General features: G+C 38.8%; 1 protein-coding gene across 2 annotated transcripts; it reads right to left on the bottom strand.

Annotated features, from left to right (window-relative positions):
- Positions 1–146,234: 146,234 nt before the first annotated feature.
- Positions 146,235–453,012, bottom strand: RNF180 (ring finger protein 180). Of its 2 annotated transcripts, XM_055422004.1 has the most exons (8): positions 452,902–453,012; positions 408,045–408,179; positions 374,883–374,978; positions 372,305–373,264; positions 369,418–369,453; positions 226,089–226,314; positions 207,557–207,682; positions 146,235–147,263 (listed from the first exon to the last, which is right to left on the bottom strand). In XM_055422004.1, the coding sequence occupies exons 2-8, from the start codon at positions 408,177–408,179 to the stop codon at positions 147,064–147,066; spliced, it is 1,779 nt and encodes a 592-aa protein (XP_055277979.1). In that variant the 5' UTR covers positions 452,902–453,012; the 3' UTR covers positions 146,235–147,063. The 2 variants fall into 2 exon arrangements, with proteins under 2 accessions (XP_055277979.1, XP_055277980.1); XM_055422005.1 differs by lacking the exon at positions 369,418–369,453.
- Positions 453,013–474,824: the final 21,812 nt, after the last annotated feature.

Genomic DNA, 474,824 nt, shown 5'->3' with positions numbered 1-474,824 from the left:
CCATCTGCAGTGATTTTGGAGCCCAGGAAAAGAAAGTCTCTCACTGTTTCCATTGTTTCTTCATCTATTTGTTATGAAGTAATGGGACCGGATGCCATGATATTTGTTTTTAGAATGTTGAGTTTTAAGCCAGCGTTTTCACTCTTCTCTTTTACTTTCATCAACAGGCTCTTCAGTTCCTCTTCACTTTCTGCCATAAGGGTGGTATCATCTGCCTATCTGAGGTTATTGATATTTCTCCCGGCAATATTGTTCCAGCTTGGGCTTCATCCAGCCTGGCATTTCGCTTGATGTACTCTGTATATAAGTTAAATAAGCAGAGTGACAAGATACAGCCTTGATGTACTCATTTTCCAATTTGGAACCAGTCCATTGTTCCATGTCCAGTTCTAACTGTTGCTTCTTGACCTGCATACAGATTTCTCAAGAGGCAGGTCAGGTGGCCTAGTATTCCCATCTCTTGAAGAATTTTCCAGTTTGTTGTGATCCACACAGCCAAACCTGGAGAAGGAAATGGCAACCCACTCCAGTATTCTTGCCTGGAGAATCTCATGGACAGAGGAGCCTGGCAGGAAACAGTCCATGGAGTTGCTAGAGTCGGACACGACTTAGCCACTAAACACACAGTCAAAGGCATTGCATAGTCAACAAAACAGAAATATATATATTTTCTGGAACTCTCTTGATTTTTCTTTGATCCAACAGATATTGGCAATTTGATCTCTGGCTCCTCTGCCTTTTCTAAAACCAGCCTGAACATCTGGAAGTTCTCGGTTCACATACTATTGAAGCCTGGCTTGGAGAATTTTGAGCATTACTTTGCTAGTGTGAGGTGAGTGCGATTTTGCGGTAGCTTGAACATTCTTTGACATTCCCTTTCTTTGGGATTGGAATGAAAACTGACCTTTTTCAGTCCTGTGGCCACTGCTGAGTTTTCCAATTTGCATATTGAGTGCAGCACTTTCACAGCATCATCTTTTAGAATTGCTCAACTGGAATTCCATCACCTCTGCTAGTTTTGTTTGTGGTGATGCTTCCTAAGGCCCACTTAACTTCACATTTCAGGAAGTCTGGCTCTAGGCAAGTGATCACACCATCATGGTTAATTGGGTCATTAAGATCTTTTTTATATAGTTCTGTGTATTCATGCCACCTCTTCTTAATATCTTCTGCTTCTGTTAGGTCCATATCGTTTCTGTCCTTTATTGTGCCCTTCTTTGCTCGGAATGTTTTTGAAGAGATCTCTAGTCTTTCCCATTCTATTGTTTTCCTTTCTTTGCATTGATCTCTGAGGAGGACTTTCTTATCTCTCCTTGCTATTCTTTGGAACTCTGCATTCAGATGGATATATCTTTCCTTTTCTCCTCTTAGTGTTACCATTAACTACCTCTCTCCTCACTACCAAACTTAAAGAAAAGTCTATTGTAATCCAAGGTTGGTGGTGCTTTCAAGAATTAAAGGAAAAGGGCCTGCATTTTAAATTGTGTGAAACTTGGATAGAGAAGAAAGCACAACGGAGGTGAGTCTTCTGGAAATCTTTTGCCACCACTGTGCTATTTCATCCCCAGTCCCTGCAGGAAAGTACTGCCACCAGATTTGAGCATCGCCAAGCTCCTCAATAGTGGGTTTCTACTCCAGATACAACCATCTGGTTTCTACTCCCCCTGCTTCTTCTGCCTAGAGACCATTTCAACAAATTAAAAGAAAAAAGGCAACACAATTGCACTGCCCTGTTTCTATGCTGTTTTTCTCGCTGGAGGTGGGGGGAGGGAATGAATGGGTCCAACTCTGGCATATCAGAAGGACTACAGATTCAAAAACCTGCTGGGAGATTAAGCAGAAATTGTCATGTGTTAGGTGCCCCTTGGCCCTCTCAGATACACAGCCCAAGTCACTTTCCTGAGAGGGAAGAAAAATAGCATCAATCCCAGAGCTGTCTCTCCCGGGGACAAATGCTGTAATCAGAATAGCAGCAGGCAGGCTTAGTTCCCTCACCTTCCCCCACATTCAAAACAGCATGAATTTACATTCCTGGGGCTGTCTGACTGCCAGATAGAAGGGTAAAGTGCAGTTGGAAATCCCACAAACAAGGGGACATTTTCTAGTTATCTAGACCCAATTTTGGCACAGTCCTAATAATGGGTCCTCCGTAGCTATCTAGCTTTGATCTAACTCACATCCTAGATTCATTGCAATGTAAGATCCATCTTACGTTTCATGTTCTCTCTATGGTAATTTTACAGAATTCATGTTGACTTAGAATAGAGAATTTTTTTTTTAATGAGTATTGGTGTGAATATGAGCAACTGGTGTGCGTGTGAAATTCGCTCAGTCGTGTCCGACCCTTTGCGGCCCCGTGGACTCTACAGTCCAGGGAATTCTCAGGCCAGAGTACTGGAGTGGGCAGCCTTTCCCTTCTCCAGGGGATCTTCCCAACCCAGGGATCGAACCCAGGTTTCCTGCATTGCAGGCGGATTCTTTACCGTCTGAACAACTGCTAAGTTTCTTCAAACGGATGCTATAAGAAACCACATTGAGACCCAAAGATGCGCATTCAACTTGGGCTGGTCAAAGATGAAAAAGGACCCTTTGGTGTGGATCTGTGGACAGAGGTGAAGAAAAATATATTGAATACTGAACCCTGAGAAATTGAAAAGATCTGAAGGAAATGATCAAGCTATTTTCTATTAGGGTCAAAAGACATCATGTTATTATGAAGAATTCAGTGAATAAACTATTTAATAAATGGTTTGTTTCCACTAAAATCAGGAGAAAGTGCAAAATATTGGAATGCTTATTTACTAATTTCACAAAATTTTTGGAGTGTTTTTAGTAGGTGCAGATCCAGGTTTTATTGATCCTAAAGCTTATATAATTGGGGAGCCTTCTTTGAGAAAAAGAATTCAAAAAATTAAAATAAAAATTAGATATACGGTCTTGGAAGGAGCCTGTGTAATTTGAGGTTCCCTGAAATTAGGCTTTGTGAGATGGCTGGATGGCATCGCCGACTCTGTGGACATGAGTTTGAGTGAGCTCCGGGAGTTGGTGATGGACAGGGAGGCCTGGCGTTCTGTGATTCATGGGGTCGCAGAGAGTCGGACACGACTGAGCGACTGAACTGAACTGCCTTCATGGTAGGGGCTTCCCAGGTGGCTCAGTGGTAAAGAATCTGTCTACCAATGCAGGATACACTGGAGACTTGGGTTTGATCTCTGGGTTGGGAAGATTCCCTGGTGGAGGAAATGGCAATCCACTCTAGTATTCTTGCCTGGAAAATCCCATGGACAGTGAAACCTGAAGGGCTACAGTGCATGGGGTCACAGAGAGATGTACATGACTTAGCAACACACACACCCCTTTACAGTAAACTGCCACATTTGTTGTTTCTTATATGCACAGTGGGCATCTGGTGTTTTGCCTCGTCTGATTTTATTTTCCTTTTTCTGCTAATAGCATCTTAAATTTCCTTTGAGAAAACCAGTCTTCTCTCACTTTTTGTTACATGGCTCTTGGGTGGGCATATGACTCCAACCTGATCAAGAAAAGTACTACATTCTAGTGGCCACAAATAATTGGTTTATCAATGGGTATGAAATCTAAGCTGAAGTAGTGAACTGTAGATGTTGGGACTTTTTCTAGAACTATTATTTTGAAACATATGAAATTGCCATTACTCAACCATTTTAGACCTGCATAAATGACAATTTTATATATTTCAACCTAATATTAAGAGTTTCCCTGGGGTTGTTGGGGTGATGGGATGAAAGCCTGTAGCTTCTGGGGACTGCTTTTGCTGCTGATGATCGACAGACTCCCTGAGAGCCAACCCAGGGAACATCAGAATGCAGAGATGGAGAAAGACAGATTTCTGGGGGAGTGGGGGAGGATAATTGACATCCAACATTACAGTTGTTTCAGGTGTACAAAATACTGATTCAATATTTATATATATATTGCAAAATGATCACCAAAACAAGTCTACAGATCTTCCTCAGCTTACTACAATGGGGTTACTTCCCAATAAGCCCATTGAAAGTTGAAAATATCACGTGAAAATGCATTTAATATGCTTAACCTACCAAACATCACAGCTTAGCCTAGCCTATCTTAAATGTGCTCAGAACACTTATATATTAGCCTACAGTTGAGCAAAACCCTCTAACACATAGCCTATTTTATAATGGACTGTTGACTATCTCATTTAATTTATCACATACTGTACTGAAAGTGAAAAACAGAATGATTGTGTGTGTACAGGGTGGTTGTGAGTGTACTGGTTCTTTATCCTTGCGGTAGTGTGGCTAACCGGGAGCTACTGGTGCCTGGCATCATAAGTGAGCATCATACCATTCATCTGTTGATGAACATACATAGGTTCCATGTCTCAACTATCTTAAATAATGCTGCAGTGTACATGGGGATGCCTCTGTCTTTTCTAGTTAATGTTTTTGTTTTATTCAGAAACATATCCAAAAGTAGAATTGCTGGATCATATGGTAGTTCTATTTTGAATTTTTTGAGGCACGTTCATACTGTTTTCCACAGTGCCTGCACTAGATTACATTCTCACCGAGTGCACAAAGGTTCCATTTTATCCACATCCTCACTGTCTCTTGTTATTTCTTGTCTTTTCCATAACAGCCATTCTGATACGTATGAAGCGATATCTCATTGTGGTTTTATCTCATTTTGGATTTCTCTGATGATCAATGATGCCAAAAAACTTTTCATGTACTATTGGCTATCTGTATATCTTCTTTGGAAAAATGTCTATTCAGGTCTCCTTTACACTTTTAATTAGATTTTAAAAATCAATTAATTTACTTTTGCCAATAAGTTGTATGACTTCTTAATATATTTTGGATATTAACCTCTTATTAGATATATTATTTACAAATATTTTCTTCCATCCAATAGGTTGCTTTTTCATTTCATTGATGGTTTTCACTGTCATGCAGATTTTCAGTCTAATATCATCACACCTATTTATTTACTTACTTTTTGCTTCAGTTTTGCTGTCAAACCTGAAAAATAATTGCCAAGACAGATAACAAGGAATTGATGCCTTTGTTTTCTTCTAGGTGTTTTATGGTTTCAGGTCTTAAGTTCAAATCTTTGATCAATTTTGAATTAATTTTTAGATATGGTATAAAATAGTGGTCCAATTTCATTCTTTTGGATGTTGCTTGCTGTCCAGTGTTCTCCACAACATCTAATTTAGAGAGACTGTCCTGGTCCCACAGTGCATTTTTGACTGCTTTGTTATAAATTAATTTACTATATATGTGTAGATTGATTGTAGGGCTCTTTATTCTGTTCCATTGATCTTTGCATCTGTTTTTATGCCAATACCACATTTTTTTATTACTACAGCTTTGCAATGTAGTTTGAAATCAGGGAACATGATGCCTCCAGCTTTGTTTCTTTCTCAAGGTTTCTTTGGTTATTCAAGGTCTTTTATGGTTTTATACAAATTTTAGAATTATTTGTTCTATTTCTGTGAAAAATTCCATTGAAATATTGACAGCAATTGCATTGAATCTGTAGATTGCTTTGGATAATAGAAAACTTTAGCAATATAAATTCTTCCAATCTATGAGTACAAAATATCTTTCCATGTATTTGTGTCTTCTTCAATTTTTTTCATCAATGTTTTACAGTTTTCAGTGTAAATAGGTCTTTCAGGTCCTTGGTTAAATTTGTTGCTAGATAATTTATATTTATTTTTACTTTGATGCAATTTTAGAGAGATTGATCCTTAATGATATTATTTCAGCACATGGATCCAATTTTGCCTTAAGTCAAAATATACTTACAGTTTCAGTTAGGTGACTCAAACCCCTTTTAAATTAAGTTAGTTTGAGTTACTGCCATTTGCAACCAAAAGAGTCCTGCTTAATATGACACATACAGAATACTTTTGCACAAGTGGAAAATATATCAAATCAATTCATTATCTAATACTTAGTGTTCACTATGAGCAAGATGATATGATAAAGACTAGAAAGAATACAAGAAAAGATATGATTCCTTCTATGGTCCTTAAAGACACACACATGAAATTATGAAGAATAAGATATATATTAGTGTTTTCTTTTTAGGAAGGAGTGAAATAGAAAAGAATAGCTTTATGGCTTTGCCAGGAGATGGGGGCCATAGTGGGATAATGCCCTAAAAACTGTATCCCAACCTGGAGAGGGTAGTGAGGAATTTTATAGTAATAGTTCAAAGAGAGGAGAAGGCGATGGCACCCTACTCCTGTACTCTTGCCTAGAAAATCCCATGGATGGAGGAGCCTGGTATGCTGTAGTCCATGGGGTCGCAAAGTTGGGCACGACTGAGCGACTTCACTTTCTTTTCACTTTCATGCATTGGAGAAGGCAACGACAACCCACCCTAGTGTTCTTGCCTGGAGAATCCCAGGGGCGGGGGAGCCTGGTGGGCTGCCGTCTATAGGGTCGCACAGAGTCGGACACGACTGAAGCGACTTAGCAGCAGCAGCAGCAGTTCAAAGAGGGCATGATCAACTCGAGGATTCTTTTGGTCGCTTAATGGCAAGGTAAGTGGGAGTCAGCATCATCAAATTCTGATTCCAACCAGTCTGGGTTCTATGTGCTTGGGGGCAGCATACTTAACTTCTCCCACTCCCTATGGGTTTCAGTGTTTTTTGCCTTTGGAAAGGGAGGCTAACCCTTGCTTTCTAGCTATTGACAATCAGTCAACTTACTTCACTACAACTCAGTATCAGTAGATTGGCGAGTCTATCTAAGTTTGGTTTGGTAACAAGGACTACTCCTGTCTGGACTTACTGAGGCTCAGGTTCTTTGTGTCTCAGCACAGAAAGAATTCAGTGAGAGACAAAGTGATAGGTAAAAAATGGATTTATTTAGAGAGAAACATAATCCACAGACAATGTGGGCCATCTTAGAAGGTGAGAGAGGCCTAGTGTTATTTCTGATGTATATAAATACTTCAAGTGATGGGATCAAGAGATGGGATCGACCTCTCTATAGGCTGGAGTTATTAGAAAAGGCTATATGTTAGAGATGGATCCTGATAATAATGCATCAGGATGGATCTCTATCATATACTCTAATGGGTAGCCATTCCTTTCTCCAGGGGATCTTCTCAACCCTGGGGTTGAACCTGGGTCTCCTGCATTGTAGGCAGATTCTTTAATATCTGAGCCACAAGGGCCCTTATACGTGATAGGGATGCTTCTTGAGTTAGGGATATGTAGAATCTGGATAGATGAAGAAGCAGGGAGAGCTCTTCAAGGGTTGAGTAGTAGCAGAGGAAAGGCACAAGAGAGGAGGGAAGTACATGAAGAGCCTGACCTGGATATAAAAGAAGGAAGAGAGGCTAACATGAAAAGTGCTGTGGGTGAGGTCACAGAAATAGGATAAATGACTTGGTTCAGGAAAAGAAGGACGATGGTAGGTGAGGAGCAGAGCAAACAGTTTTCTTTGGATGACAGTAATGTACATGATTTGAGGCCACGTTGGGAAGCAGATACACCAAAGGACAAATCTGATGCCTACCACTGCCTTCCTATACTTTTAAAGAAGTGGACTTTAAAAGTTAACTCCAGTGTTCTGAGGAATTGATGATGCAAATTATGGGCAGAGTGGGAGTTAGTGTTAGCTAAATACTCCAATACTTTGGCCACCTCATGCGACGAGTTGACTCAGTGGAAAAGACTCTGATGCTGGGAGGGATTGGGGGCAGGAGGAGAAGGGGACGACAGAGAATGAGATGGCTGGATGGCATCACCAACTCGATGGACATGAGTTTGAGTGAACTCCGGGAGTTGGTGATGGACAGGGAGGCCTGGCGTGCGGTGATTCATGGGGTCGCAAAGAGGTGGACATGACTGAGCTACTGAACTGAACTGAAATAGGGAATGGTTCACATTACTTAGACCTTTTTAGAGCAAAAAAGAGGAGTTTCATCCTAATGCTTGTTTGGGTAAGATCTTGGACAAAAGAGGACCACTGCCATTTCTTGATTATGTGAATAATAATATGAGGCAAGTGATGCTTTAAGAAAATTAATTTGGCAGTGATCGGTAGGATGCATTGGAATGAAGAGGTAGTGAAGCCATTTATTAGGCTATTATCATAATAGAAGAAGACAAGGTGCCTGAGTGTGCCAGTAACAATCAGGAAGAAACTTTAAACTATTTTAGGGTAAGTCCTCAAAAAGCGACTGACTAGAAAATGATAGAAACTGTTCAATGTAAAAAGAAAAAAATTCAATATCTCACGGAAATAACAAAACCCACTGACAGTCATCCCTGAAATGTGTATCTAACTGTGACTCTATGAGCTTTGCATGCACAGAGGACATGTACTCACTGGCCGGACTCTTTGTCCATGGATTCCATTGGGACCTCCTTCCCACTGACTCGATCTATTTCTGTGGCTCTGGCTTGCATCTTATCTACACCTTAAGCTAGACGCTAAATCAGCCACCGCTTTTCTGGTTCCTCCAACCTTGTCTGCAGTGGCCATTCCTTCCAACACAACTTGGTTCTTTTAAGGACACTTCTGGGCCAGCCAAGTATGCTGAAACACGCACTGGAGAAACACTGCAGTGGACAGGCTGTATCTGCAGAACCAGTTCCTTAACTGTCCTTTGACCCGGGTCATTTCTGGCCGTTCCATTTCCTACCTTGCATTCTTCTCTGGTTCTTCTTTGCTCTCTCATTCTCTCTTTCATTCTCTCTTCCCGTCTCTCCCTGTCTCTCTAATAATCATACAACTAACATAACCGTGCCTTTTTCTTCTTCTAAACATAACACACATCCAGATAGGGATAAAGTCCTTTTTGTCCACCATCCCAGCCTCCGTTCTCTCCTTCCTCCCCAGAAATAATCCTTCTAATAATTTTGCCGTGCAGATCTTCTGTCACACAACTGTATATTTATATGTGCCTGAAAAAAATGTAGTATCTTAGTGTTGTTTATATACATATGTGTGTTTTATAGAAATTATATGTTGTATGCCTCATTCTGCAACATGCCTTTCTTCTTTCTATTCAACATTATGTCTTTGTAGAGGTTCCTGTATTCGTGCACCTCTCCTTCAATCTTGAACTTCTGCATGGTGTTCTGAATAATAGAAATATCACAGTTCACTAAATCATTCCCTAGTTGGAACATTTAGATTATTTCTAATATTTTAATATTATCAACAGTGCTGCAATAAAATTGTAAGCAAGCCCTCTTCTTCATGTGTGAGTAAATATTTCGTTAGTTATATAAAGAAGATAATTGCTGGGTCACGGAATATATACATTTATATTTGTAAAAGACATTCTGAAATGTCTTTCCAAAGTGGCCATATCAAGTTATATGATATGTTATCTATTTATGAAAGTACCTGCTTTCCCACAAACTGGTCAGTTTGATATCATTAAGCTTTTGAATTTGTGTCAATTTGACTTTCTCTCTTGATGCTATATTCTTACCTCTCCACCTTCCAGTTTCTCTTCCCAGGATTTCACTGATTTAGTCCCTCTTAGAAAAGAATCTCTGTAGACAGACACTCTATAGCCTGGTTATGATTCCCTCCACACATTCATAGACCACCCTTCCATCTGTCATGGTCCCAGGACTCCTGCTCACATAAGTAGCCCTGAGTGAGTCAGTCTGTCTCTGAAAGGTGGGCTTCCAAATTGCTTACTATTAGGGAAAATAGGTCAGAGATGAGAGAAAAGAGGAAAAGGTGAATTCACATTTCTAGTCTGAGAAATTGTAAACTGGAGCTTTTCCTGATAAAATTGAACAATTGAAGATATGAGGGCTAGAGATGAAAATGTAGAAGTTAGAAGCAAAGAAAGCTCAGGGAAGTCTTGAGAATGCTGTGTGTCCAGGAAGGAGTAAGTATAGAAAATGAAAAGGGGAAGGGATGATTAAATCTCAAGACATGTCATCAGATAAGAGACGGGATACAGGAAAGAGACAGCAGAGGGATGGAGAAGGGACTGCCAGGAAGACAGCAAGAAACCACTGGATGCAGTGTCACAGCACGACGGGCGGTCGCTTTCAAGGTGGGAGCTGCCTGTTGGCCCAGAGGGACTTAGAAAAACACTTTTTGGCACGAAGAGGTCATTGTGGAAAGTTGTGTAAATCCAAGGAACAAAAGGAGCAAAACCTAAATTGTAAAGGAACAATGAGGGTGAGACGTGGAAGAAGCAGGCAGGGACCATAAGTATGATGCGAAGCACAGAGATAGGACAGTGGTTTCAGGATGGCAGATTCTGATGAGTATGCGGTAGCTCAGTTGTTAAAGAATTTGCCTGCAATGAAGGAGACCTCAGTTCGATTCCTGGGTCAGGAAGATCTGCAGGAGAAGGGATAGGCTACCCACTCCAGTATTCTGGCCCAGAAAGTTCCATCGACTGTATAGTCCATGAGGTCGCAAAGAGTCTGACATGACTGAGCAACTTTCACTTTGGAAGAAAGAGGTAAAACCAGTGGGTAAGCAAAGATAAAAGTTGCATTAACAGAAAGACATAATTACAGAATAAGGAAGGCATCAGAGGAGAGAAGAATGTAGTCTACCATACAAAGGAATGGAAAGCTACTATTTTTCTTGCAAATGAAAACAGTGTGGATAATCTTTCCCAGAGTCTTTAACAGGAATTCCAGTGTTGCTGATCTCAGTTTAACACTGAAAATAAAATCCATGTTTAAAGTATTTAGGTCCTTAGGGTAGGTTAATAAAATAATCTCTTGAATAAATAAAGGGCTACAAAATAACACCATTAGATGGCTCTGAGTACTGAGGCATTTGAACTCTTGCGTTTTCAATCTAATTACTGAAATTCTGATGCGTCGGTGGGTGGTAAAGGACATTCAGAGTCTCCCACTAGGAAGGTCAGCTCAAAACTTCATTTGTATTTTTTTCTCCAAGGTTGGTTCTGGAAGAGGACACTACAATTCCTTACAATTACCTGTTCTAACAACCAACAAATTTTGCAGTCAGGACATTGTTCTTTCTGCATATTCTAAATTTTTTTCCTGGAGCAATTTAATTCCATTTCCTTAGTGAATATAGGAAATACAGAGCATTTGGTGCCAGACTCTAAGTAAGATGGATGAGTTAAAATAAAAACTCCTTTTCCAAAAGATGATGTAGCTAAGTCTTTTAGACTCTGACAGAAATGGGGATAGAATTAGGTTGAGAGAGCATCTCTTAACTCCAAGGCATCGAAGATCTTGGGTTTTTCCTCCCTGAAGGAATTGGGGAATAAGAGGGTGCTTCCAGGGAAGGTAAGATGGAGGTTTCTACATCAGACTAGGATAGATTACAGCCCCTCCCACCTGGCTTCTTCTGCCCTCTGTCCATTTCCATGGAAGTTGGAAGGACGAATCTGATGTCTCTCTTCTGATTGTCTGGCAGGAGGAGAGAGTGTTTGACTTCTATTCTGGCAGCAAATGCAGTCACAGTACCTCTGGCTCATTCAAAACTGCCTGTGCAGACTCCATCACTAGTTCAACTGATTCACTGCCTGACCAAGGGTACGATGAGGCTATCATCCACTTTACAGGAACCCTCACCTTCTTAAAGAGTCATATCAGGTCACCTATCAGGCTTTTTCCTTCCAGGCAAAAATAATTCAGTTCCCGCATTCTTCCCTCAAAGATGTATATAAACATTTTTTAAACTTCAAAATAATTGAAACTAATTTCTATAATAAGGCCTCTAATAATAGTGTACTTAAAGTAGAAGCCATTTCTTATAACTTTGTATTATAGCTAACTAATACACTGAGGCTCTAACTACTGCTTTTAAAATTAAATGACTGCTTTAATAATCCATGTGATCCAAATGACAGGAAATCATTCTCACCTTATATGATGATATCAGTAAGAGAAAATTTGTAGTAATAGACTTCTAAATAAAACCAAAAAAGGCATTAAATAGATAAGACAGAAATAAAGGTTGTTAACCAGAAATCTTAAAAGGAAAGACCTTTGTTTTAGTGCTTGACTATTTCTTTGTGTGTGCATTAAAAGGAGCTAATGATTCCCTCCCTTTTATAAATCATATCTTCTTTGTTAGTCTGTAATTATAACTGCAATGAAAATTACTAAAAAGTTCTTAGATAAATAGACTGGGAAGGACTCCATATCTGGAGGAAATGTCTGAATCTGCATTGTCAAGGGTATAGTGAGGAAGAAGAAACTGGTAGAGAATAATTGATAAGACTAAAAGACAACAGAGAATCTCAGCTTTGTACAATAAGCTGAAAGCATCATCAACAAAACCTTACTGAATGTCTGGTGTTTTTAGACTCTCAGAGACATCCAAACATGTATCTATGATGGCAAGTGCTAAATGTGAAATCTCATGCCTGACAGTGAGGGATTCCCGGAATCTGGTAGTATTGGCTGACAGAGAAGAGGAAGAAGAAAGTCTGGACAAGAATTGCAAACAGGAGAACTGATCTTTGGTGGGGAACTATCTGTTAATTACATTGTGTTCAAAGAGACGGGACGAAGTTGGTATAATTAGTATTAGCCCAAGTGTTCATGGAGGTCTAACTTAGTGGAGGTTTTAGGGGGTCATGTTAAAAAATATGACTGATGTATCTACTAGTTGCTGGGGATGCAAAGACAAATAAGGCAAATCCCTGCCAAAGAGAAATTTATAACAGAAGTGGAAATGATAATATACAGGGTGGCTGAACCATCTGTGAAAGAAGTCTGTTGTTAGTGAGCCTCCCAGCAGACAGGGAACATGGAAGGAGGCTGACAAGAGCTCAAAAACCTGAGATCATACAGAAGTGGGTTGAAATATAGAGCTGGATTCCATTTTCTAAAGGAACTGGAGAGCTGAAGAAAAATTTGAAGCAGAAGGTCAGTGATATGGATGATGCCAACAGTCTCGGACACAGACAAAGGCTATAATTCAATGACTACATTGGTATACGAACGTGTCCACACCAGGGTGAGTGAAAAATATTGCCTGCTGCATCAGTAAACGAAGGATGTTGCAGCCATCAATTCATCATATTACAGTCATCCCTGTAGGATGCCTGCCACCCGGCACTCAGCTGCTACAGCCACTTCTGACAGAGCACCCTGAGAAAACCCAGGGTGAGAAAGGACATGATCCTGGCCCCAGATAGCTGAGAGGCATATCAAAGGAAGGATTTCAGTGATTCCAGACTCTTGCATCTTTCATATATTGAAAAGCGATAAATTCCTTGAGATATCTGTTTCTTTTTTTAATTAACAGTAATCTTTTAATTTTCCAAGTATTTGGTCTTGTAAAAACCCCCATATACCCTGGCTCTCCTCCCCATTCCTCTTTGGAACAGTCTCTCAGAATGATAAGAGATGCGGTGTCCTGGGCTTAAGTCCTCAGTTACTCTGCTGAGTAACACATAACTCTCAACTTTTAGGTTGTACATTTTTTCTTTTTTTCCCCAGATGACACCTTGGCCAATGAGACTGATTTTATTTTTAAATTATTTTTTAATTTTTGGCTGTGATGGGTCTTTGTTGCGGTGCTCAGGCTCTTTGCTGTGGCATGAAATCTTCTCTAGTTACAGTGCATGGTCTCTCTAGCTGTGGCAGGGGGCTCAGCAGTTGCAGCACATGGGCCTAGTTACCTCGCGGCATGTGGGGTCTTAGTTCCCAGACAAAGGTCGAACACAGTCCCCTGCATTGGAAGACAGATTATTTACCACTGGACCACCAGGGAAGTCCCAAGACTGATTTTATTTTTTAACCTTTTTATTTTATATTGGAGTATAGCCAATTAACAATGCTGTGGAATAGTTTCAGTTCAGTTCAGTCACTCAGTCGTGACCGACTCTTTGCGACCCCATGAATCACAGCACGCCAGGCCTCCCTGTCCAACAGCAACTGCCAGAGTTCACTCAAACTCATGTCCATTGAGTCAGTGATGCCATCCAGCCATCTCATTCTCTGTCGTCCCCTTCTCCTCCCGCCCCCAATCCTTCCCAGCATCAGAGTCTTTTCCAGTGAGTCAACTCTTCTCATGAGGTGGCCAAAGTACTGGAGTTTCAGTTTTAGCATCAATCCTTCCAATGAACACCCAGGATCAATCTCCGTTAGAAAGGACTGGTTGGATCTCCTTGCAGTCCAAGGGACTCTCAAGAGTCTTCTCCAGCACCACACTTCAAAAGCATCAATTCTTCGGTGATCAGCTTTCTTCACAGTCCAACTCTCACATCCATACATGACCACTGGAAAAACCATAACCTTGAATAGACGGACCTTTGTTGGCAAAGAAATGTCTCTGCTCTTTAATATACTATCTAGGTTGCTCATAACTTTCCTTCCAAGAAGTAAGCGTCTTTTAATTTCATGGCTGCAATCAGCATCCGCAGTGATTCTGGAGCCCCCAAAAATAAAGTCTGACATTGTTTCCACTGTTTTTCCATCTATTTCCCATGAAGTGATGGGACCAAATGCCATGATCTTAGTTTTCTGAATGTTGAGCTTCAAGCCAACCTTTTCACTCTCCTCTTTCACTTTCATCAAGAGGCTTTTGAGTTCCTCTTCACTTTAAGCCATAAGGGTAGTGTCATCTGCATATCTGAGGTTATTGATGTTTCTCCCAGCAATCTTGATTCCAGCTTGTGCTTCTTCCAGCCCAGCGTTCCTCATGATGTACTCTGCATATAAGTTAAATAAGCAGGGTGACAATATACAACCTTGATGTACTCCTTTTCCTATTTGGAACCAGTCTGTTGTTCCATGTCCAGTTCTGACTGCTGCTTCCTGACCTGCATGTAGGTTTCTCAAGAGGCAGGTCAGGTGGTCTGGTATTCCCATCTCTTTCAGAATGTTCCACAGTTTATTGTGATCCACACAGGCAAAGACTTTGGCATAGTCAATGAAGCAGAAATAGATGTTTTTCTGGAACTCTCTTGCTTTCTCCATGATCCAGGGGATGTTGGCAATTTGATCTCTGGTGCCTCTGCCTTTTCTAAAACCTGCTTGAACATCTGGAAGTTCACATATTGCTGAAGCCTGGCTTGGAGAATTTTGAGCATTACTTTACTAGCATGTGAGATGAGTGCAATTGTGTGGTAGTTTGAGCATTCTTTGGCATTGCCTTTCTTTGGGATTGGAATGAAGTCTGACCTTTTCCAGTCTTGTGGCCACTGCTGAGTTTTCCAAATTTGCTGGCATATTGAGTGCAGCACTTTCACAGCATCATCTTTCAGGATTTGAAATAGCTCAACTGGAATTCCATCACCTCCACTAGCTTTGTTCGTAGTGATGGTCTCTAAGGTCCACTTGACTTCACATTCCAAGATGTCTGGCTCTAGGTGAGTGATCACACCATCGTGATGATCTTGGTTGTGAAGCTCTTTTTTGTACAATTCTTCTGTGTATTCTTGCCACCTCTTCTTAATATCTTCTGCTTCTGTTAGGTCCACACCATTTCTGTCCTTTATCAAGCCCATCTTTGCATGAAATGTTCCCTTGGTATCAAGTGAAGAGCAAAGGAACTCAACCATACATATATATGTATCCATTTTCCCCTAACCTCTCCTCCCATCCAGGCTGCCATGTAATATTGAGTTCCCTGTGCTATACATTAGAACCTTGTTGGTTATCTATTTTAAATATAGCAGTGTGTACAGGCCAAGACTGTTTTAGATCTGGAGACTTCTTGTGTACTACCTGTCTTAGAGAGGAGTGTCTTGGGAGCTGGCAGTAGAGCTGAGCTGGTTCATGACACACATAATTTGACTACAGCTGGGGAAGAAGTGAAGTGAAGTGAAGTCGCTCAGTCATGTCCAACTCTTTGCGACCCCATGGACTGTAGCCTACCAGGCTCCTCCATCCGTGGGATTCTCCATGCAAGAATGCTGGAGTGGGTTGCCGTTTCCTTCTCCACAGCTGGGGAAAAGGGTGCTCAAATTTATTACTAAAAGAATAGTGGGACCAATTGCCCATAGAGGGGGAGCCAGCAGACTGCTGAATTTGTAAAGAAAATTTGGGGGAATAAATGAAAGTTAAGGTCTTACAGTCTTGAAGAAAAAGGATGGGGCTTAGATAGGGAGAAGAACTGGGGAAAGCATTCAAGGTAGGGGAACTGGTATAAACAAAAGCACAAGAAGGGGTTCAAATGCACACAGTATGTATGGGGAATGATAAGTACATCTGCTTGGCCAGATCAGAGGGTTTATATAAGCAAATAATAATCAAGTAGATTGGAAAAGTGGGTTGGAGCCAGATTGTAAAAGACCCTGAAATGCCATGCTAAGTATTTTGGACTGCATCCTATAAACAATAGAGAAAATTGATTTTATTTTTCAGTTTGGAGTGGAAGTCTAGCAATATTTTGAGAAGCTTAATCTGGTATCAGTGTTTGGAATGGGTAAGGTAGAGGTTAGAATGAGAAAGAGTGTTGCCATTAAGATAGTGGAGCCTGGGATTCCATAGAAATGGTGGAAAGGAATGAGGAGCTGTAACAGGCATTATAAAGGAAGACTTTATAGGAGGTATTAAGAATGCCTCCAGAATTTTATAGTTAGGAGGATAAATAATGATGAAACCATGCTTGAAATCTCAATCTCCAGAGGAGAGGCTGGTTTCATGGGAAAATAATTAGCTTAGATTTATATGTGTTAAACTGAGGTGATAATAATATAGGTCATTATAAATGCTAGGTCTGAAACTCAGTAAATAAATTATGGTTTAAGTTGTATGTCTGAGAATCCTCCTAGCGGAAGTGAAAGTTTAAGTCCAGAGAATAAATGATTCTCCAGGAAAATATGTAGAACACTGATTCTCCACCCAGGCCATGTATTATAATCACTGGTGCAGTGGAGCAGTTGTTTCTCCCTGCCCTCTCTTCTACTAACAGAAGACCTCTGTTCCTTTTAGGAGCTGTCTCTGCTTCTCTCCCTGTGATTCTGTTTGTGGGCAGGGGAAGGCAACAATTATGGGATCTTCTCTTCTCCATCATAAAGGAGAGCCTGCAACCCAATACGGACAATCAGAGCATCTAGCCTTTAATTATAGTGACTGGTCCAAAGGTAGGGACATGACCCAGTGAACTCTTAGTATTTAGCCTGTAGACCAAGGTAAAGCGGGCCCGACCCTTTTCTCTGTAATCACTAACTGTGAGGATGATAAGAATCAGAAGCTTCCTATGTTCTGCTCTTCCACCACATAAAGAAAGCCTGCCTGACAATGAAGCCACCTCATAGGGAAGCAGAGATGGCCTAATGACATCATTTGAATCCCTACAACAAGGAGTTCTTGCATGTAGTCCTACCACATATCTGCTAACATGACCACTTCATTTATATGCCATCATATCACACTGGGCACAGTAATCCAAGTCTATGCCCCAACCAATAATGCTGAAGAAGCTGAAGTTGAATGGTTCTATGAAGACCTACAAGACCTCCTAGAACTAACACCCAAGAAAGATGTCCTTTTCATTATAGGGGACTGGAATGCAAAAGTAGGAAGTCAAGAGATACCTGGAGTAACAGGTAAATTTGGCCTTGGAGTACAAAGTGAAGCAAGGCAAAGGCAAACAGAGTTTCCCAAGAGAACACATTGGTCACAGCAAACACCCTCTTCCAACAACACAAGAGATGACTCTACATGTGGACATCACTAGGTGGTCAATACTGATATCAGATTGATTATATTCTTTGCAGCCAAAGATGGAGAAGCTCTATAGAGTCAGCAAAAACAAGACTGGCAGAGGACTGTGGCTCAGATCATGAACTCCTTATTGCCAAATTCAGAATGAAATTGAAGAAAGCAGGGAAAAACCACTAGACCATTCAGGTATGCCCTAACAAATCCCTTATGATTATACAGTGGAATTGAGAAATAGATTCAAGGGATTAGATCTGATAGAGTGCCTGAAGAATTATGAATGGAGGTTCATGACATTACTGTACAGGAGACAGGGATCAAGACCATCCCCAAGAAAAAGAAAATTAGAGATACCAAGGGAACATTTCATGCAAAGATGAGCTCAATAAAGGACAGAAATGGGATAGACCTAACAGAAGCAGAAGATATTAAGAAGAGGTGGCAAGAATACACAGAAGAACTGTACAAAAAAGACCTTCACAACCCAGAAAATCACAATGGTGTGATCACTCACCTAGAGCCAGATGTCCTAGAATGTGAAGTCAAGTGGGCCTTAGGAAGTATCACCATGAACAAAGTTGGTGGAGGTGATGGAATTCCAGTTGTGCTATTTCAAATCCTGACAGATAATGCTGTGAAAGTGCTTCACTCAATATACCAGCAAATTTGGAAAACTCAGCAGTGGCCACAGGACTGGAAAAGGTCAGTTTTCATTCAAATCCCAAAGAATGGCAATGCCAAAGAGTGTTCAAACTACCACACAATTGCACTCATCTCATACGCTAGCAAAGTAATGCTCAAAATTCTCCAAGCCAGGCTTTAACAGTACAAGAACTCAGAACTTCCAGGTGTTCAAGCAGGTTTTAGAAAAGGCAGAGGAACCAGAGATCAAATTGCCAACATCCACTGGATCATTGAAAAAGCAAGAGTTCCAGAAAAACATCTATTTCTGCTTTATTGACTATGCCAAAGCCTTTGACTGTGTGGATCACAGCAAACTGTGGAAAATTCTTCAAGAGATGGGAATATCAGACCACCTAACCTGCCTCCTGAGGAATCTGTATGCAGGTCAGGAAGCAACAGTTAGAACCGGATGTGGAACTACAGACTAGTTCCACATCAGGAAAGGAGTACGTCAAGGTTGTATGTTGTCACCCTGATTATTTAACTTATATGCAGAGTACATCAGGTGAAACACTGGGCTGGATGAAGCCCAACCTGGAATCAAGACTGCCAGGAGAAATATCAATAACCTCAGATATTCAGATGACACCACCCTTATGGCAGAAAGTGAAGAGGAACTAAAGAGCCTTGTGATGAAATTGAAAGAGGAGAGTGAAAAAGTTGGCTTAAAGCTCAACATTCAGAAAACTAAGATCATGGCATCTGGTCCCACCACTTCATGGCAAATAGATGCAGAAACAATGGAAACAGTGAGAGACTTTATTTTTTGAGCTTCCAAAACACTGCAGATGGTGACTGCAGCCATGAAATTAAAAGACCCTCGTTCCTTGGAAGAAAAGCTGTGACCAACCTAGACAGTATATGAAAAAGCAGAGACATTGCTTTACCAACAGAGGTCTGTGTAGTCAAAGCTATGGTTTTTCCAATAGTCACGTATGGATGTGAGAGCTGGACTATAAGGAAAGCTGAGTGCCGAAGAATTGATGCTTTTAAACTGTGGTGCTGGAGTAGACTCTTGAGAGTCCCTTGGACTGCAAGGAAATCCATGTAGTCAATCCTAAAGGAAATTAGCCCTGAATATTCATTGAAAGAACTGATGCTGCAGCTGAAACTCCAATTCTTTGGCCACCTGATGCGAGGAACTGACTCATTGGAAAAGACCCTGATGCTGGGAAAGATTGAAGGCAGGAGGAGAAGGGGAAGAAAGAGGATAAGATGATTGGATGGCATCACTGACATGATGGACATGAGTTTGAGTAGGCTCTGGGAGTTAGTGATGGACAGGGAAGCCTGGCATGCTGCAGTCCATTGGGTCGCAAAGAGTTGGACACGGCTGAGTGACTGAACTGAACTGACAATATCACACTGCAGAGGTGGGTTGAGCGGGGAGAGCGCTGACAATGGCTGCCTAACACTAACTGGCTGAGCCACTTTTGGTTGTTTCCGTCTTTGTAATGAAGGAATAGTTCTGTGTTTTGATTGCAGTGGTATTTCACAAAACTACTCATGTGATAAAATGACAGATCTATACACACTCATTGCGCCAGTGTCAGTTTCCTGGTTTTGATTCTGTACTATGGTTATTTAAAATTTAAACGAACTGTGGGAGACTGAGTGAAACTTTTCAACTTTCTGTAAATCCACAATTCTGCCTATATCTTTTAAACTTTTTGTAAATCTATAATAATTTCAAAGTAAAAATCTTTAAAAATTGCTGCTTATGGGAGACATTTAAATATAAAGATATAGAAAAGTGAAAAGTCTAAAGGCTGAGAAAATATATTCCAAGCAAATAATAACAACAATTAAGTTAATGGATATGTTACTGTCAGAAATAAGTAGATTTTAAAATAAGAGGCACTAATGTGATATAATGAGAGTGACTCCATGGTGGAAAAACTGTAATTTATTAGGAAACTATCTGATAACATAATCTCAACATACGTAAAGCTAAGCTTGACTTAATCAAACCCACAGTCTATAATAGGAGATTTTAAGATACGTTCTCAGTAATTTATAGATCAAACTGATAAAAATTCAGTAGTAATATAGATCCTTAGGACAATAAAGTGACATATGCCTAGGGTTCTACAACTACAGAATATATGCATTTAGGAAAATCAACTCCCTACTGGGTCATAAAGCAAGTTTCAACAATTTTTAAAGACTGAAAGACTTTATTCTTTGACTACACTGCATTTAGGTTTGCAGTCACAAACAAGAGATAACTAGAAAATTCCATATGTTTGGAAATTGGTAAAAGAATATTTATAGTAACTAATGTGTCCAGTAAATCATAATGGAAATTTAAAATAATGTTGACATTGGGTGATGAAAGTCTTATATATTAAAACTCTTTGATTCATCTAAAGTAGTATCTAGAGGGTGGTTTAGGGCCTTAATTGTTTATATTAGAAGAGAAGAAGGACTTAAGTATTCCAGTCAAGGTGTTAAAAAAAAAGAATAGTAGAGAATAAGCTCGCAGAAAATATTAGGAAGAAAACAATAATGGTAAAAATAGTAATTAATGAAATTGTAAACAAACTGACAATAGAAAGGATCAAGACAGAAGTTTTTTTTTTTTTTGAAAGAGGAACATATTTCACAAACCTCTGGCAAACTTGAATAAAAGAGGAGGCATATATAAATAATATCAGTAATTTTAAAAAGAGGTTATTACTACAAATGTTTCAGACATGAAGAAGACAGTAAGAGGCTCTTAGGAACAACTTTATGCCAACACACTCCAAAATTAGATGACATAGAAAAATTCTTAGAAAAACTTGTGTTAAGAAAGTAAGATAAAATTCTCTTCATAAAGGAAAAAATACAAGTACCAGATGGCTTTACAGGCAAGTTTTATCAAACATTTAAGCAAAAAATAATCCCAGTTTTAAGGAAATTATTCTAGAATGTAGATAGAGGGAACATTCCTGATAACATGATACTACCATGCTTTTGACAAGGATCGGACAAGAAAGTTATAGGTCAGTCTTCCTCATTAATGTATATGGACAACCCTAAACAAAATAGTAGCTATCAAAATATATGGATGAAAATGTTAGTTTATTATTACCAAGTTGGGTTTATTCCTTCTATGAAAGGTTGATTTAATAAAAGAAAACCACTAAATGTAATTTTTCATATTATTAGCTTAAAGGAGAAAAATTATCATGATTTTAACAAATAAAACTATTTGATAAAATTTCACAGTCATTCAACATAAACAGTCCTCAAGCAATCTAAGACATGGAAAATTATGGAAACCCTGAAAACAGTCCCTTTAAGATTAGAAAATCTACAAAGTGCCAGCCATCACTATTTGTGTTCAACAATTGATTAAAGACCCCAGCCAGCAAAGTAATGTAAGAAGAAATCAAAGATACAAGGGTTGGAAAGGAATTGTTCTATGTATGAAGAAAACCTAAAATATAATCTACAAATAAATTATTATAATTAAAAGAAGTAAAACATAACTCTTTTTTAATAGGTAAAAAACTAGATGGCATAAAAGAAAAAGAAAATACTTACATATTATCTTAACACCCAGAAAAGATCAGATGTAACATGTTGGTACTTTCTGGTAATTTTTTCTCTGTGTATTTTCTTAATTTTTTTTTTTTACATACCTAACATTGTATTGGGCTTCCCTGGTGGCTCAGCTGGTAAAGAATCCGCCTGCAATGCAGGAGACACAGGTACGATCCCTGGGTTGGGAAAATCTTCTGGAGAAGCAAATGGCTGTCTACTCCAGTATTCTGGCCTGGAGAATTCCAAGGACTACATATGCATTTCTGTAGACTTGCTTTTCATTTTAGCCTTGCTTATTTAAAAAATTTTTTAAATCATATCAAAATATGATAAAAATTAAAAAAATATAAAATTAAAAATTAAAAAAATAAAAATTAAATTTATTTTTAATTATATCTGCTTGCTGATATAACATTCTCTTGTATGGATGATAATCATTACTTATTAATTTTCCAAATGTTTATGGAGTTTTCCAAAAGTTTCTATTGTAAATAACCTGTGGTAAAGAGCTTTGTTTATGTCACGGTACATCCTTGTGATGCATCCTTAAAATGAGGCGTATCTTTAAGATGCTGACGTCCTAAAGACATTGGTTCCTTATGGCCTTTAAAGATCACAGCTGTCCAAAAGACCCTTGATAAGTATTACCGAATTGCTCTCCAAACTGATATGAATTAAACTGCAACTATCAGATGACAAGTTTTCAACTTATGAAACCTGAGAATAATTTGATATTATCATTTGAATTAAATTTGAATATTATTTATCTTTGCAAGTTTTTTAAATAAATTTTATTTTGTAGACTAGTTTTAGATTCAGAGCAAACATGAGAAAAAGTTCAGAAATTTCTCATGTGTTCTCTGTCCCTACATATTCATAGCTCCCCCATTGTCGATATTCTCCACCAGAGACATATATTTGTTACACTGATGAACATAAATAATAGGAGTTTATATCCTATTTTATTTGATATTTCCTTGGTTACTAGTGAGGTTGAGTGTTTTTCATGTTTCTGACCCACTAATACTTTCCCATGTATTTTCTATCTCCTTTCCCCATTTATCTATGGTAATTCAAGTATATTTGTGATTTGAAAAATTCAGATTAACCAATATTGTCATTTCTCCAGTATGATTTATTGCTTTCTATTCACAAATAATAATTTTTTATTTTCTTTCATAAGATGTACAGCAAAAAATTGATTACTATTATATTTTAATGGGCATTCCGTGTTTTTAGTGAAAATTATTACTTTGTTTCAGAGGAATTGAGAAACATTAGAATATCACATAATACAAATTACCTAAAATGCAGGACATAGAAGAAAGAAAAGAAAGTAGCTTTAGAGCTTCAAAAAGCCACAGTGGTTCAGGTTTTGTTGTTGTTTAGTCACTAAGTCGTGTCTGGCTCTTTTGTGCCCCCATGGACTATAACCCGCTAGGCTCCTTTGTCCATGGGATTGAATATTGGAGTGTGTTGCCATTTCCTTCTCTAGGGGATCGTCCTGACCCAGGGATTGAACCCGAGTCTCCTTCATTGGCAGGCAGATTCTTAGACACTGAGCCATTTGGGAAGCTCTAAATTAAAGGTATCTATGGTAATAACTCTATTTTCTGGGAAAAATCCACAATGCAATGGCACCCCACCCCAGTACTCTTGCCTGGAAATTCCCATGGACGGAGGAGCCTAGTGGGCTGCAGTCCATGGGGTTGCTAAGAGTCGAACATGACTGAGCGACTTCACTTTCACTTTTCACTTGCATGCATTGGAGAAGGAAATGGCAACCCACTCCAGTGTTCTTGCCTGGAGAATCCCAGGGACAACAGAGCCTGGTGGGCTGCCATCTATGGGGTCGTACAGAGTCGGATACGACTGAAGCGACTGAGCAGCAGCAGCAGCAAGTAGTTAAGAAGTCCATTCGCACAACTCCCACTGACCACCCTCTCCTCCTATGTCAATGTTCCTAAACAGGGAAAATTTTTAATAAGTATATTGTTCAATATCAACTTTAACAGAAAGCAATATAAGTTTAAAAATGCATTTAAAGGTGACTACTAACAGAATTGAAAATTTCCATAATATTGGAAATTTAAAGTATTGAGGAAGAGGGAAACTTCTAGTAAATGGCTGTGAAGTGACCTTATTATGTGAACTACTCAACAGATAATAATTATAATAACTGGATAAAATATTTTTAAATGCCATGAATTAATGGTACTGGAAAGCATTGGAAACAGAAGCCAAAAAAATGTTTTCTCTTGCAAAAACTGCAACTGGAAGGGGTAATTGCAAGGTTATGACTTGACCTGAGAAGGACTTGGCCTGAAGGTTCTTTCTAAACCCCAAAGCAATAGAGCTGGGAAATCACAAATGTAAACCACAGCCTTACTAGCTGAAGCGCCAGATCAGACTTCAGAGTTGAAAAAGCAGCTGGAAATATAAGGAGATAGTCTGAGTGGTACAATAATAAAGAGTAAAACCCAAAATCTAAATTCCTATGTGTGTGCTAAGTAGCTTCAGTTATGTCCAACCCTCTGATCCTACAGACTATAGCCCACTAGTCTCCTCTGTCCATGGTATTCTCTAAGAAAGAATACTGGAGTGTGTTGCCATGCCCTCCTCTAAGGGAGCTTCCCAGCCCGGAGACTGAATCTGCATCTCTTATGTGGGTCTCTTACATGGGTTTCACGTCTCCTGCATTGGCACGTGAGTTCTTTACTACTAATGCCACATGAAAGTGAAAGAAAATTAAAGTGAAGTCGCTCAGTTGTGTCCGACTCTTTGCGACCCCATGGACTGTAGCCTACCAGGCTCCTCCATCTATGGGATTTTCCAGGCAAGAATACTGAAGTGGGTTGCCATTTCCTTCTCCAGGAGATCTTCCTGACCCAGGGATTGAACCCAGGTCTCCTGCATTGTAGGCAGACGCTTTACCGTCTGAGCCACCAGGGAAGCCCTAAATTCCTGGGTGACAGTTAAATCCATGTATGGTGTTCAGGGGACACAGCAAAAAAAAAAAAAGGGAAACTTGAAAAAAAATAGAGCTTAACAGGGTAAAAGAGTTGTGAATTTCTGTCTTTTTTTCCTTTTTTTTTTTTTAAATCAAATGCATTTCCCAACTGTGTGCAGTTTGGGCAAGATAAAGCTGAAAATTTAGGATTTGAAATGTTAGAGAACTGAGCCTGAGAACTGTAGATTATTTTGAAATGGGGGGTGTGAGTTTCCTGGAAACAAGAAAACTTTAGAGTGAACCCTCAAATATAAGGCTAATATCTATCCAAATCCTTGGATGAACTGAAATGATACAGGCACAGAGTGTGCCCTCAGCTAACATAGGAGCAACTGTGAACCACCACAAGACTAGAACGGATACATCAACTGATAATTCAGAGCCTACTAAATGTTCAGTATGAATTTAGGCAAGTGAACTACCCAAGAGAATATAAAAGGTAAAAATCCGCAGATGAACACAACAAAATTCTAAGTCACTGCATATTATTATGTAGATTATATAGTGTCTAGTTTCCAACCAAATATTACTAGATGTGCAAAGAAACAGCAAAGTGTGACCCATACTCAGGAAAAATGGGAGTAAATTTAAAAAAATGACTCCATATGGGTCCAGATGTGGACTTAGCAGACCAACACTTCAAAGCAACCACTTTGAATATATTCACAGAATTAAAGGAAAATATATCCAGTGACCTAAAAATAAATGTTCTTGGTCATCTGCAGATGAACACAACAAAATTCTAAGTCACTGCATATTAGTGTATAGATTATATAGGGTCTAGTTTCCAACCACATGGACAGAGGCGCCTGGTAGGCTGCAGTCCATGGGGTCGCTATGAGTCTGACGTGACTGAGCAACTTCACTTTCACTTTTCACTTGCATGCATTGGAGAAGGAAATGGCAACCCACTCCAGTGTTCTTGCCTGGAGAATCCCAGGGACGGGGGAGCCTGGTGGGCTGCCGTCTATGGGGTTGCACAGAGTCGGACATGACTGAAGTGACTTAGCAGCAGCAGCAGTTTCCAACCAAATATTACTAGATGTGCAAAGGAACAGGAAAGTGTGACTCATACTCAGAAACACTAGGAGTCAATAAAAAAAATAACTCCAAGTGGGCCCAGATGTTGGCTTAGCAGATCAAGACTTCAAAGCTATTACTATAAACATATTCACAGAAGTAAATGAAAATATGTCCAGTGAACTAAAAATAAATGTTCTTGGTCATTTTTGTTTGTTTGTTTGGCAGTTTTGATCCTTTCAGTTTCCATGTAAATTTTAGAATTAGTTTGTCAATTTCTGCAAAAGAGCTTGTAGGTTTTTTGATAGGGATTATACAGAAACTATAGATAAATTTGATATCAATGTTGAGTCTTCAAATCTATGAACATGGGATGTCCCGTTCCATTCACACTTTGTGCTTCTGAATCCTTGAGTTCTGCACCTACGAATTCAACCAACTGGTGTTTGAAAATATATGAAAGAAAATTCAGAAAGTTCTAAAAATCAAGACTTGAATTTCTCAGGAACTGGCAACTGTTCACATATTTACAAAGGCTTTATATTGTATTAGGTGTTATAAATAATCTAGAGATGATTTAAAGAATGTGGGATGATGTGTGTAGGTTATGAGCTTCCCTGGTGGATCAGTTGTTAATGAATCCACCTGCAGTGTAGGAGACCCAGGTTCAATTCCTGGGTAGGGAAGATCCCATGGAGAAGGGAACATGCAAATACTATACCATTTTATATATGGGATTTGAGTACACCCACTTTTGGTATATGAAGCCAGGCCCTCAAACCAATCCCCTGAAAACACTGGGAGACACCTGTATTAAAATCTCTAATTTTTCTCAAAAATGCTTTGTAATTTTTAGTGTACAAGTCTCCCACTTCTGTTAAATTTATTCCTAAATGTTTTGTTCTTTTTGATATTATTACAAGTGGAGCTGTATTCATTTCATTTTGCACTGATTATTGGTAGTATGTAAGATTGATTTTTGTAAATTGATCTTGGAGCCTATGATTTTGCAGAATGTCTTTAATAGTTCAAATGATTTTTTTTTTGGTATGTGGATGCTTGAGAATTTTCTACATACAGGATCGTATCATTTGCAGTAAAGAGAGTTTTATTTCTTTCCTTACAATCTGGATGTCTTTTTTTTTTTTGTACTTGCTTGTACTGGCTAAAACATTCAATTTAATGCTGGATAGAAATGATGAAAGTAGATAATCTTGCCTTTTCCTAATCTTACAGGGAAAGCATTTATACTTTTACCATGAAGTACAATAATAACTGTAAGCTTTACAGTGTTTCCCTCTGTCAAGTTAAGGAAGTTTTTTCTATTTCTCATTTGTTGAGAATGGGCAATGGACTTTGTAAAATGCTTTTTCTGTGTCTACTGGGGTGATCATGTGAGTTTTGTCATTTATTCACCTAAATCTACCATATTACAATACATTCATTATTTTCTCCATTGCACTCTTTCTTCTCTTGCTCCTTTCTCCTTTTATTTTTTTTATAGTGTTTTCTGGAAACTTTAATAATCTGTTAAGTAGTGGTGACGATAAGAGTCAGCTTTATCTTATTTATGACCTTACAGGAAACTTTTAAAGTTGGCTTACCACATACATTTTTGCTATTGGTTCACCAAGCAGAGATAGAACCCTTTATTGCTTAAACTTTTAACAATAAATATGACTTAACTTTATCAAATACTTTTGTATCATTTGCCATGAACATGTCAGTTTTATATTTCAATGTATTAATGTGGTGAATTACACTAATAGATTTTGCTAATACTAAACCATCCTTTCATTCTTAGGATAAAATCAAAATGATGTCTTTTTGAAATGTAGTTTTGGAGTTAGTTATTTCTTAAAGTAATTTTAGACCCACATTCACAAGTAATATGAATAGTATACAAGTTTTTATTTTTCTGCTGTTACCTAGTTTTGGAATCTGATTACAGTAGCTTCAGGCAATTAGCTGAGCACCTTTGTATAACTCAGCTGTTAAATATTCTTGGTCTATATCTTTTTGGAAGGAGATTTCTTTGGCCACCATTTCAATTTCTTTAACATTCACTTACTTTGTTCAAGTTTTATTTTTATTTTATCAAATTTATCACTTCTTATTCTTCTAGATACATCCATTTAATCCAGGTTCAACTGAGCAAATGGCCAACTGGCAATATTCCAAGAGGCTGCAGCACCGAGGGAGGGGTATCTTATTGAATAACTGTCATTTATAGTAACTGTTGTAAAATGTAATTCAGTATAAGCGTTAGTTTCTCTCTTCCTCTGTCCTCACAGGGAATGTCAGAGTCGGCCACGATGGAATACAGCATTTCAGTGTTGTAACACTAGATACGATAGAGAAGTATAACTAAAGAATCAAGAGGTAAGTCAGAAATTGTAAAGTGACTTGATTCTAAGTAAATGCGAAGAAAGGAAAAGCACATTCAGACTGTGGTAAACGCAGAAAAGGGCTTGAAGCAAAGGCTGGAATGAGAGCAGGGGGAAATGAAAGCACTGGTGAAGTTTCCCTGAGGGCAGAAGTGAAGAAGTGAAGTCACTCAGTCGTGTCTGACTCTTTGTGACCCCGTGGACTGTAGCCTACAAGGCTCCTCTGTCCATGGAATTTTCCAGGCAAGAGTACTGGAGTGGGTTGCCATTTCCTTCGCCAGCGGATCTTTCCGACCCAGGGATCCAACGCGGGTCTCCCGCATTGCAGGCAGACGGTAGTCTGAGCCACCAGGGAAGCCCCCTGTGTTTATTCGGTTTAGTCCCAGGTCCACTCACAGGTGCCTAGAGAGAGAGATGTGTCTGACTCTTTGCGACCCCATGAACTGTAGCCCACCAGGCTCCTCTGTCCATGGGATTCTCCAGTCAAGAACACTGGAGTAGGTTGCTAGTTCCTTCTCCAGGGGATTTTCCCAACCCACAGATCCAACTGGAGTCTCTAGCATCTCCTGCACTGGCAGGCAGGATTTTTTTTTTTTTTAACCATTGCACCACCTGGGGGCATTTAATTGTGCTGTTTTTGGGTAAATTGAAGGCTGTGGGAGTTACCGAGACAGCAATCACGCCAGCACTTTTCTACTAATATTTTTATGTGATCTTAGACAAGGGCTTACATTTCATGTGCCGATTTTATTGTTTGTAAAAAGAGAATTACATTTTTCCTCCATCAGGACTGAAAAAGGTAATCTATGCAAGGCATTTATCCCTGTGCCTAGTTTGTTTAAGCATTTAATAATTGCTAGTTAAAAAGTTTTCCCTCTTCTGTATTATAAAATTGCCAGCGGCCAGTGGGACATCTATAACTACTAGCAGGAAACGTTTTTCCTGTAGCACATCTTTTCTTCCTCCTTTGCCAAGACTGTGACAATCCAGTAACTCCTTGAGAAGAAAAGCCTACTCTTTAAATTCTGTGGTTTCTATATGAAAACTTACCATTTGTTGTCATACTGGCCATTTTAGAGGCCCCTACCTCCCCCTTTCTAAGAGCAGGCTAATCTGCTCACAAGTTTTCAGTGAAGACAGTCTAGTCCTGGACTCTCTGCGCTGTATACTTGGAATTGTATGTTGAGGTACAGGTAGGAATTTATGATTTTCTTCGTCTTTAAGAACTACAGTGTTTTCACATCAGAATGTAACCTATTCAGAGCAGGGATTTTGTTTTTCCATCATTTTATTCTTAGCTCCTATAATACAGCAGTACCTGGTAGGAAGTAATACTGAATAAGTACTTTCTATTTAATATCAGCCATTGCTTTATTTCATTTGTAACAAACTTTAAAATTTACTCTTTTTCTGTAGATTTTCCTTGCTTTTTGTAACCTTAACAGTTTTCAGATGTTCTCATCAGGTATTACGTAAAATATTCTTTGGGTTTTTCTGTTTTCCTCATGATTAGACGGGGTTTATAAATTTGGGGTGGAGGGCTTCTCAGGTAGGAATAGTGGTACAGAATCCGCCTGCCAATGCAGGAGACAGAAGATGCAGATTCAATCCCTGCCTGGGTCAGAAAGAGTCTCTGGAGGAGGGCATGGCAACCCACTCCAGTATTCTTGCCTGGAGAATCCCATGGACAGAGGAGCCTGGTGGGCTGCAGTCCATAGGGTCACAAACAGTCAGACACAGCTGAAGCGAATTAGCAAGCCCGCGTGAGTTTTTGGAAAGAAGACCATAGAGGTAAACTGCCATTTTCATCACATCATATCATGAGTGCGTGACTTATCACTGTTGATACTGACTTTTGTCAAGTTTCTCTTCTGTAAAGTTATTTCACCTCCCATATCCCAAACTACACTCTTTGGAAAGTAGTCACTATGTGCAGCCCACACTTAATGAGCTGGTGGGGGGCACTGGTTATACTCCACTTTGAGCATGATGCACCTACATAAATTATCTGGAGGACTTCCGCATGGGAGATTTGGGTCTTCTTTATTTAAACAGTATTACATTTGTTTCTTAGGACTGCTGCAACAATGTACCATAAACTGAATAGCTTAAAATCATAGAAATGTATTCTCTCACTGTTCTGGAGACTGGAAATCTGAAATCAAGGTGTTGGGATTGGTTCCCTCTGTGGGCTCTGAGGAAGAGTCTGCTCCACGCCTCTCTTCTAGCTTTTGATGTTGGCTGGAAATCCCTGGTATCCTTTGGTTGTATGTGTATCTTCCCAATCTCTGGCTCTGTCTTCACAAGGCATTGTAACCTTTGTCTCTAAGCCCAAATTTCCCCTGCCTTTGGAGAACCCCAGTCATTGCATCAGGGCCTAAACTAATGATCTCATCTTAATTATATCTGCATAAAAAAAAATCCAAAAAACCTGTGGCTCGAATCCATTTCACCTGCCTTCACTAATGGTTGTTTTAAGACTTTTGCCCACTAAGTTGCAAGTTGCATGCAACCTAAACGGCATATTTGTATGCTCAGTCATGTCCAACTCTTTGTGACTCTATGGACTGTAGCCTGCAAGGCTCCTCTGTCCTTGGGATTTTCCAGGCAAGAATACTGGAGTGGGTTGCCAATCCCTCCTCCAGGGGAATCTTCGTGACCAAGGGATCAAACCCATGTCTCCTGCATCTCCTGCATTGCAGATGGATTCCTTACGATTGCTTGAATTATTTTCCAGCAATTTTGCGTAGTTCAGCTGAGCTGAATCAGCTGTGTCTAGTTGAAGCTGAGCTGGTTGAGACAGGTTAGAACCACCAACCCTTCAATTGCGCATGTGTGAGTATCTGGCTCTTGACCTTTGCCCAGAGCAGGTGCAGAAGTTCCTAGCCGTGTTGCACTTGTGCAGGACGATAACTGCACCTTTTCCGAATACCTTTCCCCACACCTCAGACCGTCTTACTGCTATATATATATATATATATATATTGAAGTCACTCAGTAGTGTCCGACTCTCTGTGACCCCATGGACTATATATATAGCCCACCAGGCTCCTCCGTCCATGGGATTCTCCAGGCAGGAATACTGAAGCGGGGTTGCCATGTCCTTCTCCAGGGGATCTTCCCGACCCAGGGATTGAACCCGGGTCTCCCGCATTGTGGGCAGACGCTTTACCTTCTGAGCCACCAGGAAGTATCCTATAAATACCTCCCGCCTCCCACCTCCAGCTCCTTACTTCCCGGAGGTAGATTTAAAATGTGCATGTTATAGGATGCTCGGGGCTGGCATGCGGGGATGACCCAGAGGGAGGATAAAGGGAGGAGGGAGGTGGGAGGGGGGTTCAGGAGGGGGAACTTATGTAAACCCGGGGCGAATTCATGTCAATGTATGGCAAAACCAACCAATATAATATTGTAAAATAATTTGCCTCCAATAAAAAATAAATTAATTACCAAAAAAAAAAATAAAAAAATAAAAATAAAATGTGTTCTCTGTCTCTGAACTTGGCTGTCTTGTAAGTAAACCCTCTCTTCTCTGCGAAACTTGGTGTCTCCGCGTTTTGGCTTGTGTATACGATAAAATGAACCTGGTTGGTAACGCTATTTCCATGTGAGTTCACCCTCACAGATCTGAGTGAAGTGAGGTAGTGTAAGACATGTGGCTGTTCCTGAGAAATGATCTCAAGCGGAGGAATCACAGGAGTAAAGATTCTGAAGTAGGAGTGCGCTGAGAGTGTTCCAAGACTCTTAGGAGTTGACTGTGTCTATAGCAGAGTTGAGCAATGGGATGAGGATGTAAGTAAGATCAGAGAGGTGGGAGAGATCAGACCATATAAAGCTTGAAGGCCGTGTTGACAATTTTGTATTTTACTTGGAATGAGGTGGGAAGCCTCTGGAAGGTTTAAGTAGAGAAATTATCCAATCTGACTTCAGTTTTATTGGGCTTCTAATTTTTAATTTTTTGTTGACATATAGTTGATGTACAAAATGAGTTTCATGTATAATGCATAATGACTGGATGTTTGCATGCATTATTCAATGATTACCATAAGTCTAGTAATCTGTCCCCATACAGTCATTACAATATTATTGACTCTGTTCCTATGGCATATATCTCCATGACTTACTATATAGCTGGAAGTTGTAATCTCCTTTACTTCTCGCACTGGCAACCACCTGTTTGTTTTCTATATGTCTGCTTCTGTCTTTATTTGGGTTTGTTTTGCTTTTACAATTTCACATATAAGTGAGATCATATGGTATTTGTCTTTTTCTGACTTAAAGTTCACTTAGCATAATACTTTCTAGACCCATGTTGTCAAGAATGGCAAGATTTTTAAAAAATTTTATATTGGAGTATAGTTGACTAACAATGGAATGTTAAGGTGTACAACACAGCAAAAGGATTCAATTATACCCATAAAAGTATGCATTCTTTACAAATTCTTTTTCCAGTTATCACAGAATATTGTGCAGAGTTCCCTATGCTATACAGTAGGTCCTTGTTAGTTATCTGTTTTAAATATATTAATAGAAGTGTATACCTGTCAAATCCAAACTCCTGATTGGTCCTCCTCTACCCTTTCCTTTTGGTAACCATAAGTTTGTTCTCTAAATCTTTGAGTGTTTCTGTTTTGTAAATAAGTTCATTTTTATCATCTTTTAGATTCTGTATATAAATTATATTGTATGATACTTGTCTTTCTCTGACTGACTGACTTCACACAGCATGATTATCTCCAGATCCATCCGTGTTGCTGCTAATTATTTCAGAGAATAGCAAGATTTAATTTTTTTTCATGGCTGAGTAATACTTTTTGTGCGTATATATATATGTAAACCATTGTCTTTATCCATTTGTCTATTGATACTTAGCTTGCTTCAATATCTTGGCTGTTGTAAATATGTTGTAATGAACCTTAGAGTGCATATGTCTTTTTGAATTAGTGTTTTTATTTTTTACAGATAAATATGCAGAAGTAGAATTTCTGGATTGTATGGCATTTCAGTTTTTAGATTTTGAGGAAGCTTCATGCTATTTTGCATAGTGGTGACACCAATTTACGTTCCTAACCAACAGTGTTGGCAAAGTAATATAGGCCTGGCGTTCTGTGATTCATGGGGTCGCAAAGAGTTGGACACAACTGAACGACTGAACTGAGCTGAACTGAACCAACAGTGTAGGAGGATTCCCTTTTCTTCACACCCTCTCCACTTTATAGTTTGTAGATTTTTTTCATGATGGCCATTCTGCTCAGTTTTAGGTGATACTTCATTGTAGTATACTTTATTTGCATATCTCTAATAGTTAGTGATGCTGAGCATATTTTCATGTGCTTTTTGGCCATCTGTATGTCTTCAAAAAAATGTTATGATGTACAATGTTGTATTAGTCATCTGTATGTCTTCTTTGGAGAAGTGTCTATTTAGATCTTCTGCACATTTTTTGATTGGGTTGTTTGTTTTTGATATTGACTTGAATGAAATGTTTGCATATTTTGAAGACTAATCCCTTGTTGGTTGCTTCATTTGCATATATTTTCTCCCATTCTGTGGGTTGTCTTTTTGTTTATAGCTCCCTATGCAACAATTTTTAAGTTTAATTAGGTTGCATTTTAAAATTTTTGCTTTTATTCTCATTACTCTAGGAGGTGTATCCAAAAAGATATTGCTGTGACTTATGTCAGAATGTTTTATCTATGTTTTTCTGTAAGAGTTTAATAGCATTTGGTCTTAACATTTAGGTCTTTAATCCCATTTAAGTTTATTTTTTTGTATGGTGTTAGAGAATATTCTAATTTCATTCTTCATTGTGGTTTTGGTTTTCATTTCCATGATAATTAGTGATGTTGAGTATCTTTTCATGTGTCTGTTGGTCATTGGTATGTCTCCTTTGAAAAAATGTTAAGTCTTCTGCCCATTTTTAAAATCAGGTTTTTTTTTTTTGAATGTTAATTTGTCTGAATAATTTATATATTTTGTATATTAACTCCTTATATACAGTTTGCAAATAACTTTTCCCATTCTTTAGGCTGATTTATGTTTTGTTGATAGTTTCCTTCATTCTGCAAAAGGTTTTTAGCTTGATATGGTCCATTTGCTTATTTTTGTTTCCCTTGCTTGAAGAGATAAATCCCAAAAACATTGCCAAAAGATATCAAAGATGCTTCTGCCTATGTTTTCTTCTGGTAGTTTTGTGATTTCAGGTCTTATATCTACATATTTAATCCATTTTGAGGCAATGGCAACCCACTCCAGTACTCTTGCCTGGAAAATCCCATGGACAGAGGAGCCTGGTAGGCTGCAGTCCATGGGGTCGCTAAGAGTCAGACACGACTGAGCGTCTTCACGTTCAATTTTTACTTTCATGCATTGGAGAAGGAAATGGCAACCCACTCCAGTGTTCTTGTCTGGAGAATCCTAGGGACAGGGGAGCCTCGTAGGCTACCGTCTATGAGGTCGCACAGAGTCTGACACGACTGAAGTGACTTAGCAGCAGCAGCAGCATGGTGTGAAAAGGTAGTCCAGTTTGACTCTATCACTTGTAGTTGTCCAATTTATCCAACACTATTTATTGAAGAGGATATCTTTTCCCTATTGTATATTATTTCATCCTTTGTCATAAATTTTGTAATATTTGCTTTATGTATGTAGATATTCTTATATTGAGGATATATATATAAGTATATTTACAGTTGCTAGATCTCCTTGTTGAATTTATCCCTTTATCATTATGTAATGTTCTCCTTTGTCTCTTGTTAGTCTTTGATTTAAAATACATTTTGTCTGATCTGAGTATTGCTACCCCCACTTCTTTTCTGTTTGCATGGAAGAGCTTTTTCCATCCCCTCATTTTCAGTTCAAGTGTGTCTTTAGATCTGAAGTGAGTCTCTTATAGGCAGCGTATATATGGTTCTTGTTGTTGTTTTAAAACCAATCAGCCACTCTATGACTTTTGATTGGATAATTTAGTCCATTTATAGTTTGAGTAATTATTGATATGTACTCATTACCATCTTTTTCATTGGTTAGTGATTGCTTTTGTAGTTCTTTTTTGTTTCTTCTTTTTCTTCTCTTTCTTTGTGATATGACTATTTTTTGTGTTATATTTGGGTTCCTTTACTTTTATGGATTCCTTTTCCTTTTTGTGTTTATCTGTTGCAGATTTTTGGTTACCATGAGGTTTATATCAACATATATATTATTTTAAGTTGATGAATTCTAACAACTCTGCATTTTTATTCCTCCCACTACCATGTTTAATCTTTTTGACAATATATTTCACATCTCTTTGCTTTGTGTATCCCTTAACTACATATCAAGGATATAGATGATTTTATTTCTTTTTTATTTTAATTTTTATTAGATTTATAGGTGATTAATATACTGCCTTTTGTTTATTGGGCTTCCCTGGTGGCTCAGATGGTAAAGAATACACCTGCAATGCAGGAGACCTGGATTTGATCCCTGGGTTGGGAAGATCCTCTGGAGAAGGAAATGGCAACTCACTCCAATATACTTGCCTGGAAAACCCCATGAACAGGAAGCCTGGCAGGCTACAGTCCATGGGGTTGCAAAGAGTCAGGCATGACTAAGTGACTTCACTTTCTTTCTTTCACTTTTTTTTTTTTTTTTCTATTTGCCTTTACCAGGGAGATTTTTTTCCTTTTATAACTTTATATTTCTAGTTGTGGACTTTCCCCCCTACTTAGAAAGTCCCTTTAAGTTTCTTTTAAAGCTGATTTTGTGGTGTTAAATTCATTTAACTTTTGCTTGATTTAAAACTCTATCCTTGAAATCTGAATGATAACCTTGCCTTGTAGAGTATTCATGGTTGTAGGATTTTTCAATTCCTCACTTTGAATATATTGTGCCACTCCTTTCTGGTCTACAAACTTTCTGCGGAAAAGGCAGCTGAGAGTCTTATGGGAGTTCCCTTGTACATGACTAGTTTCATTTCTCTTGCTGCTTTTAAAACTGTCTTTTAATTTTTGCTATTTTAATTGTAATGTGTCTTGAACTTCTTTGGGTTCATCTTGTTTGAGACTGTCTTTTTCCTGGTCCTGGATGTCTTTTTCCCATGTAAGGGAAATTTTCAACCATTACTACTTCAGTTAATCTCTTTGACCTTTTTTCTTCTTCTGGTACCCCTACAGTGTGAATGTTAGTATGCTTGATGTCCTTCCCTGGTGGCTCAGCAGTATAGAATCCATCTGCAATGGCAGGAGCCACAGGAGACGTGGATTAGATCCCTTGGTTGGGAAGATCCCCTGGAGGAGGGCTTGGCAACCCACTCCAGCATTCTTTCCTGGAGAATCCCATGGACAGGGAAGCCTACCAGGCTACTGTCCATAGGTTCACAAAGAGTCGGACATGACTGAAGTGACTTAGCATGCACGTATACCCACAGTATGCTTGATGTTGTCTCAAAAGTCTCTTAAACTATCCTTATTTAACAAGTTTTTCCCTTTTTTTTTTTTGTTCAACTTGAATGATTTCCATTACTCTTGTCTTCTGTTTGCTAATCCATTCTTTTGTAACATGCAAAAAAGAAAAATGGCTGCCTGAGGAGGCATTACAAATAGCTGTGAAAAGAAGAGAAGCGAAAGCAAAGGAGTTAAGGAAAGATATAAGCATCTGAATGCAGAGTTCCAAAGAATAGCTAGGAGAGATAAAAAAGCCTTCCTCAGCTATCAATGCAAAGAAATAGAGGAAAACAACAGAATAGGAAAAACAAGAGATCTTTTCAAGAAAATTAGAAATATCAAGGGAACATTTCATGCAAAGATGGGCTCGATAAAGGACAGAAATGGTATGGACCTAACAGAAGCAGAAGATATTAAGAAGAGGTGGCAAGAATACCCAGAAGAACTGTACAAAAAAGATCTTCACGACGAAGATAATCACGATGGTGTGATCACTCACCTGGAACCAGACATCTTGGAATGTGAAGTCAAGTGGGCCTTAGAGAGCATCACGACGAACAAAGCTAGTGGAGGTGATGGAATTACAATTGAGCTATTTCAAATCCTGAAAGATGATGCTGTGAAAGTGCTGCACTCAATATGCCAGAAAATTTGGAAAACTCAGCAGTGGCCACAGGACCAGAAAAGGTCAGTCTTCATTCCAATCCCAAAGAAAGGCAATGCCAAAGAATGCTCAAACTACCACACAATTGCACTCATCTCACATGCTAGTAAAGTCATGCTCAAAATTCTCCAAGCCAGGCTTCAGCAATATGTGAACTGTGAACTTCCAGATGTTCAAGTAGGTTTTAGAAAAGGCAGAGGCACCAGAGATGAAATTGCCAACATCCCCTGGATCATGGAGAAAGCAAGAGAGTTCCAGAAAAACATCTATTTCTGCTTCATTGACTATGCCAAAGCCTTTGACTGTGTGTGGATCACAATAAACTGTGGAAAATCCTGAAAGAGATGGGAATACCAGATCACCTGACCTGCCTCTTGAGAAACCTGTATGCAGGTCAGGAAGCAACAGTTAGAACTGGACATGGAACAACAGACTGGTTCCAAATAGGAAAAGGAGTACATCAAGGTTGTATATTGTCACCCTGCTTATTTAACTTATATGCAGAGTACATCATGAGGAACCCTGGGCTGGAGGAAGCACCAGCTGGAATCAAGATTGCCGGGAGAAATATCAATAACCTCAGATATGCAGATGACACCACCCATATGGCAGAAAGTGAAGAGGAACTCAAAAGCCTCTTGATGAAAGTGAAAGACGAGAGTGAAAAGTCTGGCTTGAAGCTCAACATTCAGAAAACGAAGATCATGGCATCTGGTCCCATCACTTGATGGGAAATAGAGGGGAAACAGTAGAAACAGTGTCAGACTTTATTTTTTGGGGCTCCAAAATCACTTCAGATGCTGATTGCAGCCATGAAATTAAAAGACGCTTACTCCTTGGAAGAAAAGTTATGACCAACCTAGATAGCATATTAAAAAGCAGAGACATTACTTTGCCAACCAAGGTCTGTCTAGTCAAGGCTATGGTTTTTCCCGTGGTCATGTATGGATGTGAAAGTTGGACTGTGAAGAAAGCTGATGGCCGAATAATTGATGCTTTTGAACTGTGGTGCTGGAGAAGACTCTTGAGAGTCCCTTGGACTGCAAGGAGATCCAACCAGTCCATTCTAAAGGAGATCAGTCTTGGGTGTTCATTGGAAGGACTGATGTTGAAGCTGAAACTCCAATACTTTGGCCATCTGATGCGAAAAGCTGACTCTGGAAAAACCCTGATGCTGGGAGGGATTGGGGGCAGGAGGAGAAGGGGACGACAGAGGATGAGATGGTTGAATGGCATCATTGACTCTATGGAGATGGGTTTGGGTGGACTCTGGGAGTTGGTGATGGACAGGGAGGCCTGGTGTGCTGTGGTTCATGGGGTCACAAAGAGTCAGATATGACTGAGCAACTGAACTGAACTGAAAGCATAGTTCATGGATCTTTGAAGGGCTCTTTGAGCTCCTTTAGGAGATCTTCAAAGCCAAAAGTATTTTCATAAGTCTTAATAGATTTTATTTGTCTTCTTCACTCTAATTTTCTCCAAGTGTATGGAGTGTGACGAGTTCATTGATATGGTTCCAGATATCATATTGCAACTGATTGTTAGGAAACTATCCCTGGTTATGTTCTGATGTGGTATTGAAGAAAAATATCCACAATTATCTGGAAAATTTATTGAAACCTTTTTCAGTTACCTGACTGTTTGAGGCCAGATTTTCTTTACATACTTCAACCAAAGTGATCTACTTCAGTACATTGAATGCAGCAGTAGGTATGAAACTTCAGCTGTCCCTGTTAAGCTAGACATTAAGTTGATTTGCAGAAATTAACTCCTCTGGTGTTTTTTTTGTTTGTTTTTGAAAATATATTCTTCATAAAAATACATGCAATGTGTTTGTTAAATGAACTTGTGTGTGTGTGTGTGTGTGTGTGTGTGTATAAATTTCTCAGTTTTAATTTCCAATGTGGTAATTATAGATATAATCCATGCAAAAAAGGTTTTGGAGGTCCTCAAAATTTTTGAGTGTAAAGGAGTCTTGATACTAAAAAGTTTAAGGCCCTCTGATGTAGATTATAAACTCTTAGCAGCAATGGCAGGGTCTATTTTTATTCATCTTTGAGTCTCCAGGAACTAGCAGTATGTAACAATTTATAAATTCTTTTGAAATTATCTCATATATTCTATTTCTGTATCTGTAACCTATCCTTAACCTCTTTTTTAGTCCTGTATTCTGATCTTCCTGTTAAACCTTTCCAGTTTGATGTCTCTTAGAATAGTATGTTTTATATGTCAAATCAAACTCATCGCCAGAATATCTCTTCCTCATAATTTTTGCTTTCTCATAATACATTGAAAGTTAGTGTTAGTCACTCAGTCATGTCCAACTCTTTGTGACCCCTTGGACTGTAGCCCACCAGGCTCCTCTGTCCATGGAATTCTCCAGGCAAGAATACTGGAGTGGGTAGCCATTCTCATCTCCAGGGGATCTTTCCAACCTAGGGATCGAACCTAGGTCTCCAACATTGCAGTTGAATTCTTTACCATCTGAGCCACCAGGGAAGCCACTAATATATTGATTTTTATCCCAAATAATTTTTATGGCTTTTCCAAAGAGTAGAACTGTAGTTATTGCCTGCTGTTATAGATTTTTCTTATACTAACTTCTTTTATGAGGGGTTCACAGATTTTTTGTACATCAGAATCACGTGGAGGGTTTGTTCAAACTGATTTTTTTGTTTCTGATTCTGTAGGCCTGGGATGGGACCTGAGAATTCAAATTTCGAGCAACTGATACTGATGATCTGAGGGCATACTTTAGGAACTGTTGATATATATCATTTTAGCTGGAGGACTTACCAATCATCGCATATGCCTTGTATTTCCTTACTGTATATATAGTTTGCTCATATACTTACTCTGTGCTTTTGGCTTTTACTGTCTGTTTTAGATATAACTCTTTGAGAGTCCTCTGAACTCCTGTACTACTCAGTTTTTGTATTTACAAATTTTTTATTTTTTTACTGCCTTGCATAGTGCATAAAGGGGCTTCCCAGGTGGCTCAGTTGTAAGAATCTGCCTGCCAAAGAGAAGACATGGGTTTGATCCCTGGGTCAGGAAGATCCCCTGGAAAAGGCAATGGCAACCCACTCCAGTATTCTTGCCTGAGAAACCCCCGGACAGAGGCACTTGGCAGGTTACAGTCTGTGGTGTCACAAAAGTGTCAGACATGACTTAGTGACTAAACAACAACATAGTACATATATATTATTTTCAATTGTCTTTTTCTTTTTTTCAAAAAGTGAGGTATTAAATATATTAAAGTACATAAATCTTAAGTGTGGAGTGCAATTGTTTTTTTCTGATGTAATCAACACCTAAATAAAAATATAAAATATTTCAGAAATATTCTACATAACTCCCTTCAGTCATGTACCACTGACTCATTCCCTTCAGTCATATAGCACTGTTCTTTTTATCACTATAGATCATACAGTATGTACTCTTTCTGTTTGACCTCTTTTGTTCAACATTGTTTTTTTGAGATTCCTCCATGTTATTGCATGTATTAGTAATTTGTTCTTTTTTTATTGCTGAGTTTTATTCCAATGTATGAACATACTGTAATTAATGTATCTGTTCTACATTGAAAGACAGATGTGGGTTGTTTCTAGTATTTGCTATCATAAAATTACTGTCATCAACATTCTTGTATAATTTTTTTAGTGGACTGAAATACTCATTTTTGTTGGGTGTATGCCCAGGAGTGGAATTTTTGTGTCACATATAGGCATATGTATATCTTCACTTGATGCTGCCAAATATTTTCCAAAAATAGTTTTGCCAGCTGTTTCCATCAGTAATGTATGAGAGTTTTAATTGTTCCACATTCTTGCCATTTGGTATTATTTATTTAATGTTAGCACTGTGGGTAAAATTTTTACCATATTGAGCAATTTTCCTTTTGTTTACTGGCTTATTGCATTTGTTCATTAAGATTTTTTTGTTTTTTATTTTTACCCATTAAAAAATAGGGTTGTCTTTTTTTCTCATTGATTTATAAGGGTAGTTCTTAATATGTTTGGATATGATTCTATCCTTGAACATAGGCTTTGAAGTTATCAGTGTCCTGCCTTTTCACTCTTTTAATGTACTTTGATCAAAAGATGTTTTAAATTTAAATGAAAAACAATTTATCAGTGTATTTTTTATGGTTAGTGTTTTTTTTTCTGCTCTGCTTAAGAAGTTTTTACTCCAAGGTTATGGAGATATTTTTTTCTATGGTTTCTTCTAGAAGATTTATTGTTTTGGTTTGTACAGTAGATCTATGATCCACCTTGAATTAACTTTTGTAAATGGTTGAGGTCTGGGTCACCTTTTCTCCTTATATCATTCATATGTATTTATAATTATATTTATATCTATATATGATTCTTTGTTGCATGCTCCAGTCAGTTCAGTTCAGTTCAGTCGCTCAATCGTGTTCGACTCTTTGCCACCCCATGAATCACAGCACGCCAGGCCTCCCTGTCCATCACCAACTCCCAGAGTTCACTAAATCTCATGTCCATGGAGTCAGTGATGCCATCCAGCCATCTCATTCTCTGTCGTCTCTGTCTCCTCCCACCCCCAATCCCTCCTAGCATGCTCCAGTACCTTTATTTAAAGGTGTGTCTTTTTCCACTCTAAATTGCAGTTAGTGTCTTGGTAACAAATCAAGTGACTGCGTGTGCATCGAGTGTGTGTGTGGGTGTGCCTATTTCTGTACTCTCTTCTCCTCCACTAAGGCAATTCTATGCTCTCTTAATTACCTTAGCTTTATAATACATATTCATGCCCAGTAGTGTAAGTCCTTCAGTTTTCCTGTTCTTCTATATTTTCTTGGCCAATTTAGGACTTATATATATATATATGTAAATTTTATATAGAAATTTTATGGGCAGTTTTTACCCAAAAGTGTTTCTACCCCCAAACCCCTTTCATTCCTAGTTTGCTGATTTATTTTTTTTAAGTGATGAATGGATATTAAAATCATGTTTTTTCCCCATATCTTTTTAGATAGGTGTTAGAAGTCTCAGGTTTTATCCTTTATCTGGTTAATGTGGTGAAGTCATATTGATTTGCTCCCGAATATTAAGCCATCCTCTCCTTCCTGTGTGAACCCTACTTGGTTATTATATCCTATTCTTATTTATAACCAATTTATTTGCACTCAGTCTACTAATATTTTGTCTAAGGTTCTTGTGCCTATACTCAGGAGGGATGTGGTCTGTGTGTGCTAAGTTGCTACAGTCATGTCTGACTTTTTGCGATCCTATGGACTGTAGCCTGCCAGTTTTCCTGTCCGTGGAATTCTCCAGGCAAGAATACTGGAGTGGGCTCTCATTCCCTTCTCCAGGGCATCTTCCCCACCCAGGGATTGAACCTGTGTCTCTTATGTCTCCTGCACTGGTAGGCGTGTCCTTTACCACTGGCATGTAACTTTTCTTTCTTTCTTCTTTTATTTTTTTAATGTGTTTCCGGTTTGGGTATGAATATAATGCTGACCTTATAAACTGATTTGGGAAGTGTCATTCTTTTTCTCCCTGGTGGCTCAGAGGTTAAGGCGTCTGCCTCCAATGCAGGAGACCAGGGTTCGATCCCTGGGTCGGGAAGATCCCCTGGAGAAGGAAACGGTAACCCACTCCAGTATTCTTGCCTGGAGAATCCCATGGATGGAGAAGCCTGGTTAGGCTACAGTCCACGGGTTCGCAAAGAGTCGGACACGACTGAGCGACAGAACGGAACGGAACTCTTTTTCTCTGGAATAGTTTGTGTAAGAGTAGTAGTATTTTCCTTAAAAATGTTTTGAAGAACTTAAGAGTGAAAGTCTTGGACTAGACTCTTTGTTGTTGTAGTTCTTGAGAAGTTTTAAGTTGTTGTTTCAATTTCTTCAATAGGTATAGGAATATTCATAATTTATATATTTTTGTGTCATTTTTGATAGGTTGTATATTTCAGAAGTTTTTTACCTAAACTTTTAAGTTTATTGATAGAAGTATTTATATTTTATCTTTTTAACATCTGTAGGATCTATCGGGATGCCCACTTTTTATATTTCTGTTATTCATAATTTGTGGCTTTTCTCACCTATTTTTTCTTAATCACTCTTGCTAGGGTTTTTATTAATTAAAAAATTAAAATTTTAATGCATAAATTCTAGGCTTTTTAGTTGTACATTTTCTTTTGTTTATTTTTCTCATATATATATATTTTCTTGCAGCTTACTTTGTCATTTGTCTCTAGTTTTTTGAATTGGAAATATTATGTATTTTTCAATATTTATATTTTTTCATTTTATTCATCTTCAGTTATAAATCTCCATCTAAGCAGTACTTTAGCTACATTTTACGAGTTCTAACATAATGGTTTTTCATTGCTATTCACTTAAATTTCATTGTGAGTTTTTTTTCCTTTGACCTATAAACTAAATCAGATTTGTGTTGCCTAATTTCTAAGCTTTTAGAACTTTTCTAGTTCTTTTTATTTTTGAGTGCTTCTTAAATTTCATTATGGTCAGAGAGCATACTTTGTATGTTACAATATTGTGAAATGTTTAATACTTGTTTTCCGTTCCGTTCCGTTCAGTCGCTCAGTCGTGTCCGACTCTTTGCGACCCCGTGGACTGTAGCCTACCAGGCTTCTCCGTCCATGGGATTCTCCAGGCAAGAATACTGGAGTGGGTTACCATTTCCTTCTCCAGGGGATCTTCCCGACCCAGGGATCGAACCCCGGTCTCCCGCATTGGAGGCAGATGCTTTAACCTCTGAGCCACCAGGGAAGCCCAGTGATCCAGTATGTCGACTATTTTGTTAAATGATTGATTATCCCCTCAACCAGAAATATATTGTCATTTGAGTGCAGTATTCTAAATGTCAGTTTTGTCAAGTTGCTTAGTCATGTTCTTCAAATGTTTTATATCATCATTGATTTTTTTGTTTGCTTATTCTATTAGATACTGATAAAGGTCTTAACATTTTTTTAAAAATTTAGATGTAATTGACATATGACATTATATTAGTTTCAGGGATACAACATGATGATTTGATACTTATATATGTTGCAAAATAATCATCAAAGTTGGTCTAGCTAGCATTCATCACCATACATAATTAACACATTTTGTTCATTGGAAGGACTGGTGCTAAAACTAAAACTCTTAACACTTTGGCCACCTCATGCAAAGAGTTGACTCATTGGAAAAGACCCTGATGCTGGGAGGGGTTGGGGGTGGGAGAAGAAGGGGACGACAGAGGATGAGATGTCTGGATGGCATCACCGACTCGATGGACGAGTTTGAGTAAACTCTGGGAATCTGTGATGGCCAGGGAGGCCTGGTGTGCTGCGATTCATGGGGTTGCACAGTTGGACACGACTGAGTGACTGAACTGAACTGATTCTTGGATGAAAACTTTAAAATTTACTCATCTTCAGTTTACTTATCTTAGCAACTTTCAAATATACAATACAGTGTAATTAGCTTGGTGTGGGGACATACCAGCCAGCCCTCAGTGAGTCATGATTGCTTGTGGTCCAGTGAGGGACAGACATATGTCCCTCCTAGGCCTAGTTCCACTCCCCAGAGAAACAAAACAAAGAAACAGCCTCTGCGCAGTCCTTCAGGTTTGCTGCTGGTTACTATTTTAAGTCCTAATCTCTTGAAGTGACTAACATTGATTAAGGTTTTACCAGAAATGAGAAAATTTCTCCCCAGTCTCAGATGATAGACAATCTGCCCTCAATGCAGGAGACCCAGGTACAATCCCTGGGTTGGGAAGATCCCATGAAGAAGGGAATGGCAACCCACTCCAGTATTCTTGCCTGGAGAATCCCATGGACAGAGAAACCTGGAGGGCTACAGTCCATGGCAGAGAGCTGGAAACAACTGAGCAACTAAGCATGCATTATTAGCTATTGTCCCCATGACAATATCTGCATGACTTACTTTATAGCTTGTATTTTTAGACCTCTTCATCCATGTAGCCAACTCCCCATCCTCGTGTTTGCTGCTGCTGCTAAGTCACTTCAGTTGTGTCCGACTCTGTGTGACCCCATAGACGGCCTCCTACCAGGCTCCCCCGTCCCTGGGATTCTCCAGGCAAGAACACTGGAGTGGGTTGCCATTTCCTTCTCCAATGCATGAAAGTGAAAAGTGAAAGTAAATTCGCTCAGTCGTTTCCGACTCTTAGCGACCTCATGGACTGCAGCCTACCAGGCTCCTCTGTCCCCATGTTTAGCAACCAGAAATTTGTTCTGTGTATCCATCAGCTTGTGTTTGTTTGTTTCTAGTATCCACACCTAAGTGAGATCGTTTTAGTCTCTCTGTCTGGCTTATTTGATTTAGCATGACATTTCCAAGTTTCACATTGTGGTAAATGATAGTATTTCTTCTTTTTATGCCTAATAAAAATATGTATTAAACATAATATATAAATCTATACATAAAATCTTAGTTTTCTAAATGTTGAGCTTTAAGCCAACTTTTTCACTCTCCTCTTTCACTTTCATCAAGAGGCTCTTTAGTTCCTCTTCACTTTCTGCCATAAGGGTGGTGTCATCTGCATATCTGAGGTTATTGACATTTCTCCCGGCAATCTTGATTCCAGCCTGTGCTTCTTCCAGCCCAGCGTTTCTCATGATGTACTCTGCATATAAGTTAAATAAGCAGGGTGACAATATACAGCCTTGACGTACTCCTTTTCCTATTTGGAAACAGTCTGTTGTTCCATATCCAGTTCTAACTGTTGCTTCCTGACCTGCATACAGGTATCTCAAGAGGCAGGTCAGGTGGTCTGGTATTCCCATTTCTTTCAGAATTTTCCAGTTTATTGTGATCCACACAGTCAAAGGCTTTGGCATAATCAATAAAGAAGCAATAGATGTTTTTCTGGAACTCTCTTGCTTTTTCGATGATCCAGCAGATGTTGGCAATTTGATCTCTGGTTCCTCTGCCTTTTCTAAAACTAGCTTGAACATAGATGGGGAAACAGTGGAAACAGTGTCAGACTTTATTTTTTTGGGCTCCAAAATCACTGCAGATGGTGATTGCAGCCATGAAATTAAAAGACACTTACTCCTTGGAAGGAAAGTTGTGACCAACCTAGATAGCATATTAAAAAGCAGAGTCATTACTTTGGCAACAAAGGTCCGTCTAGTCAAGGCTATGGTTTGTCCAGTGGTTTTGTAGGGATGTGAGAGTTGGACTGTGAAGAAAGCTGATTGCCGAAGAATTAATACTTTTGAACTGTGGTGTTGGAGACGACTCTTGAGAGTCCCTTGGACTGCAAGAAGATCCAACCAGTCCATTCTAAAGGAGATCAATCCTAGATGTTCGTTGGAAGGACTGATGCTAAAGCTGAAACTCCAATACTTTGGCCACCTCATGCAAAGAGTTGACTCATTGGAAAAGACTCTGATGTTGGGAGGGATTGGGGGCAAGAGAAGAAGGGGACGACAGAGAATGAGATGGCTGGATGGCATCACCAACTTGATGGACATGAGTTTGAGGAACTCCGGGAACTGGGATGGACAGGGAGGCCTGGCGTGCTGTGATTCATGGGGTCGCAAAGAGTTGGACATGACTGAGCGACTGAACTGAATTGATACATAAAATAATACATTCAAATATATAATGCTTTTATATATTTACATATTAATATTATATATTTAAATCTCACATTAAATTTTATCCATTCATTGTTGGACACTTAGGTTTCTTCCATATCTTGACTATTGTAAATAATGCTGATGTGGATGTGGAAGGTGTATTATCTTTTCTCATTAGTGTTTCTCTTTTCATTGGATAAATATCTGGAAGTGGAATTGATGGATAAAATGGCAGTTCTATTTTTAATTTTTTGAGACATCTTCATGCTGTTCTCTATATAGGCTGCACCAGTTTACATTCCCACCAACAGTACCACATCATTCCCTTTTTCCATGTCCTTGCCAACACTTGTCTTTTTGATAAGTCAGTCTAACAAATGTGAGATGATACCTCATTGTGGTTTTGATTTGCATTTTCCTAATTCATGGGGTCGCAGAGAGTCGGACACGACTGAGCGACTGAACTGAACTGGACTGAACTGAATGCTAAGTGTTGCTGCTCATCTTTCTTCTCATACCTATTGGTCATCTGTATGTTTTCTTTGGAAAAAATGTCTATTCAGATTATCTGCTTATTTTTAATTGAATCGTTATTGTTATTGCTATTGAGTTGAACGGGTTCTTCATGTGTTGCATATTAACCTGTTAACAGGTACATGACTTACAAATATTTTCTCCCATTGAGTAGGTTGGTTTTCATTTCATTGATGGTTTCTTCTGCTTTACAGAAGCTTTTAAGTTTAATGTCATCCCACTTATTTATTTCATGCATTTATTGCCTTTGATTTTGGTGACAAAAAAATAATTGCCAAAATCATTATCAAGGAATTTGTTGCTTTTTTTCCTCCAATTTTATGATTTCAGGTTTTACATTCAAAACTTTTGTTAATTTTTAGTTAATGCTTGAGTATACTGTAAGATAGTGGTCCAGTTTCCTTCTTTTGCATGTGGCAATCCAGTTTTCCCAACTTCATTTTATTGAAGAGACTGTCCTTTCCCGATTGCATATTCTTGGTTGCTTTATTGTAAGTTTATTGACCACATATATGTCTGGGTTTGTTTCTGGGCTCTTTATTTGATACCATTGATCTATGTATCTGTTTTTGTGCCAGTACTATAGATGTGATTGTTGTACCTTTGTGGGTTTTTTTTTAATGGAATATGATTGCTTTACAATGTTATGTTAGTTTCTTCTATACAATGAAGTGAATCATCCATATGCATACATAAATCGTCTCCCTCCAGGATCTCCTTCCCATCCACCCCCATCTCATTCCTCTAGATCATTACAGAGCACTGAGCTGAGCTTGCTGTGCAGTGTAACAGCTTCCCACTTGCTATCTATTTTACACGTGGTAGTGTATATATGTCAATCTCAATCTTCTAATTCATCCAACCCTTGCCTTCCACCACAGTGTCCACATATCCATTCTCTATCTCTGCATCTCTATTTCTGCCTTGAAAATACATTCATCTGTACCATTTTACTAGATTTGAAATAAGGGATTGTGAAGTCTCCAGCTTTGGTTTTCTTTCTCAAGATTACATTAGCTTTTTGAAATCTTGTATGATTTCATACAAATTTTAGAACATTTCTATTTCTATGAAAAATGCCATTGGTTTTTTTTTTTTAATTTTTTAAAAATTTTAATTGGAGGCTAATTACTTTACATTATTGTATTGGTTTTGCCATACATTGACGTGAATCCGCCCTGGGTGTACATGTGTTCCCCATCTTGAACCCCCCTCCCACCCCATATCATCCCTCAAAATGCCATTGAGTTTTTGATAGGGAGTGTATTGCTCTGTACATTGCTTTGGGTAGTATAAGCATGATAAAAATATAAATTATTTCAATTCATGAGCATGAAAAATCTTTCCATTTATTTGTATCTTCAGTTTCTTTCATCTTTCTCATATTTTTCAGTGTATATACAGGTCTTTCATTCTGAGAGATCTTTTTAATTTGACAACTATTATCATAGACTTCTTTATTTCCTTTTATCTCTGTCAGATTCTTATTTTGTACTTCTTGAGGTAGCATACAGACAAATATGATTTTTATCTTTCTGTTGAATCAGTATGTTCTTTAATGATTGAAAATATATTTCTTTACCTGTAGTAATTCTAGTCTTATTTCTTATCTTTAAGTCTACCCTTTTTTAATATTAATACAACCACATTGGCTTTCTTTTGCTTAATGTTTGTATAGTATATCCTTTACCTTTTCAACTTTTGTTTGTTGTAAGCAGAGTATAGTACAGTTTTTCAGTTTTTTATACTAACGCTGAAGATCTCTCTTATTTAAAAGGATTGTTTGGTCCATTTACATGTAATGTATATACTCTTTATCGTAGTCTATCTCAAATTAATATCTGTTACCTCATGAACAGTATAAGAGTCTTATAGTACTTAAAGTAATTTTCTTCTGTTCTTTGCATTATTATTGTCATATTTGACCTGTACATATGTTATAGATTGTGCTTGACATTATCAGCATTTTTCTTTTAAACAATTAAAAATTATTGGTCATATATTCATACTATTCATGGGATTCTCAAGGCAAGAATACTGAAGTGGTTTGCTATTCCCTTCTCCAATGGACCATGTTTTGTCAGATTCATCCATCTCGGGTGAACTTGCGTGGCATGGCTCATAGCTTCATTGAGTTATACAAGGCTGTGATCCATGTGCTTCAAGCCAACCTTTACTCTCCTCTTTCACTTTCAATATTCAGAAAACAAAGATCATGGCATCTGGTCCCATCACTTCATGGGAAATAGATGGAAAAACAGTGGAAACAGTGTCAGACTTTATTTTTTTGGGCTCCAAAATCACTGCAGATGCTGATTGCAGCCATGAAATTAAAAGACGCTTGCTCCTTGGAAGGAAAGTTATGACCAACCTTGATAGTATATTAAAAAGCAGAGACATTACTTTGCCAACCAAGGTCCATCTAGTCAAGGCAATGGTTTTTCCCGTGGTCATGTATGGATGTGAGAGTTGGACTGTGAAGAAAGCTGATCGCCGAAGAATCGATGCTTTTGAACTGTGGTGTTGGAGAAGACTCTTGAGAGTCCCTTATACTGCAAGGAGATCCAATCAGTCCATTCTAGAGGAGATCAATCCTGGATGTTCAATGGAGGGACTGATGCTAAAGCTGAAACTGCAATACTTTGGCCACCTCATGCGACGAGTTGACTCACTGGAAAAGACTCTGATGCTGGGAAAGGTTGGGGGCGGGAGGAGAAGGGGACGACGGAGAATGAGATGGCTGGATGGCATCACCGACTCTGTGGACATGAGTTTGAGTGTACTCCAGGAGTTGGTGATGGACAGGGAGGCCTGGCGTGCTGTAATTCATGGGGTTGCGGAGAGTCGGTCACGACTGAGTGACTGAACTGAACTGAACTGAACTGTGATCCATGTGTTCATTTTGGTTAGCTTTCTGTGACTGGGGTCTTCATTCTGGAGACTATGATATGATAGTTCTTGCTGCTGCTGTCTGCCCACTGATGTATGAGGATAGGAGGCTTATGCAAGTTTCCTGGTGGGAGGGGCTGACTGTTGGACCACCTGATGCGAAGAGCTGACTCATTGGAAAAGACCATTATTCTGGGAAAGATTGAGGGCAAGAGGAGAAGGGGACGATAGAGGATGAGATGGTTGGATGGCATCACCGACTCGATGGACATGAGTTTGAGCAAGCCCTGGGATATAGTGAAGGACAGGGAAGCCTGATGTGTGGTAGTTCATGGGGTCACAGAGAGTTGGACATGACTTTGCAACTGAGCAACAACAGCCCATTCATTTACAATGTCCAGTGCCCTTCACTCCTACCTCTAGTTGAATACATCCATCTGTTTCAGTCTGATTTTCTGTAATATTTCTGATAATACAGGATTAATGACAATTGATTTTCTTAGTTTTTAATCTATAAATGTTCTTATTTTGCTTTGATTTTTACTTTTTTGTTGATTATAAAACTCTAGATTGGCAAGATTTTTTCTTTTATCATCTACAAAATAATGTTCTAATGTTTTCTGGCTACCAAAGCTTATGTTGCGGTGTTCGCCATCACCGCTACCACCATCACCGTTTCTGCCCATTTTTAGTTTTAGCAGTTGGCTATAATGCACCAAGGTATATTTTCTTTGTATTCAGTTTTATAGTTCAGTAAGATTTTGAATGTGTGATTTTGATATCCTTAATGGGACATGGGAAATTGTTGGTCATATCTCTTAAACTTTTGTTTCTGATCCATTCTCCTTCCCCGCTGGTGTTCCAATTCCTTGTGTGTTAGACTTCCCCTTTTTTGTGTTTTTTAAATTTAATTTTTGTTTTATGTTGAAGTATAATTGATTTACAGTGTTGTGTTAGTTTCAGGTATACAGCTAAGTGATTCAGTATACCTATATCCATTCTTTTTCAGATTCTTTTCCCATATAGGTTATTGCAAAATATCGAGTAGTTTTCTGTGTTATCACAGTAGGTCTATGTTGATTTTCTAGTTTACATATAGCAATGTGTACAAATTAATCCCAAATTCATAATTTATCCCTCCCCTGCCCACATTTCCTTTGTTAACCACAAGCTAGGTTTCCAAGTCTGTGAGTCTATTTTGTAAATAAGTTCATTTATATCACTTTTTTTAAGATTCCACATATAAGTGATTTAATATGATATTTATCTTTGTCTAACTTCCCTCATAGCTCAGTTAGTAAATCATCTGCCTGCAATGCAGGAGACCCGGGTTCATTTCCTGGGTTGGGAAGATCCCCTGGAGAAGGAAATGGCAACCCACTCCAGTATTCTTGCCTGGAGAATCCCATGGACAGAGGAGCCTGACAGGCTACAGTCCATGAGATCACAGGAGTCGGACACGACTTAGCGACTAAACCACCATCACCAACTTACTTTGTATGATAATCTCTAGGTCCATCCATGTTGCTGCAAATGGCATTATTTCATTCATTTTGTGGCTGAATAATGTTCCATTGTATATATGTACCACCTCTTCTTTATCAGTTCTTCTGTGGATGAACCTTTAGGTTGCTTCCATGCCTCTGTTATTGCAAATTGTGCTGCAGTGAACACTGGGGTGCATGTATATTTCAAATTATGGTTTTCTTTGGATATATTCCCAGAAGTGGGATTGATGGATCTTATGGTAGTTCTATTTTTAGTTTTTTAAGGAACCTCTATACAGTTCTCCTGGGTCAGGAAGATCCCCTAAAGAAGGGATTGGCTACCCACTCCATGCCTACAAAATTCCATGGACAGGGAAGCCTGGTGGGCTACAGTCCATGGAGTTGCAAAGGATTGGACATAACAGAGAGGCTTACAGTTCATACCATTCTGCATAGTGATTGTACCGATTTTACATTCCCACTGACAGTGTATGAGAGTTCCCTTTTTTCCACACTCTCTCCAGTATTTATTGTTTATAGATATATTTGGCAATGGCCATTCTGATTGGTGTCAGATGATACCTCATTGTAGTTTTCATTTATATTTCTCTAATAATTAGTGGTGTTGAGCATCTTTCAGTGCTTTTTGGCCGTTTGCATGTCTTTGGAGAAATGTCTATTTAGATGTTCCATTTTTTGATTGGGTTGTTTGTTGTTTTGATATTGAATTGCATGTGAAGTGAAGTGAAAGTCACTCAGTTGTGTCCAAGTCTATGTGACCCCATGGACTATACAGTGTGTGGAATTCTCCAGGCCAGAATGCTGGAGTGGGTAGCTGTTCCCTTCTCCTGGGATCTTCCCAACCTAGGTACTGAACCCAGGTTTCCTGCATTGCAGGCAAATTCTTTACCAGCTGACCCACCAGGGAAGCCTTATTGAGTTGCATGAGCTGTTTGTATATTTTGGAAGTTAATCCCTTATCAGTTGCTTTGTTTGCAAATGCTTTCTCCTATTTTCTGGGTTGTCTTTTCATTTTTGTTTATGATTTCCTTTGCTGTGCACAAGCTTGTAAGTTTGATTAGATCTTGTTTCTTTATTTTTGCTTTTATTTTCATTTTTCTAGGAGGTGGATTGAAAAAGATCTTGCTGTGATTTATGTCCAGGAGTTTTCTTCCTATGCTTTTCTCTAATAGGCTTAAAGTATTTAGGTTTAAATACTAAATTAAATAGATTTATAGTATAGAGAATGTTATGATTTCATTTTTTTACATGTATCTGTCTATCCCAGAACCATTTATTGAAGAGACTCTTTCCTCTGTTGTCTATTCTTGCATGCTTTGTCATAGATCAACTGACCATCGGTGCATGTGTTTATTTCTTGGTTTTCTGTCTCATTCCATTGATTTATATTTCTGTTTTTGTGCCAGTACTGTACTGTTTCGATTACTGCAGGTTGGTAGTATAGGCTGAAGTCAGAGAGTTTGATTTCTTTAGTTCCAGTTTTCTTTCTCTGGATTGCTTTGGCTATTCAGGGTCTTCTATTTTCATGCAAATTTTAAGATTGTTTTGTTCTAGATCTGTGAAAAAATGCCATTGGTAATTTGATAGGGATTGCATTGAATATGAAGATTGCCTTGTGCAGTATGGTCATTTTAATAATATTAATTATTCCAAATCAAGAACATGGTATATCTTTGATTTCTTTCATCAGTATCTTATAGTTTTCTATGTATAGGTCTTTTGCCTCCTTAGGTTTATTCCTAGGTATTCCCTTCTTTTTGATGCTATGGCAAATGGGATCATTTCTTGAATTTTTCTTTCTGATCTTTTGTTGTTAGTTATAGAAATTCAAGAGATTTCTCTGTATTAATTTTGTATCCTGCAAGTTTACCAAATTCATTGATAAATTCTAGTAGTTTTCTGGTAACATCTTTAGGATTTTCTATGTATAGTATTATGTCATCTACAAACAGTGATAGTATTTTTTTTTTTTAATTTGGCTTCTTTTTATTTCCATTTCTTCTTTGATTGCCATGGCTGGGACTTCCAAAACTATGTTGAACAAAAGCGACGAGACTGGACATCCTTTTCTTGTTCTGATCTTAGAGAAAATGCTTTCAGTTTCTCACCATTGAGAAAAAGTTGTGGGTTTGTCATATATGGCCTTAATTACATGGAGCTATGCTTCCTTTATGCCTACTTTCTGGAGAGATTTGATCATAATGGGTTTTGTATTTTGTCAAAAGCTTTTTATGCATGTATTGAGATGATCATATGGTTTTTATTCAATTTGTTAAGGTGGTGTTTGAAACTGATTGATTTGCATATATAGAGAAATCCTTGCATTTTTGAGATAAATCCAACTTGATCATGGTGTATGATCAAGTATTGCTAAATTCGATTTTCTGTTTTTTTGGTTTTTTTTTTTTTTTGAGGATTTTTGTGTCTATGTTCAGTGATTTTGGTCTGTAATTTTCCTTTTTGTCATATCTTTGGTTTTGGTATCAGGGTGATGGTGGGCCTCATGGAATGAGCTTGGTAGTGTTACTTCCTCTGCAGTTTTTTGGAATAGTTTCAGAAGGGTAAATGTTAACTCTTCTCTAAATGTTTGATAAAATTTGCCTGTGAAATTACCTGGTTCTGGACTTTTGTTTGTTGGGAATTTTTAAGTCATGGTTTCAATTTTAGAACTGGGATTGGTCTGTTCAGATTTTCTATTTATTCTTGATTCAGCCTTGGAAGTTTGGAACTTCCTAAGAATTTGTCCATTTCTTCTAGGTTTTCCTTTTAATTGGCATAATGTTGCTTGTAGTGGCTTCCCTAATAGCTCAGTTGGTAAAGAATCTGCCTGCAATGCAGGAGACCTGGGTTCAGTCCCTGGGTTGGGAAGACCCCCTGGAGAAGGGAAAGGGTATCCATTCCAGTATTCTGGCCTAGAAACTGCTTGTGGTAGTCTTGTATGGTCTTTGGATTTCTGTAGTGTCAGTTGTAACTACTTTTTAATTTCTAATTTTGTTAATTTGAGCATTTCACTTTTTTCTTAATAAATTTGCTGAAAGTTTATCAATTTTGTTTATCTTTTCAAATAAGCAACTTTTAATTTTATGACTTTTTCTTCTAGAACATTTTCCCACATGTCTTTTACACACTGACGTATTTTCCCCTATTTTTTCTCTGGGCTTCAGTTTGAGAATTACTATGGTATTTCCTCAAGTTTTCTTATGTTGTATTTTGAAGTTTTATAGTTTCCATTTGATTTTCTGTTGAGATTTCTATCTCTTATTTTTGTTCCTTTTGTTTCTAGTTTCTCCAACATTTTTTTTTTTTTAATGTAACAGGCTTTAATGGTCAGGTCCCCGGGCAGGATTTTTGGACCTAACAGGGTGAGGTTGGGGAAGTCCGAGCGGAACAAAGGCAGAGAGCAACTTATATAACTTTAGGCAAGATTTGGAGTAGTGGTCTCTCATAGGTCAGTTAGTCGAGGTGATGAGACCGGGTTGGTCGCTCCGGAGGTTAGGAGGGAGAGTTGATTTCAGTTGAGAGCTGTTGCGTCAGATTCTTCAGCGGCTTGGCGGGACTTTTTCCCGCTGGTGGAAAATGAAGAGGAGAAGAAGAAGCCAAGATTGCCACTGGGGTCCGGCCTTACATTCCGACCCTTTTGATAGGATAGGGGGCTACGTTGTCATCTCTGGCTACTTCCTGCTGGAAAGGGTTTTAAATTATTTTAAAGTCCTTTTTAAAAAACTCGATTATCTGGCTCAAACGTGGAAATGTTTTTTTAAACTTGATTATTTGATATTATTTTCTCCCTTTTCACATGTCTAGTAATTTTTGTTGCATGCCAGGCACTATATAAAAAAGGAACTATAGAAACTCTAAATGATGCTTTCTTTTTGAAAAATGGATTCCCTTTTTCTTTGTCATATAGATAAGATGGAATTTTAATTCATTTTACTTCCTTAATTTTCTGTCTTAACATATTTTTTCCTTTGCTGTTGGGGAAACATGGTCCAACATAACTTATTATATACTTCCTGAGAACCAATGCCCCATTTAGTCCCCAGTTGGATATTTTAAGCTCAAGTTTAGGTAGTCATCCTTATACTTTTTGTGACACAGTGACTGGTATCACTAAATATTTGTTGATTAAGGTTTTGATTTGGGAATTATATAAAAATACAGACTGTAGTTGAGAACATGTGAGTGGATTTGCTTTGTAACAGGAATGTTTATTCAGGTTGTATTGTGTTTGTTGTATACATAATGAGTTGCAGTCATTCTGCAAAGCACTAGGAATTGAAGGTGATTAAGTCCATTCTAAAGGAGATCAATCCTGGGTGTTCATTGGAAGGACTGATGCTAAAGCTGAAGCTCCAATACTTTGGCAACCTCATGCGACGAGTTGACTCACTGGAAAAGAGTCTGATGCTGGGAGGGATTGAGGGTGGGAGGAGACAGGGACGAGAGAGAATGAGATGGCTGGATGGCATCACCGACTCGATAGACATGAGTTTGAGTGAACTCTGGGAGTTGGTGATGGACAGGGAGGCCTGGTGTGCTATGATTCATGGGGTCGCAAAGAGTCGGACATGACTGAGCGACTGAACTGAACTGAACTGAAAACAAAATTATCTATCATCAAAAGTTTAGTAGTCATAGATTTACCTGTGGCTAATTCATGTTGATGTAAGGCAGAAACCAACACAATACTGTAAAGCAATTATCCTTCAATTAAAAATAATAAAAAAATAACCTTAGTAGTCTTAGGGGATGGAGAAAAGACAGGTACATAGACATGCCATAATAGAGTTATTGGGTTAGTGCAAGAGGTCAGAGAAAAGATGGGGGCCTGAATTGGATTTGGAAGAATTTCATGGCTTTGAAAGTGTTCTTAAGGCATAGAATTGACTTGATTTGGTGACAAATTTGATGTGAAGGGTAGGAGAGAAGTTAGTGATATTTTCCTGAGCAATTTAATTGGATTTGTTAAGATGGATTCCAGATTCCACTGGATATATTTGAAGGTAGGCTACATAAAAATTTTTGTTTATAAAGTTAATGAGAAAGAGCAGTTTCTAGGGAAGGGATATGGGTGGGTGAATTGTTAATTTAGAAGTCAGAATGCTTTAAATATATTTACATACGAAAGTCAAGGAGAAAATAGAAAGAGGAATGATGGAATGAGGGAGTGCTAACTGATGGAGCAAAATCTCAGGGGTGACAGAAGGGAATGGTACCAAAATCATGGTCAAAGAAATTAATAGTAGATAGATGATTGATAGATGCTTAAGCAAAAAGTGGATATAAACCTGGGAAATTCTACTTAATTCTACCTAATTTTTTCACTTTTTTACACAAATATTTGCATAATCTGGAAATGAAAAAGGTAAAGATCATGGGGTTTAGAGAAAATAGTAAATGCATTCTTTCTTAAAACATTTATCAATAGCCAGATACTGTACTAAAAGCTGAGATAGGAAAATAAGTAAGAAAGTCACTTCAGTGGATTCACTGTAGGGGATAAGGGAGAAGTTATTTAGTCTGAACAGATAATTATAATGTGGAAAGTGCTAGAATAGAGATAGACCTTTGATCTATGCAAGCACGCGGGAGACATCAAATCTAGCTTGGAGTGGTGTTGGGGTTATTGCATTGAAAAAAGTGAAGCTTTAACTAAGTCTTAACAGTAGGAATTAAGGAAGAAAATGGCATTCTTAGTCAATGGCCCTTGTAAATGTTGGAATGATGAAACATCATAACTTTGAGAAGGATTCTAAGCATGAAATGACAGGAGGCGTTCGAGCAATTACAATAGAGAGATAGTGTCAGTTGGACTAAAAAGATTTTGGTTGATAGGGATGTCTTACAATCTGGAGAAAGTTTATCTCCTCAAGAACCAGTAAGAGACAGTCCATGGCCCATTCTTTGAGTGGCACTGATCTGGGGAGTGTTTGCATTAAGGACGGACAAGGGGAGAGATACTGGAGTGTTGTCACACATGCACTCAGGGAGACTGAAAAATTCCAGGAAAGAGGAGTTTAATGATAGAGCAGAGTCCAGAGGAGGCTGCTGAGGTATAGGGCTTGGGAGCAGGTTGTGGGATTCAAGAACATTTGACATTGCTACTGTGGCAATAAGAATAAAGGACTTAGAGTGCTAGGAGCAGAGGTGTCATGTTTAAATTGGCTCGAGAATGGTGGTCTGAGGATATATGTGATAGAGACATGAGTATGAGGGGAAAAGGGTACTGATTTTTAAAAAAAGTAATTGAAGAAATGGGTTCTGGTAACTAGGGTTGCAAAGAGTCAGACACAACTGAACAACTAAGCACATACACACAGCTGAGATGGAAATGAAAGGGGCAACTGATAATTGTGAGAATGTGAGAAACAAGGAACTGGAATGTCAGTGATATCTAAAGGCTTATGTAGAAGCAGCCAGGGAAGAATAAAGCTAAGACTGATGGAGGTTTTAGTCACAGAACGAGAAAGTAGAATTAAAGATGAACTTCAGAAGTGGGATAATTCTAGGTGATGGCAAATGTGGTCACAACAGTGAGTTGCTGAAGGGGCCTGGAGATGGTCACCTAAGTTCAGGAGCCAGCAAATGCTTCTTCATAAGTGTTAAAGTCACCAAGATGATGGCAGGATATGGAGTAAAAGGAAAGATGTAGGCCGGGTGACTGGGGGAGTGAATGATGGTTTTCACTGGGAATGTGGCTGATCAGAATCACCTGTGTAGATTTTTTCTGACTATACAAGTTTGTCTCTAAAGACAGGGCTGTTATGGGGTTTATAGAGCTCACTGGCGTGGAGAGTGGTGGATTCAGATTTCTGAACCCTAAAAAGGAAGAGAGTTTTTTTCTCCAGTCTGCAATTGGTATTGGAGAATACCTGTCTCTCTCCTCCCTACAACCCTCATTTCTTGTTCTGTTCATTATTGGGGATCAGAGAATGGTTAGTGGGCTCTTGAGGGGGTGAGCATAGTAAATGGTTTCCTCAGAAGTTCAGATTTTAATGAAAAGCAAGGGGAGGCAGTAGGGTGAAGGAGTGTTCAGTAATGAGGTTGAGGACATGTTTACAATTGGAACATTAACTTATAAGCCTGTGAAAGTGAACGTCGCTCAGTCGTGTCCGACTCTTTGTGACCCCGTGGACTATACAGTCCATAGAATTCTCCAGGCCAGAATACTAGAGGGGGTAGCCTTTCCCTTCTCCAGGGGATCTTCCCAACCCAGGGATCGAACCCAGGTCTCCAGCAATGCAGGCGGATTCTTTACTAGCTGAGCCACAAGGGAAGCCATAGAAGGCTGTAAAGACATTATTTTACATCAAACAATATATAAATAATTAATGTAAAGGACCTAGTAAGACACGGAGCAAATCACTTTGCATCTTGCTCCCAGGGGACATAATTTATATTTAAGCACTTGTTTATTATAGCCTAGTTTGAGTTTTATTTTTTTGGGCTCCAAAATCACTGCAGATGCTGATTGCAGCCAGGAAATTAAAAGATGCTTACTCCTTGGAAGGAAGGTTATGACCAACCTAGATAGCATATTAAAAAGCAGAGACATTACTTTGTCAACCAAGGTCCGTCTAGTCAAGGCTATGGTTTTTCCCGTGGTCATGTATGGATGTGAGAGTTGGACTGTGAAGAAAGCTGATCACCGTAGAATTGATGCTTTTGAACTGTGGTGTTGGAGAAGACTCTTGAGAGTCCCTTGGACTGCAAGGAGATCCAACCAGTCCATTCTAAGGGAGATCGATCCTGGGTGTTCATTGGAAGGACTGATGCTAAAGCTGAAACTCCAATGCTTTGGCCACCTCATGCGACGAGATGACTCACTGGAAAAAGAGTCTGATGCTGGGAGGGATTGGGGTGGGAGGAGACGGGGACGACAGAGAATGAGATGGCTGGATGGCATCACCGACTCGATGGACATGAGTTTGCGTGAACTCCGAGAGTTGGTGATGGACAGGGAGGCCTGGCGTGCTGTGATTCATGGGGTCACAGAGTCGGACACGACTGAGCGACTGAACTGAACTGAACTGAGTTTGAGTTTTCCTATATTTTAAAGGGCTTTCTTTAAAGGGCTTTAAGATTATAATTTGAGAATATCTTCCATGGTAAACATTTCACATTTAAGTGGAGAATAGGATGGATTTAATAAATTGTTTTTTAGCTTATTCTTTCAGAATGCAAATATACTAAAAGGTGAAGTATGTTCATTATGGGAAATTATCTTATTTAAAATTTTTTGTATGTTATTATACTTTCATTTCTATTCTAAATTAAAAAAAAAACCTCATGCTACTATCTAAAATTTTCTATGTTTCTGATGAAAGCATTAAATTACTGTACATACAATTTTTTCTTTTTAAGATTTGCAACAGCTGGGAAAAAGTTTAGTGTTCTGTATCTGCTTTTGATTTTTAGTGGTGACTGCTTAAATCCTTCAATTTAAGTGCATTAATGAAAAGAAAGCATATGATTGTTATTTTAAATGAATTAGGTGTACATTTTGGGTTATGTGTGAGCTATTCTTTTCACTCTTATTTGATATTTATAAAGTAATGTATACACTGTGAAAGTGTTAGTCACTCAGTCATGTCCAACTCTTTCTGATCCCATGGACTGTAGCCCACCAGGCTCCTCTGTCCATAGAGTTCTCCAAGCAAGAATACTGGTTGGGTTGCCATTACCTTCTCCAGGGGACCTTCCTGACCCAGGGATTGAATCCCCATCTCCTGTATTACATGCAAACTCTTTACTGACTGAGCCACCAGGGAAGTCAAATATTCTTTTAGGTTGTTTGATGTAAGAGGAGTTAAATAATCCTGTCTATCAGTTCTATCCAGTTCTAGGCACCAAGATAGAACATTAGGGAGCTGATTAACAGGATTGTTCAATGAATCTGAAAATTTTTAATCAAAGCTAGGTTTGGTTTTATTTGGAAAGGTTTTATTTGTGCCTATACCAAAGTGAGAAATGTTATCAGAGTGGTTAAGATCACAGACTTTGGTGTTACCTGAACCTGGATCTGAATCTTGGTTTCACCATTTTCAACTAAGTGATCTTGAAAAAAAAAAAAAAAAAAACTGGCTAATTTGTCGAAGACTCAGTTTTATCAGATGTAAAATAAGGAAAATAGTAGTATGTCCTTCACAAGATATTTATATAAATTAAGTAATAGATACAAAGTGAAAGGTAAAATTGTTAAGTGCTCAGTTTCATTTAGCTGCTTTTATTGGTTAATAGAAAAGGTAAGGAAAAAAGAGATATTTGAATTATTGGTGAAATGTGTGGGATTTTGAGGGCTTCCCTGGTGGTATTTCTCTATATTGAAGAGATTATTAGGGAATTTAGATGCAGGGGGACATTAATAGTCTCTCTCCATCCATCCCATTTTAGGGATATATAATGGTTCATCAGAAGGCAGACACACTGAAATCATAATCACAGAAAACTAGTCGATCTGATCACACGGACCACAGCCTTGTCTAACTCAGTGAAACTAAGCCATGCTGTGTGGGGCCACTCAAGATGGGCGGGTCACAGTGGAGAGGTCTGCCAGAATGTGGTCCACTGGAGAAGGGAATGGCAAACCACTTCAGTATACTTGCCTTGAGAACCCCATGAACAGTATGAAAAGGCAAAATGATAGGATACTGAATGAGGAATTCCCCAGGTCGGTAGGTGCCCAGTATACTACAGGAGATCAGTGGAGAAATAAGTCCAGAAAGAATGAAGGGATGGAGCCAAAGCGAAAGAAATAACCAGTTGTGGATGTGACTGATGATAGAAGCAAGGTCTGGTGCTGTAAAGAGCAATATTGCATAGGAACCTGGAATGTTAGGTCTATGAATCAAGGCAAATTGGAAGTGGTCAAACAGGAGATGGCAAGAGTGAACGTAGACATTCTAGGAATCAGTGAACTAAATGGACTGGAATGGGTGAGTTTAACTCAGATTATATATTATATCTACTACTGTGGGCAGGAATCCCTTAGTAGAAATGGAGTAGCCATCATGGTCAACAGAAGAGTCCGAAATGCAATACTTGGATGCAATCTCAAAAATGACAGAATGATCTCTGTTCATTCCAAGGCGAACCATTCAATCTTACAGTAATCCAAGCCTATGCCCCAACCAGTAATGCTGAAGAAGCTGAACTTGAACAGTTCTATGAAGACCTACAAGACATTTTAGAACTAACACCCCCAAAAGATGTCCTTTTCATTATAGGGGACTGGAATGCAAAAGTAGGAAGTCAAGAAACACCTGGAATAACAGGCAACTTTGGCCTTGGAGCACGGAATGAAGCAGGGCAAAGGCTAATAGAGTTTTGCCAAGAGAACACACTGGTCATAGCAATACCCTTATTCAACAACACAAGAGAAGACTCTACACATGGACATCACGAGATGGTCAACACCGAAATCAGATTGATTATATTCTTTGCAGCCAAAGATGGAGAAGCTCTATACAGTCAGCAAAAACAAGATTGGGAGCTGACTGTGGCTCAGATCATGAACTCGTTATTGCCAAATTCAGACTTAAATTTAACAAAGTAGGGAAAAACACTAGACCATTCAGATATGACCTAAATCAAATCCCTTATGATTATACAGTGGAAGTGAGAAATAGATTTAAGGGATTACATCTGATAGAGTGCCTGATGAACTCTGGACGGAGGTTCGTGACATTGTACAGGAGACAGGGACCAAGATCATCCCCATGGAAAAGAAATGCCAAAAAGCCAAATGGCTGTCTGAGGAGGCCTTACTAATAGTTGTGAAAAGAAGAGAAGAGAAAAGCAAAGGAGAAAAGGAAAAATATAAGCATCTGAATGCAGAGTTCCAAAGAATAGCAAGGAGAGATAAGAAAGCCTTCCTCAGCGATCAATGCAAAAAATAGAGGAAAACAACAGAATAGGAAAGACAAGAGATCTCTTCAAGAAAATCAGAGATATCAAGGGAACACTTCATGCAAAGATGGGCTCGATAAAGGACAGAAATGGTATGGACCTAACAGAAGCAGAAGACTTTAAGAAGAGGTGGCAAGAATACACAGAAGCACTGTACTAAAAAAAGATCTTCATGACCCAGATAACCACAATGGTGTGATCACTCCCCTAGAGCCAGACATCCTGGAATGTGAAGTCAAGTGGGCCTTAGAAAGCATCACTACAAACAAAGCTAGTGGAGGTGATGGAATTCCAGTAGAGCTATTTCAAATCCTGAAAGATGATGCTGTAAAAGTGCTGCACTCAATATGCCAGCAAATTTGGAAAAATCAGCAGTGGCCACAGGATTGGAAAAAGTCAGTCTTCATTCCAATCCCAAAGAAAGGCAATGACAAAGCATGCTCAAACTACCACACAATTGCACTCCTCTCACACGCTAGTAAAGTCATGCTCAAAATTCTCCAAGCCAGGCTTCAGCAATATGTGAACCATGAACTTCCAGATGTTCAAGCAGGTTTTAGAAAAGACAGAGGAACCAGAAATCAAATTGCCAAGATCTGCTGGATCATGGAGAAAGCAAGAGTGTTCCAGAAAAACATCTATTTCTGCTTTATTGACTATGCCAAAGCCTTTGACTGTGTGGATCACAATAAACTGTGGAAAATCCTGAAAGAGATGGGAATACCAGACCACCTGACCTGCCCCTTGAGAAACCTGTATGCAGGTCAGGAAGCAACAGTTAGAACTGGACATGGAATAACAGACTGGTTCCAAATAGGAAAAGGAGTACGTCAAGGCTGTATATTGTCACCCTGCTTATTTAACTTATATGCAGAGTACATCATGAGGAACACTGGCTGGAAGAAGCACAAGCTGGTATAAAGATTGCTGGGCGAAATATCAATAACCTCAGATATGCAGATGACACCACCCTTGTGGCAGAAAGTGAAGAGGAACTAAAAAGCCTCTTGATGAAAGTGAAAGAGGAGAGTGAAAAAGTTGACTTAAAGCTCAACATTCAGAAACCTAAGATCATTGCATCTGGTCCCATCACTTCATGGGAAATTGATGGGGAAACAGTGGAAACAGTGTCAGACTTTATTTTTTTGGGCTCCAAAATCACTGTGAATGCTGATTGCAGCCATGAAATTAAAAGACACTAATCCTTGGAATGAAAGTTACTACCAGCCTGCTACCCAGAAAAACAAACATTTCCTGTACTATTCAGCTATAACCATTATGAAGCATTCAGTTCAGTTCAGTTCAGTCGCTCTGTCATGTCTGACTCTTTGCGACCCCATGAATCACAGCACGCCAGGCCTCCCTGTCCATCACCAACTCCCAGAGTTCACTCAAACTCATGTCCATCGAGTCGGTGAGGCCATACAGCCATCTCATTCTCTGTTGTCCCCTTCTTCTCCTGCCACCAATCCCTCCCAGCATCAGAGTCTTTTCCAGTGAGTCAACTCATCGCATGAGGTGGCCAAAGTATTGGAGTTTCAGCTTCAGCATCAGTCCTTCCAACAAACACCCAGGCCTGATCTCCTTTAGAATGGACTGGTTGGATCTCCTTGCAGTCCAAGGGACTCCCAAGAGTCTTCTCCAACACCACAGTTCAAAAGCATCAATTCTTCGGTGGTCAGACCTTTTCACAGTCCAACTCTCACATCCATACATGACCACTGGAAAAACCATAGCCTTGACTAGACGGACCTTTGTTGGCAAAGTAATGTCTCTGCTTCTTAATATGCTATCCAGGCTGGTAGTAACTGTCATTCCAAGGATTCAGTTCAGTTCAGTTCAGTTCAGTCGCTCAGTCGTGTCCGACTCTCCGCGACCCCATGAATCACAGCACGCCAGGCCTCCCTGTCCATCACCAACTCCCGGAGTACACTCAAACTCATGTCTACAGAGTCGGTGATGCCATCCAGCCATCTCATTCTCCGTCGTCCCCTTCTCCTCCCGCCCCCAACCCTTCCCAGCATCAGAGTCTTTTCCAGTGAGTCAGCTCGTCACATGAGGTGGCCAAAGTATTGCAGCTTCAGCTTTAGCATCAGTCCCTCCAATGAACGTCCAGGATTGATCTCCTTTAGAATGGACTGGTTGGATCTCCTTGTAGTATAAGGGACTCTCAAGAGTCTTCTCCAACACCACAGTTCAAAAGCATCGATTCTTCGGCGATCAGCCTTCTTAGGATTAGTGTCTTTTAATTTCATGGCTGCAATCAGCATTCACAGTGATTTTGGAGCCTAAAAAAATAAAGTCTGACACTGTTTCCACTGTTTCCCCATCTATTTCCCATGAAGTGATGGGACCAGATGCAATGATCTTAGGTTTCTGAATGTTGAGCTTTAAGTCAACTTTTTCACTCTCCTCTTTCACTTTCATCAAGAGGCTTTTTAGTTCCTCTTCACTTTCTGCCATAAGGGTGGTGTCATCTGTATATCTGAGGTTATGGATATTTCTCCTGGCAATCTTGATTCCAGCTTGTGCTTCTTCCAGCCTAGTGTTTCTCATGATGTACTCTGCATAAAAGTTAAACAAGCAGGGTGACAATATACAGCCTGACGTACTCCTTTTCATATTTGGAACTAGTCTGCTGTTCCGTGTCCAGTTCTAACTGTTGTTTCCTGACCTGCATACAGGTTTCTCAAGGGGCAGGTCAGGTGGGTGGTATTCCCATCTCTTCCAGAATTCTCCACAGTTTATTGTGACATACGATAGTTTCACTTAGAAGAAAAAAAAAAACACGTAAAGCATTTCGAAGATTTTCTCATGTTATGAAATCATTTCTATTGTAAAATAAACATAAGATATAATGTACCATTTTAACTGTGTTTAAATTTCAGTGGCATTAAGTACATTCACATTGTAGTGCATGAAATAATCCTTTATAACAGCAGTCTCCAACCTTTTTGGCACCAGGGACCAGTTTTATTGAAGACAACTTTTCCACAGACCAGGGGTGGGGAATGGTTTCAAGAGATTCAGGCACAGTACCTTTATTGTGCACTTTATTTCTTTTCTTATCACATCAGCGCCACCTCAGATCATCAGACATTAGTTCCTGGAGGTTGGAGATGCCTGTTTTGTAACATTACTTTTAATGGTTGCTGACATTCCATTCAATGGATGATATTTAATCTATTAAATATTTAAACTTCTCATTTTTGTTATTACAATGAAACTAGACATTAAAAGAGATTTGGAGAGGCTGATATAGGGAATCAAAAGAATGTTTTTTAGATATTTTGGGATAGCTTTTTTAAGAGCAGGGTTTCCTGCTGCCTCAGTGGAAACAAACCTGCCCACCAATGCAGGAGATGTGGGTTTGATCCCTGGACTGGGAAGAGCCCCTAGAAAAGGAAATGGCAACCTACTCCGGTATTCTTACCTGGGGAATCCCATGGGCAGAGGAGTCTGGTGGGCTACAGTCCATGGGATCACAAAGAGTCAGACATGACTTAGTCACTAAACAGCAATAACATTTGTAAGAGCAGGAAGGATGGCAAGGCCAAATAGTTACAGAAGGAAGTGATATATCTTCACATCATTTGTTCCCTCCTTCCCAGCTCCAAATGGACTTTTTTTCTTTGGGTGACAAAGATATTGAGTAAGAAAAAGAGGCAGAAATCAGTCCTAAGATTTAATTGCCCCTTTTTACTTGTTCTCTGTTTCGTCTGCCACAGACTAAGGAATATTTATGAACTCATTACCATGTAGATTTAGAAGTTAGAATTTAGAAATGCTCCACATTTAAATGTAGCATATATTTGGTTACTAATTTTAGTGCAAACTTTGAATGGGACCATATGTGCCAACTTTGTTCTACTTACCTATATTGTAAAAGAAGAGAACCGTCAGTGTTAAACTCAGTGTGCTATCTACATAATCTGAAATCTGTGGTGTTTGACTTCCCTTTCTGAGATGTGTTGATTTGTTATAAGTGATATTATTTGCTGTAAATAATGTTATTTTCAGTTTGTTTGACATTCTGTTTATAACATAAATCTATGTTCGATTTTAATTTTCATATAGGCCTTTTCCGGGTAGGTTTTACTATGAGAAGATAAGTTGTTCAGTTGCTCACTCATGTCCAACTCTTTGCAACCCCATGGACTGCAGCACGCCAGGCTTCCCTGTCCACCACCAACTCCCAGAACTTCCTCAAACTCATGTCCATCGAGTCAGTGATGCCATCCAACCATCTTGTTGTCTGTCATCAGTTCAGTTCAGTTCAGTTCAGTCGCTCAGTCGTGTCCGACTCTCCGCGACCCCATGAATCACAGCACGCCAGGCCTCCCTGTCCATCACCAACTCCCGGAGTACACTCAAACTCATGTCCATCGAGTCGGTGATGCCATCCAGCCATCTCATTCTCCGTCGTCCCCTTCTCCTCCCGCCCCCAACCTTTCCCAGCATCAGAGTCTTTTCCAGTGAGTCAACTCGTCGCATGAGGTGGCCAAAGTATTGGAGTTTCAGCTTTAGCATCAGTCCTTCCAATGAACACCCAGGATCGATCTCCTTTAGAATGGACTGGTTGGATCTCCTTGCAGTATAAGGGACTCTCAAGAGTCTTCTCCAACACCACAGTTCAAAAGCATCAATTCTTCGGCAATCAGCTTTCTTCACAGTCCAACTCTCACATCCATACATGACTACGGGAAAAACCATTGCCAACAGATAGTAAATCCCTGTTGATTGTATTCTGCTTATCAGTTTTGTTATTACATATGATTTTTTTCAAAATATTTAGTTTTGGCTGGGCTGGGGCTTTGTTGCTGTGTGCAGGCTTTCTGTAGTTGCAGTGTGCAGGCTTCTCACTGTGGTGGCTTCTCTTGTGGAGCACTGGCTCTGGAGCACTCAGGCTTCAGTAGTTGTGGGCTCTAGAGTGTGGGCTCAGTAGTTGAGGTTCACGGGCTTCGTTGTCCTGCAGCTTGTGGGATCCTCCTAGACCAGGGATCAGACCTGTGTCCCCTTCATTGGCAGACAGATTCTTAACCACTGGACCACCAGGGAAGCCCTATATAGGATTTTTTTTTGACATTTCAATATATTTTTAGTGAATTTAGTGCAATTATAGAAAAGTACCAAAAAAAAGTCCCATCATTTTAGATTAATTTTTGTGATATTTCCTTGCAATTTCTTTTATGTGCATTTTTCATGTAGTTGAGGATACACTTTTTTGTATTATTTCCCATAACTTTTTCTTGAAAATTATAGTGAGCACTTCTCCATGCATATCAGTTTCATCCTGTCAGAAAATAGATGACACACCCACATGGGTAAAATCTGAAGAGAGTTTAATAAAAAGACTAATTAAAAAGGTACAGGAAAAAGGAAGGAAACTGTAAGGAAGGGACAATGTTTTGAGTTGCCAAAAATGTCGTTCAGGTTTTTTTGTAATATCTTATAGAAAACCTTAATGAACTTCTTGGCTAACCCAATAGTATTGAGCATTTAAAATGTGGCTAGTTCAGACTTCCCTGGTAGTCTAGTGGTTAAGAATCTATGTTTCCAATGCAGGGGTGTGTGGCTTTGCTGGTGGGGGACCTAAGATCCCACTTTCTGTAAGCCCCCCAAATAAAAATAACAAGAATAATTTTCATTTAAAAAATTTGGCTAGTGTCCTAAATTGGCTAGCACTCAAATTTTAAAAATCTGGACTCATGGCTAGTCCAAATTCAGATGTGCTCTGAGTTTAGCATATGCACTGGATTTCTAAGACTTACTAGTTCACACAGACCCCATATAAATTCTATATATTTTAAAGGAAACTATCTGCTGCTGCTGCTGCTAAGTCGCTTCAGTCGTGTCCGACTTGTGTGACCCCATAGACGGCAGCCCACCACTAATTCCCATAATCATGTTACTTGTCCCAACATGGCCAGGCTCCTCTGTCCATGGAATTCTCCAGGTAAGAATACTGGAGTGGGAAGCCATTCCCTTCTTCCCAACCCAGGTCTCCTACATTGCAGGCAGATTCTTTACCATTTGAGCCACCAGGGAAGCCCAATATTACCTTAACGTGAAATGAAACACATAGTCCTTTGACATAAATCACAGCAGGATCCTCCATGACCCACCTCCCAGAATACTGGAAATAAAAGCAAAAATAAACAAATGGGACCTACTTAAAAGCTTCTGCACAACAAAGGAAACTATACACAAGGTGAAAAGACAGCTTTCAGAATGGGAGAAAATAATAGCAAATGAAGCAACTGACAAAGAATTAATCTCTAAAATATACAAGCAACTCCTACAGCTCAATTCCAGAAAAATAAACGACCCAATCACAAAATGGGCCAAAGAACTAAACAGACATTTCTCCAAAGAAGACATACAGATGGCTAACAAACACATGAAAGGATGCTCAACATCACTCATAATCAGAGAAATGCAAATCAAAACCACAATGAGGTACCATTTCACGCCAGTCAGAATGGCTGCTATCCAAAAGTCTACATGCAATAAATGCTGGAGAGGGTGTGGAGAAAAGGGAACCCTCTTACACTGTTGGTGGGAATGCAAACTAGTACAGCCACTATGGAGAACAGTGTGGAGATTCCTTAAAAAGCTGGAAATAGAACTGCCATACAACCCAGCAATCGCACTCCTGGGCATACACACCGAGGAAACCAGAATTGAGACACATGTACTCCAATGTTCATCGCAGCACTGTTTACAATAGCCAGGACATGGAAGCAACCTAGATGTCCATCTGCAGACGAATGGATAAGAAAGCAGTGGTACATATACACAATGAAGTATTACTTAGCCATTAAAAAGAATACATTTGAATCAGTTCTAATGAGGTGGATGAAACTGGAGCCTATTATACAGAGTGAAGTAAGCCAGAAACAAAAACACCAATACAGTGTACTAACGCATATATATGGAATTTAGAAAGATGCAAACGATAACCCTGTATATGAGACAGCAAAAGAGACACAGATGTATAGAAAAGTCTTTTGGACTCTGTTGGGGAGGGCAAGGGGGGGATGATTTGAGAGAATAGCATTGAAACATGTACATTATCATATGTGAAATGAATCGCCAGTCCAGGTTTGATGCATGATACAGGATGCACGGAGCTGGTGCACTGGGATGACCCAGCGGGATGGGATGGGATGGGGTGGGAGGTGGGAGGGGGGTTCAAGATGGGGAACATGTGTACACCTGGGGCAGATTCATGTCAATGTATGGCAAAACCAATACAATAATGTAAAGTCATTAGCCTCTAATTAAAATAAAAAATATAAAAAAAACCAAAACCAAAACAAACAAACAAAATATATAGAAAAATAAATCAAACTCAGTTTTCAGTATGAACCATCAAGACATTCACTGATAAGAGTTTTCTAAAGTGTACTTCAGATCTTGAAAAGTTGGTAGAATTTTGATATTGCCAATTTTATCCCCACACTGAAAAGAACATTTTCTTTAAGAGTGACTTTTTTCCTATCTAGGCTTCCCTAGTGGCTCAGACCAGAGAAGGCAATGGCACCCCACTCCAGTACTCTTGCCTAGAAAATCCCATGGATGGAGGAGCCTGGTGGGCTGCAGTCCATGGGGTCGCTAAGAGTCGGACACGACTGAGCGACTTCACTTTCACTTTTCACTTTCATGCATTGGAGAAGGAAATGGCAACCCACTCCAGTGTTCTTGCCTGGAGAATCCCATGGACGGAGGAGCCTGGTAGGCTACACTCTATGGGGTCGCAGAGTCAGACGTGACTGAGCGACTTCATTTCATTTTCACTTTCTTTTTTCCTATCTATAAACTGAAAGGGAGGCACACGACTTTGGTTTTGTTGAGTTACACATTTCTTTCATTTGTTTCTATTTATTGCTTTAATTCTGAGATTAATTGATAACATCTTCATTTTAATGAACTTGATCCTAAGATAATGATATTACATTTTAAAATGGCACAACATTTTAAAATGTAATTTCATTCATTAAAAGTACACATATAGCAGTTGGTTAAGTTTTGATAAGTGGATTTAAAAGGCCTCCTGGGGCCTTTTAGCTTTATAAACAAGAATTGAATGTTTGTTTGACATGGTATGAACTGCATTATAATTTTTGACCTCAATAAGAATACACTAACACATTCAAAATCCTTTAAGTTTGTTCTCCAGTGGTTTGAGCTTTGCCCCTCCAACTTATTATCTGCTTGGAGTTTTTATCATAGACATTAAAATATAGACATCTGTTCGGTTCTAAAATCTAACACACATTCAAAATTAGTGGATAAATATTACTTTTGTAGTAGGTATTTCAGAATTTAAAGTTTCAATAGGTGCTGATTCTGATCACTGGTATGTGTATAGAGATGAGACTCAGCTGTATATCCTTTTAGATTTGGTAATGACTAGTTTCAAGAATGACCTGAGACTAAATAATGACAATCCATATTTTTGAAGCAAACTGTCTCCTTGGGAATCTCAACTAGTGTTTTCACAAGATATTACTAATTTTATTGATTAACTTTTTCATATAGGTAATGTATTCATATATTCAATAACCAAAAAATTTAATTATAGAGTAAAAAATCTGCTAAACTTGGCCCCTTCTGCACAGTTCTCTCAGGTAACCTTTCTTCTTAGTTTCTTAGGTTTCTTCCCAGAGTTTCTTTTTATATAGAACAATATAAATAAATGCTTATTTTTCTCCCAAAGGGAATATGTTATACGTACTGTTTCCACTTCTGCTTGTTTACTTGCCATCTGTTTCCTACATTTTTAATATTCCTACTTTGTGGACTTCCTTACTGCCTTTTATTTTTTAATTCTTGGTGGAATGTTTGTCAAGATTTTCCTCTCCTCTGTGGAAAGATTCTTCTGACTACTGTTCTTTAGTAAATTTTACTGCTTTTCTTTTTACCACTGTTGTGCCGGTTAGGATTCAGTGCAAGCAGATGATGGGGAATTATAGTTGGGGTTGCTCCCATGGCCTGTGGGTTCCCAAGGGACTGAATTTCCCATTCTTTGGGGGAAGTAAAATCCTTTAGCAAGGACCCATAGGTGAAATGACACAGTGTGTTCTGTCTTCTTTTGTATCATGTTCTTCCAAAGAGTTGGTCATTGGTCTCTGCCTTTTTTAGTCCAGTTAGGTATAGTTCTGGCTTTTCATGAAAGTGACTAGTCATTAAAGGATGAGCTGCCTAGGTATGTTAAAAGTGATTGCTGAATCTGGTTAACCAAACAACAGTGAATTAGTCATCTTTTAAAAATATATAGCTAAATGCATTGATAAACTGGTAGTTGTCTGGTGGCATCTTTAGGATTTTCTGTGTATAGTATCATGTCATCTGCAAGCAGTGGCAGTTTTTCTTCTTCCTTTCCAATTTGGATTCCCTTGAGTTCTTTTTCTTCTTTGATTACCGTGGCTAGAACTTCCAAAACTATGCTGAATAGAAATTTGGAGAATGGGTGTCCTTGTTTTGCTTCTGATCTTAGAGGAAATGCTTTCAGTTTTTCACCATTGAGAATGATGTTAGCTGTGGGTTTGTCATATATGGCCTTTTATTATGTTGAGATATGTTCCCTCTATGCCCCCTTCCTGAAGAATTTTTTTTTTATCATAAATGGATGTTGAAGTTTATCAAAAGCTTTTTCTGTATCTGTTGACATTATCCTATGGCTTTTATTCTTCAATTTGTTAATGCGGTATATCACATTGACTAATTTGAATATATTGAAGAATCCTTGCTTTGGTGGAATAAATCCCACTTGATCATGGTGTATGATCCTTTCAGTGTATTGTTGAATTCAGATTGCTAGTATTTTGTTCAGGATATTTGCATCCCTGTTCATCAGTGATATTGACCTGGATGCAAGGTCAATATATAGAAATCTGTTGCATTTCACTAACAACAAATTAATACTCCAAAAAAAATTTCTAAAAAATGAATTAAAAACCCAAATGGATAGCCAGATACAAATAAAACTCCTAGAGGAAAACATAGGCAGAACACTCTTTGAAATAAATCATAGCACAACATTTTTGGATTTGTCTCCCAGAGTAATGGAAACAAAAGCAAATGGGACCTAATTAAACTTAAAAGTTTTTCCACAGCAAACAAAACCATAAACAAAATGAAAAGACAACCTACAGACTGGGAGAAAGTATTTGTAAATGACATGATAGACAAGAGCTTAATTTCCAAAATATATAAACAGTTCATATAGCTCAATATAAAAAAAAACCCAAGATAAAAAAAATGCAAAAGACCTAAATAGACATTTCTCCAAAGAAGATATGCAGATGGCCATTAGGCACATCACTAATTATTAGAGAAATGCAAGTCAAAAGTTCAATGAGGTTCCACCACATATTGGTCAAAATGGTCATCATCAAAAAGTCTACAAATAATAAATGTTAGAAAGGATATGGAGGAAAAGGAGCCTTCTAAACTGTTTGTAGGAATTAAATTGGTACAGCCACTATGAAGCACAGCATAGAGTTTCCTTAAAAATAACTTAAAATAGAGTTACCATATGATCCAGCAATCCCACTCCTGGGCATATATCCAGAAAAGACAAAAAACAGGGAAAGGCAAATATCATATGATATCACTTATGTGGAATCTAAAAAATTATACAAGTCAAACTTATTTACAAAACAGAAATAGACTTACAAAAAGAAAGCAAACTTATGGTTACCAAATGGGAGAGGGCAGGGAGGGATAAATTGTGAATTCAGGATTAACAAATACACACTACTATATATAAAATGGATAAGCAATGTCCTGTGGTATAGTGTGGGCTTCCCTGGTAGCTCAGACAGTAGAGAATCTGCCCACAGTGCAAAAGCCTGGGGTTCGATCCCTGGATTGGGAAGATCCCCTGGAGAAGGGAATGGCAACTGAGTAGGTTATGCTATCTAACCATCTCATTCTCTGCTGCCCTCTTCTCCTTTTGCTTTTAATCTTTCTCAGCATCAAGGTCTTTTGCAATGAGTCAGCTTTTCCCATTATGTGGCCAAAGTATTAGAGCTTCAGTATCAGTCCTTCCAATGAATATTCAGAGTTGATATCCCTTAGGACTGACTGATTTGATCTCCTTGGATCCAGTCCAAGGAAATCTCAAGAGTCTTCTCCAGCACCAGAATTTGAATGCATCATTTCTTTGGCACTTAGCCTTCATCATCCAACTCTCACATCTGTACATGACTACTGGAAAAACCATATCGTTGACTATACATATCTTTGTCAGCAAAGTGATGTGTCTGCTTTTTAATACACTGTCTAGGTTTGTCATAGCTTTTCTTCCAAAGAGCAAGAGTCTTTTAATTTCATGGCTGCAGTCACTGTCCTCAGTGAATTTGGAGCCCTGGAAAATAAAATCTCACTGCTTTCACTTTTTTCCCTTCCATTTGCCATGAAGTGATGGGACTGAATACCATGGGCTTAGTTTTCTGAATGTTGAGTTTTACGACAGCTTTTTTACTCACTCCTTTCACCTTCATCAAGAGGCTCTTTAGTTCCCCTTCACTTTCTGCCATTAGAGTGGTATCATCTACATATCTGAGGTTGTTGATATTTTTCCTGGCAATTTTGATTCCAGCTTGTGATTCCCACAGCCCAGCATTTTGCATGTTGTACTCTGCATGTAAGTTATATAAGCAGGGTGACAATACACAGCCTTAACATATTCCTTTCCCAATTTGGAACCAGTCTATTGTTCCATGTCTGTTCTAGCTGTTGCTTCTTGATCTGCATATGGGTTTCTCAGGAGACAGTCAAGGTGGTGTGGTATTCCCATTTCTTGAAGAATTCCCATCTTTTTAAGAATTTTCCACAGTTTGTACACACATATATATATAACTGAATCACTTTGCTGTATATTTGAAATATTTTTATATCAAGTATTCTTCAATAAAAATGTATACAAAAATATATAACTTTAAGTCATATTCTTAAATTTTAAATAGTATTAACATCTGCATTCAAATTTGCAATAATTAATTTCATATCTAAACTATAGTCTTTAGCTACTTTTAGAAAAAAGGCTGATATACAAATAAAACATAAATCTTATTACAAAACATTTTTTAAGGAGTATGAGCATTTTGAAAGAGGATTGTATTTAAAGAAACTGGCACATTTTGAGGTATGGTAAATTTTAGTATTGAAAGAACTCAAAATTTAATTTATATAGAGTTACTTAAATATTAATAGAATTTTTACTTTCTTTTTACTTTTGTGCAAGGAATAGAGTTAACAGTTGGCAAAATATTTTTTATAAAACATTATTACCATGAGGTGTTCTGCATAAAAATTTATGTTTTCAAGTGATTTTGCAAAACACTGTTACTATACTCCTTGTTTGGAGATTTGAGCTGTATATTATAGTATGTTAAAGATAAGAGAAGTTGATGAGCCAAAAAGCACTTTAAATTTGGCTTACCCTATTTTTTCCCAAACTTGATTGCAAAATTTTGTAGGACCTATCAACATCCTGAAGAACCCAGATTTCACAGAGAACAACTCAGTAAATATTGGCCCAGAAGACAGCCAGATGTCCTTTTACTCTCCTTCTGCCTACCTGGAATTTCTCCTCATTTAGCTGTGGGCACCTTACTTGCTATATGGATCCTTGTTATAAGATCAAGGAAAAAACTAACATTTACACTCCACATATGCTTTTCAAGGCCAGTGGCTATTATTCAATCTTAATCCTTTTTGATTTGTCAGCCCCATTTGACACAGATGACTACTCCTTTCTCCCTTAAGCTTTTTTTACTTTTGATCATGTGCCTATGATTTTATTTTATTATTATTATTTTTTAAATTTTTTATTGGAGGCTTCTCCCTTAAGCTTTTATTCGCTTAGTTTTCATAATACCACGTTCTCCTGGTTTACTTCCAATCGCAGTGGCTGGAGTTGGAATGTGGGATAGTCTCTGTTTCTTTTGCTGGCTCCTCATCGTGCCAACCTCTTCTTATTGGATCATTCTAGGAGTCAGTTTGTGTTCTTCTCTTTGTTCCCTCAGTGATCTTATCCAAATTTCTGGCTTCAAATCCTGTTTGCTGATTCAAAAATCATATATTCAACCTAGACCCTCCCTCCAAACCTAGATCTGATTCACAGCTTAACTGACATCTGATCTTCAGGAAATGGCAACCCACTCCAGTATTGCCTGAAAAATCCCATTGACAGAAGAGCTTGGAGGGCCACAGACCAAAGGGTCCCAAAGAGTCAGACACGACTGAATGACTAAGCGCTTCAATGTTAAATAAATCCAAAATTAAATCCTGATTCCCCAACAAAACATTCTTCTCTCTACTTGTATCCTTCTTAGTTAATATGATTACATCTTCATCCTTCTAGTTGCTCAGGTCAAAAACTTTAGGAATCATTATTGACTTCTTTCTCTTATATCTTCAAATCAGTCTGTCATCAAATGCATATTGGCTGTGCCTTCCCAAAATATCCAGAACCTGTCCTCTCTCTGGCACCTCCCCTTTACCACCTGGCATCTCCAAGCATCTTCATGTCTTTTCTGGATTATTATAATACTCTCTTAACGGTTTTCTTTCTCCTGCTCTTGTCCTCCTAAAGTCCATTTTCACCAGAAAAATGTCAGACAATGTCATTTTTCTATCCAATATGTGCTGTGTTTCCTGAACTTATTTAGAGTCAAAGTCAAAGTCTTCTGTGACCATCAGACCCCATCTGATCTAGCTCTGTTACATCCTTGGTTCTATCTACTACTGCCTTGTCACTCACTGTGTCACAGATATTCAATAGCCTTTTTATCTATTCTTCAATAACACCAGGTATATTCTCCACTGGAGGCCTCTGCTTTTGATATTTCCTCTTGCCAGGGAAGTCCTTCTCCCAGATACTCACATGAATGAATCTCAGAGTGGCATCCTTTGAGGATCCTCTTTTAAATTATATCCTCTATCTTGACATTCTATCTGTGTTTCTTGTTTTACTTTTTCATAGCTTTATTAGCTTATAATAGAGGATATATTTTACCTAATTTGTTTATTGTCTGTCACCTGTCATTCCATGAGGGTAGAGATTTTTGTCTGGGTTGTACCTGCTATACGTCTAAGACTAAGTGTAGGGCCTTGCACTGAGGTTTTTCTCAATAGTATCTATTGAGCATGTGAATTAAGGTATTCATTTGCATGGTATTCATTGTTCTTAAAGTCCCCTAAGTTTAATAAGTCATGGAGTGTTAATACTGCCGTTTCAATAATTATGCTGTAAGGTGATGGTGGTGATTTTAGTCACTAAATCGTGTCTGACTCTTGTGACCCCATGGACTGTAGCCCACTGTACTCTTTTGTCCATGGGATTTCCCAGGCAAGAATATTGATGTGGGTCGCATTATTTCTCCAGGGGATCTTCCCGACCCAGGAATTGAACCTGTGGCTCTTGCATTATGAGCGGTCTCACACATTGCAGGCAGATTCTTTCCCACTGAGCCACCATGAAAGCCCATTTTATGCAGTAATAATAGAGGGGGAAATGGCATGTCACTCTTTTCCAAGTCACTCAAATTTATAACCAATGGAATTGTGTTGTTTATGGCAGACTACGAGACTTCCCTGGTGGCTCAGAGGGTAAAGCGTCTGCCTGCAATGCAGGAGACCTGGGTTCGATCCCTGAGTCAGGAAGATCCCCTGGAGAAGGAAATGGCAACCCACTCCAGTACTCTTGCCTGGAAAATCCCAGAGAAGCCTGGCAAGCTACAGTCCATGGGGTCGCAAAGAGTCGGACACGACTGAGCGACTTCACTTCACTTCACGAGACTTTTAACATATCTTTATTATCATAACATTTTTTAATTTTGTTTTTCAATAGACTTTATTTTTTAGAATAGTTCTAGCTTCACAGCAAAGTTGAGAGGAAGATGCAGAGATTTCTCATGTTCTCCTTACCCCCACACACACATGTCCCACCAGAGTGGAGCATTTGTTACAACTAATGGACCTACATAGATGCAACGTCATCAGCCAGGTCCGTAGTTTACATTGGGATTCACTCTTGGCATTGTACATTCTATAGTTTGAACAAATGTGTACTGACAAATGTATGCCGTTACAGTATGTAGAGTACCTTCTTTGTCCTAAAATCCTTTGTGCTCCTTCTCCTGGTGCCTCCCTCCTCACAACCCCTGGCAACCACTGATCCTTTTACTGTCTCCATAGTTTTACTTCTTCCAGAAAGTCGTATAGTTGAAGTAATATGGTATGTAGCCTTTTTGATTAGCTTTCTTCACTTAGTAATATGAATTCGTTTCCTTCTGTGGCTTGATAGCTCATTTCTTTTTCAGTGTTGCATAATCGTTCATTGTCAGGATGTACCACAGTTTATTTTTGTGTTCACGTACTGAAAAACATTTTGGTTACTTCTGTGTTTCGGCAATTGTGAGTAAAATTGCTTTAAATATCCACACGCAGGTTTTTGTGTGGAGCTGTTTTCAATTCATCTGGGTAAGTACCAATGCACAATTGCCAGATCCAATTTAAGAATATGTTTAGTTTTGTAAGAAACCATCCACTGTCTTTCCTAGTGGCTATACCTTTTTGGCTTCCCATCAGTAATGAATGAGAGTGCCTGTCACTCTGTATCCTTGCTAAATATGATGTTGTGAATTTTGACCTTTCTAATAGATTTGTCAGTGCTTCCCTGGTGGCTCAGACAGTAAAGAACCCACCTGCAGTACGAGAGAGATGGATTCAGTCCCTGGGTTGGGAAGATCCCCTGGAGGAGGGCATGGCAACCCACTCTAGTATGTTTGCCTGGAGAATCCCCAAGGACAAAGGAGCCTGGTGGGCTTCAGTCCATGTGGTCATAAAGAGTCAGACATGACTCTGAGCGACTAAGCACAGCACATTAGATTTGTAATAATTGTATCTCATTATTTAATTTTCATTTCCCTGATGACATGTGGAGACCTTTTTATCTGCTTATTTCCTGTCTGTATATCTTCTCTGGTGAAGTATCTGTTAAAGACTTTGACCAACTTTAAAATCAGGTTGTTTTCTTACCATTGTTTGTTAAATTCTTTGTATATTTTGTGTAACTGTTTTATCAACTTTGTCTTTTGCAAACATTTTATTCCAGTCTGTGACTTGTATTCTCATTCTCTTAGTATAGAAGGAGGGTCCTAAAATTTATGATAACAGCCTCCTAAATAGCTCTGAAAAGTAAATGATTGCTGAAATATGAAGTATTTTGATATATTTTTAGTACTTTGATATTTGGAGAAGAGTCAATAAGTTATCTGATTTTGAGCTGGAGGTGAAGAAATAGTTGAGAGAAGAAAAATTAGTAATAGAAGCGTTGGCTTTTAGATAGATTATGTTTTCTTTTAGTACATATTAGAAAAAGTTCTTTTCCCAGCTGACATGAAATTAGATGGCTATGATATTACTATAGATCTGAGTGCCATCTTGGAAGTTTGATTAACTAATGCAATGTAGGAAACTACTATTGCTGATGAAGCACTACTTAATTCAGGTGATTTCATCAGAGTAAGTCCCTTACCATATTAGCCTTCAAGTTGTGAACTTCCAAAGATGAGAATGTGTGTCCTCACATCCAGTCATTTAAGTTAGTTCGTGTATATGGGGTGCATTGTCCTCTGTGTGCATTCTCTACAAGTGATTGTGCTTTTGTGTACTTTACAGTACTGTATTGGAGAAGGCAATGGCAACCAACTCCAGTGCTCTTGCCTGGAGAATCCCAGGGATGGGGGAGCCTGGTAGGCTGCAGTCCCTGGGGCCGCTGCGAGTCGGACACGACTGAGAGGCTTCGATTTCAATGCATTGGAGAAGGAAATGGCAACCCACTCCAGTGTTCTTGCCAAGGACGGGGGAGCCTAGTGGGCTGTTGTCTATGGGGTCGCACAGAGTCGGACAGACTGAAGCAACTTAGCAGCAGCAGCAGCACTGTATAGACAGTTTCTTTATTTCAAGCCCAGGGTGTCCAGAAGCAAATATAAAATCAATTGTGTTAGTTAGGTACCTAGGCTAACTTTGTTGGACTTATGCACAAACTGGACTTATAAATGCACTCTTAGAATGGAACTTGTTCCTATGTAGGGGATGTACTGTATTTGTTAAAAAAAATGAATAATTACACATTAAGAAATAACCATAAGTAGATTTTCAAAATTAATAGTGGCAGTAGACTCTTTTTATTATATGCAAATCCTACTTAGAAATCCCTTCCATTCACTTAATGGGATCAGATATTATTTTCTGTTATGCTCAGATATAGCATTCAGAATTAGAAAGCTGTTTATTTGAAAATTGTAAACATCACGTTTTAAAGAATTTGACTTTGTTTTTGATGAAATTTTGAATAAGTGGCCTTGTCATTTATCTATTTTAAACTTGGTGTGCTTTCAAACCTTGATTGTGTGAGAAGCTGTGAATTGAAACTTTTCATAAAAATTATTGTTCTTTTACCAAATTTTCCTCTTACCTGTGCAATGGGAGGAAGTGGTGATGAAATTTTATAGGGCAAATGGGGAATCTACTCTATAACCTAATCATTTTTATTGTGGGTTATAAAATACTAAAAATCTCCCTAGGTAATAGGAGATTAACCCTTCTTTAAGACCAACCTCGGTTTATATGCCTTTATCCAAACTTTAGACACTGTAACCGTGTCTAGTTACAGTTACTGCATGTCTTCTACTAATTATCTGAAAAGTTGAAAATGTGACATCATTTAATATCCTAACCATAGACCTCTTATAATGTTTTCACTGAAAATACAAGTGATCTTAATTTTCCATATGAATAATTAAGGTTAGTTTGTGAAAACAGTTCCTAAGAGTGAGACTTGTTAGATCATGGAATGATTTCCTTAGGAAGTCTTTGGAGTTGATGCTGTGCTGTGCTTAGTCACTCAGCTGTGTGTGAATCTTTGTGACCCCATGGACTATAGCCTGCTGGGCTCCTCTGTCCATGGGGATTCTTTAGACAATACTGGAGTGGGTTGCCATCCTCTAGGGGATCTTCTCAACCCAGGGATTGAACCCAGGTCTGCCACTTTGCAGGTGGATTCTTTACTGGCTGAGCTACCGAGCCTCAAAAATGGAAGACCAAGACTCGCCCAACAAGCTCTACATTTTGGTTACGTACATGCCTGTCACCACCTTCAAAAATCTACGAACAGTCAGTATGGATGAGAACTAACTGCTGATGGTCCAAAGTTATTGACCTGCCAAAAAAAAAACAACAAAGGATGATCTTTGCTTAGGGTCACCTGATCTGTCAGAAGGCAGGGGGAGTGCTAGTCACTTTGCAGTTCTGCTGTCTGTAATTAAAGAGGGAATAGTGGCTAACACACAAGCAAATCTCCCAAAGATATAACTACTTAATTAAAATGGAAGTAATTCTTAGGAAGGGACTTCCCAGGTGGCTCAGTGGGGAAGAATCCGCCTGCCAGTGACTGAGAGGCAGGTTCAATCCCTGGGTGGGGAAGATCCCCTGGGGAAGGGAATAGCAACCTACTCCAGAATTCTTGCCTGGGAAAGCCCATGGACAGAGGAGCCTGGCGGGCTACAGTAAATGGGGTCGCGAAGAGTCAAACACAACTGAGTGACTGAGCACACATGCAAATATGAGGAAGGGACTAGAAATTTTGATTAGGGAATGGAAAAAACATGGGAGATGGAAATTTTGGCAATGTGCTACCTAATTCTGAAGCTCTGAATGCAATGCTGTAAAAATGTGGCATTATATGGAAAAAGTTAAATCAACATGGTACTGTTTTCTTCCGTCTTCAATTCCTAGAAGACCACTCTGATCTGAAGGAATGCATCTGGGGGAGGGGACAGTTTCACTTTGCATGATCTTTTGGCTGTCCTTCCCAGAGTGGACCGGGTTTAAGTTGTCAGAGTAATAGGTTCACAACTGCTTGAAGCTCTTAAAAATGGAATTTATAAATACCTAACTCTAGATGGAGGCATATACTGTATACATTTCTGATAAGCATTCACTACTTTATTGTATTTGCATTGTGTATGTAATGAAACTGAAAGAAAACTCCAAATTATGTTTCAACATTTGAAACGTAAATATATAAATATTTTAAATGTCTATGAGAGGTATCTAGAACTAGTCAAATTATCTTTTTTAATAAATATTCTGAGGTTGGCAAAGTATTGGTCTATAAAAATTATACTCCCTATTAAAATTAGGGTTATTTTTAGTTGTATATGGGTTTTATTTAAGTGGATTCTTAAGTTCAAAATTTAAGCCTATAATTGCTTTTTTCCTTTCCTTATTCAAGAAATAATACTTTCTGGGCTGGGTTTATACCAAGTCTCAGTGCAGAATTCTTAGGTAAATGAGAATGAAATAGTAGGCTTAAGGGATTGGGGTGTTTTTCTTCACTCCTCTAACCCTTAAACCAAAAATGTGTGACAAGGTAGCAGCTCAATATTGTAATAATTATATAGTACAGAATAAGGATATCATAGTGACAGGAGTTAAGAAGGTGAAACAAAGTGAGACCAACCATCTTGAGAGAAAGGCTATAGAAAAATCTTTTGCTTTTATTAAGTGTAACAAAACCTTGTTTTGTTTTAAAAGCTTTGATAAGATATCATTTTGTACCATATAATTCATTCAGTAAAAGTGTACAATTCAGTGCTTTTAGTAAGTTCAGAGTTGTGTAACTATTACCATGATTAATTTTAGAACATTTTTATCACCCTCAAAACAGGAACTTTGTAATCATTGTAAGCTAGTCTCCATTTTCTTCTCAACCTTCCAGCCTTAGGCAACCACTAAGCTACTTTGTCTCTATGGATTTTCCAGTTCTGTACACTCCATATAAATGTAATCCTATAATATGTGGCCTTTTTCCTGGCTCCCTTGATTTAGCACACTTTCAAGTTTCACCTAAGTGTAGTGGGTTTCAGTACTTCATTCCTTTATACTGCTGAATAATATTTCATTATATGGATAATAATACCATGTGTTATTCATTCATCAATTGATGGAAATCTGGGTTGTTTCTACTTTGGGGCTATTATAAATAATGGTGCTATGAAAACTCATGTATAAGTATTTGTGTGAACATATATTTTCTCTTGGGTGTAAGAGAAAATTCTATTCTTAAGAACAGAATTGCTGTCTTTTGAGAAACTGCCAGACTATTTGGTTTATAATTTATTTCCCCACCTACAGAATATTACTCTTCTTCTTGTTACACTTATGTGTTTTTGATAATACCATCTTAGTAGATGTGAAGTGCAGTCGCATTGTGGTTTTCATTTGCATTTCCTTGATGGCTATTCATGTAGAACATCTTGTCATGTACTTATTGGCAATTAGCATATCTCCTTTGGAGAAATTTCTGCTTATATCCTTTTCCCTTATAAAAATTGTGTTGTCTTTTTATTATTCACTTTCAGGAGTTCTTTGTCTTTTTTCGATAGAAGTCTCATGTCAGATAAAGAATTTGCAAACATACATTTTATATTTTCTTTTTACTCTCCTAGTGGTATTCTTTGAGGCACAAAAGTTTTTAATTTTTAAGGAGTCCAATTTTTCTATTTTGTGGCTTTTTTGTTGTTGTCATATCTAAGAAACCATGACCTAACTCTCAATCACAAAGAGTTATGCCTATGCTTATTCCAAGAATTTAAAAGTAGTTTTAGCTCTTACTTTTGGACGTTTGACCTATATTGAGTGAATTTTTGTGTGTGGTATAATGAAGCAGTCCCACATTAGTCTTCTTTGTGCAGAAGTCCAGTTGTTCCAGAAATATTTGGTGAAATAATTTCCCCCCATTTAAATGTCATGACACCCTTGTCTAAAATCAATTAACCATAAATGGAAGGGTTTATTTCTGGATTCTGAATCTTGTTCCATTGCTCCTCATGTCTGTCCTTACTGGCAAAATCACTTTGTGTTGAATGCCTTAGCTTTATAGTAAGTTTTGAAATCAGGAAATGAGAGTCTTCCAGTTTTGTTCTTTTCAAGTGTCTTTTGGCTATTCTGGGTCCCTTTTATTTCCATATGAATTTTAAAGTCATCTTGCCAATTTCTGGGGAAAAGGGCAACTGGGATTTTGAGATGGATTTTGTTGAATCTATAGACAATTTGGGGAATACTGATGTTTTAATATTAAGTTTTTTAATCTATCAACACAGTTGTTGTTCAGTCGCTAAGTCACAGCTGACTCTGCAACCCCATACTGCAGCACACCAGGCTTCCCTGTCCTGCACTGTCGCCTGGAGTTCTCGAAAACTCATGTCCATTGAGTCAGTGATGCCATCCAACCATCTCATCCTCTGTTGCCTGCTTCTCCTGCCCTCACCTTTCCCAGGATCAGGATCTTTTCCAATGAGTTGGCTCTTCGCATCAGGTGGCCAAAGTGTTGGAGCTTCAGCATCAGGCCTTCCAATGAATATTCAGTATTCAGGGTTTATTTCCTTTAGGATTGACTGGTTTGATCTCCTTGCTGTCCAAGGGACTCTCAAGAGTCTTCTCTATTACCAAAGTTTAAAAGCATCTATTCTTTCATGCTCAGTCTTTTTTATGGTCCATTTCTCACACCTATACTTGACTACTGGAGAAACCATGTTGGCAAAGTAATGTCTCTGCTTTTTAATATGCTGTCTAGATTCATCATAGCTTTTCTTCCAAGGAGCAAGCATCTTTTAATTTCATGGCTACAGTCACCATCCCTAGTGATTTTGGAGCCCAAGAAAATAAAATCTGTCACTGTTACCACTTTTTCCCCATCTATTTGCAATGAAGTCATGGGACTTGGTGCCATGATCTTAGTTTCTCTTTACTTTCTGCCATTAGAGTGGTATCATCTGCATATCTGAGGTTATTGATATTTCTCCCAGAAGTCTTGATCCCAGCTTGTGACTCATCCAGCCCAGCATTTCTCATTATGTTTTCTGCATATAAGTTAAATTATCTGGGTGACAGTATACAGCCTTGACTTACTTCTTTCCCAACTTGAAACCAGTCCATTGTTCCATGTTCAGGTCTAACTGTTGCTTCTTGACCTGCATACCAGTTGCTCAGGAGGTAGGTAAGGTGATCCAGTATTCCCGTCTCTTTTGGAATTTTCTACAGTTTGTTGTGAGCCACATAGTAAAAGACTTTAGCATAATTAATAAAGCATAAATAGATGTTTTTCTGGAATTCCTTTGCTTTTTCTATGATCCAACAAATGTTGGCAATTTGATCTCTGATTCCTCTGCCTTTTCAAATCCAGATTGCACATCTGGAAGTTCTTGGTTCACGTACTGTTGAATGTTCAAATACCAAACAATTGAACTGATTTCACATCAACACAATTTGTCTTACCATTTATTTAATTCCTCAAGCAGCTTTTTATGGTTTCAGATTATAAATCTTACAGTTCTTTTGTTATATTTGTTCCAAAATTTCTTTCGGATTAAGAAAATAAGTTTTCTTAATTTCATTTTTACACTGTTCATTCAGAGTGTAAAGAAATACATTGTTTTTATTTTGTGTATTGAGTAAATTGTGTCTTAATATCAAACCAACCTGATGCTTATGTGTAGAGAATGTACTGAAACAGAAACTTATAGTAGTGTAATTGGCTTTCTTTGTATACAGTTTATGATAAAAGAGTTGGAAGCATAGTAGGAACAGGATGAATTTTTGGAGTCAAAACTAAAAATAGTTTTAAAATTATTTTATAGTACCTTAGATCCTAAGATCATGGCATCCAGTCCCATTACTTCATGGCTAATAGATGGGGAAAAAAATGGAAGCAGTTACAGACTTTATTTTTGTAAAGACTTTATTTTTATTTCTCCAGAATCACTGTTGATGGTGACTGCAGCCATGAAATTAAAAGATGCTTGCTCCTTGGAAGAAAAGCTATGACAAATCTAGACAGCATATTGAAAAGCAGAGACATCACTTTGCTGACAAAGGTCTGTATAGTCAAGCTTATGATTTTTCCAGTAGTCTTGTATGGATGTGAAAGTTGGACCACAAAGAAGGCTGAGAGCCAAAGAATTGATGCTTTTGAACTGTGGTGCTGGAGAAGACTCTTGAGAGTCCCTTGGACTGCAAGGAGATCCAACCAGTCCATCCTAAAGGAAATCAGTACTGAATATTCATTGGAAGGACTGATATTGAAGTTGAAGCTCCAAACTATGGGTTCCTGATGGGGAAAGTGAACTCTTCAGGAAAACACCCTGATGCTGGGAAAGATTGAGGGCAGGAGGAGAAGGGGGCAACAGAGGATGAGATGGTTGGATGGCATCACCGACTCAATGGACATGAGTTTGAGTGAACTCTGGGAGATAGTACAGGACAGGAAAACCTGGCATGCTGCAGTCCATGGCGTCACAAAGAGCTGGATACAACTTCGTGACTGAACAACAACTGTGTTGATAGATTAAAGACTTAATATTAAAATGTCAGTACCCCCGAAATCGTCTACAGATTCAACAAAATCCATCTCAAAATCCCATTCTTTTTACCACCAGCACTACTTAACCTTGAGTAATGTGCTGAAGGTATCATGTGGAAATGCAAGTATCAGAGTGTAAGCCCTCATGTTAAGAATTCACTTGAGTTGAAAAAGCATACCTACTTGGATTGATTTTTCTTGAAAAAATTCCCCTAAAAATTTTTAAAAAAATTTAAAAGCTTTGACTTCAGTACAGTCACTCAGTCGTGTCTGACTCTTTGCGACCCCATGGACTGCAGCATGGCAGGCCTCCCTGTCCATCACCAACTCCCGGAGTTTACTCAAACTCATGTCCATTGAGTCGGTGATGCAGTCCAACCATCTCATTCTCTGTCATCCCCTTTTCCTCCTGCCTTCAATCTTTCCCAAAATCAGGGTCTTTTCAAATGAGTCAGTTCTTTGCATTAGGTGGCCAAAGTATTGGAGTTTCAGCTTCAGCATCAATCCTTCCAGTGAATACTCAGGACTGATTTCCTTTAGGATGGACTGGTTGGATCTCCTTGCAGTCCAAAGGACTCTCAAGAGTCTTCTCCAACACCACAGTTTAAAAGCATCAATTCTTTGGCACTCAGCTTTCTTTATAGTCCAACTCTCACATCCATATATGATTACTGGAAAAACCATAGCTTTGACCAGACAGACCTTTTTGGCAAAGTAATGTCTCTGCTATTTAATATGCTGTCTAGGTTGGTCATAACTTTCCTTCCAAGGAGTAAGCGTCTTTTAATTTCATGGCTGCAATCACCATCTGCAGTGATTTTGGAGCCCACCCAAAATAAAGTCACCGATTCCACTGTTTCCCCATCTATTTGCCATGAAGTGATGGGACCAGTTTCTATGATCTTGGTTTCCTGAATGTTGAGTTTTAAGCCAACTTTTTCACTCTCTTCTTTCACTTTCATCAAGAGGCTCTTTAGTTCTTCTTCACTTTCTGCCATAAGGGTGGTATCATCTGCATATCTGAGGTTATTGATATTTTTCCCAGCAATTTTGATTCCAGTCTGTGCTTCCTCCAGCCCAGCGTTTCTCATGATGTTCTCTGCATATAAGTTAAATAAGCAGGGTGATAATATGCAGCCTTGACATACTCTTTTCCCAATTTGGAACCAGTCTGTTGTTAAAAGCTTTATTGGCACATAATTCATAAAACATATAATTCACCCATTTAATTTGCATAATTGGAAGTTTTTTTAGTTTTTCAGAATTGTATGATCTTCAGCATAGTAAATTTTAGAATAGTTTCACTCTCCCAAGAAGAAACCTCATAGCCATTAGCAGTCACTCCCTGTGACGTGACTAATGCATTTACTTTCACATATGTATATATATATGTACATACTATGCTGTAAACTCCACATGGACATAAAACATGCCCTACACATTTTCAGATTCCAGTTGCAGGGTCTAGTTTTCCCAAAACCCCAGTCTACTTTGTTTTCCTGTAGATTAAGATATTCTGAACGTGTCTTATAAATGGAATCAGTATAATGTGGTATTAAAGATTGGCTTCTTTGACTCAGCAAATATTTTCAAGATTCATTTATGTTGTGGCATGCATCAGTATTTAATTTCTTTTATTGATGATAAATAGTTCATTTTGTGTGTATGTGAGTATACATGTACAAATTTATCCACCATTTGATGAATATTTGATATTTCTGCTCTGCTTTTTCTATTTTTAAATAATGTATAATCATTTATATGCAAGTTTTTTTGTGTACCTATGTTTTAATTTTTTGGGCATATGTAGCTCTTGGGTCGGAGAAGGCAATGGCAAGCCACTCCAGTACTATTGCCTAGAAAATCCCATGGATGGAGGAGCCTGGTGGGCTGCAGTCCATGGGGTTGCTAAGGGTCGGACACGACTGAGCGACTTCACTTTCACTTTTCACTTTCACACTTTGGAGAAGGAAATGGCAACCCACTCCAGTGTTCTTGCCTGGGGAATCCCAGGGACAGGGGAGCCTGGTGGACTTCCGTCTATGGGGTCACACAGAGTCGGACACGACTGAAGTGACTTAGCAGCAGCAGCAGCAGCAGCTCTTGGGTATGCATTTCTGTTGGGATTAAATACTCTTGGTGTTTTGCTTGTTTCTCACAAAGGTGCAATGAGACAGTTACAATCATAAGACATCATAGGCAGTATAGCCTGTCTGCTCTTATGTAAACTTAGCAGATGAAAACTGAAGCTTTTCATAAGTAGCTTTTCCTCCAGAATTTTATCATCTTTTTAAACTGTTGTGGGTTTTTCCCACTTGTCAACGTCATTTCAAAATATCATCTATATACTATAAGATCAAAAGTCCTAGGTCTTTCATAGATGGATCAGTTCTCATCAAGTATCTTTGCATTTTGAATAACACCATTTTCCATAGATTGGGGGAGTAGAAAAATGGTAAAAAATAATATTCCTAGTCACCAACAATACCTTGGAATAAATTCTAGAATTCTGTTGTAAATTAATAGCTTTGATATTCTTTGGTAAGCTTATGATTCTAAAAATATCAATTAGTGATTATAAAAGATAAAATGATAATATCACTAGGTTATCACTTAACATTTTATTTATCAAATATTTATTGAGTGCCTGCTGGGTATTCCAAGGGAACATTTCATGCAAAGATGGGCTTGATAAAGGACAGAAATGGTATGGACCTAACAGAAGCAGAAGATATTAAGAAGAGGTGGCAGGAATACACAGAAGAACTGTACAAAAAAGATCTTCACAACCAAGATAGTCACGATAACGTGATCACTGACCTAGAGCCAGACATCTTGGAATGTGAAGTCAAGTGGGCCTTAGAAAGCATCACTACTAACAAAGCTAGTGGTGGTGATGGAATTCCAGTTGAGCTATTTCAAGGCTTGAAAGATGATGCTGTGAAAGTGCTGCACTCAATATGCCAGCAGATTTAGAAAACTCAGCAGTGGCCACAGGACTGGAAGAGGTCAGTCTTCATTCCAATCCCAAAGAAAGGCAATACCAAAGAATGCTCAAACTACCGCACAATTGCACTTATCTCACACGCTAGTAAAGTCATGCTCAAAATTCTCCAAGCCAGGCTTCAGCAGTATGTAAACCGTGAACTCCCTGATGTTCAAGCAGGTTTTAGAAAAGGCAGAGGCACCAGAGATCAAATTGCCAACATCCACTGGATCATGGAGAAAGCAAGAGAGTTTCAGAAAAACATCTATTTCTGCTTCATTGACTATGCCAAAGCCTTTGACTGTGTGGATCACAATAAACTGTGGAACATTCTGAAAGAGATGGGAATCCCAGACCACCTGACCTGCCTCTTGAGAAACCTGTATGCAGTTCAGGAAGCAACAGTTAGAACTGGAAATGGAACAATGGATTGGTTCCAAATAGGAAAAGGTGTATGTCAAGGTTGTATATTGTCACCTTGCTTATTTAACTTATATGCAGAGTACATCATGAGGAACTCTGGGCTGGAAGAAGCACAAGCTGGAATCAAGATTGCTGGGAGAAATATCAATAACCTCAGATATGCAGATGACACCACCCTTATGGCAGAAAGTGAAGAGGAACTCAAAAGCCTCTTGATGAAAGTGAAAGAGGAGAGTGAAAAGGTTGGCTTGAAGCTCACCATTCAGAAAACAAAGATCATGGCATCTGGTCCCATCACTTCATGGGAAATAGATGGAAAACAGTGGAAACCGTGTCAGACTTTATTTTTTTGGGCTCCAAAATCACTGCAGATGGTGATTGCAGCCATGAAATTAAAAGACGCTTGCTCCTTGGAAGGAAAGTTATGACCAACCTTGATAGTATATTAAAAAGCAGAGACATTACTTTGCCAACCAAGGTCCGTCTAGTCAAGGCAATGGTTTTTCCCGTGGTCATGTATGGATGTGAGAGTTGGACTGTGAAGAAAGCTGATCGCCGAAGAATCGATGCTTTTGAACTGTGGTGTTGGAGAAGACTCTTGAGAGTCCCTTATACTGCAAGGAGATCCAACCAGTCCATTCTAGAGGAGATCAATCCTGGATGTTCATTGGAGGGACTGATGCTAAAGCTGAAGCTGCAATACTTTGGCCACCTCATGCGACGAGTTGACTCACTGGAAAAGACTCTGATGCTGGGAAAGGTTGGGGGCGGGAGGAGAAGGGGACGACAGAGAATGAGATGGCTGGATGGCATCACCGACTCTGTGGACATGAGTTTGAGTGAAGTCCGGGAGTTGGTGATGGACAGGGAGGCCTGGCGTGCTGTGATTCATGGGGTCGCGGAGAGTCGGACACGACTGAGCGACTGAACTGAACTGAACTGCTGGGTATTAGACCCCATAATTGGAGCCTGAAAATGAATAGGGCATGTTTTATGTCTGTGTAGCGTTTACAGCATAGTATAAGGTATGGATACATATATATATATATACACATACGTGAATGTGAAAGTTTAAGTTGCTCAGTCATGTCTAACCCTTTGTGACCCCAACGGCTATAACCCACCAGGCTCCTCTGTCCATGGAATTTTACATGCAAGAATATTGGAGTGGGTAGTCATTCTTTTCTCCAGGGGATCTTCTCAACCCAGGGATTGAACCCGGGTCTCCTGCATTGGCAGGCAGATTCTTCACCATCTGAGCCATCAAGGAAGGCCGTGTATGCATATACATACATATATATGTCTATGTACACATATATACATATATATGTGTGTATATACATCTGGTAGGAGTTATAATGAAGTGTTATTTAAAAATGGAATTGCAGAAATATGTATTGCATATGAGAAAGTGGTACGAGTTTGAAAAGGCAAGATAGGGCCAATGTGGGAATATATCTCCTAAATATTTCAGACCTTTAATGTGTGTTAAGGGGAATTGTCAGAGAAGGAAATGGCAACCCATTCCAGTGTTCTTGCCTGGAGAATCCTAGGGATGGGGGAGCCTGGTGGGCTGCCGTCTCTGGGGTCGCACAGAGTCGGACACGACTGAAGCGACTTAGCAGCAGCAGTAAGGGAAATTGTCATTTGATTTTAAGCAGTGATCTGATGTCTATTTTAGTAAAACAACTGGTACCAGTGACAAGGTAGAGAATAGCCTACAGAAAGGCCAGGGAGGATATATGTAAGTGATGTTTCTAAGATAGAGTCAGCACCAGGTACAGTTTATATTTGTACGTAGAGGTTTGGTCAGAAATTGGATTAGAGTTGGATTTGGAGACGTTGTCAGATATATTAATATTGCTTTGAGACAAGAAATATAGGTATTCAGGGGGCAAGTAAATTGGGTCTCCTAGTTATTAATTTAATTAATCAACAAAATTTGTTAACAATCTTGAACTTATTTTATACTTTTCTCTCAACATTCACTGCATTTTCTGAATCTGATTATCTGTTGTTTCTTTGCATATCTGTTTATTTCCTCAAAACTGTTTGCTTATCTCCAATTTTATAAGTAGACTAAAAATGATTATTTGATAGCTGTGTTTGCACATATCTGGACAGGTCTGTGTCATGTAAATTGTAAGAGGATAACTTATTTGAAGACAAATATCTTTATGTCTGGGTACATCATATTGCCTATAATCGAGGCCCAAAACACTGAAAGAACAGGGTTAAGAGAAAAAATAAGGCAATTGTGTATCTCTAGAATTCTATGTGGAGAAATGTTCTAAACTTTAAGTATTTTCTTTTATAGGACTCTATAGTCTAGCCCAGGGAAAATTGTGAAGCTGTTTTAAGCTTGCCAGGGACATGATTTAGTGGCACTTGCCAGACTAGAAGTTATAAAGTATCAAGAAAATAGATATATTTTTCATCATAATTTTAAAGCTGTTGAGGGGATAGTCTGTGTTGAGTTGTTCTTACAACATAAGTTGGGGGTCATATAACTTCTCTGACCCAAACTCGCCAGTTTTCTCCCAGCTTACTTAGAGTAAAAGCAGATCTTTACACACAAGGTCCTACATACTCTGTCCTGATACTTTTCTGATTTCATCTTTTCCTACTGTCCTGATTCTTTTACTCCAATCACAATGGCCTCTTTGTCAGTGTGATTCCTTGAAAAAGGAATTCCTGTCGCTTCAGGGCATTTGCACTTGTGTTTCTACTTGGAATGCTCTTCTTCAGAATGCTGCATGGCTTATTCCCTCACTTTATACAAGTGTTTACTCAAAAATACGTTTTCAGTTATGCTATCTGGTCACCTTTCATCAAACGCAGCTGTAACATTACATACTCACTTTGTCCTCCTCTGCATTTATTACTATCCAACATAAAACTTTATGTATGCCATTATTGTGGAACTCTGTGAAGGCAAAGATTTTTATTTGTTTTGTATTTCTATTTATTTGTTCCTAGAGTAATACCTGATATACATTCAGAACAGTGCAGTTCAGTCGCTCAGTCGTGTCTGACTCTGCGACCCCATGAATCACAGCACACCAGGCCTCCCTGTCCATCACCAACTCCCAGAGTTCACCCAAACTCATGTCCATTGAGTCGGTGATGCCATCCAACCATCTCATCCTCGGTCATCCCCTTCTCCTCCTGCCCCCAATCCCTCCCAGCATCAGAGCCTTTTCCAGTTAGTCAACTCTTCACATGAGTTGGCCAAAATATTGGAGTTTCAGCTTTAGCATCAGTCCTTCCAATGAACACCCAGGACTGATCTCCTTTAGGATGGACTGGTTGGATCTCCTTGCAATCCAAGGGACTCTCAAGAGTCTTCTCCACCACCACAGTTCAAAAGCATCAATTCTTCAGTGCTCAGTTTTCTTCACAATCCAACTCTCACATCCATACATGACCACTGGAAAAACCATAGCCTTGACTAGACGGACCTTTGTTGGCAAAGTAATGTCTCTGCTTTATAATATGCTGTCTAGGTTGGTCATAACTTTCCTTCAAAGGAGTAAGCGTCTTTTAATTTCATGGCTGCAATCACCATCTGCAGTGATTTCGGAGCCCCAAAAATAAAGTCTGACACTGTTTCCACTGTTTCCCCATCTATTTCCTATGAAGTGATGGGACCAGATGTCATGATTTTAGTTTTCTGAATCTTGAGCTTTAAGCCAACTTTTTTACTCTCCTCTTTCACTTTCCTCAAGAGGCTTTTGAGTTCCTCTTCACTTTCTGCCATAAGGGTGGTGTCATCTGCATATCTGAGGTTATATTGATATTTCTCCTGGCAATCTTGACATGCATTAGGTACTCTAAAATTTTTGTGGAAGGAAAGAAGGCAGGGGAGAATGAAAGAAAGAAGTGAGGGAAGAATCAAGGGGAAAAGGCATAAATTCTTCCATAATGCCATTACACTTACTGATAAGATTTCATCGACTGTAAGGTCTCTACTTTTAATGGTCCATTTCCCTTAAAATATCAAAGTCCAAAATCCCACATTTCCCACCCTCATTTTTCAACTGTATTTGGACTAAAGGTCAGACACTGGCTTAGGTTGAACTGCTCCCCATTCATGTGGTAATATCTTGATGCCCAGTACTTCAGAAAGTGAGTTTGTTTAGAAATAGAGCTGTTAAGAGACTGGGCTTCCCTGGTGGCCAGATGGTAAAGAATCTGTCTGCAATGCATGAGACCTGGATTTGATCGCTGGGTTGGGAAGATCTCCTGGAGTAGGATTAAAATACTGAGGTAGGGTGGGCCAGTAATCCAATATGACTGGTGTCCTTATAAAAAGGGAAATTTGGAACACAGACATGTACATGAGGAGAACATTGTTTGCAGATGGTGGCAGAGATTTACATGCCAATGAATGTCATGCCAATGTTTGCCAGAAAGTCACCAGAAGCTAGGAGAGAGGCATGGAACAGATTCTCCATCACTTCCCTCAGTAGGACTCAATACTGCTGACAATCATGGCCTTCTAGCCTCCAGAACTGAGACAATAAATTATAGACATACTTTCGAGATATTGTGGGTTTAGTTCCAGACCACCATAATAAAGCAAATATCACAATTAAGCAAGTCATATAAATTTGTTGGCTTCTTAGTGCAACTAAAATTTATGTTGGGGGAAGGAACAAGATGGAGGAGGAATAGGATGGCGAGACCACTCTCTCCCCCACAAATTCATCAAAAGAACATTTGAACGCAGAGAAAAGTCCACAAAACAACTTCTGAATGCTGGCAGAGGACATCAGGCACCCAGAAAAGCAGCACATTGTCTTCAAAAGGAGGTAGGAAAAAACATAAAAGATAAAAAGAGAGGCAAAAGAGGTAAGGACGGAGCTGCATCCCGGGAAGGGAGACTTTAAAAAGAAAGAAGTTTTCAAACACCAGGAAGCACTCTCACTGGCTAGTCTGTGGCGAGCCTTGGAACCTCAGAGGGCCACATAACCGGGAGGAAAAAGAAATAATTAAAACCCACAGATTACCCGCCAAACGGTAACTCCCAGTGGAGAAGCAGTGCAGATGCCAGCATACGCCATTAGCAAGCGGAGGTTGGGCAGGGAGGAGCCGGCTGAGAGAGAGGACTGGGCTTGAATGCCGCAAGAACAATCTGAGCAAACTAACTTTGGATAGCAAAGCAGACTCGGATAGCTTCCCCACGAAAAGGCGAAAAGCTCTAACCTAAGACTCCTCCAGCCCTGCTCACAGAACAAAGGGCTGAGCAGAGTGAGCCAGCTGCGGTCGGCCCATCCCCCATCCCCCGCTGAGACAGGCAGGGAGGTCAGCCAGAGGTGGAGGGGGCAACTGCGGCCCCAGAAAGGCATCCAATACCAAACTGCAGGCAGGCATCATTGCTAATCAAGACTTCTTGGGCTCGGGCTGGTTGATATCCACCTGAGAAGGTGCACCGGTTGTACACCCAGAAAACCGAGTGGCAGGGACTAGGGAGGCGATAAGTTGCAGCAACCGTGCACGCCAAACACTTGGTCACCAGAGCTGCGCGGACTGGGGAAGGCACAAAACGCAGGCCCAACCAAGTCTGCGCCTTTGTGGAGTACCCGAGAAACTGAACTTGAGCCGCTCAGACCTGGGAAGTGCATACAACCCAGCGCCGGCCTCGGAGAGTTCCCAGCAAAGTAACCTAGAGCCTGTGCAGTGTAGACTGGGACAACACACGTGCTGTGAGTGGGGGAAAACCCAGTGTGGCCAAGACACTGCAAGCACTCCCCACAGACGCCAGAGATATTTGTCTGCAATTTCCTCCCTTCCCAGAACAGGACAGAACAACTGAGCCTTAAAAAGTGTCCACCCGCCCCCTAGTGTCAGGGCGGAAATTAGACACTGAAGAGACCAGCAAACAGAAGCTAAAACAGAGGAAACCACCTTGGAAATGACAGATAGAGAAGTCTAGAGACTACTCCAAGAATAAGACTGAAAACCAGAGGCAAGAGGTTTAAGCCCAAATCCTGAGAACACCAGAGAACTCCTGACTCCAGGGAACATTAATCGATAGGAGCTCATCAAACGCCTCCAAACCTACACTAAAACCAAGCACCACCCAAGGGTCAACAAGTTCCAGAGCAAGACATACCACACAAATTCTCCAGCAACAAAGGAAAATAGCCCTGAGTGTCAATATACAGGCTGCCCAAAGTCACTCCAAACCCACTGACATCTCATAACTCGTTACTGGACACTTCATTGCACTCCAGAGAGAGTGGGAGTGCACTCCACCCACCAAAACACTGACACAAGCTTCCCTAACCAGGGAACCTTGACAAGTCACCCGTCCAATCCCACACACAGCAAGGAAACTACAAAATAAAGAGAACTCCACAAACTGCCAGAAGAGGGAAAGGCCACCCCAAGCAAAGCAATATAAGCAAGATGAAGAGGCAGAGAAATACCCAGAAAGTAAAGGAACTAGATAAATGCCCACCAGCAAAAACAAAAGAGGAAGATATAGGGAATCTACCTGATAAAAATTTCGAATTATGATGGTGAAAATGATTCAAAATCTTAAAAGCAAAATGGAGTTACAGATAAATAACCTGGAGAAAAGGATTGAGAAGATGGAAGAAAGGTTTAATAAGGACTTAGAGGAAATAAAAAAGAGTTAATATACAATGAATAATGCAATAGATGAGATCAGAAACACTCTGGAGGGAACAAACAGTAGAATAACAGAGGCAGAAGACAGGATAAGCGAGCTGGAAGATAGAATTGTAGAGATAAATGAAACAGAGAGGAAAAAAGAAAAAAGAATTAAAAGACATGAGGACAATATTAGAGACGTCTAGGACAATGTTAAATGCTCCAACATTCGAATCATAGGAGTCCCAGAAGAAGAAGACAAAAAGAAAGACCATGAGAGAATACTTGAGGAGATAATAGTTGAAAACTTCCCTAAAATGGGGAAAGAAATAATCACCCAAGTCCAAGAAAACCAGAGAGTCCCCAATAGGATAAACCAAAGGTGAAATACTCCAAGACATATATTAATCAAATTAACAAAGATCAAACACAAAGAACAAATATTAAAAGCAGCAAGGGAAAAGCAGCAAATAACACACAAGGGGATTCCCATAAGGATAACAGCTGATCTTTCAACAGAAACTCTTCAGGCCAGGAGGGAATGGCAAGACATACTTAAAGTGATGAAAGAAAATAACCTACAGCCCAGATTACTGTACCCAGCAAGGATCTCATTCAAATATGAAGGAGAAATCAAAAGCTTTACAGACAAGCAAAAGCTGAGAGAATTCAGCATCACCAAACCATCTCTCTAACAAATGCTAAAGGATCTTCTCTAGACAGGAAAAACAGAAAGGGTGTATACATTTGAACTCAAAGCAATAAAGAAAATGGCAATGGGATCATACTTATCAATAATTACCTTAAACGTAAATGGGTTGAATGCCCCACCAAAAGACAAATGTTGGCTGAATGGATACAAAAACAAGACTCCATATATGTTGTCTACAAGAGACCCACCTCAAAACGAGGGGCACATACAGATTGAAATTGAAGGGCTGGAAAAAGATGTTCCATACAAATAGAGACCAAAAGAAAGCAGGAGTAGCAATACTCATATCAGATAAAATAGACTTTAAAACAAAGGCTGTGAAAAGAGACAAAGAAGGAAACAACATAATGATCAAAGGATCAATCCAAGAAGAAGATATAACAATTATAAATATTTATGCACCCAACATATGAGCACTGCAATATGTAAGAAAATTACTAACAAGTATGAAAGGGGAAATTAACAACAATGAAATAATAGTGGGAGATTTTAATACCCCACTAACATCTATGGATAGATCAACTAGACAGAAAATTAACAAGGAAACACAAACTTTAAATGATACAATAGACCAGTTAGACCTAATAGATATCTGTAGGACATTTCACCCCAAAACAATGAATTTCACCTTTTTCTCAAGCACACATGGAACATTTTCCAGGATAGATCACATCCTGGGCCATAAATCTAGCCTTGGTAAATTCAAAAAAATTGAAATCATTCCAAGCATCTTTTCTGACCACAATGCAGTAAGATTAGATCTCAATTCAGTTCAGTTCAGTTCAGTCGCTCAGTCGTGTCTGACTCTCCGTGACCCCATGAATTACAATTATGGGAGAAAAACTATTAAAAATGCCAACATATGGAGGTTGAACAACACGCTGCTGAATAATGAACAAATCATAGAAGAAATCAAAAGAGAAATCAAAATATGCATAGAAATGAATGAAAATGAAAACACAACAACCCAAAACCTCTGGGACACTGTAAAAGCAGTGCTAAGGGGGAAGTTCTTAGCAATACAGGCACACCTCAAGAAACAAGAAAAAAGTCAACTAAATAACCTAACTCTACATCTAAAGAAACTAGAAAAGGAAGAAATGAAGAACCCCAGGGTCAGTAGAAGGAAAGAAATCATAAAAATTAGGGCAGAGATAAATGCAAAAGAAACAAAAGCGACCATAGCAAAAATCAACAAAGCCAAAATCTGGTTCTTTGAGAAGGTAAATAAAATTGACAAACCACCAGCCAGACTCATCAAGAAACAAAGGGAGAAAAACCAAATCAATAAAATTAGAAATGAAAATGGAGAGATCACAACCGACAACACAGAAATACAAAGGATCATTAGAGAATACTATCAGCAATTATATGGCAATAAAATGAATAACCTGGAAGAAATGGACAAATTCCTAGAAAACTACACCTTTCCAAAACTGAACCAGGAAGAAATAGAAAATTTGAACAGACCCATCACAAACACAGAACTAGAGGCTGTAATCAGAAATCTTCCAGCAAACAAAAGCCCAGGTCCAGACAGCTTCACAGCTGAATTCTACCAAAAATTTAGAGAATAGCTAACACCTATTCTACTCAAACTCTTCCAGAAAATTGCTGAGGAAGGGAAACTTCCAAACTCATTCTATGAGGCCACCATCACCCTAATCCCAAAACCTGGTAAAGATCCCACAAAAAAAGAAAACTACAGGCCAATATCACTGATGAACATAGATGCAAAAATCCTTAACAAAATTCTAGCAATCAGAATCCAACAACACATTAAGAAGATCATACATCATGACCAAGTGGGCTTTATCCCAGGAATGCAAAAGTGAAGTGAAGTGAAGTCGCTCAGTCATGTCCGACTCTCTGCGACCCCATGGACTGCAGCCCACCAGGCTCCTCTGTCCATGGGATTCCCCAGGCAAGAGTACTGGAGTGGGTTGCCATTTCATTCTTCAATATCCACAAATCAATCAACGTAATACACCACATTAACAAACTGAAAAATAAAAATCATATGATTATCTCAATAGAAGCAGAGAAAGCCTTCGACAAAATTCAACATCCATTTATGATAAAAACCCTCCAGAAAGTGGGAATAGAAGGGACATACCTCAACATAATAAAAGCTATATATGACAAACCCACAGCAAACATTATCCTCAATGGTGAAAAATTGAAAGCATTTCCCTTAAAGTCAGGAACAAGACAAGGGTGCCCACTCTCACCACTACTAGTCAACACAATTCTGGAAGTTCTGGCTATAGCAATCAGAGCAGAAAAAGACATAAAAGGAATCCAAATTGGAAAAGAAGAAGTAAAACTTTCACTGTTTGCAGATGAAATGATCCTCTACACAGAAAACCCTAAAGACTCTACCAGAAAACTACTAGAGCTAATCAATGAATGCAGTAAAGTTGCAGGATATAAAATCAACACACAGAAATCCCCTGCATTCCTATACACTAATAATGAGAAAATAGAGAAATTAAGGAAACTATTCCATTCACTGTTGCCATGAAAAGAATTAAATACTTAGGAATATATCTACCTATATATATAGGTAGAGACAAAAGACTTGTACATAGAAAACTATAAAACACTAGTGAAAGTAATCAAAGAGGACACTAATAGATGGAGAAATATACCGTGTTCATGGATTGGAAGAATAAATATTGTAAAAATGAGTATACTATCCAAAGTAATTTATATATTCAATGCAATCCCTATTAAGCTACTGATGATATTTTTCACAGAACTAGAACAAATAATCTCACAATTTGTATGGAAATAGAAAAAACCTCGAATAGCCAAAGCAATCTTGAGGAAGAAGAATGGAACTGGGGGAATTAACCTGCCAGACTTCAGTCTCTACTACTAAGCCACAGTCATCAAGAGAGTATGGTACTGGCATAAAGACAGAAATATAGATCAATGGAACAAAATAGAAAGCCCAGAGATAAATCCATGCACCTATGGACACCTTATCTTTGACAAAGGAGGCAAGAATATAAAATGGAGAAAAGACAGTCTCTTTAACAAGTGGTGCTGAGAAAACTGGTCAGCTACTTGTAAAAGAATGAAACTAGAACACTTCCTAACACCATACACCAAAATAAACTCAAAATGGATTAGAGAGCTAAATGTAAGACCAGAAACTATAAAACTCCTAGAGGAAAACATAGGCAAAACACTCTCTGACATAAATCACAGCAGGATCCTCCAAGACCCACCTCCCAGAATATTGGAAATAAAAGCAAAAATAAACAAATGGGACCTAATTAAAATTAAAAGCTTCTGCACAGCAAAGGAAACTATAAGCAAGGTGAAAAGACAGCCTTCAGAATGGGAGAAAATAATAGCAAATGAAGCAACTGATAAAGGATTAATCTCAAAAATATACAAGCAGCTCCTGCAGCTCAATTCCAGAAAAATAAACGACCCAATCACAAAATGGGCCAAAGAACTAAACAGACATTTCTCCAAAGAAGACATACAGATGGCTAACAAACACATGAAAAAATGCTCAACATCCTTCATAATCAGAGAAATGCAAATCAAAACCACAATGAGATATCATTTCACACCAGTCAGAATGGCTGCTATCCAAAAGTCTACATGCAATAAAAGCTGGAGAGGGTGTGGAGAGAAGGGAACCCTCTTACACTGTTGGTGGGAATGCAAACTAGTACAACCACTATGGAGAACAGTGTGGAGATTCCTCAAAAAACTGGAAATAGAACTGCCATATGATCCAGCAATCACACTCCTGGCATACACACTGAGGAAACCAGAATTGAAAGAGACACATGTACTCCAATGTTCATTGCAGCACTGTTTATAATAGCCAGGACATGGAAGCAACCTAGATGTCCATCTGCAGATGAATGGATAAGAAAGCTTTGGTACATATACACAATGGAGTATTACTCAGCCATTAAAAGGAGTGAATTTGAATCAGTTCTAACGAGGTGGATGAAACTGGAGCCTATTATACAGAGTGAAGTAAGCCAGAAAGAAAAACACCAATACAGTATACTAACGCGTATATATGGAATTTAGAAAGATGCAAATGATAACCTTGTATATGAGACAGCAAAAGAGACACAGATGTATAGAACAGTCTTTGGGATTCTGTGGGAGAGGGTGAGGGTGGGACGGTTTGGGAGAATGGCATTGAAACATGTACATTATCATATGTGAAACGAATCGCCAGTTCAGAGTCGAATCATGTTACAGGATGCTCGGGGCTGGTATGAGGGGATGACCCAGAGGGAGGATAAGGGGAGGAGGGAGAAGGGAGAGGGGTTCGGGAGGAGGAACTCATGTACACCCGGGGTGGATTCATGTCAATGTATGGCAAAACCAACCAATATAATATTGTAAAATTATTAGCCTCCAATAAAATAAAAATTAAAAAAAAATTTATGTTATACTGTAGTCTAGTAAGTATGCTGTAGTATTGTCTTAAAAACAATCTGAAGTGAAAATGGCTCTGTTGTGTCCGACTCTGCAACCCCACGGACTATACAGTCCATGGAATTCTCCAGGCCAGAATACTGGAGTCGGTAGCTGGTCCCTTCTCCAGGGGATCTTCCCAAGCTAGGGATCGAACCCAGGTCTCCCACATTGCAGGCAGATTCTTTACCAACTGGGCCACCAGGGAAGCCCCAAAACAATGTACACCCCTTAATTTAAAAATGTTTTACTGTTGAAAAATGCTAAATATCATCTGAGCTTTCAGTGAGTTGATTATTAGCAACATCAAAAATCACTGATCACAGATCACTGTAACACTTATAGTAATGACACAAAAGTTTGAAGTGTTGTGAGAATTACCAAAATGTAACACAGACATGAAGTGAGCAAATGTGGGAATGAAAAATGATGTCAGTAGACTTGCTGCACCCAAGGTGGCCAAAAGCCTTCAATTTGTAAAAACTGCAGTAAAGTGAAGCACAGCAAACTGAGGTATGCCCATACTGTTGCTTAAGCCACTCAGTTTGTGGTATTTTCTTATGGCAGCTGAGCAAACTAATATGGGTATTCTCAGGCGCCCTCATTGAGAACAATTTATGAAGAGCTATAAATGATTGATTTGATTTAAGCATGCATTTCATATGTGTGTGTTAGTCACCCAGTTGTGTCTGACTCTTTCTGTCCTCATGGACTGTAGCCCACCAGGCTCCTATGTCCATGGAATTGTCCAGGCAAGAATATTGGAGTGGGTTGCCGTTTCCTTCTCGAGGGGATCTTCCTGACCCAGGGATTGAATCTGGGTCTCCTGCATTACAGGAAGATCATTTACTGTCTGAGCCACCAGCTTTTAAAAGTTTTATCTTTGAAAATATCTTTTTTTCGTTTTTAAATACAGGCAAACTGTTAAAGGATAAAAGAAGAATCTGTGTGTAAGATCTCATGAAAAATGGTCATTTTTTCCAGAGTTTTCTCTTTTTAAACATTTTACAGGTAATTATAGATTCACGGGAAATTTTGAAAATAGTAGAGAGAGGTCCTTTGTACCTTTTCCTTAGTTCCTCCCAATGTTACAATTTCAATAATTATAGTACATGATAAAACCCAGAAAATTGATATTGTGCAATAGGTGTATACAGTTTTGTGCCCTTTCACTGTGTGTGTGAATTGGTATAACCGCCACCAAACTGGTGATACAGAACTAGTCCATTACCACAAAATCTGCCCCATGTTGCGTACCCTGTATAGTCACACCCATCCCCTTACTATACCTAAATCCTGGCAACCACTACTCTGTACTCCAACTCTGTAACTGTTTTTCATTTTAAAGGTATTCTAATTCTAAAAATGGAATCATCAGTGATGTGACTTTTTGAGATTGGCGTTTTTCACTCAGTCTGATGCCCTTGAGATCTATCCAAGCTGTTACAGATGTCAGTAGTTTGCTTCTTTTCCATTTCTTTGGATATATAGCCAAAAGTGGGACTGCTAGGTAATATGGTAGTTTCATTTTTAATTTTTTGAGAAATCACCAGGCTTTCCTATAATTGCTGTACCAGTTTATATTCCCACCAACAGTGTATGAAGATTTCCTTTTCTCCACATCCTTGTCAATATTTGTTATCTCTTGTCTATTTGATAATAGTCGTTCTGACAGGTGTGAAGTGGTAACTTACAGTGGCTTTGAGTTGCACTTTCCTGCTGATTAATGATGAAGAGCATAATTTCATGAACCTGTTGGCCATTTGTTTTCTTTGGAAAAATGTCTGTTCATGTCCTCTGCCCATTTTTAATTGGACTGTGTTTTTGCCATTTTGAGTTCCTTATATATTTTAGATATTAACACCTTAAGATGTAGATGATTTGCTAGTTCAGTTCAGTTCAGTTGCGCTCAGTCGTGTCGGACTCTTTGCGAGTATTTTCTCACAATTCATAGGCTGCCTTTTCATTTTGATGATTATTTCCTTGGCTGTGCAGAAGCCTTTTAGTTTGTTGTAGTTCTACTTGTTAATTTTTGCTTTTGTTGCCTGAACTGTTTGTATCATACTTGTGTTTTCCTCAAAGAGTTTTATGGTTTCAATTCTTACATTTAAGTATTTAATCCACTTCGAGTTAATTTTTGTGAATGCTGTAAGATAGGGGTGCAGTGTCATTTTTCTGTATATGGAGAGTCAGTTTTCACTCAACCATTGCTAAAGATACTGCCCTTTCCCCATTGTGTGTTCCTGATGCCCTTGTTAGTCAACTGTATATCGGAGAAGGCAATGGCGCCCCACTCCAGTACTCTTGCCTGGAAACTGTATATAGCTAGGTTTATTTCTGGGCTCTTGACTCTGTTAAGTTGGCCTACATACCTGTTTTTATGCTAGTACCATACTTCTTTGACTATGATAGCTTTAAAATGTTTGAAATAGTGCAGTGTGGTGTCTCCATTTTTCTTCTTTCCCAAGATTGCTTTGGATATTTGGGGTCTTCTACGAGTCAGACATGACTGAGCGACTTCACTTTCACTTTTCACTTTCACACGTTGGAGAAGGAAATGGCAACCCACTCCAGTGTTCTTGCCTGGAGAATCCCAGGGACGGGGGAGCCTGGTGGGCTGCCGTCAATGGGGTCACACAGAGTCAGACACGACTGAAGTGACTTAGCAGCAGCAGCAATGGTCCCATATGAATTTTAGGATTGTTCTCTAATCTGTGCAAATTCCATTAAGAATTTTCTTTTAAGGAAAATAGCTTTTATTTTTTAAAATTTTATTTAAATTTATTTTTAATTGGAAGATAATTGCTTTACAGTATTATGTTGGTTTCTGCCATATATTAACATGCATCAGCCATAGGTATAGGTATGGGTTAAATCCCTGGTCAGGGAACTAAGATACCTTGTAGTTTTCTTATAGTGTCCTTATCTGTCTTTGATATCTGGTAATCAACTCATAGAATTAGCTTTGTAGTGGTACTTACCATTTGATTATTTTGAAAAATTTTGAGAGGATGGCATTAATTGTTCTTTAAACATTTGGGAAAACTTGCCAGTGAAGCTATCTGGTCCTGTACATTTCTTTCCTGGGAGATTTTTGGTACTGATTCATTCTTCTTACTTATTATTGGTCTGTTTAGATTTTTTTTTCTTCCTTATTCATTCTTGGTAGATTGTATGATTCATGTAACTTACTTATTTCTTCTAGGTTGTCAAGTTTGTTGGCATATAGTTGATCATAGTGGTTTGTTATCCTTTGTGTTTCTGTAGTATTAATATACAAATATTCTTCTATTCTTTCAAATACAATTTTGCTGATTAGGGTCCTCTCTCTTTTCCTTGGTGAATCTAGCTGAAAATTTGTTAATTTTGTTTATCTTTTCAAAGACCAATTCTTAGTTTTATCTTTTTAAAAATCTTAATCTTCTCTATTGCTTTCCTATTCTCTAATTTTTGTTTTAATGTTCATTATTTCCTTTCTGCATCTGACTTTGTGCTTAGCATATTCCTCTTTTTATAGTTCTTTGAGGTTAAAGTTAGGTTGTTTATTAGAGATCTTTCTTTTTATCACTAAACCTCCCTCTTAGAACTGTTTTTGCTGCATCCCATATGTTTCAATAAGTTGTGTTTCCATTTTCAAGATATTTCTAGGAATTTATCCATTTCTTTTAGGTTGTTGATTTTATTGACATGTAGTTTTCTTGTGGTTGTTTCTTACTATCCTTTGTATTTGCATGGTATAGGTTATAATTTCTCCTTTTTTGTTTAGAATTTTATTGATATGAGCCTCTCTTTCTCTCTTGATGAATCTGGCTAAAGATTTATTCATTTTATTTCTCTTTTCAAAGAATTAGTTCTTAGTTTCATTGATATTTTCCTGGTAATCATGGCTGGGCCCTGGTCCAGTTGGTTGCTGGTCCCTGATGGTGTGGAGGCTGCCAGCAGCTGGTTGGCAGAATCAGTAAGTGGGGCTGGGTCCTGGGGTGGCTGGGTGACAAGTCTAAGATATCTTGGAGCTGGTGCTGGCCTGCTTGTGTCTTGGGTGGGGTCTTGACAAAGGAGGCTGTGGGAGCTGTAGTGATCCTAGGGCTGGAGTCTGTCAGTGGGCAAGTTGGGGACCAGGGAGTTCTAGCAATAATGCTTCCTCATGGGTGGGCAGTGCCAGGACATGATATCTCTGGCTGAAGAGCCCTGGGGGTCTGAGAGCTGGTGTTGTCCCACTGGTAGGAGGCACTGGCTCTTGACATAGCTGGCTGTAGGGTCTGGAGTGTCCTGAAGCTTGTGCTGTCCCTCTGATGGGTGGAGCTTGATTATGAGGTCTGTTGCTACAGGACTCTGGGGATCTGTGGGTTGTTGTTTGAGCCTCCTCATGGTCAGGGCTTGGGGCCCAGGGGCTTTTGGAGCTAGTGCCTGCCCACTGATGGGTAAAACTGGGGTCTTTTTCTGTAGGACTTGGGGGGTACTGGGCTAGTCCCTGTACACTGGTATGTGTGGCCAGGTCCTGTGCCCTCTGGTGGGTAGGGTCATGTCCCAGAGAAGCTGTAGGCTCTGTTCATGAGGTCTAAAGGCAGCCTGCCTCCTGATGGATGCAATTCTATCCCCACCTGTCTAGTTGCTTGGCCTGAGATGTCCCAGTGCTGATGCCAAAAGGCTGATGGGTGAGGCCTGGTCCTGGTGCTAATAAGCTACAGGGAGTATTCCAAATTGGCACTTGCCAGAACAAGTGTCCATATGGTAGAATGAGTCCCCCCCATAGTGGGTGCTGCCAAACTCTATGTCCCCAAAGTGAGCTCAAGTTGCTTCTCTGGGAAACTCTCCAAGATCAGTGGGTGGGTCTGAAACCATGCTCCATTCAAATTACTACTTCTTCCCTGGGTTTGGAGCATGTAAGATTTTGTATGTGCCCTTTAAGAGTGGAGCTCTATTTCCCACAACCCTTTGCACCTCACAAAAGTAAGCTCCATTGGCCTTCAGAGCCAGACATTCTGGTGGCTCATTTTTCCAATGCAGGGCTCCAGAATGGGGAGCCCAGTGTGGGGCTCAGACCCATTGCTCTGTAGTGAGAACCTCTCCAATTGCAATGATCCTCTTTTTTGTAGGTCACTCACCAGAGGGTATAGGTCTTGACTACTATACCAGGATTCCAGCCCTCATACCCACCTTATTGTGGTTTTATCTTTATAGCTTTCATTGTAGAAGATCTTTTCTGGTTAAGTTCTGATCTTTTTTTTATCAATGGCTGCTTCATAAATAATTGTAATTTTGGTGTGCCTGTGAGAGAAGGTGATCTCAGGGTCTTCATCTCCATGATCTTGGTCAAGTTCCCACTTCCAATTCTGATTATATCAATTTGAGTCTTTTTTTTCTTAATCCATCTGGCTGAAAGTTTGTTGACTTTTTCAAAGAACCAACTTTTGGATTCATTGCTTTTCTCTATCATTTTTCTATTCTCTATTTTGTTTACCTCTGCTATGCTCCTTCTGCTAGTTTTGGGCTTTGTTTATTTTTTTCTATAGTTCCTTAAGTTGTAAAGCTAGATTATTATTTTGAGATAATTATTGTTTTTTAATGTAAGTATCAATAGCTATAAATTTCCCCCTAACCCTGCTTTCACTGTAACCCAGTGTTTTGGTATGTTGCATTTTCATTTTCATTCATTTAAGTATTTTCTAATTTTCCTTGTGATTTCTTCTTTGATTCACTGATCACTTGAAAGTATGTTATTTAATTTCTGCAGGCTTTTAGATTTTTAGTTTTATTTCTGTTGTTAACTTTCTAAGCTCATTACACTATAGTTGGTGAAGATACTTTATATAATATCTTGTGATTGTTAAAGATATTTGATATCTATCCTTTTAAATCTGCTGAGACTTACTTTGTGGCCCAACACAGACCATGTGGCAAAAGATATTTGATTGTCAATATCCATCGGATCATAGAAAAAGCAAGAGAATTCTGAAGAAACATCCACTTCTGCTTAATTGACTATGCTAAAGCCTTTGTGTGGATCACAACAAACTGGAAAATTCTTAAAGATATGGGAATACCAGACCACCTGACCTGCCTCTTGAGAAATCTGTGCAGGTCAAGAACCAACAGTTAGAACCAGACATGGAACATTGGACTGGTTCCAAATTGGGAAAGGAGCATGTCAAGGCTGTATATTTTCACTCTGCTTATTTAACTTACATGCAGAATACATCATGATAAATGTCAGGCTGGATGAAGCATAAGCTGGAATCAAGATTGCCAGAAGGAATATCAGTAACCTCAGATATGCAGATGACACCACCCTTATGGCAGAAAGGAAAAAAGAACTAAAGAAACTCTTGATGAAAGTGAAAGAGGAGAGTGAAAAGCTGGCTTAAAACTCAACATTCAATAAACTAAGATCTTGGCATCTGGTCCCATCACTTCATGGCAAATAGATAGGGAAACAGTGGAAACAGTGACAAACTTTCTTTTCTTGGACTCCAAAATCACTGCAGATGGTGACTGCAGCCATGAAATTAAAAGATGTTTGCTTCTTGGAAGAAAAGCTATGACCAGCCTAGACAGCACATTAAAAAGCAGAGACATTACTTTGCCAACAAAAGTCCATAAAGTCAAAGTGATAGTTTTTCCAGGTGTCCCGTATGGATATGAGAGTTGAATCATAAAGGAAGCTGAGCTTCACAGAATTGATGCTTTTGAACTGTGGTGTTGAAGAAGACTCCTGAGAGTCCCTCAGACAGAAAGGAGATCAGACGAGTCAATCCTAAAGGAAATCAGTCATGAATATTCATTGGAAGGAATGATGCTGAAACTCCAATATTTTGCCACCTGATGCAAAGATCTGACTCACTGGAAAAGACCCTGATGCTGGGAAAGATTGAAGACAGGAAAAGAGGATGACAGATGAGATGGTTGGATGGCATCACAGACTGGGTGGACATGAGTTTCAGCAATCTCTGGGAGTTGGTGATGGACAGGAAAGCCTGGTGTGCTGTGGTCCATAGGGTTGCAAAGAGTCAGGCACGACTGAGCAACTGAACTGAACTGATTGATATTCTTTTTTTTTTTTTTTACATATGATAATATACATGTTTCAATGCCATTCTCCCAAATCATCCCACCCTCACCCTTTCCCACAGAGTCCCAAAGACTGTTCTATACATCTGTGTCTCTTTTGCTGTCTCGTATACAGGGTTATCATTATCATCTTTCTAAATTCCATATATATGCGTTAGTGTACTGTATTGGAGTTTTTGTTTCTGGCTTACTTCACTCTGTATAATAGGTTCCAGTTTCATCCACCTCATTAGAACTGATTCAAATGTATTCTTTTTAATTGCTGAGTAATACTCCATTGTGTATATGTACCACTGCTTTCTTATCCATTCGTCTGCAGATGGACATCTAGGTTGCTTCCATGTCCTGGCTATTATAAACAGTGTTGCGATGAACATTGGAGTACATGTGTCTCTTTCAATTCTGGTTTCCTCGGTATGTATGCCCAGGAGTGGGATTGCTGGGTCGTATGGCAGTTCTATTTCCAGTTTTTTAAGGAATCTCCACACTTTTCTCCATAGTGGCTGTACTAGTTTGCATTCCCACCAACAGTGTAAGAGGGTTCCCTTCTCTCCACACCCTCTCCAGCATTTATTGCTTGTAGACGTTTGGATAGCAGCCATTCTGACTGGCACGAAATGGTACCTCATTGTGGTTTTGATTTACATTTCTCTGATAATGAGTGATGTTGAGGATCTTTTCATGTGTTTGTTAGCCATCTGTATGTCTTCTTTGGAGAAATGTCTGTTTAGTTCTTTGGCCCGTTTTGTGATTGGGTCGTTTATTTTTCTGGAATTGAGCTGCAGGAGTTGCTTGTATATTTTTGAGATTAATCCTTTCCATTTGCTTCATTTGCTATTATTTTCTCCCATTCTGAAAGCTGTCTTTTCACCTTGCTTATAGTTTCCTTTGCTGTGCAGAAGCTTTTGATTTTAATTAGGTCCCATTTGTTTATTTTTGCTTTTATTTCCAATATTCTGGGAGGTAGGTCATGGAGGATCCTGCTGTGATTTATGTCGGAGAGTGTTTTGCCTATGTTCTCCTCTAGGAGTTTTAGTTTCTGGTCTTACATTTAAATCTTTAATGCATTTTGAGTTTATTTTTGTGTATGGTGTTAGGGAGTGTTGTAGTTTCATTCTTTTACAAGTGGCTGACCAGTTTTCCCAGCACCACTTGTTAAAGAGATTGTCTTTTCTTGAATATTCTTGCCTCCCTTGTCAAAGATAAGGTGTCCATAGGTGCATGGATTTATCTCTGGGCTTTCTATTTTGTTCCATTGATCTATATTTCTGTCTTTATGCCAGTACCATACTGTCTTGTTGACTGTGGCTTTGTAGTAGAGCCTGAAGTCCGGCAGGTTGATTCCCCCAGTTCCATTCTTCTTTCTCAAGATTGCTTTGGATATTCGAAGTGTTTTGTATTTCCATACAAATTGTGAAATTATTTGTTCTAGCTCTGTGAAAAACACCATTGGTAGCTTGATAGGGATTGCATTGAACATATAAATTACTTTGGGTAATATATTCATTTTCACAATGTTTATTCTTCCAATCCATGAACACAGTATATTTCTCCATCTATTAGTGTCCTCTCTGATTTCTTTCACCAGTGTTTTATAGCTTTCTATATATATGTCTTTTGTTTCTTTAGGTAGATACATTCCTAAGTATTTTATGCTTTTCATTGCAATGGTGAATGTAATTGTTTCCTTAATTTCTCTTTCTATTTTCTCATTATTAGTGTATAGGAATGCAAGGGATTTCTGTGTGTTGATTTTATATCCTGTAACTTTACTATATTCATTGATTAGCTCTAGTAATTTTCTGGTGGAGTCTTTAGGGTTTTCTGTGTAGAGGATCATGTCATCTGCAAACAGTGAGAGTTTTACTTTTTCTTTTCCAATTTGGATTCCTTTTATGTCTTTTTCTGCTCTGATTGCTGTGGCCAAAGCTTCCAAAACTATGTTGAATAGTAGTGGTGAGAGTGGGCACCCTTGTCTTGTTCCTGACTTTATGGGAAATGCTTTCAATTTTTCACCATTGAGGATAATTTTTGCTGTGGGTTTGTCATATACAGCTTTTATTATGTTGAGGAATGTTCCTTCTATTCCCACCTTCTGGAGGGTTTTTATCATAAATGGATGTTGAATTTTGTCAAAGGCTTTCTCTGCATCTATTGAGATAATCATATGGTTTTTATTTTTCATTTTGTTAATGTGGTGTATTACATTGATTGTTTTGTGGATATTGAAGAATCCTTGCATCCCTGGGATAAAGCCCACTTGGTAATGGTGTATGATCTTTTTATTGTGTTGTTGGATTCTGATAGAATTTTGTTAAGGATTTTTGCATCTATATTCATCAGTGATATTGGCCTATAGTTCTCTTTTTTTGTGGCATCTTTGTCAGGTTTTAGGATTAGGGTAATGGTGGCCTCATAGAATGAGTTTGGAAGTTTACCTTCCTCTGCAATTTTCTGGAAGAGTTTGAGTAGGATAGGTATTAGCTCTTCTCTAAATTTTTGGTAGAATTCAGCTGTGAAGCCGTCTGGACCTGGGCTTTTGTTTGCTGGAAGATATCTGATTACAGTTTCAATATTTGTGCTTGTGATGGGTCTGTTAAGATTTTCTATTTCTTCCTGGTTCAGTTTTGGCAAGTTGTACTTTTAAATCACTGCAGATGCTGATTGCAGCCAGGAAATTAAAAGACGTTTACTCCTTGGAAGGGAAGTTATGACCAACCTAGATAGCGTATTAAAAAACAGAGACATTACTTTGCCAACAAAGGTCCGTCTAGTCAAGGCTATGGTTTTTCCCGTGGTCATGTATGGATGTGAGAGCTGGACTGTGAAGAAAGCTGATTGCCGAAGAATTGATGCTTTTGAACTGTGGTGCTGGAGAAGACTCTTGAGAGTCCCTTCGACTGCAAGGAGATCCAACCAGCCCATTCTAATGGAGATCAATCCTGGGTGTTCATTGGAAGGACTGATGCTAAAGCTGAAACTCCAATACTTTGGCCACTCATGCGACAAGTTGACTCAATGGAAAAGTGTCTGATGCTAGGAGGGATTGGGGATGGGAGGAGACGGGGACAACAGAGAATGAGATTGCTGGATGGCATCACCGACTCGATGGACATGATTTTGAGTGAACTCTGGGAGTTGGTGATGGACAGGGAGGCCTGGCGTGCTGTGATTCATGGGGTCGCGGAGAGTTGGACACGACTGAGCAACTGAACTGAACTGAACTGACTTTTCTAAGAATTTGTCCATTTCTTCCAAGTTGTCCATTTTATTGGCATATAGTTGCTGATAGTATTCTCTTATGATCCTTTGTATTTCTGTGTTGTCTGTTGTGATCTTTCCCTTTTCATTTCTAATTTTATTGATTTGGTTTTTCTCCCTTTCTTTCTTGATGAGTCTGGCTAGTGGTTTGTCAATTTTATCTGCCTTCTCAAAGAACCAGCTTTTGGCATTGTTGATTTTTGCTATGGTCTCTTTTGTTTCTTTTGCATTTATCTCTGCCCTAATTTTTACGATTTCTTTCCTTCTTTCTTTTTTTTTTTTAAATTGGATTCTTTTTTTTCTTTTTTTTTTATTGAAGTCTAATTATTTTACAATATTATATTGGTTGGTTTTACCATACATTGATATGATTCCGCCCCGGGTGTACATGAGTTCCTCTTCCTGATGCCCCCTCCCACCTCTCTCCTCCCTTTATCCTCCCTCTGGCTCATCCCCGCACACCAGCCGCAAGCATCCTGTAACATGCATTGACACTGAACTGGTGATTCATTTCACATATGACAACATACATGTTTCAATTACATTCTCCCAAATCATCCCACCCTCACCCTCTCCCACAGAATCCCAAAGACTGTTCTATACATCTGTGTCTCTTTTGCTGTCTCGTATACAGGGTTATCGTTTGCATCTTTCTAAATTCCATATATATGCGTTAGTATACTGTATTGGTGTTTTTCTTTCTGGCTTACTTCACTCTGTATAATAGGCTCCAGTTTCATCCACCTCATTAGGATTGATTCAAATGCATTCTTTTTAATGGCTGAGTAATACTCCATTGTGTAAATGTACCAAAGCTTTATTATCCATTCATCTGCAGATGGACATCTAGGTTGCTTCCATGTCCTGGCTATTATAAACAGTGCTGCAATGAACATTGGAGTACACCTGTCTCTTTCAATTCTGGTTACCTTGGTGTGTATGCCAAAGAGTGCGATTGCTGGATCATATGGCGGTTCTATTTCCAGTTTTTTGAGGAATCTCCACACTGTTCTCCATAGTGGTTGTACTAGTTTGCATTCCCACCAACAGTGTAAGAGGGTTCCCTTCTCTCCACACCCTCTCCAGCTTTTATTGCATGTAGACTTTTGGATAGCAGCCATTCTGACTGGAGTGAAATGGTATCTCATTGTGGTTTTGATTTGCATTTCTCTGATTATGAAGGATGTTGAGCATTTTTTCATGTATTTGTTAGCCATCTGTATGTCTTCTTTGGAGAAATGTCTGTTTAGTTCTTTGGCCCATTTTGTGATTGGGTCGTTTATTTTTCTGGAATTGAGCTACAGGAGCTGCTTGTATATTTTGGAGATTAATCCTTTATCAGTTGCTTCATTTGCTATTATTTTCTCCCATTCTGAAGGCTGTCTTTTCACCTTGCTTATAGTTTCCTTTACTGTGCAGAAGCTTTTGATTTTAATTAGGTCCCATTTGTTTATTTTTGCTTTTATTTCCAATATTCTGGGAGGTGGGTCTTGGAGGATCCTGCTGTGATTTATGTCAGAGAGTGTTTTGCCTATGTTCTCCTCTAGGTGTTTTATAGTTTCTGGTCTTACATTTAGCTCTCTTATCCATTTTGAGTTTATTTTGGTGTATGGTGTTAGGAAGTGTTCTAGTTTCATTCTTTTACAAGTGGCTGACCAGTTTTCCCAGCACCACTTGTTAAAGAGACTGTCTTTTCTCCATTTTATATTCTTGCCTCCTTTGTCAAAGATAAGGTGTCCATAGGTGCATGGATTTATCTCTGGGCTTTCTATTTTGTTCCATTGATCTATATTTCTGTCTTTATGCCAGTACCATACTGTCTTGATGACTGTGGCTTAGTAGTAGAGCCTGAAGTCCGGCAGGTTAATTCCCCCAGTTCCATTCTTCTTCCTCAAGATTGCTTTGGCTATTCGAGGTTTTTTCTATTTCCATACAAATTGTGAGATTATTTGTTCTAGTTCTGTGAAAAATATTGTTGGTAGCTTGATAGGAATTGCATTGAATATATAAATTACTTTGTGTAGTATACTCATTTTTACAATATTTATTCTTCCAATCCATGAACACGGTATATTTCTCCATCTATTAGTGTCCTCTTTGATTACTTTCACTAGTGTTTTATAGTTTTCTATGTACAAGTCTTTTGTTTCTATCTATATATATAGGTAGATATATTCCTAAGTATTTAATTCTTTTCATTGCAATAGTGAATGGAATAGTTTCCTTAATTTCTCTTTCTATTTTCTCATTATTAGTGTATAGGAATGCAAGGGATTTCTGTGTGTTGACTTTATATCCTGCAACTTTACTGTATTCATTGATTAGCTCTAGTAGTTTTCTGGTAGAGTCTTTAGGGTTTTCTGTGTAGAGGATCATTTCATCTGCAAATAGTGAAAGTTTTACTTCTTCTTTTCCAATTTGGATTCCTTTTATGTCTTTTTCTGCTCTGATTGCTGTATCCAAAACTTCCAGAACCATGTTGAATAATAGTGGTGAGAGTGGGCACCCTTGTCTTGCTCCTGACTTTAGGGGAAATGCTTTCAGTTTTTCACCATTGAGGATAATGTTTGCTGTGGGTTTGCCATATATAGCTTTTATTATATGGACATACCAATAGAGGTATGTCCCTTCTATTCCCGCTTTCTGGAGGGTTTTTATCATAAATGGATGTTGAATTTTGTCGAAGGATTTCTCTGCATCTATTGAGATAATCATATGATTTTTATTTTTCAGTTTGTTAATGTGGTGTATTACATTGATTGATTTGCGGATATTGAAGAATCCTTGCATTCCTGGGATAAAGCCCACTTGGTCATGATGTATGATCTTCTTAATGTGTTGTTGGATTCTGATTGCTAGAATTTTGTTAAGGATTTTTGCATCTATGTTCATCAGTAATATTGGCCTGTAGTTTTCTTTTTTTGTGGGATCTTTACCAGGTTTTGGGATTAGGGTGATGGTGGCCTCATAGAATGAGTTTGGAAGTTTCCCTTCCTCAGCAATTTTCTGGAAGAGTTTGAGTAGAATAGGTGTTAGCTAATAGGTGTTAGCTCTTCTCTAAATTTTTGGTAGAATTCAGCTGTGAAGCTGTCTGGACCTGGGCTTTTGTTTGCTGGAAGATTTCTGATTACAACCTCTAGTTCTGTGCTTGTGATGGGTCTGCTCATATTTTCTATTTCTTCCTGGTTCGTTTTGGAAAGGTGTACTTTTCTAGGAATTTGTCCATTTCTTCAAGGTTATTCATTTTATTGCCATATAATTGCTGATAGTATTCTCTAATAATCCTTTGTATTTCTGTGTTGTCGGTTGTGATCTCTCCATTTTCATTTCTAATTTTATTGATTTGGTTCTTCTCCCTTTGTTTCTTGATGAGTCTGGCTAGTGGTTTGTCAATTTTAACTGCCTTCTCAAAGAACCAGCTTTTGGCTTTGTTGATTTTTGCTATGGCCTCTGTTGTTTCTTTTGCATTTATCTCTGCCCTAATTTTTACGATTTCTTTCCTTATACTGACCCTGGGGTTCTTCATTTCTTCCTTTTCTAGTTTCTTTAGATGTAGAGTTAGGTTATTTAGTTGACTTTTTTCTTGTTTCTTGAGGTGTGCCTGTATTGCTATGAACTTCCCCCTTAGCACTGCTTTTACAGTGTCCCAGAGGTTTTGGGTTGTTGTGTTTTCATTTTTATTCATTTCTATACATATTTTGATTTCTCTTTTGATTTCTTGTATGATTTGTTCATTATTCAGCAGCGTGTTGTTCAGCCTCCATATGTTGGCATTTTTAATAGTTTTTCTCCTGTAATTGAGATCTAATCTTACTGCATTGTGGTCAGAAAAGACGCTTGGAATGATTTTAATTTTTTTGAATTTACCATGCCTAGCTTTATGGCCCAGGATGTGATCTATCCTGGAAAAGGTTCCGTGTGTGCTTGAGAAAAAGGTGAAATTCATTGTTTTGGGGTGAAATGTCCTATAGAGATCTATTAGGTCTAACTGTTCTATTGTATCATTTAAAGTTTGTGTTTCCTTGTTAATTTTCTGTCTAGTTGATCTATCCATAGATGTTAGTGGGGTATTAAAATCTCCTACTATTATTTCATTGTTGTTAATTTCCCCTTTCATACTTGTTAGTAATTTTCTTACATACTACGGTGCTCCTATGTTGGGTGCATAAATATTTATAATTGTTATATCTTCTTCTTGGATTGACCCTTTGATCATTATGTAGTTTTCTTCTTTTTCTCTTTTCACAGCCTTTGTTTTAAAGTCTATTTTATCTGATATGAGTATTGCTACTCCTGTTTTCTTTTGGTCTCTATTTGCATGGAATATCTTTTTCCAGCCCTTCACTTTCAGTCTGTATGTGTCCCTTGTTTTGAGGTGAGTCTCTTGTAGACAACATTGTTCATTATTCAGCAGCGTGTTGTTCAGCCTCCATATGTTGGAATTTTTAATAGTTTTTCTCCTGTAATCGAGATCTAGTCTTACTGCATTGTGGTCAGAAAAGATGCTTGAAATGATTTCAATTTTTTTGAATTTACCAAGGCTAGATTTATGGCCCAGGATGTGATCTATCCTGGAGAAGATTCCGTGTGCACTTGAGAAGAAGGCAAAATTCACTGTTTTGGGGGTGAAATGTCCTATAGATATATATTAGGTCTAACTGTTCTATTGTATCGTTTAACTTTTGTGTTTCCTTATTAATTTTCTGTTTAGTTGATCTATCCATAGGTGTGAGTGGGGTATTGAAGTTTCCCACTATTATTGTGTTATTGTTAATTTCCCCTTTCATACTTGTTAGCATTTGTCTTACATATTGCGGTGCTCCTATTTTGGGTGCATATATATTTATAATTGTTATATCTTCTTCTTGGATTGATCCTTTGATCATTCATTATGTAGTGTCCTTCTTTGTGTCTTTTCACAGCCTTTGTTTTAAAGCCTATTTTATCTTATATGAGTATTGCTACTCCTGCTTTCTTTTGGTCTCTATTTGCGTGGAATATCTTTTTCCAGCCCTTCACTTTCAGTCTGTATGTGTCCCTCGTTTTGAGGTGGGTCTCTTGTAGACAACATATATAGGGGTCTTGTTTTGGTCTTTGTCTTTTTTTAGGGCATTCAATCCATTTATATTTAAGGTAATTATCGACTGAGCGACTGAACTGAACTGAACTGAACTGATGATCCTGTTGCCATTTACTTTATTGCTTTGGGTTCGAGGTTATACACTTATTTTGTGTTTCCTGTGTAGAGAAGGTCCTTTAGCATTTGCTGGAGAGCTGGTTTGGTGATGCTGAATTCTCTCAGCTTTTGCTTGTCTGTAAAGCTTTTGATTTCTCCTTCATATTTGAATGAGATCCTTGCTGGGTACATTAATCTGGGCTGTAGGTTATTTTCTTTCATCACTTTAAGTATTCCCTGCCTTTCCCTCCTGGCCTGAAGAGTTTCTATGGAAAGATCAGCTGTTATCCTTATGGGGATCCCCTTGTGTGCTATTGGTTGCTTTTCCCTTGCTGCTTTTAATATTTGTTCTTTGTGTTTGATCTTTGTTAATTTGATTAATATGTGTCTTGGGGTAATTTGCCTTGGGTTTATCCTGTTTGGGACTCTCTGGGTTTCTTGGACTTGGGTGATTATTTGCTTCCCCATTTTAGGAAAGTTTTCAACTATTATCTCCTCAGGTCTTTTCTCATGGTCTTTCGTCTTATCTTCTTCTTCTTGGACTCCTATGATTTGGATGTTGGGGCGTTTAACATTGTCCCAGAGGTCTCTGAGATTGTCCTCATTTCTTTTAATTCATTTTTCTTTTTTTCTCTCTGCTTCATTTATTTCTATCATTCTATCTTCTAACTCACTTATTCTATCTTCTGTCTCCGCTATTCTTCTGTTGGTTCCCTCCAGAGTGTTTTTGATCTCATCTATTGAATTATTCATTGTATATTGACTCTTTTTATTTCTTCTAGATCCTTGTTAAACCTTTCTTGCATCTTCTCAATCCTTGTCTCCAGGTTATTTATCTGTAACTCCGATTTGTTTTCTAGATTTTGGATCAATTTCACTATCATTATTTGGAATTCTTTATCAGGTAGGTTCCCTATCTCTTCCTCTTTTGTTTGAGTTGGTAGGCATTTATCCTGTTCCTTTATTTGCTGGGTATTTCTCTGCCTCTTCATCTTGCTTATATTGCTGTGCTTGGGGTGGCCTTTCCGTCTTCTGGCAGTTTGTGGAGTTCTCTTTATTGTGGAGTTTCCTCGCTGTGGATGAGGTTGGATGGGTGGCTTGTCAAGGTTCCCTGTTTAGGGAAGCTTGTGTAGGTGTTCTGGTGGGTGGAGCTGGATTTCTTTTCTCTGGAGTGCAATGAAGTGTCCAGTAATGAGTTATGAGATGTCAGTGGGTTTGGAGTGACTTTGGGCAGCCTGTATATTGAAGCTCAGGGCTATTTTCCTGTGTTACTGGAGAATTTGCGTGGTATGTCTTTCTCTGGAACTTTTTGACCCTTGGGTGGTGCTTCGTTTCAGTTTAGGTATGGAGGCATTTGATGAGCTCCTATCGATTAATGTTCCCTGGAGTCAGGAGTTCTCTGGTGTTCTCAGGATTCAGACTTAAGCCTCCTGCCTCTGGTTTTCAGTCTTATTCTTTGAGTAACCTCAAGACTTCTCTGTCATTTCCAAGGTGGTTCCCTCTGTTTTAGCTTCTGTTTGCTGGTCTCTTCAGTGTCTAATTTCCACCTGGACACTAGGGGGTGGTGGTGGACACTTTTTAAGGCTCACTTGTTCCGTCCTGTTCTGGGAAGGGAGGAATGCTGTAGACAAATATCTCTGGCGTCTGTGGGGGTGCTCACAATGTCCTGGCCACACTGGGTTTGCCCCCGCTCAGGGCGTGTGTCCTTTCCCAGTCTACACTACACAGGCTCTAGGATGCTTTGCTGGGAACTGTCTGAGGCCGGTGCTGAGTTGCATGCACATCCCAGGTCTAAGCCGCTCAGGTTCAGGCACTCAGGAACTCCACAAAAGCGCAGACTTGGTTGGGCCTGCATTTTGTGCCCTTTCCTGGTCTGAGCAGCTCAGGTGACCAGGTGTTTGGCGAGCATGGGTGCTGTGACTTATCACCTCCCCGGTCCCTCCCACTTGGTTTTCTGGGTGTACAACCGGCGCACCTTCTCAGGCGGATGTCAACTGGCCAGAAACCCAAGAAGTCTTGGTTAGCAACGAAGCCTGCCTGCAGTTTGATATTAGATGCCTTTCTGGGGCCACAATTGCCCCCTTCTGTCTCTGGCTGCCCTCCCCTGCCTGTCTTGGCGGGGGATGGGCCGTCGGTAGCTGGCTAGCTCTGCTCAGTCCTTTGTTCTGTGAGCGGGACTAGCGGAGTCTTAGGTTAGGGCTTTTCGCCTTTTCGTGGGGTAGTTATCCCACAGTCTGCTCTTCTGTCTCCAGTCAGCTGTCTCAGACTGCCCTCGCAGCATTCAGGCACTGTCCTCACTCTAAGCAGTTCAGCCGGCTCCTCCCTGCCCAGCCCCTGCTTGCTAATGGTGGATGCGGGCGTCTGCTCTGCTTCTCCGCTGGGAGTTACTGTTGGGTGAGTAATCTGTGGGTTTTAATTATTTCTTTCTTTTTCCTCCCAGTTATGTGGCCCTCTGAGGTTCCAAGACTCGCCACAGACTCGCCAGTGAGAGTGTTTCCTGGTGTTTGGAAACTTCTGTCTTTTTTAAGCCTCCCTTCCCAGGACAGAGCTCTGTCCCTACCTCTTTTGTCTCTCTTTTTATCTTTTATGTTTTTTCCTACCTCCTTTGGAAGACAATGGGCTGCTTTTCTGGGTGCCCGATGTCCTCTGCTGGCATTCAGAAGTTGTTTTGTGGAATTTACTCAGCGTTCAAATGTTCTTTTGATGAATTTGTGGGGGAGAAAGTGGTCTTGTTGTCCTATTTCTCTGCCATCTTGTTCCCTCTCCCCCTAATTGATATTCTATCCTGGAAAATTTCCTATGGGCATTTAAGAAAAATATGTCTTTGCTATTGTTGGGAATTAGCTCAGTTCAGTTATTCAGTCCAAGCCACTCCAGTACTCTTGCCTAGAAAATCCCATGGATGGAGGAGCCTGGTAGGCTGCAGTCCATGGGGTCGCTAAGGGTCGGACATGACTGAACGACTTCACTTTCACACATTGGAGAAGGAAATGGCAACCCACTCCAGTGTTCTTGCCTGGAGAATCCCAGGGACGGGGGAGCCTGGTGGGCTGCCGTCAGTGGGGTCACACAGAGTCGGACACGACTGAAGTGACTTAGCAGCAGCAGCAGTTATTCAGTCCATGCAACCCCATGGACTGCAGCACGCCAGACTTCCCTGTCCACCAGCTCCCGGAGCTTACTCAAACTCATGTCTATAGAGTCAGTGATGCCATCCAACCATCTCATCCTCTGTGGTCCCCTTCTCCACCTGCCTTCAGTCTTTCCCAGCATCAGGGTCTCATTGAGTCAGTTCTTTACATCAGGTGGTCAAAATATTGGAGTGTCAGCTTCATATTCAGTCCTTTCAATGAATATTGAGGACTGATTTCATTTAGGGATTGACTGATTGGATTTTCTTGCAGTCCAAGGGACTCTCAAGAGTCTTCAACACCGCAGTTCAAAAGTATCAGTTCTGTGCTCAGCTTTCTTTATAGTCCAACTCTCACATACATGACTACTGGAAAAACCATAGCTTTGACTCTACAGATCTTTGTCAGCAAAGTAATGTCTCTGCCTTTTAAAATACTTTCTCGGTTGGTCATAGCTTTTCCTCCAAGGAGCTTGTTGGGAATAGTGTTCTGTTTATGTGTATTAAATCTGATTGGTGTACTGTGTTGTTTAAGTTTTCTTTTCCTTAATTAACCTCTGTCTAGTTGTTCTGTCCATTATTGAATGTGGGATATTAAAGTCCTCAATTACTTTGAAGAATTATTTCTTCCTTCAGTTCTGTCAGCTTTTGCTTTATAAATTTTTTTTTCTATTGCTGGTTTCTTAAATGTTTATAATTGTTATGTATTCTTGATGTATTGAATCCTTTTTTGATATATAATGTCTTTGTCTCTTGTGAATTCTTTCCATTAAAGTTTATTTTGACTGATGTTAGTATAGCCACCCTGCTCATTTTTGGTGACTATTTGCATGGAATATCTTGTTCTGTATTTTCACTTTCAATATATTTGCATCTTTGAATCTGAAATGAATATCTTATAGACATCATGGAGTTAGCTCATGTGTTTTTATCCATTCTGCCAATCTCTGTGCTTTGGCTGGCAAGTTTAATCCTTTGTATTTGAAGTAATTGCTGATGAGGGACTTCTTTCATCATTTTGCTCTTTGTTTTCTATATGCTTAATAGCTCTTTTGTCTCTCATTTCCTGCATTACTGCTTTCTTTAGTGCTTAGTTGAGTTTTTGGAAGGATGTGTCTAAATCCTTTTCTCCTTTTCTCTTGTGTACATTCTACAGCTATTTTCTTTGAGGTTACCATGGGGATTACATTTAACATCCTAAATTTATAACACTCTAATTTGAATTTACACCAGCTTAACTTCAATAACATACAAAACTCTACTCTTTTACAGGTCCATCTCCACCCTTTTTGGTGTAGATGACACAAAATTACATCTTTATACAGTGTGTTACCCCAAATATAAACTATTTTAAATGCTTAATCTTTTAAATTATGTAGATACATAGAATTATAAACTAAAGTTAGGGGATCTTCCCAACTTAGGGATCGAACCTGGGTCTCCTGCATTGCAGATGGATTCTTTACCATCTGAGCCACCAGGGAAGCATATCACTAGCTTCTAGACTAATAACTTAAAATATATATATATTTGTCCCGTAAAGCATGTGTAAAATAAATTTGGAGTTACAAACCAATTTTACACAATACTAACTTATATAATTGCCCATATCTTTATTAAGATGTTTATTTTTTCATAGAGCTTTGAGTTATCATTTAGCGTTCTTTCATTTCACCCTTCAGGACAACCTTGAGCATTTCTTGCAAGGCAAGCAGGTCTATTGGTAAAGGAATATCTTAATTTCTCCCTTATCATTGAAAGAAAATTCTTTTTTAGTGTGACAATCTTTTTTTTTTTGTAATGCAATTTTATTTTTCCAAACTTTAAACTTTATTTTGTATTGGGGTATAGCTGATTAACAATAGAAACATATAGATGAAATACAAATACTGGTAGTGAATAGTGAAGGGATTCAGCCATACATATACATGTATCTATTCTCTCATAAACCCCACTCCCATCCAGGCTGGTACATCACATTGAGCAAAGTTCCATGTGCTGTACAATAGGTCCTTGTTTGTTATCTATTTTAAATATAGCAGTGTGTATATGACCTTCCCAATCCACAAACAACAAATGCTTGAGAGGGTGTGGAGAGAAGGGAACCTACCTACACTGTTGATGGGAATGTAAATTGGTACAGCCACTATGGAGAACAGTGAGGAGGTTCCTTAAAAACTGGAAAGAGAGCTACCATATGACACTGACATCCCACTCCCAGGCATATATCTGGAGAAAAACATGATCCTAAAAGATATATGAACCCCAGTGTTCACTGCAGCACTGTTTAAAATAGCCACGATAAGGGCAACGTAAATGTCCATCAACAGAAGATGTGGTACATATATACAATGGAATATTACTCAAACTAAAGAAATAATGCCTTTTGCAGCAACATGGATGGACCTAGACAGTGTCATACTGAGAGAAATGTCAGAGGAGAAATACTGTGTGATATTCTTCATATGTGGAATCTAAAAAGAAATGATACAGTGAACTCACAAAGCAGAAAGAGAGTCACAGACTTAGAAATCAAACTTATGGTTGCCAGAGGGGGAGGGATATTTAGGAAAAGTCTTTTAAAAAATAAAATATTCATAGTCTCTCTTTTTTCATTTTTATTTTGAGCATCTGTATATAACATAGTTATGTATTTGGGCTACGAGTTGACTCACTGGAAAAGTCTCTGATGCTGGGAAAGGTTGGGGGTGGGAGGAGAAAGGGACGACAGAGAATGAGATGGCTGGATGGCATCACGGACTCTGTGGACATGAGTTTGAGTGAACTCCGGGAGTTGGTGATGGACAGGGAGGCCTGGTGTGTTGTGATTCATGGGGTTGCAAAGAGTCGGACACGACTGAACTGAACTGAACTGAAAATTTTAGTATCTCAGTATTTGTATTTCATCTATATGTTTCTTATTTCTTTTTCTTTTCCTGCTTGTTTTGGGTTAGTTTCATGTTTCTTAGTGTTCAATTTTAATGTATAGTGTTTTTATTGTATCTCTTTATATTCTTAGTAGTTGTTCCAGGACTTACAATATGCATATTTAACTCTTCACTACCTTTTTAGAATCAGTATTTTGCATTTTGCACTTAATGAGAAAGGTAAAGACCTTACAGTCCTATAATACTATGTACTTTCTCTTCATGTCATTGCCTTATACATTACATCTAGTTAAATTGTAAATCCCATCACACATTGTTATATTTTGCTTTCAACTGGTAAACATATTTTAAAGAACCAAGAAGAAAAGACTAGTCTCTCAGTTTACCCAGATTTTTTCATTTTTACTTCTTTTTCTTAATTTTTGATATTTCAAATTCATTTTCTGGTAAATTTTTTTATTTCCTTTTGTATGAAATTCTTTCAACATTTTTTTGAAAGCATGTCTTCTGACAATGCATTCTCTTAATTTTTATTTATCTGAGAAGGCTCTTATTATTCTTCATTCCTGAAAGTTTTGATAGATACAGAATTCTAAGTTGACAGTTCTTTTCTTTCACTTTCTTAAATATGGTGTTCCACTCTCTTGGAGTCCAGTGTTTCTGATGAAAAATTTAAGTCTTTCAAATTATTTTTCCTTTAAATGTAAAGTATTGTTAATATATCTAGTTGCTTACCTTTGTATTTTATTTTTAGCAGTTTATTTATGATATGCCTGGGAATAATTTCTTAGGATTTTTCTTGTTTGGGCTTTTCTGAGCTTTTTGACTCTATCTATTAATTTATTTCATTAAATTTGTGGAGTTTTCACTCATTATTTCTTTAAGTACCTTTATTTTTCTTAGCACCACACTTTATCCTTTCTTTCTTGGATACAGATGACAGAAATGGTAGCTCATTTGTTATAGTTGCTTAAGTCCCTGAGGGTTTTGTCCACTACAAAAAATCAAACACTTTTTTTTCTCTTTGTTTTTCAGACTGAATAATTTCTATTGGTATATGTCAGAGGAGTGTGTAATTTCTTCATTCTGTCTCATCACAACAAAAATTTGAAGCGACAGACCAGCATCACAGCCCTCAGACAGACCATGTCACAGCTCTCGGACAGATCAGTGATATAGTTCTGTGTTGCAGGTAAGTTTTATTTAGAAAATAAAGGAAAATACATCCTTGAGGCGTGAGGGCATGCTGACCCAAAAGACGTGAAGAGAAAAGAGAGAGAGACCCCCAGCCCTTTGGCTCCTCTTTTTATGTTTTTTCCTCCTCCCCCTGGCCCTGCCCTATGTAAATTGGGCTATCTGGGAGTGCTGTTTGTTCTACCTGAGGTCCTACTCTGGTCTTTGGACTTTCCTTTGTTCTATTTTCGCGGGCTTTCCCCTTCCTTGTCTTTTAGCCACCACCATTCTGGACTCCTTTTTCCTATTCTAACTACCTAATAGTATATTTTCTAGTTCACTGATTCCTGTTTGTTGTTGTTGTTATCTTTGTTCTGCTATTGAGGTTATCCAGTTAATTAAATTTTTGTTTATTTGTTTTCAGTTCAAAATATTTCTTTGGTTTCTTTTTTATATTATCTGTTTAAGTGATGAAATTTTCTATTTTTCTGTTGGTTTCAAGAGTGTTTTTGATCGTTTCACGGAGTATTTTTATAGCTACTACTTTAGAATCTTTCATAATTCCAACATCTTTGTCATCTCAGCATTGGCATCCTTTATTTTTTCCCAGTCACTTTGAGATTTTGCTGGTTATTTTAATGATGAGTAATTTTGGATTATATTCTGGACATTTTGATTATTATAAGACTATGATATAATTTCATTTCTGTGGATAATGTTAATAGTTTTGTTTCAACAGGCAGTCAATCTGGTTATGTTCAGGGAACCGCTTCCCACTCACTTATGTTCCAATGTCAGTTGCATTTTTTACAGTCTTTGTAGCACTATGTTGCTTTCACATGTGTGTGCCATCTAGTGATCAATCTTGACCTGAGCTGTGATTAGAAGTTCAGTTTTTTAATTTTTAATTGAAGTATAGTTGATGCATAATATTATATGTTGCAAGTATACATTATAGTGATTCACAATTTTTTTAAAATACAAAGTGATTTTACTTTCTATTTATTTATTTTTGGCTGTTCTGGGTCTTTGTTGCTGTGCATGCTTTTCTCTAGTTGGACAGAGCAGGGGCTACTCTCTAGTTGTGGTGGGCAGGCTTCTCATTGCTGTGGCTTCTCTCATTGTGGAGCATGGGCTCTGGGGCATGTGGGCTTCAGTAGTTGTGGCACAGGGGCTCTGGAGTTGCAGTTCCCAGGCTCTAGAGCACAGGCTCAACAGTTGTGCTGCATGGGATTAGTTGCTCTGCATCATGTGGAATCGTCCCAGATCAGGGATTGAACTCATGTCCCCTGCATTGGCAGGAGGATTCTTTACCACTGAGCCACCAGGGTAGTCCGCGATTCACATTTTTTACAGGTTACACTTCATTTATAGTTACTATAGAATGTTGGCTATGTTCCCTGTGTTGCACAACATATTCTTATAGCTTATTTTGTACATAATAGTTTTTATATCTTAATCATCTATCCCTAAATTGCCCCCTCATTCATTCTCTCCACTGGTAACCAATAGTTTGTTCTCTGTGACGCTGCTTATTTGTTTATTGTTCACTAGTTTGTTGTATTTTCAGATTCCATATAAGTAATATCATACAGTATTTGTTTTTCTCTATCTGGCTTATCTCACTTAGCATAATATCCTCCAAGTCCATCCATATTGTTGCAAATGGTATAATTCTTTTTTAAAAAATTAATTCATTTTATGACTTAGAAGTATTCCATTGTGTGTATCTATATCATATCTGTTTTTATCAACCCATCTATTAATGGACAGTTAGGATGCTCCCACATCTTGGCAGTTGTAATTAATGTTGTTATGAACTTTGAGGTGCAATGTTATATATATTTGTTTCAAATTAGTGTTTTTTTTTTTAGATATATACCCAGGAGTGGAATTGCTGGGTATTATGGCTGTTCTATTTTTAGTTTTTTGAGAAAACTTCATACTGTTATCCACAGTGGCTGCACCACTGTGAAAAATTTACATTCTCATACTCCTAGGAGTATACAAGAGTTTTCTTTTTTCCACATCCTCAGCAGTATTTATTAGTGTTCTTTTGGATGATAGCCATTCTGATAGGTGTGTGGTGGTATCTCATTTTATCTCATTTTGGTTTTGATTTGTATTTCCGTGATGATTATCAGTGCTGAGCAACTTTTCATGTACCCTCTTGTCTACCTGCATGCTCTCTTTTGAAAAATGTCTCTTCAAGTGTTCTGCTTGTTTTTTAATCAGATTGTTTACTTATTTATTTTTTGTTGTTGAGTTGTGTGAGCTATTTATATATACTTTTATATTAACCTCTTATTGGTCATATCATTTGCAAATACTTTCCCATTCAATAGAATTTCTTTTCATTTTATCAATGGTTTCCTCTGTAGTCTACCAGTCTCCTCTGTCCAAGGGATTTTCCAGACAAGAATACTGGAGTGGGTTATAATAGACTATCTTTTCCGCATTGTATATTCTTGCCTTTTTTAAATTAATTGACTGTACATGTGTGGGTTTATTTCTGGGCTTTCTATTCTGTTCCATTGATCTATGAGTTCGTTTTTGTGCCAGTGATGTACTGTTTTGATTACTCTAATGTTGTAATATAGTCTGAAGTCAGGAAGCCTGATTCCTTCAGCTCTGTTCTTCTTTCTCAAGACTTTATTGGCTATTTGGGATCTTTTGTGCTTCCACACAAATTATAAAACAAATTTTGTTCCAGTTCTGTGAAAAATTCTTTTGGTATTTTGATAGATATCACATTGAATCTGTAGACTGCCTAGAGTAGTATGGTCATTTTAACAATCTTAGTTCTTCCAGTGCAAAAACACAGTATATATTTCCATCTGTTTATGTCATCCTTCAGTTTATCAGCATCTCATAATTTTCAGAGTACAGTCTTTTTTTACCTACTTAAGTTGATTTATTCATAGATATTTATTCTTTGTGATGTTATAGTAAATGGGATTGTTGCCTTAATTTTTGTTTCTGATGGTTGTTAAGTGTATAGAAATGAAACAGATTTCTGTGTATTAATCTTGTTTCTGCACCTTTACTGGATTTGCTGATGAGCTCTAGCAGTTTTCTGGTGACATCTTTGAGATTCTCTATGAGTAGTATCATGTTAGTGCAAACAGTGACAGTTTTACTTATTTCAATTTGGATCTGATTTGGACTCCTTTTATTTCTTTCTCTTGTCTCATGGTTGTTGCTAGGATTTCCAATACTATGTTGAATAAAAGTGGTGAGAATGGGTCTCCTTGTCTTTTTCCTGATCTTAGAGAAATAATTTCAGCTTTTGACTGTTGAATATGACTTTAACTGTGGGTTTGTCATATATGGCCTTTATTATTTGATGTAGGTTCCCTCTATGCCCAGTTTCTGGGCAGGTTTTTTAAATCATAAATTGGTGTTGAAATTTGTCAAAAACTCTTTCTATATCTACTGAGATAATCATAGTTTTTATTCTTAAATTTGTTAATGTAGTGTATCATACTGATTTGCAGATTTTAAAAATTCTTGTATCCCGGGGATAAATCCCACTTGATCCTTTTGTATGATTCTTTTCTGTATTTTTAGATTCAGCTTGCTAATATTTTGTTGAGGACTTTTGCACCTGTGTTCATCAGTGATATTGGCGTATAATTTTTTGTTTTATTATCTTTCATTTTGTTATTGGAGTGATGCTGGCCTCATAGAATGAATTTGGATGCAGGTTAGAGGTGAGTTTAGGAGTTCATAAATGACTTCATGGGTTTCCTTTCCTGGGCTTTCACAGCCCCAAATCACCCTCAAACTTTCCAGTGTCTTTGTGTTCCTCTTTTAAAAATTGTCTCCCCAGAAAACTAAGACTTTAGTTGCCATACACTACTGTGTGCTTCTGTAAGTACATTTGCGTCTAGGGCCAAGAGGGAGTTGGTAGGGGGACTGAGGGAGGAAAAAACCAATGGCTGTTTGCCTCATACTATTTTAACCACAGGTCCTCTAAACAGAGAAACCTCTGCTCTCTAGTTTGGTTTTCACGTGCTCCCATTGCCTCTGCCTGTTGCCACAACCGCAGGATTAATTGAGGTCCAGGTGTGAGGGAACAAAGCACTCTTTCGGAGCATTAGTGTCTCCCTTTTTATTCTTCAAGAAAAATTTAAGAGTGCTTTTCCTGGAGCTCTCTCTGTCTGCATCCCAGTGTCTACTTTAAGCATATTGAGTTTCAGTTCAGTTCAGTTCAGTCGCTCAGTCGTGTCCGACTCTCCGCGACCCCATGAATCACAGCACGCCAGGCCTCCCTGTCCATCACCAACTCCGGTGATAGGTAAAGAGAAAAAATGTAAACTAGTGTGTCAGTGTTTTAAATACTATTCTTTTCCCAGAATCTATCTGGACAAATTAACTTTTCAGAGTTTTCAAATATATATTCTATCTAATCTGTCTGGATTTTACTGCGTTTTCTTTGCATTTAGTGGGATAAACTGAAGTGTAGCGTGTGTGCCTAGTCTCTCAGTCGTGTCCAACTCTTTGGGACGCTATGGACTAGAGCCCTCAAGGCTCCCGTGTCCGGGGAATTATTCAGGCAAGAATACTAGAGTGGATTGTCATTTCCTTCTCTGGGAGATCTTCCCGAGCCAGGGGTTGAACCCGGGTCTCTTGCATTGCAAGTGGATTCTTTACTGTCTGAGCCACCAGGGAAGCCAGGGAAATTGAAGTGTACTTACATTTAATAGAGTGTTCTTTCATTTAATCTTCTCCCTTAGGTTGCAAAAAAGTACTAGTTTGTATGCCACTGGTACTTTGAGGATAATGATTGTGTGACCATCCTTGATCAACCTAAATTATTTTATGCAGTTATGGTCTATTTATCTTAATTCCTTTCTTTCCCTTATTTCTTCTTCTTTCACTTCCTCCCTTTCTTTCTTGAGTTACTGGTTGCTTTTGGTGTCTCATTACATAAACTGGTGGGGGGAAAATAGAAGAGTTTGCATGGCTTTGTTTCTTCTGCCCTATTACGGAACTCCTGTTTCCTTTTTATTGCTGGCATCTTCCCATTGGCTGAGCCTGTTTATTGCCGCCTCTGTCACCATTGCTGATGGCTGTGTTTTCACTGCCAGTAAATTTGCTCATGGTCAATCCTATTTGCTTCTCATTTAATTTTTCCTCTTCTTTGTATATTCTAAAACTATTTTTCTAACACTTATCTGCTTTTGTATAAATTATTACACGTATGCCAGTTTTTACTTTCTATTAGTACTAATTACCGGAGAAGGCAATGGCAAGCCACTCCAGTACTATTACCTAGAAAATCCCATCGATAGAGGAGCCTGGTAGACTGCAGTCTGTGGGGTCGCTAAGGGTCGGACACGACTGAAGTGACTTAGCAGCAGCAGCAGCAGTACTAATTACAGAGAACATCAAGTGAAATATTCTTTTCATTGTCTGTGTTGATTGATTTCTCTTTGATCAGACCCGTTTGTGTTTGTGTATGTGTGTGTGCGTGGTGTTGCAGGAAGTAAGTCCTATATTAGTGATCTGGAAATAGATTAGAAGCCTGATCTATTTGTATAAATATCTATTTGTATAAATATACAAATATCTATCTATTTGTATAAATTTATTTTTGTTGTTTTTAAGATTAAAAGAATCAGTGCTATTTTATCTCCCTTATGTTAGCTAACAGCTTAATCTTGATGCTGGATTGAGTACTTTTCACTACATCAAAGTTTACAGGGAGAATTTTATTAGTTAGAAGGTCTGGATCTCATCATGGATCTAGTTCTTGTTGTTGTTCAGTTGCTAAACTGTGTCCGACTCTGTGACTCCATGGACTGCAGCATGCCAGGCTCCCCTGTCCTTCACTGTCTCCTGGAGTTTGCTCAAATTCATGTCTGTTAGTTGGTGATGCCATCTAACCATCTAATCCTCTGCCACCTCTTTCTCCTTTTACCCTCAGTCTTTCCCCACATAAGGGTCCTTTCTAGTGAGTCAGCCCTTCTCATCAGGTGGCTTACGTACTGGAGCTTCAGGACTCTCAAGAGTCTTCTCTAACAACACAATTTGAAAACATCAGTTCTTTGGCGCACAGCCTTCTTTATAGTCCAGCTCTCACATCCATACATGACTACTGGAAAAACCATAGCTTTGAATAGATGGACCTTTGTCAGCAAAGTGATCTTTTGCTTTTTAATATACTGTCTAGGCTTGTCATAGCTTTCCTTCCAAGGAGTAAGTATCTTTTAATTTCATGGCTGTAGTCACTGTCCACCTTGATTTTGGAGCCCAGATAATAAAATCTGTCACTGTTTCCACTTTTCCCCTTTCTATTTGCTCTGAAGTGATGGGACTCAATGCCTTGATATTAGTTTCTTTAATGTTGAGATTCAAGCCAGGTTTTTCACTCTCCTCTTTCACCTTCTAGCAAGATAAAATTGAATATTGTTTTTACTTGTTATTCTTTATATTACATTTATGAATGAATCAATTATGATTGACTAGTACCAGCTGAAAATATAGGTGCAAAATAGGCTGGTTCCTTTTACTCTGAAAATACAATGGGAAGGGAAAGTGCAATAGGGGAGGAAATTAGAGCCCAAGCAGTGGAACCAAATTTAGAATCCACCAAGAAAGTTGTGCAAGACTGAGGTTAGGAATTCAGAAGGTGGACTCTGCAAGAGAATAAATCTCTTTTTCTTTCTTTCCCCATCTCCAGTTTTACCTTAAAATTACCAAAAGATTTAAGGCAATGCAGGAAATATCTATAATCAGAAGTGATTATTGGAGAAAAATGAAGGATTCGGTTTAACTTTGTTTCCTCCAGGCCTGAGTTTGGTACTGCTCTTCTATGCTCTTGTAACTCCATGGGCTCACAGTTGTCATAATTTTGATTACTCTGTGTGATCACTTCCTCCATACTTAATGTGTCCCATACTAGATGATAATATTTTTTATGGTAGTATTTTTTTTTCACTAGATATTTCTAGAATAAACAGAGTTCCTGACATGGAAGGTACTCAGTAATTGCCTTATTAGTCATGCATGTGTTAGAGGGATACTGAAAAAACAGTATCTGATAACAATAAATTCATTGTAAGCAAAGAAAAACTCAGGAGAGAAGGTTTATATATTCTTATTGTGAGATATTGAATAAGACAGAAAATGCATGCTGAAAATAAAGTTGAAAGTTCTATCTTGCCTATATTTAATATACTTTTAAATTTAGTTTTGTTTGACATCCAGTTTAGTAATCTTGCATGCAACCAGTTCTTTCTCTGCCTAGGTGTCTTCATATGTATGATATATCTTACAATTTGAGTTTCTTATACCTTGGTTTCAGTACTCTGGAGAATTTCTGCCTGTCTCTTTTACGGTTCTCCCCTGGAAGCTGCCCAAGTGAAATCTGCATTTGCTATAATAGCATTATTTTAAGTCAGATCATCCCAACTAGCAGTCTATGTATTTGGTAAAAATATTTCTAGTCATTTATTCATGTTGATATAATAACTAACCAGAAGCTATATATTATTTACTTTTCATAGGGATTACATAGATAACTGGGCTTCCCTGGTGGCTCAGATGGTAAAGAATCTGCCTGTTCTGCAGAAGACCCAGATTTGATCCCTGGTTTGGGAAGATCCGCTGGAGAAGGGAATGGCTAACCACTCCAGTATTCTTGCTTGGAGAATTCCATGGACAGAGGAGCCTGGTGGGCTATAGCCCACGGGGTTGCAAAGAGTAAGATATGATTGAGTGACTAACACTTTCACTACACAGATAGCTAAAATTTTTAACAGAAAAAATTTAACAAAATATACACACACACACGTACACATACATCCCTAAACACACATGTATAAGTAGTAAGTACTACCACTGTATTCTTTTAGAAACTGAAAATGGAAACTGAGATAATAGAAGTCTCGGCAGTAGGAGAAACAGAAGGTCTTAAAGTTCTCTTTGGGTAGAGGAAAATAAGAATAATTTGCAAATGATAACCCTGTATACGAGACAGCAAAAGAGACACAGATGTATAGAACAGTCTTTGGGACTCTGTGGGAAAGGGTGAGGGTGGGATGATTTGGAAGAATGGCATTGAAACATGTATGTTGTCATATGTGAAACGAATCACCAGTTCAGGGTCGATGCATGTTACAGGATGCTCGGGGCTGGTGTGTGGGGATGAGCCAGAGGGAGGATAAAGGGAGGAGGGAGGTGGGAGGGGGGTTCAGGAAGGGGAACTCATGTACACCCGGGGCGGATTCATGTCAATGTATGGCAAAACCAACCAATATAATATTGTAAAATAATTAGCCTCCAATAAAAAAAAAAAGAGTAAAAAAAAATTTCTTGCAAACAAAGGTCATTTGGCAAGTTCTTACCTGTGGAAAGCCCTCAGTGTCTGCCAAACTGGCTTGGAAAAAGTCATGGCTAAGTTTTGGTGCATTTTAAGTTCCCTTGAGCATCAGTAGTATCAGAAGTTTTTAAATGAACTAAACACCAAGTGATCATTGTTTAATTATTGGGGAATGAGTGGCAGCTAAGGCAGTCAGAGGAGTCAACTCAGAGATAGTGAAAAGATTTTTGATAGAGTGGCTCATTTTTTAAAAGATACTGCAGTTATTATATTTTAACGTGATGCAAGAAGATAGAAACAACACATCAAGAAAGTAAAGAGTGATTTGTTTCTTACATTGTTCTCACCACAAAGAGCTTTGTCTTGTCTTCTGAAAAAAGGAAGCCAGAATAATTTACATAATTGTCTGTCTATGTGGTCTATCTTGTCTGTTTCTGTAGTCTGTCTACAAAGGCAGCGTCTAGATGGGAAAGAAACAAAAGACAAGGAATGAAATCTCTCTAAGCAGATATGCAAAACTGTATGGAATGTTCAGTGGTGAGTTGAACATCAAAGACATTACTTCAGACAGTAACCAAGAAAAATATAGATTTTTGAAAGTAGATAGAATAACGTGAAAATAAAAACAAGGAGATCGGAAAAGTGAAGAGGGAAAGGGTGGGATTTATTTTTCCTTTTGTCCTCCTCCCCCATGCCAGTAGGAGGTGTATTTGTACCAGAGATTCTCTATACTGGTGATAACAGGGTATGAGAGCACATTTCCAGTTTCTATGACTAAAGATAGTTGAATCAGTATAAATCACCTATTGGAAATTCAGGCCTTGGGAGCTTGGAAGAACAAAAATCTGAAATGCTCTTTGAAACAGGTAGGTATGAACAGAGGACTTTGGGAACTTTGGGTTCCTGGTGAAAATACAAGAGAATCCTGTATTGCTTATGTAAAGGAGGTGCCATTCTAGCACTGGGGTTATAATGTTGCTGGAGATAGATCAGAAAGGCAAAGATGAGACTCTGAAGCAGACTTCAGTGGCAGGCATTGCCCGAGTTGGTGAAGAACATAGAATATACTCATTGTCTTCTCTCATCACCTCTCTTCCTTATTCTTCCTAATTCCTTTTAGAAATGTGGCACTAGAAGCAGTGAGTTTTCCTGCTGGCCTAAGTGGGGCTTTCTTTGTATCTTTGCTCACCGTGGGGTGACCAGATACCTGTTTTGTGGCTCTCAATTGAGTGAGAGGGGAAGCTGAGATTCTCTGGGTTTGGGATCTTTACTGATATTGACCAAACTGCTCAATCTCTCATTGTACTAATCTGCTTTTTAAAGATACTGCTGCTGTGTCATTTCAGTTGTGTCCGACTCTGTGTGACCCCATAGACAGAAGCCCACCAGGGTCCCCGTCCCTGGGATTCTCCAGGCAAGAACACTGGAGTGGGCTGCCATTTCCTTCTCCAATGTGTGAAAGTGAAAAGTGAAAGTGAAGTCGCTCAGTCGTGTCCGACCCTTAGCGACCCCACGGACTGCAGCCTACCAGGCTCCTCCATCCATGGGATTTTCTAGGCAAGTACTGGAGTGGCTAGTAACTAATAATAATAGGTACAGTTCTTTGAGTTTTATGCCAAGACTGTACAAAGTGATTTTTCTCCTTCTAATAATCATGTAAGGTAGGTGACATTATCTTCGTTTGACAGATGAGAAAACTGAAAGTTGGGATACTTGTCTAAGACAGTTAGTAGGTAGCAGTAGGGATTTCTACTCAAGGCTATCTTCAAAACTAGTTTACTTAACCATTGTTCTATAATTTAGGTGTTCATAAGAATTCAGGATCTGCATTTCAATGTTAAATATTTATTGCAATAAGAATTGTTGATCTCTGAATTATTTCCAACCCCAAATGCTTATTTCCTTAAACATCATGATCTATACTCTCTCATTTTCAGCATCTTTTTTACACGTACTCTTGTCATTCCTACCTTTCTTATGATATTTTCCATGCTCACAGCCCTTTTATGGTGAGGTCTTTGCTTTCTCAAAGAATTTTAAAAGTCCAGTTTCTTACTTAAAAATTTCCTTTTCTGGAAAAAAGAAGCAATGTCCCGGTCTCAAAATATTCAAAATATACTGTTTGCACCTGTTTTTGTAATGATATTTTGTTAACAGTTTCATGAAGATGCAAATGATTTTTTTATTTTTTCAATGTTTATACTTTTCCCCATCTTTCATCATTTGTAAAGGAGAGAAAGCAGAATTTCAGGGCTCTTACAATATACTTATTGCTTTTCATAATGCCATTTGTGGATTTCCCTAATAGCTCAGTTAGTAAAGAATCCACCTGCAATGCAGGAGACCCCAGTTCAATTACTGAATTGGGAAGAACTGTGGGAGAAGGGATACGATGCCCACTCCAGTATTCTTGGGCTTCCCCTGTGGCTCAATTGGTAAAGAATCCGCCTGCAACATGGAAGACCAGGGTTTGAACCCTGGGTTGGGAAGATACCCTGGAGAAGCAGAAAGGCTACCCACTCCAGTATTTTGGCCTGGAGAAATCCATGGACTGTATAGTCCATGGAGTTGCAAAGAATTGGATATGACTGAATGACTTTCACTTTCAATGCCTTTTGTAAATGTATAGTTGGTAAATACTTTTGAGGACCTTAGTGATGTCAGTCACAAAGAGCTAGATTATATACTCAATATTTTGGACTAAATGTATTCTTCAAGAAGTTAAGCCAAATTATAAATTCCTAATAAAAGATGCATATGTATGTTTATATGGCATGGATTTTATCCTCATGTATGATTACAATAAGTGATGATAAATTGCTTGTATGCCTTTTGAAGAAATCTGTAAGCCTCACATGTACAGTCCAAAGGCAAGAACACTCAATAGGGGACACGATTGGAGGGGAGAGGATATGAGGCATACCCTTGGCTCCCAGAACCCTCCAGCCCTCTCTCAGACCCTGCTTTCCTTGCATTGCAGGTGAATTCTTTACCATCTGAGCTTGTTTCAGTTCAGTTCAGTTGCTCAGTCATGTCTGACTCTTTGTGACTCCATGGACTGCAGCACGCCAAGCTTGCCTGTCCATCACCAACTCCCGGAGTTCACTCAAACTCATGTCCATCAAGTCAGTGATGCCATCCAGCCATCTCATTCTCTGTCGTCCCCTTTTCCTCCTGCCCCCAACCCCTCCCAGCATCAGAGTCTTTTCCAGTGAGTCAACTCGTCGCATGAGGTGGCCAAAGTATTGGAGTTTCAGCTTTAGCATCAGTCCTTCCAATGAACACCCAGGATTGATCTCCTTTAGAGTGGACTCATTGGATCTCCTTGCAGTCCAAGGGACTCTCAAGAGTCTTCTCCAACACCACAGTTCAAAAGCATCAATTCTTCAGCGTTCAGCTTTCTTCACAGTCCAACTCTTATATACATACATGAGCTCTGTATTAATGATTATATAACAATAATGTATCTTGCTCCAAGACATGTTTCTGCTTCTTAACAAGAACCTCTGACTAATCTTGTTATCTTAAGACATTTTGTGGATGTAGATCTGATAAGAACTTTGTATAGTTAGTTCTAATTTTGTTAATTTAAGGTGTATGTTGTGGAGTGGGTCTGGTAAAAGTATATACGGCCTCGATAAGACTAGTGAGTGGAGCTCTCTCTGTCTCCCTTCTGAGGTCTGTGTCAGAGGCTTTCTCTGTCCTTTTTTCACTGTAATAAAACTTCTGCTGCACAAAAGCTCTGAGTGATCAAGCCTGGTCCCTAATCCTGAAGCTAAATCCTCTTCTTCAGAGATCACAAATCTGATATCATTCACCTAAGCTATCACTTGAATATATTTGTCACTTCCACTGTATAATCATAAGGGATTTGATTTAGGTCATACCTGAATGGTCTAGTGGTTTTCCCTACTTTCTTCAATTTAAGTCTGAATTTGGCAATAAGAACTTCACGATCTGAGCCATAGTCAGCTCCCAGTTTTTGCTGAGTAAATAATGTCATATTTAGTATGTACAGTAAAATTTGGATAACTATTTACAAGGACCATTCAGTTCAGTGGCTTCTTGAATATGTAAATCTAGAGCAGTGTCAGAGTGGTGGCAGGAAGCTTATTAAAAGTACAGATTCCAGTATTCCAGTGTTGATAGTCATTTAGTAGCCTGACATGACATGCAGTAATGTCCTTTCTAAACAGTGCTTCTACTGTACAGCCACATTTAAAGATTACTTTTAGCCCATTCCTAAAGCTAACAGGCAACAGAATCAAGAACAACAGGGTCAAGGACAGATCCAAGGAGTGGGACAGGAATTTAAAGCCCATTAGTTTACACATATGTAATTATTTGTCTTTTTGCATGAAATTGAATTTCAGTGCCTCTATAAATTAAATTTATTTTTTCATTTTTATGGATTAGAAAATTGACATGTTTTGATATTTCAGGGGAAGGGTGGTTTTATTATGTTTAAAAATTGTCCTCAAATGTTTGACACAGAAATTGTACAAGTATATTTTACAGTAGTTTGTGAATCACTTTGATAAAAACTATGCAGAGAAGGAAATAGTGCCTTTCAGATCATTAGGTGAGTTTAATTACTACTGTAACCAAATCACCATCACTAACAGGTGACAGTAATTTTATTTTATTAGAAGTTGGGTTTTTACATATTTTTTGATAAATTCTGACACTGGGTAAATTTCTTATTGTTGTTCAGTCACTAAGTCACATCTGACTCTGTGACCCCAAGGACTGCAGCATGCCAGGCTTCCCTGTTTCTATCTCCTGGAGTTTGCTCAAACTCATATCCATTGTGTTGGTGATGCCAGCCAAACATCTCATCCTCTGTTGTCCACTCCTCCTCCTGCTCTCAATCTTTCCCAGCATTGGCTACCCACTCCAGTATTCTTGGCTGGAGAATCCCATGGACAGAGGAGCCTGGTAGGCTATAGTCCACAGGGTCGCAAAGAGTTGGACACACACACACAATTCTTATTCTTGGGGAAATATAATACAAGATGAGCAGAATAATAAAGACTGAGCTCTTATTTGCCAAGGCCTAAGATTAGGCCTGAGGAAAACACAAATAATTATAAGAAAGGCATAAGCAAAAATTCAAAGATGGAAAGCACCAAGCAAATTCGAAGGAAGTGTATATTGTTCAAATTCTTCTACTTCATAGTCTGACCTCAATTTACCTTTTCGTGAACCACTCTAATTAGTCAAATGGGCTTAATAAGTGTCCTATAAAAATCTTATCTTCTCCTAGTTAATAATCATTGCACCTTGACATATTGAGCTCATTTTATTTTGGTTTATCAGTTTCACCAGTTTAAAAAAGTCACTTAATAATTCAAACAAAGATTGGGCCAAATTTGGGGCTATCATGTGTTTTAACCAGACTTTCTGTTCTTATAGTCTTTGAAGAAGAATCAGATAAACCATCAGCAGTAACTGCAGTTCCTGATTTAGAAGTAAAAATCTGCCATATTTTTCAAGACATGAAAGAACCTTTGCACCAACCTAGAACTGCAAGAAAACAAAGCTTACGAACTTTTTGCACCATTAGTGGTAATGCATGTGAACATTTTGATTCTGATGGAAACACTGTACAGGTAACATTTTATTCAGAGTCAAAGTGAATCTGACAAATTAACATACAATTGTAGCATTATTAAGCACCGTGATATAATTTTGATTGTTTTGTATTGTCCTAGAATTTGCTCTAAGAGTTCATTTGACTCTTATGAAGCATGTGCCCTTTTGACTCTTCGGGGTGTTATACAGAGAACAAGGTAAATATGTTTGTGAATGTGTGATTTAAGTGTATACATTACCTAGAGTTTCCCTTTCCTTTAATTGTTGTTTGAAAACCATTGTTGCTTTATTTTCACTGCTGTGACTCTCTGATTTGATTCAGAATAAAAAAGTAAATATATACAACATTAATCATTGCTGTTTACTGTTCCAGCAGATTTGATGATGAAGTTGTAAGGAATGGCAGTGGAATATTAAATATTATTTTTAGAAGTCCTGAATTTTTAATGTTAATGAAATAGGCCATGTAGATTTTGTGTATGGTTTGCTTCACTCTTACAATTTTAATTAAGTTTTTTCCTTTCTAGATATAAATGAGATGGAGTATTTCAGAATTTATCAGTAAACTGTGATAAAAATTTATTCTGAAATATTTAAAACCAGATTGGGTCAAATTTATAGTGGGTTTATAACTGATTAGCTGATAAAACAATCATCTTCTGAAACATACCTCCACCTTTGATAGTTTTAAGTTGATAATTTTTGCAAATAAAATGCACCTCCTGCCTTTTCTCAGCCACAAGATGTAAAGATCATAACTAGGGCAAGAGACATTTTTTCCAAGGGAGGTCATATGTGCCTTTCCCCAGTTATGGAAGGAAAAACACACTCAATTAATATCTAGGTTAGAAGCAGTGAATAGCAGTAACCGTGAACTATGTACAATAACATGGTTAATATAACTAGAACTTTATCTGGTAGAAAGAAGAACTAAGGTGGTGTAATTTTCATTTCCCTCTACTTTTAGCTGTTAGTCATAAGGAGAAGTGGACGTTCTGATATACACATATACTGATTATCTCTGAGTCCATAACACAAAGCAGACAGGAGTAGAAAATTTTGCTTGCACCAGATGTAACTTTCATTTAAATAGTAAGATACCACGTAGATTTCTGAACTCTTTAAATTAAAAGGAGGTGGCTCAGAGGTAAAGAATTCACCTGCCAGTGTAGGAGGTAGGGGTTCAGTCCCTGGGTCAGGAAGATTCCCTGGAGAAGGAAATGGGAACCCACTCCTGTATTCTTGCCTGGAAAATTCTAAGGACAGAGGAGCCTGGTGGGCTGCAGTCCATGGGGGTCACAAGGAGTCAGACATGACTGAGTGACTAAACAGCAAATATAGATCTCTAGGTAACAAATTTATTCTGAAATCCTTAGAATATGTGATCAGTATTTAAATGAAGTTCAGATCATGGTCAGAACTTGAATTGAGCATCATTAGTAGAGTAAGTGAATATTTATTGAGCATGTACTACTTTTGTTTGTTGAATGCATGAATGAGTGAGGAGATCGTATTAACTATGTCTTACAGTTGCATTTTACTATATGAAGATGTACTATTTTATATGGAAGATGTAGAAGCAGAGAGAAATGTAGTCCAGGAGGTTAAAACTAAGGGAGCTAATTCACAGGAAAGAGCTGAAATAAAAACTTCAGAAAGGATAAAGAGAAAAGATAATATGTAATGAAAAGTGGAATATTATTTGGGCACAGAATAAGTTACTGTTTTCTTTAGTAATTTATTGACATTAACTATCAACAAATACATTATAATGTTATAGACAAAATTTTACTTAGGAAAGATGGCAAATGTAAAGTGATTTTCCAAGTTGCATTACTGAAATGGGAATTTCAGTTAAAGTTATTTGCTTATAAAGGTAGCATGTATAATTCTTTAAAAAGTATCTTCCATTTTAAAAAGCATATTAATTCAGACAGAACTGAGTAAGAATTCATAGCTTTCTTTGGAAACCCTGTATAATGCAGAGATACATAGTATAAAAGTATGAGAGTTAAAAATATTTAAGAGAACATTTTAAGTAAACTTCTCACGCCACTTATAGATTGACATGTTCATAACTCTTTAGTTTTTAAGCAAAATGCTAGTCTAGGTGAAGCCTCTTATAGGTTTTTCTTAATTATCCTGATGAGGTTTATGGTAATTTCTACTTTTTATAGCCTTGCAATTTACCACTCTACTTATTTGAAGTTTTCTGTGTTTCACTATTTTTGCCCCAGCAACCTACTTATTCATCACTTTCTATCATTTCTAAATTTGACATCCAACTTCATTTTACTATTAATAACATGAAGTCCATTGGGGATAGGCTTCCTAATGGGAGCAGGGGTGTGCTGATGACAGCATCGATTTTGGGTTGTTATTTTTTAATTAGATTGTCAGTTTCCTATTCAAGTGAAGAGAGATCTGTATTAATTCAGTCATTCAGATGTACTGAAAAAGATTTAATCACCCAAAAGATACAAGTGGGTAGAAATAGAAAGTGATATAGATCATTAGTTTTCAAATTTTACCACATAATAGATTTAACCTGTTGTCGTTTAGTCACTAAGTCGTGTCTGACTCTTTTGCTAACCCATGAGTAGTAACTTACCAGGTTCCTCTGACCATGGGATTTCCCAGGCAAGAATACTGGAGTGGGTTGCCATTTTCTTCTCTGGGAGATCTTCTCAAGGATTGAACCGTGTCTCCTGTATTGGTAGGCGGGCTCTTTACCTCTGAGCCAACAGGGAAGCCCTAGATTTAACCTAGAGAAATTTTATGGATCCCTATTCCTATACCAGTTAGAGTATTTGGGGTAGGACCTAGGCATCAGTACTTTTAAGAATTGCCCAAATGATTCTATTATGCAGCCAAATTTGAATACCAGTGACAATTATCTGTGGTCAGATTTTTTAAAATATGTGACAAATACTCTTTGATGGCCACAAAATATTTACTATATAGCCCTTTGCAGAAAGTCTCTTGACCCATTACTTTGTTCATCTGACTAGAAGCTTTGGTATCACATAGGACTTATTAGAAATGCAGAATTCCAGGCCCTATCCTAGATCTGCATTTTAACAAGATCTCTAGGAAGATTCCCCTGGAAAAGGGAAAGGCTACCCACTCCAGTATTTTGGCCTAGAGAATTCCATGGTCTGTATAGTCCATGGGGTCTCAAAGAGTCGGACACAACTGAGCGACTGAACTGAACTGAGGTAATTAACATGGATATTAAAGCGTGAGAAGCACAGATACATATCATATGTGTTGATACATATGTAGCATGTTGAGGATAATATTATTTATTTATTAAGTATTAAGCTCCTTGATACTTTCCTGGCTGAGGTAATCAAGACTGGCTACACAGTTGATACATTTTTCAGTTTTTAATCCTTTTACCAAGGGTTACATTTTTAGATTTATTAACCCCTACAAAGATTTCCTAGGCTTCCCTTGTAGCTCAGTCGGTAAGGAATCTGCCTGCAATGCAGGAGAGCCAGGTTTGATTCCTGGGTCAGGAAGATCCCCTGAAGAAGGAAATGCCAACACACTCCAGTATTCCTGCCTGGAGAACCCCAGGGACAGAAGCGCCTGGTGGGCTACAGTCCATGGGGTTGCAAGAGTCAGACACGACTTAGGAACTACACCGCCACCACAGAGATTTCCTAGAGTGACAGATTATTGCTTGGTCTCTTAGAATCAGATTCCCCTTTCCTTGAATCTTAACTGGTCTTAGCGACATTCTTGATCAATAGGAAGCAGCTGGACTGCTGAGGCTGGTGATCTGCAACTCTGCTTTTTCTGCCTGGGTTTCATGAACATTCCCTCTGGGAGTCCTGAGCTACCATGCAAGAGTTCTGATCACTATGAGACTGCCCTATCAGACCACATGAAGGTGCTCCATTTGATCATTCAGCTGAGCCTGAATTTTAAGCCACTTCTCCCAGGGAAACCAGCCTTACGAGTGGAGCTGTCTTGAACTCTCCAGACCCAGTCTGCTGCCTGCTGAGTATCACCAAGTGACCTCTGTTGATGCTACGGGGAACACAGAATCATCCCGCTGAGTGCTGTCTGAGCCCCTGATCCACAAAAATATGAGATATAATCAAATGATTATTTTCTTACACCGTTAAATTTAGGGTAGTTTGTTATTCAGCAATAGCTAACCAGACCACCTGTGTAGAACATTTTAAAACTTTTATGGTAGTAGAGAAGAATTATTAAAGGTTATGCTATAAACTTTTAATTTGAGTTTATGCTGATTTTAAGATTAATCCTTTTGTATATATAGCTCAGAGATGAAACCTAGTGAAAGGACATCACATGTGTGATGGCTCTGTGGTGTGTCAACTTAGTTAGGCTAAATTACAGTCCTTAGAATTTCCTTTGCAATGTGTTTATGAGTAAGTAGGCTACAAGAGTTATGCTTTCATAAGAGTTGGAAAGAGGGAAGGAAAGCATGAGCTAGTCTAGCATATATACACCTTCTCTTAATTACTTAATAAAACATCAGTGTAGCTTCTCCTGTAAAGAGAAATTTTTGAGATATAAAGTCCCTCATCAGTCATTAGGGAGGTTACCCTGGGTGGGCCTGATAATCAGTTGGAAGGTCTTAAAAGAAGTACATGGAACAACAGACTGGTTCCAAATAGGAAAAGGAGTAGGTCAAGGTTGTATATTGTCACCCTGCTTATTTAACTTATATGCACAGTACATCATGAGGAACGCTGGGCTGGAAGAAGCACAAGCTGGAATCAAGATTGCTGGGAGAAATATCAATAACCTCAGATATGCAGATGACACCACCCTTATGGCAGAAAAGTGAAGAGGAACTCAAAAGCCTCTTGATGAAAGTGAAAGAGGAGAGTGAAAAGGTTGGCTGGAAGCTCAACATTCAGAAAACTAAGATCATGGCATCTGGTCCCATCACTTCATGGGAAATAGATGGAAAAACAGTGGAAACAGTGTCAGACTTTATTTTTTTGGGCTCCAAAATCACTGCGGATGCTGATTGCAGCCATGAAATTAAAAGACACTTACTCCTTGGAAGGAAAGTTGTGACCAACCTAGATAGTATATTAAAAAGCAGAGACATTACTTTGCCAACCAAGGTCCGTCTAGTCAAGGCTATGGTTTTTCCAGTGGTCATGTATGGATGTGAGAGTTGGATTGTGAAGAAAGCTGATCGCCGAAGAATTGATGCTTTTGAACTGTGGTGCTGGAGAAGACTCTTGAGAGTCCCTTGGACTGCAAGGAGATCCAACCAGTCCATTCTAAAGGAGATCAATCCTGGGTGTTCATTGGAAGGACTGATGCTAAAGCTGAAACTCCAATACTTTGGCCACCTCATGCGACGAGTTGACTCACTGGAAAAGACTCTGATGCTGGGAAGGATTGGGGGCGGGAGGAGAAGGGGACGACAGAGAATGAGATGGCTGGATGGCATCACTGACTTGATGGACATGAGTTTGAGTGAACTCCGGGAATTGGTGATGGACAGGGAGGCCTGGCGTGCTGTGATTCATGGGGTCGCAAAGAGTCGGACACGACTGAGCGACTGAACTGAACTGAAAAGAAGGTTTAGACATTCCCTGGAGATAGAAACTCTACCTGTGGACAATAGTTTTGGCAATTGTCGTTTGAATCCTAGACTTTTGTGTTCTTACATTTCTTACTGCCTTCCCTATGGACTCTGGATTTGTGTAAACTGATTCTCAAAACCATGCAATCATTTCATTTCCTTGTTTTGTGTATGTGTACATTATATATATATTATATATTTGTATGTGTGTGTGTGTATATATATACACACACACACATATATATACAAGCATGGGTACATAGACATCTCTTACTGGCCAGTGAAAAAGATGAACACAGGGATTTAAATTCCTAGCTCAAGCTCTGTATCAGTGACCAGACGTGAATTGAGAATGCTCATCCAGACTATGACTCCTTTTGAAAAGGGTATTCTGTTTATCTGAAGGTTGTAGTCGACAAGTCGTGTCCACTCTTTGCAACCCCATGGACTGCAGCATGCTAGCCTTCCCTGTCCTTCACTGTCTCCTGGAGCTTGCTCAAACTCATGTCCATGGAGTCAGAGATGCTGTCTCACCATCTCATCCTCTGCTGCTCTCTTCTCCTGTTGCCTTCAGTCTCTCCCAGCACCAGGTAAGGATATGGATTTAGCTTGTATATACAGAGCTATGGCTAGGAGGGTAAAGCGTCTGCCTGCAATGCTGGAGACCTGGATTCGATCCCTGGGTCAGGAAGATCCCCTGGAAAAGGAAATGGCAACCCACTCCAGTACTCTTGCCTGGGAAATCCCATGGACAGAGGAGCCTGGTAGGCTACCGTCCATGGGGTCGCAAAGAGTTGGACACAACTAAGTGACTTCACTTCATAAACTGATATGTATCACTGACCTAATAAATATATTTTGGGAATCAACTTTATTTCTCTGAGAAATATGTACCTGTAATACAATTTATTTTACTTTTGTTGTTGTTCAGTTGCTCAGTCATGTTTGACTCTTTGCGACTCCATGGACTGCAGCACGTCAAGCTCCCCTGTCTATCACCAACTCCTGGAGTTTGCTCCAACTCATGTCCATCGAGTCAGTGATGCCATCCAACCATCTCATCCTCTGTCATCCCCTTCTCCTTCAGCCTTCAATCTTTCCCAGCATCAGGGACTTTTCTAATGAGTTGGGCCTTTTCTAATGAGTTGGGCCTTTTTTAATGAGTTGGCATCAGGTGGTCAAAGTACTGGAGCTTCAGCTTCAGCATCAGGCCTTCCAATGAATACTCAGGACTGATTTCCTTTAAGACTGACTGCTTTGATGTTGCATTACAAGAGACTCTCAAGAGTCTTCTCCAACACTGCAGTTCAAAAGCATCAATTCTTTGATGCTCAGCCTTCTTTATGGTCCAACTCTAACATCCATACATCAAAAGATCCATAACTTTGACTACATGGACCTTTGTCGGCAAAGTAATGTCTCTGCTTTTTAATATGTTGTCCAGGTTTGACACAGCTCTTCTTCCACAGAGCAATTGTCTTTTAATTTCATGGCTGCAGTCACCATCTGCAGTGATTTTGGAGCCCAAGAAAAATAAAATCTGTCACTGTTTCCATGTTTCCCCATCTATTTGCCATGAAGTGATGGGACTGGATGCCATGATCTTAGTTTTTTGAATGTTACTTCATGTATAATTACAATCAATTTTTAAAGTAAGTTAGAAATGAATGAAGGCATATTTGCTAGAGCTTATAAGCCAGGAGTTGCTTGGGAAATGGCTACAATTTATTTTAAAGTTCTTAAAATATTGCTTCCCACATGTGTTTTGTTAAGTTTTCCTGACATATATTTTAAGAAGGCAATATTTTGCCTTAACAATATCATCTTTACTTTGATAGAAATCACTGATTATAAATACCCATTTTTGTAAGATAATACTGAAGTTTGCCAACAATGCTATTTCACCAAGATATAGTTTAGTCACTAGACTACAAGCATTATATATACATATATATATATTTTACTATAATATATGTGTGATGATTGATCTGTTTCTAAAATGTATTTAGTCTTCTGATTTCTGGATTTGATGCTATCTGATTTACACTGTTTTCTTTCACAGATATAATTTAAAACACAATAAGCAATGTCAGAATAAAATTTTGTATCACTATTCCATATTTTCTTAGAACATCACATACTGTCAGTTAAATGTTTTTATTCAAATACAGTCAGCAGTTGGGACAAAACTGGACTTTCCGTAGACTGATCAATCTCAATTTGTTTGAAAGGCGGTAGTATTTTTAGTGCCACGAGAGAATCCCGTACTTACCTTTTATTAAAATATGCCTACTGCCTTACCAAGTATATGGCATCATAGTATAAAAATGTTGAATTAGTAGTTCATAATAAAAACTTTGGTTCTAGGTTACACAAAGGCCACCTAAATGATAGAAATAAACAAGTTTACTTCTCTGTGCTTAGTTTTTTCACTTTTAATACTGGACTACCTACCCAAATTCTCTTTTGTACTGGGATAATTCAGATTTCCTTTTTAAAAATATTAATGTGGGAAAACTAATTCCAAGGAAGAGTGTAATAATAATAAGCCAAGTTTTTGTTCTATAAACCCTTAAGCCTATTTCCAACAATTCTTATTCCAGACAGAAAATTAGTTAATAACAATGAAAAAATTTAAAAGCCACTCTTTATTGTACATTTACAATATATTTGACGACCTCCAAATTAAAAGAATCACTAAATTAATTACAGTTTAGACATGCATTTCTCTGAAAGTAACTTTTTAATTTCTTCAGGTGAGTAATCCTGCTATTGGAAAAGTGTTAATATAATTTTCTAAGTCTTTGTTGGTGTGAATTAGTTTTATTTTTATTTTTCCTTTTTTTTGTTTGTGTTTACTATTCTATTCTTGTAATAGTCTAAAATGTTGCACTACTGATATTATTAGGTCTGTTAAAAAAAATATATAGTCAGCTGTGTTGGTAATAGAAAGGAAACTAAGGACATAAATAGAGATCACTGGAAAGCAAAACTGAATATACCCTGCTAGATTAGTTCCCAGAGAAGATGGTTTATCTTCAATGTATATAACTTGCCTGAGAATAGGTGATGATTACTAAATAGTTTATAATTAAAGATAATATCTACTTATATTACCATTTCATTTTATAGTTTTAGTATTTTTAAGTGGAGGGAAAATCTCAGTCTTTACAATATGTGTAAAAGTGACATTGTAAAATTAGAACCACAAATCCCAAATCAAAGAAAACTGTAAAATTAATAGCGCATTGTTGCTAAGTGCTAATAGATTAGATCTTAAATCAAGTTTAGTTTCTTACATGAAACATTCATAAATAAATCCATTCTCATATTTTCTATAAACACCAACAATTTATATAATACATTATAAAAACTTCAAAGCACAGTTTAAAAATGTTTAAGTATTATTATCTACATCATTTGTAATTGTGCAACAGTATTAAGGTATGAAAATTCCTAAAATGGAAAGAAAAAATAGCAAAGAAAGCAGAAAACAATGAATCCAATGACCCAGTTCACTGAATAAATATAGATGATCACCATATCCATGTCAAACCACCATCCACGGCTATCATCCTCAAAGTGCAGATAATCCATCCTGTGTGCACCATGTGGAAACTGCCTTCTTGTAACTGGAGCTGCACGTCTGTGGAAACCTAGAAGATACATGAACATACAGTGTAAAGCCCATTAAATTCAGATACGTGCTCGGAGAGGAAGCTGCATTATGAACACGAGTATCATGACCAGAGCATTATCTTGATTTCACTGAGTGGTATATATTGTATTCCATACAGTTTTTCTTTTTAATGATAAGCAACTATTAGAAGTCTTTTTCAGTTAAAGCTTCTAAGGGGGACAGTAAAATTAGCGAAAACATGGAATATGCGCTCAAGAGACTCTTCTTTTTTAAAAACTGAGGTATAGGTGATCTACAATATTAGTTTCAAGTAGATAGCATACGATTTGATATTTTTATAGATTATACTCCATTTAAAGTTATAATAAAATATTGGCTATATTTTCTGTGCTGTACAATATATGCTGTAGCTTATTTTAATACATAGTGGTCTGTTCTTCTTAAGCTCCTGCCTCCGCCTGTCTCCTTCTTTGCCTATCCCCGCTGATAACAACTAGTCTGTTCTCCGTATGAGTTTGTTTCTGTTGTGTCATGTTTACTCATTTCAGTGTTCAGATTCCATATATAAGTGATCACATACAGTCTTTGTATTTTTCTGACTTATTTCACCAAGCATAGTATCCTCCAGGTCTATTCATATTGTTGCAAGTGTCAAAGTGTCATTCTTTTTTCAATGGCTGAGGAATATTGCATTGTGTGTATATGTATATCCCATCTTTATCCTTCATCTGTTGATGGACACTTACATAGGCTATTGTAAATAATGCTGCTATGAACACTGGGGTACATCAGTTCACTTCAGTTGCTCAGTCGTGTCCAATTCTTTGCAACCCCATGGACTGCAGCAGGCCAGGCCTCCCTGTCCATCACCAACTCCTGGAGTTTACCCCAAATCATCTCCATCGAGTCGGTGATGCCATCCAACCATCTCATCCTCTGTTGTCCCCTTCTCCTACTGCCTTCAATCTTTCCCGGCATCAGGGTCTTTTCAAATGAGTCAGCTCTTTCCATCAGGTGGCCAAAGTATTGGAGTTTCAGCCTCAACATCAGTCCTTCCAATGAACACTCAGGACTGATTTCCTTTAGGATGGACTGGTTGGATCTCCTTGCAGTCCAAGGGACAATCAAGACTCTTCTCCAACACCACAGTTCAAAAGCATCAATTCTTCTGTGCTCAGCTTTATTTATAGTCCAGCTCTCACATCCATACATGACTCCTGGAAAAACCATACATAGCTTTGACTAGACGGACTTTTGCTGTATAAGTAGTGTCTCTGCTTTTTAATATGCTGTCTAAGTTGGTCACATCTATTCTTCCAAGGAGCAAGCATCTTTTAATATCATGGCTGCAGTCACCATCTGCAGTGATTCTGGAGCCCCCCAAAATAAAATCTGCCACTGTTTCCACTGTTTCCCCATCTATTTCCCATGAAGTGATCGGATCGGATGCCATGATCTTAGTTTTCTGAATATTGAGGTTCAAGCCAACTTTTTCACTCTCCTCTTTCACTTTCATTGAGAGGCTCTTTAGTTCTTCACTTTCTGCCATAAGGGTGCTGTCATCTGCATATCTGAGGTTATTGATATTTCTCCTGGCAATCTTGAGTCCAGCTTGTGCTTCATCCAGCCCAGCATTTCTTATGATGTACTCTGCATATAAGTTAAATCAGCACAGTGACAATATACAGCCTTGACGTACTCCTTTTCCTATTTAGAACCAGTCTGTTGTTCCATGTCCAGTTCTAACTGTTGCTTCCTGATCTGCATACAGATTTCTCAAGAGTTAGATCAGGTGTTCTGGTATTCCCATTTCTTTCAGAATTTTCCAGTTTGTTTTGATCCACACAGTCAAAGGTTTTGACATAGTCAGTAAAGCAGAAGTAGATGTTTTTCTGGAACTCTCTTGCTTTTTAGATGATACAGCAGATGTTGGCAATTTGATCTCTGGTTCCTTTGCCTTTTCTAAAACCAGATGGAAGTTCACGGTTCATGTATTGTTGAAGCCTGGCTTGGAGAATTTTGAGCATGACTTTACTAGCGTGTGAGATGAGTGCAATTGTGTCATAGTTTGAACATTCTTTGGCATTGCCTTTATTAGGGATTGGAATGAAAACTGACCCTTTTCAGTCCTGTGGCCACTGCTGAGTTTTCCAAATTTCCTGGCATATTGAGTGCAGCACTTTCACAGCATCATCTTTTAGGATTTGAAATAGCTCAACTGGAGTTCCATCACCTCCACTAGCTTTGTTTGTAGTGATGCTTCCTAAGGCCAGTTGACTTCACATTCCAGGATGTCTGGCTCTAGGTGAGTGATCCCACCATTGTGATTATCTGGGTCATGAAGATCTTTTTTGTACAGTTCTTTTGTGAATTCTTGCCACCTCTTCTTAGTATCTTCTGCTTCTGTTAGGTCCATACCATTTCTGTCCTTTATTGTACCCATCTTTGCATGAAATGTTTCCTTGGTATCTCTAATTTTCTTGAAGAGATCTCTAGACTTTCCCATTCTATTGTTTTCCTCTATTTCTTTGCATTGATCACTGAGGAAGGCTTTCTTATCTCTCCTTGCTATTCTTTGGAACTCTGCATTCAAATGGGTATATCTTTCCTTTTCTCCTTTCTTTTGGCTTCTCTTCTTTTCACAGCTATTTTTAAGGCCTCCTCAGACAGCCATTTTGCCTTTTTGCATTTCTTTTTCTTGGGGATGGTCTCGATCCCTGTCTTGTGAATATATCTTTTCAAATTACTGTTTTTGTTTACTCCAGTAGTATATCCAAGAATGGCAGTGGAAGACCAATTGGTAGTTCTATTTTTAGTTTATTGAGGAAACTTCATGCTAATTTACATTGTGGCTTTACCAATTTACATTCCTACAAACAATGTACTAGGGTATCCTTTTCTCCAAATTCTCATCAATGTTATTTATGGTCTTTATGATGGTAGCCATTTTACAGGTGTGAGATGATACCTCATTTGCATTTCTTTGATGATTAGTGATGTTGAGCATCTTTTCCTATTGGTCATCTGTATGTCTTCTCTGGAGAAATATCTGTTCAGGTCTTGTGTATTTTTTAATCAATTTTTTTGATACTGAGTTGTATCAGCTCTTTATATATTTTGGATATGAACTCCTTATTGGTCATGTAACTGGCAGAAATTTTAAGAGAATAATTTTGTTCTGTCATTTACTTGGGGCAAGTTAATTGATCTCTTTGATTTCAGATTTCTCATCTATATCATCTTATTTTTTAATTAAAATTTTCTTAGGTTCATTCTTTTGATATTGAGCTGCATGAGCTTTTTATAAGATTTAGAGATTATTCCTTATCGGCTGCATTGTTTGCAACATTTTCTCCCAATCTATGGGTTGTCTTTTCATTTTGTTTATGGTTTCTTTTGCTATGAAAAGCTTTTCAGTTTAAATAGGTCCCATTTGTTTACTTTTGTTTTCATTTTCATTACTCTAGGAGAAAACTGAAAAAGATATTGTGGTGATTTATGTTAAAGAGTGTTCTGCCTATATTTTCCTCTAAGAATTTATAGTATCTGGTTACATTTAGGCTGTTAATTCATTTTGAGTTGATTTTTGTGTATGGTGCTAAAGAATGTTCTAATTTCATTTTTTATATGTAGCTGTCCAGTTTTCTCAGCATCATTTATTAAAGAGAGCATCTTTTCTCCATTGTATAGTCTTGTTTCCTTTGTCATAGATTAACTGACCATAGGTGCTACATGGGCTCTCTACCTTGTTGCGTTGATCTTTATGTCTGGTTTTGTGTCAGCACCATACTGCTTTAATGACTGTAGCTTTGCAGTGTAATTTAAAGTCAAGGAACCTAATCTTCCAACTCTGTCTTTCATTCTCAAGATTGTTTTGGCTCTTTGGGTTCTTTTGTGTCTCCATACACATTTTAAGAACAACCCATGAAAAAATGGGCAAAAGACCTAAATAGATGTTTCTCCAAAGAAGACTTACAGTTGACCAAAAGGCATATGAAAAGATGCTCAACTGTCAGTAATTATTAGATAAATTCAAATCAAAACTACAGTGAGATATCACCTCATGCCAGTTAGAATGGCCATCATCAAAAAGCCTACAAATAACAAAAGCGGAAGGTGTGGAGAAAAGGATCCTTTTTTACATTGTTGGTTCTTCCCTAGTGGCTCAGAAAGTAAAGAATCTGCCTGCAATCCAAGAGACCTGGGATCAATCCCTGTATCGGGAAGATCCCCTGGAGAAGGGAATGGCTACCTATTCCAGTATTCTTACCTGGAGAATTCCATGGACAGAGGAGCCTGGTAGGGTATAGTCCATGGGGTTGTAAGGAGTTGGATACAACTGACTGACTACCACACACGTCTACATTGTTGGTGGGAATGTAAATTGGAACACCCCCTATGAAGAACAGTATGGAGGTTCCTTAAGGAACTAAAAACAGAGCTACCATATGATCCAGCAATCCCACTCTGGGGCATGTATCTGAAGAAAAACATGGTTCAAAAAGATACACGCACCCCAATGTTCAATGCAGTGCTGTCTACAATAGCCAAGATATGGAAGCAACCTAAATGTCCATCTACAGATGAACAGATATAGAAGATTTGTTATATATACACAATAGACTATTAGTCAGTCATCAAAAACAATGAAACAATGCCATTTGCAGCAACATGGATCAGTTCAGTTCAGTCGTGTCTGACTCTTTGTGACCCCATGGACTGTAGCATGCCAGGCTTCCTTATCCATTACCAACTCCTGGAGCTTGCTCAAACTCATGTCCAAAACCATGGACTGTGTTTCATTTTGCTTATTTCCTTTGCCATGCAGAAGAAGCTTTTTAGTTTTAGCTTGTTTATTTTTGCTGTTGTTGCCTGACCTTTTGTGGTCATATCCAAAAATAATGACTGGAAAGGCCCATATCAAGGAGCTTATCCTACATGGTTTCTTACAGAATTTTATGGTTGCAGATCTTACATTTAACTCTTTGATATATTTTTGAATAGATTTTTTGTGTTCCATTGGTCAATGAGTCTATTTTTATACCAATGCCATACTGTTCTGATTAGTATAGCTTTGTAATATAACTTGAAATCATCAAGTGATACCTTCTACTCTCCTTTCTCAAGGTTCTTTTATTTGGGATCTTTTGTGGTTCCATATAAGCACAGCTGCCAATAAAGCTTGTGGTGGTGATAGAATTCCAGCAGAGCTATTTAAAATCCTAAAAGATGATGCTATTAAAGTGCTGCATTCAATTTGTCAGCAAATTTGGAAAACCCAGCAGTGGGCACAGGACTGGAAAAGGTCAGTTCTCATTCCAATTCCCAAGAAGGGCAATACTAAAGAAGGTTCAAACCATCAGACAATTGCATTCATCTCCGATGCTAGGAAGGTTATGCTCAAAATCCTCCAAGCTAGGCTTCAGCCTTACATGAACTGAAAACTCCAGATGTTCAGGCAGATGGGTTTAGAAAAGGCAGAGGAACTAGAGATCAAATTGCCAACTTTCTCTGGATCATAGAGAAAGACAGGGAATTCCAGGAAAACATCTAACTCTGTTTCATTGACTACACTAAAGCCTTTGACTGTGTGGATCATAACAAACTATAGAAGCAACAGTTAGAACCCTGTATGGAACAACTGACTGGCTCAGGATAGACAAAGGAGTACGATAAGGCTGTTTATTATCACCCTGTTTATTTAACTTATACACAGAGCATATCATGTGAAATGCCAGGCTGGATGAGTTACAACCTGGAATCAAGATTGATGGGACAAATATTAACAACCTCAGATATGCAGATGATACCACCCTAACGACAGAAAGTGAAGAGAAACTAAAGAGGCCTCTTGATGAGGGTGAAGGAGGAAAGTGAAAAAGCTGGCTTAAAAGTCAATATTAAAAAAACTAAGATCTTGGCATCTGGTCCCATCACCTCATGGCAAACAGAAAGGAAAAAGGTGGAAGCAGTGACAGATTTCCTCTTCTTGGGCTCTAAAATCACTGCAGATGGTGACTGTAGCCATGAAATTAGAAGACAATTGCTTCTTGGCAGGAAAGCTATGACAAACCTAGACAATGTGTTAAAAAGCAAAGAGATTACTTTGCTGACAATGGTCCGAATAGTCAAGGCTATAGTCTTTCCAGTTGTCACGTATGGATGTGAGAGCTGGACATTAAAGAAGGCAGAATGCCAAAAAATTGATGCTTTCGATCTGTGATGCTGGCAAAGACTCTTGAGAGTCCCTTGGAAAGCAAGGAGATCAAACCAGTCAATTTCAAAGGAAATCAACCCTGAGTACTCTGTGGAAGGACTTATGCTGAAGTTGAAGCTCCAGTACTTTGGCCACCTGATGCCAAGAACTGACTCAGTTGAAAGGACCCTGATGCTGGGAAAGATTGAAGACAGAAAGAGAAGAGGGCGACAGAGGATGAGATGGCATCACTGATTCAATGACCATGAATTTGGGCAAACTCCGAGAGATGGGAGAGACAGGGAAGCCTGGTGTGCTGCAGCCCACAGGGTTGCAAAGTGTTGAATACAGCTTGGCGACTGAACAACAACGTGAGTCTATACCAATTTTACAACTGTTTTTTTTTTTCTGTTTCTTTGAAAAGTGCTATTGGTATTTTGATAGGGATTGTACTGAGTCTGTGTTTTGCTTTGAGTAGTACAGACATCTTAACGATAATTTTTAAATTTCATTTTTTATTGAACTATAGTTGCCAGGTATATAGTAATATGTTATAGGTATACAATAAGGTGATTTACAATTTTTAAAGGTTACATTCCATGTACACTTATTATAAAATATTGGTCATATTTTTTCAATGTACAATATACCCTTATATCTTATTTTATACCTCTCACTTGTAGTTTGTACCTCTTACTCCCCTACCCCTATATTAATTCTTTTAATCAGTAAATATGGAATAGCTTTTCATTTAGTTGTGCCATCTTCAGTTTCTTTCATTGATATTTTATATTTTTCAGGGTTTACTTATGTAGATTAAAAACATGAAATTAAAAAGGATGAGATAAATGTTAAGTGGTATTTTAGAATAATTTTAATAGCCATATCTCAAATAACTTTTTAATAATTTCTAATAGTTTTGGTTGACTTGCTATAATATTTTTGATTATTTTTATAGCTTACAAAAAGCTTATACTAGAATGATGTGTCAGCTCTTCTATTTTTTTGTTTGCCTTACCAGTATTAGCTTCAATCTGATTTCTTTGTAGGATTATATTTGAGTTTCTTGTCTACCTTGTGTTGGTAGTATAGCTAAAACTAGATAATATAGTCCAAAATTCATTTAACTGGTCATATGTAAACTTCAACATATTGCAACACCTTGAAAACTAATAAACTAATGAAGACAGCTATTCATATTTTCAGACTTAGAGTTTTCCTTGGCTAATATTACATACCATCATAACATATTAAGTAAGAATGCCAGTGTCAGTCCTCACTAAGTATTAGTAAAGTTTAACTTTTCTTCTGTTTGAATAAACATTACAGAAATTTTAATGTTATTTTCTCACAATCCAAAGGATTGCCTTGCACCTTGCCTGTAGGCATTCTGTTTTGGAGACCATATCTAGGGGATTTCAATCCTAACAGCTTTCTACAACTATCTAACCACTGTTCTCTCAACTGTAGTCAATACTTTAAGAGGAAAGGCACCTTTTTGTTTGTGCAGGAGAGAGGGGAAGTGACAAGAGTTTCCCTCTCATTCAAAAATTATTCTAATACATTTTACTGGCATATATCTCATTTTATTATCAAAACACAAATGTTCCAAAGAAGTTTATATACCTTTTCAAAAATCTTTCCACAAATATAGACTGGATAACAGGTAATACTGTTACTGGAAATTATCGCCATTACTACTGTACTTTAAAATATGTGATTTTTCTGTCTCAAAGGAGCATGTAGAGACCTTAGATTCTTCAGATGCAAAAGTTTCAGTTGTTTGGGTTACGGAATCATGCTGGTTCCACAGTGCAGTCTCATTTACTCTTGATGTCTTGGTGTAATACTCATAGTGCCTCTTTCTAAGTGTCCTTAAGAGCAGTAATTTTCTTTATTGACGGAAAGAGAAAAAAGGCAGTGCAGGAAGACTCTGAACTACAACATCTGAACACCAGGCGGCGATACTGACCCAGGTGGCTTATGCAATATGGTTTTACAGGAAAGGTGGCTAATGATCAGTACTTGATTAATGTTGATTTCTTAATGTTTTTTTTTTCTTTTAAGTGGGGAAGGAGTGAGTAGGTATTTGTAATAATTTCGGAATTTTCACAACTGTAAACTGAATGAAATTATTATAATTTGTAAATCAAAATCAGACTAAAAGAAAATAAACTCACTGACTCTATTACTTAGTAAATATTAGATTATGACACTAAAAAAACTGCCAGAACACTCATTGCAGAGATTAACTGCAGATTCCACTGTAAAAATAACAAAATAATAAAAGTACCTAATTCATTGGGCTAATATGAGAATTAGATAAATTAATACATGCTAAGCACATTCCTGGCCAATACTGAAGTTTCAATAAATTATTCTTATTTTTTAATTAATATTGTAACTGTTACTTTCAATATGAAAAGCAGCTGCTTTTCTCAGTTCTTGTTCTTCATATTATTCCTGTCTTTTGTGAATAAATCAATATATTTGCCATTGTTTGTTCAGACAAATGGTGAGAAACTGTTTCCTTCAAGTATGAGTTGATCTCGCTAAGGCAGTCGTTAACTTTAAATAAACTGTCAGAGTATCAGACAGTGAAACTGTGGAATATTAAAATTTATGAAGATTATAGGTACTATCACTTAGAGGCTGAGGATTTAAAGATATTTTTAGACACGTTTCCTGTCTAAAGAAATTCATGCTCTAAAACAGTTTATCAATCTTTTGTAGTTGTTGTTGTTTCATTATCATCCCTGTAAGGAGGAAAAAATTAGTAAATTAAAATTTATCTGAAATATTCTAATCAGTAAATCAAATTAGCTTAAATCCAATTTCTCTCTACTGAGAGAAATTTAAAATAAGGAATAAAATTTTTTCAGGTGGGGTTGAGCTTGTGAGGTCCAAAAACTACTGTGACATCTAAGATTATTTTGGTGCCCCAAGAACCAGTTTTTGCTCCCATTAGAAGTGCATTGCCTAGGAGACAGCACACTTAAAAGCATATAACAGTCAATGCATATATTATATATAACCACTTCATTCCAAAATTGGATTTAAATTGGAATTAATGGAGTGAGAAGTTTCTGCACCAGGAAATCCTCACAGACTTAAGCACAACTTACTATTTAGTGATAACTTGATAAAGTGAATTTGTTATTAAGACATGGTTTAAAGAATAGCCAGTATTATTAGCACATTTTAACTATGGTATTTCAAGGTAAAGGCCACTTTTCCACTAGAGTGGAAATCATACTCTTCAAGGAATCAGAAAATTTGGATTTTTGTGCCAATACTGTACATACTCATTATTTGATCAAATCAAAACAGTTCCTCTGTATTGAGATACATATATTCATATGATTTTCTCCTTTAATCTATTAATGTGATGAATTCAAAAGTAGATTTTTTAGCATGTTGAATAATTTAAAAAAGATTTGTTACAGTGATGAATTAAGGTGATATATTTTCAGTGCTTCATCACTCCTTTAAATCCAGGATAAATTCCATGTGTTCCTGATACTGGTTTTTACACATTGATGAATTCAACTTCATATATTTTATGTGGCATTTTTATGCCTATGTTTGTAAGGAAGATTGGTCTATAATTTTCTGTTTTATGCAATATTTGCCTGGATTGTATCTCATGATTTTATTGTCTTCATAAAACATGTTGGCAGTTAGATGACAATTCTCTGTGGATCTTTGTGTGTCTGCATATCTTGCAAGCAAGAGGCACCAACTGTCTCTGTTCTGACACTGGCAATCCTGTGTTCTCTTTTTACTCTCAAAAATGGTCTGCATAAAATTAGAATTCTTGGTGGTTTGATAAATCTAACCTATAAAGACTGTAGTCTTTTCAGGTATGGTATAGATTACTAATGTCTTCTAGTTATTCTTGAGTACGTTTGGTAATTTTTATATAGCAGTAGTCGTTCTATTCAAGTTTTTAAGTGAATTAGACTAAAATTTCCATGGCTGTGGTAACTTTAGAGCTTTTCACAAATGTTCTGGTCTCCTGAATGCCTGGCTTATTTGCACTTCTCTGCCCCTTACGATTTAGGCATGGCATGAGACTTGACAAACGAAAATGAATGTCCAAAGAAAATATTGTGTGTATTGTTTCTGGGTAGCACATTCATCAGTTTGAGATGCTGCAGCAGTCTCTCTCCCTCTTCCATAACAACCTGTATCAGGCAGAGGCTTCTCTGTCATCCTGGGTCCTAAAGCTTAGGATGATGTGGAGCAGAGCACCCAGGGGTTAAAAGAGAAACTAATTCTGACTGGAAATAATGAAGTGACTTTTACGACTATTAAAGAAAAGGATGATAATCACAAAGTTGAAACTGATTTGTTTTCTCACTTGGCAGGGGGAAGATAAAGCTCTTGGACAAATTCATTGCATGAAATCAAAGAGTAAGAAAGAACTGTGAAGAAAATCTCCAAGTCACTTTCAGATTTAGAAAAAATATAACGAAGAACCAGCATTCCAGAATCTCATACAGGTACTTCTCCCTCTTCACAAATTCTATTTTGTCAAAGCCATTTTACATCAGAAGGATTTCTCTTGTGTTCTAGAAAACAAAGCATGACTTTTTCTCCACAAAATATAGTTCAAATTTATATTTGCCATCAAAGACCCTTAAGTTCTATATTTTGAAGATTGAGAGACAGAAAGACTGTCCACAATTATCTATTTCATTTTTGTAATTTTAGTAACCTGCACAGCACTTAGAGGATGGAGTATTTGTTTGCAGAATGTTCGTTGAGTGGATGGGTGGATGCCTGTATTTAAGGATAGACTTCAGAGAACAGAATGAATCATTAGCATATTTTGAGAATGTCCCAAATCAAGCTTCTCAACTATATTTTCAGCATGTGCTGAATATTATTATGAATATATTTGAAATACATTTTGTAGTTCTTATGAAAAAAAAATTTTAGAGGTTAATTCAGTTCAGTTCAGTCACTCAGTTATGTCCGACTCTTTGTGACCCCATGGACTGCAGCACGCCAGGCCTCCCTGTCCATTGCCAACTCCCGGAGTTTACTCAAACTCATGTCCATTGAGTCAGTGATACCATCCAGCCGTCTCATCCTCTGTCATCCCCTTCTCCTCCTGCCTTCAATCTTTCCCAGAATAAGGTCTTTTCAAATGAGTCAGTTCTTCGCATCAGGTGGTCAAAGTACTGGAGTTTTAGCTTCAGCATCAGTCCTTCCAACGAATATTCAGGACTGATTAGGATGGACTGGTTGGATCTCCTTGCAGTTCAAGGGACTCTCAAGAGTCTTCTCCAACACTGCAGTTTCAAAAGCATCAATTCTTTGGCACTCAGCTTTCTTTATAGTCCAACTTTCACATCTGTACATGACTACATGAAAAACCATAGCTTTGACTATACAGATTTTTGTTGGCAAAGTGATATCTTTGCTTTTTAATATACTGGCTAGTTATGTCATAGCTTTCCTTTCAAGGAGCAAGCATCTTTTAATATCATGGCTGCAGTCAACATCTACAGTAATTTTGGAGCCCAAGAAAATAAAATCTGTCACTGTTTCTACTTTTTTCCCATCTATTTGCCATGAAGTGATGGGACCAGATGCCATGATCTTAGTTTTCTGAATTTGAGTTTTAAGCTAGCTTTTTCACTCTCTTCTTTTACCCTCATCAAGAGGGTCTTTAGTTCCTTTTCATTTTCTGCCATTGGAGTGGTATCATTTGCATGTCTGAAGTTGTTGATATTTTTCCTGGCAATTTTGATTCCATCTTGTGATTCATCCAGCCCAGCATTTCTCATGCTGTACTCTGAGTATAAGTTAAAGCAAGATGATAATATACAGTCTGTCTTACATCTTTCCAAATTTTGAACCAGTTTATTGTTCCATTTCTGCTTCTAACTGTTGTTTCTTGGCCTGCATATAGGTTTCTCAGGAGACAGGTAAGATGGTTTTGTTTTTCCATCTAAGAATTTTCCATAGTTTGTTGTGATCCACACAGTCAAAGGCTTTAGCGTAGTCAATGAAGCAATAGTAGATGTTTTTCTGGAACTCCTTTGCTTTGTCCATGATCCAAAGAATGTCAGCAATGTGATCTCTGGTTCCCCTGCCTCTTTGAAACCAGCTTGTACATCTGGAAGTTCTTGGTTCACATACTGCTGAAAAAAAGGAGGTATATCCTATCCTTTATCTGTGATAGGACAGATGAAATATTAAAGCTTGGTGTTTTATTGTTCTGCATATTATATAATAATTTTGATGTGTCAAAATTTGATTGATATAAGTAAGCCTTAGCAGTGGTAGATATTTTTAGTCATAAGCAGGTATACAGTTACTCTGTTAATAGACATGAAAAGTTAATGCAAAATGGATTTTAAATTTCATTTTATTTTCTATATTCTGGATCCCAGAATCAAACATTTATTAATCCTGCCAAATTAACTTTTTATATAGATTAATATACATTGCAGATTGCAACATATTCTATAACACATGATTTACTTTGAATATAGTTTATCAAGTTATCAGGCTAAATTATATAATTCTTAAATGTTTTGTTTCAGTAAACAGGTATGAAGTGAGAATCATGTCTTTCTAAAAAAAGAATATTAACTGTGAAAACACAAATAATGTGAAATTTGACTTTTCTGGTATACAATTCAGAGGCATTAATTACATTCACAAAGTTATACAATTATTGCCACTATTTATTTCTAAAAAATTTTTCCATTACCACAAAGAGAAACTCTGTAGCCATTAAGCAGTAATTCCCCAATTGCCTACTCTCCTTTGTTCCTGGCATCTCTAATCTACTTTCCTGTCTCTATGAATTTGCCTATTCTAAGATATTTCATGGGCTTCCCAGGTGGCTCATTGATAAAGAATATGTCTGCCAATATAGGAGACATGGGTTTGATCCCTGAGTCAGGAAGATCCCCTGGAGAAGGAAATGGCTACCCACTCCAGTATTCTTGCCCGGAAAATCCCATGGACAGTGGAGCCTGGTGGGCTACAGTCTGTGGGGTTGCAAAGAGTCAGACATGACTGAGTGACTAAACAGCAACCAGATATTTCATAGAAGTGGGATCATATAATATTCATCCTTTATACTGGCTTATTTCACTTAACATTTTAAAGGTTCACTGATACTACATAATATATCAAAACCTCATTCTTTTTATGGCTGAATAATATTTCATTGTATGTATATACCACATTTTATTTATCCATTAATTTGTTCTTATGTACTTGGGTTGTTTCCATCTGTTGGCTATAGTGAATAATGCTGAAATGAACACTGGCAAACAAGTATCTGTTTTGAGTCCCTCTTTTTAATTCCTATGGGTATATACCCAAGAGTAGAACTGCTGTGTCACATGGTAATTCTATGTTTAGCATTTTGAGGAAACTCCAAACTTTTTTTTCAGCAAAATATATCATTTTGCATCCCTGTTAGCAATACCCAAGGGTTCCAATTTCTGTACATCCTTGCCAACACTTGTTAATTTTCTTTTTTTAAAAAATTATAATCATAGTAATAGGTGTGATTCTCACTGTCATTTTGATTTACATTAATCCCCCTAGTGACTAATGATGATGTATAATTTTTCATGTGCTTACTGGCTATTTGTATATGTATATTCTTTAGAAGGATGTCTATTGAAGTCCATTACCCATTTTTTAATTGAGTTATTTGTCTTCTTGAGTTCTTTATATATTGCAGGTATTAAACCATTATCAGACATGATTTGCAAACATTTTCTCTTATTGTGTGGGCTATCTTTTCACCTTCTGAAAATGTCCTTCTGATGCACAAAATTTTAACTTTGATGAAGTTCAATTTATTTGCTTATGTTTTGGTGTCATATCTAAGAATCTACTGGCCATGAATATTTACCTTTATATTTTCTTTTAAGAGTTTTATGTTTTATATTTAGGCCTCTGATCTATTTTGAGTTAGTTTTTGTACATTGTATGAGGTTAAATGGTCCAAATTATTTTCCATGTGGAAATCCACTTGTCCTAGCATTATTTGTTGAAGAGATTCTCCCCAATGAATGGCCTTAGCGCCCTTTCAAAAAAATCAAGTGGCCACAGACATACAGGTTAATTTCTAGAATTACTATTCCATTTCTATTCCATACTCTTTTCCTAGTATCATTCTGTTTTGATTCCTACAGTAAGTTTTGAAAATGAAAGTGTGAGTCTACAACAGTGTGGTTTGTTTTCAAGGCTTTTTGTTTGTTTGCTTACTCAGGGCCCTTTGATATTAAGGACCAAGTTTTCCATTTCTACAAAAAGGGGTCTTGTAATTTTGATAGACATTGCATTGACTCTACAGATAGCTGTAGCTAGTACTGATATCTTAATATTAAGTCTTCTAATCCATGAATACAGGATATCTTTCCTTTTGTTTAGGTCTTCTTTAATTTCTTTAGCTATGTTTTATACTTCTCATTATATATCTTTCACATCCTTGGTTAAATTTTTTCCTAGTTATTTATTTTAGATGCTAGTATAAGTGAAACTACTTTCTTAATATCCTTTTCAGGTTGTTCTCTTTTCTGTGTGTTGATGCTGTAACCTGACACTGCTGAATATTTTATTAGCCCTAGTAGTTTTCTTTTAGATTCCCTGGGATTTTTTTGATATGTTTATTTCTACCTTTCCAATTTGAATTCCTTTAAATTCTTGCTCTTATCTATTTGTTCTGCTAAAATTCTTAACAGTGTTGGATAGCAGTGGTGAAAGCAGGCATCCTTGTCTTATTTTTAATCTTAGGGGGAAAGCTTTCAGTTTTTCACACTGAATTTGATGTTAGCTGTATTTTTTTTTTAAATGCCCTTTGTCATGTTGAGGAAGTTCCTTTTTGTTCCTTGTATTCTGAATTTTTTGTCAAAAAAAAAAAAAGGTGATTTTGTCAAATGCCGTTATGCATTTTATGGTGTATTACATTGGTTTTCTTATGTTAGACCACCCGAGCATACCTGGGATAAATACTATTTAGTCATATTGTACAATCAGTTTGCTAGTAATTTTTGGAGGATTTTGCATCTATATTTATAAGGGATATTGGTATGCAATATTTTTTTGTGATGTTTTATACAGCTTTCCAAATTGGGGCAATACTGATCTCCTAGAATGAGATAGGAACTATTCTCTTCTCTTCAATTTTTTGTAAGAGTTTAAGAAAGAATGGTGTTACTTCTTTACATTTTGGTAAAATTCACCAGTGATGTCATTTGGTCCCTGATTTTTGCGGGGGTGGGGGGCGGGATTTTTGTTTACTGATTCAAGTTCTTTACGTGTTGTAAGTGTGCTGAGGTTTTCTATTTATTCTTAAGAAGTGTAGCTACTTTGTGTTTCTAGAAATTTGTTCGTTTCATCTAGGTTATCTAATTTGTTGTCATATAACTGTTCATAGTATTCTTTTATACTGTTTTTCTTTTCTGTAAGGTTGGTAGTGATGCCTCTACTTTATTTCTGATTCTTGTTATTTGCGTCATCTTTTTTCTTTTCAATCTAGCTAAAGGGTTGCCAACTCTTGATCTTTTGAAAGAACTAACTTTTGGTTTTGTTGATTTTCTCCATTGTTTTTCTATTCTGAATTTCATTTACCTCCATTCTAATCTTTTTTAGTTCCTTACTTCTGCTAGTTTTGGGTTTGGATTGCTCTTCTTTTACTAGTTCCACAAGCTATGAAATTATGTTATTGAGATTTTTGTTTCTTTTAATGTAGGTGTTTTATAGCTATAAATTTTCCTCTGAGCACTGTTTTGCTGCATCTCATAAGTTTTGGTATGTTTTATATTTTCATTCACCTTGACATATTTTTTCTCCAGTTTTAAAATTTTGAATATATTTGACATATGGGCTTTCTGTGGCTCAGATAGTAAAGAATACCCCTGCAATGCAGGAGGCCAGGGTTCAATCCCTGGGTCAGGAAGATCCCACTCCAGTACTCTTGCCCAGAGAATTCCATGGACAGAAGAGCCTGGTGGGCTCAGTCCATGGGGTTACAAAGAGTTGGATATGACTGAGCAATAACTCTTTCACTTCATATTTGACATGTAACATTCTATAAATTTAAGGTATCAATTTAATACACTTATACATTGTAATATGATTGCCACTGCAGTAATACTTAGCACCGCTATCACACTGCATAGTTACCCTTTTGTTCAGTGTGCAGGATAATGTTTAGTTTGATTGTAGTACAATATTCGGAGAAGGCAATGGCAAGCCACTCCAGTACTCTTGCCTAGAAAATCCCATGGATGGAGGAGCCTGGTAGGCTGCAGTCCGTGGGGTCACTAAGGGTCGGTTACGACTGAGCGACTTCACTTTCACTTTTCACTTTCACACACTGGAGAAGGAAATGGCAACCCACTCCAGTGTTCTTGCCTAGAGAATCCCAGGGACAGGGGAGCCTGGTGGGCTTCTGTCTATGGGGTCACACAGAGTTGGACATGACTGAAGTGACTCAGCAGCAGCAGCAGCAGTACAATATTCATTAGGCTGTGCACTAGATCTCTTTGGCTTATTTATTACTTGTTACAAGGTTGGACCCTTAAACAACTACAGTCTTCTTCTTCCACATTCCCACTATCCACTGCTAACCATCATTTTACTCTTTTTTTATGATTTTTACTTTTTTAGAGGCCACACAAGTAAATTTATACAGTATTTATCTCAGTTGGCATAATTTACTTAAGATCCATGTTGAATAGTCCATCCATGTTGTCACAAATCACAGGATGTCTCCCTTTCTCATGGCTGAATATAATTCCATTGTATATATATATATATATATATATATATATCATATATTTCTTATCCATTCATCCACTGATGGGCATTTAAGTTTCCATATTTTGGCTATTGTGAATAATGCTGAAGTAAAAATGGGTATACATATATATCTTCAAAATCCTGTTTTCATTTCCTTTAGGTATATACCCAGATATGGAATTGCTAGATGATAGATTTTTAATGTTTTAAAACCTCTATGATATTTTCCATAGTGGTTAGACCAGTTTAAATTCCCACCAACAATATATAAAGGTTCTCTTTTCATCACATCTTCACAAGCATCTGTTGCCTCTATTTTCTGAATTATAGTCATCCTAAAAGGTGTGAAGTGATACCATGTTTTGATTTGCATATCCATGATGATTAGTGATGTTAAGTATCTTTTCATATGCCTGCTGGATATTCTTATGTCCTCTCTGGGAAAGTGTTTAGTTCTGGCCTTTTAAAAACTGGATTGTTTATCTTTTTTTATTAGTTATATATATTTTGGATATTAATTGCTTATAATATGGCTAAAATTTTTCTCCCAGTCTGTAAGTTGTCCTTTAATTTCATTATAAAAAGAAAACATGCTGGTGGCAGAGTATAGGGAGGTGTGGGCTTGGCATCTGGGGCACTGGGTGTGCCCATGGCTCAGTAGGGAGATCTTTGAATTAAGGAGTATCAGAGGTCTATGGTTTGACCTTATATTGAAATCCCTGGGCAGACAGCAGAAAATGTGTTCCTTCAGTTCTCTTTGTGTCTTCTTCCCTTTTCCGTGACCTTCCATGGTCATGGTGGTCTCTCCTCAAAAAGAACACTGTGGTCTGTCCAGCTGCAGCCTGCGTGGCCTGGCAGACTTTCACTTAACCACTCTTTTTCCACCTCCTTTTAGAGTGGTCGTTCCTGCCACGTACTGCTGCTGTCTCCCTTGGCGTCACAGCCTTTTCCAAGGTCCAATCTACCCACTTCCGGATGCACAGATGGATGGATCTTGTGGGTGTCCAGAGGCATTTTTGCTTAGTTACTGATATCCAAAGAGCTCTAAATTGAAGGGGAGATAAAAAAGGAACTCACACTGCCATGATGGTGACATTACTCCATCTTGAGGTATCTTCTAATTTCCTTTGCACTTTACTCTTTGATCCTCTGGTTGTTTAAAATGTGTTAATTTCTACATATTTGTGAGATTTTCAATTTTCCTTTATTGATTTCTAGTTTATTTCACTGTGGTTAAGCGAATACTTTGATTTCAATCTTTTAAAATTTATCAAGACATGTCTTGTGGCAGTACCATGTCTTTTTAACTTTTATAAATTAATTATAAATTTAAGTCCAAAAAATGAATATGATTTATATTTTTCCCCCTTAATTTTGGAGGACTATACTACTTGTCATTGTTATGTATTTTCATTATAGTTATGTTTTTATATATAACTATGTTTTTATTTGGAGAAGAAAATGGCAACCTACTTCAGTATTCTTGCCTGGAGAATCCCCATGGACAGAGGAGCCTGGCAAGCTACAGTCCACGGGGTCGCAAGAGTCAGACACGACTTAGCAACTAAACCACCACCACCATGGGTTTATATTTATTCTATGTCTAACTGGCCATAATTGAGCTAGATGTGATATATTTTATGATTCCAGGATAAATATATAATAAACACCAGAAAACCACTTGTCTATTAAAAACTGAATAACCACTACAGAATCATTTAGTGGTATTAGTTTTGAGTGAGTGGTTGTCTAAGATTTAGACAATCCCTAATTTTTGTCTATTTTAAACAAAAAGTATTATATAAGATGTATGTTCAATTAGATATAATGTAATGATTTATGCTAAAAATTGAGAATATTTTCCATGTAACAAGATTTAATCGTTTTATTTAAAATAAAATCTTATTTTCCTTGATTTATAATAACATGGAATTCAGAATAACTAGATTTTATCAGTGAGTCTAGTTACATAGCTGTAATGCTAAAAATTGAGGTTCAGTGGTAAATTTTTGCAGTAAATTTAGTCTGGAGATCTTAACCTAATATCCAACATATTACAAAGGTTATCTCTTGCCAGGAAATATTACAAAGAAAATCATTTAGGTTGTGAAACAGTGTATTGGATCATGATAATTGTCAGTAAGTCCCTTAAAATAGATATGGTCTCCAATTTACAAATTAAAAATACAGAAAGAGCTTGAGGCTTTGACAGTTTACTGGTTTGCCATGGATCATACTGGAAGTGACGAGGCTGGATCGCAAAGCTAGTTTTTGTTACTATATCTATGATACTATATTAATATTACATGATATTTCAAAATGTAAGATAATGCAAGATTCTCTCATTTGATTCACATTTTATGTTGAAACTATTTCAAACTGCCTTTTGAGAAGATAATTATTTTAAATAATCCACTTTGCTGCATATATAAATATATCCTACCTTATTTTAAAAATCTTTTCTCTTACACTAAAATACTGAGTAACCTGATTAATTAGAAGACACTGAGGTAGAAGTCAACCAAGAAGGCGATGCAGGAGTTTCCCGAGCTCTCCTACTCCCACAGACAAAATGAATGTAGATATACACATGGAGAATTTCCCTCTGATGCTACACATCAGATGAATGAAAAAATAGCCACACTGAAGTGGGTTTGAAAGGCCAAGGCACACTCTTGCCATAAACCCCTTCCTCACACAGTACTGTTTAACTGGGAATGAACCCCCAGCTCACCCCCGAGGAACAAAGGGTTTGGACTCTACATTTAGTACTTCAATATATTTGAGACTTTCAATAAGAGGGAGTTTCAAAACACCCACCTCAGAAATCTAACTGGGCTTATGTACATGAGATCCAGGGGATAATAACAAAGAAGCAATTACTAACAGGCATACTAGCTAGCACTGCCATGGCTATCTCCCAAGGGCTCAGTGCAGAAGCATCAGGCAGGATCACTCATATGCCAGTCTTTCCCTGAATAGAACTTTATCTGCATACTTTACATGTTGCTGCCTAGGGCCAGGCTTCTAATTAGACAGCTCAAGGGGCTGGCCTGCATCTTCCAAGGAACATCAGTGGAAACACCTCTCCTGCCTTCTCTGTCCAGTCTGATTCAAGTCACTAGTACTGACCTGAGCAGGTACACACATTTGCACACCAGATTTTATGTCTGCCAAACAAGGTATGGGTCCCCATATCAACTGACTCTCAGAGATATTTAAAGTGCTTCCATTCATAAGTCCTACAGGATGACAGCAAACAAAGTAGCAATTCTTAACTGGCTATCCCATCAAGGCTCAGCTACAGATGGAGCAGACAAAATAGCCTGTCTTTCTCTGAAAGGGGTTTATCAAAAAACCCAAAATAAATTTTTGGCCAACCCAATAAAATAAAAAATATGAGAGGGAAGTTAAAACCAGCACTACAGAAATACAAAGATCAAAAGGGATTATTATGACAATTATATGCCAATAAAACGAATAACCTAGAAGAAATGGATGGATTCCTAGAAACTTACAGTCGCCCAAGACCAAATTAGAATGAAACACAAAATATGAACTCACCAATGCCAGTCGTGAAACTGAATCAATAATTTAAAAACTCCAGCAAACAAAAGTCCAGAATCAGAAGGCTTCATAGGTGAATTATATCAAACACTAAAAAGGAATTAAGCCTATCTTTTTCAAACTCTTCCAAACTCATTTTCCTAGGTCAGAATTGCCCTGATACAAAAGCCAGACAAAGACACTGCAAGAAAGGGAAATTATGGGTCAATATACCTGATGTATACAGATGCAAACAAATCTCAACAAAATGTTGGGAAATCAAATCCAGTAAAACATTAAGAGGATCAGAAAACTGGCTGAAGAACCTCAGAAATATAAGAATGGCTCAGTATCCTCAAATTAGTTGTTGTGATATACCACATGATCATCTTAATAGACGTTGTAAAAGCTTCTTATAAATATCCAAAAAAATTTAATATCCATTTATTGAAAAAACTCTCAAAGTAAGTATATAGGAAACATACTTCAACATTACACTGTCACCTTATGCCCATCAAAATGGCTATTATTAAAAAGATATCAACAAGTGTTGGCAAGGATGTAGAATGATGGAAACCCTTATACACTGTTGGTACAAATGTAAATTGGTGCGACCACTATGGAAAACAATATGGAATTTCCTCAAAAATTAAAAATAGAACTTATCATATGGTCCAGCAATTCCAGTTCTGAGTATTTTTCCAAAGAAAATGAAAACAGAATTTGAAAAAATGTATGCATCCCTACAGACATGGAGAAGGGAATGGCAAACCACTTCAGTATTTTTGCCTTGAGAACCCCATGAACAGTATGAAAAGGCAAAAAGATAGAGCCAAAGCAAAAACAAAACCCACTTGTGGATGTGACGGGTAATGGAAGTAAAGTCCAATGCTGTAAAGAGCAATATTGTATAGGAACCTGGAATGTTAGTTCCATGAATCAAGGTAAATCGAAAGTGGTCAAAATGGAGATGGCAAGAGTGAACATTGACATTTTAGAAATCAGTGAACTAAAATAGATTAGAATGGGTGAATTTAATTCAGATGACCATTGTATCTACTACTGTGGAAAGGATCCCTTAGAAGTAATGGAGTAGCCCTTATAGTCAAAAAGAGAGTCTGAAATGCGTATCTGGATGCAATCACAAAAATGACAGAATGATCTCTGTTGGTTTCCAAGGCAAACCATTCAATATACAGTAATCCAAGTCTATGCCCTGACCAGTAATGCTGAAGAAGCTGAAGTTGAACGGTTCTATAAAGACCTACAAGACCTTCTAGAATTTACATCCAAAAAAGATGTCCTTTTCATTACAGGGGACTGGAATGGAAAAGTAGGAAGTCAAGAAACACCTGGAGTAACATGCAAATTTGGCCTTGGAGTACAGGAAGAAGCAGGGCAAAGGCTAATAGACTTCTGTCAAGAGAATGCATTGGTTATAGCAAACACCCTCTTCCAATAACACAAGAGAAGACTCTACACATGGACATCACCAGATAGTCAATACTGAAGTCACATTGATTATATTATTTACAGCCAAAGATGGAGAAGCTCTATACGGTCAGCAAGAACAGGACTGGGAGCTGACTGAGACTCAGATCATGAAGTTCTTATTGCCAAATTCAGACTTAAAATTGAAGAAAGTATGGAAAATCACTAGACCATTCAGGTATGACCTAAATAAAATCCCTTATGATTATACAGTGGAATTGACAAATAGATTCAAGGGATTAGATCTGATAGAGTGGCTGAAGAACTATGGATGGAGGTCTGTGACATTGTACAGGAGGCAGTGATCAAGACCATACCCAAGAAAAAGAAATGCAAAAAGGCAAAATGGCTGTCCGAGGAGGCCTTACAAATAGCTGTGAAAAGAAGAGAAGCTAAAGACAAAGGAGAAAAGGAAAGATATACTCATTTAAATGCAAAGTTCCAAAGAATAGCAAGGAGAGATAAGAAAGCCTTCCTCAGTGATCAGTGCAAAAAAATAGAGGGAAAAAACAGAATGGGAAAGACTAGAGATCTCTTCAAGAAAATTACAGATACCAAGGGAACATGCAAAGATGGGCTCAATAAATGACAGAAACAGTATGGATCTAACAGAAGCAGAAGATATTAAGAAGAGGTGGCAAGAATACACAGAAGAACTGTACAAAAAAGATCTTCATGACCCAGATAATCATAATGCTGTGATCACTCACCTAGAGCCAGACATCCTGGAATGTGAAGTCAACTGGACCTTAGGAAGCATCACTATGAACAAAGCTAGTGGAGGTAATGGAATTCCAGTTGAACTATTTCAAATTCTAAAAGTTGATGCTGTGAAAATGCTGCATTCAACATGCCAGCAAATTTGAAAAACTCAGCGGTGGCCACAGGACTGGAAAAGGTCAGTTTTCATTCCATTCCAAAAGAAGGGCAATGCCAAAGAATGTTCAAACTACCGCACAATTGCAGTCATCTCACACACTAGCAAAGTAATGCTCAAAATTATCCAAGCCAGGCTTCAACAGTACATGAACCGTGAACTTCCAGATGTTCAAGCTGGATTTAGAAAAGGCAGAGGAACCAGAGATCAAATTTCCAACATCCATTGACTCACAGAAAAAGCAAGAGAATTCCAGAAGAACATCTATTTCTGCTTTATTGACTATGCCAAAGCCTTTGACTGTGTGGATCACAGTGAACTGTGGAAAATTCTGAAAGAGATGGGAATACCAGACCACTTGACCTGCCTCTTGAGAAACCTGTATGCAGGTCAGGAAGCAACAGTCAGAACTGTACATGGAACAACAGACTGGTTCCAGATAGGAAAAGGAGTATCAAGGCTGTATATTGTCTCCCTGATTATTTAACTTATATGCAGAGTACATCATGAGGAACGCTGGGCTGGAGGAATCACAAGCGGGAATCAAGATTGCTGGGAGAAATATCAATAACCTCAGATATGCAGATGACAGCATGCTTATGGCAGAAAGTGAAGAAGAACTAAAGAGCCTCTTGATGATGAAAGAGGAGAGTGAAAAGGTTGGCTTGAAGCTCAACATTCAGAAAACGAAGATCATGGCATCTGGTCCCATCACTTCATGGCAAATAGATGGGTAAACAGTGGAGACAGTGGCAGACTTTATTTTTTGGGGCTCAAAAATCACTGCAGATGTACTCTAACTATGAAATTAGAAGATGCTTGCTCCTTGGAAAAAAAGTTATGACAAAACTAGACAGCATATCATGAGTTTGAGTGAACTCCGGGAGTTGGTGAGGGACAGGGAGGCCTGGCGTGCTGTGACTCATGGAGTTGCAAAGAGTCGGACACGACTGAGCGACTGAACTGACTTACTGACTGAGACAGCATATTACAAAGCAGAGACATTTCTTTGCCAAAAAAGGTCCACCTAGTCAAAGCTATGGTTTTTCCAGTAGTCATGTATGGCTGTGACAGTTGGGCTATAAAGAAAGCTGACTGCCGAAGAACTGATGCTTTTGAACTGTGGTGTTGGCGAAGACTCTTGGACTGAAGTCCCTTGGACTGCAAGGAGATCCAATTAGTCCATCCTAAAGGAAATCAGTCCTGAATATTCATTGGAAGGACTGATGCTGAACCTGAAACTCCAATACTTTGGCCACTTGATGCGAAGAACTGACTCATTTGAAAAGACCCTGATGCTGGGAATGATTGAAGGCGTGAAGAGAAGGGGACGACAGAGAATAAGATGGTTGGATGGCATCACCGACTCAACGGAGATGAGCTTCGGTAAACTCAGAGAGTTGGTGATGGACAGGGAGGCCTGGCATGCTGCAGTCCATGAGGCTGCAAAGAGTTGGACATGACTAGCGACTGAACTGAACTGATGCATCTCTATATTATTTGTAACGTAATCACAGTAGCCAATATATTCAAGCAACTTACATGCCCATCAACAGACGAATAGATAAAAAAGATGCAGACATACATATACGTATAATGGCTATTCCTTAGCCATATAAAATGTAATCTCACTATTTGTGATAACATGGATGAACCTGGAGGGTATTTTGCTAAGTGAAGTAAGTCAGATGGAGAAAGTAAAATACCGTATGATTTTACTTATATGTGGTGCTAGTGGTAAAGAACTTGCCTGTCAATACATGAAACCTAAGACACAGGTTTGATCCCTGGGTTGGAAAGATTCCCTGGAGAAGATCATGAGAACCCACTCCAGTATTCTTGCCTGGAGAATCCCATGGACAGAGGAGCCTGGTGTCACAAAGAGCTGGACATGACTGAAGTGACTTAGCATACACAAGGATAGAAAAATTATTTTTGGACTTCCTTGGTGGAATATAAAAAGAGAAAAACAACAAATGAACAAAACAAAACAGAAACAGAGTCATTGATATTGAGAACAAACAAATTGTTGCCAGATGGGGAGGGGATGGAGGAAGAGAGAAATAAATTGAGGGAAAGTGAAGAGTTACAAACTTCCAGTTACAAAATAAATGAGTCATGAAAAAGAAATTATATCATGGGGAAAATAGTCAATAATAATGTCATATCTTTGTATGGTGACAGACGGTTATAGACTTATATTGTGATTATTTTGTACTGTATAGAAATATCAAATCAATATTTTGTGCTGCTGCTGCTGCTAAGTCACTTCAGTCGTGTCCAACTCTGTGTGACCCCATAGACGGAAGCCCACCAGGCTCCCCGTCCCTGGGATTCTCCAGGCAAGAACACTGGACACCAGTCACTAAAATAATGTTGCAGGTCCATCATACTTCAAAAGACACCAAATAACCTAACTCATAGGGAAAAAGAGAGCAGAGTTGTGGAGGGGTAGTGGGTGAGGGGAGGGGGAATTGGATGAAGGTCATCAAAAGGTACAAACATCCTTTTGAGATAAGTAAGTACTAGAGATGTAATGTATAACATGATTATATAATCAATGCTCTATGTTATAAATGAAAGTTGTTAGAGTAAATCCCAAGAGCTTCATCAAAAAGAAAAAAAAATTCTTTTTCTCTTATTTTCTATTTTATGATAGAGGTTCACTAAACTTACTGTGGTAATCATTTCATAAGGTATGTAAGTCAAATCATTATGCTGCATGCCTTGAACTTTATATAGTGCTTCATGTCCATTATATCGCAATAATACTGTAAGGAAAAATTAATAAACATAAAATATTTTTAAGATAATAAAATATATGATTATGCTGTAAGATTAAGCACACACACAAAATCTCTGGTAGATATACAAAAAATAAAGACAAAGCAAGCAAAGCATACCATTACAGAAAATCATTATGAAGGAAAATGGTAATCCCTCAAATTACAAGGGAAGAGAATAAGAGAGAAATAAAGGAACAATAGAAAAATGAAACAAACAGAAAATAATAACAAAATGGCAATAATAAGTCAATACCTATCAATACTTTAAATGTGAATGGATTAAATTCTTCAAAAACATAGTGTATATATGTTGCCTACAGAGACTTACTTTAGCTTTAAAGAAAAACAAAGTCTTAAAGGGATGGAAAAAGATGCTTCAAGCAAATTTTTAAAAAGCAGGGGTAGTCATACTTCGATTGGACAAAATAAGCTAAGTCAAAGACTATAGCAAGAGACAAAGAAAGGTCATTGTAATAAAGGGGCCAGTTCATCAAGAGGATGCATTTGGCCCTCTGTATCTACAGGTTTCACATCCACAGACATGGAGTGCTGACTGCTTTCACTGAATTACGTCATTTTGTTAGGGGATGTCAGCTAGTGGCAAAATGAGAAACCAGAAATTGCCTTGAGATGCATGAAAATAAAATCACAACATATAAAAACTTATGGGACATGGGGAAAGCAGGGCCAAGAGGGGAGTTTGTAGTAAAAGGTGTCTTCATTAAGATAAAGGTCTCAAATGAACAACCTAATTTTACATTTTAAGGACTAGAGAAAGAAACTATGCCCAAAGTGAGTAGAAGGAAGGAAATAACAAGGATCTGAGCAGAATTAAATGAAATATAACTGAAATATAAATTAAAGGAAATATAAACTAAAAAGACAATAGAAAAGATCTCTGAACCTAAAAGTTGTTTTTTAAAAGATAAAGTAGATATAAACCTTTAGCTTGGTTTACCAAAAAAAGAGAAAATATTATAAGTGAAAAAGACCTTCCAACTGATAATATGCAAAAACAAGGAGTATAAGAGGCTGAATAATTATATGCCCCCAAATTGGACAACCTAGATAAAATTTAGATTTGTAGAAACATGCAGCCTACCAAGACTGATTCATGAAGAAGCAGAAAATATGAATAGCTCAAATACTAGTAAGATGACTGAATCAGTAATCAAAAACTTCCATTCAAATAAAAATCCACGACTAGATGGCTTCACTGATGAGTTCTACCAAAAATCTGAAGAAGAGGGAACACTCCCAAATTCATTTTACTAATCCAGCATTACTCTGAGAGCTAGACAAGGATACTATAAGAAAAGAAAATTATAGTTCAATATTCCTGATGAACATAGATGCAAAAATCCTCAACAAAATGTAAACAAAATGAATACAACAGAATGTTAAAAAAGATCAGGTAACATGATCAAGTAGGATTTATTCCAGGGATGAAAGAATAGTGCAACATTTGTGAATCAATATGATACACCGCATTAACAAAATGAAAAATAAAAATCAGATAATCACCTTGATAGATGCATAGAAATCATCTGACAAAATCTAAGATAACTTTATGACATTCAAATGGACAACAGATACATAAAAAGGTGCTTTTTTTTAACATCACTAACTATCATGCTCGTTTGCTCAGTCATGTCTGACTCTGTGACCCCATGGACTGTAGCCGACAGGTTCCTCTGTCCATGGGATTTTCCAGGCAAGAATACTGGAGTGGGTATTACCACTGATGGTAATACCAATTCATTACCATTGAGCCACCTCACTAATTATCAGGGAAATGTAAATCAAAACCACAGTGAGATATCAACTGACACCTGTTAGCATGATTATTATTGAAAATGCAAGAGGTAACTGGAGAAGATGTGAGGAAAAATCTGTTGCAGCCCTATGGAAAACAATATTGAGGTTCCTCAAAAATATAACAATAGAACTACCATAGCTTCAGTAATCCTAATCCTGGGCACATATATAAAGTAAACAAAATCACTATCTGGAAGAGATATACACCAAGGTATGTAAACTACCTAAATGTCCGTTGATGCATAAATGGATAAAGACAAGGTGTTATGTTATAATGGAGTAATGAAAGCCAAAGTGTTAGTCACTCAGTTGTGTCCGACTCTTTGTGACCCATGGACTGTAGCCTGTCATGCTCCTCTGTCCATGGAATTGTCCAGGCAAGAATATTGAAGTGGATAGCCATTCCATTCTCTGGGGATCTTCCTGACCCAGGGATTAAATCTGGGTCTCCTGCATTGCAGGCGGATTCTCTACCCTCTGAGCCACCAGGAAAGCCCTATGGAGTAATATTTAGCCTTATAAAAGAAGGAAATCCTAATCTGCAATTTTGACATAGATAAATATGGGGAGCATTGTCTTAAGTGAAATAAGCAAGACAAAGATATACTGCATGTTATAAGTTATCCATGGAATCTAAAACAGAAAAAAAGAAAAAAAAAAAAACAACTAAAAAGCCAAACCAGAAGATCTTATGAAAACAGAGTAAAGAAATAGTTGCTTAAAAAGAAAAAAAAAAAAGAAAAAGAAATGGTTGCTTAGAGTTGAGGAGTGGGGGAGGAAATAGGGAGAGGCTGGTAAAAGGGTACAATCTTTCAGTTATAAGATGATAAAGTCTGAGGAACTAATGTGATTCTAGTTGATAACACTGTACTGTATAACTGAAATCTGTTAAGAAAGTAGAACTTAAATATTCTCACCAAAAACACACTCCCAAAATAAAAACAAACTTAAATAAAAAAGCCATGTGAGATGGCGGTTCTGTTAACTGATTAGCTGTGGAGGGAATCTTTCACAGTGCATACACATATCAAATTATCACACTGTACATTTTAGATTAAGTTTTTGGGGGTGGCATCATTGATATTGCCAAAAAAGCTGAAGGAAAAAAGAATGAGCAACTTTTATTAGTGTTTGAATCTGTATGTAACCTCCATGGGGTTGATGTTGGGAGATATTTGCAAATATACGGGGGAAACTGCTAATGACAATTAAAGGAGGCTCTACTGGTGGTCTCAATTGTTCAACAGTGTTGGGTAAGTCTCATACAATGAAGAGCTGTCCTGACCAAAAGACTAACAGGAATCCTTTTAAGAAACACAGTAGGGGCTCTCTTATTTGAAACTAAATAAGAAATTAATAAAATAACCCAGGGGTGGTTAAATTCATAACTAAAACTTGTTATCAGATACATATACTTTGTCAGATCATGCTTAGTTAAGTTTAGTCACTCAGTCGTGTCTGACTCTTTGCAGCCCCATGGATTGCAGCACGCCAGGCTTCCCTGTCCATCACCAACTCCCTGAGCTTGCTCAAACTCATGTCCATTGAGTCGGTGATGCCATCCAACTATCTCATCCTCTGTCATCCCCTTTTCTCCCAGCCTTCAATCTTTCCCAGCATCAGGGTCTTTTCAAATGAGTCAGCTCTTCGCATCAAGTGGCCAAAGTATTGGAGCTTCAGCTTCAGCATCCATCTTTCCAATGAATATTCAGGATTGATTTCCTTTAGGATGGACTGGTTGGATCTCCTTGCAGTCCAAGGGACTCACAAGAGTCTTCTTCTTCCCCACAGTTTAAAAGCATCAATTCTTGGGTGTTCAGCTTTCTTTACAGTCCAACACTCACATGCATACATGACTACTGGAAAAACCATAGCTTTGTTGACTAAGTAATGACTCTGCTTTTTAATATGCTGTCTAGGTTGGTCATAGGTTTTCTCCCAAAGAGCAAGCATCTTAATTTCATGGCTACAGTCACCATCTGCAGTGATTTTGGAGCTTAAGAAAATAAACTCTGTCACTGTTTCCATTGTTTCCCCAGCTATTTGCCATGAAGTGATGGGACCAGATGCCATGATCTTTATTTTTTGAATGTTGAGTTTTAAGTCAGCTTTTTCACTCTCCTCTTTCACTTCATCAAGAGGCTCTTTAGTTTCTCTTCACTTTCTGCCCTGGGGTGGTATCATCTGCATATCTTAGGTTATTGATATTTCTCCCACCAATCTTGATTCCAGTTTGTGCTTCATCCAGCCCAGCATTTTGCATGATGTACACTGCATACAAGTTAAATAAGCAGGGTGACACTATATAGTCTTGATGTACTCCTTTCCCAATTTGGTACCGTTCCGTTGTTCCATGTCTGGTTCTAACAGCTGCTTCTTAACCTGCATACAGATTTCTCAGGAGGCAGGTCTGGTGGTCTGGTATTCCCATCTCTTTCAGAATTTTCCACAGTTTATTGTTATCCACATAGTCAAAGGTTTTGACATAGTCAATAAAGCAGAAATAGATGTTTTTCTGGAATTCTCTTGGTTTTTCTGTGAGCCAGTGGATGTTGGCAATCTCTGGTTCCTCTGCCTTTTCTAAATCCAGCTTGAACATCTGGAAGTTCACAGTTCACATATTGCTGAAGCCTGGCTTGGAGAAATTTGAGCATGACTTTAACTAGCATGTGAGATGAGCGCAATTGTGTGGTAGTTTGAACATTGTTTGGCATTGCCCTTCGTTGGGATTGGAATGAAAACTGACCTTTTCCAGTCCTGTGGCCATTGCCGAGTTTTCCAAATTTGCTGGCATATTGAGTGCAGCACTTTCACAGCATCAACTTTTAGAATTTGAAATAGTTCCACTGGAATTCCATTACCTCCACTAGCTTTGTTCATAGTGATGCTTCCTAAGGCCCACTTGACTTCACATTCCAGGATGTCTGGCTCTAGGTGAGTGATCACAGCAATGTGATTATCTGGGTCATGAAGATCTTTTTTGTATAGCTCTTCTGTGTATTCTTGCCACCTCTTCTTAATATCTTCGGCTTCTGTTAGATCCATACCATTCCTGTCTTTTATTGAGCCCATCTTTGCATGAAATGTTCCCTTGATATCTCTAATTTTCTTGAAGAGATCTCTAGTCTTTCCCATTCTATTGTTTTCCTCTGTTTCTTTGCACTGATCACTGAGGAAGGCTTTATCTCTCCTTGCTATTCTTTGGAACTCTACATTCAGATCGTTATATCTTTCCTTTTCTCCTTTGCCTTTAACTTCTCTTCTTTACACAGTTATTTGTAAGGCCTCCTCAGACAACTGTTTTGCCTTTTTGCATTTCTTTTTATTGGGGATGGTCTTGATCACTGTCTCCTGTACAATGTCATGAACCTCCATCCATATTTCTTCAGGCACTCTATCAAATCTAATCCGTTTAATTTATTTGTCACTTTCACTGTATAATCATAAGGTATTTGATTTAGGTCATATCTGAATGGTCTAGTGATTTTCCCTACTTTCTTCAATTTAAATCTGAATTTGGCAATAAGGTCTTCATGATCTGAGCCACAGTCAGCTCTCAGTCTTGTTTTTGCTGACTGTATAGAACTTCTCCATCTTTGGCTGCAAAGAATATAATCAGTCTGATTTCGGTGTTGACCATCTGGTGATGTCCATGTGTAGAGTCTTCTCTTGTGTTGTTGGAAGAGGGTGTTTGCTATGACCAGTGTGTTCTCTGGCAAAACTCTTGTTAGCCTTTGCCCTACTTCATTTTGTATTCCAAGGTCAAATTTGCCTGTTACTCCAGGTATCTCTTGACTTCCTACTTTTCCATTCCAGTTTCCTATGATGAAAAGAACATCTTTTTGGGGTGTTAGTTCTAGAAGGTCTTGTAGGTCTTCACAAAACCATTCAGCTTCTTCAGAATTACTGGCTGGGGCATAGACTTGGATTACTGTGATACTGACTGGTTTGCCTTGGAAACGAACAGAGATCATTCTGTCATTTTTGAGATTTCATCCAAGTACTACATTTCAGCCTCTTTTGTTGACTATGAGGGCTTCTCCATTTCTTTGAAGGGAACCTTGCCCACAGAGGTAGATATAGTGGTCATCTGAATTAAATTTACCCATTCCAGTCCATTTAATTCACTGATTCTTAAAATGTTGGTGTGGCTCAGAAAGGGCATCATTTAAGTAGCCATATCTATGCTGCTGCTACTGCTGCTAAGTCGCTTCAGTCGTGTCCGACTCTGTGCGACCCCACAGACAGCAGCCCACTAGGCTCCTCTGTCCCTGGGATTCTCCAGACAAGAATACTGGAGTGGGTTGCCATTTCCTTCTCCAATGCATGAGAGTGAAAAGAGAAAGTGAAGTCGCTCAGTCATGCCCAACTCTTAGCGACCTCATGGACTGCAGCCTACCAAGCTCCTCTGTCCATGGGATTTTCCAGGCAAGAGTACTAGAGTGGGTTGCCATTGCTTTCTCTGAGCCGTATCTATATCAAACAAAAAATTATTTTTAACACTTCTAAGTCTACAAACAGAAATTATTGGAATAATTTGGTTAATAATTTATGCTATGAATTATATCAGTTGATTATCAGTTTTATATTTATAGTCACTTAAAGTGAATGAAAAGGAATATATTTTCTAATTTTTCATTCATGTATGTGGAAATACTATGTTCAGTTCAGTTCAGTTCAGTCGCTCAGTCGTGTCCGACTCTCCGCGACCCCATGAATCACAGCACGCCAGGCCTCCCTGTCCATCACCAACTCCCGGAGTTCACTCAAACTCATGTCCATCGAGTCGGTGATGCCATCCAGCCATCTCATTCTCCGTCGTCCCCTTCTCCTCCCGCCCCCAACCTTTCCCAGCATCAGAGTCTTTTCCAGTGAGTCAACTCGTCACATGACTATGTTACTAGCTGTTAAATATTTTGAAGATCAACCTGATAGGAAATATTTTTCATAAAATTCAGACTCCATTAATTTAATGACGAGTCAATTTAAGAAAAAAGCGCTTTATCTGCTTGAGAGGTTATTTTCCCTTTGAGATTAAAGGCACGATTAATTCAGATTCATTTTATCTTTTCAAAGCTCTGCCACTATTCCTGAGAAATCAGCACCCATCTGACAGGAAGTCATATTTTCAAATCTTCTGGAAAAGTCTTATATTTGGCCACTAGTTGATTGCAGCCATAAAATTAAAAGACGCTTACTCCTTGGAAGGAAGTTATGACCAACCTTGATAGTATATTAAAAAGCAGAGACATTACTTTGCCAACCAAGGTCTGTCTAGTCAAGGCTATGGTTTTTCCCATGGTCATGTATGGATGTGAGAGTTGGACTGTGAAGAAAGCTGATCACCGAAGAATTGATGCTTTTGAACTGTGGTGTTGGAGAAGACTCTTGAGAGTCCCTTGGACTGCAAGGAGATCCAACCAGTCCATTCTAGGGGAGATCAATCCTGGGTGTTCATTGGAAGGACTGATGCTAAAGCTGAAACTGCAATACTTTGGCCACCTCATGCGACGAGTTGACTCACTGGAAAAGACTCTGATGCTGGGAAAGGTTGGGGGCGGGAGGAGAAGGGGACGACAGAGAATGAGACGGCTGGATGGCATCACCGACTCTGTCGACATGAGTTTGAGTGAACTCCGGGAGTTGGTGAGGGACAGGGAGGCCTGGTGTGCTGTGATTCATGGGGTCGCAGAGAGTCAGACACGACTGAGCGACTGAACTGAACTGAACTGTTTGTATAAGCTCTTTTGAAAATAAACTAGTAACCTTAATCTTTTTTGTTCTCTTGAAATCTTAGGAAATACCACATAAGCAATGTAGAATTAAATAAATTGAAAGCATAATACATATTTCAGAGTGACTGAAAGTTTCTAGAAAGACAAATGGTCTCTTTTTAAATTTTCTTGGAATATTTTTAGAAACTATCCTAACTGCCTTTCATTTTCTCAGACCAGAAGAAATAACAACTGAAAGAGCAGTTCCTATGCCATATATTATTATTTTTATCCCTTTAATATTTTAGGAAAAAGGATATTTAAATATAGTATTTAAGGAAAACTTAACAGGTTAGAAACTGTTTCCATAGATAGTTATATTTTCAAATTTTACTACAACATACATAATTTTTATATAATTTTGCTTTATATAAACATAATATTTCAGCCCATCAGAAATGCAATAGAACATATATTTTAAATGACAGTGGAAGACACTAGAATTACCAAATACTCTAGAGTTTCTGGAGATGGTCTCAAAAATCAGTAGTATATAAAGATCCCAGGACAATCCAATACACAGCCAAAGTACTAAGGTTGAGATACATTACTCTAGAAGCTGCTAGGACTTGCAACTATATAGCAGAACAGAATGTGTATTACCAAAATAGAACTGTTCACCTAAAATAGTAGTACCTAAAATTTCTCAACTTTCTAAAAAAGTTAAAATGTGTATATACAGGATAGAACTTTGCTAATAAAAAATACTTCAATGTCTGCATAGTTATGAAGTTTGTTTTAAATATTTTAATATAGCATAAGCCTGATACTAGTGAAGGTAAAGATTTGAAGTTTACCTCTGTTCAGTTGTTTGCAAGTTTTAGTAGCAAATTATAAATCTAGGAACATTAAAATGGTTTCACATTATCTTATTCATTTTAATGAACTAATATGCGAATAGCTGTGGAAATTTGTGAGTGTACATCTCCTTTAATATTCATCTTTTTAAAGCCATAATAAATAAGACTTCCCACTTCATGTGCACTGTAAGAATATAACATGCAGCTGTAATTATGATATTGTGAACCATGAATGGCAGTAGTTCACCAGTTGACAAAAAAGGCCTGGAACGTTCAAGTATATCTTCAGATCATTAGTGAACTCCTTATTGTCCCCAAAGGAAAGAAGGTGGAATTGTCCCTACCCCTTTTCTCTACATACTTGTCTTTTTTTTTTTTTTCGCACAACTTCTTTTCCTCTCTTAAGATAGCCTCGATAATCATTTCAACCCACATTCCTTTTTTAATAGATTTTTTAAAAGTAGTTTTCTTAATAGATGAAAAAATAGGCAAATAGTTTTGGTGCCTTGGATACAATATGGAAATAATATACACTCTGTTGTCTCCTAAATCCCACAGCATTTACCCTGGAGAGGAACATATTAGCTAAACTCTATTTTGTGCCGTTACTTGCAGATTTCTTAAGTTTGCACTTTAGTTTCAAATTTGTATTGGTGGTTTAGTTGCTAAGTTGCATCCGACTCTTAATGGACTCCAGGCTCCTCTATACATGCAATTCTTCAGGCAAGAAATTTAATTCTTGAGAATTCCATGTATAGAGGAGCCTGGAGTCCGTTAAGTTGGATGCGACTTAGCAACTAAACCACCAATACTATACAAAGAGCTTCCCTGGTGGCTCAGATGGTAAAGCGTCTGCCTGCAATGTGGGAGACCTGGGTTTGATTCCCTGGGTTGGGCAGATTTCCTGGAGAAGGAAACGGCAACACACTCCAGTACTCTTGCCTGGAGAATCCCATGGATGGAGGAGCCTGGTGGGGTCGTAAAGAGTCGGACATGACTGAGCGACTTCACTTTCACTTTCTTTCACTTTACTATACAAAACAAATGGACAACTGCCATGCACTATTAAACTATCTTTGCATGATGCCACAGTTAACTTCATTTCAATGTAAGAAAAACCCCTATCTTCTCCTTTATTTATAACACTGTATTCTGTCTGGTTAATTCATTTTTCATAAAAGCTTGGATATGATACTGCCTGGAAGTCAGAGAATAAATAAAAGAATCTTTCACAGTTCCTTTCCATTCTGAGTCCACATTCTGTTCTGCTATATAGTTGTAAATACTAGCGGCTTCTAGAGTAATGTATCTCAACCTTAGTACTTTGGCTGTGTATTGGACTGTCCTGGGGATCTTTATATACTATTGATTTTTGAGACCATCTCCATGACCAGGGGATTAGAATTAATTTAAGGTCATAGTGTATAATAACAGAAACCCAAACCCAGAACTGTTCTGCTTTAAAACAGAAAGAAACTAAACAACACAAAAACTTATCACTTCTTCCTTATGTAAAAAAATTTTTTTTCATCTGCTTACATTAACTGAGGATTTTCCAAGATGAGACAAAAAGTTATGTTTCTTCATAATGGTCTTATTTTATAGTTAATCTATTTTAGGGCACTCTATTTCTGAAATTCTGGATTAAAATTATGAATGCTGATGTTTTCTCTCTTGGAAGTTCTTTATGTCTTCATTAGTATCATCAGCCTAAATTCTTTATTGATTGGTCAAAATGAGACTGAGTAGTTTACATTTTACTTTCTCAAAGGAATATGTGATGCAAACTGTCATTTCTCTAGAAATTAGTTATTTTATGTCATTCTGAAAAATACTTTAACTGCACAAATATAATCATATTCAGCAAATAAAAAAAAGAAAACCCCAAAACTCCTTCCATAAATTCAGGATATTTTGAGTCTAAAATAAATTTACAAGATTTAAAATCATACATTTACAATAAAGACAAATACCATACAAAACTAAATATATGTGGTATCTAACATATGGCACAGATGAACCTATCTACAAAACAGAAACAGACTCACAGACACAGAGAACAGATTTGTGGTTGCCAAAGGGCAGGAGGATGTGGAGAGGGATGCACTGTGAGTTTGCGGTTGGTAGATGCAAATTAATGCATTTATCATGGATAAACAACAAGACCCTAACGGGCAGCACAGGGAACTATATTCAATATCCTGTGGTAACAGAGAAGAATATGGAAAAGAATATAAAAAATAATTATATATATGTATAACTGGATCACTTTTCTGTACAGTAGAGATTGGCACAACATTGTAGATCAACTATACCTCAATTAAAAAAATAAAATAATGGCTATCCACAATGGAGAGATTTTAGTCAGTAATATGAGTAATGTAGGATGTTTATACAATCTTTAACTTATATATACAAAAATGGTTTATAGTCCGTTCCTATTTGCATTTGTCATGACAGGTGTTACAAGTGTTCTTGGTTGGAAGTGACCTTGACTTTACAGAGAAATTCTAGTTTTTAAATCGTTTTTATCTGAACACTGAGGAAATTTTCATTAAGACATTGCTGAGACTATAGACTGCATCTCTTCAATGCATCTATAATTAACATTTTAAGTTTATCTTATCTAATGAGCACTTCCCTGTTTATTTTTCTTTTGTATAAATATTGGGGTATCATGGTACTTTCTGATAATGTTATGCATGGAGGCATCGTATGCAATAGGCGTGAAATACTTTTGTGGATATTATCTTTCTTGATGGAGAGACTGTCCTTAGGATCAAGCAGCCACTAAGTATATGCCCCTCAATCAGGAAATGAGAAAAGATGCAGAATTATCATATTGGCTTACTTACGCTATGCACTGCAGAACTCCAGGGAGGACCCTTCATAGAGATGACTATATGGAAAGATGCTTCCTGGGGTTGTGCAGTGTGACACCCCTTCAAAGCTTTCATTGCTCTCCTAACTTGGAAGCATCTAGGAGGTAAACCCAGGTGGATGATCCTCCATGATGAGGTAGGTTAAAAGTCCTCTAAGAGGCTACAAGCTGAGGATTATGTGGTTATACCTTGCAAATTATATCATCTATATTCTGGCAAATGGATCACTGCTTCATTAATACAGTCTATCACTGGTAATTTAGAAAATCAAAGACTTAAAATAAACTGGCTTTAAAAATAAGGTGCTTCTTGATCCCTTCTCTAGTCTTCATCTTGGGATCTATATACATAGTAAGAGGTAGGACTGTGCCTACAGACTGAACTCTCCATCCACTTACTCAAATAGCCTAGCTGCGTGAAAGAAGTAGAACATGGAGAAGTATGGCAGATTTGTATCGTTCATCCTGCAAAAGTCAGGAGAGAATGAGAACAGTGGATTGGAGAAAAACAAAATAAAACACCATGTTTGGGTTCTGAGAGAAGGGGTTTGAGGGCATTGACTGTGCTTGAGTAGAGGAAGCAGAAGTGGGTTGAAAACAGGGCCTGTCCCTCCCTGGCAGTGATTCTGAACACCATGACCTAAACTGCTAATGACATATGGCTCACTGATTGTCAAGCTGCAGCGTCCACCTTTTTATTTTCTATAGTTTCCTTTTCTATTGACATTGTCCACCCTCTTACCTACTCTGCTCATCTTTTTCTCTATTTTCATTGATATTTTTTCCGAACAGTTTAAATCCCAGTCAGCTTATCCAACATCTAGATCATCTAGGGATCTGCATCTGTTTTCTGCTACCACTCGTATGTGAAAACTAATAAAGAGAAACCTTACTTAAAACAGTCAGGTCAGAAAGGGGAGTTCTTATGCCCAAGCACTCCATGTCAATTACAGACCCAACAGGAAGAGATGTACCTTTGCATTTCTAACAGAAAGAAGGCTGCTACTTTTCTTACCCATCAAGAGGAAGAACTTTTCCTAATGCAGCAACAGCCTGCAATAACAGGCTGTCACAATTTAGCCAATGTAAAGCCAATATGCTTTGAACTCAGTTTCTTCCAGTGGACTCTTTGTAACAGCCCCTTCTCCTCTTCAAAAGGACATTTCTCTCCCTTGTTTTCTGGGCTTGCCTGTGGTTTGCCATAAAGTGAAAGTCTTGAATGTAATCCTTTGTTCTTTCTGAATAAAGTGTTTTGCTAGTAAAATAACTGATTTTTTCCTACCATTTTAGGTCAACATTTTAGTTGATTATTAGTCACAATCTCTTAACCTTCCTTTCTTAAATTATGTCCCATTTTTTTATTGTATGAATTACCGAAGTAGATATTTCCCTCCACAGAAGATTGGTCCTTTTGTCAGGCAGGTAAAGTGAGAAGCTCATTGTCTCAACTCAATAATTAATAAGCTGGATTGAGGTTGATGTTACATTGCAGTGTTTATTAGATTCACTCAACCTCTGATTTCAAGTGACTTACAGGCATGGCCTGTTCTGTGCACGCTCCTTTTCTGTGACTTGATCTCCTAAATCCTATGGAGTTCACTACGGGACTGCGGATTTGAACTCTGCTTTCGGGTCTTGACCCCTCCTTGAGCGTGGTCCTTTGGGTTTTTTGGTTAAGAGTTTAACAAGTCTCTATCTCCTCTAATCTGAAAATTCTGCTTTTCAGAGGTTTAGAAAGTAACTGTTTTGTCTTCCATTCTACACAGCTTTAAAATGTGGCAGACATCCTCAGGAGGAATCTTACTATGTGCTTGTTGTAGGCTTCGGTATTCTGTGGTTGATTCCTGACATCTGTGAGATTGCCAGAGGTTTCATTTTGCTTGTTTGGGCCAACTAGCCAACTATGCACCTCTTGTACTGCCACAGCTCTCAGCAACTGTCTCATGGGGAAAATGGCCATATGTTCAGACTCTTTGTCCAACCTGACATGTCAGTCCATATGGTTGTGAAAACCTCAGCTGATTTCTCTTCCCCTAATAGAGCCCTCTGCCTATGGCAAGACTGATCCTCAGATAACTTTCAGACTCATAAAATACTTCCAGAGAAGCAAATAGTTGGCAGTATTAGCTTCACTGGGGACTCTCCCCCTACTGGAATTTTACTTCATGAAGACTTCTTTAATTCCAGAGCTCTTTTATTTATAAATATAGCTTTTATAATTATTTTATTCCCAGGTATTGCCATTGAGAATGATGATGCTAAAACTTATATGCTAATATATCTTATTATATTTTATATATTCTAGAAAAAGAAATCACCACTGCTGTCATTGTCAAAAATAATAAGCTATACCTGTGTTTATTCTTGCATTTCTCAGAGTTCTGTGGCTATTTTCTAAATTTTTTGTGCTCAAAACCAGGTCCTATTGCATCCCTCTATACTGGGGGAATATCCCTATATTCCTCATCTGTTAATTCTAACTTTATTGCTGATGATCAAACAAGATTGCTACTCTTCCAGTGCTGAACTAAGAGTAGTGTTGTATCTCACATATGGAACAGGTCCAGAGCATATTTTTCAAGTAATATTCAGATTGTCTGGGATAAAAGATGTAATAAGCATAAAGTATAACCTGCAGCCACTGCACAAACCCAGAACTGTCCTCAGAGTACTTTTATACACCTTGCCAACCTCTGTATGCTAGGGTGCATATCGACCATCACCCATAAGAGTACACCACTCACCATGATTATAGAATAGGATAAAGTGATCACAGCATCTCTCAGATAGAGTAAGTTTTCCATTCAGTTCAGTTCAGTCGCTCAGTCATGTCCGACTCTTTGCTTTTCCATTACCTCTCTTAATTCGAAGCTCCTCAATCTTCATTTTTTATTCCAATTTGACCACAATTTTCCAGGATAATTCCCAGTGAATACACATATTGCCCATTGCCCTAACAATGTCATACAGTGGTCAGACCTTAAAGCATTTGCACATTTCTTAAGTCTTTAAAGAAATTAAATAGCACCATTTATTAGACAGTGACAGTCAAATTTGAATTTGGCTGTGATGAATTCCTTCACATCCTTCTTGGTTTCTCTTAATCAAAGGCTGAAAAATTTCAGTGTCAAGTACCAAAGTCATCTTATTACCTGTTTCAACATTTTAAGTCTGTGCCATCAATTCTGGGATACCAAGGGAACATTTCATGCAAAGATGGGCACAATAAAGAACAGAAACGGTAAGGACCTAACAGAAGAAGAGAATAAAAAGAGGTGGCAAGAATACACAGAATAACTGTACTTTATAACAGCTAATAACTATTAATAACCCATATAACTACGATGGTATGGTCACTCACCTAAAGACAGACATCATGGAGTGTAAAGTCAAGGCACTTAGAAAGCATTACTACGAACAAAGCTAGTGGAGGTAATGGAATTCCAGCTGTGCTATTTCAAATCCTAAAAGATGATGCTGTTAAAGTGCTGCACTCAATATGTCAGCAAATTTAGAAAACTCAACAATGGCCACAGGACTGGAAAGGTTAGTTTTCATTCCAATCCCAAGAAAGGCATGGCAAAGAATGCTCAAGCTACCATACAGTTGCACTTATTTCACACGCTAGCAAGGTAAAGCTCAAAATCTGTCAAGCTAGGCTTCAACAGTGGAGAAGGAAACGGCAACCCACTCCAGGTTTCTTGCCTGGAGAATCCCAGGGATGGGGGAGCCTGGTGGGCTTCCGTCTATGGGGTCACACAGAGTCGGACACGACTGAAGTGACTTAGCAGCAGCAGCAGCAGGCTTCAACAGTACGTGTACTAAGAACTTCCAGATGTACAAGCTAGATTTAGAAAAGGCAGAAAAACCAGAGATCAAATTGCCAATACCCATTTGATCACAGGAAAACAAAGGGAATTCCAGAAAAACATTTATTTCTGCTTCATTGACTATCAAAAGCCTTTGACTGTGTGTATCACAACAAACTATGGAAAATTCTTAAAGAGACGGGAATACCAGACCACCTTACCTTCCTTCTGAGAAACCTGTATGCAGATCAATAGCAACAGTTAGAACCGGACGTGAAGCAAGGTACGGGTTCAAAATTGGGAAAGGAGTATGTCAAGGCTGTATATTGTCACCCTGCTCATTTAACTTACATGCAGAGTACGTCATTTTATATGCCATGCTGGATGTATCACACGCTGGAATCAAGATTGCTGGGAGAAATATCAACAACCTCAGATATGCAGATGATATTACTCTCATGGCAGAAAGTGAAGAGAAACTAAAGAACCTCTTGAAGGTGAAGGAGGAGTGAAAAAGCTGGCTTAAAGCTTAACATTCAAAAAACTAAGATCATGGCATCCAGTCCCATTCAGTTCAGTTCAGTCGCTCAGTTGTGTCCGACTCTCCGTGACCCCATGAATCACAGCACGCCAGGCCTCCCTGTCCATCACCAACTCCCGGAGTTCACTCAAACTCATGTCCACAGAGTCGGTGATGCCATCCAGCCATCTCATTCTCTGTCGTCCCCTTCTCCTCCCGCCTCCAACCTTTCCTAGCATCAGAGTCTTTTCCAGTGAGTCAACTCGTCGCATGAGGTGGCCAAAGTATTGCAGTTTCAGCTTTAGCATCAGTCCTTCCAATGAACACCCAGGACTGATCTCCTTTAGAATGGACTGGTTGGTACTTCATGGCAAATAGATGGGGAAATAATGGAAACAGTGACAGACTTTATTTTCTTGGGCTCCAAAATCACTGTGGACAGTGACTGCAGCCATGAAATTAAAAGACGCTTGCTCCTTGGAAGAAAAGTTATGACAAACCTAGACAGTGTATTAAAAAGCATAGACATTACTTTGCAAACAAAAGTCCATATAGTTAAAGCTATGGTTTTTCCAGTAGTCATGTACAGATGTGAGCATTGAACCACAAAGAAGGCTGAGCACTGAAGAAATGATACATTGGAACTGTGGTGCTGGAGAAGACTCTTGAGAGTCCCTTGGAAGGAAGGAGATCAAACCCGTCAATCCTAAAGGAAATCAGTCCTGAATATTCATTGGAAGGACTGATGCTGAAGCTGAAGCTCCAGTACTTTGGCCACTTAATGCAAAGAGCACTCATTGGAAAAGACCCTGATGCTGGGAAAGATTGAGGGCAGGACAACGGGATGACAGAGGATGAGATGGTTGGATAGTATCACCGTTTCAATGGACATGAGTTTGAGCAAACTCTGGGAAACAGTGAAGGACAGGGAAGTCAGGCATGCTGCAGTCCATAGGGTGACAAAGAGAAGGACATGACTTAACAACTGAACAACAAATCTATTCTGCAAGGTACATAGGGAAATCTTTAGTAATGGAAAATCACAGTATTAAAACTGAGTTCACGCTCAAGATCAGATGCAGCCCACCTCTCTTACCACAAGAATATGCTTCCAGTGTTAACTTCAGAGGTCCTGAGGTTAGTGGGTGGGTTTTAAAGGTGGCATATGTATCCATTTACATAATATATGCAAGTATTTGTGGAAAAAAGAGGGATCACTTCCTACCAACATCCTACTTCATATGGAATTAATAAAGCTTCACTCTATATATGTGAAACAAGGGAATGGAATTGTAAGAGTGTATGTGTGTGTGTATGGGGGGTATTCTGTAATTTAAAAACACATAAAATGATATTTGAACAAAATGTATAATTTGTATAATTCAGTTCAATCATAAACTTAATATAGAGGAAAATGGTGTTTTAGTTTTTATTCCACTGCCCAACTGAACTATTTAGCCTTCAACAGAGACCATGAATTCATGACCCAACACCAGAATAACACTAGGTCATGTGAAAAGGAAAGGAAATATTTTATATAAAAGTGAGCTGGCTCTTATACCTCTTATCAAGTGTTAGTTGCACTGATGATTCTGTCAATCTTAGTTTCTTCCTCTGAAATAGCTAACCATTTCCAGGCATTGCATCTTAGTGTATCAGTATCCAACTGATGTGGTTTCCAGTCCCATTAGTATCTCTGAAACAGGCCATCAGGAACTAGAAACCAGGTTCTATGAGGAACAGCTGAAGGAATGTATATAGTGTCTGTGTGGAATAAAGACCTGTCTAGAACATCAAATGTGTCTTTGTACATTTGAAAAACAGTCACATGGAGGAAGATTAAAACAGACTTGAACCAATAAAAGGAAATTATGAGAAGCCAGATTTCATTTACACAGAAATTTATGTGAATGAGTGGTTAAAATGAACAAATGTACTAATTCAGGTAGTAAGTGATAAGCATGTGATAAGCAGAATCTAGACGTCCATCTCTGAGCATGATTATTGAGGCTGTTCTTGTATTGGTCGGAGAAGTTACAATATGTATATTCTCTAACTTTTCAGAATCTATGATTTTACATTTTAGTGTGATTGCATGTAACTACAAGCTGGAATCAAGATTTTGGGAGAAATATCAGTAACCTCAGAAATGCAGATGACACCACCCTTATGAAAGTTAAGAGGAACTAAAAAGCCTCTTGATGAAAGTGAAAGAGGAGAGTGAAAAAGTTGGCTTAAAGCGCAACATTCAGAAAACAAAGATCATGGCATCTAGTCCCATCACTTCATGGGAAATAGATGGGGAAACAGTGGAAACAGTGTCAGACTTTATTTTGGGGGGCTCCAAAATCACTACAGATGTTGACTGCAGCCATGAAATTAAAAGACACTTACTCCTTGGAAGGAAAGTTATGACCAACCTAGATAGTGAATTAAAGAGCAGAAACATTACTTTGCCAACCAAGGTCCGTCTAGTCAAGGCTATGGTTTTTCCAGTGGTCATGTATGGATGTGAGAGTTGGACTGTGGATAAAGCTGACCGCCGAAGAATTGATGCTTTTGAAATGTGGTGCTGGAGAACACTCTTGAGCGTCCCTTGTAGTGCAAGGAGATCCAACCAGTCCATTCTAAAGGAGATCAGTCCTGGGTGTTCATTGGAAGGACTGATGCTGAAGCTGAAACTCCAATACTTTGGCCACCTCATGCGAAGAGTGGACTCACTGGAAAAGACTCTGATGCTGGGAGAGATTAGGTGCAGGAGAAGGGGACGACAGAGAATGAGATGGCTGGATGGCATCGCCGACTCGATAGATATGAGTTTGAGTGAACTCTGGGAGTTGGTGATGGACAGGGAAGCCGGGTGTGCTGTGATTCATGGGGTCGCAGAGTCGGACACAATTGAGCGACTGAACTGAACTGATTTCTAAGGCAATTTCTTATACTGTAGGGCTTATTACTGATTTGGCTTCCAAAATAAATTTTAAACTCATTATTAAACTGTACAGCAAAAAACAGGGCCTGATTCTGCCACTAGAAAATACATATAAAAAGAAACTAAAATTCTTAGGCCCTTTTGAAAAATTACCTTGCGAAAAGGTTAATGAACTTTCTAGTAAGACAGCACCAAGGCTACAGCACATTGTAAAATCTCTCTGATTTTACCTCCAACTTTCTGAGAAAGCAAATTTCTGGGTGATAGTCAAACTCCTGCTATTTGATCATATATTGTTTTGTTCTCTATTAGAGACAAGCATTCTTTTCCATGTGGATATTCCTTCATTTATACTGAGCATGTTTAAACTTGCAGAATCAATCTAACAGCTTCAGATGAGCTAATGACCAAATAAAACAATTCCCTAGGCTTTACAAGAAAACAAATGGATTGGTCATAAATATGTCTCAGATACCTTCATTTCAGCTGCATGTTCTTGTTATTACCAGAAGAAATTAGGACATCGGATTTTAAATCATGACTTTTTTTTTCATTTCTTTGATTTAAGTATATTTAGAAAAAAATTCCGGAGAAGGCAATGGCAAGCCACTCCAGTACTCTTGCCTAGAAAATCCCATGGACGGAGCAGCCTGGTAGGCTGCAGTCTGTGGGGTCGCTACGAGTCAGACGTGACTGAGCGACTTCACTTTCACTTTTCACTTTCACACATTGGAGAAGGAAATGGCAACCCACTCCAGTGTTCTTGCCTGGAGAATCCCAGGGACGGGGGAGCCTGGTGGGCTGCCGTCTATGGGGTCACACAGAGTCGGACACGACTGAAGTGACTTAGCAGCAGCAGCAGCAGCAGCAGAAAAAAATTCAATAACATGGAACTTTAATTTGGCAAAACGTGTTAGTAAAACCTCTTAGCTTGTTAACATATACAAAATTGGTTTCTTAGGAAACCAACTAAAACATGGCATGCCTGAAAAGCAAGTCAATTAGATACTGATAAACTGAGGATGCCATGCTTGGAAACAACAGATACTTCAGAGGAAAAAACTAAGAGTGAGGGTTAACATGTTATTGGCACCTGATAAGAGATGTAAAGTGCTAGTTCTCATATATCTAGAATATTTCCATTTCTTTTCACATAACTTATTTTATGCATAAACATATAACATGTATTTGTAAGAAATAAATTTAAAACATGTCTGCTTATTCATCAATATCTCTTAAGACACTACTTGACAAGGTGAAAGGGATAAATAAGTGTGAGTGAGCTTTATGGATGAATGAATTTTAAAAAGTTTGTATGAACTTCATTAATTAGGAAATCTAAAACTATGTTAAAATGTTTTTGTTCTGGTTTTGTGGAGAGAATACTAACTGTATGGAGCCAAAGGAGTATACATGAATGTCTATTCTTTTCCATAATATCTTCTTTTCCCACCTTACTTCCTTCTACCAAACTCTGAAAATTAAGCTGAAAAGAAACTGTTTTGAGAAAACAATTAACATGACAGATGGCACGATGTTGAATATTGTCGTATAATATGGATATTATTATATATCTGTATATAATATGGATATTATATCCATATTCAATTTTCAACTATCCTAATTTTTGTACAATTTTATTACTTTTAATCAAGATGATTCAATCAGTATCCAATTAAGTATGCTTTATTCTTATGAAAAATAATCAGAAATGAAGACTAACGAAAATACTGAAAGTAATATATTACTGAGATTACTGAGAGGGAAATTGATGACCTTAAATAATAATTTTTTAAAAATTAAAAGGATAAAAATTAATGTACTATTAAGGTACCTTATTATGATATAAAAAGGACAGAATAAATAAAAAAGAATAGCAGTAAGGATTTAACAAAGAGCCAAAATTAATGACATTAAAATAAAGATACAATAGAGTCAATTTCAAAAATTCATTATTTAAAAAGAATAATAAAACTTACAAATATCTGGCAAGATCAGGAAAAAAGCAGGGCATAAGTAAACAATATTGATAATATACAGAAAAGAGAGCTATAGACACAGGAGAGATTAAACAATATAAACAGCTTTCTGTCAATGAATATTAAAACAGACAAAATTAATTCAAGGAAGAGATATATTATATAAACTGACTCAAAGACAAATTGAGAACAAAGCTATTTTGAAACTGGAAACATGGGGCAATCTTACTCATAAATATAGATGTTAAATAAAAGAACTTCAGACAAAAGCTGAATTTCCCGCTTTTCAAAAGTTGACTTTATGCCACTTTGCTTGTATGAAAGGTATGAACTAGTATCTCCTTTTACTAACTGAAAGAAATCTGAAATGGATTTTGGCTTCAATGTTTGTTTTGCATGGAGCCATCCCAAAGCTGCGTGTAGCCCCCGCAGGCAGAGTGGCACCACCAAGCAACTTCTCCTGTTTTGTTTTTGTGGAAAGAATAGTAATTGTATGAAGTCCAAGGTGTCTACATGAATGTCTATTCTTTTCCATAATACCCTCTTTTCCCACCTTACTTCATTCTACCAACCTCTGAACATTTAGCTGAGAAGAAACTGTTTTGAGAAAACGATTAACATGGCACAGATGGCATGGTATGTTGAGTACGATGATATAATATGGATCTCAGCATCAGGAATATGGCTGCTCAGGGCTGGTGCACTGGGATGACCCACAGGGATGATATGGGGAGGGAGGTGGGAGCGGGGTTCAGGATGGGGAACACATGTACACCCGGGGCGGATTCATGTCAATGTATGGCAAAACCAATACAATATCATGAAATTTAAAAAAAAGAAAAAATATTTCTTTTAATATCAGAGATGCTATCATTTTTCTATTCAAAATCAAACAGAAGTCCTTGTTCAGAAAATATGGCAAGAAAACAAAGAGAAGAAAAAAGCATACATATCAGTTTGAAACATATAAAACTGTCTTTATTTACAGGTATGGCAGATATGATTATCTTCATTCAAAGCTCCTCAAACCCTATAAATAATGAAACTGGAGGTAATTTAGTAAGGCTGCTGAATATGGGATCAAAATCCCACAAGGACATTTCTATACAATGCAGTTAAGGAATAATTTAAAAAACCCAGATCATTATTTAATATTCAGAAAAGTGGGCTATTTTATTTGAAGGGTGACATGAATCCTCTATAACACACAATAAGAGGTAGAGTCGAGATAAAGACCTAAGTGAGAAATATTTTTTAATATTAACTTTATAGTTTTATCTAAGCAAAAACCTTTGTAACCTGGGAATGGGGAAGAACTTCTTAAATAAAACTTTAAAATACAATGACAACACAAAATTAAGGTGGATTTAATTATGTCAAAGTTGAATTTCTTTCAGTGAAGGACATCATGGATAAACTTAATATACAGATTATAAAATGGGATAAAACATTTATAATGTCTAAAGCAGACAGAGGATTAGTATCCTGAATAAACAAGAAATTCTGTAAAACTGATAAAAGGCAGAAACCTCCTTAGGAAAATGAGGAGAGAGGTTTCAGAAAAGGAATCTGAAAGACTGATAAGTATTTGAAGGATTTTAAACTACTAGAGATCAGATAAAAGCAAATTAAATTAATAATGAGAGTTCCTAACTTCCATTCTTTGTCATTTTCCATAGTTCCAATTTCCCCCAAGCCTCATGCACTGTTATAGGTATCTACACTGGCATTTGGGGGAACTGTTGGCATTATTTAGTTAAATATATGACCTAGACATTCTGCTCCTGAGTCCACATGCCAAATATATCTTCACAAGGCCCACATTAGGATATTCATTAGTATTACATGTAGTGGCAGGGAGCTGGAGGTATTCTGTGCTCCATCAGTGAACAGTTGGATAAAATGTGGTAAATGCATACCTTCAGAGAACAGGATTTAGAAGTACACATAGGCACCAAGATTCATCTAAAAGCCTAGTGCTAGACGAAAAAGATAAGAAACAGTGCAGTAATATAACTACACCATTCCCACAAATTAAAATATATGCATAGAAAACAATAAACATGATTTAAAGATACAATGAAAAGATACAGATTAAATAAATTCAACATACTAGAAAGTAGGACATGAGGATAAAAGGAAACAAATGAGTGTGTGGACTGGTGATGACAGTAGCAGTTAATTAACAAGTAGAACTGGAGTAACTAGCCTCACTCAAGGTTCAGAGGAGGAGAAAAGAGGATAACAACAGCAAATATATGTGAATAAGTATAACTAAAACGTGTACAAAACATCAGTGAAGGAAATTATCAAATTTTATTATAAGACATGAAAGATTTAGAAGATCTAAATAAAAGAAAAAACACTTAGTTGATAGGGAAAGTTATTAAGGTGTCAATTCTTCCCACATGGACTTATGCATTGAATAGGAACTTCTTCCTTTAATTCAACATGGTTTTCTTTTTTCTTTTTATTTGGAAAGTAATTGCTTTACAGTGTTGTGTTGGTTTCTGTCATATATCAGCATGAATCAACCATATATATATACATATGTCCCCTCCCTCTAGAACCTCCCTCCCACCTCCCACTCCATCCCACCCCTCTAGGTTGTCACAGAGCACCAGGCTGAGCTCCCTGTGCTATACAGAAACTTCCCATTAGCTCTCTATTTTACACAAAGTAATGTATATATTTAAATGCACTCTCTAAGTTCGTCCCACCCTTGTAAAGTTTTTGTGGAACTTAACAAGATGATTCTAAGATTCAAAGAGTCAAAAAAAAAAAAAAAAGGTCAAGACACTCATGCAGCAAAACAAGTCTGAAGGAAGATATCAAGACTTCCTATTAGGCTTCAGTAACTGAGATTCTATAGTATTGGAGTAGAACTTGACATACAGACCAAAGGAACCAAATAAAGACTTCAGAAAAAGACTCACAGAAATGGAAATTTAAAAAATGACAGATTAGCACTGTGGATCAGTGGGGAAATAATGAATTATTAAATCGTGGTTGGAAAAAATAGGAAAAAAAATCCCAAAGTAATTGGATCCCTACTCCATAACATAACACCCATTCCCCTCACCACCACAAAATCCAGAAAGTATCAACAACACAAATCACTTCCAAAGACCTTTAAAATATTTGAAAAATACACAGGAAAATATCTTTATGACACTGAGGATAGAGAATTTCTCAAATCAGATGATACATACCAGAAAGATGCTAAAAAATGAAAAACTACAATTCATTTAAAGACATCATAAAGTGAAAAGATAAACAAATGAGAGAAGACAGCTGCCATTCATATAATTAACAAGAAAAGGAGACATCATAAAATATTTTAAAACTCTCAAAAATCAACAAAAAATGCAATTGATAGGAAAATGGACAAAATCTGAAAAGGAATTTCACAAATGAAGAAATTCAATAACTAATACATATACAAAGCTATTTTCAATCCCTGTTAGTAATTAGAGAGATTGAAATTAAATCCCCAATGAGATATCATTTTATTCCCACTGAAAACACTAAATGTGGTAAACAAAGTTGGTGCTAGACCAGTAGTCATTTAGGAAAATGGTTTTGTTTAAGCAATCAAATTAAAAATATGTTTTTCTTATGACCCAGCTGTTTTTTACTGGCACTTATTCTAGAGGAACTCTTATGCTCCAAGAGACATGAAAATATTTATAACAATATTGTTATAGTAACAGAAACTGTATAACTAATTTGCTCATCAACAAGAGAATAAATGGTACCATATTCACATAGTCAAGTCTAAGCCTCAATCACTGATGCCAAAGAAGCCAAAATTGACTGGTTCTATGAAGATTACATCTTCTAGAAATAACACACACTATACACAATGATGTCCTTTTCTTCACAGGGGACTGGAACACAAAAGTAGGAAGTTAAGAAATACGCTATAACAGGTAAGTTTGGCCTTGGATTATGAAATGAAGCACGGGAAAGGCTAACAGAGTTTTATCAAGTGAATATACTAGTCATAGCATATACCCTTTTCCAACAACACAAGAGATGACTACACATGGCCATCACCAGATGGTCTAAAACGAAATTAGATTGATTATGATCTTTGTAGCCAAAGATGGAGAAACTCTAAAGTCAGCAAAAACAAGACCTGGCACTGACTGTGACTCAGATCATGAGCATCTTTATTGCCAAATTCAGACTTAAATTGAAGAAAGTAGGGAAAACCACTAGGCCAATCAGGTAAGACAAAAATCAAGTCCCTTATGATTATACACTGGAAGTGATGAATAATTCAGTGGATTAAATCTGGTAGAGTGCCTGAAGAACTATGAATGGAGGTTCGTAATATTGTATATCAGACAGTGACTTCAACTATCCCAAAGAAAAAGACATGCAAGAAGACAAAGTGGTAGTCTGAGGAACATGGATGGGCACAATAAAGGACAGAAATGGTATGGACCTAACAGAAGCAGAAGATATTAAGAAGAGGTGGCAAGAATACCCAGAAGAACTGTACAAAAAAGATCTTCATGACCCAGATAATCACGACGGTGGGATCATTCACCTAGAGCCAGACATCCTGGAATGTGAAGTCAAGTGGGCCTTAGGAAACATCACTACAAACAAAGCTAGTGGAGGTGATGGTATACCAGTTGAGCTATTTCAAATCCTGAAAGATGATGCTGTGAAAGTGCTGCACTCAATATGCCAGCAAATTTGGAAAACTCAGCAGTAGCCACAGGACTGGAAAAGGTCAGTCTTCATTCCAATCCCAAAGAAAGGCAATGCCAAAGCATGCTCAAACTACTGCACAATTGCACTCATCTCACACGCTAGTAAAGTCATGCTTAAAATTCTCCAAGTCAGGCTTCAGCAATATATGAACATGAACTTCCAGATGCTGAAGCTGTATTTAGAAAAGGCAGAGGAATCAGAGATCAAATTGCCAACATCCTCTGGATCATCAAAAAAAGCAAGAGAGTTCCAGAAAAACATCTATTTCTGTTTTATTGACTATGCCAAAGCCTTTGACTGTGTGGATTACAATAAACTGTAGAAATTTATGAAAGAGATGGGAGTTTTACTTCTTCTTTTCCAATTTTGATTGGAAAAGAAGAAGTAAAACTCTCACTGTTTGCAGATGACATGATCCTCTACACAGAAAACCCTAAAGACTCTACCAGAAAATTACTAGAGCTAATCAATGAATATAGTAAAGTAGAAGGATATAAAATCAACACACAGAAATCCCTTGCATTCCTATACACTAATAATGAGAAAATAGAAGGAGAAATTAAGGAAACAATTCCATTCACCATTGCAACGAAAAGAATAAAATACTTAGGAATATATTTACCTAAAGAAACAAAAGACCCATATATAGAAAACTATAAAACATTGGTGAAAGAAATCAGAGAGGACACTAATAGATGGAGAAATATACCATGTTCATGGATTGGAAGAATAAATATTGTGAAAATGAATATATTACCCAAAGTAATTTATAAGTTCAATGCAATCCCTATCAAGCTACCAATGGTGTTTTTCACAGAGCTAGAACAAATAATTTCACAATTTGTATGGAAATACAAAAAACCTCGAATAGCCAAAGCTATCTTGAGAAAGAAGAATGGAACTGGGGAAATCAACTTGCTGGACATCAGGCTCTACTACAAAGCCACAGTCATCAAGACAGTATGGTACTGGCACAAAGACAGAAATATAGATCAATGGAACAAAATAGAAAGCCCAGAGATAAATCCATGCATCTATGGACACCTTATCTTTGACAAGGGAGGCAAGAATATTCAATGGAGAAAAGACAATCTCTTTAACAAGTGGTGCTGGGAAAACTGGTCAGCCACTTGTAAAAGAATGAAACTAGAACACTCCCTAACACCATACACAAAAATTAGCTCAAAATGGATTAAAGATCTAAATGTAAGACCAGAGACTATAAAACTCCTAGAGGAGAACATAGGCCAAACACTCTCCGACATAAATCACAGCAGGATCCTCCATGACCCACCTCCCAGAATATTGGAAATAAAAGTAAAAAAAAAAAAAGAGATGGGAATACCAGACCACCTGACTTGCCTCTTGAGAAACCTGTATGCAGGTCAGGAAGTAACAGTTAGAACTGGACATGGAACAACAGACTGGTTCCAAATAGGAAAGTGAAAAGGGGAAAGATATACCCAACTGAATGTAGAGTTCCAGAAGATAGAAAAGAAGGCCTTCTTACATGAACAATGCAAAGAAATAGAGGAAGAGAACAGAATGGGAAAGACTAGAGATTTCTTCAAGAAAATTAGAGATATCAAGGGAACATTTCATGCAAGAATGGGTATGATAAAGGACAGAAACAGTAAGGACCTAATAAAAGTAGAAGAGATTAAGAAGAGGTGTCAAGAATACACAGAAGAACTATACAAGAAAGGTCTTAATGACTTGGGTAATTACGATAGTGTAGCCACTCTCCTAAGCTGACATCAAGTGGGCCTCAGGAAGCATTACTATCCACAAAGCTAGTGGAGGTGATAGAATTTCAGCTGAGCTTTTTAAAATCCTAAAAGATGATGCTGTTAAAGTGCTGCACTCAATATCCCAGCCAATTTGAAAAACAGCAGTGGCCACAGGACTGGAAAAGATGTTTTCATTTCAATCCTAAAGAAGATCAATGCCAAAGAATGTTCAAACTACCATAAAATTGTGCTCATTTCACATACTTCAAGGTTATGTTCAAAATCTTCAATCTAGGGTTTGGCAGTACATGAACAGAAAACATTCAGATGTACAAGCTGGGCTTCAAAGAGGCAGAGGAAACAGAGATCAAACTGCCATCATTCGCTGGATCATGGAGAAAGCAAGGAAGTTCCAGAAAAAAAAATCTACTTCTGCTTCACTGACTGTACTAAAGCCTCTGTGTGGATCAGAACTGGAAAATTCTTAAAGATATGGGAGTATGAGAACACCTGATCGGTCTCTTGAGAAACCTATATGCAGGTCAAGAAGCAATAGTTAGAACCAGACATGGAACAGACTGGTTCAAAATTAGGAGAGGAATATGACAAGACTGCATATTGTCAGCCTTATTTAACTCATATGCAGAATACATCATGCGAAATACCAGGCTGGATGAATCACAAGGTAGAATCAAGATTGCTAGAGAAATATCAATAACCTCAGATATGCAGATGACATTATCCTAATGACAGAAAGCAAAGAGGAACTAAAGAGCCCTTGATGAAGGTGAAAGAGGACAATTAAAAAGATGGCTTGAAGCTCAACATTAAAAAGCTAAGACCATGGCATCCAGTCCCATCACTTTACAGTAAATAGATGGGGGAAAAGTGGAAGCAGTGATAGATTTTATTTTGGGGGGCTCCAAAATCACTGTGGATGGTGACTGCAGCCATGAAATGAAAAGATGCTTGTTCCTTGGAAGGGAAGCTATGACCAACCTAGACAGCATATTAAAAAGCAGAGACACCACATTGCTGACAAAGATCTGTATGGTCAAAGTTAATGGTTTTTCCAGTAGTCAGGTGGGGATGTGAGAGTTGGGGCACAAAGAAGGCTGAGCAGTAAAGAACTGATGCTTTTAAACTTTTGTATTGGAGATGGCTCTTGAGAGTCCCTTGGACTGCAAGGAGATCAAACCAGTCAATCCTAAAGGAAATCAACTGTGAAGCTCCAATACTTTGGCCACCTGATGCAAAGAACTGACTAACTGGAAAAGACCCTGATGCTGGGAAAGACTGAAGGCAAAGGAGAAGGTGGTAGCAGGGGTTGAGATGGTTAGATAGAATAACCGACTCAATCGACATGAATTTAAGCATATTCTGGGACATAATGTAGGACAGAGGAGCCTCATGTGCCGTAGTCCATGGGCTTCAAAGAGCTGGACATGACTTTAGCGACTGAACAACCAAACGTATTCACAAAACAGGCTACAGTACAGGAGTAAGAATAAATGAATGTGGCTACACTCACTGAAACATAATGCTGAGTGACAAAGCAAATACAGAATACATACACTGTTATCCCTGCAAAAGTTCAAAGACAAGCAAAATTAAATAACATTAAGTATATGTATGTATACTTACCTGTATAAAGAAATGATTAATAGAAAATTCAGAGCAAGAAGGAAGCAGACAAAAAGTACAAAAGGACAGAAGGTGCTTCAGTAATACTGGTAATTGAGTCTGGTTTGTGATTAAAATCCTATGTGTGGTTTTTCAGGCTTGACTGTAGGCAATTACAGAGGGCTCACTCAGGCGGTAAAGAATCTGCCTGCAATGCAGGAGACCTGGGTTTGATGCCTGGGTTAGGAAGATCCCCTGGAGCAGGACATGGCAACCCACTCCAGTATTCTTGCCTGGAGAATCCCCGTGGACAGAGGAGCCTGGCGGGCTGCAGTGCATGGGATGGCAAGAACACTAAATGACTAAGCACATGGAAGAAAGCTGCCTTTGCCCCACCAGACTTGGTGTGCAGCCAGTGCACTACAATCTCTCTTGAAGGAGCTGCAATCAGGGTCTCAGGACTACCGCCTGTGACTCTCTTTCACATATTTACATTCCTAGTGTCAGCACCTGCATTTTTCTGTCGTTTACCTGAGGCCTTGTGTAGAGGGCTGCTTCTTCTGGACCTCTGCTGAGACCTCTTAAAGGGGTATCAGGGGAAAACCTTAAAAATACTTTTCCTACAGTACTTTTTCACTTCCAGTCTTTCCCTTTGTCTTCTCTTCTTTCCCAAACCACACCCCTCCCCCCGACCCCACCAAAAAAGCCCAACACATACATACACATTCTTTGGGGTCCATAAAACTGCCAAGGTCTTTTGTTCAGGGCCTCCTCAACAATGAAATCACCCCACATTTGTCCTGGTCTACCTTAACTGAACCTGGAATGGTGCACTGTTCCATGGGGGAAAACAGAATAGTAGGCAGGAGCACTGGCAGTTCATCTGATTACAGACTAATGTTTACACCATTGCACTAAGTGATTAAAGGCTTAACTCTTTCAGTTTTGGCAATTGCACTCATCTCACACGCTAGTAAAGTCATGCTCAAAATTCTCCAAGCCAGGCTTCAGCAATATGTGAACCGTGAACTCCCAGATGTTCAAGCAGGTTTTAGAAAAGGCAGAGGCACCAGAGATCAAATTGCCAACATCCGCTGGATCATGGAGAAAGCAAGAGAGTTCCAGAAAAACATCTATTTCTACTTCATGGACTATGCCAAAGTCTTTGACTGTGTGAATCACAATAACTGTGGAACATTCTGAAAGAGATGGGAATACCAGACCACCTGACCTGCCTCTTGAGAAACCTGTATGCAGGTCAGGAAGCAACAATCAGAACTGTACATAGAACAACAGACTGGTTCCAAATAGGAAAAGGAGTATGTCAAAGCTGTATATTGTCACCTTGCTTATTTAACTTATATGCAGAGTACATCATAAGGAACGCTGGGCTGGAAGAAGCACAAGCTGGAATCAAGATTGCTGGGAGAAATATCAATAACCTCAGATATGCAGATGACACTACCCTTATGGCAGAAAGTGAAGAGGAACTACAAAGCCTCTTGATGAAAGTGAAAGAGGAGAGTGAAAAGGTTGGCTTGAAGCTCAACATTCAGAAAACAAAGATCATGGCATCTGGTCCCATCACTTCATGGGAAATAGATGGAGAAACAGTGGAAACACTGTCAGACTTTATTTTTTTGGGCTCCAAAATCACTGCGGATGCTGATTGCAGCCATGAAATTAAAAGACGCTTACTCCTTGGAAGGAAAGTTATGACCAACCTTCATAGTATATTAAAAAGCAGAGACATTACTTTGCCAACCAAGGTCCGTCTAGTCAAGGCTATGGTTTTCCCGTGGTCATGTATGGATGTGAGAGTTGGACTGTGAAGAAAGCTGATCGCCCAAGAATTGATGCTTTTGAACTGTGGTGTTGGAGAAGACTCTTGAGAGTCCCTTGGACTGCAAGGAGATCCAACCAGTGCATTCTAAAGGAGATCAATCCTGGGTGTTCATTGAAAGGACTGATGCTAAAGCTGAAACTCCAATACTTTGGCCACCTCATGCGACGAGTTGACTCACTGGAAAAGACTCTGATGCTAGGAAAGGTTGGGGGCGAGAGGAGAAGGGGACGAACGAGAATGAGATGGCTGGACGGCATCACCGACTCTGTGGACATGAGTTTGAGTGAACTCCGGGAGTTGGTGATGGACAGGGAGGCCAGGCGTGCTGTGGTTCATGGGGTCGCGGAGAGTCGGACACAACTGAGCGACTGAACTGAACTGAACTGACTGAACAGCTCAGCTCTTGCTTGGCATAGCTGAGCTTTTGACAGTAATATATTTCTTAAGTTAGTTCAGTTCAGTTCAGTTCAGTTGCGTAGTCGTGTCTGACTCTTTGCGACCACATGAACCGCAGCACACCAGGCTACCTGTCAATCACCAACTCCCGGAATCCACCCAAAGCCATGTCCATCGAGTCGGTGATGCCATCCAACCATTTCATCCTCTATTGACCCCTTCTCCTCCTGCCCTCAATCTCTCCCAGCATTCAGTTCAGTTCAGTTCAGTCGCTCAGTCGTGTCCGACTCTTTGCGACCCCATGAATCACAGCACACCAGGCCTCCCTGTCCATCACCAACTCCCGGAGTTCACTCAAACTCATGTCCATCGAGTCGGTGATGCCATCCAGCCATCTCATTCTCTGTCGTCCCCGTCTCCTCCCACCCCCAATCCCTCCCAGCATCAGAGTCTTTTCCAGTGAGTCAACTCGTCGCATGAGGTGGCCAAAGTATTGGAGTTTCAGCTTTAGCATCAGTCCTTTCAATGAACACCCAGGATTGATCTCCTTTAGAATGGACTGGTTGGATCTCCCAGCATTAGGGTCTTTTCAAATGAACAGCTCTTTGCATCAGGTGGCCAAAGTATTGGAGTCTCAGACTCAACATCAGTCCTTCCAATGAATACCCAGGACTAATCTCCTTTAGGATGGACTGGTTGGATCTCCTTGCAGTCCAAGGGACTCTCAAGAGTCTTATCCAACACCACAGTTCAAAAGTATAAATTCTTCTGCACTCAGCTTTCTTCACAGTCCAACTCTCACATCCATACATGACCACTGGAAAAACCATAGCCTTGACTAGACGGACCTTTGTTGGCAAAGAAATGTCTCTGTTTATTAATATGCTGTCTAGGTTGGTCATAACTTTCCTTCCAAGGAGTAAGCATCTTTCAATTTCATGGCTGAAATCAGCATCCGCCGTGATTTTGGAGCCCCCAAATAAAGTCTGCCACTGTTTCCACTCATTCCCCAGCTATTTGCCATGAAGTGATGGGACCAGATGCCATGATCTTAGTTTCCTGAATGTTGGGCTTTAAGCCAACTTTTTCACTCTCTTCTTTCACTTTCATCGAGGCTCTTTAGTTCTTCTTCACATTCTGCCATAAGGGTGATGTCATCTGCATATCTGAGGTTATTGATATTTCTCCCGGGAATCTTGATTCCAACCTGTGCTTCCTCCAGCCCAGCGTTTCTCATGATGTACTCTGCATATAAGTTAAATAAGCAAGGTGACTATATATAGCCTTGACGTACTCCTTTTCCTATTTGGAACCAGTCTGTTGTTCGATGTCCAGTTCTAACTGTTGCTTCCTGACCTGCATACAGCTTTCTCAAGAGGCAGGTCAGGTGGTCTGGTATTTCTATCTCTTTATGGCAGAAAGTGAAGAGGAACTAAAAAGCCTCTTGATGAAAGTGAAAGAGGAGAGTGATAAAGTTGGCTTAAAGCTCAACATTAAGAAAACTAAGATCATGGCATCTGGTCCCATCATTTCATGGCATCTTGTCCCATCATTTCATGGCAAATAGATGGAGAAACAGTGGAAACAGTGTCACACTTTATTTTATTGGGCTCCAAAATCACTGCGGATGCTGATTGCAGCCATGAAATTAAAAAGACGCTTACTCCTTGGAAGGAAAGTTAAGACCAACCTAGACAGCATATTAAAAAGCAGAGACATTACTTTGCCAACAAAGGTCCGTCTAGTCAAGGCTATGGTTTTTCCAGTGGTCTTGTATGGATGTGAGAGTTGGACTGTGAAGAAAGCTGATCGCCCAAGAATTGATGCTTTTGAACTGTGGTCTTGGAGAAGACTCTTGAGAGTCCCTTGGACTGCAAGGAGATCCAACTAGTGCATTCTAAAGGGTGTTCATTGGAAGGACTGATGTTAAAGCTGAAACTCCAATACTTTGGCCACCTTATGCGAAGACTTGACTCACTGGAAAAGACTCTGATGCTGGGAGGGATTGGGGGCAGGAGGAGAAGGGGATGACACAGAATGAGATGGTCGGATGGCATCCCTGACTCGATGGACATGAGTTTGAGTGAACTCTGGGAGTTGGTGATGGACAGCGAGGCCTGGCGTGCTGCGGTTCACGGGGTCGCAAAGAGTCAGACATGACTGAGCGACTGAACTGAACTGAACCATTTTCCACAATTTATTGTGATCCACAGTCAAAGTCCTTGGCATAGTTAAAGCAGAAATAGAATGGGAAAGATTAGAGATCTCTTTAAGAAAATTAGATACCAAGTGAACATTTTATGCAAAGATAGGCTCAATAAAGGACAGAAATGGTTGAGACCTAACAGAAGCTGAAGATATTAAGAAGAGGTGGCAAGAATACACAGAACTGTATTAAAATGATCTTCACGACCCACATAATCACAATGGTGTGATCACTCACCCAGAGCCAGACATCCTGGAATGTGAAGTCAAGTGGGCCTTAGGAAACATCACTATGAACAAAGCTAGTGCAGGTGTTCGCATTCCAGTTGAGCTATTTCAAATCCTGAAAGATGATGCTGTGAAAGTGCTACACTCAATATGCCAGGAAATTTGGAAAACTCAGCAGTGGCCATAGGACTGGAAAAGGTCAGTTTTCATTCTAATCCCTAAGAAAGGCAATGCCAAAAATGCTCAAACTACCCCAAAATTGCACTGAATCCACATACTAGTAAAGTAATGCTTATAAAATTCTCCAAGTTAGGGTGAGTAATAAAGTTACTTTGAACCTCCTCCATAAAAAGTTATAAAAACTTGAGTTCTGTGGAACTTCTATGAGGAAAAATAACATGAAATCACAAAGAAGCACCCAGAATATAAATAGACAAAGGAAATTACGGGGTTATGAGAATGATGATTCAGTTTTTTAAAAAGTCTGCATATATGGTAGAAGGCAACATGGATGGACATAGAGATTATCATAATAAGTGAAGTAAGTCAAAGACAAATATCATATGTCAAATATATCATATTCCACTTATTTGTGGAATCTCAAAAAAGTAACAAATGAACTTTTTTATAAAACAGAAATAGACCCACAATATAGAAACCAAGCTTATGGTTCCCCAAAGAGGAAAGGTGCAGGAAGGGATAAATTAAGAGTTTGGGATTAACATATACACACTACTATATATAAAATAGATAACCAACAAGGACCTACTGTATAGTACAGGGAACTAGATTCAATATCTTATAATAAGTTATAAGGGAAAAGAATCTGAAAAATAATACATACATATATATATTTGTATGTGTGTGTATATATATATATATTGAATTGCTGTTTCTGTATACCTGAAACTAACATGACATTCTAAATCAGGTATACTTCAATTAAAATATAATAAAAATAAAAATGAGATTATAACCTATAAAACAAACTTAAATTATGATGAGTTATTAAAAATGTTTATAAAGAATACTAGTGCTTCTTTTAAATCTCTTACTTTTGAAATGAAGTTCATTACCTACATATTAAACATTATTGATGGCAAGGCAAGGTAAATTTGATCATGAGTTTCTGTCAGATTTTGCTCTTAAGGTATAGTCTCCAAGTTTTTCATGCATACATCTGTAGCTTTCAGGAAGAAGACACTAGCAAATCCTTGCTTAAAATTGACCAGTGCAGAATATTTTTCTACTAACATATCTAAGGCAGAGAGAAAATGGCTTTAAAAAACAATGCTAGACAATGTTACCAGACTTTTATTTCCTTCTCTCTCTCATTTTTTACCTTAGTTTCCTTACCTCCAAAAAGGTGGAATGCTTTTCTGCAGTTTGGTAGGGGCCACTTTGCAGAGCTGGATTTCTGAAAGCTTTGTTTTCTTTTCAAATATTCTTTAGTAAAGAATGTTTTTGTGGCATTGTTCAGTTCTAGAGCAAAGCAAACGAAAATAGCATTTTTAAACATTAATTTGAGCAAAATGGCAAGAATCCAAAAAATTGTTGTTGTAGTATTCTGAAAATAAATTCAGATCTCTTTTAAGACAGTGAAGACAAAAGTGGACTCAACTTTGTTTTTAACCCAAGCAAACAAAATTTCTCTGAATTTGATGCAACTTTGATATGCCTACACATAGAACATACACCTACTGAGCAGCTCCTATGTCAGATAAAACACCAGAAATGAAAGAAACAGTGATGACTGAGATATGGTCCTTGCCCTCAAGAAGACTGTAGTCTAAAAGATGGTAATAAACAGGTACACCATAAAAGCGGGGAAATGTGTTATGGGTGCAGCAACAGAATAACTAGAGTGCAATCATGGCTCAGGAGTGATAATGAAAAGGAAAAATCACTAGAAACTTTTACTTTATAGTTTTATTTCATTTCATATGTGATGGACTGTGTAGATGCTGCTGATACGAAAAAGTCAAAGAAATGTAGAAATAAATTCAACCCTTCAGAAACTTTGTTCATGAGTTAAACAGAAAAGGAAAATATTCATTTGAAGTAAACAAATACCAGTCAAAAACAAATATGATGATATTCATTTTTAAAAAAGAGTCTCTAGAACATGAGCCAAGGAAAGCAAGGAAAAATCTGAATTGAACTATTTGATGGAGAAGTTCTTCCCAGGGAGGCCAGTGTAGAGCTAGTTACTAGCTGAGAAGTAAACAAGTCTTTCCATCAGTGGTGCCCTCTTACTTTCATCCCAGAATTATTCCTGTACTTTCTTCTCAGCTTCCATCCTTTCAAAGGCTTTGAGCTTCTTCTCTAACCAGTTACATCAAATTTTCTCTATTTTTCCTAACTACTCTCTTGGATTTATTCTTATCTGAGCAATTGACAGGGAAAACATTCTGGAAGTTTACATTTAACAACAAAAGAAACAATGTAAAAAACAGGCCAGTTCAAATAAGGAAGGTTAATTACTTTGCCAACAAAGGTCCGTCTAGTCAAGGCTATGGTTTTTCCCGCGGTCATGTATGGATGTGAGAGTTGGACTGTGAAGAAAGCTGATCGTCAAAGAATTGATGCTTTTGAACTGTGGTGTTGGAGAAGACTCTTGAGAGTCCCTTGGACTGCAAGGAGATCCAATCAGTCCATTATAAAGGAGATCAATCCTGGGTATTCATTGGAAGGACTGATGCTAAAGCTCAAACTCCAATACTTTGGCCACCTCATGCGAAGAGTTGACTCACTGGAAAAAACTCTGATGCTGGGAAAGGTTGGGGGCGGGAGGAGAATGGGACGACAGAGAATGAGATGGCTGGATGGCATCACCGACTCTGGGGACATGAGTTTGAGTGAACTCCGGGAGTTGGTGATGGACAGGGAGGCCTGGCGTGCTGTGATTCATGGGGTCGCGGAGAGTCGGACACGACTGAACTGAACTGAAGGACTGCCAACATCCGCTGGATCATGGAGAAAGCAAAAGAATTCCAGAAAAACATCTATTTCTGCTTCATTGACTATGCCAAACCCTTTGACTGTGTGGATCACAATAAACTGTGGAATATTCTGAAAGAGATGGGAATACCAGACCACATGACCTGCCTCTTGAGAAACCTGTATGCAAGTCAGGAAGCAACAGTTCGAACTGGACATGGAACAAAAGACTGGTTCCAAATAGGAAAAGGAGTACGTCAAGGCTGTATATTGTCACCCTGCTTATTTAACTTATATACAGAGTACATCATGAGGAACGCTGGGCTGGAAGAAGCACAGGCTGGAATCAAGATTGCCGGGAGAAATATCAATCACCTCAGATATGCAGATGACACTACCCTTATGGCAGAAAGTGAAGAGGAACTCAAAAGCCTCTTGATGAAAGTGAAAGAGGAGAGTGAAAAGGTTGGCTTGAAGCTCAACATTCAGAAAACAAAGCTCATGGCAACTGGTCCCATCACTTCATGGGAAATAGATGGAAAAACAGTGGAAACAGTGTCAGACTTTATTTTTTTGAGCTCGAAAATCATTGCAGATGCTGACTGCAGCCATGAATTTAAAAGACGCTTACTCCTTGGAAGGAAAGCTATGACCAACCTAGATAGCATATCAAAAAGCAGAGACATTACTTTGCCAACAAAGGTCTGTCTAGTCAAGGCTATGGTTTTTCCTGTGGTCATGTATGGATGTGAGAGTTGGACTGTGAAGAAGGCTGATCGCTGAAGAATTGATGCTTTTGAACTGTGGTGCTGGAGAAGACTCTTGAGAGTCCCTTCGACTGCAAGGAGATCCAACCAGCCCATTCTAGGGGAGATCAATCCTGGGTGTTCATTGGAAGGACTGATGCTAAAGCTGAAACTCCAATACTTTGGCCACCTCACGCGACGAGTTGACTCACTGGAAAAGAGTCTGATGCTGGTAGGAATTGGGGGCAGGAGGAGAAGGGGACGACAGAGAATGAAATGGCTGGATGGTATCACCAACTCGACGGACATGAGTCTGAGTGAACTCCAGGAGTTGGTACTGGACAGGGAGGCCTGGCGTGCTGTGATTCATAGAGTCGCAAAGAGTCGGACACGACTCAGCGACTGAACTGAACTGAAGTAATAAGCCTGCAACTCTCTTTAACTCCCTTCACCAGTCTACACCCAAGGGCCAGTAATTCAATCACACAAGATAGAGAAAAAGTATTTTCATAGTCTATGTACTCATTGTGTATGTTGGAGGTTGTTATTGTCAGTGAATGCTTTAACTTTCACGCATTTAATAGTTAAATCATTTCAGATTGGATATTCTCAGTGTTTTCTGCAGCAGTGTTTACTTGTTTTATCAAAGTCCACTTTGCCCACTGCTGTGAACAGCCCCTTAGTAAAAGGTGGTCATGGCACTAATTCTTGGTTAAAATGACTCATCAGTGTCATTCATAGTGATGAAGAGAATGGAAGAAGTTATCCAATGACTTATAACACGTTCACTTACATTAACAATTGTCTTCTTGTAGGACTTATCCTTAAGCAGTGATAACTATAAATCAGGGTATTTTCTGAGAAATTAAAAATCCTATGAAATAAGCAGGATTGTGTTAACAATTAACTGTTGGATTCACAACTTCCTAAATGCCTTTAAAAGTAAGACCAGTGTGGTGGGTAAATTATTTCTTGTGGGAGATAATATAAATCAAGGAGAAGAATTTGAAACCCCCAAATTCTTATTCCCCTCCTTTCTTTTCCTCCTCTCCCTCCACCACCTCCTTCCCTTGGAGAACTTGTACCCTTGCTCTAAAAAGATGATGCAAAAACCAGAGGATGTCACTGCACTGGCCTCTCTTAAAATGAAAACTTACTTGGAAGTGTAATTGCATTCAGTAAACCAGATCAAAAAGACATTCTTGTAAGAGTAATCCAGAAGTGCAGTTTTGAGAGCTGGTCACAAATCAAACTTGTCTTAGAGGGTAGATGAGAGAGAGAAAAGTAATAATGATAACTGATTTTTTTTTAAATTTTCTAGCTTCAAGAGCTTATTAGATGATGCACTTCTAACCTATATAACAAACCCAAATGGAAACCAAAGAAGGAAAGGTTTCAAAAATTGTTAATACCTAAGAAAATTATGATCAGAGGAATTACTTTATCAAATGTACAAAATGAGATGGGAGATGTACCTATAATGTTCTACTGAACATAAATATATGAGTCCATAACATAGTCTTATGAAATGTTGGAAGATTCTATTTATTACACTTGATCTGAAAGACCTTTGGAGAAGAGTGGATCCAAAAGCCCTTGTCCTTCCATCTGCTGGGGCAAATAAGAACTGAGTTCTAATGCTTCCTAACTGTGGCACCTTTCATAAGCTGTTGAACTTTTCCTTGTACTTGCTTTCTGCCCTATCTCTGGCAAACACTTATTCTTCAATAGCTATGTGCCTGGCACTTTGCTGGTCTAGCTAGAAATACAGAAATTAATTAAATCTAATTCCTGTCTGCTGGGCACTGTACTAGATCAGTGATTCCAAAATACCCGTCTGGAGCCTGGCTATGCATCAGAGTTGCTGAGGGGATTTGTTAAAAAGACAATTTCTAGGACCTTGCCCAGGTATTACTGAAGCAGAATTGATGGGGATATGACCTAGCAGTCTGTACTTTCTATAGGCTCCTGGGATAATTTTAATGCACAGTCAACCACTAGATGAAATGACCTTAAATCCTTTTATATTCTAAAAGTACCCATGGGGTCTCAAAGAGTTGGACACGACTGAGCGACTTCACTTCAAACCTTATCTCTTACAGTTTATCTACTGTAAACTGTACAAACGTTACTGAAGGATGTTGTTCTTTCTACAGAACTACATTGCTTCATTCTAGTGGTATTTGAACTTGGTACTGCAGGATTTTGCAACAGATAACTATTCAATTCTAACTTTCTCAGAATTATTTAGAAGAAGCACTAAGAAAAATCTGAAGGCAGACCAAGATGCAGGGCTCAGAGTAGAAGGTGGTAAAAACTACCTTTCTCTCCTCCTTTGTCAACTCTACCTATTAGTGAGTAGAGGCTTCTTACTACAATATATTATAATGTATTGAATAAATCAATATTTCATATCATTCAATATGATAGAAAAGGACAAAACTCTGAATATCCTAGAAAGATTCTAAAGTCTGTTCAGATGGTATATTTAAATGTGGTCACAGTGCCCGTGGAAAACAGCAGCATGTTTGTGTGACACTACCATAGAAATAATAAGTAAGTGTTAGAAGTTACAGTTTTCTTGACGTGACTGAGTGCAAGAGTCAATTACCAAATACATAAAAACATAATTCACTTTACCACAGGGTATATTACCATGAGTTTCACTGTTCAGTTCAGTCGCTCAGTCTTGTCTGACTCTTTGCGACCCAATGAATCACAGCACGCCAGGCCTCCCTGTCTATCACCAACTCCCGGAGTTCACACAAACTCATGTCCATCAAGTCGGTGATGCCATTCAGCCATCTCATTCTCTGTCGTCCCCGTCTCCTCCTGCCCCCAATCCCTCCCAGCAGCAGAGTCTTTTCCAGTGAGTCAGCTCATCGCATGAGGTGGCCAAAGTATTGGAGTTTGAGCTTTAGCATCAGTCCTTCCAATGAACACCCAGGATTGATCTCCTTTAGAATGGACTGGTTGGATCTCCTTGCAGTCCAAGGGACTCTCAAGAGTCTTCTCCAACACCACAGTTCAGAAGCATCAATTCTTCAGCGATCAGCTTTCTTCACAGTCCAACTCTCACATCCATACATGACCACGGGAAAAACCATAGCCTTGACTAAGGACCTTGGTTGGCAAAGTAATGTCTCTGCTTTTTAATATACTATCTAAGTTGATCATAACTTTCCTTCCAAGGAGTAAGCATCTTTTAATTTCATGGTTGCAATCAGCATCTGCAGTGATTTTGGAGCCCCCAAAAATAAATTCTGACAGTGTTTCCACTGTTTCCCCATCTATTTCCCATGAAGTGATGGGACCAGATGCCATGATCTTTGTTTTCTGAATGTTGAGCTTCAAGCCAACCTTTTCACTCTCCTCTTTCACTTTCATCAAGAGGCTTTTTAGCTCCTTTTCACTTTCTGCCATAAGGGTGGTGTCATCTGCATATCTGAGGTTATTGATATTTCTCCTGGCAATCTTGATTCCATCTTGTGCTTCAGTCAAGTGGGCCTTAGAAAGCATCACTACGAACAAAGCTAGTGGAGGTGATGGAATTCCAGTTGAGCTATTTCATATCCTGAAAGATGATGCTGTGAAAGTGCTGCACTCAATATGCCAGCAAATTTGGAAAACTCAGCAGTGGCCACAGGACTGGAAAAGGTCAGTCTTCATTCCAATCCCAAAGAAAGGCAATGACAAGGAATGCTCAAACTACCACACAACTGCACTCATCTCACATGCTAGGAAAATTATGCTCAAAATTCTCCAAGCCAGGCTTCAGCAATATGTGAACCATGAACTTCCAGATGTTCAAGCAGGTTTTAGAAAAGGCAGAGGCACCAGAGATCAAATTGCCAACATCCGCTGGACCATGGAGAAAGCAAGAGAATTTAACTGTATTGTACCATAAATAATAAAATAAGGACAACCACAAGCAAAGCACAATTTTGAACTACAAGCAGTACCAACAGGGTGGTTAAACTTTGATCTGCTCTATGCTTAAATTGGAGAAGGAAATGGCAACTCACTCCAGTATTCTTGCCTGGAGAATTCCATGGACAGAGGAACCTGGTGGGCTACAGCCCATGGGGTCACAAAAAGTTGGACATGACTGAACAACTTTCACTTCACTTATGCTTAAATATGAGCAATTTTATATTTAAAAGCTAGTTATAATTGTTATATTATAATTTATAATTATTAAGCAATTATTTGTCAGTAATAGTTTTAAGCATTCTGCTAAGTATAAGAGTTAAAACTGTGAAACATTCTTTTCTGCTCTACAAAGACACTGTCAAGGGAATGAATAGTTGATTCATAGGCTGGGAGAAAATATTTGCAAAAGGCACATCTGATAAAGGGATGGGAGAGCCTGGTGGGCTGCCATCTGTCGGGTCGCACAGAGTTGGACATGACTGAAGCGACTTAGCAGCAGCAGCAGTAAATAGGTAACCCTTAGTTATGAGGTAATTGATCAGTGGTAAAGAGTCTGCCTGCCAATTCAGGAGACGTGGGTTTGGTCCCTGGGTCTGGAAGATCCCCTGGAGAAGGAAACGGCAACCCACTCTAGTGGGTTGCAAAGTCCCCACTTTCCCAAGTTGGAAACTTGCTTGGAAAATTCCATGGTCTGAGGGGTCTGGTAGGTTAATTCAGGCCTTTGGGTCCTGTTAAGGAGGGACTATAATAAGATTATTATTATAAATGCAAAACTGGTAGGACAAACCTAAACAGCATATTAAAAAGCAGAGAAATCATTTTGCTGACAAATATCCATATAGTTGAAGCTATGGTTTTCCAGTAGTCAAGTACGGATATGAGAGGTGGACAATAAAGAAGGCTGAGTGCAGAAGAACTAATGCTTTTGAACTGTGGTGTTGGAGAAAACTCTTGAGAGTCCCTTGGACTGCAAGGAGATCAAACCAGTGAATTATAAAGGATATCAATCCTGAATATTCACTGGAAGAATTGATGCTGAAGCTGAAGCTCTAAAACTCTGACCACCTGATGCGAAAGGCCAGCTCACTGGAAAAGACCCTGATGCTGAGAAAGATTGAAAGCAAGAGGAGAAGGGGATGACAGAGGATGAGATGGTTGGATGGCATCACTGACAGTGGACATGAGCTTTAGCACACTCAGGGAGATAGTGAAGGACATGGAGTGCTGCATTCCATGGGGTCGCAAAGAGTCAGACACGACTTAGCAACTGAACAACAATGACAAATTATAAATGCAGGGCACAGTTAATTAGATGCACCCAGTGGTATTATGTTTTAAAAGAAGAGGTATTAAAAGGATAGGATATGTGTCCAGCTATCTCACTTAGGTTACTGAAGTCCTTGTTTCCCTACTTAAAATTACATCTCATTATTATGAAAGCTTGATATTTGACTTCACTTTACTCTGTATCAGTTAAAATCTATAAACTATCTTAAAATTGTCTTCAGAGTTTCAATGGCAATGCTTGATTTACACTTCTGCAAGAGGGGCAGAAAGTCTCACTTGCAAGGGACCCTAGATCTCCTAGTGAAACTCATTTTGTACCCATGTGAGCACCCAGAATGGCAACCCACTCCAGTGTTCTTGCCTGGAGAATCCCAGGGACGGGGGAGCCTGGTGGGCTTCCGTCTATGGGGTCACACAGGGTCGGACACGACTGAAGTGACTTAGCAGCAGAGCACCCAGAAACGTTTGTCTATAAGGGGAACAATGCCAGTTAGAGAAAACTTGAGTTTGCTACTACAGCCTGCATTTAACAGAATCTGACTACTTGGACTCAAGAAATACCAGTAAGTCTCAGATTCAACTTTTCAGACCTGGCAGGTTCTCACCCTAGGGAGGTTGCACGGTCTCCTAGTAACTGAATGTCCTATGTGATTCAGGGTCAGAGGAGCTCTGAGTGTTGGGAAAGAGAAGCCAACCAGGAATATCTCATTCAGTACTGATGAATACTTATCTATGTATCCTCTGAATATAAAATTTAACCTGATTTCATACCCTTTCCTAGTGAACTGTTCAGAGTTAAAACCTAGCTTAAGAAGTCCCATTCTCCAACTAAATATGTAGCCTTTTCTAAAACGAGCTTGAACATCTGGAAGTTCACGGTTCACGTTCCGTTGAAGCCTGGCTTGGAGAATTTTAGGCATTACTAGCATGCAGAGTCGGACATGACTGAAGTGACGCAGCAGCAGCAGCAGCATGTGGAGAAGGCAATGGCACCCCACTCCAGTACTCTTGCCTGGAAAATCCCATGGATGGAGAGGCCAGGTAGGCTGCAGTCCATGGGGTCGCTAAGAGTTGGACACAACTGAGCGACTTTCACTTTTCACTTTCATGCACTGGAGAAGGAAATGGCAACCCACTCCAGTGTTCTTGCCTGGAGAATCCCAGGGACGGCAGAGCTTGGTGGCTGCCGTCTATGGGGTTGCACAGAGTCAGACACGACTGAAGCGATTCAGCAGCAGCAGCAGCATGTGAGATGAGTGCAATTGTGCGGTAGTTTGAGCATTCTTTGGCATTGCCTTTCTTTGGGATTGGAATGAAGACTGACCTTTTCCAGTCCCGTGGCCACTGCTGAGTTTTTCAAATTTGCTGGCATACTGAGTGCAGCACTTTCACAGCATCATCTCTCAGGGTTTGAAATAGCTCAACTGGAATTCCATCACCTCTACTAGCTTTGTTCGTAGTGATGCTTCCTAAGGCCCACTTGACTTCACGTTCCAGGATGTCTGGCTCTAGGTGAGTGATCACTCTATTGTGATTATCGTGGTCATGAAGATCTTTTTTGTACAGTTCTTCTGTGTATTCCTGCCACCTCTTCTTAATATCATCTGTTTCTGTTAGGTCCATACCATTTCTGTCCTTTTTTGAGCCCATCTTTGCATGAAATGTTCCCTTGGTATCTCTAATTTTCTAGAGTTGGAGCTAGAGCGCCTGAGACCTAGTTGCAGTGGCAGGACTTCCTCTGACTTAGTGGCAGACATCCTGTTTCCTTTTAACAACACTGAGCTTCTACATGTGTGAGGATCAGTGGTAGACACTACAGTGATTGGAAACGACTTGCTGATCAAACCTGGGGCCTGGCAGTGAAAGTACTGAGTTCTAATCATTGAAGCACCATGGAATTCCCCATACCTGTAAAAGAAGTGTTACTCCAGGCTGAAGGAAAGTGATCTGAGATGGAAAGGTGGATTTGTACAAAGGAACAAAGGTTCTGGAGCAGCAAGCGGTGGCTGTGCGGCACTGGAGTGGCGAGCCGGAGCTGCCCAGAGCTGGAGCTGCTGAGAGGAGATACCCCATGTCCAAGGTCAGAGAAACCCCAGTAAGATGGTGGGTGCTGAGAGAGGGCATCAGAGGGCAGACAGATTGAAACCACAATCACAGAAAACGAACCAATCTAATCACATGGACCACAGCCTTGTCTAACTCAAAGAAACTATGAGCCATGCCGTGTGAGGCCACCCAAGACTGACAGGTCATGGTGGAGAGTTCTGACAAAATGTGGTCCACTGGAGAAGGGAATGGCAAATCACTTCAGTATTCTTGCCTTGAGAACCCAATGAACAGTATGAAAAGGTAATAAGATAGGACACTGAAAGACGAACTCGCCAGGTCGTCTTCGGTAGGTGCCAAATATGCTACTGGAGATCAGTGGAGAAATAACTCCAGAAAGAATGAAGAGATGGAGCCAAAGCAAAACAACACCCAGTTGTGGATGTGGCTGGTGATGGAAGCAAAGTCTGATGCTGTAAAGAGCAATATTGCATAGGAACTTGGAACGTTAGGTCCATGAATCAAGGCAAATTGAAAGTGGTCAAACAGGAGATGGCAAGAGTGAACATGAACATTTCAGGAATCAGTGAACTAAAATGGACTGGAATGGGTGAATTTAACTCAGATGACCATTATATCTACTACTGTGGGCAGGAATCCCTTAGAAGAAATGGAGTAGCCATCATGGTCAACAAAAGAGTCCGAAATGCAGCACTTGGATGTAATCTCAAAAACAACAGAATGATCTCTGTTCATTTCCAAGGCAAACCATTCAATATCACTGTACTCCAAGTCTATGCCCCGATGAGTAATACTGAAGAAGCTGAAGTTGAAGACCTATAAGACCTTTTAGAACACACACCCAAAAAAGATGTTCTTTTCATTAGAGGGGAATGGAATGCAAAAGTAGGAAGTCAAGAAACACCTGGGGTAACAGGCAAATTTGGCCTTGGAGTACAGAAGCTCTATACAGTCAGCAAAAACAAGACCGGGAGTCGACTGTGGCTTGGATCATGAACTCCTTATTGCCAAATTCAGACTTAAATTAAAGAAAGTGGAGAAAACCACTAGACCATTCAAGTATGACCTAAATCAAATCCCTTATGACTATACAGTGGAAGTAAGAAATAGATTTAAGGGACTAGATCTGATAGACAGAGTCCCTGATGAACTATGGAAGGAAGTTCGTGACATTGTTCAGGAGACAGGAATCAAGATCATCCCCAAGAAAAAGAAATGCATAAAAGCAAAATGGCTGTCTGAGGCGGCCTTACAAATAGCTGTGAAAAGAAGAGAAGCAAAAAGCAAAGGAGAAAAGGAAAGATATACCCATTTGAATGTAGAGTTCCAAAGAATAGCAAGGAGAGATAAGAAAGCCTTTCTCAGTGATCAGGGCTATAGTCCATGGGGTCGCAAAGAGTTTGACACAACTGAGTGACTAAGCACACAAGCACAGACACAGTATGATAAAGACAAAGTGCTAAGTACTTTTTATTGTTGTGATGTATACTACTATTATTTTGCATTTAAAGCTACACTTCAATATTTACAAAAATGCTTTTGAAAGCCTATGGATAGAGATATACCAGTGGATCCTCAAAAGGTTATCATAGCATACATCCTCAGCTTTGAAGAATTCATGACTGTCTGTCTTCTGTATGAAAAGAAACAGGACTTCATCCTCCCTGCCCACCATCATATTTAATACTGTATATCTTGGTTTACTTATTTATTTTTAAACACTGTCAAATTAACACATGTCCATGGTTTAAGAAATCCAATGATGTAAAAGAGCATTAAAAAAAAAAAACAAAAACACCAATGAAGGTCTGTTCCACTCCTTCTATCTCCAGCTCCACTCACAACTCCGAGGGACTGTTTTAAATATTCCTGTTTGCTGTTTTTTTTTCCTGGTGTTAACCTCTATAAGTGCAAGGCAGTGTTTTTCAAGATTTGGTTTGCAAAGCACTAGCCATATGTTAAAGGATTTAGGGTGAAATTGAATAAAACTTTTCATAGCTATTATTTTAATGTATATAATAAACTAGAACATCAAATCGGAGAAGGCAATGGCAAGCCACTCCAGTACTCTTGCCTAGAAAATCCCATGGATGGAGGAGCCTGGTAGGCTGCAGTCCGTGGGGTCACTAAGGGTCGGACATGACTGAGCGACTTCACTTTTCACTTTCACACATTGGAGAAGGAAATGGCAACCCACTCCAGTGTTCTTGCCTGGAGAATCCCAGAGACGGGGGAGCCTGGTGGGCTTCCGTCTATGGGGTCACACACAGTCGGACACGACTGAAGTGACTTAGCAGCAGCAGCAGCAGAACATCAAATACATTTACAAATACATTGTTAAAGATGAAGCTGAAATAAGTATATATTTAAAACTATGTTGATATGAAGAAAACCCTTAAGTAAAAAAATAATTCAGGTGGTATGTGGATATAGTGAATATTGAAAAGGTGGTAGGAAAATGACAGAAACCTGAGAAACAATGCTCTAATCATTATGCTTAATTTTCTGTTTCTTTTTTATAATAAAATATTTATTTCCATATATTAAAGCTCAAGAGTGACTACACTAAAAGGCATTATGAAATAGATATGCCTACTAATAAAGAATGAATTTATAGACATATACAATGGAATATTATTACTCAGCCATAAAAAAGAATGAAATAATGCCATTTGCAGAAACATGGATGCAACTAGGGATTATCATACTAAGTGAAGTCAGAAAGAGAAAGACAGATACCATATAATACCACTTACATGTGCAATCTAAAATACGGTACAAATAAACCTATCTGCAAACAGAAACAGACTCACAAACATAGAGGACAGACTTGAAGTTGCCAAGGGGGAGTGGAATATGGGAGGGAAGTTTAGGATTAGCAGATATAAACTATTATATTTTAGGGGATAGATAAACAACAAGGTCCTACTGTACAGCACAGGGAACTATATTCAATATCCTGCGATAAAGCATAATGGAAAAGAATATAAAAATAAAGATCGTCTACATGTATATAACTGAGTCACTTTGTTGTACAGCAGAGATCGGCACAACATTGTAAATCTTTTTTTTATACATCAATAAAAAAAGAATGAGTTTTGATTTCAGAGGCAATGACTATATTGTACAAGATGAATGTAAAAGTGAAAAAGTTGAGGCATGGGTAAATGCAAGAATAAAATCACTATTAGCATATGAATTAACAGTCCAGACTGTTTGGTACAGAATAAGAGAAAGTATGAAATACCCTTAATGGGAACAAAGACAACAGACCAAGACCAATTACAGGCTATTACAGCAGATAAAAAGAGGAGGTGTGATCTCTTGGATGAGCTATATGTCCTGAATAAAGCCCAGCAGGACATCTAAAATTCAGATTGAATCTGGGACAATTTTTCACTGAGTGGGACTGGCCCAAACACTGCAGGGTACCTGTTATTCCTGCCCTGTTGACTAGATACCAGTAGCATCCTCCTATTATTGTGGCAGCCAAAATATTCCTGGTGAAAAATCATAAGCCTGCTTCATACTTAAAATTCTAGATTAGCTTCAACTTTGCTTATTTACTTAGTTAGGGACTTCTTCCCTGGTGGCTCAGGTGGTAAAGCATCTGCCTACAGTGCAGGAGGCCTGGGTTTGATCCCTGAGTCGGGCAGATCCCTTGGAGAAGGAAATGGCAACCCACTCTAGTACTCTTGCCTGGAAAATCCCATGGATGGAGAAGCCTGGTAGGCTATAGTCCAAGGGGTCGCAAAGACTCGGACACGACTGAGCGACTTCACTTTCACTTTCTTTCTTTTCATACACAAGGTGAAGACTCAGCCATTTTATTTTCCCATTTCCAACGGAGTTCACCAGCACTACTGCTTATTAGCACCTAGTTTCACTATGTAAAGGCAGAAGAGTAGTGGCATGGGGTCAGTGGTCTGAAAGGATACAGAGGTTGAATGGAGGAAAATAATGAAAGCAGGCTAGAAATTCTCTTTGTTGAGGTTCGGGTGCATCTGAATGGGTTGAGAGCAGCAAGTGACTTCACAGTTGAGAGTTCAGTTGCACTGACCCTGTGGCTCTCTATGTAATACTTGAGACATCTACATCTTCCATATGACCATAGGCTGGGATTCCTGAAGTCTATAGTAGGGCTCATACAGGGGTCCCCCAGAATCAGTCTGCAGTAGGGGCAATGCCATGCTTGGTTTGAAGGCTTCAGTCATACAATCGATTCAAGAAAATATGATGCCTTCCCTGAAAACAAAACCATGATCTCATTGGCTAAGGGATTCTTTCCCACTCTCTTGGATGACCCCCACTCCATTTAACATTTGTAAGTCATGGCCTTTCCCCTTCCTTGGCCTCCTGATGAAGGTGGCCAGCAGATCCTGTCATGCAGCATGTTTGACATCCCTGAACAGATCTGCTATTGAGGTATTGATGTGGGAGCACCTTGTCTGGAAGAATGAGGCTGTCAGTCAAGAAATGGAAAGGTTCCCCCTAGCCAAAGGTCTTCTTCCTTCATCCTTGAGTCTTTTCCATCTTCTTAGACAAAAGAACTCTTAGTTAATTTGGGGCACATCAGAATTTTTTCCCCATCTCACAAGCAGTCTTAGAATCTTCTATGTGCAAAGCTGATTCTGCTATTTTCCAAACTGACTTTACCATTTTATACTCCTATCAGTAATATATGAGTTTCAATTTTTCCATATCCTTGTCAACACTTTTATTTATCTATCTTCTTAACTACAGCCGTCCTAGTGAGTGTGAAGTGGTATCTCATTGTTTGATTACTGAGCTGGTAAGGCAGGTTTGCAAGCATTCATGCAGTTGATTTGGTATACAAAACTCATTTTATAAACTGATGCTTCTTTGCTGATGGGTCTTTGAATTTTCTTTCAGTTCAGTTCAGTTCAGTTCAGTCGCTCAGTCGTGTCCGACTCTCCACGACCCCATGAATCACAGCACGCCAGGCCTCCCTGTCCATCACCAACTTTAGGGGAAGAAAAATGTGCTACATGTTTTCTTCAGCTTTACTATTAATAAAGTACATACTTTGATCTTATTTGGCCTGTGGTTGAGGTGAGAAGGTGGATACAGAAATTTCCTTCTCTAAGGTTTAGCACACAGCAGTGCACTCAATAAATATCAGCTCTGCTCTCAGTTCAGTTCAGCTGCTCAGTCATGTCCGACTCCTAGCGACCCTATGGACTACAGCACACCAGGCCTCCTTGTCCACCAACATCTCCCGGAGTTTACTCAAACTCATGTCCATTGAGTTGGTGATGCCATCCAACCATCTCATCCTCTGTCATCCCCTTCTCCTCCTGCCCTCAATCCTTCCCAGCATCAGAGTCTTTTCCAATGAGTCAACTCTTTGCATGAGGTGGCCAAAGTATTGGAGTTTCAGCTTCAACATCAGTTCTTCCAGTGAACACCAAGGACTGATTTCCTTTAGGATGGACTGGTTGGATCTCCTTGCAGTCCAAGGGACTCTCAAGAGTCTTCTCCAGCACCACAGTTCAAAAGCATCAATTCTTTGGTGCTCAGCTTTCTTTACAGTCCAACAGCTCTGCTTACTTCTATCATTTTTCCCTTTCTCCTTAGCAGGTATCCATATTTCACATTCATTAGTTTTCCCTTTTTCTATTTGTATCAAAATACTGTATTATATCCCATCTTCACATGGTAATTATGTAAACAAATCCCTGTTCCAATTTTACTGTCTTTAAGAATCAGTTCAGTTCAGTCGCTCAGTCGTGTCCGACTCTCCGCGACCCCATGAATCACAGCACGCCACGCCTCCCTGTCCATCACCAACTCCCGGAGTTCACTCAAATTCATGTCCACAGAGTCGGTGATGCCATCCAGCAATCTCATTCACGGTCATCCCCTTCTCCTCCCGCCCCCAACCTTTCCCAGCATCAGAGTCTTTTCCAGTGAGTCAACTCGTCGCATGAGGTGGCCAAAGTATTGCAGTTTCAGCCTTAGCATCAGTCCTTCCAATGAACATCCAGGACTGATCTCCTTTGGAATGGACTGGTTGGATCTCCTTGCAGTACAAGGGACTTTCAAGAGCCTTCTCCAACACCACAGTTCAAAAGCATCAATTCTTCGGCGATCAGTTTTCTTCACAGTCCAACTCTCACATCCATACATGACCACGGGAAAAACCATAGCCTTGACTAGATGGACCTTTGTTGGCAAATTAATGTCTCTGCTTTTTAATATACTATCTAGGTTGCTCATAACTTTCCTTCCAAGGAGTAAGCGTCTTTTAATTTCATGGCTGCAGTCAGCATCTGCAATGATTTTGGAGCCCAAAAAAATAAAGTCTGACACTGTTTCCACTGTTTCCCCATCTATTTCCCATGAAGTGATGGGACCAGATGCCCTGATCTTTGTTTTCTGAATGTTGAGCTTCAAGCCAACCTTTTAACTCTTCTCTTTCACTTTCATCAAGAGGCTTTTGAGTTCCTCTTCACTTTCTGCCATATGGGTAGTGTCATCTGCATATCTGAGGTTATTGATATTTCTCCCAGCAATCTTGATTCCAGCTTGTGCTTCTTCCAGCCCAGTGTTCCTCATGATGTACTCTGCATATAAGTTAAATAAGCAAGGTGACAATATACAGCCTTGACGTACTTCTTTTCCTAATTGGAACCAGTCTGTTGTTCCATGTACGGTTCTTACTGTTGCTTCCTGACCTGCATACAGGTTTCTCAAGAGGCAGTCAGGTGGTCTGGTATGCCCATCTCTTTCAGAATTTTCCACAGTTTATTGGGATCCACGCAGTCAAAGGCTTTGGCATAGTCAATGAAGCAGAAATAGATATTTTTCTGGAACTCTATTGCTTTCTCCATGATCCAGTGGATGTTGGCAATTTGATCTCTAGTGCCTCTGCCTTTTCTAAACCTGCTTGAACATCTGGGAGTTCACGGTTCATATATTGCTGAAGCCTGGCTTGGAGAATTTTGAGCATGATTTTACTAGCATGTGAGATGAGTGCAATTGTGCGGTAGTTTGAGCATTATTTGGCATTGCCTTTCTTTCGGATTGGAATGAAGACTGACCTTTTCCAGTCCTGTGGCCACTGCTGAGTTTTCCAAATTTGCTCGCATATTGAATGCAGCACTTTCTCAGCATCATCTTTCAAGATTTGAAACAGCTCAACTGGAATTCCATCACCTCCACTAGCTTTGTTCGTAGTGATGCTTTCTAAGGCCCACTTGACTTCACATTCCAAGATGTCTGGCTCTAGGTCAGTGATCACATTATCATGACTATCTTGTTCTTGAAGATATTTTTTGTACAGTTCTTCTGTGTATTCTTGCCACCTCTTCTTAATATCTTCTGCTTCTGTTAGGTCCATACCATTTCTGTCCTTTATCGAGCCCATCTTTGCATGAAATGTTCCCTTGGAATCTTTAATTTTCTTGAAGAGATCTCTTGCTTTTCCTATTCTGTTGTTTTCCTCTATTTCTTTGCATTGATCACTGAGGAAGGCTTTCTTATCTCTCCTTGCTATTCTTTGGAACTCTGCATTCAGATGCTTATATCTTTCCTTTTCTCCTTTGCTTTTCGCTTCTCTTCTTTTCACAGCTATTTGTAAGGCCTCCTCAGACAGCCATTTTGCTTTTTTGCATTTCTTTTCCATGGGGATGGTCTTGGTCCCTCTCTCCTGTACAATGTCACGAACATCCGTCCATAGTTCATCAGGCACTCTGTCTATCAGATCTAGTCCCTTAAATCTATTTCTCACTCCCACTGTATAATCATAAGGGATTTGATTTAGGTCATATCTGAATGGTCTAGTGGTTTTCCCTACTTTCTTCAATTTAAGTCTGAATTTGGCAATAAGGAGTTCATGATCTGAGCCACAGTCAGCTCCTGGTCTTGTTTTTGCTAACTGTATAGAGCTTCTCCATCTTTGGCTGCAAAGAATATAATCAATCTGATTTCGGTGTTGACCATCTGGTGATGTCATGTGTAGAGTCTTCTCTTGTGCTGTTGGAAGAGGGTGTTTGCTATGACCAGTGCGTTCTCTTGACAAAACTCTATTAGCCTTTGCCCTGCTTCATTTCGTGCTTCAAGGCCAAATTTGCCTGTTACTCCAGATGGGACTTCCCTGGTGGCTCAGATGGTAAAGCGTCTGCCTACAATGCGGGAGACCCAGGTTCGATCCCTGGTTCGGGAAGATCCCCTGGAGAAGGAAATGGCAACCCAGTCCAGTATTCTTGCCTGGAGAATCCCATGAATGGAGGAGCCTGGTGGGCTACAATCCATGGGGTCGCAAAGAGTCGGACACGACTGAGCGACTTCACTTCACTTCACTTCACCAGATGTTTCTTGACTTCCTACTTTTGCATTCCAGTCCCCTATAATGAAAAGGACATCTTTTTTGGGTGTTAGTTCTAAAAGTTCTTTAAGAATAAAGACCTTAAAAACAACAAGAAGGTTTAGAAGATTTGGAGTTTGAGGGAAAGGCATTGTAGTTATCTCAGATATTTATAGATTTATTCTTTGAGACTCCAGAGGAAAAAACAAAGGTAGAAGGATGAGAAGAAATAGATGTTAGACTTGAGGAATAAATAATCAATAGGGCTGCTCCAAATTTTAATGGAATGTCCTTGACACTGGAGATGTCCAAGTAAAGACTGAAAATCTAGTTAGGTTGCTTTAGAAAAGATCTCAGCATTAAATAGAGGAGTAGAGATGAGGAACTGGTTTCATCTCTGATTCTACGATTTTAACAAAGTTCTAACGAGTTGGCAAGCACTCTTCTATAAACTGGAGAGTAACGAATTATGCTATATATGATTTTCAATAATTTTCTCACAATAATTCATAAAATACCTTTAGAACTGGAACAAAGAGGTAGTCAAAATAATTAGGCAATCATGTTAATGAAAGAAAACAATTACCTGTCTGAAAAAAGACTCTGGAAATAATTGTCCGACACAACGGGCAGGGAGTGCTTGCAGGATTGTCTTTGGCAAGGGTCCGTAAGCAGGGCTCACAGAAGATGTGGTGGCAAGGGTAACACATGTAGGGGTTGAAATAAACATCCAGACACACTGCACAGATGTAGCTCTCCTTTTCTTCGGCATATTCATTGTCATCATCTGTACTCATGTCATTATCCAAAGTCTGCAAAATATAAGCAAAAACAATTTCTCTTATTTCAGTACGAGACTGGTTTCCTTGAGAAATTGAGAAACTGATTTCATATTTTGTTACAGTGAATGAAAATATTTATGAGAAGCAGGTATATCTGTTTTTGTGCATAATCAGTGACAGAAATGCTACTTTGCAAAGTGAGAAGAAACTGGAAACGTACATGAAAAAACCAGAAGTCTTAATTATTCATTTTAGTATTTTTATATAATGGTAAATGTTAAAGTACAGTACCTGAAGACACTAAGTAAACCTGTATCTCTATTTAACCAGAATTAGTTAAGTAAGTGTTAGGTCCCAGGATGACAGATTCCCAATCTATCCCACTCCCACCACAGCAAACAGGCTACTGTCACAAGAGTACCAGTCTTATATGGGCATTTGCCACATGAATAGACCTGAGGGCTTCTGTTAGGTCCATTCTGTCCTTTATTGAGCCCATCTTTGCATGAAATGTTCCCTTGGTATCTCTAATTTTCTTGAAGCAATCTCTAGTCTTTTCTATTCTATTGTTTTTTTCTATTTCTTTGCATTGATTACTGAGGAATGCTTTCTTATCTCTCCTTGCTATTCTTTGGAACTCTACATTCAAATGGGTATATCATTCCTTTTCTCCTTTGTCTGAAGCTGAAACTCCAATACTTTGGCCACCTGATGTGAAGAACTGACTCATTTGAAAAGATCCTGATGCTGGGAAACATTGAAGGCAGGAGGAGAAGGGGATGAGCTGGTTGGATGGCATCACAGACTTGATGGACATGAGTTTGAGCAAGCTCTGGGAGCTGGTGATGGACAGGGAAGCCTGGCATGCTGCAGTACATGGGGTTGCAAAGAGCGGGACACAACTGAGCGACTGAACTGAACTGAACTGAAACGTGAAGGCAAGAGGAAGTCAAACTTCAGCTTCACACTACACAGGCAGCATTCTTTATTCCACATTGTTGCATCTTCCTGGACCTCAGAGACAATAAAAGGCCAAAGCCCAAGGTATGTCAGGAAAGAGATATTGCAAAGAAACCTGTAGTAATTCTGGGATCAGCCTTACAGCTGGAAAATACTAGCCTGCTCCTCTCTCCCAACTAGAATAGTTAAGAAAGAGGCTATTAACAGGTAGCTAGGAAAGAGGCACTCAGGTTAGCAGCACAGAGTCTGGTGGCACAATTCCTGTTACTTAACATCACAGTGTCCTCATCTGTGAAGGTGCTATGTGAGAATTAAATGAGGTAATCCACATAAAGCATTGAGCTCAGCACAGCCTGGCATACAACAAATATTCAATAAATATTATCCACAGCCATCCTTCCCTCCTACCTTTCTCACAGGCCCAGTAGTTTTGGTTAGAGCCTTGGGAAATATTCCTTAAACAAGGTCTGGCCTCAGTCCACTGAGGCAAATGCTTTTCTCCTCACTTTGATGAAAGTGAAAAATGGAGATCAACGATTAATATTTGAGTAGCCTTTGGGCTTTCTAAATATTTTTAGGTAACATGAAATGTAAAAGTTACAGAAAAGAGACAAACAGAGCCTTGAAAATACAGAAAAGCCTTTAACTGTATAAACTGCTACTTGATTTATCCAGATGGCCTTACTTCCTGTTAGCCTCTTTCTGCCACCTGTAGGTAATTTCTCTCTTTATGAAGGACACATTCAAGTTGTTAGCTCATTTTTTAAATTGGCTTTCTGATTTTTCTTATAAACATGTAAGTATTTTTACTTAACCTGGTTACTTGTTATTGGTTAGATGTGTTGCAAATATTTTTTCCTTTCTTCTGGTTTGCCTTTTCACACTTCTCATGGTATCTTTTGATGAAATGAAGTTCTTATTTTAAAGAACATTTTTCTTTTATGGTTAGTAATTTTTGTGTCTTATCTAAGAACACTTACCTTTTCCCAAGGTCATTAACAGAGTATTATTTCGCATTTAATAATATTTAATCATCTGCCTAAAATTGATTTTCAGTATGCTGTATATCAGGAGTAAATTTCATTTTAACTTTTATTTACTTATTAATTGGTATAACCATTTCAAAGACCTTACTCTCCCTCCACTGTTCTAAAGTGCCGCATTGTTATTAAGAGGCCAAATATGTTGACTTCTATTTTGTTCCATTATGTTATTGTCTATTCCTATGCCATAATCATACCTTGTAGCTCAGCTGGTAAAGAATCTGCCTGCAATGTGGGAGACATGGGTTCAATCCCTGGGTTGGGACGATCCCCTGAAGAAGGATATGGCTACCCACTCCAGTATTCTGGCCTGGGGAATCCCATCATCTGTATAGTCCATGAGGTCACAAACAGTCGGATATGACTGAGCGGCTTTCACTTATTGTGGCCTTATAATAAGCCTCAATATCTGGTAAAGGAAGTCCTTTCATCTTAAAGTCCTTTCTGGCAAACCTAGGATGCTTTCCTAACTTAGCTTCACTACTCTTTCAGCAGCATTTCATAAGTAGACCAGGACCTCTTTTTTGCCACCTACTTGATGCTGCCTTCTTACATTTGGAATAAGATGAGACTTCTTACAATGCTCTATAGAACTCTGCAGGATCCAGTTCCAGCCTTCATTTTTATCCTCTATATTGAGCTACGTTCCAATTCACTGATCTTCTGGCTCAAAACACACATTGAACACTTTCTCACGCTAAGGCCTTAAGAGATGATGCTTTCTTTCTCTTAAAAAGTGCTTACTCCATGTGGATGATTACAAAATAAAATTCTCCTATCTCTCTATACACACCTATATGCATTTCATCAAGATGCAGAGATCAGTTTTCTCCACTCTGAATTTGGGCTCTGCCATGTGACTTGCTTTGGTCAATGGAATGTAAACAAATGTGATGCAAGTAAAGGCTTAAAAAAAGCTTGTGCACTGGAATAGTCCTCTCCTGCTGATCTTGGGAACTCACAAGTCCCACGATGTGAACAAGCCTAGGCTAGCCTGCTGAATAGTAAGTGACATATGGTCCAGCTGCCTCCATTGTGACTGCTGACAACATCCAACCACCAGACATGTGTGGGTATAGCCAATAATTGTCGCCTAATTGCAAATGTACTGGTGAGCCCAGATGATATGTGGATCAGAGAGAAACCATTATAGCTGAGCCCCAGCCCCAACTGCCATCTCAGAGTGAATATAGGCTGTTGTTTTAAACAACTAAATTTGCTTTGTTACATAACAAAAATTAGTTGACACATTCTTGTCTACACATGGCTCAATTTACCTCATTTTAAAAATCTTAAACATCAACTTCCCCAAAGGATTTCACTGCTAGTCTATCTGAAGTTGTTCTCTGTCACTACCACTTAGTTGCTTCCTCATAATTTTTATTTGCCTATTTTTCTATTAAAATTTACTTTTTAAATTAAAAAGTAAATTTTAATTTAAAATTAAAATTAAAAATACATTTCTATTAAAATTTATTTTAAAATTTAAAATCCTCCCAACCCAGGGATCAAACTGAGGTCTCTTGCATTGTGGGCAGATTCTTTACCATCTGAGCCACCAGGGAAGCCTGAGAATACTGGAATGGGTTATCTATTCCTTCTCTAGGGGAGTTTTCCAACTCAGGAATCAAACCAGGGTCTCCTGCATTGCAGGAAGATTCTTTACCAGCTGAGAAATATAAATCCCTCCTTAAGAATCCAAACAGACTGCACACATAGAAGATGGATGATACTTAGCTGAGAGCAGTTCATGTAAAGAGACAGAGATTTTAACTGATTGGAAGCTCAACATATGATGCAGCTACTTAAAAAGTGGGTTGATGTTCCTACCACTGTATATGATCACACCATATTTGCAGCTACTTTGAGGGCCCCAGACAAACTATAGTTATCCACAGAAATACCCTGAAGGCTAGGGCAGTATGACTTCTGAAAGTTTCTCATACAAAGTGTTTTTAAAAGACTGAGGATATTCACTCAGAAAAATATTAACAGGAGATCAGATATTCAAGTATTTGTGAAAGAGAGATCATAATTTTTCTCTGGTGTAGTTCTTATGATTAGATCTAAAATGGAATGAAAGTTATGAGAACGCTGACAAAAATAGAAAATGAAAGAAATATCTATTCATCAACCAAAGTGATATAACACCAGCATAAAATGTTCAATCTTAAATAGTATGTTTTCCATAGAGCTAAACATTTACCTGATGTTTCCTACCAAATTGTTTGGGACTTAGAAATAAGGTGACCAACGTTGTACATATTAACTAATCTCTTTAGCACTAAACCCTTACAAAGTAGATACTATTGTTATCATCATTTTCCATATCAAAGGAAAGTGAAATATAGACAGCTCACTTACTGAAACTATGAGTGGAATTTCAACCCAGCCAATATAGATTTGAAGCAACACTCTTTATCACCACATTCTTAAGTGAGTTACTATACTTTGAATAGTCCCAGCAAATAATAAAAGTTAACTGATGATGATAATGATGTATGTAAAGAGGAAATGAAATTTAGATAGGATTTATAGGGAAGTTAGAATTATCAAGACACCATCACCATAATCCACAAATGAATATAATAGGTGTTCAATTGCCCAACTGCTTTTGGCCCCATAGAAATTATCCTACAAAGTCAACCAAATATATTCAGTCTCTCATGTTCCTCTCCAGGGGCTTCAAGTCAAAGATAGTGAGATAATAAACAGATAAATAATACAAACAACCTTTAAAAATTCTGCAAAAAATTAGTAGGTCAAAAGTTTTTGTTAATAATAAAGACAAAGCAGCAGTGACATTTAGTTTATTTACAATTATTGTGATTACTGGTATATTTGTTTTTATTTCCTGATTTTTTTTTTTCCAAGAAGTAACAGTAGGGCAGTAGTATAAAGCCAATCTTGCTGGACTCTGCCACTGCAGTGTGTAGTAGTAACCTTATGCAAGTTACTTTATTCCCTGGGGTCTCACTTCCCTCATTTGTAAGATACCTAGCTCACAGAGCTGTTGAAAGCATTAAGAGAATTAATATATACAAAGCATTCAGAACAGTACCTGGAATATAAAAAGTGCTATCCAAGTGTTTGCTGTTATTAAATCCTGTCTCCTTTTTTCTAATAATTAATCTTAACTTTTAACAAAAAGAGTTGAAGTTTAACGTTAATGATTTCACTTTTCTGAATGAGACCTATGAATTGAATGCATTTTACTCCCCACTCAAAAACACAAACATAGCTTATATCTTATTATCTGAATTTTATTTCTAAACTGTTAATTGCTTAAACATACTATGCCTCTACTTTGTCAGTACATTCTTTAAATCAATTAGTCTATATTTAACTATGCTTTATTATCTGCTTATTTTTATTCTTCAGCTTATTTAACACTGTTTTCTTGTATCCCTTATTGTCCTCTCTCTTGAATTAATTTTTTGTTTTATTGTAATCTGTCCTTGAGAATTTCTTTTTTATTCAGGAAATGTATGTGAATGGTAAACTGTATGTTCTGGAAGTTTCCTCTGTATTCACATTTGAATTTTATCTGAGTATAGTCCTAGATAACAAAAATTTTTTTTAACTCAAAACTTTGAAGATAGAGAGAGGAGACCAAAAGCAGAGTAGGGAGACCTCATGCTCTACTTTTCCCATGGGCACACCACCAAAATTACAACTATTTATAGAACAACTATTGATGAGGATGACCTGAAGACCAACAGGAAATATTTCTAAAGGTTAAAAAGAAGGAATCACAATGAGATAGGTAGGAGGGGCAGAGATGCAATATAATCAAGACCCACACCCTGGGGTAGGTGACCCATAGAGGGAAGAATCAATTGCAGAGGTTCTCCCCAAGGTTCAAGGGATCCCAGCCTCACCCAGAGCTCCCCAGTCCTAGGTACTGCATGGGGAAAGAAGCCTCCAGATTGTCTGGCTTTGAAAGCCAGTGGGATTTATATATGGGAGAGCTATAGGGTAGTAAGAAACAGAGATTATGCTCTTAAAGGGTACACACAAATTCTCACAGGCTCTGAGACCCTGTGCAGAGTAAGTAATTTGAAAGGAGACCAGGTCAGACCCATTTGCTAATCTTGGAGAGCCTCTCAAAGAGGTGGAGGCATCTAAGACCCTCCCTGGGAACACAGACACTGACAGCAACCTTTTGGGGGAGCTCCTTCATGCTTGCAAGTATCACTTTGGAGTCCTGCCTCTAGCCACTGGCCCTGGGATCCAGCCCTGCTAACCTTCCAGTTGGTATCAGTTCTGGCAAACCCCAGGCAGGGGAGCCAGTCAAGAGGGGATGTAGCCCTGTCCACCAGCCAGTTGGACACCAGTCCCAGGATCCCCCACAACCCTCAGCAAGCTTCCCTGGGACATAACACTGCCCAAAAGTAGGCCAAGGCCAGCCTCAGAACCCCCAGGCCTGAAGTCAATTGCAGAAGGACCTGGCTCTGTCCATTAGCAGACTGGCACAAGCCCCTAGACCTTTGGCATCTGCAGCTAGCTATCCTGCAATCCAACTCTTTGGCCCTGCTCACAAATAGGTCATCATCAGCCCTGGGATTCCTGGCACCTACAACCAGTCATGCTAGGGCCTTACCCTGGTAACCAGTTCTGGTGACCAGAGGGAAGTGAGATGCTGGGCCCCATAGGAAATCTCCTACAAAAGGCCATTACTCCAAGATCAGGAAATGTAACCAACCTACCTAATACCTACAAATAAATGCAAGACTGAGACAAAATGAGGTGAAAAAGGGTCACATGAAGGAATGAAAACACTAGATGAAGAAAGAAATGAAGTGGAGATAAGCAGTCTACCCAATAAAAGTTCAAAGTAATGATCATAAAAATGCTCAACTAACTTGGGAGAAGACTGGATGAACACAGTGAGAAGTTTAACAAAGCATTAGGAAATACACTAGAGGTAACTGACAGTGGATTAGATGATGCAGAGGAACAGATCAGTGAAGACTGGTGGAAACCACTGAAACTAAAAAGAATAAAAAAGAAATGACATTTTAAGAGACCTCTGGAAAAACATCAAGCATACTAACATTCATATTATAGAGATCCTAGAAAGACAAAGGAAGGAGAAAGGAATAGAGAACATATATGAGATACAATAGTTAAAAACAAACAAACAAAAACAAACCCTAACCTGGGAAAGGAAACAGACATTCAGGTCTAGGAAGCACAGAGAGTCTCAAACAAGATCAACTGAAAGAGGACCACACCAAGACACACTGTAATTAAAACGGCAAAAATTAAGGATAAAAAGAGAATATGAAAAATATGAAAGGGAAAAGCAACAAGTTACTTTAACTCCCATAAGGCTACCAGCTGACTTCAGAGTAACTCTGCAGGCCAGAAGGAAGTAGCATAATATACTTAAAATATTATACAAAGACACACTACATAATGATAAAGGAATCAATTCAACAAAAAGATATAACAATTGTAAATACATACACACCCAACCTAAGAGTACTTAAATAATACAGCAAATATTACCAAACACAAATAGAGAAAGTGACATTAATACAATAATAGTAGAGGACTTTCATACCCCAATTACATCAATAGATTATCCAGACAGAATCAAAGAGGAAACACTGAGCTTAAATGACATATTAATCAGATTGATTTAATAGCTACAGACAGAGCATTCCATTCAAAAGCAGAAAAATATACACTCTTTTCAAGTGCACATTCTCTGGGATAGATCACATGCTAGGCCACAAACAAGTCATAGTAAATTTTAGAAGACTGAAATTATATCAGGCATTTTTTCTGAACACAGAAGTATAAGTCTGGAAACTAACCATAAAACAAAAATTGAAAAAAAACAAGCACGTGGATGTTAAACAATATGCTACTTAACAACCAATGGGTCACTGACAAAATTAAAGAAAAAAAAAATACCTGGAGACAAATGAAAACAAATACATAATGAACCAAAATTCATGAGACATAGCCAACCAGTCCTAAAAGAGGCATTTATAGCAATACAAATTACCTCAGAAAAGAAAAAGAAGACTAACCATATGCTTAGAGGCTCTATAAAAAGAAAAACAAAACACAAAGGGAGAAGAAGGAAGTACTGAAGGTCAGAGTAGATGTAAATGAAACAGAGGCCAAAAAAATAAAAAGGAAAGATCCATGAAGCTGAGAGCTGGTTCTCTGTAAAGACTACAATAATTGATAAATCTTTAGTTAGAATCATCTTGAAAAAAAGAGGAAAGACCCAAATCATAAACAAAAAGGGAAAATTATGATTAATACCACAGAAATACAAAAGATTATAAGAGACTACACAAAAAATTACATGCCAATAAAATGAGCAACCTAGAAGAAATAGATACATTTGTAGAAATGTACAAAATATGAACAGGCCCTTTTCAATAATGAACTTAAATCAGTGTTGATAATTAAAAAACTCCCCCAAACAAAAGTTCAGGACCAGATGACTTCACAGTTAAGTTCAAACATTTCAAGAATGGTTAACACCAATCTTTCTCAAATTATCCCCAAAAATTGAAGAGGAAGAAACATTTATGAAATCATCACTCTGGTATCAAAACCAAAGACACCAAAAAAAGAGAAAATTGCAGGCCACTATCACTGATGAACAGAGATGCAAAACATCCTCAACAGAACATAAGCAATTCAATTTCAACAATACATTAAAAGAATCATCAAAGATTGAGGGCAAAGAGGAGAAAAGGGTGACTGAGAATAAGATGGTTGGATGCCATCACTGACTCAATGGGCATGAGTTTGAGCAAACTCCAGGAGATAGTGAAGAACAAGGAAGCCTGGCATGCTGCAGTTCATGGAGTCACAGAGCGTCCGACATGACTTGGCAACTGAATAGCAATACCATGATCAAGTGGAATTTATCCCAGGGATACAAGGACAGTATAATATCCACAAATCAGTGTGATACACCACCTAATAAACTGAAGAATAAAAACCATATGACAATCTCAAGAGATGCAGAAAAAGATTGTAACAAAATCCAACATCTATTTATGATAAAAACTCTTCAGAACTGGATACAGAGGAAATATATCTCAATATGATAAAGGCCATATATGATACGCCTACTGCTAACATCATACTCAATGATGAAAAGCTGAAAGTATTTCTTTTAAGATTGGGAATAAGACAAGGACACCCACTTTCCAAAGAAGACAAACAGATGGAGGAAAGACACATAATCATCAGTGAAATACAAATCAAAATTTAATAAGATCACCTCACACTTGTCATAATAATTATTATCAGAAAGATTGTAACAAGTGTTGGTGAGGATATGGAGAAAAGGGAACTCTCGTGCACTATTGGTGGGATTGCAATTGGTGCAGATGCTGTGGAAGAGAGAACAAAGGTTCCTCAAAAAATTAAAAATAAAGCTATGATCCAGCAATTCTACTTCTGGGTAGCGTTCCAAAGGAAATGAAAACAATAAGTTTGTAGTGTTTTCAGGAAACACAAGAGTACTTTCAGTTCAGTTCAGTTCAGTCGCTCAGTCGTGTCTGACTCTTTGCGACCCCATGAATCACAGCACGCCAGGCCTCCCTGTCCAAAACCAACTCCCGGAGTTCACTCAAACTCATGTCCATCGAGTCGGTGATGCCATCCAGCCATCTCATTCTCTGTTGTCCCCTTCTCCTCCCGTCCCCAATCCCTCCCAGCATCAGACTCTTTTCCAGTGAGTCAACTCATCGCATGAGGTGGCCAAAGTATTGGAGTTTCAGCTTCAGTATCAGTTTTTCCAATGAACACCCAGGATTGATCTCCTTTAGAATGGACTGGTTGGATCTCCTTGCAGTCCAAGAGACTCTCAAGAGTCTTCTCCAGCACCACAGTTCAAAAGCATCAATTCTTCGGCAATCAGCTTTCTTCATAGTCCAACTCTCACATCCATACATGGCCACGGGAAAAACCATAGCCTTGACTAGACGGACCTTGGTTGGCAAAGTAATGTCTCTGCTTTTTAATATACTATTTATGTTGGTCATAACTTTTCTTCCAAGGAGTAAGCATCTTTTAATTTCCTGGCTGCAATCAGCATCTACAGTGATTTTGGAGCCCCCCAAAATAAAGTCCGACACTGTTTCTACTGTTTCCCCATCTATTTCCCATGAAGTGATGGGACTAGATGCCATGATCTTCGTTTTCTGAATGTTGAGCTTCAAGCCAACCTTTTCACTCTCGTCTTTCACTTTCATCAAGAGGCTTTTGAGTTCCTCTTCACTTTCTACCATAAGGGTGGTGTCATCTGCATATCTGAGGTTATTGATATTTCTCCCAGCAATCTTGATGCCAGCTTGTGCTTCTTCCAGCCCTGCGTTCCTCATGATGTACTCTGCTGCTGCTACTGCTGCTGCTGCTGCTAAGTCACTTCAGTCGTGTCCGACTCTGTGTGACCCCACAGACGGAAGCCCACCAGGCTCCCCCGTCCCTGGGATTCTCCAGGCAAGAACACTGGAGTGGGTTGCCATTTCCTTCTCCAATGTGTGAAAAGTGAAAGTGAAGTCGCTCAGTCGAGTCCGACACTTAGCGACCCCACGGACTGCAGCCTACCAGGCTCCTCCATCCATGGGATTTTCTAGGCAATAGTACTGGAGTGGCTTGCCATTGCCTTCTCCGGATATACTCTGCATATAAGTTAAATAAGCAGGGTGACAATATACAACCTTGATGTACTTCTTTTCCTATTTGGAACCAGTCTGTTGTTCCAAAATTAAAGATATCAAGGGAACATTTCATGCAAAGATGGGCTCGATAAAGGACAGAAATGGTATGGACCTAACAGAAGCAGAAGATATTAAGAAGAGGTGGCAAGAATACACAGAAAAACTGTTCAAAGAAGATCTTCATGATGAAGATAATCACGATGGCGTGATCACTCACCTGGAGCAAGACATCTTGGAATGTGAAGTCAAGTGGGCCTTAGAGAGCATCACTACATCACTACGAACAAAGCTAGTGGAGGAGATGGAATTCCAATTGAGCTATTGCAAATCCTGAAAGATGATGCTGTGAAAGTACTGCACTCAATATGCCAGCAAATTTGTAAAACTCAGCAGTGGCCACAGGACTGGAAAAGGTCAGTCTTCATTCCAATCCCAAAGAAAGGCAATGCCAAAGAATGCTCAAATTACTGCACAAAAGTACTTTAGGAAACACTAAAACACTTTTAGGAAAAGATATGTGCACCCCGGTGTTCACTGCAGCATTATTCATAATAGCCAAGATATGGAAGCAACCTAAGTGCCCATCAATAGATGAATATAGAAGATGTGGTTCAGTTCAGTTCAGTCGCTCAGTTGTGTCCAACTCTTTGCGACCCCATGAATCAGAGCACGCCAGGCCCCCCTGTCCATCATCAACTCCCGGAGTTCACTCAAACTCATGTCCATCGAGTCGGTGATGCCATCCAGCCATCTCATTCTCTGTCGTTCCCTTCTCCTCCCTCCCCCAACCTTTCCCAGCATCAGACTCTTTTCTAGTGAGTCAACTCGTCGCATGAGGTGGCCAAAGTATTGGAGTTTCAGCTTTAGCATCAGTGTGGTACATGCCTACAAATTTAAATATTAATGAGCCATTAAAAAATGAAATCTTTCCATTTGTGACAACATGAATGAACCTAGAGTGTATTTTGCTGACTGAAATAAGTCAGATAGAGAAAGATAAATATTGTATGAATTCACTTATATGTGAAGTGTAAAAAAACAAAACAAAAACCCAAATGAACAATGAAACAGAAACTGAGTCACTGATACAGAGTACAAACAAGTGGTTTATCAGAGGGGCAAGGGGTGGCGGAAGAGTGAAATAAGTGAGGGAAAAGGAAGAGGTAAAAAATTCCAGTCACAGAGTAAACAAGTCATGAGAACGAACAGTAAAGTAGGGGGAAAACAGTCAATAACAATGTAACATCTGTGTGGTGACACGTGGTCACTAGACTTACACTTGTGGTCATTTTGTTTTGTACAGAAATATATTAAATATCTAATCACTAGATAAACGTGGTCACAATGTACAAACTTATAAGATATGTAAGGACTATAAGTTATAATGGACAACATCATTAATATAGTTAACACTGATGTATGTTACATATGAAAGTTGTTAAGAGAGTTAATCTTAGGAAGTCTCATCACAAAATATATTCTTTTCTTTCATTTTCTATCTAGATAGTATCATGGATATTCATAAAGCTCATTGTGGTAATCATTTTATGATGTTTGTGAGTCAAATAATACTGCTGTATACTTAATCTTTTACAGAGCTGTATATCAATTATATTTAAATAAAAATGCAAGGGGAAAAAAAAGACATGGATCAAAACCTTTAAAGTACTGGGTAAAAAACAAAAACTATCTACCTGAACATCAATCTGTATCTGGTGAGCATATTTGATATCTTTCAAAAATAAAGAGGACTTAAAATTCAAAAAAGGAAGATTGATCCACTGTTTCACACCATCTATCACTGAATATGAAAAACATGTCTATCTTATTTGTGCTTTCTTTCTTGCTGGAAGTCTTACAACCTTTTCATCCTTAGATTTGAAAAATTTTACTACTTATGTGTCCTTATAGTCACTTCTATTCAGTACTCAGTAGTCTTTTTCAATCTGAAGAATTATGTCTTCTGCAGTCCAGCAGAAGTTTCATTTTTCCCTAATCAATCACCACTGTCTATTCTCTCTGTTCCTACTTTTTTACTTCTCAGTACACACAAATTAGATCCCTTGGATCTATTTTCCATGTTCAATTTTGTGTTTCTATTTTCTATCTCTTTATGTTATCTATGTTCAGGAAAGTTCCTCAGCAGTATTTTGCAAGATACAAAATCATTCAATTTTTGACTTAACAAATGTTTACTGAGTGCCTACTGAGGACTGCACACCGTTCCAGGTGCTAGTTATAAAGCAGTGAACATAATATAAGATACATCTCTTCAGGACACTTGCTTTCAAGGTTTATGTTTTATGTCCTTCTGTTATACAGCTTTCATGCTATTTTTTTTTTCATTTTAGAAGTCACATTTCAATTTTCATGAATCATTTCTTATCCTCTTAGTGTTCATTTGTTTAATAGTAGGCTACTGTTTCTCTCAAGATATATCTTCTTTACTATCATAAAATAATAACTATTAATAAAATTTTATAATATTTATAAAATATAAACAAAATATATTTTTGTTTTCTGGATAAATCTATTTCCTCTTGGATCAGTTTTCATATTTATCTTTCTTATTATTGGTGTTTTTTAAAAGTCAGATAGTACTTCTTCATAGCAGAGACAGAGTAGTTTTAGGTTTACATAAAAATTATATAGGAAATACAGAGAATTTCCATATATCCCCTCCTACTACACACATACACACACATGCATTATTGTGCTGCAATTTTACAATTGAACTCATATTGATATATTACCATTAACTGAAGTTCACAGCTTACCTTAGGATTCATTCCTGGTTTTGCATTCTTTGGGTTCTGATTAATACATAATGTCTTATACCCACAATTACAGTATCATACAGAATAGTTTCGCTGCCCTAAAACTCACTGGCTCTATCCAATCATTCCTCTCACCCTCTCCCACAAGCCCTGTCAATTACTGATCTGTCTGTGTGTTGTTTTCTTTTTCCATATGTCATAGGGTAGGAATTTTAGAGTTGGACTGTGAAGAAAGCTGATCGCCGAAGAATCGATGCTTTTGAACTGTGGTGTTGGAGAAGACTCTTGAGAGTCCCTTATACTGCAAGGAGATCCAACCAGTCCATTCTAAAGGAGATCAATCCTGGGTGTTCATTGGAGGGACTGATGCTAAAGCTGAAACTCCAATACTTTGGCCACCTCATGCGACGAGTTGACTCACTGGAAAAGACTCTGATGCTGGGAAAGGTTGGGGGCGGGAGGAGAAGGGGACGACGGAGAATGAGATGGCTGGATGGCATCACCGACTCTGTGGACATGAGTTTGAGTGTACTCCGGGAGTTGGTGATGGACAGGGAGGCCTGGCGTGCTGTGATTCATGGGGTCGCGGAGAGTCGGACACGACTGAGCGACTGAACTGAACTGAACTGAGCCTTCTTTTCAGACTGGCTTCTTACACTTTTCAATATGCATTCAAAGCACCTCATAATTGAGTTTTGATCTTGAAATTATGCCAGGTCTCTAATGAGAACTGTTCTTAATTCTATATGATTTTTCTTTCTTGGGCTTAAAAAATAAACCACTGATTTGTTTCATTTTCTAAAGAAATACAAACCCAATTGCTTTCTATCTTTTAGAAATTCTGAAAAGATTTTGGTTTACTGATGGAATGCTCTCTTATTTTCTAGCATTGTTATATATCTGTATTCTTTTAAAATAAACTTTTTCTATAATTCTGCTTTATTTAATAGTATCAGTTGAAATTAATATATTTTTCTTTCACTAAAAATTGTGTGTAAGTGGTAAATACAATTAAAATAAGTTAAAAGTTATACCTCATTTTATTGTATATATGTATATGTATGTGTGTATCTTCCACCAATTGGGGGAAAAAGCCAATTTCTGTTGAGAATGACCTCTACAAAGCAAGGAAAACACAAATTTTTATTAAATATCCACCACTGAAAATGTATATTTTAATATTACATGTGACAAAAGTAAGAAGTACATACAAAACATTTCTGCTGCATACCAAAAAGCATAATGGTTATTTTGAGAAAAAGTTCCTTTGTAATTGTTTGTGTTGTGAGCTGAACTAGCTGCTTTTACCACAATATACCATTTTTATGTAAAAGAACAACTGTCAAAGTAATTATTCAGATTTTGTTATTTGGCAGACATTTTCACAAAAATGAACAAAGTAAATCTGTCACTTCAAGAAAAACAACTGACAGTATTTGTTGGCAATCAAAATGATGAAATTTGAGATTCAAGTAAAAATCAGAATTTTGGAAAGCCTGTATTTGCTTATAGTTTCTGAATACTTGCAGCCTTTATTGAAGAGATTAATGGTGATATTAACAATTTTTTATATTACATAATGAAATACATCAATATTTAGGAAAGTTGCGTAATTCAGCTAACCATTAGTTGCGAGATGTTCAATGCATGATAATATACAATCATCCATAAGTAAATGAACCAAAGTGCATGACAGATCAACAGATTTTATTGTAAGAGTACTTAAAGTTCACATCAATATTTAGATTCCACATTAAACTAGCCTTTAATAATTTACACTTCTCAAGTTCTGGTGTAGTATCAAAGACAACCATCCAAAATTATCTTGAAAAACTACTATAATATATTCTATTTTATGACTACCTATCTAGCTGGGTTTTCTTAATATTAGTCAACCAAAAAATATTAATACATGGCAAAAGTTGGGATGCAAAAGCAAATATGTAGATACATCTGTCTTCTACTAAGCCAAATGTTAGAGAGACTTGCAAAAGTGTAAAATGATGTCATTCTCAAAATTTTTGTTCTACAACAGGGTTATTTTCCATAAAATATTATTTTACCATGTAATGGTTTATTATCTTTATGTGAATTAATAAAAAATATTTAAATTTTTCTCAGTTACACCCAAAAAAGATGTCCTTTTCATCACAGGGGACTGGAATGCAAAAGTAGAAAGTCAAGAGATACCTGGAGTAACAGGCAAACTTTGCCTTGGAGCACAAAATGAAGCAGGGCAAATGCTAACAGAGTTTTGCCAAGAGAATGCACTGGTCATAGCAAACACCCTCTTCCAACAACACAAGAGAAGACTCTACACATGGACATCACCAGATGGTCAATACTGAAATCAGACTGATTATCTTCTTTACAGCCAAAGATGGAGAAGTTCTATACAGGTCAGCAAAAACAAGACTGGGAGCTGACTGTGGCAAAGGTCATGAACTCCTCATTGCCAAATTCAGACTTAAATTGAAGAAAGTAGGGAAAACCATTAGACCATTCAAGTATTACCTATATCAAATCCCTAATGATTATACAGTGGAAGTGAGACATAGATTCAAGATATTAGATCTCATAGGCAGAGTGCCTGAAGAATTACGGACAGAGGTTCGTGACATTGTACAGGAGGCAGGGGTAAAATCATCCCCTAGAAAAAGAAAAGCAAAAAAGGCAAAATGGTTGTCTGAGGAGACCTTACAAATAGCTGAGAAAAGAAAAAAAGTTAAAGGCAAAGAAGAAAAGGAAAGATATACACATTTGAATACAGAGTTCCAAAGAATAGCAAGGAGAGATAAGAAAGCTTTCCTAAGTGTCAATGCAAAGAAATGGAGGAAAACAATAGAATGGGAAAGATTAGAGATGTATTCAAGAAAATTAGAAATACCAAGGGACTATTTCATGCAAAGATAGGCACAATAAAGGACAGAAACAGTATGGACCTAACAGAAGCAGAAGATACTAAGAAGAGGTGGCAAGAATACACAGAGGAACTGTACAAAAAAGATCTTCATGATCTAGATAATCACGATGGTGTGATCACTCAACCTAGAGCCAGACATCCTGGAATGCGAAGTCAAGTGGGCCTTATGAAGCATCACTATGAACAAAGCTAGTGGAGGTGACAGAATTCCAGCTGAGCAACTTCAAATCCTAAAAGATGATGTTGTGAAAGTGCTGCACTCAATATGCCAGCAGATTTGGAAAACACAGAAGTGGCCACAGGACTGTAAAGGTCAGTTTTCATTCCAATCCCAAAGAAAGGCAATGCCAAAGAATGCTCAAACTACTGCACAATTGCACTCATGTCACATGCTAGTAATGCTCAAAATTCTCCAAGCCAGGCTTCAACAGTACATGAACTGTGAACTTCCAGATGTTCAAGCTGGATGTAGAAAAGGCAGAGGAACCAGAGATCAAATTGCCAACATCTGCTAGATCATCGAAAAAGTAAGAGAATTCCAGAAAAACATCTACTTCTGCTTTCTTGATTACACCAAAACCTTTGACTGTGTCAATCACAACAAACTGGAAAATTCTTCAAGAAATGGGAATACCAGACCACCTTACATGTTGCCTGAGAAACCTGTATGCAGGTTAAGAAGTGATAGAACCGGACATGGAACAACGAACTGGTTCCAAATTGGGAAAGGAGTAAGTCAAGGCTGTACATTGTCACCTGCTTATTTAACTTATATGCAGAGTACATCATGCAAAATGCTGGGCTGGTTGAAGCACAAGCTGGAGTCAAGACTGCTGGGGAAATATCAATAACCTCAGATATGCAGATGACACCACCCTTATGACAAAGTGAGGAGGAACTAAAGAGCCTCTTGATGAAAGTGAAAGAGGAGAGTCAAAAAGCTGACTTAAAACATTCAAAAAACTAAGATCATGGCATCCCGTCTCATCACTTCATGGCAAATAGCTGGGGAAGCAATGTATACAGTGACTGACTTTCTTTTCTTGGGCTTGAAAATCACTGCAGATGGTGACTGCAGCCATGAAAGTAAAAGATGCTTGCTCCTTGGAAGAAAAGCTATGAATAACTTAGACAGCATATTAAAAAGCATAGACATTACTTTGCCAACAAAGGTCTGTCTCATCAGAGCTATGGTTTTCTCAGGAGTCGTGTATGGATATGAGAGTTGGACTATAAAGAAAGTTGAGCACTGAAGAATTGATGCTTTTGAACTGTGGTGTTGGAGAAGACTCTTGAGAGTCCCTTGGGCTGCAAGGAGATCAAACCAGTCAAATCCTAAAGGAAATCAATCCTGAATATTCCTAGGCAGGGTTGATGCTGAAGCTGAAACTCCAATACTTTGGCCAGTTTATGCGAAGAACTGACTCACTGGAAAAGTCTGAATCTGGGAAAGATTGAAGGCAGGAGGAGAAGGGGATGACAGAGGATGAGGGGGTTGGATGGCATCACTGACTTGATGGACATGAGTTTAAGTGAACTCCGGGAGTTGGTGATGGAAAGGGAAGCCTCTTGTGTTGCACTCCACAGAAAAAAAATAGAGTCAGACATCACTCAGCAACTGAACAGATAGAAAATATTCATAATCCATATACACAAAAGCTTTTGGGGTTCTCAATAATTTTTAGGATTTTAAAGGGATCTCGAGATTAAAATATGTGAGGCAGATATATTTGGAAATAGCAAGTAAAGGTGACTGGGCCCCTAGGCATATATTAGATACTGAATGTATGTAGGTATCTATTGAATTAGCACTTTTGTGAAAAAGCTTATCAGTGATAATACTATACAATATAATTTAGGCAGAAAATACAATATGGGTTGTAAATTATGGTAAGTTCTCGTCTATATAGGATCCAGAGAAATAAAAGTTCAAAGACATAGGATAAAAAAAAATGCTAGCATATGTAGATTTTAGAGAGGACAAGAGATGAAAAATATATAGTACTCATTTCAAAAAGCCATATCTAGATATATGTTTCAATAGATACTTTATAAATCAGATTAATTTTATAGTTCTGTTAGATGATAAAGCATTTAAAATGAAAAGTGTTACCATTAGCCTATCTCTATATTATCAAGGAAAGATGAAATAATCTTCAGTGTAATTTTAGTTATATTTTTACATTAATTATTTGAAAATTGGTAATTCATATGGGGGTTGCTTAATATAAATATTCAACTAATCAGAATATCTCATTAACAGGCCATTCTAGATAGACTGTAAATTACTGTTTCAGAATTTTTTTTTACATCATCATTTTGCAAGACAGAAATACAGCTTTAGATCAGAGTTAGGTCTAGGAATCTATGTCAAAAGAATCTAAGTGCTTATTCTAATTAAAAAACAAAACCAAAATAAAATCCCACAATCTAGAATGTGCATTCACAGTTAGTAGTTACAAAAGAAGAAACAGAATAAGTCCATGCAGACTATGGTTAAAAAAAAAAAAGAATTCATAGGGCCTCAAATGAACTCCAGAGTTGCGCAATACAAAAGCTGGATTGGGAATTTCTCAATATTCATTCCTCTGTCTACCATATACCCAAGAGAAGGAAAGGACTAACTGAAGCCTTTACGTGCCTCTGAGTGGTTCGCCAATGCTGGCTATAGTATTCTTTTCCCCAGTCACCATCACACTTCTCTGGGTGTTTGCAGGTTAACACAATTCTCAACATTATTGTCCAGGCCATAAGAAACAGAGTTATTCCAGAGGCCATTTATTCTTTATGCTGCTTGATTATCACTCTATGTAGTGATAAAACTGCCCCCAATTGAGATATATATGTGAAATAGAAAGTTCTAAAGAAAGATATACCTATAATTGCAATTTGAAGACTTCTATTTATTACATTAAAAGTTGCTCTGGGGCATGACACAGTCAATACATCTATGTGCTCTCTTAATAAATATTAATGTTAAAATAATAATCCTTTTACTTATAACCAAGCAAAATAAACAGAAATATTAAGAAATAGACTTTACATTCAAAGAACTCTTTTGTGACTCACAGTCACAAAAAATTATTGCAAAAGTTCAGGTTAGGATTTATAAATTATTGCAAATTACTCTGTTTGGAGACTAAAACCAATTAGTTAGAACAGAAACCTTCCTTCTTCTCTAGCAAATGTGAAAGAATATGTTTCTGCCATTTGGCTTCTCACTTCATGGGAAATAGATGGAAAAACAGTGGAAACAGTGTCAGACTTTGTTTTTTTGGGCTCCAAAATCACTGCAGATGCTGATTGCAGCCATGAAATTAAAAGACGCTTGCTCCTTGGAAGGAAAGTTATGACCAACCTTGATAGTATATTAAAAAGCAGAGACATTACTTTGCCAACCAAGGTCCGTCTAGTCAAGGCAATGGTTTTTCCCGTGGTCATGTATGGATGTGAGAGTTGGACTGTGAAGAAGGCTGACCGCCGAAGAATCGATGCTTTTGAACTGTGGTGTTGGAGAAGACTCTTGAGAGTCCCTTATACTGCAAGGAGATCCAACCAGTCCATTCTAGAGGAGATCAATCCTGGATGTTCATTGGAGGGACTGATGCTAAAGCTGAAACTGCAATACTTTGGCCACCTCAAGCGACGAGTTGACTCACTGGAAAAGACTCTGATGCTGGGAAAGGTTGGGGGCGGGAGGAGAAGGGGACGACGGAGAATGAGATGGCTGGATGGCATCACCGACTCTGTGGACATGGGTTTGAGTGAACTCCGGGAGTTGGTGATGGACAGGGAGGCCTGGCGTGCTGTGATTCATGGGGTCGCGGAGAGTCGGACACGACTGAGCGACTGAACTGAACTGAACTGAACTGAAGAACATATATGTGACTCTATACTACTTTCTATGGAAAAACATATGACTTTTACTTTATATAAAATATATTGCTCATCACCCCCATTCCTGGCATTTGAAATAAAATGTTTGCACTATTTGCACTATCACAAATTCAAAATATCTTTTCTTAATTTTGAAAACCAAAGATGTGCTAGGAGTTATTTTAAGAAGACTATCTGCTCTGCATAAGTTATTTTGTTGTTCAGTCACTAAGTCATGTCCCACTCTTTGCAATTTATGGAATGCAGCACACCAGGCTCCTTTTTCCTCTACTTACCTCCCAGAGTTTGCTCAAATTTATGTTCATTGAGTTGGTGATGCTATCTAATCATCTCCTCCTCCGCTGCCCCCATCTTTTGCCTTCAGTATTTCCCAGCATCAGGGTCTTTTCCAATGAGTCCGCTCTTTGCATCCAGTGGCCAAAGAATTGAAGCTTTAGCTTCAGCAACAACATACATGTATACTTAAATAATACAGCCAAGTACATATTTTTGATTCATATATATGTTTTGCCATATATCAGTTCAGTTCAATTCAGTCGCTCAGTCGTGTCCGACTCTTTGCGACCCCATGACTATTAGTAACAAATTGTTATTTGTTAGATAAGGGGAATAAGAAAAGTGAGGTTTTATTTTACCTTCACTTATTCCTTCTCCAATGCTCATCCTTCCTTTTGCAGAAATGAGTTCCTTACCTAAATTATTTTATTTCTCTTTGAAGAATTTTTTCTTAACACTTTTAGCAAGGCAATTCTACTAGTAACCAATTGTCTCGATTTTTTTTTTCTAACAATGTTTTTATTTCTTTTTCCATTTCTGAGGGATCATTTTTCAGAATAGGGAATTCAAGGTTGGTGTTTTTTCCTTTAAACACTAAATGTTTCACTCCACTTTGTCTTGCTTGCATGGTTTCTAAGAAATCAGATGTAACTTTTATATTTGCTCCTACAGATATAAGATATTTTTCCCTCTGGTGTCTTCCGCTATCCATGTGCCAAAAGTGCAAGATTTTTCTCTGAAATCCAATGTGAGAACCTAGTAGAGCTCCTGGAAGTAAAACTCACAGAAGAATGGTGGATTCCCCTATGACTGGGTTCCTTTAGAGATTTTAACTCTCAGACTTGTCCATCTTGAGCCTCCAGCAATTCATTCACTATACTTCAGGTTTTCCTATTGCACACAGGTTTCTGCTTGTGGGTTTCTGCTCCAATAAGTTGTGATTGATTCTCTGTATCTGCTTATTTTTCTTACCAATTTTTGGATAGTTGTTTGCTCTGTGACTTCACTTATTTGATAGATCTAAGAAGTGTTGTTAGTCACTTAAATGCCAAACTGAACAGATTACCCTAGAAAGGTAATTTAATTCAGAAAAGTATCAAACAAGATTTTGAATTGATTAAAGGCTGTATATAGGCATCCTGCTCATTTAACTCATATGCAGAGTACATCATGCGAAATGCGGGGCTGGATGAAGTGTAGGCTGGAATCGAGATTGCCAGCAGAAATATCAATAACCTCACATAGGCAGATGACATCACCATTATGGCTGAAAGCGAAGAAGAACTAAAGAGCCTCTTGATCTAAGTGAAAGAGGAGAGTGAAAAAGTTGGCTTAAAACTCAACATTTGGAAAACTAAGATCATGGCATCTGTCCCATCATTTCAGGGGAAACAATGGAAACAGTGAGAGACTCTATTTTTCAGGACTCCAAAACCACACAGGTGGTGACTGCAACTAAGTCCAACCTAGACAGCATATTGAAAAGCAGAGACGTTACTTTGCCAACAAAGGTCCATCTAGTCAAGGTTATGGTTTTTCCAGTGGTCATGTATGGATTTAAGAGTTGGACTATAAAGAAAGCTGAGCACTGAAGAAATGATGCTTTTGAACTGTGGTGTTGGAGAAGACTCTTGAGAGTCCCTTGGACTGCAAGGAGGTCCAACCAGCCCATCCTAAAGGGAATCAATCCTGAATATTCATTGGAAGGACTGATGCTGAAGCTGAAACTCCAATACTTTGGCCACCTGATGCAAAGAACTGATTCATTGGAAAAGACCCTGATGCTGGGAAGGATTGAGGGCAGGAGGAGAAGGGGATGACAGAGGATGAGATGATTGGATGGTGTCACCGACTCAATGAACATGGTTTGAGTAAACCCCAGGAGCTGGCGATGAACAGGGAGGCCTGGTGTGCTGCAGGCCATGTGGTTACAAAGATCGGACAGTAAATCATACGTAAGTTTGTTCTGTATTTTCCAAGTCTCATGTAATTATGTTATCATACTTTCATAATTTAAAAAATAAAAAAAGAAAAAAGATGCATGATACTATGTCAATTTTCTTAAAAATTATCATGGCTTGTTTTGTGGTCCAGCATGTGATCTATCCTGGAGAATGTTCCACATGTACTTGAAAAGAATATGTATTCTACTACTTTTCAATGGAATGCTCTATAAATACCAATTAAGTCATGTGTCTAATATATCATTTAAACTCTGTTTTTCCTTATTGATTTTCTGTCTGGATGATCTGTCCACTGATGTAAGTGAGGAGTTAAAGTCCCCCATGATTATTATACTGTCAGTTTCTCCTTGTATATCTGTTAATATTTGCCTTATACATTCAGGTGTTACTATGTTGGGTGCATATATGTTTACAGTTGTTATATATTCTTGGATTGATCTTTGATCATTATGTAGTGTCCTTCTTTGTTTCCTGTAAGTCTTTATTTTAAAGTCTATTTTGTCTGATATGAGTATGGTACTCCAGCTTTCTTTTGAGTTCCATTTGCATGGAATAATTTTTTCTATCCCCAGTCTCTATCTGTCTCTAGATGTGGAGCAGTTCTCTTGTGGAGAGCATATACACACACACACACACACACACACACAGACACACACACACACAGACACAGACACACACACACACACACACACAAGCCTTGTTTTTATATCCACTGAGCTGGTCTATGGCTTTTAGTTGCAGCACTTAATCAGGTGACATTAAGGTAATTATTGATATGCATGCTCTTACTGCCATTTTGTTAATTGTTTTTGATTTATTCTTGTAGGTCTTCATTTTTCCTTCTTTTTTCCCTTCCTCTTTTGTTCTCTTCTCTAGTGAATAGATGACTAACTGGTGTTATACTTGGATTCCTTTCTCTTTTTTGTGTATCTGTTGTGATGTGAATCTTCATTTTGTGGTTTCCATGAGATTTTGATATAGCAGTCTATATAAGTTTTAAGTTGCTGATCTCTTATTCAAATGTGTTTCAAATATTCTACATTTGTCCTCTCCTCCCCCATGAGTACAGATTTAGATATCATATTTGTGTGTGACATGATAGTCTAAACCCTGTGGGATTAACCAAAAGCAGTTCTAAGAGTGAAATTTATAGTGATACAAGCTTACCTCAGGAAACAAGAATAAATTCAGGTAAGCAACAAAATCTTATGCCTAAAGTAACAGGAACGAACAAAAACCATGAAAGAAATCATAAAATTCAGAACAGAAATAAATGGAATAGAAACTAAGAAAACAACAGGTAAGAAAAATGAAACTAAAAGCTAGTTATTTGCAAAGATAAACAAAATTGATACAGTTGTAGGCAGATTCATCAAAAAAAGTTCAGTTCAGTTCAGTTCAGTTCAGTCGCTCAGTCGTGTCCGACTCTCCGCGACCCCATGAATCACAGCACGCCAGGCCTCCCTGTCCATCACCAACTCCCGGAGTTCACTCAAACTCATGTCCACAGAGTCGGTGATGCCATCCAGCCATCTCATTCTCGGTCATCCCCTTCTCCTCCCGCCCCCAACCTTTCCCAGCATCAGAGTCTTTTCCAGTGAGTCAACTCGTCGCATGAGGTGGCCAAAGTATTGGAGTTTCAGCTTTAGCATCAGTCCCTCCAATGAACATCCAGGATTGATCTCCTCTAGAATGGACTGGTTGGATCTCCTTGCAGTATAAGGGACTCTCAAGAGTCTTCTCCAACACCACAGTTCAAAAGCATCGATTCTTCGGCGGTCAGCCTTCTTCACAGTCCAACTCTCACATACATACATGACCACGGGAAAAACCATTGCCTTGACTAGACGGACCTTGGTTGGCAAAGTAATGTCTCTGCTTTTTAATATACTATCAAGGTTGGTCATAACTTTCCTTCCAAGGAGCAAGCGTCTTTTAATTTCATGGCTGCAATCAGCATCTGCAGTGATTTTGGAGCCCAAAAAAACAAAGTCTGACACTGTTTCCACTGTTTTTCCATCCATTTCCCAAGAAGTGATGGGACCAGATGCCATGATCTTTGTTTTCTGAATGTTGAGCTTCAAGCCAACCTTTTCACTCTCCTCTTTCACTTTCATCAAGAGGCTTTTGAGTTCCTCTTCACTTTCTGCCATAAGGGTAGTGTCATCTGCATATCTGAGGTTATTGATATTTCTCCCGGCAATCTTGATTCCAGCTTGTGCTTCTTCCAGCCCAGCGTTCCTCATAATGTACTCTGCATATAAGTTAAATAAGCAAGGTGACAATATACAACCCTGACGTACACCTTTTCCTATTTGGAACCAGTCTGTTGTTCCATGTCCAGTTCTAACTTTTGCTTCCTGACCTGCATACAGGTTTCTCAAGAGGCAGGTCAGGTGGTCTGGGATTCCCATTTCTTTCAGAATGTTCCACAGTTTATTGTGATCGACACAGTCAAAGGCTTTGGCATAGTCAATAAAGCAGAAATAGATGTTTTTCTGAAACTCTCTTGCTTTCTCCATGATCCAGCGGATGTTGGCAATTTGATCTCTGGTGCCTCTGCCTTTTCTAAAACCTGCTTGAACATCTGGGAGTTCACGGTTTATATACTGCTGAAGCCTGGCTTGGAGAATTTTGAGCATGACTTTACGAGGGGGGCCTAAATCAATAAAATTAGGAATGAACAGGTTACAACAGAACCATGGAAATACGAAAGACAATAAGAGAATACTGTAAGGCTATTATACACCAATAAAATGGAAAATGGACAACCAGAAAAAATGAACAAATTCTTAGAAAGGTATAATCTCCCAAGACTGAACTAGGAAGAAATAGAAGATATGAACAGATTGATTACAAATACTAAAATTGGATCTATGATTTAAAACAAAAGTTCAACATCAGATGGTTTCACAGGTCAATTCTACCAACCATTTAGAGAAGAGTTAAACCTATCCTTCCAAGACTATCCCAAAAAATTTTAAAGGAAGGAATACTTTCAAACTTATTCTGTAAGGTCACCATCACTCTGATACCAAAATTAGACAAAGATATTAAAAACAAAATACAGGCCAATTTCACTGATGAACATAGACATAAAAATTATCAACAAAATACTAGCAAAGCCATCCAGTAATACATTAAAAGGGTCATACAACATGATAAAGTGAGGTTTATCCCAGGAGTGTAAGGATTTTTTTAATACCCACAAGTAATCAATGTGATACACCACATTAACAAATTGAATAATCTTAATAGATACAGAAAAAGCTTTTGATAAATTTCATCCATTTTGATAAATTAACATCCATTTGGAAGGACTGATGTTAAAGCTGAAACTCCAGTACTTTGGCCACCTCATGTGATGAGTTGACTGGAAAAGACTCTGATGCTGGGAGGAATTGGGGGCGGGAGGAGACGGGGACGACAGAGAATGAGATGGCTGGATGGCATCACCGACTCGATGGACATGAGTTTGAGTGAACTCCGGGAGTTGGTGATGGACAGGGAGGCCTGGCGTGCTGTGATTCATGGGGTCGCAAAGAGTCGGACACGACTGAGCGACTGAACTGAACTGATGATAAAAACTGTCCAGAAAGTGTGCATAGAGAGAAAACACCTCAAAATAACAAAAGCCATATGTGAAAAATCCACAGCTAAAATGATACTCAATGGTGAAAAGTTAAATGCTTTTCTCCAAAGATCAGGAACAAGACAGGGGTGTCTACCTCTGCCACTTTTATTCAACATAGTTTTGGAAGTCCTAGCCATAGCAATCAAAGAAGAAAAAGAAATAAAAGGAATCCAAGTTGGAAAAGAAGTAAAACTGTCACTCTTTGCATATGACATGATACAATAAATAGAAAATCCTAAGTCGCTACCAGAAAAAGACTAGAACTAGAATTCTGTTAAGTCACAGGGTACAGACTTAATGCACAGAAATCTTGCATTTTTATACACTAACAATGAAAGATCAGAAAGAGGAATTAAGGAAACTATCTCCTTTAACATCACATCAAAAGAAGAAAATACACATGCATCAGTTTACCTAAGGAGGCAAAATAACTGTATTCCAAAAGATGTAAACTGCTGATAAAAGAAACTGAAGATGACACAAGCAGATGGAAGAATATACCATGTTCTTTGACTGGAAGAATCAATACTGTCAAATTGAAGATCCTACCCAAGGCAATGTACAAATTCAATACAATCTCTATGAAATTACTAATGGCATTTTTCACAGAACTGGGACAAAAAATTTTACAATTTGTATGGAAACATCAAAGACCCCAAAGAGCCAAGCAATCTTGAGAGAGAAGAATGGAACTGTAGGAACCAGGCTCACTGACTTCAGGCTGTACTACGAGGCTACAGTAATGAAACAGTATGATAGTGTTACAAAAAGAGAAGTGCAGATCAATGGAGGAAGATAGAAATCCCAGAAATAAACCCACGACCTTATGGTTAATTAATGTAAGACAAAGGAGGCAAGAATATACATAACAGGAAAGAAAATCTGTTCAATTAGTGATGCTGGGAAAACAGGACAGCCACATGTAAAAGAATGAAATTAGAACGTTCCCTAACGCCATATACAAAAAATAAACTCAAAATGGATTCAAGACCTAAATGTAAGGCCAGATAACATAAAACTATTGGAGGAAAACATAGGGAAAACACTTCGACATAAATCACAACAATATCTTTTTGGATCCATCTTCTAAAGTCATGGAAATTAAAACAAAAATAAACAGAACTGAATTCATCTTAAAAACTTTTGGAAAACAAAGAAATCCATAAACAAATAAAAAGACAACTTACAGAATGGGAGAAAATATTTGCAAACAAAGCAATTGACAGGTGACTCATCTCCAAAATATAGAAGCAGCTTATATGACTCAATATTAAAAGAAAGCAATCCAAGTAGAAAATGGGCAGAAGATCTAAACAGACATTTCTCCAACAAACACATCCAGATGACCAAAAGGCACACTGAAAAGGTGCTCAACATCATGAATCATAAGAGAAATGCAGATCAAACTATAATGAGGTTATCACCTCACACCTGTCATCATCACTGGCCATCATCAAAACATCTACAAACAATAAATGCCAGAAAGATTGTGGAGAAAAAGCAATCCTTTTACACTGTTGATGGGAATATAAACTGGTGCAGTCACTATGGAGAACTGTATAGTTGCTCCTTAAAAAACTAAAATTAGAGCTATCATATGATTCTAAAATCACATTCCTGGTCATAAATCTGGAAAAAAAACACAATTCAAAAAGATACATGAATGCCAATGTTCACAGCAGCATGATTTACAATAGCCTAGACATAGAAGCAACCTAAATGTCCAGCTACAGAGGGGTAGATAAAGAAGATTAACACAGTGAAATATTATTCATTCATAAAAAGAATTAATGCCATTTGCAATAATTGGATTAACCTAGAGATTATCATTCTTTGGAGTGAAGTAAGCCAAAAACAAATATCAAATGATATTGTATATATGGCCCTTGTAGCTCAGTCAGTAAAGAATCTGCCTGCAGTGCAGGAGACCTGGGTTCGATTCCTGGGTTGGTAAGATCCCCTGGAGAAGGAAATGGTGACCCACTCCAGTATCCTTGCCTGGAAAATCTCATGGACAGAGGAGCCTGGTGGGCTGCAGTCCATGGTATCGCAAACAGTCGGGCATGACTGAGCGACTAACACTTATTGCATATATGTGGAATTTTAAAAAGAATGATACAAATGAACTTACATATAAAACAGAAATTAACCTACAGATATAGAAAAGAAACTTACAGTTACCAAAGGGGAATGTAAAGGGGGTGGGAAAATTAGGAGTTTGGAATTACCATATATACACTAACATATAGATAACTGACAAGAACCTACTGTATAGCACAGGGAACTTTACACAATGTTTTGTAATAATCCATAAGGGAAAAGAATCTGAAAAATACATGTAACCAAACCACTTTGCAGTACACCTGAAAGTAACTCATTATAAATCAGCTATACTTTAATACATTTTTTAAAATACAAAAGGAAATATTGTTTTGGCTTTTTTACATACAAAAAATAAATCTAAATCAATTCCCAATAAGTTTATGGGATGACAACGATTTTCATGATGCAGCCTGGATGTGTAAGTCTTCTTCTGGATTCTAGAAATATCTTCTTGACAATTAAATAAAATCATAAAATTATAATAATATAGTGAATGGAAAAACATTTTCTTATTTTCAAATGTGCTAGATTGAAGCTAGATTCCTTAACACTGAAGGTATACAAATGCCTTTTTGTTTGAGGAAATACTTTAATAGACCTTCTGATTATGTGGAGATAGGTATCAAGAATAGTCTAGAAAAAGGATTTCAGAATGGGAAGGAATAAGAAAGAGGACTAAATTCCCTTCATTACAAAAAACATAGGAATTTCAGAGTTGAAACTGGACATTGAGATCTCAGAGGATAAGAGACAGAGATATGGAAGCAGAATGGAAGGGTGGGCTTAAACCAATTAGAACAGAATAAACCAGAACATATGCCCATAGGAGGCTGGCTGAAGAAACAAAGAATAATGATATTTAATATTCAGCTTTATAAAGTTTCTAGTTCTGTTGATAAATACTCAACAGTTGTCCCTAAGTCCTTAGTAAAAGATTGCTGCATATTCCAGTCCTGAGGTATGAGTAACACAGAAACATCCTCTTCCATGTTCTTATTCTGTGCAAGGTTGGAGTGAAAGAAGAAAGCCATCTACAGTTTTAAGAAATGAGATGATAGGAAACGTACATTCTCCCCCACGCACACACTCTCCAGAAACTGTCAGAAATATTATAGTGAATCTTAGCCTTCTCACATTATAGCCACGAGGGCTCACCAATTTGTTCATGTATTAAAGGAAGTAACAGCACCGGAGGCTCTGAAGACATGGATATTCTACAACGTAAATTTGTGAAGAAGCCTTTCTATAATTATAAGTCGATATATACAGTTGACTATCATTATCTGTGGTATTTACATTCTATAAAGTCATTATGAACATCAAAATAGCAAATACTGAATCAATACTTCAAGAAGAAATACACGATCATGTTCCTTTGAACCTCTGGGTGCAACATCTCATCAACAGATCAATACATAACCATGCTGAATGTGTGTTTCTGTTTAAAGTCACCTTGATTAAACAAAAAGGGGGTAAAAATAGACCATGAAAAGGACACTCATGTATAGTATGAGAACTGAAATAAGAAGGCAGAACATTGCCTTATTTAGTCTCAGCTGGGAACATGCACATCAGGCAATTCAATTTTTTTTTTTGTCATTCTCTGTGAGTGCATGAATGACCGTGACAGCACTATGATTACTGATTTCAGGGATATAAATAAATTTCAGTGCGTTGTTAAGTTCATAAATATGGAATCCATGAGTAATATGGATCTACTGAATCAGTTATTCAATGTCTTCTATAAGACAGGCTTTCTTCATCTTCCAACTACACCTTTCATTCTTCTATGCATAGCTGCACTGCAATATGAATGCCCTGGGTTCCTTCTTATACTTAATTTGTATCTAGTTCATGAGGCCAAGTTTGTATTTGATTCATACTCTTAGATTCCTCTAGGAATGCCCTTCCTACCCCCCTTCCATTAATTAATATACTTCCTTCAGAGCCCAATGAAAAACTCATTTTGTTAAGAAACATTTATCTGCCTCAACCTATTGTTTCTTCTAATTCAGCATATTGTTTCAGTGGCTGTATCTGTATAAGTCAGATTTATATTGATCAACACAGTTGCTTAGTGCATGTTCTCTGGATGCTTCAAAATTATATTTTTTCCATTTAGATAGTAAAAGCTTAGATTGTGTCTTTTAATTAGTCTTTATTTCCTCTTTGGAAAATATACATTTGGAATCAAAGATGTCAAACTATTAACACTCTGATTTTCAAAAGCAGTTCAACCAAGTCTCAATAGTAGATAAGTAATGTATCTTAAGACAAATGATGATTTCCTGAAGTATTTGGAGTGTTATGTTAAAGGTCTGTACTTGCCCTATGCTATATGGGAAAAGCGTAATTCTTGCAAAAGGTACAGAGGAAGAAATGATAGGAAGCATGTGAGGTATTTGCTATCTTTTGATCCACTGTTCTGCTTTTTAGGAAGATTTAGAGATTAGACATCCTGGAATGTGAAGTCAAGAGGGCCTTAGGAAGCATCACTATGAACAAAGCTAGTGGAGGTGATGGAATTCCAGTTGAGCTATTTCAAATCCTGAAAGATGATGCTGTGAACGTGCTGCACCCAATATGTCAGCAAATTTGGAAAACTCAGCAGTGGCCACAGGACTGGAAAAGGTCAGTCTTCATTCCAATCCCAAAGAAAGGCAATGCCAAAGCATGCTCAAACTACTACACAATTGCACTCATCTCACACACTAGTAAAGTAATGCTTAAAATTCTCCAAGTCAGGCTTCAGCAATATGTGAACTGTGAACTTCCAGATGTTCAAGCAGGTTTTAGAAAAGGCAGAGGAACCATAGACCAAATTGCCAACATCTGCTGGAAATTGAAAAAGCAAGAGAGTTCCAGAAAAACATCTATTTCTGCTTCATTGACTATGCCAAAGCCTTTGACTGTGTGGATCACAATAAACTGTGGAACATTCTGAAAGAGACGGGAATACCAAACCACCTGACCTGCCTCTTGAGAAACCTATATGTAGGTCAGGAAGCAACAGTTAGAACTGGACATGGAACAACAGACTGGTTCGAAATAGGAAAAGGAGTACGTCAAGGCTGTATATTGTCACCCTGCTTATTTAACTTATATGCAGAGTCCATCATGAGAAACGATGGGCTGGAAGAAGCATAAGCTGGAATCAAGATTGCCAGGAGAAATATGAATAACCTCAGATATGCAGATGACACCACCCTTATGGCAGAAAGTGAAGAGGAACTCAAAGCCTCTTGATGAAAGTGAAAGAGGGGAGTGAAAAAGTTGGCTTAAAGCTCAACATTCAGAAAACAAAGATCATGGCATCTGGTCCCATCACTTCATGGGAAATAGGTTGGAAAACAGTGGAAACAGTGTCAGACTTTATTTTTTTGGGCTCCAAAATCACTGCAGATGGTGACTGCAGCCATGAAATTAAAAGACGCACTTCTTGGAAGGAAAGTTATAACCAACCTTGGTTAGTTAAGTCGCTCAGTCGTACCCGACTCTTTTCGACCCCGTGGACTGTAGCCCACCAGGCTCCTCTGTCCATGGACTTTTCAGGCAAGAATACTGGAGTGGGTTGCCATTTCAGCAGCATATTAAATAGCAGAGACAATATTTTGCCAATAAAGGTCCATCTAGTCAAGGCTATGGTTTTTCCAGTGGTCATATATGGATGTGAGAGTTGGACTGTGAAGAAAGCTGATCGCCGAAGAATTGATGCTTTGAACTGTCGTGTTGGAGAAGACTCTTGCGAGTCCCTTGGACTGCAAAAAGATCCAACCAGTCCATCGTAAAGGAGATCAGTCCTCGGTGTTCATTGGAAGGACTGATGCTGAAGCTGAAATTCCAATACTTTGGCCACCTCATGCAAAGAGTTGACTCATGGGAAAAGACCCTGATGCTGGGAGGGATTGGGGGCAGGAGGAGAAGGGGACAGCAGAGAATGAGATGGCTGGATGGCATCATCGACTCGATGGACATGAGTTTGGGTAAACTCCGGGAATTGGTGATGGATAGGGAGGCCTGGTGTGCTGCGATTCATGGGGTCGCAAAGAGTCGGACACGACTGAGGAACTGAACTGAACTGAGAGATTTTTATTACTTTATCCATTTGAAGATTACTCACTTTTTTTGGAAACTAGGAAATATGTGTTTTCTTCCTACATATAGGCCACATGACATTTTCTGTTTTCCTTTTACCCCAATTAATTTCAACTTACTTCCCTTTCCAAAATGTTTTTACAGCTATGCTTGCTAGACTCTCTATTTTTCCTCTCTGTTGCTTCTTTTTATGGCTTCAATAGTATTTTTTATCTTATTTAAATAATTAGAATTTAAACATTTCCAACATTCATAATTTTCTCTACTCAACCTGCCTTCCCACTGTGATATTATCAGTACAAAATTCTTTCAAATATTGTTCTTAGATTCTCAAACTGAATAATAAAAAGTGTTACTATTTTGTAAATAAATAAAACAACCTCACAGGAAACATGATAATTCTAATTCAACTGACCTCAAAAAATGTATCTGAGGATTTAGCTTAGCTGTTTTCAAATCCAATAACTACAAGTTACTTCATTAAAAACTATGGAAATAAAGTGTGACTACTTCTCCACACTCAATTAGATTAGACTTCTTTATACCCAATGATTCCCTAATCCCTGGTGGCTCAAAGGTTAAAGCGTCTGCCTCCAATGCGGGAGACCCGGGTTCGATCCCTGGGTCGGGAAGATCCCCTGGAGAAGGAAACGGTAACCCACTCCAGTATTCTTGCCTGGAGAATCCCATGGACGGAGAAGCCTGGTAGGCTACAGTCCACGGGGTGGCATAGAGTCGGACACGACTGAGCGACGGAACAGAACGGTATACCCAATTATCTACTTCTAATCCCTGTGAGAGGATAAAACATCAACATCAAGTTTATCTATAAGATTTATTTTAGTGAACAGAGTATAAATGGAAGTGATGAAAATCTTATCTAATCAGATTTTTTAAGTCACTGCAGCAGAAGGCCACGATTTTTACTGGGTCCTAATAATATCCGGGGTGACAATATACAACCTTGACGTACTCCTTTTCCTATTTGGAACCAGTCTGTTGTTCCATGTCCAGTTCTAACTGTTGCTTCCTGACCTGCATACAGGTTTCTCAAGAGGCAGGTCAGGTGGTCTGGTATTCCCATCTCTTTCAGAATTTTCCACAGTTAATTGGGATCCATGCAGTCAAAGGCTTTGGCAAAGTCAATGAAGCAGAAATAGACGTTTTTCGGGAACTCTCTTGCTTTCTCCATGATCCAGTGGATGTTGGCAATTTGATCTCTGGTGCCTCTGCCTTTTCTAAAACCTGCTTGAAAATATGGAAGTTCACGGTTCACATATTGCTGAAGCCTGGCTTGGAGAATTTTCAGCATGACTTTACTAGCATGTGAGATGAATGCAATTGTGTCGTAGTTTGAGCATTCCTTGGCATTGCCTTTCTTTGGGATTGGAATGAAGACTGACCTTTTCCAGTCCTGTGGCCACTGTTGAGTTTTCCAAATTTGCTGGCATATTGAGTGCAGCACTTTCATAGCATCATCTTTCAGGATTTGAAATAGCTCAACTGGAATTCCATCACCTCCACTAGCTTTGTTTGTAGTGACGCTCTCTAAGGCCCACTTGACTTCACATTCCAAGATGTCTGGTTCCAGGTGAGTGATCACGCCATCGTGATTATCTTCATCATGAAGATCTTTTTTGTACAGTTCTTCTGTGTATTCCTGCCACCTCTTCTTAATATCTTCTGCTTCTGTTAGGTCCACACCATTTCTGTCCTTTATCGAGCCTATCTTTGCATGAAATGTTCCCTTGGTATCTCTAATTTTCTTGAAGAGATCTCTTGTCTTTCCTATTCTGTTGTTTTCCTCTATTTCTTTGCATTGATCGCTGAGGAACGCTGGGCTGGAAGAAGCACAAGTTGGAATCAAGATTGCTGGGAGAAATATCAATAACCTCAGTTATGCAGATGACACCACCCTTATGGCAGAAAGTGAAGAGGAACTCAAAAGCCTCTTGATGAAAGTGAAAGACGAGAGTGAAAAGGTTGGCTTGAAGCTCAACATTCAGAAAACAAAGATCATGGCATCTGGTCCCATCACTTCATGGGAAATAGATGGGGAAACAGTGGAAACAGTGTCAGACTTTATTTTTTGGGGCTCTAAAATCACTGAGGATGCTGATTGCAGCCAGGAAATTAAAAGACGCTTACTCCTTGGAAGGAAACTTATGACCAACCTAGATAGTATATTAAAAAGTAGAGACATTACTTTGCCAACCAAGGTCCGTCTAGTCAAGGCTATGGTTTTTCCCGTGGTCATGTATGGATGTGAGAGTTGGACTGTGAAGAAAGCCGATCGCCGAAGAACTGATGCTTTTGAACTGTGGTGCTGGAGAAGACTCTTGAGAGTCCCTTGGACTGCAAGGAGATTCATCCAGTCCATTCTAAAGGAGATCAATCCTGGATGTTCATTGGAAGGAGTGATGCTAAAGCTGAAACTCCAATACTTTGGCCACCTCATGCGACGAGTTGATTCACTGGAAAAGACTCTGATGCTGGGAGGGATTGGGGGCGGGAGGAGAAGGGGACGACAGAGGATGAGATGGCTGGATGGCATCACCGACTTGATGGACATGAGTTTGAGTGTACTCCGGGAGTTGGTGAGGGACAGGGAGGCCTGGCGTGCTGTGACTCATGGGGTTGCAAAGAGTCGGACACGACTGAGCGACTGAACTGACTGACCGACCTAGTGAGAAGAGACCAGAAGTTTTGAGACTTAAAATGACATTTGGCATCAATATGCTTTGGAAATTAAGCAGGCAGACAAAGCTGCTCAGCTCTAAACAGACATACACTTGAAATATCTTCCTCTGATATGTCCCAGGAAGATACTAAGAAATGATGGGCTACCCAAAAGTCAGAGTCAAAAGCCATGGAGGCAGTGAACTGGGGATAATGCTAGAGAACAGAATCAGAATTAAAAAAAAAAAAGAAAAAGTATTTCCTATTCCAGTGTAGGAAACCTTTGCAATATATGTCCAGTGTGATTTCAAAACTGCAAGTCACCAGTGATTCTTATATGCTTCTCATTTTTCCCTTTCTGAATTGGAATTATTCTGATATTCCTGTCCCCATTCCAGCACCATGCACTGGATATGTGTTCTGCAGATAATTTGTCACTTTAGTTTCTAGCCCACTGGATGAAGAACGGTAAGAAATCCAGACTAAATATAAAAACTATTATCAAATCCCATAGTTGGGTCTGGGGTAGGAATTAGGAGTATCCATTAGGAGAGTGGGTATTTTGCATGTGTAAGAAGGAAAAGCAAATATTTCTGACAAAGTGGATCACAGATATAATAGAAAGTAAGTGGAAGTACTGTGTGTAACTCCTGAGCAGAAACTTTATGAGTCAGCCTTTGGTTCTTCCATGACTCTCCTCTGCCAAGAAAACTGTATTTCCCAGAATAATCTGATCAAAACCATTTAAGGTATCAAGAAAAAAGTAACTTGAAAATTGTAATATACTTTTTTATGATATGACATACATATTATATAGCTAATAGTTAACTAAACTTTTTTAAAAAGCAAACACAGTTCTAATTTCTGATTGATTTATTTAAAAAGTTTCCCTGCTAAATATGAAGCCATATGTCTGAACATTAACCTAAAGGAAGAAATTGTCAGAAAGTCCTTTAACAGAAATATTTTTTCAACGTATTTTTCAGATCTAACTGTTCTTTAACATATATGGAATAAAAAATAAAATAGTTAATCAGAAGCCATCTGCAAATTCTAAAATTTAAAAGTCATCTCTTTAGTTATTTGGTTAGTTTTCAGAAACTAAATATAAAGTCACTGAAAGTGAAATATTACAAGACTCAGTAAACTAAATTCAAACTTGAAATTTTGATTTTTGCAGGTCAAATTCTTAGAGCCTAAGGTTCATAGAAGATCATGTCCCTATTGGCTCAGAGCTAAAGAATATACCTGTAATACTGGAGACCTGGGTTTGATTCCTGGGTTGAGACGATTCCCCTGGAAATGGGAATGGATACCCACTCCAATATTCTTGCCTAGAGAACTTCATGGACAGAGGATTCTGGAGGGCTAAAGTCTATGGGGTTGCAAAGAGTCAGATACCACTAATCGACTAACAAATACACACAAGGTTCATAATGCTTATCAGGATTCAACAATTGCCACGAATTTGCAATTTTAACTGTATTTATAGCGTATTGAATAAATTTAAATAAACTGGGTATGACTGTTAATTTTTGTTGTTCTTGCTGTTATTCAATAGGAAGAGCTAGGCGAAACAGTACTTTCTGGAATTGTATTTTTTTTCCCACTCACCACTGAATCTTACTACTTTTACAATGCACATACAGCACTCTGAGAGAAGGATTATTTTGTAAGAAACACGTGAACAAACAGGAAGACCCTAAGCAACCTGGAATTTAGCTTTCTGGAACTCTCAGGGTTTGGCAGTGTCTCTGAGAATGAATCAATAATTTTCACAAAATTACTGGTAATGCTTGAGAACAATGAGAATTGAGGTTTACCATATTATTCTTATTTAATTTTGTTTTTATGTGTAAAATTTACCATGGAGTAATAAAAGTAAATTAAGAGTTTTTATTATAATTGTGTTCAGTTCAGTTCAGTTCAGTCGCTCAGTCGTGTCCGACTCTCCGCGACGCCATGAACCACAGCACGCCAGGCCTCCCTGTCCATCACCAACTCCCGGAGTTCACTCAAACTCATGTCCGCAGAGTCAGTAATGCCATCCAGCCATCTCATTCTCTGTCGTCCCCTTCTCCTCCCGCCCCCAACCTTTCCCAGCATCAGAGTCTTTTCCAGTGAGTCAACTCTTCGCATGAGGTGGCCAAAGTATTGCAGTTTCAGCTTTAGCATCAGTCCTTCCAATGAACACCCAGGATCGATCTCCCTTAGAATGGACTGGTTGGATCTCCTTGCGGTACAAGGGACTCTCAAGAGTCTTCTCCAACACCACAGTTCAAAAGCATCAATTCTTCGGCGATCAGCTTTCTTCACAGTCCAACTCTCACATCCATAGTTTCAAAGCTTTTACCCATGCATTTAAAAATATTTACTTGGGCCATATATAATTAATAATGTCTTACTTCATTTTTAACCACAGGATTTAACAAAATCATCCAAGAAGGGTCAGCTTCTAATATAATGTAAAGTCACACTCTGGTTGGTTGTTCAGATCAGATCAGATCAGTCGCTCAGTCGTGTCCGACTCTCCGCGACCCCATGAATCACAGCACGCCAGGCCTCCCTGTCCATCACCAACTCCCGGAGTACTCTCAAACTCATGTCCACAGAGTTGGTGATGCCATCCTGCTATCTCATTCTCCGTCGTCCCCTTCTCCTCCCGCCCCCAGCATCAGAGTCTTTTCCAGTGAGTCAACTCGTCGCATGAGGTGGCCAAAGTATTGCAGTTTCAGCTTTAGCATCAGTACCTCCAATGAACATCCAGGACTGATCTCCTTTAGAATGGACTGGTTGGATACGATGAACCTTTTGGTGAATACTGACAAGCAACAGAATTTTTAAAAAAATAAAAAAGATAAAATAATTTTAAAATATCCTGAATAAAAACTGTGACCAAAAAAACCAGGTCAGTGAATAAGGGATACAGTAAGGAAAAGAACTAGTAATGTATATATAGAAAAATTTCTAGAGAATAAAATGACCTTCTACATAGTACACCTGAAGCATTAAAGCATCTCTTCTCTATGTGTGCAAGGAAGGGGGAGGATAGGAATTAATGGGAGAATCCAGTGATTGTGCCACCATCACTAGTATTTAAATGCTCAAGATCTGGGCCTTAGAGGTTTAATCTGCAGATATCTGAACAATGCATTTCCTTAGATCAGTGATTCCTCACAGATGAGTACTCATGAATATTTGCTTTTGTGCTAAAGAGAAATGATGTCCAAGTTCCAAAACAGAATGATTGAATCAAAACCTTCTGGGCTAAGGTTTGGAAAAACATACTTTTAAAAGTTGATCCTAACATACACCTCTGGTTAAGAATCATCAGCCTTGGAGGCTAGTTATAGGTAAATTAAAAAAAAATTTATAATAGTATACCAAATAATAAATAAGAACTTTTGGCATTTTAAAATCAAAAGGCTGTTTTAAAACATTTTCTATAATTAAATAATAAGGGTTAAAGAAAGACAACTAGATTAATCCTTTAATTTATGCATTTGTATTTGTGTGTGTGTGCAATAATAACCCAGTAACTACTGAGGTCATAGATGATGACTATTCTGAGAAATCATGACTCTGAGATACCAGGAAAAATTAATGTATGCTAGTGAGATGAAGGCATTATATATATTTTATTTTTGGAATGATATTCCTCAATAAAAATATTTCACTGTTTTAAAGTCATAGGGCTTAGTTATAAGAAAATACTCTTTTATATAAAAAAACTTTCAACACAGGTCATAACTTTTTAACTTTCTTATTTCTTCTCATTTCAAGAAATCAAGTTTGTAAACGTATTCCCAAAGACCCATAAAGACTGAATAAGAAACTCACCTCTGAAGTTAAGACTATTTTCCCATGCTATGGGCCAAAACTGATTTTTTTTTTTTTTATTACTTTCAAAGAGTTTTAAGAAACTTTCCCAAGAAACAGAAATTCCACCCAAATATGGAAGGATTTAAGAAAGTTGGAAATAAAAGTGAACAGAGTCAAATACAAAGTAATTTAGTCTACAGAGAGAAGAGACTGGACACATAAACCTTGGAATTTTCTATAACTCACTGAAATACATAATAACAAAAAATAAGAAGGTCTTTTGTGAGAAAATTTCCAGAATATTTCTATACAAAACAAAACAAAAAACTATGGAGAGAGTAAACTAAGCCATTTCAACCATGTACAAAATATTAAAAGAATAACATATTTGGGCCTGAACCACTTGATAGGAGTAATAAACACAATAATTTATATTCATTATTTTATTTTTAATTGTTTCAGTCCTGACTATTATTTCTAGTTATTTTTTGAACTATGATTTCATTAAAGTTGTTATTGACTGAAATGTACGTCCAACGTATTTTTTATATACATATTCCTATCTTTATAACATCTGGCAACATTTTGCCATCCTGAAGAATGGCAACCCACTCCAGTATTCTTGTCTGGAGAATTCCATGGAGAGAGAAGTCTGGTGGACTACAGTTCATGGAGTTGCAGAGAGTCAGACATGACTGAGTAACTAACACACACAATAAAGATAGTTTATCTCTGTATAAGTAACAAGGTATAGGTAGAAAAGTCACCCTTTTTCTACTGGAAAACCAAAAGTTGGTATGTGAGAACTTCATGAATAGGAGAAAAATATTCCCATTCATAGTAAAACCACCATTTCAAGAGAAGTACAGAAAATACTACCTTCGATGGCCAAGTAGAGGGTATAGATCTTGTGGGGAGGCTGGCAGCTGCTCTAGTTATATATTTCTCCAAAAGTCTCAGACAAGATCACACAGGTTGAAAAAACAATGATATTACACATGCAACAGCATGTTTAGCATTAAATAGAGTAGCCATCATGGTCAACAAAAGAGTCCAAAATGCAGTACTTGGATGCAATCTTAAAAACGACAGAATGATTTCTGTTCATTTCCAAGGCAAACCTTCAATATTACAGTAATCCAAGCCTATGCCCCAACCAGTAATGCTGAAGCAGCCGAAGTGGAATGGTTCTATGAAGACCTACAAGACCTTTTAGAACTAACACTCAAAAAAGATGTCCTTTTCATTATAGGGGACTGGAATGCAAATGAAGGAAGTCAAGAAACACCTGGAGTAACAGGCAAATTTGGCCTTGGAGCACGGAATGAAGCAGGGCAAAGGCTAATAGAGTTTTGCCAAGAGAACGCACTGGTCATAGCAAACGCCCTCTCCAACAACACAAGAGAAGACTCTACACATGGACATCACCAGATGGTCAACACCAAAATGAGACTGATTATATTCTTTGCAGCCAAAGATGGAGAAGCTCTATACAGTTAGCAAAAACAAGACCAGGAGTTGAAAGTGGCTAGGATCATGAACTCCTTATTGCCAAATTCAGACTGAAATTGAAGAAAGTAGGGAAAACCACTAGACCATTCAGATATGACCTAAATCAAATCCCTTATGATTATACAGTGGAAGTGAGAAATAGATTTAAGGGACTAGATCTGATAGAGTGCCTGATAAACTCTGGATGGAGGTTCGTGACATTGTACAGGAGACAGGGACCAAGACCATCCCCATGGAAAAGAAATGGAAAAGAGAAAAATGGCTGTCTGAGGAGGCCTTACAAATAGTTGTGAAAAGAAGAGAAGCGAAAAGCAAAGGAGAAAAGGAAAGATATAAGCATCTGAATGCAGAGTTCCAAAGATTAGCAAGGAGAGATAAGAAAGCCTTCCTCAGCGATCAATGCAAAGAAATAGAGGAAAACAACAGAATAGGAAAAACAAGAGATCTCTTCAAGAAAATTAAGAGATATCAAGGGAACATTTCATGCAAAGACAGGCTCAATAAAGGACAGAAATGGTAATGGACCTAACAGAAGCAGAAGATATTAAGAAGAGGTGGCAAGAATACACAGAAGAACTGTACAAAAAAGAGCTTCACGACCAAGATAATCACGATGGCGTGATCACTCACCTGGAACCAGACATCTTGGAATGTGAAGTCAAGTGGGCCTTAGGAAGCATCACTAAGAACAAAGCTAGTGGAGGTAATAGAATTCCAGTTGAGCTATTTCAAATCCTGAAAGATGATGCTTGTGAAAGTGTTGCACTCAATATGCCAGGAAATTTGGAAAACTCAGCAGTAGCCACAGGACTGGAAAAGGTCAGTCTTCATTCCAATCCCAAAGAAAGGCAATGCCAAGGAATGCTCAAACTACCGCACAATTGCACTCATCTCACACGTTAGTAAAGTCATGTTCAAAATACTCCAAACCAGGCTTCAGCAACATATGAACTATGAACGTCCAGATGTTCAAGCAGGTTTTAGAAAAGGCAGAGGCACCAGAGATCAAATTGCCAACATCCGCTGGATCATGGAGAAAGCAAGAGAGTTCCAGAAAAACATCTATTTCTGCTTCATTGACTATGCCAAAGGATTTGACTGTGTGGATCCCAATAAACTGTGGAAAATTCTGAAAGAGATGGGAATACCAGACCACCTGACCTGCCTCTTGAGAAACCTGTATGCAGGTCAGGAAGCAACAGTTAGAACTGGACACTGAACGACAGACTGGTTCCAAATAGGAAAAGGAGTACGTCAAAGCTGGATATTGTCATCCTGCTTATTTAACTATATGCGGAGTACATCATGAAGAATGCTGGGCTGGAAGAAGCACAAGCTGGAATCAAGATTGCCGGGAGAAATATCAATAACCTCAGATATGCAGATGACACCACCCTTATGGCAGAAAGTGAAGAGGAACTCAAAAGCCTCTTGATGAAAGTGAAAGACGAGAGTGAAAAGGTTGGCTTGAAGCTCAACATTCAGAAAACAAAGATCATGGCATCTGGTCCCATCACTTCATGGGAAATAGATGGGGAAACAGTGGAAACAGTGTCAGACTTTATTTTGGGGGGCTCCAAAATCACTGCAGATGCTGACTGCAGCCATGAAATTAAAAGACGCTTACTTCTTGGAAGGAAAGTTATGACCAAACTAGATAGCATATTAAAACGCAGAGACATTACTTTGCCAACAAAGGTCCATCTAGTCAAGGCTATGGTTTTTCTCGTGGTCATGTATGGATGTGAGAGTTGGACTGTGAACAAAGCTGAGCACCATAGAATTGATGCTTTTGAACTGTGGTGCTGGAGAAGACTCTTGAGCATCCCTTGGACTGCAAGGAGATCCAACCAGTCCATTCTAATGGAGATCAATCCTGGGTGTTCATTGGAAGGACTGATGCTAAAGCTGAAACTCCAATACTTTGGCCACCTCATGCAATGAGTTGACTCACTGGAAAAGACTCTGATGCTGGGAGGGATTGGGGGCAGGAGGAGACGGGGACGACAGAGAATGAGATGGCTGGATGGCATCACCAACTCAATGGACATGAGTTTGAGTGAACTCCGGGAGTTGTGATGGACAGGGAGGAGTGGCATGCTGTGATTCATGGGGTCTCAAAGAGTCAGACATGAATGAGTGACTGAACGAACTGAACTGAACTGATTAATTATTTTCTTTTTCTTGTATTTCTTATCCTGCCTCCAGGTGTTCTGAAAGCTCTGGCTCTCCCCAATTCCCCTATCCCCCAAGTTGATTTGCATTCTATATATGCTATTTTTCATAAATATCAGGGGATTCACAGACATCTTAAAAAGCTTGAAGAGCAATTAAAAATTTCTTTTACCACACAGACAGAATTTTCAGTTCAGTTCAGTTCAGTCTGTCAGTCGTGTCTGACTCTTTGCGACCCCAGGGACTACAGCAAGCCAGACCTCCCTGTCCATCACCAATTCCCGGAGTTTATTCAACCTCAGGTCCATTGAGTTGGTGATGACATCCAACCATCTCATCCTCTCTCGTCCCCTTCTCTTTCTGCCCTCAATCCTTACCAGCATCAGCCTCTTATCATATGAGTCAGTTCTTCTTATCAGATGGCCAAAATATTGGAGTTTCAGCTTCAGCATCAGTCCTTCCAATGAATATTCAGGATTGATTTCCTTTAGGATGGACTGGTTGGATTGCCTTGCAGTCAAAGGGACTCTCAAGAGTCTTTTCCAACACCACAGTTCAAAAGCATCAATTCTACGGCACTCAGCTTTCTTTATAGTCCAACTCTCACATCCTTACATGACTATTGGAAAACCAATAGCCTTGACTAGATGGACCTTTGTTGGCTAAGTAATGTCTCTGCTTCTTAACATGCTGTCTAGGTTTGTCATAAGTTTCCTTCCCAGGAACAAGCGTCTTTTAATTTCATGGCTGCAGTCACCATCTGCAGTGATTTTGGCGCCCTCCAAAATAAAGTCTGCCACTCTTTTGCCATTTTTTTCCATGAAGTGATGGTACCGAATGCCATGATCTTAGTTTTTTGACTGTTGAGCTTTAAGCCAACATTTTCAGTATCCTCTTTCACTTTCATCAAGAGGCTCTTTAGTTCTTCTTAACTTTGTGCCATAAGGGTGGTGTCATCTGCATTACTCAGGTTATTGCTATTTCTCCCGGGAATCTTAACTCCAGCTGTGCTTCATCCACTCTAGCATTTCTCATGATGTATGCAGCATATAAGTTAAATAAGCAGGGTGACAGTATACAGCCTTGACGTACTTCCTTTTCCTATTTGGAACCAGTCTGTTGTTCCATGTCCAGTTCTAAATGTTGCTTCCTAACCTGCACACAGATTTTTCAAGAGGAAGTCAGATGGTCTGGTATTCCCATCTCTTTCAGAATTTTCCACAGTTTATTGGGATCCACACAGTCAAAGGCTTTGGCATAGTCAATAAAGCAGAAATACATGTTTTTCTGGAAATCTCCTGTTTTATCAATGATCCAACGGATGATGGCAATTTGATCTCTGGTTTCTCTGCCTTTTCTAAATTAAGTTTGAACATCTCGAAGTTCACTTTTCATGTATTGTTGAAGTCTGGATTGGATAATTTTGAGCATTAATTTACTAGTGTGTGAGATGAATGCAATTGTGGGGTAGTTTGCACATTCTTTGGCACTGCCTTTCTTTGGGACTGGAATGAAAACTGACCTTTTCCAGTCCTGTGGCCACTGCTGATTTTTCCAAATTTGTTGGCATATTGAGTGTGCCACTTTCACAGCATCATCTTCTAGGATTTGAAATAGCTCAACTGGAATTCCATCACCTCCACTAGCTTTGTTCTTAGTGATGCTTCCTAAGGCCCACTTGACTTCACATTCCAGGATGTTTGGCTTTAGGTGAATGATCACACCACTGGGATTCTCTGGGTCATGAAGATCTTTTTTGAATAGTTCTTCTGTGTATTCTTGCCACCTCTTCTTAATATCTTCTGCTTCTGTTAGATCCATACAGTTTCTGTCCTTTATTAAGCCCATCTTTGCATTAAATATTCTCTTAGTATCTCAGATTTTCTTGAAGATCTCTAGTCTTTCCCATTCCATTGTTTTCCTCTATTTCTTTGCACTGATCACCGATGAAGGCTTTCTTATCCCTCTTTGCTATTCTTTGGAACTCTGCATTCAAATGGTTATATCTTTCTTTTTCTCCTTTAATTTTTTGCTTCTCTTCTTTTCACTACTATTTTTAAGGCCTCCACAGGCAGCCCTTTTGCTTTTTTGCATTTCTTTTTCTTGGGGATGGTCTTGATCCCTGTCTCCTGTACAGTCACAAACCTCCATCCATAGCTCATCAGGCACTCTGTCGATCAGATCTAGTCCCTTAAATCTATTTCTCACTTCCACTGTATAATCATAAGGGATTTGATTTAGGTCTTACCTGAATGGTCTAGTTATTTTACCTACTTTCTTTACTTTAAGTCTGAATTTGGCAATAAGGAGTTCATGATCCTAGCCACTTTCAACTCCTGGTCTTGTTTTTGCTAACTGTATAGAGCTTCTCCATCTTTGGCAGAAAAAATTTTAATCCTAAAATTGGACAGATAGAATTTTAGTCCCAAGTGAACAAAATTTGTTATACTCAAGTATCTAAAGCTACTAATATTGAATCAAGCATCTAAAAGAATACAGTGGAAGAGACAAACAGATTCAAGGGATTAGATCTCATATACAGAATGCCTGAAGTACTATGGATGGAGGTAGTACTATGGATGGAGGTTCGTGACATTGTACAGGAGACAGTGATCAAGACCATTTCCAAGAAAAAGAAATGCAAAAAGGCAAAATGGCTGTCTCAGGAGGCCTTACAAATATCTGAGAAAAGAAGAGAAGCTAAAGGCAAAGGAGAAAAGGAAAGATATATACCCCTTTAAATGCAGAGTTCCAAAGAACAGCAAGGAGAGATAAGAAAGACTTTTTCAGTGATCAATGCAAAGAAATAGAGGAAAAAAATAGAATGGGAAAGACTAGACATCTCTTCAAGAAAGTTAGAGATACCAAGGGAACATTTCATGCATAGATGGGCTCAATAAACGAAAGAAATAGTATGGATCTAACAGAAGCTGAAGATATTAGGAAGAGGTGGCAAGAATACACAGAAGAACTATACAAAAAAGATCTTCATGACCCAGATAAACTACCTGACCTGCCTCCTGAAGAACCTGCATTCAGGCAGGAAACAACAGTTAGAACTGGACATGGAACAACAGACTGCTTCCATATCAGTAAAGAAATACGTCCAGGCTGTATATTGACACCCTGCTTATTTAACTTATATGCAGAGTACATAATGAGAAATCCTAGAGTGGATGAAGCACAAGCTAGACTCAAGATTGCTGGGAGAAATATTATAACCTCAGATACGCAGATGACACCACCATTATGGCAGACAGTGAAGAGGAACTAAAAAGCCTCTTGATGAAAGTGAAAGGGGAGACTGTAAAAGTTGGGATAAAGCTCAACATTCAGAAAACTAAGATCATGGCATCTGGTCTGATCACTTCATGGGAAACAGATGGGGAAACAATGAGAGACTTTTTGGGCTCCAAAATCGCTGCTGCTGCGTCACGTCAGTCGTGTCTGACTCTGTGCGACCCCATAGACGGGCAGCCCACCAGGCTCCCCCATCCCTGGGATTCTCCAGGCAAGAACACTGAAGTGGGTTGCCATTTCCTTCTCCAGTGCAAGAAAGTGAAAGTGAAGTCGTGTCAGTCGTATCTGACTCTGTGCCACCCCATAGACAGGCAGCCCACCAGGCTCCCCCGTCCCTGGGATTCTCCAGGCAACCCACTGGAGTGGGTTGCCATTTCCTTCTCCAAAATCACTGCAGATGGTGACTATAGCCATGTAATTAAAAGACGCTTGCTCCTTGGAAGGAAAGTTATGACCAACCTAAGCAGCATATTAAATAGCAGAGACAGTACTTTGCCAACAAAGGTCCCTCTGGTCAAAGCTATGGTTTTTCCAGTAGTCATATATGGATGTTAGAGTTGGACTATAAAGAAAGCTGAGCACAGAAGAATTGATGCTTTTGAACTGTGGTGCTGGAGAAGACTCTTGAGAGTCCCTTGGACAGCAAGGAGATCCAACCAGTCCATCCTAAAGGAAATCAATCCTGAATATTCATTGAAAGGACTGATGCTGAAGCTGAAACTCCAATACTTTGGCCACCTGATGCGAAGAGCTGACTCAGCTGAAAAGACCCTGATGCTGGGAAAGATTGAATGCTGGAGGAGAAGGGGACACAAGAGGATGACATGGTTGGATGGCATCACTGACTCAATGGACTTGAGTTTGAGTAAACTCAGGGAGTTGGTGATGGACAGGGAGGCCTGGTATGCTATAGTCCACAGGGTCACAAAGAGTCAGACATGACTGAGCAACTGAACTGATAAGAATACATCCATGTCAGCCATATTCAATGACACCATTTTGAACTGAGCCTTTTTTTCAACCCCCATTTTTTAAATTAATGAACAAAAACAGAAAGGAAACGACATGGGATAAATATCACGCTCTTAATCCTGTTATGTCAGTAGTCTTTCTCAAGCCTTACTTGAGAAATTTTACTTTGTGTGAAATTAGGTGTTCTACAGATATTCTCTATGTGTACTGTCCATTTCAAGTTACTATCACTGTAGTCTGATAGAGCCTGTAGTCACATTAGGAAAAAAGGTATTGGAATCTAAGTATATTATAAATATATCAATATTCAATTTTCTGAAAATATTCATATTTCTGCTATTGGCAGAATAAAGCAACAGGAGTGAGGTAACAGAAGTAACTGGAAGTGGCTAAATAGAACAGCCTTTTGGACTCTGTGAGAGAGGCCGAGGGTGGGATGTTTTGGGAGAATGGCACTGAAACATGTGTATTATCATATGTGAAATGAATCGCCAGTCTAGGTTTGATGCATGATACAGGATGCTCGGGGCTGGTGCACTGGGATGACCCAGAGGGATGATATGGGGAGGGAGGTGGGAGGGGGGTTCAAAATGGGGAACATGTGTACACCTGGGGTGGATTCATGTCAATGTATGGCAAAACCAATACAATATTGTAATATAAAAAAAATAAAAATAAAAAATAAACAAATGCAAACAGACAAAAGCCCAATACCTCACACCTACCATTTCTATATAACTTTTACCCATCAAACAGGAATCAGAAATGTTATGTTTAACCATTACATCATTAGTTCAGAGAGTGCATGGCACATAGAAGATACTCAAATAATATGAGTAAACGTAGAGAATATTAATATTGGTAAAGGAGAGAAATATACTTTTCATATGGGTAGGACTCTAGAGAAACACTTCAGGTAGACACAAGAAAGTCAAATAAAAATAATGTAAATGTCTAAATTTGGTTGCATCAGCTGGAGCTCTCCAGGATGCAGAGTCCGAGGCAAAGTTTATATACCACTATTTTATTAGGGAGTGCAGAGGTAAGATGGAGAAGGCAATGGCAAGCCACTCCAGTACTCTTGCCTGGAAAACCCCATGGAAGGAGGAGCCTGGTAGGCTGCAGTCCATGGGGTCGCTAAGGGTTAGACACGACTGAGTGACTTCACTTTCACTTTTCACTTTCACACATTGGAGAAGGAAATCACACATTGGAGAAGGAAATGGCAATCCACTCCAGTGTTCTTGCCTAGAGAATCCCAGGGACAGGGGAGCCTGGTGGGCTTCCATCTATGGGGTCACACAGAGTCGGACATGACTGAAGTGACTTAGCAGCAGCAGCAGCAACAGAGGTAAGAAAAAAAAGTCAGATGCAGGAAAAGGGAGAACAAACATGAGGAGGTAAATTTCTCAGTAGACATTTAAGTGGTATCAAGTAATGCTGTATATTGTCACCCTGCTTATTTAACTTACATGCAGAGTACATCATGAGAAATGCTGGGATGGAAGAAGCACAAGCTGGAATCAAGATTGCTGGGAGAAATACCAATAACCTCAGATATGCAGATGACACCACCCTTATGGCAGAAAGTGAAGAGGAAATCAACAGCCTCTTGATGAAAGTGAAAGAGGAGAGTGAAAAGGTTTGCTTGAAGCTCAACATTCAGAAAACGAAGATCATGGCATCTGGTCCCATCACTTCATGGGAAATAGGTGGGAAAACAGTGGAAACAGTGTCAGACTTTATTTTTTTGGGCTCCAAAATCACTGCAGATGCTGATTGCAGCCAGGAAATTAAAAGACGCTTACTCCTTGGAAGGAAAGTTATGACCAACCTAGATAGCATATTAAAAAGCAGAGACATTACTTTGCCAACAAAGGTCCGTCTAGTCAAGGCTATGGTTTTTCCTGTGGTCATGTATGGATGTGAGAGTTGGACTGTGAAGAAAGCTGAGCACCGAAGAATTGATGCTTTGAAGTGTGGTGTTGGAGAAGACTCTTGAGAGTCCCTTGGACTGCATGAAGATCCAACCAGTCCATCCTAAAGGAGATTGGGCCTGGGTGTTCATTGAAAGACTGATGCTGAAGCTGAAACTCCAATACTTTGGCCACCTCATGCGAAGTGTTGACTCACTGGAAAAGACTCTGATGCTGGGAGGGATTGGGGGCGGGAGGAGACAGGGACAACAGAGAATGAGATGGTTGGATGGCATCACTGACTCGATGGACATGAGTTTGAGTGAACTCCGGGAGTTGGTGATGGACAGGGAAGCTTGGCGTGCTGTGATTCATGGGGTCGCAAAGAGTCGGACACGACTGAGTGACTGAACTGAACTGAACAGTCTTCAGAAAGGGTCTACGTCCCAACTGTATGTAGTATAGTCTGTTTAGGGATAAAGACAAAAGAATTTATTTTCTGGTGCTCATCTCCTACTCGTCTAATGTTTGCCCTAACCTCCCCACACCCAAGTTACACACAAATGAAAACCAGGTGAGTCTCACTGCATCTCATGATTCAGTGGTAGTATAGAAGCCCCAAGATGGAATGACTACTAATCTGCTTGTTGGTGTAGTTGTTGGCAAGTGCCCAGCTGAATTGTCCTCTGAGATGATAGCTAGGCCAGAAAAGTGACCAAAAGCCTAGAGATAAGTGAGAGGCTAAGAGGATTTCTGAGCCACAAATAAATATACTTTAGTACATTCATAAAATGAAATACTACTCAGCAATAAAGAATACAAACTACTCATATACAGACTTTATTATGTAGAGGTATGTTCCCTCTCTGCCTACTTTCTGAAAATTTTTAAAAATGGATGCTGACTTTGATCAAAAGCTTTTTCTGTATCTATTGAGATGATCATATGGTTTCTATTCTTCAATTTGTTAATGTGGTATATCACACTTAATGATTTGTGGATACTGAAAAGTCCTCACATCCCTGGGATAAACCCAACTTTATCATGGTACACGATCCTTTAAAAGTCTTGTTGGATTGGTTGGGTAGTATTTTGTTAAGGATTTTTGTGCCTATGTTCATTAGTGATAATGACCTGTAATTTTTTTTTTTTTGGTAATATATTTGTCTTGTTTTGGTATCAGAGTGATGGTGGCCTCACATGATGGATTTGAAAGTGTTTCTTCCTCTGCAATTTTTTGGAACAGTTTCAGAAGGATAGGTGTTAACTCTTTTCTAAATGTTGGGTAGAATTCACTTGTGGAGACATCTGGCCCTAAACTTTTGTTTGTTGGGAGTTTTTACATTACTGATTCAGTTTCAGTACTGGTAACTGGTCTGCCATATTTTCTATTTCCTCCTGGTTCAGTCTTGGGAGATTGTACCTTTCTAAGAATTTGCCCATTTGTTCTAGGTTGCACATTTTATTGGTATAGTTGCTCACAGTAGTTTCTTATGATCCTTTATATTTTTTTGGTGTTATAACTTCACCTTTTTCATTTCTGATTTTATTCTTTTGGGTCTTGTTCAATATCACTAATTATTAGAGAATTGCAATTAAAAACTACAGTGAGGTACCACCTTACGCTGGTTAGAATGGCCATCACCAAAAAGTCTACAATAATAAATGCTGTAGAGAGTTTAGAGAAATTGGAATCCTCCTACACTGTTCGTGGGAATGTAAATTGGTGCAGATGCTATGGAGTACAGTAAGAAGGTTCCTTACATCACTAAGAATAAAATTACCATATGATCCAGCAATACCACTCCTGGGCACTTTTCAGGAAAAGAGAAAAGCTCTAATTCAAAGAATTACATGTACCCCAATGTTCACAGCAACATTATCTAAAGCAGGTATGGTGTACACACACACACACAGAAATATTACTCAGACATAAGAAAGAAAGAAACATGTAATTTGCAGCAACATGGATGGACCTAGAAATTATCATACTAAATTAAGTCAGACAGAGAAAGACAAACATCATATCGCTTACTGGACGTGAAAGTGTCAGTCACTTAGTCATGTCTGACTCTTTGCAACCCCATGGACTGTAGCCCTCCAGGCTCCTCTGTCCATGGAATTTTCCAGGCAAGAATACTGGAATGGGTTGCCATTCCCTTCTCCAGGGGATATTCCCAACCTAGGAATCGAACCTGGGTCTCCAGCATGGCAGGCAGATTCTCTCCTGTCTGAGCCACCAGGATAAAATGATACACTTGAAACACTGTAAATCAACTATACTTGAATTAAAAAAAAAATATATATATATATACACATATATATAAACATATATCAAACAACATGGAAGAATCTCAAAAACAATGCTTAATGAAAAGAAATCTTAAGGAAAAAAGTACATAACATATAATTCTATTTCTGTAAAATTCTAGAACAAGTGGGTTTAGTCTATAGTTAAAAAGAATCATAAGAGTGGTTCCCTCTGGGAATGGGGCTGAAATCAGCTGGGAAGGGGAGTAAGGAATGAACATATAAGATCTGTGTATTTTGTTGTGTGTAAAATTCACATCAAAACAAAAATACAAACAAAAATCTGTCATATTAATGCAGCTGAATATGATTCAATAGGAATGAACCATGGTGGCATAATTTATAAAAAAATACACAGAACAATGCTATATATTTTCTATGTACATATACATTTCTCTCTCTATGAAAGTGAAAGTCGCTCACTCATGTCTGACTCTTTGTGACCTCCATGGACTGTAAAGTCCATGCAATTCTCCAGGACCGAATACTGGAGTGAGTAGCCTTTCCATTCTCCAGGGGGTCTTCACAACCCAGGAATCAAACCCAGGTCTCCTGCATTGCAGATGGTTTCTTCACCAACTGAGCCACCAGGGAAGCCCTTTTCTCTTTCTCTGTATATGTATTTATTATGTATATGAATATGTAATTTATTTTTCTTAAAAGGCTATATTATATATATAATAATCTTCTAATGTTGATTACTTCTGTGGGTAGTAGGAAAAAAAAAACACCTAGATTAGAATTGCTATTTAAAAGGTCTTTGGCATTTTAAAAGTTTTAAAATGTTTTAATTATTTTAAGAAAAAATTATTTAAAAAGAAAAACACAGAAAAATGCATCAATACAGTATTTATATTAATCATTTGAAAACAGGAAAAAATAATTTTTTTCTACAGAAAAATTTTAAATTACATTAAGGTGTAAATAGATTCAAATTCAGTTAGTATACGTCAGTTTGTATCCCAAACTATTTCTACGTCTTCTGAAACAGAGAATTAAAAAATGTCACTGGTTAAAAACAAACAAAAAACCCCCAAAAGTGTTGGAGGGTATTTAGAAGAAAGGTCTACAATCTTTGGAACTCTTTCTACTTAACACCTGCAGGTATTTCTGAAGTATGTAGGTGCACAGGCATGCATACATAACAATAATCTTATTTTTTAAATATGTTTGTTATAAAATGATTATGTTTAATGTTTAAAGTTTTTTAAAAGGATGTGCTTGAGAGTCCCTTGGACTGCAAGGAGATCCAATCTATTTATTTACTTTTCAGAAAAAAAACATGTAATGCACACCATATTTAACTGTATTTCAATATTCAGAATAAAGCTGCTTCTTGGCAAAAGATGTTTGAATACTTTCTTTGAAATGAATTTGAGAAACAAATTACAGAAAGTGTGGAAAATAATGATGTGAAAGTGAAGTGAAAGTGAAGTCACTCAGTCGTGTCCGACTCTTCGTGACCCATACCAGGCTCCTCCACCCATGGGATTTTCCAGGCAAGAGTGCTGGAGTGGGTTGCCATTGCCTTCTCCGGAAAATAATGATAGATGACTAATAAATCACCTATGACGCCACTTCCCAAATAAAAACACTGTTAATATTTTATATGCTTTCTTTTCTATTTTTCTTTTAATTTTAAGTACTAGATATAGTTATACAGTAGTTGAAATTCTTGATTCTTTACATTTTCATTTATTATGATAGATTAAGAATTTTCTCATAAGATTAAATCTGAATAAACAGTAAATTTAATGCCTGTATAATACTGTAATTCTAGATTTACTATGGTTTGCTTAAATAAACACCAATTATCAGCTAGAGTAGTCTTTTCTCTTTTTAATTATTCCACATAACTTTTCTCTGCCTCAAGTTCTTGGTCACCATGAATGGCTAATTCTTTGAAATTATGATTAAAAATCTGACAAACAAAAGTCCCAGGCCAGTTCTATCCAACATTTACAGATGACATAACACCTATCTATCTCAAACTCTTTCAAAAAATTGCAGAGGGAGGAATACTCCCAAATTCATTCTACAAAGCCACCAAAACCAGACAAAGGTACCACACAAAAAAGAAAATTACAGGCCAATACCACTGATGAACACAGATGTAAAAGTCCTTAACAAAATATTAACAAATAGAATCCAACAACACATTAAAAAGATCATACACCATGATTAAGTCTGGGCTGGAAGAAGCACAAGCTGGAATCAAGATTGCCGGGAGAAATATCAATAACCTCAGATATGCAGATGACACTACCCTTATGGCAGAAAGTGAAGAGGAAATAAAAAGCCTCTCGATGAAAGTGAAAGAGGAGGGTGAAAAGGTTGGCTTGAAGCTCAACATTCAGAAAACTAAGATCATGGCATCTGGTCCCATCACTTCATGGGAAATAGATAGGGAAACAGTGGAAACAGTGTCAGACTAATTTTTTGGGCTCCAAAATCACTGCGAATGCTGACTGCAGCCATGAAATTAAAGGACGCTTACTCTTTGGAAGGAAGTTATGACCAACGCAGATAGTATATTAAAGAGCAGAGGCAGTACTTTGCCAACAAAGGTCCGTCTAGTCAAGGCTGTGGTTTTTCCAGTGGTCATGTATGGATGTGAGAGTTGGACTGTGAAGAAAGCTGATCGCTGAAGAATTGATGCTTTTGAAGTGTGGTGTTGGAGAATACTCTTGAGAGTCCCTTGGACTGCAAGGAGATCCAACCAGTCCATTCTAAAGGAGATCAGTCCTGGGTGTTCATTGGAAGGACTGATGCTAAAGCTGAAACTCCAATACTTTGGCCACCTCATGCGAAGAGTTGAGTCACTGGAAAAGACTCTGGTGCTGGGAAGGATTGGGGGTGGGAGGAGAAGGGGACGACAGAGAATGAGATGGCTGGATGGCATCACCGACTTGATGGACATGAGTTTGAGTGAACTCCGGGAGTTGGTGATGGACAGGGAGGCCTGGCATGCTGTGATTCATGGGGTCGCAAAGAGTCGGACACAACTGAGCGACTGAACTGAACTGATCCCAGGGAGGCAAGAATTCTTCATTATGTACAAATCAATCAATGTGATACACCATATTAACAAATTGAGGGATAAAAACCATATAATAATCTAATAGATGCAGAAAAAGCTTCTGACAAAATTCAATACTCTTTTACGATAAAGACTCTCCAGAAAGTGCACACAGAGAGAACCTGTGGTGTGCTAATTCACTTCCATTGCTTCCAGACTCTTTGCAACCCTATGGACTATAGCCCACCAGGCTCCTTTGTTTGTGGGGATTCTCCATACAAGAATACTGGAGTGGGTTGCCCTGGCCTCCTCCAGGGGATCTTACTTACTTCAGAACTTACTTCAACATAATAAAGGCCACATAAGACAAACTCACAACACACATCATTCTCAAAGGAGAAAAACTGAAAGATTTCCTCTGAGATCAGAAACAAGAAAAAGGTACCCACACTCACCACTATTATTCAACATAGTTTTGGAAGCCCTAGTCATGGCAATCAAAGAAAAACAAAAGCAATATTTTCTCATTCATTTAGGTCTCAGTTCAAATGTTACCTAGGAGTCTTTCCCAGAAGATTCTGTCTAAATGAAAACAGCACCTTCTCATCCCTCCCCACAACCACACACACAAAATTTAACTCTATCACTGGGGCTTAGAAAAGAAATGGGCAAATCACTTCATCAATTTAGGCTTCCTCTTTCCTGTACATAAACAAGTAATTTTTTTTAAACTAATTTACTTATACTCAGGGCTTTTATAACATGATATTTGAAAAGGTTTGGTGATCTAAAATAGTTTTATCAGTATAGCATGTTATTATGACTTTTTTATGGTAGCTGTAACACACACACACAGCACTTTTGTCCAGTAGTGCCAAGGACAAGAACATCTCTGTGGTGACCCAAGGACTAAAGAGCAGATAAAACCAAGGAGGGTCTTGGAACACAGGAATGGAAAAATCAGATTCTTATCATCCTTCCCTCCACAGTGTTGTAACTGTTAACAGATTTCAGGTTCTCCAGAGCAGTATAACCCATCTTCCCCCCCACCCTTCCCATACAGGGAGAAGGTCTTACTCTTCCCCCATCCAGTATACATGCCTCATCCAATCATCAAATGACTCGCAAGACCCCTATCCCACTCCTTGTACCCTGAGTATAAAGGTGGACTAAGGACCCCTGTTCAAAGTCGGTTCTCCCTTGAGCTGGCCTGCTGTTCTAATAGCATCTCCCATTCTAATAAACTTTATTTCCCTCTCATTCTGTCTCATGTCTGGAAATTCTTTTCCAACCCATTCCCAGACCAGGACAATCTCTAACACAGGTTTGTTTGTTCCTTATTTACTTTAGCCTCTCTGAGTAAATTCCTGCTTCCAGCTATCAAAACAGCCTTGAGATCCTAGTAAAGGATAATATGATTAGAGATAAGAAGATAGAAGACCAGCAACTTGGTACAGGCTTTATCTTCATGGAAAGTCTGTACCAACAAAAGAAAGCCTTTGTATTACAATATAAAAATATTTTATGCTCTCAATAGTTTGGCTGGTAATTGACTTTTTTTGTGTAAATAGCATAGCTCACTAAACTCAATTTAATGTAATACATAAAACAACTTTCATATGGTTTCTAAAAAGTACTATAAAACTTAACTATACTTACTTCCTGATTTGCTTACTGATAAGATTCCAAACTTGCCATGGGTAATAAAAACGGTTAACTCAAAATAATGTTCTCATGAGAATTAAGGAAAAATCAGGAACTGTGTTTTAATAGATTATTAAATGAGCTTCAGTTATATCCTTCCCTGCTATTTCAAGCTAACAGAAATGTCTTTAAAAGTTTGAAGGCCTAAGTAAATATACACATGTTCACAGGAGGAAAAAAAACACTAACACTCCCCCAAGAAGTTTTTACTGCCTGTTAAAGCCTACAAACAGTCTCTTTCCACAACTACAATTTCTCTTCTTCACCTTATACTTTATTTTTTTCCATGTTATTACATTCATTAATGTTCCATATATAGCACTTTCTTTCATACTGGAGAGTTTGTTCTCTCCAATTACAAATTAATGCCCCCTCCTCCCACCCCAGAGGAAATATATCCAGTGAAGGTAAATGTGATACTTTCACTTTTCTTTAGTGTAGCTGATAACTTTTGATTTCCACTGGTACACTTCTTTATCTGGTAGATCACTATGATAATAACTGATGTTTAAGTCATGACTTAAAACTAAAGCAAACAAACAAAATAATAGGGATCAATCTCAGAATATGTGAACAGGACGCAGAATCATGTTTCACCTGTTTCTTAGGGTAAGAAAGAGCTCCAGACACCGACCTGTATGCCCAGTAGCACTCTTGAAGTATTCTGACACTGTGAGACCCTCACATTTTCCCAGGAAGTTTAAAACACATTATCCTGAAACTAAGATCTCTATTTTACAAGATATGAATTTCTCTGTTATCTCAGACACAATTAATTGCAGATATAAGAAGCAGGCACACTTTCCAGAGAACATATATACTCTTGCATATCCCAGAAAGTGTAGATAATTCTCCACCTGAAATGGTGGGTCAATTGATGTTCTGGAAACTGACTAGAAATGAGTCAATTTCTAGTCTGGAGGAAATTAGTAAACCACTAATACTAGCTACCTTATATTTACATTGGGTTTTCCTGACTTCATTGGGCCCTAGTAACCTGATTTTTCAATTACTAGATTTGTATCAATGCAAAAATAAATCTGGACTTTTTTTAGGCTACCATTTAGGGCTTTCTATCTTTTTCAATGAATCTACCTTTTTGGTTGCCTCCTTTACTATTTTCCTACGGGTGATTTGCTCTGCACGGACTAGGTCCTGTTTTCAAGCCTCTGTAACCTTCTTTGCTGGTAACAGCTCTTTGCTGTGCCTCCTGTAGATTTCGTATTCAGTTTCTCATATACATATTGATAGCCCCTCTACTAGGTTGCAAGTTGAGAGGCAACCATGCCTTTCTCACCACTGTGTCATTGTAAGCTTTTAAAATAGAGTTCTCTACACAAGTAAGAGTTGGGTGTTCATTGAATGAATGAGCTAAATACAGCTTAAACAAAAAAGATGCAGATTATCAAAACTTTGTTTAAAAGATTGAATGTGCCTGAAAAAAGTGACCAGCAGGGTCAACTCAATAATTTAGAAGTGATTCAGTCCTGAATTTCCCAGTTCTTATACTTTTTCTGACTTCTCATCTTTATACTACTTTATGTCTGTTTCCTTTTATCTTTCTCTTATATAATGATTATACTGCCTTTTTTTTCTGTATGATTGATCAGTGTATTGGAATTAAGAATTTATTACATTTTTATAGCCTGCTAGTTCATCAGTCATAGAGATTTAGCTTCAAGTCTACTGATTACCACGTTTTTTGTTTTTTTTGTAACTAATTTCTCTGTGTAGGTCAGGCCAGCAACTCTATGGCATCAGCCCAGAGACTTCAAGTTTCTCCATAGTTCTGATTATTAGTATGTCCAAAAAAGTGAAAGTTGCTCAGTTGTGTGTGACTCTTTGTGACCCCATGGAATATAAAGTCCATGGAATTCTCCAGGCCAAGAATACTGGAGTGGGTAGCCTTTCCCTTCTCTAGGGGATCTTCCAAGCCAGAGATTGAACCTAGGTCTCCTGCATTGTGGGTGGATTCTTTACCAGCTGAGCCACAAGGGAAGCATGTGAAAAAAAAACTAAAAAGTTTCCAAAATATTTACTTGCTGGATGGCATCACCGACTCGATAGACATGAGTTTGAGTGAACTCTGGGAGTTGGTGATGGACAGGGAGGCCTGGTGTGCTGTGATTCATGGGGTCGCAAAGAGTCGGACACGACTGAGCGACTGACTGAATGTAAATTATGCTATATCATTAAATATCATATTTTTTAGTCAAGTGTGTCATCTTAGAAATTTTTTCTAGATTAGAAAATTTCCTTGTAACTTTTCCACTAACAACTGTGACCCAGTGTTAAGCTACCTCTCCAATTTTCCTCATTTGAGAAATGTGGGATAAGAACAAAGTGACATTTAAGCAACATTTGAGTTCTGATAATTTAACATTTAATTGTCTATTAGTCTTTCATATTCTATACAAAATTATGTTTATAAAGCCAGTTCAACATTTTAAAGACATATGGTTAGCTAAGAGAATTTTCACATATATTTGAATATTTTTAAGAATGTATAAATATAATGATAACTTTTCTTGGGGGTCTCCATCTTGGTTTCTGCTTGTGCACTTATGATGTTTGTACCAGGCTCCTTCTTATCTAGAAATAGCAATCATTCTATTAAAGCATTTCTCTAATGAGTGCAAACAGAATGCATTTACTACTCTCATTATTTACATCTCTATTATACATACACAGGTGAAAAGAAGTTATACCATTTTAGTAGAAAGTAGAAAGAAGTTATATCATCTTAATAGTAGATAGCAGTAATTTAACAGTAGAAAAAAGTTATATCATTTTAGTAGAAAGTAGTATTGGAAAGTGAAAGAGGAGAGTGAAAAGGTTGGCTTGAAGCTCAACATTCAGAAAACAAAGATCATGGCATCTGGTCCCATCACTTCATGGGAAATAGATGGAAAAACAATGGAAACAGTGTCAGACTTTGTTTTTTTGGGCTCCAAACTCACTGCAGATGCTGATTGCAGCCATGAAATTAAAAGACGCTTGCTCCTTGGAAGGAAAGTTATGACCAACCTTGATAGTATATTAAAAAGCAGAGACATTACTTTGCCAACCAAGGTCCGTCTAGTCAAGGCAATGGTTTTTCCCGTGGTCATGTATGGATGTGAGAGTTGGACTGTGAAGAAAGCTGATCGCCGAAGAATCGATGCTTTTGAACTGTGGTGTTGGAGAAGACTCTTGAGAGTCCCTTATACTGCAAGGAGATCCAACCAGTCCATTCTAAAGGAGATCAATCCTGGATGTTCATTGGAGGGACTGATGCTAAAGCTGAAACTCCAATACTTTGGCCACCTCATGAGACGAGTTGACTCACTGGAAAAGACTCTGATGCTGGGAAAGGTTGGGGGCGGGAGGAGAAGGGGACGACGGAGAATGAGATGGCTGGATGGCATCTCCGACTCTGTGAACATGAGTTTGAGTGTACTCCGGGAGTTGGTGATGGACAGGGAGGCCTGGCGTGCTTTGATTCATGGGGTCGCGGAGAGTCGGACACGACTGAGCGACTGAACTGAACTGAACATTGGAAAGAGTTTATTTGAATCACTGCAATGTAAGGAGAATCTCATAACATAATCTCATATATTTTAAACATATGGCCTTTTCAATAAACAGTGGATGTATATCTTACTTTGTGGAAACCAGAAATTACATGTGTAGATTATTATGTTTAGAACATTCCTATAATTTGGCTTCTCATGGGGCTCAGTGTAAAGAATCTCCCTGCCAATGCATGAGAAACAGGTTTAATCCCTGGGTCAGGAAGATCCCCTGGAGAAGGGAATGGCAACCCACTCCAGTGTTTTTGCCTGGAGAATCCCACAGATAGAGGAGCCTAGTGGGCTACAGTTCATGGGGTCACAAAGAGTTGGACATGACTGAGCAACTGACCATGGCATGTAATACGTATCTTATATCTAAATTTTCAAATGTCTAAAGAAAAAAAAATTAAATAAAATAGCTCTCCACATATCATTATCATGATGATAATACTGTTTCTTACACAGTGCACTTACTTTACGAACTCAATAAAAGTGGACTGTGGATGAAATTATCTACTTGTTTCATAGGCTGGCTTTCTCTTTCTATGCTGTTCAAATTAAATTATTCAAAAATTAAAGTGTTTGAAACAAAGACAGTGGATATTATTCATAAAAACAATGCTTAAATTTTATTCTCTCACCTGGAGGCTGACTGGGAGGTGGGGTAAAATCTTGCATTCAGCTGGAGACAGCAAGTGGGACAGGATATCAATTGCTAAACACCCCCAAAGGAGGGTGGCTAGCTATCCAAATCACAGTACCCAGGGTTATAATGCCTTTAATCTAAGCTGGTATTGGTATTCAAAGGACTAGATATGAAAAATAGGCTAGTAAATGATCTACAGCAGTGACTACAGTCATGGCATTTCAGGGATTCTGTGTTTGACATAAACCTCCAGACATGGTAGGAACGAGATGAAAGGGCCTAGCACTCAAAAGAAAGAGATAAAAGATGGACACAAAGTTAGTAAGGCATGGTTTATGTAAACCAGAGCTCCAGTCTAAGCTGAAACACGAGTGGAAATCAGAAAGTCTACAGGTGGGCAGCTCAACAGAAGGCACAGATTTATACTCTGGCACCTCATAATTTAACAAGCTTAGGAAGGATTGATTCAGATGCAATATGAGGCTGAGCTGGGTAAAACTGAAACAAGCAGAAATTACAGGTAACTTAAAACAGTCTCAATTATGTTTAGAGACTCAATAAATATTTATTGTGGAAAATTAAAAGATACAGAAAAATACAAAGTAAAAATTAAAACCACTATTAGCCAGATAATACTATGTACATATTTATATTCCTAGTGTTTTCTCCTATGTATTGAAACATAATCTCACAATTTGTATGGAAATACAAAAAACCTTGAATAGCCAAAGCAATCTTGAGGAAGAATACGGAACTGGGGGAATTAACCTGCCGGACTTCAGGCTCTACCTCAAAGCCACAGTCATCAAGACAGTATGGTACTGGCATAAAGACAGAAATATAGATCAATGGAACAAAACAGAAAGCCCAGAGATAAATCCACGCACCTATGGACACCTTATCTTTGACAAAGGAGGCAAGAATATAAAATGGAGAAAAGACAGTCTCTTTAACAAGTGGTGCTGGGAAAACTGGTCAGCCACTTGTAAAAGAATGAAACTAGAACACTTCCTAACACCATACACCAAAATAAACTCAAAATGGATTAGAGAGCTAAATGTAAGACCAGAAACTATAAAACTCCTAGAGGAGAACGTAGGCAAAACACTCTCTGACATAAATCACAGCAGGATCCTCCAAGACCCACCTCCCAGAATATTGGAAATAAAAGCAAAAATAAACAAATGGGACCTAATTAAAATCAAAAGCTTCTGTACAGTAAAGGAAACTATAAGCAAGGTGAAAAGACAGCCTTCAGAATGGGAGAAAATAGTAGCAAATGAAGCAACTGATAAAGGATTATTCTCAAAAATATACAAGCAACTCCTGCAGCTGAATTCCAGAAAAATAAATGACCCAATCAAAAAATGGGCCAAAGAACTAAACAGACATTTCTCCAAAGAAGACATAAAGATGGCTAACAAACACATGAAAAAATGGTCAACATCCCTCATAATCAGTTCAGTTCAGTCGCTCAGTCATGTCCGACTCTCTGCGACCCCATGAATCACAGCACGCCAGGCCTCCCTGTCCATCACCAAATCCTGGAGTTCACTCAAACTCATGTCCACAGAGTTGGTGATGCCATCCAGCCATCTCATTCTCGGTCGTCCTCTTCTCCTCCTGCCCCCAACCTTTCCTAGCACCAGAGTCTTTTCCAGTAAGTCAACTCGTCGCATGAGGTGGCCAAAGTATTGGAGTTTCAGCTTTAGCATCAGTCCTTCCAATGAACACCCAGGACTGATCTCCTTTAGAATGGACTGCTTGGAACTCCCTGAAGTCCAAGGGACTCTCAAGAGTCTTCTCCAACACCACACTTCAAAAGCATCAATTCTTCGGTGCTCAGCTTTCTTCAACTCTCACATCCATACATGACCACGGGAAAACCAAAGCCTTGACTAGACGGAACTTTGTTGGCAAAGTAATGTCTCTGCTTTTTAATATACTATCAAGGTTGGTCATAACTTTTCTTCCAAGGAGCAAGCGTCTTTTAATTTCATGGCTGCAATCAGCATCTGCAGTGATTTTGGAGCCTAAAAAAATAAAGTCTGACACTGTTTCCACTATTTCTCCATCTATTTCCCATGAAGTGATGGGACCAGATGCCATGATCTTAGTTTTCTGAATGTTGAGCTTCCAGCCAACCTTTTCACTCTCCTCTTTCACTTTCATCAAGAGGCTTTTGAGTTCCTCTTCACTTTCTGCCATAAGGGTAGTGTCATCTGCATATTTGAGGTTATTGATATTTCTCCTAGAAATCTTGATTCCAGCTTGTGCTTCTTCCAGCCCAGCGTTCCTCCTGATGTACTCTGCATATAAGTTAAATAAGCAAGGTGACAATATACAGCCTTGACTACTCCTTTTCCTATTCATAATCAGAGAAATGCAAATCAAAACCACAATGAGATACCATTTCACACCAGTCAGAATGGCTGCTATCCAAAATTCTACATGCAATAAATGCTGGAGAGGGTGTAGAGAAAAGGGAACCCTCTTACACTGTTGGTGGGAATGCAAACTAGTACAGCCACTATGGAGAACAGTGTGGAGATTCCTCAAAAAACTGGAAATGGAACTGCCCTATGATCCAGCAATCGCATTCCTGGGCATACACACCGAGGAAACCAGAATTGAAAGAGACACATGTACTCCAATGTTCATTGTAGCATTGTTTGTTTATAATAGCCAGGACATGGAAGCAACCTAGATGTCCATCTGCAGACGAATGGATAAGAAAGCTTTGGTACATATACACAATGGAGTATTACTCAGCCATTAAAAAGAATGCATTTGAACCAGTTCTAATGAGGTGAATGAAACTAGAGCCTATTATACAGAGTGAAGTAAGCCAGAAAGAAAAACACCAATACAATATACTAATGCATATATATGGAATTTAAAAAGATGCAAATGATAACCCTGTGTACGAGACAGCAAAAGAGACACAGATGTATAAAACAGTCTTTGGGACTCTGTGGGAGAGGGTGAGGGTGGGAGGGTTTGGGAGAATGGCATTGAAACATGTATATTATCATATGTGAAACGAATCGCCAGTTCAGGGTCGATGCATGTTACAGGATGCTCGGGGTTGGTATGCGGGGATGACCCAGAGGGAGGATAAGGGGAGGAAGGAGGTTGGGGGGGGCGTTCAGGAGGGGGAACTCATGTACACCCAGGGCGGATTCATGTCAATGTATGGCAAAACCAACCAATATAATATTGTAAAATAATTAGCCTCCAATAAAAATTAAAAAAAAAATTTAAATAAAAATTTTTAGAAAACAAAATTAATATATCAAATTAATAATCTGCAAAGAAAATTATCAACAAAATGAAAAGGCAATCCACTGGATGGTAGAATATATTTGCAAATCATATAACTGATAAGGGATAATATGCAAAATATATAAAGAATTCATACAACTCAAATAGCAAAAAAACACAAACAATTCAACTAAGAAATGGATAGAGGATCTGAATAGACATTTTCCAAAGAAGACATGCAAATGGAAAACAGTTATGTCACTAATTAACAGGTACATCATGAATCAAAACACGATGAGATATCACCTTAAATCTGTCAGCATGACTCTATCCCAAAGACAAGAAATTACAAGTGCTGGTGAGGATGTGGATTGAAGGGAACCCCTTGTGCACTGTTGGTAGGAATGTAAACTGTTGAAGCCCTTATGGAAATGTGAATGGTGGTTCCTCAAAAAATTAAACATAGAACTACAAGGTGACCCATTGATTCACTTCTGGGTGTTTATCTGAAGAAAACAAAAGCAAATTCAAAAAGATATGCGTACCCCCATGTTTACTGCAGCATTATTTTCAATAGGCAAGGTATGAAAAAAATCTGAGTGTTCAAAGATGGATGAATGGACAAAGAAACTGTGTTATTTATAAATACACACAGACACACACACTGGAATACTATTCAGACATAAAAAAGAATGAAATCTTACCCTTTGTGACAACATGAATGGCCTTCAAGGGTATTATGCTAAGTGAAATAAGTCAGAGAAAGACAAATGCCAAACAACCCCACTTTATGTGAAATTTAAACAACAAGAAGAAATCAAGGTCATGGATACAGAGAACAGACTGGTGGTTTTCAGAGGTGGGAGGGTGTGAGAAATGGCTGAAGGGGGTCAAAAGGTATAAACTTCTAGTTATAAAATAACTAAGTCATGAGGGTGTAATGTATAGCATGATGACTATAGTTAATAATACTGTATTTGTATGATGGAAAGTTGCTAAGAAACTAGATCATAAAATCTTTATCATAAGGAAAAAACCTTTTAAGTCCTATGTATGTATTCACAACAATTTCCAAATAAATTGACAGATGTTTTTTAACGGAACAAAAAAATATTGGCTGTGTTCAATTGTCTAGCACACCCTATGGGTCTGATTCTGTTGTGTTTATTGTCTGCGAGCTATTTTACAACTCTGGAAGTGGTGGAAAACTGATTTAATGCAAATAATTCTTGAATATATAAAAGCATGATTTATGTAATGTGGAATGCATTTTATTATTGCACTGTGGATTTACCTGTTTGGCATAACTTTGTAAATTCATTTCAGCATTGCTTACTGAACTATACATGTGGTACTATTAATTCTCATTTGAATCAGTTGTAACACTTTGCTGGCTTCCTCTTTAATTAGTTAAATAAAATTACTGACACATGTTCATTAAAACAAAACTATGTATTATAACAGATGTCAACTAGATTTATTGAGCTAATCATTTCACAATAAACATAAATATAGGGTCATTATATTAATACATGTGAAACTAATATAATGTTATATATCAATTATACATCAATTAAAAAATTCATCTAAAATGAAAAAAAAATAAAAATGAAGATTACCCTCTCTTTTGATATATTCTTTCCTAAAGGAGATACACGTGTACAGATCTCTTCTATTAAAAACAAACAAACAAAAAACTCCCTTTGGATGCTACGTTTCCATCTAGCTACAATCACTTCCTCCTTTCCCTTTAGAATCAAGTTCCTAAAGAGGAATGAATAGAATTTCTGACTTTTCTTTCCTACAACTCACTTAAAACTGCTCTAGCCAAAAGTTGTGTATTTATGACCCAACTGTTAGGGGAAGCACATTGATTGAAACTGCCCACTCTGGCCAGGCACCATAGTAACCATTTGCATGAGTTGTTTTATGACAGCAGATCCTGATAAGGAATACGGAATAAGCCACCACCAATCGGAAGAGTTCGGGAAAGGTGGAAAGGAGACACCCAGTGTCCGTCCACTTCCCAGAATCCCCCTCGCTAGCATCCATCTTGGCTGAGCGATGTGTGCACCTCCAGGAAAGACTCTGAATTAAAATGATTGGCCAAAGACCACCTGGAAACTAATCCCATCACCATAAAACCCGAGACGGTGAGCCACGCGGCAGAGCAGTTCTCCGGGGTTCCCTTACCCTACTGCTCTCCACCCGGGTGCCCTTTCCCAATAAAGTCTCTTGTTTTGTCAGCACGTGTCTCCTCGGACAATTCTTCTCCGAGTGTTAGACAAGAGCCCAGTTTCGGGCCCTGGAAGGGGTCCCCTTTCCTGCAACACAACTGCCAAATTCAATAGCCTATTTTTAGTCCTCATTGTACTTGAAAATTCTGCAGCATTTAACATTGTTGGCCAATTTCTTCTAAAACTATCCTTTTTTAGAATGCCACTTACATGGAATCTCATTTTAATTTCTAACCCTATTTCCATTTCTGGCTTTTTTTCATTTGGCCAGCCACTAAATTCTGGTATTGTGTAGTGCCTAGCCATGGACCTTTACATGTTCTCCTTGAGCAATCTCATCTTTAATTTCTATTGTTTTAGCTACCACCTGATATGCTGATGATTTAATAATCTCTACCTTTAGCCCAAATCACTCTTCTGAACCACAAATCCATTCATCTATGGATATCTATTAATTTAGTAGATTTTCATCTCTCTATGGATTTGCCACCTAGGCACAGGAAAATATAACATGTTCAAAGGTAAGTTAAATTTTCCCTTAAACCTGAGCTTCATCCAATATTGTAGTGACCATGATCCAACTGTTCCTGCTGCTGCTGCTAAGTCGCTTCAGTCATGTCAGCGACCCCACGGACTGCAGCCTACTAGACTCCTCTGTCCATGGGATTTTCCAGGCAAGAATAATGGAGTGGGGTGCCATTGCCTTCTCCTGATCCAACTGTTACTCATCCAAAAAAGAAAGTTACCATTTCTTTCATACTTTTCCTTTATTTTCGTGTTCTACAACTTTCCAGTAATCTGTTCATATAAATTCCACTTGTTTAACAAGCATGTATTTTACTGCTCTTCTCCCTTCACACTGTTACTGCCTTAGTTCAGCTCTCATAACCTTGTGTGGGCTTAGAGTTTCCTTCTTTTTCACCATCCACATAGTTTATACTCTATAGCACTGCGACCGAGAATGAGATTGCTGGATGGCATCACCGACTCTGTGGACATGAGTTTGAGTCAACTCTGGGAGTTGGTGACGGACAGGGAGGCCTAGCGTGCTATGATTCATGGGGTCGCAAAGAGTCGGACACGACTGAGAGACTGAACTGAACTGAATTGAATGCTGCCACACAAATCTGCCAGACAGATCTTTCTAAATGGAATCTAAGATGTTGAGAACAAACTTACAGTTACCATGGGGGGAAGGGGAGGTGGGATGAATTGAGAGATTAGGACTAATGTATCTGCACTACTGTTTCTAAAATGTGAATGCAGAGTTCCCAAGAATAGCAAGGAGAGATAAGAAAGCCTTCCTCAGTGATCAGTGCAGAAAAAAAAACAGAGGAAAACAATAGAATGGGAAAGACTAGAGATCTCTTTAAGAAAATTAGAGATACCAAGGGAACATTCCATTCAAAGATGGTCACAATAAAGGCCAGAAACAGTATGAACCTAACAGAAACAGAAGATATTAAGAAGAGATGGCAAGAAAACACAGAACTATACAAAAAAGATCTTCATGACTCAGATAACCACGATGGTGTGATCGCTCTCCTAGAGTCAGACATCCTGGAGTGTGAAGTCAAGTGGACCTTAGGAAGCATCACAAAGTTACTGGAGGTGATAGAATTCCAGGTGACCTCTCTCAAATCCTAAAAGATGATGCTGTGAAAGTGCTGCACTCAATATGCCAACAAATTTGGAAAAGTCAGCAGTGGCCACAGGACTGGAAAAGGTCAGTTTTCATTCCAATCCCAAAGAAAGGCAATGCCAAAGAAGGTTCAAACTACCACACAATTGCACTCATCACACTAGCAAAGTAATGCTCAAAATTCTCCTAGCGAGGTTTCAACAGAATGTGAACCAAGAACTTTCAGATATACAAGCTGGACTTAGAAAAGGGAGAGGAACCAGAGATCAAATTGCCAACATCCGTTGGATCATAGAAAAAGCAAGAGAATTCCAGAAAAACATCTACTTCTGCTTCACTGACTACACTAAAGCCTTTGACTGTGTAGATCACAAAAAACTGTGGAAAATTCTTTAAGAGATGGGAATACCAGACCACCTTACCTGTCTACTGAGAAGCCTGTATGCAGATCAAGAAGCAGCAGTTAAAACCGGACATGGAATGACAGACTGGTTCCAAACTGGGAAAGGAATACATCAATACTGTATATCGTCACGCTTCTTATTTAACTTATATGCAGAGTACGTCATGTGAAATGCCAGGCTGGATGAAATAAAAGCTGGAATCAAGATTGCAGGGAGAAACATCAATAACCTCAGATACACAGATGACAACACTCTTATGGCAGAAAGCAAAGAGGAACTTCAAAGCCTCTTGATAAAAGTGAAAGAAGAGAGTGAAAAAGCTGGCTTAAAACTCAACATTCAAAAAATGAAGATCATGTTATCTGTTCCCATCACTTCATGGCAAATAGATGGGGAAACAATGGAAACAGAGACAGACTTTCTTTACTTGGGCTCGAAAATCACTGTAGAGATGGTGACTGTAGCCATGAAATTAAAAGAAGCTTACTCCTTGGAAGAAAAGCTATGACAAACCTAGATAGCCTATTAAAAAGCAGAGTCATTACCTTACCGACAAAGGTGCAAAATGTTGCTGCTGGGAGCCTTGTCTTACGCCAGGATTCATGACCTCTGGAGGAGAGGATTTTGATCTGGGTTCAAAGCAGGCTTGATTACTTGGAGATTTTGCGTAGAAAAGTTTTATCAAAGTATAATAGAGATAGAGAAAGCTTCTGACTTAGAGTCAGAAAGGGACATAAAGAGTGCCCTTTGCTAGTTTTTGCAAGGTGTTTCATGTCTGTTAGAAAGCAATTAACCAGATAAGAGAGACACCTCAAGGCTGAAGGAGTTTTACCAGGCCCCTCCCCCACAATATGCATTTCTGAGATAGAATGGCAGAAGGTGTGTCATCCCCCCCCAACCCTCTCGCCATAAAACAATAGACAGGAATACTGATTTTTTGAGCCATTATCAGCCCAAGGTTTGAGAAAAGAAAGAAAGTTATTTTTAGGTTGAACCATTCTGAAGAGAGACAAATTCCAAAGCAAATACATAGTTTCATTAACAAAGCTTAAGAGATACATTTCCATAAGAAAAACGCATTGGTTAGCTCAAGGCAGAACCAGGTGTCATCAACACAGAATTAAAAGAAGTCTCTTCTAAATCTCTGTAAAGAAGGAAAAGAAAAGGTCTGCCACTTGCAGTTTATTTCCTCCTGCAGCTTGGGGAACTCTGGCCTTCCTGCCTGCTACCCTCTCAGGTCTGACTAGTCAAAGCTATGGTGCATGTATAGATGTGAGAGTTGGGCCATAAAGAAAGCTGAGTACCAAAGAACTGATGCTTTTGAACTGTGGTGTTGGAGAAGTCTCTTGAGAGTCCCTTGGACTGCAAGGAGATCCAACCAGTCCATCCTAAAGGAAATAAATCCTGAATATTCATTGGAAGGACTGATGCTGAAGCTCCAATACTTTGGCCACCTGATGTGAAGAACTGACTCATTTGAAAAGACTCTGATGCTGGGAAAGACTGAAGGCAGGAGGAGAAGGGGACGACAGAGGTTGAGTTGGTTGGATGGCATCACAAGCTCAATGGACATGAGTTTGAGCAAGCTCCAGGAGCTGGTATGGACAGGGAAGCCTGGTGTGCTACAGTCCATGGGGTCACAAAGAGTCGGACACGACTAAGTGACTGAATTGAACTGATGTACAAAATAGATAACTAATGAAAACCTACTATATAGCACTGAGAACTCTACTCAAAGCTCTTGGTGACCTAAATGGGAAGGAAATTTTAAAAATAGTGGATATATGTATAACTGATTCACTTTGCTGTACAGCAGAAACTAACACAACATTATGAATCAACTATACTCCAACAAAAATTAATAAAAATATACGGAATCTGGAATACATAGCTGTCTGTGTCTCTTAGAAGAAAGGGAAATTTTCACTTTTTTCATCCAGGGAAAATTCCACCCAGCCTCAGGCAAAGGTTTTACAAATCAGGTAAATCAGTTTACAGATAATTGACCAAGCCACTAACTAACTAGCGAGTGAGGTCATATGTTAAAAATGAAAGCCTGCCACCATATTCTCCTCTCCTTTTTTCACATTATAATAATCAGAAATACGATACTTTTAGATTAGAGGCCAGCTGGTAGGCTAGTGGCAAGTTTGAACCTAAGGAACATATATTTATGGCAACAAATGAAACAATATAACAACTTATTAGCAAAGCAAAGCGTGGCAGACACTATTGGTTGCATAACCTAATACTTTCTCCAACTTTCTTGGTCTTTATAAGAAATGCTTTCCCTTACTGAGGCTAGAAAGCCTAAATAGTTGTTTATCTAGACTTTCTCACAGGTAGAGCTGTCCCAACTGTGGCCAATGAGACATAAGGAAAGTATGCTGAGAGTGTCTGGCATTCTCAATGAAAAGGGCAGTAAAAGCTAACACTACCCCCTTCACTTTCCTTGAACATGATGATCCTGATATTTGGCTCTGTTACAGCCATCTAGCAACATGAGGCAACGTGCATGAGAATAAAAGAAAGCAGAGACAGAGTTAGAGTCTGCATCCTTGATTGCACAAACTGACAAGCTCTAGACTTGTATAAGAAAACTAAACAGTGACCTGTCAAGCTCCTGTCAGTCAAGTTTCTCTTACTTACAGCTAAAATCACAATAACCATCTCTACTCTTTCCACTTCCTACTTCCACATGCAACCATCCCTCAGTCAACACTGGTAAATCCTTTCATAACTACTCTTGGTTCATGCAAAATATAAAAGCACAAGAGTCCATAAATACTCTGCTGTTACTTTTCTCACTAACCAACATATCATGGATGTCTCTGTAAGACATTAGATATTGATTCTTACTCTTTTTTCTAATCTACGGACACACATATTTTACATAAGTAGGATGAATTCTTACCTGCTTTTTATATTTCAATTTTTCTCTCCTTTTTTCTGGCCTTCCTCCTCCCTGCTCTCTGTATATTTGCTCTTCCTCCCAGTATCCCCTGTCTCATTTCCTATAGTGTTCCATCTTGTACCTTATCATTTTTCTATGAAGCCTAATCACCACCTTTTACTACTCTACCTCTGTAAAGGTTCTACCTCTTCCACCTTTATGGCTGTACTCTTCTTTTTACACCTTCTGTTATACCTATATGGACTTTCTACATATGTCCCCCTTTATTACATTTGGAATGGATTACGTTTTATTTATGCTTCCTTAATTCCTGAACTTAGAGGGAAGAACAGAAATAGGAATCAAAGAGACAAGTGGAGAGGAAATTAAAGACAAGGAGACAACTTGGGGAGATCATGGAGTTTGTGGGTGAAGCAGTTGTCAGTCTGATAGGATGACAGCTTTTCCAAAAAGGAGTACGAAATCTTTCTTGAGACCCAATGTGGATCCGTTGCTATACATCAAGCATATAGCCTATATGCCAAATACCACCTGCTATCTATATTTTTTTGTAAATCAAATTTCAATGGAACACAGCTCACTGGTCTATATACTGTGCATGGATATTTTTGTGCCACCATAGTGGAATAAGTAGTTGTCATAGAGACTGTACAGTCAGTGAAGTTGATGGTACACACCACTGCTTGCCAGCCTGAGATGTCTCATTGTGTTCCTGAATGTAACATAGCACTGCTCATTTCCACCACAATCAACATTTTTATTGTGATTTATTTGATTTATCAATCAAATATTTATTGAGTGAGCTAAGAATTATTTTAGGCCTTGTGGTTTTCTGAGTTTGCTTGGGCTGTGATAACAAAGTACCATAGACTGGGTAGCTTTCAGTTCAGTTCAGTTCAGTCGCTCAGTCGTGTCTGACTCTTTGTGATCCCATGAATCACAGCACGCCAAGCCTCCCTGTCCGTCACCAACTCCCGGAGTTCACTCAAACTCATGTCCATCGAGTCGGTGATGCCATCCAGCCATCTCATTCTCTGTCGCCCCCTTCTCCTCCTGCCCCCAATCCTTCCCAGCATCAGAGTCTTTTCCAGTGAGTCAACTCTTCGCATGAGGTGGCCAAAATATTGGAGTTTCAGCTTTAGCATCAGTCCTTCCAATGAACACCCAGGACTGATCTCCTTTAGAATGGACTGCTTGGATCTCCTTGCAGTACAAGGGACTCTCAAGAGTCTTCTCCAACACCACACTTCAAAAGCATCAATTCTTCGGCGATCAGCCTTCTTCACAGTCCAACTCTCACATCCATACATGACCACGGGAAAAACCATAGCCTTGACTAGACAGACGTTGGTTGGCAAAGTAATGTCTCTGCTTTTTAATATGCTATCTAGGTTGGTCATAACTTTCCTTCCAAGGAGTAAGCGTCTTTTAATTTCATGGCTGCAATCAGCATCCGCAGTGATTTTGGAGCCCCCCAAAATAAAGTCTGACACTGTTTCCACTGTTTCCCCATCTACAGTCATTTATTTCTCACAGTTCTAGAGGCTGAGAATCCAAGATCAGGGTGGCAGCATGGCTGGGTGATGGTGAAAAATCTCTTGACTTGCTAACACCAAACTTCTCACTGTGTGCACATGGCCTTCCTCTGTGGATATGGAAAGAGATCTCTCTTCATTTTCTTATAAGGCCTCAAATCCTATCAGATTAGGACACCACTCTTATGACCTCACTTAACCTTAACAATTACCTCCTAAAAATCCTATCTTCAAATATAGTCACAGTGGGGGTTAGAGCTCCAAGGAATGAATTTTGGGGCACTAGGAATGTTGCAGTGACCATATCAAGGCACTGGGGATGTTGTGGTGAACATAACAAGCAAGTCCTATAAATTAATTCTTTAAAAAAGAAAAAGAATGTGAAGAGAAGATAGTTTCAAGTATGTGAGTGCTAAGTGTCAGAAAGAGGCAAAAAGTAAGACATGGGGTAGCAAGGTCCTCAATCAAAGAAGTTGTATTGAGAATTTAAGGCATTTTGAAACCAAAATCATCAGAAGCGAATTCTCATTTGGGTGGAAGAGGATACACTGATTTCATACTAAACAATTTTTAGTTTTTCTTTGTAAGTCTTAAAATCTCTGAACTCACAATTTCATTTTGATTTGCATTCCCCTTTCTTTTGAAGACTTTAAAAAGAAGTCAAGGATCTTAGTTTCTGAATTCCAGGTAAGTGAGAAGTTCCACTGGGCCACAACAGAAAGAACGCAAGTCTATATCAAAAGCCATTTTTAAGCCTCCAACAACTATGTTTACACCTGTCAATCAGTTTCATATACAATAAATTCAGTTACTCCTAAGCCACAGCTGGTCACACGATAGTTTGGAGAGCAAAGTGGTCTTTTTCAGACTTTTCTCTTTTTTGCTCTTAAGCATTTTCTTGCCTTATTCCATTCTGCTTTACTTTCTTTGTTTCTTTGCCACAGAAAAACATATTGTATATTAATTAGTGTGTTTTTTGTTCCAAATTTTCCTTATCCATAACCCTTTTTAACATAGGCAGAAACAGATATTTAAAGAATGGATGACACAGCAGTATGTAGATAAAAAAGGAGTTAAATTATTAAATATTTGGCATTTGATTTTCAAAAGCCTAGGATTCTGAGTATAAATAATAGATTGAAAAGATCTTTTTCCTACTCCCCCTATCCCTATCCCTTTCTACTGAACACATACTGGATAAAAATTTCTATGGGATTGGCATAAGAGTATAGTGGACCTCCGAAAAGGTACTTTGCAACATGTTCACTTTAGCTTAACACCTGGAGGAAGATGATGGATAGGATGGAGTTTGGATAGCAGGAAGCCCATAGCTTCCAGTCTCCAGCATATAGTCCAAGGAGGATGCAAGGTCTTGGAATTCTCTCATGCTTAGCATGGTAAAGGAGTGGCGTGGGAAGGTAGAATGGCACCAAGTAGGCAGCAAAGACCTTTCAGTCAATACAGGAAAGACAATAAATGCCTTTCTTTCTCAGTATTTCTGAGTATTAACTCAGCAGGTATCAAAGCCAAATTTCACGCCACCTTCAGCATGCTGACACTTGGAAGGTTCTAGAAACTTAGAACACAGACCTAGGGGTAAAAAGAGGGGAAATCCTTGGCTAATTGAGCTTTATTTTCCAGCCTCCAATAGAAAGAGTACTCAAAATAGAAATCAAACTCACTCCAATCATTCAACAAATAATTATTGTGTAACTTATATGTACAAATACCTTTAACTAAAAATAAAGTTACATTCCCTGAATATATGAGTTTATGGATTATAAGTCATTCCTAGAATATAATCTTCCCTTTCCCATATTTTCCTTATATCATTTAACTTCCTCACATAAACTTGAAGTACACCTAGTTTTCTCTAAATCTTATCTATTGCATTTATTTCATACCCGACACAAAGTCCATACTATGTGTTCAGATATCAAAGTTATCAGAAAATAGAAATGATTAAGAAACAGCATATGGAAGTTACTTTAAATATACAGACATACATGGTACAGCATTCTCTTCATTTCTGATTCTTAAAAAAATGTAAGTTTTTATAAATGTCATTGTTGTGCATAAGAATCTGTATTTCTACTCAGAATATGACTTCAAATTTGCATAAATACATATTCCAAATTGAACGGTTTTGGACTTCCAACATATGCTAGCTTCCATAACAGTCATCAAAAATATATTTTAAGAAAAAACCGGAAAACTTTTTTATATCACACAAAAAAAGACTTTTAGTCAATATAGGGAAACAAGCAAATGCAGTGTCTCCCTTCAGCTCTAATTAAACAAAAATATTAGATTTAATTTTCAAAAACCTAATACATATGTTGATGATATAACTTAGGAGTCAAGATTCTAAGCTCTATGGATAGCAGTGAGCTAGAAAGGCAGACTGGTCTGAGCAATATGGAACAGAGCCAGCTAATCTAGACTAAGAGTTGGCAGGACACCAGTACTCTAAACCTGTGCTGTCTGTAGGTGTGAGGTATGAACTAGCACATCCTAAGAAGCTTGGAAACCCTCAATAGAGAAAGTAAAATTAAAATAAATGCTATACTAGTCAAAGCCATAAAACCATAGCAAAGTCACATACAAAACTTGTCTCACGGGGTTTCTTCCGCAATTCAGAGCATCTGAGATTCACACACAAACAACTCCCACTGAGGATAAGCTCACAGTCAAAAGTTACAAATTATGTCAGAAAACAAACTGTCAATGAAAAAGTACTAGGTAGATGTATGAAAGAAAAGAACTCACTTTTAAAAGCTACATATAACTGAGAAATATGTAAGAAACTTAAAAATAATTGTGTTAGGAGATTTTAAAAGAAGAATATGGTTCACTTGGAGAAGGAATTGGCAACCTGTGCCAGTATTCTTGCCTGGAGAATCCCATGGACATAGAAGCCTGGTGGGCTACAGTCCATAGGGCCGCAAAGAGTCAGACAAGACTGAGTGACTTCTCTTTCTTTATGGCTAATTAGAGACCAGGATAAAATAAAAATATAATAATATAATATGAATATATTATAAAAATGTAATAACTCTATAGTGTACAATGTATAAAAACATTGAATCGCCTGCACATCTGAAACTAAGTAATATTGTAAGTCAACTACAATTAAAAATATATGAAATGAAAACAAAAAGCGAATTTAAGAATGCAAATGGAGATTGTAAACATGAAAAAAATAAGGTTAAAGAAGACAGAAATATGAAATTAGAAAAAACTGCTAAAGGTAACATATAGAATAAATAATCAAAGATTCTCAGCTTATTTTAGAGTGGCAAGATAAAGACTTCCTTCTAAAAACAAACTCATAGAAAAAGAGATGATACTTATGGTTACCAGAGGCAGTTGGGTGGGGGGGGAATTGGATGAAAGCAATCAAAAAGTATTAATACAAAATTCCAGTTATAAATAAGGACTAGAGATATAATATACAGCATGAAAATTTAATATTGTAATATGTTATATAAGAGTAGGGCTATAAGGAATTTTAGAAAATCATCTAATTCATCACTGAAATCAAAGTTTCTGTAAAAATCTTTCAAATAATACTGTACATGTTTCTCTAATAATTAAACTGCATTATACTCTTCTGGGGTTTTTCAGGTGGCACTAGTGGTAAAGAATCCACCTGCCAATGCAGGAGACACAAGAGATGAAGGTTTGATCCCCAGGTCAGGAAGATCCCCAGAGGAGTGCATGGTGACCCTCTCCAGTATTCTTGCATGGAGAATTCCATGTACAGAGGATCCTGGTGGGCTATAGTCTAGGGGGTCGTAAAGAATTGGACAAGACTGAGCAACTGACCACATACATACTCTTCTAGATTGGCAGTTCACTCTAGCATCAAATTTTGGGGAACAATTCAGTTTTAATCCTGGATAATTTATTAAGTCACTGACCTACTCTCTGACAACCTTTGCCATTTGCCATTGCTTTCAAATTCTTCCTGGATCTACAAGTTCTTTTTCTCTAATGGCTTCTCACATTACAAACAAACAGAGAAAAGAATAAAGAAAAAAACTTCACACCAAAAAACCACCAAATTCCCTAATTCTTGCATTTTATTTTAGCCACTATCTTCCCTCTCTTTCCTTCCTGTGACAGCTAAACATTTCAGGAGAACTGTCTCTGTTTTTCACTCTTCTTGATCTCTAGGCTTGTATTTGACACTATCATTCTTTTCTTTAAAAATTTTAAATATCTTGAAATATTTCTCACTTATCTTGATTTTTATGACACATTTTTCTCCTATTTGTTCCTCAAATGAATCTTCCTTTTCCCTCCTATAAAACTAGAGTTCTCTGTTGCTTAGTTCTAAACTGCTGTCTTGATTTTTCTTCTCAATCTATACATTTCCCTGGGCAGCAAACCTATATATAGCTTTTGCAGAGATGACTTTCAGATTTATAAGTCGAGGCTGAGACTCCCATTTTGGCTCCAAAACTATATACTTAAGATATACTTAAGTGTCTGTTTGATATTGCAGTTGTGATGTCTTAAAGACACCTCCCCAGACAGCCATTTTGTTTTTCTGCATTTCTTTTCCATGGGAATGGTCTTGGTCCCTGTCTCCTGTACAATGTCACGAACCTCCGTCCATAGTTCATCAGGCACTGTATCTGTCAGACCTAGGAGGCCTTACAAATAGCTGTGAAAAGAAGAGAAGCGAAAAGCAAAGGAGAAAAGGAAAGATATAAGCATCTGAATGCAGAGTTCCAAAGAATAGCAAGGAGAAATAAGAAAGCCTTCCTCAGCGATCAATGCAAAGAAATAGAGGAAAACAACAGAATAGGAAAAACAAGAGATTTCTTCCAGAAAATTAGATACACCAAGGGAACACTTCATGCAAAGATGGGCTCAATAAAGGACAGAAATGGTATGGACCTAATAGAAGCAGAAGATATTAAGAAGAGGTGGCAAGAATACACAGAAGAACTGCACAAAAAAGATCTTCACAACCAAGATAATCACGATGGCTTGATCACTCACCTGGAACCAGACATCTTGGAATGTGAAGTCAAGTGGGCCTTAGGAAGCATCACTACGAACAAAGCTAGTGGAGGTGATGGAATTCCAGTTGAGCTATTTCAAATCCTGAAAGAAGATGCTGTGAAAGTGCTGCACTCAATATGCCAGCAAATTTGGAAAACTCAGCAGTGGCCACAGGACTGGAGAAGGTCAGTCTTCATTCTAATCCCAAAGAAAGGCAATGCCAAAGCATGCTCAAACTACCACACAATTGCACTCATCTCACACGCTAGTAAAGTCACGCTCAAGATTCTCCAAACCAGGCTTCAACAATACATGAACCGTGAACTTCCAGATGTTCAAGCTGGTTTTAGAAAAGGCAGAGGAACCAGAGATCAAATTGCCAGCATCCCCTGGATCATGGAAAAAGCAAGAGAGTTCCAGAAAAACATCTATTTCTGCTTCATTGACTATGCCAAAGCCTTTGACTGTGTGGATCCCAATAAACTGTGGAAAATTCTGAAAGAGATGGGAATCCCAGACCACCTGACCTGCCTCTTGAGTAACCTGTATGCAGGTCAGGGAGCAACAGTTAGAACTGGACATGCAACAACAGACTGGTGCCAAATAGGAAAAGGAGTGCGTCAAGGTTGTATATTGTCACTCTGCTTATTTAACTTATATGCAGAGTACATCATGAGGAACGCTGGGCTGGAAGAAGCACAGGCTGGAATCAAGATTGCCGGGAGAAACATCAATAACCTCAGGTACGCAGATGACACCACCCTTATGGCAGAAAGAGAAGAGGAACTCAAAAGCCTCTTGTTGAAAGTGAAAGAGGAGAGTGAAAAAGTTGGCTTGAAGCTCAACATTCAGAAAACTAAGATCATGGTATCTGGTCCCATCACTTCATGGGAAATAGATGGGCAAAAAGTGGAAACAGTGTCAGACTTTATTTTTTGGGGGCTCCAAAATCACTGTGGATGCTGATTGCAGCCATGAAATTAAAAGATGCTTACTCCTTGGAAGGAAAGTTATGACCAAACTAGATAGCATATTAAAAAGCAGAGACATTACTTTGCCAACAAAGGTCCGTCTAGTCAATGCTATGGTTTTTCCAGTGGTCACATACGGATGTGAGAGTTGGACTGTGAAGAAAGCTGAGCGCTGAAGAATTGATGCTTTTGAACTGTGGTGTTGGAGAAAACTCTTGAGAGTCCCTTGGACTGCAAGGAGATCCAACCAGTCCATTCTAAAGGAGATCAGTCCTGGGTGTTCATTGGAAGGACTGATGCTAAAGCTGAAGCTCCAATACTTTGGCCACCTCATGCGATGAGCTGACTCACTGGAAAAGACTCTGATGCTGGGAGGGATTGGGGGTGGGAGGAGAAGGGGACGACAGAGAATGAGATGGCTGGATGGCATCACCGACTCGATGGACATGAGTTTGAGTGAACTCCGGGAGTTGGTGATGGACAGGGAGGCCTGGCGTGCTGTGATTCATGGGGTCGCAAAGAGTCGGACACGACTGAGCGACTGAACTGAACTGAAAGACACCTCAATTCAGTATGCCTCAAACTGAATTCACTGTCTCTGCTCCATAACTAAATTACTTCTAATTTTCTTTAATCAACTGAATCCAACCAGATCTACAGGTGAGCAGTCTAGGTGTTACCCTCTTTCTTCCTAATTCATCAGTAAATCCTATTTTTCCTAGTCCTTGAATTTTTATCAAATCCATATTTGCCTTTCTGTATTACAACTACCATTCTGTCCTCACCTGGACTATATGCTTCAATAGACAACTAAGTGGTCCTTACATCCTTTTTTGTATCTAACAATTTTGTACACTTTGCCAAAATTTTTTTGAACTGCCATTCTTATCATGCTAGCCTATGGTTTAAAAACCTCCAGGGCCTCAGTTAAACAGCCAACATCTAGACCATGGGCCCTCCTACCCAACCTCCAGCCTCACCAACTTCATCCCTCACCACCTATGCTTTTGCCCTCTGAGCTCTAGCCTGTCATTTTTTTGCTTTCTGAAATGTACCACCGTCCTTCAGGACACAGATCTTGGTACATGTCAATCTGTTTATCTGGCATGTTAGGTGATCATACCTCTTTTATTTAACTCCTACTTATTTACTGTGCTTATTTTTCAGTCATGTCCGACCCTGAGTGACCCCATGGACTGTAGACCACCAAGCTCCTCTGTTCATAAGGATTCTCCAGGCCAGAATATTGGAGTGGGTTGCCATGTCCTCCAAGCAATCTTCCCAACCCAGGGATCAAACCCAGGTCTCCCGCATTGCAGGCGGATTCTTTACCATCTGAACCACCAGAGAAGCCCATTTATTAGATCTTGGCTATAAAAGACATGTTTTTAGGACAGACTTTTCTGTTTCTTTAATCTAAAATAGGTCACCTATTCAATATGCTCTCATAGTAACATGTATTTCTCCTTCACAGCATTATATGAGAGCTTGATTGATGTGCGCTACTCCTACTGGACTTTAAACTCTGTCCCTAATACAGTGCCTGGTATGTAGTAGCCATTCAACTAACTTATGTTGAATGAATGAGATATAATAATACATATTTGATGAATTACCAATGTTTAGAATATTTATCTTTTAAATTCCTTATTCTATCCTGTTTTATTCTCCCTATACTCTAAATCTATTTGCATTCTTATTTTCTTTCTTGATTAGGGCAAAAGGGGAAGGGTTATAGCTGAAGAGTTGGGAACTGTTAGTAAACCTGGTGATATTTCTAAGAATCTGGGCAAAATTCTTCATTTGTGTCACACTAAAAGGAGAAAAGAAAAGAGACACCTGAGAATTGCTGCTCTAGATTGTCAGCTAATAGCTTATTATTAAAAACAAACAAACAAAAACACAAAACAAAGTTCTAACAAGAAGAGAAGCAATCATGAGACACATTATGCCTCTTTAGGCAGCAACATGTGACTAACAGAAGTCACATTTTATTCACTCTGCTGTATCCACTGCATGGTGTCCTAGTTTTAACCTTCCCTCTGGGAATAAGCAAGTTTTCTGATAAGTAACTATAACAGGCAGAAAGCAGAACAATCCAGTTCTCCAAAATAGTGCTTCAAGTTTAGGGGATATTATGTTTCTTATACTTGATGGTTACATAAAAAGAAAATACTAGGCATATGCTTTATTCCAGTTTTATAGACATCAAAAAATTCCTTATTTTTATCAAAACATATACATTTACCTTCAGAGAGATGTTTAGTATGAGTAAGATTTCTAAATTAATCCTCTCCTCAATAGCTCAAAATCTAATTGGAAGAAGCAAATAGACAAATAAGTAAAAATCTGATTATAGTTAAAACAAAAATACCTTTTTTAAATCCTTAAAAATTTGTGCTTCAGAAAGGCATAAAATGAATTTCCTATTTTGGCGCTTAATGCATCTTGTGAACTTAGACAAATTATTTAACCTCTCTCTCAGTTTATTCAAATGCATGATGGGACTAATACCATTCTCCTCATAGATTTGTTGTTAAGAATTAAATGAGATCATATACCTAAAGTGCCCCCAAAATAAAGACCCTGATGCTGTTGTCTAGTTGCTAAGTTGTATACAACTCTCTTGCAACCCTATGGACTGTAGCCCACTAGGCTCCTCTATCCATGGGATTTCCCAGGCAAGAATACTAGAGTGAGTTGCCATTTCCTTCTTCAGGGGATCTTTTTGACCCAGGGATTGAACCCATGTCTATTGCATTGGCAGGCAAATCCTTTACCACTGAGCCAGGGTAAGTCCTCTGAGCCACCAGGGAAGCCCAAAGACCCTAATACACGAGCACATTAAAGAAATAACACTTAAGGCCATGGCATACTCTGCAAATATAATTCAGAATCTGACCTCCAATACCCAGGAAAGAAAGGTAAGAATACTTTGCTGCAATTAGTTTACAGGTTAGATGGGTGTATGGGGAAATGAATGGTACATTTGGTTAACTTACCTATGAATCTTCCCCAGCTATTATCACCAAATTGAAAAGAGGATACAGACTCTTTTCTTTTCTATTCAAGAAAAGAAAGATCATGGCATCTGGTCCCATCACTTCACGGGAAATAGATGGAAAAACAGTGGAAACAGTGTCAGACTTTATTTTTTTGGGCTCCAAAATCACTGCGGATGCTGACTGTAGCCATGAAATTAAAAGACGCTTACTCCTTGGAAGGAAAGTTATGAGCAACCTAGATAGTATATTAAAAAGCAGAGATATTACTTTGCCAACCAAGGTCCGTCTAGTCAATGCTATGGTTTTTCCAGTGGTCATGTATGGATGTGAGAGTTGTACTGTGAAGAAAGCTGATCGTCGAAGAATTGATGCTTTTAACTGTGGTGCCGGAGAAGACTCTTGAGAGTCCCTTGGGCTGAAAGGAGATCCAACCAGTCCATTCTAAAGGAGATCGATCCTGGGTGTTCATTGGAAGGACTGATGCTAAAGCTGAAACTCCAATACTTTGGCCACTTCATGCGACAAGTTGACTCACTGGAAAAGACTCTGCTGCTGGGAGGGGTTGGGGGCGGGAGGAGAAGGGGACGACAGAGAATGAGATGGCTGGATGGCATCACCGACTCGATGGACATGAGTTTGAGTGAACTTCGGGAGTTGGTGATGGACAGGGAGGCCTGGCGTGCTGTGATTCATGGGGTCGCAAAGAGTTGGACATGACTGAGCGACTGAACTGAACTATGCCCTAGTAGCTCAGACAGTAAAGTATCTAACTGCAATGCAGGAGACCCAGGTTCGATCCCTGGGTTGGGAAGATCCTCTGGAGAAGGAAATGGCAACACACTCCAGTATCCTTGCCTGGAAAATCCCATGGACAGAAGAACTTGGTGGGCTGTACAGTCCATGGGGGTCACAAAGAGTTGGACACTACTGAGCGACTAATACACACATACTTTGCATATATGCCAAAACTATTGCTGCTCCACTGGAAAATCAGCTTTATTTCAAAAATAAACTTTGAAGTTAGAAAATAAAGTCAGAGGTGGACAACTGAGGCACTGAACACAATTTCCAAAGGCACACGTGAAATACTCTGCTATCCCACCGTTAAGCTGAACAGTGGCTTAATAGAAGAGCAGTTTATCTCAGACAAATACCTCAGGGCCTTCAGGAGGTTTTTTGAAAATCATCTTTACTTCTGCTGAGAAAGGAACAAACAAATAATATTCAAGCTTTACCTGAACATGAAGGAATACAAAGAGACTGCAGTGCTTCCTGAGGCACAAAGAAACACAAAAGAGGCACCTCAAGTTTGCTGCACGTGGGCTGTAGCTGGCAATGACAATCCAGCACAAGGGAAATATTAAGGAAAACAAAATCAACATTCTTCTTAAAAATTATAACAGAGAGGTGATCATTTTTAATGGGGAGAATATATAAGGGCATACAGCATGAAAACAGTAAAGCCATGTCCAAAAAGTGACTAGACCAGGCTATAGTTAATTTAACCATATGTAACTGAGTTTGAGTGAACTCCGGGATTTGGTGATGGACAGGGAGGCCTGGCGTGCTGTGATGCATGGGGTCGCGGAGAGTCGGACACGACTGAGCGACTGAACTGAACTGAACTGAATGAGTTGTCTGAAAAGTGAAACTGAAAGTCACTCAGTCATGTCTGACTCTTCGTGACCTCATGGACAATACGGTCCACAGAATTCCCAGGCCAGAATACCAGAGTGGGTAGCTGTTCCCTTCTCCAGGGGATCTTCCCAACCCAGAGATCAAACCCAGGTCTCCCGCATTGCAGGTAGATTCAGGCAGAGTTGTCTGAAATCATCCCTTAAAAAACAAAAGTGAAATATCAACTATTAAAGAAAGGAGAGAAAGGGCACAATGAGAGCTCAGAATGGTATGAGCAAGGCTACAGATGTGGGGATTAGCTATTTGGATGTAGGTGTGAAGAAGACATTAGAGAAAGTAATAATAAATAACTGCAGGCGGACAGCAGATGCCAGCAGAGGATATACAGATGTTTTTGTCCCCTCCACACAAATTTTCTCTACCTAAGATATTCAGAAATTTGTAACAGAAATGGAAAAATAAGTGGAACATCATCTACTAAAAAAAAGGAACAAAGACTTGTATATAAATATTACATGGCCAGAATAGGATAAATTCTAAAGTACTACAGCTAGAACTCAACCTATAAATAACACATTCAGATGCTTTGTCTATTATGCAATAAAACTCAAAATAAGATAGGAAATTGTTTGAAATAATGCTAGCTGAGAGTAAAGGCATGACTTGAACTCTAGCTTCCTCATCTTGTGAATTTAAATGAATCAACATTGGAAACCAGTAAGGAAGATAGATGAATTTATGATTAATAGTATTTGAACCAAAGTTTCTTAAACTATGATGCATGGATATAATGTGGGTGGGGTTCTACGAACTAGGATGGAAAAATGAATTACATATCAAATTTTTCTAACCTCTATTTGAAGTTAATCATTTCCTTCAAGTTGGAATGTAGGAGATGAGCTTCCACGTATTAGCAGTACCTGTGACTTTGTGACCAACAGAAATTAAAGATTTTCACATGATAAAACAGTGCAGATATTCCTAAATATCATTTATACTCATCACTTTGATAACTTTATTATAATAGTTAGACCAACTGATGGAACCTTTTACATAATGCTTTAACAAAGAAGCACATATATTAACTACATTTCAAATTTTAATTATTTTGATAATGTTTTCAATATAGTTACTTATCCATGCACTTTCTTTTATGCATTTAAAATATTTTTTTAAGTTTGCCAAAGAAGTCTATGGAAAACACAAGGTTAAGAATTTACGGTCTGAGTGCAAAATAAATGCAATCAATTTACTACAGTTCACAATCTGTTAGGGCCAGATATTTTTCAGAAATCAGAATATTTAAAATTCCAGATAGGTAGAGAAGCTCTGTCCCCGCAGAGTCTAGGGCAGTGTTCTGGAATTGAACATTACATATTTTTTTCCAGTAGAATATGAAAATATACAACAAATGAAACAAATAAAACAACACTTAGTTTCCCTTTACTTCAATTCAGGTAGTTGAAATCAGGACAAGTCTGGCGATCCAATGTATTATGAAAACAAAAATTTTGGCTTTCAATGGTTTTTGAATTTCAGAATTGTGACAGGAACTGTTGTCCTATTTTTGTATAGATGAATAAATATTCATCAGTTCTGTCATTTTCTCTATTTATATCTACTTTCCCCACATAATTCTGAATATAACTTTTTTTACTCAGCATCATTTAAATTTCATTAGTAGCAAAATTTTCTTAAAAGTTTGGTTATAGCAGTTAGATTTGTAGCAGAAGGTCATCTTAAGTATTTTCTTATAATTTAGTAAAATTTGGTGATGAAATTTTGATAGCTGGTAATCATTCTGAGTGAGCTACATTCCTTGTAATGAAGACTCTAATGCTTCTGGTTGCTAATCACCCACAATATTCTGGGCTCACTCTCAGTTTAGCTATTAATAGAGTTTTTCTGGTAATCATCATAGATTCCTTCAGCACATTGTGTGTGTGTGTGTCAGTGATACACATTAAGATATTTCAATGACTTATGACCCATTTGGGGGGAAATACATTCATTTGCTAAAGAAAACAGATAATGGAAAGAAAAACAAGAAGAGAAAGTAGAAGATACATATTTTATAATAAATCAAACTGCCCCCAAAAAAGGCATATAAAATAAACAAAGCACAATATATCCACTCTGCTGGGAAATTAAGACTAGTATACAAGAGTGACATAAACCAAACAATGAAAGCACTGGGTTAAAGGTCTGTAGAATTAACCACAAAAATGAACAAACTATATTTAAAAGAACCATACAGAAGAATCTCCTTAGAAGTACCCCAATGTTCATTACAGCTCTATTTACAGTACCCAGGACATGGAAGCAACCCAGATGTCCATCAACAGATGAAAGGATAAAGAAGATACTGCACATATACACAATGGAATATTATTTAGCTATAAAAGGAATGCTCTTCAGTCAGTTCTAATGTGGTGGATGAATCTAGAGTCTATTATAGAGTGAAGTAAGTCAGTAAGAGAAAAACAAATATATTAATGTGTATATATGGAATCTACAAAAATGGTACTGATGAATCTATTTGCAGGGACAGTGGTCATGTACGGATGTGAGAGTTGGACTGTGAAGAAAGCTGATCACCGAAGAATTGATGCTTTTAACTGTGGTGCTGGAGAAGACTCTTGAGAGTCCCTTGGGCTGAAAGGAGATCCAACCAGTCCATTCTAAAGGAGATCAATCCTGGGTGTTCATTGGAAGGACTGATGCTAAAGCTGAAACTCCAATACTTTGGCCACCTCATGCGACGAGTTAACTCACTGGAAAAGATTCTGATGCTGGGAGGGATTGGTGGCAAGAGGAGAAGGGGACGACAGAGAATGAGATGGCTGGATGGCATCACCGACTCGATGGACATGAGTTTGAGTGAACTCCAGGAGTTGGTGATGGACAGGGAGGCCTGGCGTGCTGTGATTCATGGGGTCGCAAAGAGTTGGACACGACTTAGCGACTGAACTGAAAGGAGACACAGATGTAGATAAAGGACATGTGGACACAATGGGGAAAGGAGAGGGCAGGACAAATTGAGAAAGTAGCATTGACATATATACTCTATCATGCATAAAATAGGTAACTAGCGGGAAGCTGCTATATAACACAGAGAACCTGACCCTACATCTTGTGATGACCTGGACAAGTGGGATGGGGCTTAAAAGAGAGGAGATATATATAATCATGACTCATTTGCATTGTTGTATGGCAGAAACCAGCACATTGTAAAGCAATTATTCTCCAATTAAACAATACATAAAAAACTCAAAACTAAATAAAATATTGATTACACATATGTGTGAGATATGAAACTAACACAAGGCAAGAAGAACGCTTCACTGAGGATATTCTAGTTCCTAGGCTGAGCAGCAGTTTCATGAGGATTGATTAAAATATTAATAAAAACAACAAAACTCCCTAAATGAGTAAAATGAAACATAATAAGTTAATGTGCATAAATTAAATGTTTTGTCATGGACTATGGATAAAGAAAAATTCAATGTTGGACTACTGAGGAAATAAGAAATGTTATACATTTAAAAAAAAAGTTAATCGGGCTTGATGAAGCCATTGTGACAAGTGATTTTTCACTTCATAGCTGCTAACCACAGTATACTGCTGCTGCTGCTAAGTCACTTCAGTTGTGTCCGACTCTGTGTGACCCCACAGACGGCAGCCCACCAGGCTCCCCCGTCCCTGGGATTCTCCAGGCAAGAACACTGGAGTGGGGTGCCATTTCCTTCTCTAATGCATGAAAGTGAAAAGTGAAAGTGAAATCGCTCAGTTGTGTCTGACTCCTTGAGACCCCATGGACTGTTGCCCACCAGGCTGCTCCGTCCATGGGATTTCCCAGGCAAGAGTAATAGAGTGGGTTGCCACTGCCTTCTCTGAACCACAGTATCAGTTCAGTTCACAGTATAAGAAAGGATAAGTTAAGAAATATCAGTACTTAAAAGTCTCTGTAGTCAACTTGCAAGTACTTTTATCTAGCAATGTGACAGAGCCAGCTTAAAGAGCCAGGTTTGTACATCCCCTTCCAATTCTTCATTCAGTGAGGTTTCATACTGGTTGCTTGAAACCAGCCATGGTGATTTACACCCTGCATTTATGCCATGGATATTGGCAAGTGCTACAAGGCAGGGTTTCTTCTCCCCTTGAGAAATATTTATCAGCACAGCAGTGATTTTGCTGAAGTGTAACTCACAACAGTTTACAAATGCACAATGAACTCTAACAAACTGAAAACACTTGTCTAATCACTATCTGGCTGAAGAAATAGAACTTTACTAACACTCAGAATGTCCCTCTCATGCTCCCTCTCAGGAAACTGATTCTCAGACAGGTGGCTTACTCAAAATCACAGAGATAGCCAGTCTCAGAGCCAGGACTTATCTAAAATGCTACTATACAAAGTCATTCTTATTGCCATATTTATTTCCTAGCTTTATATCTTGTTGCGACTGCCATAGCACAGCTTATCTGAGTTAGCAGCCTTTACAGACGCACTTATCTTGCAGTGGGAGTTTGTGGTTGGGCAGAGGTATCACAAACATTCTTTTCCTTCCAGCCTTCTCTAGGTTGGAGGGAAAATAAAAAGTACTTGCAGCTCACAAAAATGTTGAAGGACACATTTTGCAGACTTTAATGCTCAAAATAAATCATTCAAGGTTAAAATGAACTTTCTGCATGACAACTATGAAACAAACAAAAATGCTCTGCTACTCTTGGAAAGGTCTCTTAACGTGTGCGTGTTTCCCATTCATCAATGCCATTGTGTTTCTGAAAATTAATGCTATCTATTTTCCTTTTTAAGAAAACTGAAGCAACTGACTGAGACTGTTCACGATGAAACCAAGTGTTACCAGCGAGCTACATATTTAAAATTCACAATCATCAGTTGCTCGGATTGTGTGCCATGGTAATATGACTGAGTCATCAATATCTGCAAACCCCTTAGCAAGCTGTGGGTACTAGTTCTACCATTCAATTCTGACACACGAAAAAAACAATACACAAACAGGCTGGCACATTAAAGCATCCGGGTGCCCAGAACATACGTGACATGTATGTTCAATGATGGTAAATGATGGTCTTGTCATTTTCCTGATTCCCCCAGACTTTTAATTATGTATTAAGCAAAGGGAAGGAGCTGACTTTTAAAAATGGATAATGCAACAGCCTTATATTTAGCTTTGAAATACATATATTATTTTCCTGTTTACTATATTAAAATAGTATGCATCATTTCAGTAAGTTACCATTGTAAGTATAGAAAGATCATGGGAGAATACTACCTGAGGTGTAAAAGTTGTGAAGGGTAATCTGCGTGTGGAAAAACTGGGAATAAGTATAAAAATGGCAATTCAAAAGGACTTCTTGAGAATAGGGGTAAAATTTTACATAGCTTTGTTTTCTGATCAAACTGTGTCAATTAAGTAGGGTAATCTAGTTGTCAAGCTGTATAAATACACGAAGATAAAAAGAGGAGCAAAGCTTTCAGGGTTCAAATTTTGGTTCTATCAATACCAGTTGAATAACCTTGGACAATGACTTAACTTCTCTATGCTTGTGTTTTCTCATTTACTAAAGAAGAAAACTAAAAGTATCTTCCTCATAGGACTGATGAGAGATTGAATTAGCTAATATTCAAATAGTGCTTAATTGGTAATGCCTAGATGTTAATAGGGCTTCCCTGGTGGCTCAGAGGTTAAAGCGTCTGCCTCCAATGCGGGAGACCCGGGTTCGATCCCTGGGTCGGGAAGATCCCCTGGAGAAGGAAATGGTAACCCACTCCAGTATTCTTGCCTGGAGAATCCCATGGACTGAGAAGCCTGGTAGGCTACAGTCCACGGGGTCGCAAAGAGTCGGACACGACTGAGCGACGGAACGGAACGGAGATGTTAATAAGGGGGCTTTCCTTGTAGCTCACTCGGTAAAGAATCTGCCTGCAGTGCAGGAGACCTGGGTTCAATCCTTGGGTTGGGAAGATCCCCTGGAGAAGGAAATGGCAACCCACTCCAGTATCCTTGCCTGGAAAATCTCATGGACAAAGGGGCCTGGTGGGCTGCAGGATAAAAGTTATATGTGTTCTTACTATTACTTCTTTAGAATATTACAATATTTAAATGTTAATCATGATACGGTTTGTTCAAAATGTCCTTAAATTTTTTATTATTCACTAGATATACCTAGCTACCAATCTTTTCTAAAAATATGAAAAGTAGCTTTAATATAATTATTAACTTAGTAATATATAGTTAATATAACATGATCATTAATAATTATCAATAAACAAATACATACTTTGTTAATTTATATTTTACTATATTAAGTGATATTAAAATATTTCTAAAAGTACTATTAAAATAGCAAGAACTTATTAACTATAATAAATGACTTGAGAATACTTTTCCTGAATTACACAGCTATGGGATGTCTATGTAGTACTTTCCTGTCTAAAAAGGTCATTGACAGGCTAAATAATTCACACAGGCATACATACAAAACAAAACTCTGATCCACAATTTGCAGTTCCTAGCCCAGGAAATCAGCCCATTATCTAAGGTAATCAGTCCAGGAAGTCAGCCTGCTATTTCTAGCAACTAGTCAAGAAATGACCCCAAAACAGTCAGCCCTAAATGGCTAGGGTCTGATTAATAATAGACAGGTTTTCTAATTTTTGCTCCCATTTCTAATTTAGGAAATGAAGAAAGCCAACTATGTACCCCTTACCACTACACAGGACGCTCTGCTTCTAGTCAGTCCCTCTACAGACAGCTCCTCCATGCCAACAGCCTCCTAGGATATACCTGAAGCCATCCTGTTTTTTAACTGTAAAGATTTTTCATTCATCTGCCTGCCTTTGGAGTCTGCCAAATATAAGTGATAGTGGCTGACTCCCTTGCTATCTAGCAAGTTTGGAATAAACAGCCATCGCATATTCTGATTTGGGTGATCTTCATTTACTTTCACATGGTATTCACATTCAAGAGACCCCCTCACCCCCCGCCCACCAACTGCAATTTAAGATATGTATTTACAGCATTTAATCAAGTAATGGCATTCTCAGAAAGAAATAAAACTAGAGGAAAGGGGAGCCAATGAGTTTATTGAATCTAAGAGTCATATTTTTTTTTCAGATAAAAGGAAAAACATTTTGCTGTATCACAGAAAATATTTATAATATTCTGAGAAGCAATGAATAAAAAGCATTTGTATTAGAGGTATATAAAAGGACACAATTGACAAATGAAGTCACTTCTACCCAAGGTTGCTGTTGTGGGCAGAAGCATGATATGTTGAATGATTAGTGAAATGAGTTTTCAGCTTAAAACAGAACCACTAGAAAGCTAAAATTGTTAAATCTTCTATTTCTGCATGTACTGAAATAAATCTGTATGACATCAATCAAATATATCTTCTTTATATTCTTTCCTATTTGGGGCTTTGAAATGCTTCTTTGCATTTAGTATGCATTCAGAATGAATATGACTGCTGGATTAAATCTGACCCATAAGAAAGAAAAGGGAAGGCTGAACCAATACTCTGGATGATTTGCTAACAAGGGAAGGAAGAAACATACAATAACACAAACAACAGCACTTGTTATGTGGAAGGCACTGTGCTAGGAAAATTGGACATAATTTTCCTTTAAGATAGGTACTACCATTCCCACTTTACATATGAGGAAACTGAGGCTCAAAGATGAGATGTTAAATAAACCTGATCTAGTCACCTAACTAGGGGCTTCTCAGGTGGTGTTAGTTGTAAAGAACCCACCTATCAATGCAAGAGACTTAAGAGATGCGGGTTTGATCCCTGGGTTGGAAGATCCCCTGGAGGAGGGCATGGCAACCCATTCTACTGTTCCTGCCTGGAAAATCCCATAGACAGGGGAGCCTGGAAGGCTATGGTTCATAGGGTCACAAAGAGTTGGACACGACTTAGCACACATGCAGTCACCTAGCTAGTCAGTTGTGCAACCAAGGGTCAATCCTGAATTGATCTCATTTCAAAGTCATTGCTCCATACTAATATTTATGTTTAATTACCTCCTTAGAAGTAGTTATCATCAGAGCAAAACAATCACATAATCATCAACACTGAGAGGAAGTAAGGGACGGATTATTTTAAATGAATCAGTTCAGTTCAGTTCAGTCGCTCAGTCGTGTCCGACTCTTTGCGACCCCATGAACCACAGCACGCCAGGCCTCCCTGTCCATCACCAACTCCCGGAGTTCACTCAAACTCATGTCCAGCCAGGGAAGTAGTGTGACCTACTCAGAAAACATTAGTAGTGGAACCCAAGATTTAACCAAACATTATATAAATTATTTCTTACTTTAATTTCAAGTTATTAATTTCAAATGAAAGACTATTCTTTTATGAATTACTCTTTGAAGTTAGTTATAAGAAAATACTGGAAAAAATGAAAAATTCAATAATATGGGAATGATTAGAAAAATTATGGGATATACAATGGAATATTTTTTCAGTCACTGAAAATGATGATGTAAGCCACAGACTTATTTAAAAAAAACTGCTATGAGGTTATCTTAAGTGGGGGTAAAAGCAGTTTATAAGACTATGCAGAATTACGCCTTTCTGGCAAAATGTCTATATAAAGTCCATATGAATAAATCTGTGTATCATATAATATGAATATAGACATACACTATTCAACATGTTTCTTACACTTATTTATGTTCTGTGTTACAAAACTGTATATGTGAAAAGTCTATTAAAGGTAAGGAAGCCAGAAATAGGATTATCAGAGGTTTTGATTATTTTCATAGTGTTTGAATTTTTATAAGGGCATTTATTAATAATATCTAATATTCAAAACAAAATGGAGAGCTAACTTAATTTTGAAAAAACAAATTATGTCTATGTTAAAGAAACTGATCTGCTTCATTGACGATGCTAAAGCCTTTGACTGTGTGAATCACAACAAACTGTGGAAAATTCTTAAAGAGATGGGAATACCAGATCACCACCTTACCTGCCTCCTGAGAAACTTGTATGCAGGTTAAGAAGTAACAGAACTGGACATGAAACAAGAGACTGTTTTCAAATTGGGAAAGGAATACATCAAGGCTGCATATTGTCACCCTGCTTATTTAACTTATATGCAGAGTACATCATGCAAAATGCTGGACTGGATGAATCACAAGCTGGAATCAAAACTGCCAGGAGAAATATCAACAAACTCAGATATGCAGATGACAGCACCCTTTTGGCAGAAAGTGAAAAGGGACTAAAGAGTCTCTTGATAAAGAGGAAAGAAGAGATCGAAAAAGCTGGCTTAAACTCAACATTCAAAAAACAAAGGTCATGGCATCTGGTTCCATCACTTCATGGCAAATAGATGGGGGAACAATGAAAACAGTGACAGATTTTATTTTCTTGCACTTCAAAATCACTGCAGATGCTGACTGCAGCCAAGAAATCAAAAGAAGCTTGCTTCGTGGAAGAAAATCTATGACAAACCTAGACAGCATATTAAAAAGCAGAGACATCATTTTGCTGACTAAGGTCCATCTATTCAAAGCTATGGTTTTTCCAGTAGTCATGTATGGATGTGAGAGTTGGACCATAAAGAAGGTTGAGGGTTGAAGAATTGATGTTTTTGAACTGTGGTGCTAGAGAAGACTCTTGAGAGTCCCTTGGACTGCAAGGAGATCAAACCAGTGGATCCTAAAGGAAAGTAACCCTGAGTATTCATTGGAAGGACTGATGCTGAAACTGAGGCTCTAATACTTTGGTCACCTGATGCGAAGAGCTGTAAAAGACTGTAAGAGACCCTGTAAAAAGATCACTGTAAAAGACCCTGATGCTGGGAAAGACTGAGGGCAGGAGGAGAAGGGGGTGACAGAGGATGAGATGGTTGGATGACATCACCAACTCAATGACATGAGTCTGAGCAAACTCTGAGAGACAGTGAGGGACAGGGAAGCCTGCCATGCTGCAGTCCACATGATTTCAAAGAGTTGGACACCACTGGGCAACTGAACAACAACAGCAACAAAAACTGTACCTTAGTCCAGGATATACTCTAAACTTCAACATCTATAAAAGTGAAAGTGAAGTCGCTCAGTCGTGTCCGACTGTTTTCGACCCCATGGACTGTAGCCTACCAGGCTCCTCCATCCATGGGATTTTCCAGGCAAGAGTACTGGAGAGGGTTGCCATTTCCTTCTCCAGGGGATCTTCCTGAGCCAGGGATTGAACTTGGGTCTCCAGCATTGTAGGCAGACGCTTTACCCTCTGAGCCACCAGGGAAAGTCTCAACATCTATAAACATATGAATAAATAAATAAGTGAACATATTTATAACCAACTGTTGAATATATCTGCCTATATATCACCAAAACATGTCAGTCTCAACATGTCTACCCATTCCTTATCTTATTCCCTTCCCAGTCTTGCTCAACTTGTATTTATGTATGATCCAAGGAAACAGCATCCTAAATTCATTAACCAAACCCAGTGATTCTATCTCTTCCTTTTTCATCATCACATCTATTAGTTCTCAAGTGCTGTTGGGATTCAGTCTCTCTCAAATTTGTTGATCTCCAATGTCATTTTAACCTCTCTTATCAGAATTTCCAAAAGAACCTAACTAGGTTTAGAGGCCTCTCCAAGTCTTTTCCATTCATTCTCCTATTTACCCTCTACACTTTGGCTCTATTGACTTCAAAAACACAGCTTTATCAGGTCACTCTTAATCTCGTTTTAAATTTCCTAGCAAGGCATAAAATTGTTTTTTGGTTCTGGCCTCTATGGCCGTACTTCCCATCTTGACCCTGAGTCAGAAACATCTCCTTATTCATCCTCCCAATGCTACCATTTTCTTATGCTTAAGAGGCCATGTCCTCTCCTTTAATTCTCTGCCTATCCTCCTAATAAGCTCTTGACTGACTGTCCGACAGACTTCACATGAGGATTCTCAGGAGGAAATGCCTTCTGATCCTTCACCTTTCCTGCAGAGTTGGCTGTTACTCCAACATCCTGTGCATACTTCTTTTATGGTATCTGCCATAATTTTAATATCATTACTGCCTTCCATCCATCTCAGTGATTACAGCCTGAGCTTGTAGAGGGAAAATACTCAGTAAATGCTAAATAAATGAAATACATTAAGAATTTGAAAGTTTTATTAATTTTCAACATTTTTTACTTTTTAGATGAATGATTTAAGGATTTTCAAAAAAAAAATAAGGATCCAAAGTTCACCTAATGGCTGATTTTTTTTTTCTGAGAAATGTTTTCAAAAAAATTTAGTCCAAAACAATGTAATCTTTCTTTAGAAATATGGAAAGCATGCTTTACTTATGGACAAAAATGTAGTAAGGAATAACAATGCTGTCTTATGAGAGTGGGTTCTCTTTCCCTGAGATTAGGGCATCAGATGTCATATCAGATGGCTCAGCTGTATTTACCAAATGATTTCTAAGATCCCTTAAGAACCTGTGAAACCAGGATAAGACATATATTAATGGCTAGAGAAAAGCATGAGAATTAAAGTTTATTATTGCTCTATACATTTTCTAAGACTTTTTATTTTATGCATTTTGCTTAAAGCTTGCCATACTCTATAAAGAGTCTGATGCTAGGAGGGATTGGGGGCGGGAGGAGAAGGGGACGACAGAGAATGAGTTGGCTGGATGGCATCACCGACTCGATGGACATGAGTTTGAGTGAACTCCAGGAGTTGGTGATGGACAGGGAGGCCTGGCGTGCTGTGGTTCATGGGGTCGCAAAGAGTCGGACACGACTGAGCGACTGAACTGAAAACAAAAAGATTACGTATTAATAAAAACATGGGATATTCTTAAGAGCCTATCATTTATTTTTAAAATGGCTTGCTTTACAACCTAATCATTACAAAAGCAACTTTTATTTGATAAGCCCATTTATAAACTCATTTTCCTCAAGCTCAAGCCCTCCTAAATGATTTTTGTAACATAACACATACAAAATGCTAGTGGTTTTCTGATGTCCCCAAGGCAAAAAATACTTTATTGTTATTTAAATGAAAGAAATAAAGCAAACAATTCCTACTGAAGAGTCATGAAATATCAGAAGCAATGCATCAATATGTTTCCATCAGTCCCTAAGGAGAAGGAATCATTAGATGAAACACAACCTCCACAATTTTCATTTTTATCTGGTTGTCAAGTCCCATTTATCACCATCATTTTGGCATTGCTCCTAAAATGACAACTTCCTATAAAATAGCTAAATTTCAGTTCAGTTACTCAGTCATGTCTGACTCCATGCGACCCCATGGACTGTAGTACACTCGGCTTCATCACCAACTCCCGGAACTTGTTCAGACTCATGTCCATCCAGTCGGTGATGCCATCCAACTATCTTGTCCTCTGTCATCCTCTTCTTCTCCTGCCTTCAATCTTGCCCAGCATCAGGGTCTTTTCCAATGAGTCAGTGCTTTGTATCAGGTGGCCAAAGTATTGGAGCTTCAGCTTCAGCATCAGTCCTTCCAATGGATATTCAAGACTGATTTCCTTTAGGATGGACTGGTTGGATCTTCTAGCAGTTCAAGGGACTCAAGAATCTTCTCCAACACCACGGTTCAAAAGCAGCAATTCTTCAGCACTCAGCTTTCTTTATATTCCAACTCTCACATCCATACATGACTACTGGAAAAATCATAGCCTTGACTAGAAAGACCTTTGTTGGCAAAGTGTCTCTGCTTTTTAATATGCTGTCTAGGTGTGTCAAAGCCTTTCTTCTAAGGAGCAAGTGTCTTTTGATTTCATGGCTGCAGTCACCATCTGCAGTGATTTTGGAGCCCAAGGAAAGAAAGTCTGTCACATTTCCATTGTTTCCCCATCCATTTGCCATGAAGTAATGGGACTGGATGCCATGAAGTGATGGGACTGGATGCCATGAAGTGATGGGACTGGATGCCATGATTTTAGTTTTTTGAATGTTGAATTTAAGCCAGCTTTTTCACTCTTCTCTTTCACTTTCGCCAAGAAGTTCTTTATTTCTTCTTCATTTTCTGCCATATGGGTGGTGTCATCTGCATATCTGAGGTTATTGATATTTTTCCCAGCAATCTTGAGTCTAGCAAAATAGCTAATGGTAAATTTCAAATAGTCTTAGCTCTCTAAAGGTATTAGTTGTCTAAGATGTTAGCCCTCTTTAAGCTTCAAAGTGACTACTCTTCATAATTTTTTATTTTTTAACCTTTTACATAACTAAATAGAATTTTAAAATATCTTCCATGTATTAAAGATGAAGTCATGAACTCTGGGTCTAGTTTTCAGGTTCAGAATACTCAAATGTTCCTTTCTTACTTTTTAAGATTACATTAGTGTATTAAGAATATGTGAACCAGGAAGAGAGGATCCACTCTTAGTGGTAAAAGCAAATTACATGTAAAAATAATTTTAACTTTAATACCTTGTATTTGTCAAATACTTGCTATATGCAAGGTCTTGTAGTAAAATTAAAATATATTACCTCATTTAATCCCTACAATAACATTAGGATATAGGCACTATTATCTCCAATTTACCAACAGGGATACTGAATCCCAGAGACACTGAGGTACTTGACAAAGTGTAATTAAAAGGAAGAGCCAGACCTCAAATTCTTGGCTGGCATATGCTAAGGTTTTTAGCCTCTTTGATTCCTAACCATCTGATATCTGATTTAAAAAAAAAAATGGGTGAAGATGGTCAAAACATGTAAGTTTCCAGTTACTAAATAAGTGAGTCCATCCACAGGATGTCCATCCATCAGTCCTATGGATAGACTTATTTTATAACTGTAAACTTGTACCTTTTGACCACCCGTACAGTGAGAGTTTGACTGTGAAGAAAGCTGAGCGCCAAAGAATTGATGCTTTTGAACTGTGGTGTTGGAGAAGACTCTTGAGAACCCCTTGGACTGCAAGGAGATCCAACCATTCCATTCTAAAGGAGATCAGTCCTGGGTGTTCACTGGAAGGACTGATGCTAAAGCTGAAACTCCAATACTATGGCCACCTCATGCGACGAGTTGACTCATTGGAAAAGACTCTGATGCTGGGAGGGATTAGGGGCAGAAGGAGAAGGGTTCAACAGAGGATGAGATGGCTGGATGGCATCACCGACTCGATGGACATGAGGTTGAGTGAATGCCGGGAGTTGGTGATGGGACAGGGAGGCCTGGCATGCTGTGATTCATGGGGTCACAGAGTCAGACACGACTGAGCGACTGAACTGAACTGAACTGAACAGCATGGTGACTGCAGTTGCTAACACAGTAAATCTTAAAATTTCTCATTACAAGAAAAAAAAACACATTTTAACTATGTATGATAATTGATGTTAACATTCTAAAGGAGATCAATCCTGGGTGTTCATTGGAAGGACTGATGCTAAAGCTGAAGCTCCAATACTTTGGCCATCTCATGCGTCAAGTTGACTCACTGGAAAAGACTCTGATGCTGGGAGGGATTGGGGGCGGGAGGAGAAGGGGATGACAGAGAATGAGATGGCTGGATGGCATCACCGACTCGATGGACATGAGTTTGAGTGAACTCCGGGAGTTGGTGATGGACAGGGAAGCCTGGCGTGCTGTGATTCATGGGGTCGCAAAGAGTCAGACACGACTGAGCGACTGAACTGAACTGAACTGAGACTTATTGTGATGGTCATTTCACAATATATACAGGAACTTCTCTGGTGGTCCAATGGTTAAGACTTGACATTCCCAATGCAGAGCACCCGGGTTTGACCCCTGGTCAGGGAATTACATCCTACAGGCCACAATGAAAGACCCCACACGGCACAACAAAGACCCTGCACACAGCAACCAAAGCTTGAAGCAGCCCAGTAAATAAATAATTTTTAAAGTATCAAATAATTTACGTTGTACATTTGAAACTAATAATGTTATATGTCAATTATATCGCAATTAAAAAATTAATCCCCATATTCATACCCTGTAACAAATTCTTAGGTCTGCCTTCAATATAAACTCCTTGAGGGTAGAGATCCAGTAATTTTTGTATTCCCAGGATTGAATATATGGCACAGCACATTTAGGCTTTAATCTTCATTCATCCAATCATCCAGCAGATACTTATTGAACCCCTAAAATATGCCAGCCCTGGGACAGATGCTGGAGATAGGACTGTTAGCAAAAACAGAGATAGTCACTTCTCTCCTGTAGGTACAGCCTAGCGGGGAAGAAGATGTTAACTAAGTAATCCTACTGATGAAGGATTAATTACATTTGGAGATAAATGCTCTGAAAGAAAAAAAGAAAAGTTCATTGAAATAAATGACAAAAGAATCTGATCTCATCTTATGGGTACAGGAAGCCTTCAAGGAAGAAATCCTCTAGCTGACATATGAAGGATGAGACGGATTAAAAAGGCAGTAAAATGGGCAAAGGTTACAAAGCCCCTGAGGAGTGAACAGATAGTGGGAAAGTACAGCGACTTAAGGCTAGAGAGGCAGACAGGGACTGACCAGGCTGGGATTCTCAGGCCATGTCAGAATTTAGATATTTATCATAAGAGCAGAGAATCTATGGAAGGTTTCTAAGAAGGGAGCGTATGTCTATGTTATGTGACAAAGATCACTCTGGCCATAATACAGACTGACAGATCAAGAAATTTCCCAGGTGATCATCCATGCTCAGTAATGTGCTGGGCAATGTAAAAAAACTGAGTCAAACAGATAAGTAGCTTTTTTTTTTGCTTAATGCTTTTAAAATGATTTGACTTACAAGTATTATGATTTACATAATTTTTGCTTTTCGGCCACATACCTACAACTTACTTGTTCAAGTAATATTTATTAAGCCAGGCACTATAATGTGCCAGGCACAGTTCTAAGTGCTAGTTTTACAGGAATAATAAAGACAAAATACTCCAATGGAGCTTATCCTCTAATGAAAGTGAGGGATAATATACAAGTAAACAATGAAAAAAAATAAGATGATTGCAAATAAAGATAAGTGCTACCAAGAAAAAAAAAGAAGAACAGCTACGAGTAGTCAGAAAAGGCCTCTCTGAGAAGACAGCATTTGATCAAAAACAAGAACAGCCAGTCATGCAGACTGGGGGAAGAGCCGAGGCCAAGACCTGAGGGCAGGACTACACTTGAATATAGGGAGAAAACCGAAAAGCAGTAGTGTAGTCAAAGTGAAGTGAGAAAGGAGGAGAATGGTGGAGGAATGGTCAAGAACATGGGCTGCTCTGTTCTTCTGGGGTCGGATCATTAGCTGAGGAACTGGCAAGGCATTTATATTTTATACTTTGGCAAATTCACTATATGGCAGTGGGACGCCATAGGACATTTTGATACATGCTCTGTATCAAATAATATGCTCTGATTTACCTGACTGCTCTGGGGTAGGGAGGAGTAGACTGTTGGGGAAAGAATAGTAGCAGTAAAAATATGTGGCTGGTGCAGTGGTCTAAGCAAGTGAAAATGGCGATTTGACTACTGGAGGAAGATGAAGAAAAACAAATGGATTCAGGACACATTTTGAAGATAGAATCAACTATACTTGGTAGACAGAAAATGTCTATTTTCATTAGATTACAAGACTTTGCTATTTCAAGGAAATCTAATACAAATACTTTAGCAAAAGAAAGAATTTATCTACGGATAAATCAGCCATAATATAAATTCAGACTTTGATACATCAAGTTTGTTTAAAAGTAGAACACGTCTTAAAGAACTGACTCATGGTTGTCTAGGGATGGGGAAAGGAAGGGAAAGAGATGGACTGCGAGTTTGGGGTTGGTAGATTACATTTAGAATGCATAAATGACACCATTCTAATGTATAGCAGAGGGAACTATATTCGGTATCTTGTGATAAACCATGATAGAAAAGAATATAAAAAACAGTGTATATATGTATATATAACTATAACTAAGTCACTTTGCTGTACAGCAGAGAATGGCACAACACTGTAAATCAACTATACTTCAATATAAAAGTAGAATATGTCTGCATTATTTTATTCAGGGTTTTTCCTACTTTTATAGGTGACATGAGAGTTATAATGAGGGATGTTCACTTATTAAGAGCACTTCTAGGATAAAGATTCAAGAGAAAAGTGAAAGCGACTCCACTGCTAATTGCATTTTTTACTCTAATTTGTTACAGATCTTCAGTTTTCCCTGCCCATAAAACTCCTAGGATTCCTTGGAATTTACCAGGTTCATGGAATAAATAAAGCACATCAGAGTCTACTTTTATCTGAATAATATTTTAGTAACAAAATGTTAAACCCCAGAGGATCAAATTTTAACTTATTTTTATTTATTTTAATTTTAATTTATTTCTTCAAAACTGTAAGAGGTTCCTGTGAAATTTTCAAGTTTTTATTTCTGTCTTTGAAGAAAAAGGAATGTTAGTTTTCCACTAATTTAGAGAACACTATTTCAGTTGTGACAGTTAAATGACGAGAGGGTTGGAAATGAGGCAAAAAAGAAATTGAAAGCTCAACCGACAAGTTTCACGTAAAACATTTTACATGAGACATAAATTCTACTGACATACCTTAAACTATGACATTAAGAACAACTTGTAGAATAAAAGTCTGTAGCCTCATAAACGTTTATAGTCTACCAAGGATGAATTTCAGTCACCTAACTAAGATGTGCAAAACATGACAGTTTCACAGCAAGTGAATCTAACTAGTATATTTAGCTCTCATTTTCTCTCTGTAAACTAGGACAACAATTTTCAGGGCAAAGAATCTGCTTCCAGTTCAAAGCTTAGTTTCTCTTTGCTAAATAGGATTTCCTCCTTCCTTTCTCCCATCCTTGATCCCTGAGAGGACTTAGGGAGGCACAGAGCTTGCCTGAATCAGGGCATCTGAGATAGGAGAGAGTAGGGCAAATGGTCTATGCGTGTCCTTTGCCAATACAGACTCTGGGTGGGGGAGGGCTGGTCTCCTTTTCTTAGTATAAGAAAGGTTTTTATGCACTTTCCAAGTGCAAGAAAAATGAGCTTCTGTATCAATCATTCTTTCCTTTTCAATCAATTGTTTATGCCACAGAGTTCACTTTTAACTCCTTCAGGACTTTATCTTTGGATTCTCAAAAATCTTTTCTGTCAAAGAGCCCAGTTCTTACAAATCCAAGTCATTTGCTTTCATGATTACTGTTTCGCAGAGAATTAAAAACATCAGAAGCAGCATCATTATCATCTTAAACAAGCAAGCAAGCAGCCAAAGACCCCCAAAGTTCCACTACATTAACATATTTTTTTCTAAATTGTTTATGCCCTTTACTTGTGGACAATGCATGTGTTAAGTGGTGGAGGAAAAAAAAGCAAGAAGGGACACATACAAGGGGAACATCAGTTAAAAACACTTAAGACCACCAACTGAAATGAGATTTCTGAACTTGTTATGTAACTGATAAACTGCAGGTCCAGGAAAGTTAATTTTTTCACATCCTTAATTTAGAATATTAGTATAACACTAAAAATTAAGGACAGCAAATTCATTAAGTTGCTTTGGTGGGTAAAACTATTTAGAATGTGACCATTTTCACTGCTTAACACTCAAAAGCATAAACCGGTATAATAACAGCTGTTGTAATTAGGAATCTGTCTCCTGTGTGCCAGGTGCTGAGCTTATCCTCTTCTCCCAGATTTCTATGGTTAAGAAAGCTTTCAAATACAACAAACAGAAAAACTGATTACATGTCGCTTAAACAGATAGGTGTTTATTTTCTCATCCATTAAGAAATCTGAAATTGCAGGCTACAAGATGGCTGTCACAGCTTTAGGCATCGTAATGTTTAAGGCAGGAAGAAGGGGAGCATCCAGACCAGCACATCTGTCTCTTCTGCACACAAGAAAAAACTTTTCAGGAAGGTCCTGGGAGATTTCTACGTATTTCTCATTGACCTGTATTATGTTCCATAGTCAATGAGCTACAAGGGAGATTGGAAAAGTTTGTTTTTGGGATTTGTTTTGTTCTATTTTTTTTTTGGGGGGGGTCCTCCAAAGTAAAGGCAGGCAAGGAAGGAGGAGGCTGGAAATAGGTACTAAATTAGTGCACTAAAGAGGTCTGTCATGACTGCATTTGATACAGCTCCAAAATTATGTATTTGATGCTAAAAGTACAACTGGGAGAAGCCTCAGAAGAAATCTAATTTCTATATATTTAATAAAATGTTTGTTGCTCATTCATTTATTCATATTGAATTCCTATATGCACAGCAGTGAACACAACTTAAAAAGATCTTTTTTTCCTGTAGAGCTTATACTCTAGTGGGGATAGACAAAAAATAAAACAAATATATACTTTGTGGCAATAAGCACCATAAAGAAAAATAAACTGTGAGAAAACAGAGAACATATGTGGAGGGTTACTTAGGGTCATCAGGTAAGGTCCCTCTAAGTGTCTTTTGAGCAGAGATGTGAATGAAGCAGCACACTCATGGATATTCCAGGGCGGATCCTTCTGGGCAGAAGGAACAATAAATGCTTGCTGTGTGCTAAAGACAATGAGGGGACCAGCACTGCTGTAGCAGAGAGGATGAGGAGACAAGTGACCAGTGATTCTATCAGAGAGAAATCAGGGATGACTGTACAGTAAATCCCACTTTAAGTGAGTGATCACCAGTTAAAAGTTCTAACGCAGCCCTGTCACCAAGTTTCCAATGGGAAGGTAAAACCAGTGCCTGTGTGTATCAGGTACTCTGACGCATATTAGCATATTTAACTCTAGTTTACAAATGAGGCATCTGAGGCTCATCCTGGTGAAGGATCTCATGCTGTGTGTGCTTAGTTGCTCAGTTATGTCTGACTCTTTGAGACACCCTGGACTATAGCTTGCCAGGCTCCTCTGTCCATGGGGACTCTCCAGGCAAGAATACTAGAGTGGGTTGCCATGCCCTCCTCCAGGGAATCTTCCCAATCCAGGATTGAACCCAGGTTTCCCTCATTGCAGATGGATTCTTTAACATCTGAGCCACCAGGGAAGCCCAAGAATACTGGAGTGGGTAGCCCATCCCTTCTATAGGGGATCTTCCTGACCCAGGAATCAAACTGGGGTCTCCTGGATTGTAAGCAGATTCTTTACCAGCTGAGCTACCACAGAAGCCCCTAAGGCTCTCATAGTCTCTATTATAGACAAAATAGGTCCTCTTCATTTTGGCATATGACCTGCTGGCCCTTATTTTATAGTTGTGCTAGAATGCTTGATTAAAACACAATTGAACAGCTTTATTTCACAGATGATTCATTCAAAGCCTTAATTATACTGATCTGTGTTTTGAGTGTCAAAAAAGATATAGTTTACAGAGTATTTTTATATTTGATATACTACTACTGAAGTGACTTAGCACAGCACATATGAAAATAAAGGCTAATATTTTTGTGGAAAGTTAACTGTGAAATGCTGCTATATATTACAGTCCCATGTGTATTTATTATGCTGATGGTTAGTGCGGAAAAAGGATGCAAGTACCACTTGCTATTTGAATCTATCTGGTTCCTGAGTTCAGACAGTGAGGAATAAGAACCCACAGAGAAACTATCATTAAACCTGTGTTCAAATTTATTTAGTTCCTGATTTAAAGCCAGGTTGAGGGGGATAACTGTGTATTTTGATGGATGAGCTGTGCTTTAGCAGTTTCATCTAAGATTTGAAAAGGTAACACCCTCAAATATACTTTGTTATATTCAGTAAATAACTATAATCTCAAATAGAACTTTTATCATGTTTCTCATTAAAAATGCCCATTTGTTTGCTTTGAAACAATGAATTTTCAAAGTGAGCATTTCAAAGTAAGCATGAATATAATGCTTGTTCTACAATGATGGTTACTTACTTATATCCAGGCAGATACATTATAAAATATTTATTAGCACTAGAAAATCTTCAAGAGAATGATAACAGCTCCGTGATAGAGGGCACCATGTTTCATAAGATCTCTGATTTTAAAATGTTTCTACCTGCCAAATGAAGCCAAATTAATAATTCAGCTTGCTCTCAAATGCCACAATCAATGCAACAGCTTCTAACTCAACTGGGGAACAATACTTTAAAAGACAATTACCTCATAAAACAGTTCTCTCTTGTTTGGAATCAGACATATAAAAAAAATCAAGTTTTTTCCCAAAAAGGGGCAGTATTTATTGCTGCTGCTGCTGCTGCTAAGTCACTTCAGTCGTGTCCGACTCTGTGTGACCCCACAGACGGAAGCCCACCAGGTTCCCCCGTTCCTGGGATTCTCCAGGCAAGAACACTGGAGTGGGTTGCCATTTCCTTCTCCAAGCAGTATTTACTAGCAGACAGGAAAATGCAGTGTACAGCAAAAGCCACACATCTTTTGCTTACATCCATGAGCAAAGTGAGCTATCTATAAATGACAAATGGGAGCTGGGAAAAAAACAACCTAAAGTAATGATTCTGAAACATTAAAGAACACATGAATTACCTGGGGAGCTTACCAAAATGCAGATTCTGATTCAGTAAGTAGAGAGGGGCCCAGGATAGTATATTTCTAACAAGTTCTCAGATGATGCTGATGGTACTTGTCCAAGTATCTGGCTTTGAGTAAGCAGTCCTAAAACATGCTATTTGCAAAGGCATCTGGGATGCCTATATTACATGAATCAAGATAATACCCTAATTGTTTCTTTTAAAAATACTGTTATATTTAACTGGTAGGAAAAGCAATGGTAAATTTTCCAAAACTAAAAGCAAACAAAATGCCCACAAAATATCAATCACTATTATAAAGTTAACCTTCAAAATTATAAAAATTTCAACTGATATTTGAAATTGCGGGAAAAAAATACAAACTGGAATATTAAGAACTTTGACGTCTCTTACTGAGGAGATCCAATCTCCCTAGCTGGAGATGTAAACTGGAGATGTCCACCTAAAAGACTTGACAATCTTTCAGAGAATAAATATAGTGTAGCAACTGGACAGAAGCAAGGATGGAAGTCAAACAACACGTGGGAGTTTAATCCGAGGAAATGACAAGATTGGAGGTATATGTATACAATTATGTCGGCCAAAAAGTCTGTGCTTGTTATCAAAGTGACCAAAGTTGGGGATTGGCTAAATAAATTATGGTATGTCCATAAAATATACTATTTTATTTCATCCATAAAGTAAAATACTAGGTAGCCAGCAAAATATTGATATATATAGCTTTACAGCTAATGACATGGGAGAATGTTTACCGAATACTGTTGGTAAGAAAAAGGCTAGAGAGTAGTATGGGCAAAATTATTCTACTTAAATATATGCAAACATAAGAAAATAATTTGTTTTTTCCCCTTATCTGAATGTTTTATTTGGCTTTAAATAAAATTACTTTAATAAAAGCAAATGAATAAACATTTTTCCAGAATACAAATACATTGATTTTAGATTTATATTTCCCAAATTCAGATCTTAAGTAAGCTACTCAGTCCCTTTACATATGAATCACTTTTCTCACCTAAAAAGAAGGCATAATAACATTACAAACTTTACAGGGCAGCTGTAAGAACTAACATATGCTAATATGCGTAAAATGCTTAAAACAGAACCTGACTGATAGTAGAGTTGGCTGTTTTTTCTTTTTAAATGATTTAAATGATCTCTTGCTATGCCATGTCTAAGAAGATGATAAGTTATCACCACATTTCTGCTTTGACTCCTGGGTCTGCATATTAGCTTCAGGACCTTTGGAGATAGCGGGCACACGGAAGGCTCTCAATCAGAACAAAAACACCCTGAAGTGGTCAAATGGCAGTTAAGGCAGAACTCTATACACAGTTACTCAGTATTTTTAAACATGCAGTACAATGACTATTCATAAATTGCTGGTAAGAGAATAACCTGGTTTAATTGTTATAGGATATAATTTGGTAATATGTACTAAACTAGGATCCTAACAATCCTGAACCTAGGAATTTACCTTAAGCAAAGTGGATGAGATACTCAGAACACAAAGATTTAGATTTAAGGATGCCAATTTACAATAACCAAAACTTGGAGACAATCTAAGTTTTCAATAGTGAGATATGGCTGAAAACATATTTAACATTCACATATGATATTTAAAGGGAGATAGTTAATGACACAGAAAATACTCTAGAATATCACATTTTAAAAAGTTGAATATATATCTAGAGATTGAATAGGAACTGACTGTTCTTCTAAAGATTTTGAATATAAGACACATAGGAGGGTTACAGGAAGTCAATATTCTAAAAGAAAAACAAAGATTTAATGTTTAAAAGAAAATTCCCTATCAGTTATTCCTGTATATTGGCTTTTAAGGAGATAGAGCTTTTATCCCAGAAAGGGATATAAATTAAGTTGAATTTATTTATTTGGGTCTTTATTCAGATAGCTCATTCAGGATACATGCAACAACTACAAAAATACATCTACAAATCAAGTTGTTAGATTTCTTTAGCAGTGATGCATGTTGTATTCTGTACTATATGTATTTTAGGCCTTAAAAGTAATAATGTACTTTGCTTTTTCTCAAAAGTGACCCTTTAATATCTTTCAAGTATTTTTTCCCTTCAACAGATCTACATAAAAGATATTTATTTAGCTCCTAATAGGGGCTAGGTAAAAATACAACTGAAGAGTTGCTGCCTTCAAGGAGTTCCAGTAAAAGATGCCACCCAATAATAAATGACATCTTCCTACAGTGCCTCAGACCAGGAGTTCATATGTGGACAAGGGAAAAGAGCTAAGTGATATTTCAGTTTGCTTTGATAAAACAAAAACAAAGCTTTTTACATATATTATACAATGACAAAAATTAAGTTTATATTCCATGTCTAAACTTCAAAACATAGAGCAAATACACACATAGGTTGAAAATTTAAATTTGAATAGGAAGCTTTATTATTTTAATAAATAACTCCCCCAAATAATTTTATTTTTTTCATACAGAGGAAGAGGAGGCATATATTCCCTTAACAGTCTCTGTACTGGTTAGAATCCCTTAAGACATGGGTTAAGGGTAGATTCCTTATTAATGCTTTCTCTCAGACAAAGCTACTATTCACTTGAAAACTAAAAAGTCTTAAAGACACAAATATTGCAATATAATTTTCATTAAGAATCAATATTGGTTTTCTATTATTATATTTATTATATTGATTGCTTACTGTTACTGTAGCTAACTTCTTTGTACTTTATATTTATTAGCTCATTAAATCCTCATTGCCACCATATATGGTAGGTAGTATTATCAGCCCCATTTTAACACAGAAACTTAGGCACGGAGATTTTATACGTATTTAAAGTTACTTAAATAATGGAAGATAGGCAGGAATAAAACCCACAATCTGTGTCCAGAGCCCATGCTTAACACTATTATTTTATCCTGACTCCTAAAAACTAGAAGCAAAGGTCATGCCTCAAAATCTGAAAAACATAAATGCAGGCCTGAACAGATTAATGTGCTTAGAGGGTATAAAGCATCTGGAACCATAAAGAGCTAAAAATGTAAACTTAGAATATTTAGGTAAATTAATAGATAGCTGATGAATAAATGAATTGTTAGGGAAAAATTAGAATATATTGAAAAATGTATAGCTCCAATCTGTTGAGAATGAACTAGAGGGAATTATCAAGTCCTTTCCTGAGGGCCAAACACTGAGTTTTATGAATGAACAAATCTGATCCATTGTAGTTTCCAGTGTCTATTACCAGTACTATATGAGCCAATCCCAAAGAAAGGCAATGCCAAAGAATGTTCAAATTACTGCACAATTGCACTCATCTCACACGCTAGCAAAGTAAAGCTCAAAATTTTCCAAGCCAGGCTTCAACAGTACATGAACTGAGAACTTCCAGATGTTCAAGCTGGTTTTAGAAAAGGCAGAGGAACCAGAGATCAAACTGCCAACATCTGTTGGATCATGGAAAAAGCAAGAGAGTTCCAGAAAAACATGTACTTTCTGCTTTATTGACTACACCAAAGCTTTTGACTGTGTGGATCACAACAAACTGTGGAAGACTTTTAAAGAGGTGGGAATACCAGACCAGCTGACCTGCCTCTTGAGAAACCTATTTGCAGGTCAAGAAGCAACAGTTAGAACTGGACATGGAATAATGGACTGGTTCCAAATTGGGAAAGGAGTACATCAAGGTTGTATATTGTCACCCTGCCTATTTAACTTATATGCAGAGTACATCATGAGAAATGCTGGGCTGGAAGAAGCACAAGCTGGAATCAAGATTGCCGGGAGAAATATCAATAACCTCAGATATGCAGATGACACCACCCTCATGGCAGAAAGTGAAGAACTAAAGAGCCTCTTGATGAAGGTGAAAGAGGAGAGTGAAAAAGTTGGCTTAAAGCTCAACATTCAGAAAACTAAGATCATGGCATCCAATCCCATCACTTCATGGGAAATAGATGGGGAAAAAATGGAAACAGTCACAGACTTTCTTTTCTTGGGCTCCAAAATCACTGCAGATGGTGACTGCAGCCATGAAATTAAAGGACACTTGCTCCTTGGAAGAAAAGCTATGACCAACCTAGATAGCATATTAAAAAGAAGAGATATTACTTAGCTGACAAAAGTCCATATAGTCAAAGCTATGGTTTTTCCAGTAGTCATGTATGGATGTGAGAGTTGAACCATAAAGAAAGCTGAGCACTGAAGAATTGATGCTTTTGAGCTGTGTTGTTGGAGAAGACTCTTGACAGTTTCTTGGACTGCAAGGAGATCAAGCCAGTCCATCCTAAAGGAAATCAATCCTGAATATTCATTGGAAGGGCTGATGATGAAGCTGAAGCTCCAATACTTTGGCTACCTGATACGAAGAACTGCCTCATTGGAAAAGACCCTGATGCTACGAAATATTGAAGGCAGGAGGAGAAGGGGACAACAGAGGATGAGATGGTTGGATAGCATCACTAACTCAATGGATATGAGTTTGATCAGCTCCAGGATTTGGTGATGGACAGGAAAGCCTGGCGTGCTGCAGTCCATGGGGTCGCAGAGTTGGACATGACTGAGAGACTGAACTGAATGACTGATCCACAGGCCCTAGTGCTTGTGTGCTCAGTTGTGTCCAACTCTTTGAGACCCGGTGGACTGTAGCCCACTATGTTCCTCTGTCCATGGAGTTTTTCAGGCAAGAATACTGGAGCAGGTTGCCATTTCCTCCACCGGGGGATCTTCCCAATCCTGGGATCCAACCTGGGTCTCCTACACTGGCAGGCAGATTCTTTATCACTCCTTTAAATATTTTGTATCTATAACAACTCAGAACAGCACCTGTTATTGAAATGCTCAGTAGGTGTTAACAGCTATCATCACCATCGTTGCCATTTAAATATTTTACTAATATTTTGGTGCATGAAGCACCTAACACCAATTGCACAACGACTGCTTTTGCTTACTTAGAGATTCTTCCATATACTTTTAGTGATGTGTGTGCTGTGCTTAGTCACTCAATTGTGTCCGACTCTTTGCAAGCCCATGGACTATAGCCTGCTAGGTTCCTCTGTCCATGGGGATTCTCCGGGCAAGAATACTGGAGAAAACATGTATACAAAAATTGAAGAATACGTGCCCTCCTCCAGGGTATCTTCCCTACCCAGGGATCGAACACAGATCTACCACATGGCAGGCTGATTCTTTACCATCTAAGCCACCAGGGAAGCCCAATAATTCTGGAGTGGGTAGCGTATCTGTTCTCTAGAGGATATTCCCAACTCTGGAATCGAACTTGGGTCTCCTGCATTGCTGGCAGATTCTTTACTAGCTGAGCTATTGATATTTTTGTGCAAATCAACTGAAAGAGATCTGTGAATTTTCCTCTTCAGTTCAGTTCAGTTCAGTCGCTCAGTCGTGTCCGACTCTTAGCGACCCCATGAACCACAGCACGCCAGGCCTCCCTGTCCATCACCAACTCCCGGAGTACACTCAAACTCATGTCCACAGAGTCGGTGATGCCATCCAGCCACCTCATTCTCTGTCGTCCCCGTCTCCTCCTACCCCCAATCGCTCCCAGCATCAGAGTCTTTTCCAGTGAGTCAACTCGTCGCATGAGGTGGCCAAAGTATTGCAGTTTCAGCTTTAGCATCAGTCCTTCCAGTGAACACCCAGGATTGATCTCCTTTAGAATGGACTGGTTCGACCTCCTTGCAGTATAAGGGACTCTCAAGAGTCTTCTCCAACACCACAGTTCAAAAGCATCATTTCTTTGGCAATCAGCTTTCTTCACAGTCCAACTCTCACATCCATACATGACCACGGGAAAAACCATAGCCTTGACTAAACGGACCGTTGTTGGCAAAGTAATGTCTCTGCTTTTTAATATGCTATCTAGGCTGGTCATAACTTTCCTTCCAAGGAGTAAGCGTCTTTTAATTTCATGGCTGCAAATCAGATCCAATGTGTTTCCAGTCTTCTAAATCACGGAAAATTATAAAATTCAGAATCAATCTGTCCAGATGCAAAGGCTGGAATAGCAGTTTATACTGTCTGGTGTTACTTGGAGATGGAATGTGTAAGAAGAAAAACAAAAGAGAACTGATGATATCGTATCTTTCGATCTCAATTCCCAGTATTCTATATGCCTCTCAACTTTGGAGGGTTTACTAAATTTCTTACTTTTACTTTCCTTTCAATAGTAGCAGTAACTATTGAAGGACTTTACTAACAAGGAATATATAATTTAATCACCTCAACAGCACGGCGAGGCAGTCATCCTGCACTTTTCTCAGGAAGAGACACAGGCCTTGAAATTGGACCGATTTGGTCTGGAACCACAGCTTTGCCATGTACCAACAGTAGAACACTGGACATGTTTTCAACCTCTTCATATATCAGTTCTTCATATGTAAATAGGGGGTAAATGCAGAATACTATAAAATCAGAAATATCATTTATTCTATTTATAGAATAGAAACTTTATAAATAAGCTTATGCCACACATTGTTTACACTGCCAAGGCCACTACTGATTTCTGCAATGCCATTTTAATAATTTTTGATCCTTTAACTCTATTATCTTTACTTTTTTTTTTGTAATTAATTTATTTTTTATTGGAGGCAAATTATTTTACAATATTATATTGGTTGGTTTTGCCATACATTGACATGAATTCGCCCCGGGTTTACATAAGTTCCCCCTCCTGAACCCCCCTCCCACCTCCCTCCTCCCTCCTCCCTTTATCCTCCCTCTGGGTCATCCCCGCATGCCAGCCCCGAGCATCCTGTAACGTGCATTGACCCTGAACTAGTGATTCATTTCACATATGACAACATATGTGTTTCAATGACATTCTCCCAAATCATCCCACCCTCACCCTCTCCCACAGAGTCCCAAAGACTGATCTATACATCTGTGTCTCTTTTGCTGTCTCATATACAGGGTTATCATTTGCATCTTTCTAAATTCCATATATATATACTTTCTAATATTATTGCATAATGACATTGCTTCACCATGTGGGAAGACTTAAAATGTTTTTATCAGTCAGTTCAGTTCAGTCGCAATTTAGCAATAAGTATCAACAGCCTTCAAATTCTGCATATCACTTGATGAATCATTTTATGTCTAGAAAGAATTTATTCTATGGAAATAATCCTAGATACACACAATAACTTTAGGTATAAGTATGTCATTTAAATACATTCAACAACTGCCCAACAATATAATTCATTTTAATACCATCTGATTACTTAAAACATCACAGAAGTGTATATACTAACATGGAAAGAGATCATAATATAATTACGGAGATAAGAGCAGTTTTAAAATGATACATATAATTTGACTTCATTTTGTAAAAAGGAGCAACAGAAAATGTACAAAATATAGAATGACAGGAAATTTTGTTAATAGCAGTTATTACTGGTGGGATCACAGTTGATTTCATTTGTCCTTTTGCTTTCTGTATTCTTTTTACAATAAGGTTTCATTTTTTTTCTATAATAAAGACTAAACAGTTAACTGTTTACCTAAATAAATTATAGAGAAATAGACAAGTGAATAATTATATAAATATGGAGAAAGATAGTCCAAGAGAGAAAAGATATGCATAGATTCTTAAGGCATACTGATGGGAGATATAAACTGCTATAAGAAAAGGAAGAAAAGGAGGAGAAAGTATCATTAAGGAGAAAAGCAGGAAGAGTAAACCAACACAGAAATTGAGGCAAGGTAGGCACTATATAGTAATAACGAAACAAGACCAGGAGCTGACTGTGGCTCAGATCATGAACTCCTTATTGCCAAATTCAGACTTAAATTGAAGAAAGTAGGGAAAACCACTAGACCATTCAGATATGACCTCAATCAAATCCCTTATGATTATACAGTGGAAGTGAGAAATAGATTTAAGGGACTAGATCTGATTGATAGAGTGCCTGATGAACTCTGGACGGAGGTTCGTGACATTGTACAGGAGACAGGGACCAAGACCATCCCCATGGAAAAGAAATGCAAAAGAGCGAAATGGCTGTCTGAGGAGGCCTTACAAATAGCTGTGAAAAGAAGAGAGGCGAAAAGCAAAGGAGAAAAGGAAAGATATAAGCATCTGAATGCAGAGTTCCAAAGAAGAGCAAGGAGAGATAAGAAAGACTTCCTCAGTGATCAATGCAAAGAAATAGAGAAAAACAACAGAATAGGAAAAACAAGAGACCTCTTCAAGAAAATTAGAGATTCCAAGGGAACATTTCATGCAAAGATGGGCTCGATAAAGGACAGAAATGGTATGGACCTAACAGAAGCAGAAGATATTAAGAAGAGATGGCAAGAATACACAGAAGAACTGTACAAAAAAGATCTTCACGACCAAGATAGTCACGATAACATGATCACTGACCTAGAGCCAGACATCTTGGAATGTGAAGTCAAGTGGGCCTTAGAAAGCATCACTACAACAAAGCTAGTGGAGGTGATGGAATTCCAGTTGAGCTATTTCAGGTCTTGAAAGATGATGCTGTGAAAGTGCTGCACTCAATATGCCAGCAGATTTGGAAAACTCAGCAGTGGCCACAGGACTGGACGAGGTCAGTCTTCATTCCAATCCCAAAGAAAGGCAATGCCAAAGAATGCTCAAACTACCGCACAACTGCACTCATCTCACACGCTAGTAAAGTCATGCTCAAAATTCTCCAAGCCAGGCTTCAGCAGTATGTGAACCGTGAACTCCCAGATGTTCAAGCAGGTTTTAGAAAAGGCAGAGGCACCAGAGATCAAATTGCCAACATCCGCTGGATCATGGAGAAAGCAAGAGAGTTCCAGAAAAACATCTATTTCTGCTTCACTGACTATGCCAAAGCCTTTGACTGTGTGGATCCCAATAAACTGTGGAACATTCTGAAAGAGATGGGAATCCCAGACCACCTGACCTGCCTCTTGAGAAACCTGTATGCAGGTCAGGAAGCAACAGTTAGAACTGGACATGGAACAACAGACTGGTTCCAAATAGGAAAAGGAGTACGTCAAGGTTGTATATTGTCACCCTGCTTATTTAACTTATATGCAGAGTACATCATGAGGAACGCTGGGCTGGAAGAAGCACAAGCTGGAATCAAGATTGCTGGGAGAAATATCAATAACCTCAGATATGCAGATGACACTACCCTTATGGCAGAAAGTGAAGAGGAACTCAAAAGCCTCTTGATGAAAGTGAAAGAGGAGAGTGAAAAGGTTGGCTGGAAGCTCAACATTCAGAAAACAAAGATCATGGCATCTGGTCCCATCACTTCATGGGAAATAGATGGAGAAACAGTGGAAACAGTGTCAGACTTTATTTTTGGGGGCTCCAAAATCACTGCAGATGCTGATTGCAGCCATGAAATTAAAAGACGCTTGCTCCTTGGAAGGAAAGTTATGACCAACCTTGATAGTATATTAAAAAGCAGAGACATTACTTTGCCAACAAAGGTCCGTCTAGTCAAGGCAATCGTTTTTCCTGTGGTCATGTATGGATGTGAGAGTTGGACTGTGAAGAAAGCTGATCGCCGAAGAATCTATGCTTTTGAACTGTGGTGTTGGAGAAGACTCTTGAGAGTCCCTTATACTGCAAGGAGATCCAACCAGTCCATTCTAAGGGAGATCAATCCTGGATGTTCATTGGAGGGACTGATGCTAAAGCTGAAACTGCAATACTTTGGCCACCTCATGCGAAGAGTTGACTCACTGGAAAAGACTCTGATGCTGGGAAGGGTTGGGGGCGGGAGGAGAAGGGGACGACGGAGAATGAGATGGCTGGATGGCATCACCGACTCTGTGGACATGAGCTTGAGTGTACTCCGGGAGTTGGTGATGGACAGGAAGGCCTGGCGTGCTGTGATTCATGGGGTCGCGGAGAGTCGGACACGACTGAGCGACGGAACTGAAATGAACCATTTGTGAGGCCTCCTGTTGCCTGTCCTCATTTACTGTCTTCCAGACATGTCTGCCTATATGCTGTTTAACAAGAGTACATCATTCTTACATCAGGATTAAGGACATATACAGACTGTATTCAGAGAACAAATTAAGACATTTAAAAGTACCTTAAAAATGAGATGATGCAATCAAATGTTGCCAATATTATTCTTCATGTTTTAAATTAAGCTAAACTAATTATTATACTGGGACCTTATCTCCAGTTTGGTTCACAGTTAAAACCCCAGGACTTGTCCGTAACTGGTGACTAGAATATTAGCAAGAGAGTATAACCTTGAAGTCCCTGCCACTCTCTACTTGGAGCACTATTTCTGCAATGGTGAAGAAAACAGCTTTTACCACAGCAACACGTCCTCAGGGACTAAATCTGAGACCCCCCCCAAACTCCAAGGTTCTAAGTACTCAGGAACCCCATACTGCCCTTAAAATACTGTCCCCTATAGTATACAATACAAAATTAATATTCTCTACAAATACGATATTTCTGTTAGTAGAGCCCACGCTCCATTGAGGGCAACAGGTACATGCCTGTTTTGCTCTCTATTGTATCCTCAGTGTTTAGCACACAACACAACCTAACACAATACAGTTACTTGCAATCTCATGGATAAATGGACAAGAGTTATATATTTTGATGACACTTTTGGTTCCTTGCAGATTTGGACTTACCTTAAAGCTCATTATGAAAATAGCTCTCCAAAATTTATTTTTCTACTTACTACAAAGAAAGCTACTAGTAACATGGTTAACTACTTCAAATATCCTCTTTATAAATGATGGACTTAAGAGAGATGACTTCTCAGCAGTACCAAAAATATGATTTTCCTAAGCAATTGGCTTTTATTTCATGGGTACTGTGAGTTGTATATCTAAGTCATTTCTCCTTGTTCAGTTCAGTTCAGTTGCTCAGTTGTGTCCGAATCTCCACAACCCCATGAATCACAGCACGCCAGGCCTCCCTGTCCATCACCAACTCCCGGAGCTCGCTCAAACTCATGTCCACAGAGTCGGTGATGCCATCCAGCCATCTCATTCTCCGTCGTCCCCTTCTCCTCCCGCCCCCAACCTTTCCCAGCATCAGAGTCTTTTCCAGTGAGTCAACTCGTTGCATGAGGTGGCCAAAGTATTGCAGTTTCAGCTTTAGCATCAGTCCCTCCAATGAACATCTAGGATTGATCTCCTTTAGAATGGATTGGTTGGATCTCCTTGCAGTATAAGGGACTCTCAAGAGTCTTCTCCAACACCACAGTTCAAAAGCATCGATTCTTCGGCGATCAGCTTTCTTCACAGTCCAACTCTCACATCCATACATGACTACGGGAAAAACCATTGCCTTGACTAGACGGACCTTGGTTGGCAAAGTAATGTCTCTGCTTTTTAATATACTGTCAAGGTTGGTCATAACTTTCCTTCCAAGGAGCAAGCGTCTTTTAATTTCATGGCTGCAATCAGCATCTGCAGTGATTTTGGAGCCCAAAAAAATAAAGTCTGACACTGTTTCCACTGTTTTTCCATCTATTTCCCATGAAGTGATGGGACCAGATGCCATGATCTTTGTTTTCTCCTTGTAATGGCTATTTAAAGTTTGTGCACCAACCTTTCCCATAGCTTCATCTTATTTCAGCTATCCTTGCTTATCCTTCCCCATAATTCCTTACTTAAAAATATATTCTGATACGTATATTTGTATTCCTCAGATCTTTCTAGGAACAAATCAGAAGATATAAACATATTATTAATAATATCAGACTCAGTCAAAATTATAATAATCTGTGGTTGAGACAACTTTCTTGGTAATATGGTGCTTCAATGGACTGCTAAGGATGATCAATTTTCAGTTTCTAGAATATTCAATTAATACACTTTTGGCTAACTCAAACATTAAAACATTAATAAGTTTCTTTATTTCTCAAATTTGACCTTGGTTTAGTTCCTCTACCATTGTTTCTCTCCATCCTTTCAAATACTGCCTTATTTAAAGCTCTCCTGAGATTATCTGACAGTCTACTTTGTGATATTCTGGACTCCAAACAATCCGTCTCAATCTCCACAACGTGCCCCAAAGAATAACCTTCCTAAAATTTAAACCTGTTATCAGTGCCTCTCTGTTGCCAAATGGTCCCGTCAGCAGAGCCTGTTAAATCTATCACTGAGCTCGTCCCCACCGGCTACCAGTCTTTTGTCTTCTCGTAGTGAACAAAAGTGAGGACCAGAGAAAGAACCAGGCTAACTCGTGCCTCTGCATTTTCCTTCACATTACTCTCACTGCCTGGACCTTTCTTTGCCACCCTGTTAAGTCAGCAAAAACCTTGCATCTTTAAAGATCACTTACCATCTACTCCTTTTCCGGACTCAGCTCAAGCACGTTCCCTGTGAAACATTTTCAGTCTTTCTCAGGGAAAACTGACTACTTCCTCCTTTGGACTCCTTGTGCACCTCATAAGAGGCCCATCATTACACTTTATTTTGGTAACCTCAGTTCCCCAGAAGAAAAACATCATGCTTAATTCATGCCCACATCTTCCGTGCCCAGTGTAGGGCCTGGCACACGGCAGGAGCTTGCTCAACAAATCTACTGAATTGAACTGAATTCCTCACTTGAACTTATTTTTCTTTGCAATGAGTCTACTGAGAAGTACTGCTGTATAATTTTGAGCAGCAACAGAGGCAGGAAAATCAAATGACTTTTAATACTCACAAACTGACTGGCCTGGCTCATTTTGAAAAGAGGTATAAGATGTAGGATTCAAAAGGAGAAACCACAGTAACAATTTATCAAAGAACTTCAAAGCAGTCTTTTTCAAAAAGCAGATTTCAACCTATTAGTGAGTCAAGAAATCAATTTATACCAATTTAGTCAAGAAACCCATCATGTGGTTTGAAGAGTTTAGAGACCTCTGAAAAAAATTCTGACTATAAACATGTATCCTCAAGGCATAAATGAACTCTTTCTTTTATTTTTGTTACTCTCGTACATGCAGAATGTAAGAATACCTTCACACCCTAAATCAGAGAAATACTGATTCACGACTGTAGTGAACAAACAAGCAAACAAATCCCTTAAATCAACAGGCTGAGCTCTTACATGTAGTAAAATTGTAACCAGGGCCATGATCTGTTCCCCTCACACTGCTATCTGACCAAGTTTCCTGACATGTTAGATGCTGCTTTTTCTTCTTCCCAAGGGTTAGTAGCTCAGTCATGTCTTGACTCTTTGCAATCCCACGGACTGTGGCCTGCCAGGCTCCTCAGTCCATGGAATTCTACAGGCAAGAATACTAGAGTGGGTTGCCATTTCCTTCTCCAGGGGATCTTCCCAATCCAGGGATCGAACCCGGGTTTCCTGCATTGCAGGCAGATTCTTTACCATCTGAGCCACCAGGGAAGCCCCAGACTTCTTGGAAAAATGATTCATAGAGCTGAAACCTCAGTCAGTGACAGCACCTCAAGAGGGCGCCAACACAATTCACTTGAGCTATTTACTATGCACGCTGTAGTCCTGTATTATATCAGTGATTTATATGCTAACAATACACAGGTGAGAAGACACCGATTGCCTGATCTATCTATCCATCTGTGTGACAAAGTATGTGCATTTGTGTGGAAAAGAAATCTCAGTGTTAATCATTCATTATACATGATGGAATTCTGAGGTTATAAATATGAATGTAATTCAACTACTTCTATCCAACACACAAGCAAAAGAATGTTTGTTTCACTTTTCACAATCACTGTAATCAAATAGTTTCTTTGGGTCTAAGAAGCTGAGTATATCACAATGGAAAATTATACCTGTAAGTGTGAATCCATGATGTTTGGGCACCCATTTGAACAAGAAATAAATGAAATTTTTGAGTACATTATGGAGAAAACAGGAAAATTTAGATAACTTAGTGGATTATGTTGTGAAAGTGTATATCCAAGGAAGGTTTGGCAGGGGCAAAATAAATTTTGCCTCTCCTTGACTGCAAGAAGATCAAACCAGTCAATCCTAAAGGAAATCAGTCCTGAATATTCACTGGAAGGACTGAGATGAAGCTCCAATACTTTGGTCAGGGTCTTCTGCGAAGGAAGAAGATGCTAGGAAAGATGAAGACAGAAGGAGAAGGGGATGACAGAGGATGAGACGGTTGGATGGAATCACTGACTCTATGGACATGAGTTTGAGCAAGCTCCGGGAGATGGTGAAGGACAGGGAAGCCTGATGTGTTGCAGTCCATGGGGCTGCAAAGAGTGGGACATGACTGAGTGACTGAACAACAAGTGTTCTTCTAGGGTTTAGACATTATCCTTCATACGTGGAGACTCACAGGTTTTCAAGTAAAAGACTATGGTGACCAGGTATGTTTAGATGTAAATCAAGAATAAGATTGGAAAAGGAAATGGCGACTCATGTCAGTATTCTTGCCTGGGAAATCCCATGGACAGAGGATGACTATAGTTCATGGAGTTGCAAATGAGTCAGAATGACCTAGAGACAAAACAACAACAATGAGTAAGATAATAAGGGTTTGAACAAGAGCCTTGAACAGTGGGAGCAGAAGAAAAGAAACAGTTTAAAAGTATAAAAAATCAAGTTTAATAACCAATTATGTAAAAGTGTAATAACATGGGTAACAGAGAAAATAGACTTCTATATTCTAATTTTGACAACTGTTTAATGATGCTATAAATTTGGTGACTTCCCAGGTGACACTAGTGGTAAAGAACGCATTTGCCAAAGCAGGAGACGTAAGAGACATGAGTTCCATCCCTGGGTTGGGAAGATCCCCTTGAGGAGGGCATGGCAACGCACTCCAATATTCACCCCTGGAGATTTCCATAGATAGAGGAGCATGGCGGGGCTGCAATCCAGGGGTTCACGAAGAGTTGGACATGACTGAAGTGACTTAGCATGCTTGCACCATAAATTTAGATACAAAATTCAGGAAAAGGTGTAAGAAGTCAACACTGGGGTTCACTGGCTTAGAAAACTTTAGAATTGCAAGTGGATTCAACATCACTATGAAAATAAATCACATTTATTTTAGGTATTTGCAAGAAAAAGGAAATCTGTAAAATTGTGGTATGTTTTCTTTCAATTCTTTTCAGGGTTGCAATTAAATTATCTGTAAACATACATGTATAGCCTGTTTTGTTTTTCATTTAACATTATGAGACTGTATTTAAAATTAATATCTTAAACAAATATGTTCTCAGAATTAAGGCAAAATAAAAAAGGGTAACTGTTATACAGAAAGCCCAGCCAGTTAAGACCATGACTTTGAAAGCCACTGACCAAGCTGCTGCTGCTGCTAAGTCACTTCAGTCGTGTCCGACTCTGTGTGACCCCATCGACGGAAGCCCATCAGGCTCCCCCATCCCTGGGATTCTCCAGGCAAGAACACTGGAGTGGGTTGCCATTTCCTTCTCCAAAGTGTGAAAGTGAAAAGTGAAAGTGAAGTCGCTCAATCGTGTCCAATCCTTAGCGACCCCACAGACTTCAGCCTACCAGGCTCCTCTGTCCATGGGATTTTCTAAGCAATAGTATTAACCTTTAATTAAAAGGAAAAAGTTCTTTACTAATTGAATGACAAATGGAGAGGAAGAGATGTCATCACATATATCCACAGAAATCTTACTTTTTGTGGATCAGGCACTAAACACACAGAGGAAACCAAGGCTCAGGTGAACTAACCAGCCCAGACTACAGAGCTGCACTGTCAGTGGAGCCGGGATTCACATTTTCACCTGCTGGGACTTCTGGTTCTCTCTCCAGTGTGCGATGCTACCTCCCCTCACCTACAGGCCAAGCAGGAAAACAGGTTTCCTGAAATGCTTAAGAGCATTCGTTAGAACGTAAGGTGATTATTCAGGACAGTGACTCTCAATCCTAATGGTGGTGAAAAAGAACCAGATAGGGTGGTAAATTAGATCGTTTCTGTGGGCCTTTTTGGTTCTAACATTCTGTGACTCTGCACTCTTCAGCAGAATTGCTGAACTCATTTCTTTCAGCCACCAATACAATCCATTTTCCTTCACAGAGTTTTGGTGCATATCACCCCATACCCATTGGTCTAAAGTCTCTTCTCAGAGGCGTGAACGTGATTCCCTTATCAATTATTAGTGGAGAGTGTGTACAAGAGCCAATAGGCAAAATTGACCAAATGTGTCACTTATAACTATTATTCTTCTCAATAGTAATCATTACTCAGTTCAGTTCAGATCAGTCACTCAGTCGTGTCCGACTCTTTGCGACCCCGTGAATCACAGCACACAAGGCCTCCCTGTCCATCACCAACTCCCGGAGTTCACTCAAACTCATGTCCATCGAGTCGGTGATGCCATCCAGTCATCTCATTCTCTGTCATCCCCTTCTCCTCCTGCCCCCAATCCCTCCCAGTGCTCCATCCCTTCATTCTTTCTGGAGTTATTCCTCCACTGATCTCCAGTAGCACATTGGGCACCTACCAACCTGGGGAGTTCCTCATTCAGTATCCGATCATTTTGCCTTTTCATACTGTTCATGGGCTTCTCAAGGCAAGAATGCTGAAGTGGTTTGTCATTCTCTTCTCCAGTACTTTCTCATTATTTTAATTTTTGAATGTCTTTTATTTACAGTTCCCTTTAAAAATTATTTGCACTGGCTGTTTCAATTCTTATTTTTAGTACTTCATTTTGCTTTAAATAAGAGAAATAATTTTAAAATCAATAAGGCAACAAACAGATCTGTCAATCATGTAATTTCTGATATAAGATAGGCACTGCCTACTTTTTAAAATTCAGATAATCAGCAGTACAAAGAGAACACTGTCTAGTGTAGTGGTTAAAAACCCTGGCTGCACATTATTAGAACAATACAGAAAGCTTTTTAAAAATACTAATGACTAGGCCCACTCCAGATGAATTGAACAAGATTCTTTACAGGGCATGGGGGGGGGTGGGGGTAGGCAGAACAGAGATCTTATTTTTAAATTTCCCCAACAAAATCTATTTAAGCCAAGGGCAGTATAGTCATCACAGAGCAAAAAACTTTGGAAACAACCAGTATTCCATGAACTTTTTCACAGAAAAAAGACAACTGAGGATTAACCCATAGCACTCTCAAGTTCATAAAACTTGTAACATACATTGTCTGCAAGGATGGGCCTAACAAATCCTCCCATGTCTGTGTGCATGTTCTTTCTCAATGTGACTTCGCTGTTCCTCTCATCAAAAGGAAAAATCCATTTCTCCACACATAAATCTGCTCTAAACTTATAATCTGCTCTGAGCAACACTATGTAGCAGAAATGATGTCTTTTGACTTCCAAGCCTAGGCTTCAAGCAGTCTTCAGCTTCCATACTACCTATCTTAGAAGACAATGCTGCCACGAGAAGATCCTTAATGATAAAAGACTACATGGAGAAAGAGAACAAACTGAGACCAGCATCAACCTCCTCATGTGTGAGTGTGGACATCTTGGACCTTCCAGGCCCAAGTGAGTGCCTGATGATGTAGGAAAACCCAGTAAAACTGAACAGCTGGTCCTCGCTCAACATGCTGACCAACAGGATAGAGAACAAATTAGATTTTTTAAAGCCAGTAAGTTTTATAGTGAAAGATTATAGTGAAATCTTCAGTTCAGTTCAGTCGCTCAGTCGTGTCCGACTCTCCGTGACCCCATGAATCACAGCACGCCAGGCCTCCCTGTCCATCACCAACTCCCGGAGTTCACTCAAACTCATGTCCACAGAGTCGGTGATGCCATCCAGCCATCTCATTCTCTGTCGTCCCCTTCTCCTCCTGCCCCCAACCTTTCCCAGCATCAGAGTCTTTTCCAGTGAGTCAACTTGTCACATGAGGTGGCCAAAGTATTGCAGTTTCAGCTTTAGCATCAGTCCTTCCAATGAACACCCAGGATTGATCTCCCTTAGAATGGACTGGTTGGATCTCCTTGCGGTACAAGGGACTCTCAAGAGTCTTCTCCAACACCACAGTTCAAAAGCATCAATTCTTCGGCGATCAGCTTTCTTCACAGTCCAACTCTCACATCCATACATGACCACAGGAAAAACCATAGCCTTGACTAGACGGACCTTGAAGTAATGTCTCTGCTTTTTAATATATTATCAAGGTTGGTCATAACTTTCCTTCCAAGGAATAAGCGTCTTTTAATTTCATGGCTGCAGTCAGCATCTGCAGTGATTCTGGAGCCCAAAAAATAAAGTCTGACACTGTTTCCACTGTTTTTCCATCTATTTCCCATGAAGTGATGGGACCAGATGCCATGATCTTTGTTTTCTGAATGTTGAGCTTCAAGCCAACCTTTTCACTCTCCTCTTTCACTTTCATCAAGAGGCTTTTGAGTTCCTCTTCACTTTCTGCCATAAGGGTAGTCATCAGCATATCTGAGATTATTGATATTTCTCCCAGCAATCTTGATTCAGGCTTGTGCTTCTTTCAGCCCAGCGTTCCTCATGATGTACTCTGCATATAAGTTAAATAAGCAAGGTGACAATATACAACCCTGACGTACACCTTTTCCTATTTGGAACCAGTCTGTTGTTCCATGTCCAGTTCTAACTTTTGCTTCCTGACCTGCATATAGGTTTCTCAAGAGGCAGGTCAGGTGGTCTGGGATTCCCATCTCTTTCAGAATTTTCCACAGTTTATTGTGATCCACACAGTCACACTTAGGCAGCATTATAGTGAAAGATAACTAATCCAAAATAATCTTCATGATTATTTAACATTTATTTAACATTTAAACAAATTAAAGATATAAACATTAAAGACAAAGTAAATTCTTCCCTAGTTTGCCTAAAATAATATTTATGTGCTTGAAATACTTGTCTATGTATTTTTAAAAGACAAGAAAAATAGCCATAAGTATAATTTAGCCGACAGTTTTTCTGTTTTCTCTGATAATGATTCAGTAACATATATTTAGTTTAGAACTTGGAATATAGGATCAAATTGTAAGAAAAGATCTTTTACATTATACAATAAGCTACTATAAAGATAACTGATATAATAATTTCATGAACATTCTACATTTAAAAATGTGTGGATTTCCCACTTCCTATGTGAAAAAGCTCATAAGTCTCAAAACTTTAAAAAGTCACTCTAACACAAACTATGTACTTTTCATATGAATTCATGAGATTATTAAAAATGATGTAAAGTTTCAGTATACACTGCTTTTTCAAAAAAGTTTACTAAATGTCTCTTACATTAATCTATTCATTTATTATTTACCGAGTGCCTATATACAAAGCACTATGTCAATATTATGCAAGAAAATTCAAAGATGTCTGCTTCAATCATTTTTCACCTACTTTTCAGTTCAATTCAGTCGCTCAGTCGTGTCCGACTCACTGCAACCCTATGAATCACAGCATGCCAGGTCTCCCTGTCCATCATCAACTCCCAGAGTTCACTCAAATTCATGTCCATAGAGTCGGTGATGCCATCCAGCCATCTCATTCTCTGTCATCCCCTTCTCCTCCCGCCTCCAACCTTTCCTAGCATCAGTCTTTTCCAGTGAGTCAACTCATCGCATGAGGTAGCCAAAGTATTGCAGTTTCAGCTTTACTATCAGTCCTTCCAATGAACACCCAGGATTGATCTCCTTTAGAATGGACTGTTTGGATCTCCTTGCAGTCCAAGGGACTCTCAAGAGTCTTCTCCAACACCACAGTTCAAAAGCATCCATTCTTCGGCGATCAGCTTTCTTCACAGTCCAATTCTCACATCCATACATGACCACGGGAAAAACCATTGCCTTGACTAAGGACCTTGGTTGGCAAAGTAATGTCTCTGTTTTTTAATGTGCTATCTAGGTTGGTCATAACTTTCCTTCCAAGGAGTAAGCGTCTTTTAATTTCTTGGATGCAATCAGCATCCTCAGTGATTTTGGAGCCCCCCAAAATAAAGTCTGACACTGTTTCCACTGTTTTTCCATCTATTTCCCATGAAGTGATGGGACCAGATGCCATGATCTTTGTTTTCTGAATGTTGAGCTTCAAGCCAACCTTTTCACTCTCCTCTTTCACTTTCATCAAGAGGCTTTTGAGTTCCTCTTCTCTTTCTGCCATAAGGGTAGTGTCATCTGCATATCTGAGGTTATTGATATTTCTCCCAGCAATCTTGATTCCAGCTCGTGCTTCTTCCAGCCCAGCATTCCTCATGATGTACTCTGCATATAAGTTAAATAAGCAGGGTGACAATATACAACCTTGATTTACTCCTTTTCTTATTTGGAACCAGTCTGTTGTTCCATGTCCAGTTCTAACTGTTGCTTCTTGACCTGCATACAGGTTTCTCAAGAGGCAGGTCAGGTGGTCTGGGATTCCCATCTCTTTCAGAATGTTCCACAGTTTATTGTGATCCACACAGTCAAAGGCTTTGGCATAGTCAATGAAGCAGAAATAGATGTTTTTCTGGAACTTTCTTGCTTTCTCCATGATCCAGCGGATGTTGGCAATTTGATCTCTGGTGCCTCTGCCTTTTCTAAAACCTACTTGAACATCTGGAAGTTCACGGTTCACATATTGCTGAAGCCTGGCTTGGAGAATTTTGAGCATGACTTTACTAGCGTGTGAGATGAGTGCAATTGTGCAGTAGTTTGAGCATTCTTTGGCATTGCCTTTCTTTGGGATTGGAATGAAGACTGACAACATCTAATTACTGGGTGTTTATTATGTAAAATGCATATGCCCAACATTTTTCAAACATTCCTTAATCTTGCAACATGTTACAAGGAATTTATTTATTTACATGCTTTTATTTTTTCTTTTTGACTGAACCACACAGCATGCAGGATTTTAGTTCCCTGATCAGGAATCAAATTTGCACCTCTTGCACTGGAAGACTCAACCACTGTATCACTAGGGAAGTTCTAGGAATATATTTTCAAAATCATTTATTTTTATTATTATTATTTTAGATGAGGAAATCAAGGCCCAAAGAAGGTATTTCACCTAAGTGATTATTCAGCCATACAGAGACTGCTTGTAATTACATGGTTTTAAACAACTTACTCTTCTATTTCCTATCATATATATGCATTCCAAAGCAAAATAGAATCATGAAAAAAATGAAATACAGTAGATGGAACATAGCTTCTTAAGGCTCAAGGCTTGGTTTTTTATCCCAGCTCCCACACCTATTAACTGAGTGATCCTGGACAAGGTATGTACCATTCATTTATAAAACAGCAATAATAAGGTAACTACCTCAACAGTTGCCATGAAAATTAGGCGATTAGTATAGCATACTTTAAGGGCCTGGAGCAGGACTTGGCACATAGCTAGTGCTAAGGAAGTGTTTATTGTTTTGTTGCTACTGTTATTTATTATTATCATTAATATCATTCTTTGACTCGAAAGTAAGACTACATTACTATGAACAAAGCGAATGGATGTGATGCAATTCCAGCTGAGCTATTTCAAATCCTAAAGATGGTGTTGTGAAAGTGCTGCACTCAGTATGCTAGCAAATTTGGAAAACTCAGCAGTGGCTACAGGACTGGAAAAGGTCAGTTTTCATTCCAATCCCAAAGAACGGCAATGCCAAAGAATGTTCAAACTACCGTACAATTGCACTCATTTCACATGCTAGCAAAGTAATGTTCAAAATCCTTCAATCTAGTCTTCAACAGTATGTGAATGGAGAAATTCCACATGTTCAAGCTGGATTTAGAAAAGGCAGAGGAACCAGAGATCAAACTGCCAACATCCACTGGATCATAGAGAAAGCACGGGAATTCCAATTCCAGAAAAACATCTACTTCTGCTTGATTACACTAAAGCCTTTGACTGTGTGGATCACAAGAAACTGTGGAAAATTCTAAAAGACGGGAATACCGGACCACCTTATGTGCCTCCTAAGAAACCTGTATGCAGGTCAAGAAGCAACAGTGAGAACCAGTGGACAAGGAACAACAGACTAGTTCAAAAATGGGAAAGAAGAACATCAAGGTGGTATATTGTCACCCTGTTTGTTTACCTTATATGCAGAGTACATCATGCAACATGCTGGGCTAGATGAAGCATAAGCTGGAATCAAGATTGCTGGGAGAAGTATTAACAACCTCAGATATGCAGATGATACTACTCTAATGGCAGAAAGTGAAGAGGAACTAAAGAGCCTCTTGATGAAAGTGAAAGAGGAGAGTGAAAAACCTGGCTTAAAACTTAACATTCAGAAAACTAAGATTATAGCATCTGGTCCCAGCACTTCATGGCAAATAGATGGGAAAAATTGAAACAGTGGCGGATTTTATTTTCTTGGGATCCAAAATCATTGCAGACAGTGACTATAGCCATGAAATTAAAAGACACTTGCTCCTTGGAAGAAAAGCTGTGACAACCTAGACAGTGTATTAAAAAGCAGAGACATTACTTTGCTGAATAAAGTTCCATACAGTGAAACCTATGGTTTTTTCAGTCAGAGTTGGATCATAAAGACGGTTGAGTGCCAAAGAATTGATGTTTTCCAACTATAGTTCTGAAGAAGACTCTTAAGAATCCCTTGAATAGCAAGGAGCTCAAACCAGTTAATCCTAAAGGAAATCAACCCTGAATGTTCACTGAAAGAACTGACGCTAAACCTGAAGTTCCAATACTTTCGTCACCTGATGCAAAGAGCCAACTCTTTGGAAAAGACCTTGATGCTGGGAAAGATTGAGGTCAGGGGGAGAAGAGGGCAAAGGAGAATGAGATGGTTGGATGGCATCACTGAATCAATGAATATGAACTTGAACAAACTCCAGGAGCTTGTGAAGGACAGGGAACCCTGGCATGCTGCAGTCCATGAAGAGTCAGATACGACTTAGCAACTAAACAATGACTACTACCTTTGAAGTCAATCCTTCAAATGTGACATACCGTTTACTAGTGTTCTTTCATCGATATTGATCTTTTGACTTTTGAAAGATGTATTATAGTAACACAAGGAAAGAATGATCTAAGTTTTAACTCCAGTTCACTCTGGCATATGCATTTAAGAGTTACCAAATATTGGAATTAACTAGGGAACTTTCAAAAATTGTCTGGGGCCTGTCCCAGACTTATGGCACTAGAATTTCTAGTGGAATTGTACAAAGCTCCACTGGTGGTTCTGAAGCATTTGGCACACAAATGAGCACTTGAGAATCATGACACTACATAATTCTTTAAGGTGTAGAGAAAACCTACCCAGAGAGATTAAAATCTCCATTTCTTCCCTAAATATGTTCCTGAGTCTGCTGGAAGAGCAGAATTCAGCAATTCACTTCTGAGGAGACAGAAACCCTTTATCATATCACAACATACACTGTTTTCCAAACAATTGATTAGTTTCTTTAAACTAAGTTTAAGCTAACTCAAAGGTGTAGCTCCAATAGTTAGCATAATGATTATAATGAGTTCACTGAAAGAGAACTTACTCTTCCTTGTCAAACTCAGTAAGTCTGAGGTATCTTGTTATTGGAGTTGTTCTTTCGCTCAGTGGTGTATGATTCTGGGACCCCATGGACTGCAGCACGCCAGGTTTTCCTGTCCTTCACCATCTCCCAGAGAGTTTGCTCAAACTCATGTCCATCGATGCCATCCAACCATCTCATCCTCTTCACCCCCTTTTCCTCCTACCCTCAATTTTTCCCAGCATCAGGGTCTTTTGCAATAAGTCAGCTCTTCACATCAGGTGGCCGTTATTGGAGCTTCAGCCTCAGCATCGGTCCTTCCAATGACCGATATTCAATATTCAATCAATATTCAGTTTATTTCCTTTAGAATCTATTATGGAATCTATTTATCACTTAATTTACTGTGAAAAAAATTAAGAGTGTCTTTCTTTCATATAGCACTTAAAGAAAGTGTTAGTTGCTCACTCATGTCCAACTTTTTGCAACCCCATGGACTGTAGCGCACCAGGCTCTTTTGTCCATGGGATTCTCCAGGAAAGAATACCAGAGTGAGTTGCCATTTTATCCTCCAGGGGATCTTCCCAACCCAGGAATCGACCCAGGCCTCCTGCATTGCAGGCAGATTCTTCACAGTCTGAGCCATCAGGGAAACCCTCATACAGCACTTGCTGCTGCTGCTGCTGCTAAGTCACTTAGTCATGTCCGACTCTGTGAGACTCCATAGATGGCAGCCCACCAGGCTCCTCTGTCCCTGGGATTCTCCAGGCAAGAATACTGGAGTGGGTTGCCATTTCTTTTTCCAATGCATGTATGAATGCTAAGGTACCTCAGTGCAACCCCACGGACAGCAGTCCATCAGGCTCCTTTGTCCACAGGATTCTCTAGGCAAGAATACTGGAGTGGGTTTCCATTTCTTTCTCCACAAATAGTACTTAGTTGACTCAAAATAAATAAAAAAAGAAACATTAGGAAAACTGGGCTTTTAGGGTACACAGTCCATTATTAGGCACAAAAACTGACATGGGTGTTATAAATGAAAGCTGTCATTTTTAACATTAATACACTTGTGGTCTGTGACTGTTATTTCTATAAAATGAAATGAACCCTAATAGATCTTGGTATAGCCGTGTGCTACTTGGAAGTTATTTATGAACCAAGAAGATGTAGTTTAATGTTCAATGTTCCTTTACTCAAGAGCCCTGTGGCTCCAGGCAACACTGTTAGGTGGGTCAATACTGTCCTCAGTATAATACTTTCTACCCAAGCATCCCTTTGCCCTCAAGTTGTTTTCTCTGTCCTGAGCTCACTAACCCTTTTCAAACAATGCCTTCTACCTCTTACCTTTTCTCATCAAGCTCCCTACCCAAGTCTTTCCAAATAATGCTCAGTCATGTCCAACTCTGTGCAAGCCAATGGACTGTAGTCTGCCAGTTTCCTCTGTCCATGGAATTGTCCAGGCTGGAGTTGGTTGTCAGCTGCCTCCTCCAGAGGATCTTTCTGACCCAGGGATCAAATCTGAGTCATCTCTTGCATCTACTCAATTGGCAGGCAGATTCTTTACCACGAAGGTCACCTGGGAAGTCTAACTGCCCTTTACTGTACTTAGGAAGGGGTTTCCCAGGTGGCTCAGCAGGTAAAGAATCTGCTTGCCAATGCAGGAGTCATGTGTTTGATCCTGGGTCAAGAAGATCCCCTGAGAAGGAAATGGCAATCCCCTCCAGTATTTGTGCCTGGAAAATCTCCATGGACAGAGGAGCCTAGTGGGTGACAGTCCATGGGGTACAAAGAGTTGGACACGTAAGGGTTGTATTTAGGAAAGACCCTGGTCAACTAATCTAATCACTTCTGTCAAATTATTATGCTAACGTCTAACAAAGAATTAATCAATTATGTTTTCAGAACAAATATTCATTTTTAGAACTCCAAGAAAAACTATAGAAGTAAGTAATGTAGAAATTCCAGGGAAAAAGCTCTCTCAAGGTTGGCCTGACCCATATGTTCCAGTTAAACCATCTCTGATAGGCAAAACAATCCCTCTTCCTCCAAAAATGCCCACATCTTAATCCCTGGAAACTGTGAATATGTTACATTTAAATGGCAAGGGGAAGACTACAGATGGAATTGCTAATTATCTGACCTTAAAATAAGGAAATTACACTGGATTAAGTGGACTGGGCCCAATGTAAACACAAGGGTTGTTAAACAGGAAGAAGAAGAGGAGTCAGAACCAGAGAGAGAACATACAAGACTGGACCAGCCATCACTGGCGCTGTGGTTGGAAGGTGGCCGTGAGCCAACTAAGACAGACAGGGTCTAGAAGCTATGAGAGGCGAGAATGTGAATTGTCCCCAAGGCCTCTGGAGTGGAATACATCCCTGACAAACCTTGATTTTAGCCCAGTGAGACCCATTTCAAACTTCTGATCTCCAGAACTATATTTGTATTGTAGTAAGCTGGAGAAGACTCTTGAGAGTCCCTTAGACCGCAAGGAGATCCAACCAGTCCATTCTAAAGGAGATCAGTCCTGGGTGTTCATTGGAAGGACTGATGCTAAAGCTGAAACTCCAATACTTTGGCCACCTCATGCGACGAGCTGACTCAGTGGAAAAGAGTCTGATGCTGGGCGGGATTGGGGGTGGGAGGACACTGGGACGACTGAGAATGAGATGGCTGGATGGCGTCACCGACTCGATGGACATGAGTCTGAGTGTACTCCGGGAGTTGGTGATGGACAGGGAGGCCTGGCCTGCTGTGATTCATGGGGTCATGGAGAGTCAGACACGACTGAGCGACTGAACTGAACTGAAGCAACTAAATATATGGTAATTTATAACATGTCAGAAAAGTACACAGAGGGAGTACATCTTAATTTCTTTAAAATATCTGCTTGGTATTTTCCGTACAGGATTACGTTGCTGCTTTATAAAAATTGTTCATTTGTATTTGCTTGTGATTAGAAAATCAAAATAGATATTCAATTCTTATGACTGGGGAACAGGGGGGAAGGTTGAATGACTAGAAATAATTTAACATACACACACACTGTAAAAATATCTTTATATGTTAAACTGGAAAAAAGAGTACAATTAGTAAAAAGGAGCACTGGCTTGTGTGGCTTTGTTCCCAGTACTCTTTTATTCAAGCATGGGAGCAGATGGCTTACCGAACCAAGGTAACAAAACTATTAAACATCGAAGTGTGACTGGTTCACTGTGATTAACTGGCTTGCATCATTTAACGCCCATCTGCCAGTACCCTACTCCATACATGCTAAGTCACTTAAGTTGCGTACGACTCTGTGACCCCTGGGCTGTAGCCCACCAGGCTCCTCTGTCCATGAGATTTTCCAGGCAAGAATACTGCAGTGGGTTGCCATTTTCTTCTCCAGGGGATCTTCCTGACCCAGGGATCGAATCTGGGTCTCCTGCATTGCAGGCAGACGCTTTACCATCTGAGCCACCAGGGAAGCACAACACTCGCCATTGATTTTATCCTGAATTAGGGGTCATAGCCATTTTCAGAAAACTGCACATGCCACCTGAAACTCACAGACAGAATAGGTAGATTATCCATAGCTCTTTCAAAATAATTTTTATCCCAAGCATTACCCCAGGGTAGCTGCTTTATTCCCTCTAACAAATATACAATACTTCTGAAAAGAAGCTGTGTTAAAGCACTAACAGATTCCTGCCTGATGGCAACAAGAGAAAGTCTTACCATGACCGGAAAACTCTTTCTCACAAAGCACACATTCTCTTATTTTTAATATGTAAAAAAATTAAAGATGTACCATTCCATATTCTACCCCAGTATATGAGATTATTTCATGGAAAGAAATAATTTTGACAGTTTTGTTGCAAGAGGAAATTTGGCGCCCTCTTGTGTTGAAAAATATGACCAATGTCACCTTTACAAACTCCCGTGAGGGTTATTTTAAAAGCAATGATAACGATAACCCTGTATAGGAGACAGCAAAAGAGACACAGATGTATAGAACAGTCTTTTGGACTCTGTGGGAGAGGGGGAGGGTGGGATGATTTGGGAAAATGGCATTGAAACATGTATATTATCATATGTGAAACGAATTGCCAGTCCAGGTTCGATGCATGATACAGGATGCACGGGGCTGGTGCACTGGGATGACCCAGAAGGATGGGATGGGGAGGGAGTGGGAGGGGGGTTCAAGATGGGGAACACATGTACACCCGGGGCAGATTCATGTCAATGTATGGCAAAACCAATACAATAATGTAAAGTAATTAGCCTCCAATTAAAATAAATAAATTTTTAAAAAAGCATTATAAAAAAATGAATAAAAGCATAGAATTTTAAAGCTGAATAGCATATCCTAGTGCAACACAGATATACAATTATTTTTTAGTGAAAGCTTTTCTCATGGATTATTAAATATTCAAATTTATTCTAACAGAGCATTAAAATTATAATAGCATTATCAACAAATGAATCTCTTAGGTAAAAATATACTTTCCTATGTTATGTGTTGAAGCCTCAAGATTTACAAGGAGAACAAATGTAAATAACCTAAGATTTTACAACAGAAACAGTGAATTAAAAGGGTATGAAAAAAAAGGGGGCATGGTACTATTCAGTTCAGTTCAGACCCTCAGTCGTATCCGACTCTTTATGATGCATAAATCACAGCATGCCAGGCCTCCCTGTCCATCACCAACTCCCGGAGTTCATTCAAACTCATGTCATCAAGTTGGTGATGCCATCCAGCCATCTCATTCTCTGTCATCCCCTTCTCCTCCTGCCCCCAATCCCTCCCAGCATCAGAGTCTTTTCCAGTGAGTCAGCTCTTCACATGAGGTGGCCAAAGTACTGGAGTTTCAGCTTAAGCATCAGTCCTTCCAATGAACACCCACGACTGATCTCCTTCAGAATAGACTGGTTGGATCTCCTGGCAGTCCAAGGGACTCTCAAGAGTCTTCTCCAGCACCACAGTTCAAAAGCATCGATTCTTCGGCGATCAGCCTTCTTCACAGTCCAACTCTCACATCCATACATGACCACTGGAAAAACCATAGCCTTGACTAGACGGAACTTGGTTGGCAAAGAAATGTCTCTGCTTTTTAATGTGCTATCAAGGTTGGTCATAACTTTCCTTCCAAGGAGAAAGAGTCTTTTAATTTCATGGCTGCAATCAGCATCTGCAGTGATTTTGGAGCCCCCCAAAATAAAGTCTGACACTGTTTCCACTGTTTCTCCAGTGATTTCCAATGAAGTGATGGGACCAGATGTCATGATCTTAGTTTTCTGAATGTTGAGCTTTAAGCCAACTTTTTCACTCTCCTTTTTCACTTTCATCAAGAGACTTTTTAGTTCCTTTTCACTTTCTGCCATAAGGGAGGTATCATCTGCATATCTGAGGTTACTGATATTTCTCTCAGCAATTTTGATTCCAGCTTGTGCTTCTTCCAGCCCAGCGTTCCTCATGATGTACTCTGCATATAAGTTAAATAAGCAGGGTGACAATATACAGCCTTGACGTACTCCTTTTCCTATTTGGAACCAGTCTGTTGTTCCAAGTCTGGTTCTAACTGTTGCTTCCTGACCTGCATACAGGTTTCTCAAGAGGCAGGTCAGGTGGTCTGGGATTCCCATCTCTTTCAGAATTTTCCACAGTTTATTGTGATCCACACAGTCAAAGGTTTTGGCATAGTCAATAAAGCAGAAATAGATGTTTTTCTGGAGCTCTCTTGTTTTTCGATGATCCAGAGGATGTTGGCAATTTGATCTCTGGTTCCTCTGCCTTTTCTAAAACCAGCTTGAACATCTGGAAGTTCACAGTTCACATATTGCTGAAGCCTGGCTTGGAGAATTTTGAGCATGACTTTACTAGTGTGTGCTGCTGCTGCTGCTAAGTCGCTTCAGTCGTATCCGACTCTGTGCGACCCCACAGATGGCAGCCCACCAGGATCCCCCTTCCCTGGGATTCTCCAGGCAAGAACACTGGAGTGGGTTGCCATTTCCTTCCACTAGCGTGTGAGATGATTGCAATTATGTCATAGCTTGAGCATTCTTTGGCCTTGCCTTTCTTTGGGATTGGAATGAAAACTGACCTTTTCCAGTCCTGTGGCCACTGCTGAGTTTTCCAAATTTGCTCGCATATTGAGTGTAGCACTTTCACAGCATCATCTTTCAGGATTTGAAATAGCTCAACTGGAATTCCATCGCCTCCACTAGCTTTGTTTGTAGTGATACTTTCTAAGGCCCACTTCACTTCACATTTCAAGATGTCTGGCTCTAGGTCAGTGATCACAGCATCGTGACTATCTTGGTCGTGAAGATCTTTTTTGTACAGTTCTTCTGTGTATTCTTGCCACCTCTTCTTAATATCTTCTGCTTCTGTTAGGTCCATACCATTTCTGTCCTTTATCGAGCCCATCTTTGCATGAAATGTTCCCTTGGTATCTCTAATTTTCTTGAAGAGATCTCTTGTCCTTCCTATTCTATTGTTTTCCTCTATTTCTTTGCATTGATCACTAAGGAAGGCTTTCTTATCTCTCCTTGCTATTCTTTGGAACTCTGCATTAAGATGCTTACATCTTTCCTTTCCTCCTTTGCTTTTCTCTTCTCTTCTTTTCACAGCTATTTGTAAGCCCTCTTCAGACAGCCATTTTGCTTTTTTGCATTTCTTTTCCATGGGGATGGTCTTGGTCCCTGTCTCCTGTACAATGTCACGAACCTCCGTCCATAGTTCATCAGTCACTCTATCAGATCTAGTCCCTTAAATCTATTTCTCACTTCCACTGTATAATCATAAGGGATTTGATTTAGGTCATATCTGAATGGTCTAGTGGTTTTCCCTACTTTCTTCTATTTCAGTCTGAATTTGGCAATAAGGAGTTCATGATCTGAGCCACAGTCAGCTCCCAGTCTTGTTTTTGCTGATTGTATAGAGCTTCTCCATCTTTGGCTGCAAAGAATATAATCAATCTGATTTCGGTGTTGACCATCTGGTGATGTCCATGTGTAGAGTCTTCTCTTGTGTTGTTGGAAGAGGGTGTTTGCTATGACCAGTGCGTTCTCTTGGCAAAACTCCATTAGCCTTTGCCCTGCTTCATTCCGTGCTCCAAGGCCAAATTTGCCTGTTACTCGAGGTGTTTCTTGACTTCCTACTTTCGCATTCCAGTCCCCTATAATGAAAAGGACATTTTTTGGGGGGTGATAGTTCTAAAAGATCTTGTATGTCTTCATAGAACCATTCAATTTTGGCTTTTTCAGCGTTACTGGTTGGGGCATAGGCTTGGATTACTGTAATGTTGAATGGTTTGCCTTGGAATAGTATTATTAGGGGAGTATAATTTATAATAGACTTTTCAATGTATTATAAAATATTAAAGCATATAAAATGGAATAAATTGTGATAATACCACCCAGCTTAAGAAGAAAAACAGAGTTGGAGTTCCCTCATAGTCCTTGATTAATTCTCTCTCTCTCTTAGGTAACTGCTCAGTTGATTTTTGTAAATGTACTTTTCAGTTTTCTACACTTTCTCTAACATTGTTATATTGCTTCTAAAATTAAAAATTAACTTCAAAATATTACTTTGTAAAAGAAAGTTCAAATGACGGCAATCACAATTAGTTATGCAGAGCCAGAGAGAGTATTCCAGATATTGCCCCATTTCTGGGCACATGGAAGTTGATATTGTGAGGTTCCCATCTGTTAGAAGAGTAGGTGAAACATCTCAGCATCTGACATGTTATAAGGAAGTCTGAACAAGACAAGGAGGCATTCATTGCCAGCAAGTGACTATGATTTTTATAATGTGTGAGGGCAGAAATGGAGAAATGAGGGAGAACACCAGGTGGGCAGTGAAAATCTTGGTTGATGTAGTAAATGAAATGAAATATGAAGGTTCAGAATATAAACCATGCACAGTAATCCCAGTGCACACTAGGCCCAAAGGGCTGAATGCAGGGCCTGGTGCTACTCAAGAAGCACAGCTAGTTAAGCTCAGTCACATGTGATACACTACAGTTTTCTATGTCACTTTGGGACTAGTTTACTGATGATAATGCTTTCTCCCTTCCTTACACAACACTGTTGTTTATCAGTCACTAGGTCATGTCTGACTCTGCAATTGCATGGACTACAGCACACCAGACTACTTTGTCCTTCACTATCTCCTGGAGTCTGCCCAAGTTCATGTCCATTGCATCAGTGATGTCATTCAACCATCTCATCCTCTGTTGTTCCCTTCTCCTCCTGCCTTCAATCTTTCCCAGCATCAGGGTCTTTTCCAATGAGTCAGTTCTTTGCATCAGATGGCCAAAGTATTGGAGCTTCAGCTTCAGCATCGGTCCTTCCAATGAATATTCAGAATTGATTTCCTTTAGGATTGACTGGTTTAATCTCCTTGCAGTACAAGGGACTCTCAAGAGTCTTCTCCAGCACCACAATTTGAGAGCAGCAGTTCTTCAGCATGCAGCCTTCTTTATGGTCCAACTCTCACAGACCTCAATAGATGTTTTTCCAAAGAAAATACACAGATGGCCAACAGACACATGAAAAGATGCTCAATGTTGCTAATCATCAGACAAATGCAAATCAAAATCACAATAAAGTTCTACTTCTCATCTGTCAGAATGACTATCACCAAAAAGTTCATAAATAATACCAGTTAGCAAAAATGTAGATTAAAGGGAACCCTCAGAGCAATGCTGCTAAAAATGTATATTGATGTAGTTACCGCAGAAAACAATGTGGAGGTTTCTCAAAAAACTGAAAATAGAACTACTATATGATCCAGCAATTCCATTCCTGGATACATATCTGAAGAAAACAAGAACACTAATTCAAAAAGATATATGCACCCCAACTTCATAGCAGCATATTTACTATAGCCAAGATATGGAAGTAACCTAAGTGTTCATCAGGTTACTTCCACATCTTGACTATCAATTGTCCATCAAGAAGTGAACAGATAAAAAAAATTGTGGTATGTGTGTGTATACACACACACAAAATGGGATAGTACAGTAAAATCTGTGTCATTAATTAAAACTGTAGTATTTTCATTTCTGAAGTTTCACAACTGAAGATTTTTATTTCAATAAACCATTAATTTTCTTCTTGAAAAAGAGAACAAATGGGGAATAACTGTTCATTATGTAAACTATTATTATTATAACTCAGAAGCACAGAATTTTTTCTTTTAAAAAGATAATCAAAAATATAGTTAGAATATGATATGTGTGATTTGAACAAGTTATAAAACATTAAGTGGGCTCCTTCAAAACCTGTGTAAAAATATCCCTATGTGCAAATTTAAGAAAATGAAACAATGCCTTTGTAGAAAATGAATATCTTCTTTATGCAAATCTAAATAAGTAGGTCTTAATATAATTTATTGGCCCTTATTCACGCCAGTGCCTAAATGACACTTTTGTAATAATACAAGTAGTCTTAACTCTCTTAGCTCACTCAGAACCATGTTATATAATCATTGTGTAGATCATTCAGTGATTTATTAAAAAGCATAATACTGGTCAATTATTTTATATTCTCATACACAACACTCCACATAAATGTAAGGTAAACTCATTCACAATAGCTTTCTTTTATTCATATTAAATAAGTCCAAGGTTAAGATGTCAACACAGTAGAACAAAATGTTTAAATAGAATTATTTAAAAATATTACACAGCTATACTAGTGGAAGCTTTACATTTTTCAATCCAGAGGAAGAAATATTTTTCCACAGGATGAAGTTTAAAAATTTCCTTAAAATGCTAATATTTCAGTCTCTTCATGATTATACTAGCCACTTAAACTAGGTTGCCCAATGGAAATCTCAAAGGAAATTAGAAAACAGTTTGAACGGACAAAAAAAAAATACAACATAAAAGTCATGGGATGTAGCTAATGCAGAAACTAAGGGGAAGTTTATAACGATAAAAGCATAGATGAGATTTAAAAAAGGATTTCCAATCAACAACTTAAGTTTCTACCATAAAAAATATCTTATAAAAGAAGGGAAAATAAAGTCAAAGCAAGCAGAATGAAGGAAAAAATAAAAATAAGGCCAAAAATAAATGACTTCGAAAATAGCAAATAATAGAGGAAAATAATGGAAATCAAAAGCTGGTTCAAAAGATCAATAAAACCAATAAAACTAGCAAAACTAAAAGAAAGAGAGAAGAGACACAAATTGCCATTATCAGGATTGAAGGGGAATATCACTGCAGAACCAACAGACACTAATAGGACAATAAAGGAATACTATGAACATGCTATGCATATATTTTCAACAATTTAGATAATTTAGTTCAGTTCAGTCGCTCAGTCGTGTCCGACTCTTTGGAACCCCATGGATTACAGCACGCCAGCCCTCCCTGTCCATCACCAACTCCTGAAGTTTACTCAAACTCATCTCCAATGAGTCAGTGATGTGATCCAACCATCTCATCCTCTGTCCTCTCCTTCTCCTCCCACCTTCAATCTTTCCCAGCATCAGGGTCTTTTTCAAATGAGTCAGCTCTTCGCATCAGGTAGCCAAAGTATTGGAGCTTCAGCTTCAACACCAGTCCTTCCAATGAATATTCAGGACTGATTTCCTTTAAGAGGGACTGGTTGAATCTCCTTGCAGTCCAAGGGACTCTCAAGAGTCTTCTCCAACACCACAGTTCAAAAACATCATTCTTCTGTGCTCAGCTTTCTTTATGGTCCCACTCTCACATTTATACATGACTACTGGAAAAACCATAGCCTTGACTAGATGGACCTCTGTTGGCAAAGTAAGGTCTCTGCTTTTTGATATTCTGTCTAGGTTGGTCATAACTTTCCTCCCAAGGAGCAAGCATCTTTTAATTTCATGACTGCAGTCACCATCTGCAGTGATTTTGGAGCCCCCAAAAATAGTCTGCCACTGTTTCTAATTTCCCCACCTATTTGCCATGAAGTGATGGAACTGGAGGCCATAATCTTAGTTTTCTGAATGCTGAGGTTTGAGCCAACTTTTTCACTCTCCTCTTTCACTTTCATCAAGAGGCTCTTTAGTTCCTCTTCACTTTCTGACATAAGGGTGGTGTCATCTGCATGTCTGAGGTTATTTATATTTCTCCCGGCAATCTTGATTCCAGCTTGTGCTTCCTCCAGCCCAGCGTTCCTCATGATGTACTCTGCATATAAGTTAAATAAGCAGGGTGACAATATACAACCGTGACATACTTCTTTTCCTATTTGGAACCAGTCTGTTTTCCATGTCCAGTTCTAACTGTTGCTTCCTGACCTGCATACAGATTTCTCAAGAGGCAGATCAGATGGCTTGGGATTCCCATCTCTTTCAGAATTTTCCAGTTTGTTGCGATCCACAAGGTCAAAAGCTTTGGCATAGTCAATACAGCAGAAATCAGTGTTTTCCTGGAACTCTATTGCTTTTTCGATGATCCAGTGGATGTTGGCAATTTGATCTCTATTTTCTCTGGCTTTTGTAAAATGAGCTCTAATGTCTGGAAGTTCTCAGTTCACGTTCTGTTGAATCCTGGCTTGGAGAATTTTGAGCATTAGTTTACTAGTGTTTGAGATGAGTGCAATTGTTCAGTAGTCTGAGCATTCTTTGGCATTGCCTTTCTTAGGGTTTGGAATGAAAACTGACCTTTTCCAGTCCTGTAGCCACTGCAGCATTTTCTAAATTTGTTGGCATATTGAGTGCAGTACTTTCACAGCATTTTCTTTTAGGATTTGAAACAGCTCAACTGGAATTCTATCACGTCCACTAGCTTTGTTCGTTGATGCTTCCTAAGGCCCACTTGATTTCAGATTCCAGGATGTCTGGCTCTAGGTGAATGATCACAGCATCCTGATTAACTGGGTCGTGAAGATCTTTTTTGTACAGTTCTTCTGTGTATTCTTGCCACCTCTTCTTAATATCTTCGCTTCTGTTAGGTCCATACCATTTCTGTACTTAACTGAGCCCATCTTTGCATGAAATGTTCCCTTGGTATCTGTAATTCTCTTGAAGAGATCTCTAGTCTTTCTTTCCCACTCTAAAGTTTTCCTCTGTTTCTCTCCACTGATCACTAAGGAAGGCTTTTTTAACTCTCCTTGCTATTCTTTGGAACTCTGCATTCAAATGGGTATATCTTTCCTTTTCTCCTTTGCTTTTTGCTTCTCTTCTTTTCACAGCTATTTGTAAGGCCTCCTCAGACAGCTATTTTGCTTTTCTGTATTTCTCTTTCTTGGGCATAGTCTTGATCCCTGTCTCCTGTACAATGTCACGAACCTCTGTCCATAGTTCTTCAGGCATTCTGCCTATCAGATCTAGTCCCTTAAATCTATTTCTCACTTCCACTGTATAATCGTAAGGGTTTTGATTTAGGTCATATCTGAATGGTCGAGTGGTTTTCCCTACTTTCTTCAGTCTGAATTTGGCAATAAGAAGTTCATGATCTGAGCCACAGTCAGCTCCCGGTCTTGTTTTTACTGACAGTATAGAGCTTCTCCATCTTTGGCTGCAAAGAATATAAGCAATCTGATTTTGGTGTTGACCATCTGGTGATGTCCATGTGTAGAGTCTTCTCTTGTGTTGTTGGAAGAGGGTGTTTGCTATGACCAGTGTGTTCTCTTGGCAAAACTCCATTAGCCTTTGCCCTGCTTCATTCTGTACTCCAAGGCCAAATTTGCCTGTTACTCCAGGCATTTCTTGACTTCCTGTTTTGCATTCAAGTCCCCTAAGATGACAAGGACATCTTTTTGGGTGTTAGTTCTAAAAGGTCTTGTAGGTCTCCATTGGATCGTTCAATTTCAGCTTCTTCTGCATTACTGGTCGGGGCATAGACTTGGTTTACCATGATATTGAATGGTTTGCCTTGGAAACAAACAGAAATCATTCTGTTGTTTTTGAGATTGCATCCAAGCACTGCATTTTGGACTCTTTTGTTGACTATGATGGCTACTCCATTTCTTCTAAGGGATTCCTGCCCACAGTAGTAGATATAATGGTCATCTGAGTTGAATTCACCCATCCCAGTCCATTTTAGTTTGCTGATTTTTAAAATATTAATGTTCACTCTTGCCATCTCCTGTTTGAACACTTCCAATTTGCCTTGATTCATGGACCTAACAATCCAGGTTCCTATTCAATATTACTCTTTACAGCATCAGACTTTGCTTCCATCACCAGTCACATCCACAACTGGGTGTTGTTTTTGCTTTGGTTCTGTCTCTTCATTCTTTCTGGAATTATTTCTCCACTGATCTCCAGTAGCATATTGGGCACCTACTGACCTGGGCAGTTCATCTTTCAGTGCCCTATCTTTTTGCTTTTTCATACTGTTCATGGGGTTCTCAAGGCAAGAATACTGAATAGTTCATGAATTCATAATACTGATAATTCATTAGAAACAAGCTAACTACCAAAATTACCCAATATGAAATAGATAACTTGAATTGTCCTACAGAGATAAGGGAAACTGAATTCATAGTTAAATTCAACTCCCTTACCCCGCAAAATCCCTAGGCCCAGATAGTTTCATTATCAAATATTTATAAAAGAGTAATATTAATTCTCCACAGTATCTTTTACTAAAGAGAAAAGAGTAATTTATAAACTCATTTTCTAAAGCAGAACTATCAAAAAATCAAAGACTGTAAAAAACAGAGTAAACTACTGGATAATATCCTTCATGTACAGAAGTAAGAAAATAAACAAACTGAAAGACCCCTCAAAAAATATTGGCAAAGAATATCCAGCAATATACTGAAAGAAAAATACAACATAACAAAATATTTTCTGTGGGAATGAAAGACTGGCTCAATATTTGATAATCACTTAAAATTCACATAAAAAACACATAATCATATCAATTGATACAGAAAAAGCATCTGAAAAAATTCAACATCCATTCATGATAAAACTTGCAGCAAGCTAGGAATAGAAAAATACATCCTCAACCTGATAAACAGCATCTACCCAAAACCCATATCTAACATAATCCTTAACGATGAAAGACTGAATGCTTTCCTCCTAACATTAGGCAAAAGACAAGGATATCTCCTCTCATCACTTCTACTCAACATTGTACTCGATGTTCTAGCTCACTCAATAACACAAGAAAGAAAAAACCAAATTGGAAAGGAAAAAATGCTTTTATTTGCAGATAAGATCTAAGTAGAAAACCTAGAGAAATATACAGAAACTCTGCTATTTTTGATAGGTGAGATTAGAAAGGTTGTAAGGTGTAAGACTGTACCAATGCAATGGACAAGAACTTGGGCAAACTCTGGGGAGATGGTGAGGGACAGGAAGGCAAGGTGTGTTGCAGTCCATGGGGTTGCAAAGAGTCAGATACAACTGAGCGACTGAACAAGATATAAGATTAACGTACAAAACTCAATTTTATTTCTATATATTATTAATGAAACAATTGAAATTAAAATTTAATAAAGTAATACTATTTACTAACAGTATAAAATATGAATTCTTAGAGATAAATCTGACAAGACGTGTCAAAGACATATACTGTCAATATCACAAGATATAAAGTCAAAACAAAAATCAATTATGATTCTGTAAACTAGTGATAGGCAATAATAAATTTTTTAAATTAACAATAACACAAAAAGTAAATAGGTAGGTATAAATCTAACAAAATATGTGCAAGTTCTGAATGCTGAAAATTGCAAAATATTAACTGATGAAAGAAATCAAAGACCTAAGTAAAAGGAGAGATATACTGTGTTCATAGACGGGAAAAAACAAGATTTCCCTTCTCCCCAAGTTGGTCTATTTTTTCTAAAGAAATAAATGGTTGATTCTAAATTTTATATGGAAAGGCAAAGGAGCTAGAATAAAAAACAATTTTGAAAAAGAAAAATAAAGTTGACGGAATCACAGTACCCTATTTTAAGGACTTGGTAGAAAGCTACAAGAAACAAGAAAAAGGGTTACTGGCAATGGGAGAGACACAATAATAAACTGAACAGAATAGAGAGTCCAGAAATAGACCCACATATATACAGCCAATTGATTTCTGACAAAGCTGCAGAAGCATTTCAATGGAGAAAGAACAGTGTTTTCAACAAATGGTTCTGGAACAATCAAGTATCTCTATGCAAAACAAGGGACTTCAACCTAAATGTCATACCTTATTTAAAAAAAAAACTCAAAATGCATCATAATCCTCAATATAAAATTTAAAATTATATAACTTTCAGAAGAAGTCATAGGAGAAAATCTTCATAAACTAGAGCTAGGCAGTGTTCTTAGATCGGACACCAAAAGCATAATTCATTAAAAATAAATTTGAGAAACAGTAACTTCATCAAAATTAAATATAGTTTCCTCTACAGGAAAAAAAAAAGTTTTTTTCTAAGAGAATAAAAGGACAAGCTACAGACTGGGAGAAAATCGTTACAAATCATAAATCAGTGAAGGACTTACATTCAAAATGTATAAAGAATTTTCAAAATCCATCATGAAGAACACAACTCAATTAAGAAAATGACTAAAAGATTTGAAAAGATACTTCACTGAACAATATATACAAACGGCAAAATAAGCACCTGAAAAACGTTCAACATCGTTAGGGAGATGAAAACTAAAATCACGATGCGAGACTACCACATATCTATTAATGACAAAATTTAAAAAATAGAGTAAATCAGGTGTTTGTGAGAACACACAGCAAAAGGAACTCTCAGACTTTGCTGCTTGGACTGAAAAATGGTATAGTCACTCAGAAAAACAATTTGACAGTTATTTGCAAAGTTTAAAATATACACTTACCATACAATCCACCAACCCCACTCCTGGACATTTACCCTAGAGAAATGAAAGCTTAGATTCACACAAAAACCTGTCCATGAGGGTTTATAACAGCTCTATTCATAACTGCCAAAACCTGGGATAACCTACCTGTCCTCCACAAATAAATGGATAAACTGTGGTTCATTCACACAATGGAATACTATTAAGCAAAAAAACAACAAATATAGATATATACAACAACATGGATGAATCTCACAGGTAAGTCTCAAAACATTACCTACTATATATTCTAATTTTATAAACATCACATCACTATTTCATAAAATTACCAAAAAGACAAACTGAAGTAATGGAGAATCAGTTCAGTTCAGTTGCTCAGTCGTGTCTGACTCTCTGTAACCCCGTGAATCACAGCATAGATCAGTGGTTTTCGGGAGTAAGGGATGGGACAAGGGTATGATTGCAAGATTTAATCATAGTACAATTATAAAGGCACAAGGGAAATTTGAGGGGAGATGGAACTGTTCTTAACATTCATTGTGGTGGTTGTTAAATGAATTTTATAGATATATTTAGATCATAGAGTTGTATGCCAAGAACAAATCAAGTTTATTGCATGAGAATTAAAAAATAAACCAAAAAGATTACATTGAATAAAAAAAATGATTTGCTCAGCACTGTCTTTTCCCAAAGTAGATGCTCAGTTAACATCTGCTGAACAAAAACACTGAAAATTGGCTGCACGTTCTGCTTTAACATTCATCTTATTTATATACCTAAGCTTCAAACATGTAAATAACTTTTTGTAGCATCATTAACATTTTCTATCATGGTATCTGCCACAGAAACGTTTCTAGTTTACACAAAAAAAATAATTTAAAATATCAAATGAAAGTCAGAAATCTATTATTCCAACCAATTATTTTAACCTTTAAAGATTATCATTAATAATAGGTAACTTTTCTTTATATCTTATATGCATATCTTTCTCATTAAAAAGGGAGCAGGATCTGTTTTTAAGTCATTACCCTATGGCATGATACACAAAACAGATATTTGATGAATGTTTACATAATCAACTAATCTTCATTAAACATTAAATGAGCTGAACAGTTGAGCCATTAATTTATCTTGAATATTAACTCTTTCTAGGATTTATCCTTTTCCTTGAATTAGTAAAGCTGACTACTAAAAACTGTTCTTCCTTCTGACTCAAACCACAGTGTGTACTCACATTGTGAGTTTGTGTCATTTCTATGCAGCTACACGCTTTCAGATTATCTTTGCTAAGGACACATTGGGAATCTGTTTGCCTGCAGCTCCCGTGCAAGCAACCAAATGGGATCCCACTATACCATTCCTGTACTGACTTGTCACAGGTCTGACTAAGACTCATTCATTTCAATCAATTATCTAAGCAGATTGGTTAAATCACATGTATGTGAATGAATAAAAGCAACTTCATTAAAAAATCCAAAAAGACCATTAATTTTGGTCTTTGCTTTAAACTGTGTGAAAAAAGTGTGTTCCTACACGAGAAAATGATTAAAAACATAACCGAGGATTTTAGACGAACCTAGCCTAAGAATTAAACACATCTTGAAAACTGTAAAGATGCTATTTGTATGTATGTACAACACAGAACAAGGATAATTCCCATACTTCTTTGAAGTTTTGGTTTGTTAAGAGAATTATTTTAGAGCTCTCCACACTGTTTTTAAGGTATTCTTTCTGTTAATATAGCTAATATGATCATCTCTAATCTATCTAGGTTTCAATCAAATTTTCAATACATTTTTGAAAGTTTTTGAATTTTTTACAGCGCTGATAAATTAAACTATAATGTATATTATAATGGTGCTAAAATATATTCACTTTTTATATCCCACAATATATGTTTTGATACCACATTACACCATCACTTGCAAAGAAACCAAACTAAACTGCTTTTGTCAGAAACCAGTCAAAAATATAATAAACAATCTAACCAAAAGATAAAAACATTTAACCTGATTGAAGCACTTAATGCAGTAATTTTATTTGGCCCATGACTAAGGTCATAAACACTAATGAGTTTGCTTAACTAAGAATGAACTATTTATGTAAAGCTGTAGCTTTCTATATTTTAGCTCTGAGAACACTGTTAATATTTAATATGCTTATTAATAAGGACTGCAATCTATTATGACCAAGTAAATAATAAAGCCAATTTGCAAAAACAGTTTATATAGAAATAAGCCAGTCCTCGAACTTCCAAATTTTCATGAGGACCTCATCCACTGGCTTTAATTGAAGGACCTAACACTGGTTTCCTTCACACACCCCACCCTTGAATGTATCATTATGGGTACAGGAGTTCAAACCACAGAGAAGCACCCTCCCCCATAAAACTACACGGTCAATTATCCTTTAGATAATTTTCACAGTTTAGCACAGTTAACCATATCTGGCTCATTTGGGCACATAATTAAACCAGGCTCCTTGAAAATATACATTTAAACTAAATGTAATGAAAATGAATGAATTTCTTACCACACTGCATTTACTCAGGAAGATTTTGTTTCAATTTAACCTGAAAAATCAATACCGCAAAACAATCCTAACTTGAATATATTTCAAATGTGTATGAAAACCTAGGCTCAATATCATGAGAATAATGTTCCTATTTGTAAAATTTGGGAAAATCTCACAAAAGGGCATTTTCTAAATATGTGTCAGCACAGAGACATGATTATACCTGCCAGCTATAACAGAGCTATATGATTATTAAGTTCACTTGGTGAAATGTCATTTCAGAAATCACTCAGACCTAAGTTTTTATAATAAAGGTATTCAAAGTTAGCTCCTCTCCCCAACATCTGACATTTGTAATACGGGGTTTTTAGGAAACTCTACTAAAAATTACCTGCTTCTGCAGCCACCTCTCATGCCTTCGTTGTTTCCGCCTCAGATTCTTCAGCTTGCTCTTCTCTCTCTTGCTGAGCCTCTGATTAATGGCACCCAGTGAAAAACTGCCCGAGTGCAGGAAGTTCAGAGGAGAGAGGTGCTCTTCCTGGTCCGTAGCCTCCAGCGTGCTCCTGCCAGCTGCGGGCAGGTCCATCAGGAAAGTCAGGCTGTTAGGACTAGCATGGCCAGAATACACAGCAGAAGCTTCTAGACCACGCTGAAATTCTCCTCCTCTTTGTGTCTGGGTCTCACGGGGAGCCACTGAAAATCTTTGCAGCAGCATATTAGGATCAAAACTGGATGAAATCTGAAAGGAACAGTTATTTTTATTCGATTCTAAAGGCAAGCTCGGAAGGTCAACAGGCTGTGTCTCATTGAGCCCAGGATACACAGTAGTCTTACTACGGATTTCATATAAAGTGGGTAATAAAGTCAGTTTCTCACTGATGCTCAGATCCAAACTATGTGATTTTCTATGAAAAGCTCTCGGAGCGCATCTGGTGGTCACAAGCTGCGGAACAAAAAGCTGATATTTTGGATCTGACGCTTTGAAGAGCAGTTTTTCGTTCTTCATCTTGAAATATGTTGACCGTACCTCCAGGCAGAGTGCTTCAGTTAATCTTCCAGGACCATTATTATTTGGGCCCATGTTTAAAAACCTGTGATTTCTGTTTCTGGAGGCGCCACCTGTCAGCAGAGTTTCCTTGTCACAACCTGACTGAACTCTAGGATGTGACAAGTATTTCAGCGATGGTCTCATTAGTCGGCCTGACCGTGTTGGCTGATAATCAGTACGGCTCTTGGAGAGATGTACAGCTGCAAGCTGGCCACAGGAACATTTTGGAGTGCTGACAAAATTAAAGCCCCCTAAACGGGCCCCACAGAAAGGGCAATTCAGTTTTCCAACTGTCCACTGGGCCTACAGGTAATAAAGGAAAATAAAAACAATGCTTTCATTGTAAAGTAACCAAAGAGAATGTGAGTTTTTGTTTTTGTTTTTTTAAAGCTGAGCACATGAAAGTTTTCTATGCCACAGAAAAGGCCAGCTTTCTGTTTTCTGATTAGTAGACAGAACAGTAAATGGAAACAAACCTTCCAATAAGCAGAGATAAGAAGCTCCAGAGGTCTAGAATGATAACATATTGCACATCACACCCATCTAGACAATACTCCTAAGATTCTAAAAGAGTCTTGTAGACAATAGACTGAATATGGATACAGTGTGAACTAATGAAAAGAAAAATACACTATGGAACCAGGAAGCAAATCAGTCTACAGAGCTTAATTTGCAAGTAAAATCTCACAGAAAAGTGTCTGTTTTGATACACTTCTTGCATACCAAGGACTGTGGGAGGGAACTTTACCCAAACAGCAGAATAAAGCTCTTCCTGCCTTTTTACATACAACTGGAAGATACTGGTTGCATGTATCAGTTAGTTCATTTTCTCTATTCAGATTACAAATAAATAATGAACTAGCTTAAAAATATCTTTTAACAGAAATAGTGGAATATCTGAAATGTGCTAATACATTTTGCAAAGTTTAGGACACTTGTAAGCAGCACCCTGGCATTCTCCCAGGAAATCACTACAAAGTGAGAATGAATGCAAGAGATATCTAGCTAATGTTATTTTTTAACCAAAAAAGTAAGCTAGTCAGTGGAGAAAAGCAACTATATTTTCCCCCAAATCATATTTGATATGATTTTCCATACTTTTCTAATACTTAGGTGTTTTGAACTGGGAGAAATAACGAGGCCACATTGAACAAGTTCCTGCTCTTATACTATTTCATTAAGGATTCTTAAAAGTGTGGTTTTTTCATTCTGATTGTGCCAGTAAGAGTCATTAATTTTCAAGTTTATTTTACATGTGTGTGCATATATGAGTGATACCCACAGGATATTTCATTCATTTCACTGGGACTGTTCTAGGTACTGAGGGATATAATACATAATGAACAAAACAAAAACTTCTGACTTCATGGAGTTTATATCCTAGTAGAGAATCTAGTAATTAACATGATCAGTAAGTCATTTGTGTATGTGTATATATGTGCATATGTGTATGTATGTGCATATGTGTATGTATGTACATAATAATTTATATATGTCATACATACTTAAGCATATTTACAAGTTCTACATATCTCATAAAATGTGTGTGTAAAACATAGGTAGGTATATAAAGTAGAGAAGGGAGAAAGGTAGTGTTTAGTGGTAATAGTGGGGCGAGGCAGTTGATAGATTGGCCAGGCGATGCCTCAGTTAAGAATAAAGACCTAAGAAAATGAAGGAACAAGTAGGTAGAGATGGAAAGAGAATTCAAAGAAAGGGAATTTTCAAGTGCAAAGTCTGAGTTATAGAAGTACTCAGAGCACTCCAGTAATAATGAGGAAAGCAGTAAGTGTAATCAAGAATTACATACCCTTTCATGTTTCCTGAAACAATGCACCCAAGAAAAATAGCTCTAAAATGAGGACAAAAACATTCTGAAAGTAGCATATTCCTAAATTTACTCAGAAACTAAGGAACTTACTTTTTGTATCAGGCAGTGTATCCATTCTGGAAGAGCTTCTATATTCATGTGCCACACATGACAAATATTTTCATCATCAGCTGAATCATTTGTATTCTGTTATATCAAAATGCATGATATTAGTCATGACTAGTTCAGATTTTATTTCGCAAAATTCATATTTAAGTAAAACACAAAAATATAAATTCACTTTTAGGTAGGAAGGAAATACATATCGCCCTTCTCTCCTTATTCCCATTGCCAAGACAAATCTATAAAGGTTTTGTTTTGTTTTTCACAGAATAGCCACATTTAAACTGACAAAAAACAAACAAAAAAAATCCCTCTACTTCATTGAGACCATCAAATTAAAACACGAGCACAAAGTCACTGAATGGACAAATTTGGCACCCTATTTTATTCTGTGTGTGAGAAAAACTATTCATGACAACTTTGCCCAGCCTTCAATCTCTGATTCTAATAACAGAATAAAGGACTTACTATTTTCCATCAAGATACTCAAGAAAAGTTTAAAAGGGGAACTCCGCACTTTCACTAATGGTTAGGACTCCACGCTTTCACTGCTGAGGGCCTGGGTTTGACCCCTGTTTGGGGAACTAAGATCTTGGTGTGGCAAAGCAAAAGAAAAAAAATAAGAAAAAAGTTTTAGAGGATTGGGGGAGAGGAATAATTGTGCAGGGAGCTAAAAAGGCCCTAAGTTTCAGCTGTGTGAGTACGGCAAAAATTTCAGGGACAATTTTGGCCTTTTGAAGTAGATTTGCAGAATAAATGTGATCTATAGTTGAGACACTATGACTTCCCAGTTGGTTCTTTAGTACCTCTGTGACCTCTGTGACCTTAGGACAGTTGCTTTACTTTTCTGGGTCTCTGTTTCTTTTCCTGTTAAATTCCACTAGATAACTGGCTCAGGTCCCTTCCAGGTCTACAGAATTTCATTCTATGAGATGACAGAAAGGGTTGATTGACAAGAACAGGGCAAGTACATAGCAGATGGGAACAACACAAAGAATGGCCTATGCCAAAGTTGTGACAAATGGAAGCAAAAAGTGCCCTGGGGAACTATTTGGGGTGGATTTGAAACCTGTCTGTCTCCAGGCAAGAGCAGTACTTGGGACAGAGAGAAATAGGGCAACATTTCTAAAAGTATGGCTGGAGAGGCCTGGAAAAAAATGGAAATCATTTGCAATAAGTCCAGGAGATGAGCTACTAGGACCAATCTGTTTTCTGGCTGAAAATATTATCATATGACAATATCACATTATTTAATATGTTAACTACCTCAACATATAGTGTGAAATAGATCTAATAATAAGGTACATCTCTAATACACACTGTTTTTTTAAAGCAAGTGAAAAAGAAGTAAATATACTCTGAATTATGATATTATAAGCATATACAACCTAAAAAAATCAAGATTATAACTTTTCTATGGAAATATATGTGTATAAATAGAAAAGGTACCTTACAGGCTGTGGACCAAATTGACATCACATGGTTTGAAGAAACAAAGAAGTTCAAGATTAGGAAAGTTACTAAAAGGAAACTAACTTTTCCATAATTGTTTTAATGGGAAAATAAATTATACTTACATAATTAAAATTTTATTTAAAATTGATGTAAATAAAATACACTGATTACTTCTGGTCCTGACAATACTAAAGCAAGTGGTATTAGACATGCTCTCACCATTGCAACTGATAAAACTAGGCAAAATATATTATTGTTTTAAGACATTAAACCAAAGAAGAAAAAAAAAGCACAGGGCTGTGATCTCTCAGAGAAGTCAAACAAATGAGGTTAGCCTAAAAATAACCCTGGATTTCTGCCTCAGGGAACTTTCAGAACCTTGGTGTAGGGAGGAGGAACTCAATTAGTGTATGGCAGGCTTGCTGATTTAAGAGTAAGATCAGAGGCTAATAAAGGCTAAATAGCTAGAATTTACAGGACTGTTGTACCAGCAAAGAGAGACCTGTAATTAGAAAAAAGTTCCAGAAATCTGTATAGTAATTCCTTTAAATTTTTGGTTGAATACCATTATGGAGGTATGTAGGGTGAGATATCTGACAATCAGATGGAGAAAACTTACCCTGAAAAAGACATCTTCCAGTGAGCTGTAAGCATAACTATTCACACAGGGCTCACAGCAAAGCTGGGAAGATGTTCAAGTTCCAAGCAGCCAGAGTAGAAGAATTTCAAGGAATATATGGAGTATTTAGGAGAGATTTCAGAAGAGTTCTGACTTAAAAGTAGGGCTAAATTAGCCCAAGAGTAAAGGCTACTAAAAATCAACCCTAATAATGTTGAGTATAAGCCTCCAAAGAATGAAATTCAATCACAAATAACTTGTATGTCTGCTAAAACATTCTTTAAATGAAGAATAATATCCAGACACTCAGTAATGTTAAATCAAAATGCTGTACCTACAAGAGAAATTACTAGATTATGTACCAAAAAAAAAAAAAAAAAATGTGACCCACAACCAGGAGAAAAATTGTTCAATGGAAGTATCCCCCACCTTCCATCATGTTGATGTTTGGTAGAAACCAACACAATTCTCTAAAGCATTTATCCTTCAATTAAAAAATTTAAAAAAAAAATCCCCCCAAAGTGGAGAAGATTGAATAAACAGACAGACTTTAAACTAGCTATGATAGATATTTTCATGAGTATAATGAGAAGATAAATTACCTTAATACTAAATGAATGGTTTGTCTAGAGAAAAACTTCTGAAATTAAAATTTTCACTTATTAGCAAATTGATACTGTAGAAGAAAATATCAGTGAACATGAACATATAGAAGTAAAAATGATGAAAAAAAATCTAGCATAGGAAGAAAAAGGAGGAAAAAAAAATGAGCAAAATTGAAGTGACTTACAGGAAACATCAAACAGTGTAACATAAATGTAAATACCCCTTCATGGATCACAGCCTTGTCGTGGCAAAGGGCCACCCAAGGCTAATGGGTCATAGCAAAGAGTTCTGACAAAACATGGTCCACTGAAGGAGGAAATGGCAATCCAGTCCAGTATTCTTGCCTCGAGAACCCCATGAACAGTATGAAAGATATGACACCGCAAGATGAGCCCCCCCAGGTCAGAAGGTGTCCAATATGCTCCTAGGGAAGAGTGGAGGGATTGCTGGGAGAAATATCAAACCTCAGATATGCAGATGATATCACTCTAATGGCAGAAAGCAAAGAGGAACTAAAGAGCCTCTTGATGAAGGTGAAAGAGACTGAAAAAGTTGGCTTGAAACTCAACATTAAAAAAAGCTAAGAGCATGGAATCTGGTCCCATCACTTCACGGCAAATAGAAAGGGGAAAAATGAAAGCAGAGACAGATTTTATTTTCATGGGCTCTAAAACCAACTGTGGACGGTTTCTGCAGCCATGAAATTAAAAGATGCTTGCTCCTCTCCCTTCCTGACCTGACCATGATGACAGGGTGGCGCCCAGAACCCCTGGAGCACCCTGCCTCCCAGCCAAGCCTGGGGATCCTCGGGACAGCGCATAGGTGCTGTCGGCCCACTGTTCACAAGAGCAAACAGGCTGAGGGTCGGCCATGAGGTTAGGGTGGAACCCTATCCTGTCCCCACCACTGTCCTGCTTTCCAAGGTCCCATGGCAGAGCAGCCCTGTCCTGGTGGGGGCAGGGGCCTGGGTGCCCATGCTGGCTGTGTGCCTGGCAAGTGAGCATCTGTGGCGAGGGGCCAGGAATGTGGGGGTGGACCCAGGCACATGTCAGCACTTTGGAGAGCTTTTTTCTCAAGCAATTAAAAAGCAGGAACTTGTCAGTGTCATGATGAACTGAAGTGTGAATCCTGAAACACCTCTGCTGGCCTATGGTTTGAGACGAAAGAATAAGGATGTCAACCTGCACTTTCCTCCCCGAGTCTACCATGGACTTGGTCCAGAAGTCAGGGGCCCTGGGCATGGCAAGAAATAAAAAAGGAAAAAAAAAAATAGACATTTGCTCGTTGGAAGGAAGGCTATGGCAAACCTAAACAGTGTATTAAAAAGCAGAGACATTAAAAAAAAAAAAAAGGCAGCGACATCACATTGTTGACAAAAATGATATAGGCAAACCTATGGTTTTTCCGGTAGTCATGTATGAATAGGAGAGTTGGATCAAAAAGGCTGAGTGCAAAAGAACTTATGCTTTCAAATTATGGTGCTAGAAAAGACTCTTGAGAGTCCCCTGGACTCTCAAACCAGTCAGTCCTAAAGGAAATCAATCCTGACTGTTCATTGGAAGGACTGATGTTGAAGCCGAAGCCTCAATACTTTGGCTACCTGTTGCAAAGAGCTGAATCATTGGAAAAGACTCTGATGCTTGGAAAGACTGAAGACAAAAGGAGAAGAGGGTGGCAGAGGATGAGATGGTTAGACAGCATCACTGACTCAATGGACATGAATTTGAGTGGAGAATAGAGGAAGCTGACATGCTGTCATCCACAGATTTGCAGAGTTAGGCTCAACTTAGCAACTGAAAAACAACAGCAACACGTGCAAACGGAGAAAAGATAGGACCATAGGATAAATTATGGCCGAATTTCCCAAAGGCCTATAGATCAAAGAAGCTCAAGGATTCTTAAACAGTGTAAATACAAGGGAAACTATGGCTCTTAATAAAATTGCTGAAATTCAGTGACAAAAGTAAGCATCAAGAGAAAATAAGTATCCTACAAACAGAACAAAGAAGAAAACAATGATTTTTGGGATTCCACTTAGGGCCATAAAGGAACAGGAGTTCAGAATTAGCTTCCTGCAACAAACAACTAGGAAACCGAACAAAATGTAACAAATAACTATTTTCAGTCAGTGGGACAACAGGCAGCGAAACAGTGATTTCTGAAAGAAATAAATTAATGGAGCCTACAGTCATACAGACTTTTATTCTGGAGACAATTGAAGGAACCCCAACAGAGTCTGGTCAGCTTTCTGAGGTGAAGAAATAGGAATCAGATTTTTTAGAGGTAAAGGCAAACTAAAATTTGTAGGGCACAGTATCCAAGAGAAATAAGAAGAAAAAAGCCTCAGAAACTTGTATATGGTTTCCCCTTGAGTCTTTGATCAAATTCTAATCTGGTCATGCTTAGAGTGAAACTCCAGGAGACTGTGCTAAGAACACCTACAGGGGAAAGAACAATTACAGAGGCTATAAGCCAAACACTTTCAAGAGCTCACACAGGGCCAGGAATCATTACGTTCCAACCAGTCTGATGGAAAAGGACTCATTCAATAATGAGGCATTCAGTAGTGACCCAAAGGGTCATTTCCTAAAAGTGGGGCAAAATAAGCCTTAGAAAAAGGACTACTCTAAACCCACACTACAGAACCTAAAAATAAGTTTCTAAATTATCAAACTTATCAGGTTTGGTGGTGGGGATGAAAAGACTGACTATGAAGGGGAAAACCACAATCACGTATGACCTAAATCAAATCGCTTATGATTATACAGTGGAAGTGACAAATAGATTCAAGGGATTAGAGCTGATAGAGTGCCTGAAGAACTACACACAAACTTATCTACAAACAATTATTAGGCAGAACGAAACATAAAATCCTTTAAAAGAATAAAACAAAATATAACACTCTATCTACAATGAAATTTACAGTCTTTGGCATCCAATCAAAAATCTAACATGGTGCAGGCCTGGGTGGAAAGGAATAGCAGCCACTATTTGTGTGTCAGGCATAAAGCTCTATCCAGATCTTTTCTCCTTGTCTCTCCAACCAAACAAAAGCCTTACATTACTAGGGGAAGGACAATACACATTATGCCCTTGGACACTGACACAAAATCCTCTCCTCCTGAGAGGGTGGCAGGAATACAGTGCTGGGCCCAGAGCTATAACTGAAAGGGACAGGAGCCCTGAGATGGGCAAGCCCCTATGATCCAGGGACACAGTGCCTGCTAAAACTGAGGCTGTCAGGCACGCAAGGTGGGTGTAAATTAGGGAAGAGCAAGGAAAAGATGGTACTGGTAAGGATGAACTGAAACACACATCAGTTTGTCTCTGATCTTGATAGTCTGGGTACATAATAGAGAAACTAGAATGCTTCACCACAGAAACAAATATGTTAATTCACTTATCTGACCCAGGAGGTGGAGGCCAAATGAGAATCAGGGGAAGGTAGAGAAGTTACAGGCTTATTGAAGTTGTTCTTCCTCTTCAAGGTGAACCAGCATATTAAAACTATGGGGATAGAGAAGAGATCAGCAATTGTCAGGTTTGGGGGTGGGGATGAAAAGACTGAATATGAAGGAGGAAACCACAATCACATATGACCTAAATCAAATTGCTTATGATCATACAGTGGAAGTGACAAATAGATTCAAAAGATTAGATCTGATAGAGTCCCCTAAGAACTACACACAGAAGTTCTGAACATTGTACAAGAGGCGGTGAACAAAACCATCTGCAAGAAAAAGAAATGCAAAAAGGCAAAATGGTTGTCTGAGGAGGCCTTACAAATAGCTGAGAAAAAAAGAGAAGCAAAAGGCAAAGGAGAAAAGGAAAGATATATCCTTCTGAAAGTGGAGTTTGAAAGAAGGCAAGGAGAGATAAGAAAGCCTTCCTAAACAATCAATGCAAGGATATAGATGAAAACAATAGAATGAGAAAAACTAGAGATCTCTTCAAGATAATTAGAGATACCAAGGGAACATTTCATGCAAATATGTGCACAATAAAGGACAGAAATGGCAGGGACCTAACAGAAGCAGAAGATATTAAGAAAAGGTGGCAAGAATACACAGAAGAACTATACAAAAAAGATCTTCATGACCCAGATAACCACAATGGTGTGATTACTCGCCTAGAGCCAGACATCCTGGAGTGAGAAGTCAAATGGGCCTTAGGAAGCACCACTATGAACAATGTTGGTGGAGGTGATGGAATTCCAGCTGACCTATTTCAAATCCTAAAAGATGATGCTGTGAAAGTGCTGCACTCAATATGCCAACAAATTGGAAAACTCAGCAGTGGCCACAGGACTGGAAAAGATCAGTTTTCACTCCAGTCTCAAAGAAAGGCAATGCCAAAGAATGTTCAAACTACTGCACAATTGCACTCATCTCACACGCTTGCAAAGTAATGCTCAAAATTCTGCAAGCCAAGCTTCAACAGCAAGTGAAACGAGAATTTCCAGATGTTCAAGCTCAATTTAGAAAAGGCAGAAGAACCAGAGGTCAAATTCCCAACATCAATTGGATCACAGAAAATGCAAGAGAGTTCTACAAAAACATCTACTTCTGCTTCATTGACTACACCAAAGCCTATGACTGTGTGGATCACAATAAACTGTGGAAAATTCTTCAAGAGTAGGGAATACCAGACCACGTGACCTGCCTCTTGAGAAACCTATATGCTGGTCAGGAAGCAACAGTTAGATATGGACACAGAACAATAGATTGGTTCCAAACAGGAAAAGGAGTATGTCAAGGCTGTATATTGTCACCCTGCTTATTTAACTTATATGCAGAGTACATCATGAGAAATGCTGGGCTGGAAGAAGCACAAGCTGGAATCAATATTGCCGGGAGAAATATCAATAACCTCAGAAATGCAGATGACACCACCCTTATGGCAGAAAGTGAAGAGGAACTGAAGAGCCTCTTGATGAAAGTGAAAGAGAAGAGTGAAAAAGCTGGCTTAAAACTCAACATTCAAAAATGAAGATCATGGCATCCAGTCCCATCACTTCATGGCAAAGAGATGGGGAAACAACAGTGACAGACTTTATTTTCTTGGGCTCCAAAATCACTGCAGATGGTGACTACAGCCATGAAATTAAAAGACACTTGCTTCTTAGAAGAGAAGCTATGACCAACCTAGACAGCATATTAAAAAGCAGAGACGTTACTCTGCCAACAAAGGTCCACATAGTAAAAGCTATGCTTTTTCCAGTAGTCACGTATGGATGTGAGAGTTGCACCATTAAGAAGGCTGAGTGCTGAAGAACTGATGCTTTTGTACTGTGGTGTTGGAGAAGACTCTTGAGAGTCCTTTGGACTGCAAGGAGATCTGACCAGTCCATCCTAAAGGAAATCAATCCTGAATATTCATTGGAAGAACTGATGCTGAAGCTGAAGTTCCAATATTTTGGCCACCTGATGCAAAGAGCTGACTCATTGGAAAAGCCCTGATGCTGGGAAAGACTGAAGGCAGGAGGACAAGGGGACGACAGAGGATGAGATGGTTGGACGGCATCACCGACTCGATGGACGTGAGTCTGAACAAGCTCCAGGAGGTGGTGAAGGACAGGGAAGCCTGACATGTTGTTGTCCCTGAGGCTGCAAAGAGTTGGACACGACTGAGGGACTGAATGAACAACATGAAGGGGGAGCGTGAGAGCGTTTAGGGAATAATGTAATTGCTCTGTATCTTAACAGAAGTTACGCATTTCAACCCTATTCACTTGTCAAAATCCAGGCAACTCTATCCCAAAGAGTAATTTTACTGTGTGTAATGAAGGTGAAATGAAGACTTTTTCATTGGGCAAGTGAAGTGGTATGCTAGTTGCTCAGTCATGTCCGACTCTTTGCTACCCCATGGACTATGACCTGCCAGTGTCCTCCGTCCATGGGACTTTCCAGGCAAGAATACTCGAATGGGTTACCGTTTCCTTCTCCAGGGGATCTTCCTGACTCAGGGATCTAATCCGGGTCTCCTACACTGCAGGCAGACTCTACCATTTGAGCCATAGAGAGCCCAAAGGAGTCCTTTGTTTTCATAGGAACAAATCCCAAAAAGAATTTTATCACCAGTAAACTTGTGATAAACAACATGTTCTTGAAGTACAAGAAAAATTTCATCAAACAAAATCTGGATCAACACAATTGAGTAGTGATACTCAAATGGCAAATATGTTGGCAAATGTAAATTTTATTTTAGTTTTCCGTAAAGAAAACTTACTTTTTAAAGCATATCATTAAAAATATCCTGTGGAGTTTTAAATGCAAAAATAAAATGTATGAAAACAATACAAAGACTAGCACATGAGGGATGAAAGCATACTAAGACTCTCACTCTATACATAATGTGGCATAATACAATTTAAAGGAGGATGGTGATGAACTAAGGATATATGTTGTAAACCAAAAGATCAACCTCTAAGGAATAAAAGTACCCTAAATAAGTAGCTCAGTTGATAAAGAATCTGCCTGCAATGCGGGAGACCCTGGTTTGACTCCTGGGTTGGGAAGATCCCCTGGAGAAGGAAAAGGCTACCTACTCCAGTATTCTGGCCTGGAGAATTCCATGGACAGTCCATGGGGTCACAAAGAGTCAGATATAACTGAGCGACTTTCACACAAAAAATCAACAGAAGACATAAAGAAATCCTGTAAATAACTTAATTAAGCTAAAAATTCAGTAAAAGTATAACAGAATACAGAATATGAGACAAAGATTAAATAACATATTGCATTTAAGCTCAAAGATATTAATACTCATGTTAAATCTAATGATCTCACTCAGTTGTGTCCAACTCTTTGTGACCCCATGGACTGTAGCACACCAGGCTCCTCTGTCTGTGGGATCCTCTAGGCAAGAATACCGAAGTGGGTTGCCATTTCCTTCTCCAGGGGATCTTCCCGACCCAGGGAATGAACCCAGGTCTCCCTCATTGCAGACAAAATTTTACCGACTGAGCCACCAGGGAAGATCAACAAAGACCAAACAATACATCATGTACAAGAGATTTATTATAACACAAATGCACACATAGGTTAGAAATTTAGAGGATAAAAATTTTTATCATGAAAAAGTAAATCAAAGGAAAGCTAGAGTTAATATACTAGTATCAAAGTAGATTTCAGGACAATAAAATTATCAAGGATAAAAATTAAACTTTTCATAATTAGAAAGGAGTCAGTTCATCATGAAGATATAATAAATGTAAATACGTACATACCTAATAGCAGAACTTCAAAATACCTGAATGCAGTACTTGGGCGCAACCTCAAAAATGACAGAATGATCTCAGTTCATTTCTAAGGCAAGCCATTCAGACAGAACTTAAAAAGGAAGTGGACAAACTCATAATAAAATAATACATGTTAGAGTGAAAATAAAGAAAATAGAGGCCAAAAATAGAAAAGATCAATTAAACTAAGGGTTGGTTTTTAAAGATAAAATTGACAAACGTTTAGCCATACTCAGTAGGGAAAAAAAAAGAGAGAGAGGGCCTAAGTACACAAAGTTAGAGATTTAAAAGGGGAAATTGCAACCAGTATCAGAAAAATACAATCATAATACTATGAACAAGTATATTCTAACAAACTGGACAATGTAGAATGGATAAATTTTTAGAAATGTACAATCAACTAAGATTGAAATGCAAGATATAATAGATGAATTACAAATATTAAAATTGAATCAGTAATCAAAAAACTCCCCAAAACCCAAAGTCTAGGATATAATAGCTTCACAGGGGAATTCTACCAAAAAGTTTAAGGGAGACTTAATACCTATCCTTCTCAAACTATTCCAAAATACTGAACAGGAAGGAACACTTACAAATTCACTCTATGAGGCCAGAATTACCCTGATATCAAAACCAAAGACACCAATAAATAAAAAATCCCTGAACATCTCTGACAAACACAGATGCAAAAATGATCAAGGAAATATCAGCAAACCAAATTAAACAAGATATAAAATGGTACACCATGATCAAGTGGGATTTACTCCAGGGATATAGAGATGGTTCATCCATGACGACACTCAGTAGTGACTGTGTCTGGTGATGAAGGTAAAATCCGATGCTGCAAAGAACAGTATTGCATAGGAACCTGGAATGTTAGGTCCATGAATCAAGGTAAATTGGATGCAGTCAAGCATCGACATCGTAGGAATCAGTGAACTAAAATGAACAGGAATGGGCGAATTTAATTCAGATGACCACTATATCTACTACTGGGGCAAGAATCCCATAGAAGACATGGAGTAGCCCTCATAATCAACAAAGGAGTCTGAAATGCAATACTTGGGCATAACCTCAAAAATGACAGAATGATCTCAGTTCATTTCCAAGGCAAGCCATTCAAAACATCACAGTAATTCAAGTCTATGCCCCACCCATTGATGCCAAAGAAGCTGAGGTTGATTAGTTCTATGGAGACCTAGAAGACCTCCTAGAACTAACAGCAAAAAAAGATGTTCTATTTATCACTGGAGATTGGAATGCAAAAATAGGAAGTCAAGAGATACCTGGAGTAACAGGCAAGTTTGACCTTGGAGAACAAAATGAAATCAGACAAAGGCTAACCGAGTTCTGCCAAGAGAATTCACTGGTCATAGCAAATACCCTTTTCAACAAGACGAGACAACTTTACATACGGACATCACCAAATGGCCAATACCAAAATCAAACTGATGATGTTCTTTGTAGCTAAAGATGGAGAAGCTGTATACAGTCAGCAAAAACAACACCTGGACCTGACTATGGCTCAGATCATCAGCTTCTCATAGCAAAATCCAGGCTTAAACTAAAGAAAGCAGAGAAAACCACTAGGCCAGACAGGAATGACTTACATCAAATCCCCTATGAATATGCAGTGGAGGTAATGAACAGATTCAAGGAGTTAGATCTATTTAACATTGTGCCTGAAGAACTACGGATGGAGGTCTGTACAGGAGGCAGTGAACAAAACCTGCACATAGAAAAAGAAAAGCAAGAAGGCAAAGTGGTTATCTGAGGCAACTTTACAAATAGCTGAAGAGAGAAGTGAAAAGCAAGGGAGAAAGGGAAAGGTATATCCAATTAGATGCAGAGTTCCAAAGAGCAGCATGGAGAGACAAGGAGGCCTTTTTCAATGAAGAGTGCATAAAACTGGAAGAAAACAACAGAAGGGGAAAGACTAGAGATCTCTTCAGGAAAACTGGAGATATCATGGAAACATATGGCCCACAATGGGCACTAAAAGAACAGAAAGTGTAGAGATACAGTAGACCCTGAAGAGATCAAGAGGAGATGTAACGAATACGCAGAAGAACTGTACAAAAAAGTTGTATGCAACAACGTACAATGAATCCAGTCACAACGATGGCATGGCCAGTCACCCAGAGCCACACATTCTGGAGATCAGAGTTAAGTGGGCCTTAGGAAGAACTGCTATTAATAAAGCTAGTGGGTCCAATTGCATTCCAGGAGAACTATTCAAAACCCAAAATGATGATGCCATTAAGGTGTTGCATCCAATATGTCAGCAAATCTGGAAGACTCAGCAGTGGCCACAGGACTCGAAAAGGTCAATCCTCACCCCAATTCCCAAGAAGGGTAATACTAAAGAATGTGCTAACCATCGGACAACTACACTCATCTCCCATGCTAGTAAGATAATACTTAAAATCTTGCCTGCTAGGCTTCAGCATTATGCGAACCAAGAACTTCCAGATGTCCAAGCTGGGTTTAGAAAAGGAAGAGGAACCAGAGATCAAATTGCCAACATATACTGGATCTTAGAGAAAGTAAGGGAATTTCAGAAAAATGTCTACCTCTGTTTCATCAACTACGCTAAAGCCTTTGACTGTGTAGACCATAACAAATTGCAGAAAGCTCTTAAAGAAGTGGGAATATCAGACCATCTTACCTGTCTCCTGAGAAACCTGTAGGTGGGTCAAAAAGCAACAGTTAGAACCCTGTATGGAACAACTGATTGGTTCAAGATTGAGAAAGGAGTATGACAGGGCTGTCTGCTGTCATCCTGTTTGTTTAATCTATATGTTGAGCACATCATGAGGAATGCCAGGCTGGATGAGTTACAAGCTGGAATCAAGATAGGTGGGAGAAATATCAACAACCTCAGATATGCGGATGATACCACTCTAATAGCAGAAGGTGAAGAGGAACTAAAGAGTGTCTGGATAAGGGTGAAAGAGGAGAGTGAAGAGCTGGCTTAAGACTAAATATTAAAAAGGCGAAGATCATGGCATCCAGTCCCATTACTGCATAGCAAATAGAAGGGGAAAAAGTGGAAGTAGTGATGGATATTTTCTTCTTGGGCTCTAAAATCACCATTGATGATGACTGCAGCCATGAAATCAGAAGACAATTGTTTCTTGGCAGGAAAGCAAAGACAAACCTAGACAGTGGGTTGAAAAGCAGAGACATTACTCTGCCGACAAACGTCCATAAAGTCAAGACTAAGGTCTTCCCAGTTGTAAGTACTGGGCCATCAAAAGGGTAGAACGCCAGAAAATTAATGCCTTTGAACTACGGTGCTAAAGAAGATTCCTGAAAGTCCCCTGGACAACAAGGAGATCAAACCAGTCAATCTTAAGGGAAATCAACCCTGAATACTTGTTGGAAGGATTGATGCTGAAGCTGAAGCTCCAGTATTTTGGTCACTTGATATAAACAGCCAACTCACTGGAAAAGTCCCTGATGCTGGGAAAGATCAAGGGCAGAAGGAAAAGAGGGTGTCAGAAGATGAGATGGCTGGAAGGCATCACTGATGCAATGGACATGAATTCGGGCAAACCTTGGGAGATGGCAAAGGACAAGGAGGCCTGGCGTGCTGCAGTCCATGGAGTCACAAAGAGTCAGACATGAGTACGCAACTGAACAACAAAGATGATTAAAAATCCACAAACCAGTGTAATACATCTCATTAACAAAGCAAAGAATAAAAATTACAAGATCACCTCAACAGATGCAAAAAAAAAATACTTGACAAAATCCATGGTTAAAAAAAAAAAACCTTGACAAAGTTGATATAGAGGGAACATACTTCAACATACTGGGGCTTCCCGGGTGGCTCAGTGGTAGAACCTGCCTGCCAATGCAGGAGGCTGAGGAGACGCAGATTAGATCCTGGGTCAGAAGATTTCCTGGAGAAGGAAATGGCAACTCACTCCAGTATTCTTGCCTGGAAAATTCCATGGACAGAAGAGTTTGGTGGGCTAGAGTCCACAGGGTTGCAAAGAGTTGGACACTACTGAGCAACCAAGAACTTCAACATATTAAACATCATTTATGCTTTTGAACTATGGTGTTAGAGAAGACTCTTGAGAGTCCCTTGGACTGCAAGGAGATCCAACCAGTCCATTCTAAAGGAGATCAGTCCTGGGTGTTCACTGGAAGGACTGATGCTAAAGCTGAAACTCCAATACTTTGGCCCCCTCATGCGGAGAGTTGACTCACTGGAAAAGACTCTGCTGCTCGGAGGGATTGGGGGCAGGAAGAGAAGGGGACGACAGAGAATGAGATGGCTGGATGGCTGGATGGCATCACTGACTCAATGGACATGAGTTTGAGTGAACTCTGGGAGTTGGTGATGGACAGGGAGGCCTGGTGTGCTGTGATTCATGGGGTCGCAAAGAGTCGGACACGACTGAGCGACTGAACTGAACTGATGACAAATACAGCTAGCATTCTACTCAACAGTGAAAAGTTCAAAGATTTTCCTCTGAGATTAGAAACAAGACAGGCACTTCAATGTAAATCAACTATATTTCAATAAATTTTTTTAAAAGAATCAAGGATATAAACTCTTTCAATATAGCACTGGAAGTCCTAGCAATAGCAATAAGACTAGAAAAAGAAAAGGAATCCAAATTGGAAGAAAAGAAGTAAAATTGTCACTATTTTCAAATGATATGACATTATATAGAAAACCCTATACACTTTACCAAAAACCTATTAGCACTGATAAATGAATTCAATAAATTTGTAGGATGTAAGAAAAATATATAGAAATCTGTTGCATTTCTATAGACTAATAATAAATGATCAGAAAGAGAAATCAAAAAACAATTTCATTAACAATCATATCAAAAAGAATCAAAGACCTAGAAATAAATTTAACCATGGATGTGAATAACTTGTAGTTTAAAAACTGTATGACACTAAAGAAAGAAATTAAAGATAATATAAATAAATGGAATGATATTTCATGTTCACAAGTAGAAGAGTTACTATGGTTAAAATGCCCATACTAAACAAAGAATTATACATATTTAATGAAATCTCTACCAAAATACCTACTACATTTTTCACAAAACTAGAACAAATGATTCTAAAATCTGTATGGACCCCAAATAGCCAAAGACCCTGAAAGACCCCAAATATCCAAAGCAATCTGAGAAAAAAAAAAAACAAACAAAGGTGAAAGTATCATGCTTCCTGACTTTAGATCACACTATAAAGCTACAGTTACCAAAGTATTGTACTGGTACAGAAACAGACATACAGATCAATGTAATAAACACAAATGTATATCCATATAGCCAACTAATCTACAGCAAAAGAAGCAAGAGTATACAGTAGGAAAAGGACAGTTTCTTCAATAAATAATGTTGGGGAGATTGAACAGCTACACGTAAAAGAAGGAAGTTAGAACTTTTTTTCACACCTTATAAAAGAATAAGTTCAAAATGTATTAAAGACCAAAATATAAATTCCTGAAACCATAAAACTCATAGAAGAAAATACAGGCAGTACAGTCTTTGACACTGGTCTCAGCAATATTTTCTTTGGATTTGTCTCCTCAGGCATGGAATACAAATGTGAAAACAAACTGGATCTAATCACACTTAAAAGTCTGCACAGTGAAGGAAGCCATCAACAAAATGGAAAGGCAAGCAAATGAATGGGAGAAGATATCAGCAAATGATATAACTCATAAAGGGTTAATATCTAAAACAGATTAAGAACTCGTACAACTAAATATCAGAAAGAACAAACAACCCAATTCAAAAAATGAGCAGAGGACCTAAGCAGGCGTTTTTCCAAAGACTTACAGATAATAGGCACATGAAAAAACTTGAACAGCCCTAGTTATTGGGGAAATGCAGATCAAAACCATAATGAGATATCACCTCACACTTGTCAGCATGACTATCATCACAAAGATGAGAAAAAGTAAGTGTTGATAAGGATTAGAAGAAAAGGAAACCCTCATGCAGTGCTGGTGGCAATGTAAATTGGTACAGCTACTGCTGAAAACAGCAAGCGGGTTCCTCAAAAAAAAAAAAAAAAAAAAAGATATTGCTCCCATCAGTTCAGTTCAGTTCAGTTCAGTCGCTCAGTTGTGTCCAACTCTCCACGACCCCATGAATCACAGCACGCCATGCCTCCCTGTCCATCACCAACTCCCGGAGTTCACTCAAACTCATGTCCACAGAGTCGGTGATGCCATCCAGCCATCTCATTCTCTGTCGTCCCCGTCTCCTCCCGCCCCCAACCTTTCCCAGAATCAGAGTCTTTGGATTCAGCAATTCCATTTCTGGGTTTTTAAGTGAAGGAATCAAAAACAATACTCCAAAAAGATACACGCATCCCAAAGTTTACAGCATACTTAAAATAGTCAAAATATGGAAACAATAAAAGTATCCATCAACAGATAAAGAAGATGTGATGTACACACACACACACAAATGCACGTGTCACTCAGCCATAAAAAAGAATGAAATCCTGCCATTGTGACAACAGTTCATCAGTTTCTTAAAACAACTATACCTACACTCACCACAAAACCAAAGCAACCCCTAGTACTAACCAAGAGAAATAAAAATGTATGTTCACATAATGATTTGTGTACTAATTTTCATAGTAACTTTATTAAAGCTCAAAACTGCAAACACCTAAAATTTCCATCAACTAGGGCATCTAGACAATAACTGTGAAATCTGTAGAATTAGTAATACTCGGTAATAAAAAGGAATGAACTACTGACATATGCAACAATATGAATCAATCTCAAAAACATTATGCTGAACATAAAAAGCCAGATATAAAAGAATATATATGATAACTTATATAGAATCCTCTAGAGAAGACCAAATGTACATCTTGACAATGGTGGCAGGTACATGAGTACGTACACATTTGTCAAAGCTCTTTGAAATCTGCATTTCATTATATGCAAATTATATCCTAATAAAACTGATTTTAAAAAATAGTGAAGAAAAATATCCTTAAAGAAAAGTGATCAAGAAACATGTGCAGGGGAGATACATGAATTGGAAGACTGGAACTGACACATAAACACTACCAATTATAAAAGAAATAACTGTAAGGACCTACTGTATGACACAAGGAACTCTAATCAAAACTCTCTTTAATGACTATGAAAGAGTGGATATATGTATATGTGTAACTGATTCACTTTGCTGTACACCTGAAACTAACACAACATTGTAAATCATACCCCAATAAAAATTTATTTTTTTTTTATTTTATTGGAGGCAAATTACCTTACATTAATATATTGGTTGGTTTTGCCATACATTGACATGAATCCGCTCCGGGTGTACATGTGTTCCCTTTCTTGAACCCTCCTCCCACCTCCCTCTTCCCCATATCCTCCCTCCATGTCATCCCCGTGCACCAGCCCCAAGCGTCGAACCTGGACTGATCACTTATGAAAATATACATGCTACAATGCCATTCTCCCCAGTCATCCCACCTTCACCCTCTCCCACAGAGTCCCAAAGACTGTTCTATATGCCTATGTCTCTTTTGCAGTCTCGTATACAGGGCTGGGAAAGGTTGGGGGCGGGAGGAGAAGAGGACGACGGAGAATGAGATGGCTGGATGGCGTCACCGATTCTGTGGACATGAGTTTGAGTGTACTCCGGGAGTTGGTGATGGATAGGGAGGCCTGGCGTGCTGTGATTCAAGGGGTCGCGGAGAATCGGACACGACTGAGCGACTGAACTGAACTGAACTGAACTGATACAGGGTTCATGTATGGATGTGAGAGTTGGACTGTGAAGAAGGCTGATCGCCGAAGAATCGATGCTTTTGAACTGTGGTGCTGGAGAAGACTCTTGAGAGTCCCTTATACTGCAAGGAGATCCAACCAGTCCATTCTAAAGGAGATCAATCCTGGATGTTCATTGGAGGGACTGATGCTAAAGCTGAAACTGCAATACTTTGGCCACCTCATGCGACGAGTTGACTCACTGGAAAAGACTCTGATGCTGGGAAAGTTTGGGGGCAGGAGGAGAAGGGGACGACGGAGAATGAGATGGCTGGATGGCATCACTGACTCTGTGGACATGAGTTTGAGTGTACTCCGGGAGTTGGTGATGGACAGGGAGGCCTGGCGTGCTGTGCTTCATGGGGTCGTGGAGAGTCGGACACGACTGAGCGACTGAACTGATACAGGGTTCAGGTTACCATCTTTCTAAATTCCATATATATGTGTTAGTATACTGTATTGATGTTTTTCTTTCTGGCTTACTTCACTCTGTATAATTGGCTCCAATTTCATCCACCTCATTAAAACTGATTCAAATGCATTCTTTTTGATGGCTGAAAAAGACTCCATTGTGTATATGTACCAAAACTTTCTTATCCATTCATCTGCAGATGGACATCTAGGTTGCTTCCATGTCCTGGCTATTATAAACAGTGCTGCAATGAACATTGGAGTACATGTGTCTCTTTCAATTCTGGTTTCCTCGGTGTGTATGCCCAGGAAAGAGTGGATATATGTATATGTGTAACTGATTCACTTTGCTGTACACCTGAAACTAACACAACATTGTAAATCATACCCCAGTAAAAAATTTAAAAATAAGAAATGGGAAAATCCTAAAATTTTTAGTTGGTAAGTTCCTTGAGCATGTACTATCTTAGTCCTCTTTGTATGCTCAGATCACAGTACAATGCCTAAAATATAACAGGGACTTAATGAATCCTTTTTGAGTGAAAGAATGCCTATTCTATATCAGATTTTATCGATTTTTTCAATGCACTCATTATCAATTACAATCTCTAGCCCCTTATTTTTTAAGTATTTCTTCAAACTCCTGAAGACTGCCAAAAATGTGCACTGATAATAGTCTGCTCATTCTTACTCTCTATATTCTAAGAGAAAATTCATTTAAAAAACTGAATTCTTAAAAATTGACTCGTATTAGCCAAGGTCCATTATAACAAATTTAAATGAACCATATAAACTTATTTTTTAAGGAACCTTGGGAAAACGAGAGGAAGTGATTCATAAAATTATAAGCAGTGTCAGTTCAGTTCAGTCACTCAGTTGTGTCCGACTCTTTGCGACGCCATGAATCGCAGCACGCCAGGCCTCCCTGTCCATCACCAACTCCCGGAGTTTACCCAAACTCATGTGCATTGAGTCAGTGATGCCATCCAGCCATCTCATCCTCTGTCGTCCCGTTCTCCTCCTGCTCCCAATCCCTCCCAGCATCAGGGTCTTTTCCAAAGAGTCAACTCTTCGCATGAGATGGCCAAAAGATTGGAGTTTCAGCCTCAGCATCAGTCCTTCCAAAGAATATTCAGGACTAATTTCCTTTAGGATGGACTGGTTGGATCTCCTTGCAGTCCAAGGGGCTCTCAAGAGTCTACTCCAACACCACAATTCAAAACCATCAATTCTTCGGTGATCAGCTTTCTTCACAGTCCAACTCTCACAACCATACATGACCACTGGAAAAACCACAGCCTTGACTAGATGGACCTTTGTTGGCAAAGTAATGTCTCTGCTTTTTAATATGCTATCTAGGTTGGTCATAACTTTCCTTCCAAGGAGTAAGCATCTTTTAATTTCATGGCTGCAATCAGCATCTGCAGTGATTTTGGAGCCCCCCAAAATAAAGTCTGACACTGTTTCCACTGTTTCCCCATCTATTTCCCATGCAGTGATGGGACCAGATGTCATGATCTTAGTTTTCTGAATGTTGAGCTTCAAGCCAACTTTTTCACTCTCCTCTTTCACTTTCATCAAGAGGCTTTTGAGTTCCTCTTTGCTTTCTGGCATAAGGGTGGTGTCATCTGCATATCTGAGGTTATTGATATTTCTCCCAGCAATCTTGATTCCAGCTTGTGCTTCTTCCAGCCCAGTGTTCCTCATGATGTACTCTGCATATAAGTTAAATAAGCAGGGTGACAATATCCAGCCTTGATGTACTCCTTTTCCTATTTGGAACCAGTCTGTTGTTCTGTGTCCAGTTCTAACTGTTGCTTCCTGACCAGTATATAGGTTCTCAAGAGGCAGGTCAGGTGGTCTGGTATTGCCATCTCTTTCAGAATTTTCCACAGTTTATTGTGATCCACATAGTCAAAGGCTTTGGCATAGGCAATAAAGCGGAAAGAGATGTTTTTCTGGAACTCTCTTGCTTTTTCGATGATCCAGGAAAATGGCAATTTGATCTCTGGTTCCTCTTCCTTTTCTAAAACCAGCTTCAACATCTGGAACATAAGCAGTGTAACTTCTCCTAAATACTCTACCTAAATTTAACTCTTGAAAAACAGAATTAACTTTGTAAACATCAATACCGTGTATACATTAATCCCTTTCATTAAGAGCTGAGGCACTGACAGGTACAGAGATTAGCATAACTAATTAATCCTTAAAAAGGTTCTCACAGTGAACACAAACTGAAACTGACAAATACAGCTGTCTTCATTATTAGATCTGAAATTTTTTCTGACTTTTCAAGGTTCTATCTCTGACGTAAATAAATATTTCTTTTGTTGTTGTGATTGTTTAGTTGCTCAGCTGTGTCTGACTCTGCAATCCTATGGACTGTAGCCCACCAGGCTCCTCTGTCCAATGGATTTCCCAGGCAAGAATGCTGGAGTGGGCAGCCATTTCCTTCTCCAGGTGATCTTCCTGACCCAAGGATCGAACCCAGATCTCCTACATTGGTAAGGTGGATTCTTTCCTACTGAGCCACCAGGGAATTTCTACATTGGTATAAAGAATAGAAAATTACATCAAAGTAAAATAATGGCAATCAACCTATCAGTATTTATTAAGTTATGACTAGACACAATGTTGACAATACAAAAGAAGTAAAGAAACTTATATATATGGCAGGGACTGTGTTTTACCTTACACTTATTATCTCATATTTCTATTTCATTGTTCATATTCTGTTATTTCATTTAATCAGATTAAATGATCATGATATTTAATCACGTAAGATTGATTACAATACTAAGAAACCATCTGCTATAAATTCCATCTGCTATAAATTCCAGAGATGTTTTTCATGCAATCCTATGAGAATAAACACTAGAGTCATATATCTAGGTAGGTGAAGGAAGTTTTACAATGTACATTTTATTTTCACCAGGTAACAAGCATTTGTACTGTGCTTATTATACCTAGACACTATTTGAAGGGTTTTGTTATTTTACAAATAAGGAAACTGAAACAAGAGAAACTAACTTTTATGTAACTTGTCCAAGGTCACATAGGAAGCACCAAAGCAAGGATTTCCATCCAGGCAGTCTGGTTTCAGAACTCAACTCACTGAACTTCCACCGTTACCTTCCTATACAAAATCAATACTATTTTAATAGGGCAATTGGCTTTCTTGGTGGCTCAGAGGGTAAAGAAGCTGCCTGCAATGCAGAAGACCAGGTTTGAACCCTAGGTTGGGAAGATCCCCTGGAGATGGGAATGGCTACCCACTCCAGTATTCCTGCCTGGTGAATCCCACAGACAGAGAAGCCTGGTGGGCTACAGTCCATGGGGTCACAAAGAGTCAGACACAACTGAGCGACTAATACTTTCACATTTTCATCTCTCTTACATGTTAGCCTAAGTATGGTTTAAAGCACGATATTACTAGTCTTCCAAAGGGTTACCAAAAAAGAAAAACAACAAAAAATTTGGAAGTATAACTTACTTTTAAATTAAACAAAAATAATATACTAACTTATATAGGAAAAAGCAAGGCATAGAAAAAAATTCCAGTTGATTCTGATACGTGACCCCCAAACCAATCTCTTAGATTTGAGAACTATTAACATAAAGCAGGGCTTCCCAGGTGGCTCAGTGGTAAAGAATCTGCCTGTAACACAGGAGCCACAGGAGACTAGGGTTCAATACCTGGATGGATCGGGAAGATCCCCTGAAGGAGGGCATGGTAACCCACTCTAAATTCTTGCCTGGAGAATCCCATCAACAGAGGAGTCTGGGGGGCTACAGTTCATAGCCTCGCAAAGAGTCGGACATGACTGAGGTGATTTAGCATGCACTCACATGGGGTCGCTATCCCAGGGACGGGGGAGCCTGGTGGGCCTTCCGTCTATGGGGTCACACAGAGTCGGACACGACTGAAGTGACTTAGCAGCAGCAGCAGCACGCAACATAAAGCAAGCACATATTTTTCTTTAAATATTTACAAGTTAGAGCATATTCTCAAACCAACAAAACAGACAAAGATCAGTTACAGCAGTTGATAACAGTGGGAGGAGCATAAAAGGCTGGGTTAAGAATGTAAAGTATTGTTTCCTATTCTGAAAATTAGATATGGCAAACAAAGAAGGCTGGGATTAACACAGAAGCCTCAATTATGAGTGAGACTGCCAGCTATTTCAACTGTGATTACACAGTCTTAGAAATATATGATATTCATGATATTTACTTTCAATTTAATTTTACAGGTAAAATAAGACAATCTATTAAGTTTATAAAAGCTACAGTCACTTAATTTTGAAAAAAGAACACAAATACATGTGATAAAACAAGTTTTAAAGAATGTATTTCAGGATGAATTGTTAAACAGGAAGCAATTTCATTTGAGGAATTTAAAGGCTTAGAGCAGCTGCATGTCAGGTTATCTCCTTGGGGAAAAAATTGCCTGAAAATTAGGAACACGGTACAATTAGGATTTTAAAAACCTCACTAGACATTTTTTTTATGTCTCAAGTTTATCATGTGGGCAAAGAAGGAAGTGAAGGAAGAGAAGTAACTAACAGCAAATTTCACTTAATGCTGTCAGAAAAAAATGTTGACAAAATATTTTGTAAATAAAATCTTTTGTTCAAGCAGCAGGGGGAGCTAATGCATTGTTATTTCATTTTTTCTTTAAATGTAGATATGTTTTCAGTGGCTATGTACAAAGAATTTAATTTTAAAATTATAAATTGTATACATTATCTTATCATCTAATAATTGCTAAAAGTTTTAATTGAGCAGAACAGGTTAAACATAAAAAAGTTGGCCTAATTTAATATTATATGCTATTTTGTTTCAATTTTTAAATTTGGATCCAAATTAAGGAAAAAGCGTAGAAAAAATAAAATAGAACCAGGAATGAAGGTAGTTTACAAAAACCATGTTTCAAGGTCTCATATACTTTCTAGAGCTACAACACAATCTTGGCTCTGAAACTTTTTAGGGCCAAAGCAGAGGGGAGAACTAATATGCAATGTTGTTATGCTAATTTGAAAAGAAATAGTTTTATTTATGCATTTAGTAGTATCATACTGATGTCGACTTTTCTATCAAAATCAAGAATTGATCAGACTCTGAATCTCCTGTATCTCCCAGAGCAGACAAATCTTTCAGCATACTTTAACAATACACTGTATCATCAATTTACATTTGAATATTTTTTGGAATCCTTTTGATTGACTTGGTATGTTAGTATCCTCTTCTATCATTGTTTCTGACTGCTGATGAATAATTTCTTGGCAGCTGAATTAACGTAATATTATTACATGCTATTTTGAAAGATGTTTAACACTTTAACACGTTTGCAACATTAGTAATAATATTCCCCTAGCCAATACATTAAAAGTGAGACAACTATATTATTTAAGTACTGCAGCTATAAACATTATAGGAAAAAGATCAGATAATAAAAAGCTGGACTGCCTGGTTTTCCTATTTGCACTTTGAGAAGGTACTTCAAGAGTGAATTTTTTTTTTTTTTCACTCAAAAGGTCTGGATGAATAAGAAAGAAATCAAAAGCCTTAAAGGCAGACCATCCCCTGCATTTAACTTTCTAATTTCACTCTTTCATAACTGCCAAAATGATTTTTAAGGATTCAGTGGTCATGTCACTCCTCTTCATTGACTTTCCAGCTTTTTCAGGAAGATGATCATTCCTTCAGTTCAGTTCAGTTCATTTCAGTTGCTCAGTCGTGTCCAACTCTCCGCGACCCCATGAATCACAGCACGCCAGGCCTCCCTGTCCATCACCAACTCCCGGAGATCACTCAATATCGGGGTCCAGCCCCGATATGACCCAGGGTATCCTCGGGATGAACGGCGTCGGCGTCAGAGAGAGAGAGAGAAAGAGAGAGAGAGAGACAGGGGCTGATGATTCCTTGGTTTACGCTGGAAACCAATAAAACCCCAGCACAGGGCTTGCTCTGTTTACGTAGGCCGCAGGCGCCCTCTCGAATCACTGGAGGCACCCCACCAGGGCACCCCCTCGAGTGGGTCTTAGAAGCCCAGGCAGATAAGTAAACTCAGAGGGCCCAGCGCTCCAAGGATCTCAACCAGAAAAAGGAGAATAGATAAAAGGATGGAAAAAGAGAAAGAACGACACGGGGAGACCAAGCTTCAGTGAGCAAGGCCCAAAACTTTATTTTCCAGTGCTGCTTTTATACCCTAAGTTATGCGCATAAGAAACAGAGAAAGGGAGGTATAGAGTCACGCCAAAATCGCGTGGGGTCAGCAGTCTTGACCCTTATCAGGATCAGGGCTTATTTTTGTGTGTCTTGTGATAAAAGTTTTAGGTGGTTTACATCCTCTTCTGGCCAGGGGGCCTGCTAACAGTTTATGGCCCTCTCTCCTAACAATAGGTTAGTTAGCAAGTAAAAGGCTTATATTCTTTTAAGGTGACTTTCCTAGAGTCAGGTGCTAGACACATAACAAAGTTACATTCCTATAAGGCACCAGTGTAGTGAGCTGCAAGAAAGGAATTTATTAACTTAAGATCTGATGTGGTTAAATCAAAGGATTAATATATTTCCAAGAATACAATAGATAGAGGAAACTGCAGCAAGCATTGATTCAACAATGAAATCTTTTCTAGTACTATTCTAGTGATTTTAACTTCTTCAACAGATTCCTGTATTTTAGAATATTAGGCTTTCTGTCCTTGCATGGCTGGGAGGCTATAAACAGTCACACTCATAGTTGTAAGAGCCCGGACAAACTTGTCATGCAAGTTAGAAAGCTATCAGAGGGGCTTGGATTGGAACACTCCTATTAAGCCGAGGAGAACTTTTAAACTACAGCTCTGAATTAATGTTTTCAGAGAAAGGTGGTTGGGGGGAAGCCCCTGTAAGTATTAGAGGACTTGGTAAGAGGCGTAAGATAGTAAAGCAGTCAGACTCCAGTTTTCTTTGGGGTAGATGCTCAGGTAAGTCCAGGGGGTTCCTCGAGCCCTGATTAGCCTTTGCCCGTCAGGCCTCTTCCCCAATTGACCTTTGCCATGGGTAGGATTTCCCTCGCTGGCTCCCGGCAACTCAAACTCATGTCCACAGAGTCGGTGATGCCATCCAGCCATCTCATTCTCCGTCGTCCCCATCTCCTCCTGCCCCCAACCTTTCCCAGCATCAGAGTCTTTTCAAGTGAGTCAACTCGTCGCATGAGGTGGCCAAAGTATTGGAGTTTCAGCTTTAGCATCAGTCCCTCCAATGAACATCCAGGATTGATCTCCTTTAGAATGGACTGGTTGGATCTCCTTGCAGTACAAGGGACTCTCAAGAGTCTTCTCCAACACCACAGTTCAAAAGCACCAATTCTTCAGTGATCAGCTTTCTTCACAGCCCAACTCTCACATCCATACATGACCACGGGAAAAACCATAGCCTTGACTAGACGGACCTTGGTTGGCAAAGTAATGTCTCTGCTTTTTAATACACTATCTAGGTTGGTCATAACTTTCCTTCCAAGGAGTAAGCGTCTTTTAATCAGTCCTTAATTTGTCTTAAAAAAGCAGAAATGATCTAATCAACACCCATCTTTCTAGCCTCAAATCTGGTCAAATTCCCTCTTGATCTCTGTACTTCAATCATAGGAAACTTCTAGTTCCATGGAGATACATCACACTCTTTCTACCATAGGACCTTTGAATATGCTGGTGCCAAAGCTTGGAACGTCCTCTGTCTTGCACTGCCTGGGTTACTCATCTACCGTATCTCCACAAAAGTCACTTCCTCAGGAAAGCCTTTGCCTTACAAAATCCTCTGTGCACGTCCTACCTTCATGGCCCCGTATACGATTCCTTTTTTCCCATTATGCAGCTAATAATTTAATATTTATGATTGAACACTACCCTGAAAGCTTCAAAAGGACAGAACATTTCTCTTTTGCTCTTTGTTGAATTTCCTGTGCCTGTTACAGGGCCTGTCATGTCTTGGTTTGAACTGGCATACCAAAATACCACAGACTGGGTAGCTTAGACAACAGACATTTATTCCTCACAATCCTGGAGGCTAGAAGCTGAAGATCAAAGCTCCAGCATGCTTTGGTACTGGTAAGAACTCTCCTTTTAGTTTGTAGATAGCTGCCTTCTTTCTGTGCCATCACATGGAAGGAGAAGAGAGAGAAATCTCTTTCTCTCTCTTCTCCTTCTTATAAGCCACAGTCTTACTGGATTAAGGCCCCATCCTTATGACCTCATTTAACCTTAATAACCTCCTAAAGACCTGTCTCCAGATACAGTCACTTTAGGGGTTAGAACTCACAACTACAAAGAATATTGAACAATGATCTCTTTGCTAAAACCAAAGCACGCTTTAAATTCTCATTCAGAGTCTCTACATTTGGCCATACAGTTTATACAACATTTTTGTACAAATCTGGGGGCACCTTTCACAGACTAGCACCTTCTAGAATTATGTAGTATACAATTTGCACATTAATCAGTACCTGGTCTTCTACATCTCCCTACAGTATTCAATACTACTAACCAATACTTCCTTCTGGAAGACATTCATTGCTTGACTTCCGTTAATCCTGTATCTTGATTTTCACTCCTGTATTTCTTAGTACTCTTTTTTTCCTATTTTGTAAATTTTTTTTCTGTCCAACCCTTAAATGTCCCTAGGCCCCGTCCTTTCTCTTTCCATTCATACTCTGTATAGTGATTTCATCTACTTTCACTCGCCATTTAAATGCTGATGACTCCCAAAACCACATTTTTAGTTCAGATCTCTGTTCTGAATCCCATATCCATAGAACCAGCAGCCTCCTAGATCTCTCTATTTAAATGTCTTTTAGGCCACAGAAACTTGTCCAAAACTGTGTCAAAACTAAGAAATTAAAACTGAGGACACCATCTCTGCCTGGAACCCCCACCCCATCAATGGAGATCAACTTTGTTATTTTCTGTTTTTAGGGTTTTCATTGTTATTTTGCTTTCTGTTTTGGTTCTTGCCTACATTGCAGGTGTCTCAAGCCTGAAGGTAGAGAAGGAGTTCCCTTTTGTACCTGTGGACATTGTATACTGTCTCAGAATTCCATTCTAAATTCCCAGTCACATGCCTTATTACATGCCAGTGGCTGGAAAACTAAAGCTCAAATGTCCCAGATTCTCTTACAGTTCAAGTTCCACGTACGACCCAGCTTCCACCAATCTGATACATGGCTCAATGTTATGAAAAAAGAAGTCAAATATTTCTGCTATTTCTTTTAGCAAGGTTAACTCTGAAGATATTTGGTTAGTCTGCAGTCCATTCCTAGTTTTGTGGGCACTGAGAGCCAAGTGTGAGGCTTCCATTTTCTGGCAATGGTCAGGGCTAAACAACTGTGGTCCTAGAACCAACAGCTCCTCAGTGAGTGTTGTTTTGTCAGTGTCCTGATCCTCTGTGTCCTTCTGAGGGCCGCTTCATGCCTGCACGCGGTGATGAAGAAAGGAGAGAGTCCAAGTTTTGCCCAGGGTTGGGAGACCCTAAGGGGGAACGCCTACAAAAAGCTGGGTTACAACATCAGCATAAGGGTGAACGAGAAATAAACCTGTTGTTCAGAAAAACGAAAGAAAAAGCTTGCCTATCTCAATTTTGGTATTCAGCAGGAGGAAAGGGGGAAAAAAAAAAACAACTTTCCCTAAGGGTTCTGAAGAATTAAGAAAAAAAGTAAAGAACAAAAGGAGATGACTAATAAATCCATCTACCTATATCAAACAATCTGTTCAGCAAAAGATACCACAAAGAGTGAAATAAAAGTTACACAAACTAGCAAAAGATATCTGCAATACAGCAACAAATAATTAGTATTCAGAATATGTAAAGAGCTCCCCAAAGTAAAAACTGCACAAGAGAAAAACAGAAAAGGGGAAAAAAAAGACATTCTGCAGGAAACACAAAGAGATTTGAACAGTAAGAAGATGTTAAATGTTGGAAAAGATGTGGAATCACAGCAATGGTTAACCACTACTCACAGACTCACACTTGAAAACAACGTAGCATCGCCCAGGAAAGGTGAAGATGCACATACCCTGTGATGTATACTCCACTTCCAGTGAGATACCCCTGCCCATGTGTACCAAGATACGGACAAGAAAATTCATAGCAGCATGGCTTGTCAGAGCATAACAACTAGATATAACTCAATGGTAGAGTGAATTACAAATTGTGATATATTAATACAATGGAATACTATATAAAAAGTAAAAATGAGCTGTACTACACAGTGATATTACCAAAAGCAGCAATTTCCAGCAGAATGCCTACCTACGTTGTGATTTCATCTACAGAAAGTAGACAAAAGAAAAACACTTTCAGGAAAAAGCAAAACACTTATTTTATACATAGATATATTTTAAATTATATTGTTAATAGGTAATAAGATAATTGGATAGGTAATAAATTTAGCATTCCTTCAGCATGAAGTAAAAATATGAGTGCTCAGTCATGTCGGACTGACTCTTTGTGATCCCATGGGCCACAGCCTGCCAGGCTCCTCTGTCCATGGAATTCTCCAGGCAAGAATACTGGCATGGGTTGCCATTCCCTTTTCCAGGGGATCTTCCTGACCCAGGGATCCAACCCAGGTCTCCCCCACTACTGGCAGATTCTTTACCAAGGGAGCCACCAGAGAAGCCCCTCTTTCAGCCCAGCATCATATAAATTACATTTGGACTCCAGTGTTTTACTTTATTGTTTCCTTTAATTAAGACAGATCCTTCTATGTTCCTCTTTAATATTTACATCAAATATATGTGCTTCTAAATGCAAAAGATGTTTGTATAGTTTAAAGAAATCTTTAAAGAGACACAAACACCAATATGTACACCCGCTACCCAGTTTAATGAGTACATTACAGCTACTTTAGAAACCGTCTCAGGATCCCCCTCTAATTACACATTCCTCCTTCTCCCTGGAGTTAACAGTGATATTGAATTATTCCTGAGACAGGCTTTTAATAGGTTTAAAATATGTATGTTTTATGTGCATATAAAATAAAACCTCCTAGAGAAACAGAAAGATTTTTCAATTCTGTATCACTCTCTTTCACAACCTATCCCACTATATCCTAGTGCAGTGTTTGAATTTCTCTTGCTCATGATACCCTGAGGGAGGAGCAAAGGCACGAAAGAGAGTGTGGGGGTCAAAACTCTCACTGTCAGATTCAATTTTAACTGCACTGCTTCGTAACAGTATAATCGGACTCAATTTACTTAATCTTCTGTGGCTCAGCTTCCTTATCTATAAAAAGGAGAAGACAGCTTATTTCCTTCAAGATAATCTTTCCATCTTTATACTATAAGGAATGAATAATAGACATTTTTAAAAATGCTTAACCAATAAGCAGAAGATTAAGAAGAGGTGGCAAGAATACACAGAAGAACTATACAAAAAAGATCCTCATGACCCAACCACAATGGTGTAATCACTCACCTAGAGCTAGACATCCTGGAATGCAAAGTCAAGTGGGTTTTAGGAACCATCACTACAAACAAAGCTAGTGTAGTGGAGGTGATGGAATTTCAGTTGAGCTATTTCAAATCCTGGAAGATGATGCTGTGAAAGTGTTGCACTCAATATGCCAGCAAATTTGGAAAACTCAGCAGTGGCCACAGGACTGGAAGAGTTCAGTCTTCATTCCAATCCCAAAGAAAGGGAATGCCAAAGAATGCTCAAACTACTGCACAATTGCACTCATCTCACACGCTAGCAAAGTAATGCTCAAAATTCTCCAAGCCAGGCTTCAAAAGAACATGAACCATGAACTTCCAGATGTTGAAGCTGGATTTAGAAAAGGCAGAGGAACCAGAGATCAAATTGCCAACATCCATTGGATCATCAAAAAAGCAAAAGAGTTCCATAAAAACATCTACTTCTGCTTTATTGACTACACCAAAGCCTTTGACTGTGTGGATCACAACAAACTGTGGAAAAGTTTTTTCTTCAAGAGATGGGAATACCAGAGCACCTTACCTGCCTCCTGAGAAATCTGTATGCAGGTCAGGAAGCAACAGTTAGAACCAGACATGCAAAAATGGACTGGTTCCAAATTGGGAATGGAGTACGTCAAGTCTATATATTGTCATCTGCTTATTTAACCTATGTGCAGAGTACATCATGTGAAATGCCAGGCTGGATGAAGCACAAGGTGGAATCAAGTTTGCCAGGAGAAATATCAATAACCTCAGATATGCAGATGACATTACTCTTATGGCAGAAAGCAAAGAAAAACTAAAGAGCCTCTTGATTTAAGTGTAAGAGGAGAATGAAAAAGTTGGCTTAAAACTCAACATTCATAAAACTAAGATCATAGCATCCGGTCCCATCACTTCATGGCAAATAGAGAAACAATGGAAACAGTAAGAGAGACTTTATTTTGGGGGGCTCCAAAATCACTGCAGATGATGACTGCAGCCATGAAATTAAAAGACATTTGCTCCTTAGAAGAAAAGCTATGACCAACCTAGACAGCATAGTAAAATGCAGAGACGTTACTTAGCTGACAAAGGTCCATCTAGTCAAAGCTATGGTTTTTCCAGGAGTCATGAATGGATGTGAGAGCTGGACTATAAAGAAAGCTGAGCACCAAATAATTGATAGTTTGAACTGTGGTGTTGGAGAAGACTCTTGAGAGTCCCTTGGACTGCAAGGAGATCCAATCAGTCAATTGTAAAGGAAATCAGTCCTCAATATTCATTGGAAGGACTGATGCTAAAGCTGGAACTCCAGTACTTTGGCCACCTGATGCGAAGAACTGACTCACTGGAAAAGATCCTGATGCTGGGAAAGATTGAAGGTAGGAGGAGAAGGGGACCACAGAAGATGAGATGGTTGGATGGCATCACCAACTGGATGGACATGAGTTTGAGCAAGCTCTGGGAGTTGGTGATGGACAGGGAAGCCTGGTGTGGTGCAGTCCATGGGGTCACAAAGAGTCGGACATGACTGAGTAACTGAACTGAACAATAAGCATCAAAAAATGTATTGGACATCATTTTCACTAGGGAAAAGCAAATTAAACACATAATGATATACCACTATATCTACCACAAAGTCCAAAATTACAAAGTCTGAAAATACCACATGTAGAGAAAGATATTGAGCAACCAGAATTCTCATCATTGCTGTTGGAAATGAACATTTTCTTTGAAAAACTACAAGCAGTTTCTAAAAATCTTACAATACACCTACTGTATAATTCCATCATTCCTATATATATATATCAAAAAGAAGTAACAAAACACAAACACAGAGTCTTTTATAAGAATACTGATAGCAGTTTTATTCATAACCCCAAAAGGAAAATTATATCTATCAGCATAAAAATTGATAAACTGTGGTATATTCATTAATGGCATACTACTCAGGAAAAAGGAAGCAAACTACTACATATAAAACATAAATGAACCTCTAGAACATATGCTGAGCAAAATAAGTCAGGTACAAAAGAGTATATGATTTCATTTGAATGAAGGTCAGGAACAAGCAAAACCAGTCGACAGTGACAGACATTAATACAGTGATTTCCACGTGAGGGGGTGAATACTGCCTGAAAACAGACAGCATAGATTTCTGGGGTGATGAAAACATCATACATCTTGATCTGATTAATAGCAGGGCTGAAAATTTATCAAGCTATACTATACCCAATTAATATTCACCATGAAAACTTTTATTCCTCCAATTAAAATGTTTTCAGTTTTTTAAAGTATCTGACATGCAGTAAGCATGCAACCAAAGTCTTTCACTATTACCAGTTCAAGTTGGCTAATCTGTTAGAGTGGATAGGAAATAATCATGATCAAATGAGACAAAAAACAAAACAAAACAGTCACTTGAAGAAGGGGAAAACAATGACAGGTAATTATAACCACTCTCTGCTAAACTGAGAATTCCCTGTGAAGTCCATGGATAACTATCTAGTATGGACTTCTTTGATATTTCCCCTTGCATATTGCTCCCAGTATATTCATATGCATTCACATGTAATCAGTTCAGTTCAGTTGCTCAGTCCTCTCTGACTCTTTGCAACCCCATGGACTGCAGCACGCCAGGCTTTCCTGTCCATCACCAACTCCCAGAGCTTGCTCAAACTCATGTCCATCCAGTTGGTGATGCCATCCAATCATCTCATCCTCTGTTGTACCCATCTCCTCCTGCCTTCAATCTTTCCCAGCATCAGGATCTTTTCCAATGAGTCAGTTCTTCACATCAGGTGGCCAAAGTATTGGAATTTCAGCTTCAGCATCAGTCCTTCCAATGAATATTCAGGACTGATTTTCTTTACGATTGACTGGTTAGATCTTCTGGCAGTCCAAGGGACTTTCAAGAGTATTCTCCTTTCACTGTGTAATATATACACTTATATAAACATACAGGTGTATATATAATATATGTCTAATATATATTGGAGCTTCACAGTTGGCGCAGTGGTAAAGAATCCACTTGCCAAAGCAGGAGACACAGAGACATAAGTTCAGTCCCTGGGTGGAAAAGATCCCCTGGAGAGGAAATGGTAACCCACTTCAGTATTCTTGACTGGGAAATCCCATTTTCAAAAGAGCCAGGCAGGCTACAGTCCATGGGGTTACAAAAGAGTCAAACACAAATGAGTGACTAAGTAACAACAAAATCAACAACAATATATGTGTTATATATACATATTTTATATACATATAAAAACATTTTATACTTTTTTTGGAAATTAATTGTGTGGTGATGACTAAGGTTCACTCACAGTAGGGATTAAAAAAAATGGACTATTATCTTCAACTTAGGTCTGTAATATTGCACTTAAAACTTGAAGGTCATATTATTGTTAGTAGCTGGAGGTAAAATGATGGTAACTGTGGAAGGTTGGATGCCTTCTGAATACCACTCTGAAGTGTTTTCCGTGGATCAGAAAAAATAAGGTTAAAAGCTGTCAGGTATGGAGGGATATGGGTGCGTGTGTAGACATATCCCCAGCATTCCTATACTAGGAAATCATTTGAAGATGATACAGTTAGCAGTACTCACCTTAGTCACTTGATTCTCAAGATATTCCATGAAACAACCAGAACTTGCTATACATTTTCTACATTTCCAACAACGAAGAATACTTATGTCTTCTTGATTATGATTTTTAGTTATAAATTCTTTACTTCTCTTCATCTGTGGAAAAATTAATGCATTTTTAGAATGTCAAAATATGTCAGATTAAACTTGATTGTCTAAACCCTTTGAACAGCCTTAGCTACATGTGTACCAGAAAGATTTATTGAGGTACCTACTACTATTAGGCTATGGGTGCTCTATAAACTGTATCCATGATTAATCATGATAATGATGCAGTAGCAGTATATTAGTGACTGCCAGCTTACTTTCGCAAAACATTTTATTTCTTTCCATCTGTCTCCACTCGAAGTTGTAAAAGGCAACTGCCAAAGAGTTAATTAAAGTTCAGTTCAGTTCAGTCGCTCAGTGGTGTCTGACTCTTTGCGACCTGTGAATAACAGCACGCCAGGCCTCCCTGTCCATCACCAACTCCCGGAGTTCACTCAAACTCACGTCCATCGAGTCGGTGATGCCATCCAGCCATCTCATTCTCTGTCATCCCCGTCTCGTTTCCTCCCGCCCCCAATCCCTCCCAGCATCAGAGTCTTTTCCAGTGAGTCAACTCATCGCATGAGGTGGCCAAAGTATTGCAGTTTCAGCTTTAGCATCAGTCCTTTCAATGAACACCCAGGATTGATCTCCTTTAGAATGGACTGGTTGGATCTCCTTGCAGTCCAAGGGACTCTCAAGAGTCTTCTCCAGCACCACAGTTCAAAAGCATCAATTCTTCAGCAATCAGCTTTCTTCACAGTCCAACTCTCATATCCATACATGACCATGGGAAAAACCATAGCCTTGACTAGACGGACTTTGGTTGGCAAAGTAATGTCTCTGCTTTTTAATAGGCTATCTAGGTTGGTCATAACTTAAAGTTACTGCAGTTAAAAGGGTCACAACAAAAAATTTCATTCTTATAAATAGGATGTTCGCATAGCCACAACATTAAATTTTAAATATAATAGGATTTACTGAGTTATAGTTAATTCTGTGAAAACTGGAAGTAATTGCTTCAAATTAATGGGAAAAATTCTGTATCCTAAATGCAATAATGTTTTTTGTATACTGTATTCAGTGGAACAATATTACATCTTGTGGTATGTGCAATCAAACAAAAGGACTTAGATAATAACCCTCCCATTTTTTAGCGTATTTTTATATCTGATATTTTTATGTCAGTATTGAGATTTAGACCAGTTTGAGGAAAGTTTCACACTAATAAGGATTCCAAATTGCAGTGTATTTAAGAATCTGCCTGGTAACTAATCATCATTAAAAAAGGAAATGTTAATTTATTAAGCTACACACAAGGGCCTGCCTAGTTCCCTGGCCACACTCCCTCATTTGTTAGCTCTTCAGTATTTCATCTATTTAACAAATATTTACTGAGAGTTAACCAACCATATGCCACACAATGAGTCAAACTCTGGAGGCACAATGATGAGCAAAATGTATTTTCTGTCACAGACCTCACTATGCTTTCTACATCAACAGCTTTCTAACCTAGCTCATTAGAATCACTGAAGTTTTAAAAACTAGTGATGTCCAGGCCAAGCTCTACTCCTAGAAATTTTGACTTTTTCTGAGATGGAGAGGGAGTGAGGAATGGGTACATTTTATTAAAAAGTTCGCCAGGTGATCCTCTAGTGTGGCCAGGATGAGGACAAGCTGTGTTAATACACAAACAATTAACTAAAATGTACTATTAACAGCTGAAAGGACAAGAAAGGGAACATAGATGGATTTTAGCCAAATTTAAAGGAAGGATTTGAGGAACTCTGCCTGGAAGGGCACAGCATGCCACTCTTGAAGCCAATCTAGCTCTGACCTTCAGGTGCTAGGCAGCAGTTCAGTCTTCACTGGCATCTTCAGAACCCATCTTGCCCCAGATGAACACTCCATTGAAAGTCTGTCCTCAAAGATCATCAATAACATCTTAATTTGCAAATTCCCTGACCTCCTCCTCCTCCTTTACTTAGCTTCACTCACACTCTATCCATCTCTCAATAGTCTTCTTGGCATCTCTCCTCAACTCCCTTTAAAACACCAATGGTTCCCAACCAGGAGTGGGGCTTGGAGGGGCTGTATCAGAATCAACAAAGGAGAAACTCCATACCTGCCTATGCTCTCCCTCTCCCATCCACACCTCCCCATTTCCCCCCTTCCTCCAGGCGGTTCCATACCCTCTTGCAGTGGGATCATGCAATTAGAAAAAGCCCTATAGGTGATTCTAGTAAGTTTTCACTGAAAATCTGAGAATTATACTGTGTCACAACTCTTTTATGGCAATGATTTTTAAATCTATATTTCTAGTTTGATTTTTTTCCAAAGCTCTGGACCAATAATTTCAACTTCTGAATGTCAAATGCTATCTCTACATGAATTTTCTTTAGGGCCTTTGTGCTGGCTGTTTGCTCTGTCTACCCTGTATGGGAGCCACTTGTTAGATGTGTTATTAAGCACTCAAAATGCGGCCAATCTGAACTGACATGCACAGTAAGTGTAAAACATACACTGGATTTTGAATACCATGTAGAAAAAAAGGAATGTTAAATATCTTAATAGTGTTCATATTTATTTCATGTTGAAATCATAATTTTAATATGCTGTTAAAAATATACTGTAAAAATATTTCACGTTTCTTTTTACTTTTTGAATATCACCTCAAAGTCATATCCTCATAAATATAGTATAAGAAGCACCTTAGGAAGCACCTAGGGAGTTTATTTAAATGTAGGTCACAGTCCCAGGAAATCTAATTCAATGTTTCTAGGGTAGGACTCTGTGTTTTTAACAAGCACACGAGGTGATTCTATTACAGGTGATCTGAAGATCACACTCAGGGGGACATAATACAGTCTAAGCTCTATTTGCAACAACATGAATATACCTTCAGAGTATTAACCTTAGTGGAATATGTATTTAACTGAGAAAGACAAATACCCTATGCTATCACTTACCTGTAGAATCTAAAAAATAAAACAAATCAATGTATATAACAAAAGAAAAACAGATTCACAGATATAGAGAACAAACTCAGTAGTTACAGTGGGGAGAAGGAAAAGGGGAAAGATAGGACTATGGGAGTAAGACGTACCAATATGCAAAGCATAGATAAGCAACAAGGATATATTGTACAGCACAGATAAAAATAGCCATTATATGGTTAAATAAGTACAATCTGTAAAAACACTGAATCGCTATGTTGTAAACCTGAAACTAACATTATAAATCAACTAGGTGCTAAGTTACAGCAGTCATGTCCGACTCTTTGCGACCCTATGGACTGTAGCTTGCCAGGCTCCTCTGTTCATGGGATTCTCCAGGCAAGAATACTGGAGTGGGTTGCCATGCCCTCCTCCAGGAGATCCTCTCAACACAAGAGATCGAATCCATGTCTCCCAGTCTCCTGCACTGGCAGGAAGGTTCTTTACCACTAGTGCCACCTGACCAGCAAAAAAGTCAACTATACTTTAATTAAAAGAACAAACAGTCTAAGCTTCTTAAGATGTCAAAAAAGGTTCGTTAGGCAGTACAAAGGATTCCAGTGATGGAAATGTTATGTATCTGATTGTGGTTTGCTCATATGAATCCACACATGTGATAAGACTGCATATAACTAAATATACACACAGACAAATGTATGCAACTGTTAAAATCTGAATAAAGTAGACTCTTTGAAGGGTATGCAGGATTTCTCTGTGAAACTAATTCATAATTCACAACTGAACCTACACATATTTCAAAGTATAAAGTTAAAAAGAAACTTTTACCATGGACATTAAAAACTTAAAATTTTAAAAACTCATAACATTTTTTACCAATTTAATTGTCCTGACATATGTGTATAATCTTCTATATCTTTTCCCTATAATTTTAGCTGCATAATTTTTGATTGCCTCTTCAAACAACAATTTTGCAATATTTTCTAAAAAGAGGATAAAAAGATCATTTAGTCTTTCCTCTTTAAAAAAAAAAAGTCCCTTTAAATTCTTTAAAATCCAATTCCAAACTAGCTCTCAAGTGTTGGTGTCCTCTCCATGAATACTCCATACCAACACTATGCAGATCTTTGTGCAGTTTCCTAAAACTAACTTTTTCTACTTTCCCACTTTCAAATTTGCTGTTCTCTCTTCCTGTAAATCACTTCTTTTTCCCTCTGACTTTAAGAAATACTTTCTATCATTTAAGGCTGAGCTCAAAATTGTTTTTTTACAAGGACTCCCCAGAAAATAATTCCTCCCTCTTCTGTGTTTCCATGCCACTTTGCACGTGCCTCAACAGCAGCACTAGCCAAGTTGTAGTAACTTATGTGTGTATGTGTCTTATTAATTGAATGGTGATATCCAAAAAAGTAACATATTCTATTCAAACCTGTATTTTTACAAACAAATACTGTACCTGGCACCAAATAACACAGTCACAAGTGTTCACTGAAATAAAATCAACAAGACTTGGCGTCTCAGTTCAGTTCAGTCGCTCAGTCATGTCCGACTCTTTGTGACCTCATGAACTGCAGCACGCTAGGCCTCCCTGTCCATCACTACCTCCCAGAGTACAACCAAACCTATGTCCATTGAGTCGGTGATGCCACCAAACCATCTCTTCATCTATCATCCCCCTTTCCTCCTGCCCTCAGTCTTTCCCAGCAACAGGGTCTTTTCAAATGAGTCAGCTCTTTACATCAGGTGGCCAAAGTATTGGAGTTTCAGCTTCAACATCAGTCCTTCTGATGAACACCCAGGACTGATCTCCTTTAGGATGGACTGGTTGGATCTCCTTGCAGTCCAAGGGATTCTCAAGAGTCTTCTCCAATACCATACTTCAAAAGCATCAATTCTTTGGCGCTAAGCTTTCTTTATAGTCCAACTCTCACATCCATACATGACCACTGGAAAAACCATAGCATTGACTAGATGGACCTTTGTTGGCAAGTAATGTCTCTGCTTCTTAACAGGCTCTCTAGGTTGGTCACAACTTTACTTCCAAGGAGTAAGCGTCTTTTAATTTCATGGCTGCAATCAGCATCCGCAGTGATTTTGGAGCCAAGAAAAATAAAGTCAGCCACTGTTTCCCCATCTATCTGCCACAAAGTGATAGGACCAGATGCCATGATCTTAGTTTTCTGAATGTTGAGCTTTAAGCTAACTTTTTCACTCTCCTTTTTCACTTTCATCAAGAGGCTCTTTAGTTCTTCTTCACTTTCTGCCATAAGCATGCTATCATCTGCATATCTGAGGTTATTGATATTTCTCCCGGCAATCTTGATTCCAGCTTGTGCTTCCTCCAGCCCAGCATTTCTCATGATGTACTCTGCATATAAGTTAAATAAGCAGGGTGACAATATACAGCCTTGACGTACTCCTTTCCCTATCTGGAACCAGTATGTTGTTCCATGTCCAGTTCTAACTGTTGCTTCCTGACATGCATAAGATTTCTCAAGAGGCAGGTCAAGTGGTCTGGTAGTCCCATCTCTTTCAGAACTTTCCACAGTTTATTGTGATCCATACAGTCAAAGGCTTTGGAGTAGTCAATAAAGCAGAAATAGATGCTTTTCTGGAACTCTCTTGCTTTTTCTATGATCCAGCAGATGTTGGCAATTTGATCTCTGGTTCCTCTGCCTTTTCTAAATCCAGCTTGAACATCTGGAAATTCTGGGGGAATCAACCTGCCGGACTTCAGGCTCTACTACAAAGCCACAGTCATCAAGACACTATGGTACTGGCACAAAGACAGAAATATAGATCAATGGAAAAAAATAGAAAGCCCAAGGATAATTCTATGCACCTATGGACACCTTATCTTTGACAAAGGAGGCAAAAATATTCGATGGAGAAAAGACAATCTCTTTAACAAGTGGTGCTGGGAAAACTGGTCAACCACTGAATGAAACTAGAACACTCCCTAACACCATACACAAAAATAAACTCAAAATGGATTAAAGATCTAAATGTAAGACCAGAGACTATGAAACTCCTAGAGGAAAACATAGGCAAAACACTCTCTGACATAAATCACAGCAGGATCCTCTATGACCCACCTCCCAGAATATTGGAAATAAAAGCCAAACTAAACAAATGGGACCTAATTAAAATTAAAAGCTTCTGCACAGCAAAGGAAACTATAAGCAAGGTGAAAAAACAGCCTTCAGAATGGGAGAAAATAATAGCAAATGAAACAACTGACAAAGAATTAATCTCCAAAATATACAAGGAGCTCCTGCAGCTCAAGCAGCTCAACTCCAGAAATAAACGACCCAATCAAAAAAATGGGCCAAAGAACTAAACAGACATTTCTCCAAAGAAGATATACAGATGGCTAACAAACACATGAAAAGATGCTCAACATCCCTCATAATCAGAGAAATGCAAATCAAAACCACAATGAGGGACCATTTCACATCAGTCAGATGGCTGCTATTCACAAGTCTACAAGCAATAAATGCTGGAGAGGGTGTGGAGAAAAGGGAACCCTCTTACACTGTTGGTGGGAATGCAAACTAGTACAGCCACTATGGAGAACAGTGTGGAGATTCCTTAAAAAACTGGAAATAGAACTGCCATAGGACCCAGCAATCGCACTCCTGGGCATACACACAGAGGAAACCAGAATTGAAAGAGACACATGTACTCCAATGTTCATCGCAGCACTGTTTATAATAGCCAGGACGTGGAAGCAACCTAAATGTCCATCTGCAGACGAATGGATAAGAAAGCTGTGGTACATATACACAATGGAGTATTACTCTGCAATTAAAAAGAATACATTTGAATCAGTTCTAATGAGGTGGATGAAACTGGACCTATTATACAGAGTGAAGTAAGCCAGAAAGAAAAATACCAATACAGTATCAGTTCAGTTCAGTTCAGTCGCTCAGTTGTGTCCGACTCTTTGCGACCCCATGAATCACAGCACGCCAGGCCTCCCTGTCCATCACCAACTCCCGGAGCTCACTCAAACTCATGTCCATCAAGTCGGTGATGCCATCCAGCCATCTCATTCTCTGTCATCCCCGTCTCCTCCCACCCCCAATCCCTCCCAGCATCAGACTCTTTTCCAGTGAGTCAACTCATCACATGAGGTGGCCAAAGTATTAGAGTTTCAGCTTTAGCATCAGTACGCATATATTTGGAATTTAGAAAGATAGTAACAATAACTCGGTATATGGGACAGCAAAAGAGACACGGATGTATAGAACAGTCTTTGGGACCCTGTGGGAGAGGGCAAGGGTGGGATGATTTGGGAGAATGAAACATGTATATTATCATATGTGAAACGAATTGCCAGTCCAGGTTGTTTGCATAATACAAGATACTCAGGGCTGGTGCACTGGGATGGTATGGGGAGGGAGGTGGGAGGGGGGTTCAAGATGGGGAACACATGTATACCCAGGGCAGATTCATGTCAGTGTATGGCAAAACCAATATAATATTGTAAAGTAATTAGCCTGCAATTAAAATAAGTAAATTTTAAAAATATAATAGGAAAGCCTTGGGGTGGGAGAAAAAACATCTGGAAGTTCACAGTTCACATATTGCTGAAGCCTGACTTGGAGAATTTTAAGCATTTCTTTACTAGCGTGTGAGATGAGTGTAATTGTGTGGTAGGTTGAGCTTTGGGATTGGAATGAAAACTGACCTTTTCAGTGCTGTGGCCACTGCTGAGTATTCTAAATTTGCTGGCATATTGAATGCAGCACTTTCACAGAATCATCTATCAGGATTTGAAATAGCTCAACTGGTATTCCATCACCTCCATTAGCTTTGTTGGTAGTGATGGTTCCTAAGGCCCACTTGACTTCACATTCCAAGATATCTGGCTCTAGGCGCGTGATCACACCATTGTGATTATCTGGGTCGTAAACATCTTTTCTGTATAGTTCTGTGTATTCTTGCCCCCTCTTCTTAATATCCCTGCTTCTGTTAGGTCCCTACAATTTCTGTCCTTTATTGTGCCCATCTTTACATGAAATTTTTCCTTGGTATCTCTAATTTTCTTGAAGAGATCTCGTCTTTCCTATTCTATTGTTTTTCTCTATTTCTTTACATTGATCGCTGAGGAAGGCTTTCTTATGTCTCCTTGCTATTCTTTGGAACTCTGCATTCAAATGGGTATATCTTTCCTTTTCTCCTTTGCTTTTCGTGTCCCTTCTTGTTACAGCTAATTGTAAGGCCTCCTCAGACAGCCATTTTGCTTTTTTGCATTTCTCTTTCTTGGGGATGGTCTTGATTCCTGTCTCCTGTACAATGTCATGAACCTCCATCCATAGTTCATCAGGCACTCTATCAGATCTAGTCCCTTAAATCTATTTCTCACTTCCACTGTATAGTTATAAGGGATTTGATTTAGGTCATACCTGAAAGGTCTAATGGTTTTCTCCACTTTCTTCAATTTCAGTCTGAATTCGGCAATAAGGAATTCATGATCTGAGCCACAGTCAAGCTGCCAGTCTTATTTTTGCTGACTGTATAGAGCTTCTCCATCTTTGACTGCAAAGAATATAATCAAACTGATTTCGGTGTCGACCATCTGGTGATGCCCATGTGTAGAGTCTTCTCTTGTGTTGTTTGAAGAGGGTGTTTGCTATGACCGGTGTGTTCTCTTGGCAAAACTCTATTAGCCTTTGCCCTGCTTCATTCCGTGCTCCAAGGCCAAATTTACCTGTTACTCCAGGTGTTTCTTGACTTCCTACTTTTGCATTCCAGTCCCCTATAATGAAAAGGACATCTTTTTGGGGTGTTAGTTCTAAAAGGTCTTGTAGGTCTTCATAGAACTGTTCAGCTTCTTCAGTGTTACTGGTCAGGGCATAGACTTGGATTACCATGATATTGAATGGTCTGCCTTGGAAATGAACAGAGATCATTCTGTCATTTTTGTGATTGCATCCAAGTACTGCATTTTGGACTCTTCTGGTGACCATGATGCCTACTCCATTTCTTCTAAGGGAATGTTGCCCACAGTAGTAGATATAATGGTCATCTGAGTTAAATTCACCCATTTCAGTCCATCTTAGTTCACTGATTCCTAGAATGTCGATGTTCACTCTTGCCATCTCCTGTTTGACCACTTCCAATTTGCCTTGATTCATGGACCTAACATTCCAGGTTCCTATGCAATATTGCTCTTTACAGCATCGACGTTGCTTTTATCACCAGTCACACCCACAACTGGGTATTGTTCTTGCTTTGGCTCCATCCCATCATTCTTTCTGAAGTTATTTCTCCACTGATCTCCAGTAGCATATTGGGCACCTACCGACCTGGGCAGTTCATCTTTCAGTGCACTATCTTTTTGCCTTTTCATACTGTTCATGGGGTTCTCAAGGTAAGAATACAGAAGTGGTTTGCCATTCCCTTCTCCAGTGGACCACATTCTGTCAGACCTCTCCACCATGACCCGGCCATCTTGGGTGGCCCCACCAGGCATGGCTTGGTTTCATTGAGTTAGACAGGCTGTGGTGCGTGTGATCAGATTGGCTAGTTGTCTGTGACTGTGGTTTCAGTCTGTTTGCCCTCTGATCCCCTCTCTCAGTGTCCACTGTCTTACTTGGGTTTCTCTTACCTTGGACGTTGGGTTTCTCTTCATGGCTGTGATGGCGCACGAGTGCCATCAGCTTATAAAAGTCTTTCTTTAATGCCAAGTGCTAAATATGCCTGTATAACTAACAGGGCAACCCAAACAGAAGTCCTTTAGCAAGGGATGTGAGGAGACCGAGGGAAGAAATAAAGCTGTGTTTATACACATCTAAACTTGAAAGAAGAACTGGATGCTACCCAACGGTGATATATTTATAGAACAGCTGAGGTGATTTCTTTCAGAGAATTTATGCTGAAAGAAGAGGTCAAACACGGTTAATGAACCTGTTAACAAAATGCTAGTCTTTGAGTTGATTTGAATAGTCTGGTTGTTGACTGCTAGCTCAAATCCATCCCTGTCTAGCTCCCAAGACACTGGTATGGGTTCTAGAAAAGAGGGAGCTGTATAAATAAACAACTGAAAACTGTTTTCTGTCTGCGAGTGTGTGTGCTCAGTCGTGCCCGACTTTTTGTGGCCCTATGGACAGTAGCCTGCCAGACTCCTCTGTCCATAGAATTTCCCAGGCAAGAATACTAGAGTGGGTTGCCATTTTCTCCTCCAAGGGGTCTTTCCCACCCAGGGATCAAACGTGAGTCTTCCGCATCTCCTGTAGTGGCAGACAGATTCATTACCATACCACTGAGCTACCTGGGAAGCCTCCGTTTTCTGTTGGGGTCTAAACAATTTTGAGCAGCATATTCCACATGGCTTTAACACTTTGAGGGCCTGGGGGCAGCAACTAGAGAACTATCAAAGCAAACAGAGAAGTGACCTTGGGAAACATAACATGAAAATGAACTTAACTGCTGAACACATATGAATGTCTCACAATGACCATTACCAACATGAGCAAAGTTCTTTAATTACTGGACAGTAGTTAAGCTCATCACAGTGGATACAAGTTTTTCAAAGTGCTAATTTTTGTTTAAAAGTCAAATTTTATCACTTGCAACAAATACTGCCAAACATCCAAGTTTGAAAAACCATAGTTTGTCAATCATTTGAGTAAAAATGGTATGCCATGGAAAGGTGGAGAGTTCAGCTCTCAAATGAAACTACTGAACACGGGCTTTTCTTCAGCACTACCCACTATCAGCATTCAGTGTACTACAGACGTGCTTTATGCATTTTTCCCACTTTTTTCACACAAACTATTAGAAATGTATGTATTGAAAAATAAAGATTTAATAAAATCAGTATTAGTTACTGCTTTAATAAACATTTTTTTTTTAACTACATGTGTATGGCAGTGAAGATTAAAATGGCTAATGAAAAGAAATGCAAAAGAGCGAAATGGCTATCTGAGGAGGCCTTACAAATAGCTGTAAAAAGAAGAGAGGCGAAAAGCAAAGGAGAAAAGGAAAGATATAAGCATCTGAATGCAGAGTTCCAAAGAATAGCAAGGAGAGATAAGAAAGCCTTCCTCAGTGATCAATGCAAAGAAATAGAGGAAAACAACAGAATAGGAAAAACAAGAGACCTCTTCAAGAAAATTAGAGATTCCAAGGGAACTTTTCATGCAAAGATGGGCTCGATAAAGGACAGAAATGGTATGGACCTAACAGAAGCAGAAGATATTAAGAAGAGGTGGCAGGAATACACAGAAGAACTGTACAAAAAAGATCTTCACGACCACGATAGTCATGATAATGTGATCACTGACCTAGAGCCAGACATCTTGGAATGTGAAGTCAAGTGGGCCTTAGAAAGCATCACTACGAACAAAGTTAGTGGAGGTGATGGAATTCCAGTTGAGCTATTTCAAGTCTTGAAAGATGATGCTGTGAAAGTGCTGCACTCAATATGCCAGCAGATTTGGAAAACTCAGCAGTGGCCACAGGACTGGAAGAGGTCAGTCTTCATTCCAATCCCAAAGAAAGGCAATGCCAAAGAATGCTCAAACTACCGCACAATTGCACTCATCTCACACGCGAGTAAAGTCATGCTCAAAATTCTCCAAGCCAGGCTTCAGCAGTATGTAAACCGTGAACTCCCAGATGTTCAAGCAGGTTTTAGAAAAGGCAGAGGCACCAGAGATCAAATTGCCAACATCCGCTGGATCATGGAGAAAGCAAGAGAGTTTCAGAAAAACATCTATTTCTGCTTCATTGACTATGCCAAAGCCTTTGACTGTGTCGATCACAATAAACTGTGGAACATTCTGAAAGAGATGGGAATCCCAGACCACCTGACCTGCCTCTTGAGAAACCTGTATGCAGGTCAGGAAGCAACAGTTAGAACCGGTCATGGAACAACAGACTGGTTCCAAATAGGAAAAGGTGTACGTCAAGGTTGTATATTGTCACCTTGCTTATTTAACTTATATGCAGAGTACATCATGAGGAACGCTGGGGTGGAAGAAGCACAAGCTGGAATCAAGATTGCTGGGAGAAATATCAATAACCTCAGATATGCAGATGACACTACCCTTATGGCAGAAAGTGAAGAGGAACTCAAAAGCCTCTTGATGAAAGTGAAAGAGGAGAGTGAAAAGGTTGGCTTGAAGCTCAACATTCAGAAAACAAAGATCATGGCATCTGGTCCCATCACTTCATGGGAAATAGATGGAAAAACAATGGAAACAGTGTCAGACTTTGTTTTTTGGGCTCCAAAATCACTGCAGATGCTGATTGCAGCCATGAAATTAAAAGACGCTTGCTCCTTGGAAGGAAAGTTATGACCAACCTTGATAGTATATTGAAAAGCAGAGACATTACTTTGCCGACCAAGGTCCGTCTAGTCAAGGCAATGGTTTTTCCCGTGGTCATGTATGGATGTGAGAGTTGGACTGTGAAGAAAGCTGATCGCCGAAGAATCGATGCTTTTGAACTGTGGTGTTGGAGAAGACTCTTGAGAGTCCCTTATACTGCCAGGAGATCCAACCAGTCCATTCTAAAGGAGATCAATCCTGGATGTTCATTGGAGGGACTGATGCTAAAGCTGAAACTCCAATACTTTGGCCACCTCATGAGACGAGTTGACTCACTGGAAAAGACTCTGATGCTGGGAAAGGTTGGGGGCGGGAGGAGAAGGGGACGACGGAGAATGAGATGGCTGGATGGCATCACCGACTCTGTGGACATGAGTTTGGGTGTACTCCGGGAGTTGGTGATGGACAGGGAGGCCTGGCGTGCTGTGATTCATGGGGTCGCGGAGAGTCGGACACGACTGAGCGACTGAACTGAACTGAACTGAATACTGTTTGTCACCACTGCCTTGATTCTGCTAAAGGAGAAGAAGTTTTATTCACTATTGCTTTCCCATGATTAATGAAAATGTTAACAGAATTTTAAAAGGTAAATAACACCTTAGTATTACCAAGAATAGTTTGCCTGACTCTCTGAGGTCCACCAGGGAGCGTGGACCACATTTTGAGAACTAGTGCTTCATGCAAAACAACTGTTCTTAAAATGTTGCCTATGAAAATTTTATTTCCCATCAATATCTTTAAAAATATCTAAGAAGAACAGTTCGGTCACCCTGGAGAAACATGTTTACAACAAATTTGGTTGAAATTTTCTATAAAGTCAACTACTGGAATTATAACCTACACAAGGGCATTTCATTCCTTTATCTGGCTATTACTGCTTATTTATGGTAAAACATCAGCCAGTGGCACAGATCAAATTCTACACTCCTGGGTCCCCAAGGTTTGCTCACCTTCTTCTCTTTATTCATGGATTTAAAATTGAGATGAAGTGGACAAAATTATAAATTATTAAAATTTATCTAAAATTAGAAAATAAGAATATACCAACAAAATTTTGGGCTTCGCTGGTGGCTTAGATGGTAGAGTCCACCTGCAGTGGAGACCCAGGTTCAATCTCTGGGTTGGGATGATCACCTGGAGAAAGGAATGGCTACCCACTCTGTATTCTTGCCTGGAGAACTCCATGGACAGTGGAGTCTGGCAGGGGTCTCAAAGAATAGGACATGACTGAGGGACTGACAAATTGTAAACCTAAGACCCAAACAAAACTTTAAAAATTGAACAGACCTTGAACCACCTCATGCAAAGAGTTGACTCACTGGAAAAGACTCTGATGCTGGGAGGGATTGGGGCAGGAGGAGAAGGGAACGACAGAGAATGAGATGGCTGGATGGCATCACCGACTTGATGGACATGAGTTTGGGTAAACTCCGGGAGTTGGTGATGGACAGGGAGGCCTGGCATGCTGCGATTCATGGGGCTGCAAAGAGTCAGACACAACTGAGTGACTAAACTGAACTGAATATCTTCTCCAAAACTCATAAAAATAGGTGGGTCCAGGCAAAAATGATCTAATTGGCAAATTTTACTAGTTCTTTAAGAAATGGATACTCTCTGTAACATATAATTGTGGGGTCCAGAAAACATAAAAGGAAGCTGACCTCTGCAAATGAAGCATAACTTTGACACATTAACTAGACAAGGAGATATGAAACTAGATAAATAAAATATAAGAAAATTAAATATCAATCTATGAATATATGATAAAATCATAAACAGATTGTTAGTCATAGACTCCATTAATGATTTAAAAGAACAGTACATTTTGGCCAAATGAGATTATTTTCAGGAATTCAAGGATAATTCAAAAAAAAAAAAAAAACAAAACCTACTCAATTTTACAAACTATAAGATCAAAAGAAAAAAAACACATGATTATCTCGAAAGACAGAAAATAAAACCTTCAATAAAGTTCAACATCTAGTTATGATAAAAAGACACAAACACTTAGCACCCCATAAATAGAAGGAAATTTCATTAACCAGATAAAAAGAAGGCTTACTGAAAACTTTAACAATTATAACACCTGACGAACTTTACAAAACATTCCATGAAGGTAAGGAAGAAAACTAAGTGACAATGATGCTCACTATTTATGCATATTATTCAGTTTTAGAACATAATAGAGGAAAAGTAAATTTGAGGTATAAGGATTTGGAAGATTTAATAAGTAATAAAGAAATTAAGTGCCCGTGACACCATTTGGGGCAGGGAGGCGGTGCAGATATTTCCAGCTTCTTAGAACTATATCGCTCATTTCTATAGTACTATCAGCTTCTCAGTCTGGGTACTTGTGAAAATTTGTGAAAATTCATCAAGCTGCACACTTGTGATCTGTTTATTCTTCTGTATGTATCTTATCAATAGAACTCCACACTTCGCTCTGTTTGAGAACAATGGGTAAAGAATTCTGAATATGGAGCAATGTCTACAGTAACAATTTTCATCATCTGGTTTTGGTTACACTGTCAGTTTTTATGATACATGGAAGTCAAGGAATTTCACTGAGAGAAGGAATCATAGATGTATTTTCCTACCTCTGCCTATAAGGAGATTACTTATCTACCACCAAGGAAAAACTGGTGGATGTCCCCATTCTTTCCAGATGTAGGAATGTGTCCCTGCTGCTCTCATTATAAAAGTGATATATGTCAAAGATCAGTTTATTAATGTCTAATTATTTGGGCAGAGAGAGGGAAGAATAAATAGATAAAACATAGTAGAAATTTAAGGCAGTGAAACTATAGTTTATAATGTAGTGGTGGGTACAGATATTATATATTTGTTAAAATCTATAGAACTATTCAGAGTGAACTCTAAGGTAAACTATAGACATACATCAATATTCAATCATCAGTTTTAAAAAGTATATCACAATAACACAAATGGTTAATAACAGGAAAAATTGTAGAGGGAGAGGGAGTATATGGCTCTGTATACTTTCTGTGCAATATTTTTGTAAAGCTAAAACTGCTCTAAAAAAGCCTGTTAATTAAAAAATATTATTTTGACATAATAATAGCATTATCTCATCAAAGTTATTCATTAACAAAAAATACTTTTGTCTTGGCTATTTAAATAATTAAAAATTGTTTTTCCTTTGAAGTTTGACATCATCACTGGTTTTCTAAATGTAAGAAAAAATTTTCAGTATGATAACTCTATTAGTTTACTTGGGCTGCTGTAACAGAATACCACAGTCTGGTTACTTTAACAACAGAAACTTATTTTATCATGGCCTTTCCTCTGAGCATCTGCACTTCTGGTGTCTCTTTCTCTTCTCACAAGGGCAACAGTCCTATTAGATTAGGGCCCCAATTAGATTAGGTCACCTTAGGAGCTCAGGCTTCCTGGGTGGCTAAGCAGTAAGGAACCTGCCTGTCAATGCAGGAGACGAGTTCAATCCCTGGGTTGGGAAGATCCCCTGGAGAAGGAAATGGCAACCCACTCCAGTAATCTTGCCTGGGAAATTTCCATGGATAGAGAAACCTGGTGGGCCACAGTTCCTGAGATCGCAAACACAGACACAACTTGGCAACTAAACCACAACTTATGAGCTCATTTAACCTTAATTACCTCATTAAAAGCCTGTCTCCAAATACCATCATCTTGGGGGTAAGGCCTTTAATATACAGATTTGGGAGGGACAGTTCCCTGTAGAACTATAGAGCCGGAACTCTCCTTCTGGTTCCCAAAATGCATGTCCTTGGTTGAAAAATATATTCAAACTATCCTAACTATCTCAAATGGAGAAGGCAATGGCAAGCCACTCCAGTACTCTTGCCTAGAAAATCCCATGGATGGAGGAGCCTGGTAGGCTGCAGTCCGTGGGGTCGATAAGGGTCGGACACGACTGACACATTGGAGAAGGAAATGGCAACCCACTCCAGTGTTCTTGCCTGGAGAATCCCAGAGACGGGGGAGCCTGGTGGGCTTCCATCTATGGGGTCACACAGAGTCGGACACGACTGAAGTGACTTAGCAGCAGCAGCAGCAACTATCTCAAAAGTCTTAACCCATTCCAGAATCTACTCAGCAAATTAGTGAGATGCACCAAAAACTTCAATGCCTACAGTTGGCATTGGCCAAAACAAAGGCCCCAATACTCTACAATGTCTGACCTCATGTCACACAACCAATGCTTCAAAAGTTGAATGAATTGAGCTATGAAATTCTGCCTCACCCACCATATTCAGCTGATCTCTCGCCAACCGACTACCACTTCTTCAAGCATCTCGACAACTTTTTGCAGGGAAAATGCTTCCACACCCCGCAGGAGGCAGAAAATGCTTTCCAAGAGCTCATCAAATCCCAAAGCACAGATTTTTACAATACAGTAATAAACAAACTTATTTCTTGTTGGCAAAAATGTGTTGACTGTAATGGCTCCTATTTTGATTAATAAAGATATGTCTGAGCCAAATTATAATGATTTAAAATTCATGGTCTGAAACTGCAATTACATTTGCAGTAACCTAATACAATACACTTGGAAGGAAAGTTATGACCAATCTTTATATTAAGAAGCAGAGACATTACTTTGCCAACAAAGGTCCGTCTAGTCAAGTCTATGGCTTTTCCCGTGGTCATGTATAGATGTGAGAGTTGGACTGTGAAGAAAACTGATCGCCGAAGAATTGATGCTTTTGAACTGTGGTGTTGGAGAAGACTGCTGAGAGTCCCTTGGACTGCAAGGAGATCGAACCAGTCCATTCTAAAGGAGATCAATCCTGGGTGTTCATTGGAAGGACTGATGCTAAAGCTGAAACTCCAATACTTTGGCCACCTCATGCAACGAGTTGACTCACTGGAAAAGACTCTGATGCTGGGAAAGGTTGGGGGCGGGAGGAGAAGGGGACAATAGAGAATGAGATGGCTGGATGGTATCACCGACTCTGTGGACATGAGTTTGCGTGAACTCCAGGAGTTGGTGATGGACAGGGTGGCCTGGCGTGCTGTGATTCATGGGGTCGCGGAGAGTCAAACACGACTGAGCGACTGAACTGAACTGAACTGAAATACAATACACTTAAGGTTCAACAATGATTCTCTCTGGTTCAGAGTTTTGCCTGCTGGGGCCCACTAAGGTCTTCTGCTTGGTCTTCTGCCCACTGGCATGGGTGGCCTCATACCCTTGGCCACAGGAGGCAGCCTCGCCCCTGAGGCGATGTTCAGGGACATGACCCACTGCAACTGAGGAGGTGACTCCACTTTGAATCTCAGGAGGGGACAACTTTACCCTCTGGAACTGTGTGCTCTGTGCCTGTGGAGGCAATGGCGGTCCCCCTGATCTCTGAATTACTTTCAGGGTCATTTCTCCCTTTTCTTGAAGGATAAAACATATCTGCAGCTAACTCAGTCCATAACAGTACCTATGAAAGCCAAGGTAATCTTCTCAATTTTAACATATGAGAAAGTTCATGTTTTATTGTATGTATTTCCTTTTACTGAATTCATAGAACAAAAGTCCTGGATTAAAAGAGAAAAATACTGAGCTTAAAATTTCTCAAAATGTAAAAGTCATGCAAGTGAACAAGAAAGAAAAATCAAAGGTGAAATGACCAAAGAATTTGGAGTTCCCTTATCAATTATCAGTTGGGGCTTCCCTGGTGGCTCAGATGGTAAAGAATCTGCCTTCTATAGAGGAAAGCTGGGTTCAATCCGTGGATTGGGAAGATCCCTTGGAAAAGGGAATGACAATTCATTCCAGTATTCTTGCCTGGAGAATTTCACAGACAGAGGAGCCTGGTGGGCTACCCAGTCCATAGAGCCACAGAGTCATACATGACAGAGCAACTAACACACTTATCAATTATCCATATATTTCTTAAGAATTGGAACAACGTAAAGACAAAAAGCCAATGGAGGTCAAACTGATAAAAGTGTGGAAGGAGCAATGCATATCAAATTAGAAATAAAGTAAAACATTAAACTGAATTAGTTGATTCAGATCATTTCAAGACAAATAATATTTCTAATTTAGGGGTCTTTTGCTTTTATTTTGTTTTTTAAGGAAAAGCTAGTTAAAATGCACTACAGATAAAGGCTACTGTCAACCTTGATTCTCAATAAGCAGCAGTCACTACCTAAATGATAAAGCACCTGTATCTATTGTCTGCTCAAGGTTGGTTTGAAAATAGGAGGTCTATGGATACATACACCAATGACAGCACATTTAATGGTGATGGGATTCCTCTTTAATGTGCAACCAAGCTAGACGCAAGCACTTATAAAGGAATGATGCCATTGAGAAAAATACAGTCAGTCAGCCTTCAGTTCAGTTCAGTTCAGTCGCTCAGTCGTGTCTGACTCTCCGCGACCCCATGAATCACAGCACGCCAGGCCTCCCTGTCTATCACCAACTCCCGGAGTACACTCAAACTCATGTCCACAGAGTCGGTGATGCCATCCAGCCATCTCATTCTCTGTCGTCCCCTTCTCCTCCCGCCCCCAACCTTTCCCAGCATCAGAGTCTTTTCCAGTGAGTCAACTCGTCGCATGAGGTCTCTTGCAATAGACGACAGTAGTAAAAAGTCAGAACTGTTTGAGGAAATCTGTTTCTTTTATATACATACTTTCTATATATATATAGTTAACAAAAATGTACTGTCTGGCAGAATTTTGGAGGGTACGACTACTAAAATCAGAGAGAAAATTACCTACAGAAAAAGAATATTCTATTACTGATTAAGAAATGCTGTCCATCGCCCCCCAGGGGGCTTCTATTATTAAAGATGAGTATATACTTTTCTTTGCTTAAAAGCACCGTGTTGCATTTGCAGCCGTTAGACTGAGGCACAGTCTACCTAAAGGCTGTATACTGGAAGTGATGTGAGATTATGTCTCCACGAAATAAGAAGCAGCATTTCTCTTATAATACAAAGAAATGTTCTCAGTGTAAAAGAAATCTCATTGTTATGTAGGGCACAGTAACATCAGAAATAATCCATAACTATTTCGCAGAAGTGGGCTTTGAAACCAGTTACTGCTCACAAATATCATATGTACTAACTCTGTTGGGAATAAGCTGCACACATATTATTTTGTAAAACTGATACCATGTCACCTCCCCCTGCTGATGCTGAATCTTCTTGATTCAAGTGTGTTGTGAACACAGAGGAACTGGAATAAAATGTGTTCAACTCCACGCAATCTATAGAAAAAAAGCATTAGGACTGCAGTCAATGGTCTGTAAAAATCACAAAAATACAAATGACTGAGTTTTCAAAGCAGCAGTCACTACACTTGTTTGTAAACTGTTTAAAAACATATCAGGACTCCAAAATTAATCTTACATTAGCAGAAATTAAAATAGGGTTTTACAAATATAATTAGATTCCTGTGGAATTTATGTGCCTTATGTAGTTCAATAGCTATTTTTAGAACATGTATTATTTAGTGCAAGCTGGCTTGTAATTCAGGATCCCTCTCATATTAGCTTTCAATCTTTGACAAGGGTATCGGATACTTTACAGGTACAAATAGGAGACTGGATCAGGTGATTTCTAACTGTCACTTCTGTAATTCTAGCCTTGGTAACTTCAGTGATTAAAATGACAATTGAAGCTTCCAATTTATTAACTCTGCTGTTGCTAACTCGTTTCAGTCGTGTCCAACTCTGTGCGACTCCAGAGACGGCAGCCCACTAGGCTTCCCTGTCCCTGGGATTCTCCAGGCAAGAACACTGGAGTGGGTTGTCATTTCCTTCTCCAATGCATGAAAGTGAAAAGTGAAAGTGAAGTCGCTCAGTCGTGTCTGACTCTCAGCAACCCCATGGACTGCAGCCTACCAGGTTCCTCCATCCATGGGATTTTCCAGGCAAGAGTACTGGAGTGGCTTGCCGTTGCCTTCTCCGTTATTAATTCTGCTGCTAAGTCACTTCAGTCGTGTCCGACTCTGTGTGACCCCATAGACGGAAGCCCACCAGGCTCTCCCATCCCTGGGATTCTCCAGGCAAGAACACGGGAGTGGGTTGCCATTTCCTTCTCCAATGTGTGTCTAAATCATGTGTTACAGACAGGCATCTCAATTTTCTTTAGTAACTGTTGGTGTTACATACTTTGGGGTTTGAACATGATAAAGTCAACTTCCAACAACTTTAACTGTTTAAATGACTCTGCATACACTTTAGTATTAACATCCAGAAATATTTTTCATGAAAAGCACCCAACTTTCATTGATAAAAAAATTACTCAATAGTTCAAATTATCTTATTGCCATCTAGTCACCTCTCACCCACCCTCCTGTTCTTTCCTCCCACCTCCCCTGGGCTTGCTAAATTCTTAGACATAACATAATGCATATCTCACTTTAAAGAGACAAAGTAATTAAAGTTAATGCTAGAGTCGCTACCAAGCCAGAAAGACATACACTCTCAACGCAGCTTCTTAAACCACACACTTCACTTGAAGTTGAATACCAACTTTCTATTCTTTGAAATGTCTCCTTTTCCTCACAGATACTCAGTCTTGAATGCTCATTGCAGTCTTTGAATCCAAGTGACTCCTTTAAGAATTTTTTAAAAAATAACTGAAGAAATGTAGATACTTCATAACTTCTGTATTTTGATTAATTTTATCCATTTTAACTGCTACCACTCCAGTAGAAGAAGGAATTCATTCTTAAGATGGATGGGAGTAATAGTATGTAGTACCCATATATTCACTTATTTCTCACACACTACCTTCTTAGGGAGGAAATACAGGTAAAGTTTGAAATTACATTGCTGTTGTAAGTCATGTCTGACTCTTTATGACCCATGAACTGTAGCGCGCCAGGCTTCCCTCTTCTTCACTGTCTTCTGAAGTGCTCAAATTCATGTCCATTGAGTAGGTGATGCCATCTAATCATCTCATCCTCTGCTGCCCTCTTCTCCTCTTGTCTTCAATGTTCCCCAGCATCAGGGTCTTTTCCAATAGTCAGCTCTTTGCATCTGGTGGCCAGCATACTGGAGCTTCAGAATCAGCCCTTCCAATGAATATTCAGGGTTGATTTCCTTAAGAATAGACTAGTCTGATCTCCTTGCAGTCCAAAGGACTCTCCAGCACCACAATTCAAAAGCATCAATTCTTCGGCACTAAGCCTTCTTTATGGTCCAACTCTCACATCCATACACGACTACCGGATAGACCATGCTGCAGCTGCTGCTGCTGCTGCTGCTGCTAAGTCACTTCAGTCGTGTCCGACTCTGTGTGACCCCATAGACGGAAGCCCACCAGGCTCCCCCGTCCCTGGGATTCTCCAGGCAAGAACACTGGAGTGGGTTGCCATTTCCTTCTCCAATGTGTGAAAGTGAAAAGTGAAAGTGAAGTCGCTCAGTCGTGTCCAACCCTTAGCGACCCCACGGACTGCAGCCCACCAGGCTCCTTCATCCATGGGATTTTCTAGGCAATAGTACTGGAGTGGCTTGCCATTGCCTTCTCCGGGATAGACCATATAAACCTTTATAATACCTTACGATGATTTTTACATGAATAGATACATTGCTGGTTTGAATTAGAGGCAACAGATTTTCTCACTTTGGGCACTATTCCTTTCTGTTAGAAAGGAAATTCTAACAGATCATCTATAAGCCATATTCTTCATTTCATTTAAATTCACCTATGAGTCAAATCTATGACTAATTACATTATACTGCATTATATGGGGAAACAGTTCAATTCAGAGGCTAAAATATAATTAACATTTTCATATTATTCCGGTTGAGTCAATAGCTTGTCCTAATATACAAGGTGCTTCCAAAAGATTCTGCTCCCACCCTACTAAGCTCTTTCTTACTCATAATTACTTAAGATTAGAAAAGAAAAACTGGATAAAGTTGTACTTCTTTAAAAGCTACTTACTTTTTTTCATTTGCATTATGGTTTATTACAGGATACTGAATATAGTCACTGCCGTATACTGTTGGGAGAAGGCAATGGTAATCCACTCCAGTACTCTTGCCTGGAAAATCCCATGGATGGAGGAGCCTGGTAGGCTGCAGTCCATGGGGTCGCTAAGCATCAGACACAACTGAGCGACTTCACTTTCATGCATTGGAGAAGGAAATGGCAGCCCACTCCAGTGTTCTTGCCTGGAGAATCCCACGGATGGGGGAGCCTGGTGGGCTGCCGTCTCTGGAGTCGCACAGAGTCAGACATGACTGACGTGACTTAGCAGCAGCAGCAGTATACTGTTGAACCTTGCTGTTTATTTATTTTAAATATAGATTAAAGTAGCACTTTTTAAAATGACTTACTAGGTTTAGTTTTAAATAAGATTCTCTGAAATGTGGTACTACCAATTATAACTACTAATTTAACTCTTCTACTAGATAAACTCCATTATAATGGAAAAATGATCCTACAGTAATCCAGTCAAAACATGGCATTGAAACATGTATATTATCACATGTGAAATGAATCACCAGTCCAGGTTCGATGCATGATACAGGATGCTCAGGGCTGGTGCACTGGGATGAACCAGAGGGATGGGATGGGGAGGGAGGTGGGGGGGGGGTTCAGGATGGGGAACACATGTACACCCAGGGCAGATTCATGTCAATGTATGGCAAAACCAATACAATAATGTAAAGTAATTAGCCTCCAACTAAAATAAATAAATTAAAAAAAAACATAACCTCCAATTGGGGTGACTGAAGTGATAATGGTAAATAACGGTCAAATTCTGGATGTATATTGAAGGCAGAACAGATAGGGCTTCCAGACAGATTGAATATGGGTTCTAAGAGAAAAGGAAATCAAGGATGAAAGCAACTGTAAGGACAGAACTGCCATCAACAGATATGGGGACAGACACAGGTAGAATAGAAGGGGTACATGAGGAGTTTTGGATGTATTAAGTTTGAGATGTCTATTCAATTTTCACATAGATCTGTTGAGTATAAGTTGGATTCAAGAATCTGCAGTTTTGATGAGTATCTGAGCAGGAGCTTTAAACACAGCTGTTCTCTAAGTCATAAAAAAGGATGAGGTCTATAAGGCTCTAAGAATTGATAGAGAAGAGGATAGAATCCTTAGCCCTGGGCTCACATAAATTTTCTGGAGATCTAAATTTCCATTCAGTTATGTCTCATTTACTTCCCCCTGAGTTTTGTAATCTTAGAATATGAATTCATCTTTGCCATGAGACAAACATGGGACTTTGTTGAGGACTTACCCCTCCAGAAAGAACAGTTTCACACTGTAACTGCCAGGTGCGTAAGGGACATCACCAGAACAGGAATAGTTTCTTAGGTAAGTTTCTCAGTTTGGGGCTCCTTAGCTCACCCTATTAGTATAAATCCAAGAACTAAAATGTGAAGCTAAGGATTCTCAGGTGATTTGAAGGATGTCAGAATTAAAAATGAATAAATATTGGAAAAGAATCTATAGACCATTTCTGGGTAATCAAATAGGAAAAATCCTTTACAGATCATGCTAATAAATGCAGGGTGATTAATATAATCACCATTTTCAACTCCTAATGAAATGATGGATTTAGGGGAAGAAATCAATGGCTACTTCTACTAAAATCATTAGGGAAAAGGGATGAGCATTTCATAATGTATGTATAAGGCTGGGCTTCCCTGTTGGCTCAGATAGTAAAGAATCTGCCTGCTATGCAGGAGACCTGAGATCTTCTGCAGGAAGATCCCTGCAGAAGGGAATGGCAACCCACTCCAGTATTCTTACCTGGAAAAGATGGTGGACAGAGGAGCCGGGTGGGTTACAGTCTATGGGGTCGCAAAAAGTCAGACATGACTGAGTGACTCAGGGCTGTTACCACCTGAACTCAAAGATCAATCTTACCATCACTGAAAACAGAACAACTATACTGGTTAGCTAGGGTTAACATAACAAAATACCACCGACTGGGTGGCTTTAACAACAGTTTTGCTTTTTTTCTTTTCACAGTTCTGGAACTAGAAGTCTAAGATCAAGGGGTCATCAGGGCTGGTTTCTCTGAAGGCTCTCTCCTTGGGCTTTAGATGGCCGACTTCTCATGCATCTCCCCATGACCTTTCTTCTGTAGGTATGTATCCTGGGGTCTTTTTGCAAGCCCAAATTTCCTCTGCTTATAAGGACACTCAATGGACATGAGTTTGAGCAAACTCCAAGAGACAGTGAAGGACAGGGATGACTGGTGTGCTGCAGTCCACGGAGTCCGAGTCAGACACTACTGAGTGAGTGAACAAAACAAGGACACCAGTCAGATAGGACTGAGTTTACCCAAACAGCCTCATTCCAACTTTCGCACACTTTAAAAGCCTTATATCCAAATACAGTCACACCCTGATGTACTTACTGAGAATTAACTCTTCAATATATGAATTTGGAAGAGATACAATTCATATTATACCAACCACCAAACATTGTGTGCCTCCTGATAAAATGTAATTGGAAGAATTTAGCACCATCTCTAAAGTATTCTTAAAATAATAACCATAATAGCCTGAACTGAATCAAACAATTAAATCTAAAAACCACTATATTTACTGTGTGAATAGATGAATGTGTTAAATGATATTCAGTTCAGTCGCTCAGTCATGTCCGAGTCTTTATACCCCATGGACTGCAGCACATCAGGCTTCCCTGTCCATCACCAACTCCCGAAGCTTGCTCAAACTCATGTCCATCAAGTTGGTGATGCCATCCAACCATCTCATCCTCTGTCGTCCCCTTCTCCTCCCACCTTCAATCTTGCCTAGACTCAGGGTCTTCTCCAATAAGTCAGTTCTTCGCATCAGGTGGCCAAAGTACCGAAATTTCAGCATCAGTCCTTCCAATGAATATTCAGGACTGATCTCCTTTAGGATTGTCTGGTTGGATCTCCCTGCATTTCAAAGGACTCTCAAGAGTCTTCTTCAACACCACAGTTCAAAAGCATCAATTCTTTTGTGCTCAGCTTTCTTTATAGTCCAACTCTTACATCCATACATGATTACTGGAAAAACCATAGCTTTGACTAGATGGACCTTTGTTGGCAAAGTAATGTCTCTGGTTTTTAATATGCTGTCTAGGTTGGTCATAGCTTTTCTATGACTGTAGTCACCATCTGCAGTGATTTTGGAGCCCAAAATAATGAAGTCTGTCACTGTTTCTGTTGTTTCCCCATCTATTTGTCATGAAGTGATGGGACCGGATGCCATGATCTTAGTTTTCTGAATGCTGAGCTTTAAGCCAACTTCTTCATTCTCCTCTCTCATTTTCATCAAGAGGCTCTTTAGTTCTTCTTTGCTTTCTGCCATAAGGGTGGTATCATCTACGTATCTGAGGTTATAGATATTTCTGTCTGCAAACTTGATTCCAGCTTCTGCTTCATCCAGCCCAGCATTTCTCATGATGCACTTTTCATATAAGGTAAATAAGCAGGGTGTCAATATACAGCCTTGATGTAGTCCTTTCCCAATTTGGAACCAGTCTGTTGTTCCATGTCCAATTCTAACAGTTGCTTCTTGACCTGCATACAGATTTCTCAGGAGGCAGGTAAGGTGGCCTGGTATTCCTATCTCTTGAAGAATTTTCCAGTTTGCTATACCCACACAGTCAAAGGCTTTGGTGTAGTCAATAAAGCAAATGTTTTTCTGGAACTCTCTTGCTTTTTTGATGATCTACCAGATGTTGGCAATTTGATCTCTGGTTCCTCTGAAACCAGTTTGAACATCTGGAAGTTCACGGTTAACTTACTGTTGAAGTCTGGCTTAGAGAATTTTGAGCATTATTTTGCTAGCGTGTGAGATAAGTGAAATTGTGCAGTAGTTGAAATGACATTATGAAGCTTTAAAACTAGCCCAGTACAGGATGTGGTTAATTCAACAACTTGGCTTTATCAGCAAATTAGTTTTAAAAGAGAGAGGAGAAATTTAAGAGATTTTAAGACATCCATCAAATGCAATGTGTAGACCTTGTTTGATTCTTAATTCAAACAAATCAACTCTAAGAAAAATATTTTTGAGACAACCAGGGAAAATTATACATGAATTAGGTATTAGATGATATTAAAGAACTGTTAACTTCATTGGACATAATACAGAACACTGTTCTGCTTTTTAAAGGTCCTTAGGCCAGAGTCAGACATGACTGAAGGAACTTAGCAGCAGCAGCAGTCTAGAGATAAATACTCTAATTTTGACTATTTACAAGCAAAATTATATAATGCAGAAACAAATCATATATAACAAAGAAAAATGAAACAAAAATAGAAGAGTAACTATTAAAGCTGGCTGATAGATACATAATGATTCATTATACCAGTCCTCTACTTTTGTGTATACTTGAAATTTTTCATAAAAAGATTTAAAAAAAACTGAATAAATAGAATTTTCAGATGAGACTTTACCATCTACTCAGAGACTATGCCAATATAGACTTCCTCATTATCTGTATCACTGGACCATTTTTTTTTTTTAATAATCTACTATTCTATTGAAAATACTGCCCTTTCCAAGTCCTGACTTTACTCAAAGGTCTCAATTCCCAACTCCCTGCTTCATTTGTACCCAAGGCTTTGGTCTCCTCTTTAACTATGAGTATTAAAGCCCAAGCCGCTATATTGGTGAGCCTAGCAAGCTCATCCTAACACTAAGGGTAGATTTTATGTCATGTAGAAACACGACAAGCTCTCTCCGCCTTTCTTCTTTTTAGCTCCTGAGCTCTCTTTTAAATACCTTGTTACAAGCTCGTCTATGCATTTATGTAGTGCATAATCAAATATTTCTAGATAAGTTCTAATATTTGCAGCATAGCTCCTCAGATTATCATAACCAGGTGCTTCCTCTCTGTTAAGCACTGTAAGAAAAACTTGTAATTCTAGTTATTTGGCAAAATGTCACTCAGAGTTCTGGTCATGTTCCTTACGATTTGTTCTGAAAACATCCAGAACCCTGAAAGGAAAGGGCAGAGGGAGAAAGAAGGATGAAAATGTATTGAGGAGAAAAGAATCCTTGTCAGCTCTTTCAAAAAGGTGGAAAGGTTAATCCCTGGTTCAGGAAGATCCCCTGAAGGAGGAAAAATAGCAACCCACGCTAGTATTCTTGCCTAGAAAACCCCATGGACAGAGGAGCCTGTGGGCTACAGTCCATAGGGTTGCGAAGAGTTGGACATCACTGAGCAAACAACAAAACAAAAATAGTCCTGCTCCTTAGGATTTGTTCTGAAAACATCAGAATCCAGAAGCGAAAGGGCAAAGTGAGAAAAGAGGATTAAAATGGGTCCAAGACTAAAGATATCTTGCCAGCTCTTTCAAAAAGGTGTGATGGGATAGAATCTAAGAGACCAAGAAAGAGATAGAGGAAGAGGGAGATATTTTGTCCCATACAGTCTGTAAACAAGAAGCACACGTGTCACCTAAAAAATCCTAGGCCAAAAATTGTGGTTCTGGTCACCAAGGTTTTACTTTTTGAAAATCTGAAGCATTTTATTCTCCACCTTGAAGGCAGAGTCCTTGTAGAAAAAACAAAACAAATCATCAATCTTCTTCTATGGACCTAACAGAAGCAGAAGATACTAAGACGAGGTGGTGAGAACATATAGAACTATACAAAAGAGATCTTAATGACCCAGATAACCATGATGGTGTGATCATTCACCTAGAATCAGATATCCTGGAGTGTGAAGTCAAGTGGGCCTTAGGAAGCATCACTACAAACAAAACTAGTGGAGGTGATGGAATTCCAGTTGAGCTCTTTCAACTTGTAAAAGATGATGCTGTGAAAGTGCTGTACTCAATACGCCAGCAAATTTGGAAAACTCAGCAGTGGCCACAGGACTGGAAAAGGTCAGTTTTCATTCCAATCCCAATGAAAGGCAATGCCAAAGAATGTTCAAACTACCGCACAATTGCACTCATCTCACACGCTAGCAAACTAATATTCAAAATTCTTCAAGCCAGGCTGCAACAGTACCTGAACCAAGAACTTCCAGATATTCAAATTGGATTTAGAAAAGGCAGAGGAACCAGAGATCAAATTGGCAACATCCGCTGGATCACAGAAAAAGCAAGAAAGTTCCAGAAGAACATCTAATTCTGCTTTATTGACTATACCAAAGTCTTTGACTGTGTGGATCACAACAAACTGTGGAAAATTCTTCAAGAGATGGGAATACCAGACTACCTGACCTGCCTCCTGAGATATCAGTATGCAGTTCAAAAAGCAACTGTTAGAACCAGACATGGACCAATGGACTGGTTCCAAATTGGGAAAGGAGTACGTCAAGGTTGTATATTGTCACCCTGCTTATTTAACTTATATGCAGAGTACATCATGAGAAATGCCAGACTGGATGAAACACAAGCTGGAATCAAAATTGCTGTGAGAAATATCAATAACCTCAGATATGCAGATAACACCACCCTTACGGCAGAAAGGGAAGAGGAACTAAAGAGCCTCTTGATGAAAGTGAAAAAGGAGAGTGAAAAAGTTGGCTTAAAACTCAACATTCAAAAAACAAAGATCATGGCATCTGGTCCAATCACTTCATGGCAAATAGATGGGGAAACAATGGAAACAGTGACAGATTTTATTATTTTGGGCTGCAAAATCACTGCAGATGGTGACTGCAGCCATGAAATTAAAAGACACTTGCTCCTTGGAAGAAAAGCTATCACCAAACAGATAGCATATTAAAAAGCAGAGACATTACTTTGCCCCCAAAGGTCCATCTCGTCAAAGCTATGGTTTTTCCAGTAGTCATGTATGGATGTAAAAGTTGGACTATAAAGAAAGCTGAGAGCCCAAGAATTGATGGTTTTGGACTGTGGTGTTGGAGAAGACTCTTGAGAGTCCCTTGGACTGCAAGATCAAACCTGTCAATCATACAGGAAATCAGTCCTGAATATTCATTGGAAGGACTGATGCTGAAGCTGAAACTCCAGTACTTTGGCCACCTGATGCAAAGAACTGGCTCATCTGAAAAGACCCTGATGCTGGGAAAGACTGAAGGTGGGAGGAGAAGGGAATGATAGAGAACGAGATGGTTGGATGACAACACCGACTCAACAGACATGAGTTTGAGCAAGCTCCGGGAGACGGTGAAGGACAGGGAAGCCTTGGGTGCTGCAGTCTATGCGGTCATAAAGAGTCAGACACGAATGAGTGACTGAACTGAAATGAGTGGCTCATCAGGCTGCTGCCAGTGCTCAGCCCATCTACTCTACATTCCAGCAGTCCAGGCTTCCTTCCACTCCTCCCCATCACTGGCTCACTCCTCCAGATCCTAACTCTGGATCTCTGGGAAGCTTGCCTCTAGTCTCTAGTGAATAGAATCATATCCTTCAAGTCTCAGCTAAAATGCCGCTTTCTAGAGGAGAAAGGAGAGCGGGTCATCCTTGATCTATTATTTTCACCCAGTGTGTGTTAGTTTTAGTTACTAAGTCGTGTCCAACTCATCGCCACCCCATTTCTCCCCAACAACCTTTCTAATTCTCCTTTAGAACATTCATCATTCTTTTAACTACTCATTCCATGTCTGTCTTCCTTGCTGAGATGCAAAATCCTTAGCAGTTTATAACAGTGGTAAGCACTTGATCAGTTGAACGAGTGAGTGAATAAGTAAGCAAGCACAGGCAGACAGAAAGTCATTCTTTCCTAACTCTGCTTGAAGTCAGGGCACAACTTACTGGCATCACGAGGGTAAATTTAGCAAACACCATTGGAGGAAGCTGGTCTCAGCCTCATAAAGCTGTCATAGAGATTGACTTTTTAGAAGCTTCATTTTAGAATACGATCTGAGCTTCATGATACCTTATGTGGTTTGATGACACATCTTATATCTCATTGGAGATATTCAGATTATTTATAATTTTCTTTATGAAGGTATCTATCAGAAAATAGTACTTTTCTCTTTTCACAGCAACGGGACAAAAAGTGGCATACTCTCCATATTTTTTAAACTACAATCTCTACATATAAAACACAAATTCAAGGGGCTGGAATAATTTTAAATACTAACTGCTAAGTCACCTCAGTTGTGTCCGACTCTGTGCGACCCCATAGACGGCAGCCCACCAGGCTCCCCTGTCCCTGGGATTCTCCCGGCAAGAACACTGGAGTGGGTTGCCATTTCCTTCTCCAAAAATACTAACTACTACTCTTAAATACAGTGATTATTAAATAGCACTATCTCCTTTGACCATCAGGACATTCCTGCGATGTAGGGATTGTTGCTTCAATGAAGGCCTAGAGAGTAAACTAACTTCCCAGATACGTCTATCGTTTCATGAGGAGGAAGTTCATATTCTCTAGAGACTGGACACTTTGAAGGACGAGACGAGTGAGGAGGACTGCAGCCCTGACGGAAGAGTTCAAAGCTGGGATGGCGGAGAGTGCTCTCCATAAAGTTATTTACTAGAACAGAGGAGCCAATGAAATCGTTGGCTGCCCTTGCCTATCTGCTGGCATCTGAGCTGACTACAGTAAGAAAAGCAGAGGGTAAGGTATGGAAGCAGTGATCAGCTCTAAGTTTCAGGATCTACATTGTCTCGATCAGCTTTTGGGTGACATCAGAAATACTCTTCTTGAGTCATTCTAAAAATAAATCAGGGCCAAATAAATTAACAGCATCCACAAAAAACTGCATACACTTCTATCCAACCACATGAATTTTAGTGTATTTTACTTTTAGGTTTGATTTGCCTTTGCTTATTCCCTGCTTTTTGTAATTATGGAATCTAGATCATGTACCCAATGTACCCGATTTGCTATCATTTACCACTGTCTGGGAGCAAATGTATCTGCAGACAGCGGTTCTAAATAGTCCTTCAGCATGGATCTCCCTAGAATTCGGTGACACTTAGATGCTGTACTAAGAGGAAGATTTGCTTTATAACCTTGAAACAGCCGTGCCACCTGTTTTCTTCCGTCTTTCCACTCAGTGATGTCCTTAGAATCTCCTGAAGTATGTATGCATGGTTTAGCTTGCCTTCTTTAAATGTTTCCAGAAATCTGATGCACTTATTTACCCTACATTCTGAACAGCTACAACACAAAACAAAAAAGCATGTGCAACACTGTTATAGTTTCTTTGCTGATACATGAATATGTAGCAAAAGTATAAAAGCTGCCTACACACCTATCAGTAAAGGAATGATAAACACCAAGTTGAGGATAATGGTAACTTCTAGAAAGGTAACTGCTGCTGCTGCTGCTGCTAAGTCGCTTCAGTCATGTCCGACTCTGTGCAACCTCATAGATGGCAGCCCACCAGGCTCCCCCGTCCCTGGGATTCTCCAGGCAAGAACACTGGAGTGGGTTGCCATTTCCTTCTCTAATGCATGAAAATGAAAAGTGAAAGTGAAGTTGCTCAGTCATGTCTGACTCTTCGTGAGGAGGCTTAACTTTTACCAGCATTTTTTTCTTAAAAAAAAAATCTGAAAAAAATAAAATGTTAACACTTTATAAGGTTACATGGTGGGAACACGGGTGTTTGTTATACTATTCTCTATACCGTATGTTAATATTTAAAAGTTTTTATATCTATTTAAAAAATTATTTGCTTTAATAATATGGAAGTCACATGTTTTACATCTTATATCATGAAAACTTCTCAATGTGAAAAAATCAAAAACACTGTTTTGAAGAGTACATAAAGTAGAAGTGGTTTTCTGTTGGAGGCTTAATTATTATACTAAAGAGTGCTACATATACATTAAAGTGTGGGGGAATCTATGGCCAAAACGACTACCTGTGTGAGTGATTCTCACATCTGTGCATCTGAAATATATGAAACCTATTTAAAAGAACAGATGCTCAAGATTTATTAAACCTGCTTGAATCACAGTATCTGCAATGAGAACCACACCAAGACTGACAACCACTGATCTACGAAAACAGCACAAAAGAAAAACAAGCACCACTAATTCAGACCAATCATGTGATTAGCATGGTGAAGCGACAGTTTTCCCAGTGGCTCTGTAGACAGCTCTATGTCTCCCACCTGGGTACTGTACAAGCAAAACACAAAATAAGAAAAAATGAAACAGATTTTCACTGTTTCATTTCTCACAGATTGAGAAACATGCATAACAATACATTAGCTAAACCATAAAAGAGGGACAGTGGTTCTTACGAAATAAATCCATCATAAAAGTGTCATAAATCATACATTAATCGTAAAACAAACTGAATTAGGCTAGAAACAAACACGCTTGCCTTTTATGAACTAGAGAAAGCACAAAAAGGCTTCTGTAACTGTAATGAAAGCACTCACTCCAGATGAAGTGATTCCAGCCCTGGATATCCTTTGTCCTCCTTCATCCACACCCCAGAGGTATTTTTCACCTACTCTGCTGTGCTCTAATTTCCAGGAGGCTGACTTCTGACCTGCAGAAATACTCCCTCTCCCCCTCCCACCTTCTGCCTTCCAGCAAAATTTGCCAGTGGGAAGCACCAACAGGAAATCAGAGGGCTGGAAAAGAGTGAAGAGGGGTATTTATTTCTCCATGCCTCTCAATCTCAGAAAGGCCAGAGGTCTAGCCAGGCAGCCTTCCCCATATGGCTACCCTCTCTGGGTTTTAGTCATGATCCTCTTCTCTCACCCCTTTAGGCCTAGGGATGATAATGGTTCTCATTACTGTTAGTCCTGAGATGCTTCACCAGCCATTGTTGGTTTATTTTACCTCAGTTCAGTTCAGTCGCTCAGTCGTGTCTGACTCTTTGTGACCCCATGAATCACAGCACGCCAGGCCTCTCTGTCCATCACCAACTCCCGGAGTTCACTCAAACTCATGTCCATCGAGTCGGTGATGCCATCCAGCCATCTCATTCTCTGTCGTCCCCGTCTCCTCCCACCCCCAATCCTTCCAAGCATCAGACTCTTTTCCAGTGAGTCAGCTTGTCGCATGAGGTGGCCAAAGTATTGGAGTTTCAGCTTTAGCATCAGTCCTTCCAATGAACATCCAAGATTGATCTCCTTTAGAATGGACTGGTTGGATCTCCTTGCAGTCCAAGGAATGGTTACCTCAGGCACACTTTTAAAACTAATCTTATCAACTACTCCATTTTGAGCTTGCTACATATTTTCTACCAGAACACTGACTGACACAATTATAAAGCACGAAGATATTTTACCCTGTCTCTAAGCAGAATGCTTTTTTGTAGATCTATTCAAGCTGGAATCAAGATTGCTAGGAGAAATATCAATAATCTCAGATATGCAGATGACACTACCCTTATGGCAGAAAGTGAAGAGGAACTCAAAAGCCTCTTGATGAAAGTGAAAGAGGAAAGTGAAAAGGTTGGCTTAAAGCTCAACATTCAGAAAACAAAGATCATGGCATCTGGTCCCATCACTTCATGGGAAATAGATGGAAAAACAGTGGAAACAGTGTCAGACTTTATTTTTTGGGCTCCAAAATCACTGCGGATGCTGACTGCAGCCATGAAATTAAAAGACGCTTACTCCTTGGAAGGAAAGTTATGACCAACCTTGATAATATATTAAAAAGCAGAGCATCAGTCCCTCCAATGAACACCCAGGATCAATCTCCCTTAGAATGGACTGGTTGGATCTCCTTGCAGTACAAGGGACTCTCAAGAGTCAAAGCATCAATTCTTCGGTGATCAGCCTTCTTCACAGTCCAACTCTCACATCCATACATGAACACGGGAAAAACCATAGCCTTGACTAGACGGACCTTGGTTGGCAAAGTAATGTCTCTGCTTTTTAATATATTATCAAGGTTGGTCATAACTTTCCTTCCAAGGAGTAAGCGTCTTTTAATTTCATGGCTGCAGTCAGCATCCGCAGTGATTTTGGAGCCCAAAAAATAAAGTCTGACACTGTTTCCACTGTTTTTCCATCTATTTCCCATGAAGTGATGGGACCAGATGCCATGATCTTTGTTTTCTGAATGTTGAGCTTTAAGCCAACCTTTTCACTTTCCTCTTTCACTTTCATCAAGAGGCTTTTGAGTTCCTCTTCACTTTCTGCCATAAGGGTAGTGTCATCTGCATATCTGAGATTATTGATATTTCTCCTAGCAATCTTGATTCCAGCTTGAATAGATCTACAAAAAAGCATTCTGCTTAGAGACAGGGTAAAATATCTTCGTGCTTTATAATTGTGTCAGTCAGTGTTCTGGTAGAAAATATGTAGCAAGCTCAAAATGGAGTAGTTGATAAGATTAGTTTTAAAAGTGTGCCTGAGGTAACCATTCCTTGGACTGCAAGGAGATCCAACCAGTCCATTCTAAAGGAGATCAATCTTGGATGTTCATTGGAAGGACTGATGCTAAAGCTGAAACTCCAATACTTTGGCCACCTCATGCGACAAGCTGACTCACTGGAAAAGAGTCTGATGCTTGGAAGGATTGGGGGTGGGAGGAGACGGGGACAACAGAGAATGAGATGGCTGGATGGCATCACCGACTCGATGGACATGAGTTTGAGTGAACTCCGGGAGTTGGTGATGGACAGAGAGGCCTGGTGTGCTGTGATTCATGGGGTCACAAAGAGTCAGACACGACTGAGCGACTGAACTGAACTGAGGTAAAATAAACCAACAATGGCTGGTGAAGCATCTCAGGACTAACAGTAATGAGAACCATTATCATCCCTAGGCCTAAAGGGGTGAGAGAAGAGGATCATGACTAAAACCCAGAGAGGGTAGCCATATGGGGAAGGCTGCCTGGCTAGACCTCTGGCCTTTCTGAGATTGAGAGGCATGGAGAAATAAATACCCCTCTTCACTCTTTTCCAGCCCTCTGATTTCCTGTTGGTGCTTCCCACTGGCAAATTTTGCTGGAAGGCAGAAGGTGGGAGGGGGAGAGGGAGTATTTCTGCAGGTCAGAAGTCAGCCTCCTGGAAATTAGAGCACAGCAGAGTAGGTGAAAAATACCTCTGGGGTGTGGATGAAGGAGGACAAAGGATATCCAGGGCTGGAATCACTTCATCTGGAGTGAGTGCTTTCATTATAGTTACAGAAGCCTTTTTGTGCTTTCTCTAGTTCATAAAAGGCAAGCATGTTTGTTTCTAGCCTAATTCAATTTGTTTTACGATTAATGTACAGGAGACAGGGACCAAGACCATCCCCATGGAAAAGAAATGCAAAAGAGCGAAATGACTGTCTGAGGAGGCCTTACAAATAGCTGTGAAAAGAAGAGAGGCGAAAAGCAAAGGAGAAAAGGAAAGATACAAGCATCTAAATGCAGAGTTCCAAAGAATAGCAAGGAGAGATAAGAAAGCCTTCCTCAGTGATCAATGCAAAGAAATAGAGGAAAACAACAGAATAGGAAAAACAAGAGAGCTCTTCAAGAAAATTAGAGATTCCAAGGGAACATTTCATGCAAAGATGGGCTCGATAAAGGACAGAAATGGTATGGACCTAACTGAAGCAGAAGATATTAAAAAGAGGTGGCAGGAATACACAGAAGAACTGTACAAAAAAGATCTTCACGACCAAGATAGTCACGATAACGTGATCACTGACCTAGAGCCAGACATCTTGGAATGTGAAGTCAAGTGGGCCTTAGAAAGCATCACTACGAACAAAGCTAGTGGAGGTGATGGAATTCCAGTTGAGCTATTTCAAGTCTTGAAAGATGATGCTGTGAAAGTGCTGCACTCAATATGCCAGCAGATTTGGAAAACTCAGCAGTGGCCACAGGACTGGAAGAGGTCAGTCTTCATTCCAATCCCAAAGAAAGGCAATGCCAAAGAATGCTCAAACTACCGCACAATTGCACTCATCTCACACGCTAGTAAAGTCATGCTCAAAATTCTCCAAGCCAGGCTTCAGCAGTATATAAACCGTGAACTCCCAGATGTTCAAGCAGGTTTTAGAAAAGGCAGAGGCACCAGAGATCAAATTGCCAACATCCGCTGGATCATGGAGAAGGCAAGAGAGTTTCAGAAAAACATCTATTTCTGCTTTATTGACTATGCCAAAGCCTTTGACTGTGTCGATCACAATAAACTGTGGAACATTCTGAAAGAGATGGGAATCCCAGACCACCTGACCTGCCTCTTGAGAAACCTGTATGCAGGTCAGGAAGCAAAAGTTAGAACTGGACATGGAACAACAGACTGGTTCCAAATAGGAAAAGGTGTACGTCAAGGTTGTATATTGTCACCTTGCTTATTTAACTTCTATGCAGAGTACATCATGAGGAACGCTGGACTGGAAGAAGCACAAGCTGGAATCAAGATTGCCGGGAGAAATATCAATAACCTCAGATATGCAGATGACACTACCCTTATGGCAGAAAGTGAAGAGGAACTCAAAAGCCTCTTGATGAAAGTGAAAGAGGAGAGTGAAAAGGTTGGCTTGAAGCTCAACATTCAGAAAACAAAGATCATGGCATCTGGTCCCGTCACTTCATGGGAAATAGATGGAAAAACAGTGGAAACAGTGTCAGACTTCGTTTTTTTGGGCTCCAAAATCACTGCAGATGCTGATTGCAGCCATGAAATTAAAAGACGCTTGCTCCTTGGAAGGAAAGTTATGACCAACCTTGATAGTATATTAAAAAGCAGAGACATTACTTTGCCAACCAAGGTCCGTCTAGTCAAGGCAATGGTTTTTCCCGTGGTCATGTATGGATGTGAGAGTTGGACTGTGAAGAAGGCTGATCGCCGAAGAATCGATGCTTTTGAACTGTGGTGTTGGAGAAGACTCTTGAGAGTCCCTTATACTGCAAGGAGATCCAACCAGTCCATTCTAGAGGAGATCAATCCTGGATGTTCATTGGAGGGACTGATGCTAAAGCTGAAACTGCAATACTTTGGCCACCTCATGCGACGAGTTGACTCACTGGAAAAGACTCTGATGCTGGGAAAGGTTGGGGGCGGGAGGAGAAGGGGACGACGGAGAATGAGATGGCTGGATGGCATCACCGACTCGATGGACATGAGTTTGAGTGAACTCCGGGAGTTGGTGATGGACAGGGAGGCCTGGCGTGCTGTGATTCATGGGGTCGCGGAGAGTCGGACACGACTGAGCGACTGAACTGAACTGAACTGAAAAGTGTCATAAATCATACATTAATCGTAAAACAAATTGAATTAGGCTAGAAACAAACATGCTTGCCTTTTATGAACTAGAGAAAGCACAAAAAGGCTTCTGTAACTGTAATGAAAGCACTCACTCCAGATGAAGTGATTCCAGCCCTGGATATCCTTTGTCCTCCTTCATCCACACCCCAGAGGTATTTTTCACCTACTCTGCTGTGCTCTAATTTCCAGGAGGCTGACTTCTGACCTGCAGAAATACTCCCTCTCCCCCTCCCACCTTCTGCCTTCCAGCAAAATTTGCCAGTGGGAAGCACCAACAGGAAATCAGAGGGCTGGAAAAGAGTGAAGAGGGGTATTTATTTCTCCATGCCTCTCAATCTCAGAAAGGCCAGAGGTCTAGCCAGGCAGCCTTCCCCATATGGCTACCCTCTCTGGGTTTTAGTCATGATCCTCTTCTCTCACCCCTTTAGGCCTAGGGATGATAATGGTTCTCATTACTGTTAGTCCTGAGATGCTTCACCAGCCATTGTTGGTTTATTTTACCTCAGTTCAGTTCAGTCGCTCAGTCGTGTCTGACTCTTTGTGACCCCATGAATCACAGCACGCCAGGCCTCTCTGTCCATCACCAACTCCCGGAGTTCACTCAAACTCATGTCCATCGAGTCGGTGATGCCATCCAGCCATCTCATTCTCTGTCGTCCCCGTCTCCTCCCACCCCCAATCCTTCCAAGCATCAGACTCTTTTCCAGTGAGTCAGCTTGTCGCATGAGGTGGCCAAAGTATTGGAGTTTCAGCTTTAGCATCAGTCCTTCCAATGAACATCCAAGATTGATCTCCTTTAGAATGGACTGGTTGGATCTCCTTGCAGTCCAAGGAATGGTTACCTCAGGCACACTTTTAAAACTAATCTTATCAACTACTCCATTTTGAGCTTGCTACATATTTTCTACCAGAACACTGACTGACACAATTATAAAGCACGAAGATATTTTACCCTGTCTCTAAGCAGAATGCTTTTTTGTAGATCTATTCAAGCTGGAATCAAGATTGCTAGGAGAAATATCAATAATCTCAGATATGCAGATGACACTACCCTTATGGCAGAAAGTGAAGAGGAACTCAAAAGCCTCTTGATGAAAGTGAAAGAGGAAAGTGAAAAGGTTGGCTTAAAGCTCAACATTCAGAAAACAAAGATCATGGCATCTGGTCCCATCACTTCATGGGAAATAGATGGAAAAACAGTGGAAACAGTGTCAGACTTTATTTTTTGGGCTCCAAAATCACTGCGGATGCTGACTGCAGCCATGAAATTAAAAGACGCTTACTCCTTGGAAGGAAAGTTATGACCAACCTTGATAATATATTAAAAAGCAGAGACATTACTTTGCCAACCAAGGTCCGTCTAGTCAAGGCTATGGTTTTTCCCGTGTTCATGTATGGATGTGAGAGTTGGACTGTGAAGAAGGCTGATCACCGAAGAATTGATGCTTTGACTCTTGAGAGTCCCTTGTACTGCAAGGAGATCCAACCAGTCCATTCTAAGGGAGATTGATCCTGGGTGTTCATTGGAGGGACTGATGCTGAAGCTGAAACTGCAATACTTTGGCCACCTCATGCGACGAGTTGACTCACTGGAAAAGACTCTGATGCTGGGAAAGGTTGGGGGCGGGAGAAGAAGGGGACGACCGAGAATGAGATGGCTGGATGGCATCACCGACTCTGTGGACATGAGTTTGAGTGAGCTCCGGGAGTTGGTGATGGACAGGGAGGCCTGGCGTGCTGTGATTCATGGGGTCGCGGAGAGTCGGACATGACTGAACTGAACTGAACTGAACCTTACAAGCTTAATATGTCCAGCTAGTATCCAGCATTATAGGTGCTGTACGTGACTGAGGAAAATATATACTGAATATATGACCTGTTCCCTGGTAGCTCAGACAGTAAAGTATCTGCCTGCAATGTGATAGACCAGGATTCGATCCCTGGATCAGGAAGATCCCCTGGAGAAGGAAATGGCAACCCACTCCAGTATTCTTAGTATTCTTGCCTGGAGAATCCCATGGACAGAAGAGCCTGGCAAGCTACAGTCGATGGGATTGCGAAGAGTCAGACACAACTGAGCAACTAAAACACACTTGTACCTTTGAGGGGGGAAAAAAAAGCTAGGTGGAAAGCAAATTTGATCCCACTCCTGGGCATATATCCAGAGAAAATGATAATACATGTACCCCAATATACATTGTAGCACTATTTACAACAGCCAGGACATGGAAGCAACCTAGAGGTCCATCAAAGGATGAATGGATAAAGCAGCTGTGGTATATATATACAATGGAACACCATTCAGACATAAAAGTGAACAAAATAGTGCCATTTACAGAGACATGGATAGACCCAGAGACTGTCACACAAGAGAAGTCGGAAAGAAAAACAAACATAGTGTGTTAACACACATATGCGGAACCTACAAAAATGGTACAGATGAACTTATTTGCAAAACAGAAATAGAGACACAGATGCAGAGAACAAACTATGAATGCCAAAGGAGCAAATGGGGGTGGGATGAATTGGGAGACTGGGACTGACATATATTCTCTACAAAGCATATGACAGAAAACTAATGAGAAGCTACTGTGTAGCACAGGGAACTCTACTCAATGCTCTGTGGTGACCTAACCGGGAAGGAAACCTGAAAAACAGAGGGGATGTATGTATAACTGATTCAGTTACAGCAGAAACTAACTCAACATTGCAGAGGAACTACACTCCAATAAAAATCAAAAACCTTTTTTGGTTTCAATGAGTAAAACTCTGATACACTCAAGAAAAAAAAAAATGAATGGAATAATTCCATTTGCAGTGACAAGGATGGACCCAGAGATTGTCATACTGAGTGAACTCAAAGACAAAGACAAATATCATGTGATGTCACTTATATGTGGAATCTTTAAAAAAAAAAAAAGGAAAAAAAGGTACAAACAAACTTATTTATAAAACAGAAAAAGAGTCACAGATGTGGAAAACAAACTTCTAGTTACCAAGGGGGAAACTGAGGAGGGGATAAATTGAGAGACTGGGATTGACATATACACCCTACTGTACATAAAACAGATAACAAGAACCTACTGTATTGGGAACTCTCAATATCTGTAATGACCTAGAGGTGGAAAGAATCTAAAAAAGAGGGTATATATGTAGAACTGATTCACTTTGCTGTACAACAGAAACTAACACAACATTGTAAAGTAACTATAATAAAAATTAAAGAAAAACAAATTCAAGGCCAAAATAAAAGAAATAACAAAAAAACAGGGAGTAATTAACAAACAGACATGGTGAACTAAAAAATAAGAACTAAGGAGTCAGGGAAGGCTTTCTGGAAAAAAGGATTCCAGCTGGGTCCTAAAGCACAGGGAGAATTTAGATAGCATTAGCAAGTAGAGTCGGAGAAGGCAATGGTAATCCACTCCAGTGTTCTTGCCTGGAGAATCCCAGGGACAGGGAACCTGGTGGGCTGCCATCTATGGGGTCGCAGAGTCGGACACGACTGAAGTGACTTAGCAGCAGCAGCACCAGAAAGTATAGTGGAGAGGAATGGGCATCTTGAGCAAGGAAAAAATATAAGCCAAAACACTAAATGGGAAAGGTTATGGTTGTTGGGTGAGCAAAAAGTATAATGCCAGACTACAGCATAGAAAGCTTTATTTAGGACTCTACAGCCTTAGCTAGTTCTAAGTCAGACAAGTGAAGCTATACAAAAATACTAATTCTATAATTTATATATCTTTCAGGAGACTAGTGGGCTTCCTAGGTGACTCAGTGGTAAAGAATCTGCCTGCCAATGCAGGAGATGCGGGTTTGATCCCTGGGTCGGGAAGATCGACTGGAGAAGGAAATGCCAACCCACTCCAGTATTCCTGCCTGGGAATCCCATGGACAGAGAGCTAGGTGGGCTACAGTCCATAGTGTCACACAAGAGCCTGCTTATATATATACTATCCATTTCATGATGCCTAAATTGGTGTTTGTATTTCAACTCTGGCCACTTGGGGGGAAATTTTTTTTTTTTAACAGGTTTCTGAATAGGCCATGAAATTCTCAAGAATAAGCCTCATTCTTATCTCAGCAATTTTATGAATGGTGTGGTGTTTTGAAGTTACTGTTAAAATCTCTGCTAATGACCCACTGCTTGTCTCTAAGGTTCCCACCTGTCAGACTATCAGGGAACTAAACAGGGAAAGAAATGACAGAACTTAAAGGAAGTTCCATCATTAACAGAATAATTTCTAATATTTCTGCTTGCTACAGAGAAATTTATTAAGACAAAAAAATGCAATATCTCTAATTTTCTCTGCTGGATTTTATAAAAGACTTACTAATCAAGTAATTTCCTCAAACATTTTCTTAAATCAAGAAAAACAATCAAACACCTTGTTAATTATGTGGTTAACATTTACTGAACCAGACACTTAATTTGGTTACTATAATATTATTTGGTTACTATAACATTTTTGTACAAATTATTGCATACTAGGGCCAAAAGAAGATATTTTTAATGTGAGCATTTTTATGTCACCACTTTACTGGGGACTGCCTACTTATTGACGGAGAAGGCAATGGCAAGCCACTCCAGTACTATTGCCTAGAAAATCCCATGGATGGAGGAGCCTGGTAGGCTGCAGTCCGTGGGGTCACTAAGGGTCGGACACGACTGAGCGACTTCACTTTCACTTTTCACTTTCACACATTGGAGAAGGAAATGGCAACCCACTCCAGTGTTCCTGCCTGGAGAATCCCAGGGATGGGGGAGTCTAGTGGACTTCCGTCTATGGGGTCACACAGAGTCGGACACGACTGAAGTGACTTAGCAGCAGCAGCAGCAGCCTACTTATTGAATCTGTTCTGATACAGGGAATTTTGATGAGACCTTAAAAATGAACTATTAACCTTCCAAAGTGAGAAAAAAAACCAAGTTAAACATGAAACAGATATCCTTGTCTGTTCCCTGGGATGCAGCTTAGTGACTACACCACCACATTACAAATGTATACAAGCCTACAAGCAAGCAGTGTCCGTTACAGAGTAGTCACTCTGAGAAGGTTACAAACATTTTTCTAATAATGCTGCCATTAATTAAAACTATTTTAAAAACACCTTTCACAGTTGTCTTCATAGCCTTCATGATAACTGTTTAAATACCCTTAAGAGCAGTAAAATCTCGAAGGCAGAGCTGAGTTTTGCAACCATGCAGAAATCATTCTGCCAAGTTTAGCAAATAAAAGATGTTCAAACTGAGCTACACAGTTTTGGATTACAAAAATACAAACAAAAAACAAATACTTATAAAAGAGATTCTAAAATCATATTTTTATGTTGCTTGTAAAATTGACTAAAGTTCTCAAATATTTAAAATAACTCAATAGCAGCAGCACTTTTTAAATAAACATCTAGCCTCCTAAAGTAACTACCTGGAATGACCATTCTAAAAACATAAATGACAGCATGTTGGGGGAGTAGCAGTGTTTCATGACCCTATAGTCACACTTTGAGGTCACAAAGCAGCTTTCTTCCAAGGAGATTAAAATATTCTCCAGACATTACTTCATTAATTCTCTAAATCTCCCTTCTGAGAGAAAGGATAGATTACAGTTCTTTTTCTTTCCAGTTGCTGAGCAAAGATGGTGCAAGGGAAAGAGAATTGTTAGTGTTTATTCCATGAGTCACTAATTAAGTCTAAGCGAACTGTGCCCTAAAATGTGCTATGTAGTTAGCAAAATTTAACTGAATTTTTAAGCTTTATTCTGTTGATAAAAAGGTATTATATGGGGTAGATGTCTCATAAAATATTACAGAGATATATTAACTCGTTAGATACTTGCCTAGAAGAACTCCTGCTTGACATACAGGAATTACTAATTAAAGAAGCAGGTGTCCATCCTCAGATATGCCCATAAAAGCCTAGTTAAGTCTATTTCATAAAGGAGAAAAAGCTTGGTTGTTTTTTTTTAAGACTCCTTTCTTTCAATTTTAAAAGAAAAAACATCTTCACTTTGAAAAACCAAACATATGAATGTAACAGAGGAAGAAAAATGGGCCAGTAAAAGATCTATTGGCAAAATCATTTAAAAGCAGGGAAAGGGGTGCATTGTTGACAGCACTGGAGAGAAGGGACAACACAATGTGCACCTGATTACAAGTTAACTTTCACTGAAATTATTAAAATAATTATTCTTCTAAATGTTTAATTCTTTTGTAAGAGAAAAGAAAACTCACTGCTCAGGCATACTACCATTCCACTTATCCATTAAATAACCATTTGAGTCTCTGCTATAATCACTAGGTACAACTGAGCTCCCAGTGGATTCACATAGGAGATTAACAGTTTGACAGAGGAAAGACCAAAAAAAAAAAAAAAACGTCCTTACTATGATTCCAGTGATCCTATTCAAAAAATGGAATGACTCTAGTCATTTAAGGATCATTTTTAGCGGTACTACTTTATGAATATGAAAGAACTCAAGTCTGTTTTTAAGAAAGGTTTTGGTAAATACTGAATAAATAAAAATATGCGAATTAGAGGGGCTCTCAGCGCTAAATTTTGTTTGAGGTTGAGTGGCTGTACTGAGAACTCTCAGTCAGACAAGTTCTAACCCCAGTTCCCACAAGGGCTGGCTGCTTGCTTTTGATGTAATCACTTTTCCTCGTGGGTGCCTCAGCTGTCCGGTCTATAAAATGGGTAATTTAATAGTAACCTGCCCACACAATGCTCCTTTGAAATTACTAATGAATGCTCTCCTGTGTACACTTAAAACTATTAGATGCTACAAAAAAATTGAGTACGTCCTATCTCGAAAAGAACGCGGTGACATATGTTAGTGCTAATTAGGACACTAATGACAAATCTTCTCCATCCTATGGACCCTCTCTCCCCGCCTCCGCCCCGCTGCATTTCAGGGCTTACCCACGACCTCCGACACCAAGTCTGAACCCTGCGGACCCGAGGCTGCAACAAAAGCAGCTGAGACGCCGATACCGAAACGGACCAGACAAAAGAAAGTGGATCTGGGCGAAGGGAACGGGCGGCGGAGGGTGTGTGTGCGCGACTCTCCCCACGAGCTCCGAGAGGAACCCCACGCGGTGCCCCCGCTCCCACCTGCAGGGCAGCCCGCGCCCGCCCCGGCCCTCCCCGCGCGCCCCCGGCGCCGGCCACTCGCGCGGCCAGACCCCGAGTCAGTCCGCCCTCCCGCCGGCTCGCGCCCCGAGGCCGCCGCCGCCGCCCCGGGAGCCTCAGGTGCGAAAGTTAAACCGCCGCCGCCGCCGCATCAGCTGAGGCCGGGGCGGGAGGCGGCCGGGCCGGCGCAGCGCAGCCCGCGGCGCGTCCGCCCGGCGCGAGCCCGGGGCCCGAGCCGCCGCGGCCGGGCAGCGCCGCGCAGGGCCGCGCCCGGTCGGGCCGACGCCGGCCCCTCGGGCGGCCGCGCCCCGCCGGGCTCCCAGCCGCCGGGCCTCACCTGCGTCCGCGTCCTGGGGCGCCCGGCCGCTCGCAGCCCGGCTCTGAGGACTCGCGGCGGCGGCCCCCGCGGCGGCGATGCCGGTTCGGCGAGACGGGAAGCGACAGGAGCCAAACCCCGCGGAAAGCGCTCGAGCTGCGCCGGCGGCCCGGAGCCCGCGGCCTCGGTCTCGGCGCCCCGGCGCGGCCCGCCGCCCCCGGCTCCGCGCACCCACCTCGGCGGGTTCCGGCCCAAGCGGCGCGTGGGCGGCGCCCCGTCCTGACCCCGCGCAGCCTGGCGAGCGGCGCCCGGCCGCCGGCACCGTGGGAAAGTTGGGCTTGCTGGTCATCCCTTTACCAGAGCATCAGAAGTTGCCGTGCCTGCTTCTGCCGCGGCCTCACCCAGTCCCACCCACGGTTCGGAGCTCGGAGCCCACCTGCTGGGCCCATTACCTGCTGAGATCCACTCACATCCCCAGACGCTTCTCCACATCTAGGCTCTTTCTAAGCACCGCCACTCTCTGAGTTTACTTTCCCCTTCTGATGTCACTGTCCTAGTTGCTTACCTTATGCCAAATGTTCAGTCCAAGTACACCTGGGATTAACTACCAAAGGGCTTTTGATTCCTTTCTTGATGAACTACAGCTGGTAGGTGAGTTGATGCCAGGAGGTAATTCAAAAGTGCTTAGTCAGGGAGTTGGAGGGCTCGCTTGGAGTAAAGGTGGACTTGTCAGCAGGTTGTGAACTCTGGATTCAGAGCAATGAAAATAGATGATCAAAAGACTGTAAGTAAGGTTTGGAATATAAAAAAGCAAGTTTTATTAGGTTGCTTCAGGAAGGGGAAGGAAGCTGAGTGGGAGGACCTCAAAAGACTGTACAGCTTTGTCTGCTAGATACAGAAATCGCCATTTGCCCAAGTGGTTTCTTTAGAGTCTTGTTCTAAGAATTGCGTGCATGTTCAGTCCCATTCATCTCTTTGCGACCCCCTTGGACTGTAGTTTGCCAGGCTACAGTTTCAGGCAAGAATACTGGAGTGGGCGGGTTGCCATTTTCTTATCCAGGGGATCTTCCCAACTCAGGGATGGAACCAGCATCTCCTACTTCTCCTGCGTAGGTAGGCACGTTCTTTCTACTCGCTTAGGCAATATGCAGTGGTTTCCCAAGTGAAAATCTGATGAAATAATCAACAACAAAACCACACAAAAACATGATAGGAAAAGTAAACTACAGACCTTTTCAATATTAATACAGAAATCCACAACAAAAAACCTAGCAAACCAAATCCAGCAACATAGAAAAAGCATTTTACAACATGAGCAGGAGGAACTTGGCTAGTAACTGAAAGGTTTGTTTAGCATAAAATGAATTATGGATGTAATACACTCTCTTTTAAAAAAGGGGGGGGAACAAAAACCACAGGATCATCTCAATAGTTGAAGAAAAAGCACTTGACAAAACCTAGCTCTTTTTCATGACTAAAAACACTCAACTAGGTAGGAAGAAAACACCCTTAATCTGATAAAGGACATCCACAATCTGATTTTAAAAATTAAAAAATAAAAAAGGAAGCTAACATCATAATCACTGGTAAATGAATAATTTTGCATAAGATCAAGGATAGGAAAAAACACGTACGTACACTCTTGCTACTTTTATTGGACATTGTTCTACAGGTTCTAAGCAGAGCAATTAAGCAAGGAAAGGTCAGATATCTTATAGAAATAAATCAAACAGAAAAAATAATTTTTGAAGAAAACCAGGACAGTAGTTTTTAGCACTGAGAGGCAATAGGACAAAAGTTCTCAGATTAATGGATAAAAATTACCTATGTCAAAGTGTACTATTATGAAATTTCAAAGGACATGTTTCTGAGAAAAGATTTTAATAGATTCCAGGGAGGAAAAAAGAGATCATTTACAGAGATTCAGAAATCAGAATGGCATTGAAAAATTTTGAAGAAGCATAAGTAAAGAGAAATTCTGAGAGAAAGTTATTTCCAATCCAGAAGTTAATTAAGGTTATTAAAAAAAAAAAGAAATTTCAGTATGCAAAAATTTAAACGTTCTTTTCATGCATTCTTTCTCAGAAAACAATTGGAAAACTTGCCCCACCACTGCAAAGAGGTGAGGTAAGGGGTCTGTTAGAGGAGACAGGTGAAGGTTATACCCAAGACAACTTGGTTGGAATGGCCACCAGAAAAAATCCACATCCTGTCCCTGGAGGCTTGCATTTCACAGTAAAAGAGATTTTGCTGATATAGAGTTATGACCACAAATAACCTAGTCTAAAAGCCTTTGCTTTCCATGAGAGTGTGAAGAAACAGATAGCGCCAAATGTAGCAAAGAGTCTAAGCAGTTGACTGGGTTAGCTGACCCATGAGGCAACATGATATAATAGCTCAGATGTGGGGCTCAGGAGTCACAGTGCGCTGGCTTGATTCCCAACTCTACTGCTTATAATCATAAAACCTTAGGGAAAATTTCTTTCTGTGTCTTAGTTTCTTCATCTGTAAATGGAAGATAATAAGATTAAAGAAGTAGGAGATTTTTCTGCTTTTACCCATTAAAGTGCTTAAAATATCTGGCACATAGTAATAAATACCAGCTGTTATTATTATTGACAACATTTAAGAAAATAGTTTCTGTAGAGTAATAGTTAGGACTCATTTCAGTGAAATGACAGAAATCCAACTCTAGTTGGCCCCGGGGAAATGTTCAGTATTTCATAAGAATAAGTCTATTATAGTTTTATGTACCTCTGGGATTCCCATGGGGCTCAGTGGTAGAGAACTTACCTGCAGGATACGCAAGAGATTCAGATTCAATCCCTGGTTTGAGAATATCCTCTGAAGGAGGACATGGCAATCCATTTCAGTATTCTTGCCTGGAGAATCCCATGGACAGAGGAGTCTGCGGGCCACTGCATACAGGGTCACAAAGACACGAACAAGCAACTGAGCACACGTTTGGCTCTAACTGATTCAATGATTCTATGGGCAGAATATCTCCATCTTTGGCCTCTATTTTTGGTTCTGTGTTGGCTTTATTTTTAGGCAAGAACAATCTATATCATAACAAGATTGGCCACCAGGGACGCTAGGATTAAATTCAACTGTAACCTTTAGCAGTTACAAAGTTAGCAAACATGATGGAAAAGGAACACTTCTTTCCCAATAGTTGCAGCAAGATTCTGGAACTGAGTCTTAGTAGATAGACCTGGATTGGAGGAGGGCATGGCAACCCACTCCAGTATTCCTGCCTGGAGAATCCCACAGATGGAGGAGACTGGCAGGCTACAGTCCATAGGGTCAAAAAGAATCTGACACAACTGAAGTGACTTAGCACATATAGACCTGGATTGCATGCCCATCCCCATTAATTACTGTAGCTAGAAGGAGATAACAAGCAGATTGGCCAATTGACTACTATTTGTTCACCCATAAAACTCTGTGTGTGTATTGGGATGTGGTTGTTGGGGGGAATCAACCTCAATCAGACCACATGGACTGAAAGTGGGAAAGGCATAGTTCCTCAAAGGAATATCATGTGCTGTTATCAGAACACAGAAATGGATATTTGGACAGACAAAAATAAAAGATGTACATTATAAGTGATGAGTGTAGTTAATCAAACACAGAGTGAAAGATTACTGAACCTCAGAGAAACCCCAGCTGAGCCTTGAATGATGGTAGAAATCTGTATGTATGTTTTGTGGGATGTTTAGCACCCCAGGAAGAAAATCAAATGATGTACAATAATGTAATTTATGTGAAGTTCTGGTTTGGGAAAGTGAGCATGACTAAAGGAGAAGCGTTAAAGGAAAGAGTCATAAAAGAGCTGTGGAAATGTCAATTCTTGGGGCCAGATTGGGCAGAGATGCAATAAGGCCAGAAAGGTAAAGTAACCTTTATGTCTCTGAATGTTCCTGTGCTAGTCAAGTTATAAGACTAATGCTAGAGACATTGAGAAGGGAAATGTTTCTAGAGATTAGTAGGTGATAGCAGTGAAGTGTAAGAGTTTACTGATTTATTATTATTAGTTATAAGTATATGTAATATGGCTATATAATAAATTATATGAATATTCAGTTCAATTCAGTCGCTCAGTCATGTCTGACTCTTTGCGACCCCATGGACTGCAACATACCAGGCCTCCCTATCCATCACCAACTCCCAGAGTTTACTCAAATTCATGTCCATTGAGTCGGTGATGCCATCCAGCCATCTCATTTTCTGTTGTCCCTTTCTCCTCCTGCCCTCAATCTTCCTCAGCATCAGGGTCTTTTCAAATGAGTCAGCTCTTCACATCAGGTGACCAAAGTATTGGAGTTTCAGCTTCATCATCACTCCTTCCAATGAATATTCAGAACTGATTTCCTTTAGGATGGACTGATTTTATCTCCTTGCAGTCCAAGGGATTCTCAAGAGTCTTCCCCAACACCACAGTTCAAAAGCATCAATTCTTCGGCGCTCAGCTTTCTTTATAGTCCAACTCTCACATTCATACATGACTATTGGAAAAACCATAGCCTCGACGAGATGGACCTCTGTTGGTAAAGTAATGTCTCTGCTTTTTAACATGCTGTCTAGGTTGGCCATAACTTTTCTTCCAAGAAGTGAGCGTCTTTTTATTTCATGGCTGCAGTCACAATCTGCAGTGATTTTGGAGCCTCCAAAAATAAAGTCAGCCACTGTTTCCATTGTTTCTCCACCTATTTGCCATGAAGTGATGGGACTGGATGCCACGATCTTAGTTTTCTGAATGTTGAGCTTTAAGCCAACTTTTTCACTCCCCTCTTTCACCTTCATCAAATGGCTCTTTAGTTCTTCTTTGCTTTCTGCCATAAGGGTGGTATCATCTGCATATCTGAGGTTATTAATACTTCTCCCAGCAATTTTGATTCTAGCTTGTGCTTCATCCAGGCCAGCATTTCTCATGATGTACTCTGCATATAAGTTAAATAAGCAGGGTGACAATATACAGCCTTGATGTACTCCTTTTCCTATTTGGAATCAGTCTGTTGTTCCATGTCCAGTTCTAACTGTTGCTTCCTGACCTGCATTTCTCAAGAGGCAGGTCAGGAAGTCTGGTATTCCCATCTCTTTCAGAATTTTCCACAGTTTATTGTGATTCACACAGTCAAAGGTTTTGGCATAGTCAATAAAGCAGAAATAGATGTTTCTGGAACTTTCTTGCTTTATCGATGATCCAGCAGATGTTGGCAATTTGACCTCTGGTTCCTCTGCCTTTTCTAAATCCAGCTTGAACATCTGGAAGTTCACAGTTCACATATTGTTGGAGCCTGGCTTGGAGAATTTTGAGCATTACTTTACTAGCATGTGAGATGAGTGCAATTGTGCAGGAGTTTGAACATTCTTTGGTGTTGCCTTTCTTAGGGATTGGAATGAAAACTGACCTTTTCCAGTCCTGTGGCCATTGCTGAGTTTTCCAAATTTGCTGGCATGTTGAGAGCAGCACTTTCACTGCACCAGTTCAGGAGATTACTGATTTATTATTATTATTAGTTATAAGCATATGTAATATGGCTATGTAATAAGTTATATAAATATATGTCATAATAAAATACCTAAGAAAGGATTAATGTTAGTATTAATAAAAATCAAGGCAGAATTTCTTCTACCAGTTATGATAATTTTCTAATTCATAAAACACCTAATAGGAAAGACTGTTCAAAGAAAATCATGATGTTATGAAAATATCACAGAAGATTTGTGATTCATGATTTTTCAACTGCATGATCTTGGGCAAGTTATGACTTTAATTCCAAATTTCCTCAACTACAAAGTGGTTTATCTTAAATGGTATGTCTTAGTCAGTTGTTATGATTATCAAGAGAAATAATAAAATCTGGAAGTTCTTGGTTCACATACTATTGAAGCCCAGTTTGAAGGATTTTGAATGTTACCTTCCTAACGTGAAGATGAGCACACTTTTACAGTAGTTTGAACATTCTTTGGCATTGCCTTTCTTTGGGATTGCAATGAAAACTGATCTTTTCCAATCCAGTGGCCACTGCTGATTTTTCCAAATTTGCTGATATATCGAGTGCAACACTTTAACAGCATCATCTTTTAGCATTTAAAATAGCTCACTTGGAATTCCATTACCTCCACTAGCTTTGTTTGTAGTAATACTTTCTAAAGCCCACTTGACTTCACACTCCAGAATGCCTGGCTCTAGATGAATGACCACAACACCATGGTCATGCCAGTCATTAAGACCTTTTTTGGATAGTTCTTCTGTGTATTATTTACCACCTCTTCTTAATTTCTTCTGCTTCTGTTAGGTCCTTGCTGTTTCTATCCTTCATTGTGCTCATCTTTGTATGAAATGTTACCTTGGTATCTAATTTTCCTGAAGAAATCTCTAGTCTTTTCCATTCTATTGTTTTCCTCTATTTCTTTGCATTGTTTACTTAAGAAGGCTTTCTTATCTCTCCTTGCTATTCTCTGGAACTCTGCATTCAGTTGGCTCTATTTTTCCCTTTCTCTTTTGTCTTTCTCTTCTCTTCTGATGCTTCTTATGCTGAAGCTCAAATATACATTTTAATTTTTCTGGTGACTCAGATGGTAAAGAATCTGCCCACAATGCAGGAGACACAGGTTCGATCCCTGGGTCACGAAGATCTCCTGGAGAAGGAAATGGCTACCCACTCCAGTATTCTTACATGGAAAATTCCATGGACAGAGGAACCTGGTGGGATGCAGTCTATGCGATCCCAAAGAGTCGAACATGACTAAGCACACTCACACATATTTTAACACTAGCTTTTCATTTAAGTAGTTCCTTTCAGATTATTGAAGTAATTTCCCAATCAATTTGAGTCAGCTTTCCCTTCCATTAGAGTTATCTTTTCTAAGTTAATGATTCAAAGAAATTTTGTACAACCAGTTAATTTGCCTAACATTGAGAATATTACTAGTCAAAGAAGTTACATACACCTTCCATCTACAAATGTTGTTATGGGACTCATTCCAAATGTTAGTTGTTTGGTGTAATCATTTCAATGAAATTGGCTGTGAAGACAATTGTTATTTATTAGGGAGTTATAAGGAGAAGGCAATGGCAGCCCACTCCGGTGCTCTTGCCTGGAAAATCCCATGGATGAAGGAGTCTGGTGGGCTGCAGTCTGTGGGGTTGCAAATAGTTGGACACGACTGAGTGACTTCACTTTCACTTTTTACTTGCATGCATTGGAGAAGGAAATGGCAACCCACTCCAGTGTTCTTGCCTGGAGAATCCCAGGGACGGGGGAACCTGGTGGGCTGCCATCTATGGGGTTGCACAGAGTTGGACACTACTGAAGCAACCTAGCAGCAGCAGCAGGGAATAATAAAAAGAAGTACAAGCAGCTGTGAAAAGAAGAGAAGCAAAAGGCAAAGAAGGAAAGGAAAGATATAACCATTTAAAGGCAGTGTTCCAAAGAATAGCAAGGGGAGATAAGAAAGCCTTCCTCAGTGATCAATGCAAAGAAATAGAGGAAAACATTAGAATGGGTAAGACTAGAGATATCTTCAAGAAAATTAGAGATACCAAAGGAACATTTCATGCAAAGATGGGCACAATAAAGGCCAGAAATGTATGGACCTAAAAGAAGAAGAAGATATTAAGAAGAGGTGGCAAGAATACACAGGAGAACTACACACAAAAAAATCTTCATGACACAGATAATCATGATGGTGTGATCATTCACCTAGAGCCAGACATCCTGGAATGTGAAGTCAAGTGGGCCTTAGGAAGCATCTCTGCAAAGCTAGTGGAGGTGATGGAATTCCAGTTGAGCTATTTCAAATCCTGAAAGGTGACGCTGTGAAAGTGCTGCACTCAATATGCCAGCAAATTTGGAAGACTCAGCAATGGCCACAGGGCTGGAAAAGATCAGTTTTCATTCCAATCCCAAAGAAAGGCAATGCCAAAGAAGCTTAAACTACCGTACAATTGCACTCATCTCACACGCTAGCAAAGTAATGCTCAAAATTCTCCAAGTCAGGCTTCAATAGTAAGTGAACCATGAACTTTCAGATGTTCAAGCTGGTTTTAGAAAAGGCAGAGGAACCAGAGATGAAATTGCCAACATCTGCTGGATCATCAAAAAACAAGAGTTCCAGAAAAACATCTATTTCTGCTTTATTGAATACGCCAAAGCTTTTGATTGTGTGAATCACAACAAACTGTAGAAAATTCTGAAAGAGATGGGAATACCAGACCACCTGACCTGCCTTCTGAGAAATCTGTATGCAGGTCAGGAAGCAACAGTTAGAACTGGACATGGAACAACAGATTGGATCCAAATAGGGAAAGGAGTACATCAAGGGTGTATATTGTCACTCTGCTTATTCAATGTATATACAGAGTACATTATTAGAAACGCTGGGTTGGATGAAGCACAAGCTAGAGTCAAGTATGCCAGGAGAAAATCAATAACCTCAGATATGCAGATGGCACCACCCTTATGGTAGAAAGCGAAGAAGAACTAAAGAGCCTCTTGATGATAGTGAAAGAAGAGAGTGAAAAAGTTGGCTTAAAACTCAACATTCAGAAAACTAAGATCATGGCATCCGGTCCCATCACTTTGTGGCAAATAGTTGGGGAAACAGTGGAAACAGTGAAAGACTTTATTTTGTTGGTCTCCAAAATCACTGCAGATGGTGATTGCAGCCATGAAATTAAAAGACGTTTGCTCACTGGAAGAGAAGTTATACTGGAAGAAAGTTACCTATACAGCATATTAAAAACCAGAGATGTTACTTTGCCAACAAATGTCTGTCTAGTCAAAGCTATGGTTTTTCCAGCAGTCATGTATGGATGTGAGAGTTGGACTATAAAGAAAGCTGAGTGCCGAAGAACTGATGCTTTAGAATTATGTTGGAGGAGACTCTTGAGAGTCCCTTGGACAGCAAGGAGATCCAACCAGTCCATCCTAAAGGAAATCAGTCCTAAATATTCATTGGAAGGACTGATGCTGATGCTGAAACTGCAATACTTTGACCACCTGATTCGAAGAACTGATTTATTTGAAAAGACCCTGATGCTGGGAAAGATTAAATGAGACAGGAGAAGGGGAAGATAGAAGATGAGATGGTTGGATGGCATCACCGACTCAATGGACATGGGTTTGAGTAAACTCCGGGAGTTGGTGATGGAAGGGAGGCCTGGCATGCTGCAGTCCATGGGGTTGCAAAGAGTCAAACACGACTGAGCGACTGAACTGAACTGAATAAAAAGAAAGAGGAGAGAAAAAATTTGTGATTTATATGTGCTGTCTTCCCACAGGAATCCAAGCAAATAGAAGCTTTTAATATTGTGACACTTCTCACTCCAGCTTACTCTCTGGCAGCAACAAGGTCTCAATCTGTCAGACAACTTATTACTTGCTTGCAAAATGTCAAACCTGCAGTGCACTTTAATTTTTAAGTTTATGGCCTTGGGCCTTGTGGGCATGGAATTCACCAATTTACCAAAATAACATCATTCATACTTGTGAATATTGTTTCATATATTTCTCTGTGCCATATTTTGTCATGATCAGAGTGGCTGTCACTTCTGTCTTTTACCATCTGCAATCCATTAGATTCATTTGCTAACTTTTCTTTCAGTATTCAGTAAGTAAAGAAGCCCATGTCTATAATGCAAAAAGAAAAAATTATGATTTAAGACTTGCTTTGACATTATACAACAAAGTTCTAGACACATTGCATCCATTATATTAGATATCTTAACTATATATTTAACAGCTTTATCCTTTATAATATGTATAATGGAGCAAATGCATGTTACTTTGATGAAAGACCCAAGCCTGGCTCTCTCATTAGCTATTTGCTATTTCTGGTCAAATGACTTAACCTGCCTTAACTTCAGTGTCCTTACCTGAAAAGTAATAGAATCATAGAATTTTAGGACTGGAAGGCACCCTAAAAATCAGGGACGCCTGAAAGTTCAGCACAGTCTTATGCAGTCAGTCTTGAGGCAGAATCCATCTTTAACTTTGGCCTCAGTCTTTGGAGGCCCAAAATGTCAAGTAGTGACTAGAGTGTCATTTCTGAGAATATAGAGACATCTTTGCTTATTTTGAAAATCAGTTAATAAATATTATTTTGATATGTTAATAGATACACAGTTTAAGGGAAAAAAATCCTCTCAAGTGATTGTGTGAATGAATGAGAAAATTAAAGTAAGAGAAATAAAAAAAGTCAGGGCAAGTAAATTAAGTCTGTATGAGAGTGTTTTGCTCAGACAGGGCATGAGGCGTCAGTGTTTAAGTATATCATTAAAGTTGCATTCATCACCAATAATAGAATCTTTGAGAGTTAACAGGGAATAAGTTGGGCAAGTTAGAGGGTATAACTTTGGTTGTTTACGATTAGAAAGGAAGGAAAGATTAATAATATAACTGTAGTATCCAGTATTGGCAGAACCAGTCAAAACAGAGCTTGCCTCTCAAACAACTTGAAATGAAGGTCAGCATTTAGTATCACAAACGTGCCCTGTAGTGACCACATGAGCAATTTAGTAGCTGTGGTAGAAACCCATGGGCTGTAGCTCACCAGGCTCCTCTGTCCCTGGAATTCTCCAGGCTAGAATATTGGATGGGTAGCCATTCCCTTCTCCAGGAATAGAACTCAGGTCTCCTGCACTGCAGGCAGATTCTTTACTATCTGAACCACCAGGGAAGCCCTTGTTAGGAAAGAGCTCTAATTAATCAAATATGTTTTATTATGCTGACCTGAAATCTTCTTGCCTAATAAAATTTCATCCAGTGCCCTAAATTCTGTTCTCTGATGTAACATATTAATAGCATAACCTTTGAAGTTTAGCACTCTAAAGATTTGAAGTCAATCCTTTGCCATGTCTTTTCTAGGCCAAGTGTGATCAGGCTCTTCAACCATTTATGGCACATGCAGACCACACCTTTCACTATCCTAGTGTTCTTTTCTAATACTTGATGTTCCCCTTAAAAATGTAGGTGACTTTAAAATGAGAACCCAGGACTTAGTACTTTCATTCACTCAAGATGTTTTTAATTGAGCACATGACCTGTCTCTAAGGGTAAGATATGCTGCTGCTGCTGCTGCTAAGTCACTTCAGTCGTGTCCGACTCTGTGTGACCCCATAGACGGAAGCCCACCAGGCTCGGCTGTCCCTGGGATTCTCCAGGCAAGAACACTGGAGTGGGTTGCCATTTCCTTCTCCAATGTGTGAAAGTGAAAAGTGAAAGTGAAGTCGCTTAGTCGTGTCCGACCCTTAGCGACCCCATGGACTGCAGCCTACCAGTGGTGAACAAAACAGATAAAAGTCCTTGCCCTTTGGAAGTTATATTCTTATTGGGAAAGACAACAAATAAAAAAGTAAAATGTACAGTATATTAGAAAGTAATACACGCTATAGAAAAAAAAAACAGAGCAGTGAAGGGACATAGAACACTCTGAGGGTGAGGTTAGGGGGCTTACAATGTAAAATAGTGATCAGGGAGTCACTGCGAAGGTGACTGCCCCCATCTTCTGGTGACCCCCTCGTTCTGCTCTCCTCTCTTATCCCACCTATTCTGCATCTCAAGAGGCTGACATATGGAGTCAATCAGCAGTTCGCCTGCCACTTGGCTCTCTGTTTGGATTCACCATTGTGAATCCTAGTAAGATATTAGAGGGAGGGAGGAGAGTGAGGTCAAGATATTTATTCCTTGGCTATCACTTAGTGAGGACTTTCTGGTTAACTATGTCCCTCTACTGGAAGTTTGATTCCTCTCCTTCTGTCTCCAGTAACCACTCCCTTTCTTGTCCCTTTAGGCCTAGGCATGGTGGGCTCTAGGTTTTTGGACTGTCCTTTGTGCTTTCTTTGTGTCCACACTTTTGAAAACAGTCCCTTTGTTCATGAGCTTTCTTTGACATTATCTTATTTAAAGTATGCTGTTTTCCTGTTGGAACACTGAGAGATGCAGTGATATTTGAAAGAGATAAGGGTAAGTTATGTGGCTAAGGATAAGGGTAATACTCACGAAAACATGAGTATTGCGGGAACGGCAAGTGCAGACATATTGCTGTAGACACAGTCTGGCAGTGTCGAGCACAGAGGAGCTTTCATCACCCTTGTTTGTTAGCCACTCAGTTGTGTCCAACTCTTTGCGATCCCATGGACTGGAGTCCGCTAGTCTCCTCTGTCCATGGAAATCTCCAGGCAAGAATTCTGGAGTGGCTTGCCATTTCCTTCTCCAGGGGATCTTCCTTGACCACCTCATTATACATATGTCCATTAGTGTAGTCAAAGATTGCAGTAGCTTTCTAGTGGCAGGAACACTCTGTTTATACTGAGCTTGTCATAAACTCAAATTCTTCTGGCTCATTAATGTTGGAGCAAAATACAGAACCTTAACATGTATTTCCTTTAACTTTTACCTTTTTTTTTTTTGCCATAAACAAATACTTCATCTACTATGTGTCAAATATTGTGTTACTTACTGGGAATCTAATAGTAAATCAAACAAAACTGGTTTCTACCCTTCTGGAAGGTTCAGCCTCATGTAGGAGACAATTAAATAATCACACAAATAAGTCTGTGAAAAGTTCTGTGAATTTTCAGTTCAGAAAGAAACTGTTGGGACTAGTACACGGAGAGTAAAGGTGTTATATAAAATGGGGCTAGCTAGATAAAAAAGTGTTATATCACACAGAGATTATCATATGGATATGATAACTATCCATTATCACTGGATATGATAACTATTTTGTTCTTTGTTCCCAAATCAGTGAGAATCCATTGAAGAGCTCAAGTAACTGGGTGAATTGGTCAGATTTGTGTTTTGGAAATATCAATCTAGCCATGGTGTGGAGAATGAATTAGAAGAAGTTAAGAATCAACCGAAGAAGACCAACTGGGAGAAGGCAATGGCAACCCACTCCAGTACTCTCGCCTGGAAAATCCCATGGACAGAGGAGCCTGGTGGGCTGCAGTCCATGGGGTCGCACAGAGTCGGACACGACTGAAGCAACTTAGCAGCAGCAGCAGCAGCAAGAAGACCAATTAGGAAGCTACTGAGAAATGTTGGAATTTTAGGTAGAACCAGAGTAACCTTCATAGTTGAGAGATCTTGAGGTGAAATGGGCAGAAAAGGGAAGTTGGTATCTGTGATGACTGCACTATATTGCTTATTTGCATCATTAACTGGATGGAAGTAACACTCAAATAATATAGACAACATTGGAAGAGAAACATACTTTAGAGAGGAAGAGCAAGAATTTGGTTCTGAATATATAAAACTTAAGATCTGTATAAGATATCAAAGAAAAGAGGTCAACCAGGTAGATGGAAACATAAGCCTGTAGCTCAGAAAGATACATCTCTATGTAACTGGCAATCCATATAGCTGATAACTATCATATGGGTTTTTTTAATGATACAAATCTACCACTGTATCAAAAACACTGATTCTATTATTTGGAGTTACAGTAACTGTTTTTACTTCTGAGCTCTCTGAAACTTGGTGATGTGCTTTCCATGTATTCATCCAAACTGGTGACCATTAAACTAGATGGTGCTAAATCCTAATCAAGTGCTCAGTTTGGAAACCTCAAATAATAAATGGATACTGACTGTAATTTGGCGCAGCACATTCCAAGCTGTGACTGTTCTCTGAACTCTTAGCATATATTTTTGGCTGCCCTTATTATGCCTTCCTATTTTCTTTATTCCTGGTAAATGTGTCTTTACTATTTCTGCTGTGTGCTTTTGGTGGGATAGACCTCGAAGATAGAATTGGGCAGCTGATCAAGTAGATAAAAGTGAAGAAATAAAATTTTTAAGGTACCAAATGCTTTAAATGTTTACTTGCAAAAGCACTAAGCAGAGAATGTTGTGCACCAATGCTACATGATTATTGCTCTTTGGTAAATCTAGGAAAGTCCTATTACTGATTTACAGTACATCTTCTCTGGTACCCAGTATAAAGACAGCAGAATAGTCAGCTGCTGTATCCCTGGTGTATGCAGAACATGGCTCCATCGCCTCCATGGTCCTATACAATGTTCCAAACCACAGTCTCTCATACTCAGAGCTGAGTCCTAAGGCATCTTATTAATCTCTATATAACTTACAGTTCAACTGTCCCTCTTCTTCTCAGTCAACTCTTGTCTCTGTTTCCACAAGAAATTCAACCAAACTAAGTACATTGCAGTCTTTGTAGTTTTGTGGATCCCAGAGGGATCACGTTGCACCTCAAACGGCATATCACTTTTAAAATCTCACTTGGCTGTCCCTTCCTGAGTCTTTGCCCCCAGCTTCACAATCTCTGGATTCCTCTTTCTGCCCCTGCCACTTCACAGGTCTCAACTCACCTCCCCATGATTGCTGTTCTCCTAGCCCTTCTTTCCTTAGGTACTTCAATCTCCTCTCTCTCTCTTTCCATCTCCCTCCCTCCTCCCTCTCTCTTTTCCTTCTACAGACCAACTTACTGTTTTTCTAATTTGGACCGCTAAACTTTCATACCTCACAGAGCTCACCCACAAAGGATCCTCCAGGTATCAGGGACTGTTCTTGTAGGGCAGTGAGAAAGTATAAATTTATAATAAATTTTGAATGAAATACATAATTTATATATATATATATATATATGCTGTGCTGTGAAGCACAGCATGTGGGATCTTAGTTCCCCAACCAGGAACTGAACCTGAACTCCTTGCATTGGAAGCATGGAGTCTTAACCCCTAGACCATGAGGGAAGTCCCCATAACTAATATTTTTATTGTAAAATATTTGCAACATTTTCTCATTACTTACACATAGAAGGAAAATCAGCCTATTTTCTCAGTGTCTCAGTGCCATTGCAGAGAAGAGAATGGTATAAAATTGGGCTTAACATGTATATGATTCCCGAAATACTGAAAGATCAGGTTGGAGGGGGAAATGAAGAAAGTTGAGAAAATAAGAGGGGTGGAGGGGATGAATTAGTTGGAGAGTTTGTAAGGAAGATAGACATTTTCTGCCATTAAAATGCTTGCATAATAACCTATATGTTATTTGAAAATAGTTAATTAAGGGTAATCTAGTAACTGGGCTTCCCTCATGGCTCAGTAGTAAAGAATCTGCCCCCCAATGCAGGAGAAATGGGTTTGATCCCTGGGTTGGGAAGATCCCCTAGAGAAGGAAATGGCAACGTACTCCAGTATTCTTGCCTGGAAAATCCCATGGACAGAGGAGCCTGGTGGGCTACAGACCATAGGGTTGCAAGAGTAGGCTATGACTTAGCAACTAAACAACAACAATCCAGAAATTAATAAGGGCTATTGGTCTGTGGGTAGAGAAATAATTTGATATATGTATTAGCTTTAGTTGATACTCCAGAGTTAATTATTGAAATAATAAAGAATCCATATCCCAGAGGTGTTTAGCTAGTGTTTGAAAGACTAACCAGAATGACCAGCATTATTGTTGATCCACACCAAAAGATTTGATAATTAGTACATGGATGTTGAGAGTCGGACACGACTGAGCGACTGAACTGAACTGAACTGAACATGGATGTTAGAAATGATTCTTCATTCATGTGGTCATTAGTATTCAAAGTATACAGATTGGCAAAAAGAACTTCACAGTTACCTCTACATTTGCATGAATAGGAAACAAGATTCTAGCAATGCCAAGAGGGTATGCTGTTGAGAACAACTTGACTCCATGCCTAAAGACTCACTGAGTCAAATGTCTGGACATTTTTGGAGGCATCCATCATCTGATCTTACCAGGAGGTTGGCAGAATCCTTTTTGTTGTTTAGCTGCTCAGTCATATCTGACTCTCTGTGATCTCATGGATTGTAGCACTTCCCTGTCCTTCACTATCTCCCAGTGTTTGCTCAAACTCATGTCCATTGAGTTGGTGATGCCACCCAACCATCTCATCTTCTGTCAATCCCTTCCTCTCCTGCTCTCAATCTTTCCCAGGATCAGGGTCTTTTCCAGTGAGTCAGTTCTTTGCATCAGGTGGCAAAAGTATTGGAGCTTCAGCATCCGTCCTTGCAATGAATATTCAGGATTGATTTCCTTTAGGATTGACTGGTTTGATCTCTTTGCAGTCCAAGAGTCTTCTCTAGCACTACAATTTGAAAGCATCAATTTTTGGCACTTAGCCTTCATTATGGTCAAACTCTCACATCCATACATGACAACTGGAAAAATCATAGCTTTGACTAGATGGACCTTTGTCGGCAAAGTAATGTCTCTGCTTTTTAATACACTCTCTAGGTTTGTCATAGCTTTCAAGGAGCAAGTGTCTTAATTTCATGGCTGCAGCCACTGTCTACAGTGATTTTGGAGCCCAAGAAAATAAAGTCTGTCACTGTTTCCATTTTCCCCCCTCTATTTGCCATGAAGTGATGGGATCGGATGCTACAATCTTAGATTTTTGAAGGTTGAGTTTTAAGCCAGCTTTTCTACTCTCCTCTTTCACCTTCATCAAGACATTCTTTAGATCTCTTCACTTTCTGCCACTACAGTGGTATCATCTGCATATATGAGGTTATTTATAATATTCCCAGCAATCTTGATTCCAGCTTGAGCTTCATCCAGCCCGGCATTTTCCCATGTGGTACCCTTCATATAATTTAAGTAGGCAGAGTGACAATATATAGCCTTAACATACTCCTTTCCCAATTTTGAACCAGTTCGTTGTTCTCTGTCTGGTTTTAACTATTGCTTCTTGGCTTGCACACAGGATTCTCAGGAGACAGGTGAGGTGATCTGATATTCGAATCTCTTTAAGAATTTCCCAGTTTGTTGTGATACACATAGTCAAAGGCTTCAGTGTAGTCAGTGAAGCAGAAGTATGTGTTTTCCTGAAATTCTCTTGCTTTTCCTATTACCCATCTGATGCTGGCAATTCGATCTCTGGTTCCTTTGCCTTTTCTAAATTCAACTTATACATCTGAAAGTTGTTGGTTCACATACTGTTGAAGCCTAACTTGAAGGATTTTGATCATTACCTTGCTAGCATATGAAATGAATGCAATTGTGCGGTAGTTTGAATATTCTTTAACATTGCCCTTCTTTGGGATTGGAATGAAAACTGACCTTTTCCAGCCCTGTGGCCACTGCTGAGTTTTCCAAATTTGCTGGCATATTGAGTGCAGAATATTATTGCATCTGCTGTGAGTGAATCTTTCTTGAAAAGTGCTTGAAAGAACAGAGGTCCTGGATTTACAGAATAGGTTAATATCCTTTTTTTATTTCCTATTTTTTTGTGTTGTGGTAAAATACACATAACATAAAATTTACCATGTAAACCATTTTTTAATGTATAGTTCAGTGATACCGAATATATTCATGATGTGCTACCACCACCATCACGTATCTCCAGAACTCTTTTCATCTTATAAACTGAAACTCTCTACCCCCTAAACAATAGTTATTCTCGCCCCTCAGCCACTTGCCATCAACATTCTATTTTCTGTCTCTAGGAATTTATCTACTCTAAGTACTCATGTTAGTGGAATCATACAGTACTGGTCTTTTTGTGACTGCCTTATTTCAGTTAGCATAACGTCCTCAAGCTTCCTTCAAGTTCGTATCAGAATTTCCTTCCTTTTAAAGACTGCATGCTCTTGTCACTTGTTTCTCTCTCTCTCTATTTTTCTTTTTTTGTCTACTCATTTTCCAGTATTTGTAGCTGTGGCAAATTTTGCTCTGAGACTTGCTTTCACTATAATAGTCCATTGTAAGGCTTTGGTGGAGGAGACCTGTTGTCCTTACATATCTCTTTGAACCAGGCTATTGTTATTTACCAAAAGTACCTAATAATTGTTGTTTAGTTGCTAAGTCACATCCAACTCTTTTGTGACCCCATGGACTGTAGCCCACCAGGCGGCCCTGTCCATGAGATTTCCCAGGCAACAATACTGGAGTGGGTTGCCATTTCCTTCTCCAAGGGATCTTCCCAACTCAGAGATTGAACCCACATGTCCTGCATTAATTAGCAGGTGGATTCTTTACCAGTGAGCCTCCTGGGAAGCCCCACCTAATAATTAGGAATGATCAAATTGCCTTAGAACTATTCTCAACATTTAGGTTACAATATATATAATCAACATCTTTCAGTGGTCAGTTATTAAATCCAGAATTATAAACCAACTCTCAAACAATATAATTACATTTAGTGAACAGTAGTTTTATGTTCGGAGAAGGCAATGGCACCCCACTCCAGTACTCTTGCCTGGAAAATCCCATGGACAGAGGAGCCTGGTAGGCTGCAGTCCATGGGGTCGCTAGCAGTCAGACATGACTGAGTGACTTCACTTTCACTTTTCATGTTCATGCATTGGAGAAAGAAATGGCAACCCACTCCAGTGTTCTTGCCTGGAGAATCCCAGGGACTGGGGAGCCTAGTGGGCTGCTGTCTGTGGGGTCACACAGAGTCGGACACGACTGAAGTGACTTAGCAGCAGCAGCAGCAGCAGTAGTTTTATGTTAAACTAGGATAATTTTCAGCAATAAAGATTCTTATTAAATTATTTGCTTATTGATATTATTCACTCATTTGAAGGTTTTTTAGCAAATGAGGTAATTATAAATAATTCTATTGAGCTTTAATTTTAAATGAAATCAGAATTTGGACTGAGCCTTTCAGAAATATGGCAAAGATATATATATTTTTTGGTTTCACATTAATTTTTTACAGGTGTTATAGCTTAAGGCAAGGGATACAGAAAAAATTTGCTTATAAATGCTGTGTGTGTTTCTAGGACAGTAGTCTTTCATTTCTGGATTTTTATTGCAATTGATAAAGAGGCCTAGGAGGAGTTAAGAACAAAGAAATAGAAATAAAAGAGATCAAATAGAAAATTTTTCCCAAAGAAATTAAATATGTTAGGAACTGGAGACAAAAGACATGATCAAGGTCAGAATGTGGAAATGAATTAATCCCTAGTGCAAAGTTCTTCTCTTGGTCTAAGTGTAATAAAATCATAATTTTGAAAATGTAAATTAAATGATTTTAAGTGTTTTCCAGTATAGGAAAAAAAAAAGCTTTCTCTGATAGAAGGTAAAATAACACATTTATTAAGTATTACCATGTGCTAGGCCCTTTTAACAAACAGTACCTTATTTTTCAACTCCTTACTCCTGTGCTCAATGCTTAGGAAGTGTGACTTGGTTATTATACACACAAGGTCTTCATAGTGCATAGTGGTATGAACTATGGAAAGGGAAAATGGGCACATGTAGAGGACGCATGTGTTTTTATGTAGAAAAGGATACAGAAGAAAGTAAGAGAACAAAGAGCCCCTCCAGATGGAGCAGCTATTTCCCACGGAGATTTTAGCCGTGGATGATGCTAGTGGTACAAATTAAAACCAATTATAATTGGACAAATTATACCCAAGGAGGATGCATGGGAACCTTTAATCTATAGCCTGTGTACGAAGCACTGGTAACAAACTGAACTTGCTCTTGGCAACTGAAGTGGAGGACAGTGGGATTGAGTCCTTAACCCATGGAATCTGATGCTACTTCTGGGTAGATAGTGCCAGTATTGAGTTGAATTATAAGATGGCCAGTTGGTATCTGATAATTGCCTAGTCATGTGGGAAAACCTCCTCTCCTCACCGTCAGAAGTGGGTACTAGAATCTTTACCAGGGAAGCTTACAGTGTGAAAACTCACCCTGCCACATGAGTGAAACACAAGCACCTTTCATTAGGTGTGCTGAGGTACAGAAGGCTATGGAAAATGAGTTGAGTATTGTATATATAATATGCATGCAAGTACACATATCATCTTTAGATAAAGTTTATCATTTCAAATTCCGGAACTAGGGCCACTTTTCCTGGGTCTCAAATTACTGTGAAACCACAACCCCCACTCCCACTCCCAGATCCATACTATGAGAAACAGAAAACTATTTTACTTTGAGGTCAAATGTCAAACAAAAATGGTTAAGATCCCAAAGGGCTCAAATTGTCAGTGAAATTAGTTATTTGTTTAAAAAAATTTTATTTTCCTCTATTTTCCCCTCATGACTTCCAAAGTTGCAAGTTAACATTCAAATGCTATTTAAAAAGGAATAGTCAATAATTATTCATTATAAAAATATGACATAGAAAAATATCTATTTAAAGTATTTTTAAAAACCAAAGCCTCCTTGTCTCATAACAGTACCTGATTACAGAGACTATCACTGATGAGAAGACATAATTTAAAACTTACAGACATTCTTAAAAATACTCGGAACTTGCAAACTTTAGTTCATTCTTTAGATATTCTTAATAAAATTAAAGCAAAAAACATTAAGGTTTGCACTTTTGTTAAGAACAAGACATCTCTGGGCCCTGGTTATATTTGACTCTTTATCCTTTCCTGTACTCCCAGTAGCATAAAACACCTTAAGTAGAAATTAATGATTGCTTTAAAGTTGCAAGCGGCAATATTTAAATGCAAAGAATATTTTGAGGATCACATGTATGACTTTAACATATCTGTGAATTTATGTGATGGGAAATGTTTCAGATACCTAGTTGGTTCAGTATTTCAGGTATGCCTATTGTGATTATAAAATTATAAAATGTTTTTTCATCAAAACATTTTTGTGTTTAGAACTGGTTGTTGGTTCAATACCTCAAGTTGGTTCAATACCTCAAGTTGGTTCAATACCTCAAGTATGTGTATTGTGATTATAAAATTATAAAATGTTTTTTCATCTAAACATTTTTGTGTTTAGAACTGGTTGTTGGTTCAATACCTCAAGTTGGTTCAATACCTCAAGTATGTGTATTGTGATTATAAAATTATAAAATGTTTTTCCATCAAAATATTTTGGTGTTTAGAACTGGTTGTTTAGCCATCTCATTCTGCGTTAACTTACAGCATAACTTTGAACAAGTCATATAGATTATCTGAAGCTTCATAATCTCATCTGTCAACCTTTTCTTAGCATAGACATTTATCTTTATGTGTGTGTATTTTTTTGTGAAGCAAATTCACAACTTTCAGTGACTTCTCATAGGAGTGTGATACAAAAGGGGAAAAAAATTAAATCACTGGGTTAGCTAATTTTTAAGGCCTTAGCTTAACTGTGTCCGATTCCCTTTACTGGTCAGTCCACTCATCTCTAAACTGTTGTCAGTGTCCATGAATACTCTCAGATGCCCTCTTCTCTAAATGAAATCCTTCAAGGAAATTGTAACCACCATGTCTGAGAGACCAAGCACACCACCAACCCAAATCCCCAACGCAAGACAGGGTCAACCAATGACTAATTGGCATGTGGTACAAAGGCCAGCCAGCTCCTTACCTCAAGCTGGAATCAATTTTGGGGTGCAATCTGAGCTCTAGAACTTCCCTGTGGGACCAGAAGTGAGTCTCTAATAGCTCCCTTTCTCCCCTTCCCCTGCTCCCAGGTTTATCTCATTTCCCTCTTCTTCTCAGAGCCCTCACCTATAATCATTTGAACAGGAATCCTTGCCTCAGGTTCTGTTTCCAGGGAAATGGATTAAAAGAGGCATCTCTGAATTCTCAAGTCTTCTGCAGACTCTAAGGATGTCTTATTGTAGTTAGTTCATTCATCCTGGATTATTCTGCAAGTGGCTAACAGTGAGAATGCTCTCACTGATGATAAGTGGAATTTGAGAGTCCCTGGCATGCTGCAGTTGAACAGTTGCTAACAGAACTGAGATGGGATATAGATGAGAAGGGATCTACTGGCTGGTGTAATGTCCAGTGGGATTGAGCAATGCAGGGAAATAACTATAAGGGCTGATGCCGAGTGGCTCTTGGTATGTGCCATTAATTTGTTTGAGAGATGATCTATTGGCAATATAAAGCAAAGAGTGAGAAGAGTGAGGGTAAGGGACAATTTGGCAACGTTTAAAGAAACCCATATTTTCTTTAGACAGAGGACATACACTGGAGGCGAGGCTCAGGACCTAATTGCAACAAGAGCAGAATCTCAGAGAAGA

Source organism: Moschus berezovskii, chromosome 18, assembly GCF_049115385.1.
Source record: "Moschus berezovskii isolate FMDL1 chromosome 18, NW_MosBer_1.0, whole genome shotgun sequence".
NCBI lineage: Eukaryota > Metazoa > Chordata > Mammalia > Artiodactyla > Moschidae > Moschus > Moschus berezovskii.
Note: the sequence above shows the minus strand (reverse complement) of the source record. Positions and strands in the feature narration are given on the sequence as shown.

Coding starts and splice junctions, on each gene's coding strand:
- RNF180 (XM_055422004.1), bottom strand. CDS start 408,179: ATGAAGAGAAGTAAAGAATTTATAACTAAAAATCATAATCAAGAAGAC. Junction 369,454..372,304: donor AGAGGTGGCTGCAGAAGCAG/GTAATTTTTAGT, acceptor TCATTTCTCTAG/GGTAAATGTCCAGGAGTGGG. Junction 226,315..369,417: donor TGGGGTTGGTGGATTGTATG/GTAAGTGTATAT, acceptor TATATTTTGCAG/ACTTTGGATAATGACATGAG.